Source organism: Cyanistes caeruleus, chromosome 4, assembly GCF_971803275.1.
Source record: "Cyanistes caeruleus chromosome 4, bCyaCae1.hap1.1, whole genome shotgun sequence".
NCBI lineage: Eukaryota > Metazoa > Chordata > Aves > Passeriformes > Paridae > Cyanistes > Cyanistes caeruleus.
In genome coordinates this window covers 42630755-43156329 of record NC_141704.1, presented here as the reverse complement: position 1 = coordinate 43156329, position 525575 = coordinate 42630755, and the positions used below count along the sequence as shown (strand labels likewise).

The window sequence follows — 525575 nt, the reverse complement described above, 5'->3', positions numbered from 1 at the left end:
AGGGGGAGAGAGAGGTGATGTCCACAGCTGTTCAAGTCTCTGGCAAAGCATTCGGTACAGCTCTAGTTTCATTTGGTTCCTATGAAACATGTGTTCTTCATTTATTATACATGTACTTTAAAGTATTCTGACAAATTGCTTATAGGGACTTACAGATGTTTTTTGTGATTTGTGGTTGCACTTGGTAGCAGTACAGGGAGCACTGTGATAAATTGACATTATAGAGTCATAATCTTGTATAGTCTTATATCCACAATGGTGGAGTATCTGGAGGAAAAAGATAAGCCTTATGCAACTTAGAGATGAACTCCAGAAGTTCTAAACATGCTTAAATGTTCTCTGGCTTTTATAAAATACTTAATGGTGAAGATTCCGTGCACTCTTTTAGAGGACCTGCCTACGGTTCCACTGCATTCAGCAACCTGCTTGCCTGACAACTTAGTAAGAGACTAGAAAATGTGACTCCCTTTTCTTTATGAAAGGTGATTCAAGTACAATTACTGTACAATTTGACATAAGCAATCTGATATATGCCACCTTGACACATTTTGTATTATCTATAGGGTAAAAGGCTATATTCAGCATAAACTGGCCACAATCCATAAGGTACCTGGTCAGGGAAAGAAGTATCTCCAAGCAATTCTCCCTAAGTACAGGTTTTTAGTACAAACACAGCAGTAGTTTGAACCCTCCTGAGTGTGTGCCAATACTTTACAGGGATAGGAGAGCATCCATATATCAAGAAACTCCTCCAGACCTCAGTTCAGTTACAAAGGAAGAACTTCCACACAGTATTTTGTCTTCCATCCCTCCTTCCCTTATGAAATGACACCTATGGCAGTGCTACTGACAACACTGCAGAGCTGAAGTCAAGCAGAATTTGTCCAGTTGCTATTTTAAGAATATATTTAGATATATGAAGAGGCTCATCCATTCATTTTTAATGTCACCACTCGATTTTCTACAAATTCTTGGCACTACTAATATAGCAAGAGTGTACTCTGCTAAAATTAGAAATGGAATGAATAAAAATTGGAGAAAAAGACAGAAATTCTAGAGGATTATTGAAATTAAGTCATACTGCATTAAATTATCTGGGAAATTTCTAGAGACTGATATGTCTCCATACAGAGAAAAAGCAGTATTTGTATTTATATATACATATATATATATATATTTATAGCTAGTTCTGCTGAACATCCTTACAAGAGACTACTGTCAGTAGTGTCCTTAAAGTACTGACTTGTTTTGTTAGCAAAGGTAACAGAAAGACAGGAGAACATTAAATTTGTGTTGAATTTAAAGCACTTCTTACACTGTTAAAAGAGTTGATAAAAATAATTGCGAGTTCAATTGTGATTTTACTGCGTATGTGGAACTACTCAGTAATTTAATTTCTTAATATTTGGAGAAATATTAATAATGTGAATTAATCTGTGTAATACCATCTATATATTGCTGCAGTACAGAGTATGATCATAAGCATTTACTAAGAAGTAGCAGCAATCATATTTCATGCTAAGGTAGCACAACAGGGAGCTTTCTCAGTTGCATACAGAAATTGAAAAGCAACCTAGATATGGATATGAATTTGGTGAGATTCAGGTTACAAAGCCCTGTGAAGTCTGTGAACAGAGGATATTTTTTCTGAAAATGTTTTGACAGCAGGTTAAAATAAAATTTGAGAAGTATACCTGTATCAGAGGGTTACATATGTGTTAAGCATAACACAAGATCATTGTCTGTCCATGGAAATATATAGTAAAAATAGATCAAAAATATTTTTGCTTTTAAGACATAAAAAGTATCTAATTAGCCCCTTGTTTAGAGGATATACACATGGTAATAATGAATTCAGAGTTGTTTTATAATTAAATTATGTGTCCATTCAGTGCTGCAAAATCTGCAATGCATTGCCTACAGTAGATTGTAGCTGGAAACCATTGAAACAGCACTGAACATGACTTTGTTGGTTTTGATTTTGAGGAGATGAGTCAGAGAAAATGTGCTGAAAGGTGATGCTCTGTTTCAACCATTTCTCCGTGACTCCGTGTATGGTGTCGAAAAAAACAGGCCTTCCCAACACTGTTCTCCATGTTTTCTTCTCTTTTCTAATGCTGTGAGTTTTATCTGTGTGTGACTATATTAGAATTGCAAACAGTAATATGGGTCATCTGAATTCCAGTGCTGCAGACATGATCTGCAGGTAGTGGTCATACAGTTGTGTAGTGGTCTCAGTGCAAACCTTCTCTCTGTCTCTTTCCTGTGAGTTGATTTCCAGATGACATCATGGACTATCAGCCCCATTTTTGCTCTGACTCCTGTTCAATACATTTCTGCCCTGCTCTCTCTGTGACTATGATTAACAGGCAAGTGCAAAGCTAATTCTGTGGTTCCAGAGCTGAGCTGTGTTACCAGAGGCACGTCTGTACAGCATCAGCTCTGAATACAGTTGTAAGGGTAAGCTGACTTCTCATCCAGAAATTCCCTTTACTGCTATAGTAAGTTCTGGTAAAATTTTAATAATGGGCATTGTTCAGTGTGAGCTGAAGAAAGCAGGATGGATTCAGTGTTTGATACTTTGCGTGGAAATTCTATTTTCCCAATAACTTTTCCCAAACAGTGTTGAACTAATTACTTATTTTAATTGTTTCTTCTCACAGCTCCCTTATCGTGTAGGCCTTTTCTCGGATTCTATGTAAACAAAACTGAAAATCAGTGGCTGTTCACCACTGGGTAACAGTATATGACAATTTCATAGACCCCACATCATCAGGCAGCTTGCAATGAAGCTGCGAGTCTGTATTTCAGTTGAAAGACGACATTTAGAAGGTTTCAGATATATTTGGATCATCTTACTCTGCTTGTTGATTGGTGTTACCAGGGTGATCTTTTTGTAGGATGACAGCTGCACCCAGCTATCCACTGTAATCATGAATAAACCGTTCCAGTACTCTTTACAGTCAATACTGTGAGAGCTGGGGGAAGTTTTACAAGGATGTTCCCAAAATATTTTGGAGGAGATGGAGTTCTGAATGATATAAAAAGAATACTTGGGTACTGGAAACCTAATATGCAGCTAAAGCTGTACCATTCACTGTTGCATTCCTTGAGGCCTGCTGAGCAGGGGGTGTGTCCTGGAACACAGAGAGCATATTTGGGACAATATAACAACCTTTGAGCTGAGTAATGCACGGTGCAGGAAGCTCTTGCCATCCATGCAGGAGTGAACTTAAATAAGCTTTACCATAAAATGCCCCTGGTTTACTTGGGAAACACAATTGCTGGTAAAACCTATTATGACAGCTGGTAACATCCTTTGTGATTCAACTTAGTGCCAGGAACCAAAGGACTCTATTTAGTCAATCTTTCAGTAATCTTAAATATAGGAAAATACCTTGACACCACAAGTGTAGAACATACCATATAGACAAGGAAGAATTTCTTCTATTCAAGGAGGCACAAGCAAAAAACTAATTAATGTCCCTCTCTTCCATCAGTCTGCTATCTGCATGTGCTCACCAGTTGGGAATAATATTCATTCATTCATTCATTCAGAAAATAACATTAATTCACTTTTAATTTGATTCTTGTATTGGTAATCCTTTTCTCAGAATCCAGCATAATGCAGTTACAGAACTGTGCCTTTTCATGTATCAGCCTTCTGTTTGGACTCACAATAGCTCCATCTAACTCTTTTTCTTACAGAATTCTACTAATTCTCCATCAGTATTGCAGAGACAATACACAGAGTGTGAATCTGGGCTTGCATATTGTGCACAGAATTATTTACAGAGCTGCATTAACACAGTACTGCACTCCAGGCCTGGGCAAGGAACTGACCTGAGGAGAGGCTGCCTAGCATGTAATCCTACTCCCTTTGAGAACAAATTATCTGACAATGCACTGTCCCATTCAGGGAGTCCAGAAAATGTTCTCAAAGCTGTCTGACATTTATATGTAGGAGTTTGATCTGAACCTTGCTCTGTTAAGGATAAATGAGAAAATTCAGGTCATTGTCATCATTGGCTGCTTAGGACACCAAGAAGCAAACCTCTTGTTTAACTGGTATTAAGAGTACTTTTAACTTATAAAGACTTACTGTCTTCTCCATGGCTTGAACTTAAAGTGCACTTAAATTTTGACACATTTCTGTCCTTTATATATATATATATAAAAATATATATAAATATATATATATATATATATATATATATATATATATATTTTTTTTTTTTTTTTTTCCTTCAAAGTGGGGATTTGGAGACAGGACTTTTAAATAGTTACAAGTTGTCTTAGGACATAGTGGGCTGTCCTGATAAAACAGCCACTAGGAGGATTCTTTGATTAAAAAAAAAATCTATAATAATGGCCAGAGTACTGTAATTCTTAAAAAAATACTCCTACAGCCCGTGATGTGGCCATTATTGTAAGAAAACATATCTACTAAATATCCTATACACCCAGAGTGTGACTGAATGCTCACGAAGGCAGATTCATTAATCACTTCTTGATTTTCCCATTCTTTTTGCCCTTCCAGTTCCTATTATCTTATCCTGGCACTCCTAAGCAGGTTTTGGGGATGAATCAGATTGCTGGTTAATGATGATTAATGCATCAGCTATATTAATTCTGTCAAAATTTAATGAGACAAACATTCCCCTCCCGCACACTGGTGTGCTTCTCTGAAACCAGAAAGGATCCCTGGCATCACTACCAGTGCCAGCTGGCAGTCAGAGGAAGGTGGTCCTCTGCTAATGTGGGAGAAAATCTATTCTTAGTTTTCATGGACTTTGCATGTCTGAAACTGATCACTTAGTTTCTGTATAAAAATACCTGTCAGACCTTTTCTCCTAACACTTATGTGTCCTATGTATTTGTATGTGAAAGCTCTGGGGGAAACTGGTTTCTCCCAAAATGTCTGTGCATCTTCTGTCACAACTAAAAATAGCATCAGAGTAATAAATTCCTTCTCCATCCCAAGCCAAACAAATGGCCAGAAGGTTGTCAAGAGTCACCATGGATGGCATCACTGCAACGTGGTGCTCTTGCTTCACTTAGCTTTCATCATCCCTTCAGTTCTCTTGTCTTCACAAGGAAGAACCTGTGGTAGGAAATGGCTCCCAAGATGAAGGGCATTAGCTAAGAGAGATTTTACATAGAACTAACTTAATCTTTCTGGAAAGATTCCAAATCAGCACTTCAGGGGTACAGCAGGTAGTTGTAAACCAAGGCATTTTCTTTCTTTTTCAGTGTTTGGGAAAAATCTCTCAGCTCTGTGTCTGGAAATCTAGAAAAATTACAAAAATTACAAGAATTAACTGAAGATCACTTTTTTTTTTTTTTTTAAGATCGCTTTTTCTAGCTTGTGATCATTGCTACAGTATATCACATCCATACATCCTTTATTATGTATGCATGCACAAGAAGCTACTCAAGCTCTTGAAACTAAAAGTACATCTAAGTCATGTCAGGTGTGACTAGCTTGTTTTGTGACTAATAAGTCTTGAATCTACAGAAGTAATTTATTCTGATTTTAAAAATAAATTTTGGGCTGGTATATTATCTGGTACTCCAAAACCAGGAAGAATGTTCAGTAGTGTCTTTAAGAAGGCTTTGTGAAACAAAATTTCTCCAACAGCTGAAAGAAGGAGAAAGCTTCCATTGAGATAAAACTAACAAAAAGTGTCAAAATGGACAGCTGTGTCAATTCCAGAAGGATTTAAAACTTAGACATGAGCTTGAAAAAAACATGTTAATAGAGCCAATATCCTTATGAAAAGAACCTTGTACTTAGCAAAAGTACATTGAATTATGTGCTTGAAATACATGTATTAAAATGCTTAGGAGAAAAGAATACTGTATTAATTAAATACAGAAATAGAATATCCCATTTATATCCATCATCATATGATGTGTTTTGCTTTTTCCTGAGAGAAAAATTCCAAATGAAAGTCAGAGTTCAGTATTTTGATGAACTTGGCTAAAAAGTTCATCTTTCAAGTATATAAATCTGTGAGCAAGACTGTATGGTGTCATTTCTAAGAGAATAAAAATCAAATTAAATGAGGTTTTCTATTACAAATTCTATTTTAAAACAAGTCTTTGTAATCTATATAGGATATTTTCAATCACATTTAGGAAATCAATACATTATATACAATGTAAAAGATCTCTGTACAGTTCTTTCTGGAGAAGGACTGCAAGAATAATTTTAGGCTCTGTATTTCAGCAGAGGCTTGCCTTGTGCTGCACACAGGTCACTAACAATTCAAATAAAGTTCCATGCCAAAGATGTAGCACATGACTGGCAGTAAGGGTCTGCTGGCATTGCTGGGTAATCCAAACCCTGCCTTTGGGAGGAAGTGAGTCAGGGGAAGCTCTTGAGGCCAACAGCATCAGAATAGCCCAGGCACTCAGCCCAGTCATGTTCCACAATGAAGCAGTGAGCTCACAGGACAACCAAAGCAATCTCCTGCATTCCAGCCTTTCCAAATGAGAGCTCTTCTCCTGCTTCTCTGTGTACCAGAAACACTGGTGGCTCTTGGGCACAGGAAGTTTTCAGTATAGAAACCTATATTGAAATATATTCTATACCATACTATATATATACTTCAGTATATATATATATATACACTATATATATACTTCAGTATATATACTTTTCAGACCAGGTAGATTACAATCTGCTTCATACTCCATGAACTTTTAATTTATTTATTTATTTTTGTCTGAAGGTCAAAAAGAAAGGTATTAAGAAAGGACCAATGACATAAATAGGAGTTGGGTTGTGTTAGAGAATTTCAAGGACATTTAAATGTTCCAGTGCTTAACTTTTGGGCAGAATCCTTATCTGACAGGTAAGTGCTCAAACTAAAAGCGCATAGAAAACTAACAACTTAAGAAAGGCATTCTTAGAAACTATAAATGAGACTTAGGAAAAAAATGAGGACTGACGATGTAGAAAAAAATTGTTGTCTAATTCAACAGGAATTGCTAATTCTGATTTCCCCTTCTAAAAATTCCAGAAGTAAACCACTAGACTTTTATTTTAAGCACTTAAATAATACACTGATTTACTTTCATCCTCTTCTTGATTCAGAACAGGGAACTGTTTATCCTTGTTTATCACATCTCAGGGAATCATCACACCAGGGGATTACACGTGCATTATCTGTCTTGTGCCAGGAGTGCCATTTTCAGGAATATTCAGATATTCCTTCAGAAAGGGCAGTACCCTGGTGGGTGGGGGGGGAGGGAGGGGGGCAGGGTCTTACATGAAATGTGGAAAACAGCTATTCAAAACCTGAAGTACAGTAATAGAAGAAATAAATTACAGAAGCCTGGCTGGATCTTCTCCCTCCCTGCAAGAGCATTGATGCCTTGACTGCTTTTCTTCTTCTACTTTTAATGCTCCTCAGTTATCTGTCCAAAAAAAGTAGAATTCTTCATAATAAGGAACAGTCATATCTCATGGCAAAATTGGGCAAAAAAGGGAATTTCATTGTCCCAAAGTCTCCATATTTTCCTTGAGGGCAACATCACTTCTAGCAGAAGCTGATTTGCTGCTTCTCTGCAGTCAAGCTATCTGAGTTTTTCTTTCTATCAGGACACTGGCATAAATCTGCTTTGTTATACCTAATTACATCTATTTGGTTCCATCCACATAAACACCAGCATCAGTTTACTCCATTCCTCTTTGCAGCAATGTTTACTCTTTGCTTGATCACTGCCAGCATTTTCCCTTTACTTTTCTGTTCTCTTTATCACCATATTCATTCAACATTTACACAGTTTCCAAGTGTCTCATCATTCTTGTTAGCATTTTGTCTTCCCATTTTGTGCTTTCTATAGTTGCACCAGCTGCATCAGTTTTGAGATGCAATGCAGTCCCTGAAAATGGACATGGAATTGTGGCTAAGTATTCCCAGCCTGGAACAGGAAGGAATGACTACCTCATGTGCCTCTGACATGTTTGTATGTCCTAGTGGGATGTGTGGGGTTCTTTTCTGAGCATATATTTATCTTATAACTCACTGTAACTATCAGTTTCCTTCTTCTGTAAAGTTACCACCTAGTACTCAGTTTGTATTTCTGCAGTGATTTGCCTCCCTGAAGTGCTCATTTGTGCCCTTGTCCTCGTCAAATTGAGGTCATGAACAGTTTGAAATCTGCACAAGTCCTCCAAGAGGTGATAATTCAAGATGTCTCTGTGATATCTGCAAACTTGATGAGCATATTTTCAATTCAAGCAGATGAGTTTTTAATTAAAACCAAAGTTCCTAGAGCAGAACTCTGGGAAGTCCCTCATTTAAAAGTTCTGCTTTGATGAGTTTGCAAAGAGTTGAATATGCATATGACTTTAATTTTATAGTCTTCATTTTCATAGTGTTCATATGAGGATGGCATGTGAAAATGTAGAAAAAAACTTCAGTTAAATCAAGTAAGTGTTTTCTGCTTATTCTCCTTATATTCTGCTATATTTCTGCTTATTCCATAACACCTATCATGGCAGGGAAAAATAAAAATTGATTTGGCACAGCTTAGTCTTGAGGATTTTTTAATGCAAACAAAACGACTCCATGTTGGCATTATTCACCCCTTTGTATTCTTATAGGTGTACACAAATACTGTATAATTTTCCAGTATTTTCAAAGAAATTTAGGCTGAACTCCTCATCTAAAAGTCCCATTCTTTCTGTTTCTGCTTTACACTTGCCCATCTATAGTCCTCTGCAAGCTCAGTCATCCACCAGGTGTTCTCAAACACATCAGAAAATGGCAAAGATAATTTCAGGCAATTCTCTAATTACACTGAGGCCAAACCAGTTTTAACATGTAAATGAATCTAATAATTTTACCTCTTGTTTTTTTTGCCCTGTCCTGACTCCTTCTACTTTTGTTATTAGCGCTAATAATTTTTTTAACCAGCTAATTGTACTTTATTTTTTACTTGCATTTTGAATTGACAGAGACGTTAAGCACAGCATCATCTGTTAATGGCTTTCTCTCTGTTTAGGTCTGCTTTGTTCTCTTGATACTGAAAACCTTAATAGAAGTTTCTTCTTAATTTTTATGAGTTTTGATATCTATTTCTTGATTTGTCCCTTGCCTTTGTGATTCTGTCCTAAAATGTCTATGCTATCCTTTCTTTCCCAACCTTTTTTAACTCTGTTGTTTACAACTGCTCTTCCTCAAGTAGAATGGAGTACTAGAGTAATTTAGGCTGGAAAGGACCTGTGGAGGTCATCTAACCCAGGTCCAGCTTCAAAGTTTGATCAGGTTACTCAGGGCCTTGGTATGTCAAGATGGCCATTTATCTTGTGGCTTCACTAAGAGGCAGTTACAGTCTCATCAAGAATGACAAGTCCTGAACTGCCACATAAAATGCCCTTGGCTAACTTGTGTTTGAGGTTCAATCTAGAAAGTATGTTCTGACTCCATCTGCTCTAGGTCCTGTCAATATGTCAGCACATGGAAAATAATACCCCTAGCTGCTCTGCCAAGCCAACAGTGAGTGATTTCTGCATACATCCAGAAGATCATGTTTAGATACCTCTGGAAATTTACTGATAAAAAATGCAGCACATATACCTTTCCAGATACCTCTAAGGTCTTGCAGCAGCAAGGCCTGAAAGTACACATGAATTTAGGCACTCAAATTGGGGCACAGGCACATAAATCCCATGTGGAATCAGGCCCTTGATGGCATTAGTGCTAATTGGCATGTGCTAACCTATGCACTCCCTGATGTCTCTTGGCAGCCCTGAGACCCTTCTCGTGGTTAGTCCAAGAAGGATTATCTATCTAGATTTCCCTTCGCTGGCTTGTCCTTTGGGACTTGATCCTGCAAGCCCTATCAGATGTAAATAATTGCAAAAAATACTTTGGGAGGTGAGACACTTTTGGGATGTTCAGAGGGGGATTAGATAAATTGATGGGCAACATGTCTGTAAACAGATCCTAACAGAAGTAGGCAGGGATGTGGACTGTTACGCAGAAAGTTGGAAGAGTCACATTTATCCATTAATTACTTCTGTAAGCTCACAGTGCCCAGGAGCAAGTATGTGGATGATGGACACAGACTATGTGTGACTGGTGTGATGTCTGTGCCATATTTGCTAAAGGAAGTCGTTTGGTTCAGGCTAATAGCTGCTATCATGTATTAATTCTTATGGCAAAAAGGATTTTAGGGATGGCTGAGATTAATCCCATCGGTTCTTCCTAGCACTGCGTTTCCTCAGGTACAAGATAGTTAAGATCATGAAGATCTGACCTAGGATTGCCACTGTGCTGAGCCAACAGTATTAAACTGGTCAAGAATTGATATGCAGGACAATGAGAAGCTGACTAGTCTTACCATGCAATCTCTTTCAGAAATATCTGTTATGCATTTCTTGTCTTCACCACCGTTCACGACTATTTGTTGGGATCAGCACTGTGCACTGACAGCTCAAGTGAAAAAGCTGTTGGTCTAACTTGTACTCTTCAAATGAAAATAAATCCTGTTATCAGCTACTATAAAGTTGCAAATAAATCACAAAGAATTCACATTTCTGCCCCAGGTATTTTTGATTAAAATAATCTCAAAGTACTTAAACCCAAAAGCTATCACAATCAGAAAGCTAATTCCTTCCAAGAACCTGATACAGTTGATAAGACCTTTCTAGATCATGGCTTACTTATAATTTTTGGGGCATTGGAAAAGTCACATCAAGAAATTTGAGTAACTTCATTCTCATTTACAACTCTCTGTATACATCAATTTGAGTCACAGGCATGAGTATTGTTCTGTGTATGCACACAGTTCTTGAATGTGCTATAACGAAGGTGACTCAGGGACTCTTTTCAGAAATAAAAATGCAGCTATAATTTCTTCTTCATTGGATAGCTCATGTTAGCCAGGAAAAAGAGAATTATTTGATCACATCATGCAGTTTCTCTACTGATTGTAAAATTTTTGCCTGACTTTCAGTTCAGGGACATTGTGAGCACATATTTATCTTCTGACGGAGAATACCATACATCTCAAGAAAGTGATGGGCTTTTTTCTGGTCTTGTATTTTCTCCTCTTCAGATACATGACTTCACAAGCAGCTTAGAAATTCCAAAAAATGTTAAGCAAGTTCGCTGTTAACTAAACCAGAACATAAATACAGTACTAAACAGCTGGAATTCTGGAAAATAGTTTATGTGAATAGTTTATGTGTCACAAAATTCCTAGGACCATGGAAATGTCAAATTTGAGATGCTTGACTGAGAAAGCTCCACACTGAGAGGTGATAATCCAAGCCTCTGCAGATTCTTTATTGTTTATAAACTGTTGTTTCTGCCTGTATAAGATGAACCTTAACAAAGACACATCCTCTGCCTGGAAAGACAGATGGATATCAGCACCCACAAGGCACTGATGTTGCTTGAGTGTGCTCACACAATACTTTTCAGCCAGCATAATGAATAATACAGTTTGTAAATATGGAATTGTATGATCATTTAATAACTCCTTATTCCATTAAATACTGAGGCCTAGCATCAGCTGGATCAAGACTATATGTGTATGCATATATATATCTATATATATTCATATGTATATAAGTATCTATTAACACTCTCTCTGTAAATTGACATAACCTTTGGATACAAATGGAGAAATCCTAGTGATCCAGAACCTTCAGAGGGCTCTCTTCTCCAAAAGAATTTTCAATTAAATAACTATTGATTCATTGGCAGTATTTCTTGGTAAGCCTTCATTAATGATATTAAAATCTTGGATGCTGATTTCTAATTCTCTTGTACTAATAAAAAGCGATTTCCTTGGAGAAAACTGTAGAAAAAGTGTCTCTGTGGCTCCTCATAATGTCAGCTTCTTTACCACAATGTCCTTGAGGGTTGTATATTGTACAGGATGGATTTCACAGCTTAAAAGATGATAAAAGAGGATCTCATCTCATTTATACAGTGGGCTTTTTAGAAGTCCAAAGCACTCGGCAGCTCCCATTGAAAAGAGCGTGACTAGGCCACTATGTATGGTGGTGATAATTCTATCAAAATAGAATTAATTTATTATTGGTCATGTAGAGTTTATTTAGGGACTTCTAGTAACTTAAGTATATTCTATTTCAAGTATTTTAATACATTAAAATATTATTTAAATTAAAATATTTAAGTATTTCTATTAAGTATATTCTATTTCTTAGTTATTATAGTAGTCAATAATATTTCAAAGTAATGACTGTAAAGCTTACACTTCCAGGCAAACACTTCTATTAGGCTGCTCTAATACATGAATATTGTTCACAAATAATGACACTGCAGGTTGACAGATTCTGTTATAAGTTAGGTGGTTTACACTTCACAAAATTTTTTTTTCTCACTATCTTCTCTGATCTAAGCACAGATATAAGTTGTCAGTTACCAGTTTCAAAACACAGATCTAAGATGACTTTTTCAGGGATTGTTTATCAAATTACAATTGATTATATTTCTTCTAAACTTTTCATCAGTGTTTAATTTTCAAATGATTTTCCCCCAAAAAAACCCAATCAATACACGTTCTCTAAAAATCCACATGCTTACATCAATTCAGGTGAAGCTCTATTTTGGATGATTTTTTGCAAGCCAAGAGGGCATCTGGCAATCTTTTTGTCTGTGAAGTTTGTCTGAAATGTTGTCCAGAGTAGTCCAGTGAAAAATTAAATACAAATGGGTTTTTGGCATGCTTTTTTGAAATCTGACTAGAATGAGAAGGGTAAGACCCATTTTGTCATATAGAATGTCTGAATATTATCTCTGAATATTATCCCACTTTCATGCCTGTCTTTGTATGTGCCAGATAAACTGCATGGGGAAGGAAGAGTATCAGCTCAGCCAAGGTTCTTCCCATACCTTGAGAAATGTCATGTTCTCTTTTAGGAGAGACCAGACTGCTTTGGATTTTGGAACATCACCAGGATGTTTAAACATGCCACAGAAGTAGTCATCAGGGCTCTTTACTTATTTCAAAAATCTCAAAAAATAAATTTGCAGATTTTCCTTTGTGCCACATATCCACGGCACATTCAAGAACCTATGTTAAAACATCTAGATTCCAGTGTACTTTAAATAAGAAATTTTTGATCTTTAGGATTACCAAAGCAAATGAAATCTTAGTTTATAAACATGCAGGAGTTATTAAGTGAAATTATGAGACATGAACAGAATACAGACGCAAAGGAGTACAGTACAGATCTCTGTATTTCTTGGAGTGGCAGATCACAGGTAACTAACCTTGTATGTAAGCATGTAACTTAAATGTCACACAGATGAATAACTGAGTGACCTTCACAGCTTAAAACAGTTTTGCAGCTGTGCAACAAGTTTCTGTAACAACAGGATACAATATTCAAGGTCATTACTGCTATTTAATACAGTGCAAATTTCTTTCCTCTCAATAGATTCTATTTTCCAAAAATAGCAGCTATTTTCTTTTTGAAAGTGAATCATTTGGCATAATCATTTCATGAGTTTGTGATCTGCTGTTTTAAACTATCCCTATGTTATTGCTAAGGAGAGAGTTTTCTGCATTCATTACCCTCAGTGCATCTCCACAGCTTCCAAGCCACTGTCATTCCAGTTTTCCGTGAAGGTCCGTGGCTCTGCAAGTATCTTTTATTGTACATAGCCAGCAGGGATGTGATCAGCCCATGCTGGATGCAGAAACTTGCTCTTCACATACCCTTTCCTTCCTTTCACTTTCAGAATTATGGTTTGACTATTGCCCTTTGGACTGAGATTAGGTTTAGATGTCACAGTCATCGTGTTCCGAAACAACATGGTGTGAAAATGCATTTTACGCTTCCAACAGTCTGCAGTGTAAACAGACAAATCAGCATATACTGTAAAAATAGCCTTTCACATAACTACAAAAAACATGATAACAACAAGCGATTGCACAACGTGATGTCTTTTACTTGTACCGCATACCGTGTTCCCCGCGTTTTACCTAATCACAAGTAGAAGACATCTGTCATTATTACTCCATTTCTTCCTGCAAGAAATCCCTGTCTGTGGATAGAACCACGGAAAATGTTCGCCCCAGCCAGCAACAGTGCAACAGGCACTGTTTCTGATAGGCACTCCCTGCTCCCCAGGAAAACGTCTTGTAGTAAAATAAATGTGTTTGTGCAGTGGTGACTATTTGTCACTGTAGACCCTGACACAGGCATTAAAGCATCTGCCATTTAGAACTGGGTCTCATAACTGGCCAACATGAGAGCTGCAATGAAACCCTATCTTGCCATATTGAACTGGAGAAGTCTGTTTAGTTAGCAAGGTTGCACCTCTCAGATACTAACAGGACTGTAACTGATATGAACACTAAAGTCCATATCCAATCAAAGGCAAACAGCAATAATTTGGAACAGCTATATAGTCAAGACCTCTGTGAATAAGAATTTTTAAATCTTCGCCTACAAAGACTGTAAATTTATACAAAGTTGTCTTTTCTGGGTCTCTGTCCTTCTGGCTGCCCAGCTCCAGAGCACATATTACACTGTTCTCTACCCTATTTGTAAAACTTACATTTGAGGGATGGATGTTACCATGTGCTTTTAAATTATTTAAAGTGTCACATACTTATATACAAGCACTGGCATGTACAGTACACACACTTCCTCTAGTCAGTTCCTAAATCTCCAGTGAGAGTGTATGTGACATTGTGGATATGCAAATAATATCAAATCCTTGGACAAACAGAATTAGAATAGGGTAAATGAACAAAAAATTCTAGGTGAACAAAAGTCAGATAAGTCTAATATCATATATAAATTAAAATCAAGAATTAAAGCTGGTCTGTGTTATTCCTTCAGACCCCTGAGAAATCCATTTTAAGAAGAGGTAATGAAATTCAGCTAGAAAGTGCTGCTACATACCACAAGCCATGAAGCTCCATATGTTTTGTTCCAGTAGCAGGAATTATTACTATTATTATTACTTCCATTAATGTCAGAAAGGTTCTTTTTGCTTAAATTTCCCATGGGTCATTGTCAGCATAAAAAATGCTGGTCCCTAGTAGAGTCTCCACTGCCCAGACTTTGAAGAAAACTAATGGAAAATCTCTAATCTCTGTTTACCAAACATTTCTGTCATGTTTTGTAGATTCAGGAGTAGACACATACTTTTTAACAGACTACCAATCTTTGGTGCGCCAACTCTCCCCTTACACATCTGTCAGCCATTTCAAACATCCTACAAAGTAGATGCTTAAAATATCCTTCTGAAGGGAAAGGAGGGATGAAGTTTCAAATCCTCTATTGGCAATCCTTGGCATAATATTCTATTTCAGCAGCAAATCCCAGTTCTCTAGCTGTTCCCTAAGAACTCTGACTACAGAAGTCAGCGGATCATATAGGTGAGCCGGGTACAGACCTGTCAAACCTGGCAGTGCTGAAGACCCAGCATCCCCTTATTATTTCAGGGTGCCTTCCAGCTTAGTTTCTCATGGACAGAACCCAGATGACAGACCCTTGAGAACACCCTGTAAGGAGGATGGAAAGTGCTGTAAGTCAGGGCTACTCAGAGATTTCTTTGACAAAGGCATTCCTGACAAAGTGAAATGAGAATGTAAACACATCCTGGGTGAGTATCTGAGTGTACCCACTGACACATCATGAGAAATGACAGAGAATTAACCCTGTAACAGCTTAGACCAGTGTCTTAAACTGTATTACTACACAGGCTACAAGTGACAACCAAATACAGGCAGTAACACGTATTTCTAGACACACCATCTACCCTTACCTGAACAACCTACCAGACTCCAGTGAGAAGGCCTGTGAACTGGAATTGACAGAGAACACAAGAGCAAGAGCCTAGAGATTTTCAGCAGCAGCAAAGAGCTTTTCAGTACTCTAAGTGGTTGCCTGGAGACGGTAATGAGGAGAGCATGTTTCTTTTTGCTATTGAGAAATCAGATGAAAAATGCTGCAATTTAAAAAGGTGTTATTTTTCCTGTGGGGAAAAGAAAAAGGATGTTAGAAATAGCAACCAGTAGAAGATCTAAAGTCAAATTCTGTATTTCAGAAACATGTTTAGAAGAATGTAAACTGTTTGAAAAGGCAAAGGCAGAAGAACAACATCTTGTATTAACAATAAAATAGTGAAATTTTCTGCTAAGAAAGGTGCTGTTGAACATGAGTGTAAAAGGAAGAGGGGAATGAGAGTGTGAATAGAAAGATTTCCATTTATAAAATGCAGAAAAATACTGAGAGCCCCAGTATGCCCACAGCTGGACCTACACTGGCAACCTGCCTTCATAAATCTGTAAGGAGCAATTGAAGAATCATTTCCCTCGTAGCCAAAGTATCTACCCATCTGTCAAAACAGGTATTGTATGAGTAGAATAGGGCTGTAACTAGGCCTGAAAATTTCACCTTCACCCAGGTGCCCTTTCAGAATGACACGTAGGAATGGATGCAATGGATGCTCACTTATTACAAATGCCACTGCAAAGAAGTATCAAAGACATCAAAGATTTAAAATGCACCGTGCCTGTGGCTGGAAGAATCTTGAGAACAGTGAAGGAGAAAAAGGAGATATTTGGAATGGCATAAAGTGCTGAGTCCCGGCTGACAAAATACTTAAAAATTCTGGACTAAATTTCTGCTTAAACCTTAAGGTGTCAAGAGTGACCCAGGCAGTTCCAGGGTTATTATTCAACCACAGTCATCCAGAAAAATTGTATGTGGCATACATATGAATTTGGAGGGATCTAACTCCTGGAGGACAGCTGTGCCTTAAAATGCAGCTCCCTTGTATTTGGTTATGCTGACCACTCATTGAATCTACAACTCAATGACTTTCTGAAACACTTCTTAGGTAAGGATAACAGACCTTCTACACCAAATACAACACATCAGAGTTTTACTTGTATAAGTATGCTGAATGTATATTTCCAGTAAAACTACCGTGCATGGAAGCATGAACAATTGAATAAAGAACTGGCTTTAGGGTAAGATTTTCTGTGAGGTTCTACCAAGCTGACTGAAATGACAAGTGTTCTTCAGTAGTGATCCTCCTTTCAGTTCTATGTCCAATTGTTCTTATTCACATGCTTTTATTTCCTCTTATGTCTTTGTGCATATACCTAAAATGATCAGGAATACAAAGCATGAAGAGAAAAATGGCCAGTACCAACTTTTCCATCCTTCATTTGATTCAATTTTGTAGCGGAGAACATCTCTGAGGATATTTTATTTATATGTTCTAGGCCTAGCTATTTGCTAGCTCTTTGCTAGCTGTGTAACATAAACCAAGGAGTTAGAGTGGAAGATGCACCAGAATTCAAGTTTTTTATATGATGGGGAAACTTATAATTTTCATTCAAATTAAAATTTATTTACAGTTGTTAGAAGCTTGCTCATATCAGTTAGTCCTACAAAGGACTAATTATGCTGTGCCCACATCACTGTGAGGAGCTGAATTTGTTTACTCTGTCACTAAGTGCTGGAAAGAAAGAACATATTCTGTTTCCTGTTAAAAAAAAAAATCTGTTGAAAGCAGCAGGAGCATCTGGCTCCTAAACTTACAGTTTCTCAGTTCACTGAGTCCACTTAAAGCTCTTGAAAGGACAACAATTTGGTAATTATCTCTCTCCCTTAAACTAAATTTTCATTTGTGCGCCTTACCAGTAGACTGATCTCATCTGTCTTGTTCCAAATATTCCCGTGGTGGTATTGAAGAAACAAAATATTAAAATAAAAAAAAAAAAAATTAGCCTAGTAAATGTGAAAAAAATTAAACAATCAGTGCACTTTTGGTTTGTGGAGTTTGTGATACTTTTTGTTTGTTTTGGGGGGCGGTGTTTGTGTTTGTTTGTTTTTTGTTGTTGCTGCTTTGGGTTTTTCTATTATTACCATTACTAATGTTATGGGACAAAGACCCCTGTTATACCCCAAAGCATGTAGAGGGGTAGTTTTTCCATGGATAGTCAGAAAATTAAATCAGAGACACAATGGATAAGTAAAGGTCAAAATTAAATCACAGGAAAAGTAAGTGACTGGTCAAAGGTCATACAGAAAGCAAGCTGCAAAACATGGAAACAGAGAAACTGTTTCTTATGTGCAGTGCCTTAACTGCCAGACTGCCCTTTCTTTAATCTGAAGAGGGAAAAAACCTCAGTGGTGGAATAGTATCAAAATTAGTTTCGCTGAGAACAGTCTGAATTTCTCTGTCTCATCCAAAACTGGCTATTGTTCTGCCTCATTAAAGCTGAAACAAGATCCATTCCAACAACACTAATGTGGTAAAAATAAAACCACAACTACTCTTAGTGTTAAAGATTTTTGTACTCCAAAAATTTTTGCAGTTTTGGAGAAACAGTCAAGTGAGTGATTAATTTCATTGTAGCTTTAGAGAAATGAACAATACCACCACACTTCAGAAAGCTGGAGTTTGGAGCTATATTTGAGAGCTATGAGACCATTGCAGGTGCTTCATGTATTATTGTTTCTATAAAAAGCTTACTCATGTGTATATACACAAATACACAGGAATATACTTACTTATCCACATAAATATATATACATATGCATATGTGTGTGGGCATATAGTTATGGACACATGCATCTATACATACATATACACACACATATATATTTATATATACATATATTTATAATACATAAAATATACATATTTTTGTATATAATATATACTTTATATATTATATATTTATATTATATATATTTATATACACATAAAGACATTATATTGAAAGAACACAAGGCAGTGCAGGAAAATAGGCAAAGAGGCCATTTTCCCAATCCTCTTTCTTTATGTGAGACAGTTCCAGACATGATGTGACACTACAGTATAAGCTAACAGGGAGTGCTCACAAGCTCCATTTCTGTCTCTGTGTCTAGGAAGCTCTCTATACCCTGCCAGGCCGGAGGGATTAAACTTCAGTTACACCATATGCCTGGGCTTTGCTTGCCCTAAACAGCGACAAGGACAAGGGCTGTCCAGAGAGCCCCATCACACTGTAACCCAGTCACCTGGAATCACTCCTGTCACCTCATGGGCAACGTGGGAAAGTTCACACTGAAAGGCTAAGCCGAGGTGCACTATCTGTGGGTGCCTCATCATCGCAGCACAGCTCTGCCTTGGCAACCTTCCCCACGTGTGCGGAGGAACAGCGAGCTTGGCTCCTAACCTTGGGCTGGCCCGGGTGGCTTGGGTCACAGGAATGGCATGCTGCAAGGGGAAGGTGGCGGGGGGTGGAAATAGCAGGGGCTTCTACTGAAAATATTAACCCGTCTATTTGGAAAGCGATGGCTGCCTTTGAAATCTCTCCTTAGCCCCGGGCAGGGAGCGTACTCCGGGGGTGTGAGGGGTGGGCTGGGGGAGGGCTCCCCGCGCCTTTGTCCTCCAGCCGTGTCCCCGAGGGCTCGGCAGCGGGGCCGGGCCGCCCAGCGCTCCCGATCCCACAGCTCGCGTCCCTTCGCTGCGCCCCGAACTCACGGCATTTACGGGGGAGGGGGGTTGTACTTTTTTTCCCGCTTATCTTTTTTTTTGTTTTGTTTTGTTTTTTTTTTTAATTTATTTTATTTAAATTTTTTTTCCCAATTTGTCTCCCACCTCTTGTGTCCCCCCCTCCCCCTTCTAAATGGGAGATGTTCTCAGGACAGCGCCCGGGAGACTGGCTGGAATCACTTTTGGAGGGTGATACACCGCGACAGCTAAAAGTTGGATAGGGTTTCAGCAGCTCCTATATAAAGCAGGGGGGGACTTATGTCACTGCACTAATTAAATTCCATCTGGGTTGTTCCTCGGGGTGTTTTTGAGATTGCCACCCAACTCAAGCAGGCAGAGAGGCCCAGGGACAGCATGATGGACCTTTTTGAAACTGGCTCCTATTTCTTCTACTTGGACGGGGAGAATGGAGCCCTACAGCAGCTGGAGATGGCTGAGGGATCCCCGCTATACCCAGGCAGCGATGGCACCTTGTCTCCGTGTCAGGACCAAATGCAGCCAGAGGCCGGCAGTGACAGCAGCGGAGAGGAGCATGTGCTGGCACCCCCGGGACTACAACCCCCTCACTTCCCCGGCCAGTGTTTGATCTGGGCTTGTAAAACTTGCAAGAGAAAGTCGGCCCCCACGGACAGGCGGAAAGCAGCCACCCTGCGGGAGAGGAGAAGGCTGAAGAAGATCAACGAAGCTTTCGAGGCTCTGAAAAGGCGGACTGTGGCGAACCCCAACCAGAGGCTGCCCAAGGTGGAGATACTGAGGAGCGCCATCAGCTACATCGAGAGGCTGCAGGACCTCTTGCACAGGCTGGATCAGCAGGAGAAAATGCAGGAGATCGGGGGGGACCCCTTCAGCTTCAGCCCCAAGCAGGGAAATGTAAGCACTGCCGCTTGGCCCCTCGGCCGCCACGGCAGCGCCTCCGCGCCCGTCCCCTCCCTCCTCCTCCTCCTCCTCCTCCTCTTCGGCAGGGCCGCTGCGGGGGCCGGGAGGGCTGGCGGGCACCGAGGGCGCTCCTCGGGGAACCTGCCAGTCCTCGGGCCTCCAGAGGTCCGTCGGCCCGGCCCGGCCCGGCCCGGCCCGGCCCGGCCGGGGGAGCCGCTGCCGCCCCACTAACACCCGTCCTCTCCCCGTGTCCCCCGCTACCGCCTGTGTGCCGCAGATCCCCAGTTCGGACTTCCTGAGCACCTGCAGCTCCGACTGGCAAAGCGTTTCTGACCATTCCCGAGCCCTAGGAGTCAGCCCCAAAGAAGGTAACTCGCCCTGCCGGCCCTGCTGGGCCGCCGCCCCCGGGCCCCGACGGGAAGGGGCCCCGCGTTCCCAGCGGCCCGGCTCTCACTCTCCCTCCTTTGCCCGGGCTCTCCGGCAGCCGGGAGCCGCAGCCGAGCCCCGGCGAGGAGGAGGGGTCTGTTCTGTAATGCCTTTTCTCTCGTTGAGCAGGAGTCTCCGTTGTCGAGTCGTCGGCCTCCAGCAGCCTTCGCTGCCTCTCTTCAATAGTGGACAGTATTTCCTCCGACGATCCCAAACTGCCCGGCGCCGAGGAAGCGGTGGAGAAATAAACCCGGGTTTGTGGTAGTGTATTTAAAGGAGATGGAGCCTCCACCCTGTCTCCTCTAAACTAAGTAACCAAGCAAATTCACACAGTGGAAAGCCCAAGCAGGGGCCTTTTTAAGATCCAATCAAAGGTACACCTACCCTAAAGAAAATGGCTCCCACCGACTCGAGCCAGACAGACTTCCTTCTTGCCTTCTCATTTCTTTTTCCCGAGGTTTGTTTTCTTTAAATTGTGTTGCATAAACCACCCTTTTTTTTTCCTTTTTTTTTTTTTAATTTAAGATACTTACCTATGTACCGGTGATCCGCTTTGTCTGAGACTCACCGGGAAGTTCATTCCTGTCTGAGTGAAGCTCTTGGTTGCATTGCGTGTGAGTCATATTTAAAGAGTTCCCGCCTCGTTTTGTTCCTGTAAATAATTTCAGTACTGTCTTTTTTTTTTTTTTTTTTTTTTTTTTGTAAACATAACATATATATTTAAATGGCGGAATGTGATACTGTATATAAGAACAGATGGATTTCTTGGATTGTAAAATAAAGCTCTTTGTGTTACAGTGTTTTCCTCCCGTCCTCTTAATTTCATAAAATAACCCGATCCCGGAGTTAAAACCCACCACTGACTGCAGCGAGACGAAGGCCAGAAGAGTCAGACCCATGTAGCAGAAGCACGACCCGTGTGACTGGAAGCAGGACACGGGACAGATTTTTCCTTCGCTGACTCCTCTAAGGACCGTCTGTCCCCCTTTAGGGCCGCAACCCCGGTGGGAGCCGGGGAAGCCGGGCGGGCACGGGTTATACGGACAGGAGCCGCCGCCTCCCCGGCCGCCCGCAGCGCTCCGCGGCTCGGTTCCTCGCCGTGCTTTCGGAACGCACGTCCCCCTGGAAAGCGATATTGCTCCCCTAAAATGTCCAACAGTGCCGCTCGAGAACCGTGCCAGGCCAAGATGCTTACCCGGCCTTGCCCTGCTCGTGGAAGGTGAGGTTAGAAATGGGCCATGAAAGGAGATACCCCAGCCCGTCGTCCCCCCCACGACCTCCTGCCCCGGTCCTTGAGCTGGGAGAGGCTCAGTGTGTCTCACCTTCTCCTCTCGACACCGAGGACTTGAACGCAGGGCTGGTCTGCGGCAAAAATGACGGGCCTGCTGCACTAATGGTACAGCAACTGGCCGTGACAGAAGCCCGCTCCCTCGGGGGCTGGAGGGAGCTGTAGTTTCTTCCCAGGAAAGGTAACTCCCCTTGACTTCCTTGAGCCTGCGGGAGAAGGGAATGGGGTCCTTCAGGGAGGAAAGAGTTAAGCGACCGAAAGGGTTTGGGGGGGTAACAGCATATGAAGCCTTTCACTCAGTGATGTAAAAAACCACAGCCTCTCTGAGGATGGTGGAACGGAGCTGCTCCCAGCCAGCGCGTTACGGTTTGTGACAGATTGTACCCCCGGGAAGGGGCGACCACCAGGGAACAGCGCGTTCTGCCCCTGGCGCACACACAGGGCTCGCCGGACAGCCTGCACAAGTAAACAGAGGACACACCAACTCTGCCCGCGTGCGGTCCCCTCGTCAGCTTTAGCCCTTGATTTATTCTTTGTTTCTGGTTTTTGAAAGGTCACAGTCGCGCTTTGGGAAAGCCTCCCCCTCCCTGGCCATCTGGGGCACGGGTACACCCGTCTGAAGTGGAAGCTCTGGGCAGAGCCTGCCCTGAGAGCTGACTCTCCAATCTGCAGTGCCTTCCTACCACCCTTTCTGTGTCGCCGTGGCCAGCGGGGTTTTTAAACCAGTGATGTGCTAGCTCTAATGAGACACTCCCTTGCAAGGAGTAATTGCGGCGGGCACGGTGATGCAAGTTTCCCCTTTTTTTTTCTCCTTTGAAATTAAACCCGTTGTCTCGGGAAACTCTCGAATTCTTCAGAAAGCGGCGCGGGGGAGCGTTGGGCCCTGCGTGCCATCTCTGCGACCTGGCACAAGAGAGGAGACGCTGCAGCTCGCTTCTATAGCGAAGGCACTTGTCCAGCAAGACAGTATTTCACATCGGGCTTGCAGCTCTTCTCCTTCCTTCCTAATTTGTTTCAAACTCCGCCGCGTCCGCGGGAAGGGCTACACAGAGTTCACACGGCGATCCCGCTGCCCTCATCAGGGCAGGAGCCGTGCTGGGCCACCCTCCAAAGCCACAGTGTCGCACCCACACCGGGGCAGCCGGCTGTCAGATTTACCCGCAGCCGGGCATTCATCTCAAGAAGCCACCCGTCCGCCCGGCAGGACCCCCACGGCAGCGTCTCCTCCAGCAGCAGGGTAACTTGAGCGATTGTTTGGAGAAGTTTGCCTAAAGGAGAGTTTTTTCATTAAATAAAGAAAATACCTCCCGAAGAGACTCTCCGTGACCCCCGGGGCTGCAGCTGACATGCAGGGTTTCCCAGTGAAGGTCGTCAGTGTGTTTGCAATTAAAATGTTTGTGTTAGATATTAATAACGATAATCTTTACTTAAGTCCCCAGCCAAAGCAAACAGGGCCCTGGAATCACAAAATCAAAGGGCAATAACTGGGTAAAGACAAGAGGTTTGTGATTTAATGAAGTCTTTTTCCGGAGGGACCACGCACAAAGTCATAGAAGTTTTTACGCAAATGCAAGTGCCCCTGCCGCTCCCTCCTCCCCTCTGCGGGCTGGAAATGCCATGCTCAACACAGTCTCCCTCTCCTCTACCTGCTCCGCTCTCCTGGGAACCAACCACCTGCTCGCTCTCTCGGGAGCGGGGGGATGCGGGGCTCCGCCGGCCCGCGGTGCGTGGTGCCCGTCCCGGCGTGCAGAGCCAGAGGTGCCTGTGGGGCCGGGAACGACATGGGGAAGGCAGTGGAAGGGGGGAATGGGGTGCCTTGTCGGCCGTGCTGCCGCGTTGACACCGCCTTCTTCTGAAGGGACGCGACCGAGCGTTTAAAGCCTTGTTTTTAGTTTGAGGTTTTGGGGGTTTGTTTTGGTTTATTTTTTGTTTGGTTGGTTTGGGTTTTCTCTTTTATTTTGTTGGGGTTTTTTGGTTGGTTTGTTTTGGGTTTTATATTGTGCATCTTTATTTTCCTCGGTGAAATCGTCCGCAGTCCAGGAAGGGAAGCAAACATCCAGCAGCAGGCTTAGCTCATTCTCTGAGCTCGAAGTCAAGGCGATCAAGAGGCGACACAACAATTGTCGCCACGGGAAAATTCCTGGGTGGACCATTGCAGCTTTGGGGACCCCGTACGATTTTTTTACAATTTCCTTCTTTCTGTGGAGAATGAGCTAGGGATGGGTGTAGGGGGCAGGGAGGGGAGGAGGTTGAATAATTGAGCCATGTGCTCGCTGGGACGTCCCTCCGATAGCAGGAACTAGCAACTTTTCCCAGTCTCAAGGCTGCTAAAAACCCCCTCGTGTCCCTTTGATCTCTCCTGGGAGTCCCGGGGAGCCAGCAGAGGCCAATGCCTTCTTCAGCTGTCCTCTATACAATTCCCTCTGGCAGGTACTAATGTGTTTACTTAGGTGCTCACTGTTCCCAGCGCTGGGGGGAACCAAACGTTTCTCACACGGCTGGAAGCGCCCGGCCCCACCAGCCCGAGTGGGAAACAATTTTGCTCTCGGGGCATCACAGAGGAGCACTCGCTGCCGCTGCCGGTACCCGCGGGCGGCGGGAGCCGAGCGGAGAGGAGCGGCAGCACCGAGCTCCACGCTCTGGCCGCCCTGCGCCGGGCCCGGTGTGCGCTCCGTGGAGGCCGGCAGGGCACAGCGCAAAGGCGCTCCGGAACTCCGGGGCTGGGGGTGCGCTCGGGGGCACCGCAAACACCTCTCACCCCCTCAGTCCGGTGACTTACTGTTTCGGTAGGATTTTCTTCTCTTAAATAGAAAGGCGTAGGACTTGGGAAGAGATGGCACTCTCTGCAAACGGTGCCCATACGGGATGGAATCCATCCAGGAAATAGGTGCAGCACGACGATTCCTGACGAGTGAGGAGGGCTGGGGCGAGGAACACCGTTTAAAGGGATCTTGACACATTCACCACTTTCTCCCTGCCACTCCACGGGAGCAGATAGTGTCTGATGCTAAGGCTGTTCCCGCTTTCCGGACTTGAGCCTCCTGAAATGCAGCACTATCCTCTCCCTCCCCCCACCTCGCCCTTCGCCAGCAGCCTCATTAGCCAGCCTTGTAGTTCGTGTTTTCTCCCCCCTTTCTTTAGTTCCACTCGCCTACTGCATTTTTTCAAATTTGTTTTGAGATCACTTTACCAGAGGAGCCGGGGGCTCCTTAAGGGATACTAATTACTGATTTTTTTTTTTTTTTTCTTCCTGAGTGGCAGGCCCTTTCGTGGTTTCCTCCATTTCCCCAAAAATATTCAAGGAAAAAGGAAAGATTTTTTCCAGCTCCTCCAAAACTTTTGGGGAAAAACACATTTCTTAACAGCCCGAGCTCCGCTGAGTTGATCTCAAATCTGCGAGCTAAAGCTCTGCATGCCAGGAGAGCGGGACTGAGGGGCTTGGCATTGTTCACCGGGAGATCCACAGTGCATGCTTGGAGAGAAACCAAGCATGCACCAACCCAGAAAGGTGATCGGAACTGCAACCGGCACTTTAAAGATCAAGTTTATTTGTGCACGGAGCATAAATATGTAAACAGGTCTATTTTAGCCAGCGCAAATGTGGTAAACGAAATTGTGTGTGTGTGTGTCTGTGTGTGTCTGTGTGTGTGCACGCCACAGCCCAGTGAAGAGTTCAAGTTACTGCAGAGCAGAACCCCTCCTGACTGATGCTGTCTTAGGAAAACAATAGGGAACTGTCCTATTTCAGATGTGGCCCAACAAAGCAGCAACCTGCACCTCAGAGCGGCAGAAACCTGAAATTCTGAGCTTTCCCATTCTGTAACTTTACTCCTTTATCAACTCCCTGCTTTTCATAGAGTATTCATTTCAAAGGGGGCTCCCCGTGTTTACAGCCCCAAATAAACCAGAGCAGTGCAGATGTAGCCTTCCCCAGCTGTTAGAGAATTTTGCATCCTTTCGTAGGAAGGTATGTGCAGGGTTGCTTTTTAGGAAAAAAATTTAGCCTAAGAGTGGAAATCCGCCTTTGGGGGCTCAAGGGTGGTGGTAGCAGAGAAACAAGGATGGGTTCCCTCCATCCCCAGCACAGGCCGAGCTGCTTGCCTTTCTCCGCCTTGCCCGTGTGGATCGCAGGGCTTCCCGGCGGCGTGCGCTGCCACAGAGCATCTCCCTCAGGAGCTACTTCCCTACCCGCCTTGCTCACTTGATCAGCTGCTCCTGGAGACAATCCAGCGAGCTCCTGGCTCTCCGTGCCACCACACTACCTCTTCCTTAAGGGAGGCTAACTGAAGGCGCCTTGTTCCTGGGCACACAAACCGGCTCCGTAGCGTTTGAACCGCTGCTGGGTCATTTGCTCTCCGTTTAAGTTAGCTTAGGTCACATAATTTTTTTCCCAGGTAGGGAAGGTTTCCTTTCCCTTCTCATAATATTTTCCTCAGCTACAAAAGCCACCTGGATGAAACCAAAGGATTCCTACGCGTTAGCAAATGCCTGTTAAATGGCTTCATTACCACTCTAATGACCCTTGCACCACTCCGCTCGGCTACTGCTGCGGCTGGGGCTCTGCAAGGCTTTTGTCCCCTTGTGTAAAGTTACTTAGGGATTGCGGGGTTAGAAATTTTACACTTCCAGGAGGGGTTTGTTGCACTGGCAGCTGGGACGCATCTGTAACGGTACAAGTTTGCCTGAAAGCAGAAAATTAGCAAGCCCAAGGCACTGCTTGACTGTTGTGTCCCTAGCAGCTTCAGGTCAGAAGAGTAGGAGAAAGAATGGGAAGGGGATTTGTCTCTGAGCAAACATATACACTTTTCTTTTGTGAGTACCTTTCCTTGTGATCCGATTCGACAGCACTAAAATCTGGTTTCCCTCCTCGTCTCTCCTGGCCACAAGTAGCAGTGCATTGTTGTCCCCCAATTTGTAAATTTCAGCTGTTGGTGGCACAACTTTAATTACTGGAACAAAGCGCTCCTTGAGATAAATAGGTCTGAGAAGAAGGTTATCATTTAAAAGGAGAAGAAGGTTATAATTAAGAAAGGTTATAATTAAAAAGGAGAAGAAGGTTCCTCTTAGGTCTGAGAAGAAGGTTATAATTTTTCAGGTTATACCTGGATCACGGGCTGTGGGAAATAAAGATATGGAAGTAGAGGCTATAGGTGTCCCTCCCGAAGAAACGTGTGATGGGAACAGCGGGACTAGGAAGGGTTCTTGTACGAGCCACTGACAAGTGGTTCGTGTGTGTCCATGCCCTCCCTTCTTTTTCTTTCCATACCAAACTGCAAATTCACAGGCTTGGTTGGAAATTTGGGGATGTCGCAACCAGTCCATTGGAGGTCGTTCATTAGAAAAGTGCCCATCTCTCGGCGCTCCAAAGGAGCGATGCGGAGCAAATTGTCTCCTGGCGACTGGAGGGGGCTTGCCCAGACAGCTCCCGGCAGGGGCTGTGGTGGGATATGCTAATAAAGACTGGCCGCTGCGGACCAGCCTCCCTTTCCATGTATATATAAGGGCCCCCCGCATCAGCCGAAGGACACTTGGTCTCGGGTCGCTAATTACGAAGGAAATTGCCCCAGCGCGCTGCGGAGCGCCTCGCCGAGAGCCGGTGGCCACCGTCCCGCACTGACGCCTCCGCAGCAGGGATGGAGGTGATGGACAGCTGCAAGTTCTCTCCGTCCGAGCTCTTCTATGACAGCTCCTGCCTCTCCTCCCCAGAAGGCGAGTTCCCTGAGGATTTTGAGCCCAGGGATCTGCCTCCTTTCAGCTCCCACGAGGCCCCCGAGCCCGCCTGCTCCGAGGAAGAGGAGCATGTCCGAGCTCCCTCTGGCCACCACCAAGCTGGTCACTGCCTCATGTGGGCTTGCAAAGCCTGCAAAAGAAAATCCACCACAATAGACCGGCGGAAGGCAGCCACCATGAGGGAGAGGAGGAGGCTGAAGAAAGTGAACCAGGCTTTTGAGACCCTGAAGAGATGCACCACTGCCAACCCCAACCAAAGACTCCCCAAAGTAGAGATCCTGAGAAACGCCATCAGATACATCGAGAGCCTCCAGGAGCTCTTGAGGGAACAGGTAGAAAACTACTATCACCTGCCCGGACAGAGTTGCTCCGAACCGACCAGCCCCACTTCCAGCTGCTCCGATGGGATGGTAAGACACAGGCAGGAGCCATGGGGCTGTGGGGAGCCCAGAGGGCCCGCGGGCAGGTCCATCTCTGCCCAACGCCGTGGGACCAGTCCCACGGGTGTGGGACGGGCCGAACGCCTCCGGACATCAGGAAAAGCGGGCGGTTTGCCTTAGAACAGGCCCCTTCCCAGATTTTCCGCTGAGCACGCACGTGGGCTTTCCGGGGATGCGCGGGGGGCTGTAGCGCTGCCCGAGGGCACCCTGCAGGCGCCCCAGCCCCCGGGGTCTCGCCGTCCCCCCGATACTCTCTTAGCGCGGCCTTGGAGGGGAAGCCTGGGGGCTGGGCGAGATGGGGAAGGCACTGCCCAGAGCCAGCAGCCGGGCTGGGGGGGGCGGCTGCTGCGCTCCCTCCCCGCCGGCCTTTATGGCGCTTTCCCTTCTCGGAGAGCTTCCCGCTGGCCTCTGGGCGGGGGCGGCAGGGCCGGCACTCGCCCCTCGCTGTCTTGCAGGCCGACTGTAGCAGCCCCGTTTGGTCGGCAAGAGGCAGCAGCTTCGACGCCGTCTACTGCGCCGAGATGGCCCACGGTAAGCCCGACCGGACCCGGCGCGGCCTGGGGGGCAGAGGCGGGGCCCGGGCGTCTGTGGGAGGCAGCGCGGCACCCCGCGGTAACGCGCTGCCCTGTTCCCGTCAGGGTACGCCGCCGATCAGAGCAGCGCCCTGTCCAGCCTGGACTGCCTCTCCAGCATCGTGGACCGTCTCTCCCCGGCGGAGGAGCCAGGGCTGTCCCTCCGCGACGCCGACTCCCTCTCGCCCAGCGCCAGCATCGACTCGGGGCCGGAGACGCCCGGCACGCCGCTGCCCCGACGGACCTACCAGGCGCTATGAGGGGCCGCAGGGCCTGCACCCCGCGCCTGCCGCCGGGGCCGCCTCCCGCGCCCGGCCGCCTCCTGCAAACGCTTCTCGGGCGAGGGGACAGCCCCACTGCCCCTCGGGCCGCCGCTTCCCTCTGGGGCTGCAGGCAAAGCGCCCCGCCGGCCCCTGCCCGTGGTCTCCAGCACCCCGGCAGGGCAGGCAGACCCCGGGGCTCGGGACACACGCGCTGCCCTGGAATCCCCGCTGCAAATAAAACGTGCTGTGAGAGAGCTGTCTGGCCGGCTGGTTCTTTAAGTGCATTCCCTGGCATGGGGGAGGGCAGCGAGACTCGGCTGCGGGGCCGGCAGCATCCCTGTGGAGCCCCCACCCAGCGCCGGGCGGCCCTGGGCTCCCGCCGGCGGGGGACTGGGACCTTGTTTCTCGTTCCACCAGTGCCTATTTATTCTGAGACCACTCATGCAGCAACAAAAATGGGGAAGTTTAAATTCTCACACCGTATGTCCTGTTATAGACTGAGTTTCCTTTACTTTCTGCAAAAGTAAAAGTAATTTTTTTGCAGTCATGTTTTTCTATCCACTCTTCTCTGCCTTCCCTTCCTGCCCACCCCTGCAAAAGCTCATGTTTCTTTCACTGGGTATGAAGATGGACTATGTATCCCAGAATTTGACCCTAAAATTGCGTTGTGACTCTGCTCTTAAAACAGCTGTATCATCTAGCTCTGATGCTGTGCTGGGGAATTTTGCTTGTTGCTCTGGCAGAGACAAATTTAGTAAAGTTAGTAAGACCAAACCACATGTATCTCTTTCACAAGCCACGAGGTATATTTCACAATATTTGGAAAACAATATAGATTTATCTGCTCCCAGTGACTTTGGTCTTACCATCCAGGATGCAAATTCATTACTCGACATAGGTCTAGAAATAACCAGGCCAAATTTTCATGTGTTTTCAGATTTAACAAGTATTTCCTTTCAAGCACTAAATTAGGTCTATCTACCATGAAAATTTTCTGGCTTTTTGCACTCCTCTAGCTATAATTCAAAACTTTCTTAGCCAATCCTCCCCAGCCCCCTAAAAAAAAGAAAAGAAAAAAAAAAAAAAGGGATGAGATGGAAAGATGGGCTTTTTCAATTCATCCAGAAATGTTTCATATGATAAATACTCTGGGAAGAGATATATACACCTCACTATTGTGGGATAAGGATGTATTTGCCATTTGTGTTTGTGTTGCTAGCACTTGGCAGCCAAGGGGCCTGGCAGTGGTATTTCACTTCTGATAAATCTTTCACTTGAATCCAGCCCAGCTGAGTCATGTCACCAAAAGTTATCACCTGACTGGCCTTTGGCAGAATCTCTGAGCCAAAGATAAAAGAAGCCTTTGCTTAGGGATGGCTCTGTCCCTGTAGCACACTGAGGGTCTCTATCCTCCCACAAGGGGCCACAGAGAAAGTGAGGTGGCACCTGCCATCCTGAGCCTGCAGCAGGGCAGTAGCAGGTGTGTGTCTGACACAGGGCAAGGCCAGCCCACCCTTTGGCACAGCTTCCCTCAAAATTACTTTCTGCCCTTGCCCGTAGCCTTGAGGTAAGTGTTCTTTTCTTGCAGAATATTTCAGGAGGAGCCTTGACCAGAAAGGGCTTTCTGTGTATACAGATATGTCTGAACTAATCATGGGGTAGAAGAAGTGGTTTTAAACCCCTGAGTTGCAGCCATGCAAAGGTTCAAACTCTTGTCACTGCAGATGGTTCAGGAGTATGTAAATGCCTTAAAAGAGATATAGTCTTGGTTCTGGGGGATCACATCCCAAGCCTCCTGTTCACAGGAATCATTATGCAAGACCTTGAACAACACTGGTTTTATTTCCTGGCTTCTCACACTGCTGCAGTGTGTCAGTGTTCGCTCCTCTCAATCAAAATGCCATCCCATGGATACTTCTTATGCCCAGGATTCAATAGAGTGCAGATGATTTTAAATGGCATTTTAGAGTGAGCTAAGCTAGAGAACCTTCAGCATTTCATTCTGCACTGTGCTGACCTTGGCAAGCGATCTAGGACAAAGTATGCAGAGTAACACTAGCAAATCACATGTTGGTAATGTACACCTCTCTTTGGCTGGCAGACATTTTAAGAATCACAAAAAGGTCAATACTTCTGAGAAGTAGCTTTTCAGAGTGTGAGGAGAAGCATTCCATCTGTGGGATGTTTTTCCGTAGCCTCCTGAGTCCTACGACAGTAGTTTACAACCTGTAGGTTTTGCTATACACATCTGGGAAACAATATTTAAATTACAGGACACCTACGAAAAAAGCTCCCATGAGATGAAAAGTACAATAATCCTTGAAAGGAATGGAAGTGAGTACCATCAAACTGCCTTTAGTCTGGATTGGGATTTGTGTGGATTGGGAAGAACAAAAAGGCTGTTGGGAGATACACTGTTCTGGTCAGATTTTACATATTTAATAATAATACTAATAAGTGTAACTGAAAAGAAAGAATTGTATTCTATATGAAACATGTTCATTTAAGGAAGGCTGTGCCCAGAAATAAATAAGAAGGTGATGGTTTAGAAAATCTGAGCTCCACCTATCCCAACTCCTACTATGTGTCTGATTGCTTAAGGCTTTGGGGCAGCGTGTAGTGGCCTCACAGGCAGGTGGGCAGGTGCAGTGGTGCCTCATGGTGTCAGAATAATGAATATAACACAGAGGCTGTGTTACAGCAAGTTTTCTGACCACCACTCACTGCAAGGAAGGGCATAATTCTGTACATTTTTTAGAGTACAAGTAATGTTATATTTCACCTCTGAAAACCATGCTTATTTGACTTAAGACTGAGGGAGGCAGCTGAGCTTTGCAGGTTTTTTTGCTTGTGAAGTCTCCTGTATCTTTTGTTAATAAACCAGAGATCTTGATCTTAGTGAAATACATATTTTAGATTCAGATCAAAAGGGACATTTGCACACTGCAAAACTAACATAGAAATCTGGAAAAGATCTCTTAAAATATACCATTGAGACAGAAATCCTGCTTTCTTAATGTTCAAATTTCTTGAGCTGCTTCTGTGGAAAACCACTAATTTTTGCCTGTAGCAAAAGATCAAGCTCTTTCTTTTCTTGTGGTAAGGCTTAAAAGTGATACATTTTTGGTAATTAGTTCTTGGAAGATGAAGGTATCTTTATTTGTAGTGGAACATCTCAAATCATAGCTACAGTTCAGTGGAAATTCAGCATCTCTTCTTCCCTGCTTTTCAGGAGCAGACAGACTCAACCACAGCAGGCAGCTCACCTTGCCCCCTCTAAATCTCCTCCCTCAGTCCTTTCTTCCCCCTTTTCCTCCACCTTCTCCTCTGCAGAACCCTTGACTCGCTCATCACTTCTCCTTGCTCCTCTCAGCTGGACCCTGGCATGCTGGAGCACTCACAGCTGGCCAGCTGACTTCTGACCTTTGGACAGTTCTGCATGGGGTATTAGCCTTACAGCTGGCCACAACTGCCTTCCTGGCAGCTAAAGGCCTAATGAGCTTGGCCAGCTGGAGAGTGGTCTGGAATCCTGCTGGCTGATTTGACCCTGCATGAGGGATTGAGGGGCTTACCCCCAAATGTGGAGGGAGTGAGCAGTGCATCTGTCTATGTGCTCTGTCCCTGGGCATTAGAGCCAGGCTTCTCCTACAGCCAATTGGATTAGTCAAATGCCTTAAAAAAAGAGACAGTAGGGTTGGTTTTACTCATGCTTTTTTTGAGTTTTCTGTTGAGTATTAGGCTTCATTAATGGCCACTGACCTCAGTGCATCCCACAGTGTTCACTCCACAGAGTCCAAGAATTACACCCATTGACCAGACCAGAGCGGGACTGAGGGAGATATTCCCCTTTTCAAACAGAGTATGATATATTCTCCCTTTATCCAGGTGCCCCACTTTCCTATCTCCAGGCAGTTATGCATCTTGGACACTCATAGATATCACGGAAAACCCTGTATTTTCTCAAAAGTCTCCTGCTTTCCACTTCTTTGACCAACTGAAAGGAAGCATTAATCCATGGAGTCTGTTTTCTTCTTGAGTATTGGTAACATTTATGAACTACCTGGCAATCTGCTGAAAAATATTGCTGTCTGATGCTAAAGGCATTGTTCATCTCTGCTTGAAACAGGTGATACCATGATATATGAGGGTCAGCAAGCCCAGAGGCATCAGAAAGGTGTTTTAGTATCAGCGTTAAAGCAGGTGAATTTCGGTCTGACACTCTCTGAGAGGCCTTCAGACCTGAAGTAGCAACTGAGAAAAAAATGTACATTTTTTTTTTCTCATTATTTCTCCTATCTTTGGTCAATATATGCTTTTGAGATGATACTATTTTCCATTTTAAAAATACATAATAATACATGACTAGAAAAAGTAGCTTTAAAAGCATTAAAACCCTTTCCAATTGGCTGGAGTAGAATCAGTAAGTCGTCTGGAAGTGGCTGCCTTTGCTCTGATTCTCACTGTCATGGTTCTGTCTCCTTTGGATAGTATCAAGCTGATACTGGGAGCAGACACCACACTGACTTCTCCTGTGGGTCTATGCCTACCAGGAGCTGTCTTTCTGATCCTAGGACTCCTACATTTTGTTAACATTGTGTCTTGAGCAGCTGGGAGTCCTTCTGGCCTTTTTTTCTCATGCTGTTTGTAATGCTGTGAACTTCCAAAAGGGAATAGTTTGGCTGTAAAACTTCTTCAAATGGATGAGCACCATCCTCTTGGCTGCCTGCAGCAGTGAAGACATAAACAGCACCTAAATAGTAAGATTTGAGCTCGTAATCCCTGCATGATTAAATGGGGATTTTTTCTGGGCCTCATCCTGAGTTTCAGCATTCACTCTCCTCTTCCTTGCTCACTCTGTGAGACTGTTTAGCTTGTCACAGCGTAGTGAGTGACCTCCAGTGAGGAGTTTGTTCCTGTTGTGCAACTGGCCAAGGAAGACACACCCCATAAAGGTGCTTCATGTGGTGGGAAAGCAGACACTCCACTGATCTGAAGCTGTTTGATTGTTGGAAATATGGGTGAACTAACACCTGGTCTGGGAGAAAGTGAGTGTCCCATATTGGGAATTCACAGCTGGTGACAGAAAAAAAGGGGTTTCTGCTGAAGCCAGGAAGATAAACACAGAAAGCAGGGAGGGCAGTGGTCACACGGCTGTGTATGCAGTTACTCAGTATGGAGTAAAAGGATGGTGACTGGGAAAAAGTTTAATAACTCTAAAATCCCTTATGCTGAGCATGAAGTAGAGGAGAAACCAAGTAAACAAGGACTGAGGCAGCTGTATCCTACCAGTGCCTGAAACACACATTTCTCACAGGGTTTCACAAATTTCTCACCTATATTCTGGGTAAATTTCCTGGTTTATTTCCTGGGTGAGACACAAAAATGAACTTTGAAACATGAAACTTGTTATTTCTAAACTTCCTAATAAATAGGACAGTGAAATTCTTTTTAGAAAAGTGGGTTTAGAAAAGTCATGAAATTGGACTTCTCAAGCAGATGTGGTAGCTCTGAGGGGTGTCTTGACCATGTCTGCTTCCCACAGCCCCCATCCCCATTGCTCTCTTTTCTGTGGAAGATAAGGACTATGAGAAAAAAAAAGAAGTATGTATTTTGGTGTATAGTCTTGCTTTAATACATTCTTTCAACAACAGCATGATTACTTACATTCTTTTTCATAAAATGATTAGTCCTTTTTATTTTTACTGCTTTTTATTGTCCATTTTTCCCATCTATAGAGAGTTTTATTGTTGATAAGCAATGCACTTGTTTACATGAATAAATTTGGTCCCATTTGGGTTGAATATGTACAGAAACAGCTCTCTATCTTCATGTAAACTCTCTTTTAATCAGATATAATGTATTATAAAATACAGCTAGACAGCTAGGTTTATTCTTGCTGCAACTCCACTGAAGCCCCTGGAGTTTCACCAGGAACAGATTTGGGCCAGAAGGCCTAGAATATAGTTACAATATATTCATTTTCTCATGCTTCAAAAATGGACTGTTTATGCGCCAAGCTGTAAAGTGATATTCACGATGACTGAAGCCTGAACAACATTAAAATATCCAGATCCTCTGCTCCAAATCCTCTGGTATCCAAAACTGTTCCTTTGCTTTCGAAAGGAGGGGTTTGCTGCTGCTGAGGGTAAACAAGGGCAGGGGCACAGCTTTGGTGCTCAAGCTGAAATAAGGACGAGCCTAGCTGATATTGAAGCTTAACTGTAGACAGCCTATGTCTCAGAAGCTGTCCCAGCCCCAAAGTCTGCCCAGTGCCCTCTGCACCAGCCCAGCCTTCCTGCTCCTGTGGCAGGAGGTTTCTGTTGATCCTTTTAGCTCAGAAACCCTTGAGAGACTTGCTGCACCATTCCCAGAGCCCCCTTTTCAGAGGAATTTTTCTTTAAATGTAAAGTACTGTGGAAAATCGCTTTTTATTGCGATTATAATGGATACAGTGGCTCACATAACTTGCAGTGTGCTTGAGAGCCAGAACCCACACTCTGTTCTCACACTGGCATATCAAGTACAATCATGTTTTCTGTTTAACTTGGCCATGATATCTAGGAGCTTGAAATTGTGCTCACAGTAACTGCAATGTTGTTTTGATGGCCTTGAATGCCGATCAGCTCTTACTGAATAGGTAAGATAAGGTAGGTACCTCCCTACCTAGCACAGTAGTTATTGATAGATAGTAAATGCAAGGAGCTCTTGAAGGACTCTTCCCCTGGAGCCTAATCATTTTCAAAAACACTTTGCCCATCTGTTTATTTAGAAATAAAGTCAGAGAGAAAATGTTGCTGAACATAAAACCCTCCACTTTTTAAAGACAAATTTCAGACCCGTTAAAAAGAAATCAGTACGTATAAAGTATTAGAGTAAGATGCAACAAAGTTTATATTCGCATCCTTTTGAACCAGCAGAAATACCTGTGCACAGGTATACTTTATATGCAGGTTTTAGCAAGTTCAAAGCCTAAAAAGGGAGTCTATTTGGAGGAAGGGAGAAAACCAATATAGCAGTATTACCAGATTCTTTATTTAAAATGACATAGGAGTGCTTCTGGGGGGATTGGTCTTGTGATGTTTGACTGAGTCTTCAGCCCTCATATAATTTTTATTATATGCAATCCTTTACATAAAGCCTTTTACCATCATACTGCTACAGGCAATTTTTTCAGACAGCTCAGTGCCTTTAGAGAGGTTAGAGGCTCCTGGCAAGCAGCAGTTCTGCAAGGGGGAGATTCTGCATTCAGATACCTGAATAGCTCTGTTTGATTCTAATATTGAAGGTCACTTGGTTAAAAGTTGTGAGCAACACCTACAACTGTTCTTCCTCTAATTACAGGCAGAAATGTGCCTGGAAAATATTTTGTGGTTTATGAATGCTTTTATGTTCCTGTTTCCTGTTACCTTTTGAAAAGGAGAAATGCAGTGTATAATCCAGTTGAAAATGTGGGTTATCTGAGAACTGCCTGTGCTGTAAGAATTAGAGCATTGCCTCACCATTAAACAGTCAAAATTTTCTGGTGACATGCACGCTCAAGCAGGATTTGGCAGGTCAGAGCTGACATCAGTGCTGTTCAGCATGGAAGACATGCAGACCTGGGCTCTAACTTAGAGCTGGAAGTAGGGAGAAGTGCTTCTGGATTAATTTTGGTGCTGTAATTCTCCCACTGCAATTAAATGGAATGAAGTACTTGGTAAGAGAACGGTAAAAACCTGAATCCATTCTGAAAGCATATGATGTGCATCTGAGCCAAATGTGACTTATATAGCCGTAGCCTGAACATTGGAATTTATAAGCATAACACCAATCCAGCAGAAAGTATAACACACAAATACTTATATAATTAAAAAATAATTCAGCAGCACCCAAAGATAAGAACACTATAATATATATTCTTTTAGTCTTAATATAAGTGCCTACCTTCAAGTGACACCCTGCACTTCTGTGAGCTTTTACTCCCTCTGGCTTCTCCAGAGAAGGCTGCTGCAGCTGAGGCCCTTTTGGGTGCAGGAATTCAAAGCTGAAGAATCCTTTTTCCAGTGGGATTATTCTTTTTATAAAGCTCTGTGTGTGTGCTGGAAAAGCAATTTATTTTGCCACTAATATGGGATAAAGCATCATTATACTACTCAGCTGTCACTGGAGAGTATTTGAAAGTGGTAAATCTATTTTGGGCCCAGTAGTAGTTCTAATCATTCCAGGCTGAATAAAAAAATAGGAAGTACAGGACAAGGCCTGAACTCTGCTTCTCCACCCCTACCCTCCCCACCCCCCACCAAAAAAAAAAAAGAATTAAATTCTGAAATGTAGGGGACAGATTTTCTACAGAATGTAGGATTTTTTTTTTTTAAATGCCATTTCTATAAAATGTTGAAGTACATAATTTTAAATATATGACAAAAAAAATCAACTGTTCTATTTAAAACATTGATATATACGGAGTTAGGGACTTTACAAAATCCTATGGCAGATGAAGGCTCAAATTCTCCAGGGGGATTAGGTGTTTAAATATAGCTGAGAATCAGAGACTCCAGGTCCGCAAGCTGGGTTAGGGATCCCCAGTGCCAAGGGTCTTGTCCTTGTAAAGTTATACAGAACACTGGGAATATCAGAAATTCTCAACATACAGGAGAGACACCTGGGCCCCAGTATAATCTCTGGGAATATATAGTGTGAAGCAGGACTCTGTCTAAACAGCAAGATTTTGATGAAGAACCTGTCTTACTTAAGTGTCTTAATCTGGATTGGAATATAGTGTCTTTCCCCAGTCAAGATCAATCTGTCCATCTTTCTTTCTGTCTGTCTGCCTTTTCACCCTGTGCCCAAGGCCTGTGTTTCATGGTCTAAGCAGGGATAAATATTTCATCTATAAAATAAAAGGGGATGTGCAATCGTTCCCCTTTTATTAACTTGGTTGTCACTTACAGCTCTCTCTCATGACGTGGGAAGATGAGTTTGAGCCCTTTTCTGCCTGTGTCGAAGGAGCTGTTTTGATTAGGAGAGAAGACGGTGTTTCAGGGCATGGTGTCTCCAGTGCATATTTGAGTTACATTACTTCATGGACTAAATTAGATGGTCCTACCTTCAACTTGTATGATGGCTTTGGCTTCTCAGACAATTTGCCCTTAAATCAGATTTCTCCTTCCTTTTCCTAAGGGTTTTGGGGTGGATGAGTTGTGTGCCATATGATCCTCTCTTTCTGAAGGGCTCTGCGGTCTTTTTGGTCATGTGTCTGGAAGTAGAGTTACTAAATGGCTAAACTGTTTGTGTTTTTCATCCTGCAAAGACAGCATCTCCAGTCCTGTGAAAAGACCTCTCATGTGTGTTCAGACATGATGGGAGCAGTCTGCTCATCCTCATTTTCATGTGTGTCCCTTGCAACATGTATTTTGGTCACAAAGGAGGCATACTTCTTGTTGAGAAAAAATAGGCAGGGTCGGGACCTACAGTCCATGCCTCTTCTTCACACTGAGTGAATATCCTGGAGCAAGAGCCTTTTAACCATTGGGCTGCTGCAGAAGGTGGATCTTTGTGGGCTGTGAATTGGAGACCCTGTGACAGGAAATTCCATCATCTCTGCTGTGGCCTGGGAGGAGTAGTAACAGTGAGTTCTTAATCTACCACAACTGTTTGCTGAGTGACTTGCGTACTTCTATAACTTTTTGCCTTCTAGAAGAGGTCTCCTTGACAAACCTGATCCTCTTAGGACAAGCTGGAGCTACAGGACAATTACAACAAGGTTTCTGATAAACATCAAGTATACATACTGAAATAGCAATGTGGAATTTATTCTTCACCTTTGTCAAATATTGGAGGAAGGTTCTTTCCAGTGGTCACTGTGTACTTTGAATAGTTATGTCCAAGAATGGTAAACAGGTTTACATGTTACTTGTAGCAATTGAGAGCATTGAATGAAAATCTCTGCTACCTGCAGGTATTTGTAACCTCTGTTGTTGAATTGAATTATGACTCTGTGGGGAAGAAGGACAATCAATTGAGGCTGAAATGGCAGTTACCTCAGGCACACATCTAGAGCATGTTGTTGTGTTATGTCTCTTATATTTCTGAGAAGACTCAGCTTCAAAGTGCAGTCTTGCACTATCTTAAGGACTGGTGAGTGTCATGGACAGTGACTCATGAATAATGCTGAAGGATAAAGCAATGTCCAGGCAGAAATGTTTTGTCCTTCTGCTGCACCTCAGGTGGTATAATTTGGCATGATTCCTTACATACTTGTACTGTTCTGTGACCAGCATTTGTCCCTTGGTTGTTTTTGCTTTGGTTTTTTTTTAAACTTCTATTGCCTAAAACCCTGTGACTTAGAGTGACTTAAAATGGTGACATCAATCCCACGTCAGATTCCTGGGATTTTGCACATTTACAGATGCTAAAGAAGCAAGGTCCATCTCACAGTACATAGGCTGCATCTAACTGCTTACCCTGCTTGAACCTGCTTATCTCTCCTCTGAAAGGAAAAACTGATCAAAAAGTGTACTCTGCCTTGAATAAACCCATCTGCTATTACTAATGCATAACAAAGAACCAGGCTGCTGTTTATATTTCTCAGAAGTTGTTGTGATGTGGAGTGGCATCAAAATGCACAAAACCATTTTCCATCTGGGTCTCCGGGGAAATGTGGATGCTGTCCGTATGAGTTTAAACTGAGCCTTTTTTCTGCTGCTTCCCAGGCTTCTCAGTTATAAATTATGCTGATCCTGTCCCTCTACTCAGCCCCAGTGAGGCCACATCTGGGGTGCTGTGCCCAGTTCTGGGCTCCTCAGCACAAGAGAGTCACGGAGCTCCTGGAGCGTGTCAAGCAGAGGGCAACGAAGATGATGAAGGGACTGGAGCACCTCTCTTATGATGATGGGCTGAGGGAGCTGGGCCTATTGAATTGAAGTTGTTGATTCAGCATCGTGTGTGTGCTGTGGACACACACAGACATTGTTCTTTGCCCCAGTTACTGCCTACCACTTCATACAGTCAGTTTGCTTGGCTTCTGTGTGCTCATCTTTGGCAGGTACTGTCCTGTGGTGAAACTTTTTGTACTTGTCAGCTAAAATATTGCAATCTGCAGCATCTAGAATTTAGGCTTCTTTTCCAATATATTCTTACAAGTTCTCTCTGTAGTGAATGAAGGAAAAGAGACATTTCCCATTATTAATATTAGATGGAAGAGATATAACTACCCAAAGTATTATCTTCAGTGACAAGTTGGGAATAGGATGCTCCTACAGACAAACCAATAAACCACAGTACTTTCAATGGGGAAGGTGAGACAGTGGTTTTATGCTGCTACACTGGCTGAAGGAGAAACCCGTGAAAGCTGAGGTGGGAATTAGTACCGGCAAGGGAGAGAGGTGGAGGATGATTAGAAAATTCTTCTTCTGTCTTCACTGGAAAAAAAAAAAAAATTATATTGTGTCAGTAACCATTACACAGATGTGGTGAATCACCTCTTGGAGATAATTGTTCCCTCCATTAGCTGCAGAGAGACTGTAGCTGCAATTAATTGCACCTTCACTGACACTGGTCTCTGAAAATAATATCAGGTGTTTTGTCTGACTTCCAAGTCACTTCAGCTGCTTCAACAGTGAGTTTTACAGTTAAAGAAGCATGTCAAATCTTCATCTGATTTAACACTTGGAACTATTATTTTTTTCCCTCCTATTTCTTTCCAGCTTTGAAGATTGTCGTTCTTTGACTCTCGGCTTATGGAGCAAATTTGATTTAAGATTGCATTCATCTCCTCAGTAAGCCAGATCACCTGTGTAGTTGAACTGAATAATTCAATAAAGGCAAGATGACTGCTTCTAAGACGTGCTTTGGAGGTGTACTAATTGTAATGCAGACAGCTGCTGAGGGTTCATTAGTTCAGCAAAGACTCCGGTTGGAAACTTTTTTGTATCACATGAAAATTACTTGCAGTTCATTGGAATCTGACATTTTTCACATCCTTTCTCCATGCAGATTTAAAATAATCATCCTAGAACTAGCCAGGGATACAGGGAAGGAACCAGACTCAGCCACACAAGCATTAGCAGAAGACTTATTTACAGATGTCAGGAGATTATTATTTGAAGCAACTGGCATGCATTTTGACAAGATATATTTTTGGCCTTACCTTGCCTCAAAGTCTAAATTTGGCAAACAGTTAGGTAGCACCGGACAATTCCAGGATAAACATGGGTTTCCTGTTACCCTTCCTTGTCTAGGATTGTAACCTTTGTCAGAGTCAGGGGGTTTCTAATGGAACTGGAGACTTTGGGCTGCTGTTAAGCACCACAGTCACAGCAGGAAAACTGAACAGGACATCTGGTCCTTAACAAACAGTGAAGGCTGTCAGGGCCTCAGCTTTACCTCTGGAGCTTGCTGAAGGTAGGACTATTTTATCATTTTGACTTCTTTCCTCTGTCCTTTCTTCTAAACTGGTGCCAGTTTTCTGAGGGCTTCTCAGAGCCCCGTGTCAAGCTGGTGCTTCTTGGAGGCATTGCCTTCTCCCAGGCCTTTCAGAGAGGAATCTGCCCGAGAATATAAGATGTGATATACAAAATGTAGCTCCTAGTTTGTTTTCCCTGCTGAAAAATAGGAGAACTTGTAGATGCCTGCACACTTCATCTAAATATCAAAGCCTTGATTAAAGTTGTGGTGGAGGAAGAGGAAGAAATTACAGGCGTGTCTAGAAGGGGAGAAATAAAAATGCCTCTAGAGCTAATCTGTAGATACACTTCGATCTAATGATCCAGGATTCTGTTTGGGTGTCCCTCTGAGGAGGGAAGAGGCAGGCAGTAGTACATACTGTTAGCATCATTGAGATAGTCACAGCTACAGTGGAACCCAATTTGATGGCTATCTTTGGCTAGTTCCCCGCTAAAAGCAGAGCAGCTGCTGCAGTGGGAGATTCTTGGCTTGTGTTGATTTGTTACTGCACCTGGTTTACGTGGCTGCCTTCAGCAAGGCATGGAGATGTGCTTCACCTATCATTTACTTCAATGTAAATGATACACTTGCCTAGCATTTGGGACATTTTTTTCACCAGCATGCGTATAATCTTCAGTAGCAGCAACAGTAGGTGAAGTGCGATCAGACCCTGTGTGCATGTTAGCCCATGTTAAACAATGTTTACATTAACCCCACAAGTGTTACCCAGGTAAGAATATTGTCTTTATATTGCCATAATCCTATTGCTAATTGTCATTCTTAGCACAGAAAGTATTTACTCTTGTGATGTTATTCTACATGTAAATCGAGCTCAGTTCTGAACTGTTCACCCACTGTAAAATGTGTGGCAATATCAAACGATCTCTGTGTGCAGCTTCTTAACGCTAGGAGCGAAGAAGCCCTCTGCAGAGACAGCGGAATGAGCAGCTCTCGGTGCCATGAGCATCGTTTTACACTAGGCGTCTCCCTTGGCATATTTATTCAGCTGCGAGCTCCACCTGCCGTGCCCACTGAACGAGTCAGTGGTAGGGATGCACAGATACATTCGTACACGGGGCTGTAAACCTGCTACCGTGCCATACACATAGTGGAGACAAACAGTGCTCAAAAGACAATCAGCACTTATACTGTAGTCCGAGTTAATTGATGCTTAAACCCCCTTCACATGACCAAGTTTATGTTTTCCTTTAGGGGTACTAAGACCCAACAGTGAATAGTTTAATTTCTTTCTGTCAACCTTATAGACAAGATTAGGACAACATGCACATAACTGGAGCTTGAGAGGTGGTGCTGGTGTTCGTTCTGCACTTGAAACATTGTGTTAGTAAAGAAATTAATATTTTGTTGTGTTTGATCCCTGGAAGTTTAAGAAAGGCTCTCTCTTTCTCATTGCTTGCTGCTGGAAACTTTGAAATGGAATTTCAAAACAAATGAAACATTGGTTCCTGGATGTCTTTTTAAATGACACTTTCAGACTGAATGGCTGAAGGCACTGAATCAATGTTAGGATGCTGCCAGGAGTTGTTCATTTTCACCTGTGAAATTCCAGACAGACATGGGTCTACATGCCAGATGTGACGGGTTTTCTTCACCTGTGAACTTCACTTGCTCAGTGTGTGCACAGTGACTCTGCCCCGCTGTATGTGTGTTAATTCAATGTAATGCCTCAAGCAGGTCAAGATGTCCATTGGTTCCAGACAAGAAGCTGTTTTTTAAGCCAGAGGAGGGTATGTGGTTGTTCCACAGTCACCATCACAACATAGAGTGCTTTGTCAGCAGGGAACTAAATGAAAGTGAAAATCATCACCTGTTGAAAAAGGGGTGACTCAGGAGAGCGGTGACATTTTCAACATATTTTTTTCTATATTTTTTTTCAAGGTTAATCTACCATTTTTCTACCCTCTCAACATATTTTTCCCCATGTATCCTTAGTGCAATTATTTTGTGTAAAGCAAGCAAGACAGCTGAGTGTGGTGGCCATGAGGGGGCCAACTAATGGATATGGAGGGCAAGTGAAGAGCAGAGCACCCCAGAAAGTAGACATGGCAAAGCCTAAATACCATACTTAGCTGAAGAGATCATATGTGATCAAAAAGTGTCACTGATCAGTCAACAGAAAACTCAAAGATGGGTAGGAGAATACTGCAGTGGGAAACTTGGAATAGCTTTGTGGTGACCTTTGAGGTCTTGCCAAAGGGAATTTGTGAAGCCAAAAGGTGGAGAGACAGGAGAGAGATCAGTGAATAAATATCCTGCTCTATTCTTAGTTGGGGGTCACTCTTTCCCACCAAACTGTTCATGGCTACCTTAACATACTCAGAATTCTTCCCATGCTGTTTTAGCTAAGCATTTTGTCTTGTTCTTCTCAAAAACTGTTGTAGGAGACATGGTTTATCCTCCCAATATAAATTAGTAACTCATTCAGATAAAAATAATATTCTGTATTTCTGGAGAAATTTTCATGGACAGGGGAAAAAATTTAAGTGTCTTCCCTCTTCTGCACTGGCTACTCTGTACTTCAGAGGTTGTACTTTCTTTTCTTCCTTCAGTTTCAACAGAAATGCTATGGAAGTGTCTCCTGAGATGCAGTTTTTAATCGGGCCCAGTTCACAAGCTAATTTCAGCCTTCCAACTGGTCATAAGTGCAACTGTCTTGGGACATTTTGGGTTCAAAATTAATTTTTGTCAAAATTAAAGGCTGGGCAAGATTTACGACTTCAGGCTTAATATAGTTTTCCTTGAAACGAACATGAATTTGTGTGTCTACGTGTCTAACATACTCACTTTGAGAAAACATGCTTAGAATTCTCTCAAATTGAGGGTTGATGGTGGAGAGAAACAGTAATAGGACTAATGAAGAAAGTCTCTGTAGGACTGGGATATGTTTGGGTATCACCTTTTTGCAGTACAAACCAGCTTCACATGTCTCAGAGAGAGGAAGAGGTATTCCTCCACCCTATCAGCTCTTTATGATTTTGACAAAAGGAGCTGCAATTGCTGAATCATATGTTTCTCTTGTGGTTGATGAATTGACAAGAATATGTGAAAATAACTGTAAGAAAGTAAATTGAAAGCTAATCAGAGATTAAACTCCTGTGTGACTTTTTTTCTTTTTGGATGTTGGCTGCTCCTTTTAGACATCTGCTTTTGTAATCTTCTTACGTAATCCTAGATAGCTGCAGATTTTAGATTTCAGAACTGGGCAAGTTTTGCTATAACTATTGTTACCCCAAATCCCTATGGGGGAAGTTTAATGGCTGTCATTTTGTGCATCTCTGTAACCAGAAATCCAAAGCAATCATCTTTTTGGCTGCAACTATGGTAAAATGCACACACAGTAGCCCAGTGTTGGGGGTGGCAGTAGACTTCTGCTATTAGCATTCACAGGCCGAAGCTTGTTGCAATCTGCTCCCGTATGCACCACAACTAAAGCATTTTGCTAACAATACCTGTGCTGAGCTCTTAAATTTCTTAGAATGGTTCAAAACAGACATCTGTAGTGACAGGAACCTCCTTACAAACCAGAATACGTGCAAGGCCTCTTGGTCATCTGAGCTATGCATGCAGAGGTTTAAGATTAGGGAATTCAAACACTGGGGACTTTTTATTTATTATTTCAAAGCTGTGTATGACTGTAGCAGCAACACCCCTCAAAAGCCACTATTTATTCCAAGCTAGTAGTTTAAGTTGTTTAGTGGTGGCTCTGCTTATGATCTTTTTAACAGAATGCCTTACTCTATTTTAAGATGTATGTCAGAGATAGGTGGAACGAATCACATTTAATGGACACCTCTAACTCTTCAATTTGGAAACAGTGTAACCTCCACAGCCTGATTTTGGATGCCTGAAGGCAATGAATTCATCAAAAATATATCTAAATCCTTCTGCTTGTTCAACCTGCATTCACCTCATGAACAAGCAGGGTTAACATGGGTCTGCTTGCAAGACTGTTTGAGCACATCCCTAATTCATCCTGACCTTCCCATGGCTAAGCACAATGAGTTCTCATCATATGTGTATTGCAGCAGGCAGCACATTCTTACAAACTGGCCCAGAACACTCTTAGGTTTAGAAATCTGTTTTGTTCTATTGAATGCTGGATATGGAAATGGTCTCAGTAATATTATGGGGGGACAGTACTGCTTCTAGCTAATAATCCACTGCTTACACATGGAATAATCCTTAGTACTTCCAGACACTTTTCTGCATAATTCTGAAGTTCAAGCTGGTGAGTCTTTTTGCTTCATCAGAGACTATGGAATTCTTCAATACCTTACAAAGTGCCAGTGTCACAAAAAGAAAAACTATGGCTAGCACAGTAGAGCCATCAACTTCACTAAGTAACTACCACCAACCCTGAATCTCTACTACTATTAGATCCTGAATCTGGATCTTTGGTGTAAGTGAACATGATGCAAGAGTGTGTAAACACTTCTTTGATTACTGCAATAAAGAAGCAAAAAAGGCATCATGGATCTCCTACCTCAGTTTGCTGCCAGTGCAGAGAAACATGAGGAAGTCCCAAAGGTAAATATAGGCAATAAAACTCGCTAAGTTGACTGAAAGAATATCAATTTACTGTAGTGTAACAGCAAAGGCCAGCAGACCAATGTGTTCAAATACAGTGCACAAAGACCTGCAGACCTGTATGTGGAAAGGGTTGTCTTTCCTGCACTTCTTCTGGATAATAATTCAGCTGTGCACATGTGGAAGTACCATGTTGAATCAGGACTAAATACATTTAAATCACAAATGAAAATACCAGCTACAATGAAAACTGTATCAGAGGCTTAGGGACAGTGGTTATTCTGTGATTATGTAGCTGTATGTTTTATTGATCAGTAAGGGGCATGAAAAGTAACAGAAAGTTATTCCTTCCAGTTTCCACTTCAAAATCATTGACAGTTCTACTGTTAAATGTTGGCAAAGACTAGAATGTTAATTTTAATGTGTATAAATAATTTATTGAATCATAATATATGAAAATGAATTTTATATGCTTCTCTATATGAATGACAGTCCATTATTGAAATTTATTAATCAGCACATTCCACTCAAATTTTTTGAGGAAGAGGAGGGAAGGAGGTGGAGAGGCGGTTTGGAAAAATGCAGTACAGTGGGCTGACTAAATGTGAATACTTGGTCTCTGAAAATGCAGCTATCAGTGTAATTCAAATCATACTGATGAGATACAGAACAGTTATATGCAGTCATAATAACAACTTATATACTGTCAATATTAATAGCAATGCCTGTTTGAGAACAATTTTAAAATAGGTATGTACAGTTTTATTAAGTATAAAAAGACACCGTGCAGAGTACAATACAATTCATTTCATCTCCAGTTCTGGTAGTTCTCAAACTCCACTGTCTTAATTCATATTGTCACCAGTGACCGCTGAATATAATTACCTCTCTGTATAAAATGAGGCTTCTCTAGATGAATTCATGCTGTTTGGTTTTAAAAATACAGTAATTTCCTTTCAATGGCTACTTACACTGATCAAACACTGTCAAGACTGTTGGCTAGCCTGCATTTGGTTTCTAACATATGCTATGATAGTGCCAATTCCCCCTGTTTTACTTTGTTTCTCTCTGTTTGAGAATAGACCCTCCAATATATTGTTTCTGACTTTGGTCCAAGTTCACAACCAGAACACTGTTTCTGACCATTTCTACATTCCATTCCTCACATTACTGAACTTTCACTGACATCAGCAGAAGTTTTCAACATGCAATGACTGTATGGTTTTCCCCTAATCTCCTTTACTCCCCCAAGTCTTTTCTAACGAAGCACAGAAGGCATGTAAAAATGATCACTTTTTTTAGGATTTGGGGGTCCATTTTCTTATTTTCTTGAAAGCAGATGACATTTATAGCCTTCCAGCTTTGACTATCTTCTTTGGAAAAGCAGACATGTAAACTTAAGAACTTACAGATTTTGCTTGCACATTCCAATCTGGCTTAATTAAAAAAAAAAAAGAAAAAAGTCAGAACTCTAATTTCAAATTGATTTAAATGATAATGTGTGAGTCTTAAAAGAAACAATTTACACTTCCTCCTCTCTAAAATATATTAACATTAGACTGGAAAATAAATTAAACAGTACAGAAATGCAGAGATTATGCTATCACAGTAATATCTGCCAAACAAAGCTTGGTCTTTTGCTAACATTAGCTTACTACATTTGCAATACATGCTAAGCAAAGACCCTACTTCTCTAACAGGTACATTCAGACAATATATATTTTATGGAATAAATATATAATATATCCAGTTATAGATTTCTGAATAGTAACTATAATAGATACAAGCAATACCTACATTTAAAAATACAGTTCTAGGCTTCCCTAACTTTACTACTAATAAAATTAAAGTTGACCTAAAACTCTCTCACTCTGTTGATGCATAATAAAATATATGGAAACACCAAGAGTAAAAAGCCAATTGCTTCTACAAATGGAATACTTTATAAATATAGTAAATTACTATTTCCAGAGGGTAATCTGAAAATTATAAATAGGAAGTTAAGTTAAAACAGCTCTACAATATATAGTACAAAGTGGTTATGAAGCGTGATGTACGAGTTTGATGTCTGTGGCAAAATTTTGAACTGATGTTTTTAATTTTTGGAGACAACTGTAGAGAAAGATCCTGCTCTCAAAAGCAGCTGATCTTAACCTCCTTAAACTAAACTTTTATTGACTAGAGAAAGCCAACTAGAAATTTGTCAGAGTAAGGAGTGCAAGATGAGATCAAACAGAATTATTTGGAGGCCCTGGACTTTTCTGTTTCATAGGGTTTACCAATCATGCTGTTCTCATTAGGAACAGAGTCACTGAAGTAAAAGGTATCTGTGACTGCTGTGTGCTGAAAAGCCTTATCATGATGGTACCCTTCCTACGGCTCACTTTAGTCTGGTACACTATATTCTCCAGATGAATTCTGTTTCATGTTCCTGTAGTTTGCTTTTGCTGGAATACTAGAGTACAGCTCTGGTTGCTTGATTACTGAACTCTTGATTGAGGCTTCTTCTTTCTTGAGAATAACCTAGAATTAAAGAAACATTCCTCAGAGCAAGCACAAAAAATTGAGGAATTAATCTGCTGGCTGTCTCTACCTGCCCTTCTCCCCTTTCACTTTAAAATCAGCAAAAAATTCTTTACTTGCTAATAAAATTATTTAAATAATTTATTATTTTAATTAATAATTAATAATTAAATTTATTAAAAAAGTTAAAAAACTTCATGTGTATGTCTGTCTCCTGCAATTGTTTTACACAGAAACCCCAAACGTACTTTATGAAATACTATGGTTTATACTTGCCTGAATTGAGGCCCTGAGATGAGATTCAAAACCTTCTCAGGGTCTCAGGGCCCTTGTTTGCATCAACAAATCTGGAATTCTGGTGGTCACAGAACAGGGTGATTACAAAGTGGGTTTTCCCCTGAATTCCAACAGAGGTCAGTGTCAACACTTAGGATGAAACCATCACTGGGAGCTTCAGATTTTGACCATCTGGGGACTTTCTGACCGACTTGTTGTCTCTTTAGTACATGCATACTGTTTTGGGAACAAACAGCTATGAGATGAGGGTTTGGATATAAATCATTGGGACATGCTTCCTACTTGATTTTATTTAGGCAAATGGAGCATATCTGTAAATGTATTCCTAGCACAAACTCTCACTGATTTCAGAAAAACTGCATATACAGAGAATCTCTGAACCTCCCATACCACTGGGAGACTTGCAAGCCTCTTGGAAGCTATTGCGATACTGAATGTCAGTCACGAGTGAGTGAAATACTTCCTACAAACTGTATCCAAAAGCAAGCACTTACAGGTGCCCTGCAGAGTAACCAGAATGAAGTTTGGGTTCCCTGTTGCAAGGAAGAGGCTTGGAAGGCTTTTCTTCACCTACCACCAGCAAATCTTGATGTTTTATTGCAGAGTGGTAACAGACTAACTGAAAATGCTTTAAACTATCTAATCTGGTGGCATATTCTTATTTGTCATAAATGCTCTGGTTGTTAATATAAAAAAATGTTCCTAGGACTTCTTTCACTTGCAGATAAGCCAGAAGTGCACAGTGGCTTTTGATCTCAGGATTATTAGTTGGAAACTCGTTCCAGAATTTGCTAAGTGCTATTAACCTCTTTTCAAAACACATTTTTACTGGGAAAAATCATGTGGAAATGTACCAAAGAATGAGCACTGCTCATCTGGACTGCAGTAAGTGCTGGCTGGGCCCTCAAGGGTACCTGAGGCCCCTGATTGTCCCCCTTGGGGCTTCCTCCATCCTGTCCACAGCCCAGGACCTCATGTCAGCTCCTAGGGTCATCATCTCTTCTCCCAGCAATGCTCCAGCAGGGCCAGTCTCCAACACCCCATAGCCCTGCCCTTCCCAGCCATGGGGTCCCACTCAACTGGTCCCCCTGTCTCTAACCCCACGCAGGTGCCCAGGTCTGGGGCTGCCCTGCTCCTGTCTGGGACTGAGATGGGCTCTGGCACCGCATGCTGCCCTGACAGACCCCTGGAAGTGGCTGGCCCCAGTTGGGTGCTGTCAGTGGACTTTAGGGAAGAACAATGAATCCTCTCACCTACGACATATGGTTTTGCTGTGTGCTTTGCTGCTGTTGCTGTTGCTGAATGAGCAATTGCTGCTGTTGCCGGCGCCGGGCTGTTCTCAGTTTTTCGAAGCGAGCCTCCATCTCCTCCAGCACCTTGGGAGTGTAGCGCACCACCAGCTTCACGCTGTCCTTGGCCGCCTTCAGCAGCTCCACCGCCTTCTCGTGGTGTTCTCCTTCCACACTCTGGGAGCAGGGAGAACAGATTTAATAGTGAAAATGGTGCTTTGATCTAAAGCTGTGTCTTTTTCATATAGAAAGCTTGTCAGAGTTTTATGTAGTTTCCATACCTTACATTTTTTAAAGGGACCACTAAAAAGAAAGTGTTAAGTGAGACTAATGCATGCTGGGCATGTATTGATTTTCAAGCCCTGATTTCTATGCTAATGTCGCTTGGAACAGTAAATTTCCAAAACAGGGAGGTGACGTGGCTGTTAAACAGAGTATTCAATTTTTATCATTAAGTGGACTCATATGCTTTTTAGGCATGTGGATTGTAACACACCTTGAGAAAAGGGGAAAAAAATTCTAATGGTGCATGATAGTCCATGTGTTGTAGGACGTATTCTAAAAAACAAGAGTATCTCTGCACAGAAAAAAACCCCAAGCCTGAACATCTGCAACCTTCACATGGATTTTAGATCATCTAAAAATAAGCCTTTTTCTTCCCTCTTAAAATAAATCAAAGTTTTACTACCTCCTGTGTTTTAAAACTCTTATGTATACCATGCTTTTGGAAATATAAGTCTCACCTTAAGAGAAAGTGTATAAAATTTGGCAGTGTTTTATATTCCTTTTTTGCTTGTAAATCATGTTCAGTATGGCAAGGCATGGACATTCAGAGGATATTCAGTGGTGTCATTTTGGTTTTCCTGCGCAACAGCATGAATTTAGAACAGGCTATGAATAAACATTGTAACCTCCTAAGCTACATGAAGTAGAAACATTTGTTTGCTTTCAAAGTGCTGGATGGTTCTTATTGACACCAATAAGAAATTGTGATTGTTTTGTAGGGGAATAATGAGATGGTGTGTTTTAATACTTCATTCAACAACCTAGCAAACTGTATTTAATTCATGCTTGTTTGTTTTCTCTCCTGTTTGTCCCCAGCCTTGTTCTTCCAGTTTAGACAGTATTTTCTAATTAGAAATGAAGGGTTTGACTTTGTTGCTATCCAGGTCAATGGAAACTCCAATTGATCTGAATAGTAATGATACAGAATTAAGCCTAATGCTCTGAGCCATAAGCAAAGAGGGGAAAAAAACAAAGGCAAACATATCACTGCTAAATACAAATCCTGCTCTCTGAATACATCTCACTCATATCTTGACAACCACAGTTTTCAGCTGTTATTAATGTGATTGTTATACTGCTCTTAATGTCTTTATTGCTGCACACATTCCAATTTTCAAGGTATTACAAAAACTTTATCTGCTTAACAATGGTTGCACAAGTGAAACAGCAGAGGCCCTTGGATTGGGGTAAAGGAAAAGGCAAAGGGAGTTGTTTTGCTGTTGGAATTCTTCTGCCTCTGCAGACCTCTAAGGCTGTGCTGGCAAAGACTCCAGCTGATATCGGTCATTTCTACACAAGGTACTTTGCTGACTGGATTACGCTGGTGGGGGATGTTGCAAAGATCTGACACACTCATGTTACTTTAGAACTGCCCACCAAATGGGTAAAATTGTTTTGGAAAGTACATATTTACTTAACATAAAATTTTTTATTACATATATACGCTTATTCCTTTTTTTCCGTTATTGCATTGGCAGATTGCATCAAAGAGAAGAATATAAAATACTACAGAGACAAGAACAGCTGAAAGAAATGCAGATAATGTGTGGGCAAATATAAACCATTACTCTATCCTGGTTCACAGGCTTGCCATAAATCTAAAAGAAAAAAATTCACTTTCCTGAAGACAAAAAGGAAAATCTGTTAGCACACAAATTGGGAGACTGAGAAGAATATTTCTATTAGGTATCCCTAAACAAATACTTAGCTGACAAATTAGTCATTATAAATCTATTTTGCATCCTTTCTGTATCTGACTCACACAAGGTATCTGACAAATGCAGAATCTTTGCCAGATATCAACAGGCACCAGCAAGTGTTTTTGTCAAGCCATCTGCAGGGCTTGCTGCTTTCAATTTCCTTTACTTTTAGGGGGTGTGGGACAAAAGTATGTAAAAAAATCCTCAGCATAATGAGAAAACACTGTTTTTTAACATGCAGTGAAACAGCTCAAAGAACACTCTTCCCAGTCATGCTGGGATAACAAATCTGGATTCTGAACACACAGCTCTAATTTTATGCTGCTAATTATGAAGTTGGATAACCATCAGTGATTGAGCACAAACAAGTTACAGATATTTCATTTCATGTCCCACCACTGAGCTGTCTGTTCTACTGTACATACTGTATATTATTTGCTTTTCTCCAGCTAAATTAAGAGAATCACAGAGTGAATCAGTCCCAGTGAACAAGGCTAAATTTAGATTTTTTTTGGTCCCATCTCAAGCTGTCTGCAAACAAACAATCACTTCTATAATTTTTGCCTTTTTGCATATTACATTGTGTGGGATTATTCAGCCCAAGACTGGTTTATGAACAGTTGTTCATTACTCTGAGGGTGGTGAGGCCCTGGAACAGGTTTCCAGAGAATTTGTGGATGTCCCATCCCTGGAGGCTCAAAGTCAAGTTGGATGGGCAATGTGCTTTAGTGGAAGGTGTTCCTACCCATGGTAGAGCAGTTGGAACAAGATCATCTTTAAGATCCCTTTCAACCCAAACTGTGCTATGATTCTGTGATTATTTCAAGTATGCAACTTGAATTCAAACTTTGAATTCTGTTGTTTAGACTCTGAATGCAAAAATATTTCTCTTGCATCTCTAAATCATCTTTCTCATGTGTCCACATGCAATTGGGAATTTTGTACTATGTTTTTTGCTGTATTACCTAAATATCTATTCTAGAGCACATGCATAAAATTTTTGACTGGAGAATCATAAAATAGAGGTGACAAGAGGGTTTAATTCAATGTCTTGACTTCTGAATATTCACCACTTTCCTCTCTGGTCTTTGCCTAGACACTGTTGACAGTAAAAGGATTTTTCAAGAACTATCCATTAATTAGTAAATTGAAATTATTTTCATCTGCCTTTTTAATCCCTTGTTGAAAGAAACAACAACAAAATTCTTTGATCAACTTCAAATCAGTGAAGCTGAGGCAACCAACTTTCTTAAATATTCCTTTTTTTTTTTTTTTTCTTTAAGACTAAATAATCTTTTCAGTGAATTTTTCTTTCCTTTCTCATTGCTATTTGGTACAAGCATGTTTTCAAGACTCTTATTTCTTTTGAGACCATGATAGTTGGTAGAAGGAGTGGTAAAAAGTCTGAAGTGTTAGACAAAATCTTCTAACATAAGTGTAGAAGAGAAAGAGAATAGCTAGTGTTGAGAGAAACAGATGAAAACCTAGAAACATTTTTATTGTTTATGGGCTTTCAACAAAGAAGAAATTTAAATTTTAAAGTCTTAGTTTTCTGACTGGACTCAGAAACTGCTACTCTGTGCCTTCGGTGCATTCAAATACAAGGTCAAATGGAGGTTTGCATGGAAAGACTACATGTTCATAAAGGGAAGGGCAAGGATATATGAATGAAATGTATCCTTATCTTTTCAGTATTTTACATTCCTTTGTAAAGAGAACAAAAAGAAAAATTAAAGGCCAAATTTGACCTGTATCATGGAGTCTGAGCCTTATGTGTGCTCTACACCAACAGCCCTTCTTTTTTTACCTCCATATTGACATTCACAGTGAAATTACTACAAAATGTTCCACCTTGATTTACAAGAAAAATGATGATGTAAAAAATGTACCTTTTTACCAAGCACACATACTCCCTGTATGGGAACAATTGTACAGCTGATTTCTCTGACAGGTATCACAGCTGGATGAATATCACTAAAAGAAATCTAGAATGTACCCTCTACTGCAAATCAGCACCAAATGTGCTTACCAAATTTCTTTCAATTTTATGTGTTCCAAGGCTCTGAAGGTCACAAGATCACAAGTGCCACTGTGTCATCACTGTGCTTGGAAAAGGCTGTGTGCCTCAAAGGCTATGAAATGAAAGTCTGTTATTAAGCTTTTACTGCAAGAAGAATTTACAGAATTATCAATTAAGGCATTGTAAATTAGGCAGGTAGTGTGGATTGGAAATGAAGCTCTTCAAGCACTCTTCGTTATAACAGAAATTGTAATGGCACAAAATTGTTGGTGGAGCTCTGCCTCACTACACCACAAACACACACTGAAGAGTCTCTCACAGAACTAATTATTTTTGTTTTGTGTAGCTGCATTTTAAATCATGATGTTAGAGCAGCTGTGAAAAATGAAAATTCAGATGAAAATGAAAGCAAATTTCCACATACCACTCCATTAACTGAAAGCAGCTGGTCCCCACGTTTGAGCCCACCATGCCTTTCTGCCACTCCTCCAGGAATGATGCGAGAAATATAAATAGGTGAATTCTGTTCCTTTCCTCCCATGACATTAAAGCCCAGGCCCTCCTCAGTCTTTGGCAGTTCCACCACCCGCGGGTGTGAATGGCCTTCACTTGCAGCAAATGCAGCAACTGTTGCCTGGAAGAAAAAAAAAGATTGATTTGGCTATTTAGGGGGAACAGTGATAGACATTTCATTGCTCATTCGCAGGAAGAACTCCTTCCTGTGAAAACATTTCAGTATTGTACTCTGACATTTTCTGATTATCTGAAAACAGTTTAAAATCATCAAGTTCTAAGCCAATGTTTTTGAAATAAAGGAATAAACAGAGGAACAAAGAGTTTAGGTGACTTATCAAAGATAATACAGAAAGTTACCAGCAGAGCAGTTACCAGAAGTAGGCACCAGGAAGCCTTACTCTGTGGTGGTGCACCCTTATGATCATTAGTGCATTTCTTCTTTGCCTTTTCACAGGGAGAAAATTTATTCCTGTGGGATAAGATAATGGGATCTCTAATGTGTTCCTAGTTGAAATAAAGTGGATGAACTGAATTGTTATCTCTCTGCTTTGCTTTCAGATTTATGGAATTATTTATTTTTAAATCGTCCGATTATATTCTTAAATTAAAAATTTAATTTATAATCTGTGAAATCTTGCAAACTAAGTAATTTCTGGAACAGGAATAGGAGGTTTTATTATTTAATTCTGTCAACACTTCTATTGAAAAATGAAGTCTAAACAACAGAAACATAAATAAATTAGAAAAATTTGGATTGTTTAACTTATTCCAGAGGAAGAAAAAACCAGAAGTACCATACTGTGAAGCTTGCATCCAGAAAAATATGACATTTATACTTGATTTTTCTCTAAAAGTATTTTCTTACTTATTGGTCTTAATAAATCATTAAATAAACATTAAGAAAATATTTTTATTTTTAAAATGTATTTGTAGTTCAAACTGCTTTAACAATTTTGCATTACACTAATAATTTTTAAGCATCCTATAATGCTTATGCTTAATAGAAGCTAGTGGATGATGTGACATAATGGATCATTCTCAATTACATGTTTTTGCACATGCAGAACTTGTCATCATGCATACATATTATGTCAGACATGAATGCACTAGGAGAATGAAATGCAGACAGCCCAGAAATAACCAGGAAATATTGCGATATTGAAACATTGCTCTGTATCCTGCTGTTCTATATGAGTAAGAAATGAGAATGGGAAACACTAATTGGTCTTCTCCCCATTTACTAAATAACAGCAATAATCTCTATGTTTATCTGCAGTGTAAACAAATCAGGATTTCATACACACATTTCTCTATATAACCAAAGAGCTTACAAGCTTACATTGACCATTAGCTTTCAATTAGAAGGTTAAAATCAGAAAAATGGCCTACAGAAAAGAAAGTCCTATTTAATATGGAAAATACACTGCAATTTACACTATATTAGGTTATTTGCTGCTATTATAGAGCTTGCTTCCCTAAAATATTCTTATATCATTTTGTAACACACTACCAACCTTCCTCTTCCAATACAGCTTTAAATTAAAATCTCCAAACATAAATACTTAATGGTAAGAGATCTTAGTTCCACTAGGACTTCAGGGAGTTTATGTTCACAGGAATAGGACAATAAAGAAGTAGCTCTAAAAAAGATTTATGGGTTTTGTAAGTTATTTTGCATAGAATCTGCTATACCACATAAAAGACAGTGTTTTGTGCAAAATGATAATGGGAAAAAGAAAGCCATGGTGGATCCTCTTGTTTGGAAGCATCTACTTTTGTGCATGTTATGAAAATACAGAGCATATTTCATACTGGCACATAGAATGGGTTCTTTCATGGTTGTGTGAATTCCTTTATCATTTTAGGAGCAGCAGTAACGTAGCTGTCATTGTCTAAGGATATAAGTAAGGCAGGTCCACATGGACAAAGAGACAATATATTTTATTAAAACAGACAATGTATCAGAAAAAACCAAAAAAACAGGCTTACATTTATCTGTGGCATCAATAAAATGTTGATCAGGCCATTTCTGTCACTGTTCATCCTTACCGCTTGCTCAGTACCTACAGTTCCCATTAGTTAAAAGGGGAATTTTGTTTAGTTTCTACCTCCCAAATAACTGTGTCCTCTCTGGATGAGATGTATGGGAAAACAGTCCATTAAAATATTGGTTGTTGCAGACAGACTGCTACAGAAGAACCAGTAGATTTGCTTTTGCAAAGCAACTTTTCAAAAAGCATCATATTCCATATAATCATTCTCTTTTCTTAAGCTACAGAAGCAGCATAAAGGTTGAAATTTTCCATTATGATTGTTACCTGGGAAGTAGCACTGGTTCTAGACTCTGGGCTGCCACTGATGTCTAAATTTTCTTACAGTGTACACACGAATACCTGAAACACACACGCGCACAGTCAATTACTAGATCACTTTGGGAACACATATTTCAACAGCTGCAGATATCCTACCTTTGCAGTGGCCCTGGCTCGGAATTCGGGGCAGCCATTAACAGTTATGGTTTCATGCATGTATTGATACACCTAAAATGTTCATGAAAATAAAATGAAATTAATTATAGGAGCAAAACAAGGACTTTATATTAACCCAGACAGGAGAGTCCCTTTCCCTCACAGAACTAACTTTCATTAATCTTTATTCACGCCATCACAAAGCCAAGTGTCTGCTATACTTGAGCATGCTTAGGTTAACAGAGAACATCAATCTGTGTTTCTCACAATACTTTCTAAACTTTACATCTTCCAACACAACTCTTTCCCACTCTCTAGCAAGCAGTTTCATAAAACCACAACAGTTAAGTTCTATGTTATCAAAAATTTGTGTTTCCAGGCAACTGCATTTGTTGAATGCAAACGGTATCAATTGACCTGAGTGGTGTCAGCCTCCAAGAATGGCTTCTTTGGTCTCTGAACTTTCTTATGAACTAAAAGACTTAGGAAACTGATGTTGAAAAATATCTAAGCTGCTCAGCATACAGAAGAAGAAGAACACTGCTCAGCTGAAGAATGGGAGTGAACATAGTTCTGGTGAAAGGTCACAGTACTACCTTCCATCAACCATTAACTAGGAATAGTGGAAAGGGGTTGACAGTCTGGTAGGTCAGGTCAGACCTGGTCACTGAGTAAGATTATCCTTTAAAAAGAAATTTTACATACACATAAATTACATAAAATCAACATATATATAACTTTCTGTCATTTTTTTTCTGGTACACATTTTTGGCCCACTTTCTCTGGTCCTTAACTCTCGCTTTTAAACACCTCCAGTAAAGAGAAAGGAAAGGGCTTTGTCTTACATTGCCTTTGTTCTCTAGATTTGTCACACTCTCAGAGGAAAAATAACAATCAAAGCCTTGATACTAGCCAGTTATTTTGAAAGCAAGCTTAAAAAATAAAAATATTTATATATAATATACACAAAGTTTTTTGGAAGACAAATATGAATGCAAACAAACCAAACCTTCTCTTTAACTTTCTTCTAAAATCACCAAACTTAAAAAAAAAAGTTCCTATATGCTACTGATTTACTGTATCAGAAATTTTGCTGTTTCATGTGCTTTATGTCTCAGGCTGCACTCCTCATCAGAGACAACCTTTGCTGGTAAAGTATGTTAGTTTTTACAGCAATCTCCTTAGGTTCCTCGAGGAGGGCAGATTCAAATGCACTTTCAAAAATATATTTACCTTTCACTCATTTGCTGATGCTTTAGCTGAAGTGCCAAAACTTTCCTTTTTGGTAATGTGAATGTTACTTTGGTGGAGAAGTATTTAAGTGACCTGCAAACAATGGCTTGTCCCATGCAAAAGCTGCCCATCCCCCTGTCCTGATGACTTGTTATGCAGTACCATAAGGATGCATCTCTCCCCACTGAGCCTGTTAATATGCAACTTAACACACTGACAAGCATATGCTGCAAACATCTAAACAACATTAAGATTTGTGTCTCATTTCTGACTTCAGTGGATAGACATACTGTTAATCAAGCACTCTTAAGTAGCAAAATGTTTGGGGATGACTGACAGCCAAACCTTTTTTCTTGGCGTATCATACATAAGGAAAAGGCAAAAAAGGAAAGGAGATAACAAATGTGATACATTTCAGAGATCTAAAATATGACAAACACTTCCACAATACAGCTAAAGATTTTTTGTCTTGACTACTGTCAGCACATACATCATTCTAGAACTGAATTTAAAAAAAACACGAGCCAATGAAGAAAACTGAGACAAGGGTAGCATCAAAAATCTGAAAATCTTCCTGCTTTCTCTGTTTGAAATGAAATCTTGCTTCCATTGGGAACATGGACACTGACCACAGAAGAAACCAGGATTTTGCCCTTATTTGTAAACATTTGGGAAAAGAAAGCACTTTTAGAGTCTCTAAAGGATTTCTGGCTTGTTATGTTTTAATACTGGATCATACCATCATAAAAGTGGGTTGAGCCTATATACTCAGCATTATACTGCACAGATCAGTTCAGTGTCTATTGTATTATGTTGTAGGATGTATTATTACATAAGAAGAATTACTGCATTATGTAAGAAGAATACTGTGTAATTGCAGTAATGAATCATTATGTACTTGTTTCTTCAAAACCCAGAGTGTACTGAACCATTAATAATGCTGTATTTTCTTCAGGTTCCCCTTCATCTTAAAATATGACAGCAGATCCTACATATTATTTTTGCTTGCACAGCTTTAAATGCTGTGGCTTGCTAAAATGTCTAAAGGAATATATTTGAATATTGAACTATGATGACATTAAATTGTTTCAAAAACAGGTCACAGTATTCCATATAGAGGAACAGTTATTAAAAAGTTCTTTAAAATATTCATGACTAAGGTCGACTATCATAAAGGTGAGCTGATAATGATACATTCATGTCACTGTTTGTTAGGTTTGAAGCCATAACTTCCTGTTGACTGCATCCTACCAGTATCTAGCTGGTAGACTTTTTAATATCTTGGTAACTAACTTGCATATTGATGAAAGAACAGACCCACAAGTGTGTGATTAAATTAGTAAGATAAAAAATAATCCAGTAGCTCAAAAACTTCTGGAAAAATATGATCAGCAGTGTCATATAATCCTTGGGTAATCTGTAAATTCTCAATGCTAACAGATCTAAAATGTTGTTCTGCAAAGAGTTATTAGTGATTATGGTACCTACAGCACAGTTCAGATAAAGAGTCCTGCATGTCAGATCTCACTGTCTATAAGCAAAAAATGTGACCAGTTCTCAATATTTGCTTGAGGCATTTGTAAATCTAATTATTCTGACTGTTAAATAATGCTCAATGCAATTTGAGTTTAAGAATGATAAAACATATACACCCACATAACTTTCTTATTTCTAAGTCAGTGTGATAACCAAACACAGATTAGTAGTATCTGCTCTACCAAGCACCTTAAACTCTTCGTAGGGTTCAGATCTAATCAGGGCTCATTTTTGCAATGCACTGAAGTCAAGAAACAAACATTGTTTGTTTTCCTAAAGCCACAATAAGCCCTTTATCTGTTATAAGCCATTTATGCTGTTCTCAGCACCACCTTAGCCATGATTTTAGCACAACAAATCCATTCTGCTCCCTCTTCTATGTACACAGAACACATAAACTGAAAATCTCTTTGTTCTCAAACTGAGTAAGGTGCCATTTAAATCCTCCTGGTATGGAATATAGCTTCCTGTTCAATCCACTGTACGTGACAAGTACTTGAAATGGATTTTAAAAATATTTTCTTTCAATTCCTACTATTATCCATACATCTGATTATATTTTTAACATATAACAATTCTCCTGAATCTAATTAAGATACCTGTAAAAGATCTACAGTAGATTTCTTTACTTAAACAAAGTATCAGTCAGTATAGAAAAAGACAAAGGTACAAATTTTAATTTAAAGCATTTGAAAATCTCCCCTCTTGGATATTTACTAAAGAAGTATTTGAAAACAGTGACTTTTGTAGATTCTGATAGATGAATCATTTTGAAAGACATCATTGTATAGTATGATTGAGCTGAAGAAAGAAAATTAACATATCACAGACTGGCTGAGAATGGAAGGGACTCTGGAGGTCATCTCATCCAACTGCCTTGCTCAAGCAGGGCCACCTAGAGCCAGTTGCCCAGTACAGTAACTAGATGGTTACTATATGTTACTAACTTGAAAAGAGCATATCTATTTTTGTATGTATAGCTATATATTTTTTGAGTGTCTGTAAGACTACATGGGTGTTTAGTAATATTATTTACTGATGGACTCCGTACACAGTCTGATGGTCTAGTGCCTAGGGAAAAGAGCTTCCACAATTCATTAGTAATAGAGATTAAATTACAGGTGAAATGTCAATGTTTGAAGACACAAACCTGCAGCTGGAAGATAAGTGGTAATGTTTCAGATCATTTCTCCCCCCCAGCGATTTCTACCAAAACTGTGAGTGTGCTGAATGCTCATTGGATAAAGGCATGCTGCTTGTTCGCACAGATCTCATTTGTGCTGTGGAGCAAGACGTACTCGGCTTTGTTTTCTCTTTCCTGTGGAGTGCAGAATACAACACTTCCACCAAGCAATACTCCTGAAAGCACCAGTACAGACCTCAGACTTTTTTCAGCTTCTGCAGGTAGTCTCCTCAGACATAACCTAAAGTTATTCTGCCACACTACTCAAAGACTACAAAAAGAGTGAGGGAGGTAAATTACAGCTAGAAAATTTGAACTTGGAAGTGAATCCTCCTTGTACTGTGTCAGCTCTCACAGGCACAGAGAAATGCACATTTTATTACCTCTCCCAGCAGGACCTGTAGTGAGTCAGATGCAGCAGGTATTATTGTTATGATGATGGGCCTCATCCCCACGCATTCAGCTGGGAGGCAAAGCAGCTGGTTTAAGATTACTGAAGCGCAGGAAGGGGAACAGCCTTACAGGTACTTTAGGATCTAGATTCTTATCAAAAATTACTCCATACAGACTCATAACAAAGCAGCAAGTTATTTAGGGCTCGGCTATTTAAGTCAGTAATAGCTGTAGAAGGTCCAGGAAAAACAGTGCACTTAGCAGCCTGTTTTGTAAAGGTGTCTAGAAGCAGTATTCTGTTTACAACCTGAATGATGTAACATCTTTTCTGATGAATTCTCTAAGACAGAATTTAATTAAACAATTTTATTCCATTAACTTCTGTAAGAGGCATTTAATGATTCATTCCCCTGATGAAATATGTAATTCTAAGTACAACTCTACCTACAATAATGATGCTCAGCTTTAGGACAAGCTGATCTGAACATCAGAAGGGCAGAGGTATGAGGCAGAAGTAATTTTACAGCAATGTATAGGTGCTCAGAAAACCCCACTAACACAATCCAAGTCAGAGTACACTGCAATTCAGACCTGTGAGGTAGCAAGCCTAGATACAGTTTTCTGAAATTTCTAAGTGGAGAAGTAACATTTTTCAAAAATGTTAGAGGTTTCTTAGCATGAGATGATACATGTAAGTAGTAATAATCAGCTGTGTTTCCACAGTGCCTGCATATGATAGTAACAAAAAGATATAAAATGCTTCCTTCAAGAAGTCACAACCTAAGTAAGTGACTTAGGTAAATCACAGGTAAGCAGGTAAAAGGGTGAAATGAAGAAAAAAAACTTCAAAAAGACCGATAAATGAAATGATGTTTAAAATATATATTGGCATCATCTGAGTTTAGCTCCTTTGCCATATTTTTTGTTGCTTCAAGTGTAGAAAAGAATTGTGTATCTATTTTTGGAAGAAGACTTTCAAGGAAGGGAAGGCAAGAGCCTGACAGACAGCACAGAGGAGAGAGTTAGCATGAGAATAACCAGAGCAAGGAGGACATCATTGGTTTCACTGCGCTTCTGTAGTCATGTCAACGGAACAGTGTACGTGTGTGCATCCTTGCAGAACTGATGCTAAGCTATAGAAGAAAGATTGTTATTTACTTACACCTCAGTGCTACACATCTGCCATCAAGCAGCTGAATCCCTGTCTTCCTAATTGCCTTTGTATGTTGGAGAGGATGATAAATATTTTTCCCTTCTAAGATGTCAAGCAAAAAGAAATATCTTAATCAGTCTTTTACCATTGTGAGAAGAGCAGAAGATGCTCAGCTATTCAGCATCGTTGCTGGCTTCTCCTCTCCAAATCTGGAGCTGACTCCCAGGACTTCTGTCTCCTTCTGTTCTGAGATCTAAATTTAATTTCACTTGGTGTGTATGAACCAGTCCTTGGGTCAGGCCAGGAGAATGCCCAGTCTTGTGAGTGTGAGAAGTGAGAGAGCAAAGGTGCCCTGGAGAGCTGCAGACCTCTCCACTGTGGTGCCTGTGAATCCCTTGTTTCTGTGAGCAAATGACACCTGCAGCACAAATTGGTTGTGTCTCTCCCACTCTACTTTGTTTCAGTAATTTTTGACTCTTTCACATTCTGTTTGGCACTTTTTGTTACCCATAACCTCTTGCCTATATTTTTCATTCTTAATCCAACATATTTATGTTTGTGGAAAGGAATGCATTGGTTTGTGTGCCTGGACAAACTGCCCTTGAGCTGTGCTTCAGCACTCAATTCAGATCATGCTTGACCACATAAGTAAGCAAGGACATCTTAAATGCTAAAAAGATCAGGAGGGACTCTGATAGCTTCTTGTACAACCTAAACCATGGAATCTTACCTGGCAATATTTTATACCAATTGCCATTTCTGTTTGAACTACAGACTTCTCAGAACTCAGCCAAAATCTCTGTCCTTTATGGTAGGTTTTCTGAAATTTCAAACAATATTTGCTTTTCTACAAAATTACTTACAAACAGATCTAATTATCCATCTAAGATGACACCTGAACAGCTGATGACATAAAAAAAACGAAAACATGTCAAACACAACCAAAAGTGTGCATATTAGCAGCATGGAGGTATGCAGCTGACCCAACCACATTTCTTCTTTCATAATTCCTCTTTCTTAATTCCTTTTTTGTAATGACTTCCTGCATCTGAAATTTTACTAAAGCTCAAAACCAAAGCAGTGGAGCATTTCCATTCAGCCTTAAGCCTGTGGTAGCTCAATGAAAGTGGAAAATATCTAGCGATGGTGTGTTAAGTTTTGTATCTCATGAATATCAGATCGAATTTCTGGCTTTGTGCCTGTGTTCTGCTTTATAAAAATGATCTCATGTGATAAGCTTCTTGGGAAAGCACATCTGCATCTTTGAGAGCATGTTTTCTCCAGAGAACTATATATATACAGATCTATAGCCTCTTGCTAAGGTACTGTACTAAACACTGTCATACACCATAGTCCAGAAGACAGCAGTTCCATAGGGTAGTTGAAAGCAGGCTGATTTTCTTTTCTATAAATCTAGTTGACTCAAAAAATACTAACATTGTGTTAATAGCTACTTTTATCTTTGGTAGTTAATTAAAAAAATGGGCAAGAGACTATTCTGAATGACTGAAAAGCAAGATAATTTGAGAACTGTCTAAATAACAGTGCTTGTGAGGGATGGACAGACTCCCAGAAAACCACTGGTTGTGGAAGAACACCATGGATGGGATGTATACATACCACAACTTCAAGTTTACAATAAACTTAGATTCTTCTGAAACAAGATTGTTTGAGCAAATGAATCGCAAAAGACCATTTTGTTATAGGACTATGACAGGTGTTTGAGTAATCCCAACAGAAGCAGAATTAGGTAACCTTACACCCAAGCTCACACTGTATATACTGTACATAATCTTCAGTCTGCCCCCGAATGCAAGCTGATGATCCTCTGTCAATGTCAACAGGACAAGTCTACAAGATACCTGTGAGTACAGGGAGGTCAAAATGGCTGAAAGTACCTTTGTGAGGAAGGCACGTGATACATTATTGCTCTTGCTGGAAGCACCAACATGTCTGTATTACGTTAAGTTGTTTCCTGCAGCTACTGAATTTCGACAACTGAATTTGAAAAAGCTGCTTTGTGACAACTAGTCTGTATTAATGAGCTATTTATATCAGACAGAATGTGGTCATTCAAGGTTGCTGGCATTCTGAATATTTTTACATGATAAGCTTTCATTAGCCCTTGAGCAGTTACATGTTTGCATTGGGAAATCCACCGGTGTCTATTTTCAAAACCAAACTTTGCATCATTTTCATAATTGTTGCAGCAATCCCCCTTCCATGAAGTAACACTGCATGGATGTTGCCACATGATGCCATAGCAATGCTAACCCATTAAAAAGCACAAACCTGCAAATGAAATTCAGTCTTGTTTAACAACTTGAAGAGATGAGACAGTTTTAATTTCAGACCATGTGGAAGAAATATTATGAATGTTGGCTTTAGCATTCTCATTGAGGATATTTTATTTAAATGTCTCCTTCTTTAGGGGATGGGGGTTATGCAGGAAACTAGGTCAGCTCTACCAAAGTGAAAAAACTGATCTGAATACTGATGCATTATTAAGCTGTCCTTAGGCAATAGGAAAAAACCGGCATGGGCCTGAGACATTGTTAAAATAAATTAAGTATAATCACTGCAGAGGTATAATATTTTAATTTATGGTGAAATACTTTATGAAGTCTGAAGTTAAAAGTGGATTTTTTTCTTTTTTCTTTTTTTTTTTTTTTTTTTTTGTGGAAAATGGTGGCATGCACTCTGCTCTGACAGTATCTGTGGTGGTGTCAGAAAGCTGAGCCAAGTTTTGGTCCCTGAGCTCTTGCCATATGATGATGCATCTGTCCAAGAAACAACCCAACAGGGGTTACAGGTTGAGGCCAGAATCTCTTTCCTCCCTTATGTGTGAGCAGAAGTAAGTAGCAGATGTACCCAAAAATGCACGCTGTCACATCCTCTGCACATATTGGGTGAGTCAACTGAAACATGCCTGGTGTTGCTGTTAAGACACACAAGACCTCTATGTGCCCTCTCTTCCTCCCAATGTCAATTCTGTCTGGACTCACTGACACTCTGAAATCAATAGGAACTTGCTTAACAGCCATTTAAGAATAAGGAAAAATAGACTTTTATTTGCAAATAAAAAGTACTTATATGAGGAACAGGAAAAATAAAGTTGGATCATTTAGTTTATCTCCTATCTCTTACATATTGTTTTATATTCTGCCCTAAATCAATAGGAACTATGATCTGGCATCTTTAAAACAGTGCTACAGGTGTTGCAGAAGCCGTTTCCTCTGAAATCATTAAACCTTAGCAAAATACAGTCCTAAAAGTCTCTTTTGCTGCTTCTACTGAAATATGCCAGGATAGAAAGAAATACCAACATGTGTGATTAGTTAATTCCCATAAACCCACTGGGAACTCACAGTTTTTAATTTAAAACTCTCTCTTAGACCTCACTGCCAGTTACTTTTGAGTTCAAAAATACAGCAGTAAAATTTAATTTCCTCCACTTTATCAGTAAGTCTGTATAAACTGTTAAGGCTGACATATACAACAGCCATATTCCAAACTTAAACAGATTTGTCAAAATCTTGCCAAAATGAGCACCTGGATGAAACATGACATCATCATGGAAGCTCATCTCAAATGTTCCTGTCAAGCTGAGAAAGCAGGGACGAGGAAGGAAACTACTGATGATTGTTTTAAATGCCAACAAAAATATAGCCAAAATAGAGTTTTAAGAGATTTACAGTTTCTTTTCTTTTCTGAAGGCACAATTTAAAAAATGGCGATTGAGCAGCATTTCTCAAGAGTCTTGTCAGTGACATCAGTTAAGTGGTAGCAGGGGGATACTGAGGCTCCATCAAGACAAAAAAAATGGTGCAGTGGCTTCCAACAACCTGTCACCTATTATTACTTGGTAGTTAACCTTGCTGCTGATTTCTCTCAAGAGGAAGAAGCAGGCTTGAGATGAACATGAGCAGAGGCTATTCTGTTTATTCTGAAGAGTTTTATGCAATCAAATAGGATACTGCAACAATAAAATTATTATATGAGCAAACAGAAAAGATGCTGAGATGCACCGAACACATTCCATTGGAGTCCCCTTCCATAGCACACACAGCTGCAGCTGTGGCAAAATGAGAACACCACCTGAGCACCACTCAGGCAGTTTTAGTAAATATGATACAGCCACCCACATAAACTGTAAGATGAACAAGATCATGTGATTGTTTTGATTCTGTACATTGCAGGACTCTTGAAGCACTTAAGTATTTATTTATCTATTGTGAAAGGCAGTTACACAAGCAGAGTGTAAGTATGATTAGATATATAGCCATCAGCCAACTCTAAAAATTGATCTTTAATCAAAACCAGTGGGAGGAAGCACCCATTAAAGACCAGTAGTACAATCTGGTCCCAGATTCTAGGCTACTCTATCTGTGAAATCTATGTACTTAGCTCTAGGCAGCTAAAAAAAAAAAATGACAACAGCAGCTGTTTTAAATCTCCTGCAGTGAAGTCATGAAAGTGGTAAGGACTTAGTAATTGCACAGAGACTAAATAATGCCTTCTCTCAGATAATGCTTGGGAAGCTTGGTAAATTCATATAATTGCCATTAATGAAGGCCATCTGCTGAGTTACAAGGTAATAATTTCCAAAAGTTCTCATTCATGCCATCCAGGGCTTATCAGCAACAGAGTAATGCTTCAATCAGCAATGGTAAAGTGGCAAATGAATCTTCATTGTTTTTCAAAATTGGAATAATTTCTGATTACATTCACCCTAAAAAATAGCATATATTTTAACACAGAAGGGTAATTAAAAAAAAAGAAAGAAGTTCCTTGTTTACTGCTAACTTAAGCTGCTCTGCTGACCTTCCTCAATGCCTCGTCCAGCATGGTGACAAGAGAAAGAACAGACAGCTCATCTTTAGAAATCTGATTTTTTTATTATCTAATTAACATACATTGCAAATCCTTCTCTCAACTCACCATTTTGAGTACAGTACCTGCCACCAGGAGGCAGAAGGCAAAATTCTGTAAAATGTGAATACATTACTACTGTGCCATACCATGATATTTGAGTCAAGCTAAGTAATGCCCTTTCCTATCAGTGATGGAAATACTAATTTAGTGGAAACTCATATCATTATTTTATATGGCTTTTCATCGCAGGGACAGTGGAAATGAAAAAGGGATGGAAAGGTACAGTAGAAGATTCCTACAAATCCTACAAAGCCCCAGAATGCAGATAAACTGAACTGGTTTGGCTGACATTATAATCCACTCCAATACCTAAAAATAAAGTAACAAAACTTTAAAATTAGCATCCAGGAATACAAAGTTTATTGATAAGTTATTGATAAAGCAATGCATAAACATGCAAAAATCTGAATGAAACTGATCAATTTGCACAATTCCGTATTTGCTATTGCATGAGTCCTATTACTAAACTAATGGTGCAGTGATTCTAAATAAGCTATCAGGAACACTACAACAAGTTATAACAAGGTATCAGATTAGCCTAAGGAAAACATTGCTTCCCAGCCAGTCTAATGAGGCATCATGCTAATACAACCATACTGGTTTATGTGACCTGAGGTACAAATCTGAGCTGATAAATCTCCATCACTTTACTCCTATGTGTTGTCCTACTGCCCTTTTGTTTTACTAATTGCCTTATTAGTAACTCGGACATATCACTTCTGCACAACCGGACCAACAGTCAGTTCAGTTTGCACAAGTAAATGTGACAGCAGGGCATCTTTAGACATCAGGCTTCCTTCTGAGCTTTAATCACAGTTCTGTCCTGTGAATTATAGCAGTAACTCTTCTCAATACATTTTTTTTCCAAGCTTCCATCCTCTAATTTAGAAACTTCAACAGCTGGGCTTGCCCTGTGGAGATGATAGACTGACCAGAATTGTATTTCTCCTCCTGTAAGAAGCATGCAGCTTCCAGCAAAAATAAAGCATTAACACAGGGCAGAATTTGGACTCTGAGGCTTCTTCCTCTCATGAGGCAGAAAACAATGACATTCTGCTTTCAGAGACTACATCTGGGATGTGGAGGAATAGCATTATATTGCAAACTGAACAAACAAATTTTAAGATTCTTGAAACACAAAGAAAACAGGTATTTAAATGACTCTGACATTAAAATCTTAAATTAATAATTGAATAAAAGAATTAATAAGGATTTTTGTCTGAGTCCAGCTAATACCCAGACTGTTATATTCAGTACAGCCCTGTAAAAATGGAGTACATCTGGGACACCTGAAGTGAACGAACATCTAAAGGTTCTAACTAGCCACCTGCTGTCACACATGGCATCGCAGTATAGTGATAAGCACAGTACCACCATATTCAGTTTTCACCACCCAGCAGCCTTCTCCTGGTCCCTTAATATTTGCAAAGACATATATCAGGGAAATACATTAATAATGGAAAGTGTGGGTAGGCAGCTTGAGGAAATGGCCAGATAAAAACGCATTGCACATCAGCAGCACTGGGATTCTGGGTGCTCAGATTGCTAAGGCATGAAAATGAAAATTAGTAATTAAAGGAAATAATTCCAAAATACTGACTAGGCTTATTAAACTATCCTACCTAATATATAATGAAACTATGATTTTAATACTATACAACATAAGCAAATATATCTCTAAAGTAACTAGGGAGCATCAGGACTTCCTAAAAAATATGGGTCAGTGTTCTGCCATTGCCATTTTTCTGCCTGTAAGTCAATAGGGGTCTTTCAATGTCCAGGATGCTCTGTTTATATTTTATAGCAAGTTTAAAAAAGCTATAAACAACTGAGGTAGGAACTGAACTATTTTCAAAGACAACATGCTTTCCCAATGACTAATTTCATATAAGATGGACAAGATTAGAGTACTTTGTGTTGATTTCTCCTTCTTTGTCAGTGACTGAGTCCTGTGGAATTGCTTTTCTGTGAGGATGATATTTTGGCAGGGAGTCATAATAATATCAAATGGTTACATTTGTATGTCTGGTTGCCACAATGCATTTTTATCTGATTCATTTTGGTATTGATTCACCATAGGTATTTCCTAGTTAGATTTTATTTCAAATAATATCCACACAGAAAAACTTTAGATTTAACCTTGAAATGGAAAATTGAGTAGCAAAGGCAAGCTGGGAGAAAACCAAAACACACCTGAATATTACATGTTTAACACAGAGAAGTGTGTTTTCAGAAATGGAAATCAGGGAATCAGCCTGAAAGAAAACTTTGCTCACCAGGAGATGCAAGTGTTTATCAAACTGTATTGTTATTCTCCTGGTGCTTGACCACCAATTATCAGATGTTAGCATTAAATGAAAGTCACATAAACTGCTAAGGCATGTCACATTTTCTTGTTGATGATCCACTGTGTTTTACTCAGCTTTTTATTCTATCATCTGTACCCACAGGTCTTTAGGGTTTCTTGCCAGACCAGAAATTTACTTTTTCTTACAGTTCTTACAACTTTCTTTTGCTGACTTATAACAATTAAAGTAACTTTATCAATTAGATTGTCTAGTTTTATGTTGCATATGAATATAACTTCTCAGTAGCTCAATTACACATTCACTTTCATTTATTCAAGTAATAAAGCCCTTCATTTATTCAAGTAATCCCTGGATTATGGATGACTATAACATAGCAACAACTTTAAATAAACAGCAAAAACATATAGAAGGATAAAGGACTTAATGGTATAATGGACTAGACTTGTGCAAGTTTTATCAGATGACAAAGCTATAGAAGGCTAATGTTCATGTAGCTAGGGAGCTTTTAAAATAAGTAATTTTAAAACACAAATTTTTTTCAAAACTGACTTTTAGTGTGATCAGACTTTGGTTAACTTGTTTGCTGGTCTAGGGCATTCAGGTGAAAAGGAAATACTGAGGCCATTATACACTTCAATTATTTCCATTATTTTCAGAGCTAATCCATATTCCTGCCTAGTGCCAGACAGAGTACTTCAGTTGGTGGCACTTATATTTAGCTAAGTGAGAACCATTAATCACCATTTCCTAACATAGCATCCTTGAAAAATGTTAAAGTACTTCTATTTAAATTTCATTCACTCAGTCATTTAAAAAAAAAAATTATTTCTATGGAATATTAGTGTAGAAATTTGGAATTTGATTTACTAAATAGATTCCCATAAATACAATTAATTACAGCCATTAGATAGATTCCTACACATTAGATTGGAATGTATGTCATCTAATAACATATCTCATACTTTTAAAGGCTAATGGGTCATAAAAGTAACCTCCTGCTTCTGTAGTTAAAGAATTCCTATTTGTAGAAGGGACAAGTCACATTTAGTTAGTACAGTGCATATTGTGCTTCATCCTTGATCCTTTCACCTACAATCAACCCAATGCTGAGTTTCTCTGGGACTTATTTTAACAACCAAACTCACTGGACAGCTAAGTTTCCAGAATTTTGTAGACTGGAAAATTAATTTTTTTATTTTCCAAAGTTCCTCCATTATGGTGTTTATAGGACTACAAAAGTCAGTCTTAATCTCTTTTACTAGATTTTCTGATGAAAGAAAATAAGGCTCAGATTTTGCATCACAGAATGAACACAGCACACTGCAGATCTGAATATCTGCATATATATAAAAAGCAGCCTCTTACAGAATTTGCATTCTAACACAAAGCCTACCTCCTCATCCCATTTTGATTACTCCTACCTACAGCTCACACCCGGTCTGCTTCACTCCCACTTTTCTCATTATTTCCAACTGACTGTCGTGCATTCTCTTGTAATGTAAACAACTTTTCTCCTCTAGTCTGTGTAGGTGCTAATAAAGAAAATTAAAATCTAGTCACCACAGTCTCACATCTTACACTAAGATAGGAAAAGATAAACAATTGGAGAGAGCATTTGTAGAGAAATTTCTGCCTAGCCTTAGCTATCTCAAACACACTCAGAAAAATCTGTGCCGTTCAATAAACTCCAGTGTACATGAAGGACACACAAGAAGGGCATCCCTGATTAATGACACGACATTGCTCAGATACCCTTCCAGCATCTGTTGCAGTGCCTGGAGATGGCTAACAATGTAATGTGACCAATCTACTCCACATTTTTATAATTCTTTTTTAATATAGAAGCAATTATTTTCTAAGTTTTTCAACAGCTCTTCAACTGCTTGAAAAAAAGAGAGTTACAGTCTAAATATTTGCCAAGGACTTAATGTAACTGAAAAGAGAAGTCACATGTTGAACAACCTTAAGTAATCGCAATGTACATATGTCAATCCTCCCACTCTCCCTAAATGAAAAGATTTATTATTGGGCCTTTTATATTTGAAGATTTTTTTTCTAAGAAAAGATTTACATGCCTAGCAGTGAATGGTACAAATTTTTTGTGTGGAGAGATTTTCTTCTCTGCTAGTGATATATTAGAAGGGTAGTTTACAAATATACTTAATAAGAAATACATTTTTTTGTTTATGATGTTGGTAGAACCATTTATTCATCATCACTCAACTCTTGTGGAACAACTAGTTCCAGTCATGTCTTTACACAATGCTCTGTAAAATCCTTTTGTACCACTGAGATGATTTTGTCAAGATCTACTTTCAGTTCATTGAACTGAGAATGCATTTTTCTAAGGCAACTTCCTAGTTCTTACATTTTGTGTTTGCTTCTGCTAAAACTGTTTTCCAGAGACTAATATAAATTTGGTAAGATATCACTGACAATGCTGCAAAGATTCTAAGCTGCCTTTAACAATTGGAGTACCAGGCTCTACTGTGTGAAGAAAACCCCAAACAATCCCACAACTTTTCTATACTCTGTGGTTACTTAAAGAAGCATTTATTTTGGTTAAATGAAAGGACTAGTCAGAACATCAGCTTTTAAGGGTACACAGTGCCACTATTTATTGTCAAGGAACACTGTTATTTATTATCAGGGAACACTATTCCCCTTAAAAAGCCTTAAAAATGGCAAATTAATTAGGTGGAAGTCTCTCTCTGATTCTCACATTGAGGAATACATTCCATAAAACAAAGAGTGTGTTCTATTTTGCTTATTGAACTGATGTCTATTCATCTCTTTTTTCCTTCCAGCCACTCAGCAGCCCACTCAATCAATTTGCTCCTGTTTTGCCTAGTTATCAGGAGTTCAATTTTGCTGCCATTGAGGGAACATTAGATTCCCCACTGATTTCAGGAAGGGAGGATTAGTTCCAGGCAGTAGACAGATAAACTGAAACAGAAGTTCTTAGTAAACTATTTTCTATTAAAAAGATGTTGCTCTCATTAGGGCATTTGGAGCTGCTTCTGTTCAGCAGGCTGAGTCCTTAGTTTAGTAGGTAAAATATCTGATGCAATGTTGTGTTGTTTTCTTTCTAAGAAATTTCTAACAGAAGAGTTTGTCATTTAAGTGCTTTAAAGATACTGCTTGTGTGCATGTAGAACTGTGGTGCATCTTCTCTAGCTTGACTTGAAGAAAACAATTACTACTTATCTACCGTTGGGCAGAGCTTAGGAAGGCCCTGACCACAGCTGGTAGTGGAATGATCTCAGTTCTTAGCAGTGTGACAAGGATTTCTGACATGAGGAGCAAAGCCCACTGGGACCCAACCACTGACTTCCAAAGTAAATATTCCAGTCAGCTCGGTTGACTTCAGCTTTGCCATTTGGTCATCACCGCATTCTGATTTTATCAGCACCTCCCTATCACACACCTGAGCTCAAAGGAGAGGCACTGAAGCTTGCACTGACCCAAGCTGGCATGACCCCATATCCCAGCACAGCGCTGTACAGGTTACCACAGACCCTCAAACAGCATGAACAGAACACTAAAGTCACCCTAATCACCCTTTCTCCTCAGCAAGGCTAATTGCCTCGGCCTTGATGTCTTGCTGATGCAACTGTTCTGTGTCTGCTTTTCAGTAACTTCAACAATCTGCACAGTAGCAGGCAGCTACAGACACATCTCACATCCATCATCCTTTGTACAATGTAGCACTGAAAGGCAAATATGCTTTTCTTTACAGGTGAGGAATGCTAGTCTGAGGAATAACTAAAAATCTTAAATTCATACCTCTCTGATAGCTGTACAAAACTCACTCTGCAGCACCTTCTTTAGAGACTGTAGCTTGTGTACTGGTACTTCTCCAGATTCCTGCAGTTTCTCCAGTAACTCAATTGCTCTTGCAACATCTGAGTGGAAGAAACAAAAGGGATACAGATCAGTATAAACAATGACTAATAAATTACTAAAAAGGGCACACTGACTGTCATTTTAAATTTAAAATCAGTTTTACCAACACATACTGTACTAGCTTTGTATCATACCAGACTTTGCTAGGCAACAACACTGCTGTTGAGAGATCCAAATCCCAAAGTATGATAAACCATGCATGTACATGTAAAACAGGCAGAGAGAGGTTCAGTCTTAATAGGAAACATTCTCTGGGACAAAGGCACAAGTTCAAAGTGGCTAATCTGTATTAAAACTAAAATATTTCTTCCTTTCTGCACAAGAGAAAAGGCACAGGAAAAACAGGGTTTACTTTCAGAAAATCTGAAAAAATGAAGCTGTATCTTTATGCAAGCATCCTCAGGATGACAATGTCCAAAATTGAAAAATATTTGATCTTTTCTTTTTATAAATCTAATTATCAATGAATAAAGTTTTCTAGAGGCAGGTAAGGTCTGCTCTGGAAGAATGGGAAGTCTACTAGAGAAGAGTAAATGTAAGATTCTTGTCTAGATCTCCAAAGACCTATCTACTACACAAAACCTGTATGATCCATAGAAATACATGGAATAGTATTTTTCACAGCCTGACTTCTCCTTAAGCACTGTATATTGTCAAGGGAAAAATCAATGTCTCTGAAGAGCAGTGCAGAGGGCTTAAGTCATATTGAATGGTGAGTGGGATTCTGGTCCAGCTGAACAGTTCTGGTACCTTCATTCAAATTTTTTCACTTTAACACAAGTTCCTAATTTACACAGCTATTACTAAAATATGTCATAAAAAGCCCAAACCAACTCATAAGATGCCCAACAGTCCTTTATGGCTGGGGAAACAGAGGCACAAGAAAAAGTGGCGGGTCTCATGGAGTGTAGCCTAGGCAAGCAAGGGACACAGTGCCTTACATTAGGAGTGAATTGAGAAAACCATATCCTGGTCAATCTTAAGGGTGACAGATTGTAAACAGAGGGGATTTTGTCCTCTGCCAGTTAATGGCTGCCTTCCAGCTTTTCCTTTAAGTTTGCTGGTAGAGCTGAACCTGGCAATGCTGCCATCTTGACTGTGTGGCCACTTTCATATTTTGTGTCTTTTGCACAGCCACCAGAGCCACTAATGGCCAGTTATACCACTCTGCTAAACTTAGGTCTGTATCCCAGTGAAGACATGAATGGAAAGTACTAAATGATAAAACAGTATTTAAGGCATTTTAATTCTGTGTTTTAAATGCAGAAGAAACTCCCCCCACCTCCCCCTTCAACCACACAAGTCCAGAATTACTACAATGTCTAGAAGCAACCTTATACAATTCTCCTTTCTGATGACAAAGATCATACTGTTCATGACTAGGAGATTATGCTAATTGAAACAGTTCTTACAATCCTTGGCTTGTAACTGAGCTATACTGACCAGATGTCTGATACAACAAAGACATGAGAAATCTTCTGGAAATAAAAAAACACATGACAGTGGATGAGCTGCAATAGGAAAAGAAATAATAATAATAACAAATTTGTGTTTATAAGAAAAACATTATTATCCACTGCATCGATGTTAGGAAAAAAGAAGATGACATCTCAAAAAATTTACAGTTTAATTAAAAGAGGCAGAGGCAGCCAACTACTAGGCATGCTAGTTTCTGCCTCAGTAGATTAACAAATACCCTACAATTCTCAAGCTTTTTTAGAGGCATCTGCCAAAAGACTGTTCAAATCATAAAAAGCACAGCAAAAGCACACAGTGCTGGTTTCAGGAGGATGGTTTCACTTAGTGGGCTGTAGCAGAACAGTCTTGGAGCTCATAAACTTTCAGTTTAAACTAACCTGATCCTGCATTCAACAATTGTACCTGAGCTTTTGCTCCAAGCAGCGCTTCAGCTGCTACTGGGCATCCAGTCCATGTTACCAGATCACAGCCGTATCAAGCAAAATCCCGCTAAAACACTGACTGAAGTGATAATAAGAAACCTAAAAGAGATCTGGGATAATAAGACCATGGAAATCAACAAAAGAATTAGATTCTAGAGAGAAGAATATGTCTGATAAGAGCTATTACATCAAAGAAGATAGTTTTGAGTAGCAGTAAATACACTTTCAGCAAGAACCATTTCAAAAGAGTGCAAAAGAATGACAAAACATTAAGTTACATGGAATCAAAGATTCATTAAGGTTGGAAACATGCAAACCTAACATAATTTTTGATGTTCTTAGCAATAATGTTGTTACAATGATTTTTTAACAAAGCTGTTGAATGATTTGCCCTGGAATTTTTCTTTATCTGCCACACAAGACTTGTAGCTAGTTAAGAACTGAATCCACACTCCCCAGTTATTACTAGTTGATGCAAACTGATATATCAGACAGCACAAAGCACTTGTATAATTTATTCCGAAGAAGCTTCAACAGCCAATCATAATGGATCATATAATAGATCTGCAATTCATGATATACACAATAGCCATTGACATAATTTAAATCAGACTGTGGTCTTATCCAGTTCAGTTCAGCTAAGTTTTGAACTGTCTTCACCTCTCACCAGCTATAGCTGTAAAAGATAATGCCACATATGGCAGATTGGTTGCTATTTTGCAGTTGTTTTGAAGCGTCATCACTACATCTCAAAGTTACGGAAAACAGCCCACATTTCTGTAGTCCTGAAATAAACTATATTAAATGAGAAATTTGTACTGATTGGAAGGAAACATAAAAAGCTTTAGGTATGTTAATCAATCTAAAAAAGTTAAGGCATAGGTCACACTCTAGATGATAATTAATCACTCAAAGTGATGAGTGTTACAATGCAAATGATAAATTAATCCTCTGGCTGAAGTGTCTAGCATGGGTGTTTACTTTGTAGCCTCATAGGCAAAACTGGGCACAAAGTTGTCATTTGCCAATACTAGATTACTGAGCTTTCTGACTCAGAAGTGATTTGAGATAAACAAAATCAGAATATCTCAAAAGCATTCTGATTTTTTTGCACCTCTTAAGTTCATCCAGCATGCTAATATACATGTATGCCGATGCCCAAGTCCTTGCTTTGATTTATTATTCACCTATCCATTAACAATAAGCAGTCTTCTTTCTCATGTCACCACGAGGCCCATAGCTCGCTCAATTTGGCAATGACTTGTGGGATACAGCTCACAGAATAGAGAACAGTATATAAATCAGAGAAAGAAAATGAGGCATATGTTCAGGGCCAAAGCTGTTGGTTATCAGCTGATGCTTTCTCAGGAACAAAATATAGCACTTTACACAAAACCGATGACTTTGAGCAGGCTAAAAATGTAAAAATGTGAATGCATAAAATATGACCTCATGAAATAGGCTGTATTTCCTCCCATTAATAACTTTGAAGGGGGAAACATTAGGATAGGTTAAAAAGTGAAATTAAGCAGTGCACAAGAGCTTATGTGATGCACAGACTTCTTCCTGATAATTCTCTCAAGGTAAGAGCTAAAACTGGAGTATGTGCTTGCTCAAAGAAGTGATATGAGTGACAATGAGTAACACTTTAAAGTTATGTTAAATAAAGCATATAGCAGGGAATCTGCCCCTGTTGACGTCATATGTTTGACAAATATTGCTAGGATAATTTTCTTGTCTCCAATCCACCTTTGATTATAAATCTAACTAGTTTTGCTTGTAAATCCTATCACCAAGGATTTGTTCTTAAATACCATTTTCTTATATATTTGTGAAAAGGGCAAATGGATGAAAAGAGTCTGTGGGTATTTACATAAATATATGTTTAAAAAATTACTGGAATTATGTTAAAATTAGTTAGGTTCTATTTAAATGAAACGTCCTTACTTTTTATCTGTGTATTTCCTTTGTCCTCTCTTGAAGCAAAGATACTTATTATTGAAAAGGATTGTTTTGCCTACTCTCAAACATTTTCCAAAATATGAACTCCATTATACTAACACGAAACTAGTGTGGATGTGGTTATCATCATTTCCCCTATTCATATCCCACAAATTGGTAGGAATTGACTGATGGTGTAGGTAGAATTATTCTTGTATTTCATGATACATACATCTTAAAAGGAATATGCACTTACTTCCCTCCCTTATTAAATCCAATTCTCAGCACACTTTTAATTTATTTTTTTTTCTCATACATATGCACAATTCCCCTCACATTCTGTTTAACATTCATTCCTCTTTTTTCCTATAATCATCATGCTTGCCTACAGCCTTTCAGGAAATAATACTCTCAGTGTGGTGGGTCACGTTATCAGTGGAACACAGAGAAGGCAGAGGGCTGTGGGTGGGTGGAATGCATTTTATCAAGTGCACTCATCAGAAGAAAAGCATGACTCTCAGAAAAAAAAATCTTCATTTCAAGTGTTCTTTCTGTATTTTCATTTGAATGATGCTCCACTTGCACTGCTAGCAGGACACAAGCAGAAGATTAGAAACCCTTGGAGAAACCACTAGAACATAGCAGTAGCAGGATACTGTACTGCAATACAAGTGGAACAGTGTATACATCATGTATACACATATGTACAGCTGAGTTGAAAAAAATGTTGGAAAAAAGGGTCATCTGGCTTATTATCAAGTTATCACTTTGTTCTGTTATATATGGTTTTCACTTTCTGGCTTTTGTTCATGCGAGCACTGTAGACTGATCTGTGTCATTTGCTAGATGTTTAAAACACAAATTCTTTTTCTAATACAGCTTTCACATCTTGAAAGCAAATTATTAATCCAGAGAATGAATCCTGTCTGGTCTGAACTTGATGCTCCTTCACATTACCACTAAAATTGAGTAGACCAGGCTCCAGCATTCTCTGAAAGCTGTTGAGGCTGAGGCTTTAATTTGGTAGATTTTGTGCAGAGTTTATGTTTGTTTCAGATTAGTCAGGTTGAAAATTATTGGGAAAAATGTAGCAAATTATTTTAGCATGCTAAATGTGTCCCATTTAATACCTGAGTGACTCTTGAAAAAGAAGGTAGTGAATGTTTTATACTGCAAAATTATCTACCAAGGTAAGTGTCTATTGAACCTTACTTTTTTGATCTAGTCTACAAGAGAATTGGTCTGCAATCTTTAAAATAAATATATTATCCTCTGACTTAAGAGAATATTAGGCAATTAAACAGTTGCTGCAATGCTATGTAATATCACTTTGGGTCAAAACAGTGATCACACAGAAACACAGTGTTTCTTTTTTCTGGTAAGTACCCTGGAATTGTTTGCTTGTTCCCAAAGCCAAAATATGGTGGCTTTTTGTATTATCAAAGTATTAGAAAACAGGTTTCTCATCTTCTTGAGGTCCTTCTATGCCTCATTCCTGTCAATTCTGGAGACTTTCATTGCATTAGCATCCTGGCTACTAGGAAAAGTAACTGTGCTGCATAAACACCAGCCTTTGATACCTCCATGAGGTAAAACATCATTACAAATTGACAGCAAGGATACTTGCTAAGTCTCTAAAATATTCACTAGCTTCACCATGGCATTAGAGAATAATAATCCTGGAAATTTGCAAGCTCTTTTCTGTTGTGCCTTTAGACCTTTAATCAAGCTGAAGGTGAAGAATTTGCATGACATAAAAGGTCCTTATTGCCAGTAGTTTTTCATTCCTCTAATACTTGGATTCAAGTTTAGTTATTCCTTTAAGCTCATGAGAATACATTCCGGAACTCTTAATGTTATTCTGTCAACTTTTTATCATAATTCCACAGGCCTATGCAGGATGCTTTATTATATTTAGCAATCTTCTCCAAACACTATCAAATGACAGCAGGTAATCAATGGCTGGGAAATCAAAACTCAGTGGTGATTAGCAAAGTTTATTCATAATTCATAGCTAACAACCCTAGTACATTGTATGAAAGTATTTATGTGACTTCATGGTTAAAGCATCAGCTTTGGAAAAAAAAAATCAGTGTCTAAATTCAGTTCTCTGGAAAATGTTTTGTATTACTAGAGTTCTGCTGTCAGCCACTGGTTTCTACAACATGTCAAGTCTTATTCTTACAATACCAGACTGTCCAATATGCTTCCATTCACCTCTTTGGTACCTCGCTATCAGCACAGTGCTCTCTTAAATTCAGAAGTCCTTCCATAAATTTGTTTATTTAGTCTAATCTGGAGAGTTTTGATATGTTGAGGGAAAGATAAAATTTTTTCTCATTTAAACTGATATGTTTGTCTTGCCCCAAATTTCATGCTAATCAGTAAGCTTAAAGATGTACTTCACCATGGTAAATCACACTCGATGTACAGGAAGCAATGAGCTAAACAGTTGGAAAACAGAAATATCATTTAACACTTCATAGTGTGCATATGTAAGGTCTATTCAAATTAATAAGAATAAGCAAGAATAAGAATAATCTTAATTAATAATAATACTGCCAGTGCTTTCACACTCTGGTTTAGATTATATGGGTAGCAGTTGCAGGTTTAATGCATTGTCACTTTAAAGTCCTGTGGTTAAATATTGCTATGAATACATAAATTAAAACAACAAAGAACAACTGTACAGAGCTCTCATGACTCATCTTGTGGTGAGGGTTTCAGCTGCCACACTTTTGACGTAGACGCGGACAGCTCAGGGACTCACCCTCAGCTGCTGTTACAGTCAATGAGGAAGAACAGACACTTTGAGGCTACAATTCATCTGACCTACTTCACACAAAATGAATCATACTCTGGAGTGCCTTGTCCCTTTGCTGACTATAAAGGAAGACTAGATGATTACCTCAGATGTAAATGCCTGCATCCTACATATCAGACATCTACATTGGTATGATGAAACCCACTCTCACTACCCAGGTACATAAAGACTCATGCAAATTTATCTCCATGTGGTCCAGGAGACATTGCACTACAGAAAAGTTATATTTGACAAGAGAAGTGTCATTACAAGGCAGGACAATGTGGTTTTGATTTAAAGCTTTTAAAAATGCCACAAGTAATTAGTTTATGGATTTTTTTTTTCTTCTTAATGTATGAGAAAAAATCAGGAAATCATGAGCTATAATTGAGTGTATGTCTGTCTCTCTCATTTTTGCCTGATGTGAGATGACTGCCCTCAACAACATTAAGGGTAAATCCCCATGAGTTTCTACATACATTCTCCCAAAACCTGGGGTGGTCTCATTATCTCTGGCTACTCATCTGACTTTGTTTTAGTCTATATGCTTGAGCTGTGCTCAGATTCAGTTTGGCTCTAGCTTCTCAAGCACACCACACGCATGCAAGTTCTCTGCTTCAGTCCTTTTCACAGACACAGAGCCTGTGACACAACTGTTGCACAACCCAGGGCAGTGTTATATACCACAGTTTTTCCAGCAGCTTTGGCAGCAACAAGGAACAAGACAGGCTGGTCTGAGAGGTCTGAGATGTTTTGCAAAATAACTTACAGAAAGGACACAGCTTATTTGCAGGGAAAGCAGTGTGCAGTGGTTTAGATTCACCAATTTGAGTTTCCTGGCCAATGCACCAAAAAATGTGGTGGGTTTTAGCACTGGTTAAAATCACCAGTGCACTTACTCATTTCTTGCTGTGAGACATGGATTAGGGGAAGGGCAAAAAAGGCTTAAAAGGTATAAAGAAACTTTATTAACAGAACTAAAAGAATAAGAAGGCTCAGAATAAAACCTTCAGAACATCTTACCTCCCCCTGCCCAACTTTTTCCTTTCCCAAATGACCACATAGAGACAAAATCTATGTTAACCTATGTTGGGATGTTAAAGCAGTACCAACTATACAATAGTCTTCCATCAGTTTTTGTAGGGAGAGGAGTTTGCTCTTGCCATGCCATGGAGACCTCTCCACAAGAAAGTTTTCTTGTGGCTTTTCATTTCCACAAATAGCAGCTGCCCGAGAAAGAGTTCTGTATCGTGAAATCCCTCCCATTTTCACAGCCCTCCTAGAGCTGTGTCCAAGGGCCATAAACTCACAGGGTATTATTTTAAGGACAAGTTGTTCAAAGGTTCCCTTCATCTGTTGATGTGATCATCTCTGGAAACAGAGGTTTTCTTCTCTCCCTGGGGGCAAAGGGTCTTCATCAGCTCTCATCTCCCTGTTCAAGCTTCTCATGGGATCACAGCTACTCAAACATCTGCTTGGCTTCATCAATGGATGACTTAGATCTAGTTTGAATACTTCATCCCCCCATACTCTCTCATGAATTAAAGGAGATATTTCATTGTATATCATTGTCCATCTCCATGGCCCTACCAAAAGAATATTTCAGCCCCATTCGGCATCCTCATTGTCCTTCCATCTGAGACTTGAGTCTTTCTTTACTGACCTTGGTGTTTTCATGTTGTCTTTCTACATGTCATCACTCTGTCCTTTTCTCTCCCTGAAGAGAGGAACAAGATCTGCTGGTCTCATCTGTGTAGTCAAAGAGTTGCCTGCAGATGGGGCCACCACAGACAAGATGATGGATTTCAGGCCACGCTGGGCCCCTCCCTCTGCCTGGCAGCTGCTGTGAGGGGTGGGCAGTCCTGGTTGGGCCTGGAGCCGTCAATGTGGGCTGGGGTGTTGGCAAGATGTCAGCAGGTGTGACCCAGCCCAGCCTGGAGTTGGTGACCTGCAGCCTCCATCCCCTGCCCAGGAGAGCCACTGGGGCCCAGCCCGGCCTCCCCCAGGCCCCACAGACCGCAGGGGAGCGGGGCTGGCCTCACCAGAGCTCCGATACCTTTAGAGGCCAGAAGCAGAGAGATTTCCCGGGCTCGATATTTTTAAAATGTGAATCTCACAGATGCAGATCTAATTTCTAAATGGTGAAAAATGTTGACAGTTCTCAGAACTAGCCAGCTGTTGGTCTTCACCAAGTACAGAGGAAGCTCCCAGCAGCTTCTGTCAAAAAATCACTTCTGTGGGTGTTTTCTTACTTTTTCCCCAAATGTCAGTCAATATGAAATCACCACACAATGCCATCTGTGATCACAGACAGCAAACTGTCTTGAGACCCTGCAATCCAGCATCAGTTCAGTGCCATTCAGTGCTCTCTTCAGATACTTCAGTCACTTTGGCTGTTTGGGCAAACATTGAAATGGTGACATTTCAGGCAAACTGCTCCTGAATATTCTGCTTAGCTCACTCAAATACAATATTCAAAAGTTCTCCCTAAATGAAAAAATATGCTCCTTAGGTTCTCTGAACCTTACAATGTCTTAAGTAATCTTGCCCTGTTTCTTATTCTACTAAGTTTTGACTAGTGATTTTTGTTCTTGTCTGGAGCTAGGGGTTTTCATAGCCTTAACCTACCATGAAGGCCAACTGTGAGAACTGTATTTGCTTTACTTTGGTCAATCTTCTTAGAATATTTATTACTGTACATAGACAGAACTAGTCCAAGTTTTTCCTTGAAGCCTGCACATGACTAACGTAAGTCACAGGAACATCTTTGTCAGCAATTTCAGATTTGATTTGCTCGTGCATGTGTGAAATTGATCTGTAGAGTACCTAGAGCTATTAAGAGTTCAACAATTAGAGAAAGTGTCATGGTACTGCCACATTTCCAGTGCTTATTTTTAAAGAAATAATAATGAATCATAGAATGGTAAAGCAAAAATTAATGGATAATTCAGGATCATTTCAATAAGATGAGTTTCACTGGCTTAATTCGAGGCCTGAAGAGCAATAACACAATTAGAATTTTCAAAGAGGAGCATTTAAAATTAACCTTAAAGCCTAATAATTTCCAAACACTGATATAATTTTTCTACTTCCAAATTATTAGTTTCATTGCAATTTCTAAAGCAATTAGGATGAGGAGGTGCATAAACACGAATTTGAGAATTATCACCAAAAGCTTTTGCCATCTGTGAGAAAGATGAAATTACAGCTACAACAACCCTTTACATTTGACAGCACCCACCGCTTTGTGTAGAAGATATTGGACATAGCATTGGTGTGAAAACAAGACACCAAGTTATCCCTTAAGATAAAAGTTCTAAACATAGAACAAAAGTGCATTGAAAAATATGGTATTTTCTAATGCAGTACTTAAAACAAAATCTTGTGATTTTTTCCCCTAAATTAGCTGTAAAAAAGAGGGAAAGGAAGATAAAAACCCTTTTTTTAAAAGGTAAAATTTCTTTCTTTTGTATGCAGTTTTGACTTTATAATGTTTCGTCATACCTGTGCTTTGTGATCATAACTATGATTTACAGTTAGCCACTTACTGATGAATAGAAATGTTGAGACATGATTTTGATACTTTCTTTTTGACTCGGTACAGTTGGGTACAAATATGTTACAAAAAGACAACAGTTTTATTAAGTTTATTTTGTATTCAAATAAGTATATATTATTTATATAAGGCATATACAAGCATTTATTATTTTACACTTGTTCCTTGCAGAAAGCAAGGTATTCCGTAGTTTCTGACTTTGTGTTATTTAAATTCTTAATCTTTATGAAAGCATTTATTTAAAAAATAGAGATGGAAGGTGTTTAAAGCAGTTATTTATCCACACAGGACATATGAAATGATGTTCTGTCTGACCTCTTGAAACTGTGAAATAACAGCAAAAAAAAAAATCCTTTGAAGGAAAGTTGTAACTTGCTGAGAAATTCAGTATGGTGAATACACCCAACCTTAGCAAGTTCCTACAAACTGAACTATGTGAAAGCAAGGAAACTTCCTGCTGTCTCCTGTAGCAATAAACATCAGGTAAAGTGATGCCTTGGTAACTTCATCAGCCTCTGTGTCTCTCGATCACATCACTTGATCTTGTAGGATCAGTTCTGCGTCGGCAGACACTGCTCACAATGCTGGCATGAAGCTCCTTTAAACACTAAACAAAAGCACTCTGGACACTTGGCTGGAATGGCAAATGTAAACAATATAGAGATTCTGATCCCAGATTAAAAGAAAAATAAAAGGTTGATACATTTACATAACCTGATGATTCAGACATAGTATTTACTTTTGTGTTTCAAACCTCAAGTATATAGTATTTTTTTCCTCAAGAGGAAAAGAATTCAAATCAGTGAAGGAATTGAAAATTTGCTTAAGCTAGAAACAGAAAAGAGAAATCATTACAAGGAATAAGCTAGCCTGAAGAAAGAAAAACAGAAGGAAAAACAACACACTTTTCTCTTAGCTAAAATCCATTCTCTTGCTCCCCTGCCTAAGCAAAATCAAGTATTTATACCCACTATGTGAGCAACACGAAACAAAACTATTGGCCATATGGGCAACCTCATGCCTTTCCCACACTGCGACTTCCAGCGTGTGTTCTTAGTCTGCATCACAGGGATTTTTGTTGGCAGGGAAGAATACAGGAAGAGGGGCGAAAAAAGGACCCAACAGGTGTCTCACAAAGGGAGGTAGGGTTAACTTAGGGATACTAATTCTCCTTCACAACAGGCACTGTGTTTGAGCCAAAGCAGTAACTCTCACTTTTTTTCTGCTTGTATGTCATTACTAGAGTCTCCCGCTGCCTCCCCTCAGTTCTTATCTCTCTAGCTAATCTTAGCCTTAAATCTCTTCATGTGATTACCAGAAAGATGAGAAAGATGGCTGTGGGCTACTGGCAAGTGTACATAGTGACAATACAAATTGTCACTTGAAGTCTAGAATCAGAATTTTATCTTTTTTTTCCTACATGGTATGAGAGTCCAATGAGACAACAGTGAAAATACGTAATTTGTGCAAAACAATGAATGCAACACAATAATTACATACACACATTTAACACTTTATTTGTAGCTTTAGGTAATGAGAAGAGAGTTAATATTCTGTCTTAAACTTTAGTGGATTTAACAATACTGCTGACAATTTTGCAGACTGAATCTCTCTGGTACTTGGTTATAGCCTAGTAATTTCTCAGGAAAGGAAAAAAAACCCTGTTCTTTCATAGTGTGTAGGTGAAAACCGACAACAGCAAGAGGAAAGCGATATAAATAAAATCCTTTGTTAATAAATCCCTGCAAAACAAGGCAGTACACATTCACTGCTAGCAGATTTCAACAACTGATCACTGTTAGCTTTCAACTTTGGAACAAATATGATTTTCGAAGAAATCTGTGACTGTTGAATTGCTGCAGCAAGTTACAAACAAAACCTTGAAACAGAAAACTCGTGTGAAACAGAGAGCTCACTGTCACCTTTGCAGTTCTGTTGCTTGGTGTCCTACGTGTTGAATGACCCCAATAATTGAAACAGGAGTACTAGAACTCCCCCCAGGTTGCAGCTTGATTTTCCAAGGTGTCTACCTAAGATAAGAGAGGCACACACTTTCACATAGTTGTACCAGTAGGATGCAAAGGTGATGTATAGGAACTTCATAGCTATTACTATCATGTTACAAGACTGTCAGGCTACAGAGAAAATCAGACATACAACCACCTATTTTTCCAATGACTGCTTCATAGATTTGAAAGCCACCACGCCCTCTCAACTTCCTCTGATCTGTCTCTGTAGAACAAAAAACAGCTATATCATCTTTTTGCTATAGTAATTACTGTTTCACAAAAACACAGCTGCCAAGTCTATTGAGAAGTGAAGAGATGATGATAAATCCATTTCTGAGGGCTAGGACTGCTCCTGATGTCCACAGTTATCCACCTAATCTGTTTCAAGTACATTCTTCCCCAATGCTTAACTGATTGTAGACGAATTGATTCCTTAAGGTCTAGGAGATTTACTTTTTCAGAAGACATGCTTGAAATAGAAAATTAAAGAGTTTGTAGATGTGAAGGATTAGTGATTAAACATGGGCTTTACTGAAAAGAACCAGTAAAATGTAACTTTGGTCCAGGAGAAATAAATTAAGAGGCCATTTTCAGCAAAACTCTTTCTTCTACAATTATCCCTGTTTGAACGGAAACAAAATCAATGCTTTGATGCTCTGTATATTCATGGATACTTCACTGTTCCATCTTTTAAAAAATAAAGAACGATCATTCTCTGATCTCTTCTTGATGTATGGTATTCTAATCTAGGTTTTTTTAATTTCTTTTTTCTAATCAAGATTATTTAATCTCTTTTTTTTTTTATTAGTAAAGAAGAAGTAGGGTAACAACACATTACGAGAATATGTGTGCATTTCCTGGTAGCTTAGCTAAGTTGCATTTGAGAAATTTGAGGTTTATTTAACCAGTCTCTTTTGGACCCTAGTAAAACAAGTTCTCAAATATGTACATACATCTCCCTCTTTATTTAACATCTCTAAGATCCAAGATTGTGGTTTATACACTCCAGAAAACATTGTTATTATATGTAAATGTGTGTATACGTAAAAATTATCAATCAAATCTTCTCATCTGAATGGAGAATTAACAGTTGAATGTTTCTCATTCAGAGGCTGATTCTTCAGTAAATGTCTCAAAAGAAGATTAAGCTGAGATTAACTTTAAAAATGCCTGGATTTATACATACATGTACAGTTCAAAGGACATTAGTAAATACTACTTCTAAAAACGTCAAAAATGCATCATGTAAAACAAATGTTTTGTGAGTCTGCCTTCCATATGATGGAAGGCATCATATGGCATTCACATTTCAAATTCTATTGCATTACCTTTAAGAACAGTATTTTGTATTCAAATAACACAGGTTAGACAAAAACTTGTACTTATATTTTTCTGCACTTGCATGAGGGTCATCTATGTTAAGGAGAAATTGGCACATACGTGTCCTGAAACAGTGAACTCAAAGGACAAATAATCTTCTACAAAAAGCTTATGACTTCACTTGCTACATTTTTCAAAAAACTTTATTTCTGGTAACATCATCAGAGAAGTCCAACTCAAGTAGTAAGATGGAATTAAGAAAACTATTTATTTACAATTACATCAAAAAATTAACATGTTTTTCTGAAGTTATAAAAATGTCTCTCAGACATTTCAGTGTGAAACTGAAATATGTATGACCTAGCACAGGGATGTTAGTTAGAAAACAAATTCTTCATTTTCAACATTATCTCTAGAGAGTATATATTTACAACATAGAAAATAGTATTCCTCATGCCTTCCAACCACTAGTGCTCTTGCAACCTGTTGCAAATGGTGAATCCTGCAACTGCTTGTCATAGGAGGTGCTCTTAGGGGAGTCAAAAGCAGGATACATGCGAGTTCACTGTACCATTTTCCTCTACGAAGGATACATTCAGGTAGACTAAAATGATTCATTCACTGCTACCATGTATAAAGAACATTTTCATCTGGGGATAGCAGGAAGATCCCTGCACTGCTATCAGTTTTGAAGGTGCCTCACAAACCTGTCCTGAAAGCACATCCATCTCCTGCAGATTCTGCCTTCTTATTAGTTGCATGTTTCTGAAGGCAACATGACTGAGAATTTAGGTTTTCCCCCTCTACACTTCAAGGTGACTTAATGTTAAAAGCTGCCATGAGTTTTGTAGAAGATGCTTCCATCTGTCTGCATACAGGTGCAGCTCCCAGTTTCCATGTCACCATGCACCACTCTGGGCTGAAGGACAAGGCCCTACTTGCAAGGGGAAGCCCAACCTAAAAGATGTGTTCTTATGGGTGCCCAGCCATCTCAGGCAAATCCCATCTTGTACAGAGCTCCCATGTGCCCCAGCACCTCTTCAGGTAGTCTCTACAGAGACCTTTAAGCTGGACAAGTGTATTAAATTTTAAGCCCATGTATTTTTACACCACTCAGGAACATTAGAGGTGTCATGTATTTGCTTCCACTTCAGCTCTAAAGTTCATGTGGCCCAGCTGAACTACACACCTAACTAACCAATGCTTCAGCTGCACAGATCCTCATAAAGCATCCCATTCAACACTCACAAACCACTGTCTCAACCCACTTACCTTAATCCATCCTGTTAGAAATACACATTTAAAAAAAAAATCAAATAAATGGTAACATATTGATGTAAAAAATCATTTTAGCCTGAAACTAGAATTGTCACTTTTTTTTCTGCCCCTACAAACAATAGACTTCTTTTTTTCTTGGAAGAATGAATTTGGTTATTTACATGCCCTCAGTTGGCACATCAAGAAGGGAAATATTAGACTTGAAGTGTGTGGCACTTGCAGAAGGATTTTTCAATTTTAGCATGCTAGGCTGAAGAGCAAGAGAAGACATCCCCATGACAGACAGGCAGCCAGGCGGGGAACAGCACATCACTTAGCACTGCTCCACAGGGCTTCACCCTGTGCAAAAGAGATCTGGCTTTATGCTGCTCCCCTGTCAAGGACTGTATTACACACTTTATGAATCTGATTTTCTCTTCCTGATGAGTATGTTTTATTTTTTTCCCAAGATAATGTACATTATAACAATATATGCACAGTCTGATGCAACTTACGTTTGATACAATTTCTGTTTTATACACATATATGGGCACAGATGCAGAAAAAATCCCCAGATATGTAGGCTATGAGGACGTAGTGAGAAGAAAAATGACAAGAAGAGATGAAGGAAGGAGGAGTACTCTAGCAAGTACCCATGTACATTAATGGCCAGGTGCCATCTAATACCACATCTAAAATTTGTCTAACAGCTGACGGCAATTCCAAGCCCACTGATATTCTTGATTGTGCTCTATACTTGTATTTTCAGGAAGCTTTGGGATACCCACTCCACTGGAAAAATATTTGCTTGAATTTGTGAAAAACAACAGAACTCAGTTACACATTACAGCCAAACAGCATAAAATCATTCCATTTCCAAGGATGTATTTGAAATCAAGAGAAATTAGTTCATCAACAGCCAATAGCTATGACCTTGTTATGAAACTTCATAGGGATTAAAGTATCAGCACTGTATATTTAGCTTATTCAAGTCTCTTTTACCCTCAGTCACATTAAGAAGTGAAACTATCAGTGACATGAATAGTAACTAGAGAAAAACAGTCGACATGGATTACTAACCAAAGGCAGTTGAAAGTCCCCCTTCATATGAAAAGATATTCCCTTGTTCTTGATTAGGAAATGGTCTTTGTATAGGCTAATTGTGTATCTTCAAAAACAAAAAGGCACCCTTTTAAAGCTGCCATTTTCATGATCCCATTCAGAGGAACTGAGACTGGGATTTTGCAGCAGTTTGAGAAAATATATGGTCAGTTCTCTTTTGAAGCAATTTTCATCTTGTAAGGAAGAATACAAGTGAAATTTGAATTAAGATAAGGTTTATGAAAAATACGTCGGACATTGAGTCAAATAAAAAAGTTCAGATAGAGAGGAACATCTATAATGCATAGCTAAAAAGATGCCTCCTTCAATTTGCAGGCTTCCATATGACCACTCCTTAAATGTGTACCAAGGGAAGCAAAGAAATCTATTCCCTTCTAAAATATTTCCAGGAGGATAATGGAACTTGCAGAAAATGCTTTCATCAGACTGTGCTAAAACAGTCTAAGTGATCCCACCCACAACAAGCTCATTTAATTTCTCATTGCTTAGAACGTGTACCTGCAGCACACAGGAACTCCCAAGAGGTCTCCACACAACCATGAGGAGGCTATACTGGCTGGGGGAGATGACACTGCACTTGGAGTAAAGCAGAACATTGCTGCTAGATCTGTATGCAGCATTTGAGACAATGTCAGGCTGGTGAGAGGCCGAGAATCACCGGACAGCAGAAGAATTGAGGATTAGAAGAGGAAATTGGGCTGCTGAACAGTGAAAATGGATAAAGATTAAGGACAACGCACAGAGCAATGGAGTTAACTGCACCAGGGCTTTGAGAAGAGCAAGGCAACAGAAGGCAGCATGCGAGGGAAACTTGGGGCTCTGGATAACAAAGGGAAAGGCAGCTACTGTTGGTCATGGAGTAGGGTGAAGCAACGGCGCTGTGGAAGACAAAGGACGTTGAGAGAGGAGGCAAAGGCAGTAAGATATGATGAGAGGCATGCCAGTACAAATAAACACTGTTGGAAAATGCCAGCTAACTGCAACCAGAGCTGTCTGTAACCAGTGTCAACAAAGTTCTTACTAAAGACAGACCTATGGAAGAAGTGAAAAGTAACTCTTTAGGTGTTTTTAAACATTTCTCTTTTGGACTGAAGTGACCATTTTGGGTTTTTTAATGAAGGCAACTTAAGCTGGGAATGTACTTCAAAATCCACGACTTTGAACATAAAATAAAAAGAACAAAAATCTCAAGTTTGCTGGTTTTTTGCTTGTAATTTCATTGAAGACATTACTGTAACTTTGTCTCAACCTGAAACAAGGTATTAGCTCCCTATACCTCGAAGGTTTAAGCTTTGAATCTGCCTGGAAAATTCCACCAGTTAGCCCTGATGGACACTGGATGGATTACTGATAGGGTGCTATCGATTCAGGGTGCAAGGCATTTGCAATAAAGGTAGGAAGGGAGCCCTTTCTCAGAGAGAAGATTCACTTGGCTGTTGGAAGACACCCAGCAAGCACTTTCCTCTCCCAAAGCTCCCAAATGCCACCTTCCACTAAGTGGTACCACTCCTCCCTATAGTGCCTTAGGTTCCCTTCCTGAAACAGTTGCTGATTTCTTCCCCTATTCCCAACAGAGTACCACGTAAAGGTCAGGCAAAAGCCTTAGAGATTAAATTGTAAGTGATTAAAATTTCCATTATTTTGTGAACTTGTTCTACATATTAAAAAGCCCTAATGGAACTTGCACACATTTGTGCAGGTAGAAAGGCACATGATGATAGGAATTAAGGAAATTAATTCCTGTGCTTTGGACTGAAGTAATCTTCCAGAATATAATTGGCTCTCAATCATTCATACACCCCAAGCCCTTCACCTTTAAATGGTAATTCATTTTACCACGCAGGTTATGAATGCCATTTACATCAGGCTTTAAGGAAGCTCCCATCTATGTACTAGAATACAGTCAATATATTTTGTCCACAAGGAGACCACATCAGACCATAATTCAGATTTCTAATGTATACAACCTTATGATGTTTTACCATGTCAGTGGCCCATAACAAGGAGGAATGCAGAAAACCTCCTGGACAGAGATCAAGCAGCAATTCCCCGAGAAACACAAGGTTAACAATACGACCTCCCCTGAAATACTCCCTATTTTCTTGCTGTGCTGAGCTCCCTGTGGTACATGGTGAAATTCATATGAGGGTACAAGACTGTTCAGGGCTATGCCTAGACCACAGCAGAGAGGCGCAAGGCATAGTGACAGTAAACATGGCTCATCTGCTTTAACCAAAGCAGCAGGAATCTAGAAAATCTCAGTATGTAGAACTTTCCCTCTCCCATGACTGTGAAAGAAAGGCTACAGAGAAAATATTTGGAAGCACTGGCTTAGTCTAGTTGCTTCTGGAGTTGCTTCAGCCCATCCTCTACAGCTGATGCAGCAGCGTGTTACAAGTGATGAAGTGTACTCCTCTGATGAAATGGCCTTCTGCAGGCAAGGTGTGCTATTTAAATCTATTTCCTCTTGCCTGTGTTTTTGTTTTGCACATCACACCCTATCACTCTGTGATGTTTTATCTCACACTAATACCAGCCATGGCTGACAACCAGGGAGACTGTAACATTGGCATGCCTGCCAAATGGTTAGGCATATCTTGGACACAGACAACAGATGCTTGTATTTAAATTAGGACTAATTTGCATTTTTGTGTATTGTGGAATTTTTAAAGAATAGTTTTACAAAAGGGATATATAATTCTAAAATAGTAATATTTCCTTTGAAAAGTCAGGTTTGCTAATGGATTGCCATCTGTTCAACCCTTTGCCAGAAAGTAGATTTGTCCTGCTTACTGAAAACAGTATTAGGGTGAAACTGTAGATTACACAGTGGATTTCTGAGCAGTTTAATTTAAAGTGCAGGCTAACACTTTGTTATTTCAGTAAAAATAACTTTAGCTTTTCCCTTTCTACTAATGCTGGAATCTAAGCCCAGCAAACTGTATTTGGAGTACTTTGTGGGCTGTTTTGCTCTCAAGTGGGTTCTAGAAAAGGTGCCTACCCTTCCTTTATAATTTTGAAACTGACTTTGTGTTTCATTTGCATAGGATTCACAGAAAAAAAAAAACAAAACTCCATCTTACTTCAACAAACCATCTTAATCCTTCAGAAAAAAAAAAAAAAAATCCAAACACTTAAAACCCCAAGGTGCTGGCTTCAATGATGCTTTCAAGAGTACAAGATTTACAGGGAATGGGAGCCTCTTGAAGCCTCTGGGTGTAAGTGAAGAACAAGGACACCTTGGCACTTCAGAATGCTGTACTGGGAGCTGATGGACTCAATGGAGTGGTAGGAGCAAAATTGCTCTCCCTTGTAAGACACAGAAATCTAAATCATAGGATTCTGGTAAACCATGTTACGGGAATAACTGCACTGCAAGGGAGAGAGGTTCAATTTTTACAGCCCGGAGGCAAAAGTTGAATTGTAACTTCAAGATTTCAGCACCCTCTTACGCTACCTGATTGGGGTTACTGACACAGCCTCAAGGCTGCCCAAACACCAACGCTCTCCCCAGCCGGACCGAGTAGCTGTGCATGGGAATACGCAGAACCGTTTTTTTGCATGCGGACGAACGAGTTGCAGTCACGGATCCCTTTCCCGCACACCCGGCGCAAGCCCCCAGAAAGCCGCATTTTGCCGGCAAACGACGCTCTCGTCGAGAGGTTCGGGCTCCCGGACTCTGCCGGAACGGCGCTGCCCCGCCGCCGAGCATCCCCCGCCGAGCCACCTGCGGGGGTGGCGGCGCGGGGCCTCGGCGCCGAGCCACGGCGGGGGGCGCCCACGGGGAGCCCCGCAGGGCGGGGACGGCGCCGAGGAGCGCCTCCGGACCGGAGCGCTGATCGCGGAGCCGCGTCCTGCGCCCGCGGCACCGCCGCGCTGCCGGCGGCGGGACACCTGCCCCATCCCGGCCCCTGCCCGCACAAAGTTTTATCTCCTCCGTTTCAGACCTTCTCCCGCCGCCCACCTGAGCCCCGCGGGGAGGCGCTTCCCCGCTGCCCCCGCCACCGCGGCCCCGGGCACTGCGGGGCCGGAGCGCTTCCGCGGCAGCGGCAGCCGCGTCGGAGCTGCGGGGGCAGACCCGGCGCTTGCTGCGGTGGCCCCCGGGCAGGGCGGGCGGGAAGGCGCGGCCGGGGAGCGGCGGCAGCCGCGCTTACCTCTGTCCAGCGTGAGCGGCTGGACCGCTGTCAGTGTCGCCATGTCTGCGGCGGGGCTGGAGCCCGAGTGACGCGCGGCTCCGGCACCGGCGTGGAGTGCGGGGAAGGGCGGGGAGGAGGCTGGCAGGGAGAGGGGGCGGAGGAGGAGGGTGGCTCCGTGGGAGGAGGAGGCGAGCGGGGCGGAGAAGGTGCCCAAGGGTGGGCGGCTCATCGCGCACGGGCCGCCGCGATGCTGAGGGCGCAGAGCGGCCCGGCGCGGCCCGGCGCGGGCTGCCGGCATCGCTGCTGTGCTGCGGGAGCTCGGCCTGGCGAGCGGCCCGCGCCTCACCGCGCTCGCCCCGGGGCAGAGACCGGGCTCCGCAGGGATGGCAGCAGCCCGGGCCGAGCGCGGAGGGTGGTTCGCTGCCGGTCCCGCCGCCCCGGGGATGCCGCAGCTGCCGGCGAAGGAAGAGAGAGGGGCGAGGGCGGGAGCTCCGCAGCGCCGCGGGGCGGGGAGGACCGGCGGGGCTGGATCCGGCGGCCCGGCCTCGCCTGGGCCGGGGGCGGTGGGCCGGGCCGGGCCTGGGCAGCGGCACGGGGAGCGGTGCGCCTGGATTGAGGCCCTGCTCCGAAGGCTGCCTGCGGGGATGGGAAATTTCCTGGCATTGTGCAGGGCGTTGGGTTAAGGGACATGTCACGTAGCTTTTCACCCTTTTGGATGAACGAAGGCGTCGGCCTCGTCAGCCCAGCCACCCATCACCTCTTTTCTGAGCGCTATGCGCGGCCGGCCGTCCTAAAGAAACCCAGCGCGCACAGCAGCTCTCCACCGCGAGGGGTAGGTCACAGACGCGTGGCGGCCACCTCTTGTCGGTCAGCTGCAGCTTGTGTGAACGTGGAGGCCTCTGTTAAACACCATCCACGAAGGTGGAATTTCACTGGAGTTCTGCGAGGTTTGTCGGCAGCCTTCTGGTTTTTCTGCCCTTGTCGTCCACAAGAAAAAGGAGTGTGGTCAGCTGCCATCCAAAAAAGGTGTGACCGTGTGGTAGAGTTACGCTGAGTTTCTGTTGCCTTCTCTTTGGTGGACCATGGTGTAGAGGAATAAGTGCTTGAATGTCCTTTTTAAAATATTTCCCTGTGTACCACCTGTGCACCTTAGGCTCGTTTGGAATGCTGGGATAAAGGGCAAAGTAGCATTCTCCTCACCCACTATTTTTTCACAGACCACAGAAGACTTGAAAGTACAGTTCAAGGTTGCACATGAATAAAAGCTTTCAGCTGCAAGTGTATATAAGCACTAGTGTAAAAAATTAGGGAAGCTATGGAAAAATTGCCATTAAAAGTTTTCAGAGCAGATTAAAAATAGAGTTTTCTGTTTTAAAATTAGCGGAGTTTAAATAATGTATATATGAGCCACCGACTTCTGATCAACTGAATTCAGCACAAATTTATCTAATTAACAGTAAACATTAGTGTATTTGGTTATCTTGGCAAGAAAATGTTTCAATTAGCTAAAATATAAAAAGTTGAGATATCGTTCCTGGCAAATAGTTTTTAAAATCAAAATTAACATCAGGATTGTTATTGTGTAAATTTTATGTACTTGCATAGCAGCTGGGTTGACATAAAGTGTAATAGCTCCTCAAGTAGTCACGTTACTGTATATTAGATTTATAGTCCCAAACGGAGAAGAAATAAACATTTGAAGCTATAGCAACCTAATGTGACAACATTCAAACGGTTATGACATTTTAAAAAATCTTTAATAAAGATATAGAAGTGAGTTCAAATAAAATTAAGAGCAAGATGCCAAGTAAATTAGCCTACCAAGTTGCTTTCCTTCATAACCCTCAGACTTCTTTTCTTAGAGTGCTATGTTGCAAACAGACATATTGAAGCAAAATTTTCATAGCAATAACTTCTCTACCAATAAATATGTAGCATTAATGCTAAGAATAGGGTGCCTGTGAAAAGCAATAAGGTCCTTCTGGTTTTGTCTTTTATCTGCTGCTGGTCAGATTTTGTGTGCTCCAAGCACTAATTGGCCCTTGGATAGGAGACTTGAATTAAAATATTACTGCACTCAAGGAAGATGAAAAGCAGCATTTGCTGAAATTAAACATTTTCTAATCAGCATAGCTGTACAGTTAGTTCCCAAGAATGTTAAAGACCTAGATGAGAAATACTTTAAGCAGCTGAACTTTTGCAGAAAATTGCAGTTGTACAGCTGAAATTAGCAACTGGAGAAAGAAGGTGGAATGAGGCAGCAGCTCTTGCTTTGCTAAGTCCCAGGAGCAATGAAGGACACTAATAGGAAAAACTGGCAGTCAAAAAAATGAGTACCAGCCAGCCCGCTGTCTTAGAAGGTATATCTTTTTGGACAGGAACAACTGGTCTGACTCTTCAGTCTCGTTGTTTCCTCGGGCTGTATTGGAGCTTTTAATTCAGTACCGCATGCTGTTTACTGAACCAATGAAATTAGACTGAATTAACAGATTTTATATCTGCTGCATGGACTATAAACTAACACTTCTATAACAGATAGTCAGTGGTCAGGTGACAGTGAACAAAGTTGTTTCTGATAAGGTGCCTGAAGACTTTTTGTGGCTACATTTTTAAACAAAATTTAGCTTTTTTTCCCAATACCTAAAATGTGGTCGTAAAGGCTTCCATGGCTATGCTTTTAGATAATACAGATTTTATTATATAAAATAAAGAAATTGCCTGAAAGTGGGTAAACCATGAAAGATGGCATGCAGAGAGTCTGAGAAAGGACCTGGGGAATCTATTTTCACTGGGACACTAGTTCGGCTTTAAGCAAGAGATTAGACTGGGTATTGTCTGGATCCTTTTCAATATAAATTATTCTATGGTTCTCTAGTAAACTGTCTAAATCAATAGTAAGATTTATCTGAATAGCTGGATTCAGTTGTTAGATTTTTTAAAAAATAATGTGTTTTAATCCTGCTGCAAGCAAGCAATGAAGTATGCAAAGGTTACTTCAGGACTGGAGATTGTTTTTGGTAGGGATGTTCTTATGTAGCACATTCAGAGTAAATTCTTTCTGGGATGTTGCCAAAAAGAGAACACAATTTTTGAATATATAAATGAAGAATGGCTAAGAAAAACAGGGAAATGATCTTTCTTCTGTATGTAGCATCCATAGAGCAACTGATTGGAATACTGTGTCCAGATGTGATGTTTGTTTTTCAAGATAAAACATCTTTGTTTAAAAAGTTTTGACATGAGGTTGAAGAACCTTAAGCAAAGTTTATCAAGGAAAAGGGATAAGAAGGAAATGAATCACTGTATGTAGGAAGAGGCATAATATTGGAGGGATTTAAAGTCCTTAAAATTATGGTCTAATGACATAAGGTGATCCCATGACTGGAAATTGAGTAAGCTGTGCTAACTGTTCTGGCTATTAGGGTAATATACAGATCAATTACTTGTGATTGCTTGAAATCTTAACAAAAGCAGAGGTCTTTATAAATGGCTTGCTTTGATGTAACTTCTAAAGAAAATACAATGGCAGTGGTATTCAGGAAGTCAGATGAGATGAGTATGATATGTTACTCTCACGACTTTTATGACCCTTTATCTTCCCTCAAGAACTGGTGCTGCATGGTCCAGAGAATTATTTCTATGCAGCAAAGTGTAATGCAATGTGGAAAAACCCAGCACCACTCTGAATGCCCTCAGTGGCTGCCAGAGTAGCACATCTAAGCTTTGCATGGGATAAGTCATAGAATTATGCAATAATTTTGTGCTGTAAAGGACCTTAAAAATTATCTAGGTCCACCCCCCGCCATGGTGAGGGTCATCTTCCAGTAAAACTGGTTTCTTAAGGCCCCATCCACCCTAGTTTTAAACGCTTCCAGGGATAGAGCATCCATGTTTCTGGGCAACTGTTCCAGTGTCTGACTGTCCTTATAGTGAATAATTTTTTTCTGCTATCTAATCTAAACCTTCCCCCTATCAGTTTGTGCCTTGTACTTCGACACAACTAAAAGCAAAGATTGTGGGAGTGTTGTGAATGCTCAGAGGACTGAGGATTTTTGTCATCACTCAGATTTGGTTTTTGAGTAGCATTTTGCATCTAAAGCGGAAAGCTTCCATTTAAAAAAAAAAAATCCATAGGTTATTTTCCATGCAGTTTCCAGGTAGAACTTGCTATTTGAAAAATTAGATGGTTTAACAGCAGCTTGTTTATTGGATAAAGAGCTGCATTGGTTACTCATAAGAAATGTGAATTAGTGTTTTCTGAGAACTATATGTGTTTCTCACAAGTACAGTTCATTTTGTCCCAAGAGAGCCATGTCATCTCAAATATTTCAGGTGAGCTGGATGCACAGCTACCATGGATGCACAGCTGTGTATAGTTCAGTATTTTTCCACTGTACTACCCTGTACCACAGAACTGCACTTCCCTGCAGGACTCATTTTACATTCTAATATTGTGTAATGGATTAGTTTTTGTAAATTGTGCAATTGCTGTCTTTTTCCCAAACACTGAAATCAATTTGGCATTTTTTTCCCCCAGTTTTTCTAAAGATTTCATTGAAGTTGACAACAGGGAGAACAGGGTCAAGCTTTGCCAAAATTTGCCTTGGAGTACATTGAAATTCAGGTGCTCTGTTCGGTGAGTTTCCACCCATCATCTATAGAATCCTGCAAGTGGATATAGCCTCTTAAAAGATAATCACTGCAAAAGCTAAGAAAAGCAAACCTGTTGCTGGTGGGCCTATGTTTGCTATTGGGGAAAATGGGTTGTGCCTTGGTGGGCACAGTCCCCCCCTTTCTTTTAGGCAGGGAAACAGTTTAAAAGCAGTTATAAATCAGACTATCAATCTATTATTACCTTTGGATACACATGAAATCTGAAACCTGAATCCCTTTTTTATTCTGACTTTATATATTTTGTCTGTATCAAGAATGAGATCATGACTTTGTCAGTACCAAGGACCTTTGAGGAAAGTGTAAATTATCCTTTGCGCAACCATAGATATGTTCAGTTAGTTAGTTAGTTTAATGCCAGTAAAAACTTCACCTGCAAACACTGAACCTGAAATGAAAATATACCCATAATGAATCAATTCACATAGGGTTTTTAGTTATTTGAGCAACTGAACAGAAGTATTGATTTGTTTTCCTCAGAGACCAGCATAATGAATTCTCCACATATGCTCTTTGTCCAGTCTATTAATATACATTTCGGATAGAATTTTTGGATCAATGTGATTTCTTAACAAGAAGCTTTTGAATGGGAAAATCCCCAACCCTAGAAATAAGTGGGTTTGTCCAAAGAAATATGTTAACTGATTGTGCTTTGCTGTGTTTCTCACTGTTTCCCTCAAAACCTCCCTATATATGGAATGACAGAGAAAGAATATGTGGTTGTGAAATAGATACTTACCTTTAAAAAATGTAAAACTGCAGAACATGTAATTTTAAAAAGATTTAGAATTAACAGTGATGAATAGTGATAATTAATAGTGATAGTTTCCAGAAGGTGTATAGTCGATGCTCTATATAACTATGGAGGCATAAGGGAAAAAAAGGAAACGCAAAGACAAATACACACTTGCATAAAATTGCCACAGCTAATTAATTTGGGAGCATGAACAGTGCAACAGATAACATTATGTATCACAGATATTATCCATCATGTATCATATCTGTCTTGTATTTCCTGATAGCCCTGTGTTAATTTTCTTGGGAGATCAGTGACATTATGATATGCATATGAAAATGGGTGGGACCTTGATTTCAAGGAGTTATTGTAATTAACACTGATTTTATTATACTCTGTAAGTACCTTTTTGAAATCATAAAAATTAAAATATGATTAAGAAGCCCTTTTGGGATCTAGAGTGCATTTTCACATTTTAATTGGAAAGTGTAGAAAAGAAAGCTGCTTCTAAAGATGATGTGTGTACAGCTATATGAGTCAGGAGAGCTTTAGGCTGGATATCAGGAAAAAGATATTCACCCAGAGGTTGGGCACTGGAACAGGTTCCCCAGGGCACTGGTCACAGCACCAAACCTGACAGAGTTCAAGAAGTGTTTGGACAACTCTCTGAGGTACATGTGTGACTCTTGGGGTGTCCTGTGCAGGGCCAGAGTTGAACTTGATGGTCCTGAGAGGTCCCTTCCAACTCAGCGTATTCTATGATTTTGCGATTCTACTTAAATACATCTGGGGACCAAAATGTCAGGGCAACTGACTATTCTTGTTGAGAATATAACTTTTTCTTCAGAAGGAAAAAGAAACAAGGGGAAATATGATTAAGTTGCCTTGGTCTGAGAAGTGGTTTGATGGACATCTCTGCACCTCCAATCAGCATCACTTCAGAGCTGATCTGTGTGACATTGTGATCTCCGTGCTCACTGCAATGCAGTTATGCTCACTTGCCAAATTGCTCGATTTCCTTCATCTGCATCCCAGAGGCAAAAGCAGCTTCAGGACTTGTGGGGTTTTAGATGCATACGGATGCTGATATGACTGTGTGTAGTCCTATTAAACTTGTTTGTCTAGAGGCAGTTTGAAGCCTTAGTTCCTGTGCTGGAGAATCTGTAAGGCTAGTCTGGAAAACATCTGGGCATACTCGATCTTTGCTGTCATTGCAGTTAATTAGTGTGAGAATATGTGCCTGAGTCAGTTCAGAATCTAATTAAATGACATATACAATATTTTCTTCCTGGAAGGCCTTCAGGAAAGTATGTACAGATTTAAGGTTATGATTTAAGGTGAGAACTTATTCAGAAGAACACTTCCTCTTGGCAGTATACTACAGCCTTGGAGAGGGATTTTTCACAAGAGCATGTTGTCATAGGACAAGGGAGAATGGCCTCAACCCAAAAGAGGGCAAGTTTAGAGTAGATATAAGGAAGAATTTCTTTACTGTGAAGATGGTGAGCCATTGGCACTGCTTGCCCAGAAAAACTGTGGCTGCCCCATCCCTGGGGGTGTTCAAGGCCAGGCTGGGTGGGGCTTTGAGCAACCTGATCAAATGGGAGGTGTCCCTGCCCGTGCCAGGGGGTGGGTGGGCTGGAACCAGATGAGATAAGGGTCCCTTCCAACTCATACCGTTCTATAATTCTATGATTCTATACTAACAATCAGTATTATCCAACCCACGCTGTTGTTCATCTGCTCAGAGCCCTCAGATGACACCATTCTGGTAAATTTTCTCTTCATTCACATTCAAAGCCATCAACTTTGCTTTAAGTTGACCCATGTTCTTTTCCAGGCCAGAGACCAAATTCTCAATTTTTTTCACTGTAATGACTGCAGCACTGTCAAACGTTTATATCTAACTTTTTAAAGAAAAACTACTTGAAGAAATAGACAATACTGTTGGAATTAACACCACGTCATAGGTGTCTTCTGCTCTGGTTGCTCCACAGCCATTGATGAAGGACAAGGCTCATCCTAGCAGCACTCTTGTCACATCAGCAGCTGTCATCAAATAATGAGCCTCTAGTTTTTTTCCTGCTTTCTGTTTAGTGCTTGTGCTGATGGTCTAGACTATCTCACCTAGGCAGGGTTGCAGTGAGCCTGTAAGTGCCTCATACTGAAGCTCTGTTTGATGGTCCCATCTCTCTGCACTGGCCCAAGAAACCAACTTTCCTTGCTTTGCCTAGCCCAGCAAATTCCCTTCAAGGATACATAGTTAATCGTGCTTGACAAGCAGCCCTTGGAGGTAGTGGCTCTGAGCATAGTTCCTGCTGGGTAGTTGGCAGCTTGCTTCTGATAATTGATGTGAAGGCGGGGACATAGTGACCAGCTCAGGTTTTTACCCTGTGATCTGTTCCCTGCAGAGGCATGGCCATATAAGAATATCCCTAACTAAGGCCTTCTGCTTTACCAGAGTGAGGTAGCAGGATGAGAGGAAGAAATCATCGGAAAAAAGCCATGTCCTTGCTTGATTCTACTCAGCTTAGTTTTTCTGAGTCCAGCTTTGTCCTTTGATTTCAGTAATACTATTTTTTTTTTTTTTGCAATGCCCACCTGTACCCTGGCCAGTATATGCACATCATGTTCTGAATTGCCTAGATGCACTGAGGATCAGCACTAAGGGGTTGATTGTGTATTATATTATGCTAAGACATTCTATTAATATTACAATATATTATATTTATATTATGCTAAGATGTTATGCAAAGAGTCTGCTTCTTCAGGTCTAGCCATGAAGGTAATAAAATTAGCTAAAAAAATCAGTGAAGATACAGCACTGATTTTATTGTAGGGGAATGGATCCTCACAATCCTCAAAAGGATTAATCTGAGGAAAGGCAGAAGAACTGTTGATCTTTATTGTCACCTTTCTTTACAGGGAAAATTTCATACACTGAGAGCAAGCCTTTTAAATCCTGCTTTTGTCCAGCACCTGTCTTGCATTTACACCTGCATTTCACCAATGTAATACATTTAGTTTTCTTTTCCAGGATCCTCTCCACTACATATACCCACTGAATTTTCTGGTAACTACCAGTGAGTACTGGGGGTCCTCTGTTAAAATCATGTCAGGTCCTATATACAGTGGCATGCAGCTACGAGAATCCTGGATTAGACTATAATTAATACTATTATTAATAGTATTAATGCTAAGGCCTATCACTACAGTTCATCCTGTTATATTCCTTTTTATCACTTGATGATATGTTCTAGGAGAGACAGAAGAATTCAGTAAGTCTGAGTGATCAGAATAAGTTTGGGTCTTTACCTCCTGTCTCCTGATCCAGTTTGGCCATGCCAGCTAGGGAATGTCCCCTGATTTTTCCCACTGCTCTGAGTTACTAACCAGAATGGAGCATGAGACCTGTACAATGTCTGTCATTACAAAGGCTGAACTAAATTAGCTTTGCTGAAGCCAAGAGGACTCCATAAGGTTAAACATTTCTGTGTCACATTCTCCGGTGCTGTGTGTGAAACCTGTGCAGGCAGTCAGGCTTTGACTTGATTAGACATCACTAAGATAATGTCAATGGATTTCAGATGGGAGAACTGGGTATTGGAACACCAAACAGCTCAGAAACTCAGCAAGGACAATAGCAAGAGACGGGCACTCATACCAGGAAGACTGTGGGATAGGAATTTGTTTGACTTGTCATTTTTTCTTTTGCTCTCTCCTGCAAAAGGTCTCAATTTTGCAGTTAAATAATTTTTTTTTTCCCTTTTGAAGTGGAACCAAACAGACTATTTTGAACTTGAGTTCTCTGGCAGCAAGAAGGGAAACTCTTTATCTCATAGACAGGCCAGTGAGGGTTTTTAGATCCATTTTGTTTTTCCCCTCCAGAGATACCTGTGGATTCTTAGTATCCATGCAAAAGAAAATCTGGGTTTGTTTTCCTAGGCTGTGAAGGATTTCAAGACTGTCTTTATGTCAAACTACTGAATTTGCCTGTAGTCTGGGATATTTCCAAGAGAACAGGACTGTTACGAACTCCTGTTATTATTTAAGAAGTGCAGGGGATTTTATGATATTGATTCACATTTTTCTTCTGGTGCAGGATTAGAAACATAAGGTGTGGAGCTGAAAAGATCTTCCCCTCTATATCCAGACCTTGCAACACCATTCCCCATCAATTATGTGTGCTTTACACTTTCATTCTATTTAGATGTTGGAGGAGAAGCTTTTCCCAAACACACCGCTTATCTTCCAGGCCAACAATGTGGAAGCATAGCTGGATTTAAGCTCAGCCAACTTAGGCAGCTAAGTAAAGAAAGGAGAACATAGCATATCTGTATGGCAGCCTGAACTCCATGGTCATGCTGAAGGTGAGTGTTCCTGCTTGCAGGGAACACTGCCAGGCAGTGAGAGACAGCAGTCCCGACAGGTCTCTGACAGCTTCTATCTTTGCTGTATGGAAAAATGATGTCTGCTGGCAGGGTAGATCTTTCAGTATTTGCTTTGCTGGAAAGCTGACTGAAACTTTGTTGGGTACAGAGTTTGGGTTTCCAATCCCTGTCTCACACTTGATTGATCTGAGACCTCATTGAACTTGTCCAGGCCTCAATAGGAAGATTAGTGCCATTTCTTCCATTTACATGTGAGCAACCAAGTCAGACAATTTTTCAGGAAGAGACAGGGTTTCCTTGTTTCCTGATGGAGCAATTTCATGTGCTGATTTGAGAGATGGAGCAAGTTAAGCCAAGGGAGAATGATAAAGCTAGTCAAGACTCCAGGATTCAGATGGCTCAGCCATCAAAGTCTCATAAACACTATCCAGATTTATGATTGGACTCAATAATCTTAAAGATCTTTTTCAACCTGAATGACTCTTGACTCTCTATGATGGTGTCTCTAGAGATCGATGTGAAAGTTTGATTCCCGCCCTCTAGTTTCTTTCATTATCACGCTATTATTCCTTGCTTCCTGCACTTCAGTTAAAATACTATGTTTGATACATCCAAAAAACCCAATGCTACCATTCTTAATGCCTGTGTTGGCACTTCTGACAAAAGCTAAAGGCTGTTTACATCTGTAAATCTACTACCAGATATTCAATCATATATTTAAGTGAATTTTGTGTTGTGAGACTGGCCTGCTAGGGGAATTCCTTAATATTAAGTGCAGAAAATGCTTTTTAACTGTGTTTCTACAGAATTCAACCCCTGAGAAATTCAGTCTGAAACTGCTTTCAGTGATACGTGCCAGAATTGAATCTTTGTGTATAACAAATGAATTGCAGTGAGCCATGAAGGATATTTTAGGATCCAGTGCTGCCAGATATTGAGCTGTGCTAATTCTCCGGATAGTGGAGTAGGGGAATGCCTCTGTAGAGAACTCCCAGGCTTTTGAACTTGCATTATTCAAAGCTACTTCTCCTGTTCCCACATGAAAATACAAATTGCATGGAGTGCAGCAAAAGAAAATACAACGGGCATTATTTTCTGGGCTTGCTAAACAAAACAGCATTGTGGGCAAGTGAAGAGGAACAGTTAGCCTTTATGCTGAGGATAGCAAGGACTATTTGAGACATAAATTATTAATTGCATTAATTAGTTTTCAGGGTTAATGTTATTATTCATGGATTAGATTATCATCCACGTGGACAGAAGAGTTGAAGAAATCCAAGAGACTAGGCAAAGCAGAGATGTGTTTTGCCTGTCAGTGGGTTGATAAATATTTCAATACAGAAATGGTCTATACTCTAGGGCAAAGCAAAACTGCAAGTGTTGAGAGTTTCCTAGATAAAGCTTCCATCACCAGCTGTTAGGCATTTTAAAGGCATTACTTCATTTTCTACTAACCACAAAACAAATTGTGGCTGGCACAGGAAGGCATTCTACTTTTGCATCTCTGAGAATTCAAAAAAGAGAAAAATGATTGTTTTCTTCAGACCAAAATGAATGTTGTGGAGTGTGTTTAAGACAAGCTTCAATTATCAAAAAACTGGAATTTAAATATTTCTACCAGTGCAATATCAGGAAACTCCAGGCATTAAATGATATTCATTAGGGACTTGGTTTCATTCTTATCAAACATCATAAACAAAGATGGGTACATTGCAGATTTTAGATGTAGCAATTTAAAGGAGAAAGTGTTCCCACCCCCATTTTCATGAAGACAACTTTCCTAATATAGTTTCGTAATTCCAGGGAGTGGGATAATAAATCAGCTAGAAAACTGGCCTTGTTGCTTAGAGTTTGGGCAGAATATAATTATTGTAAAGCTTTAGAGAACAGATGGCCAGAGATTTCAGAACTGATAAATACCAGCTTTCTGCTTTGGACTGGTTGGTATTAGGCCTAGAGGTTACACTGAGGCTGCTCTGCTTTTTCCTGCAATGTCTGAACCTAGCAGGACTCTTCGGCCTCTCAGGGCTTCCTATAAGGATCCATCCTTGGTCACTCAGCAATCCAGTGGGGTACCACGGCTATCTGGTGACTGGAGAGCACTACTGCACAGGGCTCCAGTACATCACTAGCAAAGAGACAGCTATACCAAGATGAATTTTGCTTACTTTGGGCCTTTGTTTCTATTAGTTATCTTGACAGTTGGCATCACTGTGTCGATGATAGATCATGCTTGATTACAACCTTCTGATTACCCTTTTTTTTTTTTTTTTTTTTCCTGAAAAATATTTAAGGATGAAGAAACACTGAATGAATCCAATTTTTTTAAAAAAAAGTTTGGGTGCAGACAGACTTAAAATAAGGCAGGAGACATCAATAGTAGAGGATGTTTCAATGGAAAAAAATTCTTAGGAAGTACTTCCTTTTCTTTTAGTCCTCTCCAGCTGCAATATTTCAGGCTGTCAGACTTTGGGATATATCAAAAAACATGAATTATACTGCTGTCTTCACCTAGCTTATGGGAAACAAGTAATGTCTGTGTGAACTGCTGTGTTTCATCCTGTCAGCACACTGACAAGGTTCCACAAATGTGGGATTGCTTGGGGAAAAGTTGAGCAAAGATTTCTCTAATTATTTTGGGAGTGCCTGTTAGCAATACATGTTCACTATCTTGGACAATAGCAGACTGACGTGTACCTTTAAAGAATATTTGGTGTTTGTAGCCTTTTAGCACTGGATGACATCTTCTAACATGCAGGTTGTGATAGTAGCTACCTGGATTGATGTGTTTTCTCTTATGCTAGAATGTTTTTTCCACAGGCTAGAGAGATTAATCAAAATCAGAAATTTAAGTCGCTGCTCCCTTTAACCACTTAGAGGATTAGAAAAGACAGCAACAAAGACATCAATTATTAGATCATAATTTACCTTATTGTGTCCAGAATAGCTAACCTGAAAGAAAATGCCATTTATTTTTCAGTAACACACAACATAATTTATACATTGCATTTGAAGTATGTGAACTTCAGTGATAAGTTAACATAAATATTCAGCATTTGAGTCAGTAATCATGAAAGGAACAAACTCTTTGTCCTTATCTTTCATTGCCTGTAATCATTTCTCCTTGCTAGGTGAGTGACTGTTGCTATTCTTGGTGATTGGCAGAGCAGTCTGTGAAGCTGACTGTCAGCAAAATGACACGAATTATGTTATCACTTCTCCCTTTCATATAGACTGCTTCATCATTTGTATCTTAGTTTCAAATGTTATTAGGCCTGATGTTGTTCTTCTCCAGATCTTGAAGAAAGAGACTTTTTTACTTTGTCACACTATATAACAATGTTTTCTCCCTTAATATAGGGAGATTATAAAAAAAATCTTTGAAATATATTTATCTAAGTAATAAAAGTGATTTCTTTTATTAGTAAAAGTCATAAATTATGAAAAATATGTGAGAATATTTTCTCACACATCTAATTTATTGAAATTATTATATTATTATTATATATTATTTATAATATATATTATACAATACTTATGTATATTATATATTATATAATTATATTATTATTATATTATTTAATGAAATAACACCATATTTCATTTTTACGGCTTGCTAACTTTTCCTTAGTTTTCAGAACCTCAATGACTTTTAGGGTCAAAGTTACTGCTTTCCATTGTTTTAGTCAGTTCTGGAAGTTTGGTAGCTTTACTTTCTCTTATTCATTGCGCTTTGGTTCTTCTAAATCCTGACTGGCAATTGAGTTCTTGTTATGAAGGAGCAAAACATTATCTCCTCATTGGTCCTATTTCCATTATTTCCTCATAACAAGTAGCTGTATTAATTATTCTGGTGGTTTTAATATTTTGTATTTCAAATGAATTCTTCATTGAACTATTCCATTACCAAAGTATTTAATTTTTAAAAGTAAAGGAAATAGTAATATAAAACCCTTGTATGCTGCCTCTATTTAATATTCAGATCCTGCCTGATCATTTCCTGTCAGAATTTATTAAAATATTTAAAATAAGTGACTTTTTAAAAGTTTTTTATTAATATAATCAAAGCAAAGTAACAAAGATCTGAATAGAAACATTCTGATAACAGGAAATTTTCTGATAAGAGGATGAGTGCTATGTATACTTGAAAACCCTGAATAAATTGCCAGTAATGTTATCTTCTCTTGAATACATCCAAATTTTGTATTCTATCAGACATTTGTCACTTATAAAACTAATGTAATGAAGAACATCAGTTCACCACTGAGAGATTGAAGCAGTATGTATTTAAAAAGAAAATATTAACAGCTGATTCTGAAATATATAAAAATACAGTTTTATCCATTGCTATATTTACTGACACATTGCCAATGAAATTTTATCATATTGATCTAAATATGATCAGAACCAGTAAAGCATTTTTGAGGGTTCCAAAGGTACCTCTCAGTTTAGATGTTTGCAGATAGCAGGAACACCTTGAAACCATGACCCATCATTTGAGGATGGTTGCATTTGAGTACATATGACCATTTTCCTGGGCATTTATTAAATAGCATAGATGCCTGACAGCAGTCCTCAAAGAAAAAAAAGCCCTAGTGTTGTTTTTTTTTTCAGATCACTTTCTTCCTGAGAATTGCATAAAGCTCACAGGTTTGGTAGTTGTTTGTGGGAAGTGTTAAGCTTTCCTTTTAGACAAGTTATATATTATTTTACTCATTTTTTTACAAGATAATCATGCTACCCTTTAAAAATTGTGTCCAAGAATTACTAAGAGTAACCCTAGTAAAAAAGAAAATATATTCAAACTCAAGTTAGTACGTGATTTTAAAGATCAGCAGAAAAAAAAAAATAAATTTGCAGGTCTCTTGAAGATCATTTCTTGAAGTTCAAGAAGCATGGTTAAATAGAAACAGGTGCTGGAGAATGGATGTATCTGCAGATGATTTAAGTAGTTACTGGCATGAGTCTTCTCTGAAATTAGGAAATCCAAGAGGTACATGTCAGGAAAAATGTCTTTAGAGAAGGAGAGAGGAGACAAGGGAAATTATATGCATGGTTGGCATGACCACTGGGTAAGAAAATAAAATTACTTCTCCAGATAGGAAGAGATTTACAAGGACCATAGCTGTCTGTCAGATGAGAACTTAATAGCGTAAGTGAAAGTTCAAACAGTGAAAAGTACAGCATTGAATTATTTAACAAAAACTATGGTAACAAAGAGCAAGCTGAGACTCTGCATGAAATACTAAAGGTAACGTAAATGGGGCCCTCTGAAAATCTCTTTCCAGTAGGAAACATAGATGTGTACATACACGCATTTGCATGGAACAGCTGAATATACCATACAGTCTGCTTTATTAAATTAATTGCTGTTACTATATTTAGTACAGTAATTGAAAAAGAAATTTGGAAATGCTGGTCCTGAGATGCAGAAATAGCAAAACACCTACAGAAAATTATGGTATATGTTTGATATGGGCACATTTCTCCTCTAGTCAGCAATGGTGAGGACACAGATTGGAGTGTTGTTTCCAGTTCTGGGCTTTCTAGTAGGAAAGAGATATGGATATACTGGAGAGAGTCCAGTGAAGGGTTGCTGTGATTAAAGGACTGGAGCATCTCTCCTACAAGAGAAAGGCTAAGGCTTTTCAGCTTGAAGAAAAGGCAGTTGAAGGGAAACTGTTCACAATGGTAGGATGTAATGAGGTGAAAAAACAGAGTTGTTTTTCATTGATTTATGGTGACGAGATCAGAGGCAACCTGAAGCACAGGAGGTTCCCTGTGAACATCAGGAAACGATACTTTACTTTGAGGATGACTGAGCTGCCCAGAGGGGTTGTGTAGTCTCCATCCTTGGAGATATTTGAAAACCATCTGGAGATGGTCCTGGGCAACCAGCTCTAGGTGGCCCTGATTGAAGTAGGGTGCTGGATCAGGTGCCCCCCACACATCCCTTCCAACTTCAACCAGCCTGTGATTCTACCAGTTTAGCATAGGTATAGGTGCATATCTGTTTTTCATATATTCCCCTGTAGACTATGTTATTAGAACTGCTAGTGCCAGTTTCTCTAGTTTTGCACTGCTGAGGACACAAAGGACACTCTAGGGAAGACATCACAACTAGTAGTCATGAATTATGAAGAGGATAAAGTGTAATTTAATGCATACACTAGGAGTGTTTTGAAGGACATTTACATGTGATTGCATGAGAGAGCAAGTAAGAGGAGAAATGTGTGCTATTTTTAACTTTCTAAACAAGGCAAATAAAAAAATCATATTAGACAATAATAAAATCATTGCATTATGAGACATCTGTTCGGAAAAAAATGTTCTTCATACAGCCAACTGTCTCACTGATTTGTCATCTAACCTTTAAATAACTAGAAATGTTATTTTCAGCAATAGGCTTCTAAAGTCCATGAGGCCCTCGGAAACCATGGTAATTTTCCTGAAGTGTGAAAGAGACACACCTAACTGTCTGTCTTTAACACGCATTTGCATGTCTAATTTGTCTTGCATTGTGCTTAGATTTCACTCTGCTGGAGTGGCAAAGGGTCAAAACTAAGTGTATTTTGGAAGAAAGATTTTAAAGTTGGTCTGGCAACTCAATTAAATTCTCTCAGCTTCTGAGAAATAGGCTCAGCCTGATCCCAAAAGCTCCATTTCAATCTTTTGATTAGCAGAGCTTGAAAGCACCTCTTGGCTAGCAAATTAAGCCACCATGGAGAAAACTTTGCATTCTGACTCATAAAGGCTCTTTGCAAGTATCACTAGCAAGCTTTGGAATAAATCCTTCCTTCAGTTTTTTTTGTAACATTTTTTTTATCCCAGTAAGTACTTAGCATAGCAAGACTTTTTTTTATACTGAATCAGTTGTTTGATGGGCATCATTTCCTATGGGAAACAACTATATTGCTATACCTGGTCAGCACTAGAAAGGTTAGTTTTCAACATCTGTTTTTTTTCCATTTGTGGTACAGAACAACTTCAAATCTGCTGACCTGATTAGTGCCAGGAGACCTAAATACTGCACAGCAGACTTGTGCCATGGGCAACACTATTTATGGCACAGAGTGTTTAGAAACTTAATATCATCAAGCACAATAAAATAATATAATGAACACAATTAAAGGTGAATGCTGTATGACTGAAAGATTGGCAGACATAATTAAACACAGGCAGATTCCTGCCTGCTTCATTATTTTCTATGCAACTTTTAAATCATATGGAAAAATACATTTCTGCTTAAAAATACTCCTCTTCATTGCAAATCCGAGGGCAACTGCAAGTTTTGGGTAACAGAGAAGGAAACAGTTCTGTAGATAAACAGCATTCTTAATATTTATTTAATGGAGGAAGAGTAAAGTAGTAAATGAAAAAAAAGCTACTCTTGAAAATAAAGCACTAGTTTTGTGCTGGGAGTTATGAATTTAATTAATTTCCTGTCAGGATTTTATTTTTGTAGTAGTCATTTTTACTCATGAGTGGGTGGCTCTTAAGATGAATAGCTGAAACAATTTAACTGAGAACCTTAGAGCTGTGGAAATTCAATTGTATACTGCAGAAGAATTTGATAGCTAGCAAGAGTTGACTAAAAGTGCTGTTTTGACACACAGTGCCTTTGGATTCAGGATAGTCAATTTTCTTATATAGTGAGTGACTTGTTCTAAAGCAAAAACTAGAAAAAGATCACATGGAGGTGGTAGTCCAGTACAGGTTAGCTGCTTTTGATGCTGTAATTTTCTATGCAAATTGTCTTTGCTGACCTGTGTGGTCAGGAAGATGGGGTTGTGGTCTATCATGAGTAGTGATGTGAACCATCATGTTATGCATTCATGTTGGGTGACTGCAATAGGAAAGGAAAATGGTGGTCTTGGTTGGTAGTCAAGGGATAAGAAAAAATGAAACACATAGGAAAAAATAATTACATATACTCACACTTAGAGCACCTTAATCTTCCTTTTTGAGAGGCTGGAATGACCTTTTAATAGGAGATGTGTCAGGTGGACAGGTGCTAATAATAAGACCCTAGACCCCACTCATACTGGACATACTTGTGTGCTGCCAAAGTAAACAAAAGGGAGCAAGAAAGCAGCCTTGTCTTCTAGTCTTCCAGGAGAGACAGAGGAGTTCCCTACAACTTGCTCAGAGGTTCTTCTGGTCTTCATTTCCCATATTGCTTGTATTCATCCTTTCTTTTTATGTGTTCCTAGTTCACAATCACAATATTTTTAAAATATAGCTCAAGATTTAAAAATCCTCATTATAGAAAAAAAAATCCAGATAAAATAATTTTGTTTACTTTTTTTTGTCAAATTCAACAGTCATAATATATTTCTTGTCTCTCTTCTTTTAGAGTATCCCTTATACTTTTGCTCTATATTTTCTCAAGCCTATTTATTATTGACTGCTTTCAAGATGTAACTGTGTTTGTATAGGCATTGAACAGACAAGAATGACAGAACTTTTTATATGATCTGTTCATGCTGTTTCCTTAAACTTTTCTCTCTGTCCATGCTGTAGACATGTGGCACCCAAGACTTTAGGTTTTGAGACTCAAAACAGAGCTCAGTTAAATGGAAAAGTACAAAAGTAAAAAGCAAAAGGAATTAGAGGTTAGTAAGAGATGACTAACAATGAGTTTGATTTGTGACAATTCAAACTGGGGAAATCTGTGAAACAAAAAATATTTTTGAAGTTCAGTCTAAGATCTAAAACCAGAGAAGAAATCCTTTATCTGAGAAATCTCTGTTTTCACTAAAGGAATGCAGAGTTTTGTGCTTACTGGACATCTCTGAAACAGAATTCATAAAATAATTTGGAAGTTTGGAAGACTGATAGGTTGACATGCAGATAACTTTGCACTGAAACAGAATTTTTAAATGAGCTCCATATTTGCAGTCACAGAAATAAAGTGATAACCATTAAATCTGGTTGTCAGAAGTCAAAAATAAGATGGAGGGTATTTTCTGATAGTAATTGGGCCTTCTGAACTCACAGCACGACTAGTAAAAACTGAATTAAAGTGGTAATTGCTGTCCTTGAAAATGATCCAAAACAGTCAGATATTTGAAGCACGAGAGAAAGATATATTGTCACTATCTGAGGCAAACTCTGGTATATGACACCCCTTTGTGCCCTTTAATCTGTATGATTAAAGATTCTTATAATTTGAAATAGTCATGAAAGTAATTGCTATGGAACAAGAAATTTCATGCAAAATTTTAAATTTCCTCCATTTATATATTTTTTATAGCTACATATGGAATTTATGATCTGTGATGTTCCTTTCTTAGGAACTGTTGGACCCAGAAGTAAGGAAATACTATCTCTGAACAAAACAACTTTTATTATTTCAGGAATCTGTGTGACATTAGCATTCTTTTGGAGCTTTTCACTCTGAAGCAATCTTCAGAAGTCCTTGATATTAAATAGCTTGATGGGTCCAGATCATTAAAAGGACTTCTGGTGGGATAGAAGCACCCAACCATTTTGTAGCTGAAAAAATGTACCTGTATCATTGTAGATTTGTCTAGAAAAATGGATGAATAAACATTTCTTGTGAGGTAGTGGGTTATCTAACATTTAGCAGCAGTGCAGCTTCTCCCTTTAGTACATTAACAAGGAATATTATATTTTTTTGCTCATGGTTGTACTTCCTATCTAGGCTGATGTCATAATGGTACCTTAGATTGACAATATTCCCTGAACAGCTGAAGAAAGGGAGGTTTGCTGCCCTGAATGGGCACTGCTTAAAATATTTCTTACCACATGCAGGCTGAGGACCAGGCACAACTGAGCTTAATGAGAGTCTTTCTAAGAGTATACACTGCAAGCTGAAAAGAAGTGTGTAAGAGAAATTTTAGGAACTAGTGGGTATTTTGCTGATGGTCTTCTTGAGCTTCTCATCTCTGCATCACCTACAGAGCTCCATTTTCCTTTCCTATTTCAATGAGAGAACAGAGCGATCTTGATTGAGTTATAAAACCTTGTAGCTCTACATCTGTGTGGCAGAGCTTGAGAGCTTTAAAAGATAATGTTAGCTTGAGATGCTTGAAGTGAAAATACCAATTGTTTAATTTTCTTTTAACTTCAAAATAAATGAATGTCATTTAGTCAGTTCCCTTTCAACACTCCTTATATCATTACTACATCATAGAATCTTCTGTGAAAAGACTGAGATTCTTTTTGATTTGTATTTTCATGTTTGAAATTATTTTTTTTTCAGCCAGGGAATGAAAATTCAATACTTTCTTGTTTGTTTGTTTTGCAGAAACTTGCTTTCCTGATCATCTTCTAGCATGATGCCAGAGATCACCTAAGGGTTATCTTAGCACTGCAAATATATTTAGTTGTTTGAGTTTTGGTAAAATCAGCAAACAGAATATAGAAACAGCAGATTGAAGTAGCTCAACTTACTGTGTTTTTGAGTGAAAGATACTATTCTGGCCTTGAATTTTATTATTAAAAATACCCCATATGTATGAGTCTGCCACTTTTGCATAAATCCCACAGAACAGAAATAACAATAAATATATTAGACTTGCATTCCACCCCACATTAGCTACCAAAATTCTTTTTTGAGTTTGTGCTACTGCTTCTGTCCAAACATTCCCTTTATTCACTCTGTACTTGATATCTTCATGCTGAAACAAACTGAAGCTGTTCATGGAAAGCCTCCACAATGAAACATGAATAGATATGGAAGGAGAAAAGCTGTTACAGTTCCATTTTCTCCTTTTCCAGCTGAGAAGATCTACAAGCAATATTTGTTGGTGCTATTACAGATATTTAGGTTCAAAACAGCCTATCTTGCTTTTCCTGTTTTTCTGCCTTATAATTTTGTTTTTACTAACTTGTATTCCTGCATGGGCAACAGTGATACTGAGGATGCAAAATGTTTTCTGCTTTAAAGCCTGATTTCATGTAATGATTTTGTGACTCATTAGCTATTGAGTTCTAATTTTCTATTTCTGGTTTCTAAGCAAAGAAGGATGTCAGTCTGGGTTGAAGCAACTCAATTATTTTTCGAGTGAACACCATGTATAATAAAATACTGTCCCAAAATATAAAAGTGCTTCTAGTTTTCAACAGATGCTGCTGGGGGAGACTAATGTCCTATCACAGTGTGAGTATGATATGTATAAGACTGCTTAAAATACAGACATAAGCTTTCTTTTGGGGTTCTTTAACAAAACTGGACATTCCTGCCTAAGGAGTGTTACAGTTGAGAGGTATATGAAGCAAGGTGAACAGTGCTGGTCCCCAGCTAACTATAATTTCATCATGCTGCTCTACAGAGCTGGAGGAAAGGGTTCCTTGTGTTGTTACCTACTGCATGTAACAGAAAGAGCTTTCAGATTACAAGCAGAAGGCAGCCCTTTTATTGCTAAATTTTTCATTAGTCATGGAGCTAATGGTGATGTGTAGGTGTGTGGATGGGCAGAACTGAAATGAAGTATCAAAAAACATGCTGTGAAAGAGCCATGTGAAATATCATAGGACTTTTTCTGTCCAGGAAAAAAATTGTTCTTTTGAAGGGGAGAGAATAAAATGGATCCTTATTAGGATATATATTTTAATATTCACACCTGTTATGTATCTTTATGCTCTGAGAGTGTACATGGAAGCATGTAAGTAACTGACTTACACTACCCATTCTCTTTTACAGTTCTAACAGCTTGCTTTCTTTCCTTTATCTTTGAATTATATAATCTACACCTTTTAGTAGTTCTTTATATGGCACTCTGCATTAATCTCTAATATCTTTTGATGCTGTTGATATTGCAGGTGAAGGTGTATGATTTAACTCAATGCTGTTTCATTCCTAGGGGTTTTTTTCATTATTTTCTATATGTTTTTGTACATGTGCATACAGTACACGCTGGCCTTGTTTCCTGATTCTACTAGTACTAAAGATATGCTGCAGGACCCTTACCACTAGACTCAGGCAACTAAACAAACAAACAAACAGCTATTCCATTCCTTATTTCACATTGCAATGGATTATAGAAATGCACATGCTATTTTTCCATTTTATCTTTGTTTTTTGGCACTTTCTTCAGCAGCAGAAGTTTGGTGGCTAATACAAATAATTTGCACACAATAAGTAGAAACTTTAAACCTGTTTCTGTTTATTCTCTCAGCAGAACTACAGAAATTGCTGTACAAATCCACATTTCCTTGGTTTGACATAAAGATTTGCCTTGTATTTTGCAAAATTACAGAGATGTCATTTCTTATGAATTTATTTATTGCGGTATCTAACAGTCTCTGAGTGGTAAACAGAGAACCTGTATTCTGAACCTGAAAAACAAGAATAACATTTGCAATTCTGTTACCAGGACTGATTGCTTTTATGTGCATCTGTACCCATTCTTAGACTCCTGAAAAGACAGAAAATTAATGAAGCTTGAGATGTTAAGAAAACACGTGAATTCTTTCTTAGTCCAGCTGAATACTTATTTTGATTTCATTTTTTGTCACTACAAAACAAAAAGAAAAAATGAACATTTCTGAATCCTTTACCCTATTGCAATAAAAACACTGGGCAAAAGTGATAAATAAAAAAGTGGGATTTCTTATTTTTCTCTACAGACAGGGAAGGCAATCCTATATATTTGTCTGTTGATATAAAGGCACTGTAGGTAAAGGTCTCTCTTTCCTAGGTGATGTTTACTTACCTAGGTTTATGCTTCATGAGAGCATTATGAGTAGAAGGCTGTGACAGGTTTTGAATAGTTGGCTTGGGTGCTCTCATGGAGCATTATTTTGATAAAACTAGAGAAAAAGTCTGAAATCAACAACACAAAACTCATTGTATTTGAGGAGTTAGATCTTAGCCAGGCCATGTTTGCTGTGTGGAGTCCTGTGTTTAAGCATGAGCAGCTGCTGTAAGGGAATTTGCTGGAGTGGCCCATATGGGTCTGTTCTGTATGCTGTGGATGTTATAGCAGAGATAACAGTCCAGCCTGTCAGGAGATGATGCATAGCTTTACTTGTTACACAGAATTTAAAGCATTACAGCAGAGAAGGGAGAAGGAGCATATCCACAGATGGGATCTGCAGAATGTGCTGGGGGACAATCCATCTGTAGTCTGTTTGATGCTGTATGAAACTGTGCTTCCCAGTACCTGAAGGCATGCAAGATTTACTTGCTATCTGTATAAATCTTTGTACTCTATGTTATTAAACCAGCTATGTTAGTATGAAATTTTTGTTGGGCCTTTTTTACTGAGATCCACCAAAAACCCCTTCACTCTCTTCCTTCACCACCCGTTGTGCAGAATGTTCACATTTGTAAAGTATGAATTCTCTAAAACAAAATTCTACTTTAAAATGGAGAATGGAAAATAATTGACCAAGGACCTTACAAAAGAATCAGACTATGAATTACTGTATGAAATTGATTCAGAGAAGGGAAAAAGAGACATTGATGATAAATATTTGGTGCTGTTTCATACAACAAAAATCAAGAGGGTCAGTTTTTGTTGATGAGTGTTTAGAAGTCATGGGTGATTCAGAAGAAATTAACTACTGCAGCTCTATCCCAGAGAAATTTTTAGAAGATATTGTTTGGACCTGAAAAATATTTCTGCTACATTGTTCTCATAAAATAAGGCAAAAAACATAAATTGCTAGAAAAGGAGAAACTCAAATAGGGCATCTTGCTATTTTTTTCTGATGACCTGAAATAAAACTTTTCACACTCATTTCTGCATGAAAGAACATGGACAGAATGCAGCATAGGAATTTATAATTGGGACAAATAAGTCAACATAAAAACAAGAATTAGAAAAAAAAGAGAAGAATTTATATGACTGAATAGAAATGAAATACAATGTTATGAAGTCAGTTTGCATTGCTTTTCCTTTTTTTAATTATTTGAGAAAATATTCTTATATAATTTCAATATTAGTTTTCTTCTAAGTCTTTCTGGATAATGGATTATATTTTAGAAATAAGCCAAGGCTATTTTTAAAATTTTGATTTGGTTACTTCTTTAATGGTGCATTATATTAAAAATATCCACTGAACTACATTAAAATGGCAATATTTTTTAAAAAATTATTATACTGTTAACTTAGAGAAAAATAACTTCATTTTTAAGGTTGGAGTTTTAATAAATCTGTGTATAAGTGGCAGCAATATCAAAACAGCAAACCACTCCATTGTTAGAAACACTTCAAGAATTCCAAATGAGAAAATCTATGTCTCAGAGTTTTTATTATTTTTAAATTCAAATAAATTAAACTATAATTAAAGATGTGTAATTTGTTGACACTTTTTTTTTCAAAATTAGTATGGTATCTAAATGAAAATCTTAAATAATGCCTGGTATTAGCAATAACATCATTTTTTAATAAGGAGAATGCTGATTATACTTGTACTGCTTTGGTATATATAACGCTAGTATAAAGTATGTGAAAGGTTGAAATTGGAATGGAACAGTGCATTGTTTATATAATCAAAATGCTATAAACTAATTTTCATAGAAGCTTTTTTATGACAATTAAAATATATATATCTATATCTGCACAACATTTACTTTTAAAAGGAGCTGCTTCAGATCCCTCCCTGTATCCTGATTACCCTGCATAGCAAGGATTTGAAGGGCTTCTGCCAGCAGGGATGTTTTAGTGTTTCTATTCCCCTTTGTCCACTGAGCATGCATCCTATTCTTGGGCTGAGCCAATTCTAACATATTTATTTCACAGATTTGAAAATAATCTCCATAGATCATTACTGGTGTAGGATAATCCTATATGTCTTTTGTAGGCAAGACTTTCCTTGACACCAAACAAGAAAGACCAAAATCACAGGTGACCCACCTGTGTGACCCACCTACATGCATCTACAAGTAGATCAAGTGCAGCTCCTATAATTGCCAGTGGCACTGTGGTAACTGGGAAAATGCTGAATATTTTGAACTCCCAGGTGAGCATCCAACAGCTGATATTGGTTGCCCTGAGACCCCATTGCTCAGTTCTGTCCCAGCCCTTGGTGGAGTGATGAGCTCTGTGGGACTCAGTCATGTGCAACTCATCTCTCCTCAGATCTCCAATATATGAAATATGCATTTAAAGATTAATTGACCACAATTTCTTTGGTTTGTGGCTCACAAAAGGTCAAACATTCATTAGAAGTACTCAGAATTATCATGGGAATTGGTAATTTTAAACTGAGACGATGCGGTATATTGTTCTGAAATTCTACAGGATTCTCAGGAAAAAACATGAGGAGAACTAATTTGGTGAAAAAAGCACAGTAATATCTCGCTTCCACACTGGCAGAACTCTATGAAGCAGTATCATTTATACTGATTGTTTAAATGATAGTAATGATACAAAAGATTATGACCTCTGGCTCCCCATGTTATGGAAGAAGATTTTTTTCATCTAAGGGCTGCACAGAAGTTCTGTGCTTATTACTAGGATTCAGCTTATATTTACATATCATGTATGAAGTAAAAAAATACATTACTTTTTGCAGATGGGTTTTTCATTTCTTCTACTTGGATTAAACGAAATCTTGCAGATACTAGCCAAAAGAAAGCTTGATTACAAAAATATTCTCCTAGCCATATTACTTCATCAGGGCTTTTTTTAGGAATAATAAATGAAGTTTCAAAGATAGCCTACAAAAATGTCACGTGGAAAAAAAACCCAGCAGCAGATGATTTAATGTTATTTAAATTATTGCCATGATTGGCTATAAAACTATCTTAATATAACATTCAGTTTTACAGTTAAGCATTTTCCTTACAGATAAAAATCAAATTGCACCAGTTTAGATACTAAAATCATAGATTGCAACAAAAAATTGTTTCTACAAAAGAGCTTTTTGAAGCTTTTCTTTCTATTTCAAAACATGTTTCAGTAAAAAGATACTTCTGATTGCAGTAATTTTCATTGTGGTTGGACAGATTTTTGTGATAGATGCTGAAGAATGACTAAATTTCTTCTGTGTTCTTTGCACATAGGAAGAAGGGTTAGATGCACTGCCTCTGCCTTTTGTTCATTTCTGCACAGGATTCACTGAGTTTCTTTTCTGTACCCATCCAACTCGACATATTCAGTTTTCTGTTCTTTTAATTATTGGCTTTAGCTCTACCTACCTGATTTTTCAGAAAAAAATATATTTTTCTCACGTTTTTGACACTTTGTTTTGTTCTTCCATCAGAACTAGAAGGTATCAACATACCTGGTTGCTACATCATTATCAACACTAGGGCAGCTATCAAATGTTCTGATACTGAAAAGATCACTGGTTGATATAAAAACAGGCTAGCATTAGTAAGCAAGAGGAATGTAGGTAATAAATTAAAATTACAGGAAGAAACTGCCTTTTGTTATAAAATTATTTAAAAGAACTGCACTGATTTATGACTTTTATTTACTAGTGTTGTGACTTGACAACAACAACAAAAACAACAAAAAACCCCACCAAAAAAAAAAAACTCCCAAAAAAACAAAACCAGGAGAAAATGTACACTTTAAAATTAACAGCTGGATTTTATTTTGTTTGTCAACCAGAAAGGCATTCCTTAAGCAATCAGAAAACCGCTTGGTAAAGTGTTTGCTTTACCAAGCTGGGCATTTGAGCAGTGACTGAGCACCAGTTGGCCAGGGATGCATTTAGCTGTGGTTCATGGCCTTAGGCAGCACTTCCGTTGTGTTAGAGAGAGAAGGTAGGCTGGTACCACAAAAACAGATTTTACAGACCTTATTTTATCATCTTATGCAGAGCTGCTGTCTGAAGTTCAAAACTTCTGTAATATGTTCACAAAGAAATTGAGTGTGGTGTGTTCTGTGACAATTTCTGGAATTTCATGTGACAGGCCAGATGTTGGTCAGATAGTCAGAATTCCCTTCAGATGATGATAAGGCAGAAGAAATGCTCCTAGGTGCACTCAATGCATTTAAGATGCTACCAAAGTAATGTTTGGGATCAGATTAAATGGAACCCCAAATGATTTCTTATTTTCTTAGAAAAGAAAGTATATTTTAGCCATTAAAGGTCTCAGCACCAACTTTTTCATTCTATATTCCCATTGTGCCCCATGATTTAATAATTTAAATATACTCTCTATTCCCCAAGACAGATTGTCCTAGAAACTATTACAATAATGCATTTCTCTTAGGAATATCTGTATGTACAGCCCTGAACATATTTTATGGCTGGTTTCCCCTATAATTAAAACACCTCTGATTGTAGATTATGTTTATAATTTATTATGTGACTTATAAATAATCATTCCTCATCTGTTAAAACTCCCTGATTCTCAGATGAGAAATAGGAAGGAATTTGGGAGTGAAGCTTTGAAGTGAAGGAGAAGGCTGTGTTCTTGTGACACCCACCATATTCTGACTGTTTTTTCCCTGCTGTTAATACAGCTGTTGCTGAGGAAAGCAATTTGCCATCTAGCTTGTGATTGAATCTTCTTACTCAGATTTTTTTTGTTGAATGCATTAAATGTATGTAGAAGTCAAAACCAGTTAAAATGACAACTGAGAAGTCTTTTGTCATTACAGTCTGGCTGCATTGTTGTGAATAGTGTGGAAAGAGAAAAATTGTGTATCATTGTATACCAGAAAGCACAAAGATATGAAGCAAAGCAGCCAGGGGTGTCTGTACTTTTAGCACAATTTTTTTCATCAACAGTCTTGACGTCTTGATGTTAATGGCCCATGGTGACTAATGGAAGTGGCAATGAAATTCAGGATGTTGAACTGTGCACATACAGGGCACATTGATCCCCATGCTGCTGTGTGGAATCAATTGCTAATAACTCAGATTTTACCAATTGATCTGAAAAAACTTCCAGTCAAATAATATAAAATGCAACTGTTGCATTTATAGAGGAAGACGCTAAAGCACAGAGTTTAAATTTCTTGCTAGAAGGTCAGCAGTAAACCTTGGCCTCTTGAGTCCTATCAATTGCCGGTTCATTATACTACTGATATTGCCATGTCTCTTCTGGAGTTCTCCAGAGGTTTAGCACAGTGTAGAAATCCATGATAAAGTCATTTGATAGAAGTCTGATAATGGAAAACCCTTTCCAGGTGATCATCTCACACAGTTCTTTTCATAACCACTTTCAACGATGATAAGAGACTCTGGGATCAAACTCTTTTTTGCCTGTGGAGGGGAAGTATCAGAAATTCAAAAGAAAGATAGATACATGGCATTCCTCTGTAGATGGTTATTGGCTTGAGAGCAACATCATGAGGCTATTTCATATTGTGGATTCTCTGGACTTGGACTAATTTTGTGTGGCCATAAAAAGCAATCCTGCAGTTGTATTACATGGAAGTAGCACCCCACACTGTCAGCTTCCTCCTAGAAAACTGGAATTTTCTTCTGAAAGCATCTCTTCACGAAGATACTAACCTTTTTCCAAGGACCATGAATGGATCACCACACAAATGCTTACATTCAGGCTGTAAATTGCACAAAACTCTGACAAGCACACGGAGTTGAGGGTAAAACCCTCAATGTTGTGCTCTTCTGTGACTAAACTTTGGCTTTGGCATCTCTGGGATATCTTTACTCATGGACCAACATGAGCCATTCCAGATCAACTTAAAATGGAAGGCGAAGGATTATACAAGACATATGTCATTACTTAAACTGATTACCTTTATATTCATTAATGTAATTTATTTTTGTTGGATCAGTATCATGATGATGTGGTGTAAAGGCCTTTCTCTGCAGCCTCTAGACATATAAATGCACAAACCTTTAAAGGTGAAAAGTAGCACACTATAGCTTGTATCAGACTCAAGCAATAGTCAAAACTCCCATTTTTATTTCCAGGCATTTCATGGCATTGTTTTTTGAGACGCACAATGCCAGCCTAACTGTGCAAGGGAGGAAGAAGTATTTGGTAACCCAGGGCAAAGGATAGGGTGGCCTCAATCTCAATGTGTTTTACCACAGCATTAGACAATTAAAAAGAGCACTTGGAAATATGAAGAGTCAAGCAATAGCATCTACAGATGGTGGATGAGAATACTGTATATATGATTTCATTCTGTTCATTTTTATTTGCAAAATTTTGAGTCAAAAGGCAGTACGGAAGTGAAGGGAATTTAAGAACAGGTAGAGAATGTACTGTGAAGCTTTTTGTTTAGCAGTCAGTGGAAACAAACTTCACATTTCAAAGACAGCAGTATGAGAAGCCTGATTAATAGAGCAGGAAGTGAAAAATTATTTTTGAGCCTTCAATAAGGCAAGATCAAAGGATTTTATGTGATAACATGTTTAATGTCCTTTAGAAACCAGCTGCAGGATACTGTGTGTGGATCTACTGAGAGCAGAGAAGACTTCAGGAATCCTACAGATGAGAAATAGAAAATAGAAAGAAGTGTCAAGAAATTTCAAAATCCTTGCAGGTGAGAGAAGGAATTAAACAGGAAATATAAAACACATGGGTAAATAAGTAGATTTCAGTTTTGCGACAAATTGGACATTCTGATTTCACTTTTTTTTTTGCAAAAAAAGTTACTGAGCTCTGTGGCAACACAATTAGATAAAATGTTGTGAAGATTAATTATAAACTTAGCACTTGTAGGAACAATAATGTATTTTATCAAAAACACAACTAAGTGAAATCTGTGTTTTCCTGAACAAAAGCAACTGAAACAGATGATAGGACTGTGCATCCAACTCAAACATTAACATGGCAAGATTGAATTTCATTGTGGCAATTGTCCATTGTCACCATGACAAAACAGCTGAATTTTCTGAAAACCAGAATGTGAAATAGAAGAGCCTGTTAATACATGGTGTTGTTACATATAAAAATTTCAGGTTAGAGTGTACTTTGTTGAAATGCTTAGCTACAGTGTTGGTTCATTTAGAAAGATATCAGGTAAGGAGATACTCTACAATTAGGAATAAATGTATCCTATTAAAAAATGAGGCACATCGTGGGAGGACTGTCATCACAGGTTTGGATAATGTGTTTTAGCTAGAGGCTTACATTAGTATGCAGGCACTTGTTTTATATTTTTCCTGTTTTTACAGTGCTATCCTCTTGAAGCTCATTAAATCTTTTTCTGCAGTAAGGGCACTCAGGCATGAATAATCTAAGGAGTAAACAGAATACTATTATAAATACACAAGTGTCCATTACAAGAAGTAGTAAATTTAAAGATGATTAATAAGCAACAGCAAAGCACAAACACTCTCTAAAGCACATACAGTTATAAAATAAGCAGTATGTGTTTTTCTTGTGAAGGATTCATTACAACATGAGTCCTAGAAATAAGTGAAATAAACAATTCAGTCTGATTAATGAACTACCATGAATCAGCTCTAGATCACAAGTTCAAAAACAAAAAGGAGGATTTATTATTTCTTTGTGCCTTATTTAATTATGAGACTCAAAATGCATGCAAAACAGGTGTAAAAATGCTGTACTCTGTATAAATGAGGACAAATTCTAGCAGTTATTGTTCACCTTTTTACAAGGGTTTTGAGAGTTCCAGTTCAACAGAATATCTAAACATAAACATACATCCATCTATTTAAAAGTCCTCCAGCTTAACTGACTGAAATGCTATAGGACACCCTAAGGGATATTGGGTTTAAAAAATATTTAAAAATATTTGAAATTGTCTTAATAATTTTTAGTCAGTTGAGGCACTAAACTTTTAGATCTGTTTTTTATAGGCAGTAGGTAAGGAATAGCTTTTCCTCTTTTCTGTGAATTTTCCATTAAGAAAAATCACAAACCTCATCTTTCAAGCTCCAAAGAGTTCCATCCCAAAGAATATCAAGGCACACAAAAACACCAGGAGTCTTGTGTGCATGAACAAGGTCAAACTCAAAAAACAAAAGGGAAGCATAGAGAAGGTATAAAGGACAGGTAACATGGGGGGAATACAAAAATGTTGTCCAAGCATCCAAGGGATGAAGTTTGGAAAGCTAAAGCCCACATGTAATTGAATCTGGCTGGGGATGTCAAAAACAACAAGGGTTTCAAGTGAGAAAAGGAAGAGTAGGGTAAGTATGGATCCATTTCTCAAAGAGACAGGGGACCTGGTTACACAAGACATGGAAAGGCAAACTTACTAAATGTCCTATTTGTCTCAGTCTTCTAGCAAAACTGTCCATCAGCAATCCCAGGTTTAAGATACCGAGGAAAACGTCTGGTGCAATGAAGCTATACCCTTAGTGCAAGAGGATCAGGTTAGAGAATCCTTAAGCAAACTGGATACACATAAATCCATGGGACCTGATGGGATTTATGATGATGGGATGCACCCACAAGTGCTGAGGGAGATTTCTAATGTCATCATAAGACCACTCTTGATAACCTTTGATCAGTCATGGCAATTGGGAGAAATACTCAAGGACTGCCAGAAAGCAAAAGTCACTTGTATCTTCAAAAAGTGTAAGGAAGAGTACCCAGGAAACTACAGGCTGGTCAGTCTCACCTCCACCTCAGGGAAGGATGGAGCCATGTTCTTTTCATTCGTGCCCAGGGGCTGTGGGCACAAACTGTAACACAGGTCGTTTCAAATATCACAAAATGTTTCTTTACTCTGAAGGTGGCTGAGCACTAGCACATAATTGGAGATATTCAAAATAATCTGGACACCAGGTGGCCTAGCTTGTGCAGGAGATTTGGACTAGTTCTCCTACAGAGGTCCCTTCCAAACTCAATAATTTTCCAATTCTCTGAAATAATCCTGAGAGTTAAGCCTGGAGTGAAAATGCAGCTTCTGTGTCCACATCACTGTCCTACCTCTGGACGACAAAATGAGGCTTCTTCTTCCTCCTGTCCTGACACCCCCTTGCACTGCACAGGTTAGCAATGACAGCTAGGTGAGAGGAAGTGTGGGCTGGAGCTGCTAGAGGCTGACAAAGGACAGTTTCTTTCTAAAGTTTGTGACAAAGGATGAAAATTTGAGTTAGGATACTATTAGGATAGCTTGAAGTTGTACTAGAGTTTGCTTTACATTTTATTTTTTTAAAGTTACTCTGCCTGATCCTTTTGATATAAAAGTACAGAAAGAAACCAAAATTAGATTGAAAGTATTTGTGAAGACATGTCATAATAAAGGAATTCTTCCTTTAGTAAGATGCAAACAAGTTAGTAAGAAAATTAGTACGTATGGTTTTGCCACTTGTTTTTACTCTCTATATTACAACACCTTTCTTTTCCTCAATAAAACATGCATTTGCAAAATGTTTATAGTTCTAGAGGTAACCCAGAAAAAATTCTAGAAGCCTTAAAAATGTATGCAGAAAATATTCAGCATATGAAGATGAAAATCATCATTGAAATTACAATGGAATTATCATTAGCCTTTTTACTGATGACTAAGGCTGAGGATAACGATTGCTTTTCAGCTATTTAATCTAGACAGCCCTGGTGCTTGAACTGGCACTTGAATACTGCAGGTATTGAGACAGAAATCAGAGAGGATTGGTCTTAATCTCAACACATCCTGATCAGACAGCTGGAAATAAATCTACCGGTTGATATTGAGACATTTTGTTAAATTTGGAGGTCCTAAGAAATTCAGAGTGTTACTGCCAAAAATTATCAGAAAAACTTTTTTGAGAAGTATTTATTTCCCTAATTAATTTATTTTACATTAATTTAGTTCTTTGAATTTATCCATATCTTTCACTATCATTTGTGTTTAGTCAGGCTGTTGCAGTACTAGAATGTAAAAAAATGTGTATGATTGGAATGTTTTCCTATACATGGGAATTCTTGGATGTGAAGATTGTTAAGATTAGTAATACCCCATAACAGACGGATATTGATGGAACAGAAAACCTTATGATAGTTGTCCTAAGAATGTTAACCTATTTAAGCCATGCTGTTAGCTTTGAAAGGAAACTTGTACCGATACTTCATTGTTTTTCCTAGTGTTCAGAATTCTTGATTACCAGAAATAGAAACTAGTGGCTGATGATCTAAGACTTGGAAAACATCCACAGTAGTTTCATACTCTTTATAGCAAGATCTTTCTTAAAATTTAAGAAGTAATTCAAGTTGGTCAGAGATTGTGTAGCTCACAGGGTCTACATTTATGTAATAATTAATAATGAATCCTGTGATATTTGGCTATGGTGCAGTTAGTAAGCAGAAATGGCACTTTTTTCTGTTTTATTCATGGTGTTTTATCTATTGTTTGGTCTGTTAGTGCCAGAATGAGAGAGTCTTAGCTTTTGATTTCTACATTTATCTAACTAAAAGGAAAGACGACAAAGAGCAAGCCATAAATATTGTAAAGAGTGAACAAATAATGCTACAGGAAAAAAAAAATCCCGTGAATTTATTTATTTCATTAAATATGTTATCTGTCAAAAAATAGGTCAGCTTTTTGGGAATTGAATTTTACAGAAGATTCCATCTGGCTTTTCCAATTGTTAGAAGGAAGGATGATTTTATTTTCATATGAAATACCATAGTGTTCCACAGAGGGAGAGGCATCCTTCAGGGTGGCTTTTTACAAGAAGCTTTTTTAAAATATCAAAGCATTAACTGCATATAAAAATAATTTTCAGCTGTTAATGAGGGAATGTAAAATATTTATGAGATGAAACCCAAGTCTATTTGAAAAGTAAAGACTCAGCTTTTACTTGAGAATTTGTTTATAGTCACTGTGAGATGAGAGCCTGGACATTGGTTTTGCTGGCATAATATTCCCAGAGGCCAAGAAATCAGACTTCAGAGTCTAGTTTTGAGAGACCATTATACATAAGCACATGAATTTAAATGGGGTTTGACACCCAATAAAACAATGTTTGGACATAGCCCATAAGACTTGGTTCTAAATGATAACAAATTCCCAGGCTCATATTGGATGATTAAGGTGTCCTCCATAGTGACTATCAAAACATTTCACACAAAAATTCATGAATTGAATTGTCTGGAAGGCTGTGGTAACAACTACATGGCTCTCTCACTAAAGAAATTTATCTTCAAAATATTTGAGAAATTTAGCCTCTGCTATTAAATTACAGAATTAAATATAATTTGTTAGATAATTACAAATAAACACACTGGCTAACTAAGGAAGAACCAAATGAAGGTCCTATAGGCTTACAGGTAGCCCAACCCAGCCCAGTGAGCAGAAATATTGAGTATAAGCCTCCTAAAGCTATTATGGAAAAATAAATCCTCAAGATCCAATTTTGTATACTACCTAAAACACATACACAGAAGTCATTCATTGCTTTCCCATAACAGAAGTGACCAAATATTTGAACATGCAGTGTGCATGTTCAAATTCCTTCCTTTGACCCTTAAAATCAGAACCACATATCTATTTTGAGCAAACTTCAGGGTGCTTGGAGAAGAAAAATAGGACAGCAACGATAAGGCAAATGACCAGTTTTCAATTTGGTATGTCTGCCTCACTGACATCCACTTCAATGACACTGCTTTAACAGAGAAATTGGTTTTCCTGTCTTTTTCCAGTTCCATACAGCTTCCAGAGGTTATCATGATGGCAGAAGGTTCTTTGCTGCCTTTGACATTGAATTTCTCCTTGATTTGTGAAAAGTTTGTTTAGTCTCCATGAATCCACTGTGCTCATTTTACACTGGTAAAAATAACTATTGAGACTCTAAATTAATAAAAAAATAGTATCTTGGAGGTGGGCATGTAGCCTCTGCTCTGTTATAATCAATGACTTTTGGTCTAAATTTAGTGGATTTAGACCAAAATTTGCAACCTGAAATTACTATGGGGAATTTAATCCTGGAATTTGATTTCCAAGGATGCAAATGTGAACATCTGGCACCCCATTTCAGCACCATAAAAGAATGAGGCCATGAGAAAATGCGGACTTAAATGTTTAACTAAATGTATTTGGGCACACAGTTTTTTGATGCTGGCTTACCACTAAGAGTTTTTCTGCTTTCTACAATATTCTTGAGCCTGAATTCATGCCTATTTTTCTTATTTAGATTCTTCAGGAATCCTGTGACATGCTAATTTGCAAGATGAGTTATAGAAAAAGCTATTTTCAGAGATTATTACTGATGTTATTTGGGGCAATCTGAGTGACAGCTACTATTTCTTCCCTAAGCTGCTGTGAAATTTCATCCGTTCTTTACCAGTCGGAGCCACTGAAAAGTGGGATCATTCAAAAAATCCACAGAATTATTTGTTGTATGGCTATGGATGATCCTGCATGCTTAAAAATATAGCACAGAGTAATGAAAGACAGTTGCAATGAAATGTATTATTAAAATTGCATGCAGTCAATTTAGGTGTCAATTTCTTGTTTTTTTGCAAGACAATTGTGCAGATGAACTAAACCAGCACATCGCCACGGTGTTTTAACATTAACTCTTCTTGTCATACAGTGAATAGTCATGTAGTGGAATAAGGATCGTGAGATAGATCACAAGAACAAAATCCAGCAACTGTTGAGAATGGGATTGCAAGAATGAAACTTCAGGACATGAGCAGAAATGAAGCCGATTAAGTTGATGTTGGTTGTACAAAAAGAGGCCTTTCAGTACACACTAATATGATAACTGACTATGGGCCAGGCTCCTAGCCAAGTCTGCTGCCCTGGCAATGCGACTGACAGCTTCCTCCAAAGAGATGTGGCAAAAAATGAGATAAATACTAAAGCTGTGCCAGCTTCACTCTGTGCTCCTGAGAGTGTCCGATGAGTCTTTATTCCAGCCAATAATGCAAGTTCTGCACTCTCCGTGCACCCAGAGCTCTCGTGTGAAATGTAGAGCTTTGAGTGTGAAAGCAGCTCAGTACTACAATTTAGGTATTGTTTTGATCTTAAGTATATGTGGTATTGTTTTTTTTTTAAATTTTCATCTTTACCTGCATGCAAGATACATCTTTCCTCACAGACTGAAAACAGAATCAGTGTACCTTTGGTCTAGTCAAGCCTGGATATTCTGGGAAAAATCAGCTTTCCTGTTTTATCTTAGTCATTGAAGGTTGAAAATAGGACTTACAGTCATTGTAATTTTTAATCATGGAGTTCTTCCAGTACTGCCTAACTTCTTCATACTCCTTGGGCTGTATTTTCTATTTCAGAAAATAATGTTGATAAGAAATATTTATATAAAAGATAATTTAAAAATCATTTTTTATGACAATACTGACATTAACACTAACACTTAGATTGAGGATTAATGGAACTTTTCATAGTTCTGTGAAAAAACCAACTTTCTGGGTAAAAAAAAATGAATTGTGAAATCCATGGTTATTTTTGTTATCAAGTTCAAAAGAAACATCAATAAGAATGTCAGTGCCTGAAGTCCTTTAGTCCCCTTCAAAGAAATATATGTAATTTGGAAAGTTTTGTAGTAACAGTCCTTTTGCTTGTGATGGTTCTACTGTGGTCATCTGGAAAACAGTGGTAGAGGCATAATAAAGAAATGGGAATAGCATTGGATAAAACAGCAGATTTTACTCTTGTAAAGATAAATAATCAATAATTGGCACTTTCAGGAATCTGGGCAGCTCAGGGACATGGATTATCTAAAAATCAAAGTTTAGTCATTATAAAAGTTATATCAGGTCTGCAATTTAAATACCCAACAGCAGAAATGCAAAGCAGAAACTAAAATTCTTCAAGGAATTTACCATGTACTATTTCCTCTATCATGCCTAAATACTGAAGAACTTATCATAAATTTTGCTTTTGTATGAAATATTTTGCTTTCATGGCCTTGATTTGTTAGGTGACATAATGTGGAGTGGGTTTTTTTTAGCTGGTTTGTTTGGTTTTGGTTTTAGTTTGTTTTTAGATGGTTTGTTTGGTTTTGGTTTGTTTTTATATTGAGAAATCTTTAAATTATCTATCTGGTTTTGTTTCTCACATTTTCAAAGCCCAAGATGCTTTCAGAAAAAGAACTTAGATCTGGAAAAAAAAAGTGAATGAAATACAGGCTGTCCTGAACTGTAAGACCTCCTCAGGGAGTAACCAAATGATAACATCAGTAAGAACTGAAACTACAATTACATTTTCACCCCAGAGGATCTCTAACTCATTTTCGCATGGATTGAGTCAGACTTTGATTTCGCCCTTTTCCAGAAATCTGTAAAAAGTGGCTTCTGCCTGCAGAGACAGATATTGTAGTGTGTTCCTAAGTCCTCATCATTTATCTCCCAGCACACCAAACATTCATTGCCAGAGAGAAATAAAGAGAAGGGCATGAATTCCCAGCACCTTGGTAGGCAGAAGGGTGATTAAACATGGACTTTTTTTTTTAAAGCGATAATTTAATTATTTCGAATTTTGTACAAAAGTTTTAATAGATTTCAAAAACGCTGTGATGTGTTTAATATTCTAAGACTGGTTATTAAACTGGAATAATAACTATATCTACTTATGTTCCTGAGAAAGTGGTGGTTACTGCTACTATTTCCATCACCTTTCATGAAATGTTTATTTTGGCTAGAACTTAACTCTGCACAGTACTGCATGTTTTAGAAAACTGACTGCCTTTACTTTTTGGATATAAGCAATATAGAGGACTCTGAAACTTATTCATACAAGAATAAGTAGCACAGTGTCTTGAGACAGATGCAATCTAAAAGCTGGACAAAAGGCGGTACAGAACCATAGTAAAGTAATTTAAAATACATACTAATTCTTTAACTACAGTTTAACTTTGTGCTTATAAAAGGTCTCTAGCTGAAATTTGAGTTACCAAAGTCTTGTGTACTAGGACAGTCAAAGCATTTAGCATACAGGAGACAATATTTTTAATAATTTTCTGCTAATCTGTTTTCAAGATACATGTATCTTGAAACATGCATAGCTTACACTAGAGGATACATCTGTGGGGAAAAAAATAAATATTTTTGAACAAAATAAAGGCTTCAGGTAAGATTTTTTTTTTGCAATTGCAGAAGTACCAGACCATGTTTCATAGTTTATTCTTTGCTAGATATATGCCTAGAGACATACATATGTCCTTCAAGAAAGTTTGCAGCTACAAGAGTAATTGCTACACACATCACTTGACATTACTTCAGAACTCTTTGTAGAGTGTCAATTTTAGGAACATCACGTTTTGCAAAAAAAAAAAAGAGGCCTTATTGGGAAAATTAATCAGTTCAGAAATCTGCTATAATGGTATTTATAAGTGAAACTTAAATTAATAGCATGCAGTTGGGAGAATCAGCAATCCCTTCTTTGCCTTCTTAGCTATCTGTGAGGTGTGATGAGTTTAATTAATGAAGCATGTCCACAGATACTCCTTAGAAACATTCCTTCAGGCGATATTCCATCAGTTGGATTCTAGCTAAAATAAGATTTTAATGCACCTCTTGCTCCTATTAAGTTCACTTGTGCCCCCTACACCTCTAGCACAGCATTTCTAGTAAGACATATATACAAAATTAATACCAGTTTTTACTGTTCCAGTAAATTCCTTTGCTTAATACTTTTACCTTCACATTAAACACACTATGGACAGAGTGAAATAATGGTTTGCATTGCTTTTCAACACCACAAGAAATATTAGGCATCACCAGACACCTTACATGTTTAAAGCTCAGGTTACTTTGTTCAGTGTTAGTGCGTACAACTAGCCTGTTAAGCATACTTAAATATTTTAGCTCTCCTGGTCTCCAGAGTTTTCACCCCTTTAGGGAAAAGGGAGATGTTCCAGCTCAGAAACAGATTGCTATCACCACCCAGAGGCCGGCTGCATGCAATTGCTATAGGGATTTTCCTAAGTAGATGGGCATCAATCGCAGTTGGTGATCTAAAGATAGCTTGTAAGGCAAATAGTATGAAGGGTTACTCCTTGGGAGTGGGTAATGTACCTCCAGGAATTTGAATCAGAGAAGTGAGATTCACCAGTTGGCCTGAGGCCACTGATATCTCTTGTTAAATCCACCAGTTGCACACCTCGGGTAGACACTCACTGCCCTGGACTCAGCCACATTGTGGGATTATGAACACCAGTCTAAGGCTGTGTGTGATTTCTGAGCAGGCACACCAAAAAATTTAATCGTGATTCTGTTATAATTTTAAATCAGAATTATTTTTTTAAGTCAAAATTGGCCTACCCATTATAAAAGTGGGAAATATAAAATATAATTCAGGGGTTATTTTTTAAATGCGAAGATCAACCATATGTGACCTGACTGGGAATTTGTGTTCTTCAGGCATATTTGTACAATGCATGCACTACCAAGCATCCAGCAGAGATATCTGATTTCAGGGCTGTCAGGGTGTCAACAGTGTTTACAGCATCTGCAAGCTTCTCTTTATTTTTTTTTATTTATTTTAAAACTTTGACTACTGAACTCTGTTGACAGCAAAAGTCCTGTCAAAGTGATGAAAGTGTGGGCAAAATAATAAAAGTATTACATTTGAGAACAAGTTTAGTTTTTTTAAAATTTATTTTCTTGCTTTGTTGGCATGCTGTAGCTATAGGGAACTTTTCATTAACCGTCCACTTAGTTCTCCAAGTGTCTGAGTTTTTTTGGGTTTGAACTTCTTTTTAAGAAATAAATCTGATTCTTAGCTTGAGCATTTTTGGAAATCCCATTATGCTACTTAGTACTTACTTTATGCTATTGTGACACAGGGAGGAGAGTGAGGTGAAATATTTCACACAATGCTGGACCAGGGAAAACTCTGAGACTTATTTCATGTATTAAGCCTACTGTAGTGGGTAAATAGTCCATTTCTTCTCATCCCTTATTCTTTTACCTGTAACGTGATAAATTGTTATGTTCTTATTGCACAAATTCAACAACAATCAGGAAATAGGTTCCTAAATTAATAATGAATATAAAACACATTATAGAGTTCCTCCTTGCTATATGACATTTTTATAAAGTGATTACAGGAAGAAAATCCTGAGAAACCTGTAATGGATAGGCCTATTAAAGCACTCAAATAATTTCATAAGTGATAAAATAGCATTTGAAGCTGGTGTTTGTCTTAGCTGACTTGTGCATTATAATACTCTGAATCATGGCCACTGAAACGCAAGAAGGATTTCTAAATATATGCCATAATGATCAAAACAGAAGATCTACTACAGATGATAAGAGTCTTTCTGGAAAGCAGAATTGTTATAAGTGCATATTATATTGTTAGCTTTTCACAAATATTAAAACAAATGTTATATATAATGCCTTTTAGGCTGTAGCATAAAATAAATGAAAATAAAGACTGTTTTTGTTCATATAACTCAAAAACTGAAAAAACAGTCAGAACCCCCCCTGCATTCTTAGATTATTTTATCCAGATGAAGACAGCAGTGACCAGAGCTCCAAGGGAAGAATTTATTGAACCTCTCTTATGGGGGAGTGTGAGACTCAACGGAGCCAAGAGTGATCTATTGGGGAGGGGGGGAGTTGAATCTAAACAAAGGGACATCTAAAACTTAAGATAAATGTTTGATTCATGTATAAGAATTTATGAATATGTAATAGATTTGTGTTTTTAAGGGACAATCCTTTGTTAGTAAGGCACACTCTTGGCTGAATGCTGAAGCACACAGCCGTATTTGTTCATTTTGCTTTATTTCTGACTCCTAATTGTCTATTAAACTTTTTACATTTTATATCAAAAATGTGAACCTCGTTTTTACAATTTTTTTTTTTTTTTTTCTGGCACAAATAGTATGCCTCATTTTATCACTGGGAAGTTTCTCAAAGCAAGAATGTCTTTCAGAATGAATACTTGAGGAGTACTCTGGCTGCGTGTCACGCAGACCTGTAAGTCACAAATACTTTGAGGTGGCGGTCTCCTTTTTCAGTGTCTCCGCAGCCTTCGGTCGCTGCCAAGCGCTGACGGGTCCGGACGCCCCTGCCCGGCTGAAGCGACCCTCCCGGCCCTGCTGCAGGCGCTTCCCGGGAGCTCTGAGGGGCGGTGGCAGCCGGGGCCGGGGCGCGGGCGGGGCAGTGCGGCCCGGCCCGCTGCGGGGGCAGGCCCGCCGTGTCCCGCCGCCCCCGGGAATCGCTGCCTTTCGGTCCTGTACAGTCCGAGAGCGTTTTGGAAACTTGGAGAGGCCGGTGCGTCCCCTGTCCCTTGAAAGCCGTGGAAGATGGGTTTCCTGGGCAAGCTGGCGGCGCTGCCAAAACTCAGCGGTGCGGTGGCGGGCCGGGGCGGCGGTGCCTGGCGGCGGCCGGGCCCGCCCTGTGCGGCCGTCCCGCTCCCGGCCCGGGCCGCCGCTGACCCCCGCCCGCCGCCCGGCGGCCGCGCCGCCTCCTCCTCCTCCTCCTCCTCCTCCTCCTCCTCCTCCTCCTCCCGGGCGCTGGGCAAGTACGAGGAAGTTTTTCAGTCCTGCCTGGCGGAGCCCGAGAAAGTCTGGGGAGAAGTCGCCGAGCAGATCCAGTGGTACAAGCCCTGGCTCCGGACCCTAGAGCGGGGCAGCCTGGGGAGCGCTTCCTGGTGAGTAGCCGAGTGCCCCCGGTGCGCTGCGGAGGTCGGGGCACGGCCGGGGCGGCTGTAGCGGGGAGGGAGCGATTGTTTAATCTCAAGTAATATCTAAGTAGCTCATAATTTACATGCTGTGGTTAGATGGTTTAGATGTTGTGGTTAAGGTAATGTTTGGCAAAGGCCGTGGCGTTGTAATATGTATCTTCATCAGTGAATGGCGAACTACACTAAGACAGACTATGATAACCTTCTTATAAATTACTGGATAGGATTTTCAATATTTTCTCTAAGGTAGTGTGTTGTTAAAATTTTGTGTTTACCATCCTTGCCTCTTTTTCAGCACATTTACATCATGCTCTGATCTTTTCTCAAGAAGAAGCTGATGCAGAATATGAAAGGCAGTGTACGATAAGGGTCATCTTTGTTTGGTACATCAATGTTCTTTGCCCCTTTTGTATTTTTCTGGTTTGTTTTTGATTAAAAATACTAAAAATATAATTAAAATATTAATAATTCTCGAATCTGTGCAAGTTAAAAGATACAGAACCAGTGGAGTGGAGCTGGGTTTCTTATTGGTGTCTGATATCATTCCTTGACACCTCTAGTAGTGAAAATTTATATGTCTTAAGCTAAATTGTATGTAACACCCAGCCATGATGGGCTGTGTAACAGTGGATAAATAGGGTCCTTGAGACTCTGATCATTGAGATTATGGCACAATTCAGAAAGTCCAGGTAGGATTGCCTGCATAATTAGGGTCTAGACAAGAGCGTAGAGAACAAAACCTGTGAGGAGCAGCTGAGGGAGCTGGGGTTGTTCAGCCTGGAGAAAAGGGAGCTCAGGGGAGACCTTACTGATCTCCATAACTACATAAAAGGAGGTTGTAGCCAGGTAGGGGTCAGCCTCTATTAAGTAACAAGTGATAATACCTTAAGAGGGAATGGCCTCAAGTTGCACCAGGGGAGGTTTACACGTTAGAAATATTGGATATTGGGAATACTGCATATAAGGAAAAATTTCACTGGAAAGGTTTTTAGCCATTAGAACAGGCTTCCCTGGGAAGTGAAGGAATTGCCAGACCTGGAGGTATTTAAAAGTTGTGTAGATGTGGGACTTACAGAAAAGGTGTAGTGGTGGACCTGGTAGTGCTGTGTTTAATGGTTGGACTTGATGATCTTAAGGACTTTTCCAACTGAATTGGTTCTGTGATCCTGTGATTAAAGACCAGTAAAGCTCATTGATTGTGGCATTCCCAAACAATATAATGAAATCAGTGCAATGGTTACTTTTGAAGAACTAAGAAATTCAAATATTACACATGCAAGTGAACACAGTTTTGCTATCAAATCCTGCCAAATAAATGTGATTTGATTTGCTGAGCAGGATAAGCTTGCTTGTTTGAAGTAACAGGGTTAGGCATTTGTAAAGCCTTACTTCTTCGGAGGAAATTATTTCACCTTATGAGAGGGAAAAGTGGACCTTTCATGGTCTGAAGTCAGACTTGTCTTCCAAATGCTTTTCTAGCCTCACTTTTTGAGTTGCATTTTTCCACCTCTGTGGATGCAGAAACTGAAATCATCTTCTTAATGTGGGCAAGTACCTCAAAGGAGGTTGTTCAGAAGACAGAGCCAGACTCTTCAATGATGTCCAGTGACAGGACCAGAAGCCATGGGCACAAACTAAAGCACGAGATGTTCCCTTTAAGCATCAAGAAACACTTTTTTAATGTGTGGGTAACTGAGCACTGGCCCAGAGCTGCTTGTGGGATCTCCATCCTTGGAGATATTAAAATACCCTCTGAACATGGTCCTGGTCTACTGATTCCAGGCTGACATTGTAGAAGCCTAGAAGATAAGGGTGGTAATGTGTATGTCTCAAACACCCATAGCCAGATAGCTGTGGAGCCAGCTATTATTACCAACCAAGGATTGTTGGTAATAATAAGACTGAGAAAAAACAGGCTGTGGCTCGAGAGGAGGGTCATAAAGATGTAGGGCAGCACTTTCCTGGGATAAATGTCCTTGTTCTAACCCCTGGAGATAAGCATTACATGGTACAGAGCAGGAAGGTTGAGAGGTGGGCAAGAACTGTAGGGGGATCGGGACTACTGAAGACTGCCAAAGCCTTCTGACCCATTTTCAGAAAGGTCTGGAAGAATGGAAAATGCATTAAAATTAGTTATCACTAAATTTGCATAGAAAGCAAGAAACTTATCTATAAAATGTTACCCCCACAAAGTTCAGGTGCCCATGTGCCTCAGATTGCGACAGCCCTGATATCAGCTGGATCTGCACTGGAACTAGGACTGGTGGTCTCTTTCTTTCTTTCTTGTTTTCTTTCTCTCTGCCCCTCTTTACCTTGCACCCTACCTTTATCTGAAACCACTGCCATGTGCTTATACTCTGGTATCAGGGACTAACTTACACTGATTTCCATACAAAGTGTGTCAAATTTACTAATAAAACTTTGTAAATTTTTGCAGACCCACTGACTTTTGTCATTATTTTTGACCATGAGCGTTTATAAATCTTAGGTTTTGCCTTCCCCTTAAGAGAGGGATGCCACAGACCTGCCTGAGCAGGTGCCCTCCAGGGGTCCCTTCCAACTTCCAGCCAGTCTGTGATTCTGTGGCATTATACGAAGATGCAAGTCTGAAGACTCAACATCAGGCTGTAATTGTGTTCATGCCTGTTGCTTTGTGGATAATATAATTTTAAGCAATTCAAATTTGTGTAAACAAATGTCTTAATGTGCATCATGCAGTTTTGTTTCTTTAAGTTCATTTTAAGTGATAACAAGCTGTATATTGAGTATTGTATGTTGAGTGTACCTCTGAAGTCCCAAATGGTTAGCAGCAGTCATTGTGCTCAGCAGCATGACAGGTGGGCAAGTTCTTTGAATATGATAGATAGAACATAGAAAAGGGTCTTTCAGGGGGCAGGCTGAAGAGAAGACAATGGAACTCAACTGAGAAAGAGGCCAGGCTTCCAAGCAAAAACATAGCTTGCTGGCTTAACAGGGTAAGGATGGAGTTCTGGTCAGAAGTTCTCCATAAACTTTGGAAGCTGTTTATGGAGGCCTGAAAAATGGTATTAAGATGTTCATGTATGTGTTTTTTGAGTTCGAATTTGTTTCCTCTTTTGAAGACATTTTATTAGATCAGTTGGAAATAACAATTTTTTTTCAATATCCTTGCTTTTGGTTGCAAAACCTGAGACTTAGAGAAACAGATGCTTTTCATACATTTTCCAGTGTAATCTACTTCAATTATGAAGTTGAAGGAGGCTATTGCTGTATTTAAAATGTAGGCATAAGGCAATTCTTCCTCTCTAAATAAGAGCGTGAAAAAAACTTGCAACATGCCATTGTGTTTTCTTCACTCTCTGCCATTGGAAATACCCATTTTGTCAGTGGAATGCAAAATGATTTCCAGAAAATAAGTGATCAGTGTCACCAACCTCTGACTTGTTTTTTTGAAGCAGTAATCCCAGGTACTGTTCCAAACTGCATCAGTGGCTGATACAGCACAAAATATCTGGTTTTACTTACATGAAAATGAATAAGACATGAAAAATAGTAAGAGCTACAAAGAATGGTTGCTCAAGAAAAGGATGAAAAAATTGAAATTGTTTGATGTAAAGTCCAAAATGGAGACCTAAGTTTTAAACCACGTAGAATTGGCAAAGAAGTTGAAGGAAAAACTTCCTTGAGTTGGCTTTGAACAGGTCAAAACTGTCTTCAGTTTCAACATGGGAAACGTGAGAGAAAAATGTTAGAGCGAAAAATCTTTAGAGATTTTTGGAGAGAAAAATCTTTTTAGTGCGGAAGTTAGTGAAACAGTTGAACAGATTATTTTGGAATTTTGTGGAATGCCAGTTTTTCTGATCCTATCAAAACCTCTTTCTTTCTCAATAGGGTAACAAAGCTCTCATCACACCTTCCAGATGGTTTTTGATTAAACCTACATCTTTCACACATTTGTTTGTGATTGCTAAAAATTCATGTTAATGTTGCCTTGTATCTTTAGAAGAACCAAAGCTCTCATGCCTGCTCATTTGCTTTTGACCATTTTTAAGTGAATATGCATAGTCCATGTACTGTGTTCCCTTGTTAATATCATCCCACAGTGATTTGATATAAAAATTTCATATTATTTGATATAAAAATCTGAATCTTACACAACTTTTAAGACCGTAATACAGAGTTTCTGTGTATTATGTGGAACAATTCCAGATCCTTTATTGTTCATCTGGTTTTCCTTATAGGGGAAGGGTTTTGTACAAAACGGTTTGTGACTTTGATGGTCCCTCACAATCTCTTTATTAATGACGTTGTAAAGGAGTTGTAGTAAGATAATTGCATCCTAAACATCCTAAACACTGGTTTTAGTTTCATAATTGGCGTTTTTGGATGATAAAGGCTATCCCATAGCATCTGTGTGTATGAATATAAGAGTAATATATGAAATAACCTAATTTAGAGCTGTCCTTTACTAAACAGGAAAAGTGAAGAAGGAAATACATTTTTTTTTTTAACTAGTAGTGCGTTACTTTAGGCCATCTGTTATTTCTAGTTGTATTATAATAATATGTTACCACTGTACAGTTGTCCCTATAGAACCTTCTGGAAACTGTCAGCTGTGTTTTTCTTCATATATTGCTATTTTTCCTGCACAGAGATACAAGCAGATAGAAAAACAAACAAAAAGGGCATCATGTAGTGTGAACTTTAACTTTTAGGTACTGTGTCATCTGCCAGTAAATAGAATTGTCTTTGTATCTGGTACCTTCTGTATTTTTGTACTTTGAGAATTATGCTGCACTTGAATTTTCTTTTTTTTCTGTGTAAAATGACTATAAAAGTGAAACCTAATTTTGTGAAATGTTTTTTCTTTAATTTGAAAATAAGAATTTTCTGTAAATGTCTAGCTTTTGAACAGCCTATGATTCATATCACTTTACAGAAAATTTTGAGTCACAGCAGTGTTGTCAAATGCATTATAATATGATTTTATAATTTGGGATGCCTTTCATTTAGCTACAGGTGCTTGTATGTTTAACTGTGATTGCCAAGAGATGAATAAGATTATTTTGAGTCCTGAACCTGTTCTCCTTGAAAAGGATATGTGTGTGTGCCAGTACAAAGTAGATTAATAGCATGTTTTCATAATATTAAATTATTTTATGTGAATTTGTGCTTTTTCTGTGATACCATACATATAAAAATCAGAGTGATTAATGCAAAATAAGTTAAACCAAGACCTGCTTTACAAGTTCAGCAGGTTTTTAGTTAAGTCTGTTAAGATACAGTGCTTTAACTTCTCTATTTTCACTTATAGTCATATTTGGCTTGTTGAGTCAATCATGAGATTACAGAATAAAAACTACTTTCTGGAGTGAGTATGTTTCAAGGGCTATGTTTTAATTTAATGCTCTCATTCATTAAAAGAAAATGCAAAAATGAAAAAAAAAAAAAAGAGAAAAAAGAAGAGTTGTCTTAGTTTGGAAAGCTAGCTATTACATACTTGAAACTTCTTTTTTAGGTTTGTAGGTGGTGAGCTGAATATCTGTTACAACGCTGTAGATCGTCATGTTGAGAGTGGACGAGGAGACCAAATTGCCATTATTTATGACAGTCCTGTAACAAATACCAAAGAGAAAATAACATATAAGGAACTTTTGGAACAGGTATGTTTCATAATGGCTTTGTTAATGAGAAGGGGAAATAAATATTGCACAGTGGGTAGACACCTGAGAGGTAGAAATGATCTACCTCACTAGTTTACTTCTTTTACTGTGCTAACTATTGGTTTATAAGCTTTACTACCTCTGCCAAATAATACTGCATCCATTAGGTTTTAAAATTCCTCTATTTCCTCTTTTTCTTCTACAGTTAAATATTTTTTTCCCTAGTTGGTTAATTTTTTAACTTGTTTATATTTGATTTCATTTTCTTTTCCCCTAACAGATCTTAATTAAAAGGTTAAGCATAGCAATAGTTAAGTCTCTTGACAGTTGCTGTGATGATCAAAAATACAGTTCTATAGAAATGAGGTGTGTAGGTTGGCTGTTGTTGCACATAATTGAGTGTAAGCCTAAATGAAATTTAACTGGGGGGACTCCAGAGAAATCTGCATCACCTGCCCCTGTGTAGGTTGTCATAAGAGTGCTGGTGGCCCTTCTGTCTGGAAAGTCTGTGGATTTTGACTTCCCTGCTGGCTGAAGTAGCCTACTCCTGATGAGACTGTGAATATCCAGTTTCATCAGCCCACTGAGATTTACTCTGTGCCTCACCATGGGTTGTTGCCACTATGGGTGTTTGCAGCCTGCCCCATTGAAGGTTTTCGGCTCTCAGGGCTCTCTGCTGGAGGTTTGCCCTCATGCTGCTACTCTTGTTTAACTGCCTTTTTTCTTCCAGTTACGTGCAGCAGTTGAGCTTAATGCTGAGTACAAAGAAATATTGGAGACTTGCATTCTTCCTTAATGTGTTTCAATGTGCAGGATGGATTACTTTGAAACACACTCACTGTACTTAAGATAAGTGTTTAGTGTCTGGAGTAATGTGAACCTGTGGTTTAAAATGTGAAATGAGGCTCAGAATACAGAGAAATTCAGTTTGTGAGGGGTTTATTCCACCTTTGCAAGAAAAGAGAAGTTGTACAGCTACAAAGAAATTATTAACCTGTTATGCATTCTACCTTTTAAGTAAAATATAGAAATCATGTACTCCTTACCAGTTTTCTATTTATTTAACAAGTCCAAAAAACAACATGCCATACAGTATACTGGAGCTGGATCAAATAACTTCTAGGTGTTTTAAGAAGTCAGAAGACTTTGAAAGGATCCAGCTCTGTATCTAATTTTATTTATACTAATATATAATAAATATAATTACAGTTTTTCAATTGTATTGAATTTTCAATTTCAATTCAATTTGAATTATTCAATAATTATGATATATACATAACATATATGCAAATATATATGAAATCAATCTATACGTATATTGCATATAATAATAATAATACTTGGTTTTTTTAATGCAGAAATAAAACATTTTAATGTATATTATTTTATGTGAACTTGATTGGTAGAAATTTCCTCTGAAAAGTAGCCTTCCTGCTTTTTAAGCTTGATATTTTATTAAATCTCCTAAGATTATATTTCTGTAAGTGTATTAATTGTCTTAAGACATGGTGAATTTGTGCAAAGTGAAAAAATTCTGCTATTTGACATACACATTCTTTCATCTACATTTCTTGTTACAGAGCATTGCAAAACCAAGTGGAAGAACTGGTTTTGGTTTTATGATGTATGTAGTACTCACTCAGAAGTTTATTATAATCTTGCTGGAGGCTGAGTGCTGTGTAAATACTGCTTCTGAATTCTCTACAGTTTGCTCTTAATCAAAAGCAAATAAATGTGAAAGGCAATATTTGATATTAATAGCTTGTCTGTTGAAGCTTCCTGGTCCCGTCTTGTAAAATAAGAATAATTTAGTTTATCTGCTAGCTACTGGACTCCTGAAAACAAAAGTATCAAAGAGATCTGCTGAAAATGGGAGGGACGTAGGCTGTTGTATTTTTTTCATGGATCTTGTAGGTCTAGGAGAGTTTATACTGTGTTGAAGGATTCTGTGCCTGTGTGTCCCGGTCACTGTTCAGCCCAGGAAGGTTTGGAATTCCTCTTTTGAGCATTTTGAATGGGATTCTGGTTTTGTATCTTTTAGGACAAATTCTTTTGGCATGGACCTACACTGCTTTTGGTAACTACTAGGAGTTTACTTCAGAACTGACTTAGAAACCTTAGCTGCTAATCCAGCTGTAGTATTTGGTGGCTGGATAAAAGTGAAAGCATGCTCACTGGGTCCATGCATTTGTTAGAAGTGTAATTTATGCTCTGGTCTTCCAAGCTGAAAGCCTACTTGAGTTTCTTATTATATCACTTGGTATCAAGTGATTTTATTATTGAAATGTCACGTATATTAAAGTGAGTGAGCAGTCTTAAACTTGAAGAAAAGTGTAGAAATAGCATGTTAGTTTTTGAGTGATAAAGTACTACACTGTATTAATGTAAATCGTAAATGACAACACATTGTAACAAAGTGGATGATTTAATGGCTTTTAACAGTTTAATGAAATATCAGTACTCACTTTCCAACCCTCTCCCTTTTTTTGAGAAAGAGTGATTTCTTGGATGTTTCAGGACTACCACATCAATCTGAAATGCAATGTAAACCTGCTTTACAGTGTTCCCTTGTCTTCCAAATAGTTGCAGATAGAGACAGTGTTTTATTGTATAATCCAAATGTTCCCTGTCTGTCAGAAGGATGAAGGAAGGGGCACAAGGAAAATCATAGATACCCATGTATTGTATTGGATTGTTGTCTTTAGTGACATTACGATCTTTAGGGGGGGAAGTTAGGTGCAGACAAGTGATTACTGGTTATGCACAGGTGACATGTAGTCCTTGTCTGCTGTATGCTGTACACATGATCTGCTTTAAATACAATTGAGCTATGATAGATTTCAATAAAAATCATGAAAGTACATTCAGATCTCTTTGCTGTCTCCCTCTGACATCCAGGAAACAGTTATATAGCTTGTTTACAGGCACTGGAAGTCTTCTATTACAAAAATTAAGTATTTTTCCTTTAGCAGGCAAGCATTGCCTTTTTTCACAATTACTAATAATTATGAAATAATGATAATGAATAATAATAATACATGTCCATTTTGTTTAGCTATTTATTGCCCCCTATCCACACTTGCAGTGACTATAAAATACTCATTAAATGTTATTTTCATTGTGTCTGGCCTTTTTGTCAACCCTCTGCTTGAGAGTCACAAGCAGGGAAGCTAATGATTAGCTTTCTTTTTGCTTTGAGAGAAGGTGATGTTACCTCTGTGTTTGCAGATTTTAATATTTTCACACTAGGAAGTACAGAAAAGTAATTTACCTTTGGAAATAGAGTTGTTATCTTTATTTACAATTACTTTCACTAATTATACATAGAAATGACTGTAAATGCTGGTGGTATGGCAATAAATGCTCGCTTTCTTCATGTCCAGTCTTTGGTTTTTGTTGAATTTTGATAGTGTATATCAGTTTTACATGATCTCGATGGGTACTAATAAGTCTAGCATTAAAGACATTTCTCCTGAAAAGTAATACTTAACATAGGAGTTCTGTCCCTTGCAAATCATATAGATACCTTCGTTGGTGTGAGTTTTCAGCTTGGTGTGGTGATGACTTTGCCTTACAAACATGTTCTTTTTTGTGGTTGAAAATAACAGCATAGATTCATGCAATGCTTCCCGAAAATGGAACTTTCGCAGTATCTTCTGATGCAAGAATGCCTGCTTGGGGCTTCTGAGTTTTAATTTTCTTAAACCCTCAGGTAGAATGTAGAAATGTGCTGTTTGATTGTGGATGAGCTATGCATTTAATGCAAAGACATAGCAGATGCTCCTGGAGCTTCTGGATGTTACTGTCTCAGGTTGCTGAAAGTCTGAACATGTATTTCCACTGAAGAGAAAAATAGTGAGGTGGGAAATGGATATATAAAATCAATATGGGAGCAGAGGTACAGGAAATAATGTCATTAGGCAGAGGGGTAAAACAGCAGAAAGGAGCAGTTAAAACCAGTAGTGGGCCTTTGATTTGCACAGGGTGATCCATGGTGCTTCTTCACTTCGGTAAGTACATCACCATAGCTGATTTAGTATTGGTTATTTGTACACATCCCTACTACATACAAAGCAGTTGATGTCCTTTTAAGTGTATTAATGAGGATTCTAGGACTGAATGGAGTTACTCTTTAAAAAGAGAAAGCTCAAATTTTTAAATAATATAAATGAAAGTGTTTCTTTCAGAAGATGCCACATTGCCATGCCGCAACAAGCAGGCTGGGACAACTTCACAGTGCTTGTCACAGGCTCCCATGCTTACTATAATCCAACTTAGAATATGTGGTAAATACTAACAAAATATTCAGTACTACTGTAAAATAATACTAATTTCAGTAGTATTTTGTAGTACAAAATATTGTACTACAGTACAATGAATATTGTGTACTGTCAAAGTAATAAATATTTTCTCATGGTGTTACAGAGGCATTGCTGCTGATCAGTCTATTGCATTTCTTGAGTTCAAGTCCTTTGCTGCTGTACAGAATCTCTCTTAGGTTTCTGCATAGCAAAAATTAAAGTCTGACAATGAGAGCAAAAATTAATTTTAAATCTAGGTATTTCTCTGAATTTGTGTTTGCGTTTGGTTCAGGGTATAAGGTCTCTTGTCTAAGATTCTGAGAAGTTCATGACACTGCAGTAAAGAAAATACTACTGCCTACTGATTTGTGTTTCAAAGTTAACTAGTTAGGACAGAACTTACATTATGAAATTACTTGTTTACATTCATTCTTAAGAGCTAAAATTGAGAAATATAAACTGTTACCTAAATAAAAGAATGACTGGTAGACTCATTTAAAAATAGCTAGACATCACTATAGATTTTTTTTTTTTTTTTTTGCTGTACTGTCTACAATAATTAGTCTCCTTCCATTTCCGTTTTTATATTACAAAAGAAAAATATATTAGTGAGTTTTTTGCAAGAAGGAAATTGCCTTAAATTTATTGAACCTTGATTACATTACGTAAACTTTGTCATACTGACTTGTCTCTTTGATGTCGTGCATCTGTTGATTGTATGAAACTTGTTTTTTTATGGGGCAACAGCAGATCTGGAGAAACTTTAAATATGGATGTTTTGTCAGTACAGGTCTCCAAGTTAGCTGATGTCATGATCAGACATGGTGTGAAGAAAGGAGATCGTGTGGTCATCTACATGCCCATGATTCCACAGACCGTGTACTGTATGCTGGCTTGTGCGAGAATAGGAGCCATTCACAGTCTGATTTTTGGTGGATTTGCATCTGCAGAGCTTTCAGTTCGCATTGATCATGCAAAGGTAATAACCTGTTTGGAGCAACAAATACTACTGCATTAGTTATTCCTATCAGTCAATGTCAAAAACCTGTTGTCTGGATTTTCTCCCAGACAGGATAACATTTGTCTTTGTGTGGCACACAATTTCAGTTTGTTTATAATACCTATTGTTGCAATATGAACAAAGTACTGTGTCTGTGCTGAGGTTGATACTTGCATAGCAGACACCAAGTGAGCAATTTTGACCCCTTCTACAAAAGCAGGAGCTTAATACACAGTTGTCTGTATAGAGTGTACTTTGTTTTTGTGTTTGTCAATCTTTTCCTACAAAGCCTCTCCTTAATATTGGCTTTTGGTTCAGCATTTTCATCAAGTGTATGAGGAAAATTCTGTCAGCCCTAAGTGATTTTATTGGCTTATCTGATGTTTAAACAGATTAGGTAGTACATTTTTTCAGCTATGTTGGGATTTAGGAATGGTATTCCCCAATTTATTGTTCTTGTTGAAACACTCCAAACCTTATGTTGCTTCCTCGCTCCCCCTTCTCCCTCCTCCTCCTTGAGGTGGGGTGGAGAGGAGAACTGGAGGCCTTAAAGGTAAAGATCAGGTTGAGGTAAGAACAATGTGCTGAAAACAGCAATGAAATAAATTAACAGTAGCAGCAGCAATATTCATAGCAGGGTGTATAAGAGAGGCAAATGATTGGAACCGTGCAGAGCCTGCACTACCCCACCACACCCTCCAGAAAGGACCCATCCCCCTTCCCACCTGGTGTGTGGCTTGAGGTGCTATGGAATGACCTCTGGGTCCTGGCCATGCCCCTCCTGGCTGTCACAGAAATGAACCCTGTCCTGGCTGGAACTAGAACAAGCTGTAATTCTGCTTTGTTTAGTTTTTACACAAAGCAGGACAGCTATATAAACAGTTGTCCTAAATTAGTGACTGTGCAGATTACATAATTAATAGAGGTGAATTGCTTTAAAGGCTTCTATGTTCAGCATAAGTTGAGCTTGTTTATAAAGCATTGTGATGTCTACATTAATGCAATGAAAATAGTACTTGACTATTCTTAGTATCTTATATAGGCATATTAGTAGCTTGTGTACTCATTAGTTTCAAACCCGCTGACAATGGAATGACCTATTGTTTTCTACTAGTGAGCAAGGTAAAGTCTGTGTCGCTTTGGTCAGTCACCTGAAGGATTCAGACTCTCTATGGTAGCTGTCTTATCATTGAATCATGTTGCTTAGACAGGACAGACAAAACAGGATTTTGTGTAGGGTTCAAGTCTCCAGGATTTGTGGAACTTTCACTTAGATTTCTGTGTGCAGAAATGCTTTTCGGATGACTGATGTTTGAGTTTTGTAAATACCTGTAAAGAGAGAGTTGAATGCATTTCTTCTTTCCTTGATGCTTTAACAAATATGTTAATAAAATGGCCAAAATGGTTTGTTAGAATGATGAAAAAAGACTAACAACAGCTCCCTAGTTTTCCCTGTCTTTCTTCCCACTACTCCAGTTTTTTTAGCAAGCTATAATTAGGTAAAAATAATGTAGAAGAAAAAATTATAATCTTTAAAAATGGATGTTGCTACAGTCCAAATGATCTAGCATGTTTACTTTTAGAGTATTTTGCAATTATTAACTAGTTAATCCCAATGGTTTTTCCCCAGGGAAAAAAAGGGACTGAGCACAATAATCATAATCCTTGCTTCATGCATTGAAATGAAAAGAGAGGAAGTCTTGAGTTTTCTACCCAAGGTCACATAGCAACACTTTTGAAGTGTTAGCTATATAATTATTAGTTACAAACCATGGACTAAGTCCTAATTTACATTGCCTTTTGGTTCTTTAAAAGGCAGTGTTATGGATGATTTTTGGCCCATCTGATGTATAATGAAAATGTGAGTATGGAGAAGCACATCTTCACTCTAAATTTCAAAACATGTCCCAATTTTCAGCATGGTAAAGCTTTCATGATAAGTGAATTACACACTTCTGAGGCTACCTGTAAATACCTGTGATAGACAGTAAAAATGCTGAATAAATAAAGCAGTTGCACAATAACCAAACCTTTTTATTAGGATTGTATGTGAATTGGTTTAGATGCTGCAGTACAAGGCCTGATGTTGGTAAAATTAATTAGAAAGTGTTAAAGATGTGCAGTGGAAAGCTGGCTGTAAGATGCTGTTATAGAAGAAAGATCAAACTTTATACAGGGTTGGAAAGTCTGAGTGAAAGAAGTAACAAGCATTTTCTAGTGACTATGAAAAGGTACCCTTGGCCAACTTACCTTAATTTATCTTGAATTTTAAGTAGGTCTGGGAATGCTGCAAAGTCCTGAGGCTGGTAATTTCTACTTGTGTCAGGTGTTAGCAGTTACAGGTATTCTGCAGTGAATTGTGATGAAGTGATAGAGCATGAGAACTAGATTTTTTTGTCATCTTTCTTTCACTTGATTCTGGGAATATATAATTTGTAATATCAAAGCAATAGGTAAACTCATACTGTCATGGAACAGTTGGAAGAGACCTTTAAAGGTCATCTAATCCAACTTCCCTGCAATGAGCAAGGCATCTTCAGTCAGATCAGGTTGCTCAAAGCCCTGTCAAACCTGACTTTGAATGCTCCCAGGGATGGAGCATGTATCATCTCTGTGTAACCTGTGCCAGTATTTCACCACTCTTATTGCAAAGAATTTCTTCCTTATATCTGGTTTAAACATACCCTCTTAGAGTTTAATACCATTACCTCTTAGTTCTATTGCAGTAGTCATTGCTGATGTCTAGCTTTTAATCCATCAGTATCCCCAAGTCCTTCTTGGCCAGGCTGCTCTCAATCCCTTCACGTTACCCAGAGTGCACTGATTTTGGGGGGGCCTAACCTGGCACAGGTGCACGACCTTGCACTTGGCCCTGTTGAAGCTCACTAAGTTGTCATGGGCCTACTCCTTGAGCTTGTCCATGTCCCTCTGAATGGCATCCCTTCCTTCAGCAGTGTTAGCTGTGTCACTTGAGGAGTATTAGAGAGTATAGAAGAATTTGTAGGAGTCTGCAAAATAGAATAAGTGTTGGTCTTGCACCTACAACTTGTACTATTGGGTCTTGCTTTACCTCATTTCTACTTTATAATGTTGTTGTTTTTTCCTATAGCTCACTAGCTCTGTCATTTCTTCTCCGGCAGACCCTTGAACTCTACCTGGTTTTTCTTCAAACTTGTTATACTCCTGTCTAATCCTAACATATAGAACTACATGGAGTCAGAGAAGAGGTGGGCAATGGATGTATGAAAGCAATCTGGAAGCAGGCGTGCAGGGGAGATAACGTCATTAGGCAGAGAGATGAAAAGAGCAGTTAAAACCGGTAGTGGGCCTTTGATTTGCCTAGAGTGATCCATGATGATTCTTTACTTCGGTAGTACATCACCTTAGATAATTTAGCATTGATTATTTTTAGATGTCCTTACTACCTGCAAAGCAGTTGATGAGCACAGGTGGCATCATTTACAAATTGCTATAAAGCTAGTGATAACAAGAGTCTTTCATCTTAACACTTGAATAGAACTGTGTACATTGTATTTGTTATAGTCTAACTTCAAGGTGGCCTACCAATGAATTTTCAGTTTAACTGCATTTTATTGTATCATCTTCTATTAAATCAGTGCATTCCAAAAAGGAAAATCAATGAATGCTGAAATTTCAAAGCTCATGCAAAATCTTTATTTTGAATACACACCAATTAGGGATCTTTCCTGAATGACAGATTTGGACAGGAAACATTTTATTATTGCATAAGAAAACAATTTAATCTGTGCTTCCTCTGCTGAATTTAATTTAACTGTGACATTGTGTTTTATGCCTACTTAATGAGATTTATGCTAATGCACACAATTAGTAAACTAGCTTGATCAAACTGAGCACCAGATGATAAATAAACTTCTAAAACTTCAAAACAACAGAGATTGAGGACTTGTTCTTTTCTAAGTAAAATATTTTCTAACACATAGTTTCTTTAGTGCTACTTTTTCTCCCCTGAAAAACAACAAATAAAAATTCTGATCTTCGGACCTAAGTATGCAGATTTCTTCATTAAGGAAGTCTTACATAAAAGCTGTGGTCAATTTATTGACAGAACTATCCAAATCTGATTTTCAGTAATTTTATACCCTCAATCCTTCAACCATCTCTTGAGAAACTCTAGCCTTACTTCCCTCATGTGCCTTATGACTTTACTTTATTCTCTTCCTGTATTTCTAGTTTCCTGCCATCTCTTCTTTGCCTTATTTTCCCTCTTTCTTCTGTTTTCTCTCCTGTTACATTTATTGCAGGCTGTGAAAAAGCCAAAGTTCTTCAGCTAGTATTGAAATATGAAATTGGAAGCATTAGGTAGAAGGCAAAACAGTACAGCTAACTGTTGACATCACTGCACCATTCTTCCTTAGTGGAGGAGCTAAGATGGACAGGGGTTTCTCTCTGTGTTCATTAATATTTGTACAACTAATAAGAAGTTAATACTGTTGATTTCTTACTTAAATGTGTTTGAAAATAGGGAAGTGTCAGAAGGCATTAATGTTCTTCCAACCAAAAAGCAGATGCATGAACAGCAAGATTACACAAACTTGATTTACTCTAGAAAACTGATCTAAACCCTGTGTCTGATTATTTAATACATTGAGTTTAATAGAAAATGTAGTAACATATCTAAAATACATTGCAAAATGTACACATTAACTATCTTCTTTTTTTAGCCCAAACTTATTGTAACAGCGAGTTTTGGAGTAGAACCGAAAAGGAAAGTGGAATACGTATCTCTCCTAGAAGCAGCACTGGCAAGGGTACAGAGCAAACCTGATAAAGTTCTCGTTTACCAACGACCTAATTTGGTGGGTGTACAGTTGTAGTGCCTTTATGTTACCTTTCACATGTTTCTGCATGTGCCTCTACTTTTTTGCAAGAAATATTTTACTGTGTCTGTTGTATTTTGTTTTTTGATTTTAAGGGCAAGCATTGTATCTGTAAGATTTAAATACGAAATAGAACTAATACAATAGAGAGATTACAGAAAATTGAATAGTACTATATAAAAAAATTGAATTGTACATGTTTTTTGAATTAATTCCATTTATTCCATGTGATCTTCTTTAGACAATTTTCTTATTTTTCAATGGGCAGGGCCATGTTCCTCTTACCAAAGGTCGGGATCTTGACTGGGAAGAAGAGCTTGCAAAAGCACAGTATTCAAAATGTGTCTCCGTTCCCTCAGACCATCCACTTTATATTCTGTATACATCTGGAACAACAGGTTTGCCCAAGGTAAAGGACTATCAGCAGTCTAAGTGTCTGTGACCAACTATTTGCAGTTCCTCTTGAAAAAATATTTAATTGAAAATATTGAAAATGTTTGCCAGAGCAGAGTGCTATAAATGATAAGCATTGCTGCAAATAGTTTAATCTCGTTTAATCATATTTCACTATTTTAAAGGCAAGGTCTAGGAATAAACCCTGTTTTTTAATTTAAATAGTAGTAGTATAGAGATAAGATGCATTTGCTTCAAATGTTTCTGCAAAATAAACTTTTGAGGATAGCACAATGTCTTTTATTCAGTACTATTTTCTGTGTTTTAACTTCCTTAGATAAGCCTAGTATAGTCACTTAATGACAAGACCAGTTAATATATCACTTGTGTGATAGCATTTATTGCTGACTAATCTTGTTCATTATTTACATTTTAGCTAATTTTCTTGTAGATAAGATATGGTGAATGACATGACAGATTAAATGAAATAAAGCTTGTTCTGAACACTTGTGTTACTGCACAGTTCTGAGTACATAATACCCTGAATAGAAGGGTAGAAAATAGAAGTTTATATTAAGTGAAAATTAACAAAGGGTATTCTTTGAAAATGTTTGCTTTTGAATGTAAGTTAGTTTTAATGATGTACTTTTAAAGGATTGTATTTTTAAAGTGGACTCTGCTGGGTACTTAAAATGCTCTTTTACAACTTGGAGGAAAAGCTGCATATAATTTTCTGGTGATAGTCTTACCACCACTGATTCAAACAGAGTCACACACCCTGGAAAGAACAATTCTACTGCTAAAAAATTATTTAATGGTGTTGCTTATAAAGTTCAGAATCTCTTAGGATGTAAAGGAAAACAAACATCAGTTTTGCTGAGAAAAATGTCTTCTGCTTTTACCTTCAATATGGGCCCTTGAACACAACATATACATCCTAAATAACACAGTTTTATTGTCAAAAAACCCAAGATAAGACCCTTTGTTTATCTCAGCGGTAATAGTTCTCAGAATTTCATTCACTGTGTTGTCTCTGCAGAGAAAAAATAACGATACCTTGAGTCAATCCCAATCCCCCTTAAAAGAGATTTTCAACCATCAGTAATCTACAATAAGTAACTCTCAGTGAATAAAATAACTTTTTTATTTATTTAAGTAATTTAATTTAAATGCTCATGCAGGTAAAACTACTTGGTTATGACCTTCCTGAAAAACTGTGTTGATCTTAGAGCAGAGGCTAAGTTAGAAGCAGAGTGGAACAAAGGCAGTCTGCTGTCTGAAATTGGTGAAATGTTTGTAAACCATTGCCTTCCTTAGCAATCTCCATTTTAATGAGATAATTTATCTCTGCTGTCCCTTATTTCTTGGATGAGGCCTGAAAGTGCCTATTTCATTCTATTAAGTACATCAAGAGAATGTACCATGCCTAGCACAGACAGGCAGCTGTGTTGTAATGTCTGCACAGTGCATATTTGTTAGGTCCAGTGGATTTCATCCGAATTTTAGTTCAGGATACCAGGACGTAGTTTACTTAATTCTTTCTTCTAAGAATAATGTGCTGGAAGGTGAGGAAATATGTATTGACCATACTAATACCAAAAAATATATCCAAAAGTTTCCCGTTAATGACGTTCCTAGAGCTGGTTTTTGGTTTACCCAGGTGCATGATGCTGTTGATAATCTCTCATTCTAATTTCCAAACCACTCTTTTAGCTGAAGACTGGGGTAGTATTAATTTAGCATTGAACTGTATACTTCAGGCAAGATAGTAAACTTCCAAGCATATATATTGGTTTAAGCCAATTTTCTGATATCTTTAAAAAGAGTCAGGTCAGGAAGGGATATTTCAGGTGGTAATTCACCCCAGTTTTTTCAGGGATCATGTAGTTTGCAGGCACAAAGATTGCTCAGATAGAGTAGGCAATGATTTTAAAATATGCCTAGTATTAGATGGCACAGTTTAAGTGAGGTAAATACTTAATCTCTTATTTTTTGTCAGCATATATTTGAGTATTTTTATATCCAACTTTTAGGAGAGAATTTTAGCTTTGTTAGTTATCTTCTGAATGTTTTATTGTATGTTTGTTTTTTGTTTTCTAAAATTACTTCTTTAATGCATGTGTTAGTCTTCTCTTGTTGGAATAGATCCTTTTCTTAAGTGAGAAGCATTGGAGTTGGACAACTTTAATTCCATTGCTGTTAAAACCGTAACATTTAATTGAAGACAGCAATATGATTGTATCCTTCAAATCTTAATCTTAAATACTTAAATGCTCAAATTTTTTCATTTAGGGTGTTGTGAGACCAACTGGTGGCTATGCAGTTATGCTAAACTGGACCATGTCAGCTGTATATGGCCTCAAACCTGGTGAGGTAATTCTATTTAAATGTCATGTAAACATTTTTGAATGCCTCTTATAACTCCTAACTGTAATTTTGTTCATATTCATTTTAGGTATGGTGGGCAGCTTCTGATTTAGGCTGGGTTGTTGGTCATTCCTACATTTGCTATGGACCTCTTCTTCATGGTAATACTACAGTTTTGTATGAGGTATGATCCAGTCTAAAACACCCCCCTTGGAAATGGCAGCATCTCCTCCAACTGATCATTCAGATGATCCTATTTATGCCTGTCTATTCTTCATGCCATAGATATTTAAATTGTGTGTGTACCTTCAGTGTTTATACCCTCCCACCTATTACAGTAATTTTTAAGGAAAACTTAATTAAGTGTCCTTCAAGCTTGTCTAGATTTGTGTGAAAGGTGATGGTTAGTGGTGTAAAGAATGAAAACAGAGCTGGAAATGGAAGATGGTGGAGTGTACCTGTGTTATTGATTAGACTACCTTTATTTTGGAATTAAGAGGGGGTGTTGCGTTTTGCATGTCTTGTGATGAAAATACTTACTGAATTTTAGCTGGATGTAATTGAGAGCTGTATGGTTGAAACCAGAACTTCTAAGGAGACATCTCTCTTCTTTCCTCTTTATCACTCAAAAAAACTGAGCCTAAGACTGAGATGACATTTGGGGCTTAGTCCTTTACTTCAGGGGATGAAACCTGGTCATGTGGAGAGGAGACTAGTCCAGTTAGAGTGGCCTGTGGCATCCTTTGCTGCTCAAAAAAAGCAATCATGCTGCCTTATATTGTTATTTTTTCAGAATTTATTGTTGATTTTTCTGAGTAAGAAAGAGCACCGAGTAGCAGAAATGCACATTTGTAGACTCAAATATTGTATTAGATTGAGTACCAAATTACTATAGTCTAATTAATGTTTAAGTGCCTAATAGATGTTAATTAGATTCTTCATTCTAAGGGGATTAACTCAGCACCACCACAACAGTTAAGCAGAAGAGGAAAGCAGTGTAAGAAAATTGGCAAGTGCTTGCAGATATTAAAAAGACTTTGATAGTTTTATAGTGACTGTTTTTGAACACTGATGATGTGCTAGACCACATTAAAATTGTGGCATGAATTGTCAGAAGAGAATCACTGCAATGAAGAGGTTTTCATTTTAGCAGGTGTAGCATAAGCCAAAAAGGAATGAATAGGAGCTGAAGTAAGGAGTCCTTCAGCATTTTCTATTGCATAGTTGTCTTACAGTGAAGTTTTACCTCTATGTGAATGCATGGGGATCAATGTGCTTATTGTCTTTGTAAAGGTACCTCTGAGTTTAAACTGTTGTAAAACAAAAGGAATAAAAATCCTACTTTTTTAACAGTGAACATAAAGAAAAATTAGAGTTAATAGGAGGTTAAGCTACATATCTGCTTTGTGATTTTTTGCTCTTGGTGAGATCATTATTAAACAGAAATTTCCCATTTTCCTTCTCCAAGATGCCACTAATCAAGGCTTCAGATGGTGTTCGTGACATAAGCATCATCTTTTTGAGGGTTAATAATGGGAGGAAAAGGAAGCTGTCTGTACACACAGGAATAAAAGTAATATTTACAAAGAGAATAGTGCATGATTTTTCCTCTGCTCAGAAGTCTGTGCTAATAGTAAATATCCGGTAATTTTTAGTCCAATTTCCTAAGTGGTTGGCTAATTATTTATTTTGGGTTAGGGAGTATCAGTGTGCTGTTTAGCCATGGGGGAAGAACATCACATTCCTTTTGCTTGTGGGCAATCACTACTGAATGTAAACTGTTCTGACTTCATACCCTCACTACTTCAAGTGTTTTGTTTATTTTTAAATTACTTAGGTGACAGTTTGTCATTTTAACAATTACTATGCAAACTGTGCTTTTAGTTTTTACTTGCTGTTATGCCATTGTCAGGAATGCAAAAATTATGATGAATTCTTTCGAATGCAAAATCAAGTGTATTTTTTGTTTTGTTTGGTTTGTTTTAAATAATCTGTCCTGGGTTGTTTTTCTCCACAACATGACAAAACTTCAGCAACAAATAAGGTAGAGCCCACTCTGGGTTGCTCTTGCCAATAGGGTTTCAAGCTCTAAGCAACAGGGCAGTATAAAGAGAAAGTCTAGTTAGTACTTGTGGTGCTGTGGTGTCAGGAAAAAAGCAGAGTTGTAGTTCCAGTGTTCGGGACTTTTAACTGGGGCAAGGGTAAGGAAGAGGATACCCACGCTTGTCAAGAACCAGGCACTGAGGACTTCATTTGAGTGGTCTAGGTCAGAGAAGGAACCCCACACAGAGCTGTAGTAAGACTGTGTGCCTGGAGTGTCTCACAAGGATCCCTGGAGTCCTGTAGTTGCAGCAGATTTGCAGGATACATAAGAGCAACAGCTTTGAAATTGCTGTTCTTTGGCACAGTTCTTGGAGACAGCCAAGAACTTTCTTGCTGTTTTTGTAAGCCAGTATCATCAGCTTACAAAGCAAGCACTGAAATCTGGCAGGCATCACTCTGCTGTCACCCATACTGATTGTTGAGCGAATTCAGTAGGACATGTCATCTCAAGTCTTTATGATATGTCACAATTTTGTGTGTGCTTTGACATCGGCAAGTTTTAGTGACAATGAGTTCCATGCACAACATTTTCTATACGGACAGAATTTCCTCATAATTTTGGATTTAGTGGTAATTGAAGAACCCGTTGTTGTTAGGGGTCAGACAGAAAGTGAATTGATGCCCTCTTACTCCTGCATTGTTGGACATTTTATTATAGCTCTTCTTCCGTGACTCATTCCTCAAATAATCTATCCTGGTGGCTTCTCACATTCTCTGTACAAGAACTTTCCTATCCCCTTGATGGTGTCTGTGAATCTTTTTTGATAATCATGTATGAAATCATACACCATCAGCACATTTTGCCTCAGGATGTTCGCTCAGCTGTTTGATATCTCATAAATTGCATGCTAAATCTGAGTGCTTCCAGAGAAATGTTCCTATCTGTTTGTCTGTCTCAGAGTCTCTCGGTAGGTCTTTTCTGTGGGACTCTTTCTAGCTGATACAAGAAGTGTCTGTTCTTACTTTTCTCTTTTAAATTAGGTGAGACAGATCACTCTCTTTCTAACTGTCCTGTTCCCATTTACTATGCTGTCATTTCCTATCAACCATAGATATTATTGCCAGTAACTTTTAAAAATCAATTTTCATCTCCAGTATCGATGCGAATACTGAATAGCAGCAGGTCTTGAACTGATCTCTGCAGAAATCCAGTGGAATTATATCATGGAAGTAGCTCAGTCCCCAGTTGACTCAGCAGTCTGTCAACATATTCTGAATTCAATTACCCTGTGGTTTACTGCTTATATTGCTAACTTTTAAAAATAAAAATTACAGATGGTAATAACCCTTCATGGGATATGGTAGTACTTATTAAATTTTTTGCATAATAAATGACTACTCTCTCTGGCAATTTTATTTGTAGGTTTTGGGTTCTGAAATTAATTTGCACTGTTTCAGATACGGTTTGCTTATGTGTTACAATCTGATTATTAGGGTGATTAATTAAGGTGCAAACAAGACCATATGCCAAAGTCAATAGTATGGATTTTATTTATCAGTAAATGTGAAGTAGAGAGAGAGATAGAGAGAAATATAAGAAAGAGGAGGGGGAAAGAGAGAGAGACATACTTAAGGAAAAGTTGGTCAGCCCTCCTGTGGATCCAGGAGGATCCTGTTGGTCCTCTTCTGTTCTTTTCTGTGGTGGGGGTTCCATGAAACATAGAATTCAATGGGTATTAATATACAATCAAGCATACATGCCCAAGCACCTCTGCTATGAGGGAGTTTTACACTCTCTTATGCATCAGCATCTGAATCGTTGCAAAACTTCGAATCACTTGCAGTTCTCTGGTCAAAGGCCTGAGGAATGAGTCTGGGGACCTTTGGGGGTCTTTAATGGTTTATGATTCCTTCTAAGACATGAGAGCCGATCTCACATGATTGTCCCATGGTGGTGGATGTTCACTCCCTCTGTCTTATGTGGACCAGTTTTGCCATCACACTCCCAAAAAATCACTTCCTCCCTCTTGGATGCATTCTTCTTTCCTAGCTGTGTTTACTTCTGCTTAGATTGGAGGTGATTGGGCAGTAGTGCCATCTTTATCTCAAGTTCCCTGTCAGGTGACTTAACTCACAGTCCAAATTCCCATCAGGAGGCATATTCAGAGGGATGGACTTTGGTGGCCTCAGATGAGTTCTCTGCACACTTTGCTACGGTGGGCAAAGTCCTTCAGTGATATTAAAAATGTTTGAGCCATTATCCATTTCAGTCTCACACATTATGTCCATTTTTGTTTCTACATTTGCTGAACTCTGAACAGCTTCCAAGACACTTGGGAAGTTTTTCTGCAGAATCAGTAAGAATATTTTTCACCTGTGCCAGATTTTTTCTTTTTTCCTAAATGAATATCTTATTCTCTGGGTCATATATCCTATCAATGCTTAGGAGATTTTCTCCTCTTTCTACTGTTTGTGTTTTATTTGGTTTTCTCCTATATCTGAGCCTGGTAACTGCAAACCTAAACTGCTTTAGCTTACCTGTGACATAAACATCCACCTGTCAGAGTCCTGTATTTTCACCCAAGCACTCCTGAGGGTTTAACAGTTTTTGTGGAAGATACTGTCAGGCTCAGGCTTGTTGGAAGTTGAGGCACAAGGGTGTCTGTGACATAGGTCAGGCAGAGATCAGGTGTGAAGTGGGATCTGGGAGGGAGTGGGTGTGCTCAGGGCCAGACCTAGCCCTTTTATGGGCTCTGAATATTTACATTTGGTTAAAAGTAACAGCCCACTTTATTACTGGCAGACTAACCAACTTCAGCTTGCTCCACAGCTAGGTGTTTCTGTGTCCAAGATGATTGATACTAGTTCAAGTACATAATTACGTAATGAGAAGCTTGTGGCAGTTTGGCATTTTTCAGAGACTGAGGCCATTTGTTTTAGTATTAATGATGTGGGCTTGAACACTTAACTAGGTGCATACAGATCTGCACATTACAGGGAGAGAACATCAACATGAACACAGGTTCATGAACAAATTCTGATGAACACATGAAAGTTGTGATGAAGTCTGCTAAGGTGATGCTTCAAGACAGTCTGGTGAAAGATTTTTCTTTGGGTACTGTTACCCAACAGGAAAAAGGATGTAACTCACTTTTTCAACAAGCATGATTTTGCATTTTTTTTTGGTTATTAAGGATAGGCTAATTGCAGAAAGAGGGGTTTTGGTGTTGATTATACTACACTCTGCTACTTGGGCTGGGAACTGTTATTTTTAATTTATTTTCTCTTTTTTTTTTTGTTTGTCACAGCTTGCTTAATACTTTTTTAAAAATAGCTTTTCAATTGTGCGCTCTATTTTGTCTAATTTTAAAATCTTTTATGGTGCACCTCTTTTTGAGAACACTTCTCACTTGAAGCAGCATCTCACCATAAGGCTGCAAAATCCCTGGTACATATCCAGCCTTGGCTGTCTTGTGTTCTTTGAATCTGCTTAATGGTTCACCAGTGCTGTTGCCAGTGTTCAGGCCCAGCTGGATGCAACAGGAAAAGTGTGTGTCTTTTGACGTGTGTGCTCTGTCAAAGTTCATCTTTTAAGTGTGGCCTTTCTAGTGAAAAGGTTATAGTGATACCTGTAGAGCTAAAACTCATTCTACATTAACATCACCTTTTAATTTCAGAATATGTATGGAGCAGTTCATGCACCGTGGTAATTACACATACAGTAAGACCGTAACTATATGATTCTGTGCTGACTGCTTTTCATGTTTTCACCACAGAAAAGTATTCTTGATTATTTTTTATTAGGATTACTTACCATTGAACAATTTGTCATAAATGATTATTTCTGTTTACAGTTCTCTTGACTATGCTCTTTAACTCAAGAAAAACCCAACCCCAAAGCAGGCCACAGTCTGGTAACACCCTAGAATAGAATAGGGGACCCTTTAGGATCTCTCCAGGCTTCATGTGGGGTAGCATGAAGGTTCCAAAAAAACAATTGTAAGCAGCTAAGTGGGATTATCATTATTATTATTCCAGATTTGAGAAAAATTTCTAGGTAAGAAAAAGCTATCTGTGCATGGGAATATAGTTGCAGTGCCGCTGTGTCCAGAGACTCCTTGTTCAGAAGGAGTGTGGGTGTTTTTCCATCTCAGGGTAGATATAGACATGACTCTCTCTGCTGCCAGTGCATTAACATGTCTTTGTGTCTGTCTTTTCATTTACATGTCCGTTTGTCCTAATTTTCGAAGTAGTAACTAATATGTGCTGTGTTCATGTAAGGGATGGCTCCCAAGCTCATGAATTTATTTCTACAAGTGAATACACTCAGAGTATTATTATTTTTAACAAAGCCTCCTTTGAAGTCTTACTTGAAATTACTTCTGTTGCTGTGCTACCTCTACTGTTATGTGTTCAAGCCTTGAACTGTCAAGGAATTATGAGGTATTTTTATCCTGTGACATTTTAAATTACTCTCTCCATAGGGGAAGCCTGTGGGAACGCCAGATGCTGGTGCCTATTTCCGTGTGCTAGCAGAGCATGAAGTAGCTGCCTTCTTTACTTCACCAACTGCAATTAGAGCAATCCGTCAGCAGGACCCTGAGGCAGCCTTGGGAAAGCAGTACTTGCTGAAAAGGTGAAGTAAGGATACACTGGAAGCAGTTTTTTCCAGAAACAGGCTGCATGAACTAAGAATAACAGAGTATCTGGGGTTTTGCCCACCTCTGTAGAGAGCCATTTTAATCTATTCTTGAAAATTTAGATGTACACATATTTGCTTGTAAATTTTTACTGATAGTTTTGAGGAGATGAAAACTGTCAAAAAGTCTATGACTCTTAATGTTAAGAGCTTTTATTGAGTTAGGATTCCTCTCCCATCTTTTACTTTACTCCCCTGTGCTTATACTCTGTTATACAGCCTTGGATTATGTCATCCCATACTGCTTTTCTTCATGACCTCTCATTTTGTCAAGATCTTTAGTATTTGTTTAATCAGAAGCTAGTCAGTGTTTTGGTTGCTCTCCCAAAACTTCGTTATTGTTTATGATTATGTGTCCAAAGAGCTATTTGCTGTCTTATACTGCTTTTAAGGTGTTTAGCACTATACTATCAGCATGCTTCAGAGTCTTGACTGAGTTCATTCTAATAAATCCCCTGTGAGGTGAGAAAGTAGTATTATCTGTATTTTGCAGATGGGAGGCTGAGGCACAGAGAGATTAAGGTCAAAGTCTTCTGTTAGTTTTGAATATCTAGTCTGAGCCACTGAAATGCCACTGTTTTGAAGATCATGGTATTATATGGTTAAAACGTGGTATTAGCTTTATATTTATGAAATGCTTCTCACAGGAACTTAGATCTGTGAGTGTTTGATACTTCTGCAGACCAAGTTTCTGTATCTTATGCTAAACATTCTAAAAAATGAAAAATACATGGGTTTGGACCACATCTAATCTTGAAGTTGAATGATTTGCCCAGCATCAAGCAGGGACTATGTCCAATTGTAGGCAGTATTCAGTCACAAGAACATCTATTATCACCCTTGTTCAAAGAGAAGGGGAAGATGCAAAGCCATGTAGCTTCATTAGACCTCCACATTCTTAATTGCTCTGGAAAGTTTATTATTAGTAAGCTGGATTTATTCCTGAGGTATTCATTACAAGCTTATCATTACTTTCTTCCATCTGTTTTGACTGCTATCATCAATCCTTACTCCTTCTTGAAGTAAGAAACAAGCTCATTTGGGAGGTTTATTGACAAGAAAGTGATTCAGATGCTAGAAAATTTAATTGCTGTTCCTTGGCATTTCTTAGGCAATTACTTTGTCTTCAGAGTATTCATTTAATGGGCAATCTGCTAACCTGCTTTATAAGTTGTCACATTCTCTGGCCAAATGAGAATTCTAGATAAGAGTCTACTTGCACTATCAGTTGCCACAAATATAAAGACGTATTTCATCATTCTTATTCAGTCATATCAAATGAGCTTCTCCAGTTGTCTGCAGCTTCAGTTGTGTCATAGTTCATTCAGCTTTGGATCATGTCATTCACTGGGATGTGATGTCTCCTTACTGAACCCTCTAATGCAGCATTTAATACCTAGTAGGTGCAGTTGTTAAGAAAGTCTATCAGGTGATTAAAATTTCCATTCTAGGAAAATACTTGGGTTTGGGTGTTACTTGGATAGACTTTTCTATTCAAGGTCAAGTGAATGCTGTCTGGTTCAGTTTGAAAGCAGTCTTAGTTCATTTGCTTGATCTATGATGCTTTCTTCTTTGTTACATGGTGAAGAATCTTTGAAATTTGTCTTTCTGCTATGTGCACTAAGATGGATCCTTACTTTAGAGACTGCATTCAGGGATGCAGTCCTGAAAGAGGCTTCCACCATAGTACATTTTGTTTCTGAAATGTTCTGTTAAATAAATGGTAAAGGTCAACTTTCAAAAAAAATCATGTTAAAAATGACAGTTACTGATAAAGAGGTGGTAGGCAATGCCAGCTTCCATACATAAGGGAGTATTTGATTTACATGAGTAAATTGAATTATAAACAAACTTGTGTTATTTTGAAATGACGTAAGGTAAATACATTTCTGTTAAGAATTGATGTTTTTGGCATCACTGGCCTCTGTACAAAATTATATATGAGGTTTCCAAAGGTTCTAGTATGTATGCTTTAAATTCCTTGCATTTATTGGAGCCAAATCTTGAAATTTTTTTGCTTTTGACGCAAAATTCCACCTATGTGTTAAACACACCTCATGCTTAACAGTAAAACAGATGTTTAGTTTTTAATACTGTAAGTCAAAAGCCCTGTTCAACCACATATTTATAGAGATCTAAAGACAGTTTTTGATAACATCCAGTGATGCTGAGCATTGCTGCCTTTTGTATTCGAAAAACAAGTAACATCCAAATTCCATGAGCTTTGTCTAACTAAGCATATTCTGTTCAGGTCTTTGAATCCATTCTCCTCTTCAGAAAGTAGCTCCATAATACCAAGACATTAACTCTTCCCATATTTGGAATCACACTTCATCCTATAATTGGCATAATGGTTGTGAGCTGGATTGTTCTAATTTCCAAACAATTGACAAGTGATGGTTTTGCATGGAATGAGGTAACAACTCAGCAGTTTAGATTAATGTACAAGTAATAATTTTCCATTTGTGTCCTGTAGTCTACTTTGCTTCCTTGACTTTTTGTCAGTTGAGAATGTTCTGCAATTTTATATCAAGAGCATTTAGAGATTCTAGGTTTTTCATCAGATACCAGATAATAATGTACTTTAGAAAGAAATATGACACTGCATAAAAACTGTACAGAAATAATGAATATAAAGTAGATAAGAAACTTCCATTATCTGTCTCATAATGCAGGAACAAGAGAATGTGAAATTAAAGTACCAAACTTAAAACTGTTAGAAGGAAATATTTTTTCACAGAATTGACATTTGACACATGCTGCTAAGAGGATATGTGATTAAGACCTAGAGCTTATTACAATCAAAGTATGTAATGCTTATAATGTAATAGTTCTGGCTGCTGCCCGCTGCTCTGTGCTGCTGTTGATCATACATGGCCCTTCCTGGTGGAGACCTGAGCTGTGCTCATGAAGAGCCTTTGTGGAGCTGAGCTGCAATTGTGTTTTGTGTCTCTCGGGACTCTTGTCACCAGAACCTCCAATACTTGGATTCTCATATTCAAGGTAAAATCTGTTCAGGGAGGGAGATGAAAAAACACATCAAGGAAGAAAAGCCAGAAGATGTGAAAATACCTATTTTTAGAATTTTGCCTGTTTAATAAATAGAAAAACAACTATGTATATGTATGTGTATATGTATGTGTGTATGCAGTCTCCAGGTGCATTAAAAATTAGTAAGAATTCTTTATTTCCAGTTAAGAGGTAAAAATGAACCTTCATTGCTGTATTTTTAGGAAAAAAAGTCTTATTTAATATCATGCAGATAGAATTTTTTTTTGCCAGAAACCATTTCCCCCTCCTTTCAAACTGGTGTGTGCATTCCAGAATTTAAAAAATAAAAAAATTCTTCCACAGTCTTTAAACTGGAAAAGTGAAGCTCAGATTATAACCCATATGAATATTTAAGCTATTGGGAAATAGATTGGAGGTGTGTTTACTTCTGTGCTTGGAATGGCACCAAAATGTATGTGCTGTGATGAATGATATTGCTTTGGGAACATTAGGAATGTTCATCTGTCCCCTGTATGTCAGGTGATATTTGAGGTCCGTTCTGCTGGTTTCCTGAATAGGGCATAAAAGCTTGATTGTGCTGAATTTCATTTTAGGAATGCGGATTTTCAGAACAGCTGAGGACATTTATTTAACAGAGAGGCTTTAAGACATTTCTTCTCAACTAACTGCATTGCAGGAATAGATGATTGCAATAATAGGTGACATGCTTTGAAGTTCTACGTGGTCTTTTAAAAAAAATTGTTCACTGGGACATTTCATAGCCATTGCCATCCCTTGATTTGCTGTACTGTTTGAGAGGAGAAAATAATTCCATAGTTTGTAGACTTGTGGCACTTTGTTCTGACACTCTTTTTTGTGGTTTTGTGCTGTAAGTTTGCCAAAGAGCTAATTTTTCTTCTTAAAACATAAAGTTGATCTTGAGCCTGCAGATTGTTAAATCTGATTATTAAAGCTGGCAATTCAAAAGAGAGGATTTTTGCTTTTGGCTCAGGGGATAACAAGATAACTTTTCCCTATGTCTTATATGTTCTTGGTGTTAGTCTATTTTGATTTTTGGATTTCATTCCTATGGAAAGATGAAATTCGTAGTCTTTCTAAATTACATCCCTCTGAAGTGCCTACCATATCTATGAATTCTCTCCTTTTGTGGCCACAAGCCTGCTGGATTTTACAAAATCAGTTCAGTTTGTGTCCACTTTTGAAGGACAAGTGTGAAGTCCTGTGTTCAGCAGTTGTTTTCATTTAAAATGCAGTTAAAGTGAAACAAAATGTCGATGACATGCATCTGGATGTGAGATACTGTACTGCAGTGCCAATGAAGATACCTACCTAATTAGTTACTGTGTACAGAGGATTTAATTATTTTTTACTTTGGCTGACAGTTATTTGCCTCTGGTCTCCCAAGGTGTTTGCATTCAGCAAATGAAATTTCTTTTACATGATGTAGTATTAAGTTGCTTAAATTAATATTGCAAATATTCTAGTTTTTACTTAGTAGGGAAGAGAGTACAAAAATTTTGTCTTTTCCCTTGACTGGGACAGTGGTCAGAGACATTTAATGTATTGATTGTCTTGTTTTCCTTTCCACATCCAGATCAGGATACAGACTTTATTTTTATTTAAAGGTTCAGAACGATGTTTGTAGCTGGTGAGCACTGTGATGTGGACACGCTAGAATGGTCAAAAAGAATCTTCAAGGTACCTGTCCTGGACCACTGGTGGCAAACTGGTGAGTTTAATAATATCCTGGTGGGTTAAAATATCCTTTGTAAAATACAGTGAGAAGACTATTTTCAGACTTGTTTCCTGAGTCTGAAGGTAAAATTGTTTTCTCTTTCCAGGAACATTTAAATAAATGTTAAAAAAAAAAAAATTCAAGCAGGAAGAATGTTTTTTGGAAGTGGTTGAAAAGTGACTTCAGGGTATTTATAGAATAACAAGACATTTGTAAAAGCTATATAAAAAAGAAGGTATTTTCTGGTATCTGTGTTTTTTAAAAAAGTTTGTATCAGTATTTTTTGAGGTGTGTTTTTATGTTGTTTACATGTGTGACTGTTGTGTAACAGAATGTTTGCTATTTAAGGCTTAAACCTAAGTTTTTTGCATATATAATTTGTGTAATTAAAAACAAACAATCTGTTGCATAGAGTAGACTCCTTGGTCTTTAATACTGTTCTGTATGGATGTCATCCAATTTGCAGTGATTATTTTAGAGTGTTTCCCATTTACTTCACTGCAGTGAAGGAATCAGAGTACCAATCTATCGGTAACTTCTCAAAAATCCTAGTTGAATCCTGAATCAAGGCTTGATAAAATATATCTCCTTATAACTGTGGATTCATATACCTTTAAATTTCACTATTAGAAGATTAAATTTGGATTTTGCTTTTTATACAAATTATTGCTAATTAAACGGAATGCTAATTAATTAAATGGAAATGTTTTACAGAAGCTCCCTCCTTTCTTCCTTTCTTTGCTCCCTTCCAAGAAATAACTCTTGTGTTTGCTGTGTTTAATTGATTTGAGATGTGTGGTCTCTTTCTCTATAAAGAAAAACCCTCTGAGGTTCTCCCATGATAGATCAAATAGAAGCTATAGAAGATTAGAATGAAAGTGAGAAACTGTTTAGTTCATCTATATATTATGCAATTAAATCAGTTGAGGAGGCTTAAAATGGATTGTTTTTATTAAAAAAAAAACCCAGAACACAATCTTAGATAAATACTGAAAAAGTTCTGGCAGATAGTAGTGTCATTTTTTATTTATTTTTATTTATTATTTTATTTATCTGTATTTACTTAATTACAAGGCAAAATACCTCTATTTTGTTCACTCTATGATCCTAATGTCTGTAGACTGGCCTGAACAATGCAGAATGAGAAATTAAATGAAGAAAGCTAAAAGATCAGATAATATCTTTGATGAATTGCTGAACTGTATAATCAGTTACTGTATGTAATCTTGCATGTGCTTTCTCTATCTGTGCAGATATATAGATATATATATATATTACATATAAAACTGCCATAGCTTTTGCATATGTTTAGTGTAAGTTTCATGTTACAGTGTTCTTTTGTATGTATCTCAAGTATATAAATATCAATGAGAGATCTTAAGCATATGGATATAATGGAAGTTGCACTGTGTAGAGCTAAGACTGTTTTAGACATTTTTCAAAGAAGACTGAGACTCAGCTCAGAGTACAGTTTGTTTCTTGATTTGTATATTCATGGCATGCTCTTAAATTAAATTGTACCGTGACTTAATGAACTAAAGCCATTTCAAAGACATTGTTTGAGAGCATTTAATAATTTGATCGGAGTGAAGACCCAAGTGATTTGTGTGGAAATGTGAGCTGTTGAATGAAAGCTAGGCCTTCAGACTGAAGGAAAGAATTTACTCAGTCAATTCTTACCAAAGAACTGAATTTCAAGGGGTAAGGAGGTAATCACAGAGCCAATAGGTTGATGAGGACCTCCTCAGCTCATTTAGTTCAGTCCCCTTTCTCAAGCAGGGTCAGAGAGAGTGTTGCCCAGGATCCTGTCCAGTTTTGAGTATCTGTGGATAGGAATTCTCTGGCCACGCTGGCCAGCCTGTGCCTTGACTGTCCTCACAGTAAACACATATTTTTTGGGCTCAGATGTAACATTCTGGTTTTAGTTTATGTCTGTTGCCTCTTGTTCTGTCAGTGGGCACCACTGAGAATTCTGGCTAACACTTCTTCAATGTGTGTAATTAGTGGATGCCTCCCAAGAAGGCCTACAGGGGTTCCTTCTGTGAGAAGCTACAAGAAGCTTCCTTCATGTCTGGCAGAGCCAATCCCTGGCAGCTCCAAAGATGGATGTGCTGCTGGTCAAGGCTGGGCCAATTAGAAGTGGTGGTAACATGGTAATATGTGATAACATATTCAAAAATTAAAAAAAATAAAAAGTTATTGCATAGTAGTAATTGCATCCAGAGAAGAGTGGTGTGAGAACATGCGAGAAAAACAACTCTGCAGACACCAAGGTCAGTGGAGAAGGAGGAGCAGGAGTTGAGATTCTTCTGCAGCCAGTGGTGAAGCCCATGGGGAAGCAGCTGCCTCCTGCAGCCCATGAAGGAGATCCACGCCAGAGCAAGTGAATGCCTGAGAGGAAGTTTTGACCCTGTGAGAGATGCTGGATCAGGCTGCTGGCAGGGATCTGTAGATCCATGGAGAGAGGAGCCAATGCTGGAGCAGGTTTCCTGGCAGAACTTGCTAGTAGGGCCCTTTCCAGCAGCTCTTTGTCTTTCTTGAACAGTGGAGAATTGAACACAAGATTCCAGACGTGGCCTCACTAGGGCTGAGCAGAGGGGAAAGATCACCTCACTCAACCTTCTGGTCACATTCTTCCCTATGCACCCTAGGTTGCCACTGGCCCTCCTGGCCATAAGGGCATTGTGAGCTTATGGTCACCTTGTCATTCACCAGGACTCCCAGGTCCTGGAGCACAGTAGCCATTGTCACAGGTGAAAGCAGTCTTCCTTTCTGTCCTTCACTTACCTCTTTAGCAGAATTCAAGATGTATCCCATTAACTGTGAAAAAACAAGCTGTTCTCTCACATTCATCCTTGTCTGTTACTTGTCAAAATATTGAAAGTGGATTTCTGGGCTGGAAAAGGCCATTTCAACCAAACAGTATTGGGTTTCAGTACATGAGGTTAAAGGTGTATGTACTGAATGTGAAATATTTTACAGAGTAGATAAGTGGCTGTTTACTTCATTAGAAATATGCAGGGTTAGCAACTGATGACAGAATAAGGACCCACAGATTCAGAAATAACAATTTTCTGAACTATCTCAAAATAAAAATGTGGCATACTAGAAACACAACAAAATAATCACTTCTGTCAGGAGGAAGTTGAGACTGTGTTATGTAGAAGTAGGAAGTATTTAAAATGCATCTTTATTATAACAAAATTATTTTTTTTTGCCGTTTAATTGAAGCTGAAGTTATAAATTGCTGTTTTGTTATACCTCAGATTGAAAGTTTCTGTCTTACTTCTACAAATGAAAATGCTTTTGACCTTTGCTAGTCTGACAAATTGGTAATTATTCCCTAAGCTGATATTTATCTGCATTCTTTCAAAACAAGAGCATTGCAAAACTCAGAAATTTTGGCATCTTAATTTTGCCTGAAAACTGTAGATCTTACTTAGGCAGTTATGTTGGTTCTTTCAGCTGAGGCTAAAGCAGAAGATGGACGAGGAGGAGAAGTATCTGGGTAGTAAATACTGTTCTTTGCATAATGGAGTAATTTCTGTTCCTTTGTTAATGACTGAGGAAGGTAAGGAAAAAATGAGTGTTGTAGAGATGAGAAGTGACCAAGTCATCATTTGGAGATGGAAATGAGTATGAGTTAAGGGAAACAAAAGGCTGATAAAAGTATTATAAAATAGGAGTGTTAACGACTTCCTTCTTCAGGTTTTAGTAAGATGTCTTCAAAGCTTGTGGCCCCTTTGCCATATATATAACTAGAAATAAATCAGTATAGACAAAGAAACGTGGATTTCTTTCATTTGTTCTTGAAATATTTATGGGCTGTATTTGAAATCACTGTGAATTGAAACAGTACTTTGAAACAGAGGAAAGCTTCCATTAAGGGACTTCAAAACAGCTGCACCTGGAAAAGCTGATTGCTTGAAACTGATTTGTGTCAGTACACTTTATCATTAACACTCATTTTAAATGTTAATGTTTGTGTTACAAATACTGTAAGCACATCTTACAAACTGTGAAATATAAGTCACAGGATCGATGAGCGGCAGGGAGGATTTCAGGCAGTAAGGACTGGGAAGAACTTGCTGTTTTCTTTGGATGTTTGTCTGTGGATGAAAGAATGTTATTTTCTGATCTTCTGATCCTGTACTCAGCCATACCTGGAGAGAGGAGAGTTTTGTTTGGGTTTGTGCAGGTGTTAAGTTTTTGCTTATTTATACAAATTGACACTTAGCACTTCAGTAGCAATTTTTATTTTCCAAGTTGTTCTCCAAACACAAGCAATTAATACTTTTGACACCCCTGTGAAGTAAATACAGTTATTCCAGTCTCTGTTAAATAGAGAAAGACAAATATCCTGCCCCAAGCTCTCCACTAAGCCTTAAATTCAGTGTTAGAATACAGATTTTTTTTATTTTTTTTTTCTGAGAGATAATTTTTCTAGTCTTATTTAAGTATGTTTTGTAATATTTTTTGTGAATGAGAACTGGAATGCATGTTTTGAACCTTGTTTTCTCTCTCTCTGTATACTTATGTTTTAAGGCAATGATACAGTTGCTCTGTTTTAGTATTCCACGTAATTAAATTACAAGGAACCTTGCCATATTTATTTGAAGTAGCCTAAAGTGTTTGGGTTCTATCTGCTGTGTGACTACACTCATTCTAAGGGAGGGGCCTGAGTAGACAAAGATATGTAAGTTTGGTTTACCTTGATTTTGGAGCTAGCTTTGAGTTCTAGAAAAAAAAGGGAAAGAGCCAGGAGGTTGTGATGAGCTGTGGAAGCAGAAGGCTCTGAAAGTTTGTGTTAAACATCTTCAGCTGCTTTCATGTAGCTAAAAAATGAAACTGCCACATCACTTTTGACATTTTGAGAAAATGGTAAGTCAGATTTCCATTTGTTCATAATAACTATAGGATTTGAAGAGTTTTTTTCTCTTGATATTTTGAGACATTTTGAGACTCTGAGGATGTATAGGAAAATTCAGATGAAACAGAACTGAAGCTGAAAATTCAGTGATAAAATATGACTTATATAAAATCTCAGTCAAGAGACATGTTTCCATAGAACTTTTTTAGTCGTGTACTGTGGAAATGAATGTTACAGAGTGTGCAAGTGTAATATGTTCAAATTGAAGTTATCTACTATTTCCTGAATACCAGCTCACTAGCAGGCAAAACTATGAAATGATTGTGTACTTTTTCTGTTCTCATTGGACGAGGCTGCCTTATCCACTAAGGAGTAGGTGTCTGCAGCAGGCATTAGGACAAAATTCAAATGTTGCTTTATTATGGCTGCTGACAAAGAAGGTTATAGTATGTGTACATTGTATTGGGTATTCTGAGACAGTGTGATAAAATTTTCTGGTTAATAATATACTTAATAATATACTCTATCACTTTTAAACCTGTAAAACATGCAAATGCTGTGCTGGAAATACTTTTATTAGGACATACTGTTATTCTATAATTAAACCTAGTAGTTTAAAAATGGTTATACAGATCTTTTATGAGGCCTATATAAACAAAACAAATGTATCATTGAATTCAGTGTAAAAATATTAATCATGGGTAAGTGTACTCAGATGAATATGTTTCAGTGGACTACTTCTGAGATAATCATGTATGGGAAAGTTTATTAATGTAATCTCCAAGCAGCATGACGTGGTCTCCAGACTTCAGTTTCTATTGTGTTGCCTTGGCAACATTGTGCAGAATCTCCTTCATATGAGTGTCTGGAAAGATGGATTTTGCAACTGAATTGTTAGCTAATCTTTTCAGGTTTGTACTAAAGGACTGTTCTTTAGATGAATTAGCTTTCAGTCTAGATCTCCATCTCCCTTTTGTCAGTTGGATTCCACATTTTGTTCTTCAGTCACCTTCCACTTTGCCCCATTCAAAACTGCAGATCAGTCCAGTGATTTCATTCAATGTCATGAAATTCTCAGACTCAAAGGCAGTGGGAAAGGTAAACTTAAGAAAGGATGTCTGTTTAATTTGTCAGAGTCAGTTCTTGACTTCTTGGTTTATTTGAGTGACAGAAATTCAGTTTTGGAATTACAGGGGCCGCGAATCTGGAGTTGGAATGAAAGAGATGAAACAAATTTCTTCTGAAGTCCAGGTGACTTGTTTAGGTTATCAGGTGCCTCAGTGTAGATCCAGTTCATGCTTTTTAAAGACGTGTGCATCCTGTCAAGACTTGAATCATATTATTTTAGTGAAAGCTGATAACCTGCAAACAGTTCTGTGGAAGTTGGAATTACTTGGCAGAAATTTCTCTGCTTTGCAGCCCTGATTTACTGTGTCCCCTGAGCATTATTTAATGGATAACTGAATTTATAACATGCATTCATGACATTTTTCATGTCTCCCCCTGGAGACATATGTCCTGTCCTTCAAGGGTATGAAAAATAAAGATTGTTTCAGCCATTGTTTGCTGCTTAGTAATCACATATGGACTGTGTATCATTAGTAATAGTAGCTTGTCATTCCCTCAACGTCATCTTGGGACACTCAATTCAGATAGGGTTTTGGTTGCCCTTATTGAAGGAGAGAGAGGAAAAGGGTTTTTTTAGTGGCCATGGGCATTGCCAAGGCAGAGACTGGCCTTTCAGTTCTGCGTGGTTTTCTCATTCTTGGACATCAAAGAAGGTATGTCTGGATTATATACATATTCTCTAGGGTGCTTTTGGTTTGAATGAATCATTACAGCTTCATAGGTTTATTGTGGCATTCAGTGCTGTTCACTGTCTTTCACATTTCTCAGAGTGTTTTTTCTCCAAAAACATTTTTCACTTGAGGGTTGTTTCAGATGTGCATTCCACATGGCTTTCAATTGACCAATGCATTTTGGGAAATGTACCCAGATGCTGGGCCAGCAGTGCTGTGGCTTGGGAAAAAAAAAAAAAAAAAAAAGAAAAATATATATTTCTATTTTTATTTATGGAATTTATTTTTATTACAATTTGAACATGGTTAAGTCAGTAAATGTACTATGTCCTTCTAGTAAAAAAAAAAAAAAAGAAAAAAAAAGAAAAAGCATCCGTCTCTGCACTTCACATTTCTGTGACGGTTCTCTTTTCCTCATGGCTATACTCTGTTTTTTCCCCACTGGTCAGCTCCTCCTCTGTGTTGATACAAATTCATTATTAGCTGTGCCACTGCTCGTCTACCCCATTTGTGCTGACATTTTCTAATTTAGAACTGATAAAATGTGTGTGTTAAGCTTTTCTGTTCCCATTTGACTTCAGTTTCTCAGTGCTTATTAATCATAATCTTTTCTGATTGTCTTTCCACATGCAGTCAGGGACATACATAAATATGGATAAAGTATAAATGTTTTACTCCTTAAAATTTCATTGATATGGTTTAGATGATTTAAAATAAAAGAACTGTAAAGCAGTCTTAAGTTATGAAGTTGAGCCATGGGCAATATTTAGTGTGCACTGAATATTTAGTTTTCATTTAGGCAAATTAAGATGAGGGGACATGTTTAGGAATGGATATGTTAAAACAGAGTAGTGCAGTCTCATCTCCGAAGGAGATGAGCTGTGACAGCACATCCAGCTTGCATGAGCATGAAGATGTTACAGGTTGTTGATCTCTTTCTTGCCACATGGCAACTGCTTTTTTACATTGCTCAGAGTGAGGGTAAAAGAGAGTGCATCTAAAATATTAGATTCTGATAAAGGTACTTGAATTGCAGTAATTTTACCTGTAATTGTAATTGTAGTAATTTTACCTGTCTTTTCCATCTTGTCAGTGTTACTATGCATGCAGTGAATTAAGATTCCTCAAAACAGTTTAACAGTAAACAGTTAGCACTGAGATGTGTAGTTAATTTTTAAATTCCCCATTTATCTCTTAGTATTTCATCATGTATAAGTTATGATGTCAGAGTAGGATGAAAATAATTTGAAATTTGTCTGAAAATATAATTTGATATGTTGCCTGATTTAATGTATCTTTAAACATGTCATCTAATATCTTCCAAATACAACCAAAAAGCTTTCTAATAAAAGTTCTCTAATATTGGCTGTGATTTTGCTATAAGCAACTTATAAGATGTACATTATAATAGCATATATAATATTTGGAAGCAAAGGATCCTGGTGTACTTACAAAATTAATGCATAAACTTCTGGTGCTTTATTACTGGCTGGCCAGTTAGTGATAACAAATTATTTTCTGCTTTGGTTTTAATATTTTTCATGGCCCACAAACCCTTAACTAAACTAGTTGGACCTTCCTTGCAGTTATATTTTGTATATTTATTTTTGAGATTTCATTTAAATGCACTTTGAAATCTTCAGAGACCTTGTGTAGAGTACCAATCCCCACTGCTTGTAAGTGCATTGTGTGGTTGGATAATTGTGAAAGTGGATGAATTTTAATCAATTTTGGGGAGGATTTTGTTTTCAAATAAGTGAATTGAATACAGGAATTGAACTGTTATATTAGAAGTATTTGGCCTTCACAAGTGTAATATGTTTTCATGGGAATAGATGCATTATGATGACAAGTGCTTTAAAGCATTTAGAATTTAGAATAAAATAATTGCTGGTTTCTCTTCTGACCTTCAGTTCTAAGAATAAGCATGGAAATACAGGCCCTTTCAGAAGATACATTATAAACAAAATGGTTTTCTGTTTTGAGAAATGGACTTCAGTTTTTCAAATACCATTGTTACCTTATTTTGTCACCTTTTTTTTTAGGTACATGCATGAATCTTAGTAACTTTTTAAAAAATGACTGCCTCATTTTCTATTTATATCTCTTTTCCATGTTTTTTGAGTGAAGTTTCTACTTTACTGTTTCTGAGTAGAGAAATTAGGCAGCTGAGAAGGGCTTTTTAAGGTTCTGTGTACAGTTTAACCAAGTACAGAGAAAGGTCGAATTTAATTTTACTTGGGTGTGAAGAATAGATGAAAAACACTTCAGCTTTTCCATGAAGATTACAGTTAACTTCCAGAGGTTTTATGTTCTATTTTATAGAGTACTAGTGGGATGAAAAAATGTGTTTTGAAGCCACCTCAAGGTAACAAATTCTTCTGAACTTCTGCCAAATGAATGTAACCTAAATTTTAAGCAGCCTGATGGGCAAGGTGATGCTTTAGATGTGAGAGTCTCTCTAAATAACATTTGAGCAAAGTCTTAACTTTGTAACTGGAATTCTTTACAGTTGTTTACTGCATATTCTTTACTCTAGCTTTATTTAAGTTTGTAAGGAGTTGAAAAGCTCCTTGTAAGGCAAGTGTGACAATCTTGATTACAAATCACCAAACTTGCACAGTTCACCTAAAAGTTGATGCTTTTTGAGGTTTATGCTATGGTAGACTCCTGCTACTCACCTAATTTTGTTATTCTTTATGCACCTGATATTTATTTTGTTGATGCTGCGTGTGCTGAATTCATGAGAGGAATAATTAAAAATGCAGTCAGATGGAGGAAAAATAAATTATAATTACAGTCAGCGTTTAAGAATTTTTCTGCTGCATGTCATAGTCCTTAGAAACAAGGAGTGAAATGAAATACCAAACAATGCATGAAAGAGGTTTTGAAGTTTCCTTACTAGCCAGCAAAACCTTTTATTGTTTAGGATGTCTTCAATTTTTATTTTATTTTTATTGTTTAGACTGTCTTCAATCTAATCTAATTGTGTTTTGTGTGTGAACTGGAATTAATTTCATACTTTTTTCTGACACTTGATAAAACTGAACCAGGGTATCCTTAAGAATTTACAGTTCTTCAGATTCTTCAGTCCTTTCTCTCTTCTTGTGGCTCCTCTCAATTTTTTGTTATAATTTGCTAGTAGTTATAATTTTGTTATAATTTGCATGTAGTACCATGCTAAATATATTACTAGATGTGAATTTCAGTAAATATAAGTTCTTTCATTAAATTTACTTCATTTGCTGACAAGCTAAATAAAATGAAGAGGAGATGAGTAAAATGGATGGGGAAGGTCAGAATATAATTACTATAGCTCTGAAAGTAATTTTCACTAACCTTTAATCTTAGAATGTGGTAAGAATCATGGCATAGCAATATAATATGGGTGCAGCAGTGCTGTGGATTTTTGTGGCAGTATCGCACATCACATGGTATTGGGATTATCCAAACTGTTCTAATCTGTGCCCTTTAGTGCTCTGGGGTAATAGTGGCCAGGTGTAATCTCCTTGTTTTGGTGTTGATGGATAATTAGCATCAGATTGTTTGTACTTAAATACCCAACATCAGCCATGTGTACTTGGTCTTCTTACACATTAATAATGATATGTGTCATGCACCATCCTGGTGTAGATCTCTTCCAGAGAAGCAGTGAAGAAAGCAGCTTCACACATTTAGAAAATGGATACTTCAGAGGCCTTTCTGAAGGCAGGGCTGAGCTGTACTGTACAGAGGCTAAAGCAGTTATCTGAAATTTTCTTCCAACATCAGTAAGCAAAAGGCTGAAATGGTGCTTGGGCTACCAACCTGCAGCATGACTATCTAGACACAATTTTTCAGGGTTAACAGTGCTGAATCCAAGCTGTGAGTGAGGCTACTTACTGCTACAGCAGTTAGAGACTTAGAAGCCTGCTTGTCTTTTAGTGATAAAGGACTGACTGGAAAATTGTGCAGCTGTATGCTGAAGGATGAAGGAAATGAGGTCTGTTTGAATACTTGATGATCTGGCCCTTCAATCTTCAGGACACTGCCAGTGCATACTATATCTGTTAGATTTGGTTTTATTTTAAGGAAGCAGTATGGTGTACTGTGATGCAGATTTTGAGTCCTGTAATTAGTCTTGTACTGTGGTTGTCTGTTCCAGAAAGCCCAGTAGTTGTTGCCATACTAGGAACCATTTTGCTGTAACTTTATTGAATTCATCATTCACCCTTTCTGGCATAATTAAAATGACCACTGTGTGGAGGGAGCATATGGAAGCAGTCTATTCAGAGACTACATTCTTGTGATGTGAATGTGTTTGTAATGAGTTGAAGCTTTCCTGCTTCATAGACCTTCCTTTCCATTTAATCAGTGTATTCTGCTGTAGTAATTCCTTTAGTTCCCCACAACAAAAATGTCAGCCTTACCAGAAGAATGTCTCAAAACAGCACAGCCACAGTGAGAATTTTTTGTATTATATTTATTGCATTCATTAATATGTTAATTATTCTTAATAATTCATTAATATGTTAATTATTTCTTCTTTCTTCTGCTACATGACAACTTCCTACCTCTTTAGTATGCTTTTTGTGTCTTCTCCATTGCATCGTAAGAAATTCAAAGCAGGCAGCTTTACATTACTCATGTAGTGTAGCCCAAGCTCAAATATTAATGTAAAAATTCAGTGTGGTTTGCCTAAGTATTTCCTACCAATAAAGCAAATATTTCAGCAGCATGACAGTCTATTATGTTGAGGAATATGAGACATGGTCTAGAAATTATAATGTATCAGGAATGGAAATGGCACAGAGTAAGTGGTAGATTTTCATCTTGAAAGTTCTGAGTTTTTTCAAAACTGTTTATTTTGATTGAACTTGACTGTTGACTGTGAATGAGCAAGAGGATTTTGAGCACAGAAGCTACTAGCTGTTGCTTTGCATAATTTGGCAGAGCACAGCTTCTGCAAGTCAGGCACATGGGTAGGTGGAAGCTTTCTGATCAATAAAGTCACTGACAGACTCCTCTAGCTACTCACAGGAGACTACACTTTTTCCTTCTGGATCAGCAGCACCTTCTCTGGCATAAGAATTGTTTTCCAAGGTGCATAAAAGTGCATTTATCAGACTACTCATTAGCTATCAGATTTATACTGTATATTTCAATAATATTAAAATAGTTTTATAACTACTTTTCACTTACTGGTAGAGTGAGACAAAACAAAGAATGTCACATCTGTGATTATTAAGGACTTTTTCTTTACATTAGCCCTTATCCTGAAAAGAGGAAGCATAAAGAGGGACTTGGGATAGTTGAACACCCTTGATTTCAAGACCATCTCTCAGTAACTGTCTTCTCTGCCCCAATGAAGTGCTTGTCATTATTCTCAGAGGTAGACCATACTGTTTTCATTATAACTCAGAGCAGATGTTGAGTACATTTACCAGACTAGTTGTGAAACATTGTTCTTCCAGTATAAAACATTGCTCTTCTAAATAGCTGTTTCATTGTCACATTGTAAGATGTCATGCAGAAAGGAAATTGGTTTTATGATCTGGTGGTCCCTGAAAAGCATTCCACAGCTGGAGGGCAAACTAACTTGGTAGCTTATTGAGTGGACAGTTAATGTGCAAATGTTTGCAAAAGAGACTATAAGTCAGACCTATTGTTCTGTTCCTTGCATTAAAAATGTGGAAGTTCCTAAAGTCTTCCACATTGGAAATGTGTCTAGGTGCTATGCATTAATTTTAGAGAATCTTCAGTGGTAAACAAATGAGTGTCAGGTAGGGGGTGTCTGTTGGTGTATGCAGAAACCTGATTTAAGGGATAGGTGGAATTCAATGTACACTTGACAAGTGTTATCCTTCTTCAGACTGTTACTGTCAACTTTTCAGACCTGAATCTTGTAACCTGCATGCAAATCCTGACTTGAATTGTAAAGAAACTAACCTTAATTGAAACCAAAGATTCATAAGCAACTTTATTTATTGGAACCTTTAATAAAGGGCCACACAGTAATTGTTTTACGCATACTTGTTAAATGCAATATCTTTTTCGTACTTAAAATCTTATGTTCTTCTGAAAAGTGATGATTTCTTTTCAGGAGGATTTTGAATTGAATTCCCCTTTCAACTCAGACTGTTTTCTTGGTGATAAAAAAATGTCCTAGAAAGAGGCGGTTGTTTCCTAATAGGTTTGGGAAATTGATATTTCAATCCAGCATCCTCTTTGAAAGATGTATGTTGATTTCCCAAGAAATGTACAGCACAAAGCTTCATGCTGTCCTTTGACAATACTCCATTGTGATTCTACATTGATAGAGAATCTTTAGCATTCAGGAACAGTTAATCTAACACAAATAGCAGATGCTTTTGGGATTCCCTCTCTGAATTATTATCTGATCCAAGTACCAAAAACCCTGTGGTTTTTTTTCATGCATATAAAAATTTGTACTGGCTTGTGGGAACTGAATTTATGGCTTAGAAATTAGAGCGCTGGGTAAATATGAAAATTTTATATGTGTTGACAATTGAAAAGACAATAGAAGAAAGAACAACAATTGTAAAGATCTTTTCACAGAGTTGTAGAACGCGTGAATCTCCAGGATAAATGAACTTTCATTCAGGCTTAGTCACTGTTGTCCAAAAAGCAGGTAGAAAAACAGAGAAGTTGGTACTATGGAGTTTCCTTTCAAGTTTCTGTTGATTTCATTAGCAGTGTACTAGAGATTCAGGCAAACCCAAACTGATTTTCAGGAATTCTTCTTCTCCCCTTAGGGTCTTTGGGTTGAGACTCTTGATGAGAAATGCTTGTCACTTCCCAGTCCACACCAATGTTCCTGGTACATCAGGCTAACAGGGGTGCTGTGTTCCCTGTCTCTCTGCAGCAAACCTAATTCCTGTGTTTTGGTGATGAGAAGGAAAGGATTTCTAGCTGCCTGACTGTGGGGATAATTAGGAATGTGTCAGCATTACTGGAAAGCATTGATGACAACTTTCTTACACAGGTAGTGGAGGATCCCATGAGGAATGGTGTATAATAACAAGCAAGCCTTTACAAACAAGCCTATACAAACAATAAACCTTATAATAACAAACTTCGTTGAAGATGTGAAGGTTGAGGGCAGCCTTGGCTGTAGTGACCATTGTGGGATTCAGTAGTGGGCAAGGAGGAAACAGGGCAGTAAGACTGTAATCGTGGACTTCAGGAGAGCTAACTTTAACCTCTAAAGGTCTTCCTGAAAGAATCTTGTGGGAAAAGATCCTGCAGTGAAGAGGATTTCAAGGGAGCCAATTGATATTTAAGGAACACTTCCTCCAGGCTCAAGAAGAATGCATCCTGATGAGCAAGACATCAGACAAAGGGGGAAGAGATCTATGTGGATGAATTAAGAACTCGTGTCATTACTCAAGTGTGACCAGGAAATACACAAGAGATGGAAGCAGGATCAGGCCACTTAAAATGAATATAGAGAAGTTGTCAGAGTAAGCAGAAATGAGACAAGAAAGTTAAACAAAGAAAAGTGCTGAATTCTGTATGTGGGATGGAGCAGTCCTGGGTGTACAGGCTGTAAGAGGCTGGAGAGAAAGGGACCTGGGGGTCTTGGTCAATGGCAAGCTGAACATGAGCCAGCAGTGCCCTGGCAAGCCAGGAGGGCCAACCCTGTCCTGGGGGGCATCAGGCACAGCATGTCCAGCTGGGCAAGGGAGGGGATTGTCCTGCTCTGCTCTGAGCTGGGGCAGCCTCACCTCCAGTGCTGGGGGCAGCTTTGGGTGCCACAATATAAAAAAGATAAAGCTATTTAAAAAGGGTTGTGAAGATGGTGAAGGGCCTTGAGGGGAAGCTGTATAAGGAGCAAATGATCACTTGGTCTGTTCAGCCTGGAGAAGACTGAGGTTAAATGTCACTGTGGCCTTCAACTTCCTCACAATGGGAAGTGGAGGGGCAGGTACCAATCTCTTCCCTCTCGTGACCTCTGACAGGATTCAAGGGAATGGCATGAAGTTGAGCCAAGGGAGGTTTAGATTGTATATTAGGAGAAGGTTCTTCACCCACAGGGTGGTTGGACACTGGCACAGGCTCCCCAAGGTAGTCACCAAGCCTGACAGAGTTCAAGAAGTGTTTGGACAATGCTCTCAGGCATGTGGTGTGACTTCTTGGGAGTCCTCTGCAGGCAGGGTCAGAAGTTGGACTTCAGTGATATCTGGGAGTCCCTTCCAACTCAGCATATTCTATGATTTTGTGAATTCTAAATCTTCATTGTGTGCCTAGGATTTTTATATTTTTTTTTTTAATTTTGATGTGCTGAGCATCAGAAATCTTAAAACTAGTAATTACTGAATGGAACTAAATCTAGCCTTACTGATGATATGTGTGCTCTCTTAATAGAATCTGGTTCTGCAATTACGGCTTCCTGCATTGGTTTGGGAAACTCTACAACACCTCCACCCGGACAGGCAGGAAAACCAGTGCCAGGATATAATGGTAAGACTCCGCTAAAAATGTTACTGGGAAAGGACATTGCTTGGATTCCTGAGTAGGTGCTCCTTAACTGTTATATCTTGTAGAAAAATAAAATCACAGTCTTATTAAGATATTTTCCTCCTTCCTTTTTTTCTTGTGTATTGTGGAATGTGATTGTGAATAAAAAATTTGGAGTTATCTTCAAGAAAATTAATCAACTACTTCTGCCTTTATTATATGAAAAGGCTAGCATACACTTTGACACATTACTCGTCTATACTTCTACATGCACTTTGGCCCTTCTTACACAATTTGAGAGAGTTGTTAAGCAAACAATCTTTCAGAACCTGTGGAGCATTTTTATTTCCAGCCAGGAGAAATGATAGGCAATAGACCAGCACGGAAAGGATGTGCACTCATTGTCTGGAATGTATTTGCATGTAGGGATGCAGCTACAGGATTGAGAATGCAAAATATTTAAATATCTGGGAACCCTGATTTTAACACAATTTTCAAGAATTACTTGAAATCTGAAAAAGAATTACATTAAAGATCAAGTGGTCTTCAGGAGAAATTCTCACATCATTGGTGAGAAACATCTAAGCTGTTATTTTCTTTTAATACATGTAAGTGGTGGTGAGCATTCAAAAAAACCCCAAGTATTTTTAGCAGCTCTTGGTTTTGGCATTTACAGTTATGGCATGAAGATGAGCAATAGCTTAAAAACAGCATAAAAACAAAGCTGTGAAGTTTCTCCAGAGTTCTAATAAGTAGGAAAGAGTGAAAGAATGTAATTGCATCACACATGTTACCAGTCAGGACTAGGAAGAAATATGAGTAGCAAGAATATAAAAATTTCTGATGAATATTTTGGAACATTTGACTAGTGTAAGTAAAGAACTTCTAAGAAAATGAAGGATGTGTCTTTAGCATACCTTATAAAGGAAACAAAAAATGAGCACTGATTTTCACTGAAGATTTATGGAATAATTTTACCTCTTTCAGTCTTTGACCAAATACGTCCTGTAATGCAGCTATTCACAAACTAGTGATTTTTTTAAAATTACTCTATATTGGCTGCTGTCTTGCTGTCACCCACTTCTGTTTGATGGTGTTTTCCTGCTGTTACTATATTTATTAGAGGAGATCCTTATGCCAGTTAGAAGATACTGTGGTTTCAGTTTATACATGCAACTCTTAATGGCTGGTAGACATCCTGCAATATCAAGTTACAAGATCTACTTTTTTTCTTTAATCACATACAAGTTCTTTCCTATTACCCTATTACATATTCCTGAAAAGAAACTGATTTGTTGCTGATTTTTAAGAAAAAAGGGAATAAAAGTTAAAATATCAAAATGCAGTGACAAATTGCTTTAAAAAGTGAGTCAAGATACTATATTAATTTCTATGCCTGTTGCCTGTTGCCTTAAACCAGACATTATACTGTGTTTTTGCCTTGATCTACTTGAAACTTTGCAGATAATTTCAGTGCATTTGCATTTTCAGACTGAAGCAGGTCCCATATTTTGAAAAAAAAAGTCAGCTCTTCAGTAATTCAGGAGTGAGCAGCATAGTATTTCACTTTGCCAAATTTTTCTACATTGAAATATGCAATAAATACTGGGATTGGTACCTTGATGAAACAGTTACTGATTAGATTTTACTTAGTATCATAAACAGAGGAGAGAAAACACAGACAGCTGCACAAGTGGGTCTTTGTAAAACTGGCCTTGTGTACATACTGGGTGCTGAGATATTGGTTCCAGCAGGCTCTTCAGTTACTTTAAAATTGCCGTCATCTTTGAAGGAGTAGCTTCAGCCAGAAGTAGTAAATTACAGATATTGGTGTTCTTTAAAGAGATAGGATATGATATTGCTCATTCAAGTTGTAGCAGAGTTTTAGTCAGAAGTCTGTCATCCACTTTTCCCTATTTCCTCTGGAACTTTGTAATACAGAGTGTAAGATTACTTGTGGAGATGTAGATCCAGCTGAACATTGCTTTCATTGCTTGAGCAGGCTTCAAAAAGCATGTAATCCTTATCAGTCTGTCAAAATCTTCCCTTCCTGTTCTATTATGATTTAGTTGCTTCACCTTATGTAATTCCATTATCATAGTCCAAGCTGGTATCTGTCATTCCTTTCTTATGTCCACACCTTCAGATGGAATGAATGGTTGTAGTAGCATCATTTCCCAGATAACTGCACAAAAGAGGATATGTCAGATGATTTCCTCAGAACTCTCAGTATTGGGATATGTTGCTTTCACTGGAGGTGGTGGACAAGTGTCATTCAGGGAAAAGGCTTCATTTGGGAAGTCTGGATTCTGTCCTGTGCTTTGATTGTTGTCCTGCTGGTGAGCTTTGGGTAGTTCAAGAGTTACTTGATCTCTTTATGCTAGACTACAATGAACCTTGTTAGCTGAGGAATATTTTTCTCAATCTGCTGAGAGCTTTTGAAAACCAGATATACTTATTTACAGTCATCTTGGTTGTTATTTTTTGCTCATGTTACCCACATATTTTTTATTTGTATTTGTCATGTATCTTAATGGCCCTTTGCTATGTGGAAGTTTAGATTTTCCAGTTTGAAAGCTTCTTATACTTCTTAGTTCTGTGTTTTTCCATTTTGGGACTTTGTGCTATTTCTGTTTCCAAAGCACAAACTTTATTTAAGACTTTTTGTACTTAAGGCTAAATGTTAATAAAGTCATGAGATTATCCAGTTTGGCACTCCCAAATTCCTTTTATTGCTTGGTGTATTGCCATTCTGAAGTGTGACATAAATTGATACCCATAAAGGCACTTTCCTCCACCTAAAAATACACTACTAAACTTGAGTTTCCTTCCTATATTATTTTTTTACAGTCATGATTCTGGATGAAAATAAGAAACCAGTGAAGGCAAAGACTTTGGGAAATATTGTGGTAAAGTAAGAACAAAAAATATCTTACATTTTAAAGAAACTTCCTACGTGGGTTCCTTGTCCTTTGACTAAAGTTTATATAAGCTAAAGTTTATATAAATAAGAATAATTGAAGTAATGAGGGTTGAAAAGCATGTCTGTCTCTGATACTGATACCAAACTCCCAGAATATTTTATGTTCATTAATACTAAAAAATTGCAGATGAAATTGTGTCAGTGAATGAGTGTGGATTGCTGGGGTTTCTTCCTAGGCTACAGCAGAGTTTATAATTTTCTTAATTATCAGAGTGTTGGCACAGAATGATGATTTCCTCTTGTGATGTATGAGCAAGATACTGAATCATTCCCTTCACTATTTTATCTTTCAGTTTAGTGAAATAGTACAGCAGTATGGATTGGCATGCTTTGGCTTACAGGTGTGATGCTGCCTCTTCTTTCACTATCTCCTAATCACAACTGATGCATCTTCTTAGAGGGTGAACATGTGTTTTCTGTTCTCTGTAAAAAAAACCAAGATGTCTCTGTGTGTGCTTTGCATGAAAGAATATTCATTTGTTATCAACACTTGGATAAAATACATACAGGAAAGGACTCCGGAAAAAAAAGAAAAATATCAAAAAACCTTGCTGTGCATCATGTAGGTGATTTTTAGTACCATTTACCAGACTCCTGACAGATGAATTCCATAAACTCCAATATTCTTTTTGAAAGTACGCCTTTCTTGGCACATTTCCTTAGATAAAGAGGCCTCTGCTTAGATCACCCTGTCAACATCAGTTACATTTACCTTCCCTGCTGCCTTCTCACTTTTGCCAGGACCTTTCCTTACTCCTGTAATGTTCTGTAGGCTACTGCTCCTTACAGCCCATGCTGCTCTGTATTCTGGTTGTTTTACAGGCTTTGAGGCACATGGCATTTTCCTCAAACAATTTTTTTTTCCTCAGAGATTGACACTTGCTTTGCGATGAATGTGGTAGCTGTAACCACCTTTTTTTTCAGTCACAGAAAATAACTTCAGCTCTGAATGCTTTCTAATGGCAAACAAATACAAGTCCCAAAGGAAATATATTCATCCATTTCTTCTGTGGTAGTTTTTTGGAGAGTTGTGGTAGCTCAGAGTCTTCACTGCTTGCTTAGATTAATGAAAGGAAATACAAAGATGAGTATTAACCTTCAGTGAACTGAAAATCTGTCAGGAGCTGAAGCATTGGGACGGATGTACCAATTTTGATGAACTGTTAGTGCAGTTAGCTGAGGGTTGCAGTTGGCTGAGGCACAGGAGCTGCGGGTGAGAGACAGGAGCTGCAGAAGTGCGCGCTAACAGTGTGGGTGGGCTGGCGCAGGGCTTGCGGGGGAGGTGGAGTTGCTGAGCTGAGGAGGCTTTTTTCTCAGCTGTGCTTCTGATCTAATGTAACTAGACCCCTGTGGAGACTAAAGTAGCATCACATGATTTATTGTACAGTGTGAGGCAGATGTGTGTTTTCAGGATGAAGTCTATACCCTGCCTCATTCTCAGCATCTTCAGCTAAGCCACCAGGACACAGACACATAGGTTTAACTCCCCTGAGTCAGCAGATTCATGTTGAGGAGTAGTTTTTTCATGACATGAATAAGATTGTGCATTCACTCCATTGTTGAGTATGTGCATTCGTTACATTACCAAGCACAAATACTTAAAATTGCCCCAACTTTTTATAGACTTTGGTTCACAGTATCAGTAACCCAGCTCAGGGGGGAAAGCTGTCTTTCAAAGCTCCCACCTCTGTAGTGCCTGAAGCCATGATAAAACATAGTAATTTGTTTTCAAATTACTTGTAATCAATGGAGAGATAAAAGGTATTTTGTAAGAAAATTGATCCTAGGTGCTTAGATATTCAAATCACTTATTATTATTTACTATATTAGTCACGCCTAGTTATTTAACTAGGATGGAATAAATCACCTTCCAGATGTGTTCATGTCTCTCCAGTGCCTGCAGGAGTGACACAGTTGGCTTAGGGTAGGTGCTTAGTCTTATCTATCAAAAGAGGAGTGGAATGAACTCCATCTTTAGCAATTCTGCCAAACAAGTTGAACAATAAACTAATAGGTAATGTTAGAATATGTTTGCATACATTTTTAAGTGCCTTTCAGGAATGATATTGCCATATTAGAAGATTCTGTTTGGGGTTAATGTCTACCTCTTCTAGCCAGAATTTAGCTTCCCTAATGTTGCCCCACATTTAGATGTTTTCTCAAGAGATTACAAATGTGTTAATATATTGATTTGTTGTTTCATTTGTTTTGTTTTATCTTGTTCAGCATGACTTTTACTGCAGTCAAATAAATTGATAATGAAAAGGGGGAGATTTTTTTTGTATTTTTTTTTTGCCATGTATCACTCAAGAAAATGTAATTGCACATATTGTTTTATCATTTCTATGTTTATTGCATCTTTTGATTAAAGCAAGGTTTCATTAAGTCCTCCTTCAAAGAAGCCATTTCTCTCTTCACCAGTTTTCTGCATGTACAGACCCTTTAAAATAGTGGGGATGGTCCTTATTACTATCAGTGTTTGTTTGTCAGCCCAGAGCATGTCCCCCTGCAGCTGGAAGAAAATGGGGGACTCGGGATAGTTCTGACTATTATTCTGTCATACACTCAGCAGTGAAAATATGAAAAAATGCAGGGGTTTGCTTCACCTATAGCATAGGTGAGTTAAGAAATATTCTTCAGTGTTTCTTGGAGAGGAGGGTGACCATGCACTGTTTACAATGCCAGCTGTGCAGAAGTGGGAAACTGCTGCTCTTGGTTGTTTTTATCCCAGACTAACTCCTGGTAAAGACTGTTTGGAGCTGCTAGAGGCCTGCAGTTTTCCTAAGTACAGTATTTAAAATACCTATTCTTACAGCAGAACTTTAAATTTTAATTTCATCCTGCAGGAGTCAGATACTCTAGAAAGGTCGTTCTTACATCTAATTACTCCAACTTGCTGTCACAAGTATGTTCTTTTCTTTACTTTTCTGCCAGCTGATAGCTGTTATTTTTTTTCATATAACCATCATCTCTGCCCTTTGGACAGATTATTCTTGGATAAAAACCTCTCATACATACTAGTTTATCTCGACAATTCAATAATATTTCTGATTTCACAAGTCTTTCAGGATAAAGTAATTGAAAGCAGTGTCACAACATTTGTGATACAAAGGAAAATAAAGGTGACTGCAGATGAGGTGAAGGTGGGCTTGTATGAATTGTTTTTAAACTTATATGCATTTCTTTCTGAGCTAGATTTTTTAGACATGAAAGATTCTGAGAATTTATTCTGAAGTGAAAATGACAGCAGCAGTGACCTCCACTTCCATTTAACAAGACCAGTCTGGTTTAGTAACACACTTCTGCTTGCATTGTTCTGGCCTGCCTGTAATTCATGCACACTTGAAAATACGTATGTATATATGTAATTTTGATTAGCCATAAGAATTTTCTAGGTTGTCTGTTGTTACAAGGAACATTAACAAAGAGAAATCCCATGTAAATTCCAGTTTTCATCTTGTACGTTGAAAATATCACAAACCCATTATGTTTATTTTTTTGAAGCAATCATCAGCACTAGCTAGCATTATTCTATGTATTCACCCACAACAGGACTGTGTTTGCATTGTGCTCATTTTTTCCAGAGAGTAGTGACTGCCAGTAAATTTGCTGCTAGACCCTAGTTAGACTTCCTCTAGTGTTTGTATAGTTAATTTTGTACCATAATAATGGAGTTTTGCAGGGTGAGTATTTACAAGTTTGCTTTAGAGATCTCCACTGCATGGGATCACGTTAGTATGTTTCATATTGTCCTGGGTTGCAGTATATTCTATCACCATCCTCATGTACTGTTGAAACCAGGTGAGGCAGTGCTCCCTGCCTCCCCCCCCCCCCCGGGCTACCTTCTGTTAATGGGCCCATCAATGCCCTGCCCCATGACTCATAGATAACTTCCCCCTGTATTGTCCCCTGTTAATGGGCCCACCACTGCCTTGCTGCATGACTCAGAGATAACTTCCTCCTGGACTGTTTTCTGTTAATGGCTCATCAAGGCCTTATCTCATGACTCACCATCCCATTGTGAGATGCTCCTCCCCGAGGGAGGAGCCAAGCATTCCATACTGGATATAAGCTGAGAATTCGAACACCACAGCAGCCCTTACCTACGGGACTTCCAGAGGACAGGAGCTACTGCTGGACTTTCAGCTGAAGACCAGACCCCCTTTCTTCCAGAGGATCACGCTTCAACAAGACCACCTCATCTGGACGACTACCATCACCCTAACAGGGTTCCAGGCTGTATTCTGACTCTGTCAGTGTTTTTGATATTATTGCATTTATTCTTTTTATCATTTTCCTATTAAATTATAATTCTGACTTGCGATCTCTCACTGGTTTGATTTCAAACTAGTACATATTTTGGCGCCCAACGTGGGGCATTAACCTGAGAGAAAGTCAGAATTGCAATTTCATATTAACAGAAACCTATCCACCATGGTGGTTGGCTTGTCTATATGGGTACTGTATCTTGCTCTCTATATTTTCCCTCACATGGGGAACTACTTGCCTGTTGTATTGCTCCTGTTGAGACCAGGGAATGGTATGAGAATTGCTTTATTGGTTTATTATGCTTATGGCATGATAACCTGTGAGGCAATGAATACCATTCGGAATATATACTCAATTTTGTTTGCTTGTCCTAGTCTGGGCTGCTACATCTGGGACCTTCTCAACAATCGCACCCTGCCCTTGGTGGGAAGAGTGGAGAGTGGTTTCTTCCAGCCTTTCAGGTCAGGCACAGCAGTTTTTAAAAATATTGAGTTCTCTCTGGATGCCAAGGACAGCCTAGTCTTGCTGTTTTGTTTTTTCTGCATGGCCTGCACCATGTACACCATGCTTAGAAACAAAGCACTGTTTGGTGTGGTACAGTGTCTTCTTGAGAAGGGACAGAAGATCATCCAGATTCTCCTGAAGGCTGGTTTTGCCATCAAGAGGAGCAAAGTCAAAGGACCTGCCCGGGAGATCCAGTTCCTGGGGGTAAAGTGGCAAGATGGACGGCGTCAGATTCCCACTGAAGTCATCAATAAGATCACTGCGATGTCTCCACCGACCAACAAGAAGGAAACACAAGCTTTCCTAGGTGCCATAGGCTTTTGGAGAATGCACATTCCTGAATATAGCCAGATTGTGAGCCCTCTCTACCTGGTTACCCGCAAGAAGAACAATTTCCATTGGGGCCCTGAACAGCAACAAGCTTTCGCCCAGATCAAGCAGGAAATCGCTCATGCGGTAGCCCTTGGTCCAGTCAGAACGGGGCCAGAAGTGAAAAACGTGCTCTACTCTGCAGCCGGGAACAATGGTCTGTCCTGGAGCCTTTGGCAGAAGGTGCCTGGTGAGACTCGGGGTCGACCACTGGGATTCTGGAGCCGAAGCTACAGAGGATCCGAGGCCAACTACACCCCAACAGAGAAGGAAATTTTGGCCGCCTATGAAGGAGTCCAAGCTGCCTCAGAGGTCATTGGTACTGAAGCGCAGCTGCTTCTGGCACCCCGACTGCCGGTGCTGGGGTGGATGTTCAAGGGAAAGATTCCTTCCACGCATCATGCCACCGATGCTACTTGGAGCAAATGGATTGCCCTCATTACACAGCGTGCCCGTATTGGAAACCTGAACCGCCCTGGGATTCTGGAAATTATAACAAACTGGCCTGAAGGTGAGACTTTTGGATTATCTTCTGAAGAAGAGGAGCAAGTGACACGTGCTGAGGAAGCCCCACCATATAATGAGCTACCGGAGAGTGAAAGACGATATGCCCTCTTCACCGATGGTTCCTGCCGAATTGTAAGCACTAACCGGAAATGGAAAGCTGCTGTATGGAGCCCCACACGACGAGTTGCACAAGCTACAGAGGGAGAGGGTGGATCGAGTCAGGTCGCAGAACTTAAAGCTGTCCAGCTGGCTTTAGATATTGCTGAAAGAGAGAAGTGGCCGAGGCTCTATCTCTACACTGACTCCTGGATGGTAGCTAATGCTCTGTGGGGATGGCTAGATCGCTGGAGAAAAGCCAACTGGCAGCGCAGAGGGAAACCCATCTGGGCCGCTGAGATTTGGCAGGACATCGCCGCTCGGGTGGAGAAGCTGATCGTGAAGGTTCGACACGTGGATGCTCATGTACCCAAAAGTCGGGCTAATGAAGAGCACCGTAACAATGAGCAGGTGGATCGAGCTGCCAAGGTGAAAATATCACAGGTGGATCTGGACTGGCAGCACAAGGGAGAATTATTTTTAGCTCGTTGGGCCCATGATGCCTCTGGTCATCAGGGACGAGATGCAACGTACCGATGGGCTCGTGAGCGAGGAGTGGACCTTACTATGGACAGCATCTCACAGGTTATCCACAACTGCGAGACCTGCGCTGCAATCAAACAGGCCAAGCGGGTGAAGCCTCTGTGGTACGGTGGAAGATGGTCCAAGTACAGGTATGGGGAAGCCTGGCAAATTGACTACATCACCCTTCCCCAAACCCGCCAAGGCAAGCGCTACGTGTTGACCATGGTGGAAGCAACCACTGGATGGCTGGAGACATACCCTGTGCCTCATGCTACTGCCCGGAACACCATCTTGAGCCTGGAAAAGCAAGTCCTTTAGAGACATGGCACCCCTGAGAGAATCGAGTCAGACAACGGGACGCATTTCAAGAACAGCCTCGTAAGTACTTGGGCCAGAGAACATGGAATTGAATGGATCTATCATATCCCTTATCATGCACCAGCTGCTGGGAAAGTTGAACGGTGCAATGGACTACTCAAGACTACCCTAAAAGCACTTGGTGGAGGAACCTTCAAAAATTGGGAAGTGAACTTAGCAAAGGCCACCTGGATGGTTAACACCAGAGGATCCATCAATCGAGCTGGTCCTGCCCAGTCTGAACCCTTGCACACGGTGGATGGAGATAAAGTCCCTGTGGTACACATGAGAGGTATGTTAGGAAAGACTGTTTGGATTAATCCCACCTCAGGCAAGAGCAAACCTATCCGTGGGATTGTCTTCGCTCAAGGACCTGGTTGCACTTGGTGGGTAATGCGGAAAGATGGGGAAACCCGATGTGTGCCACAAGGAGACCTCATTTTAAGTGAGAACTGTGTGTAAGGTTCCATTGTATATATATATATATGTGTGTGTGTGTGTGTGTGGAGTTTAAGGAAGGTACTGATTTGGAATTATGTAGATTGTAATAGAATAAGGGGTGGATTATGTCCTGAGTTGCAGTATATTCTATCACCATCCTCATGTACTGTTGAAACCAGGTGAGGCAGTGCTCCCTGCCTCCCCCCCCCCCCCCCCCGGGCTACCTTCTGTTAATGGGCCCATCAATGCCCTGCCCCATGACTCATAGATAACTTCCCCCTGTATTGTCCCCTGTTAATGGGCCCACCACTGCCTTGCTGCATGACTCAGAGATAACTTCCTCCTGGACTGTTTTCTGTTAATGGCTCATCAAGGCCTTATCTCATGACTCACCATCCCATTGTGAGATGCTCCTCCCCGAGGGAGGAGCCAAGCATTCCATACTGGATATAAGCTGAGAATTCGAACACCACAGCAGCCCTTACCTACGGGACTTCCAGAGGACAGGAGCTACTGCTGGACTTTCAGCTGAAGACCAGACCCCCTTTCTTCCAGAGGATCACGCTTCAACAAGACCACCTCATCTGGACGACTACCATCACCCTAACAGGGTTCCAGGCTGTATTCTGACTCTGTCAGTGTTTTTGATATTATTGCATTTATTCTTTTTATCATTTTCCTATTAAATTATAATTCTGACTTGCGATCTCTCACTGGTTTGATTTCAAACTAGTACACATATTCAGCAGGAGGTGAGACAATGTAGTTACATAATACAGTGATTCTGAAATGGTTTAGCTGCATTTAAGAAAAGTGGCTGAAAGGCTCTATAAACTACTGAAGTTGTGGAATTTTTTTTTTTGTGGATTTGGAATTAGTGAAAGAAGAGGAAGAAAAATCAGAATGTTCTAAAAGAATGTTTCAAATGATGACCCACTCCATTGTATCTAGTACAATCATGGAAAACTTCATGTACGGTGCTGTAAAAACTAAAATACATTTAAAAATATTTATTAATGATAAATTTTAAATAGTAAATATTTATAAAGAAATAGTAATTATAAATTCACAGCTTTTTATGATTATACATTATGAGTAAGTCAAAGAGAAACATGACCATACTTCCAAAGCAGATACTTTAGAGTGAATATCCTTTAGTTGAAAAGGTGTTACTCAAAGTAAGCAACCCATTGACAGTTTTCCTGTTCATGTCAATGTGTTCAATATTTTTACAGTATTTAATGAGCAAATAAATGTTCAATAAAAAACTGACTCACTCAACATTTCTTACGATGCGTTAAAAAGAAAGTCGGTGTCTGGAAGGATGAAGAAACCTGGAGCCAGGAATATAAACATAATGCTCAATAGAATGCTAACCAAGAGAGCTTAAAGAAAAGAAAAGAGAAAGAAAAGGATGCAATCTTTTGCAGTGCATTGTAGTACCTTGATATTTCATTAAAAAAACTGAAGATCTAGTAAGACTTGATGAGTCAACGTTTGGGCATTCCAACTGGGATACACCCATGGGAAAAGTTACAGCTCTGTGCTCTCCCTCTGCCCAGGAGGAATAAAAAGGAGGCAATGACAATATGTTCTTGTAAGCAAGGGCTATACAGCTAGGTAAACTGAAAATTCCCTAGCTCTGTAAGATGAAGGACCCTAGAATGCAGTGACTTCCAAAGGAGCTTTTTATGTTCCAGTACATAAGCCTCTAGATACACAGGATCTTTGAATGAAAGGCAGCTGGTAGTGTAGCTAAGCAGGCAATATGATTGTTATTAGATAGGGAAACTGAAGAGGAGCCAGTGTTGCTGTCTGTGGATGTGATGTTAGTACATCCATTGATGCATTAGGCTTGGTTCTTATGTCTGTATTTCAAAAGACTAATGAGAAAGTGACTGGATATTGGGGAAAATATGAATGACAGTGATCCAAGTGCTGAAATCTGCATGGTACGAAAACCTGTGGTATGTAATTTACCCAAGATCAGTAAAATAATGACTTTTTCAAGGCCAGGAAATACTCAGAGGACAAAATAATGTCTGAGAGATGGCTGTTTAGCATAAAGAAATTGGAAGCTGAAGCTAGATACATTCAGATGAGAAATAAAACGCTGTTTTAGCAGTGAAGGTATTAAGACATTGGAATAAAATCTTGGGAGTATGGTGGTTTACTTTGATATTTTTAGGTCTAACCTGGATATCTATTTTAACCAAAAGTTGTGGGGTTGAGGCAGGATTTAGTAGATGGCATCTTTCAGCCTGTGTTATATGGAAGGTCAGTTTAAATAAAGAACCAGTGCAAAAGATTTATCTTCCTAATAGACTTTTACATGTTTATCAGCTTTGTCTTTTCCCTTTACAGATAAAACAATGAGTAGGTCTTCCAATGTGAGAGCAATTTGTCCAAAGATGTTTTTACTAGCAGATCTCTGGCTGACTGCATGTAAATACCATTTGAACTTCCTTTACTTTGAATTTTTTCCAAGCAGTTTCACTAGTTTTTTATGGCTTTTTCTCTTTTCCCACTACAGCAAAATTCACACTGAGATCAACTACTTTTGTGACCCCTTTCAGCTAACTAAAGTAATCTTTCATGCAGACTGATGAGTATTCAAGATCCTCTATTCTTCTCCACCATTTTTCCTGTGGTGTTGTTCCTAGGGTCTGAAAAAGCTTCCAGATGCTTTTCAAAATGGCAATAAAAATTTTTATAAGAATGACGTTTATGCACAACACTACATAAATGCTGACTAATAATTATAGCTGCCAGTCAAGATTATTTTGTTCCATTCGGAAACCCAAACTCATTTAACAGTGGCTTATATTTGCTTTGACTGGCTGTAATGAATAGCCTCAGAGTATCATTGCCTACCATAAAATAAAAGGATGTCTTTTGTCCAGCAAGGTAACATCTCCAGTAAATTTTTATTTAATTTCAGAAATCTGCTTTTCTGTGCAAATTATCTTTTGAGTTCTCTGTCTATAATTGCTTGGTTCCATTAACGAGGAATCTTACACCATTTTGATGAGTGGCATTCTGAAAAGATGTGCTATGTGGGAGTCATTTATTGGGCTAAGCTAAAGGTAGACTGTTCTGTGGAAGGTCTACCACCATTGTATGAAAAATAAATGAACTGTAAAACAATGCTTAAAAAAATCAAATAATGATTTTCATTTGAAATTCTGTACCAGAAAACAGTTAAAGTACTTCAGAGGCTTTTTTTTGTGGTACTGTCAAGCTCATTCATCTTGTCTCCCCAATTTATAATGAAATTACCTGCTTATCATTGTAAAATGTAACCAGAATGAATCTTTCTTAAATGAACCCATATGATTTAAATCATTAATTTACAAAGTTTGCCTGGTTTCCCTGATGCTGTTTTAAATGTATTCAATCTTTAAATGAGAAATAGGCCTAGATCTGTGTTCTTGTACTTGAAAAATTTAAATATTACTTTGACTGGAGTAAATGGAGAATAGAATAATTTGTACTCCTGTTACTGTGCTGGTAACAGATAGCTACAGAAATACAGTAAATATGTCCAAAAGAGACACCAAGCAAAGCAACTTCTTCGTATGTTGTGAAAATGGTAATAAAGGAACCTACTCCTGTCTTAGCCTTCTGTGATCCTGTCCCTTGTCAAAGGGAAGCAGGACTATCTGAGGGGCAGTCATGCTTACTTACACATACCTGGCATTTTTGGTCAATAATCTCTTAGTAGTAAAAATATCGCTGAAAGATCTTGAGTATCAATTCAGTTTTCAGACAAAGAGCCAACAGTTTTTAAATGCTGAGTTATTGTGGGTGTGTATGTTACATTTTCTAGGGCAAAAAGACACAAATCAAACAACTCAAAATGTTCCTTTATTTTTTATGGAGGGGTTGATAAAAACAAGAGATGTCTATTTTCAGGTTGCTGTTATTTTTGGACAGTCTCATTTTCTCTCTTCTGGCTCCTTGCATGTAATTATGATCCAGTTCTGCTCCCTTTGGAATTCATGGCAACATTCCCACTGACAGCAGTGGTTTGGAGGTATGTTTGGCTCTGGACATTTTAATTCTGATGTCCTGACAAAATTTCAATACACATAATTATGTTCTGGCAAGCTGAATTCTACCTTTATTAATTTGTATTTGCACAGAACCTAGAAATTCTACTCAGTCATGGTGCCAAGAAAGATGCTTTCATTAAAGAATTGTATGTGCCCATTGCTCTGGAATTACTGTACCTGAATGATTGACACATGGAAGAAGGAATTCACTTTTTGCTTAGATGATGAGTGGGGTTCTAACTGCAAGTGATCTTTCACAGAAAGCCACAGAAGCACATTTTCAGATGTTGTGTGTATTGTGCTGTGATATATACTGTAGAGGTGCCTGTGGTAACCACTTATTTAGCAGTCTGGTTTCCACAGACTCACAGATTATGGTCCATGTATGTGTTTATCAATACAATTTTCCTAAAAAAACCCAAGAAACAAGGAAAAAACGCCCATCAGACTAGAACATGAGACACCCCTGGTCTCCCCATTGGAATAAAAAAAATTCCAACAGGGAAAAGAATACCAAATAGTAGAAGTGAGAGTTGTATTTTTGGTGATATGTTCCACACTTCTGTTTAGATTTTTAAACAATGACAGAAAGGTAAATGCTTTTCTAATTTCAGCAGTAAAACTGCTTTTTTTCCTATTCAATGACTAACTGCAAAGTACTGAATAGAGCTGTGGGGAAATTAGGGACTTTGTCAATATGAATTGTTCTTTCTCTACCATCATGAAAGTGTTTCAGACTGCTAAATAAATTTAAAATGCAAAATTTGCAATGACTGAGGCTGTTATGAATTGCTGTACTATTAGCAACCAGGCAACAACCATAGTAACTGCCATTCTCTGGTGGCTTTACTTGAATCTAAACAAAACCAATAAACATAGGCATACATTTGTTTTTTTTTAAACACAGGCATACACAAACACCAGGATCAATATATTGTTCTTCTTATATTTTTTTCCAAGGCAAACACTCCACAGGTCGTGTTTTTGTATCTCAGAGGCACTTACTAAGCTTGAGAGGCTTAAAATAGGGTAGTGAATTTCTTCCAGATGGGCAGAAGTCAACCTGCCCTCCTGAACCCTGGGTAACTACTGGGAAGTGTCTTGGCATTTCTGGCCATACCTTAACTGTACTTTCAAGGAATGTGATATATGGGATGTGTTGAGCCAGAATCCTCAGACAAAAAACAGTAATATTTATAGTAGTATATTCTATTATGCTAGCTGGCCTGAATTAAGCTGAAAAAACAAAGATTGTAGGAAATCAGGCATTCAAATCACTACCGGATGATGTGACCTTTTAAATGTAGTTTTACTCTTTTTACCATAGCTAGGATTTTTTTATTGTGTTTGTCTCTCTCTCTCTCTCTCTCTCTCTCTCTCTCTCTCTCTCTCTCTCTCTCTCTCTCTCTCTCTATATATATATATATATATATATATATAGGTATATATAAAACTATAACTATTCTTTTTGTAAATATAGTGCTAGAAATGTACATGTCACAGAGCTGGTGGCACCTGTTCTTGTGACTGACCATCATAGGAGACTTGTAATGACATCAGAATTGCAATGCTACAGGGAAGTGTTTCACTGCTAGAGATGTTGCCTTTTAGTGTCACAGGGATACTATCAGCAGAAAATAAAATACTTCTGGCTAAATATTTGCTAGTTAGCAATGCAGACATGTGCTTCTAAAATCTGTATGGTGCATTTATGATTTTATCTAAATAAATATGTTTGTTTACATGACCATTTTCTCTTTGTTGTTAGGGGTAAACTTCATAAAACTTTTGTTGATATGCCTGGATATGTATCTCTCAGGCAGTTAAAGAAATCTGTGTGTGCCCTGTCAGAGCTATGAAGAAACAAGCACTTTTTTAGCTGAAGCTTCTGCAGCTTCTCTCCTGACAGATACGTATGTGAAGTGTCCCATATTTTCTCATGCCCATGTCATTGACAGAAGAAGGGGTGTTTAATATGTATTCAAAACTCAAGTAATAAAGCAATCCAGAATATTGCAGCTTTAAGTACAGTTATTTTAGAAAGCTCTACTAGTGGCTTGTATCAATATACTTTCACAGAACTTCTCCAGTATTACCAATAGTATTATGCACAGTTTAAAGAGAAAAGCATTTTTATTCAGATTCTCATGACTGAAGTCCTTTGAGTTTTATCTTTTTACAGAAACTAAAGATCTGTGTGTCTGATAATTCATCTGTGCATGTGTGGGTGTGTATGGCTGTTAGAGAAAGAGACACCTGTAATAATGCAGTTGCCTGTATCATAGTGTGTATGCACAAATTTTGTAGAGATACTTAATCCTTAGAAATGTTAAAAGCTAAATGCTGTTAATGTATTTATAGTACAGAGTACAGTGTTTAATAGACCGAATATTATTTTACTGAGGTGCTTGTATTATGTAAAAGGTAAGGTCTGGATACCATGCAGAGCTATATACATTTGATTACAATAATATATAGCTTTTTTTTATTAGTTACCAGCATATTATTAAGCTGAACTCTTTTCTGATTGTGTAGACAATGATTATTTACCTGAAAACAGGGTATTAATGGAAAGCATGAGTTGTATTTGTTATATCTGCTTTTCTTACTTCTCTCTGCTCTTTTCAATTTAAGGTTGCCTTTGCCTCCTGGAGCATTCTCAGGCCTTTGGGAAAATCAAGAAGCATTTCAGAAGTTATATTTCCAAAAATTTCCAGTAAGAATTATGAAATCAATTTAAGCTTCTGGTAATACTTCAAAACTGAAATGATAATAGATTTAATCTGGGAAACAGTTTACGATAAGTTTTCATAATTTCAGTGGAGATATTTGATATGTATATAAAAATCCTTTTTAACCTATAATTTCAGCTCTTGGGTATGATGTTGTTTTTTTTAAGATCTGAAACAGAAGAAGTACACCATAAGCTTTTGAGCCAAAAAGTCATTTAATGTCATTTAATCTAAGCTGTAAACCTGCAACCTTGCACTAGCACAGCTTCAAATGCACTCCTCCTGTTGGCCTGCAGCCATGCTAACTTGGTACCACTCCAAAATACACACTGGTCCACTGTGCATCTGAATACACTGGGGGCTCTTTGCTGCATTAGTTATGTTTCCTTGTCAGATGAACTATCCAAGGACTGGCTTACTGTGTTCCTTGCAAATAGGTAGATTTTTCCTATACAAATGTTGAAAATGGAAGATTTGGCTCAATGAAAGTAAATGATTGAGTTGTCACACAGATTATTTTTAGTGTGCAATTGCATCATGATGACAGCGTATGTTTGGGTACAGCAAACAGGAATATCTTTAGGAGCAATTTGACAGCTGTCATTATATTGCAGCAATTCCATTCTCCTTGTGTAGATCCAGGCAACATCCTTCTCCAAGCTGTCAGGGATCAAAGTAAGCAGAGTTGGAAAGATGTCAGGATTTATCTATTTTTTTCTGTTCTGTATCAATAAAGACAACAAAACCTTTCCCTTTCTGGAAAGGGAGCTGCACAGGATAATATGATATAAAAACAGTGACAGATATTACAGAAATAAATCTTTCAAACACCAAAAGCTTACATAATTTGAAACAGATGTATTTTTTGATATTTTTGCATCTCATGGTAAATTTATGAATATTCCTAGTACTCTTTCTGACTTTATTTTTCATTGTGTTATATTTAGGGATATTATGATACTATGGATGCTGGTTATATGGATGAGGATGGATATCTATATGTCCTGTCTCGAGCTGATGATGTGATCAATGTTGCTGGGCACAGAATTTCAGCAGGTGCGATTGAAGAGGTTAGCATTGCCTGACAACAAAATAGAAGAGTGAATGATGAATAAAGCAAGCTGAGACTGAAAATCTCATATTTCATCACATGTCAAAATCTCACACAGAAAGATCTCTCATTTTCTTTCTGCTTGTTTTGTTTGCATTTCCATTTGTACTTTTAACCAAAACATTTCTGTTTCAGGTTCTACCTATTAAGATGCTTTCCAGAAGCATAACAAATTTAGTCAATAATAAGCAGTTTGTACCATGGGATTGGTAAGGCAGGCATAATTTGGTATTTGAAGGTGGAGTTAAGGGGCAGTGTGGTAGAGTGGGAAGCATACCTTTTTACTCAAATAATGTATTTATTTGGGAATAGGTTAGGATAGTGTAGTGTCAGTGTGACAAGTAGTTTCACCAGCTACTGTAGTTACTTAGGGGTAGAAACCTTTTTCCTAAAATGCAATGCTCAGTGTTGGCTGATTTTTTTTATTTTTTTTTTCATACATTCACATTTAGTGGTTTTTCTTGATTGGAAGACTTCATCATTTTTTGACAGCTGTTTTGTCTCTTATTGTATGAGCAGTGCTAAATGAACAATGAAAACTTCTGTAAAAAACCCTGCTGTTAAATTGAAAGTCATTAATGTAATACCCATGCAACTCCAAAAAGTTGAAAACAGTCAAGTTCATAATAGTGTCTGAATTTCATATCATTGTTCACTCACCTTTCTGGAGTCACTGTGATTGATTGCCAGTTACAAATTTCCCTGATGACATATCAATTGCTTATTCAGGGAGTATAGGAAAAGGGGTGCTGGGCATGTACATGAGAAAAATAGGCTTTTAAGAACTCTTCATTTAACTGTTCACTGAATCAGAAACTAATCTGTGAGTCATTTTTTGTTTTATAATGTCTCTTAGTCTAGTGACTATTTTACTTTGATGGCTAGAAAACTTAGAAGAGAATAGAAGAAATTCTGATTACACAGAAGTGAATGAGTTCACATAAACATTAATCCATCAAGGATTGGTCAGCGAGGGAGCTGAAATAGCTGCTGTCCTGACTTGGGTCTATGAGATATAAAGGTACTTTCAGTCTGCTTAAACCTTTTTTCCTTAGAAGTAGTTTTTTGTGTTCCCTTACTAAAGCACAGCAGGAATCTCATCCCCATCCCTTACTGCTCTACTACTCATGGGCTGAGCTGGGCATTTTCTTTGCTTCAGAGTCTGAAGCTGCTGTAACAAATGATGAATTGAATCACCTTCTCTGCTGTACTACATTTGGATCCATCATACTGAGCTTCTCAGTATCTGTTTTCTCTCCCTGCTCATTAGGTCTTTCCCCTAGAAACATGTTTCATTGCTGTGACATTCTAGAAGCTTTTCTATTCACCTTTTGAATAAAGCTAGAAACCAAGAGTGATGTTAATGCATGCACAGCAAATTGCTGGTTAAATAGGAAAGTGTTAAGAAGACCACAATTAGCTCCATAGTAAGATCAGTAAATACAGAATTAGAGGTCCACACAATCATTAAGTAATTGACAGTCACCTTGTTGAGCAAGTGTGTTATCTACATTTACATTATAGCTGCATTACAAGTTTAGAAGTTTTTCCTTAGTGCTTTGACTAAGTGTTTTAGCTCTGTTATATTCCACACAGTAAGTTCCTTTGTCTAATGTATCTGTTAATACTATTGGAGCTCTATGTTTACTGCAATGCAGCTGATGTTACAGTTTACTTGGCCAATCAGTGAGTGGTGGCCATTATGGGAACCTCGTCTTGCGTGTTGATCCACCCCTGTCTTTGGTCTGTAAATCTGTAGTGTTCCTTCTTGACCCTTCCTGAAAGAAAAAACAAACCCGCAGCTTAATCAAATCTTGACTGTCTGAGGCAACAGACTCGAAACTGAGAACTGAGGAATTTATCATGAGAAATCCCTTTTCCCTGATCCACTGATGTTTCTGTCTGCCGCCGCATTTGCCATCCATCCTGGTGCCCAGTAATCGTACTAGGAAAAACCATTTCACTTCCTCAAGTTTTTTTATTACTTTAAACAATTTTTAAATGTCTAGTGCTGTTTCTGTTCTTCTTTTCAGTTGTTTAACAAAGTTTGATCATTTTAAAATTAGTATTCACTAATTACTAATTTAAGTAATTTGAAGTTAGCATTTGAAAAGTCAATGACATATTAATAGAACTTTGGATAGTCTGAAGAAAAATACTACAATAACTACACTATTCCAGCTACCCATGAGACTTATGAATAAGTGACAGACTGGAATGACAAAACCAAAGTACAACAAAACAATCTGGCAACATTTAAGTCTCCATCTTAGGAGTCTTGTTGATGCCTGGTAGGTAATTATATTTGATGGTAATGCCAGTTTACTGTAAATCTTTTTTCTGTATTCCTGTGGAAATCCTGTATTTACTGTAGTTGTTGACTTAATAGTCAATTTTCCATAATTAATTTTCTTTTTCTTTCCTGTTTTTGCCTTTTTGGTGTTTTTGGTTATATATGCCTGTCAGGTTTTTGTAGTCAAGAAGATAGAGCAGGAAAAAATGGAAATTTATAGCAGGAAATGTAATGCATTACTGAGGTTCTGGCCTGTAAGTGACCAAAGTGCATTAAATGTATGTGATGCATTGAAAGCCTGTAGGGATTTGGACTTGCATAAGATTAATTCCTATATGATTTGTCAGTGTAGATACAATGACTTTTGGACAAAGTAGGCTGCACCTGAATTTTAATGCATTTGTGTATATTCAGCTTCTTGAAGCAGGCTTTTCTGCCCTTCTGATTCTGGGATAAGCCCAGTGCACTCTTCTGTATTTAGCTTGTCCACATTCTATCTAATTAAAATTATTATACAAATTATATGTATATATGTATATATAATTATAAAAATTAATAAAAATATAATTAAAAATAATCCAGTTTCAAAAGCTGTACATAAATGGTCACGCTTCTGTACTTTGTTAGAGCATGCATCTGCTGTTAGGTTAGTGTTTTCCACTTGCCTTTTTTCTGGCATAGGACATTTCTAGGATCATAGTTTGTGAAATGAGTATAGCTTCTGACAAAGTGGGTTAGAAACACATTGAGTGGACTTATTTTGCTAAAAACTACTTGGTGTCTGTTGTACTGACCGTGACACATGGAGTCAGTTTCTCCTTCCTGTTTTCACTATAAAGCCTAAGGATGGTGAAATCTGTTTTGAAGATGTGTTATTGTAGACCCTTTGAATTATTCCTTCCCTCATCAGTTTCATAAACAGGTCATACAAGAGTCTCCCTTTGTTAATTGGAACAACAGTGATTCAGCTTTCCAGTCTTTCAGGTCTTTTTCCTTTCTCATTCTCACACCACTGTATGAGTAGCTAATGCCAGTGTGGTATTCCTACTTAATAAAAACAACCAAAAGGTGTCTTTATTCCTAAAACTTAGTCATCCCACTGCCTTGATTTTGGCAACACAGTATGTGAAGTTCAGTTATTAGCAAGCACGTAGCCCTTGTATGCACAGATAAATTACAAGCATAATCGCATTATGTGGTTTCTGTGTAGGGTCAAGTTAGGTCCTCCTTGTGGTCGAATCCAGAGGACAGAAAAGTGCTGAAGGCACTGTTGACAGCAAAATGTTCCAAGGCACATTGAAAAGAGCCAGTTGCTTTGGAAGAGGATTCACAACTACTGGCATCTTAATGCCAGCTTTGTCTGTCTTGGTATGTACTGAGACATCTTGGTGACTGTTTTTCAGCTGGCTAATTGGAAGCTTACTGGTTTTTTTAACCTAAAAAAGAGTTTGATACGTGTTATCGATGTGATGAGGCTCTGATTTAATTCCCTTTTTTATCCCAGGAAGCTGTGACCTAATGTTTCCAAGAGAGTGAGCTGACCTAGGCTGGCTGCAAGCTGTGCCTGCACATGTGTTTTGGCCTTGGTTGAAACTGTGCTTTTACAGCAACAAAGAATGAAAAAATAAGAGTCAGAGAAAATGAACCAGTAGGATGCTATAAGTCTGTAGTAAGAGTGTTTCTGTGGTTTTGGTCCTTACTCCCTGCATTTAAGTCCCATGTTACCCATGTTAGACAAATGTTATTTGTTCCAGCAGAGATCTCACTAACAAAACCAAAGACTTTATAGTCTCACAAAGCTGTAAGGAAATTACCTGTGGTTTGTTCAATATTTCTATTTTGTGCTGCTAAAGCTTTTATTTCTTCCATTTATTTGAAAAGTATACATGAGTATATATGAAAATATACATACATGTACGTCTTCAACACATGTAATTGGAAACCTGAGGTGTATGCACTGACCTTTTGCTGTTAAAATATAAGAAGTCTAAAAAGTTTTTTGTCCGTACCGTACCGTACCGTACCATACCATACCATACCATTTTTTTCACTAAAATTTTATCTATTATTATTTCAGTTGTTTTCTTTTCCATCCCTCAGTGTATCCTCTTCCATCCCGCTGTGGCAGACTGTGCTGTTGTGGCCCAGGAGGATCCTTTGAAAGGACATGTTCCATTTGCACTGTGTGTACTGAGACAAGGTGAGAACTCGCTGATAACTGATGTCACTAACACTTGAAAAAGTCTCAGAAAAGATAAAGGATTTTACCTTCTTCACTAGGTGTAAAGACACAAGAGAGTAAGATTTTGAAAGAGATTGTTGAGCGGGTTCGGACCAACATTGGTCCAGTAGCAGCTTTCCAGAAGGGGATGTTTGTGACACAGCTACCAAAAACACGCTCTGGCAAGATTCCACGTTCTGCTCTCTCTGCACTCATCAGTGGAAAGCCATACAAGGTAAGTTAGAGATGTTTGCTTCAATAAATTAGGTACACATGCACATCCAAAGGTACAACATGGTGGTTTTGATTCTCTTGACTGTTCTGCAACTGGTTCATGACTTCAGGTAGTACTTTTATTTCTGTTGCAAATTATTCAAAAGATTTCAAGATTTCATGTTTCAAAGCTTTACAGATACCTTTTTCTTGATTGCTTTTGAAGTTTAAATTTAGAAGAACCTCTGAATGAAATTCTTACCTACTATCACATGCTACTGTGTTCTTCCTTTTCAGATAACACCAACCATTGAAGATGCTAGTGTGTTTAAACACATTGAAGAATTGCTAAAGAAAAATTAAATGTGATAATAATACTACATAATAACAAGCATTTCAGTTATTCAAGTATACAAAGAAGCTTTTCTTATTGTTAAGAATACCACATTTTAAAAACAAATAGTGATTTGGGACTAAATGTTTTTACTGCAAAAACATTACTTTGTTCTTTAACCATCTTGCCAAAGCCACTGAGATATAGTAAAGTCTCTGCATGATATCAATATATGCTGGTTATTAAGATAGCTAAGAATTGCAAATAGAATTCATACATTGCTGTAGTCTTAAAGGAAAGGAGTAATTGGATTATCCATTTTACATGGTGTGATGTAACCTTACATTTCAATATGTTATTTTATAATGTGACCAGTAACTTGTTTGGCTGAAGCAGCTTACAAAAGGTAAACATTGAACAGAAGAGAACAAAAAAGGAATTAAATTGTGAAAATTGTTGCAGGCATAAATTGTTCTTACTTGTAAATTATAAGCTCTTGTGTTTTAGATTTTTCTAAAATTAAAAATTTTATGATTAGTTCTCTTGACTCCATTTTCTTTTTTTTTTCCCAAGTCTTTCTGCTATAAATTAGATTTTTATGGTTTTTTTTTTACTCAATCACTTTCTGAAGAGTCTTTTTTGTAAAATGATAAATAATTTCTGTGAAATCCGTGAAAATATTGATTTGTCCACAGTAGTATTCAGGAAACCCGTTGTATATTAAATAAAGGCAGGCATTTACCCTTTGAATTTTCTGCTAATTTTTTTTTGGTGATTTTTATCCTTTATGATAAGGACAATCAGAACGTGCTTTTGCTGCCATAATTAAACATTTTAGGCTGAGATACATATAACCAAGAAATTAAGCAAATATGGATACTAAGCAGCCCATTTTGGCCTTTATGGGCCATTTTAGATTCATTACAGGGTTCTCAATAAGCCAGGGGATGGAGGATACACTTTTTACATACATTACTTCTGAAACTGAAGGTATTTAATTGAACAGTAAGTGTAAAAGCCCTTTTAAAAATAGATGCTCAGAAAAGTATAAAAGCAGAGAAGTTGCTGAAACTCAGCAGTACTTACCAGAGAAAGAAACAGTAAGAAACAGACAAAATCAGATGATGTTGTTGTATATGAGAGGTCCTCAAAAGGGTCCAGAATTACTTTCCTGTAGTGGTGGATAGAGGTAAGAATGACATCCCTGGAAAGCGATGGAATAAAGCACCAGATTGATGTAGGAGCTAAAAGGTGATAGGTTCCACTCAACATGAGCCTGGTGGTGCCTTGTGCCTGTGACACTTCTCTGGAGTTAGTGAGCTCTACCAGTTACATAAGAACTAAATAGAATGTCCATGTGTTTTTTCACTAGGGACTGCAGACAGCTGGGCCAGTCGTGTTGAACCAGGTCATAGAGTCATGCTAAAACTGCTCAGTTCGAGCCTGCGCTGTCCTTGTTTTTGCTGAATCATTGCATAAGGTGCCCCACTCCCTCTCAGCTATTCAAAAATCACAATCTGAACAGGGAATAAAACATGCAAAGATTGAGTAAATGCTAATGATGCTTTATGGTAGATTTGCTAAATATACAGGTTGGAGATTTGAAAGTGGGAATAATTTTGCTCTTCAGCGGTGTCCTTATAACTTTCTTTCAGTACTTCTTATAGAAGTGATAGATTCAAGTACAAAGGCTTTAACAGGGGGCCCATGCCAAGTAATGAACTGACCTGCAGAGACTTTTTCCTTTTCACAATGCTACAATGCTACAATTTAGCAACAGCCCAGCATTTACAGAGCAAGAGGGAATTCTTGGGAGTTGCCAGAGGTGTGTTTTTTTTCTTGAATCAGTGAGACACTACAAAGGTCTTATTATCACAGGATATGTGGCTGTTACTGTTGCAATTGAAGGTGAGACAATGTTGTGTATGTTTGCTATCCTTACCTTGGCTGTAGCCATCGTGTAATTGCAAGAGTGAGGGGGGGGTCTTCTGTCAGAAGACCCAGACAAAGGCACCTTATTGCAGCAATACCATGTGTGAAAATTATTGTTTCATGGCCATTCTTTTGATTTCCAGAGGAGCCTTTTGCTGAGGAACTGCAATTGCAGAATGCTTTGTCTTAGCCAGGCTCAAGAGAGGGAGAAGGAGTAGTTGCCCTTGGCTGTGCTGCCTAGCAATCTGGGTATACTGTCGAGAAAAACAAACCTATTTAACAAGGAGTAGGACAGCAGTAATTTTCTTGATTTGGTTTCTAGAGAGAAGCAACAAATGGGTAGATTTGAATGGTCAGTGAGTTACTGAACTTTGGCTGTAAAAGGCAGATGTAGTAGTTATTCTCAGTGTACTGAAAGGGTTGGGGCCAAGTAGGCAACATTTAGCATAACCACAGTTTCTAGCTGCAGAGAGTAGAGCTTCAGCTTATGTGAGGGAGACAGGATGAATTAGGAGACTTGGTATGTTATTGGTATGTTATCTAAATCAAAACTGAAGTCACAATAATACTGTTTTAAATTCTTCTGGTCTGTTTTCTTCCACTGTGAAATATATAATTTGTGGGTGCTGTACTCCTGGGGCAGGATAACTTCTGCACTGGTCATAATAACTGGCTCATTCTTTTCCCCAGCACACTTAACTCCCCTTTGCCCTCTACATTTTAGCATGGGCTGCAAAAGCAGTTCTGTAAAACAAGAGCTGGTGTTTATGAGGGAACATGTATTTACACAGTATTGCTGGCACTGACAGTAGCAGTGGCAGTGACAGTGTTAGCATTGCTTTACTTTGTGACATTCTGCACTAAAATAATCCAAAAGCAGGCTGAGGGAAGAGAATAATTTTGGTCAAGTTCAAGAGCTGTGCATACAAGAGCCCTGATTTTCTACAGTTGTGTGCTATGACCATGCCAGCACTTTATGCCCATCAGGAAGATCTGTGCTCCCTCTCGTGGCAGATTCTCACCAGTAACTCCATCGTAACTCATCGCTGTTAGTGCCAAAATGTGCTTATGCTTCGCTGTGAGAAGCATCTGGTTTCCAAACAATGCTACTACATAACAAACTTAATAGACTTAGGAACACAAATAGCACTGAATTCTCTTTTTTATTGACATTGGGGGAGAAAAATCTTTCACCATCTGATTGACCGAAGTTTGCCAAATAAAAATAGACAAAACAAATGTTTATGTACGTGCAAACATTGCAGATCAAACTGCTAAAAGAAATAACTAAAAGACAGGTCTTGAGCTAAGATCAAGCAGCAGAAAAATAGCAAATAGGTAATGACTATTAAGTAGGTCTTACTTTGAAACTTCCCATTTAAACAAAGAATAAACAACAATAACACCACCAAATAAAGCCACAGCAGGTAATAGTTGCTCTTCTAAACTTTTATACACTATATATTAATCACTCTGTCTTTCAGTTATTTCCTCTGATAAAACTGACTTCTGTGAAGTCTCAGCAAGGCCATCTTGGCTAAAAGCATAACGTTAGACAGGAGCCTGTCTAATGCCCTGTTAGAATGAAGAAATGGTGGGGGTTGGCTTTTCTTTTCTTTCTTTTTCTTTGCTGAATATATCTGGAAATAAGAATCTGATTCTACGCAAATATTAGATTTACTTTTCCAATGCTGGCTGGTGTTTGAAGATCCTGGAACAAAAAGGTGGCTCTTGGTACAGCAAGATTCCTCTTGGTCCGCAGGTAACATAGAAGAAAGTTTTTGGTTTTTTTTGTACAAATCATGTTTTATTAAATTGATTTTTATTTTTTTATAAACAGTTCTTCTGGGTTTATTTGTTTGTTTTTAAGAGATGAGCCATCATGGTGCATCTCTGTAGGTATCTAACATTTCCATTTTGTCTTTAGAGGTCCTTTTTGGCTTCAGTTCCAGGTTATGTCATTCTATTATACATCATCAGAGGCAGGTGTTCAGCTTTAAATATTGACAGATTTTTCTCAGTAGGAACATGTTGAAGCTTCTAACTCTGCTAAACATATTCATTTGACTGTTACAATCCAAAAACTGTAAAAATGGTGGAATGGAAAGATACAAACAGTATTATTGACACTGTATTGTCAAATGTTTGCACTGAGACCCCATGTACCATAGATTTTATTTTTAAAAAATCATATTTATATCCATTTACATAAGACTTACACATTTTAAAAGAAATACATACACAGTAAATACGTAAATGTCTAGTATTTTACAATAAAACAGATGTAACAATGTAAAGATGAGTGGCTTCATTTGATAAAAGCTTTGGATGTGCACTACTGTCAAATTTTTGATGACAGAGATGCTGAAAAAAGGGGGAAATTGTTTTGTTTTCTTTTTCTTTTTTTAGTAATTTAGTTATTCTTCATTCTTGTTTTAAACTAACCAATACATGAAAGGAACATCATATCTGTATGTATGATAAACCTTATGTGTTCTCTTCCCTATTAACCTGTTCTTGCAGAGAGTTTTAATGCTCTTTTCCTAAGTAGCGGTAGTGCACTTCAGGTAAAGTAGAAGAAAGAGATGACATCTAAGAGAAAAAGACAAATATTAATTAGCAAGATTCTATGATTCTAATTCAGTCTAAAGTGCAATGACAAGAGAAAATAGAGCACTAAGTAGGTAGTTTAGTAACTAAGTTACTAAAACATGGGTTCGGAGTATTCATGGCAGGCATGCATTTGTTCAGTTTTAGATCTGCAACATAAACTTACTAATAATTAATTTTAATCTTTTACTAATTGTCCTCAGTCAACACAGATTGCTGCTTATGTTCATTTTATAGTTGTTTTCCTGCTATTTTGGTTCAGCACTGGAATTAGTTTCTTTCATCTGGAGATCTTTGCCTGTTTGGCACAAGGCTAAACACACATTTTTCCATGTACAGACCTTGCTGATGTACTTTGTAGTTCTTCTTCCTAGTTCACTGCAGCTTGACAGCATTTACCTTTTTCACCCTGATAGTTTCTTTGCTATGGACCAGCTTCTTCCTGATTATCATTCTCATCTTTTTGGAATGCTGCTTCTCCATTTGTCTTTACAAATTCTCTTTGGAACCCTTGGTAAAGTACATAACTGATTTTGCCAAATCTCCTTTAGTATTTCATTAGAATAAAAGTTAAAGTAATATGTTCTATTGCTCCAGCCTGTGGCAAGAAATCTGTCCTGAATGACCCTTCTGACTTAGCAATGACAAATGTTTTAGAAGTTAAAGGTGTTGGGAAAGCTTGGATGTTATGAATGCCAAATCCACTGGCTGTGTAAAGGCATTGCAGCTGCTCAGCTGGGCCACCACATCTAGCCACCATGGCAGAAAGCTTGATGTGTCCTGTGTCTCTAGTAAATTTCTTAACAATATTAAATGGCCAGCACCAGCAGCCTTAATTGTTCTTAAATTTCTGATACTGAGTGCAGTAAAACAGGCCTGTGCAGAGTTCTGTTCTGAGAATGTCTGCTCATGGTTTCTGGCAGCTCCTTGTGGTTTCAAAAAATGTTCAAAAAAAAAACCCCACCTGAAATGCAATTTGAAAGCATATGAATGGGACACAGCTGCTCTGAAGAAACACTATAAATACACAGGAAGGTTGTACCAAACTGATGTTGTTGGCATAAACTATTTTGAAATGCAAGCCTTTGACAATCTGTGTAAAAGAATGCCTCTTACTCCTAAGAGTAGCAGAATGCAAGAATCTGCAGCCTGCTGTGATCTCTGGCCATCTGCATTTGTTCCACATGTAATCTCTTTTCCACTTTCTTTTTGGAAAGAAAGTGCTGCTGCTCTGTAGGCATGTTCTCCTTTACCATATGAAAATCTCCCTTATCTCGCTATTGTGTGGCAGCTTGTCCAGCTAACCCTCCCCTCTGCTGCTTAGTTCCTGGTTCTGTGTATGCAGATGCTATATCAGAGTATCACAGCTGCTGATGGAGTCTAGGAAAGGTGTCACAAAAGCCTGGGTCTCAGTCTAAGCTGGATCTGGAAAATTTCAGGAGGCATGTTGTAATGAATAATCTTCCCTCTTGTCCAAGTATCAATCAGCTCCTTCCATGGAGAAACTGCTAGGAAGTGTGCTGACAAAATCCTGAAAACTCCTCTGTTGCCCTTCAATCTGATATTCCCCTCTATAGGCAGTTTCTTTTTATGAATTCATTCTTCAGTTGCATGCAATCTGTTTTAAATTTTCAAGTTTCATATAGTAGTGAAGGAAATATTTTCCCTGAATGTTGTTTGTTTGGTTGGTTGGTTTTTGTTTCGGGATTTTTTTGTTGTTTTGGGTTTTTTTGTTGTTGTTTTTGGGGAGGGGGAGGGCTGGGGTGTTGTTTTGATTTTCTATATAATGTACTGGAATCCAAAATTACTTTAACTTGCTTTTTGGTTTATAACCTGCATGACATTTTGAAATTGCCCTTACAGAAAGTGCATATACTAAAGATCTAGCTCACATCATCTTGTTCCTTCTCTACAAGGGATATATGGTAAATGAGAAGAGAAATAGCAGTACATTAGTGTCAGTTAACCCCATATCTACATAATTAGCCTTTACAATGTAGATGCAAATTTGATATCTTTATAGATTTCTCAAGCATTTAACATTAGGATGTAATTGGCAGGACAGTGGACAAGCAGCAAGTATTTATGTACTTGAAACACTACTAATACTCCAATAGAAATTGAAGTTAACTTGCATAGCTTGTATAACTTTATATGCACATCTTTTTGCCTTCCATATATATATATCTAGTGCCAGAAAAGTCTGCTATTTTACTTTTGTTTGTGCTTTGCTACTTTTTTAGATACTTTAATATAGTGGGAATAAATAATTAGGATAATTTAAAATTAATTTTTGTTAGCATATCGGTTTTCCTTTTCTGCCTTTTTGCTCTCTCTTCAAGCCTCACCTCAAGTGCCTGGCCCATTACTGTTGGCCTAAGGCATAGCTTGGTCATGCTTTATTGCTTCCAACATTCCCATTCTGAAGCACATAGAAAAGCTTTGTATCTCTGCCTTCAGTTTCTGTCACCACTGAACCCTGTGAGAGTCCTGTCACTGACTTACTGATACAATACTGTGCTCAAATCCATACATGCATACACATAAAAAAATTTCAACAGTTCATGCACTTCATCATCATATTTGTAGAATCAGCTGCTAAACTTTGCTTTTTCAGAAAAAACAAACCAAAACAAGTCCAACAAATAACCACACCTCCCCAAGCTTATTTTTTTCTTTTAGCCACCTCTGGGTGGCTAAAAGAGTTCCCTTTTTTACTGAGGGTAAGGTTTTATACTCTTGCAGTCTTTTGAAGGTCTGAAGATCTATGAAGTAAGGCTCATGTCATCAGGAGGATCCTGAACAATCTACTTTTCCCACTGTTAACATGTGCTATTCCTAAGCATTTTTTCAATCTACACAGAGTTAGTAAAACCTTGATGGCCCCAAGTCTGTCCCAGTCTTAGGAATCAAAACAAAAAACCAACCTGCTTGTCTTGCCTACAATATGCAGCAGCTATTGAAGCATGTTTGATGCCTGATGAGGTTTTGGTAATATTAAAATTTTTTTCCAGCTGCCTTGTAATTCCTCAGGTAACTAAATGAAAACTGTTTTACTGAGAAAATACTAGGATAAAATGGTGCCATATTGATGTAAGTACTCATGATGTGTGTATTTTTTCCAAAAGCTGGGATAAAATAGAAAACTGTATTTCCACAGAACTCTGGAACAGTGACTCTGTGATATTCATAGTCACACTCATATGGTGAAAAATTTAACATGAATTCCAATACTAAATCTGATCCAAAGTTTCATCCAGCTCAGATTATCCTTTCTTTGTCAATTCTGAATTATTTGAGAAGTGCAGGAACCTCTGTAATAGATAAATTTTCAAGATTTTCTGTATGGGTAAGTCTTGTTCTAACTTTATGCAGCTACCTGATGTTCCAAATTGAGACATAGCTTTAATTAGATTTAAAAAAAAAAAAAAGTAAATCTCTTCTTCTTTGCTAGCATTGCTCCCCAGTCCAGCTCATAGTAGATCTCTTTAAGGTTCTCATGAAGTAAGTTCATTCCCTGTGCCTTCTCCCCAAAATATGGTTGGTAGCATCCTTCGGACTTAAGACTGTTGTCATGACCCAATGACCAGCCTAGCAAACCCTTAGTTATGTGCTCTGCTCCCTGCTGGTTTGTGCTTGGATAATGTGGGGTAATGTGCAGTTACAAAGAGTTTTCATGATGGCCTCTACAGAATACTCACAACAATTCAGTGCTGGCTTCTTTGCTAGGCCTTGTCAGCATGAGTATGTGCGAACTGTTGAGCTGTCTAACCTCTGCAGTCGTGATGAAGCAACTGCAAATTAGGAAGGAAAAAAAAAGGAAACAAACCAGAACCTTTTTAGAATCATCAATAAAATACATCAGTCTGTTTACCACTGGAATGGTGGCTGTCAAATTGCTCTGTGGCTTTCTCTAATGTGATCTGGACATGGCTTAGTTCAAAACTCAGCACTTCTTCACGGCTGATGTACTGTTGGAGTCTGTCTAAAGTGAATATAGTTTAAAACTCAATTTTATCTTTATTTTGTTGTAAGTCCTAATGCTCTTAGCATACTCTTTAAATACTATTGTGTTCTTAGTGCTGGGAGATAGGAAGCCAAATCCTGGATGAAGATATAGGTCTTCAAAATTACTTTCCTTTAAATCTACTGAGTTCAGTATACCCGGCTCAAGAATTAACTGTCTGGAAGACCTCAAGTAAATCACTAAATCTGCCTTGTGCCTTAGTTCCACATCTGTAAAATGAGAATATTATCTCATACATCATATTGTGACTGGAAGATGAAATCCTTTAATGTTTATAATCTTCTAAAGTTTATGAGGTTTTATATATATATATATATATATATATATATATATATATATATACACACTGCCGTAATGTGAGCTATGGAAATGCCATGGAAGGTAGGAGTCAGTGGAATTCAGTGATGCAATCAGTAAATTATTCCATCTGTAACTGCAGCTATAAAGTACTGTTTTTAAGGGTGAGAAACTTTAATGGAATTTAGATGGTTTTAAGGGAATTTAGGTGGCAATACTGTCATAACAAGTTCATTATCAAGTTACAGGATGTAATCTTTATAAGTCAGTGTACTAAATTGTTTGTAGACCTAAATCCTGTCTGATGATGAAATAAATGGCAGTATTTTAAATGGGGCAGTATGTGTACTAATATTTCTCAGAACTTCAGGCAGGTTTACCATATAACTGAAAGAACAGCCGTGATGGGATTTCTTTCCTCTGTCTGCTCTCTTACAATGGTTTTTAAATTTTACTTATTTTTTAATTATGATCTGCTTGTTAATTTTCCTCTCATTTCTGAGTCAGTGTATCTTTTAGAAATCAAAAGATTTCCAGTGAAAATGAATACTGGTATATAGTAATCAATTAGTGCCCGAATTTCAGTATTTGCTAACTACTCATCTCCTGGTGACTGTTAGCAACTTCAGTTATTTGATGGTCAAGGCTAAGCTATTTAATTTAAAGACAGGAAAATAAAGGTGATAGTCCTTTCTAATTGCATTCTCTAAAACACACTCCACCTGCTGGAGAGGTTAAAAGGATGAAAAATTTGCTTAGATATTATATTCAGTCTAATTGAAAGTTAGTAAATTAATTCTTCTCTTTCTGATTGTTTCTTTTACAGATGTAGAATAGTGAGATGGCCATTTTTTTGTATTTTAAATAAACACTGTCAACTGAAGCAAACCTGAAAAAATCAGTAATATGCCAAGTCAGTGCTTTTCCATTCCCAAATTCAACTCTCCCGGCCTCGGTTCATCCTAGTTAATGAACACAGTTGTGGTGCAAGACAGACGTGCATTAAGTCAACTTGGCATGCCAGGACGAGCCTCGTGCTTTCCAAGAGAAGTGCAGAAACGAGCTCGTACCGTCACTGGGCATTTTCCGCGACTGGCCTGACGTGGTGGTGAGGCGGAACCCGGCTGGCAGCGTTTCGGAGGCGCCTGGCATCATGCTGATCCCGTGAACCTCGCGTGGAGGGAACTGCCGTCGCCAGGAGGGGCCGCGCCTGAAGTTCTTGTCATCGCTCTGCCAACACAGAGTTGTGTTTGATAAAGCAAAAGGAAACTTTCTGATTAACTATCCTGCTGTGTGCTATCTCTACCACTGCCCAATGTATTCCATAGCAACTACCCTGCTCTGTTGCACTGCAGCAAGTCACTGTAACGTTTGAGACATGCTTGTAAAAGTAAAAGCTTTAGAAATATTAAATGCTGGGGTGGAAATCTCTTCTTAAATCTTTGGCTCGATATAGGCAAGGGGTTTAGTATCAGCTAAAGTAGAACTTTCTTACATAGTGACAGAAAGTGGTTTGTTATTGCATTAGGAAGCTTACATAAAGTACTAAAAAAGGATTAAACACTCATGTGCATGCACAGAATTCATAGGCATCTGACATTTTCAGCAAGTCCTTAAAAATTTTATTTCTCCTCATGTGCAGAAGTCCAAGACTTAAACATTTTTGCACTGGACTCTTATGTTAAGATAAATAATTTCCGTAGTTGGATTTGAGATTCCTCTTCCCAGAAAACTGCCCCAAATCACACTCTATTAGTACTGATTAACTTTGAAGAACTTTGAAAAAAAACAACAATAAAGAACAAACCGCAAATCTACTTTTCTTCTTTATTTTTAAAAAAGATGTGTCATAAAGAATAGACTGCACAGGCATCCCACCCACACACATTCTCCACCACCTGCTCTGACCAGCAAAACTTCCACTCCATTCTGCATGCTTCCTCTCTGGAAAATGTTCATCTTAAGGTAAGAGTGCAGTGTCAGATTTAGCATCTGAGATGACACAAATATGTAGCCAAACTGAGGTTACTTTAAAAACCTTGATGGGTATTCCTAAGTTTGTTTTTTTTTTTAAGCTGTAACTGACTCTTTTTAACAATGTGGAAATTAACATCTCTTCATGCATTCAGTTTAATGTTTTACTGTGATATTTTATAAATACTGAAAATAAAATTAATTACTTCCTCAAGTCGTCTTTCAGTTCCTAGTGCTAAAAGGTTGTTGTATTCTCTCTCAAGGATCTGCCGTGCCTAGAGATACCAAAGTAAACAATTAAAATGGTTGAAGACGAATAAAAGGTAATAATGGGTACAGAGTAACCAGAAGTAGCATAAGCAAACTTGCCTGTGTGTTTTGTGTTGGAATCTGTAATAATAAAGCTAAACTGCTGTAGTCAAAGTTTTCATCCAGTGCTATAAGTGAACCATGTACACCACTTTCTAGAATATTATTTGCATATTCTCGGAGGCCAATGGCTTGTATCCAGCGTATGACTCGATCATTGCTCCATACCAGCACATCTGTAAGGACATAACACCAGGTCAGTCTCCTGATACCTGATAACTTCCAGATTGTATGTGTGTAGCTGTGCATGCACTGGGGATGCCTTACTGCTTTATTTCATACATACATTCACTATTCATATAGCTTTAGTACCTCCTATTCCAAAACTCTGTGTGATTAACTGTCTTCAAGTAATAATGTTTCCAAAGGAGAAATGTGCTTCCAGAGGGGATCTCCATAATGCAATTCCTTCCACTTCCTATATATACCTTTTCAACTTGTAGGCAAGATTTTACAGTGCAAAGGCACAGGAGAAATATCCATTCCTCAATGTTTCACTTGGGAGTTTTGTATTAAACATTTTGGGAGTTGTGTCAGCACCTATCATATACTAACATGCCATAAAGTAAAAGATTAGTTCAAACTTTTAGAGACAAACTATTTTTAGTAAAGAAAGCTGGTAGAGTTAAGATCCATACCAATTATAAAGCTGAGGCAATAAAATGAGCTAGGAAACCATTTTTGAGGATTTGGCTGTTCTGAAAAAGTATTCTGCCCTGCCTGTAAATTAAAAAAAAAAATCCTTATGCTGATCTTTGTAGTTGTAAGTGGGAAACATAGCACTGAGTTTTCTTTACTAAGTGATGAGGCTTCTTCCTGAACCTTTACAAGTCCAGCTGCTGTGGCTGTTCTGGGAGGAGGATTTCTCCATTGCCTGGCTGAGAGCATCTTGCTTTTTGGGGTCAGGATCAGCTGGAACACGGTGGCAGGCAGAGACCAAATCCCACCTGCGACCATGAGTAACTGACCCATCCATGACAAGGAGGCTATGAATTCTTACCCTTCTCCTGTCAGGAGCCAGCAGTGAAGCCACAGTAGAATTTGAGACCAATACCCAATTCCCCTATGTCAGTCTCCAGCTAGACCCCCTTGTCTGACTGGCACTGATGTCTGTACATCCAAGGCAGTCTGCATTAGTGCATGCCATCATCTGCCTTGGGCAAATGTGCACTGTCACTGTAGCCCTTCAACTCTCTTTTTTAGCTCTCCTAATCAGCATTATGCTTGAGAAGTGCTAACTGCTGTAGTCACTAGAGCTGGGAAAGCTCAAAGGAATCTAAAAATTCATTTCTCATAGTTGAAAAAAATGCAGCCACCCTAATTGTTATATATAAAAAGAACCATGCAGTGAGCCTGCAACTGCTCTAGAGAGCTTTACACAGAAAAAAATCTTCAGAATCAGCTGTGAAATCTAATAAGGCAAATTGTGTAAGGAACTATTCTTATGTACCAATCATCTGCCTCAGTGGTCACCCCTCCAAGCAGCTTTTTTTATGATACATTCTGATGTAAGAAATCCAAGGCAAAGGCTTTCAAAAGCTGGAGCATAGTGTTAGGGTCCTGAGTGCTCCCATTTTTTAGTGTTTCCCCCAGCACATCCCACTGAGCTGCACACTGTTTGGCCTTCTGTTTCTGAACCTGAAAGAGTTTCAGATAAGATCCATACCCAAAATTCAATTTAGCAAAATGTATGTGTCAAACCACCATTCAGAATTGCAGCCCCAATTTAGCAAAGTACTTAATTGTGCCTAATTTAAAGAGCTAGGATATGTCCTGAGAAAGTTGGACTTACGTTAGTTTTGCTTAAAGCACATGCTTAAATGCTTTGCTAAAATGGTATGACAATGGGTTAACAGTGTGAAGCTTCAAAAGAAGAAACATTCCCAGTATTCATTCCCAGGAACTATCACCTTTTATTTCATGCTGACTCATTTCTCTTCGCTTTTCCAGTTCTTTTCTATCATAATTCAACCTCTTTAAACACATGATTCCATATTGCAAGCTTGTTCTGTTATTTAAAGAGAAACATTTACAGAGTTAATAAAGATAATTTTGAAGATGGGAACATTATGTAGGATGTTATTTCCTGCACTTCACATGAGGTTTTCATAGTGCCCATGTCGGAAATCTTGAGAAGAGAGGGGAGAGCAAAACCAGTAAAAAAACTCCACAGACTTCAGGAATGAAATGGAAAAAACCAAAATGAGTATGTTTGAATAACTGTTTTAGCATAAGAACCCAAAGCATTAAAAGCAGTGTTCAGAAAAGGTCAGCCCTTGTGAGCTGTGAAATGTTTTGTCAAATCAGGCTTTAAAAAAAATGACAAATCAGACAGCATATTAAAAAGAAATCCACTTCTTGTCACATAAACCTCATTCTCCCTAAAGTTTAAATGCCCTTATTTCCATAATTCCCATTTAGCTTCCTAGCTATATCCCTAGGTAACCCAACAACTGTCACATTGCTTGTACTGTTAACAGCTTTTATGTGCTACACACAATAGCTTTTCATTATTATGAGATCTCAGAGCTTTGAAGCTTAGTCTAACACTTTCTGATACTTCACACCACTTAAATTATTACTGTTTCTGTATTGTCAAGGGTCTATTGATATATTAATGGTTCCCTGCTCATTACGAAATTTATCTGTACGAGTATCTTGGTTTTGAGAGACATAATTGCAATGTGGTTGCTGTTACTAAAGGAATCTCTCTCAATTCAGAATTCTGACAGTCTGCCCTCTCTTTTCTGTGTGTTTTTCCATACCAAAACAACAGAAAATGTTTATTCTGTGCAGCACTGAGCACTAAAGCAGACACATAAGTATTTTTATAGGTGTAGTCTTTATGCCAACATACCGATGAAAACTATCCACCATTTTTAGATGCACACGCAGATCTTTCTTGGTCAGGTGGTCCAACATCCTCGCATCTACCAGGCATTCCATGAAATAACTTCGGTACTGAGGTAAGCCCAGACTGGGGAGCCATTCGTTACCTATCCATTCATGGTTCATATCACCGTAAGCCAGGGTCTACAGAGAGAAGGAAACAGAGAGGGAGAATAAATTCTTGAGTTTGTTCAAGGCTGCACCACAGACTGAAAACAAAACATGTCTAAAAGAAAAAAAAGAAAATAATTATGTTTAAAAAAATAATTATGTCTAAAAAAAAGGAGTAGTTCTGGTTTTGCTTTGTTTTAACATTGGAAGAGGGAGCCAATATAGCTAATATCTCATAGAATGAGATATTTGTTATGGATACCAGTTTTGCCTGTTGTATCTTGTTTTCTTATGTAAGTTTTAAGGATTTTTTTTCAATTTTGAGATTTAAATGCAAGCAAACTTGTTACACAATCAAAATGTGTGTGTTTCATAATCTGACTTGCTTTCAATTGACCTTCTAGAATATTTATGCCAGGCAAAACCAGAACTGTGAACTGGTAATGCAACCATGGCTCCAGGGAATCCACTGAGGCTTGTTACTGTTTGTGGGGAGAAGAATTTCATAAATAGGGTCTAATGACACTTCATGGCTACACACCTGAAGTCCTTTAGAGACTAAAACTTAATTTCAGTTAATTGGCACTCAAGCTTACATTTAAATGAGATATTTTCAGCTGTGAACAGTTTAAACCTTAATCATCATATATGCAGAGCTCAAGAAATTAATTGAGATAGGGGCAAACCAGGTTCCTCCTAGAAACTAGTGCTCAGGCTTCATTGTTCAGCTAAAATTTCACTAGGGTGAGGAGGGAACTATATGAAAAATCCATGCATATTGAGCTATTTTTATAGGAGTTACCCTATTAAGATGCAAAATGAGTTTTTACAGCTCACTCTTGTTAATTATTTTGTATTATAAAACGGAACAGAGAACTAATAAATTGCAAGATTTACACTTCCTCAACAGGATTGTGCTCAGGATCATTTTCAAGCCTGACTATCTTTTTGGTTTTGTTCTTAATGTCATAAAAGACTAACGTAATTAAAGCTGGATGGATATATTATCTATGAGGGAAAATATAGCCCCCTTATGTCTCATTCTTGTGAGATTTTGAAGAGAAAAGGAATGTCATCAGTAAAGACAGCAAGGTCCTGTAAGTGTGCACAGATTAGAAAAAATTTCAAAATGTAGCTAATTGACAGTTCTAACTAAATTATCCAATACTATTTGTAGACTGATACTTGCGTGTGACTTATACAAGTGTTCTAAAAAACCATTTGATGTAATTTTAGAAAATTTAGCTCTCAAATTCATAGCATATTTAATTGTCCTATTCTGAAAAATTAGGAAAATACTCTCTAAAACTCTAAACACAGTTTAGATTTGAGATAGAATATGTCTCTGGAATGTAGTAATTTCTTTTGTGAAAAATATTCACAACATATGTACCTCTTTCTGCTTTACTTAGCAAAACTGTCTGGAGAATATATTCTTTGAGAAGAACTCTAAAATACATAAATCATAATTCAATCACTGAGATACTGTCACAATATTATATTCCACAACGCATATTGATGCACCCAATTACATTATTATTAACTTTCAGTTTAAAAAAATCATGTGAAAGACCATACCTGAGCCCAACTGCCTTCTTCAGACTCTTTCTGTATTATCAGCAGGAAGTAATTAGTAAAGCAGGTAAAAAGACAATAAAAATTAGTTTTAAAAATATGTAATTTTCATATGCATGTTAATGAAAAGGAAAATACACACATAAAGTGCACAAATAATAAAACTCTGGCCAGTGGCAATGTTCTGGGCTTAACTACCTGAAAAATTATAAGACCATAAAATGTAGCTGAGTTTTCAAGACAGAAAATCAAGATGTCTCGTTGAAATTTTAAAGCATTATTTAAACATTCTTCAGAGTTTCACAATTAAACACAAACACTTACTTAAAACTTTGGGCATTAGTGATGTATTTGTTTCTAGTTTGATTTTGAAACATTCACACTAAAAAGCTGTCTTCTTGAGAATGTATTGTAAAGAAGCTTTTTACATAACTTTTTTTATGGAAAAGTCCTAATTGTACAGCTGGCCAGTTAAACAGGATCAACTCTACTTCTTGTCAGTTCAGTGCTGTTATATTTGTTTTTATCTTTACCAACAATCATGAAATTGGAAATGAGCTTAGTTTAAAAAAAAATGCTGATGAGAATTGGCTTCCTTACTGCTGATGAGAAAATTTTAAATATTTTAACAAGCATAAAATTTAAAGAAATAATTCCTTATTGCACCAACAGTTAGCTCCAGTAGCTCTCCCACCATTTAAAGATTGGGATGACTACAAAGTTTTCCAAACTGAAGATCATTTTTTTTCAGAGATATCACTGGAGCACTGAATCATGTTTTATAAGCACCTTTATGGAGTTGTTATATATAATGTTAACAACCAAAACCTAAAATAACATACATTCTGAACTGAATAGAAAATTAGTCTTACTTTACTGTTAAGGGAGAGGTTTGACAAAAACCAATAAATAAATGACACTCTCCATGCACCTGAAATCAAAGATCATAAATACCCAAGTATGGACAAGAAAGACTCTGCATTATTGAAAACATGAAGTTGTGTAATGCACCATTCTCAAGCCTTTTCTTATTTCTTTCTGTGTCAGCAAATACAAAACACCACTTAGAAAAAGGGAGTAGATTACATGGGAAATGTTGCACCATGACAATTTCATTCAATTAAATGAGGTTTCACAGTGGCACTGGAACTATTATATACTCAAAAAGTCCAATACTTGTTTTAGGGTCACACAATTTTTGTGATGGCAATACCGTTTGTAAATCCTTTTGCGGAAAGATAACGTAACTGTTCTTTAAATTCAGTTTCATTACTCCCTGGAAATTTTTAATGGCATGCTTTGGGAAACATCCTACAGAAGATATGGCATAATAAAATAAAAAAAAAATCAGGAACAAGCCTATCCTCTTTTGAACACTGAAATTTTAAGTGGAAGTGGAATGACTAACCGTTTTAGCTGGAGCAGCAAGATTTTCCATTTCTTCATGGGTCACCCAAACATTGCCTGAGGGCTACAGACAAGGCCCACAGGAAGGCAGGTGGGATCCACATTAGGTAAGCAGTGGTAAAGAAGAAAGGCAGCACCACTGTAAGTTAACAGCGCATCACCATCAGCACAACCACGTTCTTGCCTCTACCGAGCTGCAACTAGAGACAACTTTAGACAACTTGGTTTGTATCTTTCATTAGCGGCTTCTGAACAGATGTGATGGAGTATTACAACTAGAACTGATGGATGAAATCTGGCAGAGCACTGCCACAAAGGAAAGGATAATAATTAAACCTGCATTTCATAAACAACTGGCAAATGCAACCTTTAGCTCACCGCTCTGTGCAGAGCTAAGCTTCAGCTCCCAAAGATCTTCCAGACTAATTATTATCTGCACAAATCACAGTCCCATATTGGAATCTAAATAATGAAAACTTCTACCATGTTTTTGTAAATCAAAAATTTCAAGATAATTCACTTCTAAAACTATTCGTTCTCATCCTATTGTTTTTCATCAAATGAATACTAGGACAATGAGGAGAGTCTGGGAAGGCACTTGGATGTGTGTTATGTTTTCTGGAGACCTGAGATCAATTGACTCCTTTCCTGAGAAAGAGGGAAAACAGAAAGACTGGGGATTCAGAAATGCACATTCCAGAGCAGGGCAGCTTTGTGTGCAGTTACTCAGGCAGAATTAAAAAAACAAGGCAAAAGTATTCCAAATATTTTTAGCTTGAACATAATATTCTCTCCCTTCATAAATGTAAATGCTTTTATGCTTTGAAATATCCTCTTATGCTCTTAAAATTATAATTAATTTTGTGTAGTAATTAAAACATCATATCGAGTCTTCATTGCTTTACTTTGGTAAAATCCACTACAGTTCATAATATTACCATGGTAATGACACACAAAACTGTTTTCAGGGAAGAAAGTATCAGACAGTGAACAACAATATTTAAAGAACATGAGCAACATGAAGACAAAAGGGCACTCAATAACAGTATTAGTGCTGTTGCCGAGTTGCTTATGGAGCCCAGTGGATCCAGTGCCTCACAAAGGTATCTGAATTCTAATTTCCACCAAAAGATTCCCCATAAATTTAATGAAAACAACATATTACAAAATATAAATATTATTAACATTATCATTATCATTATTATTATTATTATTATTATTATTATTATTGCCTTGCTAGTAGAAATCTGAGCTACACTACTTGAGTAGAAGTCTTTGTCCTTCGCTTCTATGCCATGTTTGCCATCTGATCAAGACTGTTTTGTTAGCCTCCATCACGTCTTTCATTGCCATTACCATCAGCATATCTCAGCATTAAAAACTTCCCTTCTGTTGTCTTGTCTCTTTTTAGATCAGTTTGGCCTATTTTTCCTGGTTTTTATATATAGCGCTTTCATTCTATTCTTACTCTCCCCTGATTTATTTCCTTGCTCTTTTTGATATATTCCCCTTTCCTTTCAGACTTGTATCTCTGTGTATCTTTACTTGCTTCCCTCCTTTCTGCCACCACTTTCTCTTCCTCACTAGATGCACAGGCTCCACTTCTGCTTTCCAGATGCTCCCCTCTCACCTCCAATCATTGCTTCTCTTAAAAGCATGAAGAACCTAAATCCAGCTGACTTATGTTAGATAACATTTGAAAGGGTGCAAAAAGGGGAAATGGTAAAAAGACTAAAAAGATCCCTGTTCCTACATAACCTCTCCCAACACATGCCTCCCAATCCACCCCAAAAAAAGAAATAAAGAGAACAAACAAACAAAAAAGAGAAACGCAATCTGATTAGGCTGGTACTGATGATTTGAAGAAACAGAAAGGCAAAAATAAAGGCAAAATTACAAATAAGTTGCTCCATACTGATTTGGATAACATCAAGGATAATCAAAACAATGACTTAAAAAAAAATAAGAATATCTGATAAAAAAAAAATCAGCAATCAACAATCAAGCAGGTGATGAACAGGTAGTTCTGAGCCTTTATTAGACAGTTCTCACTGATTGTGAAGTGTGTGTTACCATAGAGTCACTCTGATGCTACAAAAGTTTTTCTGCAGACTCCTGTAGAGTGAAGTAGGGAGAGGAAAGGTTAGCTGAACAGGACTCACTGTTCTGGACGTTGGAGGTGCTGATGGACTTGTCAGAGATACCATCTCCTGGATTGCCAGCCGGAGTTTTAGGCGATGAAGGGGATTGCTGATTCCAATTTCTCTTTGAATCTCAGTATCGGACAAGGCAGACATGATAGCTCCACTCTTCACATTGGCACGGCAGGCAGCGACATACCAGGCTGGCATCCCTAGCCAGAGCTGTCAAGAGAAAGGACATTCCATCCAAAGCACTGCTTCATTTCCCAAACGAAATTACAAACATAGAGTACCCTGAGTTGGAAGGGAACCATCGGCACAATCAAGCACAGCTCTTGGCTCTGCACAGAACAGCCTCAAGGATCACATCATGTGCCAAGATGCTGTCCAAAAGCTTCTTAAACTCTGTTAGACTTGGTGTCATGACCACTAATAACCAATTAATTAATGACCAATATTAAATAATTAATTGTCAGGGCACCTATCATTCTGAATAAGCATGGTAACACACTAATGAGTATGAACATCATGGTCTTTAATACAACAAAATTGTTTCAGAACCTTTGAAATTGTCACGATTTCATGTGAATTGTTTTTGCTTTTACTGAAATCAGAACTTTAAAGCAAGGCATGCTTTGAACTATTTTTAGAGCTGCCTCCATCCCCTGGGCTACTCCTTTCCCAGGTTTGTTAATGACCAAGTACAGGCACAAGTCAGTGTTACTGCCTATCCGATAGTCTTATGTACAGAAAAACATCTAGGAGGAATCAAGTAATTTTTTCACTTTTGTACTAAAATGGCTTTTTTTTTTTTAATGTAGTATACTCAAGGGGCACAATCTTACATTTCTCAGCTTTTATTTTCTGAGTAGAAATTAACCAAGTCCAGTTCAAACAATCAACCTATCAGGGACAGACTTTACAGTAAATTTAGGAACAGTCTGGTATGGTGTCACATCCCAGCTAGGAATACTGGTTAGAAGGAGCAGAAAAATGTGAGCACAGCTCCATCACCTGTGGATCCATCACTGTGGATTTAGAAGATATGTATTTATTTGCTATTCCTCTCCTTATGTTAGTCTTACTAGCCCAGACTAGCAACAGCCTTCACCACTTGCTCTGTCCTTGTACCAGAGGACCTACTGAGTGTGAATTATTCTTGTTTTTCTCAGCTTTCTCATTTTATGCTGCCTCATTAATATGTCTACAGCTCTTTTTTTCCCAAAGGAGGCAATTTCATATCAGGGATACATATATCTGAGGTTTTTAATCATGGTATGAAGTTCATTATGTTTAGCAAAGCCTGTGGGAAGAACAAAAGCAGTGAATGCCATAATCACTGCGATTTTAGGAATAACATAATGGAAAACAAAGACCTAGCTAGGTTTATCTCAAGTAGGCCATCAGAATTAGCTGATTCCATTGGTTGCCTTTTTTTTTTTTCTCTTAATAAAGGCTTACTAAAAGAGGATACAAGGTCAAGGAAATAAGGAAATTTACAAAAAAATCTGGAAAGCAGTGACAAATTGAAAGGATTTTAATATCATTTGACACAGTAGGGGCAAGAAGTGTGTGGTTATTAAGAAGTTTATATTTTGTTTGGGAAATATTTCCATAGAAGGCAGCTGTTAGGTCAGTTATATGTCACAGGGAAAACAGACTTGACTGTCAGGTTGTAAAAGTCTGAGCAAAGCTTTGAGTCCTGAAGTATCACAGAGGTTGAGAAATGACTGTGTTTAACTAAGTGTTAAGTGTTTAACTAAATCCTTCCCACTGATGGGATTAGAAACTGCCCTCCATCCAATGCTAGTCTGAACCTTAAAAATATGGTCTGATTCCAACAAACTGTTACAAAATACAAAGTTTCATGAAAGAAAAAAAACAAACCGAAAAATAAAACCTAAAAACTACATAGATAACACCCAGCTGCACTTAAAAGGCCATGAGAAAACCATGTATAGCTTTAAAATGTATTCCATCACCTTATTTATTTTGACATTAATGTTTTTCACACATGCACTTGAAAAGCAGAAAAGCATAAACACTGGGAGTTATTCACCCTGCAGAAATAGATTAAACTCTTCGCTGCTCATTAGGTAAAATACTTCTTTAACGAAATATGTAAATTCTTCAATAAAACAGCTGTCTAGCAGAAAATTATGTTAGATGAACAGTCTCTAAAAAGAGAACACAGAAATCATTCTAGACAGAGAACTCAGATATTAAGATCAATAAACTTTTCCAGAATTAATTAAGAAAACACAAAATTCTTAAAATATTTCTCAACTATGTCTGTGGTACATACAAACAACAAAAATAAATTCTAAAGCTGAAAAGCTCTGTAAAGTTTAAAAATGTCACAGTATACTTTTAGATTTTTGTCTTTTTCTCCTTTATTATTTACTTTATTGTTTAGTTGAAGTGACACGTTTTTCTTTAGGAGACACACAGTGTCCATCTGCTGACTGTATGCACTGATGCTCACTGAATAAACATACTACTCCTATCCTCGTATCTTTTTATCATCAGTATTCAATCTGCATTGACTACTGCCACATAAACTTCCTTTTGAGCTCTCCTGTGCTACTGTCATCATATTCCCCAAGAACTTCACAGGTCCTGATTTCTCTTCATAGCCCCTCTCTTAGACACTGGGAAACATATCCTATTTTTCAGAAAAGAATCAAGGAAAAAAACCATTAGGGCTTAACGTCAAAAGCTGCTTGAAACTGCAGATCACCTTGAAAGATGAGGGTATTGGTATTCAGAAGTGATAGACTTTTGTATGTTCATGTCTCCAGCAAATCAGCCTTTACTGTAATACTATATATTTCTGACTGATGTAAATCTGGTTACAGAACTCTTAAAGTCATATGAAAAAGTAAAGTAGTGGCCAAGGATTGTTCCATATTAACAGAGATTTTTTGGGAATGAGGATATAATCCTATTTTCCATGGTCAAATACAAATTCTTTTACTGGCTTTCTGCAGTTTTCATTTTCCATTAGGTACCTTCAGCAATTCCAATGTGAAGCAGAAATTTTGTGGACATTAGCTGCTTTAATTTCTCATCTTTCATTTATTCAGTAGCATATTTCTGTCAAATGTTTGGAGAGAGATCTCTTTTTTCTCTTGAAGGGAAAAACTTTACAAGGTCTAACTGATGATCAATGGATGATAGCTCCAGCAGGCAGGAGAAAAGTTGTGAATAGGTAGAGGTGCATGGTATAGTAAGGAACAGACACTTGTTCTTTGAGCCAACAAAGAGTTTGTATCTGCACTAAAGTGTTACAGCCTTGCCATGTAAAAGTGACTGTGGATTTGTATAAGAACATTCTTACTTTCTGCCTTGTTCTCCCCTCAGCATCTGTAGAAGTTTTTTTTGATTAGTTCCTTCACCTAAAACATTCATTGATTATTTTGTCAAAACTGATGATATCTCTGCTGATTTCTTCTTGATTTCCAAAACCCATTCATTTAGGTCCTCCAAATAAAGGACAGCTCTCTGCACACTGGATTTCAAATATGAAGGCAATGCCTGTCAAATCAGAGAGATTTCAATCTGGATCTCCCACACTGCAGGTGAAAATGGTGAGAGGAACAGTTTTTTCCTCCATTATATTTTTAAAATGCAGAAAGCTACAAATTCTTTACATTTATTAAAATTAGCACATCATTCTACATAAAATGTCTGTGTAATTCCTAGACATTTAGAGACTGAGTAATTCAAAGATTTAAAAACTTTGGGATTCAAGCGCATTTCTGGTCCTCATCCCACTGTGTAATTCTGTCTTACTTTTTTCAGCTCTAGTCTCTAATTTACACCATCCAGTGTCAAAACCTACGTAGTGCTGACAGCACAGGGAGAGAAAGAGGCTGTAACAATTTCTTTTAAGATTTGTAAGGAGAAGCACACAGAAGCAGTCTACAAATGTGACTCACATTTTCAAGTTACAGCCAACACTTACCTCCAGCCAGGCAACCACTGTTGGTCCATCCCACTGTGCAAAAGGCAAACCTTTTCTCCGAGCTTCTTCCAGAAGTTCATGTCTAAAAATGGACCAAGAGATGATAAATATGTGGGGCCATGTGTTTGGGACAGAAAGACGCGACTCTGCCTTTTTGTGAAGGGTAATAACAGTGAAGCACAATGACAGGCATAGAAAAAGCACAGAACACACCAGTTAACAATACAGCTGTTCCTCCTGTTGAATGTGCTCTCAATCTATTCCCAATTCTTCATTTTGCCTGACATCCTTTTAAACATCTAACAGACAAAAGGTGAGGTTTCTCTCTCTTCTTTAGCCAAAGCAATAAAAAAATCGGTATACCCTATAATAAAGGTGTATCAAAACAGACATTGGTGAAGAGAAAACCAAGGGACTCCTTGCTGGGGGTTTCCAAAACCAAGACACTCCTCCTGAGACTAACTTAGCTCTGGTCTGGTACTGACTCAGTAAGGCCCAGACCTGGAAACTTCTAGACATGAACTAAGCATGGAAGTAATGCAGCTGGATCTGAGAGCTGTCTGTGTTTGAAACACCAAGGCAGCTGTACCAGCTATGCACAACACTAGGGTCAATGGACTACAGCTATTTTGTACCATAAATGTGCCATCTGTGGCTATTAAAGAGTTGATTGTATCTTTAGTAGTTCCATATTTGGATCTTTTAAATTATTGATTACATACAAAAGAATTCTACAAGGTTTTCTGATGTATATTTTTTTTATAATTACAGAATTGGTGTGATTTCTCACTTTTATACACACACATAGACCTATCTCTATTGTGTTGAACAAATACCAAACCAGCTGCTGTATCTGCAGTTTTTCTGGGCTACAACTGGTTTATATGTAAAACACCATTCTCAAGGCTTAATTGATACTTTTAATATGTCTGTATTAAATATTTGTTGTAGTATAAACCAGTCAGCAAGACTACCAGGAAAATGCTCTATATTAAAAACGTTCTTCAGTTATTTCAACAGACATTTCCACTGTGGTGATGGCATAGAAAAAGCAGTCCGTAAATGTCTTCTTTTTTTTTTTTCCTGGCATTTACCAACATGTTTTCAGCTGCCCCCTACTGAGTGAAACACAAAATAATGCTCTCTGCAACAAGCTGTAGCAAAAAACAAATTAGACAAGGACTATGCTAATGAAGTATTAAAATTTGCTTACATTCCCAAATAACATGAAAATCTTGGAATTATGGCTTCAATTTTGTTCTGTCCTTCTTTATTACTACAGCCTTTGTGGTTCAGCTATCCCTTGACAATTCTTCCCCGCCTTAGCAGCCTTTCAAATATATGTACTACAAAATCACAGCAGATAAAAGCAATGGAGTGATCTTACTTGTAAGGAGCAGTCCTTTGGGGATTTTTGCATTGCCAAGGGGACACACTGAGAGAATTTGGCTTTAGCAGAAAATGGAACTCAAATAAGAGATTTTGCATTCAGTTTTAAATCCCTGGCTCTGAATATTAGAAGAAAGGAAGCTGCTTTATTTTCTGAGTGTATGCTGTAGTAATACATAGCAGTACAAATACTTGGCAGTGTTACTGAAGTTGATCTAGCTTCTCCTCCCAGACAGCCTTTGCAGCAACCTTTCCTTTGTCACTCAGATATCCCAAGCCACTGTAGAGCTATCCTTGATTTCTATGAAAGCATAACCCTCAGTAAAATGAGAAGTTGTTCTCTGGGTACATGAACACAATGTCACCTTCAGCAGCCGAAGGGGATGCAGGAATGCCTTGTTCCCAGGGAGACATGTAGTGAATGCCTATGAAAGGCATTCACCTGCCTGCTCAGGAGAGCAGAATAAAGGCATGGCCAGACTCAGCTACATGTGGATGAGGTATTTGGGTTGCAGCCTTCCCTTAGGGTCGGTTCTGCAGGTGCTGCAGTGGTGCTGTACCTCCCTCAGATGCTACAATATGGGCTGCAGGACTCCTGCTGTTACCGGGTCTGAGAGCTGGCACGGCCATCCCTAGGGACAGACAAGCTTTCAGGAATGCCCCTGCCTCACCTGGCCACTTTTGGTGTCCCATGGCAGAGCATGGACTACACAAAACCCTGGACAATGTGCTCCTTCCCTACAAGCAGCCCAAGCCCGGGGGGCAGCCCCTTCTGCAGCTGGGAGTCCCTGGAGGAATCTGATCGCAGTGTCTTCTTTATCTAGGCTACTCTCTTCAGTTATCCCAGATGAAGGAGCAGTGCAGGCTAACATGCTAAGTAGAAAGAGAGATAATGGCTTTGAGGGTCACTAGCCTTCCTTGCCTGTGCTGGTTTCCTGCTCCAAGCAGGAGAGCAGCAGCACCTGGACTACGAGGAGGTGGGGAAGAAGTCTTGGCCTCTTGGATTTGGTGTTCAACCTCTTCATGCCTTCAGGAAATAAGTTGCCTGGAGAAGCGGTATTAGCACTTTATGTCTCACTTCCATGAAAAACTCAGTTCCTTTATACTGGAATTACAAAGTACATATTTCTAGGGAGTCTGCTGTGACTCCACAACGTTTGTACCAGCTGGAGGCTTGGTGTGCAGGCTTAGAATTATTCCAGTGTCTCTCAAACCAATACATTCTCCCAGAGTGGGAAAGTACTTCCGTTACTTCAGAGGCAGTCTGGCTCACAGAGCTAAAGGAAAACAGAGCTGTGGTTATTGATTTAGGCTGAAGAAAATGGGGCCAGGCCAGAAATGTGTGTGTGTATATATATATATATATATGCACTACAGCCAAAGCCTTCAGTTTGATAAACGTAATCCAAATGGTCTTTGCATGTAGAAGGAAATTTCTCTGAGTTGAAAATATTTTTAGCATAAAGTTAAAAATCCTGCACTTGGACATGCACATGAAATATAGCCATCCTAAGGGCTGTGCCTCTCTCACTGATGCAGAAAAACAGTAAAAGGGCTTTTAGAATATTTTGTTTACTTAAGAAGAATTTAATGCTTCAAAACTTATAATTCCTTCCTCAGATGATTCTTATAAAAGAATATTAAACAGCACCGCAATATTAAAGTTTATTGACATTATAATTTACTTTTGGAATATTAGTCTTTGACTACTTCTTAATACAAACTAGGAGATCTGAACCTTCAGTTTATAAACCAAAATTTAACCCAGAATTTCCATTTTTGACTACAGGATATATTCTTTAGCTGGCAGTCAGTGAAAACTCTAAAGAATGGTGTGTTTGGGGTTTTTTTGGTAATACGGACTAGCACTACAGAAAAAAAAAAAAATCCACCCTTTCATTAAGTTAAAACAATCATGTAGGAAAAAATATGCAGTGTTTTGACCAATTGTGCAAATCACTTGAAAAAGGAATCCAGTGACCTGTTTTGGAATAGAAAATATTTTAGAATGGACAGGATGTTGTCTACAGTTGTCCTTATGGGATATAGTCACTGGCTTCCTGAAAGCAAAACCCTAAAGCAAAACACTGGTAACTGCAGCTCAATTTTCCTTGCAAAAACATACAATTGATCACAGGAGAAAGAAGAGACAAACACCCTAGAGCTTATCACTCCCTCTTCCCGTCATTATGAACACAGGGGAACATGAAAAGCATTATACAGCCAGTCTAATTTAGAAGGTTCTTTGGGAGGGAATTGGGGATTTCACCCTCCTCAGACTTTGTCAGAAGAGTATGTTACAATGCATCCATGTTGCATTGGCGAAGAGGAAGGGAATTAAAATGCAATTATTTCCATGCTTGCTTAGGTTTTTGGCAGCATATGAAAACAAGCTGATAAGGAAAAATTGACATTAATTAGGCATTACTAGAAATGCCATTACTTTGCAGATAGGGCTTTAAACCACTTACTACCACTGGAATGAATTCCAAATTAAAGCCATATTTTTAAAGATAACATTATTAGTGTTAAAGAACAAAATCCTCTTCCTGGAGATATTATGGAAGTAACTGGAATATGCTATTTAAAATATATCATTACTCTGAGCCTGGTTTTGTAAAGCCTGGAAATTTCATGAACATCAACTGTTTAACATCCATCCAAAATTTGAGAAACACTTTTTTTGTGTTTTAGGGAGTGCCTCATAAAGTCGGCTGCTTTCACATTTGTATCAAAGACTGTAAAGAAAAATGACACCATGTCAAGTTGTGTTGTGGAGCTGTGTGTTGGAGAGGCAGAGTTGCTTCCCTAGCACTGACTTCTGATGTTTAATCCTCCCTGAAATGACTTGCTAAAGACACTGGGCCAATTTGTCTCAGCACCATTCATCCATGAGCCAGGTACAACTGACTGCCCAGATCAACCTAAAAACCTGAGAGCACAGCTGTCTCATAGCATGGGGACTTTGGAGTGCTTCAGTAATCCCTTGGACAGGAGAGGTTCATGGAAGCAACAGGAAGGCAGAAATAACGAGCAAAATTATGTTACTATCCTGCAAATCTACTTCATGTGTGTTCTCTGGTACCAGGGAAATTCTGGCTCTGTAGCAGCAGCTGCCATCAATCCATTGCATAAAGCCCAATGAACTTTATTAAAAACATTAATAATCTTTAATTAGAATTTGTGTAGGAAGTTAATGCTATCTTGACTAGGCATGGCATTCAGCAGCATTGAGTTTTCCTCATGAAGACAAGGCTGCCCCCCACAAAGCAAACAGGCAATGACAGCTGAGGATTTCCAAGACACGTAATGCAAACACTCTGTGCAATACACGACATTGTCCAGACATTGTCTTGGTGAAACGTAAACAATATTTCAACACAGATCTTCGTATTTCTGCAAGTAATAGGATTTACTCTGATATCTAATAGGGTTCACATGAAATGACCTCAGGGATCTTATGCTGAACAAAAATATATAATGTCTTTTAATTAAAACATAGTCACAAATATGAGATAAATTGAAAAGGAGGCGCAGTGAAGTCAAGAGCCGGATCATGTTCATAAAACACAAACAGAATTGATTTAAAAATTTGGCTAATGGGTAATTTAGACTGTGAAATGGCCTTTAGTCACAGACATTTTCTCAAACAGAAAACAGATTGAAATTTTTACCTAGCACGTCCTCTGATTATTGAGACATTATTACGATTATTATTATAATCAAAAATATTAAAATGTTTCATTTAAAACAGAGTACTGTACACGATAGGCTTCTGGAAGAGAACCAGACAGAAAAGACAGACCAAATATGCTGTATTATCTGAGTAATCCTATGATTTCAAGGTAAGATTAAGCACATCTGCTACTCGAAATCTAACATACCTTCAAAGTCTGAAAAAACCTGGAGACAAGATTTCTAATGAATTAAACTGGAATTGGATTTTATCCTTTCTATTGTCATTTGCTAATTACTTAAGACATGCCAGAATCTTGAAAGTCAGGACATTGCATGAAAAAATAAGAGCTGAAGTTGTGTAAGTTAATAATATCTAATAAAAATAACAAGTTACATTTTATATGTTTATTTTCTGCAAGAATATAAATGGATTTAATGTAGGAAGAGGAGTGGGAGGTTGGGGAGAGATTCAAGACTTCATATTGCCACACAGTACAGATTTCATTTAATCTGAAAGGATCCAACTGACTTAAAGACTGCACTAATTAAAAACTGTGCCAGATTCTGTTTGAACTTTGATACTTAAGTGATCTGGATTTTAAATTATTTGAAACCCTCATTCTCCTTTCTGATACCAATTATCAGGTTAGACTGGAAACAACAGACAAAATTAAATTTCCAATGTTTAACAAAATGTTTTGTATTCAACTTTAAGGAGTTTTCAGAAAAAAAATGACTGAAATAGAGAAATCAAGATGCAACTAATAATCAGAATGTTTTTAAATCTATAGAAGAAGGAAGTATAAATTCCACAGTATCCCAGATAACAGAGTAACAGTGCTGTGGATATTCCATGTTAGGTGTACATTTAAGCTGCATGCAAACTGAAGGGCAGCATCCTTTTTTTCTAAAGATATTTATTAAGCTAATTGAAGCACTTTCAGGAATGATTAAGACAGACTCTGACAAACAGAGCTTCAGAGGGCTTCTATTGAAAACCAAATAAAACAGCTGGGGAAATAAGCAGACTTGCATCATACATAGTCTTGCAATCTTGTGTGTATTGTACTACATTAGAAACCCTCAGTGTTCCCAGGCTGATCAAATGCTATCAAATCTATTTTTATAAAGCAGTTTCATAATCACATATTCTAAATTAATGTGGCAACTCTTCTTCTCTAAGTTTTGTACCCTTTCACGTCCTGAAATTTCCTCCTTAAGTCTGCAAGTTCCTATTCAGGAAAAAATAGCATTTCTACAATAGATTAAAGAAGAGATGAAGATTTTAAACCTGATATCAGGTTAACAACTACAAAAACTAAAACAAATACAAAAATGAACTGGTGAAAAAGAAAACAGTAAAATTATATGCACAAATAAAATATTTTTGCATATATGTTTGCTTTGAAACAACAGCATGAGGGTTCAAACAGAAAAAAAAATTTAGCCTGTGAGTCTTCCGTGGTTTAATTAAACAGAATTTATGCCTTAACAGCATTTGTTAAACTCATAATTTTTCCAGTGACATTAACTCTTGAATGTCTTTGTGATTATGTACTTTAGACCTCTCAAAATGTGTTTATTTTCTAAAAAAAATGTCAGAAGTTTTCTCCAAGTAGTTAACTCATTCTGTTAAGCACTTTAGGAGCAAGTCCTGACCTAAATTTGTGTACGCTTTCAAGGTTTACTGTTATTCTGAATACTTTGAAAGCTTTCATTTTTTTGCATGGATTCAGTTTTCTGCATGGATTTGTTACATAAGATTCACGGAAAAACAAAAAAAGTAGTAATAAAACATAGAAAATAAACATGGTGCTGAAGATTAGTATGTTCAGCAGCCATGGCATTTTAACTTACCCAGATATGCTTTTCATGAGATGAAGAGAGATGAATGGAAAAAAAAAGCACATAAATGTTAATGAACATATAGTAGTCCATAAAAAAAAATAAATAGTATGATAAATAAAATTATATCACCATTATAATTACAGAAATCTTTGTAACTGATCTTTCTGTGCTTTAGAAAACTTAAGTGCTCTTGTGAGGAGCAAAATGAAATAGTCAAAATGAGATTTTCATTGAACTCACGTTGGCTATTAATTAGGTACCACTCAGTACAGCACATGTTCCATCTACAATACATATTCATGCCAAAGATCTGTAAACACAGCGAATGTGGAGTAGGTTTTCAAATCAAAGCTTTTTGCTTAGATTGGAATAACTTCATAAGGGATTTTGCGTAATCCCAAAAATGTTGATAATCTCAAACCTGTGGATTTAACCAAATTACCACAGATAGGCAGTAAAATTGAGTGGACTACATATCAAGGTTTTCTTTCCTATATGCACTTTAATAATATTTTAGCAAAACATCTCATAGTAATCATAAATGTCCTAGAATTGGTGTCAAATTTGGTTTGGTTCTTGTTTATTTTTAACATGCAGATTTCACGTACACAGGTGACTAACATTTTCAATGGCTATTTATTCCGGGAAGCATTTTAATTTCAGCAGTCAGACTAACACTAGATCATCAGGAACAACACTGGTATGAATGATTTGCCCTCTAGGTAACATATTATTGCCAATAGGTACAGTATATGGAGAAGAAATTAGGATGTCATTGCTGATAATAAACCTTCTACATCATCCATTAACTTCCATCTTAAAAAACAAAACAGAAACCTCAAAATAGTACATTTCTATGAAAAAATTATTTACACAGATCTAGAAATGCTTGGTAGATACTGTTGTGATAAATGTGAGATGAAGAACCTTTGCTGTGATTAGCTAGGAGGAGGTTGCAGACATTTCAGTCAGTTCAGAAGGGCACTGTTTTTGAGGACTTAGATTTCGTTTTCATGCATGCAAGATCAGCAGAACAGCTGAGAGAGAGGAGAGAAAGTGTGGCACAAAAAGTAGATGGAAACAAATGGCAAATTTATACACAGAAAATTTAAGACAGGAAGATTAAGGAAGGGAAGGACAACAAAGGTATGTAATATAAGTACTAGAGAACTATTAAAAACTTACTAAATCTGATGGAAGTAGCACTAGAATTGAACATGCATTCACAATTCATGCTCATTTGTTACTGAGCTAATTGTAAAGACTGATGTTGTTCACCTTTGTTGAAAAAACTTTTAATTTTGAACCTTTTGGAGTATATTGAAACAGAACTGCTATTTGTTGTATTTTCCACTGAGTACTCCTTTGGGTATGTGTAGAGAGAAGCAGGGGGATTGACTGGATTGCAAGTAATTTTCTTATAGTTTTAATAAGCTGGCAGTTTTCAGTCACTGGGGGATGATTTATGGGACCTGAAGGCCATGAAAGGAGTAAAAGATGAAGGGACATTCTGTCACTTCCTGAGCACCTTGTTAGAGAATAGTAAAATACAGCAGGGAAAAAAATGGACCTTTAATTCTAGGTTTTATCTTCAGGGTGTTTTGATGGTTTGGGATTTTTTTTGTCATACGACAACAAATTTATCACAATTTTCTTACATTTTGTTTAGACTTATATTAATATATAAGTTGTGTAGGATTTTTTACTCTGCTGTGTTTTACTCATTCTTCCTTTAAATCCTAATTCTACAGTTAATCTGATAGGATACTTATATCTGCTGGAGAGAGTTGTTTAGAAAGCCAGCTGCATGCATCAGGGTATAAGCTTATATTTATCCTGAAGTTCCAAATTGCAGAGGATAGACTTACATATGTAGATAAGACAGGGACTAGAGCCTTGGGGGTTTATGTTTGATTAAAAAGTTGCAATCTTCTGATATAAATAGTCTCATCTTTTATGAGGAAGAGAATTTTAAAAACTTGGCAAAGGATAAAAACATTATTTCTTTCAAAAGTATTATTGTAAAAAGTAAAATATCTTTAAAGTATGCATTAGATATGGAATATAATATGTTGTATCATTTTTTTCATCCTCAGAATAATCTAAGAAAGGTTTAATATTCCTCTGCAAAATAAATACCCATTTATCTTTACATTTGCAAAGCTAAAAAGGCTCCGACTATCAATGTAAGAGCAAGACACATTTTTAATATTGCAAAAGCTTTGACTGGCTAATGATTTGAAAGTGTTCCAGTTAAAATATTTGCTGAAGGAATTATGTTTAAAAATAAAGTTCATCTTTATGTGGCTCGAAGACTAGACACTGATCCAGGCAAGAGAAAACCACACTGCACACAGCAGACAATCCTAAACTGCGTATCAGAATACTGAACACCTCTTTCCTTCACCAGAATGAGAAAACAGGAACACATTTTGCTAGAAGGGAGGAAAAAACCCCTAAAGATCAGGCTAAAAGCTTCTAACATCAGGGAGTTTTTCATAGATGAGGTAGGAAGGAATGAAATTAAATGCAAAACTTGAATTTTCCTTTGAAGATTCAGAAAATAAAGGATTGGAGGTGAAAAAGACATTGTATTGTGAAGAGCTACATCAAAAAATAAATTGCATATGTTTAAGATACAATAGTGTTTAATAAGCATTAAGCATATAGGTGGATGGCAAAGAAAAATACCCTAATTAATCCGACTGGATTCATTTTTCTAAAACATGTACAATTAAAAAAAATCATTAGAAACAGCTATTTGCATACTGCAGAGGACAGAAATTATTTGTAGTCACAAATACGCTACATCAAATTCTAATTGCACTTACACAAATGAAACCTAATTAATTAACCTAATTAAAGGGGCATCATGTGGATTCAAAAGAAATTACATGACAACTGCAGTGTTTCAAACAAAATAATCCACAAAATTCCACAAAATAGTCTATCTAGATATTTTTTCAAGTTGCCTGGTGACAGAGATCTAAAACTTGGATTTGCCCATTAAAAAAATGAAAGTCTGTTTATGTAATGAGGTTATCAACATTTATCCTTCCTTTTTTTTCCCCCTAAGTAGAAAGAAGAGTCAATCCAACATGCTCTTCTGTTCATACAGTGTTCCTGCTCTTTAACATGTAGTCAGCTGAGACTTAACAGCATAGCAATTCTCTCTGCAAAGTTAATTATAAAGCTATGAATCGTAAGAATCTCCTTTTACACCATAATTTTACATATGAGAATTGCTTAGGTCTTGATTTTACAAGTGTCTATTCATGTATGTAAGAACATGTACATGTCCTGGCAATCCTCAATCAAGGCTCTCCTGCAATGCACTTGAAGCCAGGAAGCTGTATCTGGCAAACGAAAACTTGTAGCTGTGGAGTAAATCCCCCCAAAACCAGGTTCTTGGGAAAGAATGGTTTACTTTGATTTTCCTTGGAAAATATAAACCTCACATCTTAAGCTTGTTTTGGAAATACGGAGTTAATATATTCTTGTCCAAAGTCAAATCAAACAAAACTGAAGAAAAAAAGTGAGGCTAAAGTGCTGCTCTGGACTCCTATTAATAAACTGGGATATTTATCAGCTTCTGGACTTGGGCCCTGCCATCATGATCCAGAATAGCTGGCTTGCAAGTGAATTCTTTTTCAGGGATTTTTGTAATAATTTGTACAAAATATAGAATTATAACATAATTTGTCCTTGGGATTGCTGCAGAAGGGATGGCACAAGCCCATCTCCCACTGCACTGGCAGCATGCACAAGGTCAAATCCATCTCTGAGAGGCAATCTAGGACTACAGAGCACCCAAATGTCTTTCAAACCTTGCCTTATGCTGGTGCCTTACTGGGGATACAATCAGCACATCCTGTGAAATGTCAGTGACTGTGACCAATCATTACACACTTTCACGGAACATATGACACACATATATCTTGTATTTCTTCAGAGAGACACCTATTTGCTGCTACATTGCATATTGCTGCAGATCACATCAAACATTACATTTGAGAAGGGTTCCTGGCCCTTGGAGCCGTACTGCACTGTACAAAGCAAGACTCTAGAGCTGTATTTGTCACCAGTGAAGCTTTTAGCTAAGGGTGATTTGACATCATTCCTGAGTAAAACTGTGGATAAGGAGAAAAGAATTGGTGTTCACTCAGATAGTTATAGCAAAAAGAGAAGCAAACACAGCTCTATTTATTGATAATCTTTCAAGCTTGGCTGAGTTCATTGTTAAAGAATATTTTCATAAAGGGCTCAGTGTATGGTATTTTAGTGAAAAAGACAGTAAAACATTTATACAGCTTCTCTTAAGTGCCTTAATTTGTCACCTGAGATGAGGTCAGTGGAGATATGCATTTTTAAGGGGAATACAGTTTTATTTTAGCCACAGAGTTATCTACTCATTTTCTGATGTATGAATTGTCTTGTGGGACACACACTGATCAACTTCTGCTGTTCCAGATGACACAATGACTCTACCTGAACCTTTCAGGAACCTTTACAAGTTTCAGTAGAAACTGGACTGATCTGAACTTCCCATGCTGGGCTGTGGCTTGGGCGATCATGACAACCCTGTGTGAATGCCAAGGCCAAGTCATTGTGCACAGTTTGCACAGCACCCACCAAGGATGATGTCATGACCATATGAGATAGTGCACACACAGTCACAGAGAATGGTAGCTGGAGTCAGCTACAAAATTCAGAAGTGGAAATTTTCCATTTTTCTGTTTTCCAGAGGGAGACTGGTTAATCACTAGGAAAAAAAATACGACGAGAAAAGCTCCATTCTTCATTTTCTAATGGTCTGATGGGTGCCTTCTGGAGAGTTTATCTTAATTAAAAGGTATGGTTCAGAGGAGTGTAAACTATTTAAATCATTGGGGGGTTCAAATGAATGTAACTGTGACAGACAGTATCTGTGTCATAATTCTAATCCTAAACCCTGAGTTTTCTTGAACAAGTTACTCTTTAGGCAAACAGACTCTGAAATTCCTGGCAAAAAGCAGAAGATTCTATACACAAAACCTCTCCACATTTTATATAGAACAAGTGAAGTGAAATACAAAGTCCATTAAATAATAAAATAATAAAAATTAAATACATATACATCCCAACATCACCTAATTTCACAAAACAATAACACCCTAAACACTTTAAATACCACTTACCCCCATATTTTGTTTCTGTGTGCTCATTTTACAAATAGTAAGACCTAAAAAGCTTCAGTATTAACCAAAATTGTCATTTATTTAATGTCTGAGAGTAAGCATCTATGGATGAGTCGGGCAACTTAAATTTATCTTTTCAGCTTCTAAGAGATGTTTGGTATAATTTAAAAATTCTATGCAGCTTCCTTAATTTCTCTTTGATGCCTTAAGAGTAAGACTTGTTCCTAATAAATCTACTGCAATAACCAAATTTTGGATGAATAGACACTCTTGTTGGAGGTTTATAAAGGTCTAGCATATCATTGGGACAAACTGTTAATTACATTTTAATGACGTCTAAGCAATCAATTGAAACTGAAAGAAATTTTACATCTAAATAGCATCTTCTAAACAAGAAGCAGGGAAACCTTGAAATTTAGGTTAATGACACTGTAATCACCAGAGAGAGAACTGGTCTCCAGAATTACCATACTCTCTCATTACACTTTTCAGAGTGAAATGTATTATTTAGTACCTGATTGCACACAAACAAATTGGGCTAAAGCACTATAACACTGCAGTGTGTTCCATGCCACGCTTGCTTGAGGCAGCAGGTGCCCAGGACACCTGATGGACCATTAGAACCTGCTGCTGCAGCACCTGGCAATTTGAAATGTCATGCATCTTCATCCCTGGGGAAGGGGCATCTTTGTGGAATTACTGATGAAATTAAATACATTCAAAAATGCAAAAGGAGAAATTTAGCATTTTAAGTATTTCTCAGTTAAGAGATACCATGGATATAATTTTAACAGGAATCTGTTATTTTATAATGACTTCTACCCAAACTAAATCAAAGCTAATAGCAGAGTCTGGTGAAGATGATGACTGTGAGGTGCCCCTGCCCAGGGGGACAAAGATTTAGTTTCACATAAGTATTGTTGAAGTGAGAGGCATGGGCAAGAGGGAATTCCATCCTCTGCCTTAGAGGATATGCCCTGTGAGCCCTGGAAGAGTTGCTCCACCCCAGATCCCTCGTGGGGTGTCAGCCCAGGGAGTTCTGATGGGTTTGAGCCCCTGGGGTTTCTCCCTTGCTGTGTTCCTAGTGGTCCCTGACCCTGAACTCCACCCTGGTTCTGTCCCTCAAAACCCATCTCCCTGCCTCTGTTTGGGGCTCTCTGTCTCTGGATCTGAGTTTGTTCCCATGCTGAATAAATGGTTTCATGAACAGAAGCTCATCTTGTTGGTGTCCCATGCTGGCTCCTGGTAACTGCAGCTTCTCTGGACGTGATCCTGCAGCTGCAGAACACAACAGATGACTACTATCACAGTACTCATATGTTGATCACATATGTGATGAATCTGACCTCTGTTTCACAGAAAGGGAAGAATCCTTGCTTTCCTGCACCAGAACCACGACTCAACTCAGATGTTTGCTGAGCACTTAGTAGGGCTCATTTCACCTAACTTGCATGTGTCAAAAGAAGCACAGTTTCAGTATGTGGTATTATACCTGTTTTGTAGAAAAGAGAATTGGCTCTGGCATCACTGTTTCAAGGTTTTTTTGTATTGTTGGCTTTTATTGGTGAGTTGTTTGTTTGTTTTTTAGGTTGCTTTTGGTTTTGCCTGCTTCGGCTTTGGTTTTTATTTTTTTTAAAGGTAGTGAAAAAGCCAGCATAAGTAAAGCTCTCTCAGACCTGAAATGTAATACAAAGTAGTACCTCACAGCTTTAGCATACCTTTTAACTATCCTACTGGTGGGTTTGGTTCTCTTGGGCTTTTATGTCCTAATCCAAGTCACTTAGAAATGCTTACAAGGTGAATTTCTCTGCTCTGTATTCCAGTTACTGTGCTCACTCTCTGCAGGGTTTGTAGAGCAGATTTGTTTAGCAGTAAAAGAGGAATCAACCACTTGAACTTAAATTATACTGCCATAGTTGCTACTGCTGCATCACAAGCCAGAAAATGACTCTCAGACTTCTCTTATTATGTCTTACAAAGACCTCCCACACATCCCCACCACCATTAATGTTACATAGCATGGTATCCTCACTTGCACTACACAATTCAGTAATCCTGCACCTACTGTGTGTATGGCAAAGCTGCTTCCCGAGGGAATTAGGTGTTGTTAAGAATTAGTACAAAGAAATGTGACATACTGCAACAAACTTTTTATTTAAATTACTTTCTGGACTGTCTCAATTTAATATTTTCCAAGGTAAGACATGCAAATGAGTGACTGATATTGAAGAACTATCTGGACACAACCCTGTGCCATGTGCTCTGGGATGACCCTGCTGAGCAGGGAGGTTGGACCAGATGACCCACTGTGATCCCTTCTAACCTGACCCATTCTGTGATTCTCTGACTGCATTTCTTACAAGGAGGTGTTAGTTCTCCTACACTCTTGACAGCTTGGCACCCTAATGACTACCATAATCCATAATTCAGTAGAACCTCCTGTATATCTATAACCCAATAGGTTACTTTTTTTTTCCTTTATTATGGTTCCTCTACAATAATATCACATATGCATACATATGTATGTAAACTAGCAATGTATGTTAACCTTTCTGCAGTTCTGAGGATTCTAAAGTGAGACTATGAACACAGGTAACCCTAAAAAGAACAGGGGAAAATTAAATTTCTTCATTAAGTAGTTGTAGAACATATACTTCATATAATATACAGTTCAGACTAATAGAATAGTCATAGTCACAAAGAAAAGATCCCTTTCCTTCCAGCAGAGGATATTTTGATTATATCTAATCCATAAAGAACCAAGGACAGACAGACACAGGAGAAAAAAAGGAAAGACTTGAAAAGCAGAAAGCATGGGATTGTGTGAGATTGGACAGAAATTTAGTCACAGATTATCTGCACACCCATTATTTACAGACCCAAAATTTGGTAGGCAATCTATAGATGAAGTAGTCATGTCATGTTTGCAGCTGTGTGTGCTGGTTTAATGAGCTAACACATAAGAAAGTGAACAAAATGAATGCATTTATCCCTTCAAAGTGATTTCAATACTGTGATACATTCAGCCCTCAGAACTGGAAGGTACATTGGGACTTAAAAAAAAAGGCTGCTGAAAATTAAATTATATTCTTTATGAATGGTCGTGATGGTCTCAATGATGCCTTTAGTAAAGGTAAAAAGATTTAGTAAAGAAAAGCATGGTAACATAATCTACATCCATATATTTCCAAAATTACTGATTAGTGATAAAAATGTATAGATAAGAAATACAGGGACAAGACTCATCAACTGTAACATCCTTGTGAATGCTATTGTGAGTTTCCTAATTGAATTTAAAACGTTTCTTCTCTTTCAGCTAGCACAGTGACTATTTCTCTATCCTTAATTGCAAAATTGAGGCTGATTGAAACAGAATGCTTGCCATTGTACATTACATGGATGTGTACATTTAAAGTTATATTTCATCAAGTGCTTGACAGTAATGCAGTGATTAAAAATATTCAACACAAAAATTTAAAGAGAAGCTCAAACATTCAAGTTAGAATTGCAAATTCTCCTGAAACTCCTGAAACAAAGGAATCTTAAAAGAGTGAAACAAACCTGAAAACCCAGAAAATTAAAAAAATTAGGCTTTCAGAATCCAAGTAATAGCATTACAGTTAATGATTATGGATGAAAAATAAACCTATTTGTTTACAGAATTAATTTGAAAAGTCATTTTTAAGTACTACCTTTTTTCTCTGACACCCTCTAATTACACTGGGAATGCAATGCTACCAAGAGGTCTCTTTTGTGTTTGCAGCCTTATTTTATTAGTTCTTCATAGCTCCTGGCAGCTGCTAGGAGTCAGTGTACTGTTTTTACAAGGAGGCACATGAAAGACAGCATTAAATTATTATATAATTGATGCAAACAAAAAGCTGGGTTTCTTATTGTCTGCATTTGCTGTCAGGCATAAAGAAAGTGAAGCTGGTAGGGTTTATGGGGAGCCTTTGACATCTAGAAACAGAAATAACAGTCTGTTCACTAGATAATACAAAAAAGGTTTTTCACCCTTTTGAAAAAGGAAATCTACATAGGGAGTCATTAAATGCATGTCTATTGTTTAAGAATTGCACAGAAGGCAAAAAGCACAGGACTAATGACAATGTGAAATGGAAAGATGTCTCTCATGAATTTATGTTCTTTCACAAATAAAATACTATTGTACAACTGACAGACAATATTTTCCCTTACATTTTATATGCTGCTTTAAAAACTTTTACACTGGAAAGCAACATCACTGCTAAAATGCCATAGTACATGGTCTTTGCTTCTCATTCCAGAGTTGAGTAAAACAATAAAAATCCTGATATTTGAATCAAGTTTCAGCCAAAAAGTCACATAAAAACAGTACTCACTTTTTCTTTAGTCTTCTGTCCTTTTCAGCTTGTGTTCCGAGTTTGCCTAATCCCAGAGATTCCTGAGCTGCTGCCTCTGTTTCCATGTAACCTCCTGGAAAACAAAACAAACAAAACCCCCACCATATTTTCCCTTTTCTCTCTTCCTGTTGTTCCCCTCCTCAACCCTTCAATTCCTCTCCCACCCACCATCATCATCTATGTTTGCTTCCTTAAGCTGTGACATCTGGTGTTTGTGGAGAACATCTATCACCTGCAGAAGTGAATTCTGACAAGCATTTACTACATGGGAAAAAGTAGTAGAAGAAAAAAAATGTTTTCTCCTCGTGTTTAGCAGAAATGTATGACAAGAGCACCCTTATCTCCTTTGCCTATTTTAATTTGCCTCCTAAAGCTCAGTCTCGTGGTGCTAAGAAATGCTCTCACCATTTTTTAATCTTAGTTGAGAAATGTACAAATGAAATTGCATTCTCTAGAACTGTCTCTCTACTGTTGCTGTAATACAGCATCACCTAATGCAGTAGCGCTGAAGTCTTCATTTTGCTTTCATAGAGAGTCTTAGATGTCCTTATCCCTGCAAACTCCCAGAGATGACAGAAAGAATCTGTCAGAGAAGTAAAAAGCCTCCTACATCTCCCTGGAGATGTCTTGTAGGCACCTAAATCCTGTCAAAGTCAAGGGAACTTGAATAACTTACACAGACTGACAAAGGTAGCTTGCAGGAAGCAAGGACATGTGGACCAAAATAAGATAATTTTATAAACTAAGGGCATGACTGGTATGATCCACATGGCCACTGACACGACTTTCCTGGTGCAGAAGTGGAAAATGGTCTGACTGTTTTATCACTGCCCTGATTCAAGAAGAGGGGACCTGCTCATGGAGCTCAGTACAGGCTCCTGACTCCTCACTGTCCTCTCACTCCCACTTTAATGTGTGCAGACAGAGGCATTGCAGCACTCCTCCAGTGCTCCAGGCTGGAAGGTGTGTAACTGGCACAAGAAGACAACAGTATGGTAAAATGTTGATGATTGACTTGAAAATGGCAGCTTCTTATTTCACAGATAATGGATAGTGAACAATTGTAGAATGGGCACAGGCATAATAAAAAAGCACAAAATAAATTAAAATATTTCTGTCCCGATACGTTGATTTTAATAATAAAATAATGCATAAATGTTATGTAGTGAAATAGCACCACAGCCTTTTACAAGTTTGATTTACTTGCACCTCAACCAAGGGAGAACAAAACCTACTACTGCATCATGTCAATGACGTAAACGTTTCTAAGTTTGGGTTCAAGCTGTTCTTTTAAAGCAGGTGCTGTTTTAACACTCTTGTTTGTCTAGACAGATTTTTATTTTATTAAAAAAGAACATCAATTCCACTAGTCTCACAATGAAAATGACACAAATGCATCACAGAAATGCAGAAAACACAAATACATACTTCTGTTTACTTCATCTGTCTGTCCAAGTCTTATAGAATCTCATTAAATGCTTGCTGACTCTGGATAACATTTTTCATTCAGCAAACAATCAACATACCACATCTTTGAGAGAGCAGCCCTCAGTATGTTGGATAGAGATGGAATGAGTGCAGTGAAATGAGGGCTTATTACAGGTTGGACAGTAGTTTAGGCATGATGAATGTCTCCAATATCCCAATACATCTAGACTTCAAATAACTGGGTGTACCTTGTATTGGATGTGGCCACAATAAAAGCTTCCTAACAAGCTGACCTTTCCATTTGCCACGCAGATCAGCTTGCTTGGGCAACTCTAAAAAATGCCTGGAATGTATTGTTTGTTTTAGGGCCTAGAATACTTAAAATGTAAGATGAGAGGAATACCTAAGTGTCTAATGTGGTGTTTGTCAAGTGAGAGAAGACTGGAAAAGAAGGAAAGAAGAAAAGAAGGAAAGAAGGAAAGTGCACTTGTGCTTCCTGTATCATTCCTTTTGCCTTCTCCAAGAACTTAGAGAAAACTTGAAGAATCTAGAAATCTTGCACCTTGATTCTGAGAAAGGTCTCCTAAGGCATGAATTTGGCTTGGAACAACAATGCTAATGGTTTATCAGAGAAGGTAAAATTATCAAATAATAAAATAACAAAATTCTAGCAAGTTTAGGAGTTGAAAAGGAATAATTTCAGGGTTTTGCAAGGAGCAGAGAGCAAGGAAATATTTTGGTTAATAGCATGGCTCTGTTGAACTTAGTAATACAAATGTAGAAGTTTCAATTCTGTTTCTTAAAAAAGAGTATATAAATATATTTTTTAGAAGAAAAGGTATTTTCCATATTAAAGAACATAAGGAGCATATGTCTAAATTAAATTAGAGTGTTGAATTTAAACAAGCAAATAAAATACATTATTTTATTGATTTTGCAAATAAATTTAGGTTATGAAAACCATACAAATATTTTGCAGTGCCACAGTGATAAGACTTGCTATATAAATTTCTGTGATGTAGTATCTTACCACAAATAGAACTCCTAATTTTATAGCTGCACAGCTAGCACATCTGTTGTGAAATTGAGTCAAGTACTACCACAACTGTTCTTTTTAAATATTCCTTGTCTCTTGCAGCTCAGGATATTCTATGATTCTATGATACTGCCATTGAATGGAAACAGCCACTCAAATGCTTTTCTTTTGATATGTTAAAAATTAAGATGAGCAAAACTACATGTAAATAAAACTACCTGCACAATGTCTTTATAATTTCTGAAAAATATTTCTGAAGAATATTTCTGTTCGTTTTATACATGCTAGTAAACCTACTTGCTTAATTAAAATGTGCATTATACTGAAATCTTTACTGTTGAATTAAAGGATCGAAGTTCCAAAAAATCATATAATTGCAAATCACTATAATCTTTTAGAAATTTCATGACCTAGTATGGGGAATTACAAATGGACTTTATCAAATTCCACGTATGTATTATTAATCATGGTGGGTATTACGAATTAACCTATTGCCCAATCATTGCTACTCAGATAATCTTTGAAGCTGTTATTTCACTTTTGTTCCACATTTCAAATAGCTGGAGGGAAGGCCAACACATTTATTGCATCTTTGTCCTCTGTGCTCCTGACTTACTGATAAATTGTAGATTATTATGTATAAACCATTAGTATATAAAAAAAGGGCTATCTGGAATGTAAATTTGAATGAATAAAGTCTAACTTTAGATGTAGTCTAAAGTTATAAAATTATCCATCAATGCAGATGGTGGCATACAGTGTATTTGAAAGACTTGTTTATAGATTCTCATCTAAAAGATTGAATAAAACACTTTTATTTATTCCATAGTGAGGAAAAAAAGGGAATTCAGATTACAAATTGAAATTAGTTTTTTTGGTTGTTTTTTTTCAAGAATACATGTTTTTCAGAGGCAGAGAGGAGAAACTTAGTACTACCTTTTTATAAATTCTGTACTACTTTAGCAATGATTTTGTTAGTTGTGATAAGGACACATTGCAATACAATACATGTAGGGTTTTAATTTCAGGCTTATGCTTGCTGCTTAAGTGTTTACAATTACTGCAAGGCCTTAAAATTCTTTTGCAAGTGTTACATGGTCACCAAGCAGTAAAATTTAGTGCCTCACAAATCTGTATTATGTGACATCTGCATGACTAGGAAAGAGACAGTATTTCAATTTTATTGACACATTTATTCCAATTTGATACTTGTGTTGGCATGTGTCTGTATAGACATATCCTACAGAAATAGGCAGTTGAAATTTTTTGCCATGAATGGAATAGAATTAAACAGTCTTGGCAAGTGAAAAGGGCAGGAGTAGGAAGAAAGATAAGCACTGCTGTGAGCAGCATAACTAAAGAGTTATCCTGAGGACATTCAGCTATAGGCACTAGAGTGCATCTATTGACACACTGAAATTTGAAAAGCAGCTACACTTAGTCGCAAGGACCTCCTGTATCACATAGGTACACCACTTAAAGCCATTTGTTGCTTATTAACTTCTCACCTCCTCTTTATGTGGTTATTCAAGAATACAGTGTTACCATTTCTACCCTAATTCAATAGACTATTGAAGCACCAGGTTCAGTGAAGATGACTCCAGTAATTTGTGCCAGAACTTTCCTTTCATTTACATTACAGTCACTGCAAGCTCTTGACGAATATAACTGCTGATAACAATTAAATTTAACGGGAAAGTTGTGCAAGACAAAACAGAAAAATGAGAGTATTGGAAACTGAAAAAAAAAGAGAAAAATTAAACATGGAAAAATGGCAGTGAAATGGCGACTTTATCTTGTTACCACTAATTCCTTACTGAGCTGTCCAAGTCGAGCCTTCTCTTTTTTACCGAACAATCGTCCTATTGAAGACTTGATTCCTTTCTTTTTGGGAGCTTTGTGCAGGGAGTCCTGACTGCTGCTGACACTGCCAAGACCAATGCTTTCTGGCTCCAGTGAAGCAGGCAAACTACTGCAAAGATATAGAATAGATAACATGTCAACATTTTTATTTTCTTCTGAGCAGCTCTGCAAATAAATTAATTGGTTATAATTTAGTAATGATCTCCCAACAAGTGGAACAATCACATCTTAAAATTATTTGGCAACATACAGAGCAACAGAAGAACACACTTCCTCTGTCAGGCAAGGCTGAAAATAAATACTTTAACTTTGCTAAGAACAATTTGTGAAAAATACAGTAGTCAGCATTCTGATTTTATTTCTAGGATTTGTAGCACTGTTGCTTGCAATAGCCATCAATACTGTACCTCAAAATAGAAATACCCAGCATGTACTTTAGCACTGATGAACATTTTCAGGGTCACACAACAGACAAGGGGTAAGGTTTTTTTTCTCTCATGACATGAGAAACAGAGAAGAAATCAGGTCATTTTGGAATATTTAAACAACGTGATTTGAAAATAATAGTACGTGGTATACTGTGACGTACTGATCCACGGTGCAACCATCTTACCTTCTGGCATCATTGTGGTATGAAGAAGGAAGCGTATGAGTCATCCTGATAGCTCTGGGTGTTGGAGGAGGAGAAGTTTCACATTTGATTGTGGCTTTATCTTCACGCCCATCTTCCTCAACTACTGCAATCTGGGGGAGAGAGACTCCAATGAGAGCCTATTAGCTTTTCAAGAACGTTTTAACACATGCTGCATGAAATTATCAAGTGGACTGAAGCATGTAAAGTATCAAGAGCAATTTTTTGAGCAAATTGTAAGGGTTCTTTTTTTTAAAAAATGCTGTTGGGAAAAACAATTGCCTAAATAAGGCAGCTCAAAGCACATATTTGAAAGTAATGACATTATGCTTGTAGAAGAAACTAATTCCCTTTATGCTGAACAGGTTGACACAATGAAGGTCTAAACATGAAGGTAGTCTCAGGTGTAAGTGCACTAAACAGGATTATTCAGGTTAACTAAATTTCTCAGGGATGTAAGGGAATACAGACATAAACATGACCACTTTCTTCATATTGTGTTACCTGAATAGTCAGTATGCTTGACAATAGGCATGGACAAAATGGAATTTTGTCAGTGCACATAATGATTTATCTTAAATACCATTCTGACATGGAATCTCATCATCAGTACCAGTTCTGTAAACAACTTAATACTTCTCCAGAAGATTTCAAGGAATCTGTTTGTAGTTCCTCCAGAAAGAAAGTGGCCAAAATACATTTGAAGGTAATTATTTTGTGTCCATACCTCCTTAAAAATAAGTATTCCTTTAAGTTTGAGCTGTGAGACTGTTACTCCAAGTTGTCACTGGTGGGCCTTGATTCTGTGGCTTAACTGTGGCCCCTGGAAGCTTTTCCAGGTAGGATTAAAATTATTATGTTCAGGCATTGAATGAAAAGGAGAGGAGGGGATGTAGTTGCTGGCAAGGGACCCAGTTATCTAAATAGCAGAGGAATAAAATAAATGTGCTTTCCCAAACTTCAAAACACCCCCAGTATCATACCTTTCTCCGATGCTTCCTTAGGTCGCTTGGCTTAGATTGATAACGAAAGAGGCAACAACAAAAAAATAATGATTAATAAATATTATTGAAACATAAAAAAAGTCTCACATTTGTTGTTCTCACATTCATGAAGTGTGAAGCAAAGATTAATTTAATACTTTCTATATTATATACTAATTATATACTTGATGCAATAATATATGATAACCCCTGAAAAATACATCATTCTGGGAAAGCAGGTTTGGGGGTGTTTTTCCTAAAGAAATATTCTCTTTCAATTTCATAAACTTAGCAAAGAATTGGACATTTCAAGCCTGTAGTAGCACTTACTATTTTTGAGTTTTTATATAGGTACTTGGGTTTTTCCCAACAGAGATTTTTTTTTTTTTTAAAGTCTTATCAAATATTACAAATATATTGGTGTCCCACCAAGTAAAACCGAAAAATATCACCAAATACCATGCCTGGTATTTTCAGGAAATGAAAACGTATTCTTCTGCAGTGTTACTTGGCAGTAGAAGACTGCTAGAATGGGAGTTGTTCAACTCCCTTTGTATTTTAATTTTTGGTAGAAGTCTCATTCATTTAAGGAAAGCTGAAGAAACTCTGTAGAATTGATTTACTCCAGCACCCAGGCTGTGGAAACTCACACAGTCCTTCTCCTCCAGCCAACCAATACAAGGTCACTTGGCAATTTGAGCTCTAGAAACCAGGCTTCTACAAAACCCTTCCCAACTCAAAGTTTCACTTAGAGGATGTCTGACAGACTTGTATCTGTTCTCAGACCGCAAGGAAGTGATATTCAACACTGAGCTCCTGCTGAAACAGTGCAGGGCAGAAATGTCCTGAAATGGTTGATGAAGATGAGCAAAGCTGTGCACACCATGGGGGGATGCTTCTACTGCTTATGGTAAGTCAAGAGTTCAACTGCAAGTCAGACAGACAAATCCACCTGAGTTTTGGCACAGTTACAGCTGGATGCCAGTGAGACTACAGCAACCTGAATTGCAGAGGCTATGCTGTCATTTTGTATTTGAATCTGATGAACCCCATGACCCAAAGCTACAGTTTTCAAATCCAGGCCACCAGGCAGTGCAGGTGTCTGGTGGCAGGGCAGTTCAACCACTGCCATTTACCCACAGCCAGACTGCGTACGGCTGGGGAACAGGAACCAGACTGTGCTTTTGGGAAGGTGCTGATTCGGTGAAGTGGGTGACAGCACAGCAGCCTGCACACTCACCTCCTCCACAATGACCTATGCAACCAATATTTTCATTTCTGCTGTTCAGGTGTGGGAACTGGGGCAGCAAAGAATAAGTTATGACTGCCTGCTTGGACCTGCTCCCTGTTGACCTTGGAACCTAAGGCAGCAGCAAACACCATACTAAACTGGGAGGAGCAGAGGGGGGCCATGAGTAGCTGTCAGTTCCCAGGAAAAGGGAATACTTGACAATGATCACCAACAAAACCCCTTATTCCCAGATGAGAAGAATGAACAGCCAGGCTTCATTTCCAGCTGCTCTTAGCAAACTTTTCTGTTAGGAAGGGCTCTGCAGGGAATCTGTGCTGCTGCTACTTCCCAGGAATGGGCCACAAGGGGATATTGGTGATATTATGATTATCAGAAAAAAAGCAAACAAAAAATGGGCTTATGCATACCCTATTCTATTCCCTGCATGAGATCAGCAGAGTGGGCTGATTTGATTCTCTCCTAGTACTTAAAGGGATTAATCCACCCCAGCCCCAAACTGGCTAGCTCACACTGAACCCTGCATCTGTACTCAGATTAGTATCAGAGCTGTACATCTTAAATATAGTATATGGTAACTATCTTCTGATATTTGACAGATGTACTGTTTCTTTTTGTCTAGAATCAAAATTAAATTCCTTGTAAATCCCTTTCCAAATCGAACCAGACATGCTTGAATGTGTTCTCAAACTTAGAAATTATTTGCACAGTAATTTCATGGTGGCTTGATCTCTATGTGTGAGCCACCTGTAATATTGAAATATATCAGTTAAATGAATTAATGGAAACCAAGAGCTTATTTCATTGTGCATGACATATGAAATGAAGAAAACTGCTGCAAATGTAAAAGAGTGTACCAAATATAAAAGTATATCCAAATGATCACATATAAGAAGTGGTGAAATGTCTTCATGTTTTCTAGACATTTCCTGGAAGTTTAAACTCATCAATAGTTCCACAGACTATTGTGTAATACCTGTACCACTTAAGAACTTTCCATTAGTAAACATTTTTTACATACAAGTAATTAAAAGAAGTAATTTACATACAAGTAATTTTAATTACTGTTTCTTATTAGTTCCATACTCTATGGGCTCAAGACCCTCAGTAATCCCATCACTATGCCTCTAGTGAATCATGCAGTGCTCAAAACCACTATAACAAAGCCCAAAGGTAACAAATGTCCAAATTCTAGAGAATTTCCTGTCTGTATGGATGATGAATATGTGACTAAAGAATTAGAGAGATGAGCCAGTCATACAGTGAAAAGATTAATTACTTAATACAAGAAATATCACATCAAATACTGTCATTGTAGGGTTTCTTACCAGCGTCATAACCCCCATTCTGTCCATCTCCCTGGCTGGACTGCGAGGGGTGAGCTTGGGAGTCGAGTGTCCACTGGGAGGAGATGAGCTTGCAAGTGATGATGCTGTCACTGAGCCAGTAATGGAGGTGCCTTGGTGGACTCTGGCTAGATTTAAGCCTTCCAGACTCACACTGGCCACTCTGTTCTCTATCTCTTCAGCACGCAATTCTGTCGACTCTTTCTCTTCTTGGATTAGCCTAATTGAGTAAAAGAAGAATACTTTTGTTGTATTTTTCTCTTCATAATCCCAGAGCAAAACTAGAAACCAGTCCATTTCAAATGAGATTTGAAAGTAAGAGCAAACAAAGATGAATATCACAGATAACTAAAAAGTACCCTTTTCCAATATTATTTTCCTAATCACCAGTTATCAAATTATTTCTCTCAACTCCTCCATCCTCAAAACCTGTTTGAAGAATGTGATCAACAGCAAGACTTGATGTATGACATTTCAGGAATATTGGGTCTTTTGCAAAGGAGCTAGAATTGAGCGGGGGGTTAACAATCCGATTTACCATAGACAACTAATTCCAAGCTTACGTTGGCTTCATCTGATTATTTTTTGCTAAATCACAAAGTTAAGAGTCAAATGAAATTGGGCCTTTAAGAAGGGAATTGCTAAAATAATCCATATTAATAAAACAAGAGAATGTGCAAGACAAATTGTCTGTTTTACCCCTATAATTTGATCAAAAAATGATAGCTGTTTCTAAAGCCCTGGGTTTTTAAGTGAATTTCATTAAAATTGCTTTCTTGTTAGCAAGCATTATAAGCTTCTTAAGCATCTATCACCTCAACAGATGCTTCCATTGGGTTCTTTGGTTGTTTTTCAATTGTGATTGCACCTAGAATGGAAAAATGTCTTTAAAGTAAAATATTTCTTTATAAGTCCTTTGCCCATAAACCCTTGCTAGGAGAAGTCTTTTTTTTTGCAAAAAAGAGGAAAAATTATAAGGGATCAATGTGAAACGAGAGAATATGAAGTCTGGGGAGGCTGAAACTGTGAACCAGACTTTTCTGTGTGAAACTAAGCAAGTACAATACATAAAACCATAATATATTGAAAATAGAAACCTAAAAACTCCTGTGCAGTGGTAAATCTTCTTCCCTAACATCCATTTCAGAATTTGTATAAAACATCTACCATTTTTTTAAAATAATGCAGGGAAGAAACTTAAAGGCCATTAATATTTTGAAAGAGAATTATAACAATGTTTTTCATTTTACTAATCTAAATCCTGAATCATGTGTATAATAAAACAAATCTAAGGCAAAACACAATTTAATCTCTTTTGATATCTCAAAAAAAATTATAAACCCTTATAGTGTTTGTAAATTAAAACCAAAAACAAACAAACCAACAAAACATGAAATGCAGAATGGTTCATAAGACTTTCCTTGTAGAATGATTTTCCTGAGCTGTATAAAAAACCATACAAAATTACATGCCTGATCCTTTATTAATATTGCTATGATAATAAAAGCCTATACTTCAGTACAAGATTAGCAGTTGAGGAAATAAACTACTCCCAGTAAAATAATTTTTTTTATATAAAAGTGCACCCTTGCTTCCCTTTAGAGGTAAAACTGTACCTGACTCAAGGCCCTGGGTTGAGTATAACAGTGATCTGATTCAGGGTGGCACAAATGATATCCCAATATGTCACCTGCAATTACTTCTCCTTGTTAAATCCCTTTACTGTATCACTTGTTAAGTGGACAAAAGACTAGTATTGTTTAAAAACAAATATAAATGTTGCATCTACAGCTTCCTGAACTGGCCACAGTGCTGATTTTGACATAACAGAAAATATAGATAAGGTTCTTTCTTTAATATACACTGTTTTAAGGAGATTTACCTTCCCAACACCAAAATATCTCTTTGACCCTGTATCTAGACAGGTGTAAGAAAAGGTTTGAAAAAAGCATCATCTTATCTGAACAAACACATTCTGGGACAGCAAATAATGTAAAGTTCTAGATGTATCCTAAAAGGTTTCTCCCTGAACAGAAAAATTACTCAAATTCAATATATTCCAAAAGAGTTCTCCCTTTATAGTTACTGTGATCAGAGAATGATTCTGTCTTGTTTTGATTATATTTCTAACCACAGTATTTCTGTTTCTAGTATTACCAGAAAGTCCCTAGCACATTTACTAACATTTCCTTCATCTCCTTCTAGGAAAACAGTCACTAATGAGAGGATGTTTTTCATACAGCAACTTTTTTTAAAGTTGCCCTTCCTGAAAAATACATAAGAATGCTTTAAGCATAATATATGGCTTTGTTTATAAAAATCCCTTAATTGAAACACATCATTTGATTCTGTACCTCTCCATTAAATTAGCACAGATATTATAAAACCTTATATTCATTACCTATTTCCAAGCACTATAATCCAACTTGGAGCATGAAAAATCATAGTCTGTGTCTACAGAGAAAATCAAAACCATGTCTTAGAAAATGCGGCTTACGTTAGATTTAACATGGGGATAATTGCCAGAAGAAAGCATGAAGAGCACTGAAATAAAATATTTCTGATAGGAGATTGTTACTGAGAAAGTGGAGTCATGCATAACAGTGAAAAAGACCTTGAAAATAGGACTGTGAACAGTAATCTGTGAAATCTTCCATGTGTTAGCCTCCTCTAACTTCTCTTCAACTGGCCAACAGTTCTTCACTTGGAAGGTTTTTTGAAAGAAATTTCTATGGTTAAGAAAGAAAGACTCAGTTGATATCTTCACACAGCCAATACTCTCTTCAGGAAAGCAGACACATTATCAATCCTCTAAATGAAGAAGTGGTTTCCTAAGCGCCACAAATGGTACCTGAACTCAAGGACTAAAGGAAGCTTGAAGCTGTAACCATAAGTGCATTGCAGCTGGTTCAGGCTACATACCTGATTTCTTTATTGATTGCATCTAGCTGCTCCTGAAGCATCATGGCCAGGGTCTGGGCATCGGAATGGCCACTTGGTGACAGCAGGTCCATGGAGCTGAACAGGGTTTCTCTATCATCATCATCGATGTCCGACATCTCCGTGTCGCTCTCAAATGGATGACTGCTCAGAACACCCATCTGCTGCGTCCTATTCCACTCATGATCACCAAGTGATTTTACCTGAGCAGGAATTAGGACATAAATGGTTTATGTCAGAGAAAACTGCAAAGTCAAGCTTTAAAAAAATTTTGAAAGGAAAGCAACTAACACTTCAACATACGTATTCAATTATTAGCGCTCCATTAATGCTCCCAACATTACAGCAAACAGCAAAAAGTATTTTCACATAATTGCAATTTAGGTATACAATTACTACAAGGAAAATTTACACAAAGAGACACTCTGGAAAGACAAATAATCAAGTATGTTTGAACTTTGATGCCTAAACTTCAACATTCTCTGCTGTCATTTTGTACAAAAGTTCTCTGAGCAGATATAGAAAAATCTCTGCTCTCTGAGTTGGGTTTTCTTGTTTGGTGGGTTGTTTTTTTCTCTTGTTGTTTTCTTTCTGGAAGAAAACTCCACAAACTGTAACCTTAAAAGCCTCAAATACATTATCTTATCAGGGAATATGTGAAAAGAAATTGGGGATTAACCTTTGGTTCATCTCTGCGTACTCCCATCCGGCCTCTTCTAGGTCGTCTTATCACTTTAGTTGACCGATAGTCAGACTGGCTATCAACTAGTGAGCCCACTGAGTACCTCAGCTCTGTTGATGTGTCCAGATGAGGTCTATAAACAAAATCACATAAGTGGACTAAGAGAGTAATAGGAATAACAACAAAAAATCCAATGACTTTCAGTCTAGCAACAGAGATTTCTTTTTCCAAATGAACATTCATGTATCACATGATAAATGAGAAAACCGCATCACAAAACGTAATTTAAAATTGAAATAATTGCATGAGAAAATTAAGGAGAAACAAATAATAAAATCTCTGATTTTTTTAAATGAAAGCTATGCACAGAAAAGCTTATCATCCAAAACTTTAACAAGAAAAAGCACATTTCAGGATAATCAGAGCTGGCAGCTGAATGTATTATCCTGTATATTCATAAATATGCCTGAGGTTACTCTATGTAACTCGTAACTCATGTTACGTGTTCATGAGTGAGCATATAGATTAAAGCTTTCCTGCTGTATGTCTGTGGTCTACATTATGAAAACATTAGTGAACTGACCTGTGATATTCAACATAATTTAGGAATTACTAATCTTTCTTTGATGAAACTTTCAGTGATGAAACTTTCAGTGCTTTAACTCCCAATTTTTCCTATAGCCCTGGTAAGTCTTGGAATTTTGTAGTGAACCTTATAAAGGATGACTTCAGCACCTCTTTTCTTGTTTACAAACAGTGGTCCCTGACCTCTTTGTCCTTAGCCAAAAAGCAGCACCAAAAGTTCACTGCATGCTGCAATAAAAAGCATCCTAACCATGGGCTGTGGAAACAAGGTGGAAGAGCAAAGGGTCAGTGCACCACTTGAGAACTCAACCACAGAAGCAGAGACCTGAATAATTTCTGTTTCTTAATACACCAGCAATCTCCACATGAAAAGATAAGAATAGCATGATCACAGTAGAAAAATGAAATGTAACAAAATCCCCCATAGGACAGTGACTTTTTTTTAATCTTCTGTGTACAGTAATTGTCTCAATAGAACTTTGGTCTCATAATCAATAATATTTGATTGTTGTGAAGCAAGATGGCAGGAAAAAAGAAACAGTCCAGGTTCCAGTGTCTAGCTGTAGATATTCATCTGCTGACCAGCTTCATTATTTTCCTGAAAGCACAAACTCCAGCCAATGTAGAATTGAATACAGGCTGAGAATAGGAAGTATTCAATGTTCAGAGCTTTCTATGCCTGAGAGAGCTGGGAGCTTCATGAGGTAAGGTTACATTAGGGAAAGTATACTTCTTAGTGCAACCTGATGAATTCCCAAGATATTTAGACAGCTTCAAACATCCCTCTGACAAGGGCTAATCAGCTCCTCTTTAGGGAGCACAAGCTAATGATACTCATCTACCCAGCAAGAAAAGCTGCTGTTCAGCAAGGATGGCTGTTCCAGAACCAAAGCTGCTGTTGAAGCAGCTCAATAGCCTCCATCCCTGAGAATACGTTCAAGAAAAAAAGTGTTGTGTGCCTGTAGTTACATTCCCAAGGGAACAAAATTTCAAAAAGCTAGAAGCATCACATTCTGAATTTCATCGACTTACACTTCTCTACCTATACAAAAACATTATTCCAAGAAATAATAAAAGGTTGAGGGAAAAACCATGTCCAGGTACTGAGCAGTATGTCTGAGGACATCAATGGGCAGACAATAGCTGATGGAAAAAACAACAACCTCTTGAACAAGAGTAACTTTAGATGAATACAGTGCTCCCAATGTAGTGCTCCATGGATTAGTTTTGATCCATGAGCTTTGTCTGGCAGGTGTGCCAGCAAATTTTAAAAACTAACATGTTGCTTGTTACGAAAACAGCACATGGCACACAATTATCAAAAAAGCAACAATTTAATCTCAAGGGACACTTTTAAGCATGAAGGACTTTCTAGAATGACAAATCATTTTCAGCTTTTAGTGTTTATTTTTTATGACATTTGTCTCACTGTTCTTCCCATATGGATTTTCCATCAAAAAGAGGCACAATATTTAATATCCGATTATGATGTTTTCAGAGCTCTCTGGATAATGTCTTCACATTCAGCTGAAGTTCTGTTGTCCTTTGCTACACATTAAGTACAGCTGAGTTATGCCTTGCTAATAAAGAAAAATAAAAGATATTATTTATAGAATAAATATGATTGTAAATATGCTGATCAGTTTCAGCATTAAAGAGAATTGTTTCTCATTTATTTTTAAGGTCTGGGGAAAAAGTTGTGCATTTGCATATACTTTTCAAAACATTTAATAATTTAAAAGGCTTTTAATAATCTCAGTAATATTTCACTGTATACTCACTGATAAACTGATATACTCACTTTTTTACCTAGAAAAAAAGTGAAAAGCAACAGTAATAACAACTGCATAGATTTAACATTTGAAAAGAAACAAATGACCACAATTATGTGTGGTTTGAACACATCCCTGCTGTAAATGCTTGCCATTAACATTTACATCTATTTCAGCTTAAAGTGAAAAACTTTTGTTGCAAAATATTACCTTGACAAGGTGGGTTCGATTAAAGAACCAGCCCTCAGTTTCATTTGATCCAGTTCAGACCGCAGCTTCTCAATTTCTTCAGCAAGTCTTTCCTGGGAATAAGAAGAGTAAGATCACTTATTTGTGACACAAAATACATTTATTTTATGGGATGTTGTTCTCATAAAGTTAAAGGCAAAGATATACTGGATATAACACTATAATAAAAGGAAGCTCATTTAAGTCTCACTGCTGCTATTGAGATGTACAAGTCAAGAGGAGGAGGTACAGCACTCTGCTGTTTTACCACTGCCTGGAAGCGCTGGAAGGACAACTTTGTCCTTGAAACTTATTTCTTATTTTTTTCCTACTATAAAGTGGTATGACTCACCACTTGCCCTATAGAGACCAAGATTAAGAGTTGGACTCAATGAGCTCCAAGATCATCTTTTCCACCCTCCATGATTTTATGATACTATGGGATTGCATACTGGCCTTTATATATTTTCTGACAGAGACACAGACTTAGAAAGAGCTGCTTAGATGACTTGAACTGCAGCTATATGTCTCGCTCATGTTGCGTTGATGTGACTCTAGTATGAGGTGCTGCTGGCAAAAAATGACAATTTGCCACAAAATTGGATTTTTGGAAGTAAAAAACACCCACAGTTTACAGCTACCACTAGGGAAAACAGCACTTTTCCCAAATTCTACAAATAATTGTTATCTACTAATAAAGTGAAATCAAAGAATTTTAAAACAAATTCAGAACAAAAATGGGATGAAGCTGTAACACTGCTCTTCCTAGAGTTAAAATGTTTAGTATTGCAAAAGGCTAGGAAGAATATGGATGTTCTACATCTATAAATAATATCAATAAATCATGTATCTATAAATAATATCAATAAATAATTTATCTATAAATAATATTATCTATCAATAATAACAGTTTCAGTGAGTATTAATACTGAATTATTAATATATAATTACTGAAATATTATTAGAGTATTTTAAAAATATTTCTTGATTGAACAAAATTACTGAGATGACTGAAACTCTGTTCGTAACACTTGCCAATTACTTAGAGATTATTAGTATCTGATGCTATGTCCATCTATCTGAAATTGCTTCATCAGTTTCTTCATCAAAGTGAAACAAATAATCCCTTCAAAGGGAGACACTTAGAAACTCTGGGGTCAGAACATGTAGAGACAGGACAAGGGATAATGGCTTTAAAATAAAAGAGCGTAGGTTTCAGATATCAGGACAAAATTCTTTATGGTGAGGGTGGTGAGGCACTGAAACAGGTTGTCCTTTTCATTATTTGTTGCCTTTCTCTTCAGGTTACCTAAATGTAGATTAAATTTTTTTTTTTTTAACAGATACCCCTTTTGTTGTTTTTCTCAAAGGTCTTGACTTTTGATGCCATATATTTATATTGGTATAGAATGAAGCTATATTTTTAAAATTCTATACAATTGCTTTTACAGGGATTTAACACACTCTGTATTAAATCTGTATCTGCAAAAACACTTCTGTGAATCTGAATGCAAATACATTTGTGTATCCTACTGCACTCAAGGCAGGAATAACTTTAAAAAAATCCTGGTATGTGGGATTGGAAGAAATATTTATAATCAATTTGACTGATTCACTAAACAGCATTAGGGGTTAATTTGCAAGGAATGAAGAAAAGTCACTTTCAGCTATATTTAGCATAATACCACTGCATTTGTTAAGAAGAATCACATCCAATCAAAATCTTACATCCTTTACTATGAAAGTGCAACCAGTTACAAATACATCTCTGTTAAATAAGACTTTTTCAGAATTAAAACTGATAGAAGAAAAACACTAGAGCCAGTGAAATCAATATGAATTTTGGTATTGACTTCCTGAGGCTAAGATATCAACCATGAACTTAGAACAACTGTCAGAGACCTTCTAAGGCTATTTATTGAATCTAGGTGATTAAAGGAATTCTCATTTGTGTCAGGAAGATTTGTCACAATAGCTGGATAGTTAATATTTCATAAACATATTTTCAAATAATAATTCTACATATTTTGATAAAACAAGATAAAATCACAGTATTTCACAGTACCTTATCATGTAAGGACTCTTCTAGATTTTTCCTGAAACTTTCAGATTCCTGAATCAAAACATTCTAAAAATAAACAGAAGAGAAACAAATAAGCAAGAAAGAAATTAGAATTACATTAATATATCAGATATCACTATATACATGTGCAAGTTAAAAAAATTCATATATGTTGTACTTTAATGCTTCAGTTGGATTATATACTAAATTTTAAATGTTGCAAGAATTCTAACATGTAGGAGCATGTGTCTTCTAGATCAGGAAAAACTTTGCGTCTTGGTTCAACTGAGCAACTGCCTCATCCTTACACAATTTCTTCTTTTGGTAAGTCTATTTCTCTATCCATACCACATTTTGTTCCAATGATATAAACCAGACCTACATCATCTGAGTTCTGAAATACCCTTCTGAAAAACACTGAAAGATTCCCCTCAGATCATACAGAAGGTGAATAAGTAGAAGAGAGAGGGATTAAAGAGGGCAAATACAAAGATAATTTGCTTTGAATTTTGCAGGACCACATTGTCTCACGTCATAGAAAATCTGTAAATAACATTCCCTCTCCAAGGTTAGATGATCCTTCTCTTGTGGTGCCAGAATTTTACTCTTCCCAGAGGAAGCAAGGTGAAATCAGCAAGTTAAAACACTGCAATGATGACGCATGTAAAACGTCATTCCTCAGTTCTTGTCCACTTTGTCTCACTGCCTCATGCAGCCCATCATGCCCTGGTCCTTTCCAAGCTCTTCATTGGGCTCTTGGCTGATAAACACATGACTCAAAATATTCAGCCGTATTCACAGCACTTCTGAGAAGACCCTTGAGCTCTTGAATTAAGAGTTGAATGTGTAAGCTGGATGACATTTGTGATAATATTTGGTAATACAAAATCAGCATGATGCCTCCGTCCTGATAAAAGCAGAACATATGGGAAATCTTTATTAAGCTAAACTTCATACTGCTGTTTGTACTGTACCTTTTCTTCGAGTGCTGCCATTCTCTCTTTTAAGTGTAGTTGCAGACGCTCATTGGATTCTGTCAAAAGTCTGTCTACAGTATCCGATAATCTTTTGTTGTGCTCCTCATTCATTTTTTCTCTTTGCCTTGCCTTTAATGTGGGATAGACGAGACAGATTGGTAGGGTCCAAAATTAACCGGTACAGATTTACATCATTAAAAAATTTAAAAAAAAAAAGGTAACTGTAACCATCTAAAAGAATTCCACAGGAAATGTAATTACTGTTACTGATTAATGCATATCCATTTCCGTAACTGCAGAATGCTTTCAACTCTGTAACTGGATGTAAATTATTGTATTAAGATGGTCAAGTAAAGTAGGAAGATGCTGCCATCACTGCTAAAAACAAAACATTTACAATTAGATAGTTTTGGGTGCTGGAGTACATAATGTAGCAATATACTGGCAAATGAAAAGTGTACAGAAGCTGTTTGCAATACACATACTCTTTGAAGTTCCTGATTCTTCTCTTCAAGTTGAGCTTCTAAGTGTCTCATACGTTCCTCAATGTTTCCATGCCTTTCTTCTGCCTGTAAAAAAAAAAATAGAAAGACTCTTTCTGTAATTTAGGTGTCTTTGGAAGTTTTTATCTCAGTAAAGTTTAAACAAAACATAAAGCAAGCTACTACTAACTGCAAACTTAGTTTTCCAAAAATAAACTTCATTTAAACAGGCAGCTGAACAGCATTGCTTGAAATGTGTCAGCTACAAAGGCCTGTTACATCCAAGCATCAGCAAAACATTGGATTTATTTATGAGCAATGAAATCAGCCAAATGTAACATGCAGACTGTGCATGGTTTGAACACAAACCTGCCATCGTAAAATTGTAAGCTCCTGAAGCACTGAACTGCACGATGGTTGATTATCAATTAAAAAAAAAAGTTAAAAAAAATGAAAACAAATCAGATGGATTCTATTCAGCAATAGAAAGTAAAGTCCAGTAGGACTACCTTCCTACGTATGGAGATCATTTCTTGTAGTTTAGCTTCCATAACATATTGATAATCATCAGATGAGGTAGAAGAGGTTGGATCAGACTAACAAGTCAAGGAAAAGGAGAGGGACAAAATTGAAAAATCAGAACTAAAGACACTGACACTGAACAGAACACAGCACAGAATGCTTAAAAGAAAAGTGTGATTGAAAATTTAATACTTTTAACTGACAGATTTTTACATGGAATAAGCTACACTGATACTTGGTGAATAAGATGCAGTTGATGTGGAGAAACTGAAAATAATGGAATGCTAAAGAAGCTATCAACCTACACATGGAAGTTCAAGGTTAGTGATGGCTGGCTGATGACAAATTACTACAGAGTGAATACAAAGCGATACTGTCTAATCTAATGTTGTTTCTCTCTCTTTTTTTCTTTTTTTTTATTTTTTATTTTTTATTTTTTTTTTAAATTTTGGTAAACTGAAACCAGAACATCAGAAATTCCTGTATAATTCTTCTACCATTTTCTAGGAATGATTACAATGCATAAATACTGCGTAATGGATCAGTTAGTTACACCACTATGCAATGTCATGGTACATCCCCTACTTTCTAGAAAACAGAATGAATGTCAAAAGAGAGAAGGCTCAAGCTTTCATATGCCATCTTAGAACACACTATATAAGGCCTTTCATCCAAATAAACAGTATAGTTTTGATCCCTTTGAAAACCCTGAAAAGATCCACCCTGGTGGATCTCTTTGGAAGATCAAGGTCATCAGATAAAAGAAGAACCTATAAATAAAAATTCATTAATAATAATGAAAAGTTATAACTGAGTATAGAAATGGTAATCCAACCAAAAATTCATTATTATTTCTGACAGAAGTTGACCTTAATTAGGTCATCTGTGTCAAAAAAAACATGAATATTCATGTTATTGTCATATCAAACAAGTCTATGTTATTACTCAGAAACTAAAAAAGCCCTTTAAAAAAAGGGAAATGCTATATTGGTTTTGTTGCTATGGAAACAGAGATGTGCATAAGGTATACAGAGAGTGTTACTGATGACTGAGTTGTGAGCTCGCGCTTGTCAAATGCTGTTTCACTCTTTCAGATTTACCCTTTCTCAAAAAGAGATCTGAACTCCATCTTTAGATGAGTGAACTTTAATACACACAAGAAATATTAATTTTACAGCTGTATCTTTGTGAGGCTATTTTAAATATGCTTATCTGGTAATGATTTATCAGATTAATTAGGAATAGGTATCAAAGTAATGCCAGATGTTCATAATAACTTAAAATTACCCATAACTTCAACTCAGTAGTATTGTCAGGACCAAAAGTTCATACAGAAAGCAATCCTGTGATCTAGTAATTTATAAAAAGACTGCAGCTTTTTATATGAAAACATTCACATAAGAAAATTTTTCTTTAAATAAATACACGAATATTGCTTAACTAGTATTCTTTTCATAGTATATTCATAAAAGTCATATCCTTGAAAAATTTAAAGGGAAGTCTTTGTAATTAAACTCATTTAGAAGTGCAACTCTTATTTCTGATCATGAAGCAGGCATATTGTGACGTACTCGAACTTATTAGGTGAAACTATTTTGTTTGTTTATTACAGCTTGGACCAGCAACAATACTTCTATCTTCTTGAACTTCTCTCTCCATTTTACTTATTACCCTGTTTCATCACACCAGTGCTAATGCACTACTGCCTCTCCCAACTGGGTAATTAGAAAGATAGGGTTGAAAAAGTTAAGACCCTGTGACTGCAGAGCAGACAACTTTCCGCAGAGTGATCAAGTTTTATCCTGCTCTGTAGAGAATAGAATTTTACCCTTTTTAAGTCCTGGCTGCAGCATTGGTTCAAGGCCATCTCTTAATACATTTCCAAGGGTCATGAGATGACTTGAAACCACCAAAGCTCTGAGAATACTTAAGTATTTCTACCTCTTTTGAAACAATTTTCATAGAGGGAGATAAAGAACCTACTGGGTGCACTTTCCTACAAAATTAAATTCATTATAAGCTTCATTAGCTGACTGCAAAACTTAAAAGCAAATTACTTAAACTTCACTGTTTCTGATGCCTTGGGAGGCTACCTGGAATCGAGGCTAGACAGTCTTAAAGTAAATATTTATTGAAAAGGCCTTCAAAGGAGACACCTTGGGCAGTACAGGAGCCTGGCCAAGGCTCCACACAAGATGGATGACGGGTCATGAGTTTTCACACTTTTATAAATTCTGGTCCATTTACATGTTTGGGTTAATTGTCCAATTACAGCTTCAGGTTATGAAGCCACATCCTCCCAAACTGCTCTCCTCAATTCACTGTTGTTTATACTTTTTGGGCTTAAAGCTGCCTAAAGTGGCCTTGGTTCTCAGGCTGAAAAGGATTGTCTTGTCTAACTACACAGTGCAGAGAACTTGCTAACATTTTGTATAGAGTTCAGAGTTATACACCAGTGCAGTACAGAATGTGGAAAATATGAAAGCTAAAACTTAAGGCATCACTTTCATACACTTAATTGCAACATAGTGGAAAAAATGAAGATAACCAAAGTAAAACCTCTAGGTTCAAAGGGATCTCATTCACATCCTCTGAAATGGGGTGCTGCCAGACATAACCTGTCCTTGAAAATACAGTCTATCTAGTTAGCTGTAAAATATACCACTTTTTTCAAACTAAAATATAAGTTTTTCAGTCTAAACCATGCCATAATCTGTCTAGTACATCTTTTCAGTGAAGCAAATAATTGTGATATTAAGTCTAGCAATTTTTGGGAAGAAGAGAAGGAATGAAATTATTTTCAGAATTATGAATGTTATCTGAATTCTTATCTAGACAACATTCTTGAAAGAACATGATGTTCTCTTAAGATTCTTACAGTTACCTGTTATTTCATAACTTCCTGCTGCTTTACTAATTCAACAAGGTATATGCTACCCTTACATCTCTTTGGTAGAGCAGAGAAACTTGAAAATTTATTAAAATTCAATACGACTTAGAATAAAAACAAATGTCATTATTCTAAATGCTGCAAATGCATTAGAATATTTTATGTTTACTTTATGCACCATTTGTTCTGAAAGTGTTATTCTGTATTACTCTAAAAGGACCAAATTATTTTATAGCCAAGATATTCAATAATTAGGCACAAGTGCTTGTGTGGCAGAGAGCAAGCACAGGTGCACAGACTTAGTATCAGGTTTGGGGTCTAAAGCTGCTAAGGGATTTTAATATTGGTTATTATGTGCCAACTGCAGCCACAGCCCCTGCAGCAGGGATGAGAATCAGGAGGGCAGACAGAAACACATGTACATACTCCCATCCTCTCTGACTTGCAGAAACCCACCTGCAGACAAGGTCCAGTAACCAGTGTCCCCAGCTGCAACATACTCCCAAAACGGGGTTTTCAACACCTCCCCATCACCCTTTACATTGAGGGAGGCCTCCAACCAGGTCTCAAAGAGACCTCTCCAAACAAAAATTCTCCTGTAGCAAGTCAGCTGCTAGCTAAGGGATTTGCAAATCCTTCCCTAAGGACTTCCCCAGGCCATGCACTTAGGATTGGTATACCCATGGCAGTTACGTTTTTTTGTTGTTCATGTGTCTTAGTCAGACCCAGAGATTATAAGGAATAAGCTCTTTGAGAGACATAAAAATACTGAATGTGTCCATCTTTGCCTACATAAGGCAGAAATTGAGATACCAGTGCTTGTCAAGCTTCCGTAGCAGAATATTAGGGACACGAGACAGCACAGACAACTGTGGACTGTGAGATTCCCAAAGAAAATCTGTATTTCTTCCAACTTGTTTTACTAAGAATTAATTGAGTTAAAAACTGTAGAGCCCATATGACTACTTGCTTGGCAGGCCTTACCCTACATTCTTTCTTTAATGTAAGACTTGTATTCCTGTTTGCTCCTACTCTGTACAGGAGGATTAATAAGACACATTGTGTGGCATTCAGTAACAAGCATTTAGCCAGAACATTCAGTTATAAATAGATTTGGGAAATCATGCATCTTAAACTGGATTAAAAATATATGGACAAAAACTAAAGATATCTGACCCCTACGAGAAAACCAGCATGAGTGTTAATGTTCACTTTGCACTCTCTATGCCATGGAATAGCCAGCACAAGGTAGTAACAGCCAGGAAAGTTCTGCATTGAGGGAATACCAAAGCAGCTTGTGTGATCTCTAACCCTGTTAAAACTCTGCTGATGCTTCTGCTGCTAATGCGCCCACAAAAAAGATGTTGCTTTCACATCATCTGTTACTGATGGCACTGCACATTTTCTAGGTTTTTGCATCTTAGTTGAAAAGAAAGAAACCCAAATTCAGATGCAGAAATCAATTGTATAATATAGGTGCAAGAATTTTATTTTTTTTTGCACTGAGTTGCAGGAACAAATCTAAACTTTTCTAATGACACAAGCAATTTCCCCAGTTTTGAGACCTTGACTTCTGAACATTTGTGCTCTCCAGATTTTCTACTGGCATCTTATGCTTTAGTCTATTCTTGGAATAAGGGCATTATTCACAAATAAAGAATGCATTATTGAACTGAGCTATGAAGTTGAAGGTGAAAATAGGTGATCATGGTGATAGTTGCAACAGCTCACAAAGTTATCAGCTACTTGTTCACATCTAACCTGTTACCAAGGTGACAAAATGAATTGGTTCAGGTGTCCCCTTTTTCTAAACTCCAGCCTTTCAGTCACTAGATAGTCACACCTTCTTTCACCTCCTGTGTTTTCCCACTACCTTCTGTATCTCCTAAATTTAATAAGAAACTCCTTCAACTTAGCTTCGTCAAATTTGCTTCTTTCATTTCTTCCTCCTATCAGGGCAAAATCTCCCAAGAAAAGGGAAGCAAAATAAGAGGGGTATTTTGCAAAGACAGGTTGTGTTGTAAATATGAAATTTTCTTTGACTTCCCGCCCCTTCAAAGATTTTTTTTTTTTTTTTTTATAGCCTGAAAGAGGATTTATCAACTTCCTTCTGTTAACACATCATATTTTCTCTCTCTTCTTCTCAGAGAGGTTTCTGTATTAACTCCATTCACCCCTTGAAGGGAAACTTCTTTCCTCTTTGCATACTTTTCATGGCAGACATCCTCCTTCCACTTCTTTTGCAACTTCTTCCCTGCTTAAAGCAAACCACATCCCCACACTGACACAAAACAAGCATTATGTCCCACTTGCCTCCAACTCTCAAGTCATTTTTTATCACCTTTAAAATTAACTGAAGGTGTTACTATGCTAAATGTGGTTTATTATGATATGGTTTCCTCTTCTCCATCTCAGTGCTTCTCTAATGCAGCTGAAAAGCATGGCTGGTATTTCTGGTGGCCTGCATACAGAAATGATGGTGTAAAATGCTGACTGCTGTCTTGTGATCAGAGAAGTGACTTGGTACCTCTGCTGCACAAGCACCCAGGGGGTGAAGGACTACTAGTGGGAGTGAGTGACTGGAAGTAGGTGGATGCTGGCTGGCCCTACTGGACCCCTCCTTGAACACATGCAAGGAGAAACTGTGTTTGACAGACTAACCATCTGAAGATTCTGGATGCTCCAATGTCTGTCCCTTCTGAGGAAAATAAACATTTTGTGGGATAAAGAAAAGTTAATACAGGAGGGAGGTTCTTTCTGCGAGGAACTGCCTCTTCTCCAGGGCAGGCAAACAGACCAATACTGTGAGAGTGAGTAGAAGGTGGCTCAATGAGTCATGGGAATCTAAATCTTGGAACACATGCTGAGAGCTGTGCTACTTGTCATGACCAGACAGGTACCAGTATGATGGCCAGGCAGGACAGCACAGTATATGGGATCATGCTGTTCCAGGTTAGTCTGCCAGAGGCTGACTAACCCTCCAGTTGCTCACCCAATGGGCAGAACACAGTGAAAACAAAGCCAAAGAAAAGTTCAAATGGTTTGTGTGAAGTTATGGGTACTTATCCAAGTTCACTGTATAGTCCAAATTTTTGGAAGTTCACTCCTTATGAGCTAGTTTGGGCATGGAAAAGTAGCAGAAAGACATATCACTAGTTTATATACATAAAAAAAGGAAAACCAACTAATTTTAAAGACTGACATAGTAGAAGGATCACAGTTTATATCCTTCATTTGCAGAATCCCAACCTGGATTTATTATGAGCAAGAATATAAAAAAATTGAATGCAGAACTTGCAACATGCACCTTTAAAATCTATGGGGGGTGGGGGTGGGGAATAATCACAGCCAAATCCAGAACATATTTGTTCTGGTTTATCTCCACATGTATGTAATTGGTCTTACATTCTACCCACAGAGAAGCAGATAACCCACGTTACTTTACTTAAAAATACATGTAAAGCAAGTTAGTCTTAACTCACCTCTTCTATATGGTTGTTACCCCATTAATCTCAGAGAAGCCACTTTCACTGAGAGAATACTAAGGGAAGGAGAATCAGTTTTGACTTTTTTTTTTTTTTTAGTGCAGAAACAGTAGCTGATTTAGTGGCTCCTCTTTCACTTGGCATACAGAGACACTGCAGTGATCACACAGCTCAGGCAGACAGCCTTCGGGGGCTCTGCAGCCAGATAATTTGAGTCCTACAGACAGCGTGTATGTGGGCATAAAGTCCAACCATAGCAAAATTAATTAAGCATCATTCAGCCCCTCAGGCAAGACTTGCAGTTGTCAGTGAATAGCTGACCACATGTAAGAGCACACCAGCTAGCTAACTTAAAACTTCTCTAGTAAGCTGAAATGATTACAGTGTCCTTGGTTCACAGCCTCATTTATGTGATCCATGAAAAGTAATGAACTTTAAACTTCAGACCTGTCACAGCAGCACTTTAATAAGCTCTACAGTTTGCAAAGAAATTGCATACAAGACACATAGGCCACAGGCCTGTTTAACCTATTAGCCAAATGATGCCATTCTTCATGTCATATATTCCAAAGCAGCACAATTTTAACTGAAATACACGTCCTCAGTTTTTCATGTAATCACTGAGAAATTAACAGAATCAGCATTATAACCTATTTCTCAGAGTTTCCTGCTTGGCAAAAACTTTGATCAAGTGCATCAAAGTGAAATGGGGTGGAGCATCAGGTCTGTTCACAGCTCTCTAACTGCATCCCATGAAATAATGTAAGAAGACAAACGGAGATGTATATTGCAGCTTTATGGTCACAATAACAACAGTATCTCATGGAAGTCCCTGAGTGTTCTGCATGGTTGAAATGGGATTTCTTCTTACAATTTTTGTCATTAATATATGTTCAAGGAAAAATGCAGTTGCAAGAAAAGACATGCTTGAGACTGCCAAATACTTACTGGTGGCTAATTGCTGGAGAACTTATTCAGGAAAAATCCTCTTAAAATAGAAAACAGTATTTTTAAGCTACTGAGGCCATTAGAATATATTATTATTTGCTGAATCAGAAACAATTGGGAAAAAAAAGTTAAAAAGCCAAGGGATTGCTCTTCTGTGCACCTGAGTTTTCATTAAAATCCAATGAAAATTATTTGGTATTTCATGTATCTCTTTTTTTGCCGATTCTGCTTGCCTTCCTCCCCCCACCACCTCCCCCAATTTTCAGTCTTTCTTTCACATTCACGCCCATTCATACATACCTAAAGTGACAGTACAAATCCTTGATTACTAAATAATGATCTCGCCTCAATAAAAAATAACCCACACAAATTCCCCCAAAAGCCTTCCTTTCTTTGTTTCTTCTGCTTAAATAAATTACTTAAAAATCACTTTATTAATGAGCTGCTCAGCATTTAAGGCTTCACTAAAAATGGAAAACATAGGAACTGCAAAAAGTCCATCAAATTTAAAAACAGATCAGCATATAAATAGAAGCATTCCTTAGCAATAGAGAAAAGAAAAATCAATCAGAATTATATATAATAGAGTCTCTTAAATGAATTTTTCTTTGTCTGATTTTAAGAGACAAAGAGTAAACCTCATATGCCTTTATGAAGCTGATAACACTTGAGCTATAGTATTAACTACATGCACACCTGAAAGCATTAGGGGCCAAATATAAAAATATAAATTCATCTTCTTATTTCTCTGTAAGATAGCAGCCATATAATAAAGTTATCAGAAAAAAAAAAAAAGTTTGAATTCCACTCAGAGTTTCACTTTGCAGTTATATGATACAAAGAATCATTCAAAGCAAACCTTGTAAGTGTGTACTGCAAGTTGTCTTCATTTGTGTTGCACAAATGATCCCACTTGCCACCAGGGTTTGATTTTATAGCACTTATTGCAATAAAATTAGGTATTGTTTATATACATGGTATATGAAAACATCCAGAAAAACTAAGTACCTGTAGGAAAGGGACTTCCCTCACTGCCTACCCTTAAATTAGAAACTCTTACACAGTAGAATGAGTCCTGCTAGAGTAAGTAATGTTCAATTGTATCAGAAATACACGACTCCCCTGTAAGTATAGCCGAGGCTAACTTACAGGTAACTACTTTTCCTGTCATCAAAATGCTAAGAATTACAAACATGGCATTGAAACCATTCCCGTGCACATGCTTATCAAAAAACATTTTCTTCTTTCAAATCGGCTCGATGGTACCTTTGTTTTGTCCTTGAGGTGAGGAATCAGGCTGCAAATCATTGTTAAAAATGGGGCTTCTGAAGTGAGCCTATTTCTCAGTACCTTAGTCAAAGCTGCAATTCTCTGAGCCAGTTCAGCCTCCACTTCAGGTAGGGTTTCAGCTTTCCTCATCGTCTGCTGCAGCTTCTGCTCAGCCAGCTCAAGGCGCTCTTGCAGCTGTCTGTTTTTGTCTTCCAACTGAAAGCCAATGACAGATAAACAAGTATAAAAAATAAAAATCAATATTAAGGATTTTCCTTCCCTTTCTAAAGTATCAGTGAAATGATAGCAAAACTCACTAAAAGGCAAGACACTCCTCAGTGTGGGAGAGGTTACTGGAGAGGCATTAACCCAAGCATGGACCAATGTACACTGCCAGTCTTACTACTGATTTGAGGCTCAAGGATCTCATGAAGGTGAATAAAAGGACTTGCAAAATGGCAGTAATTAAGATGAAAAATCTCCACTGATGGATGTGGTATTTATCCCCGACAAATAATAGTACTGGTGCCAGTAAAATGAGAATTTCCCAAATGGAAGTACAGTCATTCTTACAGAAAAATTTACATGTGACCTAAAATGGGAAAGAAGAACAATTCTGAAAGGATAGAGTTCCCTGAATAAATTGCCAAGTATAATTTTCTGAATGAATTGCAATCATATATTATGAAAAGTTAAAACTGACATTTCATTCATTACAATTAAATTAAATTTTACAGAGGTGAAACTGAGTAAGCTGTGGTAACCATTAAAGAGAAATAGGAGGACTTTTTGTAACTGCAGCATTTTCTGACCTACTGAGATGCACCACACAATTAAGATTTTTTAGTGGTTGTTGCTTTCTTGCTCCATCCAGGTAATACGAGACAAAATGAAAAATGAGTGATTCTAGATTCTTTTTTAATTCTTAGAAAGGCATGAAAGTCTAGGTTTTTCTCAGCTCAGTGCTGCAAATCAACTCTAAGTCTGACCATATACTCTAAGCCTAGTTATTTTGATTAGGCAGAGCTCTGCAGCACAGCATGACTTACATTGGCAACAAAAAGAACTTAGATACAAGTACCTTACTTCTTCCATTGTTGGGTGGTTTTATCCCTGATAATTGAAGACACCTCTTAAAATAGTCTAAGGAAGCTGGCAAAAGCTGGACAGTTTGAGTTCTGATGGTTTAATTTCCCTGAAGAAGTAGTCAAATACACACCAATACAGGGGGATATGTGCATGTGTGTGCAAATATATCTGCATACAATTATAGAAGCAGAGATTATCACATCACACAGGCTAATTCCCCATATAGCACTTTAAATTGTTTAAAGACATGCTAAGAAAAAAGAAGTCTGGTACTGAGGCTGGGTTTGAATGATACAGTATAATTTATATTCACTTCATGTTTGCTTTGAGTTTATATCATATTCAAATTACAAACCAGTGTTTTATATTCAGTTTACATTCCAGATTTGGAATCACCATGGAAACAAAGTGATTGAAAGTGATGAAACAAAATCATGAGAGAAAGCTGCACAGTCATGTTATAAACTTTCTTTAAACATATTCACAGTTAATTTAGTTTTTAAAAATTTTATTTGCACTCTACTCATCTGTAAAATAATTAGAATATATTGTATGCAAATTTCACTTTTTCTGCAGAAAGGAATGTTTTTAGCTCAAGCTGTTTTTTAGAAAATTAAATTACAAAATTGTTACACAAAAAACAAAGATATTCCACTACTTAAGGAATATCACATACTGCGTGCAGTTATGCAAGACACTATCAGAAAACACTGTTATTTTCCAACATTGTATGTACACAATGAAATTATTGTTCACAGCTGCAGTAGCTGATACGAAATTTAGAGATGCTGAACAATTTAGAATTTTTTAGATTAACTGATCTGTTGATTAAAACTTCACAGATTAACCTAATGGAAACCTCTTCTAGTAAACTGACGTTAATTTTCATTGTGTATGAAGGAAACAGCTGAGTAATGCAGGTAGAGCACCTGACGCAGGATGGCTTCCTTGTTTGCCAGTTCATTTTCTAGCTTATCGTTCATGTCGTGTATGGAGGTGGATTCTCTCTGAGCACTGAGGTAGCGCTTCTCCAGCGTAGTTATTCTTTCTTCCATATCTTCCTTTTGTGCCATTGCCTAATGTGACAGAAAAAACCCCATCAGGAACCGTGCAAATAAAATGCTACATAATTTTATACCAGTTTCATTTTCATGCTTATAGTAGATGTATGATCAGCAGTAAATCTTCAGTTTTATAGAGAATTCTTTGGGATTTCTTGTGGCTATGATACAGGATCAGCCAGGCTGGAGAAGACCTTTGAGTTAGTTGCAACCTATGATGCAACTCCACCTTGTTAATTAAACCATGACACTGATACTACACCCAGTCTTTTCTTAAAAGCTGGTGTAACAGAAAGATAACTAATGCATACCAAAATAGATTCTAGAAGCCAACCATCCACATATATTGAGAACATCTGCCTAAGACATGATACACAGAGAAACACTACAAATTTAAGAGGAGTAAAGAGATGGAAAATTATATTTTACTTTCATTTATTGAGAGAAAGGAATACATTTCTTGTACTATTTTTGAATTTAAATCTTCTGTCTCCTATGTTTAAGTGATTTTATCAGTGCTCAACTTTTGCTGCTCACATCCATCGGCCTCTATCAGTTTGTAGCAGATACCACAGGAACAACAATCAAGAGATACGAGGTGAGTGTGGTGAATTCCTTACCTCTCTAATGTCTCTCTGATATTTACTGTTCATTTCCTCTGTTTTAATGAGCTCCTTTCTCGTAGTCTCTGCTTCCTGCTCTACCTCTCCCACCCGAGAAGACAGTGCAGCCAAACGCTCCTTCATCTGTGCCATTTCATAGTTTTGCTTTTCCAATAGCTCCTGAAGTTCAACAACTTGACTGGCTTCATCATTTGAGTCTATTGAGCCATTTGATAGGCGCTGTTAATGGAGAAGTGACACTGATTAATTATCTTTTAATGTGGGCTCTAGCTAAAGAATATCTAAAGCAAAGATTATTTTTTAAATTACCAAAGTAAACAGGAAGGAATATACCATTTTCATGGTTGATAAGATAGGTACAGCTATGAAAAAATAGCAGAAGTTTAATTGATAACAATGGAATGTAGTATCACAGAGATGTAAGCACTTGCATTAAGAGCAGAATATTACACATAAAATGATTTAGTTTGGCGTTATGACTATTTGAGTACAGATTACACCAATACTTCTAAAAATCACCAAATTGCTTCCATTGGTCTTAACTAAACTTACACAGCTTTTTCACTTTAATAAAGTTAATGCCATTTGCAAAATATACCATGCTGCAGAGAGGAAACAACATTAATAAATCACAAACTCAGTGTACCAGAAAGGGCTTTTAGTCAGGACAACATACTGGTTAAATTTACATTAGAAACAAGTTCTGCTGAAGTAAGTGATGTGCTGCTGAAAGCCTTGGTATAGTTATAAAGAAAAAAAAAAAAAAATCAAGATTTTGTAACACATGCTGCATTTGGAATATGACCTCAGCAATACAATTTATATTGCAAATAAATTATTTCAGGATAGAAGTGCATTCACCAGTAGGACTTGCTGGTATCGACTCATTACAGCAGATATTCACATTAACCTTTTCCAGCATAGGCTAAGCCTATGATTTCATACAAATTTAATTCTCTCATGTTAAAAAAAAAGGCATCAAGAACAAACAAAATCATAAACATTTTATTTGACCTGCAACATTAAAAAATATAACCAAAGTTACTGTCATTAATTTTCTTGATTAAGTACAATTTTATTGGCAAAATCTATATTATGAAGCACAGGAGCAAAGTATTTTGCTGTAACTATAATTTAAACATCTTACAGAAATATTGGTCCTAGGAGGTGCTTATTGTCCTTCAGGTGGTAATGTGTATAGCAATGTATATATGAAAAGTTCCTAGCAGGGTCTGAGGGGAAACCAGCTTTCATTAGCACTTTGTATTACTATTGTCAAAATGTATTTATACAAAAATCTTTGAGCACATTCTAAGAACATTATTTAATGGCTTTAACAGAATTCTTTTCCCAGTCTCAAGCCATAAAATGAACTTAGATCAAGATCACCTTCCCCCTGTTCATAACTGAATAAAATTACTTTAAAAATTCACTACATCAAGTAACTCAGTTCCAAAGTTGTATTCTTTATACTACCTAATAATATTTTAGATATTTTATGTTGCCTGCTGAACCATCATTGATCTACTTTCAGGACACCATGGTAAGATGACCATAGCAAATTATAAACTTATTTACATTTAGTTTGATATTTTGAAAGTGTTCAATTAGTCTGCTTGAATCAAAATGCTATTAATATGCAGAAGTCACAAACTAAATAGTACTCAAATTCTCAAACAGGATAAGACAGCCAAACTGTCATACTTTGAAAATCTTAAAAATTTAAGATAAACTTTTTATATATGACAATCATAATCTGTTTTACAGTTATAATCTCATACAGCAAATTTAGAAGTTTTCACAGGTTATCAAATTTTATCTTGCATGGACTTTGCCCTGCAGCTCTACGAAGAGCAGCCGAGGAATGCTGCAAGATTATAATAAGCCAAATACCAAATCTCAAATGCAATAAATGGCATGTGTACTTATGTAACATAAATCCTGGTAATTATGAAATGGCAACCCCTGGTATCTGGGAGTACATTCACTGCAAGAGAAGTATTCTCTTTTCATTAATGAAGCTTTTTTTCCTTATGAAATGAATAACTAAACCACATATAAATTAAATCTGAAAACCAATTTTTTTCTACTAATTTGCTTAGTATCCAAGATTTCTGGAAAGACAAGTGATACCATAGTTAGAATTTGTCTCTCACCATTAAACAAATGCTGTAATTGACAATTATGTATGCATGTATTTTGATCTATGCACATTAACTTCCTTCATAATTCTTTGATGAACTATTTCACAAAGTGCTTTGATTCTAATCATTGCTCAGCCTTGTTTTACATTTTTTCTGTACTCATATATAGAGCTAGTTGGTATTTAAAATTTCCAACTTACTGAAAACATCAACATTGTCATTTTCCTTAGCAAGATCAGGATAAAAAGAAAGCTTTCTGTAAAGACACAAATAAACTTTTAAAAACTCAGTTTAAAATCTGTTATATTTAGAATTTTGAAGCATACTTTAAAAGTTTACCAAGGGATTTTAACTGGTATTTTGTCACTTTCATGCCTTGCTATTATTTTACGATATATCCATTATATGGGTACATCACATACAGCGAGCACTTCAAAAGACCACAGGTAGAAAGTTATTAAGTATTAATTCAAGAAATAACTGATATGAACAAGAATGTGAAAATATGCTATACTAGTAGAAGCAAAAGGCATTCTGTAGATGGTGATTCAAATTAATTTTCTGAATTAGTGAAAGGAGAAGGAACCTCCCCTTCTCCACAGAAATTTCCTATGGAACAAACTGGAAGGACAGAACTGCAAAATCTTCTCTATTATCAGTTTTATAAATAATGTCCATGTTTGGCACTTTTTCTTGTTCTTTCTCTGTCTGTTTTTTTTTTTTATCTGATTGATTTTTTTGTTTCCTGGTATTCAAGCATCTTTTTGTTGATGCTGAGCATCAATCATAACACAGTACAATTAATAAATCAATTACAATATTGGTGCTGCATATTAATTACAATCCTTTGTAAATAAACTATTAGTTGATATTTGAAACAATGAAATCAAATCTGCTAATTATTACCTGAAGCACTAGAGGAAACCTTTTCAGAAAAGCATACTCAAAAAAAAGTTTCAAAATAGGCATTCTTAATTATCATATCCCTATACTACACCCAAATTCCCCCAAAATGGAAGAAATGGTATCAAATTACTTGGGGTGGTGGAAAATAAAGTACTGGAAGCAATCTGAAACAATTAGGAAATCTCTAAAGCAGGAAGGTTAAAGAAAGCTGTCTAACTGGTCAAAACATTCTAGCAGAGAAAATATAAAATGTACATGGTCCCTAGGTTTGTCTTAGAAGTTCAATGAAGAAGATCAATGGCTATTTTTGCTCGAAGAAAGAAATGTGCCAAATAGCTCACATGCTTCAATGCTTTGAGGGTTTTTTGCCAACTGGTTTACCCAATACAACTGGTCCATCTGTTTCTAGCACATTTATTATTTAGACCTCAATGCTGCAGAAGAGGCATCATCATCTACTTTCCCCCTCCTCTTTGTTGCCTTCTCGAGCCAGGGCAGGTACACACAGCTGCAGTGTGTGCTCACCTGCTACACACACTGGGAGGGCCTCTGGTCTCTGCTCCTGCCCCTTTCCACAGGTTTCTCAGCCACATGAGAAATCTGGCTGGCACTGGACTGAAAGACTCTAGAGAAGCTTAAGACATCTTTTCTTGGGCTAGGTAAGAGCAAACAAAGGTATATGAGGAATGATATCTCTACCCAGCAATACAGCACTTGCGTTCCTCCTCTCCTGGGAACAAAGAGGGAAAGAGCAACAGCAAGAGGATGCCTGGTGTGGGTTTGTGTAAGCTGGGATTTTTTTGCTTTTTTTCCTGTTATATCACCGTATCACCACACTAGATAAATAACTGATATAACAAAAATAACACGGTTGTTCCTATGGGTTTTAAATATACTTTTCCTTCATAAAGAAAGCCTTTATGGTCACTCAAATATAGTTAAAGAAGATAGGAGGAGAAACAGAAAGGATGGAATAATCATCAAGTAAATCTGATGACAGTGATGGTACTAACTATGACAGGTGACACAGTGCAGAGACAGGAATGAGGGGATAACAGGGATTAAACAAGAAATATTTGAGGGGAGAAGTAAAATCTTAATTTCTTAAGGTTTGTGGAAATGGAGAAGGAAAGTAAATATTCCCTACCACTGAACAGCATGAAAAGGAAAACAACATCCCTGGAGCATGGTTTCCTCTCTTTCAAGATCCGAAAAGCTCAGCAGTAAAACAATGTGCGGCTCACATAGGAATGTCAGATGGGAGGACAGCAAATTTGAGCAGTACAAATAACCATAAATCACCCCTATATTGTTGCTTCTCTCTACATGAAGAATAAAAGAAAAAGCTGCAGACTAGGCTACTGGAAAAATCCAAGGACAATGGTAAAAGGAACACCATGAGAAATTGTAAAGTGAGGCTAATTTGGAATATTGTAGTCTCTGTTAATCTAATTCATACTGCCTTTCAATTAAACCTAGGAAAATAACACTGGAGGAAAACTCATTGGAGTTACACCTAAGTTAAAATAATAAAAAAACACAGTAATAAAAAAACCAGTCTACAGAAGTTCACCAAAAAAAAAGGTAAAATTGTCCCAGGTTGTATAGTAAAGCTCTTTTCCATTTTATTTTGTAGGAAGAACTTATATGTTCAACTACATATGTGGTAAAATGTACATGAAAACCCAATTTTTTTTTAATCAAGTCCAAGAATAGTAAAAAGCACCTCCGTGTGATATTTTCTCTCTAAAACATCTGACACAAAGTATTTGTCCTAAATACTATCCACCAGTAATCAATTATGTATTTTGTGCTAGACTTTAACCTCAGAGAGTGGTGAGAAGGAAACTAATATCATCTCATGAGGTTATTTCTGAACAACCTGCAGCAGAGACAGGGCTCATTAATGTGACAGAACTCCTCATTTCTGCCTCTTAGTTTTGGTAGTACAATCACAGGTGATTCACAGAATGCCCATATGCAGAAGCATTTCCATGTCAGAGAACTAAATTAAATTCTGTTTAACCATAAGGTTAGACAGAAAATTGAAAAGTTGAAAGTAATCTAAAAATTCAGAAGCCTGGTCTTTTAGAATTCCTAGAAGAAACAAGTATTTTTATGCTGTAAGCACTGGGTTGCGTGGTTGGGGTTTTTGTGTGTATGTGTATTCTCCCTTTATATTTGTGGGTTTGTTTACTTAAACCCTAAAATTTTGTGCCTTATATCTACTCTTTACTAGCACACTCTGTAAATGATGAATAATACTAATTGACACTTCTTTTTTAAAGGAGTATTGGCAAGTTCATAATAAATGAAAAAGAATAAATCCCCATTGCATCATGGTCCTCACTTGGAAAAAATTGTCCAAGATCCCAGAGATAAAAAAAAGAAAAAAGAAAATAGATTATTTTTAGCTCTATAATGATGGAGATGCTCCTTTCAACTGAGAAAATCTGGCCATGAAGGCCACATCATCAGGGAAGGGACAGAAATGTAATTTGCTACACAGGTCAAATAAACTTATCTGAATTCTATAGTATAGGAATATAAAAAAGTAAGTAAAAATAACCACCAAGCTAAATTGTACAGATCATCTACTCTTAAAAAAGCAAGAGTAAAAATCAAAGCTGCAAACAGTAATGCTGATGCTGTTTGAGATGTAAGAATAAATAAGTTACCAGGGGATGATTTTTACTAGAGTGTAGAGTTTTTCCACCCCATTCCATTCAAATGCCTCATGTAAAACATTCAAAAGAAACTGATACTAAGAGACACATTGCTATGCAATGGACCAAACCCAAAGGACAGCTAAATAAGCAAAAGCAGCATGATGATCATCATCCATGCAACCAGCACACAAACCAGAGTGTGTAAACCTATGCCAAACCAGTATCATTAAATCTAAGTGTCACAGTCATTTCTAAGTGGTGGATTGCCCCTGTGTTTAAAAATTATTCTACTTCTCTAGGTTGTTTCACACATTTTGGTCTGTGTCAGGCAGAAATCTGATCATTAGAGATCTCCTCTTCAATTGCTCTGAATTGTCTCCAGCCTCTAATCAGCTGTCAAACATTCTCAATTGAAATTCTCCATTGTGAGAGAGAAACAAACAAAATATAATTGCAGTTGAAAGGGATACTGCAATGGTGGACATTTAAGGTGTACAACATCAGAAGATCTCCTCTTTTTCAAAGCAACTTAAATGCTTCCTAATTTGCATGTGATCATTTCTGAAAATACTGTTTTACTGAATTATTCAACTTTTATGGTTCTTACAGAAGCTGAAATAAATACCAGTAGGAGATAATGAGTTTATTTGAAAACAAACTTCTTATTCACAGTATCTTATTTTTGACTGTTCAGTCCCACTGTTGCAGCATCCCTAGCTGCTTCCATAGATTTCCCAATGTGCACCTTATTCACTGGGAGTTCAGTCTTTCATGGCCTTCACTTTAGGGGAAATTAGGCAATTGTCCTTAGAGATTAAGTGAAGGATATCTGTGTGGCGGTAAGTGGAAGCAAGCAGGAGAATATCTGATAACAGAAATGGTTGCATCTTAATTCCCACAGCAGGCAATCTCTGTCAGGTGCTCTTTGAAACAATTTTTCAAAGTCCTTTAAAACTCTTCTCTTTGTACAAGTTGGCCTCTTTGCAAGCTTCTGTATTCGCTACCTTTTAAATTTCTCTCTCCTAAATAATAAGGAATTGATGATGGCCACCAAGGTAAATGTAGAAATGTAGAGAGCAGCCAGTGCAGAGGATGTGAATTAGAGTGCACTGGTTGATCTGGTGTCAATATTCTTAATTTCCTATCCAGTATGATTTCATTGCCATAAGCAGAAAAATCTAGTAAGCAGAAATTTTATTTCACCTTAACTCAAACAACATAAATTGCTTTTATTAGGTAGCATAGAAGTTTTCAGGACATAATATTCTAGAAATGTTCAATTAAAAAAATGATGATAATAATATATTATATTGGATTTCATCCCTCTCATTAGTGTTTAAATATGCAGACTTAAAGGATGGATAGTCTTATTTCCACTTAGTTCTGCTGGTAAGCAATGAACCCAATGGCTCAAAACAGAAGACCCAGCTTGCAAAGAAAGTGGGAAATCAGAGATTTTCAGCTAAACAGTGTAGTTGTATTTAAAAGCACAACTGAGTGGGGTGAATTTTATCAAAATTTCACAGATGTGTCTGTGAGTATGATTTTGCAGAAAGGGGAGTGTAGCTGAACAGTATTTGTTTACTGTGTGTTTCTCAGCCACATAGATTACTAAAAGGAAAATACACATAAATTGCAAAATGTGAAAAATTAATGCCTGCACTGTGAGTGCACCATTGTAAATTGGATTGACTATAAAATAAATAATGATGACAGCTATTTTTTCTAAGTGTGATTTATGCCACTGTTCATCATATGGCATTACACAAAAATGCACAATTAGAGATCCAAGCAGCAGCTCTACTCATTTCAGCTGTCTGCCAAATGTTATGTTATGTTATGTTATCATTTTAATTTAATAATTCTGAAGCAAGAGAAGAAGATGCTCAACTTGTTTTTTATCAATGTGGAAATCTAAGGCTAAGGAGAAAACCTGTTTTCTAAATCAGTCTCTACATTTTGTTTATTTGTTTAATGTGTACATTTCAGCATCAAGCAGCAAATACTTGGTCTGAATTGTATAGACGTATTTCTTCTGAAGGAGTGCGAAGTAGCTTCTCTCTATATGAGCATGGACAAGAATTTGAAGAATATTTTATAGGCAGCACTGAGAAAAATTACTTTTTCTAGTTTTTAGGTCTCTGTTATGCCCTTAGGGTTTCTTTTTGTAGGAATGTTTGCATATGCAGCCTTCCACAAATACACCTATGCCACTACACCTTGCTCTTCCATATGCAGCATACAAAGAATTACACAGCAGCATTTAGTACACATAATTGCAGCACTATGCAAAAAATTCCAAGAAAAGTTTATTATAAGTTATGGATCTAACTCAATACCCTATCAAAGAGCAAGGACCAGCCATTGTGTTTGTTTGCCATTTAAAAAAGCTCATTTTCTCATGCTGTTTTCAGTAGGTAGACAAAACTCTAAATGGACATCCCATAAAATAGTCACATTACTAAAATCTAAAGCCTGATTATTTATCATACAGATTGTTAGATTTAATGACCACTAACATTTTATACCTTTTCATGAACCTTTTGCCCTGGCTCCATTCCTTCAATATGCTCTGATTCAGCAGACCCTTCCCCAGCTGCCATTTTCCTTTGAATGTGTGCATTTTGTTCACGCAAAGCTACAATCTGCAAAAGAAAGAAAATAAGTGGTAAATATATATAAGAAACCAGAAAAATACTGAGCATGCAATTTTTAAAATCTATTAACAATTCAATCTTATGTTGGCCATTTGTAATATTTGCAGAATTAGGTCATTATATACAGAGAGGTTTAAAACCCATACATACTAATGATATCTTAAGGCCATTAAGGATACAGAGGAACAAATGACATGACAGTCAACACTGTCTTGTCTTCTATCCTGATTTTGTGATAGGACACTTTTTTTAATCTTGAAAGATGAAACAGCAGTTAGCCATTGATTTTTTTTGACACTGTGAGAACAAGACTTACTCTTCTATAGAATTCAATGAATGCCAAACTTGTGCTAGAGGAAAACATTACCAAGAGGCTATGAATCAAACCCAAGTGATGTAAAACAAAGTGCTACTTTTCTGTCAGCCTCCCATCTGTTAGTAACAGCAACATACTTTTTACATGGTTTTTGTTAAGAAAAGCATGTACCTTAACACCATCTACTATCCATTGACTGTTTTAGCACATATACAAGTAGGTTTCATTGTATTTAACATATAGGTTATTTATTGGTAATGCTACTAAAATTCTCATGCAGCTATTGGAACATAAGCTGCTTTCTCTCTGACTTTGTGTCTTACGCTCAGGCAATACACAGCATAGAAAGATTTTGGTCCTAATTATTTTTTTACATTGTGTAATATGATAAAACGGAAGATCTGGCTAATTTGAACAATTTATTTTGTTAAATTGCACAGTTAGACAGTTTTGTATTGTTCTGCTTTTACGGGCACATACAGTAAATTATTTACCTGATGAATAACATTATGCATTAAACACAGTAGAACACTGGTAGGATGCAGAGATGTCATTTTTGGAAAGCTGGTGTAAGTTTAAAAGCTTCTGTCACCAAATTTTGGCTGCATAGATCCTGAGTCAGAAAGACCCTAAAGGACCTGTCCTAGAATACAAAAGCATGGGGTAGGAGCAAGAATTTTAGGTGGAACTACCTGGTTAGTGTGTGCAGCAGCCAAGATTTTGTGGAACATTTATTAAATTAAATTAAATTTAACTTAGTTGTAATTGACTTCAAGATTAATTTACTTTGATATGAATAATTTAGCTTTAATTTGAAACCTTTTTTTTAAAATGTGTTTAAGTTATATTTAAGTGCTTATTGTAAAGACCATTTGAATCTGACCAACATTCGAGATGTATGAACAGTTAAACAGTTCTTCCTTAATATAAATGTTGAAAATTGCCATAATAGGAGATTCTGATGAGCAGGCTGATTCACTGCTCACTATAAATTCCAAATTACAGCCCCTGTAGAAGTCATATACTCCCACTGATTCCACTGCCAAGACCAAGACTTGTTGAAGGCAACATATCATCCAAGCAATTACAGGAAACTACCAGAGTGGGAATTAAAACTGAGACAATCTGTGTCTTCGGGGGTTGTACAAATACACTGAACTTTAAAACATTTTGCTTAAATAAGAGAATTACGTCTGTCTCAAGTAACAGAAAAAAGAACGGCATAATTTCATTAGCACTGTCTAGCTTTTTGCACAATCAGTAATTTAATATTTGTCGTTTGTTTTCTGAATAGCTTCACTCACTTATTCTTTATGGTTCAAACAGTTCTCAAATCAAATAAAAACTACTGAAATGATGGCTTCCACCCAACAAAATTAGCCATCAATTTCTACTAAAAGATACTTTCAGGTAGATGAAGTGAGATACTTCAACACATACATTATAAAATTATCATTGATGTAGAGAAACTACATATAACATTTAAAAAAAAGTAAAATCACAGGATATATTAGCAGGCAACAATATATCACTATTTTTCATATGATAATCTTTTGTTGATCCATTAAAAAACAGATATCACTATGCATTCATTTGAAATATCACCTCTATCTACACACATCCTTAACACACCTTTAGCTGAATAAGAATACTCTAAACACCTGTGAAAAAGTTGTCATTTTATCACATATTTTTCTTAGCCTCTACAGGTCTTTAGGTATCACCACTCTCCAGGTAAGTAAATAAGAAAAAAATCAATTTCCCCTTTTAGACAACAGTAAAATAAAATAATGCAATATTGTGTATCATTATTTGGAGGGATTTTCTTGATTTTTTTTAATGTTTTGGAACAATCACTTTGCCAAAAATCCACCATTGTTACACATTATGGTTTCAATGATTTTATTACTGTAATGAATGCAGAGCAAATATTTACAGGAACAACAAAGACTTTGAAGTCTGGCACATTGCAGAAGTTTCAGCTCTTGGGTAGTCATAAGATAACAGATCTAAACTGTGAAAAACCACACAGATAATTGTTTTCATACTTGTTCTATTCTTGATTTAATGAATACATTAAGGCAGAATTAGTGCTCCTAAGGAGGCATGGAAATTCTTCAGTGTCTTAGAAATAAAGATAAATGTTTGCTTTTTGCTTTGTTGAAGCAAAAGTTTTTAATTGCTATAAAGCTCCTTCTAATTACTTACTTTTTTTTTTTTATTTAACTTTCAATAATGTGCAAATGTTTTGCAAATGTGCTCATTTAATCACTGCACCATTTCTGTAACTTTTTAAACAGGTTGCCAAAACATGGAAGAAGGGTTGGTGATTTGTGTGAAGACACAGATGACTAAATTTTTCCTAGGTAGATGCCAAAACCTCTTAAATTCTAATGATCATTACAATAGCAGACAGCAATAATAACAGAGATGTAGGTAAGAAAATGATTGCTTGCTGCAGATAAAAATTTTTAATACTATTTTTGAGAAATGTCTGTTCTACTGATGCTTTTCACAGACAGCTTTCCAAGTACCTACATACTATCTAACCTCTAATGTTAAATTCCTAATGGTTTCTATGCTATATTCTTTCTTTTGGAAAGTAAAAGGTAATATTCTTGAGGATCGCATCATAACTGCTGAAAACAAATCAAACTACCTCTTCCTCCCCTGCCCCAAGTCAGATTCATAGAAAATAAATGTGGATAAATATCATTATTCTATTTAGGATTGTTGTACCTCAAACTGGACAATCATCCTAAGTACTGAAGTCCAAATTGCACTTTCTAATTTATGATCAAATACATCACATTTTTGTCCTTATCAGCTTCTTCTTCTGGATCTCAAATGATTATATTCCAGTTCTACAGTCACAGACATTATAGACTATTTAGCACACTTGATCTTGACCATGGTAACACCTTTCAATGAGACTCTAAACAAAAGTAAAATTTCAAGTCTCTCCATATTAGAGAAAGTCTAAATTTGGCTCTCTGCTTTCTGTGCCATTCAGCAGAACTGAAAAGTTCTTTCTGATTTTTGTTTGAGAAAAATAAAGTAAGTTTAAGAACAAAATGTAGGGTATTACTTTTCTAGTTGGACCTTTCTAACTTTTGTAGCTTAAATCCATGAAAATACTTCCTAATCTGAAAAATATTCCTTCAACTTGTTCTTTTCTCCCAGGCATATTGACCTTCAACATTCTTCCCACTTTTGCATGTTAGTTTTATGACTCACAAGGCACATGAAAACCTTAAAGAATTTCCATTGATTCTATCTTCCAGATATCAAAGGTACTTCAAAACAAATAACACAGTTTCAAAAGCCCTACTCTGTCATAATAATTCTGAACATAATCTTATGCAACCTCTGCCTTTTTGTCTTAACTAATAAATAATTTCAACATTCCTAAAACCCACCTTTCTTAATTTAAAATTTTGACAAATACCTCCACTATACTACACACATAAATTCCTTCTAAATTAGCAGAATTTGTGTTCATTATCTATGCATGGATCATGTGTTTTTAAATGAAGTTCGGATTCAGCAGTTCAGACTCAAAATTTGACCTGGTATCCATTTCTGTAAATGGCCAAATCTGCATATCATGCCTATACACTTAATAGACTGAATCCAGGTGTTAAGGGAATATTGATTTCAAATATTAAAATACAGAAGATGAATACATAAGCCAGTACTGATCTGAAGAAGTACCTGATAGAGCCGTACCCATCAGCCATGGTGGTGAAAAGGACAATGTAATAAGAGAATTTCTTAAGGAATAAAGGTAACATGAGATTACAAATCAGTGAGCCATAGCATAAATTCCTTCTATTTAACAGGGGAAACAGTCTGATTGATAACTATAGTAGGACACTAAGATATAAAAACAAAAGAAATAAAAGATTCACGCCGTAGATGAAAAAACACAAAACTATGAAGGATAACTAAAAAGGAAAGGAGAAACCAGCACGCAAATAATGGCAAAATATGAACTGGGTTTATTAGAAAAAATGAAAATACACTGGAACACAGAAGCCATATATGAAGATGGAGTGGATTTATTCACAGCATAAAGTCTCTCATCAGGCATAAAATGAGGCAGGGAAAGCACTACTCTACATGTTTACTTTGGATATATTAGAAATTAATTACTTCAAAATTATTTGAGAGGTGGGAAATCAGAGTCCATTTCTAAATACATAAAATCCTAAATTCCCAGGTACCTCTGCTGCTGAAACTTGAGTGGCCATTTTTTATCTCATTACAGTTTCAGTCTTCCGGCAATTAACTGTACTAGGAATACTTAACATACTTCTCTATGTAGTGATAGGACAAAGCAGGATGCCCTCAAACTGAAGGAGGGCAGGTTTAGCTTAGATCTGAGAAGGAAATTCTTTACTTCTTATAAGGTTCCAGTGCTTCATCAGTTTATGAACAGGTTTTCCCGAAAGACTGTGGACTCTCTATCCCTGGAAGTGTCCAAGGCCAGGATGGATGAGGCTCTCAGCAACCTGGTGCAGTAGAAGGCATTCCTGCCTGTGGCAGGGGAGTTGGAACTACATGATCTTTAAGGTCCCTTCCGACTCAAACCTTTCTATGATCCTTTTCTGAGATCCTTTAAAAGCAATGAAATTATTTTAAGCTCTTGAAAAGCAGTTTTTCATAATTTTTTCCTAACTTAAACCACTGAATTCGTTTATGTCATCTTCCAACATTGAAACAAGTCTCAGTATGCGTTCAGTGTCATGGTCAAATGACCTGCACAGGACTGATGATTGGCTGATACACAGCATTTGAGAGAGAGAGAGAACACAAGATGCTCCTCAGGGTATCATAAATAGCACATTCTGATTTCATGAACAAAACTCATAGATACATACATACAAAGTCTTTTGAAACAGTAGATAAAAAGGAACCTCCATGAAGGTGACTTTAGTTTTTAAACACTTTTTCCATTCAGCAATGCAGGTTCTGAGCTTTACAACCAGGTATGTTTAAAAAGGCAGATATAGAATTTGTGGTCTATTTTCACAATGGCTAGGAGTTAATATATCTATGGAACATACAGCATTGCATTCAACATTAGCCATATTTCAAGGGAACAAAATAAAAGAAAAAAGTCTTTTCAGACTGAAAAAAAAGTTTGGGAGGCAGAGAATGAAATAATCAGCCTTAACAATGAACTTTGAGCTCACTTTGGGGAAAGAAAAATCATTTATTTTTTTTTTTTTAAACTTAGTACCTTGTCTTCTCCCCCTGGCAATGATGTAAACCAAAAATTTTCAGCTAAATTTTCAAGTAGGATTTTTTTAGCACAAATTCCACTTTTAAACTAAAGACTGACAACCTCTCAGCTAGGTTTATTTTCAGGTTTATGGGTTTATGCCTGGAATTTCAGTGTATTTTATTGCTATTTAGAGAGGAGCTTTCTAGGAACTTTACACAATTGAGTACTTAAAACCTGTTCTGACATATCAAGAAAAATACTACTTTATTAAAATAAAAAATTGTGAGGGTTATGAGTAATACATATTTTCAACATATTTACATAATGAATTCTCCCTTCATTGCTATGGAGAAATACTAATTACAGTGAGATCATCCTCATGAGGCAGCCTTGGAGATCAGACAGTAGTAGAAAGTCAGACAGAATGAAAAAAAATGAAAACAAATCTTGTGTTTGTGGATAGGTAGCACACCAAGCCAGAGACCTCAGTTACACATCTTTTACAGTTTAAGTCCTTATCTCCTATGCTTCAAATTCTGTCAAAGAAAGCTAAAACCTCCTGCTTCTACAGCTTCTGGTTATTTTATTCTTACAGTCTTGACATTGGTAGTGCTGTCTGCAATCCAGCTTGCATGGTGGATAGCACTGTCAGACTCTGCCTTCATGTCGCTGAAGCGATGTAATGAGTGACAACATGCAAAACATGCAAAAATGACTGGAAATGCTCTGAATCTGCGGCAAATTGCTAATTTTAAATGGAAAACACGAAAATACGAACCCCATGGTCCTTTACCGTTGATGGAGAGTGCTTGTGATAACCCCTGGCAAGGCCCTAGCGATCAGTGTTTTATCGACACGCCTGCGGAGGCCAGCTGTGCCGGGGCCAAGGGCGCTGTGGTCCAGGGCCAGCGTCCAGCTGTGGCACTCAGGCGGCTGCAGCGGGGACTGACCCACCGCAGGACCTCCCACCGCCCGCCTGCACCATCGCTGAGCCCTGACTCCAACACGTCTGGGCCAGCAGGCAATTCTGTACTTTAAATACACTAACATTTCAGGCTGGTAATAAGGAAATAGGGTTTATTAGTCTTGGTTTGTTATGAATGGTTACTGGGTAAATACCTGTTTTGTGCTATTACACGTACTCTAGAGCAGGCATGGTTTGTTTCTGTGGTAGCACTTCGAAAACAGAACAGGAGAAATTTAAAACAATGACGCAGGTGCTATTGTGAAGAGTGTCAAGACTTTTCACAGATTACCAGGTGCATTTCAGTACGTTTTCTCAGAAACCCTTATCAAAGTAAACAAAAATGTACTTCTTTTAATTTGTCACAAAATTTGTATGAAATAGAACACAATGGAAAGAGCTGTCTTTCTAGCACAATAGGAAAATAGTCACAAGTATCAATTACATGGTTGAATTATATCGTGAATTTGACACCTGCTGACTAATTTCTCTTTTCTTTCTTTTCCTTACCAAGATCAACAAAATAGTAGCAAAACTACTGTTCTTTCATTATTACTCTAACAAACACTAGTTTGTTAGAGAACTAGTGTTCAAGATTTCTGGAGTTCATTGATAGGGTCTGATTTCCAGATTGCCAGTGCTGAGGATGAATTTGGCAGAGACATTATAATGTACATAGTTTTCAACAATATACAAATTATTGAAACATGTATACATAGTGTGCATGTATATATTTAATATTTGTGATAATATATACACAGATATTTGTGCCTCTAGGGCTTTATGTAGTTGTTCTTAGTACAAAAAGCATTTAATTGAAAAGTAACCCTGTATAACATATATAATTTAATTTGAAAAATACTGCTCAGTTTGAAAAAGAGTGTTTAGCTATTTGCACTGCAGATCTGTTTTCCTCTTTTAGTTACACCAGTATATGTCCTTATGAGTAAAAACAGTCTTCCCCAAATGAAATTTTGTATTCTTTGTGTGTATAATGTCACCTAGAGATTTGAGATTGTTTAGATTTATTTTGACTGGACATGTCTGTTATGAAAACCACTATTCTGCATGTATATTTAGTTTTATCACATTTTCCTACACAGTGTATCTGTATTAAAATCACTATCTCTGCTACTGATTGTAGAAAACATGAAAATATACAACAGATAGATAGGATATTAAAAATATCCAGAAAGGAAATGAACCTTATCCTAGAACTACAATTAAACAATATCAAAGCCATGATCTGCATGTACAAACTGAAGTAATCCCAGTTTAAGCTTCATTCCCACTCTGTTGAAATTGAATCTCAGTAGAGTAACAGTCTGTATTTCAAGAATTAAATGAAATGAAATAAATAAATTAAATAAAATGAACCCATTTAATTTTAGTCAAGACCTCAATACTTTTCTTACTGGTAGTAATTTTTTTTCCCCAGGTTTCTCCAGTGAAGATCAAGTATAAGGGCTTCACTGATACAAATTTTATCTATTTTTTTAATAACAAAGCACGTGGAACTTCTAAAATAATGTTTTTATCCTAGGTTTATTGCAGAATGGAATCTAATATGACAGCCTTTTCTAATGTAGTGGAATGATACATACGGTTTCTTTTTCCCCCTTCTTTTCATAGATCATTTAATCTACATGATTAAAGGTGTCCAAATCACACTCTCCAGGTGCCAAGTTAAGCAAGCAGATCCATTTTCTACAGATTGAACCAAGCCAAATCCTCTACAGCTCCTCTTACAATAATTTCACCCATACACTGATGGTCCCCATTAGTATAAATGAAGATTCTTTATTATTTACTAATGTTGATGTTTCCTAATCAAACCCAAAATATTTTTTTACACTTTTGAATTCCAAGTAAAAATATTTCTATATTTATTTCTATTACAGGCATTTGATGGCTTGTTATTTGCAACTCTTGCTAGTTAATAGAATTAAGAATTTGCTGAATACTGTTAGAGCTGCAGGTGCTCTGTAGGCTTGAGATAATCCAATAGGAAAACACAAATGACCCATTTTCTGGTTCATATGTTAAAAGAAATATTGATTAATAAATATGAACCTAATGAAGCTTAAAGTTGATTTTATTAATTGACCCATGTCATTAATTTAAATATTTTTATACAAATTCAGCATGTAAGGCCTATCAATACAATTAAAATTATTATGGAGATTAATAAGCATAAAAGATACTATGATCTTGTTATACTATTTAAAATCTGGTTTGAGAGTTAGTATATGATCTTAAAAAATATTTAATATTTAAAAACGTTACAGAAAAATGAATAATCATTCCAAAGAAACACATTGAGGAAATGTTAAAACAGTAGATTATTCCAACAGATTAAAAACAAAGGATAATAGGTATGTGTTTTGTGTTTTCATCAAGATGGATCTGAAAAAATAGTTAATGGTAAAGAATAATTTTGTCCTGAAGTCCTATACTGCAAGTCTAGTTCTTGCAATGAAACTGGCTTCATCTGCTTGAAGGTCTCATTTGACAAATGTCAAATAACTCCAAAATTGACACAGACAGAAAGTTAAGCAGCTATTTTCTGAAACCTGAATTCATACCTCCAGTGCCAGATAAATGCCATCCATTTCAAAGTTTATGATTCCCAAAATAATAGACTAAAGATAAATGATGTATTCTTTCTGATGCCTCATGAAAGGCACCCTGTGAATACTGTGAGCAAATTAAACATTAGACATTAAAATTTTCACAGATGTACTTTATACACATGATAGTGACCTCTACAATGCATGTCAGCTAAGCACACCCATGTGCTGTGCTCTTCCCTCTAGGAATTCCATGTGTTTAAAATAAGGCATTTGTTAAAGAGACTTTATGAAATCAGGTCTCGTGAGGGTTGCATTCCATTGATTTGCAACCATTGAAACAGATTGCATTAAATCCATTAAATTCAAACCAAAGTTATCCTGGTGTCTAAATTCATGCTGACTATGAGCAAACCTAAACTAACCATATTCAAGTAACTTTCCAATTTCATTAATCTCCTGGAGTTTTCAGGTGTGTTGGCAAGCAATTGTGAAATATGCTCAACCACACATCTGGCTCATATGATCACTGTGTTCTCTCAGCTTGTATTTCTTTGGCTGCTGTGCCATTTCCTCTTTCTCCCTTTTTTTCTGCTTCAGGTGAGGAACGTATGGTAAATCAGAAATCCACAAAATTGTTGCTGGAAACTCAGAGCTTTCCTATTTTGTAATTCCCTGGAATAAAGCAGAGGAGATCTCTATTTATCAATCTCTGAGCATCTTCTTCAGCTTCACAGAGCTCTGTCATATACTGATATATTTGTTTGCTTTTGTGCAGAAATGTCAGGCAAACTCAGTGACCCCTCTTTACTGATTAATATAAAACACTTTACAGACTCCCAAAATAACTCAAACTAGCGAGATGCAGAAAACTGTCCATACATGCTGATTTATTGCAGAGTGGCTGTGTTATTTGATGATGAACACTGTGTCCTACAGTCATTTAGGTGCAGGACCTCATGGAGAGCACTGTCCTTCCTTCCTGTCTGCAGTCCCAGCCTCCTTTTCATTAGGAAGCCAGACATGGAGCTGGGATGGGGGGACATGTACCCAGAATTTAACTCCCAAGCATGGAGCTAGCTACAACCCAGTGAGTGTGATAGGGCTCATACAGCTTACCAGGATTTGTGCAGGGTCCCAGAACAGCCGTTGTGTGACAGAATGTGCACCTGAATAGATGCCACTACAGCCATCAGCTGTCAAAAATCAAGTTATGCAATTTAGCCAAGTCTATCCATTGATACTTATAAACCCATTAACTACTGGATCACATCCTGCCTTTTCTGCTGTAGAAACAACTAACCAGTGATCCCAGCTGAACTAATCCCATGCTTTTAGGAGCAAGAATACTCAAAGAGTATCAAATAAGCCTGAGCCCTCTCAGGTACTTAACAGAGCTCTGGTGGTAGTAAAAAGAATAACTTGTTCACCACATCTACTGCACAGGTCACTGTGCTACCTGGGCTTTACAGGAATGCTGTCCACTCAACAATCAGGGGAACACCATGACACAAATTTGTACTGTTAAGTGCTACAGAGCAGGAATCATGCTTTAGTATTTATATTTTCCCCACAAAATGGCATCCTGCTCCTTTACTGGAGCTCTGCTGGGAGGACTGTAATGCAGTAATAATTGTAGTAAAAATGTGCAATAAAAGAACTTCAGTATGGAAGTCAAGACTGAATATACTGCTACTAAATAAATTACTAGATATTTATATTTCTGCAGCAATCTAAATTGCAGTTAAGATTTGGCCACAGCTTTTAGTGTATAGAAAAATACAATCTCCCCAAAAGCTAAAGTCTGAAGACTTAGGCTACAAGTATTAAAAAAATGAGAATATAACATTTAAACAGAAGAACAGTGTGAGTATTCTTAATAGAATTTGTAGATAGACTTCTTATTTTTATATTACAGTAGTGGCACCTGATTTGTTTTCACAATGAGCAATCTATAAAACAAATGCTTTTAAAACAGAGACACATACAAAAAAATATACTGGAATAGGTTTATGTTCATTTTGATGAAGATGCTAATCTTATGGAAAGTTTGTGCTTCAAGGTCTAAAGGAAACTGCAACTTTTTAATCTCCAGTCATCATTTATTCAGTAAAATAAGCCATTAAATCACCCAAGTTTTTAATCTTGGGGGACCAAGGTTTCATTAAATCAAATATTTCTGTCAGACATAAAAATGAAGTAGATTTGAAGAGATTTGCAAAAAATATTTCAAGCATCAATCTCACTGCTCTTTTAATGTATATTTAAACAATTGCTTCATAGCTGCACAGCAGGTTTTGGAAGAAGTGTAAAGAATGAGGAAGTAGCAAGTCACAGTTTGATATTGCTTTACTATCCTTTGCCATGCTCCCCTAAGCATTATTTTACTAAACTTAAATTTTTATTTTCCTTTAATGCAAATAACAGCTTACCATAGTTTAAGAGTAAAAAGGCTCTTATTGTCACACAGGGATGTGTCATAGCAAAAAACTGAGAGGCTGCAATCAATCTCAGGGTATTTTTAAAAGAAATTGAAGTGAACAAAACTCTACTCTTCAATGATAAATCTGTGACACTGGGATTTACCCTATTCAGAAATATTGATATAAAAAAATCCCATAAAGAATTTTGCAACTAAATAAAATGAAGAACAACTAATTAGCCATGACACAAAGTTCTGAAAAAAAAAAAATAACCCCAAACTGCAGTGGTGATCCTTTGTAGCCAGAATTTTTCATCTCAGTGCGAGGGTCTGAATCCTTCCTTAACAGCAGTAAAACTCTGAAGCATTAATAACTTGGAGTTTTAGAATATTTAGAAAATATAATCAGAAATATAAATTGTCTTTATGACATAATATTCAAAAGAATATAAAAATATATAGAAATAAATATACACAAGCTAGCAAAACATTCAATATAAAACATTTTATTTTATTAATTATTTAATTATTAAAATAATTATTTTAATTTAAATATCAATAATGTTATTAAAATTATTCATCACAATGTGTGATTAATCACACTGTCTTTGTGTGATTTCAGCTACATGTTTCCTTAAGTGCTCCATGGACACGTGAGCACAGACCACAGATCTTTTCTTACAAATTGGTGTCTTCTAAAGAACACATAGGAGGCATTCGAATTAGACAAAAAACACAATGCAAAATGAGAACATGACATTGGTACTTTAGAATTTTTTACAAATGGCCACACACTAAATGGAGGGGAAAGAGAACACAGCATTTCAGAATATCTTTTGAAAACACCCTAAGACATTTGGGCAACAACACATTTCCGCTCTGCAAATTTCAGCGAAGAAGACCAAAACTGCTGAATGTATTTAACATCCAATTTCTGCATTGCATACACTTCACTGTGGTAAACACATAAACAGGGTTAAGTCACTAAGATTTTTGTATAAAAATACTAATATCTGCAAAATTATTATCTGCTGTCATGGTAGAAAAGATATGTTCTTTTAGTAGCCATGAGCTGAAGATTTTTCTCTGTGGTAGAAGTTTATGGAAGTTGTACTAAGAAACCACACTTGCAAACGCAGTAGTGACGTTCACTTCAAATATGTCAATAGAAATTATTGTTCTTCAATTGCTCTCTGGAAATGTATTGAATTCCAGAGCTATTCTGCTCTGTATTTTAGTGAAACACAAAATTAGTGAAAAAAAAGTGATGGCAAAGCAAAATCAATCCTGCTCCACTCAATATTCACAAAGGATTTTAGTGTTTTTTTTTTTTCCCTCTGAGAACTAAGATTAGAATTAATTGAGGACATAAAATGAAATAGTTGTGGCAACTTAAATGACTATTTCTTGTGCTTAGTTCTTTTCCACTTTGTAAAAAGATTGGGCAATGAAGGCTGTAGTGCTGCTGTATTAATTTTCAACCTCTTCAACTGCCATGCTGCACATACTAATTCAAATGTGTAGAGAAATAAATTAATGCTGTAAAGCATGTAATACAAGAAATAATCACCAAAAAAAAAATCCTAATTTTTTATCATTGCCACATTTAAAACTTAAGGGCAACAATAACTATCTGCAGAGGTAATGTTTAATTAGATGGTTAAGGTTAAAGTTAGATTAAAAAGCAATTATATATAGCATTTAAAATTACATTTCAAATCAAGATATTTTTAATTATGTGCAACTTAGCAGAAAATATATATTTTGCTACATTTATATAGGCATTTAAATTAAAGTTCAAACCACAAAGAGTATCTCTTCAGAGTCAGACCTCTGCAAACCTATAGCTTCTAAAGAAATTTAAAAAAAAATTAATATGTAGGAGAGAGTTCAGAAAGCAGTTATTTGAAGTCACACCATTCTGAGAAAATATGGTGAAATGAGATACTATAGAGGAACTGTGTTTCAGATTCTTTGCAAAAATATGTATGCCTCAAGTCACCAGAAACAGATATAAATCATCTGCCTGGCCTTCAGAAAAGTCCCTCAATTCCACCCAATTTCATTCAAAGTTTTGATATCCATAATTTCTGAAATTTGGACTCATGAAATTTTGTACAAACTATAAGTTCAAGAAATGCACATCTATTTTTCCCAGGAAACTGTTGCTTTTACAACAGTTTTACTCCAGAAATCACTTTGAATTGTATTTACACAGGAAGTCTAAGGCCACCAGGAAATCCCTGTAAAAAAATGCCTTAGCCTAACTGGAAATGAAAAAGCTAGGCATAGAAATATGTTTTCATATGCAACCATGGTTAAAAAGGACATGCCACATTTAGCTAAGAATTCACTTTGAAATACATATATAAATACATTAACTACTACAGAATATTTCATTAGCAGCAATGACACCATAGTCATGTCTGCAGCATCTCTCATGGTCAGAGCCAAAACTGTAGCAATTTTACTGCAATTTTTACTGTGTTCTTGATTTGCTCTGAACAGCAGAATTTTGGCAGGTATTTTGAAGTTCTTTGCCGAATAAGTGGTTACATTTTCTGCTGTCTCTGTATGGAACATAAAGAATTAGAAATTTCAAACCATCCTGTCTTTCCAGTGATGTAAATAATTAATGAATGCTTTCATAAATGCTATAAAATTAGCATTAGGGTACCCTAATAAATGAAATAACCCATTATCACGAAGAAACCCACTGCCTAAACAGGAGAATGTATGCAGTTATATGAAGCAGTGGGCTATGATCCAAAACTTCTGAAAGATCTCTGAGTGCCCCAGGAGCTAGATTTAGCCTCAAAGTCAAGAAAACTTTTGCAGAAGCAATTGTAACAATGAAGCTTTAAAATGAAGCCTGAGTGTTTCAAAATATAATTTATGTGTCAGTTGACAGAGGCAATAGAATGTTATTTAGCATTTGGAAATAGCACTGGCAACTGGAACAAATGCTGAGGAAAAGCATATGGTAGTACAGTGATATATACAGTCAAATCAGTAGTTTCTGTAATTTAATATTATGCAGTCCCAATGTTTTCTGGGTTCATAAAGAGTATCTTTGAGGCAATAAATGTAAGTAAAGCTATATTTTTCATGCCACAGTTTCTACTAATGAGGAAAGATGGAAAAGCCAGCATATTAAGTGGAAACAAAATAGGGTTTTGGAATGCCACTTAGCATATGATTCTTATTAACACAGAAAGATGTTGCAAGAGATGGATAATTGTTTAAAGTGATCAGGAAAAATAATTATGTGCACATTAAGCACAGCCATTAAGAAAATAATAATTCCTGTATTGTATTAACTATGTATAAAGCTTGATTTTACAAAACAAGCCTTGGAAAAAAGCTTTAACAGTTGTTTGGTTTGTGTTTTTTAAAACTATTTGTTGAAGGCTCTGGGAAAGAGGGAGATCTGTTACTTGAAATTGCAACAGTTTTCACTTAACACTGCACATTGCTGCAGAAATGGATGTAAAAGTGTCACTATGGGTCACGGTCTATAATCTATATACTCCTCAGCTGTGGAAGATGCTAGCACTTGGGGTCCTGGGAATATATGGCACTAATAACTAACCTTGGTGGGCTGTTTGCATGTGTATAGTTTAGCACACTTTTAACAAAGATTCACATTTGTAATGGTAATAAGAGTATTTCTAAAGCTGCAGAACAAAAGTAGTTATTTTGTCGGTGTTTTCAACATGAAAGTTAATTCCCATTAAGATCATGAATGACAAAACTATGAAGATAAATTCACTTCTCTTGCCAATGAGACTCATTTTTCTCAAATTAGTGTGTAAAAAGGAAGCTAGTTAGCAGATCACTGTTCAACTTTGCAAGTATTCATACACTCACCGAAAAACATCACATTTCCCTTGAAAAATATTCACAGAACACTATTATACCACTGAGCTTTTTTACTGATGTTCCACTTGCAGTTTGTCTAATTGCTAACTGCAAATTATAACCCTCAGCAATAAAAGTATTTGGAGAGACCATAGGTTACACGGAAGAAGATGAGAACCAGCATAATTTTAAAAGCACCTAAGGGGTAAGCAAATGTTTTACAGTAATTTTAATTAAAAACAGGAGGTAAATTTCTCAAAAAAATTGCTAACAGTATCTTCTATTCATCTTGTCTACAACAGACATCTCCTAGTCATGAACTAGTAATGGCTTTGAGTGTAAACAGAAATGAAAAAAAAAAATGAGGATGAACATGGAATTTTATTACTGCAGTCATCTTGCCCAAAACTGTCTGCACAAAAACTCACTAAAAGCAATTTAGTTTGCTGCTACGTACAATGGCCCCTTCCACAGCCACTCATCAGCTGCAACAAAATAAAATATATAGTCAAATAACCTTTCCCCCTAGGAAAACATATATTTAAAGAATTTTTAATCCTCTCTTTAATAAAATACAAGCTTTAATAAAATATAAGCTCATAAGTTGAAAACCCTCCTCTATCACCCTTGTGTAACTACATGTAAATATTAGTTACACAAGCTGAGCTTCACCAGCTGGTCCAAATGTCCACCCTATTGCTCTGGAGTTTAGAGTTCAAGGTTTATTACTGTTTCCTATCCAGTATTAAGTGCTTTGCAAGACTGTTAGCAGCTAGAGCTGAAATCAGCTTTGCCAGTCACAGATTATTTCACTCCCTTTGTTGTGTAGGTAATTGTTGCAATGCAGTTAGGAAAAATGGTATGACCCAAAGAATGCACCTCCGAAAATGCAGAATTGCAGATTTCTTTCCCTTATCTTGTTATCCCCAGTTCTCCTTACTGGTTGTGTGAATTCCCTCCACCCCTTTCCCCCTGTCTTCAAAAAGGAGTGCTTATTGATACCTCTTCCTCTTTCCCTCCTGCTACCTCACTCCATAGGATCCCAAGAAATAAAGCTGCAGCTGCCATCTCAGCAAAGGGAAAGAGCTCGTTTTTAGGTTCTTTGACAATCTAAACTATCTCCCCCTATCTCCCTGGCTGCTGCTGGGTGGATAGTGGTGACAGAGAGGCAGGGAACATAAGAAATTATAGCAGGTAATATGCCAAAAAGACTGTTAAATGAGAGCTTAGGTACCACCTAATGATGGAAAATGATGGAGAACAGTTGTTCTCTCCCTGTTTTGTTTTGTTTTGTTTTTTTTAAATATAAGAATAATTCCAGTAAATACAAGTGTCTGAAATTTCTCACTTCTGCTGTGTTAGAGCCACAGCCACAAGCTTTCAGGCATATACACTTCTGCTACTTTTTATCTGATACTTGTCATATACCTAAACATAATTTGTTAAATCAGGGAACCAGCTTACTGTCATCATTTTATGTTTAGACATAGCCTGAATATAGTGCACTCTTAGAACAAGTATGAGAAAATGGATATGAATGAAAATACTAATTCTCCCAGGAGAACAGACATCAAGACAGGACTACAGAAATTACTGAAAACCATATATTCAATTCCCCTAGAAACTTAGCCCATTTGTTTTTATATATAGTACAATAAATTTTTAGTGTTTAGTGTTTTATTGCCTGGGTATTCACAGTGGAATTTATCATACAACTAGACTTAAATACTACAGCGTTCTAATTAATTTTGTCTTAAGTAACTAATTGTGTGAAAATTATCTGAACTCTTGTTCAAATGCATAACTGTTTAAAAATAATTCACTTGTTCTCTTCCACTTCTCTTCCCATTTCACTCTTTTTTCATTATTATTTAATTGACTTTCAACATTGTTCAACATTTCTAAGGATTTGGGGCAAGAAAAATCTACGGAAGTCCTATTTCAATTTAATTTCATTGTGCATGCTTTTATTCTTTCCTGTCAAAAAAGTTTAACTAAATTTTTAAAATTCTAAATAGCAAGGCAATTCTCTAAAGACCTGGTCCTATTTCCAGTGAAGTGAACTTGGATTTAATTGGATGATGAGCAGGAGGGATTGGAGGAGTGCAATGCATCTCAGTTGGCTTGAATGACCAAAAGGACTGCTTGCTATTTAAGAAATGCTAGTGCAAATAACAGAATACACAACATAGTGTAACTGTATTATTTGAACACAACTTTTCTGAAACCTTCTGAAAGAAGAGTCTTATTTTTTAACAGATAAAGTGCAGTTACTTCAGAGAGCAAAGGCATGAATCAAAATAGCCTTTAATAGATTTGTAATTTATCATACTTAAAAAAAAAGTACTAATATCTTAATTGAAGGTCCTGCTTTTAAGAAGTAACTTTAAGAAAGTACGTTTTCCAGTTTAAATTAGTTAAAAAAACATTAGGAATCTCTACTTTACATTATCACACATTATTCTGAATTATGGGTATTCCACTTTTCAAAAATTGTTTGGTAGCATTTGAGGTTCTCTGTGTTTTCTTTCAGTTTCTGTCTTAACCCTGAATAAAATGACACCAGAAAATGGTCATAATCCAAAATACTTTTAATCCAACTAAAAGCACATCAGGTGGGTTCAGAACATGAGGGGAATGGTAGTCACCAGCAGACTCCATTTTTTATATTATCTGGTCTCAAAATCACCTAAGATGCAAACTTTCTTTTCCTATGTGTGTAGTGTAAAGCTGTTCAATACAAATATGTTTTGCTGTTCACCCTTTCAAACAAGAGAACAGTCTGTAAACAGGAAAAAATACCTCTTGTCCAAGTTCACAATAGTTACATGGCACCACAGTACACCATGATACAGTTAAAAGGGAAGACACAAACCTACATTTCACCATAATCCTTCCTTCATTAATGAACATTTATATAATGAGTATATATACATGTGTGCACGTTTTACTTAATTTTATAGTAAAATGGAAATTCAGGTTATTGAACTGTTACAGTGTCTGACATCTGACATTTGTTGGTTCACTCATTTTTCAAGTTTAATAAGAAATCTGGGAATCTGTCACTAGCTCTTGGATTTTGGCTTGCTCACAAGGGAAGAGAAGGAGGGAATAAATTGGTAAACAGAAGGTTGTGTTAATCTTAGCACCACCTTAAACAAGCCTTACTGAGAAGCTTACTCAGAATGTAATTTTTCCTTTAGTTTTGTTTGTTTTCTTCATTGAGGTTTTTTCTAACAGCTTTGAAGAAAGTGACAGGGAACACATGGGACAGAGTATTAGAGAAATTTAATCTCAAAAGGGGAGAAAGTGTTTTATGTTACCTCCTGGTTAGCAGCAGCTAGTTCTTCTTCCAGTGCAGAGACTCTTTCTAAAGAAACCCTCAGTCGTTCCCTTACCTAGAAGAAAAATCAAAATATGTGCAGTAACGTAATTTCTATTAGTCTTTAAAGATTATATAATCTGCCATATGCTCTACTGTATGCCCTGCCACTCCACTTGCAGGCATGTGTGCTGCACCCTTGCAAGAGACATACTGTGTAGTAAACATTTAAACCTAACTATAGGAAAACTTAACCCATTAAAATAGGTGTCAAACTTTAAATGCCACATGGCTGTTCCACAGTCTGCCTGAAATTTTATGGAACAGCCACATGGCTGTTCCACAGTCTGCCTGAAATTTTATGGAATACACAGCAAATGAAAATATTTTAAGACCACATTAGGTATAAAACTTTCACAAACATCTTTTACAAAGGATAAAGAACAAAACATTTGCAGATGTTTTAAATTCACTCCATGAAAGATAACTAATCTGTTTATAGTAACTGAGTGCAATAAATTCATAGAAAAATAACTTGTAGCATTGCCTTCAGGCCCATATACTAGAAATCTTTTATATCATCATGCCTTTGTTTCAGTTTTGCAAAAAGTCATAAACAATGTATATACTCTCATAAGCAGAAAAATCTTCTGTGTTTGCACCAGTTTCATAAATAACCGAATCTGTTCAGAAGATTATGATCTCAATTATAATTATTAATATTTTAATTATTGATAAATATTGATTATTAATATTTAATACTAAATGTATCTGAAGACACATTGAGAACTGGTTTGAGTGCCCTGGCTCATTGTTAGCTCGTGTAGCTCATGTAACCTAAGCCAGCAATGTAGCTGCAGTAAAACCAAAGGCAAATCAGTCCTGAAGTGACCTCCAGTGCTGTGTGTGACTCTCTCCTGACTGCTAAGGGACCCCTGTGACTTCCCTAATTTACAGAACTTCATTAGGCACCTCACAATAAATGAGTTTATAGCCTGGCTAATCAGTCCAGTATATTTCTTTCATATATTCTTCATATATATTTTATATATATTTCTCCAAGTATATTTCTTTCCATGTTCCAGCTATGCTGCAGCAATGCTGTTCCAGCTGCTGACCCATGGATGTTTAAGGCTATTAGCAATGTTTGTAGGGTAAGGTAGCATACTCAATTAGACCAAGAGATGCAGCTGGAAAATTATGCAAAACAAAACCAGTCTTTCAAACTTTCAAAACAAAGAAGCATGACACGTTTTCATTGTTTTCAGATCCGTGACAAATACAGGAGATCCCTAAAACAGTTGTATATATACTAACGCTTTCATATTTTTTCCAGTGATAGCTCTTAGTCTAATAAATATTACTTTTTTTACACAGTTCATTTTTATTTGGTACTGACTGAAATGAGGTTTTGCTTACAGATTCACTATATCCCAAGAATGGATTAGACTTCAGTAGATGAAAATTAGTTAGCAAAACTATAACACAGCATGTTCAGTTGACTTTAAAACTGACTAAATCTAAAGATGAAATACATATTCAGGAAGCAAACACTTAAAACTATTCACCCTTTTTAACAAATGCAAATAGAGTTTTTATGCAGTACTTTGAGGCTTTTGTTCCTCTTTACATAGTTTATTTAAAAGTAGTGAGGGGTGTAGACCTGTCTCCAAGAAGCCTGATTTCAACTTCTCTAACCACCATGGGAGCTGGTGTACAACAACTTTTTAACAAAAATCTCAGATTAGATGTGAAAAATTACAATCTTGTTTCTGGCTTCAATGCCTTTGGCTGTTAGTGCTGCCTTGGGACAGGATGATTAAGAGAAAATTTACAAGCAGGCAGTTGTTAAAAGCCAAAATGAAATACAATGAGTTGGCAACTTTACTTGAATTTTTTTCTGAAACCTTCATGTATTTAAGTCTTAAGAGTGTTGTATAAAGGAGAATGTATTTTAAAAAATGCATTCTAGTATTTCTTATACTGACATTCACTTTGAATGGTACTAGAATTTGCAAACCAGCCAGGCCACATTACTGAGGATGTCACAGCTCTACAAGGAGCTGGAATCAGAATTACCCTTAAACTTTACACACTGTAGCACTGTAGAACTGAATCCTAGTGGGTTTTATACAGCCATTTTAGAGCTTGTTAACAATACTCCCTCTAAACAACAGAGAGCTCTGGAGACACAATTTTTTACATGGCACTTCAGCAAAACTAGGTAGAGAATTAATGCTTCTGTTCTGAGTATTGAGCTATTATATTCAAATACATTTCTTTTCATTCTTGTCAGTGACAACATTGAACATTTCCAGTGTAAGACAGAGTAACAGTTGAAAGCTGTTTCCTCTGTCCTGCCTTACCTCACCTTCCTCCCACATACATAGCTAATACACTGCCTTTTTTTATAATGACCTAACCAAAATTGCAGTCTGATGGCTCTTATTTGTTCTCTGAATCTAACAGTTGCTAAAGGAATTGAAATAAATTCTGCCTTGGCACAGAAAGTATCTTTTTTCCTTTCATCTGACCAGTGAACAACGAATTGAGATTCCCATTTGCCATAGAGACATTGGAAAGGCTGCAACTAATTCTTCATTTTCAAACATAAATAAAGCTGTTGAAGTTGAGGAAAATCTTTGATTCTATTAGTAAAAAAATAAGTTAAATCAGCACTCTAATCTGAAGGAGAAATCTCCTCTGGTTAAAGCTGTAACTTTAGTTCTCATCTTACATTTCTTTCTCAGTCATACACAAGTGTATTACAAAGGATTTTTTATAGGAATCTCTCTTCAAATTTCTGTTCACAGCAAAAAAATCTCAAACAGAACCATCCTGATTTCTGAGAGATGCAGGAAAGGTTGTTTCTCCAGGTCACTATCTTGTTATAGAAAAAGGAACTGGAACAAATGCAAACTATTTTTATCTGACAATTTTTGTTTGAGGTTTTTTTTTTTTTATGTGATGAATGCCAATTAGTGATTGGCATATTACACTGTTTTCTATTTTCTGGAAGTGACAGTAAGTGAGTAACTGTAGTTAATAAGAATTATCTTACTGAGATCATGTGTATCATTTCAGAAGTTACTTTGCTTAAATTTCATATAATTCTTCAACATATTTTTATTTTCTTGGGCACATGATAGAGTTTTACTAAAAGACGTTTCACAAAGACTAATCAGATGTCAACTGATCTAACAGAAGTGCTATCATACACATTTTTAAAGGACAAATATCTGGAGAATAGAAGGCTCTAGGGTGAACTTATAGTACCTTCAAGTTTCTAAGGGGGGCTTACAAGAGAGCTGGAGATTTTTTACAGTTTTAAATTAGACATTAGGAAGACATTTTCTTACTGTGGAAGTGGTGAGCCACTGGAACAGGTTGCCCAGAGAAGCTGTGGATGCCCCACCCCTGGAAGTGTTCAAGGCCAGTTTGGATGGGGTCTAGAGTGACCTGGGCCATGAATGGTGTCCCTAACACAGCAGGGGGTTCAAACTAGTGATTTTTAATTATTTCCATGTTGTGACTTTATGACTGTAGTGTCACAGACACAGCAGAAAAGAGTTGCTCTCTCCATGTTAGAGGGTGTATCCAACATATGCCCAGATGACTGAGTATTCTTCTGGCTTTTAAATGCAACCACATTATCTTTAAATGTAACACAGTCAATGTCATGTTAGCACTGCTGTCAGTGCAAAATATCACCCATCTTTCTCTGTCTCCTAGCAACTGCTTCCCACTTTTTTGCTTGCTGTCAAATTCTTTCTTCATTCTCTTCAGATCTGCAGCCCATAAAAAGCTTTTAAGAAAACACTTGCACACTAGAATTGAATCACTTTTTTTTGATAAACAGTGTATTGTATAAAAGTTCTCCTAGTTACCTGCTAATGAATAAAAAGACAGTGACAATGCTGATATGAATAGGCTAATTTTGTTTGTAAGAATATCAGCTATGCTTTTCTACCATTAATTAATCTCAAGAGAACCACTGGGTTTTTGATTCTTAGCTAAGACAGTAACATCTGGTAGCTGCTTTCCACTGTGAAGATCAACTGGGTGCTTTTCTTACAACACTGACCAAAAAACTGGGTTTGGAGAAGTTGCTTCTTTCTTCTTTCCAAATGTACATTTTAAAAGTTGAACCCAAAGTTTAAAGCAAAAGAGGAAAAATGTCTGCAGGACAAGAGTCATGTTCAGATCTATATTAGAAGGCTAGTAGAACAATAGAATGGCACAAGTAACATAATAATTTTTCTACCTTTTGTTTTTTCTGAATTGTATATAAGGACTATATATTTTCCTGACCTACTCAATGTCTATTCTAACCATGAAGTTAACATGAGCTTCTATTTTTTATTCAGCTTCAATGATTTCTAGGAAATATTGTCTTTACTCACTCTTTTAGAAACAATTCCATGTATATTCATATATAATATCACGAAATATTTTGCAGTGTTGCCTTACATTAGTTCCACAGCTTCTCATTGCATGAAAAAAAACACACAACAAAAGTATGAACTACTTAGCAGCAATAAGAGAAGTGCTTGAGACCTGAAGCATTAAGAAGAACAGGATAAATAACTGAAGGGAGGTTTCCACCCTATGAACACTGCTATGAATTTCAACTGACTTATACAATGGCAAATTCTATAAGAAATGTTAAGTTGGAATTTCACACTCGTCCTAGCCCAAATCACTCCTAATTCTGGTGTTTCAAACTTCACATTCTTTAAACAATGCTTGTTGTTTGTGACATATAACCTAAATTTACACTTACGTAAAACAGTCACTGTATTTAACTTCTCACATGATGAAAATTTAAAATTGCTAGCAGAACTGCCCATTTGCTTTGGTTTTGTATTTCTAAAAATGTTAGCATAGTTAGATACACAAAATTTTTTGCAAATGGATAACTTTTCTCAAATTAAATTTCTTAATAATAGTAATCATCATAAATGCAGTTAATGTGCCATCAATTTCATTTGCTGTGGCACCACTTACCCAAGGAGGCACAATGAGATTTTTCTGAGGGACACATATAATGGTAAACATTTCTAAACTAAATGAACTCTGTCATTATCCCCGGGCCCTAAAGCAAAAATTCTAGTAAAATACATTAAAACAGTTTGTGAAGACTTTTGTTTGGCTCTACTAAGGTCTCGTACAGATAATGGGGTAAGACTAAAAGCATACTCTTAGCATTTCCTACTTACTAGAATGTACCTACTGGGCTCAGCCAAACAGGCTCTCTCACATGGGAAGCTCATGACGAGCTTTCATTCTCCAGGATTGTGTCATGTGGATAACGAGAGGGATGCTGAAGGAGCTGTCAGACTGAAAAAACTACAATGACAGCCATATTTTCTCAGAATAATACGATCACAGCTGTGATCTCTCTGTGGTGATCTATCTTTTGGACAAAAGGCAAAGGCAAAGCCCAGACTACATGCAATAGAAAGTCAACAGACTGAAATAAGGTATCATTCACTCCTGATTCTTTTTATACTTAAGCAGACCCGCCTAGAAATTGATACATTTTATTTTTCACTTTCCAATCTGTTAAGAGGTTTCATTGCATTTTCTTATAGCAATGAGGATGGTTTTGTCGTTCTTGTACTGTGCATGTAGCAATCCTTTCATGATCAGTCAGGTTTTGTGGCAGAGCTTGTTACAACACATCAAGTTGTTTTAGTGTAGGAAGTGAAAACATGAAAGAAAATTTGCATTCAGGAAGAATTTTAAGATTTTCTTCATATTTTTGTAAGTTTAAAGGGCAAAACTTCTCATGAAAATATTATGTTATGCTTTTCCAAGAATGTAACATCCACATTAATAGTTTCAGTCAACATTTTTTTTTGAAGAAAAAATTAAATAAAAATTTGCATTACTCATTTGCAAAGGATCATGATACATTTCCAGTGCACTTCTGACAGTCTTTATCCATTAACGTACTTTAGCTTTGTGTGCATTTTCTGCTGGGGCACTGTTTATTTTGCTGTGACATCAGTGTATCATAAATCGTGTTTTTTTGACTCAGTTTTACTGTGAGATTCTGCCTGCAGGCCTCCCCTGAGCACAGCAACAGTCTGTGTGGCAGGAAGACAAGACATACATAGGTCAAACTCCATTGACTCCATCCATGGATGCCAAGAGACTTGATTAATTTGTCATAAGATGACCTTCTTCTACTTTGAAAGTACCAGAAGTCAGGGAGATTCCTGATGAGTGGAAAACTCACAAAAGTTTTGTCCTCCTTCATGAAATACAGGAGTTATTCTAGGAAGATCCAGGAAAGTACAAGCTGGACAGTGTAGGGAAGGTTATAGAGCAAATCTTCCAGGAAGCATTTTCAGGCACATAAAGGCTAAGATGGTGATTCGGGAGAGCCAGTATGGTCTTGTCAAAATCAAATGATACCTGGCCAATCTTACTGCCTTGCATGATGAGAGGACTGGTCCCATGGGTGAGGTGAGAACAATGACTGCTCTTTGTCTTTACTGAGATTTTCTGCAAGATCTTCCATTTATACCTAGAGAAACTGGTGAGATGTAAATTGGTGAAAGATTCCGTGGTGCATCAAAAATGGACTGGACTGCAAGGTTCAGAGGTTTGTGATCAGCGACACAATGTCTGTGTGGCATCCCATTGCCACAAAATGCACAACCCTAGGGGATGAGACAAGAAGAGAAAGCAGTTTTGCAAAAAAGACCTAGAGGTGAAAAAGGCCAGCACACAGTTTGGCACGTGGGTTGGAGGAAATTATTATTTATCTCCAGACTTTTGAGGCTGCATTTGGTTTTGAGCTTCCTGGCAGAAGAAAGACATTGGCAGATTTCTACGAAGGCCCACCAAGTTGGCCGCGGGCTGGAGCGCACAGTAGATGAGACAGGCTGAGAGAGCTGGGTCTGGTCAAAGTGAAGGAGGAAATGTTCCTGGGAGATCTAATTGCTGTCTACAACCAGCTAACCAGAAGATGTGGAGGAAACACAGCTAGATTCTTGCAGATGCAGGAATGGGAGACCTTGCAGGACAAGAGGGAACCAGTGCAACTCAACAACAGAAACTCCAGATAGGTATTACGAGAAAAAACTACAGTGAGGGTGGTGAAACACCAGAAGAGGTTTTCTGCCTAGAAATTATTCAGAAGTTATTGGACAGGACCTTAAGCAACCTGAAACAGTTGGCTCTGCTTTGAGCAGGAGGTTGAGCCAGATGTCTCTGAGGAGCTCCAACCCACATTGTTCTACTCGTCCCTGAAAAGCTTCAATGCATTTTTATAGGCGGATTGATATCTTATTTCTGAAGAGTCTGAAACAAATCTAACTTACATAACTTTTCTGTCACCATGCAGAACGTATGACTCACATGCCATAAAAAAAATTTTAGCACAGTTGGGTGCATGCAGTCTTTTTTACTTTCATTATTTTTAAATAAAAATCACCATAATGCTGACAATTTGTGAAAGTATTATATTATCAAGTATCTGGGTGATATCTGCAACATCTTTGATCCAATCTTTCCAGAGACACTGTAACAAAACCAGATATTTTTATATAGGATTTTTACTTTAAAATAATGTGGTCTGGGCTTATAACAAATTATTTTAAACTGTTTACTGGACTTATCTCAGAATGCTTCATAGCAAAAATATGATTTATTGCATCAAAATAAAAAAGGTTCAACGCAAACATAAACAGCGTGTTGGAAAAGTAATTTTGACTGATTTCAAAACATGTTTTATAATGGAACGAATCTTCTGTTAATATGATTGCAGATGGTTGACTTTTCTAACCTGATAATTGTCATTACCACTGGGACAGGAATCAGTTAGATACATAAGATGTCTATCTGTGTCATTCCAAAAAATTTTAATGTGCTGAATACTTATTTTAACCTATTTCATTTAAAATAATATAAGAATAGAATTTTCTTTTGACAATGTAAGCCAAATTTTTCAATAATTCAAGTCAAAATATTACATGTAGCTTCAATCTAATTCCATGCAATAGTTTTCAAAATGGGATGTAAAATAAGCTGCATAATACCAAAACAGTAATGCATTCACAAAAGAAAATGTGTCAGAGGTACACAACTGTTGAATAATCAGATTCGATTTTAAGTTTAGTTCTTACTATTTCTCATACTTATCCAACACAATGTCAAAAAGTATAAAAGCTGCAGAGCTATCTACCCTAGTTTTATTGATATTTAAAGTGCTGGCTAAAAGATCAAAGCTCAGAGTATAAATCCCATCAATCTTCAAAAGATCTTTGTAATAATACAGAATTTTTAAAGTCTTAATGACATCTAAACTCTTATTACAGTGGCTAGAAGTCATTATATTTCCTTTTCTGGATTTTCTTTGAAGATGTTTTCATGATATCTGAGTAGAACACATAACCCAAAATACACCTAACACATAATAAGTTTTTATTTAGTCTAAGTTCCCTTAATTTATTTAAATTTGAACATGATAGCTAACCTAGAATGACTCATAACCCACAGTGTCTCATCCCTTCATTACCAATGATATATATATTGCTATATATCTACAGCTACCTCAGTTCATTAAGTAAAGTCAACTTTCTATTTGTGAAAGTTAAATTTGCTCCTCTGAGACCATTAAATTGGTTCTGTACAATCCAGCTCATCTGTGGAGTCAAGGGTTTCAGAGGCTGTGCTGCACAATGTCATCCCTGCTTACCCAACCATCTCAAACAGAGAAGCAGCAATGAGCAAATCAGCCAAAACAGACCCCATAAGGAATGAGGTTCTTTGCTCACGAGCCTTGTTTCTCACGTGCTCCCTGCAATGTGTAGTTTTGAGACACTTACTAATTCCAATAAGTCACCTTCCAAGCATGTTGTTCCTAGACTTGAACTGGATTTCTGAATTCATGTGCACAATACTCAAGGTGATAATTCATAGTTGAACGAAGTTTCATTCACTTTGAATATAGTCTTTCCAGCACAGGATAGACGAGGAATGCAATGTAAAGACCCTCTTCATTAGCATGACTGGATGCAGTTATCAGTATTTTTTACCTTGATTCTGCAGACCCTTCCTCACCACTGATAATCAAGAATGTACTACTTACTTTAGGTTATGTTCCTTGTAAAGGGAATGCTGTCCTTGTGTAGCAAAGGCTAAAAGATCTCTGAAATTAAGGAGGTTTTTCTCCTAAAAATATCTAAGAGCCAAGTTCCCTTATGTACTTAGGAAGAACTCATTCTGCCTGTGTGTTTTTAAAATTTGAGGTATACTTGTGTTTTCATGACCATAACTTAAAGTCACATTCTACATCCAATAAATTCTACAGGATCATCTTTATTTTGTGCTAAATAGGAAAAGCATGTCTGGTAGGGATGAGATTTGCTTATTTTGAGAAGTAATTTCTATTGTCTATAAAAGATAGCTGAAATGACTTCGAGTGCATTACAGCTATTGGCCATACATGCTTACCATCCAGATTTCTCTGGACACCTGTAAATGCTCTAAGTACAGCATTTATTCCAAGGAGTAAATAAACAATACTGTTGCTCTGCTGCATCATAAAGCACAATTAGGCAAGTTAAAGAGTGTTTTTAGCAAGCTTTTTTTCCATACTGTACCTTTTCATCCAAAGCCTTGTGGTGCTCAAACAGAGATTTCAGAGCTTTGAGGACCTCAACTTCACTGGAAACTCCTGAGGGAGACTGTGCTTGCCGTTTCACCACTGTCATCCTCAGGGACCTTTCGTGTCTCGAGACAAGGCACTCCAAATGCTCCAGTAACAGCTATTGGATTTGAAATAAAGAGTTGTTAATTTCTGCGCCCCTAAATGCCACATAAATCCTAACTACAAAGTGCATGATAACAAACAGCAGTTTTCTTGGAAACCTCATGGTAGGAGAGATTGCTGGAACTATTAGAAATATTTCATGTTTCTAAACCAGATGGAATAAATGGAAAAATAGAAAATCTACTCATGATTTGACTTAACACTCTGCTATGAAAAGCAAAACCAACAAATCATTAAGCATAGGGTCACTGTTTAAATTAATTACATATTTGCATATCATTTGTGATAGTAACTGACAAGTATTGGCAGCCAAATAAACAAAGACAGTCTAAAGAATCATGCAAAAATATTAAATAAGTTTACAATTAATTCAGCCTAACTGTAATATATTTTCAATTTCTCTTGAAAGCAACTTAACACAATATGTAGGAGTGAACAGTATATTTTATTAGATTTTTAAGACTATTCATTAGAACTGCCCCAGCTAATGGTGCTCGTCACTAGCACATGCTTTAAAATATTAATTTACTCTGTTGTATTAAAAACACCACAAATACCAGAGAGGTCCATAAACATCTGTAAAACAGACCACAAATAACATATTAAAAAACGTATTATATTTATTTTTCATCATTACTCTGACATTAAAGGAAAAATTAAAATGGTATGTTGATGGTGTATAGAAAATTCCTCATTTGCCCATACTTTCACAGGGCTACCATTGCTGTTTTTAGTGCCTGAGCATTAAAGAGACTTGGTTAGCTGTAAGGTTAAATCAAGGTAGCTAAATTCATGAATCAGAATGCATGTTAAATGTATTGTAATTGAAACAAACAATTATATCTAAGTCATTGAACTGGAAATCTGAACACTACTTGGACAATTGTTTAATATTTCTCCTTTGATGTGGCTCTTAATATAGCTACTATTAGTAAATATATGTATTTATCAGTAATCCACAGTTATTCTTAGTTACATAAGAGTTTTTATTCTTACACTAGTTACTAGACATAGAAGAGCAAATTTGAAGAGACCTCTTTATGATAGAGCCATCAAGAATTCAATATAGGGCTGTGGGATGTTGGAAAATTAAATGAGATTAGAACTTTTCCAAATATTTACAGAGTATTTGTGTTCATAGTAGTAATTAAATAAACAATTAATTGCTATTATAAATAGAACTGAATTGTTGAATTTTGGTCTAAATTCTTGTATTGACATGGTTTTTCTAGGCCATCTACATTATCTGGGAGAGAGCTGGAGGAAAGTAAGTCAATAGCTGATTTTTAATTCTTCAACCTACTGTCTGCCATGTCTCTTGAAAGAGTCTGTGAGGGTGCAACATTTCCTTCTCTCTGCAGCCTAACTCTGCCCAGCTCCATAGCCCTAGGGTAGCCAGAATCTGACTCTAATCCACACTGTGCAATGAGATTTCCCCATGGTCATTCCCAACTCCTGGCTGATTCCATTAGAGCCTGGCTCATCCCGATTGGTTCTCTTTATGCAGAAATTTTTCAGTGCATCACAGCTATGTCTTGATCATTCTAAATCCAGCCAAAAGGCTACAGATATCTAAAGAAATTGGGAAAAAAGGGAAGACACTGGCCCACAGTTGAGTTTTTAATATGGCCATTCCTTCCACAGGTCTGTAGTTGTCTAATGCTCAAACTGACACCCACTAAACCAGTCCAGAGTAACAAAACCTTGGCAACCTTTTTTCAGCCCAACTCTGAGCAAATTTATGATATTTGGAGTCCTACTACCCTAAATGACTTATCTCCCAGACAAATGCTGTGATAATCAGAGACTTCTGAGAGCCTGTCTGCAAGACTTAGTTGGATAGGAAAATAGGAAAATCTGGTTTAAGAGAGGAAAAAAGTGATGGTGACATGGAAATTTTGACATGGAAAAATATTAATGACAGAAGAAATGACACATAACCTATAGCAAAGAGACAAATAAGGAATACACAAAAATCTCTTAGCATACATCCAGAACCTCATTTTGAGCTGGGGCAGACAGATAATCCCAAAAGGGCATGTGAAGTCAGCATGGACAGAAGACAAGAAATTTGCTAAGCAAAGGCAGAACAGAGATCAAAGAGAATGATGAAGAGACAAAACAAGTTAAACAAAGTTTTCAAGTATAAGACGCGAGCAGACTAGTGGGAACTCAGAAGCTATAATGGGGTGATTGTGGAGGAGTTTTCTAGTTGAGATGAACAGTACAGCACTCTAGCCTTTTGAAGATTAGCTACAGATACATATTTAGGTTATGTTACTGCCATGTTAGAAACATGCCTAATACATAATATTAAACCACTGACAATCACCCATTTAACATACACAAAAGCTAAGCTTCTTTTTAGCTTAGAGTGACCATTTCAAAGGAGAAAAAGACATATTCCAATGTCTGCATGCATTTCATAGTTGCTACATAAATCAAGTGTAAAATTCTGATTTGCCTATTTTACTGTAAACAGATTCTCACAGCTGTGTCAAAAGACCCATGGAGAACTAAAATAGTGCTTGTGAACATTTCATACTTTTTTCTTTCTGTCCATATTTACTCAAGCGTTTGCGCCACTTATTCTTCTGGAAACTACCTCTGATCACGGAATTTTCCTTGCCATCAGCTCTAGGAACGTTCAAGAAGGCATGCCAACATAGGTTTTTCTTTTGTAAAAATGTCTTATTTTTGCTTTTCAACAAAAATAACATCTATTTCTTCACAACTTCTGTTAGAGCTGCTAACAGCAAAACCAGCTGAGCAGGGAATACCATTAACCAGGTTTCTTAGTGAAACATCACTCCCGGTTCTGCTGAAAGGGAAAAAACCTAAGGGATAACACATCTGATTGTGACTGAGAACAAAGAGCAAATCCTTGCCCCCTGCTCTGATGAAATGCTGGATTCACAGAATTATAGAATTGTTTAGGCTGGAAAAAACCTCTAAGATCATCAAGTCCAAGCATAAACCCAGCACTACTACATCCTCTACTAAACATAGTGCCCAATCGCCACATCTACACATCTTTTAAATACCTCCAGGGATAGCAACCCTACTGTTTCCCTGGGCAGCCTGTTTCAATGCTGTATCCAATCATGAATAATCTTCTTGGTGAATAAATTGTCCATGATGCCCAGCCTAAACTTCCCCTGGTGTAACTTAAGCCCCTTCTCCCTTGTTACCTGGGAGAAGGGGCTGACCCCACACTTGACTTACATTTGTAGAGAGTGATAGGATCTCCTCTGAGCCACCTTTTCTCCAGGCTAAACATCCCCAGGCCCCTCAGCTGCTCCTTTTAAGACTTGTGCTTCAGACCCTTCACAGCTTTGTTGTCCTACTTTGGACTTGTAACAATAGCTGCTGTTTTATTCAACTTTTCCCCAGTTACAATTATATTAAAAAAAAAAAGGGGTAATAGATCTTCCCTGCTTCTCATGGAAGTGAAAATGTCAACAACACTGACAGAATTATGAAGTGTCTCAGGGCTACAATGATGAGGGAAGGGAATATAAACATAGAAGATTGGCATTGAAGATGATGGCATGTCCAACCAATGTTTAGCATCTGAGGGAAATCACAATAACTTCTGGGCATGCTGAGGACTTTCCTCAACATATGTAGTTCAAGAATTAATATTCCAAATAGCTGTGAGAACATCACAAGTTTTCACGTTGAAATAATGTTGCAACAATAATGGTAATTCATTTAAACTACAAAAGAATGGTTAGAAACAGCTTTAGGGATTTCAGTAAGTTGCAATTAAACTCTGGCATTAATAGTGATCATGGGCTGCTGAGCATTTTCTGCTCCCTCACACTGTCAAGCTGTAACAGTTGTCAAGCACTCAGAGGGACAGGCAGCTTGCAAAGAAAAGAAGATGAAGATCAACAGCAGCAGGTAGGACAGAATCACCCACGCATCATTGCTGTGCTTTCCCTACTGGAAAGCATAAGCTTGACAATGAATTATGAAATAATCTGACAAGTGAGTTCTATGCTGGACAAATTTTATGATGCTCATGATACCGTGCTGGTAATTGTATTTTATGTAAATAGGATTGTTTCTGGAACTCTGGACTTTTTATAAGCATAAAAAAATGTATAAAAATAATAATTTAAAGACTGAAAAGTGCTCTAGCGCGTATTTTTTGAATGAATGTAGCATCTTTAAAGTGTTAATTAGAATGAAATGGAAATGAAAGGTGAAAAATTTTAGAATATACCCAGCTTCCTGTATTTCTCAAATCACTTACAAAGCAATTATGAAAGTGATTGATTTCTGTGAAACAGAAATGCATGGTTAGATTTAATGGTATAAACTACCTCAGTGTAGATTATCACCTATTCTGTTCTACTACACTCTACCACCATGACTCTATGGACACTGATCTACATATATAAAATGAAAGAAGTTAAAATAATCATTTTATGGAATGATGGCTCAGTAAATCAAAATTAGTGTGACTCAGTAGAGTTTGCAATTATAGGACTTGGATTTTAATCAATATAAAATATTTTATCTTAACTTTCATTATTTTTTAAAAGCTTATTTGTAGAAAAAGTTCACAGCAGAATAATAAATGGAGAAATTAAAGACTCAGCAGATGGTAATGGAGAGAAAAGGAGAGTCATAAATAATAAAATACAGGGGAAAAAAATTAAAGAAAAGACTTTTAGTGAAACGAGACAGACTTAGCTTAAGTTATTCCTTAGAGGAATGAGGTAACCCACTAAGAAGACAATTATCTTTTGAGGTTTCAGCTTAGAATTTCTCACTAGCAGAGGAAAAACTGAATTTTCTTTCAGTCTATATTTAGAATTCACATTGTTCAGTGAATCTCCATCTCTGGTATGAGCAGAGAAGACAAGTAAAATAAGAAGACATGAGGTTGAAGACTAACTCTAGAATTAGTAACAAAATCAGTGATTTTCTTCAGCATTGTTCCACAGTGATGGAAACCACTTTTCACCTGTGGTCAGGTGGTGTGACCTCCAACAGCTACAGTGGTAAGCTAAAAGTGAAAATCTCTGAAAAAGGAAGTTACAGCCCAACTACTGCAGTGTGTCCTATGTCTGTCCTTCTGTACAGAAACCAAAATGCAAGCAACCTAAAACCTTAAAGAAATCCCACGTATGTGAAACAAAGGTGTGAAAGAAAATGTAACAATTGGATAATGGTACAAAGTAACAGGAAGAATGGGGGTTTTGTAAGGATAATGAATAGAAATATAGTAACTGTTACACTACACAGATTACCTAAAAATACATAGTTATATAAAAACATAGTGATTGAATAACTATATGTTACATTTACTATCTGTTGTTACACTTACTATCTGTTGTTACACTACTTTCTGACAGAAGTGCTCTTTTCTGAAAGAAGAGAACAAGTGAATCTACAAGATAGTTAATAATATTGAGGCAATGATATATACTGTTACTTATATTATTGAATTAATGTTTTGTAATTTGCAGAACTCTAGAAGACAGATATACTTATTTTCCTGTGTACAGTGTTTTTAGACTGTAAGAACTCCTCATGTTTAAAAAAGAAATACAATACCTGATTAATATTCTGCACCTATGAAATTGATTTAATTAAAAAGACCTATGAAAAAATGAGCTAAAATAGGTAAAACCATAATTTGAAATATATACATAGAGTTTCCCAACACAGTAGAAGGGAATTTGAATCATAAAACACAGGGTTAAGTTCTGATCTATAGGTATGATGGGACTGCAGTGCATAATTGAGGATGTTTCATAAGCCATTCAATAAGGAATGGAGACAATAAAATATGAATAAAATTAGATATAACTCAGCCTTGTTCACTTTAATAGGAGCTTCATCTCCTAAGGCATTAAGCAAAAGAGAATTAATGACATTGTCTTCGTTATTGCTGTTTCATTTATGAACACAGGTACAATTTTTTTGTTTCTAAACTGTTAGAACTAAAATGGTTCAGACCAATTTGAGCAAGAAATTTATACTTTATTCAAAAAGCACATGCATGTGTCTGGTCCTTTTTTGTTGTAGGGGAAAATCCACAATCAGATTAATCCATAGAAGTACAGTAACATATTTTTTTCAGCTACCAAACCAACCCCCAAGTTTCCTCATAATAATATTCTGATCTAATAAGTTAATCATACCTATTCTTTTAAATAATACAGACTGAGAAAAAAAATTGTTTTCATTTAAACAGCCAAAGTAGTGTTATTTTATAATTTCCATTAAATAACCTGCTAGATCACACTGACTTATCTTCCAGGTGCAGAAAAGATGCTATCTTTCTACATGCTACAGGTGATCCTTCTATCTAGAGAATATCCAGAGAAGTAACTGTAAGAGTTTCTATTAAGATATTTTTGTATCTGTTTTCAAAGTCCCATACAATGGTCTTCCAGAGAGAACTTGTCTTCCTGTCAGCAATGCCACACAATCAGCGTTCCCACATTTTCTGTTTTGCCTTGATAGATTTAGTTGCCAGCTATGTTCTTAAAATGAAAATATTTCTGCTAATATGTTAGAAAAAGTTTATCATAGGCAGGAAAAATACACATTCAATAGCAAATGCCTAAGAATGCTTATAGAAGGATTGAGTAGAAACTTGATTAAATATTGGGGTAAGGTTTAATTTTTTATTTTGGCTGAGATCTGAAGTGTATGTGTCCCAAAAAATGTAATTCCATCATGATGTCTCTCTCTAATATATGTTACCATCAGTCTACCACTACAGCTTGGCAAAGAAAGGGAAATAAGGATGTGAAATCAGTTTTGTGTTTATGTGATGAGGAAAAACTGTGAGGCTGTTCCCAGAAAAGAAAGATGGACATAGGTGTGGGTCTAGAGTAAATAAAATACTGCCAGTCAGGCTAACTGAAAGTGTAAAAGGGACCTGGTAAGGCTGGTGTGTACTCAGGACCTGACAGAATTGCCCTTTTCATTCCTTTCTGCTGATATTCAGTAGCAGGACAAATCAAACAATATCTTTTTTGCTGTTACCCTAAGGAGATAAAAGGTTGGATTAAAAAATTCAGGAGCTGCAATTCGGAGCTGAGCATCTTCATTTAAAATCAGCAGGGAGTGCTACTTGGGACAAAGTGGTTGTCATGAGTAGTTCCACTATGTGTGATTATGCTTCAGTGTGTCCTGGGGAGTCAGGTGAGCTAAGCTAGGGCTGGCTTAAGTGTGAACACTAGAGGGAGGACAAAAGATGCACTAGATAGACTATATATATGAGAAAATAAATTTAATTTTCTCACTGTGAAAGTGTATCAGTGGTCCTCCAAATATTAATTATTTTATTAGAATCCTTGCTAAATTAACAGAATTAATTAATTCTAAATTAACAGAAAAAAATTGGAGCAAATGTTTTTTCTTACAAAATATTAATGTTGTTTTGCATTAATAACACCATGAATCTCAGTCTGTAAAAGTGCCACTTTATAGGCAATGCCTTCCCAATGAACACTGCTGGAAATCACATCATTGAGACTGCGTGTAGAAAACAACAGCTTTGCATATAAAATGTTCATCTTTCCCTATCTGTCACTCCAGAAAACAGCATGACTATTACAGCCAACTCTGGAATATATTCTAGTAATATGGCAGCTTAAAGCCAGGCAAGAATACAAATATGACATGGATGGGTAATAACTTATTAATGAAAGGTCAGGGGTCAGGCATGCTAGAGGTCAGGGTAAGGCATGTCTCTGAATTTTTTCCTCTCTCTTTCTCCATTAATATTTGGACTCTGTCTTTCCCTTGCTTACTGTAATATCTCCTGCTTTCCTTACATTTTTTCATAGCCTAAACATTTTGATCTCTATCTTCATCCTCATTTTGAAAATACACTGTTAGCATTTACTACTTTTAACTGCAAGGACTTTCAAGGATTATAACACTGTAACTCTTATTTGTTGATACTACTTCTCCTGGAAAACCTCTTACTGATTTTTCTTTTACGTAGCACAAGAAACACAAGAATGGATGATCTTTAAGCTTCTTGCTCTGCAGAGAAATTGTCTATGACAGAGATCAGTCTGACTTAGGAGATGACTTGCAGTTGAGTCATCTGCCTTTTCTCTCATGGTTCCTTGGCAAGTGACTATCTTTGGCTACTAGGCTGTCTTGGAATTTTTGCTAGTCTGCACTGCTTATATCAGACCCACATTAGATATTGGTGCACTGCAGCTTTAACACACTAAAGCTGGTGTTCAGTGGACTTTGGAGTGAAATGGATAAAGCATTTTTTTATTAAATACTAAAATAATACACATGTAGGAGTTACTGATAATTTAAGCAGCTACAGAAAGTCTTAAGACTTTTCTTCAGCTGACATATTTTTTCTAAACCTGGAAAACGCAGTGCAATTCCTACATGTTTCTCAAAATGAAATAATTAATTAATGGGAGAAAAAGTAGGTCTCACCTATACCTCCCATAAGATTTTCCAAACCCATCACCTCTAAGAACTTTGTGCTAAATGTGATCATCTCATGAACATCCAGGAAAGTACATGGGTCAACTTTGCCTCTTTGTAGGCATCTGTTTCATCTGTCTTCCCTTGAATTCCTGAACTCCATGGCACTCAGTGGTGCTATAGATGGGAAGAAGAAAGTAGGGAGAAGGGCCCTCTCTCAGGTCTTCTGGCATATATATTGTCAGATTCTCTTAAAAATGCAAATTAGCTGACAAAGATGAGATGTTAGCTGAGTATCCAAACTGCTATTAATTTATTAAGAATAGGATAATGGGAAAAGTTACACAGATCACAGAGAATGTAATATGGATATGAGAAATCATCCTTGGTGTTCAGCCTGAGATCTCTTTTGTATGTTCACTACCAGCCTGACTCCCATCTGACCTGGGACTACTCTAGCTCTTTCCTCACACCTTTCCACAAACACCATAAAGTCTCCTCTGCTACTCTCTTGTGTTTCTAGATCAAATCTGTCTTTTCCCAGACAGTTTTACATCCAAATTATTCTGAAAACAATTCTGTCCATTATTTGAGAATCTTCAGAAGGTGCTGTATCATATATTCTTGTCCCCAGAGAGAACAGTACCTTCTGATTGAAGCACAACAGGATACATTTCAGGATTTAATCTTGTCCCTACTCAGGAGTATGGCAAATGACATTCACTTCAAGGGTCACAAGGCTGCATGTAGGCAAAACAACAGACTGCATGTGGTATGTGCAGCAGCCTTCATCTCATCCTTATTCAGATCAAATCCAAGGCACAAGGCAAAACTGGTTATCTGTTGTAACCCTGCCTTTTGCCTTGGTAAGAGATGAGGATATGTTCAGGCTACTCGGGCTTGGAAGGCTGCATTAGTCCCTTGCTTTAAAAGACATTTACATTGAATGACCTTACCATGCTACAAACTACATCTCCTGTAATTGTAATTGTTCATAATATATCTGGCTAATACACTCATTTCCTTCAGGACTGTAGCAGGGTAGATATGTCCTGCTACTTAGAATCTCTTTTACTAGTGAAAATGCTGGAATTTTGTCCTCTGATTCACACAAATGAAGATCTAGATTTATATATAAGTTTGCACACACATGTTATCCAGAAAAGGTCTGCTGTATACTTACTCTTGTGTTGTTTCTTTCAGCTTTTAGTTCTGAAATCTCTTCCTCTTTTTCCAGCAGCTGTTCCCTGCATGCATTTAATTCTTTTGTCAGTGCAGCAAATTCCTGTAGAATAAAATTATATATGAAGTTACTCAAGATGTAAGCACTAGGATAATCAAATCCATGTGCCTTCTTGAGAAATTTAATAATATCTAGAAATCATCAACACAAACTAAAATAGCATATGTAAGCTTCAGCATCTACCAAAATCATTTCAAGTCTAGACACAGCTAATAAAAGGTAACTACTGATTTAAGTTTAGAAACAAAAGAAGGTTTGAAATGATGGCAACATCCCCCATACATAAGCTATCAGAACCACACCAGAAGAAGAACAGAACCGGCCAATTTCATAGCAACAGAGACACCACATTTCACACGTAAGGAGGTTCAACTCAACATACCCACTTAGGAGCATTCTTGCCACTCCATAAGGCAGCGTTTACAATATGGCATTTGAGAAAAATGTTAAGGTATTCAAAATCTACCTAATATCAAATTAACAGAAGTAATATATGAGTTGTGAAAAAAATACTCTACTTGATATTGACGTTAGCCATTAAAATGTGTTCAGTCATTATAGTGAAATAGTCATCTGTGATGACTCAGAACAAGATTTTTTAGTTGGAATGAATTTCCTATGAATTAACAACATAAAATGAAAGTGAATTTTAAGCTGCTCCTGAGATTAAGTTTTATGCATGTGTATTAGTTAAGAGGTGTTCTGAAAAACATCTTTTAGTTTTCAAAACTTCTATTAAAATGTTTTGAGTTTACCACTGCTCTTCAACAATACACATAAATTTTTGTCTATACAAAGGGCTGTTGTAGAGTTGTTATTAATTTCAATAAGGAAAAAGTTTCACTCCATATGTGTTTATTTTGACAGACATAAGATATACTAAGCTGTGGTGGTTAATTTTATCCTTTATAGTAAAAAAGATGCTATGTATCTCACAAACACAGTAAGGTAGATGAAAAGCCTTTGAGATTTTTGATCATGTTTTGAGAAAAAAATTGTCTTGAACAGCTGTTTAACAAAAATATATACACATATTTTTAAATACTGGGTTAATTTTAATTTGACCGGAACAGTCATAAGAGCCCACCAGCTCACAAGCAAGAAGTTAAGCTGCACTCCAAGAGAAAGCAGATCAAGAAAAATACATGTCCAGGTGGTTTATCTTCTCAGCCAGTAGGATGAAGCTGAGACTCAATCTCCTTATTTAAGTCAAAAGCTGTGATGATCTCAGAAGGTCTTGGTTTGCTGCTTCTTCTCAAGCTGTGGAAAGCAGCTTTTAGCTGAACTAAATAGGTGTTCAACAGAACTTTGGCGGGTATTCCTAGTTCCATTCTATTTTAGTCAAGTTTTTAAATAGTTAACAGTATATGGTATTATATATTAGAAATTATTCAAATAAATTTCAAGTGATATTCTGGAAACATGTAGCTAAGGGTGCTTTATTTTTCATTATTCAGCAGCTGGAAGTGCAGCAGACCTTCATGCAAATTGCATGGTAAGAAAGAGGGTGTTGTTCTGATACCTGCAGTGGATTTTGTTTTAGACACTGGCTATTGATCACATGAACCATATATTGATGTTTTGTGTCCTACCTTCTAATCAGTATTTGCTTTTTACATCCTAGTGGTCAGGTACATATAAGGCTACACAGTATGTTAAAACCCTGAGCCTAGGTTTGAAAATAAAATTTTTATTGTAATACTGTTCCCTTGTTTTTCAAAAGTTTCATTAACACTTCTGCCTGTAGGTCTTAAATGAGGATTCAGAAATGACTAGTCCAGCAATGTTATTCTGTTCAGATTTTAAAAAAAAAACAACTCCTGTCCTTAAGGTTTTAAGTAATGTTACATACTGAACGAAATATCAGACTAAACAGAAAGCTAGTGATCTCAACTCACACTGAATCAGAATTTTGAAGCACAAAACCACACATAAACGCATTTTTACACATTTTTGTCTACAGCCCTACAGGGTGGAGCCCTTGTTATATACACATGGATTAGTGTCTGTAATACTTTTAGAGTCTCACAGAATAAACTTTCAGTGTAACCTATGGAGTATGTTGTTGCTGTTTATGTTTTCTCATTTCTTGGTATTGTTTCAGCTGGAATTAAAATAGACATTTTGGCATATGCTTGGGCATCCGTATGGGTGACAGGTGGTGGAAAGGATAACAAATGTCATCTGGTGCCTTACAGTTTCAGTTCTGAACTACAGTAAGGCAAATCAGTCTGGTAACCTGCATTTCCTGCTTTCCTTGCAAATAAAAAAAAATGAATGTTTATCACATTGCACATCTTTGCTGTGCCAAGGCAAGCCTGCAGCCAGTACAATCCCTACTGCTTTGGTCAATGCTCCTACTAGTTTGCTAAGCAGCATGGAGTTTATTCTTAGGGTAACTTCTAGTCATCAGAGCAAGTTTTCCCTTGCATTTAAGCAAATAATTTCTCAAAATTCTGCTCCCAGTGAATCCTATACCTAACATAATGTTGTTTCAGCTTCCCAATATCTTCAGTTTATACTCAAAACATCTATTAGCATCTACCTTAGCTGGGCTACCTGTGTCCGGTGTTTTAGTCTTTGTTACTTGAATAGCCAGCATTATCCTTTGAAGCCTATTAATTATTTATTCAGTTGCTGCTGCTGCTGAGATTTCTCTGTGCTTTTGACATACCTGCACACACTTACAACAAGCAGTCACCTCTTCATATGTCTAGAGCTCAAGTGGCCAACTTCACCTGAAGTACTAGAGACTGCTCTTTCATCAAGAGCTTGGAATTCTCCAAGTTGAAAGATGACAGAAAGAGGGCATTATTCCTTGTGTTTACATCATAAGCCTTTTACAGGGAAAGTCTCAAAGTAAATGGAGTTTTCCCCAGAGTTTTACAAATTATTATTTCTGTCACATCTGTTTTCATAAATTAATAACTAGGGTAACACCTCACAACTTCCAAATAATACTTCCAAAACTATATGAAAAACTTATTTTAAAACTAAGCTTTTTATCCAAGATATCCCTGTGATCACTGCTCCAGGAAACATTTTTTTTCCCAAAGGTTCTATGCTAAGCAGAGCGTATTTTTGTTTTAACATAACACTCAGTTATGTAATAAATGACATGTGATGATAATGACCTCTGCTCATGCAATTCCCTCATATATATATACAGGGATCAAGGGAATACTGTCATCTGGAATTACTGTTTGCAGCAGAAATCTTGCATGGTCAGTGACCACGACAGTCAGTCATACTTTGGGAGCCCTGAAGGTAATATCTGTTGCATAACTAACAGGAGCTGACAGGCACAACTGCACTCTTAAAGCTCATATAGAAGTTGCATGGCTGTAAAGCTAATTAAGAAATTAAGTGAATCAAAACTCTATGAAAATTATTCCGTTGGATGCACTGGTTGTATACTATACTGTGACATCAAGATGTTGCAATTTTTTCCAAGATAAATAATCTGAGAAAGAGCATTGTTTTCTCCATCTGAATAAACATAATCTCAGAGCCTGTCTTAACTACTGCTTATCTTTTCCTCTTAACACTTGGCCTATGAAATTAAGTCTTGAAAACCAGTTCAACAGAAATTTGTAGCTACTAATGGGACCACTAGAAGTTACCAATAAATAAAATTCAAGGAATCCCCTGGTGAAGAAACTGAAATACAGTTGGAGCAGAGGCTGGAGGGTGCCTGAGAGAGTGGGATGCCATCGGGACAGGAAGGCTGGAAGCACTGCCAGATGTGCTGGCAGCAGGACTGGGCAGGGGACATTTACATCTACTACAGCTCTCTTACCATTAAATTTCTGCTTCTGGGGGCTGGCTCAAGAAATTCTTCTTTCATTGTTTGTTGTTTCCAGGAAAGGCCTGCAAGATTTATTTTTTATGACCCAATGTGCATAAAACATACATAACTAGTCTCCAAATTGAGGGTATGCCACTGAGATTATAGCATCCCATATCTCTGATGTTCAGCTGCTCAGAATATGATCTAATCCAAACTGAGCTGAAATAAAAACACAGCCTCTCATCATCCCCACAAAAATACTGAAATAAAGTAGAATTTTTGTGACAGTAATAACAAAAAACTAAATTAAAAACATACAAAAGTCAGTTTTGGAGACAATGAGAAGATTCAGCTTTAAAATCTCCACCTCTGGATTTTCCATCATTGAACCACAGCTCATTTCAGGAATGAGTGAGTGAACTAATCTCTGCATGGAAAAAGAATGGTAAGGGTTTATAATTTCTATTTTACATTCAACACAAGCTATGTCAACCTGAGAGTTCCATTAATTGACAAAGGAAGATGAAGATTTGCACAAGGGGAGGTATAGACTGGATGTTAGGAAACAAGCTAAGCTTCCACTTGGTGGAAGCAACATTGCTGGAAGCATTCAAAAAAAGTGTGAATGTGGCACTTGATTTAGTAGTGGACCTGGCAGTGTTGGGTTAACAATTGGACTCAATGACTTTATAGTCTTTTCCAACCACTATTTGATGACACTAAGATGGCAACAAGATTTCTGTTATAAAAGAGAGAGAACTGAGTGCCCTGGTTAATCCTGGCAGAGTTAATTGTTTCCCAGGAGCTGTCACAGTGCTGTGTTTGGCATTTGGAATGAGAATGCTGTTGGTAACACGTTGATGTTTTCATTTTTGGCTAAATTGTGTTAATCCTAAATGAAGGACCCATTTTCTTTCCTTTTCTCATGCTCTGCCAGTGAGGAAGTATACCAAAGAAACTGGGGAGGAGCACAGCTGGGACAGGTGACCTGAAGTGACCAAAGAGACACTCCAGAATGTTATGCCCAGTGTGTAAACTGGGGGGAGTTGCTGAAAGGGAGGCTGATCTGGGTTCAGGAAGGGGAGTTTGGCATTGGTCAGTGTGTGCTGAGTACCTGCATTGTGCATCACTTGTTTGTTTTTTTTCCAATTCTTATTCTTATTCACCATTATTATTATATTTTACTTAATTTTCACCTATTATACTGTTAAGAACTGTTCTGTTTTTATTAAACTAAACTTGTTCAACAAACAAATTTTACTTCAATTCTCCTCTCCATACCAGCAGGGTGGGGGGATGACAGAGGGGAGGTTGAGTGAGTGGCTCTATGGTGTTTCATCTCCCACTGGGCTGAAAACCATGACATTCAGTAACACAGTGGACTTAAGACCCTATTTTTTTTTTTCTTTTTCAGAAATGTGGGCAGCGACTAAAGTTTTGAAATGTGTAGCCATTTACCCACACAGAAGCACACAGGCAATGTTCTTGGAAGAAAGAAAGGACGTTTCAGAGGCTCAGAGCCCGTGTAAACATCTATAAGAATCAATAATTCCAATACATTCACTGAACACAAAATCTGACAAATGCAGAACTGTTACATAGCTTTCCATCAAGAAGAATTCCTTCCTTAAATAGTTGAATCTACATCAGATTTTGAACTAAGTCTTGCAAATATTTACTTATTCAGCCATCCCCTTCTGGGTAGAAGAAATCATCCCAAGCATGGCCTGCTACTGTGAATAAGTAAATTACTATGATGACTGTGTTCCCAGATTAAGAGCTTTTTTTGAGCAAACAGAAAAATACTCAAATACCCCTTCAGTACCTGAAAAATAAAGGAAAGGCCTAAAAACTTGTTTCTGGAAAAGAACCCAAAATAACAATAGAGAACTGAGGATTATGCTAGATAAAATTTATGTATCTGATTAAGATAATTCAAACTTATTGAATGGATATGGATATAAATATTTTGGTGTAGCTTTGTGACCTAATAACCTGAATTTTATAGAGAAGTCATCTAAATTCACCAGCTGTATCATATTACTTTCATGATTTTTTAAAACAAGAGTACCACAGTATTCAAAATTATATTTCAAAATTCAGTCAGAAAGAAGCTTTAAATGCATCTGTTTACATGTTAGTTGATGTGACAGCCATTCTAGATAATGGGAAATTCAAAGATAATGGGAAGAACAAACCACTGTCAGGATTTATGATGTAATCTGCCTAGTTTTGCTGGTTCACACTTGCCATACAAAGATTAATTCCACCAGATTTTTGAAGTCAAAGAGAATCTCCAGAACAACATGAGTATTATGGCAATGGGTCAGTTTCTGGCAGTGATTTCCCCACACAGGATTACTTCATTAAGAAATCTGACACTACACGGAAGATATGGGCACAAATATGCCATGGTAGTTTTCACTTGAACCTAAGGCAATAATAATATGAATATAATTCATATGGTTTTAATGTAACCACAAAGAGTGATCCATGTATAACACTCTAATCAGTACCACATAGCCAAACACAAATGTCTTTCCCGTCATTTCCAAAATTAGCTTGAAAAATTGTCATGTAAAAGTGTAAATTTTACATGACACCAGCTAAAAAGTGCCCAGTTGGCATTCCTGGCTTCTTCACAGTTAAATTTTTTTTAATGGAAAACTGCTAAATAAAGTATGCAATCTGTTGGCTTATTCATATTTGCCCACTTCCTCTATTTAAATAATTTAGATTTGGTGCTCTGTATTATCTATTGTGGACTGATCTCTAACATTTATGCTTTCTGAAGAACAATGTCCACCCAGCAGGGATTGGTCTGTTAACACATTTACAGTAACAATAAAACAGAAGAAAAAGGGGGAGAAAAGGCATAATAGAATTAACAACAGATTTTTCTTCCTTTTTAATCCAGAATCTCCTGTGTTCTGTGAGACTCTTCAGATTATGATAAGAGATGTGAGTTGACAAAAGCTTAAAAAACTGTCTCAAGCACAAGATAATAGATGACAAAAATTCAATGTTATTTACTTGCAATCCTTAGTATCAGGCTATAAAGCTTGAGACTTCAAAGGACTTGACAGCCTCCACCCCTTAAAAAAAGCAGATATTTTAATAATTATAAAAATATAGTTTTTAAATGCTTTTAAATATATTTCTTACAATGCAGCAAATTCAATTATACAAAATGAGTAATTTTCCCGTATTTATGAACAACAATGAACTTAAAGCCTTTTTTCTTTCCCCGTAAAAAAGGCAGATTGAAAATTTAAAGGTCTCTTGTCTTGCAGATCATGTAAACTAGATTATTTCGGTTTGGAACAGATATCACAGTGAATGACAGTAACACACCCTGTTACTCTGAAATAACACTAACTGTGTTTTTAGTGCTTTGCTCCTGACTGATGGGAACACTGAGGAACAGAGGGTCTGTAAGAAAATTAAACATCTGCCAGACTAGTACTGAAAAGGGATGGGATAAAACATCACTCATAAAAACATCTGTAAACATAATAAAGCTGAATTTGTAATTCAGGTATGTGACTTAAAAAGCTCATAATCTTATATACATTAGGCTGAAACGGCAGACTGGCTTACAATGTGAATTCAGAATGTTTTACAACACACACTGGACTGTTTTTGTAGAAGTATTACTCATGTGCAACATTATGGCAGCACACTTTCCAGAACTGGGGTGAAAGTGTCATTAGTTGAGACTGTAGGGATTTTTTCCTTAAATCACACTACTGTAATATGGAAGTGAATCAGCTATATAATAAAGGGAATTATACCATCAACTTTTTTCTATTTAATAATGAATGCTTTTGTTTTGCAGATATTCATATTCACTTTTTCTAAAAGTACATAAATAATTTGCAGATATAGCTATGTTGCAGACTACAGCATATCATCATTTTCAAGTGACGTCTTCTAGCATCAGAGATATTTATACCAATATGCCTTGATAGATTAAATATTGCACTGCATAAAAACTAATGACAATTTACACCTCCACAGTTGAAAAATTTTTCATCTATCAAGAAATTAAAAGAGCAAAATATGGTCTAAAATGACAGACTATGACTAATTTAAAAAAAAAAATTATGGAAAATGGGATTGATTTTATTCTGATTAATCAGTTATTTATTTTTACAGACATTTAACTATTAAAGATGTGAAATGGTCACAGAGCAGTAGCACAAGCACAAAAAATTGCTGCATTGAAATACAAGACTACAACCTCCCACTGCCAGCACAGAGTCCGATTTTATGCTTGCCATCCTACTTCTTTTTTTTTTTTTTTTCCCTCACAAATTTAAAATAAACACAAAGTTATAAAAAGAACAAGCCTGGACAATATGCAAATTATTGAAGTGCTTTACAGACTGTACAATGGCTTCAGCACATCAATGCACACATACAACCCTCATTGTAAGGCAGATTGAGGTCAGTACATGGCCCTAAGAAATAACCTAAAATAAATCCTGACAGAGAGGATATATGAAGGGTGACTATAAGAAGTAACACATACTTACCAGTAAACAGAATAGGTCTTCTATTAAAAGACCTGGGTAAAATTCCTGGGTAAGGAATGTGCAGGTTTTTTTGGTGCCAATTCCAGATTCCTAGTCTATTTGTTTTTTAGCATCCCTGACTCACTTTCCAAACTCTTTATTTTCCTGGATTCAATTTGCTTCTCCCCAGAGCAACTTGTTGTTTTCTTCCAGGCAAACTTGACAAAATACAGCATGACCTTTTCTTCTCTCTCATTTTGTGTAACTGTCCTGACACTTGTCTCCTTCTCTGCTTTCTCAGCATTGTCTCTGGGTAAATTTTATCCATGATCACACATTTGGTTATTATTAATAGGTCAACAAGTCCCCTGTTCTGATTCAGAACCCAACCTTCCTTCCACAGTAAAATCATACTTTTTTACTCTTCCAGAATTTATACCAAATAATTAACATAAAATAATTCAACACTTTAAATTTATTTAATTTTTTTTCCAGAATTTTGCTTTTTTCCAGTTTCCAATTTTTTCATGAATTTACTCAGTATAAAACTACAGAAACAGATGAGGCTAAAGAAAGAGAAATCATGCTTAATTCTATTATTTTGAAAAACTACCAACCTCCAGAATATTAATCATACTAGATCCTAACAAAAAAAAAAATAGCAACAATCATTCATTTTGTTTATAATTTTGCAATAAAATTTAAAAACTTCAGTGGTGAAAACAAGATAATTAGTCACAGATGTTCCTCATCAGGAAATATGATGAAATGGTAATTACTGACATAGACTTTGTCCTGAGGAAAAATATACAACGTAGTTACAGATGCCAAGAAAACCAAATTAAGGAATAGTGTCTTCTGTACTAGAAATTGCATAGGCTACAAAGATCTTATTAACCTCTGTATCTTTATTGGAAATTAAGCAATAATAAAACATCTTAAAATTTTGTTAACATTCCAACTGGCATCTATTTTTTTTAAGACTACAGGGTAGTTAATATAAAACACTTTGAGGTTTTTCAGTTTTTTCTCTCTTGGCTCTCCCCTTCTCCCCCTCCTATTTCTGTCTCTCTCACTCACATTTATTGTTTAATAAAATCTGAATCATTGACTTTGGCACATGATCTTGTTTGCACTTTAATTTGAGCAGAGGTATCTCTTAATAACCAGATCATAACAAAGCAGTAGCTCAACACATAAGAAAAAATACTGCTAATCAAGAGCTCTGCAGGACTCCTGTGATAATGTTCAATAAATATGACATTTACATCAAAATACAACCTCGTTAGCAACACATTCTTTAGCTGCCCACTGGACAGGCAGGTGCTCCAGAGGCAGATTCTGCTCAGAGCCCAGGCAATCAATGCACCTTTGTCCATGTTTTGTTATTTAGTCCTTCAGGCATTGACAGTTCTGTGCAATGCAGGAGAATAGCATGACTTCTAGAAAAGCAGTATCCCAAATTTGGGATGTAGTCCATGACTTCTAAGTAGTGGTGAGTTATCTGTTCTGATGACAAATGCATGCACACCCATGAGTTTTGTTGCATGATTTGCCAGATGACCCATGTAGGTGTATGATCACCTCACATAAACATTACACAATGTATGAACTACAAGTAAGTTTTGTTGATTTTTCACATAATTTACATGACTCCACCTAACACTATCCATGTTTCTCCATAAAAAGGAAAAATTAGAAATCGACGAACACAGAGATTTATTTATTTTTTAAAGTTCTATTTAAAATATTTACTACAAGACTGTGTCAGAGGATGGTTTTCTACCTAATCTTCACACACCTACTTCAGAAACAGTTGGGCTTGTTTGAAGTGTGACCGTCACTTTGAAAACTAAATCACATTTGCTGATCCAGGTCTAGTGCTCTTACTTTTGTTATGCTTTGAACAACTCCAGTTGCCTTTGAGGTGCTGCAGAGCTCCTGTTTCTGTTTGAAGTTCACTATCCTACCACATTACTACCAATTCAATGTTACATCTGCCCCCTTTTACTACATTGTGTCTACTAATAGCTAAATAAACACACTGATAACTAAATAAACATGATAATGTTCATGACAGAGTATTTGTGACAACTTTGAGCTCTTAGGAAAGCTCTGTTTAGGATTACAGGTACAACCACAAGATATGATGGAGTCATATGAAGAGTACAGAAAATAAAAATTGTCATTCTAAGGTAGTATTTTAGTGAAATTCATGCACAATCACAAATTCACACATACAGACTATTAAATATGCTGACCAATATATTTAAATCTCATAAAAAGCTAGATTTAGACAATAATAGTCACATAAATCCTGCAGAAAATGGTACCTCACTAGTTCTCCATTCTCTAGGGAATGGATGAACTTTTCTACTAGTGAAAAAAAAAAATAAAAACAGTGGGACTTAGTTAAGTATAGTGAAGAAAACTGCTAATTACAATAGCAATCATGCTATACTTCACAAACTTTGATTTAGAGACATAATCCTCTCAGTCTGAACCCCTAAAATCCATGTCATCACAAAAAGATAGTAGTTTAGAATGCATTTAGTATACAGCCAAAATATGTGGGTTATATCTGTTACAGGCAATCACCTAGCTTAATACTAGTAAATTTATATTATTTGACAAGGGCTGTGACAAGGAGAAATAAAAGAATCCCAGGAAAAAGAAACAAAGTGGTCTCTGGAGAAGGCTCCAGAGAGTCATGTTACACCCAGCGTCTACGTCCTAGCTGCCCATAAAACTGTCTCAGTTGCAGCCATGCACCTACAACCCAGCCCAGCTTCAGCTGTCTCACAGGAACCACAGCTATCTCACAGTTTGTCTGCAAACCATCTGTGGGTAATCTGGCAGGAAAAATCCCTCCCCGGGTGCTAAACCAGTTTGGAAAGGTAATGAATGCTTCAATAAACTTGGGCAGAGCACCCTGTAGTGTCTCGACCTGCTTGATGAACTGGAAATCTGACTTGGTGCGCCAAAAGGCTTGCTGCCTGCGCTAAACTTAGCATGTAACCATCATATTACTAAAAGTCCTGAAGATACTGATGTGGGTAGTCAACTATTTTAGCACTACTGGCATGCAAGAAAATCAGTTCACATTACAGAGCTGAAGATGACACCTTGCATCTCCTCATTTTGAATCAATTGGTTTTCAATTTTCTGTAAAGCTGTGTCTTGTCTAAAATTTCCATTTCCAGCCTTTATTATTTAAAATTTTACTAGCAATGTTATGAGAAAGTAATTTTGATTTAAAGAGAAATATATATATGTCTTATGCCCTAAGTAAGCAATGTATTCTATGTACTTAAATTCTTTAAATTTTTTAGTTATTTTTCAGCTGCATTCAGTGGTAAAAAAAAAAAAAAGACTATAATAATTAAAATTCAGTGACAGCTTCACAGTGTTCATTACCCCCTTAGACATTAATGAAAATACCCCAACCCACTCCTCTCCCCAAACTCCAAACAAACCAAACCCCAAAGCATTGCAATAAACACTTTCTCAGCTCAAAAAACCCCACTTTCCCAGGCATGAGAACTGAATGAAGAAATTTTGCAAAAACATAAAAAAAGCTATTCATCTTTGCACTTTATATATACAGACAAGCAAGCCCAAAACTGTAGAAATAAAAATACTTGAAAACATCCTTGCCCTCTGATTATGTTGAGCTTTGCATAAAGTTTATTTTTTCTTTTGCCTCAGGGTGCTATTCAACTTGATTTTCATTTTTTTCTACAAATTATGTGGAGATTTTAAAAAATTTGCCTGTTACTGCATAGCTTATGTAAAACTGTATGAACATATGTACATGCATTGTTCACCAGATCTTCAGATAACATTATGCCTAGGACCTTACATGTATCCAAATTTTTAAATAAAAATTAAAAGTTATTTAAATTTCTTTAAATTATTCTCTGAAGACCTCCTCTGTAATAACTGAATAGTATTTCATGGATATCTTTTGTGAGGGATTGGCATTTAAGAAAAAAGTAGAAAACACCCATGGAAGTTAAGGCTGCTGGAGGCTGATGGGAATTTTTTTCTCCTGGCAGCTAGCCATTTCTGAGAACTGACAGTAGTTTTGACCATTGAAAAGTGAGATCAGCCTGTGAACACCACCCTTTAACACCTAAACCCGTGAATTTCTGTTCTTTTTTCGTTTCTGGCTTTGAAAGGTAACAGAACTCCGGCTGGAGAACCCCGCTCCCCCTGCCCAGGCCCGTGAGACATGGCGGGGGCTGGGCTGGGCCTGCTGGGGTTCCCGGGCAGGGGATGGAGCCTGAGGGGATTTCCTCGGCCCCGGCCCCGGCCTGGGCTCTGCTGCGGCCCCTCCTGGGAAAGCTCTGGGTCCTGTTCCAGCAGGGTGGCTGAAGCCTTTCCCAGGGGCGCTGGGCAGCCGAGCTGAAATCCAACACCATGAATACCTGCTGCAGTTTGGGCCAGATTTTAACCCTTTTACTACCCAGATGAGACCTGCAGATTTAATCCTTTTTCCAGAGAGAGGGAACATGTAGAGACAAGATAAATCATGAAAGTCAGTAAAAGAAGGAATCAAGCCTCAGATGGAAGGAGAATGAGAAGATGCTTTAATAAGCTGAAATATTCTTTTGTTAAAGCCATGGAGATGAACAATAATGTTCTGGAAAAAACCTCCTTTAATTAATAAAAGAGTATTTTGGGAGGAATGAAGTATTTCAAAGTGTAGATATGTGTAAAAGTAATCTATTGATTAAGCTGAGCAGATAATGTAGTTGTAATCCTATGAAATGCTGGAACAGAAAAAGAGAAGTAAGAGTTGATGGAGACACTTAGCCTCCAGAAAAAAGGATAAAACCTCTGTTCCCAGAGATGATCACAGAAATAGATGAAGTGAACTTTTGCCTTTGAATACCTCATCCTTAAAATTACACCCCTTGAGTTCATGGCCCATGAACACACCTCAGGATGATGTGAAAATGGGAGGAGGGCCTGACGGCAGAGTTTTCTGGGCGGCTGCCATCATGGGAATGAAATCCATGAGAAAACTGTTTTCTTGTAGAAAACTCTCCATGGGATTACAAAAAGAAACTTCTTTTCTCTACAAAGACTGATTAAAGGACTATTATATAGTTAGTACTGTTTTAACCACCAACTTTTGTCTCTATGTTGTCAGACAAGGGAATAGTTAAGTGGTGGAGAGGAAGGGTTTCTGGAGGTTTTATACTGGTTGCTTATTCTTGTAGTTTTGTTAATAAACTTTCTTTATTCTTTTTGAGTTTAAAACCTGGTTTTCCTTTCTCCTAATCCATATCTCACAGCAAGAAATAAGTAAGTTTTCTAGTGATTTTTTTTAGCTAGTGCTTCAAAACCATGACATATTTATAAAACACTTAAAAACAAATCTTTGTTTTGGTTATCAGAGGTAATGGACAGAATCATTCATATAACTGATGCCTTCTTCTCCGTTACTGTGTCCGGTATCATAATTTTGTTTTATCTGTTGATAAAATTTCTGTATTCAGACTTCTGTATACTGGAAGAATTGACCAAAACCATGAATTTTAGAAACTTCATCTTTATTATCTGAATGTGGTTAACTGGATGTCTTAAGCAAAAAGGGAGAAATGCACATACAAATTGCTTAACATGCTTTTGTTCTTCTAAGAATATTTGCTGTAATTTGCAATATTGCCAATTCTGTGTGATCAGTCAATGAACCTCTACCATGAAATGAAGCTCATTGAAGACAGACAAGGATGATAAACCCATGAAGCTTATAAAGAATTCTGGAAATAGCCACAGCTGTCATATAGGAATTTCCCTCAACACCAAGGGGACCAGTGGGTGGCCTTTAGTGCAGATAAATGGCTGTGTCAGTTGAGGGCCAACTTGTTGTGTAGATGGACTTTTCTAAAGTAACAGAAAGCCTTACTTTCCTGAGCCAGACAGATCAGCATGGGGGTGCTGTATATATGGCTCCCATATATACAACCCAACAATTATAATTACTGAGCAAATAGAAAAAGTTACATAGAGGAGAGCAACATGTTTAAGCTGACTTCAACCTATTCACTCCCTTCCAGCAGGCAGAAATGCCCAGTGTAATGACTTCAGATGACTGACTTTCAAATGTCAGCCATGCTTAGAAGTCCACTAGTAAACTTCTTTTGAAGGGAAAAGAACTAAACTATCAAAACTTGACACAGAAAGTTGGTACTTTCACATAATTTTAAAATATTAATAAACCCAAATATATCATCCCATGTCTACAGAGCTCTGGAAAGTTTTGCCACCATCAGTATGATACTTGGAAACATTTTCTCATTGAGGTCAAATATACTAAGCATTGCCTTTGGCTGATCCAAGTGAAAATAACGAAACTTTCCCGTCAGTTCTTATGCTATAACACTTCATGTAAAGAAAAAAAAAAATTGTGTTAAGTACACAAAATAAGTAAGTTAAGGGACAAGGCAGAGACAACATGACAACATGACAGATAATTGGCTTCAGCTACACAATGCATAATCCATTTTCCAGGTAAATCAACTGGAATGGGAAAAGCCAGACATCACAGCCACCTGGGCTGACAAATAGGGATCCCAGTGGATACACTTTCACAGAGTAGCATCTAGAGTTTCCTGGGGCTGTCCTCTGTGTTGTGTGTGTGCTTTCCTTCAGTGCTTTGATTGCTGCCCCCTCCTTTACAGAGTTTTGGAGCACCAATATGGACCATGCTCATCTTTGTGTCAAAGTAACATTGTGACTATAAACACAGCAAATGCATTCCTCCTTTCTGAGTAACACTAAGGTCTTCTTTTCAGCAAAATGAAGGAGCTCTGAAAAGTCCATTGAACTGAAAGCAGGAAAGCAAGCAAACAAAATAATGGCAGAGATATGAACAGTAACTGAAACCAATGGGAATAAAACTAAAGTACGAAAACAGTAAGTCTGTAATTCCCAAGTTGCAGCAGGAGCTGTCCATACAAGTGGAGAATAAAAAAATTACTCTGCAGATGGCTGTTGTATCATCTGGTTGATATTTAAGACTCAAGATGTCCTGCAGGAGCTTCCATTCCCTGGCTCCCTCACTGCGTTAGGAGCTCCCCAGTTTTTTGCCATAACATTGTCCCTTCCCTTGCCTTCCTTGTCCTGATCTTGGGAAAATGCTTCTGCTCAGGCCAAATAAGTTAATTTATACAATCAGAACACTTCATCTGCTCTGTTTACAGCTGGAGAGTTCATGGTAACATGAGCTGCGACAGAGATAGTATAAAGAAGACCTCATTGTTAGTTTCCTCTCTAGAGTGGAGAATGAACTCACAGTTTGCTAGAGGCCAGTTCTTCAGAAAAATGTAGTTTTCCATAGAACTCTGTATAAACCTTTCCTGCTCCTCAGATGTACTAATACATGAATAACCACAAAAACATCACAATTTTTGTCATGTGAGAATTCAAGGCAAGGCCATGAAGAGGAGAGAATCACATGCCTCCAGGGATACTTTGGAGTGTTTTGGACTAGCTAAAAAATACAAATATAATTCACATGTCCACAGTTGCTAAAAGGGAATTATGCCACAAGATAGTTCCTGAAAACCTGTCTCCTTACCCCTTAAGGCATATTTTCTTTGCAGAGGCAACTAAATCTATTAAATGAAGAAACCACCCCTAAGTGCATGTCACCTGAACAGCTGGTCCTGGAGTTAGAGTTAAATGAGATCTTCAAACTCTTCCATTTGAAAAAGTTTGGTCTTGTCCTCAAAGGCATGTCAGAACAGGAAAATTCACATGAATGCTGCACTACTTTTGGGCAGGAGGTCATGAGACCAGACTGACAGACTATGTCACCGAGATCAAATCTCAGTTCAGAAATACTAAACAGATTCTGACCTCTTCATCCTAATTTTACCTTTCACCTACTTTTACCAGTTTCATTTGGATTTGGGTTCTGAGTTAAAAGAGATGTAAATGTGTGAGAAAAGAAAAATGAGGAAAGATTACCAGGTGACTGCACAGACTTGTGACAGACTTTCCAGCTACAGTCCAAGTAATTTATGATAAACTCTTGTTGTTTTAAACAGCCAGGCAGGTAATTCACATATTGATTAACTGGATCTAATAGCAAAAAATACAAATTGAAAAACTGCATCTTCTCAATTATAGTTATCAATCAAAATCGATTCCTTTCCAAGATAAATACTGATGTTTACTTAATATTTTAAAATAAATTCAGTTGAAGGGGTTAGTTCTCTATCTATCTTGATCTGCTCCAAGAGAAATATCAGACATTGTTTATGGAACAAATCAAAATACATTATGAAATTGGAGGATGATATTTAAAGAAGAAAACTATTTCAAATGTTACAGTTCCTTATAAGACTTCAGTAATGATATTTTCTAGAAAAAAGGTCAAAAATCCTTCTGAAACTAAATAGAAATATAAAAATCCTTCTGCATGACTGCAAGAAGAATTAGACCATCGTAAGCTTAAGCTAATAACATTCAATTAATTGTCTAATTATTTTACTCCATCAAAATAATGGGTCAAAAAGAGTCAGGGTCAAATTTTCATCTGATGAAAATGAGCAAAATATATTCAAATCAATACTAAATTACTTACATAATTCACCAGAAAAATTAGACCATTTTAGAGCTACTTCTCTCAGTTTTGAAAGGCAGTAAGACTTTTTTGGCAATGCGCACATGCTATTTTTATTTCTTTGATTATTTTGCAAAGTGGAAACAGTTCTGCTTCTATGCTTATAATCTTGTCCCACTTTTGCTTCCCTTCTCTCTCTCCCTAGCAGGGATCATGCCCTTTAAGGGGAGACATGGAATGGTCTCATGACAAGAAGTTATCAAGGACTTATGGGAGGAAACCAGCCTCCCAGCACACGCTCTGCATCTAAATCTAAGCTGGCATCCATACTTTGAAGTATCTTAATTGATTCAGTTCTTCAAAACTGATCTGTCTATTGCTCAAGTGCAGTATTAGCTGAATCCATAAACCATGGCAAAATTAAAATAGCAGTTTTGATCCTCACCTGGAGAATGTGTTCATGGAGAGAACAGAAGAAATGAAATAAGGCTATGTCTTCAAAGATATTTTTCAAATTAGTATTTAAAAAAAACCAGAGACACTAATTACTTTTCTGCAAAATTTCTTATGATTTTTTATTGTCCAGTTTTCAGAATCATATTAGTAGTATTCTGAAACCAGAAGTTTAGACAGAGGTAGACTGATCCTGAGAAGTTTTTAAAACTAAGATCTGAGAAGGATTTATTTTTCAATTTGAATAAAGTCTGCAATATGTCCAATTGCAAACATAATAAAGCCAAGAAGTAGCTGAATTTGCATCAAAATTAAGAAGTCATGGTAGTAACATTTATGCATTATTTCTCTGACGAATAATCTATTCATATAATAAAATATATATTTAAGAGAAAGTTTTGCAGATCACAGGATGCCTTGCTAGAAGTACCTTCACTAGCCTTCTTTCTGCTCAATTCTCCCAAAACATTTATTTTTTTCTTTCTGTTTCACTATTAAATATTTATCTTATTTCAAATCATCTGTCTCTTCACATTTGTCTCATATAATTATGCCTTTCCCTACATAAAATACAAGACAGGGAGTAGTGAAATAAGAAGACAGTTGATGCTAATAATTTGATATTGTTTGGTATATAAAATGTGTATCTGAAGGATAGAGCTATACAGATCAAAAAATATATTTTATGTAATAAATACAATAATTTTATATAAGAAAGATCAGACAAAAATAACTGATGGATGATGAACTTTCCTGAAGTTTTTTTCAGGTGTTTTTGTTTGTTTGGTTTGGGGTTTTTTTTCTTTGTTTCTCATTTTGGGCTTGTTTTATTTACTTTGATTAAAAGGCACCTATAATTTAATCAGAAAAGAAGAAAGTTGCAAAATTCATTGCATCACTACCTAGATAACTTTTACTAGGCTTACTACATATGAATGAAATAACAATGGTGCAATTCAAAGGTCAGGAGAAATTCAAAATCTACAGAAAGATCATATTCCCAATTCTGTTTTTTTGCAAACAGAAACTACTTCATATTATAGCAGCATGAATATAAATGTACCATTGGAAGGAGAGTTTCTCTTAATTTCTTTTAATGGGTTGCCATTAATGCTCAAAGAAAATAACTATGTTGTGTTTTAGATACACTGTCTAGAGTTCTCATGGTATAGATTTTTTCACAGGCATTTCCTTTGGGAAATTGAAATCAAGTCTAATCCTTGCATTAATATTATATTCCACCATTATTGTATAAAGCATTTGTGTACTTTCAAGCCAGTCACTTCCTTGAGGCACCAAGGAAACTCAGGACACAATCTTTGGTGCAGACTTTTTCCTCTGGTCTGTCACTTGCAATATCAGTATGTTTTCCAATTACTTCTAAGTCCAGTCTGCTGTAAGCATGAAACAAGTGCTTAAGTAATACTGACCTTTGAAATAATTCCTTTTCTTTCTCAGGGCATGTTTGTTTCTCATTCTAGAAGACAACTATTAGCAATTTAATAAACCAGAACTATTGGCTGGGGAAACAATTACAAGAAAATTTCCATCTCACCACTCAAAATGTAATATATTGCTATATGTAATTACAGTAAAAGGGCTATATTAGAAGAGTGTAGAAGTGTTATTTAAATGCCAGTACCAGGATTACTGTTGTCTAGAAGCTGAGCTCTTACCAAGTTGATTGGTTGAATCAGCAGTTAGGACCTTTCTCTTAAAATATTTAATTAAGTGCAATATATAGCTTGGTGCGACATTGATTATTTCACTGACTTGGAACTTAACCAAAAGTCTAAGGAGTTCACAAGTATATCTGGTAATATAACCTCTATAAATTCCCAAAGTGGAATGAATCATTTTCTCATCAACAGTTTAGATATGCCTGACATACAGCATCAAATCTGGGCTAATCTGAAATGTCCAGACCACGTGACAGGTGCCACCTGTTACACCATCATTCATAGTTTCAACTGCTGGAACTCAAGATACCTTAGGAAGGGGCACATCTCTCCCACTTTAAGCTTCTCTGAGACATCTTTCCAATAAAACTTCACATTTCCGTGAAAAGATCAGTTTTCAATTTGGAGAACTGTGCCACTGAAAATTCCTTCTCCACTCCCACTTCTCCATCTCAGATCATGTTCCTCCCCAACAGCCGCCAGCCCCTATTCCCACTGGGGTCTTCCACACTCCATGCTTAATGAATCATGATTATTTTACCCCTTCCAGTCCATGGCTGCCCTTTTCAATTTAATTTTTATTCTAGTCCAGGAACTTTTCCCCTGGGAGAGCTTCCTCTGCTTCCCTTGGTTCCAGGAACAGCATCACAGCAGCAAGAAAGGTTACCAGCTTCACTAAACAAAAGCTGTACTCCATAAACATTGCATATTTCTAAACACAGAAATAATCTGATTCTGGGCTGATTTATTTTTCACACATCCTGGGATGGATGTCATTCTCTTATTTTTTCAAAGGAATCTAACAACCCCCTTTTGCCAAATGAGTTATTTCCCTGCCATTAATAGCTGATAGCTCCTCTGGATACCTCTTCTTCAAGACAAATGCAAATTACAGGAGATAGTAAAGGAAAGTATCTAGAAGGATCATTGTTATCTAAAAAACTATTTCCTGTATATTAGATTTCTGCCATGAGAAGATTTTGTCCACCTGTTTTCTGGGGATAGGGCTAAGCTTTTTCTCAGAAATAATCGAAAGGAAAAATGCTGCCAAACCAATGAAAACCTGCTTTTCTCCCCAAAGCATAGTTCTTTCCATTTCCAGATCTTCCTTCTGTGGCTGTGGGGAGCTACAGCCTTTGGCTGTAAGCTCCCTGCACAAACTGTGCCTCAGAAGTAGGGAAGGAAACAAAACAAACAAACAAAAAAAGAGAAAAATAGTGGCAAGTTCTAGAAGAAAACATAAGATTAAAAAAATGAATTAAAAGGTGTGAAATAACTTAGATTATCATCTGAGAATTGTTTCTTGCAAATCCTTGAAAATGCTGCCACAATTTCGAATTCCTGATTTCCATTTTGCAATTTTCAGTCTCTCATATCAATGCATTGGGTCTGTCCCAGGCCAAATGCCATGGGAAAGTGTTGGAATGCTTGCAAAGCAGTGCTGGGACAGCGATGCTGTGCATGTAGGAGCATTACCAGCAGTGTGCTGCCACATGCTTCAGGTCCAGGACACCCCACTGCTGCCAAGGCGTATGCTTGCCAGTGATCCATGTCCCCAGTTGCAAGGCATTGCTGCTATCTCTTTCTGCCTCCTGAGTTAACACACTTGGCACAGCTGGCCCAGCAGCAGATCTGCCAGCTTGTTGCCTGTCCCAAGATCTGAAGCAGAGGCAAAAGTGCTGGGCTGCACAGATTTGAGATTTGCTGGCCCTGTGGCAGGGAAGTGAGAGGTGAGGGCCAAAGACCAGTGTCATGCTGAAAATACACAGCTGCACAGTCACTGAGAAGAAATCAAACCTGCTTTTCTTTTTACAAGTTTATTTGTGAATGAAGTAACTCCTGAAGACTTTAAACTACATAGTTTGTGAAAATCTTGAGAAAAGAAACCTCCCTGCATTTTTTTTTTTCCTTCCATGGACATAAGTAAGACGTCTATGTGTCCAGAGGGTCTGAGGCTTGAAAGTGTCAGGTGATCACATCAAATGGGTTTCTAGCCTCAAGGGGTAGGTCACTGTTTGGTAAATGCCTGATTTCTGTAAAAAAATGTGCTGAAGTAGCTGATCTGAAAGCTCAAAGTGTTTCACAACAATCTGAGAAAGGCTGGACACCTGTAATTATGTTTTGGCTTCTGACTTTTTACTTCCTCTCTGTAGCAGTTCTGGAGTACTCTTTCCTCTTGATCTCAGAAATGTTTCCAACAGAGAAAAAAAAAATTATCTCTGCTTCAGAACAAAGCCATTTGGTATCAATTTAAAGAAAATACATGCTCAGCTTATTCAAATGAACAATCTTATGTAAAAAGCAGGATTTAATATTTGATTAAAAAAACCCTTGAAAGTACAGTTTTGATTTCATATAGGAGGAAAATATATATGCTGATGATTTAAGGCATTACCAAAGCTTTTACCCTTTGCCCCCTCCTTACTGTTACCCTCCCAAAATGCCTTTTGAAAAAGTGTGAAGGACTAAGATTGCTGATGATGAAAACCAGCAATTTTATAAGATGCTGCATAACTGCTGAATTTGACAAAATATAAAGAAATTGCTGTCTTCCTACAGACTTCCTGTATAAGATATCTATAGATATGTTCTACATCTTGGCTAAAGCCATAAAATAATAATAAGAAAAAATGATGTTAAAAATTTAAGCACATTAAGCTTTGTGATTAATAAAAGCGTCTACCCAAAAAAGCAGTCTGAATCAGATGTGCTGGAATTCAAAAGACCTAGCATTTCAGAGTACTTAAGCTCTGAAACTCCTGACTCGCTCAAAGAATTTCTGAAGGTACGTGTCTGTTTTGAGAAAACAAACGTGGCTTTTCCATGAAAGAGGAGTGTTACGGCTGATGGGTCAAGAACAAAATGCATTGTGTTTGCACTTGACTAAAATGAAACAGTTTTCTTTTCAATTACATGCAGTGAAGTATGTTTTCATTTATGATATAGCTCAATTTTGTTTTACAAAAACACAGATTGGAGTTCTGTTTTGAATGAATAAACACAGCACGTTTAATATCTGTCACCACTTTCTTTTGTATTTTGCTGTTTACATTTTCACTGTGGACCTTAAAGAGCTGTGAAGAAAAGAAGTACTAGTGCTGCAATTTTGCAGAAGCTCAGGGCCAGTCAGCCACAGCAACTGGATCTGCATACAAAGTGTCCTGTCTATGCAATGCTTCCTGACATCATGTAATGGCATTGAGATACCTCAGTATGATAGACTGCCCTAAGTGACTCTACAGCCATCAGTAATGTTCATCCAGCCACTTTATAATGTGAGTGTACTGTAAGCTTACACCTGATAGTCCTATCAAGCAATGAATGGTGTTTATGAAGTATACAGCAACTGGAGTAGTTGTTTAAAGACCATCCTATTCAAAAACACAGATAGATAGATAGATAGATAGATAGATAGATAGATAGATAGATAGATAGATAGATAGATAGATAGATAGAATCATGATTTGGGATATCTTGCATGAATGACAGCAAACCTAGCAGTTAATATCCTACTAAACAATACAGAGGAGAATAATCTGAAAAGCATTTAATTATTGTATATAATATTCCATTTCTTCCCTCAGCTTTTGCCGCATGAAGACTTGGTAATAGTAAAAGATAGAAAAAAGTTTATGTGGAAATAAAGGTAAATTGAAGTCTATAATTATGAAGGTGTACGCTTCACAGAACAACAGCATACAGATTAGAACTTTTAATAAGTGGGAACCTGTACACAAAGTTGCACCTTGAAAACCACCATGATATCTGAATTCTCAATTTTGAATATATAGCAGTTTCTTCCTGAACTTCATCTTTATTGCAAGCCTTGCAGTGTATTTCCATTAAGCAGAATGACTACTACTACTACTGCTCCTACTACTACTACTACTATATACCCTTTATATCTAAAAACCCGCTTAAATTTTTTTATAATAAGATTAAGAAATGTTACTCAGGCTTAAGAAAGCCTTTTTAATATTTTAGCATATATTGTCTCATGAACAATCTATTCTATGTTTTCTTTATGGTTTTAGCATTTCAAACACTACTTCTAGGTGAGTAGCTCTAGAAATAAATTTTGGGTCTGAGATTAAGAGCCAGAAAAGCCAAATGAAATGCATTGTACCTTTCTGACTAAGTAACTGAGGTTTATACTTAATTGCAACTTAATTATTAATGCCATGTAATTAAAATGGTGAACCAGTGCAATATACACCGATTGAAAATTTTATGGTTTTGAGGCTATCCTCTGTAGTTATCCCTTTTTCAATAGGCAGAAATACAAGGTTGTGCAATTCACAGTAATCAGAAGAAACATTTCAGAATAATGTAGCACAATAATTGAAAATTTACCATGCATTTGAACAATTTCAGCTGCAGATTTGACAGTCTTAATGCCCACTGTTAAAACTATGGTTCAATTTGGTAACTGGGGGGTTGGCATTGAATGGAATAAAATAAATTATTTACTTGATTTTGTACTTGTAAAGTAGAACTGACTTGCCTTCCTGTCCTCCCTGCAAGATGCTGGGTGAAAGGCTGAGCGCAGATTTCCACTTTTTGCTCTTGCTCAAGTGCATTTGGATGTCATATAGATGTTGACAAGGATTATATTCTATCTCCGAAGAGGAATCTTTTATAACTAACAGAAATTTTCAACATTATTAATTATAAATTCAAAAATCCTAGAATAATAAAATGTTTGGGGTTGGAAAGGACCTTAAAGATCATCTAGTTCCAACTCCCTGCCACAGGCAGGGGTACCTTCCACTAGAACAGATTGCTCAAAGACTTAAAGATCTCAAATGATTTTGAAGTAACAGCATGGACTTCTATAACTATATTGGAAATACTGCATTTTTCCATGCTCATCATTTCTGCCATGTTATTGTCTTTCTATATTCCTAGCTATTGTCTGTCTACATTAGTAGCTTCCATTAAAAATGGTACAATTTGCAAACTGGAATACTAAAACTGCACTGGAGAAGTTAAAGTCATGTTGAAAATCCAAAAGAGATTGGAGATTAATCATACACTATGTATTGAGGAAGTGTTTTTCCTTTGTACAGAAACAAGTTTGAAAATTGAATCAAACAGCACAAATCATAGCCAAGAATTTATAATAATGATCTATTCCAGGAATGTATGCAGGAATCCACAATGATTCAGATGGTCAGATGCAGTATCTTCTAAGAATGCAGTGTAAAAATTTCCTGTGTTCCCTTAAGAGCACAAACTTTCCAGAAAAAAGACTGGTTTGAGGTTATTTTCCCAGATGGGGAAGACAAATTCACTTCTTACCAAAATTAAATCTCAGCATTTTCTCTTTTAGATAGTAGTTACTTTAACTGGATTGTGCTTGCTCTTTGATTATTTGTTGTATCTTCAAAGAACTTAAGGGGATGGAAATGTTTATTCAGAATTCTGTCTGCCAGTTCCCCTATAAATATGATAATCTTTAGATGAAAAATAAATTAGTAAACACATGACATGATAAAAGATAGCTTCTATAAAATTCAGAGCCACATTCTTTTCTCAAGAGTAAATCCCAATTTTCATTAATGTTTTCCCATTAATGTATAAAAGTTCAGTTTTGGCCAAATGACTTGCCATTATCTAAATAGTTTTGGTCTGAAAAGACAAATGACTTATTATACTACAAGTGATAATTTGCTTATTTTCTTAACCAGATATATCACTAATTCTATCTTTCATAAGCAAAATAACTCCTCCCTCCTATTTTAAGTCATGGTATACATTTGTCTAAGCAAAATGAAATTACCTTCCTTCCACATTTATTATTACACATCTTCATATCAAAATGCAATTTAGGACAAGGTTAAATAAAATAAATATAGCCTCTCATTCCTTTCCTCATTTTGTCTATTGCTGTTCTGATTTCAACTGACAAGAGCATTGAGCTGGCTGGGAAGCAAGGTAAATGCAGAAAGAACTATGAATATATTATCATCTTTATTTAGAATTTTGATAGGCTGAGACCTCACTTGTAGTACAATATTCATTGACCCTGAAATACACAATGTGAAGTAACCTCGAGATGCACAAGCTTCTGTGGGCAACAAAATATCAAATTCACATAAGGAGGCTTCACATTTAAATTACGCAAAAAACCAAGATATTTTGAACATACATTAGGGCAGGATATGGTCCTTTGAATGTTATTCTCAATGCTCGTACCAGCAGCAACCGTCATCTGCAAAAGGGGGCAACAGAGATTCTGCTGAATGGAACAAAATTCTGTACAGCACTACAGTATATTTAAATTACACCATACTAACAGATGAATATGATCATTCAAACAAGCTTATCAAAGAGAACACTGATGTGGCTCAACTGAAATTCACATAAAGAAATTGAAAGTATTGTTACATCTCCTGGCTTGGGAAGTACTGAGAACAACCTAATAGTAGATCACTTTGGTGTTCTGCACTGTGTTCACACAAGTGGTCTCTGAAGCACTGTCAAACAGTCTGATAGCTGTGGAGAAATAATCACAGCTCCATGGCTGACTTATACCTGAGGTCTCTACATAAAGCAAGAATTTTACCTGTTTGTGAGGTTAGAAGAAAGTAGTGTCTTCTCCCCCATATTCAAACATCTTATGGAAAAACATCAAAATAAATAAACCTATTACATTATTAGGTCCAATTTACCTATTAAATTGGTAATTAGTTCATTCTCAGACTTCCTTCTTGCATTTAATCATAAGAGTATAAAAATAGTAGGAAAGAAGCTGTGTGCATTTAAAAAGTCTGGAAGTCCCTTCAGCTTCTGAAGACTGTGTTTTAGCATTGAATGCTATTTTCCTTCCTTTTTATCACTTTCTAACTTATTTCTGAAGAGCCCAATAAATAACATTTTTCTTTAGACAGACCTTGACTAGTAGGCAATCTCACCAGGCAGTATTTCCTCAGATTTCAAAATTTACTTCAGAAGAAATTAACAGCAGACATTTTCAAAGGTTACAGATGTAAAAAACCCAGCAGTACTAGACTAAAGCTTTAAACAAATTCATTCCACTGCTGAGAGCATATGTAACAATACATACAATGTTCATGCTAATTATAGTTGAGCTTAATCATTTCTCAAAGTAAATATTGACCTAAGCTTTATTTCTGTGACTATTTATAACTCAATTGAGTAAAACCTGGTATTTGAGCAAAAAATACGCTGTTTTTGGATTCAAGTATTTTTAACATATGGAAAACACACCTTATTGCAAGATGTTTTACAGTGAATTTACTAATATAATTTGAGGAAGTTAAGCCTGTATATTACAGCTTACTTTTGCAGTAAACAGAAATGTACACATTACCAATATACTTAACTGCCACAGGCATGTATCCATGTCCATCTATCTTCAAATCACATACTTGCAATAATCCTCTCATTTTGATTTATAACAATTTTTAAATACTTGAAATACTTTTAAACTTTCAGTTTTTCAAAGAATTATGCAATCATATTTTAAAAAAATTAAATTTTGTATTTTAAGCAAAACTCCCTGTATGCTGACAAGTTCTTAACTTGTTTCTGTCAGATTCCCCTTCTTTAGATTTACAGCTTTAAATATTTGAAAACATTTTTATAATGCTATTCTCTTTACTTAAAAGACATTTCACTTCATACAGAGCAGCTACTTTTGAAAAGATAATTTCCATGCAAAACAACTTCATGTTAATTCATGTATCATGTTCAGATGTATTTATAACACCACTGTTGCTCCAGAATTAAGGAAAACACAGTACATATTATATCAGCATGGCACTGTTTTAAATAAACAATACTTCAGCACAAGTAAACACACACATTATAAATTTTACTCATTCAGTCTCGTGCATCTCAATTTAATCATGGTTCAATGGTTCATAAATTACATCTGTGTATATATATATATATATATACATATATATATATATATATACAACTAATAAAAAAACATTGAAACAAATGCATCTGGATTAATGTGTAAATAATTCACAAAATTTTGCATATTTTAATTTCCATATGTCTGACATATGATTTTTTGTGATAATTTTGCACTGATGTTTAAAAAGGTAGATCTACTGTATACTTTTGACTGCTGCATCTGAGCTCTATTAACTAATTTATTCTTGCTGTTCATCACTGTTAACCGCAATATTCTCTCAGTAGCTTTATCATAATTTTTCAAATTATCTTGTAAACAATTTTCCCCCTCTTTCCCCTTGTAAAACTGCGATGAAAGACCTAGTGACAAAAGGTATAAAATTAATTCTGTTAAATTTTAGCAGCTGATGGGGTTAAAGTCCAGTATTTTGACCCTTGACTATGAGAAACTTAACATAGATGGAAATGAGTGATCCCTGGTACTACAATGTTGTAAGGCTATTTCCTTATAGCCATACTAATTTCCTATTCAACTGGACTTCCATATCCAAAGTGTCAAGTGGAAGAAAAGTGAAAGAAAAATATTCCATTAAAAGTATAAAATCTGTGCATTGCTTCTAAAATTGTTTTTCTTCAAACAATGTATGTTGAGGCAAATGCACCATATTGTCGTGAAGATTTTACTGGCAATCATTTGAGGTACAAAAATCTATGAAACAGTTATGCATTGTAAGTAGTGCAGCAACTCCCATTCATGCACGTTGATAACATATTTCTTCCATTCAGGAATGCATTTAATGGTATGGCATTGACTTAGTGTTTCATACCTTAGTAATTACAACATATTAGAATTAATATTAATGACACTTTCTATTGCACTTTGGGCTTTCTCCTTTAGAAAATATTTAACAGAGGAGAAAATTAAAGTTTATCAGAGGAGAAAATAGGGTTAACAGGGAGACAAAATTCTGGAAATTAATCTCTAGAACATATATATATATATATATATATATATATATATATATATATATATCTCATATACTTTTACTTGGGATGAGCACTTTGGATACTATTTGCTGTAAACCATGTGCAGGGGGACAGATCCTCAAGCCGTATCCTACTAGTGGACTCAGAAATGTTTCCAGTCTCCTTTTCACCTTTCTTTTGGATTTCCACATAGAAGAGCCCTGTGGGAGGTTGTGACACATCTGAAAACATTTTCAGAAAATGCATCACCTACGAAATGCCCTCTAGGTGCACACACAGCCATGCTATACCTCCTGGAGATCCCAAGACCACGTGAGACAATAATCACAAAATACTGCACACATATGCAGAAAACTGGCCTGACTTTCACAACCAGATGGAAATAATGACAAAGGATATATGAGACTATAATTTCAAGTTTCTGTGGGAGTAATAAAATTAAATGAAGTTTTACATAATTCTCTAAATTAGCCTATGAGGAGTAGGAAAACTCATTAATTCCAACACTATTATTCCTAACCCTATAACATGAAGCAACTGCATTTTTAGCTAGTTAATCATACTGGGCTTACATGTGATCTTGCTATCCACGTCACATGAAAAATAATTTATTTTCCTAAGCATTAACATCATTACAATCCAAACCTTCTTTGTAAGTCTCCAGCCAATGCTCTGGTAAAGCAGGAAATTCTGCACTCAGTTATGGTGCAAGCAGTACAGCTCTAATTTCAAGACCACATCCAAAATAAGGACAGGGAATACATAAGAAAGTCAGATTTTATAATCTCAAAAGCTGCTGAAAAATTCAAAGATGCTCACTGGATGAACTTAATTTGTTGCTGTATTGAATAAACAAGGGCAGAATCTTTCCCAGTTCTTTTTTATTCTGTAATGTAGATTTCTGACAAGTAGAACCTATGTACTAGAAAATAATGATAATCCTGCTCTCAGAAATAAAAAAGTCTTCCTTGGAGCCAATTGTACATACACACTATGCATAAATAAATATGTTTGATGATGATAGTCTCCAGAAAAAAAAAAAAGAAGCAAAAATAAGTAACAAAAACCACCTATAAGCCATCTATATCAACATAGCTCTCTGGAATTTATGTTGACCTGTACACACTTTGTCCATGGGAGCGCTCCCATTGAACTGCAGAGTACTGCCTATCACTTCACAGTGATAGGCAGTACTACATGCAAAATTTGGCAAGATCTATTCCTTAAAAGCTAGTATGTAGGAAGACAGACCTTGCAGTCTGTATAGTAGCATTGACACAGTATTGTTACATGTCAGAACAAGGTAAACTAATGCCTCATTAAGTGAACATTTTAAAGAGAAAATAAGATTCAAATGTATTTATTTACCTGTATCAAACTAACTGAACTTTATAATCATTCTTTGATTAATCTCTTTAAAAATATTTCAATAAAATCACCACAGTTAAAATAAAAACTTACACTATAAAATATCTATTCTTGCAGGAGATACTTATTACAATGAAGATTCAGAGCAATGAAGATCACAGAAGCAGAGTTTGAGTTAATATATCTATTAAAACATCTCGAGATCATGGCTTTGTGCTGTACCAAGGTACAGAAATAACTCAGGCATGTATTCCACCATTAAAAATTTACTTAATAAATGACTCTAAAAAGAAACTGTCTGGATTTTCTTACTTGAAAAAGAAATACATTGCCTTGCCTTTCCTTCCTAGTGGTCAGAATTTCCTTCACATAAAGTCTTTTCAGTCTACAAGTTTGTTGTTTGTTTTTTTTATTACAAGTGCTGAAAACAAAGGGCATGCTCATTTCACAGAAGTACAGAGTCATCAAGGTTAAAAGACACCTTCAAGATCATCTGGTCTGGCCATCAACAGCCCATCACCACCATAATCATCCCAAAGGCCACATCCAGACACCTCTTCTTGAGTGCTCCAGAGACATTGATTCCACCCCCCTTCCTGGGCAACTCATTCCAATGCTCAACCTCTATTTCAGTGAAAAAAATTCTTCTAATATCTAATCTCCACCTCCTTAGGAATGGCACCTTAACGGTGAGGAAGGAAGAGGCAGCAGTGCACACGCATGTACATCCTGCCCTGCTAAAAGACAAGTAGGGTTTAGGAAGGTGTGTTAAGACTGATTTTAAACTGTGCACATGGTCCTTGGGGAACAGAGCTACTGAGCTCCAGGTTAGAGGGAACTCGAGATCCAGGTTAGAGGGAACTCGAGCACACCTGAGAGCCTTTACATGTCTCAGAAATCCCACAGATCTTGTGAGAGAGAGAAATCTCTAAAGCAGGACAAGGATCACAGGGACTATCAGAGTTTTGTTAAAGACAAAACAAAGTCAAAATTCTGGAAACACATTCAAAACACAGTGAATCATACTTGCTCTAATTTGAAAACTTTGTGTCCTCCTGTCTCATTCTTACTGTATGACCACAGCAGACAGCAAAGCTAAAACCATGCCTAAAAAATTCTCTACAGCCTCATACAACTTTCATTGCCCCATAAAGGCCAGGTGAAGCCTATTCAAAATCTGTTCCTGTTTCACTCCTCAGATTTCTACATAAGGAAAAAAACCAAGACAGTGAATAATTTATTTTGCAGTAATGCATATTTCCCTCATTTTGCTGAAGCCATGTGCCAGCACATCCAGTTTCCTTCAGAGGGACAGTTTGCCCTCTGATCACCTGGAAGCAGAGTGAGGAGAAGGAAATGTGCCCTTGGGTGAGTACAGAATGCAGCCCCTGAGAGCCATTCTGCTCTGCCTGGGCTCTGGAGGATTGTGGAACACAGATATTCTGTATGACTAGAAGCAAACAAAGCGAAGCAACTGATACCTCATTTATAACTATAACCTCATTCTACAAGCCCAGCAAATATGGCTAACACTGTTAACACACAGTTTTTTCATAGTCTGTCCCCTCAGAGAAAAATATGTACAGATTCATAGAGATCTGCAGTCTGCAAAGCATTTTTGTTGAACTGTTCATAGTTTTGTTTTTTTTTTTTTCTTATGAGTGTTTATTCTTCCAGATAAGATATTGCTGCAAAAATTCAGCTTGCTCTTGAAGACACAAGTGGGACAGGCATAGATAGTGGTAATTCCTAGGGGATTTAATGCTTCTCTGTTGGATCAGCTTCCAAGCAATCCGTTTCACTGTTCAGAACTTTGCAGGTCCTGAATAGGTCAGGGCTATCACATAAAATCCTGCTGACTTAAAGAAATTATTATTTAAAATAATCTATAGTATAACTTGCCATTAGCTTTGCTAGGCACTGTGCAAGTATAGCTCTGAGAATATTTCTTTTATGAACACGCTGGGATACATGTGGAGTGTTTCCAAGCTTTTGCTTCATTTGCTTTTCCATGTGAGTATAGAAGCCTAAATCACAAATTTCAGGTACAGTATTTTTCTTTGCATTTAAATATCTCCTTCCCAGTTTTTTGAGATACCAAAAGACACCCAAATACCAAATACCAAACAGGGTTACAGTGATCCATTCATGATTTACACACAGTTTCAGGAACTGAGAGTGATTAAGATGCTGGCAAGCAGCAAAAACTACAAATTAACAGGATTTTGGTCTTTTTCTTGTCTGTTCATAATGCTTTGGGCAAAAGCCAGATGTCAGAAATCAGTTCAGCTTCACATTAATGTCATTTGGAAAATGAACAGTTTCACAAGATGCAGGCAGCAAAACTACACCTTGGAAAGACAGACCAAAGGTGGAGAATATCAGTGGAGAGGAGTAGAAGCACTTACATACAAAATAAGAAGCTGTAGGTGAGGAAGAGCCTGAACCAGAAGCCTCTTTTTTTACTGTCTCCTGGAAGAATCTGAAAATAAGTGTATCTATGGGATTGAAAACTATTATTTGCATTAGACCTTAGCTATAGTTTCACCTTTTTGCAGCGCAACAGGGCAGGGAAACCATGTCTGAATCCTGTAAATAATTTAATGTTGCTGCAATAACTAAACAACAGAATAACTTTTTGACCTGGTGCCTCTGAGGAGGGACCCCAAGCAAAGGATCTTGTTCTGTGCTGTGACTTTATACCCTCACAGTCCAAGCAGGGCGAAGTCTGGGAGTTGTGGGCTCCTGCTTTTTCTCTGAGTTTCCGTCCCCAGGCACTGAACCTGCACACCGAGATACCTGCTCTGAATGTATTCCTCAACACTATCTTAGGATGAAATGCACATAACACTGGTTATTCCTCTCCAGTAAACAGCTCAAATGTAAATTTTTACATTTGATAAGTTGCCTAAGTTGGAGAGGTAGACAAGCCAGTCTTTCCACAAAAACTTTAATGAGAAACAGTATTAAAGAGTACATTCAAAAATGAAATGAAATTCTAATTTTAAAGGGAAGAACTGAAACAATTTTGATTTAAATTAAACATAAAACTTTGCAAGTGAAAAAAACAGACAGGACTATTTGTCTTTATGGATTAAATCAGCATGTTTATCCTCAAAAACTTTTTAAAACTGTTTTAAATTGTCACTTTTGACACTGGTTTAAAACGCAATACTGCACTGACTGAAAACCTGAATTTAAAATGCTCCAAGAAGAAAATAAGCTTTGGGAACTTTTGTTTTGTTTTGTTTATTTTCTCCATATGCAACATTCCCTGCAGCTACTCGAAGCATAAATCAGACCAAATTTCCTCACAGAGTATGTTGGAAGAGCTGCATCTTTTTAACGGAAATAAGCAGAAATTGATGTTGAAAATCTGTTGAAGATAAAGATGCTTGAAGCTGAGTATACCAGACAACTTGAGGAAAATGAGTGAGACAGCTGGGTACATCCATGGCCCCTGTTTTCTTCGCTATGATGCTACTAGTCCCTGATGCTGCAGCAGGGACCAAGGAGTGGTCCAGGAAAGAAAGGCTTTCCTGACACCTACAATCTTGCTACTCTGCATACAGATAATTTATCTAGATTTTTTGCAATTTTCAAGTGTAACAATGTTGATTATGTTCATATAAAACTGAGACAACAGCACAGCCTAAAACACTAAATTCAAGACCACAGACTTCACTGACTAGGAAAAGAATGCAATAAAAAGAATAAGGTACTACTCTGGCGACAGTCATTTAAACAGCCAAAGAATTAACATCAAAGCATCACTGGATAAGTATTGGCCATGTTTTTTTCTGTCTCATCTCTACAGCAACATGAAAGACTCCAGATCCAGACAAAAGCAATCTTTTTTGAGTACATCAAACTGCAAATACAGACAAATGCATATATAAAAACCACAGGACCTAGTTTGCAAAATAGAATTATTTTGTTGATTAGTGTAAAAATCCAAATTTAAACCATGAGGGTCTGGCAACACTACTAATAAAATTTTGTAATTTTAATAAAAAATAGAATTTTTTGACATTACCTGGGGCCTCAAAAATACAGCTTTCAAATGTTTATTTTTTAAAAATCAAAATTTTATATCTTACCATCACTCAAAAGTCAGAAAGTGTAAAAAGCTGTCATATGATTTGTACGTTATGTGTCCTTCAAGTATTACTTTTATAATCTATAAAGTATTCATAAAACATAGTGAGAAAGGGAGAAGGATATGAGCTAGTAGGGTGTGGTGGTTTTAGCACTAGCCAAAAATCACCAGAGTACTTACTCATTTCTTGCTGTGAGATATGGATTAGGAGAAGGGCAAAACAGGCTTAAAACTTAAAAGGAATAAAGAAATTTTATTAATAGAACTACAAGAATAAGAAACCAGAATAAAAACTCCTAGAAGGGCCCAAAATAATCCCTATAAAACACACAGCCAGCTATCATGATTTAATGAAGATCTTAGCTTTGTTACTAGGGAAAATTTCCTAACAGTTGAGAAAGGGCTCATCAAAGAATCCTGATCAGTTAAAAGACCAGACCTCTAGAGAAGATAGTAACTCCCCATTATGATAGAGAATCTGTACCAAGAAAGTTGAAATTGAATGATTTGCACACCTTATCTAATTTAAATGTAATTCAAAGTACTTGAAGATCTCAAGATTCCTGAGCCTTGAGGGAGAAAAACAGGTTGCTTTAAAGGCGATTCAATATCTGAGTGGATTACCTAAAATTAGATGGCTTGAATGTAGCATGGACCTCTCTCTTAGCCAAAAAACCACCAGCCTTGCTTCCTAAGGAATGACAAGTATTTTGGTATTTAATTGCATTTTTTTGGCAAAACTCAATACTTTGCTTCAAAAAGCTGTTTCCTCACTGTTGTAGCATCGTCACTACTCACTGGTAAGCACGGGGAAGGAAAACTTTAGCAGGTGCTAATTACAGTGGAATTTCTGGTTAGTGCTGAAGATCATAGAACCATGTAATGGCTTGGGTTGGAAAGGACTTTAAAGATCATCTAGTTTCAACATCCCTCAATGGGCAAGGACACCTTCCAATGTACCATGTTGCTCAGGACTCCATCCAATCCGTCCTTCAACACTTCCAGGAAGGAGGCATCTACAAATTCTCTGTGCAATCTGTTCCAGTGCCTCACCACCCTCACAGGAAATAATTTCTTCTTAATATCCAATCTAAACCTACTCTCTTTCAGTTTGAAGCCATTTCTCCTTGTCCCTTCTTGTACATCTTGTAAGTCACACTCTACCTTTCCTGTAGGATCCCTTCAGGTACTGGAAGGCTGCAATTAGGTTACCCCAAGGCCTTCTCCAGCCTAAAGAATCCCAATTATTTTAGCCTTTCAGCGTAGGAGAGGTGCTGCACTCCCCTAACCATCTTGGTGGCCTCCTCTGAACTCACTCCAACAAGTTAATGTCCTTCCTGTACTGGAGACCCACCACATCTCTGACAGAAGGAGGCTTAGCGAGTTTCCATTTCAAAATAAAAATGAGTTGCTAACTATTCATAAAGAATACATTCAGACACCAAGAGAATGTCTCGACCTTCTCCAAAGCACCAGTGACAGCAATATTTTTCTTAAAGTGTGTAAGGAATATGTTATAGGTTTTTTAACTATAGCAAATTTATTCCAGCTTGGAAACATACAACCACCCCCTCACCACCCCAATTCCTCTCAATAATAAATCCTTCCACCAAGATTTTCAGCATTTCAGATGCAAATGAAATAAAAAAAACAATTTTATTGTAACCTGCAATATCACAATTCCACAGAAAGCACAAAAGAAAATATGTCTCATAGGTATTAAGAAACTGCCAGAAGCAGCTACAATTGCAAATATGCAGATGACAGTAAATTCACCAAAAGAGATATTGCAGATTGGCTGCCAGCTACTAGCCTCTGGAAAGCAGAACATAATTCAACTTCATACAACTTGAAATGATTTAATAAAGTTTTTATTTCCTGTGATCTAAACTAGGTTGCATCAGCTTGCACATACCAGCAGTTACCAGTGTGCCTAAATAGTCACCCTGGTTAAGCAAACTCACGGGAATGTCTTAAAAGGAGTATCTTATAAGCAGTGAAAACAGCTCTTGTACTTGGTAGGGGGGAGGAGGAAGGGAAACAGAGACAATTCTCTTCCAGTTTCTGTTTGCAATGGATGCACAGCTGCCAAGCCCACATCTTGGGGAAACCCATAGCATGGTGTTCCCAAAAGTGGAAAGCCAGAAGTGCCAAGGGGACAGTCACATTTCTAAATGTGAATATGCAAATGCAAATGTTTCCCTGGCAAGTTGCCTCCAAATGTAAGAAAATATATCCAAGGGTGACAGTTCTCTATAGGCCTGAAGACCTGACTTTTGAAATTAATCTTACTGGTATCAACAGGAAGGGTGCAGTGCAATGAAATGTCTCTTGCAACTAAAAACTATCTTGAGTTAGCAGTTACTTCACTGATTCCAAGGTGTACTTCTCTAATCATTATCATTTTTATGGATATGGATGAAGTGTTCTGCTAGGATGCACTGTGAATCCTTCCTTCCCTTCCCTTCCTTCCCTTCCCTTCCTTCCCTTCCTTCCCTTCCTTCCCTTCCTGCCCTTCCTTCCTTCCCTTCCTTCCTTCCCTCCTTCCTTCCCTCCTTCCTTCCCTCCTTCCTTCCTTCCTTCCATTATGATTAACTGCTGACATTATTCCATTTATTTGTTTGTTTCATTTTGGTTCCTGAGTGTTCATGACATTAATTAAAATTGGACACTGCGGTTTTTTGAGTTGAAACATTACTTAAAATTGCAGCAGTATTCACAGGAAATAAGCTCAGGAAGAGTTGGTTACCAAAATGATGACATTTAGTCAATATTTTATATTTCAAATTAATGTTGAAATTGAACAAATCATGTTTTAAATACACTACATTATTTTTTGACAATAGGGAAAAGCAAAGCTATGAAGAATTTCACCATATGTGTATTAACTAACACACCCTCCAGACAATGCCTTGGCTTATGTACTCGTGTGCATCAAAGGAACACTGGCAGAAGACATGGTTAATAATAAAAAGCTAAAAAATAAAAGCTTAAAGGTAAAGCTACCCCATGACATTGAGTCAGAAGGGTAGTGGTTTTAATCATTAACACGACATTAGTTGTGGAACAAAGATACATTAGATCAATACATACATTCCTTTGATAGTCTTAGCTATGACTGTCATGTAACTATACTTAACAGAAGAATTGTCTTTTTAAAAGAAAAATTGGCTATTTTGTCAACGGTTCTCCCTCTTCTGATGCAATTTTAACAGCTTTATTGTTTTACTCATTCATCTGTCTCAAATAAAATGATAGGTTTAATGATAAGCATCTATTGGAAAAAATAAATCCAATACATTTTGCAACCCTATGTGAGTAGTTCAAGAGTTTATAGTGAGATTTGCCTCAGTGTGTCTACAATAATTCAGGAATTTTAAGGAATCATGATTTCATGTCAATTTGTTTTGTAAACATACCCTGTTTTAACCATCATCTCAGTAAAACTGAAAATAAAACATTTTATATGCAAATTTGTTTAAGCGAGTTTATGTGGTTATCCAGCTTCTTCAGTTCCATAGAATCATAGAACTATGTCCATAGTTTGGGTCTGCTGTTCAGGAGTTTCAATGCACTTGAAATCCTGCTAGAAACTACTGAATTGCTGTTAAAATAAAATAAAAAATAAAATAAAATAAAAAAATAAAATGTGCTTGACATTCCAGTGCAAGTTCAGTTATCATTCAAGCATTAAAGCTGCCTATCTCCTGTCCTCCACTGTGACCCTGAAAGACCATCTCTCTTTTACTTCTGTCTGAATTACTAAAAGCATTTCTACTACAAGACTACAAGTCAAGATTTAAAGGATAAAGCCTCCATGTCATGTCCTCAGAGCCCACAGTTGTGATCCCACAAGGCAGATAACCCTTTAGGCTGTGACAAGCTCAGAGTGGAATGGTTTTCCTCTCCCACTTTTGTATAATGCTGCCAAACAAACAGATCTATTATTCACTGTCACGATAAAAGGGACTCCAAGGTGATCAGATATTGTAATGATGGGCTGGTAAGAGCCTTAGAAAAAATGAAACCTGCTTTTCACTTTGGTGAGGGATTAAAAATAACCCTCTTTTCCAGTTTATCTTCATATTTGAACTTCCCAACAGAATTTTGCCAAAATGGTAAAATAAAGAGTGCAACTGGTGCCTTTACCAGTTCTCACTCATATGAGACCCATATCTCATATCACTCATATCTCAGACCCAACCCAAAAGCCTGGTTGGGTCTGTTACTCCAGTGATTTTATGGTTGTAAGTTCCAAAGACTGAATGTCAATTAATAGATGTGGGCTCCTCTGTAGCCATCTATTTTTAATTCCATCAGAGAGGCTTAGTGTTAAACATGTGATGGAAGAAATGTTAGTCAGAGGAAAGCAGATGGGATAACTAATTTTTCTTTCACAGTGTTTACACAATGATGAAATTTTTTTAACTCTCACAGCAGAAAAACAAGAATATGGCACTCATATATAGCAGGCTTTAGACAGGAAAATGCTAAGTTCTGATCTGGTTTTATCATTAGGTAGCCTGGCAATAGAATGTACCAGTTAAGGTATGAATCCACAGTCAGTGCCAGTAGTCCCCAAGCTTCAGATGCTGCTCAGGTGTCCAGGCTGAACACATCTCTGTGTGTTCATCTGGAGCCTCCTGCTCCCTCAGTGCATGTGTGAGCTGCACACAGAATAGAAAGTTCTTTTTATAACTTATTCCTTAAATACATAAAAGCAGGCAAAGAGTTAAAAAGAAGCCCAGCCCAGACTGTACTGATGAAACACAGAAACTGAACAAAATATGCCAGCTATGAGAATAGCTGTGTTGTGCTACAGAAGATCCCTGAATTTATCCTGAATTACCTTGCTCCAGAAGGGAAAGCAGCATAGCTGTACCAGCAGTGGATGATGCCTATGAAGAAGAAGCACACACTAACCCAGGAAAAACCACAGAAGAACCTGATTTTGGACACAAATCAGGAATTTCTGCATTGCTCTGCACTGTGCTATGCTGAAATGTTAGCTTCCTTGGGACTGCAGTCAGCTGTATAAATTCATGGGGCTCCAATACAGAAGATGAAATGATTCACACCTCTTAATAGTTGTTTCTAAGATCTTGGATGACTCAATTGACTCTTATTATAGCCTTCAAAATTAAAAAAAAAAAAAAAATTAGAAACTTGTGTTTAAAAATACGTAGACAGAGATCCTTAAGTAAAGCTTGTTGAAAAAAGATGCCATTTCAATAAAATTATCAATTATTTGCAATAAACATGTTGCAAATTCATGTTCTGTTTGCATATAATGATGAAGATAAATAATCCCTACAGCTGGTAGAAGAGTAAAAGAATGCACTGCTCTTAGGCAGTTCTGCTGAATTTTAAGTCATATGGAACACAAACACTAAACACTTGCATGCTGTGTAGAATAAACCCATGCCACCCACATGAGAAAGCTTCTCTGAAAGTGCTAAATTCAAAACGCAGGTAAGACAATCAAATAAATTCATTCAAAGTATGTGATCTGAGTACTTGATCTTCAGTAAAGAAGATGCAGACTGCTACTTCTCGAAACCATGTTGCTTATGGCTGAAGTATTCCCTTCAGATTTGTCTGCTGTGTCAACAGAAGTGCAAAATAATGGAAAAACATGAATGAAGCTCACTCAGTTTTCACTTTCAAGATCAGGAGAAGCAAGTTCATATGTTCTGGAGAAGTAAAACAACAAACTCTTAACTGACTTCAGGAATATTATGAATGAATTTGTGAATTATCAGAGCTCCTGCCTCACATATTTGCAATCATAGAGATAGCATAAGAGAGAAACAAACTGCAACTTTTACTTTTTAATGAGTACCATTTCAGGTTACTTAAAAATGCATTCTGAAACCTGATTTCCAGCTTTAGGGCAACATAAACCACAAGAGATGTCCTTAAAATTTTTCAATGGTTGGGCTTCTCCAAAATTTCCAAAATAGATCTTTGTGAACTATCCAAGGTATCTTGGTCATTAAAAGAATCACTTTTGCTCAACACATTATTGCCATTAAATGGATATAGAATAGATATATTCTGTAATGCTACTTTCAGGAAAAGCTGTTAACAAACACCTTCCAAATGGTTGATTTCATAGTCTTCTAGTGCTCAAGATTATTTAACCGATAAATATCTTGTTGTCAGAACAATCAGCATTGCTGCAAACTCCCCTCACTTTTTTTAAGAGAGAAAAAATAGAGTTCTGTTACCCCAAGAGCTATAACCAATATATATATTCTGTAGAGTTAACACACAATCATTTATAGACCACCAAAAGCACCAAAGCATGAAGTGATGATAAAAAAAAAAATCTTATAATTCTCCAAAGATACAAGGATACTTTGCTGTACTTGGTGCACCAGCATTCTGAAACCACACTTAGGAGAATGGGCTGGTTTAAAACAACTAAATCCCTTCCTTCAAAGTGAAATAGTCATACTAATACTGCTACTACTACTACTACTAAAAAAAAAAAATTTAAAAAAAATCAATTAGCCCTTTGTGATATTCAGGAACTTGTATGTGTACTTTTTCTATGTCATTTCCTGACACTATATGAAAAAACTTGCATGAAAAATCTACTTACAACTTGAAAGGGGAATGAAGTGTCATATCTTCACCTGCTCATGTTTTGTTATGGTTTTGAATACTCAAATCTTTAATTGTTCTTTATCTTCCGAATGACATATTGCTGTCTCTGCTGCCTATTAGGATCTTTTATTTCCTAAATTAATTTTAAATATTGAGATTTCAGAGTATAAATTACAGTTCTAGAAACAAGAGACATCCACTGATGATAAACTCAATTGTGAAACATGTAAAATGCCTTAAAAGCCTGGAAGTTCCAACCATTTCTTCCAACTACAATAAGCATTCCATGTCTTGCACAATAATGTACTCTCTTGTGTTTCCACCTCTGTTCCATCCTTCCCTTAATTTGATGTGCCAGATTTTTACACCGTGCACTCTTTGTAGTCAGGATTACATTTCTGCCTTGCCTGGAACAGTGGGACCTCATGCTTAATGAGACTTTTTCAGTAGTATCACCAAAATTGAAGAGTGTATACACTATATAGAGCCCCAAGCAGTCCCAATGTTAACAAGAGGTGCAGTATTTCTGAAGAGAACAAATGTTGTAGGTCACAGTGATGAAAGTGTAAAAATATTCTTTGTAAATATTATAGTTAGTTCAAGGTCCTCACATGAGATATAACCTTATAATAAAACCTTAAAAATTAAAGCCATCAGGGATGGATTAAGAGGGATCCTGCAGATTAGGGATCTGTAAAATCATGAGGCAGAAGCAGAACAGCAGGCAGCATTTTTTGACAGGGCTGATTACTGCTGGCCAGCCACCCATCACAGACAGCTTCACTTCTCTGTGTCTGCAGGAGTTAAACAACTGCAAGGTTGAATATTGAGTTTGGACACAGGGAAAAGGAGGAAGAGTCCTTTGTATAGGTGCTCAGATGGGAGACAGCTGTTTCTGATACTGAAAATTAAAATGTATTGAACTGCAGCCTTTGCACAGTTAGGGTAAGCCTGAAAATACAGACTTGATGGTTTCATTTTACTTCACAGCACAAACCACAATGATTTTTACAAAATTAAAAGCCTAACCAAACAAACAAAACCAAACATTGAAAGAGGCAATGGTTCTAGGAGTGTTTCTCAATTTCTCAAGTACATGAATAAAAATATCTACTTCATTATATGTCTTATGCCTCTGCTATATCTATCATATCCTGTACCTTCTCTGGGCTCACATAATGCTCAGAAGAACTCAATCTAAAATAAAAAGTCATAAGCAATCTAATCTAAATCTTGCATTCTACTTTATTTTCTAAATCAATCCCAAAATATGATACCCAGAATTTCTCTGCACCAGATTTATATACAGAAACAGAGAGCAATAATGACAATGGTAATTTTTTTTTTTTTTGCTCACATGGAAAAGGGATAGTTGCTGTTTTGTCACTTTTCCTTAAATACTGTAAATCATTTTGCCCAGGGATAATTTAAACTCCTGAGAAGTCTCCCACTTAGATTCACAGCCCTTATGAATTGCTACTACTTCCACTTTGTGTTCTCTTGCAGCCTTGAAGGTCATTTACCAGTGGTCTGACAGGCAGCATTCCCTGCCCACCTCCTGTTATGCTGCTCTTACTGCCTCCTGCCTTTCCTAAGGACTTGGTGTGAGCTAACCCACAATAAACCACCTAACCTGGCTTGCTTACACTCCTGGCTGCACACTCTGTGTCCAACATGGAGCACAGCACAACCAAATACTCTGCTGGGGCCCTTAGGAACGTTTAAGGTTCATGTCCAGGAGAGGCAACACACAAATGTCACACGTTCTCTGACCACCTTTGTGTCCCCTTCTCACAAGCTTCAGGAATGCTTGTTTGACAACTTTATGCTACCAGATGTTTAGGCATCTCAGCCACTTTTAAAAACCACACCACCCCTTATTTAGATTTTTTTGTTAGTGTAGTACTAGGAAAAATACTTCAGACTAAAGGCTTTTTGACATCTGGCAGTGTGCTCAATTAGTCAGAAAGCACACTTAGTTCTACTTGTTCACAGCCTGTGTTTGATTTAGGTTTTTATACACACACACACACACACACACACACACAAAAAAAAAACAAAAACCCCACATATATATAAATATATATATGTACAAACTTTAAAGCAAAGGCTACTTTTGACATAATCTTCATCCTGCTGATTTCAGTTTTTATTTGAATATACCCTCAAAAAAACTTGCATATGCAGCATGATAGTGGCCTCTAATACCTCACTGAATAGACTCTCATGCAAATCCCAGCTGTAAATATAGGTTAAGTCTTTATATTGTTAAAAGGGTATCTCCTTAAGTACATATCAGGATTCTGTGTGCATCTGCTTGACTAACATAAAAACCTGCCCATATGTTGTTACAAGAATTTTTTAACAGAACAATTTTATTGTGGAATTAAGTCAAACAGACAGAATATAATAATAGAACTATGGGATATAAGCCATTTTTAATTGAACATTGCTACTGGCAGAATACTTAACCCTCTTATGTTTAGAACAAAATGACATAGATTTAGATTTTGCATTTAATAACAATTTATTTCCCAGACACCCTCTTTTTGTAACCTTTTAAGTCTTTCAATTCCATCAGATTTTGAAGGGATAAGCTACTAATAAATGCAGTTTTATATCTATTTAATTTAAACACAGAAATAAGTAAGTAGGAATATAGTTACAGGAATTCCCCAGGAAAATATTTCTGTGGTTTAACTTCTAATCCGTTTTTATTTTAGGATTAATGCAGATAGCGGCAAAGCATCAAAATGAGAAACAATCTCCATATTCAGTTCAGGTATTCTAGTAAAGCACCATGCAGCCTGAAAAGTAAAAAGGAAATATTTTCTCTTTGGTGTCTCCTTTTGAATTGTGTTTGAATATGAAACTTCTTAAGTTTTACTCTTTCTAAATATTACTTTAGAATACTTGATGGCTAACAACGTGGAACTGTATCAATGCTACAAAAAATATTTCAAACCTTGTGTCAAAGTCCATAAATACTGAAAATTACTCATATCAATTAAACTATAAGGAATATGTACATATGTATAGCTAAAAACCTTTAGAGCTTGATATATATCACACATTTCTTATGAAAACTGCTTAAAGAACAAATTACCAAAAATTATTTTGACAAATAATGGAAAAATATGATGAAAGATATTCAAAATGCCAGTCTCTTAAATGCTGGATTAGGACTTTTTCTCTGCACTGGTTTCTGAAAAAATAACCCACAAAGAAAAGTAACAAAAAACTGTTCCTACAGGTAGTACAGTAAATATTATGTTTACCATGAAAAATTACTGAAAAAGTAATTCTGATATATGAAAAATATACTTCAGCTTAAAGACATAGAGAAATCCACTACATGATGGTTGAAATCAGAATCTGAATTGAGAGAGTTTATATTTATCTTGGTCTCTGTGAATAATTAACATTTTAGAATCAAAACGAAGTCAGTGTTAATGGGGATGATACACTGGGTGGCATATATTGCACCTGTGCTGTTGATATTAGAGTTCTACAGGGGAGAAAAAAAACAGAGAAAAAGTAGTTGTCCCTGAAGTGCATGTGTGTGACTCAAAATGTGTGCAAAAGACAGACCAGTGAAGTGTGAATGTGCTGTTTAGACCCAGCTTTTTTACAGAGAACAGATGCTTCAAGATTATTTTCAAATATATATTACTATATATATAATATAAAAATAAGATGACTGTAATACTGTGAGAACAAGAAGCCAAATTTAGCTAATGATTTTGGTTTTAATTGTCCCTTTCATTTCCTCAAGTTACAGATGAATAATTTGCATTTACCTTTCTGTTTAAGTAGGTATGTATTCATTTGAGCTTCCTCCATCAGAAATATGCAGTAATACTCTCCAGTTATAAATGTGCTAGTATTCAGTGCAATTCTCAGTGTGGTTTTAACATACAAAGTTTTTGGTGTAATCTTGTGGTCTCTCTGTATCAGGTGCCTGACAACAAAGTTGGAAATCATGACAGTAACAGGAAATTATAAGGCTGAGCCTATTTCTGAAAGTCCATCATTCTCCCTACATTAGTTGGCCCACAGTATTTTCCCTTGAGGAGATGTATTGCACTTTTCTTGCTCCAATCTCCACACAGAAGACCCTTGAAACCTTCAGTTTGGAGAACCTGAGGAAATAATGCTGCAAAAATAGTTAATTGAATTTTTGCATATTTGTAGAATTTCTTCCAGGCTTAATGTTTCATCTTCTTTTAACAACAGTGTAAGTTATTCTTTAAATCAATAATTTGTTTTAGGTGCATTCTATTCTAGCAACTAGAAGATATGGGTAGTTGGAAGTACTAACAGAGGAAAACAAAAAGAAAATAATCACCATAAAATAGTGCTCAAAAGGCTGTTAAATTAGCAATTTTTATTTAAAAGCAGATTATAATAATTTATTTTTGTTTTAAAGAAAATTTCATTTTTTTCAGGAGTATTCATTAGGACATACTGTTGATGCATATGGAACTCTGCTATGTATAAACTGTGAAGCTGGATGGGCTTTATTTGCTACTGCAAATCTGAAGTTATATAATTTTTCTCATAGATATTATCTGCCTTTATGGCTTTCCAAATTTTTATCATCTGACCTGTGCCAAACACAAGAATCTGATCACTAAAGGACATTTGACTTGATATATTCAACATCAGATCAAATTTCAGAGAGTGTAATTCTCCCTCTGGAGTGCTTACCCATGACTCGGCATTGACACAGGACCCATCAGCAGCTCTTGAAAAAGAACAAATGTAATTTGTACTAGTTTTTCCATTAGTTGTACTCCACAGTAATATCCAGCTTTAAACTTTATATTCTACCTGCAGAATTTTAGTACCATGGAGAGTCAACTACTGTAGTAATAGAGATATTGGAGTGGAGGAAGCCAGGCTGTTGTGCTTTGTGTAAAAGGGTCATAGCTGGCACACACAGAAAGTCTGCAATATTTATGTAGAAGGTTCTTCAAAATACATGCACAAACACATTAGGGAGGAGCAAAACTGAAAACTTGTTCCTTCCTATTCAGACAGATGAAGGTAATCTTACAATCAGAGGAAGGTTGCACATCCATTATCTTCTTGTTCTGCAATCCCAGGTCAGCATACAACAGCAAAAACTCTCATAGATTACAGAGTGGGAAGAACACCATTCTTTGATGTATCCATGATGCTCTGAGTTAATTTAAATATGCAGTAAGTGTATGCAGTATAGAATTTATTTGGTTTTCCAATCATTGTATGCAAAGTTAGCCAGAACTTGCCAGCTCAAGTGAGACTGAAGAACTGGTCCGTTTTCTGCAGTCTCAGAGGAATCCTAAGGTTACTAGGAATGTTGGAGGAACTCTTAGGTTACTAGGGTGTTAACTAAGTAGATAACAATATATGATGGAGGTATAATTAGGTATTATATGCTATAGATCAGCACTTGGTTATTTTATTATTTTTTCACATGTGCTGTTTGCTTCCTTATCACTGTTGATCTTTTATTGTTGCAAGTGAACTCAGGCTGTTTTCCAACTGCTTCTAGCTATTGGATTTTGTCTGGCAAGAAGGAAACCAACTTTACTCAAGAGCAAGTGCCTCATCATAGAAAGGTTGTAATAACTAAAGCAGCAACCCCAGCACATGATATTTAAACTGGTTTTCAGAAATACATGAAGAAAGCTTCCCAAAAATATCACAACGCTTTTTAATCTGTTCTTGACTTTCACTGCAACACAAGACCATTTAAAGTCCATTTCAAAATGAAGATGACTCACGCTCCAGTTCCCTTATCAAAGAAATACTTTGGCTGAAACTGCAATTTGCTGCTGACAGTGATGAGGATGGGAATACCATTGGCAAAGGTCTTCCCATGAAATTTAGGACACAGCTGGATTAATGGAACCATTACTGCCCTCTTAGTTATCGCTTCTTGCTTTCTGCCAACATTCTTACACTTTAAAGCACTCTTTGTAATTATTAAAACTAAAACAGGTTTTTCCCTACAAAAGAGGTTGGCACCTGTACTTGTCAGGGGACTTTGACAGCCCAAGTTCTAAACACATTCCTGCATTGTCTTTAGCAGAGGCAACTTTCAGCAGATGACACTCAAATTCACAGTAGAAAAGCTGATAGTTATACTGAGCACCAAATTCCTAAATTTAGCCTTAAGTACACACTATGCAGGAAATGGGATGTGTTTGGGCAGGAAATTTTGGGCTGCCTCATTTAAGAAATGTGTTAAGAAAGAAATTTTACCCCTATTACAGTACTTTGTAAGTCCAAGGACACAGCTAGTACTCAGTTTTTCTTGCAATAAAACAAATACTGCAAGTAAAATAGAATGGATCACTAACTTAATGTATGCACTGTGAATTCATATACATACCCCTTCCCTAAGTACAGTATACTTACTTCCTGAGGAAGCTGTGGAATATATGTAACATATTACAATAGTGGATTTAGCAGAACATTTTGAAGGCTGCCTGATCAAGCAGATGGATGTGTAACTTGGAGAGACAGTATTTAGTTTAAAGCATCCTCACACTCTAAGAATTGCAAGGGGACATTTTGGTAGATTCAGACTATTTGGTGCTACTTCCACTTTCCTATCTGAAAGCAAAAAAAATGTCACTGCCATAGGGCAATGTATTATTCAAGCAACCATGTTGATGCTGAACAGACACAATGTAAAGACATTAACAACAGTATCAAAATAGAATTATAAGAAGTAGGACTTCATGCATTGTATGAGTGGCATTTACTAATTGTTATGTTAAGCTGTGAGATCATCCTGTGTCCTGCTGTAGCCTTGTGCACATGAATTACTGAATTCTGTATGGAACTTCTAGCCTTATTCAATATCTTATTTTTAGTATCTAGTAAATCCTATTGCTCTGAATGTGAACAATTGCCTTTTACAAGAAATGCTTAACAATTGAAGTGTAAAACTGATTTTTAGGAAAACAACTATATTGCACAGAGAGAAAATGTAAATACGGTGTTAACAAAGGCAGCTTCTAGGAGGAGGCAAAATGTGCAAATAACAGTGGAGCCAAGTTGAGGCTGCTCAATCTGTCTCCCTACAGCTGATACAGAGTGCCCACTCTCCCATCTGTCTCAAAACAGATATATCCATTTGGGAGGTATAATCTATAAACATAGACAACACCACTGTAACAGGAAAAGTGTCATAACAGACATATTAATTTTCTCATAGGTACACTGGCCTAGTTTAGTCTCAATAGCCAAGTCCTATTCCATTCTTACATGCTGTCAGACTGTAATAAAAATAAATTTCCATTCTTGTAGACCTGAACAAGGTGGGGATAATGATGAAAAGAACAGGATGGTAAAACTATGTTGACTACAGTCTACCTTAGATCTTTTATGAAAAAGTAGTGCACAACATTAGTTTCTTCTCACTCTATCCACAGATAAAATAATGCTGAGGCAATTATTAATTTTTAAAATACATTTATTTGCTTTTATATGCTGTTTTATAAACAAGTTTCATACGCACTTGCTCCTACTTATTACTTTCTTGTTAGAACCTATGTAATTCATAGAAAGGATAATGTATTAATGATACAGGCAGTGAAACAGTGAAAATGTCAGAATTATTAGCCTAACTTTAATTACAGAATAGAATCAAGAGATTCTATTATAAAAATTTTTGCCTGTCCTCCCATTGTCTTGACAGTTAATCTACAGCAACACCTACTTTCTATCAGTTAATTTTACCAACACATCAAAAAAATGCAACTTCAGAATATGAAGAGGCTTAGAGGCTTAGTGAGGGATATTATTGGGAAAGAAGGCTGTATCTAATGATTAGGAGCTAAAAATACAGCAAATATCATGAGAAAATGGAATCAGAGTAATGAAAACTGAACACTAGTTGCTTAGTATGGAAGTGGTGTAGTATGCACTCTTTATTAGTATGCACTGTTGCAGAGCGGGATATACAAGAGTGCCGCTTCATCACGTAAATCAAGTTAGAATAAAAAGTAAGCTTTCATTTTTGAACACAGTTACACAGGTCAGTTTCGTCAGAGGTAAATAAACTTTTATCTTTTTAGGCTTTGAAATGCAAGGAAGCTTGCTGGAGATCAGCAGGTGTTGTAACTGCACAGTAGCTCCCGTAGTCTCTGAGTAGCGGTAGCTCAGTGCAGCTGTGCCAATGCGGGTACAGTGAGCACGCTCTGTCCCCGAGAGAAACCCTCTTGGCATCCAGAAAATAACCCACAAAGTTATCACTTGTGTGAAGTGATGGGCAGAGAAAGACCTGCCCCTCAGCTTTCTCCTGAAATATAATTTGACCTAAAATTTAATAGTAAAATTCTCAGAGCTGTGTCCTTACCTCAGAATATATATCTATTTAAAAGGAGTGGATCACTATGTAACTGTATAAATACTTTTATATTAATATATTAATATTAATTATTAATATATATTAATAGTTTAGGGCAGAATTTATTCTGCAAAAGAAAATTAATTCTGACTTTGTGCTCACCAATTAGAAGTTTCCCTTAAAACCACTGCAGTGAACTCAATTATTCAAATTATTCTATTTATTTATTTATTTATTTAATTAATTAATTTTTCAAAACAAAATTAAGAGAACTGCCTGATTTTCTACATATTCATTAAAAAAAAATACATTAAAAAAAATAGCTACTTTGACACTTAAAAAAGTTGCTAGAATTAATTTAACATTTCCCTGTGTCCCTAAAGTATCACCATAACCAATATTTACAATACATTAGGCATAAAATTAATTCATAATTATGAATATTTTAGATTAGATTCTATACATAGGTGTAGCTGACTCCTAGCATGCTAAGTAAGTATAAGAACAAAATTCTGCTGTTTAGATACTGAAAATGAGAAAACAGGGTCTCCAGGCTTTTTAATGTACAATAACCTCTTGAAGATTTGAGGGTGTTTTGATTTGGGAAGGGAAGTTACTGATTTTTTTTGGTCTTGGTACATATAGAATGTCAACAGAAAAATGTATTATTTAGTTGTAGGAAGCTTTTCTTAGACATCATCTTACCTACAACTGCCAATTTCCAATTATATTTGTAATATAGGTGGCAGCATTTATAATTTGGCTTGAAGCTAAAATGCATCTATTCAAGTAAAGCTGCAAACGAGAAAAGTCTTAACAGCTTATCTTGTACTGGAAAATACTGATAAACAGATAGGAGCAAAGAAATTAACTCCTATATGGGAAAGGCCAACAGAATAGTTTTATGATTGTATTAATTGCAAACCTGAGTGTCTGCATTTGGCAAGGAGATCATCTCATTATTTTACAGAGAGATGCCCGAGAGAGTCTTCTTTTTTAATCTTTATTTTCTAGGGGGACTTGGCATTTGAAAAAAAACTCAACAAATTCCAAACCCCTCAACACCCACTGTTCTAAGAATTAAGAGTATAAAACATGTTAGAAACTGTCCATATCAGTGCACCATTACTGAAGAAGCTTAAGGTCAAGTAAATGTATTATTCATTCACTATTATGAGCTATGTGCTCTTTCTTAATGTAAATTACACTCTGTAATTATTTTGTACTTTTAAAGAGTATAATTCATAAAGCAAATTAAAATGATATGATTAAAATAATCAAAATTCCTGTACAACATCCCAGAGGGCAGCTGCAATGACATGATAAATTACAAAAGTTTAGCAGTTCAAGACTTTATATAGATTAGAAAGAGGTCATCAACTCCAGAGAGTGACGGAGTGCAATTCTGTCAAAGAGAAAATCAAAGCAACTTGTTTGCTGATTTTTATGGGGGAAGGGGTGGGAATACTAATGCTGTACTAATGCTGTAATCACAGCCTGAGGGTAGGGAAACCGTAAGTATGATCTTGTGGAAGAGTCTCTCTCCCTGATCTGGAAAGCTACTTTAAACACCCAGCATAAGCAGTGCAAACACCTTCCACTACTGCACTGAAACACTATCAGCATGAAACATTGAGTGAATCAAACAAGAACTCCACCACCAAAAGTGGAGATACTCAAAGTTGCTTAGTATCTACAGAAATCGAACTGACATCAACTTGGCACCTAATTTTATCATATTTCACAAATAAAATTTCCCTTCTCAGCTCTAATGCCCTTGACAGAACCATGGCCAGACTATGCCTTCAGGAACTCGGAATGAACCCATATTCTGACTATATTTTTGTAAAACTGTTTATCCAGTGATAAATACATTCCAGCTTATGATCTTGCAAGGTTCTCACTGTTACTCTTCTGTTTCAGTAAATTCTTTTTTGTTTTTATGTTGACATCAGAAATTCTTTTAGACATAATTGAAAGTTTCTTCTGAACTTCCATTATCCTGTGTGTCCACCTGGTGGGACACAAATTAGACATTTACATAGCTTTACTTTTTAGGAAATATTAATTTGAAAGAGGGTTGTACAGCAAAACATCCCATGAAATAATTTTGCCCTTTTAAATGGACTGGAGAGAAATATAGGAAAACAGAGGGATCCAAGGTAGTTGCTATCATCTCAACATACATCAACACTATTTTCTTCTCTATATGTCTATCTAATTTTTCTCTATCCTCTTGGCTGTTTTCAACACTTAGGTCATATGATCACGCTGGTAAAGTTCTGACAATTACTCACAAATCATGATTTTGAGTTTAGGGAGTTGGCAGGTTTCATTCTCTTAATAATTACAAGTTTTATAATCTTCCAGATGCTGCACAGAAAAAGCATGAAAACACCACACAGGATTAAGTGCTTATAGGAAAGGTTCTCTTAAGCCTACAAAATTATAGGGTTCCTCCTGAGAGGATCTGCATTTCTCAGCTATATCCTTTGTGTCATCTTACTGCTTCTGCAGTAGGCGTAGGTGTAAACACAGCCTTGCTACTCCATTACTGTGCAACCCTTGTTCTCCTGGAAGAATTAAAAGGTGAATTACCAAAATTCTAGTGCAGCTTTTCATTTGAAATACTGCCTGTTCTCTGAGGAAGCACGTGACATTTTACAGATGCTCCTGAGTTGCAGCTTCAGCTCAACCTGACATGTCACCTCCAGGCCAGCAGACAGATTTGCTGAGAGTAATACACTTGAAACTTTTGTTAGGTAACACTGGAAGGTCTACAAAGTAAAAAAGCCTGTGTTATTTCTCAGCATCAGTGTGATTCTTTAAGAAGTCATATTTGATCAAATGAATGTACTCTGAAAAGACACAGCTATTTAAAAGCATAGGAACATAGGAACAGCAACTACTTTACAGAGTCAAACAACAGAACATAAAAAAAAAAAAAAGTGTGTATAAAATACATTATTTAAGTGCTCAAAAGCAATGAGAATGCTCTTTATAATCCCTTTGCTCCCCCTTTTCATTTTGAGTAATAATGACAAAAAAGTGCCTGTTTTTCTCATTTTGAGGCAGAACACAGCCCTCTTATTTCATATCACAGGTACATTTCCCATCAAAAGGCATTTTGTTTCTCACATGGCTCAAAATAGAACTCCAAAAACCAACTGAAAATAAAATAAAAAAACCCCACAATGGCACTGCATTAGGTTCTCATTTGCTTTCTAGATCCTTTTTAAAGCTCACACCGGCACACAGGTGCACCAGTTGGACCAGTTGGAGTCCTGGTACAATATGCTTTTTCCTTCATTTGGGATGATATCCAGCTGATAGAAGTGAAGCTCTAACATACATCAAGATGCATAAAAAAGGACAGTCATAATAATTTTCCTAATAATCTCTAGTTGTGGTGCGTTGACAAAATGAAATTCATTTCAGCAAAGAGCAGAGCCTACTGCTTCAGAAATTAGGCACCATCATCTTTTTCTTTTATTTTTTTTTTCCTGCAGAAGTGCTCTGTGAAGCCTGAAAACCATTCCCTCCCTGTGTGAACTCTGTAACACTGAATGTGTTACATGTCCTGGACATTTGCAGCCTCTCATTTGAGGAAAAGCACATATATATTTCTGCAGAAATAAAGAAGATGTGTAATTACCGCAACTGGTTGGTGTAACCTACAGCAGGGTAATGACCAGGAGTCCTGGTCAGTTCTGGTCTGCTGGGCAGTTTTGGAGGGCAGTGTCACCATGGATTACAGGGAGAAGGAGGGCATTGGAGGGCAGCCCTGGGTTTCCCCTGGGTGGAAGGCTATATGACAAGTGGCCCAGTAGTTCTAGGATTTCTGATGGTATGTAGCAAAACCCACTTCAGCTTCTTAAAATACAAGAAAAAAATTACAGAATGTATTTTGCATTCAAAATGTAAAAAGTATGTGCAGTATGGTTTGAGCAAATTTGTAGTGTATAAGCAGGAGTAGATAATAATTTTAATAATTTTTTAAAGGCTTTTAAGTAACTTTAATGATGTAAAAGTAATTTTATTCATTATTGAGAATTTCCATTGCTCATTTCACCTTAAAGTCTGAGTAAATTATCACTGGCAGCTAAGTATTGCAATAATACAGAAGTAATCACAGTAACTTCCATGTAAATATATTACAAAAATAGGTGAATTGGGATTCCATAATAACAATCTTTCTCAGATCAGTCTGAGACTAGTTTTACTGTATGAACACATAACATTACCTTATCTTGTTTTTACCATAGATAATTTAGGGTGTTTTTTTTTCTTTAATTACAGCTTAATCCAATTATCTAATAGGTAACATCTTTGTATTATTTATAATTAAGCAGCGACATTCCATAGAATAAGGAAAAATGTTATTTATCATACATAACAGCTACATTATATTTAGAACAATAAATTCCATGTAAATTCTATGCAAAAGCCCCTAATGATTTTTGCTGTAATTTTCTTCATCATATTACATAACTCTCTGACACTGCACTACTTTCCAATTACTCTGCTGAGTACATTTGTCTGCAACATATGTCCAACCTTTTCAGCTGTGTGAGGGTTGTTCAGTACAGTAATCTCCAGCAGTTTAGTCAACTTAACAATCCCCACTGATCTCTTCTCATAAAAGGTTTAAAGACTTGGAGCTTAGGATCCTCCTCACTGTTAGCAGCAGAAGCTCATTCAAAGCATTCTTTTACTCTAGGTGAAACTAATCCCTTGTCAGAAAGTAAACAAAGAGTTTTGCATTCATACAACTAAACAAACATGCACAGAACAATGACAGAATACCAATTCAAACCCATAAATAACAGTCCCAGAGGGCTTCACTCAGATTTCAGCTGAATACATAAGGACTCTCAGAACGCCAAACTGGCCTAGACCCACAAAAACAAGGCCACAGGGCATAAATGACCAGCCACAGCTCTCTGGATGGAATACACTCATGAAATAATAACCAGGCAGAAGGTGTGTTTACCCAGATCCTGGTAACAAAAGCACCAGTTTGTATTGCACTAACCATGCAAACAAAATAACATTTATTTCCTTAGGGATCACACTGGCTGTAAGGTATCTCATTTGCTGGGCCTCCTTAACCTTGTTTCCTAAGCTCATGGTCCATGAGCCAACTTTTACCTTTGTCTCTTGACATTTTTTCATGTGACTGCACAAGAGCTTGGCAGCTTTCGATCCATCAGATAGCCTGCCCTGGAGGCTACAACATGGTTGGAGCACTACAATGCACTTTAGTTTTGTAACACCAATAACAATTACCAAGAAAAATATATATATATATAAAAAAAAAAAAAGAAAGGGAAAACCAAGCCAAACCAAAGGATTTCTAGACATCTAGTCAGGTATTCTTTGGGTTTTTTTAGCTTCTATGATCAAGGGAGTACTGTGAGTTGGAAGAGTGTATTATACAGATTTCAGAGAGATATAAGACTTCTGGTAGTAGCAATCACTATAACTGACTTTTAAATATCTGAAAAACTCACTGTGTTACATTTGAAAATAAATCCGAATAGACATCTTGACCTGAAGTACAAACACTATCACAAATAAACAAAAAAACAAACAAACAAACAAACAAGGCAGAACAAGTGGCACTAATTCAGGGAAGTGACCTTACTCACTGGATGCCTGGGATGGTGCCCCTTGGACTCCTGCAAGCCTGCAAGCTTTCAGACACAGCTGATAGCTGTTTTACCAACAGGATAAAACTAAAAAATCAAATCCTAAGGTTCTAGCATGGGTACACAAAAGGCATGAACCACATGCAGAAAGGAAAGATGGGTCCAGTGGATTGCAAGGTGAAAGTTTCTGGTACTTGCTTTCATGAAAAGGCACCAATATGGGCCAAAAGCTGAAATATACTACTTGTGAACAGCTGAAGACAGGGACTTTAGCCAAGAAAGACAACTTGATTAATCTTTTATCAGATATGGCAAGCACTAATGTACGGGCTACAGTGTTTTTTTTCTGAACTAGATTCAAGCCAAAGAGGAGATATGCAGATGGGAAAAATAGAGATGGGCAAAAATGAAAATGCTTAGCTGACATAATGCATAGTAATTAAAAACTACCCTGTATGATACAAAATATACAAACATTTTTCTAATGTAATCTATACTTTGTTGGTCAATATTACACTATATTTCTCACTCTTTCACATAGTATCATGCTAATATTTCAATTAAGTAGCTTTTAAAGATAGAGATTCATAACAACTTCCAATAAAAATAATTTTACCACCATGTCATGGGAAAAATAGTGGATGGAACCAGATTATTTTTTCATTTGAGCAGTAACACAAAAAAAGCCAGAAATTCAGGTCAAAAAAGCAATTTACAAGTTTACTTTCATTAGGTGATACAGTTAACTAATATATTTACTAAACTTTTATGCCTTCAAAAGTAACTGATTTTTTATATCAAAATACTAATTTACGTACTCAAAAAAAATATGTATATTTAATATATATAGAACCATATTTCACATTGGGAAGTGAAATAAAGTACGTGTTTATTGAAATATTTAGTTCAACTTAAAACATACTTTATGCTTCCTTTTCAACTGGTTTTTATTCACCCAGTCCTTGTTTTGTATGAGAAGTAGTTTCATAACACACTCGATCCTAATCTAAGATTCCTTGAGAGTAATAAAAAGATTTCCCTCAGCTGCAGCTATCATCAAAAACATATCTATGAAATCAACTGTACTAAAGTGTGGGTCTGTGTTGGTCTAAGCATTAGAAGGAGGGTAAATATGTATGTTCCTGCTAGTCCTATATCTTCCCACTTCCTCAAAAGATGACAATGTTAGTTGATCCATTCCTATTTAACTCACAGTCCTGTTATTCACCATGCAAGGATTCACAACTGAATCAATGCTCAACAAATTGAGAATCAGGATTACAATGCGCAAATTTTAATTCCTAATCACGTTGCTTCTTGTTATCCATGATAATTATGTTCCTGTTAGCCACTTAGTATTAGACATGCTTTGCATTTAATTCCCTTTGGCCTACAGTGGACTTTGAACTTAGTTCTTGTGATAGAAACACAATTTGATTTATTCATCTAGTTCCATCATTCAAAAGAATCACACACCTTAATTATAACAAACTTACAAGGTCTGATCACTGTGAAAGCCTGAAACCCCTTGATCTACTCAGCTTTTGGATTATATGCACGTACATGACCGTGATGCTCTGAGAACTTTGGTTTATATGCTGAAAACAAAGTTCATCATATTTCAAATATGATCAATAAAACTTTTCATATAGAATTTTTTTTTTTTTAATGAGCTGTTGATCATAAGCTACAGTGACCATGACAGGACCTGAGGGAATGGCATGAAGCTGTGTCAGGGGAGGTTTGGGTGAGATATTAGGCAAAGGCTTTTCACTCAGAGTATGGCTGGGCAATGCTCTCAGACACACAGTGTGACCCTGTGCAGGGTCAGGAGCTGGACTTCCATGATCCTAGTGGGTCCCTTCCAACTAGGGATATTCTATGATTCTGTGATTTTTTAAATCAGAGGATGTAGATCTCTGAAAAAATCATCTCAACATAATCATAAGGAAAAAGTCTTTGAGTTTATCTTTTTCAGATTTTTTTAAAAAACTAATTATAATCTAAAACATGGCAAAGAAATTTTGGAGACAAAGAGTAGTTGTATCAGCAATCTGCTCCAACAGCTTTGGAAACAGGCACATTATTTATATGCACAGGATTCAGTCCAGATTTACCTATTTACAGTCACATTTCCTCATATTTTGTTAATATGTTTTTCAATAACTACTGGGTATCACATACAAGGTATCACTCTGTGATGCCAGATTATCCCACATCATTGTGCCTCACTGTTTCTCTGTATTTTGATGCATTTAACATCTCTCAAATGTGCCTTAGAATTGACTGCTCCCTAGATATTTGTCTTTTTTATTGCATTTCTAAAGCACAGTCTCTAGAGGCTAGTGTGTTTTTCCCAGCATCTATTGATAATGAGAGCATTATCTTCAAGTCCATCCAGAGAATGAGAACATTTATTTGATAAATCTTTGTGTACTTCAATCTAAAAACCATCTACAAAAATGTCTCCTCTTTCCAGAAAGTTGGAAAGTCACTTTAAAAATAAGACTGCTGCAGTTCTTTTTCTGTACTGGGTTTTGCCAATCTGTCTCATGTCCTCAGAAAAGGCTTTATGGAGGAGAATTTTTTATCAGACCTTTTCCTTTGAGTTTTTTCTAGGAATGAAAGGAAAATGCTTTGCCTCTTACTAACTAAGAAGTCACAAATGAAATTAACATTCCTTGGTGATGTTCCCTAAGGAATTTGCTGCAGCACAATGTGGATAAAGGCAGTCTCTTTAAGTGGGATTAATTTTGCATAAAACTTGAAAGGAAAACAAGGTTATCAGTTTTAAATGTGACACAGAATGAGGACCACATTTTATGGAATGGTTCCATAGACTTAAAGAATTGATGGACTTCTTTAGACAGCCCTAATTACACTGGATTATTTATAGCCCTGATTTTACAAGCAGTCCATTAATAATATGTTGTAACTGACCAAGAGGTACATGAGTTTCAGTGGGAACACTGCTCTTACAGGGCTTTCTGAAGCAGCACAACCCTGTCATCACTAACTCCCTCTCCCCTTCTCTCATGCTGATGGACATCTAGTTGCAGCAGCTCTGCTTACTGCACCTCTGGTACACAGGGGGAAAAGGTATTAGGAAGGCTAATCACAAGTCATTTCTAAATTAAAATTGTGACATTTAAAGCAGTAGAGAAAGTAATGTAGTCAATGGCCCTACTCCCTTCACATCCTCAATCTAAACACATCAGATTAAAGGGTGGGGAAAAGGGCATTTTAATCTAATTTTACCTCCAAGGAATGATGGAAGGTCAAGTAAATTGCCTGAGTCTGTATGAGAAGTTTGTAAGAGTTTTTCAGGATCACAGTTCAGTGGCTCAATTTAACTGACTCAATAAACCAGTTTGTTTAAGTAAAGCATGAAGTTCAACCCTTTACCTTAGATACATTTGACACTATCTCAAAAATACAGAGCAATGTACTGTCTGATATCCCTCAATTTAGTTTGTGTGCGTATTATAAATGAGACCAGCAGCAGCAGCCAGAATCTTTGTGTTCTTTTCTGTGTTAGAGTGGAGACACACAACACCAGAACTCAACAGTAAGTTTAGAGTAAGTAATCACCCTAAATAATAATAAGTGTCTGATTCCTTGTCCCAGAAAAATGGTGCCCTACTTTGAGGCATTTCAAAATATGGCAACAATGGCAGTTTCTGTGGGTGAACAGTGAGATGGAAGAAGTGAATGAGAAACATTCAGGTTTTGGACAGACAGCAAGACCTGCTCTTGCATGAGAAACTCGTATTTTCCAATCAGGCTGCTGAAGTGGAATAAAAAATCCAGAGTGGCTAAAAGCTCCAAAAAATGGCAAAAGTGCTGGGCAGATTATCCATGGGCAGCTGGATGTTTCCAAGGTAACAGCTATCTTGTCTTGTAGAACATTCTTCAGGTTTCACAATACAGAACAGTGTGAAAGGAAATCACCCCAGCCAGAGTTCAATGGGATGTCATGCACAGCTCTGTAATTTGTCCAGCATACAGAGGCTCTCTACTTCCTACACCATGGAGCTTTCTTCCTGAAAGTCTTGCATATCAATAACAGCGCATTCAACAGGGGAGCGCACTGCACTGCACATTTTCCTGAAATGTCTCCCCCGTTCTCTGCATGACCCTTATTCAAACAATTGAACAATGCAGAAGAAGGGCAGAGAAGCTGCTGGCAACACAGACAGATCAGCCCATGCAGATGAGAGAAGCACAAAAGTATTGTAGTTTGTCTGTAGCAGGTATCTGCCTCTAGAAGGGGACGAGTCTGGAGCAGGGAGGAAAAGATGGGGAAGAGCAGAACTGTGCATCTGATGTATATCGCTTTCCCCTGGAAAAGGCTGAGTAGTTAAATTTAGAAAAGAAATACAGTCAAAATTGCATTGTGATCTAAATTAAGAAAATGGAAAAGTGATTGAAAAGAGGGATTTTTTTTTTTTTTAAGAACTGGTTCTTTTTTTCTTATCAAATACAAGAAAATACTTTCTACCTAGAGCAAGGCTTCCAATATGCAATAACTTCAGTTTCTTCAAACCATTAGCTTTGTCTCATCAGTCTCACAGCCGCTTCACTCTAATTTAGCTGTAACATCAGTGCCTGGCAATAAAACATCCTGTTAAGCATATGGTGCTGCAATATTCCAAATCTAAAAACTTCTAACATTTCCATGCCCTTTCATGTTGGGATGGAAAAAGGTTCATTAGATAAGTCTAAAGATAATACCCTTTCCAAAATGTCTGTTCTCAGGACAACATGTAAGGGGTATAATGGGAAAAAGTGGTAAGATGGATAGAGGAAGTTGGAGGCAATTTGTATAACTTTGTACTATTCCATCAACACAAACTTTATTGATAATAAAGTATTGATATTAATAATAAAGATTATTATTGATAATAACATAGCAAATAGGTTTAGACCAAGAGGGACTGGTGGATTGTTTTTCTTCCAAAAGCATTCAAAGTGCTCTCACAGATCAAAGTGTTTATTTTTCTAATAGGCTAGCATATTAGGCCATGACTAAGACATATACTCTGTGTGCAATTCCAACTGTGTATTAAATACTAAGAAAAAAATCTTCTTAATTCTAAAGTTTAAGAAATATACTTTGAAAGCACTCTAAAATAAGGAAAATACGGTATGCAAACACAATTTGCACAAGCTATTTGCAGACAGAGAGAGAAAAATATTTGGTCTTTCTAGGTCATTCATCTAAAATACTTTCCATAAGTGCTGAAGGAAAGTGGACATAAGTTCTGAGAAGGAAAAAATAGCAATAGAGATATATTCAGTAACCTGAAAAATTTCATGGATTTGGTCTGTAGTCCTATATTGTTATTAATATAATTTAAAAAGAAATTGAGACTTTAGACTATTTTTTTGGATTCAGGAGAGATAAAAAACCCCATAGCCTATAGTTTAATATTTTTGGTCTGTGTTCATGGCATATGAAACAACAAAACCCCCTCATTGCGTCTGGATCACAAAGGCCCTCAAAAGAGAAGTGACCTAACATAACAAGTCTATTCTTAAGAAAAGTTTCAAAAAAGAAAAATAACTGACAGTTAAATTCACTGGAAGATGTTTCTAATTCCTAAGAAAGGATGATAGAGGTTTGTAAATTCTTCATCTTGCTGTGTATACTATTCTTTATACATTATTACTAGTGGCAGTTTTATTTTTACTTCCTTTTCTAGACACAGATACCTTTGACAGAGTGAAACTGAAAGTCAGGAGAGGTAGCTAAGAAAGTCAATGAATCACAGATCCATGCTGACTACTTTTTCTGCCTTTTTTTCCGATGCTATCCTGCATTTATTCTCCCTCTCCTGGAGAAAGAAAACTAGTTATTTTACTTAGCAGTCATTCTGACACTTTTTAATTACCAGTAAGTTCCCCAAAACACTGAAAACAAAGTACAGGTCATAGTAGTAGCCTGTTTATTGTTATGGCTTTGCTCCTTGGAAATAAACAGAAAGTTTATTATCCTTCCTAAGTTTTGGAGCTCTTCAAGAACCACTTAAAGTCAGTTGCAATTTTTCCATCTAGAAAGATGGATATCAGATATTTAACCCAATACTCAAAAAACAATGCACTATAGCAAGTGCAAATAATAAGGGGGAAATAAATTCTAATACTTCCAACTATATGTGTAGTATTGGAAGAATATTGGAAATAGAAGTTCTGAATAATTGTGGGGAAGTTTAAAAAAAAAACACTGTTTTTAAAAGCACACCTTTAGTATTGCTAATTTCCAACAACTACAAATAGCAGGACAACAGAGATTTATTTTTTTTTTGGTAAATGTATCATAGAAATTAATTACAGAATAATGTATTTGTGGACCTATGTAGCTATGGTCAATGCTGGCCAAGGCACCTCATACATTTTATAATTTAGATACAATACTGCCATCAAATTCCAGCATTTCTAAGACTGACAGAGTTAAACCTTACAGCCTTATAATTTATATCAGAAAGATAGTGACACTAAAATACAACTTCTTTTCTCATAAAAAAGGATAGTGATGCTTCATCATTTAATGTGTATTTGATTAAACTCCAACAACAAACAATTCATAGGATGCTAAATCTTGGAATATATAATGACATGATTTCATACAAAATTTTATATTTAAAATATTCAGAAGCAGTTGTAAGGAATTTATCTTATATATTTCCACCAGTTTTCCTATAGAGCAGTATTTTTTGTGTAGTGTATCATTTACACAGTGGCAAAGCTTTGGGAGCTCATAGCCTTTGGAAACACTGACAATATGAAGAAGACATGTCAGGCTTTATCATTAATCCTTCTTTTAAGACATGGAAAATGTTATCTCACCAGTTGTTTATTCTGAGTACTTTCAGTAGTGCTACCCTTACATAACTGGTAAAAAACTCATTATTATTATTACCACAGCAGGACTTAAAATGGAAATGTCCTCTGTACCCCACAAAGCCCAATAATGTCAATTTTCAGGCTGAAAGGAAGCTGTGAAGGAAGCTTAAATTTCTTGATGTATTTTACCCCTCTATCTCTTAAAAACCCAAGATTGTACACAAAATTTTAGCTTTTCTTAAAGCAGGCAGAAGCAAGAAAGGACAGGGATATAAAGAGAATTATATGCCTTCTTGTAACTGCTCTGAACAAAGGAAGTCAAGCAATAACTTATATGAAACAAGCTTTAATTTTTGTTTAATTAGCAACCTGAGAAGCATGGAGTTCCATCTGTTTTGCTAGGGGCTGCAATAAATACTAATTCTTGGAATTGTGGGACTACAAACAAATTCTCTCATTCTACTGCAATACCCACCTAATGCCAAAGATTGTATTTTGGCCTAGAAAAAAACCCTGCACATCCTACAGTCTTATATAGGCCCCAGATAGTTTTTGCTTTAAGCAAGGGAGGTTTGGGGCCAGCTGATATTTGGAAAGATAAATTCCACACAAGCTCTTTGACAATGAGTTGCATTTTCTGCCCTCTCTGTCATCCTTGGCTAACAGACTGTGGCGCCTTCTGCATCAAATAGTAAAGCAGGAGAGCCTAAGGAATTTTAGTCCAAGCAGCTCACATCAAAACCAGGACTTTTAAAATGTCTGAGATATTGAGAGAAGGTTCAAAATTAGATTTGCAGCAGGTTGGTTTTTTTCTTATTAAAGCCTTAGCAAGCCAGTATAAACCCAGACTTTGAAAATCTGGGGTCAGTGTAGTTTTCTACACTATAACATACACTGACTAGTTCTTCTTCCCTTTCTGGACAGTAACTCCCTAACACTTCTTTACTAGAAGTTCTTGGGTCTTGCAGTTAGGCACACTTGGTTTCTTCTGAAAAAAAAAAAAAAAAATGAAAAAAAAGAAGTAATTTCTTTAAGCAGAAGACTTTGAATTTAGTATCTCTCAAGATTAGACAAGATGTACAAAAATTGAAGTTTTTCTGAAAAATGTCTTCAAATTGACCCCTATAACACTTCTTTTTTTTAAAAAAAAAAGGACAATAAAGCAGTTATAAAGCTGACAATTTTAATACATCAAGTTTTTCAAACATACTATACCATTATTTATTAAGTCAAGACTGATCTCTTGATATGCAAACTTTGACATAATAATTTTGTTTTGCTCTCTCAATTCTTGACAGATAGGATGACATTAAAACTATTTTGAAAATTAAGCAGACAGAATTCTCCTTCAGCAATGTAAGTAAACATATCATAGAGATATTATTCAAACTTGAAAGCAATTCTACTACAGATATAAATGGACATTATTTTTATGTATGTTATTAATGGTAGGTGGATATAAAAGCCAAAACTACATCTGTTCTTCATTGGAAACACCAGTCTTACTATGATTATATGCACAAAATTTCATATAAAAATCAGTAAATGGTGTTTATTTCAGCACAGAAGAGTAATTTTACCATGTCTGTATCATACTCTCTAAAACAACATTAGGCAAGAAGGGATCATACAACCACACATCAAACCTTGCTACACAAAATTTTCTCGAAGAAAAACCTATTCATCTTTAAATTTTCAATATATAAAAATATGAACTATGTTTAAAAACAAGCCACATAATTACTGTAAGCAAATCTGATTTGAACAAAAATCAGCATATAAAAAAATTGAAGATAAGCATCGTCAGCTGCTCATAAAATCTTTGAAACAGGCACTTTGACAGTAGTTTATATCCTTTAACAGTACACAAAAAAGGCTGGTGTATTTGTAAGCAGGTTTAGAAGTTTTGTCTGAGCTTCACAGTACAGACATAGAACATCAAGTGAGATGAACTTTGTTCTGAAAGTGAAGGTAAAACATTTCTATTGGAATGATGAATTCTCAGAGGATCCTAAAACACTGAAAAAATGAAGGGAATCTGTATTTCTTTTGATCTTTAATCCAAATTTCTTTTTAAAAGAGAAAAAAAAGAGCTGTACTTTCACTTAGCAAAAAAAGTGTCTTAGCTGTGCTCACCATTTATAAAATTTATATAATTGAAATGATTTTAACTCTCACACATCACACAGAAAGACAGGTATGCACAGCAAATAAAATAATAATGTCAACAAGCCTGCTAGGTTTCTCATGGCCAGATAAATTCATTGCTGAATTTTCTGAAGAATCTCAAACCTTAGTTTATGTAAAATCTTTAGAGCTGTAATTAAACCCTGTCAGGAAGTAATATAACACTGTTATTTGGAAGAAATTAGGTGGAAGAAAATAATGGGTTTGACTCTCCATTCTTACACTGGTTTTGTGCAAATGTGAGGTGAAAATCATAGCTAACATGTTTGGTTTCCCTAAATATGCAGAGCATATGGAATGCAAATGTTCTTATTATTTCTTCAGTAGATTATACGATCCAGTCATACCATACTGTATATTCAGCTGCTATCTGAGTATATATTTTTGTCATGTTCTATGAGATGACAAAAGTACTGTAACTATATCAGAACTGTAAGTGGAATAACAGCAGACTAAATGGTGATAAAGCAGCTGGTACACAAAATGAGTGGGACTTGAATTTGAAAATATCCATATCCTTTTTTGTGTGTGAGAGAAATATAATCCAATTTGTGATTTGGATCTCTGATGCTGCAGCTGCCATAGGAAAGCTTCCAGCATATTCTTCAACCACACTACTCTGCACTTAGCTTCTCAAGACTGAAATGAATGCTAATTGTTTACTTGGTAAAATCCTCTCTTTAATAAAAAACAATTCCTTTCCTTAAGTTCTGTCTTTTCAAGAACACTGATCCTCAAAAGAGCTAACTTCAGCCCTTTTCCTGGTTTCAGAGATCTTGATTTGTTACATTTTTGTTTGGTGGAGAGGGAATTACCAGAAATTCTTTCAAGGTGCTGACTTGCCAAACGCAAACACATTTGGTCCTGAGTTATTGGTCAATGCACCTCATTCCCTTGTTCTGGCCAACTTTGGGGAAAAAATAACCACCAGACTAAATGTGATTTTCAAGTGTTACAGCTGCTTAATTGCACACTAATTTAAATTTCCTCTCAGTTGCTTAATTGCAGATTTAGACTTACATACTGTGGCATTCCTGCTTTTCTAGTGAAAGCTGTGACCCAAAATAAAAATCATTACAGTATCTCCTTGTGCATCTGGGCCTTGAATTTTCACCTTTCAGCTCTGAAGTCCTTCTTCATTGGTGGGTGGTCAGATAATAGATTTTTTTCTTGAAACTGAAATCAAGTGTTCAGAAGCAGTTTTCTGAAATCTGGCATTCTCAGAAGCAATCACAGAGAGGAATCATGTTAGCAAACATAGCTCCTACCATATGCTGACTTTCCCCAGCTTGTTTAAGGTCAGAGGTCTCCAAGGGGTAAATGTCTTTAAGTGAAGTTTGCTTCACTTAGATAATAAATGAATACAATGGAAAAGAATTGCCTGGACAGTCCATTGTTTTCTGGAGAAAAGGAAGGTAAGCTCCTTCTCTGATCAGACTTCTACACAGTCTTACCCAGTGAGATTCCAAAAGCAGTAAAAAAGCTGAGGAATAAAAAAGTTCTATTTATAGAGCTCCCAACTAGTCAGATAGCATGGAAAACAGACCCTGAAATATGCAAGCATTTCACTTAAATCATGTTCCTACCTACAGGAGTAGAGGTGTGATGAAAGACCAGCACACAAGGCTGGACTCCTTCCTGGACTCTATTTCAATGCCATATCAAGCACTTCAGCTGGAGTTCCACCCTGACATTAGAATTTCATTTGTTTATTATTTTTCTCAGATGCCACAAAATAACCAGCCTTTGGCTGACTGTATGTATGCAAAGCGAGACTAGATTGCCATACCCTCAAATTTGTCTGGAAAACACAAAATATTTTACGAATAGTGTCAGTAATTAAATAGTACTCAACGCCATATTTAAGCAGTCTGTGACAGCTAATGACAGCTGCATAGCTGTAAGAGCTCATGCTTCCTCAGAAATATTTTTAAACTCTGGCCGCTGAAATCCCTCAAAATTACAAAAAATACCCCTCCTACTATTAAAAATTATTTCAGTGCTCCAAAGATTTCTGATACCTGGCCATTTATAACAGATTCCAAAGTGCTGTTTTTTCATAGTCAAATATATGTATATGCACACAAGCACATATTCAAATTCAAGTATATATACTTGATTTATATATATATTTACAGGGAAAAATAATCCAGTGAAGAAGTGACTGCATAGGTACTGATGATTAAAAGATTTCTCAAGTGTATTTCTCAAATTTTGCAGGATAAAGCTTTATCAAGACACTTCAGAATAAATGTAAGGAAAAATCAATCTTCTACAGTATCATTTCACAAACATGCTGAAGTACTGGCATACTTCATGTGGTTTACTATAAAATACAAAACATGTATTATTTTTAAGAAGTCATAGCTCTTGAAGGCTAAATGGATTAATTTACCATTGACCTAGAAACTGCTCCAAAACACTTCAATAGAAGTGTCACAACATCATTATGGCACTTCATGAATAAAAGCCCCAAACCAAACAAACAATTAAAATACTCAAGTCTTGTGGTGAAGACAGAAAACATTTGAAAGCAGCAATGTTTCTCCATGCTACTAAGCCTACTGACCACACAAACTGAGTTACAAGTGCACCTGCAAGTGCCACTTCTCTAAAAAGGTATCTGACAGTTGATGGAATAACAACTTTACTGATTTCCCTTAACTTGACAGAAAATTTTTATCATAAACTGGATAGATAGAAAATTTACATTTTTTAGTTAAAAAAAGTAAATTCTTTTTAGACTTCAGTTTTGTGAAGATATATGGATGCTTATAGTAAAGGATTAGGAATAAATATCTGGAAATCGATTGTCTGTCATATACACGGGGGACTTTTTTTAAAATTTTTTTTTAGTGTTAGGATCTTTAACAAGTTAGTAAAATAAATTACTTTACTACAGAAATGGACAGATAACTAATCCGTTTAATTTTTATTTTAAAAGTGATAAATAAGAACATGGATTTTTCCATGAGCATTTTCTTTGAACTTCTGAATTGCCTTTTCTCCTTAAATGCTTGAAGTATACTAAGTATAATATTTCTCTAATAAATCCCTTCACAATTACTCTAGAGACAGAGTCACAGACCATGCTGGAGTCAAGATGATTTAATTTAGTAATTCTGATTGACTGAAAGAGTGCAAACTGCTCTTTCCCCAGAAGGTTGTTTGAAGAGATAAATTCTCGGTACAGCCCACTGAACATAAATGCAAACAGGATCAGCAGCTGGTGTTAGAGGCTAAAATGTTCATCAGATTTCCTTCTTTACAAAGGAAAGCTAAGAGCTGATGCAAATTGCAGCGAACTACAGACATATATTTTCCCTTTATTCTCTATTTTTAGCAATAACATGTAAAATTTCTTACAGATAAACATTGCATTTAACAAGTAGATGCCTATATGAAGAGGGAAAGGAATTTAAAACTAGATAATTCAAAGAACTCTTCCACTTGCTGAATAAAAAGATTGTTATTTTACAAAGATTAGAGATTAAATTTGACATACACATTACTGATAGTTTTGTGCTTCCAGAGGTTTAAGCTTCCCTCTAAAAATTGCCTTTGAATGATAAATAATCGTGAGTAATGGAAGGAGAGTTGGCTTCAGACACCTGTTAAGAATATTCTCACAAGCCATAAGTGAGAGAGGGGATGAAACTTTGCCCAAATCTCAAACTTGCAGTGCAGTTGGGCTAATCAAAAGAGGAATTCTATCATGTTCCCAGTCTCAGGAGATGAACATACATACTACAGTCATCAGATGTGCTGATGTGATTTGTTTGAGACACAAATGTTGATGTTGACAGCTTTACTTCAAGCAACAGATGTCTGTATATGTTTATTTAGTGTAAGTTAGTAATTTTTTTGCTGAGCACAGTTTAGCAGATATTTAGCTTTATGCTTCACTGTTCATCACAGTGCTAGCCAATCTATCCTAGGTTTCCGGCCAACAGAGGCCATACTATGTTTTCAAACCTTACGAGATACAGAATCACAGAATCAACTAGGTTGGAAAAGACCTCTGAAATCATCAAGTCCTACCTATCATCTTTCAACCAGACTGGCACTAAGTGCAACATCCAGCCTTTAAACACTTCCAGGGACAGTGACTCCACCACCTCTGTGGGCAGCCCATTCCAATGCCCAGTGACCCTTTCTGTGAGGAGTTTCTTCCTAACAGCCAACCTAAACCTTCACTGGTGCAGCTGAAGTCTGTGTGCTCTTGTCCTATGGCTGGTTGTCTGGGAGAAGAGACCGACCCCCACCTGGCCACGGCCCCCTTTGAGGGAGATGTAGAGAGTGATAGGGTCTGCCCTGAGCCTTTTCTCCAGACTAAACATCCCCAGCTCCTTCAGCCGCTCCTCACTGAACTGGTGTTCCACACCCTTCACCAGCCTTGTTGCCCTTCTCTGGACATGCTCCAGCATCTCAACATCTTTCCTAAAGTGAGGAGCTCAGCACTGGACACAGCACTCAAGGTGCAGCCTCTCCAGTGCTGAGTACCAGGGAACAGTCGCTGCCCTGCTCCTGCTGGCCACGCTATTTCAGATGCAGGCCAGGATGTTGTTGGCCACCTGGGCACAGCTGCTGGCTCATGTTCAGCTGCTGTTAACCAATACCCCCAGGTCCCTTTCTGCCTGGCTGGTGTCCAGCCACTCTGTCCTCATCCTGTGGTGCTGCATGGGGTTGTTGTGGCCAAAGTGGGGGACCCGGCACCTTGTCTTGTTGAGCCTCATGTCATTAAATTCAGCCCATGGATCCAGCCTGTCCTTCTGCAGAGCCTTCCTACCCTCCAGCAGATCAACACATGCATCACACCACAGCTTGGTGTCATCTGCGAATTTCCTAATGGCAGACTCAATCCCTTCATCAGTATTAAATTTAAAGATCTTAAACAGGACTGGGCCCAAAGCTGATCTGTGGGGGACGCCACCAGGGACCATCCACCAACTGGATGCAGCACCGTTTACCACCCCTCACTGGGCCCAGCCACCCAGGCAGTTCTTAACCTGGTAAAGGGTGCACTTGTCCAAGCCATGGGCTGCCAGCTTTTCCAGGAGTATGGTGTGAGATGGTGTCAAAGGCTTTGCTGAAGTCCAGGTAGACAACATCCACAGCCTTCCCCTCATCCACCAGGTGGGCCACCTTATTGTAAAAGGAGATTAAGTTGGTCAGACAAGACCTGACCCTCCTAAATCTATTCTGGTTGGATCTGATCCCCTGGATGTTCCCTTGAGTGTGATCACACTCAAGATGATACATCAAAGCCTCAGTCAATCTGGAACTCATGTTCCCAACCACATGAAACAGAGGTTCAATTACTAACCTGAAATTTTCTGTGTCTACTACTAACATAAAAGCATGGCAAAGAAAAGCAGTTTCCATAACAACGCAAAATAAATCTTTTTCTTTGCTTATCAAAACCATACATTAATAGTTTTTTACTTGCTCAGAAATGTGAGGTGATAATAATAATTTTCTCCACATAATATTTATTTTTATAATAGAGTCCTAAGAAAACGATAAAAGACACTGCAAATAGCATGCATGGATGAGACTCGCCTGAAGTATGACATTAGAAAGTCAACATAGTCTTTATCAATATAGCTGTATTGACAAAGGTTAGCTCAACATTGGGCAGCTTATGTTCCTGGACTCCTTTAAAAAAATACACTCTCCCAGAACGTGATTTAGAACTGACAAATCTTGGCCCTTAGTCTGAAATGCTGTTTATCAGGTCCTGCTGTTACAGAAATTAAGTGTTTTGTTTTCTGTGAGGAAATCTGAAGCAAAATTCCCTGTTGTCTCAACTCACTTTGGTTTGTATCGTGGTTTCAGAGTGCCTGGGTACCTCCTGGAAAAAATGAAATGGAAAGATAACCTGTGAGAGTGAATCTGATGCTTTCTATCCCCTTGTGGATGTACAGCCTGAGGTTGTGATGACCTATTCCAAAAACACTTCGCTGTGGATGACACAGACAGATGATCCTCCTCTTTTGCTCTACAGGTTGAATTTACCCTGCCACTCTACCTACAAATGGAGACATAAACACAAGAATCCAGATCATGTACCTTCCCTTTCTCCTTGGTTAGGCTCAGACCCTACACCCCTACAGATAACCGCACCCTCAGCGCATTTTCAGAGCTACTGACATCTCCTCACTGCCCTTTGTAAATCTTTGCTCAGTGCCAACACTGCTGAGGCTGATGGTGTAGACAAAGTCATTCCTCCCACTGTGCCACCATGATGCATGCAGAATACTTAATTAAAAATATAAATAAAAAATTAATGTATACTTTGTTAGGCCCATCAGTAGGAGTAACACATTTCATAGGAATAAGCACTCTTAGTCATGCAGAGCTGTAAAATTCCTCCTAGTGTAAAAATAACACAGAACACTTTAGTTTCCATGAATCATTAATTTTAATTCTTACAGTGAAAATACTGAATCCATATTCTTCTCATTAGTTTATATCTTTGAGTGAATCACAATTCAACTGAATTATGCCAGCTGTCACTTTAAAACAATCCTAACCTCAGTCCTCCATAAATGTTCTGCTGAGCATAACTGCCAATTGAATATTGAGCTAGACAGGAATAGATGAGGCAAAATAAAATTTATTTACTAAAATCACTACTAAGAAATTTAGGATTAAAAATATTGTAATGTATACTAACACTATTGCATTCAAAATGAAAATACAACCTATAAATAAAGGAAAAATTATTTACTTTAATGCTTATTAATTTTCCCCCAAAAAGACATATCTATAGGCATAGTTCCTCATAAATTGCTCAGCAAAAACTTTATTCACATCTCAAAGTATTTAAAACCATTAAAATAACTTAAGCACTTTTTTGCTTGACTTTGATCATAGGATAGTTCAACATGCCAAATATTTTGCATTTACTGCCTTCACCTGCTTTCTTTCCTTGCTTTAAGACAGATGTAAGTAAAAGAAGAAATTTTGGGTTAGATCACCCATCTTTCAACATCATCAGCTGATGCTGTTGACAGTGAATAGATTATGAGTATCAGGCCCCTCACCTTACAAATCTCCAATGTAAAAAAGAAACCTCAAAGACAAAGTGCTTTATATAAAATAAAATTAATACTGTTCTAGGATGGTAGAGTCCCCTATTTGGTCCAATGTGTAGCAAACCAAGAAGGTGGTAGCAGTATGATCTAGATATGAGACAGCTACTAGGAATATATTTGAAATGTACAATGAAATCAGCCAATTACTTACACTCTCCTCTCAGACAGGGATGGGAAAGTTTCATCAGTGCTGCACAGCAAGATTGTAATATTCATCAAGGGAAAAACCTTGCCATTTCCAAAAGATTATCATCACAATTTATATAGGATGTTGAGAACATTCCTCCACAGAGAAATAGTCTGTGCTCTCTGAGAACAGGCTATGCCTCCATTGTTCTGCTTTTCCCTAAAAAGAAAGCATATTATCTGAAACTCTAATCAGTTTGTATTCATTTTGACCAACCAATATCAAACCAATACCCATTAATGTGTAATAACTCTTAGTATCCTTACTAGTCTGGAAAGCACCAGTACATTTCTTTATTTTCCATACAAATTATGGTAAAATAATCCAACATTGAAAGCTCTTCTGAAATTGAGGCAGAAACATGGTTTCTAGCTATGATTCAGAAACTGTACCATGATCCTATTTCTGGAAAAGGGAGGAAAGCACTTCTATTGCTATTCCTCCTACTGGCCCCCTGCTTTTATTGGTCACATCCACTCAGCTGCAAAAGAAACAGCAGCTCTGGTTTAGCTTCACTGCTTCTGCAATAAAAATAAAAGGTACTTTCTGACTTTTTCTCATTACATTGCAAAGTGGCCACACTCTATATGACAGGAATTCCACATAGGAAAGTTGCATTGACTGCTCTGCTTGGTTACTGTTCAGCTTCAACAAATAAAATACTGGTATTGTGTAGAAAAAAATAAGTTTTTATGACAAACAAAAGCAAAATATACATGAATATTTACTTAAGACAAAGACTTTAAGCTCTATCTTTCTATTTTGTTGTATCTATGTATTTAAAGATCCTGCATTCTTCACTTGCTCTAATTATTGTATTTTTTGAGTAAGCAACTTTATTTACAAAATCTCTACAACTGAAAAATACTGTAGACAGTTCTGTGCTCAATTACATTCTTAACTGATTTGTGGGTGTTTTTGAAAGCATGTGTGTGTGTATGTGCATACAGTTAGTTTCGACTTGCAGCTTTTGGGAAGAAGGTTTAGTTTTCCTGATTTCTACACTGAATTCATTGTAATTAGGTTTATCTTAGAACTATAATGGTTCTAAGTTACTTCTTTAGCAACCTGTGTTTCTTCCCAGAGAAGGATGCAAATGTTACCTGTAGATCTAAACAGTCAGTTAATACTCAGTAAAGTTAGCATTCCCAGTTCACTGCATGCAGAGCAGATTCATAAAACAATCCGACCATTTTATTGACTGGCTGGAAAAACAAGCTACAGAAAACATGGGGCCATGCAGCACTACTGATTTTTAAGCAGGAGGAGGGTAAATGGTGGGGCAGCCCCACAGCTGGGGCAGCTCTCAGCCCAAATCCAGCTAAAACCCAGAAGCCATCCAGAAACCAAGTACCTCTTCAGAGATGGTCTGTGTGCTTAGTTGTGGATTGTGGTTCACTGTCTTTATGAGCTCTGACAGACACAAATTAGAGTTCTCTGGAACAACAGAATTATGCCAAAGGAAACACCTAACTCTTGTGCAAACAAAATTATTTCTCTAGATACCCAAGGCACATTAAATACTTCACAGTAACACAGTTTTAACACATTAACACTTCGACAATGTTCTTATTTTCCTGTCAGACGGAATAATTCTGTTCCACTTTTGAAGTCCAAGTGCCACATTCTCATCAACTAAGTAAAATGATTAAACTTATTAATTGTCAGTATAGCTGAACTGATTAACAAATGCTCATATTTACCATTATAGAAACAATTCTACAAGATTAAAATTATTATAAGTTTATTTGGCATAGTGTGTTTTAATGTATAAAATTTTCTGATATTTCTCCTTCAAAATTTTGTAGCTGTGTACAGAAAATAATATTTTTGATTATTGTCAGAATAACACTGCATAACCAGGTCTGTATTTGAGCAGAAAAGCTCTAAGTTTGTTCTCACCAAACAACCAATAAATATACACATCACAGAATAATAAAAGAAAATAATAGTAAATAATAACCTTGAACATGAGGCCATTTGTCATTGTCATTTACTTCTGAATAAAAGAGCCTGTAAGTATATCTCTCACACTACTCCTCTGAAATCCCTGAATTCCAAAATTATATAAAACCCACTTATACAGCTATAAATATTTCCAAGGTATTTGCAATGCAAATCACTTTAATATTGTCTCCTGCCTTTGACACTGCCCATATTTTTTAAAGATTTCTTTTTTGGCTACACAGTAAAGCACTGGTCCAGCATTAGTATTTTCTTCCACTGTTAACATGTCAGAAGTCTTTAAAACCTAATTCACTGTCAGTCTTTCTTTCTGCCGCTGTTATTTTTATTCACTAACACAACTTTCAAAGCTTCTGAAGGCCACAGCAACCTACATGATGTGCACCACAACTTCTGCCACACCAACCCAGTTACTCAGTGGGCTCAGTGATGTTCACCATCATTACTGGTACCAGTTACCAACTGGCTTTCACAAAGATCATGCTCCTAGAACTTCTACCTGATGTTTCTGAAAAAAATGTACTGTGCCAGTGCCATAAATAAGAACAGAAAAATCTTTATTTAGGCAAAACTAAGGGAGAAATCTCATGCCTGGCAGAGGGCTGCTGGAAGGAGCTGCTCACATGCTCAGCCAGCTGAAGCTCAAGGTAAGATCAGATTCCACAGTCCTCCATGGATGAGGTGACACAAGTCTGAAAGTATACACTATTTTTTGGCTCTCTTCTGCATGTTATATGTAGCATATTTTCTACATGTGCAATTAAGTCTGCATAGAGTAGGAACAGTCACCCAATTTTACAAGAATTTTGTTGTGGTAAGAGTGGTGAGATACAAGGTGACTCATAACCCATCTCCATCACCTGGAATAAAGTTTTTCTCGTAGCACTGGGTTATTTCTGCAAAGAAACTTAAAAGCTTTTTTCTTTGATACTAAATCATATGGCACTAAAATATGTGAAGCAACAAAATAGTTGAAAAGTTATGGCCTACTAAACAAGCAGAGCATGGCATACCTACTAACTCTATGCTAACACAATTACAGATTCTAACAAGATACTTTCTCTTATAGAAGTGGCTTTTTGTTTCATTTACTATTTTCATATAGTAAATTAATATGAAAGAAAATAGAATGACTAAGTATAAAACAGAAGTTTGGGTAGGCATACAGATAATTTAAATTACTAATACAGAGATCAACAGGACAACTAATGAGAATATCTAGAATTTCTTATAGAATCTGGGGAGGTTTTCCATAGAGCTCAAAGCACATTGTGTACCAGAAAGTAACATTTTTACTTGCATTCTATTAATTCACTGTCTCTTAGTAACTTTTAGTTGCTAAGAAGGAAGAGCCAGCAGAAATCAGTATCATGGTGATAGAAATGTTTTATGTATAGAAATGTTTCCCAATTTCCCAGTAACCCAGTTTCACACCTTTGATCAGCAATGCACTTTTACAGTACTTCATAGTATATTTACAGTTTTTTGTCACATGAATATTTTAGTATTTCTATGCTGGTTTTGTAAGAAGGTAATTTTATTTCTTTATGGACTTTCTGATTGTCAGATAACTTCAAAAAATTCCTTTAATCACCCCAGTTTTCATAAAATACCAGCCCTCACTTCACTACTTCTTAGCAAAAAGGAGTGCACTCTGGTTGTCCTAGGAATGCATTTATAAAACACAAATCTCATCTGCCTATAAAATTGACTAGTATTGCTTCCAAGTCTTTTAAATTTGTGGTTAACATTTATGGAAACTGTTACTACACAGTGCTGATTTCAAAGCTAAAGATTCAGCCAGAACCATGACACCGTGTACTGCAGCAATTTGAGGATGTTTTCTCTGTCTCTACTGCACATGCCTAGTTCCTAAGTTGGAACCTATTACCAACTCCTTTTACTTTCCGTTTAGGTCTGTGCTTAGCTCTGGGCTTTAGATGTGTGGTCAGCTGAATAGCTGAAATTTGTAAGAGCTAGAAATTCTGTTCATAGATACTGAAAGAGAAAAATATTATTTTTGAGCTTGAATTCTGTTGAAATAAACATTATGTACAATATGAAGATACTCTGAATGTTCAGAAGTTGTGCATGCTAGTATTCACATGTGTTACTGTAGACAACCAAAACAAAAAAAATTATTGTATATGACAAAGACCAGCATAAAGTTAAGTTGCTTTTAAATGACCAAAATAGTATTAAACAGCTTTCAGAAGCAAAATCTGGAATTTTGAAATAAAGTTCCTTTGTGCTAAGCTTTCATAAAAAGAGGAACAACCCTCAAGGCCCCAATAAAAACAGATGGAATAAAAATATTTTTTTCAGTGAATTAATGCTTCCAATTTCACAAACAATAATCAAGTTAAAACTATCTCCTTTCAAATCCAAACTTTTCCACCTGTATCATTATTATATGCAAATAACCATTAAATACAGCAAAATACATGACCAAGCAGAGAGCAAGGAAATGTTTCTACTTGAATTTTGCTGTTTACAATGTTCATGAAAGATGCTCACTGTGGAACTCCTGGCAAACTAATTTATCCACTTCAAGTAGCAGAAATACTATCTTTTTATCAAGCTTGAATGCAAAAATAAAGAAAATCACTGCTTTCTGTTATATAGCTGCAGAAGTCTGTCAAGGTTGGCACACATAAATTGAGATGAAATATAGAGATACTGAAATACAAAGCACTAAATTTTGGTATTGCCCTGGTTATTATAAAGTTAAACCTTGTTCATACAGCATTACAACTCCTTCCTTTCAGAAAATACATAACTTCTTTATCTAAGCTCCTCTCATATATAGCTTTTTCTTTTAATTGCTTTAATAAAGTATATTCTAAGGATCAAAGCTTAAGCTTCTCTGAATTATAGCAGGTGAAAATACACTGAACCAAATCATGTTTTTAACATTTGCAGAATTTCAGGACTAATTTCCTGAGCAGAACCGTGGTACGAGGAATATCATAACTTCTAGTCACAGAGGTTGATGTAATGGTCACAGACATTGATGCAATTAGGGACAGACATTGGAGCACCAAGAATCTTCAGATAGTCTGTCAAACACTAACTCTGATTATCCCTAGCCCAAGTGCTCGGCTAGATGCAACCCTGTACAGCCAATCTGATTCCTTGGCCACTAGAATCAAACTTGCTCTTATTTCCTGAGAACATCAGTGAAATGCTGATAATAAAGTTACAACTTGCACATCTGATTTTTGCTTCTTCTGTATCATTTCGATTGCCGAAAGAATTAATATGTTGTGTTAATGAATCAATGCACAATTAACTCAACTGTTGAATCACTACATCAATGTACAAAGAAATCAGTTGCTTAATCACTCATTGCCCTCCATCAATCTGTGCTCAGGCCCTCATCTCACAATTTTTGTATTTGTTCAGTTTTGAACATGCCAGACATTGCTGTTGCTGAGATTATTTTCACATGTTTAGGTTAAATACCAGTGTACATATTTCAAATTAAGTACCATTAGCCTGTTCCAAAACTTTGAAAGCTATTTAAACAAGAGTTTTTTCTGTCTCAAAGAGATTCAATATAACACATAGCAACAACAAAACAGGTAGGAAAGCAAAAGGTGAAAGTACTCTAAAACAGATCAAAATAAGTAACAAGAATCATATGAACTCCTTCTCAGCAGTTATTTCATTTGTAAGCAAAGACTGAAGTAACTCAACAGGGAAAGAGAAGGTGGTCAAAAGGCAAACATGGTGGTCAAACAGTGGAACCATGGAGCCAAGGCAAGAACTGGAAAGTTGCTTCACATTATTTTATACTGCACATATATAAATAAATAAATGGGGAAAGAGTGCAAAAGGTGATCACAGGACAATGCAGGCTCTCTTTGGTTGATTATTTTATTTTATTTTAATTTTCAGGGATTTTTTTAACACACCATGCTGTTCTAGAACACAAACACATACTGTGCAGAATTAACAGCTTTAAATTCCAAGGTCATTTAACTACATTGTTCATTAAGTATCCAGGATGCAACAGGAAATTTAGTTCTTCTTTCCTTTTATTTAGTGATGCCTTAGCTCAAAAATCTGCAGAAGAAATAATTTTGAAAAGAGAATTTTTTGTATGTGGGATGTCTACAGCAGTCACAGGGATTGCTAGTAGCAATAATACATATTGTCAAAAATACATATACTTTAGCACTTATTTTCATAAAGTATCACAAAATAAGATATTCAGTTTGGTATCACAACCAAGCATCCTAATTTTTGTGACTTTTTCAACTCGGCATACTCAGAAAGAATACCTGATGTCAGGAACTGTGTGTAAGAGCATAGCTACAGGAGGCTGTACAGAATATTTAGATGTCAGTGTGTGAAAAAAGTAGTCACGCTGTAGAGGAACAGGCCTGGGGCACTCATGTCTCTGAATCACTGCCAGGATCAGCAGATCGTCACTGTTAGGAGGATGCCATTCTTTCTGCACAGCCCTCAACTACCATTTGACACCACTGTAAGAAGGGCAAGACAGCACAATTAAAAGCAATGGATTTAAGAGGAGAAAATGAAATGTAATTATTGGACTAAAGAAGGCTGTACCTGGATTTTGTAATAGAAGTTTGCCATTCATTTTATAATCAACTTTTACAACCATCTTTGCTTCAGACTGCTTGTTCTTGTTGTATACACAGGGTTTATTACATATTAAAGAATTCCTCTACAATAGCATAAGTAATTAAAAAGACAAACCTGGTAGGCAATCAGGAGCAGGAAGGATATTTAAATCCTAACTGTATCAGAAGCTGGGCTGAAAAAGCTGTTGCCACTTTAAGTTAGTGGAGTGTTTGATTTGCCTTGCAGGGCCAAATGCTCTAAGGACCATCTGGGGCAGGGGTGTGTGTGAGGGCTCTTTTATTTTTGTTTAATCTTAATGTAGGATTACATAGTTTTTTGGAGCTAAGGTACTAAACATTACTTATCATGAAATGCTACTGGAAGATGGCTGTAATTAGATTGGTTTGCAATTAAGACACAGAGCATATAATACATTCTTAATTTAGCTAAGGACACAAGCTTATTTACCTGGATGAGGCAAAACTTGGCTTAAAATTGAGAACCTTAGTAATCCTACCAATAGATTCTGCTGTTCTATCAATTGCACATGTATTAGTATTCACAGGAATCAAATCAAGCATCAGCTAGCATGAAATTACATTCAGGATTAATATTTAAAAATCCAGACATGTACAACATACAAAGTTTTTTAAATATATTTTGTATATCAGTTTGGAATTTCTGGTAATTTCAACAGAGTGTTTATCTGACCTAAGCAGAGAGACAGTGTGGGTCCATGTAAGGAACTATAAATTTAATTAATTGCAAGATGATACTATTATTAGAAAACACAAAAAATAGCAAAATAATAATGAATGTAATTTTGCATTAGTATAGGAGCAATGATGTTCTGTTTTTTTTTTAAAGCAGCACACTTACTGTGATGATACTGACTTCTTACATTTTTTCTCCTACCTATACAAAACTAATGAATACATAAGCTTCTTAACATATTAGCTACTCTTACTCAAAGTTTAGCTATCGTTTAAAATCCTTTCAGTTTCATTAAAGTTCACTTACCTGAAAAGTATAAAACCGGGTCCCATTAGGAGGATGCACTTTAGGAGAGGCAGAGACAGTGTTCATATCCGAGAATATCATTTCTGGTCACACACAATACAATCCACAGAGAGCTACAGATGCAGAGCAGAGTGCTAAGCTCGGAGACAAATCCTTTTATACATTTAGGGAGGCAATTGGACAAAATTCCGTCTGCCCCATCCGTTCGGATGTACGGTGGCAGCTCTTTGAATTCCTCACTCCTGCATCTGTGAGCTAAACTGTAAGGTCATTGCTCCCTGACCTCTAGCTCAGCTAGCCCGTTGTAATATGCACGATGAATAAAAATTAGAAATGCCAAAGAAAAGAGAGCCAGAACCTACAGTACATGGAGCTTGTGCAGAATCTGGCAATGCTTTGGACCTGCCCATCTGTTCTCAGTGATAATCACCTCCCTCCACCACAGCCTTGCAAAGTGATTATGCTAAGCATCCCAGTTAACCAATAAAACACAGTTTCATTTCAAGCAAGCATGCACAGTGAAAAACAGAGGACCTCTTCTGACTAACCTGAAGCATGCCTCGTGTTCAGTTTATAGCTGCATTTGATAACAACGATAATTTTATCATTTCAGTTGCTGACAGCTATGTTAACACATACAACTTGCTTTAAATAACACAAAGGTGGCTTTTTTGTCGTTTTGACTCTCTTGTCTAGAAAAAAGAAACTGTGCACTGCTTTCCAAATCAGTGGTTTTTACATTTCTTAATTTTTGGTGCTATTACTGGGGAGAAATAAATATTTGTGAGACTGTTTACAGAGCTATAGTCAGTTTAATACAATACACATTATAAGCGTCTCTTTTCTCATTTTTTTCCTAATTTTTTTTTCTCCTCTTCAGTCTGAATCTCTCTTGAAGAAAGGTTTACCTGATATTGCTAAGTGTAAGGTTGGAATTTTTTTCTTAAAGCCTTACTGTGCTTAGCAAAGCTATAGACCTACTGCTTAATTGATTAGGTATACACAATATATTTTAAAGAAGTTATTTTTTAAAGTTGGTAATACTTGTGAACACCTGCACTGAACATTCAAAAATCATTCATCACATTTTTTCTTCGAACACAGATCATTTGAACTACATGAAGATAATAAAGAAAGTAGTATTTGAAGAACTTGACACCGTTCAGCAACAAAAAATAAGTGTTCAATATATAAAAATTGAAAAGTAGGATTACAGAATAGGGTAAAATTGCAAAGTGGTTGCAAAACTAACTTTGCATTTTCTGTCAAGCACTTTGTATTTTATTCAAAAGGTTTAAAAGAGACAGAAAACCCACTTAAGAAATGGTACTTTCAAAAGGAACTTGTCAAAATTCTGAAAGCCTGGTGAGTTGCCAGGCTGCCTATGTTTTTTATTCTGTTTTATCTTAATGCTTTTAGCAATAGGAGATAATGCAGCTTTAAAGTAAAATGTCTATAAAAGGAGCTGGAAAAGATGCAGAGATGTCTGTTTAAATGTGTATGTCAGAGTGGTACATACTGTAATAATATTTTGTAAGCCAAAGAGGAAAAAAATCTTCTCAGATCCTATTTGTATCTCCCAATTTCTTATAATTACCATGATATAGCTTCTATAACATTTACCAAATCAAAGCAAAACTACTGTCTGGAACATTTTCTTAAGACCTAGATTTCAGATTACAGTGCATTCTCCCCTCTTTGATTTCTCTTCCAGAAGATCTAGATGCTTGTATTAGCTAAGAGGCCCCTCAGCTGGTCAAATGAAAGATATCAGTTTGTTTATAATCTGAGGAGAGAATCTTTTATTATGAGCTGATACTTTCTTCTTTATAATATGCCTACCAAAAATGTGCTATTTCCCCACAGTGCAATGAATAAAGTTTCTTTTATGCACATTTAAAATGGTTTTCCCTAGAAGATGGAAGGTTACATCAGAGTTTCGTCACCAAATACATAATTTGAAGAAATCATGTCCCATGTACATTCCTCCAATAGAAAAGTACTTGCTGTACTCAGTAACTGTACCTATAGCTCAAACTTCTCTTGTTTCAAATCTCCTGACTTTTAATCCTTGTTTCTACCAGGGATATAGAAAAGTCAGTTCATTTTCTGATGTATGTTCTAAATCTAAAGGTAGTTAATTCACAGTTAAAACCAACTTCTTTAGTCACATTTGCAATAATGCCTTTCACAATCATAACACTACTGCTGTATTTAGACTTGCTAGTTCCTCATTTGTTCCTCTAGGTCTGCACATATTCTAGCTGCAGCCTTCCACTGGGAGCTCTTACTGGGATCACTGTTCACCATGTCTTGGCTGCCTGTTACTTGAAAAATGCTTTTCAAATTACTTTTCTTGGTCCTTTATCTGCTGTTTTGGCTTTCCTACCTAGGTGAAGAAATTTGCAGTTAAAAAACCTGCCACCAATTCCACCACAAAGAAAAAGCAACAGCCCAAACCCCACCTGCTTTTCAGTTCCAATAAACATACCTCCCTATATAAATCAGTATAAATCTGGAGAGAAGGTATAGCATTGTAACTGTTGTTCTAACTCTCCACTAACTTCCACCTTGTGAAGAAAGTTAATGACTACGAATTTTCTTCTAGCTCACTGCAATACAGGCAGCATCATATTCTCGTAGGATCCTCAAGGAATCAGAATGTCATTTTGGTGTAACACTCAAAATAGATTGAAGACATTTGTTTACAGCAGCTTCTTCTGAGGAATATGAAACTAGCCTCCTGTCAGGAAGTGGTTACAGCACAGGTAAATTCAGTAAAGCATGAACTGATGGATGGCAGAATGAGTGCTCACAGTTACAGAAAGAGTCACATTTCAGAAAAGCCGGCATGCCCAAAGCTGGGATTCAGCAATCTCCTTGGAACAGGAGCTGGAACCAGGTCTCCCATGTCTAATTGAATGCAACAACTAAGGAGGGTATCAAGCAACATGAACTGAAAGAGAGCAGAAAATGGAACTGAAGGAAACTGAAGAGACCAAACAGGACAAACAGAGAAACACACCTAAAGACTATGGCTACAGCTCAGTGGTAGAAGTACTTGCAATGGATGCAATCCCCATCCAAATATTTGTTCTCATGAATCTTCCAACTAATGATTTAATTATTCCATAAACTGAGACTTGTGGTGGGGGAATAAAAAATCTACATGAAAAGAAAAAGTTCTACATGTTTAAAAGTATGAGACATGGGAATGCTTCTGAGATGGTTTTAGTTCCAGTTACTTTTGAACTATGTATGAGTTATCAAGCACTGAATCTGTATCGTATGAATTATGTTGAACTTTACATTTTAATTAGATACTACTCTCCAAAATTTTCAGTGTGATTTTTTATTTCATGCTTTTAAGTGAGGTTTTTTTATGCATAGCCTATGATTTTTGACAGTAGGTACAAAACCCAAAATATTATATATATATATATATATATATAGGTATATATATTTATATACATATATATATTTAAAAACCCAGTAAGTCACACAGCAAAAAGGCATATGTATGTATATATCATATTATTATGTAAAGTACTTTGAAAATTCAGGGACACTAATACAAACCCTTCTATTTCTGACTGCAGAGACAGGATGCACTTTTTTAAATTGATGAAGACACTTAGCTTTTTACTGTGCTAGTGTTTGTCATATATAGTTTTTCTTCAGAATATGTAGTGCAATATAAAGCAGATGTTTTGAGTTAAGATTTCAATCACCAGCTCTTATTGAATTAGGTGGATAATTATCCAGAAACAAAGACTTTATATCACATATTATTCTCATTTCTGTCTCTATCAGGGAAAACCATGTCAAAGAAACATGCCTTACTCCAGGAGCAGTGTGAGTGTGATTTTCAGAACACTTGAAAGCATCCACATTAAACCACTATCACTACCACTTATCACTTCTACTTCACTGACTCAGAGAAACCCTACTAATCTTCCAGTATTGACAACACTGTACTTGAACTGTTGTTTCTTTATTATTTTCTATTGTAGACATCAAAATAGAGTATCATATGATATGTTACTCATCTGGCTTAAAATACCCTGATTTTGCTTTAAACTGAAAAATGTTAAAGAGTTCTATTTTCCAACTATTAATGGCTGGAAATTATGTTAAACCTTTACCACAGTTCAGAAAAAAAGATATTCACTTGCATATTAAGTTTTAATTATTATATTCATGAAGTCACACATGAAATCTATTTTTTTTTATATACAAATTTATTTTTAGTTCCTTTCGGCTTATTTAATGAAGGTCTATGCCACAAATACTTTTTTTCCCCATCAACAAAGCAACACAAAACCAAAATCTGATTCATATACTTTAAAGAGTGTATAAAACTTGTGTAAAATGTTTCAGAAACTAACCCTTTGCAGCTGGTATAGCTCCCAGAAGGCAAAGTGGGAGAAGTAAAGACAATGAAACATAGAACAAGGGAGTTCTTGTTCCCTTGCAGGCTTCTCATACTAACAGAAAATCCTGATAAAATTTAAAACTGGTAGAAATAGAAATAGACCAGCCTATCTTATTAACAAATAAAGCCTGTTTTACATCTGTAATTAAGAGCAAATTATCAACATTTCCATCATTGCTATTTGTTGCTTTTGAGCGTACAAATACCAGCTTCTACCAGCAAGTGTCTCACAAGAACAAGTGCTGGTACCAAGGCAGTATGAACTTATGAGCCCTATTTAAAGTCTGAACATAAGGATTTGTATAACCCTTGATGACAAGTACACTGCAGGACAAAATATCTTCTGTTAGAAGTAAAAACTATATGTCTGAAATACTAAAGGATAAAACGTCCCAACGGGTTTATTCTGTATGATGAATTCCTTCTCAAGAATGAGAGCATTGGGAACAATGGCAAAACTTTCACAGGAAGTGCAAATATGAATACAATTCATTTTTAAAGTAATCTTGCTTTGTTGCATATACTAAAATATTTTACCAAGCATTGCATTTACTTTGAAAAAAAACAGAGTCAACATCAACTATTCAACTTCAATCTCTTATAACCATTCTTCCTTTAAATGGCAAACTTGAGAATTCATTTAAGTAACAGCAAATCTATGCTATGAAAAGTCAAAAAAAATTAAAATTTCTCATTCAATATCTAAGCAAGTTTATGAATACAGTTTCTCATTCAGAATGTATTTTGTATAACCTATCAAGTATGCAGTCCATAATCAACAAATATGGAAGGCAACCATAATGACACTAAGTTCAAAAGATATTGTTTGATTGCTTGTGCAGGAGCAAAATTTCCCTTTCTTTTTTATCATCTATCTATCTATCTATCTATCTATCTATCTATCTATCTATCTATCTATCTTTATCTATCTATCTTTATTCTGGACAAGCAATTTTTGACCACAGCTAGGACTCCTGCACAGCACTGCCCTACAATATTCTGGTCATCACAGGCATAAGAATAAATTCTCCCATTCTGAAGACTTAACAATTAAATGGTTCTATATCTGACTCCCTTTCCACATGGTTCAACAAAGCCAGGATGGAATATCCAAAGCACCATTCCATTTTTCTTGAAACAATTCAAGTTCCCAGCACTGGATCTATGCTTTCTCTCTATAACTTGACCATCACTAAATCAAGATTGTACACAGAGGCTTATTAGGCAATTTAAATGAACCTGATAGAAACACTGGTTTTATCTATTTTTAAGTTATGTGTTGATGAGAGTTACTAAGTGAATCTAAAAAGGAAATGGAATGAAAGCTTAATGTTTGTATATAGAGAAGTACACTGGACTTCAAGCACAATGTGAGAGTTGGAGGAGAGGTTGGCAGAATTGTGAGAAAGTCTAGTGAACCAAACCACAAAAAATTGAGAGATTTATCTCTGGAAGTTAATTCATACATGATATGAAAAGATAATTACTTTTCTCCATGACTCTTGGGTTTTACCTCCCAAAAGCCCAGATACTAAGCTATATTGCTGTACATAATGGTCCTCTACAATTCACTTTTGATGCCAGGACTACCTTTCTGGTTTCTGACATGACTACAGATTTTATGAAAAGTCTAGATGATCCTTGGAATCAAAGACAATTTTTTATATAGAATCAAAGAAGTGACTGCCTTTATGAACATTTTTAACATTTTGGTCAAATTTAACATTAACTCTTGACAAATCAAGACCAAAACCGTCAAAGAAATGTGATCCTAGACAGTAGAAAAGAAATAATATAAACATTCAGTGTGTTATTTCACCATGTGTCGTATCACTTAAGTGTCACTTGTGTTATTTATGCTTTAATTAGATTATATTGCAACATTATACATAGTGGTATCATGGCACTGGCCAAAATATGAGTAGTTTCTTATCAGCAAATGTAGAATCTAAATAATGTACATTACTGCAAAGGATCACAGTACATTAAGGATGAGTGAAATTATGAAAGAACACAAGATGATAATCATTGACTATGTATCATCAGCAGCAGAGTGGCTTTTTCTTTTTAATTGAACATCTTACATTATGTGCCTCATCCTGAGGATAAAAACAGGATGAAAGCCTATGAGGGAAAAACAGAAGATAAAAGTTTGAGATAATGTGTTCAGGCACTACAACTTACTGTGAAAGGATATCCTCTCTAATCTTCCTATGCTTCCTTCAAAAAATACTTTTTCTTCTTAACAGTATTATTTTATTCATTTTCATTCTGATAATGTATTTTATACTGCAATTGTTCTGCAATCTTTACATGGAGATGTATCATTTTCTGGAAGTACAAAAAGTGTTCAGAGAGTAAGTACTAATGAAAATGAGTAACAGAATTTTATCTAGGAGGTGAAGGCTGTTAGGAAAGCTTGTGCCAAGGCCATTGTCTTTGTTACTTATTTCTATTTCTGCTCCATCTGGAAAGTATCTTTTGTCATAATGAGTGATGCAAGTTGCTAAACTGATCCTTTGAGTAAGAACTTACAGAAATGAATCAAAAGCTAAAATTCATGACTAATGAGTCCCATACTTTGCATGGGAACTGGAAATACTCTCTTGAGTAAGGATTGTGGACAGGTCTCACTGTTGTACACTTAGGAGGCAAAGCACTTGGAGTGACAAAGTTTGAAAATGTCAGACCTGTTGCTCCAACTTTATTCCCAAAATGTAGTCTCCTAAATACAATGTCAAATTCCCTTTTATAGCTAGATACAAGCCATAAAACATTTTCTTGCCTTTTTTTTCCCCTTTAAGTACATGCCACAAATCACCAATAACATATTGGCTTGAAAAGACCTCCAGACTTCGCTATGGTACACATCTCTTCATTGTCACATACAGGCTTACATCATGGTAGAAAACAGAAAGAGTCTCTTCTAAAAATGTAACCTATCTGTGCTTGTCCTTAACCTCTTGATGCCTTGTTCCCTTCTAAAAGTGCAGTGGCAGTGTTTGTGTACTGATAGTGTCTAAGATCATCCTTCCAGCAGAGAAAAGATAGGGGACTATAAAACAGCCAATACCATCCTGAGGGCAAATGACTGTTCCAGATCTTGACTCAGCACACTGCCATTTCCCCTTACAGACTATTATAAAAATATAGAATGATCCAGGAACTGCACAGCTATATTAAGTAGAAGCAAATGTTGCATTTTTCTGTGAAAAAAAAATCATTATATACAAATATAGCTGAAAGATACTTTCCCAGTGATATAAAATGTGAGTTCCACTGAACTAATTTTTTTTTATTATTATTATTTTTTTATTTTTTATTTAATTCACAATTCAGACTTTTGGCAATCATAGAATATGCTATGCTGATTAGTGTTGGCTTAATGCTGATTTTCAGTTACCCTCCTTATATTCCTGGAAATTCTAAAAGAAAAGTCAAGAGACAACAGTATAAAACCACCATTTTTCCAATCTTCAGGCTGAATGGTTTCAAAACTTACCATAACCCCAAAAAAGGACTTTCAAAGTCTAAATCTTCACAATAGTCACCTTTTTGCTTTATTAAACATGCTTTGAAGGAAAAAAAAAAAAAAAAAAAAAAAAAAAAAGTAGGATAGGATATTAAGTAAGATAGTATTTCTAGGATACAGGAAAAGTAAAATTGTTATTTATTTCCTTTCTGCATTCAGTCAGGATGATTTCAATATTTATCATGCAAGTGACTAAGCAGTATTATTCACGATTCATCTTGCCATACATTTAAAAAGTGCCATAAACTTATATGCAGTGGCCTGTATAGGTTCTTTACATGCTTAATCTGTATCTCAAGGTAGAAAACTGAAATGAAGATGGATTGATAATCAACAAATGTGTGTGCCAATATTAAATGAAGATAGAACTGTTATTATTAAGGATCACAGTCTAAAAACCTACACTTGCACAGGAAAAATAGCTACTTGACAAAAGCATAAAAATGTAATGAAACTTAAATTAAACAGGGTACTGCTCTCATCTGACAAAACCTTGTCCCTTCTATATGGGAGCAGATGACTATTGCCTGGTGTTCTGCACTCACAGCTCATTTTGAAAATGTTGAAAGCTTAGTGGTAAGACTATAAAGCCTCTAGATCAAAAGAAGAAAATTATTCATGGGCAGAGAATCTCAGGTGGAATGAGAGCAGAGGGAAAGCTGGGAATTATGTGGCTGCTATTGAGCAAGGACACATTGAAATTTCCTTACCAAAGGAAGGTAGCTTTTGCATTTCTTTCTTCCATGGAAGCAATGGCAGAAATGAACCTTGGCATCTTCTGGTGGGCTTTATTTGCAGTGGAAGTGTCTGTGTCTCTTGTGTGTTACCACAGGCTCCCTTTACAGTCAATAAAGACAGGCGCTTTCAAGGGGCACTGTTTCTGACCTATTTTAGATGTCTATTTTAGTTTGGGATGAATCACTCTACAGAGGTGGGAGGCAGTAAAGACAGAAATGCCTGCGCTCTAGATATGTGAAGTTAGGTGCAGTGAATCCTACCCTGGGAGCTTGAACTGAATGTTAAACAAGTTATCAAAACATGACAAGAAGATATTATAATCAATGACAAAACCCCCACTACTGTTTAAGTACACCTAAGGGAAAATTACTATCAGAAATAATTATTTCTATAGCTATGTGAAACAAAACCAAAACCACACAAACCCCAAAAATGGCTTTTCCTACTTTCCTGAAACAAATTATGTGAAAAGCAACATCTGCAGTGACAAATTCATAGTCACATCTAGATTAAGTCTGCTGCTATAATCACAGTGAAGATTAACATCCCAGACTAAAATACAAAAAATTATGGAGCATGGCAAAATTAACTGCAAAATTATTTATGTTTTATTAAAGGATATAATGTGACATAAACAAGTTAAATCACATCTATAAGGTTAAATAATGAAGCAACCTCAGGCCAGGAAGTTTCTAATTCTTAGTACTATATCTTATGCTTATTTCACCTTCACTGCAGCATGAACATGTTTCTCATGAACATTAATCAGAAATTATAGACACTTCTTACATCTCAAAGTCAGAATTCTTTTTTAGAACTTCACAGAATTTCACATATTATATTTCATGCAATTTCATGCAGCAGCTTTAAATCTTGATTAGCATCAAGCAGTGATAATGCTAATTAGTATGTTCTTAAAGTGGCACAGAAAATCTTAAAAAAACTGCAGATCACTATACATTAAACTTAAAATGTATACAAAATGTAGGCACCTGTGGTAAATGGAACAGTAAAACCATAATATTTGTTGTGTGTAGAAAATTAACTACTTACTGAAGTAACTAACATTAGTGCATTAAGAATTTTCTTTTAAAGAAAAAAACAAATTATATCAAAAAAGAGCCAACTACAAGTTTTACCCACATTGTCCACATAAAGATTTAGTCCTTTCCTGAGACTGATGTAGGACATATTCTCAGCAATACCTTATGGGAAAGATGGCCATAGGAAAAATTATACATCATTTTTCCTCTTCACCCATTGGCCTCTCTTCTCTAAAGAAAATAAATAGATAAATTTTTAGTGTAACTCCTCTACAGAAGTTACATTTTATATAAATATATCCTGATTTCTTTCATCTTTAAATAAACAGTGCTAATCCTGACAGCCTATCTTCACTTAAAAATTCCTTCTTAGGAATTTTTTCACTTAGGATCACTTTCACTATCTGTGTCTACATCTCCAGATAGTAGTTTGCCATGATGGAATAGATCTTGTTCCTTCTCAGCACAGTCAGATGGAAATCAGAAGGAAACATTTTATCTTACTCCTACTCCTGTCCATTTACCAAGATTCCAAACCTTCTAGCTGGTGCGAGGAAAGCAGCACTGAAATTGCAGTTAAGAGTGGTGTCCTAAGATTGAACAACAGTGCACCTCAGAATAAACAGGTGGCATATAAACCAAATTAGACCAGCACAAATACAATTCTCTCAAAGTTTTCAGACACTGACCAAGAAAGATACTTTATTAAATGGCAGGACTGTTTTCTATACTTGCACAATCTGTTTAAGTGAAAAGTTTAAGATGACCATGGACGTGGTTTGACAGGCAAGCGAGAAAGAACAGTTGGGAAAATAAATCGCAGATGAGTCAACAATTAAAATAAAACTTGTGAATTTATTTTTAAAACATTTCTGATGACTCATTCACAATTATCTCCCCATAAGCTTCCATTGTATACACTCTGTAATATCTGAACAGATGAACTTGGTTTATGTGCAGATTAACCAAGATATTTCATTGCTTCACGTGTCTTTGAGCTGTTCACATATTAAAATAACCAGTGAACTCTTACATTGTTTTACAAGAAGCTTCAGAAATTCTTCCTAATTTCTGAAATTTTATTTTTGCAATCATTGCATCTGAAAGGAAATATACCAAAAGGTTATTAGAATACAAAATGTTCACTTTGCAACACTGAGTGCTATACTTAAACTGACATGTTTGATCAAGTTCCATGGTTAAAAACATCCCTTTTCATAAGGGCTAAAAATTAGCTTTTATATTACCAGCAACTGAAAACACACACAAATCTCTTTCCTGGATACCCTTTAAAATAACTCCTTTTTCAGTTCAGTTGTTTATTGCTTCAGTTTAGACAAAGATCATCCTCCCAAGCAATTCCATCCCAAACATTACTGTGTTTCACTGTTACTGCCCATTTCTAGAGTTGCAATTAATGGAGCAAGAGGCAGGCATAATGTGTCAAAGCTAAAACAGAAGAGGTAACAGAGTTGGCATGGAGGCTGTGACATCATTAGAGGGAAATGGAAAGCTATATTTATAGGAGTAAACTAAATGTGCTTGGGAAAGTTCCCAGTTGTTGTGGCCAACTGGCACAGTAGAGTACACAAATATGTTAGTCAACACTGAAGTGTCCAAAGAGCCTGCATGCAAACTGCTTATTGGGAATGGTCCCTGCAACAGTCCTATTCCCACACCATAATTAGTAACTGCCTGGAAAATGTATAAATTTGTGTGAATGAAAAGTGTGCCAGAATCTGGGCCAACAGATTACTACTACAGATGATTGTGTTTGACCATCCAGGAACATTTGCCAGTACTGTTTGATTTATTTGCATATAAACACGCTAAGCCATTCCAGAAGGTTCAAAGTTATAGAATATAGTAAAAGATTTTATGCATTTCCAGTCTTGCTGTTGAAAATTAGAGATAAAATATGAATTATCAATATCAACCATTTCTAAAAGTTCAGTAAAGATATATCAGACTAGATGCAGCATCACAGCTGCATTTTCGGCTGAAGAGCACATTTTATTTGCAAAGAGAATGCAGATTGGTACCATGGATAATGGTTACTTTTCATTTCACTCAGTTATCCCGAGCTGTTGAAGGCCACTGCCTTTTGTCCTTTCGCTCGTTGCCTGGGAGAAGAGGCTGATCCCCACCTGGCTACAGCCTCCTTTCAGGTGGTGGCAGAGAGGGATAACGTCACTCCTGAGCGAGGCTAAACCACCCCACCTCCCTCAGCTACTTCTCATAAGTCTTGTGCACCAGACCCTTCACCAGCTCTGTTGTCATTTCCTCAACACACTCAGCACCTCAATGTCATTCTTTTAGTGAAGAGCCCAACACTGAACACAGAATTCATGGTGCAGCCTCTCCAGTGCTGGGTACAGGGGGATGCACTTCCCTGGTCCTGCTGGCCCCACTATTGCTGATCCAGGCCAGGATGCCATTGGGCACCTGGGCAACCCTGGCTCACGTTCATCTGCTGTCACTCAGCACCCCCAGCTCCTTTTCCCCTGGTGTGGTTGCGCTTCTTATCTTATGGAAATAGAAAGATGTAGTTGCACTTTGGGGTCGGCTTGTTTTCTTGATTTGTTAGGTCAGCTCATCATGAAAATTCTCTAGATTAATGTATTACCAGACTTATTTCACATTTCCTAAAATATACCATAATGAACTACTCTGGATGATGACACTCTTTGTGACCTGAAACCTTTTCTCCTGAAAGGGTTTTTAAATTATTGACATTCTGATATTGCTCTTTAAATAAGAAAGTACTGGATTTCTTAGGACTTGGCCTTATAAATAACTTAACCTTGCTAACACTCATACAGAAAAATCTGTATTTCTCTATAGTGCAATTGCATCTCAGTGATTCAGTCTCTTTTCTTCTGTGCAACTTGAGGTTGTTTTTTACTTTTTATTTTATGTATATCAGTAATTCAGACTGGCATTGGCAATTTGTGACCAAAACTACTAATTTTTCATCCAGCATGATATTAGATGACTAAAGGAATTTTTTTCATTCTTACTGGGAACTCTTGACAAGTGCAAACCTTAGATGGTCTCAAGCATTAAGAATGGAGACCTTGTGTCAAGACCAGCTGTTGATTAACTGTTAAGAGTTTCAATTATGACTTTTTCAAAGCATACTAGTCTAAAGCAGAGGCAGCATGGCATACTCCAGAGAAACATCCAACTGCTATAGACAGAATGCAGGATTTTTCTCATTCTGCTTCTTGCCACATTGCAATATCTTAACAATTGTAATCAGTGGTATAGCAGAATTCAAAAGACAACCACCTTCAGGAAGTATTCCTGATGTAATCACCAAAATACAGATAATAATCCTGAAGACAGAAGTACTGCATAAAACTGTAGGTGCCTTTACTTGAAAAAACTGAGGTTTTATAAACTTGATTTATTTTTTTTTTTCAATTAGCCTGTTTCACAAATTATTTCACCCTTCAGCAACTACAAGCAGCTGACTCTGGAGAAGCAATTTTTAATTAAAACCTGTTTCTCCCCTTTTTGTTTTAGTTAATGATTGCTAGGAGGTGTTGCTAACCAGAGGCCCATTTCAATACATTCTGAGCATACTCATATCCTATCACCTTCCACAGAAAAGATGGGTGCTCAGCATCTGCGGTAAGTGGGAGGACATGGATATTTCTCTGGCAGCTGAGCTGTGCTAAGTGAAAAGTCTCCACTGATAAGTCTTTATTTTTTAATTAGTTCTTCATTAAAAGAAATTACTTCCAGTAGTGAATAAAATTGTCCTAAAAATCTAGAAGTACAGAATAGAAATTACTCTGTCTGTTGTAAGAGTAAATAACTTTTGACAGAATGTTCATAATTTAACCATTTTCAGTGTTTCCTAGATCAAGTCTTAAAGCTGTAATATTTATGCTTTCCTGATAATTTACTTCATGATTGGTTGGGGATTTATTACCTAAGCTTAGGCTCGGATCATGTGGCTAAATTCAGAGCACTGAATGTTTTTATTCATTCCCTTAAAAAAAGAGTGATTAATTATGATGCTTATTAAATGCTGCTGTAAAAACTACACCAGACCTTTTCTGTCAGAACAGTTAACATAAATGTTTCTGTTCTATGGATTTGGTAGGCTATACAATGAATGTGTTTCGGTTTATGCATTGATAAACATGGGGTTTATCTTGTTTACTGGCTTGTTTCTCTTAATTGGCTTCTTCAAGAATCTGGTAAGCTAGTTTTATGGAAATTATTAAGAAAATGTTGCTTTCAGTAAAGTCTAGTTGGCTCTGATCTTTAGATGTTTAGTTGTGAAGATGAAAGAACTTAGGAGTTGTGTCTAAGACTATTCAGACATGTTCCTATCCATGGAAAAATCAAAAATGGTACAGCTCTGTGCAGCCCTTTGTTGTAGAGCATCTAGAAATCTTGGTACCTCCCAAGGGTAAAACTCGCCTCTGGTTTGTGTAATGTTAGTTCCTACCTGAAAACCTTCTTTCCCTCCCCCCCCTTCCCATTGGCTGTGACCTCCCTGCATCCCCTAATCACCCCTGCCCCCTGGTATAAGAGATAAGACCCAGAGCATTTCGCTCTCTCTTGCCCCGGATGGACGACAGACAATAAACCCGGGATTATTCCAGCAAGTTTGAGCCTCCTGTGTCTAGATACTTTGAGTCCGTGTTGTATCCACTCCAGGACCCCCCTCCGCCTGTGCCCAGAGCCGAGCAGGCTCCACGGGGGGTGGGACAGAGGGGTCCCATCGGGGAGCTGGATAGCAACAGAGTGGCGCCCGACCGTTGGGGCTGAACAAGCCCACGTTAAAGGCTTATCGGAGCCAGGGTGAGCCATTCTTTGGAGACTTTCGATGCAGTTAAAAAAATACAGCAAAAAAAGTTTCCGAAAAGGAGTCGAAAATCCTCCAGCACCAGAGGACCGATTCCAGGGCAACAAGTATCCTTCCACTGCCAGAAAACGACAGAAAAAGGTAAGATTGAACTCGGACACCGGGCTGGGAGGGCTGGAGAGTGAAACAGACCCCGGGGGACTGTGTTCCGTGTAACTCCTTCCCAGCGGCAGCAGACCCGAGCGTGTGGGGTTCCCCCAGCCGTGGGCAGAGACGGAGAGGGGGTGGGAGAGGGAATTCTCCCTGCTGCCGGTACAGTGTGAGTTTAATTGTAATCCTTTTGGTGCAACCTTGTTTTCTGTGGTAGGGAAAATAGACAGATTGTGTGCAGAGCTGCTGTGACCTCCAAAAATGGGATCCCGGCTATGCACACAAGAAAGGAGTCATACACAACAAATACAGAATTTTTTAAAAACCACAAATGTAAAAATTTCAAAACATAAGATAAAACAGTTTGTATCATATTTGACTCAGCAAAGTAAACAGATCGAATTGTTGAAATTAGATTCAGTAACTGCCTGGGATGAAATTGGAAATTTATTAACCTTAAAAATAGAAGGAGGAGACAAATCGGCCCTGAAATTCCTCCCAGTTTTTCTTTTAATTCGAAAAGAATTAGTTAACAGAGAAATAAAAACGGAAGACAAACAAGCACCTAATTTTCCTAACTTTTCACCCAAAACCTCTGTTTCCCCAATGGAAAAGATACCCGAGACAAACAATACAAGTTCTAGTCCGGTGTGTCTCTCTCAGTCACCTAGTCCTGCCTCACAAGCCATCAAGGCTCCCTCCCTATACCCTGTCAGTGTTACAGAAAATGTATCTTTCTATCCCCACATGGCTGAGAGCCAAGATGGCGCTGGCCACGTGTTACCCGGCCACATGGTGAATCCTGCTGTGTATCCCCTTTCTCCTACCCATAATCCCCCCCAGCCCTGCCTGGCCCCACCCTATGACCCTGTCCCCCGAAGCTGTAACCCTATTCCCTATCCCTCCGGCCCCTGTCCCGTGGGGAGGAGGAGCGAGGAGGGAGAGAGTTGCACCCCTTGCTCCTGCAGAGGGGCAGGGAGAAGGGTGTCCCGGCTCTGCCCCCCGATGGGGGGGTGCCAGCCTCCCGGGCCTGGCATGGAGTGGGGGGAGACCCCGAGACCCGGCATGGCAGGGGGGGAGACCCCGAGACCCGGCATGGGGGGGGGTGGAACCCCGAGGCCCGGCGTGGGGGGGAGCGCCCCCCCGCCCGGCTCCTGTGGGGGCGGGGCTGGGGGCGGAGATGGGGTGGAAGCGAGGAGCGGGGCTGGGGGCTGGGCCGAGTGGGGGGTGAGGGGCGGAGCCCCGCCCAGTTCCCACGGTCTGGGGGGCGGGGCCGAGACCGAGCAGGGAGGTGAGGTTGCCTCACCACATTCCAAAGGCGGGTGTGGTTGCACTGCTGCAAATTGCCCTGATGGCCCTGGGGGACGCCCCGGGGGATGGAGGGGTGGAACCTCACAGCCTGCTCCCAGTGTGGAGCCACATGGTGCCCCTGGGGGATGGGGGAATACGGGCTTCCCCGATGTCCCAGCAGGACAAGCCTCTCCCCCCTCCCAGGTCAATACAACTGGGGATAGAAAACAAAATGGTTTTAACTCAGCCTTTTTCCCTACTGCTGCTCCGGTGACCTTTATTGGAGCAAGACCTCAAAACCGTACTTACAAACCGTTTTCATACCAAGACAAAAAAGAAATTTGCAAGGTACAAAGAGAATTTGGCCGTAATAGTGAAATATTTAAAAGCATTGTTAAAACAACATTAACTTCAAATGATTTGGTTCCTACAGATATTAAAGATCTTTTTAGGTGTTTGCTTACACCATCTGAATTTGAATTATGGGAAAACACATGGAAGCGGTTTCTAAAAAACCTACTGGTGGAATTATTAAAAACTAATCCCCAATATGTGGATTTATTAAATAATCCTATTACTTTAGAGCATTTATGTGGTGAAGGAGTATGGGAAAAACCTGAAGACCAAACTAGGGCATTGCCAAAAGTTGTGATAGATAAAATCACTACAGCTGCAGAAAAGGCTTTCACACAGCTACCTACAGCTGACACTAAGGGCAGTTATATTAATGTAAAACAAATGCCCTCAGAAGGATTCCTGCAATTCTTAGACCGATTAAGAGAACAAGTCTCCCGTCAGGTAGAAGACCCTGTGGTACAGACAGAGTTAGTCAAGGAACTTGCTCAGAGAAATGCTAATGAATCTTGCCGTAGAGTCATTTTAGGTTTGCCTGTGGATCCCCCTCCGACCCTAGCACAGATGTCAGCGGCCTGTGCAAGGAAAGCAGAGATGTTTTCGCAGGAAAAGAGACCTCCCTGGACCACCCCAAGACCTGTTGCTGCAGTTTCATCTGAGACAAGGAATGAACAGATGATGCCTGACCAGCAACAGCGAATCTGTTTTTATTGCAGAAAACCAGGACACTTTGCTAAAAACTGTCCTTTAAAACAACAGAAACACACGGATACCAGCTTGCCAAAAAACTTACATCACAGCGCTTATCCACTCAGCGTGCAGACATAAATGAAGTGGAAACGAATCTCTGTCCTTTAATAAAAAGGGGGAAGGGGGGTGAAAAACTGCAAAACTATAATTGTGAAAAACGTTTGCCTAATAAGGTCTGGCAACCGCAAAAGCGATTCAGACTTGTAACTTCTAAAGCTTTTTGTTTCAGATCTGACCGCTGGACTGTTGTTGGAGTAGATTTGCAGGATAATTCACAAGACCTGGCTGGACTGGATAGTAGGTATTTTGTTATTGGAGACACAGCACACACACCAATAGAGATTGAGGTGGCTCCCATGACAATCACGGGAGACCTAACACACCTCACTCTCTTAGCCAGGTGCCCCCAACCACCTTTCTATATAGACAAAGGGCAGGTAATAGCCCAGGTAATCCCTGTTCCAACAGAAGTCCCAGTAGATGACAAAGCACCGGGAGTTTACTGGGCAGAAGTAGTGGGTGAAAACAAGCCTATTATAGGATGCAATTTAACACATAAATCAGAACATCTCCATGTAGAAGGGTTAATTGACACTGGGGCAGATGTGACCATCATACCGGAAAAGGTGTGGCCATCACACTGGGAACTACAACCAGTGGCAGGAAAAATACAAGGTGTTGGAGGGATGAAACTGGCAAAAATTGCTAGAAATATCGTCCAGATCGAAGGTCCGGATGGTAGGATTGCTAGTGTCCGACCTTTTGTAATTGACTACAAGTGCCCCCTGTGGGGGAGAGATACCATGTTGCAGTGGGGGGTAAAACTCACTATTCCTGAGACACCTCAGGATTTTTGATAGGGGCCACTGTAGAGCGTCCTGTCCAAAAATTATCTTGGCTAGATAATGATCCAATTTGGGTGAACCAGTGGCCTCTCAGCAAACAAAAACTTGGGGCGCTAGAAAAATTAGTGGAAGAAGAATTGGCTAAGGGACACATAGTAGAAACAACCAGCCCTTGGAATTCCCCGGTGTTTGTAATAAAAAAGCCAGGGAAAGACAAATGGCGTCTCCTTCAAGATTTAAGAGAAATAAACAAAAAAATACAAGACATGGGATCTCTCCAACCAGGAATGCCCTCCCCAACCATGCTACCACAAGATTGGCTACTAGCAGTACTGGATATTAAAGATTGCTTTTTTCAAATTCCCCTGCATCCAGAGGATGCACCAAGGTTTGCCTTTTCCATTCCTACCATGAACAGGGAAGCCCCAATGAAACGGTACCACTGGACAGTATTACCTCAGGGGATGAAAGCCAGCCCCTTCATCTGCCAGTGGTATGTAGGGTCATTGCTGTCCTCAGTGCGTGCTGAAAAGAGAGAGGCTATCATTTTGCATTATATGGACGATATTTTAATATGCTGTCCCAATAACAACATACTGAAAGACACCCTTGACCTAGTGGTTAAAGTTTTAACCTCTGCTGGATTCCAATTGCAGGAAGACAAAGTTCAGAGGATGCCACCTTGGAAATATCTGGGCCTGCAAATTACAGCACGGACTGTTGTTCCACAAAAATTGGAAATTATTGGTAATCCTAAAACTCTAGCAGATCTTCATTCTCTATGCGGGTCACTAAACTGGGTCAGACCCTGGCTAGGCCTCACCAATGAAGACCTGGGCCCCCTACTCAATTTATTAAAAGGGGAGAGAGAATTACTGTCTCCCAGAGTGCTAACTCCAGCAGTGAAAACTGTAATTGAAAAGGCACAAAAGGCCTTGACAGAAAGACAGGCACACCGCTTCAAACCTGAGCTGCCTTTCAAATTTATTGTCCTGGGAAAATTGCCACACCTACATGGGTTAATATTCCAATGGGCTGAAGGGCAGAGAGACCCACTCTTAATAATAGAATGGGTCTTCCTCTCCCATCAAAGACCCAAGACTATCACCAAGCCACAAGAGCTGATGGCTCAGCTGATTCAAAAGGCCAGGGTAAGGCTGCGGGAACTGGCAAGTTGTGACTTTATGTGTATTCACCTCCCAGTCAGGCTCTCTGGAGAAGGGAAAAACTCCCCTGAGAGACTGACCAAAGAGATGTTTGAGCATCTGCTGCAGAGCAATGCTAACCTCCAGTTAGCTCTGGACAGCTATAGTGAGCAAATTTCAGTTCATGCACCATCACACAAATTGTTTCATGAGGAATTCCATCTCATTCCTCGTGAGAAAAGGAGCCGGAGGCCACTCAAAGCTCTCACAGTGTTCACTGATGCATCTGGGACATCCAACAAGTCGGTGATGACTTGGAGAAATCCACAGACTCAGCTTTGGGAAGCTGATGTTGAGTTTGTAGAGGGGTCACCCCAGATAGCTGAACTAGCTGCGGTCGTGAGAGCCTTTGAAAAATTTTCAGAACCAATTAATTTAGTTACTGACTCAGCCTACGTAGCAGGAGTGGTGTCCAGAGCGGAACAGGCAGTTCTCAAGGACATTGAGAATGAACATCTCTTTAGATTGCTTTCAAGACTGATTTACTTGGTCTCGAATAGAGAACAACCTTTCTATGTGATGCACATAAGATCGCACACCCCATTGCCAGGTGAAATCGCTGAGGGGAACCGGAAGGCTGATTCCCTTGCTGCCCCAGCCGAAAAGGTATGTCTCCCTGATGTGTTTCAGCAGGCAAAAATAAGTCACCAACAATATCATCAAAATGTGCCAGGACTGATTCGTCAGTTCCAGCTGACACGGAATCAGGCTAAAGCCATCGTGGCTACTTGTCCCAATTGTCAGCTCCAGGCAGTGCCATCATTAGGCATCGGGGTTAATCCCAGAGGCCTTAAGAGCTGTGAGGTGTGGCAAACAGATATCACTCACATTCCCAGTTTTGGTCGCCTTAAGTATGTACATGTGAGTATCGATACATACTCAGGAGCGGTGTATGCCTCTGCTCATGCAGGAGAAAAGTCTGTGCATGCTAAACAACACTTAGTACAAGCCTTTTCTGTATTGGGAATCCCTAAAGAAATTAAAACAGATAATGGCCCAGCGTATAAATCTAAGGAGTTCCTGGAATTTGTCCAGCAGTGGGGAGTGGAACATAAAACTGGCATCCCCCACTCCCCCACAGGTCAGGCTGTAATCGAGCGTACACACCAGACGCTCAAACAAGTCCTAGCCAGGCAAGGTAGCGAAGCAGTGTGGATGTCTCCCCAACAGAAACTCTGTAAAGCTCTGTTTACTATTAATTTCCTAAACTGTTCATTTGAAAACATGAATCCTCCTGTAACTCGGCATTTTAACAGTGGTGATCAGTTTAAATTGTCACAACATCCACCGGTGTTAATCAGGGACCCTGAAACTTGGCAAACCAAGGGTCCCTATGAACTTGTCACCTGGGGGCGAGGTTACGCGTGTGTATCCACCCCTTCAGGCCCCCGATGGATCCCTCAGAAATGGGTAAAACCTTTTATTCCAAAGAATCCAGCACCAGCAAGAAGAGAAGAGAAGCAAGTGGCTGTTGCTTCCAAAAGAAGACGCCGCTGAAGAGAGCAAGAAGAAACCTCTCTAGTCTCTGACCTGCATACTTTGGCTGCAAATATGTTTTAAAAAATTTGTTTCCTTTTTTCTTGAAATAACCTACCTCTTATTCAAATCCATGTTTCTCATTTTTGTATAACAGAAAAGGGTGAGGTGTTGTAGAGCATCTAGAAATCTTGGTACCTCCCAAGGGTAAAACTCGCCTCTGGTTTGTGTAATGTTAGTTCCTACCTGAAAACCTTCTTTCCCTCCCCCCCCTTCCCATTGGCTGTGACCTCCCTGCATCCCCTAATCACCCCTGCCCCCTGGTATAAGAGATAAGACCCAGAGCATTTCGCTCTCTCTTGCCCCGGATGGACGACAGACAATAAACCCGGGATTATTCCAGCAAGTTTGAGCCTCCTGTGTCTAGATACTTTGAGTCCGTGTTGTATCCACTCCAGGACCCCCCTCCGCCTGTGCCCAGAGCCGAGCAGGCTCCACGGGGGGTGGGACAGAGGGGTCCCATCGGGGAGCTGGATAGCAACAGCCCTTTTTGCTTTATTGACTGTGATGGATCAGCTCTGGAAACATACAGAGAGAGAAGAAAATACTTTTACTCCTTTCCTCCAGCTGATACAGAAAACACCACTGACCTACACCCTGAAACAAACACACACCCCATGAACACGTCAACTTTGAAATGCATCCCCTAATAACTTACAGTAAGCAACTAGGCTATTTCAAACAAATGTTACACTATATATGAGTAGGTTTCAAAACAGTTAGAAAGCAAAGGCTGGAACCTGGTGGAACAGTGTTTCTGTTGACACAGAATATTTACTGCAGAGATATTGCAAAGATGATGTCAGGGAAAAAATGGCTTAGATTGAAAGATAAGGAACTTTCTCCCTGAAACTAGGCTACATAAATGAAAGGATGAGGTAACAGCAGTGGACTGTTTACATGACTGCCATCAAAAAAAGACTTAATCTACCATCCAAGTGAGGACTTAACCCTCTTGAACTGGGTTTTCCTTGTAATTCAGCATACAAGCATCTTAATGTACATGTAGGTACAAATTCAAAAGAATTTCTAGCACAATGAATACTAAGAAGCTTTATATTTTTCTATTTCAGCTAATAAAAAGCCAGAGCTAGTCTTTTTCTATGCTACTTAATCAGAAGAGGGAGGGTTCTGTGAGCAGCACATGAAGACATCAGCACCACGTGAAGTGAAAAAGGTTCACAGCAAAAACCAGAATACTTTTTGATTTCCTACTGTTGAAAGATTAGGTAACTGGAAAATACTTACAAATATTTAAATATTACATTGTGCACTGTGTCTTGCACAGTGTGTCTTCCTGTCAATTAAGACATTTTAAAAATCAGCGTTCTATCATGATTATAAAGTACTAAGAAAACAAAGTTTCATCTTTGGAAAGATGAGGACACTTTCTTCAGGAAGAAAGGCAGGAAAATAAAGCAAAAAACAAGTAAATAGGCAGATACTTCAAAGGAATTCACCTTATGTGAAATATGTAGCATTTTCATTGAATTGTGGCTGCTTCTAAAACAAAACCAATTATCCCCATATGACTTGCAATTGCAAATACAAAGAGGAAAAATGTGGGTATAAAACTATTCATGCCAAAATAATTTGTGAATCATCCTACCAAAGGTCACAACAGAGTTGCATGCTGGCCTTTAAACAGAGGCTTTAGAAAAACGCTTAGAAAAGCCGCTGATATACTTACAAAGAAGAAAAAAACACCTAACTTCTATGGTTCAAGAAATTCTTTTAAAATATTTATCAGCTTACAGGTAACTTATCTCAGAAAGCACAGGTTCAATTCCACACTAATCTCAGCCCAGTATCATGGCTCTCCACATACAGTAAACAGGCATAGCATGCTGTGTATCTGAGCTTAGAAAGTGGCCTCTCAGGCACTAAGTAGGCTTTCCTTTAAGCATATACATATCCTATTTAAAACGTAAGAGCCCACTTTCTAATCTCTGCCAAGCAGTGAGTGCACACCTACAACCACTCAGCACCGCATGGGAAGCTGGTGTTTTCCCAGAGGTACAGTGCTATATGTCACAAATTCAGCAAGCACTCAGGCACTCAATCTTTAGAGAATAACCAAGTTGACGCAGATGCTTTAGAGGCCTATTTTCATTTTAATGCACACGGAAGGGAAGATTTACTTGCACAGCTCATTTTATCCCTGGCAAGAGTCACTTGTGAGATGACATGAGTAAAATGCTCCCAGTGGAAGGTGGCACCTGCCACAGGCCGTGTGCGGCCAGCCCAGGCACGGGCAGCACTGGTGCTGGAGGCGAGCGCTCACCTGCCATCCCTCCTGCCCGCCGAGGATGCCCTCCATCTGCAGGGGAAAAGGGGCTTGGCACAGCCAGAGACAGACAGGAATTCTGAGGAGATGCAGTGTCTTTCTCTGGAACAAATGATGTCTGCCAGGGCTTCTCCCCTGGCTGCCGTTCTGGCACACAGGAGGTGCTTCTGGGAGAACAAATCCCACCCGTGAGAGATGGGTGCTGGCTGTACAATGTGGATTGCCCCATTCATAACTGGTGGTGCAGATCAAAGAAAACCAGGAAGGAGCCTGGAATATATCGCCCTGACTTGCATCAGTGTGTTAGCTTTATATTTAAAAAAAACCCAAATCAACAAGCTTTTAAAACTATTCAATATTAAATTTTTAATTCAGACTATTGAATTATTGAAGTTTTATTTTGGTCCGTGGCCCATTACTGTTTCATTGCTCTTAGAGGCAATAAATATAAACTATATAGAAAATAAAATTTTTCTGTAAGCCATATCTTCATTTTTTCCTGTCAGAAAAGACATGACAAAGTTTAGCTAATTCACATGTATAGTCCTTCTACAGCTAATGTAAACAGATATAATTTTAGAAATCCTTTGTGCTACGCATTGCTTAAAATTAGTGATAAACAGCTCTAATGGAAGACAAGGCAATTACAGAGGAAATAAATCAGGGGTCCTTTGAAGTGTTATTATGGCTGTTAACAAAATTAAATAAATTTATTGCATCATTGAAGAGAAAAGGCAGTAAGGTAAACTGTTAGCTATTTTTAATACATGTATAAAATGTTTCATCTGGAAAAATATGGGACATAATTTTGGATTATAATTTTCTTAGCTCAGCAAAAAGGCCAGGCATTAAGTCAATTAAGAGCCTCTAGAGTTCCAGTCTTGCAAAAATATTTGGACCTAAACAGCTTTAGGTAAAAGTTTAAGATGAGCCTTCAAAATCACTGATAGATGGGAATGCCAAGTAATTCCCATGAAATTTTTTTCAGTTTGTTTTTAGACTACTGAACTCATTAAAGTAGCAAATATACAGTCTTAATGAACTGAACTTTAAAGCTCACAAGTGGGACAAGTATTCATATCCCTTGTGAAAAATTTGTACAGAACTGTGTGTCCTTCTGTTTCATGCAAGAGCTGTACAAAAGACATAGTAACGTCTGTTCTCTAGAGGTATTACTGTGTACATGACATTTGCAACAACACTGCTGTAAAGTGCAATGAGGCTGAAATTTTATCTGAATTGTTGCTGTATTAGGAGTACCAGAGTATGTTTTAAAATTTCCTCACTCTCTGCAGGAAAAGTCAGTACTAATGTTTTCTGTTGAATTTATTAGCGTGAAATTCTTCAATCATATAGTACCAAAATATGCAAATTCTGCCATTTGTTACCAGCATTCTTGATTCACGACATACAAAATCATGCACTGGTGATCTGGGAGAACACGTTTTCTCCTTCTCTGCAAGTGGGTGGCAAAACAGAAAGAGAAGCAAGCGCATGACAAGGAAAGCAAACTCTGGTGGGAGTCACCCCTGCTCCTGAGTCATGGGACCGCACAGAGCACCAGCAGCTCAGCACAGGTGGGGGATCTGTCACGCCCTGTCACCACCCTGCCCGGCCAAACTGAGAAAACCTCCAGCAACCAAACAGAAACCCCAAAGTCCCCAGTCAAGAATGATAAAAAAATTGAAGGAATAAGATCTCTGACACTGGGAAATTTGTGGCAGGTGCAGAGTTTCTCTAGACTTCTGTGTCAGAAATAATCAGCTTGCACATAACACCTGTATAGATGTGCTGTATTCTACACAAATGCTGCAACCTGTCAAATGCCCACCTGCAAACACAGCCTGCTTGCAGGACTGGAATCAAGGAAAAGGACTTGTGGGCACGACTGAAAGCCAGTGGATCTCAGAAATAACTGTGATTTTTAAAAATTGGGGCAAAAATTTCTCTATATTGAAGCAACTCAGGTAAACTGAAGATTATTGACTCAGAGGTTTTAAGATGTAGAAGCAGTAGGCAGCAACAGCACTGACTGTGCTTCCCATGGCTGTGACAAATCTACAGAAATTGATCAAAGGTAACACACAGTACAGCAGGGAAATTCTGCTTTCTTGGCCACACAAAGACTATGACCTAAATTTAAGTAGTTGATGGCTGCTTTCTTTTGGTTCACCAGATAAAAGACAACACCTTAACATTCATCTCAGCAAACCATGATGATTTACCCAGCTTTAGGCAAGGAAAAGTTTCCCTATGAACATTTGTAATTAGGTGCTTGGTATAGAATGTTTAAACACAGCTTTCCTGTCAGCTTACATGTTTTAATGGCCTCTTTGGACGAGTATCAGTCCTGACATTACATAATACTGGGCCAAATCCTTGAAATGATTTTGATACACATAATAAAAGACAACAACTATTCCTGGTAGGAATACACATCCCACAGCCTTTCACAGTTTTGAGTAACTCTGCAAAAGCAGGATCATTAAAGAAACTAGATTTTTTTATATTTGGAGAAGGAGAGGAACATAAAGATTTGGGTTTTTTTATGATTTTGTTTTGATGTATTTGCTGTGCACATTAAAATCTGAATATTATGCTGTAACAGCAGTGCATATAATAAGAGAAAACACAACTTCAAGCAGTGTTCTAAATAAGAAATAATTAAGCACAGGAGAAAAAGCCCCTCAGATAAAACAAACATAAAATTACACCACCTTCCTTACAACTCCAGTAAAGCTGTGGCTCTTAGATTCCAGGCAGATGTATTACTATGTGTGATTTCAGAAGGAGGACACATCACACATACCAAAAGAGGAAAAGCTGTTTCTAACACTAAGAAACTTTTCACACATCTTAAACATGAACAGACGTTGACTACAGGCAATGACTTTCTCAAACTAGACAAAGTGGCATGTATACTCATTTATAGTATTTTGCCTTTTTCACAAACAGAAATTCACTGTTGCACATTACAATTTGTAGGCTTCAATACTAGCTCAAACTACTAATCAAAATTATTTGCTCTGCTGCACTGGATTCTGATTTCCAGTGGCTGAGATGAAAATACATCTTTGTTTCTGCTGCAAGAAATTATTTCAGGATGTCATCTGATAGCTTTTTGAGCAACATAAGAGAGAAAACATGCTTCCCATAACTGCAAAGCAGCAGTAGATAAAAAGGAAAAACCAACAAATGCCAATCCCACTAGAATAGTCATTCAAAGCCACAGAATTCAGAATATGCACAGCCTATTTCTGTGAGTTTTCACTTCCAGCACTTAGTAAGTTCCAAGTTAAAGGATGGTCATTTACCTGCATGCAAAGAATACTTACCATTCCAAGAAAAAGTAAATTTAAAAAAAACAAATCAGAGCTTACCCAAGTGCTAATTTCTATCTTTACTTTCAAGTTTTAAAACAGAACAATACCCCTGCAAATAATGCACCACTGACAAAAAGGTAATTTTCAGTGTAAATAGATAGTCTAACTATCCTTCAACATTTCTGGTGTTTTCTGTGGAAGTAGGTATGTCTAAGCAAGGTTAAAGGGCATACTAGACTCTCAGATGTCCAGTCTTCTCTTCTTGGCAGCACTTGCATTTTTCTTTTACATTTGCCCAAAAGATCTCCCTTACTGATCCTTCAGATGAGAGTGTGATATACAGTGTGCATTTATTTTGATCTGTGTTCACTGGAGCTAAAACATTAGGACTATTCTATGCTTTTAGCCTAAATACACAGACATTAGCAGAGCACAGACAAAATACACTTACCAGGGTAGGGACAAAGGTACCACAGTGATCTGTCATGTTAGCCTACCCTCAGCAATAGTAAGAACAAGCTACTTTCTACAAAGAAAACTACAATTAGAAGTGTTTCGGGAAGCCATCAGATACAATCTGACTCCTTCAAAAGCCTAAAGGGAATCTTTCAAGAAATTTTCTTTTTAAAGAGTGATTCACATATCAAAGCATGTGTTTCAGTCTGATTCAGTGCTTACTTTAAATACACACCATTTGACATGAAATAATAGTGACAATCTATGGCTGTATAGGATGGCTGGGACATTTAATGGGAATATAAAATTTGTTTTCATGGTTACCAAGTTCACTCTGGTAATACAAAATATTTCTAAGTACTTTGGTAAATCATTAAGCTATTCATTTTTAACTCATTTATACCAAGAAAAACAGTTATTGCAAAACACTATATGTTAGAAAGAGACATAAAAATATAAATCTGTTCACTTACTCATTTAATCAACTCCTGGATATTATTCTCTGCACATATATCTATATAACTGAAAATATGCATCTGTATTATACATATTTGTGTATGCACATCTCTCCTGCTGTTAACTGGTAAGATAAAATAAATCCTGTATTTATTTCCTAAGCAAGATAATTTTTTGTTTCTATACAAAGGTTTTATTTCTGGCATACTAAATTCTCACAGTCAGTGTGATGCAGCTGCCTGACAGATGCTGGTATTCTTGCTGGGCCTGTTTTGCACTCTTGATCATGGACATGCCTGATTTCAACAGCTATGTTGTTCAGAGCCATAGCAACTACATTGAAGGGTCTGAGCGTGCCACATACACATGAAAATGAAATACAGTGAAAAAGGTGAATTTTGATTGATTGATTTTGATTTTATGTAAACAAGTGATACCTTGAGTAAATTGTTAAGTTCAGATAAATTTATCACCTCGTTTCCTTTTAATGAAGCAGTTCTAGATGACATTTTTATGACTTAAATTTGACATTTATGGCTTAATGACTCTGGAAAATAAAACATGAAACAGAGCCTGTACAGAAAGATACACACAAATATCAAACATAACAGAAGAACATAACAGAAAAACTGCAATTCTCCTACATCATAGTAACATCTAATATAACAGTGACTGCTGTACAACAAATGCACTATGGGCTTAAATCCAGGCTGTAACAGCTCTCTCTACCACTAAGGACACTTCTGTGTCTTCCCTATAAAAGCCATGGCTTTGGTCTAGTGAACAATTATATAAGATTGTATAGCTAAACAGACAGTCTAAAATAGTTTCTGCAGGAAGCATAAACCTCAGGAATTAGCCTCAAATCTAGTTTTGTCACTTTTTCATTCTGTAGTATGTATAGAAGATTCACCTTACTTAATCTTATTGCTTATCTACTTCAATAAGTCCTGAAATTATTTTTATGCCTCCAAATAATGTCCTCCTGAATCCTTATGATACTACAAAAGAAATGTATTACCTCATCTTTTTTTCCTTTTTTTTTTTTTCTTTTTCTTTTCCTTTTTTTTTGTGATTACTTTAATTCTCAGTGGTAAAACTATAAGACTACAACTGCTGAAATATGCAGTGCCCAAGCTGAACTGTGTGGTTTTCGACAGGATTTTGGCTGTTCTGCAGAGTGGAACACATACCTCCACAAGATGGTGCTCTTTCTTAAAAAATCCACCTTGATTGTGCCTAATGAGAAAATGCCAAGAAACTAAAGGCTCAACTCCACCTGTGCAAATATTTTCAATTATGTGATGCCAAAGCCTGCATAATAAAACGTTTTGACTAATAAACTATGAAGAAAAACACCCGAAAAGAACCAATTTGCTTGGTAATGTGTGATTTAAATACTGTAGTCTCTGGCCAGTCCAGCCAAGGTCACAAAAAAGCAGTTTTTTTCCCAAGATGATGTTCACCATGGCAAAGTTCTGGAAGCCAAAGGAGTTGGCCAAAGGGAAGCCACAGCAGCTCTGCAGCAGGGGCAGTGGGTGTCAGGGTGCTGGGTGTGTGGAGCTGCTGCTGCCGGATCCATGAGGAGTCACAGCTCCAGAGCTCTGCTGTGTTCTGGGGAGCTTCACCCCACTCCTTTTATGAGTTACAAGGGTCGCCTACAGAAGTGTGTGATGGCAACAAAACTCCTGGTTTCAGAGTGCCAGACAGGATGTGTGAAGCCTGAAGTTAATTCCCTATGCTCTCTTTGAACCCATCACTGAGGAGCTGGCTCTGATGGGCTCCCGACAGATTTAGACATACTCAAGTCTGTAACAGCTATGATCTGCTCCATGTAAAACCTTCACTGCAGCAATAGGGTCATTTCCAGAGTTCAGGAACTCTACAGGGCAGGCAGAATTGTCAAACCCATGTTTTTGATCTCCATTTTGTTTCTTCACTAGGGAAATATAAGACGATTATATGTCAGAGTCCTGTGGGAATGAGGCTAGTGCAAATCCAATAAAGTTGTGTGTTACTCATAGGGACAGATAGATAACAAAAACACACATAGTAAAGTAAAATATTAATAGACTGGTAATGTTCTGCTTTTGATGAAAAGTAGAAGCTTTGGTGGGAATTGTGCTAAAATCTCTGAAACCTGAACCTCTGATGCAATGAGGGATGTGTCATATTTCTTGATCTTAGACCATTTTCATTAACTTAACAACATTTGCAGATGTTGGCATTTGTTTTCCCTGAAAAGAATTTCCACTTGTGACCTGAACTGCCCTTAGTCATATGAAAAAATATTTTATCAACAAATAAACTTGAACTATAATTTGTAACAGATACTGTAGCAATCATATCTTCACAGCAGAAAGTCTTCATTTTGCTGAAGTGATATGAAAATGCAGGCTAAACAGAAAATAACATTGCATGACATTGGAAGTAGGTACTGGACAGAATCAAAAGGTCAAAGACATGGATAAAATACTTAGGAGTGAGAAGTACTCTAGATAAGTAGTGGGGAAGCTAGAGATAAGGGTGATAAGGGAACTTGCAGGAGCAATTTCCATTTAAAAAACACTCTTCTCCCTCATCCACCCTCCCTATTTAATCATCTTTCCTTACTGACACCTAACTTCTCCCCTTGAGCTGGCAGGAAGGGTTCAACACCGGACCATCTCCAGGGCTTACAAGCAGTTGCAAGGACAGAGATCAAGCATCAGAAGTCCAGAGACCAACACCTACCCCTTCTAATGCTGTCAAGAATCACCTAAAATTTTCCTCATGGTGTCACCAGTGCCAAGAGCAGTAGGAATGTGCGCAGCCTGCTGAAAAAAAAGCAGAATTGCAGCTTCTCTCCCTGGGCACAGGCTGAAGAAACAGTTCCCTGGAACCAGATTTGTACCATTCTCTTTGGTCCCCTCACAAAAAGTAAATTGAAAGAGATTCATTCGCATACCTGAGCTAAGTGATCAAGATCAAAAATACTACAGAGGAAAGCCTCCTTCTATGTCTTTTGTATTGTGATGGCTGTAATTTGCATCAGCTCACAGAAAACACACAGTCTGATCTTTTTATCAGTGGACCCAGCCTAAGAAGAAACACATGTTAATTTTGCAGGAAACTGCTCCAGGATGTTCTATCCATTGTGGACACTCTTTTTTCACCTGTCCCCTCTCCCTGCAAAGATAGTATCCAAAAGATGCCAGCATGTGCAAGGATTATCACCTGTCCACAGCCTTACAAGTGCACACTTGAACACAAAGCCTAACTTGAACCAGTACCTCCATGCCCTTAGGAAAGCAGTTTTGTTCCAAGCATGTGCCAGCTCCTAAGAGCTGTGAACTGCCTCTGATGCCACAGGATGCTGCTATTGGCAATTTCTTTCACTCTCTCTCCTGGGAGCAAGGGAATTGGCCTTAGGTGGCTCAGCCTTTCTGAAATCAGATGTCAGGTATGCTTACTACAACATCCTTTTGTGATCAATAATGTTCAGGATGACTAATGAGTTGCAGTGACTCAAATTTCAGATAACTTCGTCTTTGTGTGCTCTAAGGGGGCTTGGTACTGACAGAATGACCCAATAATTATTTGAAGTTACAGCACTAATGTAGGCCAGGAAGGCCAAGGCAGTTTTCTGAGTTGCTGTAAATGTCTCAGTAATTAATGCTGCAGGTAGCTGGGTTCCTTTAGCTCTCAATTCTAGTATTGAGAGAGCTCAATTGGCAGGAGATTTTCCAACACTGTAGCTACAGCATGCAAACATACCAGGAGAGAGAAATGGGGCTTCATGTTCCCCCAGCCCCATCAACCTGATGATGTGCAAATCCTGCAGGTCTCTCTAGCTGCTTCACCCTGAGTTCCAGATTTACCAAGTTAGAAACAAACCTTTTGTAAACTCGAGTGCTGCAAGCTCAGCGAGATCACGTCATAGGGATTAGGAATTCAAGTTGAAGCCTCATACCGAAGGGCCACCCTTACCACAAGATCTAAGCTTTTACTCCATTCACAACAGAGCTGTGTCCAAGACCATCTATAGACATTCAGCATCTAAATGCAGACCGAGATTGTAATTCCAATTAATTCTGATTCAGTAGTAGATGTAATCAATAAACAACTCCAACCTTTGAATGAGTAACACCATGCTCACTAACTCATACAATGAAGTGCCGCATCTATTCATTTTTTGAACACTTCAGGGATGATGACTCCACCACTTCTCTGGTCAGCCTGTTCTAATGCTTGATGACTCAGTGAAGAAGCTTTCTTAAGATCCAGACTGAAATTCTCTTGGTGCAGCTTGATGCTGATTCCTGTTGTCTTGTTGCTGGTTGCTTGGGAGAAGAGCTAAAAGCTAGAGAGATAAAGTCTCCTCTGAGCCTTTTCTCCAGACTGAACCGCTCTCTCAGCTGCTCCTCACTGGACTTGCACTCCAGACCCTTCACCAGCTCTGCCGTCATTCTCCGGACCCACTCCAGCACCTCAGTGTCCTTGGTTTTAGTTGAGAGACCCAAAACTGAACACAGGTTTCATGATGCAGCCTCACTTGCTCCTGCTGGCCACACCATTGCTGACCCAGGCCAGGATGGCATTGGCCTTCTGGGCCACCTGGGCACTGCTGGCTCATGTTCAGGCACTGTCACCAGCACTCCCAGCTCCTTTATCCCTTGGGCAGTTTCCAGGCACTGTGTCCCCAGCCTGTAGCACTGCACGGGGTTGTTGTGACCCAAGTGCAGGACCCAGCACTTGGCCTTGTTGAACCTCATCCAGCTGGCCTCAGTCCATTGATCCAGCCTGTCCAGATCCCTCTGCAGGGCCTTCCTGACTCCAGCAGAACACCCTGCCAAAGTTACTGTTGTCTGCAAATTTTTAATTTTAAATTAAATATGTTAGCAATAAGGAAGCTTTACACAAGCACACAGGACTTTTTTTGCATCTCACTAAATTCAGGCAAACATATTCTAAGAAATTAAGTTAAATGCATTATCTCTTGAAAGATGCTATCAATAAAAATACCAATAGTGGAAATTGCTTTGTCTCGACTAGATGCTAAATTTTACATGTAATTTCTTTTAGCATGGATCACAGAATCATCCAATATGATTATAATTTTAATTTTCTTCTATTAACATGCTTTGGCTCAACCATAAAAATGATCTGGCAATGTGTTAAGACAATCCTTCTGCAACTTCGTTGCAGATATGCAGTAGAAGTTGTTTTTATGAAGCAAATGGGGATTTATGGCAAACTTTTAAAGGAAATCAATGAAAAGGTTTTGAGAGAAACTCCTGTCTCATTTATTTAGTTTCAGTACAATGCTACTGTCTGTACCCTGATTATGCTATGCTTTAGGCACACATAAGCACAATATGTATCATCATTTAGACAGGGTAGAGAGGGAAACAGAATAAACATCAACCATATATGCTCCCCCATGCTTGTTTTCTTGCTTTTCCACATGTAGGCACAGCAAGAGGAAAGACAAAAATCCCAGCTCCTAATGTTCAGAGATTTGTCAATGGCAGTTTTCTGCGGCTCACACGCAGAGTGAAGCAGCAGAGGAGACAACTGCAGAGAGCAAGTCAGGAGTGTGAAGCCTCAGAGAGCAAAGCCACAGGGACAGAACAATCCCTTAAGCAGCTGGGGAGAAGAGGCAACCAATTAAACAGGAAGCAAAGAGGAGCAGGAAGCTCCATGCTAGCAATATCCATTATATTTTCTCTTGTATTTTTGATGAACAGTGGAAACCAAACATGTGGGGTTTTTTCCAGTGCAGAAATATGGAATAGTCTGAAGCCATACCACAAAATACAAACCTTTTTTTATCAGCAAACTACATTCTTGAAATCAAATGTAGGCCCATGTTTAAAATTAAGGTTCTAATTTTTATATTGTTTTCTGCAGCCTTGAAAAACAAGCAAGCAAGCAAAAAAAGGAAGTTATTTTTCTACTGCTGAAAGTAGAACTTCTATGAACCATTCTCCTTCATTCATACATCTCACTTTCATTCCTCTCAGTATGGAATTGTGTATTACAAGGATAAAGTAATCAAGTAGTTGGAAAGATCTACTCCGGAGCTGGCACAGTGTGCATGGTTTGCTGTGCGTCATGATGCACAGGAAAATTTCAACCCTTAAACATCACTTGGGATGCTGGTTTGAATCTGATGCAATGAGAAGTTATACTACTCCTCATCATGAAGGTTGGTTAGAAGATCAGTGTAATGCAGAGCTGGATCTTTTTAAGTCTAAGACTAGCAGTCTCACAATTTTGTCCTGTGAGGTCTCATGAACAGCTCTTAGAGACAAAGGCCAGAGAAGACAAGGGAAATCCTACAATTACCATACAGGGGAAATGACAAAACATCTCCTGTGACTTTGGGGTGGCCCTTGCTCTGGAAGAGATAGTGAAAGATACAGCTCATGTCTCCACAAAGTCCAAGCTGTGTTTAGTCAACAGTTCCTAATAATTCTTTCCAAGTCTCTGTGTAATTGAGGACTTTTATTTGATGATTGGATGGAAAAGTTTATCCAAATTTGGGTTCCAAACAGCTATTATTAATAATAAAAATTACTGCAGCAGGGTGACTAATATGCAGTGAACAATTATTCACTCACTATATCTCTACTGCTGTTTTTTACATCTGTGAAAAGTGTTTTTTTTCAGTATTTATTTAATGTTGTGGGTGTTCTTACTATTTTATTAACAACTCTTGGTTGTTCTTTTTCTGCAAATGTGTGAATATTCTCATCTGACATCCCTGGTCCCTTAACCAGACTCGTTTACTTCTTCACCTAACATCAAGCAATTTCTAATGTCATCATTTACAATTTTAATTACAAAATTCACCTTTTGTAACTAATAAAATTCCTCTTATCACTGAACATCCCTGTTAGTAAATTCATCTACTAAAAGCAAGAATGGCCCGGAAAATGTATATATATTCTCCAGAAAAAAAATCAGGGAGAAGTAATTTCAGCACTGCTTTCAGATTTAAAAGCCACATATTCAATGTGGACATATTATGCAAAGATTTGAGTGTGCTTGTTATGAGCTGCTAGCAGCATGTAGCATCTTCTTTTACAGGGCTTTTGGATATCTGCCAATGCTAGTCACAATAGATGCCTTTAGAAAGTTATGTGTTTTCATTTTGCTCCTATTGTACTATAGAATTGCAACAATATTATATAAAACTGTGACATTTATACGGCAGATTCTTCACTTAATAAAGGAAACATTACAGGAGTAGTATCTAAAATGAGATACTGGGAAAGCAGTATATTATGTATTTCTCAAAATGGGATGACTAGAAATGAGGGTGTTCTCACAAAGTGGCTAATGTATGACCAAAAGGGAAAAGATTAGGGGATTCCCAAAAGACCTCCATTAGAGTCAGGTATAGACTTCAAAGCATAGCTCTTTAAACTTAGCCAGAGAGGCAGGCAAAGACATCTCAGATTCCCTTTAGTATCACAGGCAAGGTTCTCACAGCTGAAGTGCCTCAGAGCTCTGCCCTGCTTCTGTCTTCTCTATCATCATCTATTGTTCATCTCTTCTCTAGCACTGTGTTTTGTTTGGTTTTATTTTTTAATGCAGAAGCATTGAAGAAGTGCCAAAAGTTTGGGAAATAATGTCTTTGTGAACTCAAGCCTATAAAACTTTGAAAATGTACATGAAATTTAAATAAGCGTTTGGTTAATTTTGGTTGAGAGAAAATAAGGCAAAATTCCAAGATTTTGGATATGAGATACACATTTGCTTCGCTCATGGTCTGGCACAGTAGTGTATACATGTGAGACTAGAATTACGATGCATGAACATCTCTCTGTTTAGAAATTAAAATCCAGACTAATTTACCATAAAATTTGACATACTCAATCCAAGTCTCTAAAATGAAGCAGTTTCAGCCACTTCAGACACAAGACAGTACCTAAGAGGAGATCTGTGGGCAGATCTGTAGCTGATCTTCCCAGTCCCTTTCTAGCCTTGCTAACAATGTCCTGATTTTGCTATTTTGGACCATAGGGCATCTCCCCTTCCTCCCTTATTCTAAATGATTGCTGAACATGAATCTGAAAATAAGTTGGAGAATGGATGATTGGTCTAGTTTTGCCTTTTCACATGACATAAGGAAGTGAGTTTTAATATAGGCAGAGAAAGCCTTGGCAAGACAGAGAGCAGTACTCTTACTTTACAGTCCCTCCTAACTGGTGCAAAATCACGTCACTTGTCTATTCAGGCAGTCAGCTTATTCAACAGAACACCAGCCTGCAGAGAGCTTTCCAAATTTAGCTGAGAGATAAACAGCAAGGAAAAAATATGCTGAAAACGAGATGCACATAATAAAATAGCAATCAAAAATGCATCACAGGGGGATTCACCTTATAATGTTTACTACCTCCAGCACAGAAGGCAAAAGGCAACAGAAGTAGCAGGGATGGTAGAAGGAAGACCACAGACCACTCCCTCCAAATTTTTATTAGACCTACATTTTTTAAGATGCTTTTGTCTGTGTTGCTGCTTATTGATAACCACAGCATGATTCCCCTGACACCCCACTTTATAGAGCTACAGAATACCAAGAAAAAGAGTTGTTTCACTTGGTAGGAGAGTTTTCAGAACAGCTCATACTTGACCTTTACTGCAAAGAGCTCCTTTTGCCACAGATCAAATATTTTCGATTTTCAGTACCAGCAACCTGGCCTAAAAGAATTTCATGAGCCTAAATCACATTTTACCAGATCCATCACATACCCACTGAATCCAGGAATGATTAAGCCTGACAGACATAAATGTTCCTGGAGCCTGAGTGATTTTCCTGTGATACAAACAATATTTCTTTTACTACTTAAAATTGTGATATTAATAGTGATTAATTTCAGATGTTTTAACAAAACCTGCACCAGGTATCCTCAGATTTTTATACGAAGTTTTGACATTCTGTGAACTATTTTTAATTCAAAGCGAGTTGCTCTTGAATTCAAGTTTCCACTATGTTAATCCTATTAAATCTCTTTAATAATACATTTAAATGAAGGCTGACATATGTATAGTTGTGTGGGTTTGACCTATACCGCTCTGATTTTTATGATTTTGAAAATAAGTCCTCTTGTAGATTGTTTGCTTCCTCTTGTAAAAATTTGTCTGATCAGCGACTTCTTCACCATATTGTTTCCTGGAATCCAGCTACCTCATGTGACAAGACATAAGACCTTTGGAGTTCAACCGTGACTAACTCTCTGATTTAATGGCTAGACATGAAAAAAGTGTCAGGAGCTTTTGTAAGAAACTTGAAGGCACCTGGTCACTGGGGTGGGATCCAAAACCCTGTACTAAGGCACCAAAGGCTTCACAGAGTGCACAGGAAATTAGGTATCTTAGAATAGCAACCCTAAATATGGACCTGCTGACTGGGAAGTTGTAAGATCTGTAAAATGACTCTCTCCTTCCTAGTATTAATAACACAAGTGCAAGGCAAACCATAAGTGACCCTTATTATAATGCTACCACTGAAAGGATTAAATCTAGGAAGCAAATAATAGGGGATTATTCATAATCCCTAACCATAACATTTATCCAGATAGTTTTCCTAGAGCTTCCTCTACAGTTCTTCCTCTACAGACTGACCTCCAAACTATGTAATTTAAATTATATGCTTAAAGGGGGGTGGTCTAAAGTTGTAGGAGAGCTAAGCCTACAGAAAGTTCTGATGGAACTGGGAACTCTATTGCACACCATCATTTATTAGGTCAGCGGAGGGAGACAACAACTCTCCCTTAGTGCTTCAGAGGAGGATGCTTCATTTCCTGTGATCCATCATAAGAATCCTCTGGGTGGAAAAGACCATCACTGCTAATGTACCCTGAGACATCAGCAGTGCACATTCATGAGTTTTATTAAGAAAGATTTGGTCTAATGTTTTGAGCACAACTGTTCAAGCTTCTCTGGAGACTCCCTGTTATTTCTGGGATATGGAAGAGAAAGCAGACAAAAGCATATTTTGTAAAGTCCTAAACTGCTGGAAGAATATTCAAACCCCTACATGTACCTTCAAGCTTAACAAGTGGTTTTGAAGCAGCTCTAAAAAAACATTAGGGAAATTATTTATATAACTCTCAATTGGTTTTGATTCTCTGACAGTTTGCTGTTTCATGGAGGTATATTGTGATGCATTCCAAGGACTCAGCACTTCCCAGTCCTTTTTTTCCATTATTAGAAGGCAGGTCCCTGAAGAATGTTTAGATGTAACTGAAGTATATGGAACAATGCACTATAATAATGACAATACTCAAAGATTGTCTCATCCAGGCTCAAGAGCAATACATCCCTACAAGATGGATCATAGGGAAGAACACCAGGAGACCTGGAGCTCCTGGAAAAGCTTAAACAGGAACAGGTACAGAGGGGGAAAGTATCCTGGGAGGAATACAGAAAAATTCTCTAAACAGCCAGAGAGCTGCTTAGGAAAGCTAAAGCACTGGCAGCAGCAAATCTTGCCAAGGACATTGAGGGTAATAAAAAAGATTCTTCAGGCACATCACAGGTAAAAAGCTACATCCTGTTGAACAATTCCAGAAGTTAACTAAGTTAACCACAGAGCTGGGATACCTCTCTTATGAACACAGGCTGAGAGATCAGGCTGTTCAGCCTTGGGAAGAGAAGGTCCTACAACAGCCTTCCAGTACCTAATGGGACCTAGAAAAGAGCTGGAATGGGACTTTCAAAAGAGTATGTAGTGACAGGACAGAGGGGGATGGCCTTAAGTTGAAGGGGGTTAGGTTTTAGTTAAGATTAGTTATTAGGAAGAAATTCTTTATTGTGAGGATGGTGAGACACTGCAACAGGTTTCCCAGAGCAGATGCGGACACCTGATTCCTGGAACTGCTTAAGGCTGGATGGGGCTCTGAGTAATCTCAAGTGCAGTGGAAGGTTCCCTGCCCATGTCAAGTGGGATGGACTAGATGGTCTTTCAGGTCCCTTCCAACCCAATTATGAAGTCATGTCTTGCGGTAAAAACACACAGAAGGCTGTGAATCAGAGCTCCTAGTTCAAGAAGACAGCCTTAAATTCCAGGAAAATACCTAGTCTGCATGAAAGCTCCTGCCATGGCTCTTCCTGATTCTAGGACTAGCAAAACAGTACAAGGGTACAGAAACAAGGCAAAATGAACCTTGCTACACAAGCCCTGTGAGAACTTGGGGTACTTGGTTCAAGGAAGGTTTGTTCAGTGTTTTTCTATGTGATTCCAGTGTCCCAAGCACCCGGTGCTGGAACTGTCAAGCTGTCTCTTCCCAGCTGGCTGGTCTCACCACACTTTTTCTGGATTCCAGCTCACCCTTGTTCTGCTGGAGAGGCTCTTGCACTTGTAGCTGCAGAGTAACACAGCTTCCATGTGGGCAGGATACTGAGGGGCCCCAGCAACAGCTGCTACACACCTAGCAGTGGTGGCTAGGTCATTCATTTAGGGAGACACAGTTACAGATCCAAGCTGAGAAGAACTAGCACCCCAGATCTCCTATTCTAACTTTTAGACTACTAAACAAGAGCCCATCGTCTCAGAAGATAACTATGTCCTGAATAATTCTCAGAAGCACTGAGTCACAAGTGTGCACAGAAATATCTGAGTGGGTAACATTTCCTACCAGCTGCCTTCAGACTTCCAGGCTAGCATGCAGATGTACTGAATCACTTTACAGAGCAAGATGACTTGTGAAACTAATCTTGAGGACTCTGGCTCTTGATTTAAGCACTCCAGACTGTCCACCTGAAGATACATAGAGATATGTATGTATACATACATGGTTCATATTTAGAACTGGGACAATTTAAATAAAAGAGTGCATTTGATTATATCCAGAGCAAAACCACTGACCAGTCATAAGGTGAAGAATCTTAAGCAGGAATCTTGGTGACATGGGCCCTTTTTCTGTTGATTCTAGACCACAGAGGCAACTTCAGCTCAACCTTCAGGCAAGGACCATGTGTGGAGAGGAAGAAACACAACAAATTGGCAGAGGCTACCAGGACTGACACTGTTCAAAAAAAGACCAGTAGTATTCCATAATAGAAACCAAAGTTTATTTAGGACAGCATATGCCTAAAACTACTCTTGAGCTATTTACTCTTTTGTTTGATTTGTCCTGGTGGTGGGCCTGAATTTGCTTTCATCATCAATAAATCAGACTAATGTGCTAGTGAAAAAATCAGCTATGAATTATCAGCAGAATTTTAAAGGTTCAGATTTACCCATGCCCTTACTAGTTCAAAACCAGAGTGGATGATTACATATATGTATAATATATACGTATTATACATATATATACATATATATATGTACATATATACATCTATATATGAAATATACTCTATAAATAGGCATTGCTAAGATTTTTACACTAGAGGGCACCTTGCTTATTCTCTTATATTTCATGGAATTAGTGCACTGTAACCTCTATGGAGTTTCCTGCAGTATTTGAATTCCAGAAGCTTTTAATGTGTCATTTGGTTTTGTTTTGTTTCTTTCAACAAGTACATGAATTTAAGTATCAATTTCAGGCAATACATATCCGAGACAACCTTGAAGATCTTAAATTGTAGGGGGAAAAAACTGGATGATGCCCAGTTTAAATCCTTCTAATGACTTTCAGGGTATTGAAGCCATTGAAACCGAACCACAGCTTTAAGTATTTTTTTGCTTAAATTGCTATGCTAGTATATACTGGCTAAAAATAAAATACACATGATAGCTTCTAAAGTATTTTGTAATGGAAAATTTAAATCATTATTTATTAGAACCTAAAAAAGCTTAGCTTATAATTTGCAGAGTACAGTGCCCATCAGGCTCAGATCATCTGACTCCTGTTGCTCTGTGGAGAGAAGACCAATGTTGACACGTCTATTAGATATTTTACTATCTCCTGAAAAGAGATATGTATGTTGCTTATAAATAAGTGTTCAAACAATGAGCAAGTCATAGCAGTTCCATTACTACATTGTATATGCACCTTTTTTATGCACCAAATATAAACAAGGCAACTATTTAGGTCAGAGAAATTAAAACTATGTATATATACTCACACATTCCTTGAATGAGAATTATTTTAAGATCTGCTCCCCATGGGACAGTTTGTACAGTAAGTGGCCTTGAGAAACCTAAGGTTTGTGCACTCACCAATGTTGCCTGTTTTTCAGCCTCAGGGGACTGAATATACGGAGTATAAATCAACAGAGAAGCCTAATACAACAGAGACCACACCACATTCTCCCCTTGGACTGGTGGGTTCCACCCTTTAAAATACTAAAATTTACTAGTTTTCTCAGAGTTCATAGGAGATAAAATTAAAGATTCTTTACTGCCTCATTTCCATCCTATTAATCCATTCCCTCCTTTTCCCCACTATCATTCAGGTATCTGAGGATAAGTATATACACGTGAGGAGCTAATGATGGAATCCTACCAAAGGAAGGACTAACTTCACTAAAAGTGAAGACTTTCAGGGTTATGCAGTCTTCCACTGAAAGCCATTGTTGCCTGGCATACATGCCCTACGGCAAGGTTTTGACCTACTTGAGAACAGGCATTATGCCATCCAAACAGATGGGCAAAAGCGCAGACAGTCAGGAGACCATGTTTGTACATCAAGCATGGATGATGAGGGCATGATTCTCAGCTGAGAACATTTAAATAATTGTTCATTCAGAGCTTATGCTCCTGTCACAGAAAGTAACGTGTCACCATTAATCAAGCTTGGAGTTTAGTGCCCTTTAGGAAAGGCATTGAAATGTAAGGTGGATATTATCACCTAGATAGGATTTTGGGATTGATAGGTCTGGAGCACAATTATGGAAACGTTTGACTTCTAGTCCCACCTCTGCTACTGACTTCATAAATGACCTTGAGCAAAATCAGCTACGCTCTTTGTAGCTGCTTCTTTTGTTTAACCAACATCAACTTACACAGTGTTAAGAGCAACATTATGTGAGCAAGTCAGCGAGTGCAAAACAGCTACAACAGAAATGAATACACATCCCTATAGCTGCTTTAGCACGTGACCTCCTTGTGTGAAATCTTACTACAACAGGTACAATTCTCCATTTGCTGACATGAAAAATTTCTCATGGCTAGACTCATATTGTTGGCCTCAATATCATGCAGACTTTATTTTTTTAAGATTAAAAAGGTTAATTTGTAGGCAGAAGTGGACAGAATTGCAAATGCTTCTACTTAGTCGTTTGCAATTTCACACGCTTCACTGATTTTGAACATGATCAGTATGTGAAATAAAGATGAGTGGGTATAACAAATTATTCCAGACTAATGCCAACATTAATAATAGTCACTATTTATATATTAATTTGAGCTAAAATTGTTTCAGATGAGAAAATAGAAAAAAACATATGTATATATTTTTGCAAACTAGACACATATGAAGCAGGATATAAAATATTAGGTATTATACAGAAACAAATAGATGCAACAAAATTGCTCATGGCAAATGTCAACTTTTAGAATTAATGTCTGGGTTTTTATTAAGATATAAAGTCCAAACTTATTTAACAGTGCTTGTAGACAAGCAATTCATTAGTCAAAGCTATCTACAGAGTAAGACCTAAGCCTGAATTTCTGAAAAATATCTAATGATGCAGGACTGAGAACCTTTTCCTATGTGAATTTCATAAGGTAGTTTGTTAGCAATGTCTGAAAGTTAAATCTACTCAAATCATGAGTCTTAGTACCTTGAATGGGATTATTTACATTGTGTAGTCTTGCAGAGTTATTCAGGTATTTTAGCACACTTACAAGCAATCAATTTCTTGAAGAACTAATCATATACTATAATCTTTTTTCCCTGCCAATTAGATGCTGATTGAATGGATATTATCCAAATCTACTGCAAGTTGCTCTGAAACACATTTAAACTGTACTGGGATAAAGCAAATTCTCAAAAGCATTTATCAGAAAAACTAGAATATCTTACATTAGTTATCATAGTAATTAATTACCCATTCAAATAAGCTGTCCATTAGCAGTTAGGCTTCTAGAAAATATACAGTCCTAATTTTACTAGAAGGGCTATAGGATATTTTGAAAGAAATGTCCCATGCACTCTAAGATCAATTCTAAGAAACCAACTTATTTGCCAACTGATAGCATTGCAGCATTTTCAAAATTTAGTCAAGCTTAACTCATTTCAGGGAAAGGAGTCATCCTTCAAATATATGACATGTATTTATTATCCAATTCACAAAGGTTCCAGTGCAACAAAGCAGCAATGAGCCTTTATGATGATTAAAATGTCAAAAGAAAATCTAATCAGTCATACTGTGAATTTCCCCCACACAACAACCATCACTGTGGTGCTATTATATTTCACTGTTGATGACAGAACAGGTCCAATATGGAGGGCATGCCATGATCTTTGCTGTGTAATATATAGCCAGGAGTCGTTCTCAGGGCATCATTAAAAGCCAGGTACACAGGGAGAAGCAGGGCTGCAATAATTGGAGCTCTCGGATCACGCAGTTGTAGCACAAATAGGAATGTAGCCTTACAAACAATGCAAGCCATTAAGGCAGCAAATTATTCCTATCTCACATCACCTTCAGCAGTGGATGACATCTTTCTCAGAGTACTGCTGTAAGCATATTTCCTGTTGAATGAGTTGTTCTTTTTGTCTCTCCCTCCCTGAGGCACAAAATGCCCCTCTGCATCTCCTTGAGGTCTATGCTTCTCACTGTTTGGGTCTGTGTCTTACAGGCACAGCCTTGATTTATCTTTATACCTATGTGCAATTAAGCAGTATTAATGCAAATATAACTGAATTCTCTGGAGAGAATCAGTTATAAAATTACAATTTTTTATCTAAAAAGAAATACAATAACAATGTGAGTCCTCTGCAAGAAGAAAAGCAAGAGCCACAAGCATGTAAAGGATGTACTCAAAATTTCCTTGAATTGCGCATATTTTATCTTTTGATTATTGTTTCTAACATTGAAACATTGCCTTATTATGTACTTAAGTATTGCAATTAATTTAATAATGACAGGCAGCTTCCAGCTGTTCCTAAACTTCATAAATAATATTAAATTGTTTTTAATAAATTATGTGCCTCTGTGAGTACCGTATAAATTTTCCTTATAAGTACGTATTTATAAACATACTCAGATTCAGGAAGATCCTACATAAGTAGGACTATTTTTCATTTCTGTTCAAAAAGAAATACATATCCAGCTCCCATTGGGAAGTGGGATAACTGGAAAAGTAAAGAGTACTGAGACTGTTTTTCGTGCATAACATATATAGTATTTACATTCCATTCTAAATTTCCATTAAAATGAATTTATTTTATTTTTAAGAGAAATGTCAGTCAAATCACTAGCTTAAAGTAAGCACATCACTTTTATCAGGCAGCATTAACACCTTCATAGGGAGCAAGGCTTTGGCTCATCTTTTTTGAGAAAAAAATATCTCTAAGAAATGAAATAACACCGTAATAATAAAGCCATAGTTATATCTTAACAATTCAGAATCATAGCTGAAGAACGTGAGTCAACCTTCCATGTTAACTGAAGAAGCATGAAGTCCCAGCACACCCCAAAAAACTGCAAAGGGCTCCTCCCCTACCATCTTCTCTGGGGCCAATATGTTACCCTGCCTTAGAGATTTTCTAAAACTGCCAACCCATGGCTGTTGCTGACAGGAGCTGACATCCCAGACTCACTGCAGGAATTATTATAGACTATGCCCTTAAAGGATCTCCCACAATGAATATCTCACACTGCCCTTTTGCATTCACTTTGGAACTGTTTCACTGTGTTTCACCGAGAAGGCACAGTGTTCCTAATATACGGAATATTTTATTCCGGGCAGTTCAATAACTTCAATATTTCCACTCCCAATACTAGCATGACTTGGCTGAGATGCCATGGCACATGTAGTTGGCCAGGGATGATTACAGAAAAGTATTATCAATTATAGAAGAATTCCAAAATATGGAGAGCCAATGCAAACATCAAGATTCTCATAACTGTTAAAGTTTCCTATGTGAGACATTAAACTTGGCTGTTAATTCTCACACAAATACATTCACTGTCTTAATCTCATCCCCTGTATGTAAACAATCCTATCACTTTTTGGTGTGGTTGTTTATTCTTCTTAATTATTTTCAGATTAAAGCTTTGTGCAACATAGTTGCAAAAACTACTTTTCTTTTTGTGAGATGATAACTTCTGGTGTTTAATTTTTAAAGAAAACCAACTCTGACTTTTTCCTAATATACAAAACTGTATCTTCACCAAAGATTCTGTAAAATGAACAGCTCTTTCTCCTCTAATGTATCTAAATTACATTTCCTAAGAAAGACTAAGATATGTCGTTTAAAAAAATTCTTTTTTGAATTAAACTATTTCACTACTAAAGAAAAAGATTCAAAATTCAAAAGATGGGCTGCAGGCCCACTTTCTGCCTGGAGTTTATGGGACTAACACTTGGTGATCCTTAAATGTCTTCTCTGCTATCTACATTTGAATTCCTCCAAGACATGAAAAAGTTTGTTATGTATAGTGAAGATTTTACACAACAAAGTTTTAAAAATACAGGATAGGAGACAGAGCCTACTTACACATCTGGCATTTTCCTGCTTGGACACTATCAACGTGAAAGAAAAATGTGCAATAAGTTCCTTTGTATAGCTAACGCCTCATCTTTCATTTGATTTCTGCTGTGCTCAAAGTCCTGAAACATAGGTTGCAGCACCTATCCTGGAAATTTGGAAACATTCAAGGTCAGATTTGCTGGGGCTCCAAGAGACCTGTTCAAGCTGAAGGTATCTCTGCTCACTAGGAGTTGGACTAGGTGATCTTTAAAGGTCCCTTCCAACCCAAACTGTTTTATGATTCTGTGATTATTATGAATACTATACACACCAGAATAATTTAGCTGTATTGTTATGGCCAAATATGGTACTATACAGCAATGAAATCTTCAAAGAATCACACAATAACAGAATCAGAAAGGCAGGGCTCAACAATTTCCCCTGAAAATTGACCTTAAACAGCTACAGTGATGAGGCACTTACTCTCTGGACAACCTGTTCCAGTGTCTTACCACCCTCACCATACAATAATTATTTAATCTATTCAATCTTAATCTACCCTCTTTCTGTTCAAAACCACTGTCCCTTGTCCTGTCACTACAGGACAGGGATGAGTAAAAGGATGAGTAAAAAGTCTCCACCTTTCTTATAATCCCTACTTATATATTGAAAGGCTGCAATAGGACCTCCCTGGAGCCTTCTTCAGGCCTCAACAACCCTGGTTCTCTCAGTAATCTATCTGGTTATTCAGTTTTCTGACCCTCTTCAGCTCTTATACATATCATATGTCGGTCTCTTTGGGCTTTTTGGATACTACTGGAGAGAGAACATAAAAATCCATGCTTCAGCTTCTTCTTTGTGCCCTGTTCTCCTCAATGATTAGTACCAGTGAATTGCTGTGGGTTTTTAAGTTGTATATTGCCTACGGGTTCTTTAATTTTGTAATTCATATTGCTCACCTTTGACTGATATGAGGAAATGAGAAATCATACATAAAATTGAAAAAAGTTAAACATTTTTGTATACTTCTTTCACAAGGACAGGTCCCTCACCTGTTATTTGCAGGTGACTTAATTCTTTCACAGAGTCCCCTGGGAGTGATACAACCAGAGCAACTTTCCACATTCCTATCCTCTTGCCATTTTATCTAGAAAATAATTTCTCCATTACATTCTCTCTCCTACTCACCTCCTTTCATTTGTGTCCATCCTATTTACCTTCTGCTGATACAAAGGCATTCCACTATAAATGGACCTCTGAAAACTGTAATATGCATTTCTATATTGAAGCCATACCCTGTCTCCATAAAAATAACAATATAAAAAAAAAACAATGAAGGGGGGGAATTAATCTGCAACAGAATGTCAGATGATTGAGTCAGTGGTGCAAGAATAATCAGGAAAAACAGGAGAATTTGACAAGGCAGAAATAAATTACTATTATCCCTTCGGACATGGGTTCACATAAGGGAATAGACTATGAGCGTAGAGCAGCTCATCGGCATCTTGTTAGTATCACAGTGAAAAATCCATTGGTCCTCTTTGGCTGCAGACTGCTTTCTTTGCATACCCTCCTCCTCTAGCTAGCTAGTCAGAGATACATCCTAATCCTTCTCCAGACTCCTTTTAGAGTGAATTTATACTTTGTAGATCTCTGAGGGAAATTCTGTACATCTCTGTAGTGGTAACCACCAGTAAAATTTAAAATAACCTTAGTTGTTCCTTTAACTTGCAGAAGACTTTGCTGGAAACTCAAGATCTTTTGAGATATTTTGAGATAAAGTCATCCTTGTTTTCATTCACGCCTGTCACATGGTTTCCAGCTTCCACAGAAACTTTCTCAGATTGTCTTTATGAAAAGGGCAAAAATATTAAATATAAGTATAGTTGAAATTAACAATACATGCCAAAGTTTGCGGGCACTCCCCCTGTGCAGCCTCATGCCAGTGGGATGACAATCTCTTGGAGCTGCCATGGGTTAGGAAGTTTCAAATTCATTAGCTCTGTTTTCAGGTTTCATCAACAGACTTGAGCTATTGGCCAAACATAAATCCCACCTTCACCAATCCTGTAAATCTATCTTTAACTGGACTTCGTAGGAGTGAATTTGAATTATCTTAACTTCTCTTGAATCAGTGCTATGATAGCAAGACCTGAGTTTTGTGACCACCTACAAATAGCATCTCCATCAAGTTACCAGATAGGGAGTATCTGGCTTTCCTAGTAGGTATTTATGAATTTGGTGTCTATATTATGTGTACATACACACATAATATTTGTATTTGTATTTATAATTGATTTTTAATGCTTTACTTTTACTTTTCAAGTGTTTTGAATAAAATACTGTCACTTATTGGATCCTAATTAAGTTGTATTTTGGAAACAGATGGCTTTCAGGCAGAGGATCATAAATTCAGTTTCTGTAGAAGCTGCTTTTCACCAAAATTACTTCTGAAAGCCCTATAAATGTGTATGATTATCTCTAACTATGTCATAAACTATGTGATATCTTTCTCTGCCCAGAAAAAAACCCAGATGTTTTGATTTACCTGAATGATACATTTCAGAGGGTCAAATAAATAAAAGATGTGAAGAAACCATGTAATACTTAGATATCGTCAAAGAAATACCACCTCTTTTTTTGTAAAATAAATTATGTCAGAAAGTATTAACATGGACACAAGTTTCTACTTAAAAACTATGCTTAAAAGACTTTCAGTGCACAGAAGAGTTTTTATGGGGTTTAACTTACGTATGAATTGGACTGATTGTAAAATTCTATCATTTTACAGTAGCAATTTCCCCTATGGCTAGTCACTAACTGCAGTTAAGTCTAGACTAACACATCTTTTTTCAAATCCAGGAAAGTTCATTGGATGGAAGCCCAGAACCTTGAATAAGGTTGGTAGAACTTCTGAGATGCTGTGCTAAACCTTCTTTACAGGGACTAGTCAGTGCCACTGCTTCTGAACAACAAAGATGTCCAAAAAATCAGAGGTCCAATTTCTTCCTAAATAATTGTCTGCAAAATTATGTTTCCCTCCCTGAGGATAAATAATATTCTGTTATCATAACTTCATCATTTTTAAGATTCCACTTTGCTAGCTTTTATGCAGAAGCTTATTTGTTTACAACAAAGTAAACTCTTTGCCCTTTGACAAATTCAGTAAAATGAATTCTTCAAATGAATGCCAGATAGTTCAGATGGAAGAATAAGGGTATTTGGATATGCAAAAAGTATGTTTTTGTGACAATCTCCAAGACATCACTCTTTTAAGAAATTAAGCACTACATTTGGAAAATAGAGTAGAAGTCTCTATTTTCAGAATTTCAACTGTAGCATATTACTTGTTTCTTCATAATTTTTATAGTACCCACTGGGAAAAGAGAGAGAGAAATACTGCTCCCCATTCTCATCTTCTAAACTGGATGAAATCTGGATTAACAAACTGAGAAAATATTGCCTGCAAGTTTAAGCAGAAAAATATTAAATCTTAAGTAATTTACTCTGTATTCACAGTAACTGTGATTTTAAAAGAAAAAGGACATTAACACATTAGGAGAAATTTTGACAGAGCTTACAGAATTCATGCTCAGGTGCAAAGATAAGTGAGCATGATTAAGGAGAATCTGAGGCACAGCAAAAGAGCTCTATCAACAGTATAAAAGAAGAAACAAAATGCAGCCTTCAGCTGCACTAGGTTTGCTGGATATGTCTCAAAGACGATGGCAAAGTTAGAAATCTTCTTTCTGGTTTCCCTTAGAAACCAGAAAAAGGCTGAAAAATCAACTTATTATAAAATAGGTGAAATTATTACTCTTTACACCAGCTCCAAGGCTATTTAATACACTAATTTATAGTATTTAGTTGCTTTCTGAATCTTAAAATAGTTAGTGCGTTTATTATCTAAAAATGGGGCCTGCATAGATCAAAGAACAGTTTCAGAAGTTTGTCCTATTTCCTATATAACAATGTGTTCAAGAGGAACAAGTTTTCCATGTGATTGTGATGCTAACAAGAATGATTTCTGACGTGGTAATAATTGTAATTCTTCTATAAAAGAGAAAAATACATGCAAATAAGTAACAAAATCAGTCACCTTTGTCTCACAGTAAGCGAGTAAACATCACCTGCTGCACAAGTATTTTCTTTTAAGTTTGTCTTGTGTGTATAATGCATGTAACTTTTACACCTGATTCAATTATTTCAAACCAGTGGTGACTTTGTAAAAAACATTGTATTTACATGGGAGGGCACATTTCAAAGCATAGTACATATTTAGAGAGATGCACAGAGATTATGGATGGCAATGAAAATAGGAATGCTGCTGATGGAAATATAAATCAATGACATACATATGTCAAATAAATTATTACAATTTATTTTTTTCATTTGGCTAGACAAACAAACAAAAATCTACCAAACTCATTACAAGCTTTGAGGCAAAATGCTTTGTTCTTTGCAAGAATGTGTCTCTGGTGGAACACACAGTTTCACACACCCTTCTCCCATGAAAAGTTATACCAGTTAAAAGTAGTAAGCTTTCTCAATTTCCCACACATCAAAATAAAATTTATAAAATTTCAAATTAAAAGGCCTAAATATATTAACAGTACCTTTGTGGAATAAGCTCTAAACAATGGCTATACTACCATAATGCAGGTTTCTCTATGAAAGCCTAATGTAGCCACTTTTGGGCTGTAATCACAACCACTGGACTTCACCAAGCACCATCTTCTTTTTGCACACCTTTGATAAAGCCAAAAGGTTGGAATAAAATGACAGTAGCAATTTCAATAAAGGCACAGCACAACCAGAATTATGACTGCCTTTCTTTTTTTGTATAATCACAGTTACTTTACTTCTTCCTTAGGTGAAGTACTTTGATTCTCCTTTGCCTCCTCTGCTTCTTTGATATTTGGGATTCAGATTTTCAACAGAACAAAAGGTATTTAAACAATGAGACAAAAGATTTTATTTTGTGTTTTGATTTCCTTCCAACAGTGTTTCAAGAATGGAACATGCTCTCTGCAACATCCACAGAGTTGACTATTCTGTTTTATATCTAAATTATCGCTTTAATTTTCTGGAATGTTGCTTCAATCCCACCTCCTAGTATCAGTAAAGACAAACATTAACCAAGCTCTGTGCAGCTGTCCCTCCCCACCCCCCACTACACTTTTAATCCTCTCAGAATCACTAGAAGGTGCAAGAGACCTTATTTCATTAATTACACTTTTTAACTGCCATGAACAGCTGTTAATTTATTTCATGTTTCGCAATATCAGGCTTTCCACATTCAGGGTGGGATGGGGAGGGGAGTGAGACAAGCTTTAAAAAAAAAATTCATTCCTACTCCATTGTCCAACAAACCGTCATACTGCTCCAACCCATTTACATCTTATGCGATGGTACTATGGTCTGTCAAAAACTTGTCTTTCCCGTTTCTCATTCAAACTGAAGCATGCCTATGTTTTCTCACATTAGCAAGAAACAATGTGTTGAGAGACTTAGTACTTAGTGCCTTATTTAATCTCTTTAAGTACCTCCAAATCTTGCCCAAAGTAAACAACAGAGATTTGGAAGGCAACGATTTTGGTAATTTACTACCACAGTAAAACTAGAAAATACAGACATAGAAAATGAAGAGGAAAAATAGGTAAAACATCAAATTTGACATTGTCTTAATTTTGTCCTTTTAAATGTCCTGTTATTTGCTACAACTTAGTTGCATTTGTGACTAAAAAATTTAGCAAGCAATTCCCTTGAATATGCAGTGGCAAACTGCTAAGCTGTGTCTCACTCCTGTGCCCTCTGTTGACACCATGGATCACATAAAGCATTGCAGTATTTTACAGTCTTTATGTCAACATAATACTCTATCTTCTTTAAAAGAAACAGAGGAGCCTAAACCATGCTGTGAAAGAAATTGAATTCTCAATAACATAAACAGCACTTGGAGGGTTTGAGAGCACAACAGGATGAGGAAATGCCTTATAGCCATCTTGTTTTGAAAGCCTGAAAGCCTGTAATGGAAAATTATCCTCTGTTTAGAATGAACTTGCTGGTTTGCATGCCCCTTAGTACTCTTCCCCATGGCTTATGGCTACTCTAGTTCCTTCCCCTGTTCCTTGACTTACTTTTAAACAATAAGCCAACAATCCATTTGAATATGGCTGTGGAAGGGTCATTTTGATGGGAGAGATGACATTCACCACTGAGAGGAGATCTGGGGCTGGACGCTGTTCATCTCACCGGCTCTAAGTGTACTGTAACAGAAACATTACCTGCTTCAAAGCTGTTCCCTCCCCTAGCTGCTCATACAAGCAAGATTCAAGGAGGGATTAAGGATTGCTCCACCTCAAGCAATGTGTCTGTTCCAAGGTTCACCAAACCAGATGCTGGATTTCCAAACCATCCTCTGGGGGAAGTTGTGTCTTCTGTCCCCAGTACAGGTCTCTCACTGTGCTCACTGCTGCAGTTTGGTATCCTGATGCAAGCACTAGAATAATCCTTTCTCCAAAGGACAATGACATCCAGGCCAGCAGCTCACGCTTCAGTTCATTTGCCTGGAATCACAGTGCATGAACTCTCTACCAGCTGGGATTGTTCAGCTCGTATAGGATGAGCAAGCTCAAATCTGCTCTCAGAAGGTCTCAGCTCCTGAAGCTTTAACTCCTCTTCCTTCACCTTCACACAGAAATACAGACTACAATGAAAACTCATGATCTTAAAGTATTTAGTTAGGAAAATTTAAAAGAGGAGGCTGCCATATGAACAGCAGCGCAACTTTTTCCAGTCCTCAACTTCAGCATAATGTTTGGGGTTTTTGTGTGAGATGTGTCATGTTTTTTTACTCTACGCTAGATAAGACCACTACATCTTGCCATCTCAAGCATTTGTAAGATGACAGGAAATATCTGTATATATTTTTGTAACCATGTTTGCTTTCACAATGAAAAGAGTCTTACTTTCACAATTATTTTTTGAATTTAAAATTTAACTTAACTGCTATACAGCTGTTACTGGCTTTCCTTCCAATTTAATTTATGTAAATTGTTCCTTGGGTTCCATTGTCTCATTCCAGAAGTCAAGCTATAATCAATGATAACTCAGCCATTCCCCTATTCTTTATGTGTATTAACAGGATAATAACAAAAATATCAATGAAAATAAATAATGATCCTTTAAATGCAACAGATCTCCTGTCCCTGATACAATGCAAACTATTGCAGCCTAGACCTCAGACCTTGTAGAACCACAGGAAACCTTACCCAAATATTCAGGGATGGACTTCCTTTTACTTGTTCTAAACTAACTAAAATGTTTTTTTTTTAGTGGAAAACACCAGTGTGCACCAACTTCAGTTCTGCCTCTCAAAGGTGTGTACAGTGTGCAGATGTCACCTTTGTAACAAAACAGTGAAAAATGCAGCGCAGCAGGAGTTACTACTACCAAGAAATACAGTTGTCCTTCAGTGTAAATAAAGGTTTATGTACTCTGTACAGGTCAAGATTCCACAGATATTCAGGTACAAGCTGCATTCAAAGCCTTATACATGGTTCATCCACTGGAATTCCTGAAAAGAGCTGCTACAGAGAGGAATGAACTACTTAGAGCAGGCTGTAAAACTTCTGATTAAAACAAATTGCTCCTAATTAAGGTCAATTAGCAGCTTAGGCCTCATCTTGTGCTTTCCTTCCTGCTAAAACAATCCACACTTGCCCTGCACTGAAACAGCTTTATCTCACAATGGTGTGAGGGGAGCTCCAGGTGTACTTGTCTGGAGTAATGAGCACCAATCAGAGAGGACAAGGCAGTCCAGTTGGTTTCATTAAGACCACACGAGAAACTTTAAAATTGACTCCTCTAAAATACCAACTACAGTTAGCTTCTCAGAAACATTAATTAGGATTATCACACATTTGCATTCTAATGAGGTATGGTGAGAACATGTTTTTTCAAAATGGCAACATAACAAAATTGAAGTGAAGTCAGAATCGCAGATCACATTTTTTCTTGTAAGTATGCTCATTAAATACAGGACAGAAATAGTAATTCTTAAAAAAATCTGTCAATTTCTAATCAACATTAGCCCCAAATACTCTTAAATTGGATTTTTTTATTTTTTTCTGAAACATGCTCTTTTTTTTTTTGATCAAGGATCAAAATTTGAATTTTTGGATGAAAATCCTTCCAGATTAGTTTCAGAACAATCTGAATCAAATATCCTCTCATCCACGATTTCACTTTGTAGAAACAAAAAAGAAATTCAACATTTAATGAGCTCTAGTGGATGATGCCTTATAGTTTATATATCGATGTATTAGGCACATGAAGTTCAGGAACATCACATACCTTCTAGCTTTCACATAAAAACAATTTTCACAATGACTACCCTGATTGATTACACCTTTTCTTTTTTTCTCCTAACAATACTAGACAGCATTGTCGAATGAATTAGAATATTCAGACTCACAAATGCTGAAATTTAATGCAAATGAAAGACTGGCATATGAGAATTATAATCTTTAATTACTATTTTTATATAATTTCTTACAAAAATAACAAAGCCTTACTGAAAAATATTTATCAGTACCACCCAACAACTTCTCTCACATTGTATCAATCACAAAAAAAAGCAGGCACTTCATAAAAATGGTCTTACATTAGTTTTTTATGTTATTAGTATGAACTCTGTTTTTCAGTTTAGCCATTTACACATTAATTTTTAATAATAAACATGCATATTGGGACAACTAGTGTCTTATTACAATGTTCTTACTTGAAAATTGATCTCTCAAAATTACAAGATAAGATTTCATTTACCGCAGGAATGGATAACTAAGAAGAGTTGTAGAGATGCTAAAATTTTTTGGAGGGCGAAAAAGGAAAAAAACAATTTTCTAAGTAGAAGGCAAAAAAGAGTTTCTCTGAACAGCAAAACTCCCAAACCTATTTCAATGTTTTTACACCAAACAAGGAATGCTGTTAATAAAAAAACCACAAGGAAAGGCCATTTGTAATACTCATTTGATATGGCACATTCACAGGAAATCACAGAAGAAACAACAGAAAACACCACAGAGTTCATAACTATTTTAATAATCCTTGAAGTCCAGCCATTATAGTACCATGCTATAGAATCTTCTTCAAAGGATGAAAGAAACATGGCTACAGATACAGCTCATGTAAATATGCATGATTTAGTAAAGTCTTAAATATTAATGGTTTTCAGGATAGCCTAAATATTACATGTTAATAAAGACACACCATTGGAAGCAGAACTTTAAATAGAAATTCATCTCAGTCTGGAAACAAAACCAAAGCATTACCTGCAATGAAATCCTACCCTTGAGCATACTGTCTTGGCAAGCCCTTGATTAAGAGAAAGCAATGCTGTTTTGGCACAGCCACATATTTCATCTAGCCTGCTAGGAAGAAAAATTGGTCTTTAGAAGGGACTTCACCTACACTACAAGACTCATGTCCTTCCACTCCATGGTGGTAGATCTGAAGGAAAGCTGCAGTTCACTGCCAGCAGTTTCTGCCTAATCATTTGTGATGGAAACTCAGCAATCCTGCTGTGGATATCCCTAGGCAGGGACTCACAGCATTGCAGGAACAGCTGCTGACAACAAAATGTTGAAGAGATTTATGTAAATCACAGCACATGGGTACCCTACAGCTGAATTGTGCCACAATGGCACTCATTCTGGGTATTTCACACAATCCACAGAAATTCTTGACTAGTACATCAGCTGGACTTAACATACTCATAGCAAGTTCTATAAGCCTGGCTTCAGGAGCTCTCAATACTGACCTGAACTACTGAAGATGATATTCTTCTTTCAGTGTAGGAACTTCCCAAATATGACCAAGACAGGTTGGAGAAGAAAAACAGAAGTTCCTGGTAACTGCCACAGAAGGACCCTATATCTTTCCCAAAGGATCACCTTAGCACTTAACCAGCAGAGAAACTAGACAGGTCATCCTGCCTGCAGCTCCTGGCACAGCCTAACTAGGCATGACCAAGAGCTGTTTGCTGGAAATCTGCCTGGGAAAGGATGAAACCAGGCTTTTCCAGTAAAGGACTGTCCATTTAACCAGGAGAACTTTCCATCAAGCGCCAAAAGTTACTTTTCTCAAAAGAAAGAATAAATAAATCATCCAACACCTCTGCACAGGAGTGGACTGGTAAGGTCACGGTCACAAGGCAACTTGAAAAGACAGATGAAGAATGGACTGTAACACAGAAGTCTTGGTAAAGTCTTCACTTATGGAAACAGTCATTTAAAGTGACTTGGTGGATATGCATCCATCCCATTCTAGCCTACTTACTTTTTATCCATATTAAATGAAGATAGTTCTGAATAACCTAATATCTGTTTACATTGTACAACATTTGAAACCAGCGGCATTAACACAGTGCTTACCTTAGGCAGAAATTTCCAAGTAAAAGTTGCATTTGATAAAACTGCTTTTCATTATGAAGAACTCTTTTTAAAGCAACAATGAGCGCATGGATATAGATTTTCAGTTATCCTCTGTGTCTTTTGAAAAATCAACCTCTTCATTTCTTCTGCTTTAACCAGAATAACTAAATGTTTGCCACCGCCAAATCAGTCTTTATTAGTCTTCACTCACAACACGGTATGGAGATATAGAGCATTTTGAGTTTTATGCATTTGAAGTAAGCCCTGGAAGCACCTGTTATGCAGGAATCTAAAGCTTTTTCCTTTTTTTTTTTCCAAATTATTCAATAATAATTTGTTGAATCATGTATTTGAAAACCAATATTCAACCATCTCTAAGTATTAATAAGCTATATTTCTTCTAGTCATGAGCACATTTTATATTGAGGAGGCATAATGAATTAAAAATAGGCATTTCAAAGTTGTCTGTATATTTATTAGAAAAAAAAAAAAGAGAAAAAAAAAAAAAAAGACTAGCTACACACCAGTATTTCAGTCATGTGATTTTAAATACTGAAGGAAAGTATGCACAACACAACAGACTGTGTACAGCAACAGCAGGACTTCTTCAGCCAAGCAGGACTTGGGGGAAATTTTGTTATGTCAAACTGACCCTTGCTGACCACCAGTTCAGTAAGGGTGTAACTTTTTGTAAACCCTCCAGTATTGATGCATGATCAATACTTTATCCATACAGGCATGCTTTTCAGTCTTGGCAGAACATGACAGAAGTTACATCAAGTAAGCTCCTCATTTTTGTAACATCTTTAATAATATTTTATGTATCTACTAAAAGACAATGAGGGACAGGAAGTGAGAGGATCTATCCTATTAATTGTTCAGTGTTTATTGATATTACACTATATTGTGTATATACACAATATTACATCCTTCAGATACTGCACAGAATATCTGTTCTTAATGATGGTTCAGTTCAATGACCAATTGATTCTCTATTCAAGACCATTTACAAAAATAATTCACAGATATTTATAAATAAAACAAAATCACAGCCAGTATTATTTTGGTGTTTTGCTTCAAGGAAGGACTATAACTAAAGTGGAATAGGTTAAGGAAACTATGATTAGTGTTGTATCACTAAGCTGTGAGAAAAATTATTTCTGCCTTACGCCATTTGTTTCAGATGGGTACAGAATTATGTTTATTCCAGATTTTCCTTTTTACAAAATATCAACAAGAACAAAATCAGAACAAAATACCTACAAGATTTGGTATGTCATTGTCACTATGTGGCTTTTAGTAAGTGTTCATTGTTATTAACAGATATAACTGTACAAAAGAACTGTAAAGAATTTACTGTCAAGCTACATGAACTGTTTTTATTACAAAGGACAGTATCAATTTAAATATTCCAATAAGAGAAGAAAGCTGTATATCTCATGAGACACATAAAGAATAAACATGTGTTTCTGCCAGCTGTTCTTTTGCTAATGATTCTTTTTTTTTTCTTCTTCCTACTATGCTTAAGTCTCAGTACACATGGAGAGTTTTGTTTGATTATTCATGGTTGTTTGCCGTTCTAATATAAAGCCCTTTCTTTTTCAGTGGGTATGAACATCTATGCTGAGATATTTGAGCACACTATGCCTATCCAATTTTTATTACTCACATGTTTGGACAAGTAAAACTGGAGGCAATCTATTCTGTTTTGATGTAAAAAACCCAAAGAAATCTGAAAAAAATTACAAAATACAGATGAGTGATAATTCACATAATTATTTACACTCTAATTAAACTTGAAGTTAGAGATTTTTTTTTTCCTTGTTCCTTTGATATTTTTTATTTGTTTGCAAGCAAAACACACAAACCTGATTATTGCCTTTTTTAAACCATTTCATAACTGCTCCTTAGAATGTATCTGAACTTTCTTTACACTGGACAGTGGAACACCGATGAAAAGGTTCCCAGAATATTCACACAGTCACAGAATAAGATGGGTTGGAAGGACACAAAAGGATCATCAAGTCCAGCTCCTGGCCCTGCACAGCACCATTCCCAAGTCATACCTTGTACCTGAAACCATTGTCCAAACACTTGATCTCTGTCAGGCTGGTGCTGTGACCACTTTCCCAGGGAGCCTGTTCCAGTGCCCAACCTCGTCTGGCTGAAGAACTTTTCCTGTATCCAACCTAAACCTCCCCTGACACAACTCCAGGCCATTCCCTCGGGTCCTGTCACTGGGCACCACAGAGATCAGTGTCTGCCCCTCCTCTTCCCCTCATGAGGGAGTTGCAGCCTGCAGTGAGGTCTCCCCTCAGTCCCCTCCAGGCTGAACAGACCAAGTGACCTCAGCTGCTCCTCATAAAGCGTGCCCTCTTCAAGGATCCTTGGATGAATCCTGAATCAGACCTGATACATTTGTGGAGATCCAGCTTAATCAGCAGATCCCACACAATTTCAGGGTCAGCTGGGAGTTTATCATTATCACAGCCATGGTTCTCCAGTTCAGGGCACTGAAACCCCCTTGGCTGATCAACTGACTTGAAGAGAGAGGCAAAGACTGCATTAAACACCTCTGCTTTGTCCCTGTCCCTGTTTGTGAGGTAACCATCTGTCCTGTAACAGGACAGTGTTACTCTCACACTGCCTATTGCTATCAATATCATTGAAAAAAACTCCCCCACAGTTCTGGCTAGTTTCAACTCCGATTGAGCTTTGACCACAAGAATTTTCTTCCTACAGTGGCAAGCAGCATCTCTGTATTCTTATTCTTTGTGTTTGGCCTCTTTTCCTTTATTCAAATGAACAGCAGCAGAACTAAGAAGTTTGGTGAATATATAAATTTTTGTATTTGACAGGATTTGGACAGATTAAGGTATTATGCAATGAGAATGGAAAGAAAGCAAGTCTAGAGCATTTACTCCCCAGCCTCAGATCTGCATTGTGAGGAACACTAGTCCTCACTGGGGACAGCTGGTACCTGTATGGGCTCCAGAAACACAAGGCAATCTCACTGTATGGTACTGTTACTGTTTCTGAGAGGCCTGGGAGAGGTGAAAGGCAAGGTCGTTGCATGTTCCTAAATTCGTGCTGCTCCAGTGCTTATAATGGCTTTTGACACACCTAAGGTACAGCAGGAAATACCAGGCTCCCCTAGGTAGCAGGGCTGTCCAGAGCTGATGTGAAAGAGTTTGAAATTCTGTTTCTCCTGCTCCTGATGCACTTCCCTACATTAGTATCAAAGCTGCTAAGGCAAAAGAATATTCCACTAAGCCCTCTCTGTGGTTAAAAGCTTTTAACAAATCTGAAGGACAGAGTAAAGATAAGTGTGGAACTAAAAATAACAGAAAGATAATGAGGTCTTAATTCAGATCTTTGGTCAAATGGTAGAAATGCTAATTACAAAGTTCTCCAATAGACTGTAATCTGTGTTCATTCAATCTGGCTGTTCTTGCCAGGACATCTCAGAAGTGTGACAGGTTGCTCAAAAGAGATCTTGGATCAGACCCTAAAGCAGATCATTAAACATGCAACACAATGGAACTTTGAATCAAATATGACACTTAAATCTCAGTAAATTTCATCACTACCTGGACCAGAAGTTGGAACAGTTTGGCTTTGAAAAGGTGCCTTCTATTTAACTCAGAATACAGAAGTGTTTACACAAGCAGAGAAATAAACATTAAAGGCTGTTGGGTGTTCTTTCTTGCTCTGCTTAATCATGTATTTCTCACAACCATACAATAGCACTATAAATTGGTTTATGAATAGAAATTCTCCTTCCTTCTGTAGAAATGAACATTGATACCTGTAGCTTAAAAAAAAACAAAAAACAGACACCCCACCTTATGGATTGTACTCACATTGATTTTTCCTTCACTTTAAACTCTAATTTAAGAATACATCAATCATACATTTCCATCAGGGTGGAGAATAGGAACTTACTTTCAGTTTTGCTTTGAGCTCTCTGTCAAGAAAGAAACTGTTATGCTCAAATTTCCCTTCCTGTTCTGCATGCTCACAAGAAGGTATCAAGAAACAAAGATGGAAGGGAGCCTTCACCATTTGGTTGAAAATGATTCTACTATCAAAGCAAAAAAAAATATAGTCGTGTCCCAGAATCAGAAGTAACACTTCTTCCTGAAACTCTCTAAGCATTTCTTGTACACACAGCAACATTTTTCAGTTGAGTCTTCCCACCCACACTTACTCCTGAAATTATTGGTGAGAAGTGTCTTAAACACATAGTGAAATTACCCACCAGCAAATCAAGTCGCAACCTGATAATACCAGATATTGAGATGCAGACTGAATGCAAAGGAAAACAAACCCTCAAACTGAGATACAGCAACATAACAGAGACTATGTAATCAAAAGGAAAAAACCAAAACAACAAACCTCATCCATGATTTCTCTTGTGAATCTGTTAAAGTAGTTGCTTGATTCGTAATGCATTTATCTTCCATAAGAAATGATGTTTCTTGACCTTTTTCCCTCTCTCAAACTACAGTATTAGAGAGACAGCTATCTGAATTACCAAATAGGATTCTATGGGGGAGTCAGTGGGAGCTGACATTTAAGCATCCCATGATACAAAATGCCCTGTGTGACATTCTATATCTTTGAGTTTCATCTGAAATTATTTCTCAATTTTGAAAGGAATTCTCCACAAATTTCTGTGATTTTACTTCTTCCCTTCAAATCCACTAATTAAATTATGTTTTGTTGCTGTAAGAATAAAAATTTATGCAAGGGTTGATGGAGGAACATATAGACAACTGTTGTCATCAATATTGCCTTCTGCTAATCAACACTGCCAAGATAAATTCCTGTTACTACTACTATCCACTACCCTACCTCAATAGCAAATCTTTGTTGAAGTAATCATCTCCGTGTTCACTGCAAAGCATTTTAAGATATCAGTAGTATCCCTAAATTTGACAGCAAACACGAATTTTTTTAAAAACTCCACAGAGCACAATGAATTAACATTACTAAGAATGAGATTTAAAATACCTTTAAAATATTTTCTATTATATTTTGGATTAAAAAAAATTAATTTTGGTGTATGTTATACTAAGAGCTGGATTCCCTACAGCAATTCTCTTTGTGAGCAAACTCCAACAGCTGTGCAAACAGCCACAAGGTACAGGGGTGATGCCAAATAGAAAGCTACCAAATAGGTGAAAACATCATGTCTTCACTGATATTGTTACTTACCAGAAAACCGTAAGTACACACATGAACAGTACCATCTCAATTGTTTAGAGTTCAAAGTGACTGTTTAGACTTGAGGAGAGAAGGCTCCAGGGGGCTCTTACCAATGTGTATCTACTGAAGGAGAATATGAAAAGGAGATGAAACCAGACTGCTCTCTGCAATGCAGTCAGTGGACAAGGGGCACAAGGTGGAATACAAAAAATTCTGATTAAACAAAGAGTAAATAAAAATCTTTTTTATTGAAATCATGATCAAACACTGGAAGAATTTTTTGAGAGCAGTTAAGGAGTGTCTGACCCTGATACTCAAAACTCAACTGGACATGGCCCTGAGTAACCCAGAATGACTGGAGTACATTGTCATCAGAGGACCCTTTATCCTCAACCATTCAACACCTTGTGATATCAAGTAAAAAGTGAATCTTTTTTTAACCTAATCAGTCCTTAATTTTATTAAAAAGAAAATTAATTTCTAGGAATCAAACACAGGTAATCACAAAATTTTGAATTGGAGTTCAAAAACCTCAGCCTTCAAAAATCAACTACCAAGTCTTTCAGAAAAGCAAAAATCATCACTTTCATAGATGCTGTGGCTTTCTATAGCCCTTTTTGTACTGAAACAGATGCATGATAAGGAGATAAAGACAATTTTATACTGAAGTGAATAAAACTCACCTTCACGTGTTATGATCTATTCTAAGTAGGAAAGAATTACTGCAGCATACACATTTCATTTATCAGTGGGAGGAATACACCAATACACACAGAATATAGTGGAGCCAACAACTGACAAAATTGCCATTCTATTCTCCCATAAAGTGAAAAAATTTACAGTGCTGAATGGCTCATCATAGGAAAGGATGAATATATAAAGCCACTTTTAGGTCTGCTTCTGGTGGACAAAATCAGCACAGGCTTAGTAAAATTCTAGAGTCATGTCTCAGTGTTGCAGCTGTGACTATCTTAAAAACTGAAATGTTCCCGAACAGTCTCTCAGTAACAGGCTGCTTGCTGCTTTTTTTTTTTTTTCCTTTCTTTTTAAATTAGATGGGCACATGTAGGACAGCAGAATGGTGCAGCCATTCCAAATGCTTCCCCCTTACAAGCTGCTTACATGAACTGAGACTGACTTCAACAATCCTTTAGTATTTTAGATAGTCTTAAAAGAAATTCTCAGGATTTTGCCTGCCTACTCCGTAGTCTATTCCACATCAAAACTTTTATTTCTAACACATTAAAAAGAATTACATCAGTCTGTTCAAGTCCAAACATATGTTCAGGAAAAACTGACAATAACATCAATACATTCTTAGAATGTGATAAATATGCATTTTCCTAAGTGTAAAAGACTGATTTATCTGCAAAACTGATGTACCAGGATATGTCAATTAAACCCCAAGAAATAAAAAATTCATTCATCTCATATAGACATGTTTTTAAAAAGTGGCATTGTGAAACATTTTCCAAGGAAGAAACTTGGTTAGATTTCCACACAATATTAATGAGCAAGGCCAGATATAGTCTGAACCTCCCTCTTCTTCTTCTTCCCCTGCCCAAACTCAAATTTTCTATATTTCAGCATTTATCAGTAATGAACACTGTCACATGAACTCCTCATACCACAAAAATGAACTGACAGGACTAGCACTATCTACTGATACACTTCCATTTTGTGTGGCATTTGACATGACTTGCCTTTGCTTTAATGCCTTCCTTTTCCTAGTGGGATGAGAGGGGCCTAAGGGAATTTTTTTTAAATCACGTCATAAATGAAATGGGGAAGAAAGATTTAAGTGGCTTTTGGAGCAGTAGAGTGCTACTCAAATTCCCTGTCTCAAATGAAGCAGTTCCCAAATTCACATTTACTTCCTATCACAGAATAAATAGCTAACATAATTATATAGAAATTATTAACTCTATACAACAAAAAATTATGTTTTAATGCTGTTTCCAGAAAACTACAACTTAAGAAAAATTCTGCAAATTAGGAAAGTTAATTTCAAATAAAGAGCTTGAAACTTCTTAAGCTAATTTCAAATGAAGAGTAGATTCCTAATGAGAATACTTAAATGGGGCACAGGAGAACCAAAGGACATACACTCTTCCCAATTCCCAAATTACATCTTATTTCCCAACCACCATGATTAGAGGATAAATGTTAGAACAGATCTACTGGAAAGAAATCAACTTGGAGAATAAAAAAGAGTTACTCAAAGCCAACACATTGCCATTCACTCACTGGAAAATATGAGAAAGAAGGGTAATACCTGAAACACCTGAAATGAAATAAACCTGAAATACCTGAAGCATTTAAAGCTGAGTTAGTTGACCCAGAAAATTTTAATTGACAAGTATGATTGAGAATTACGAAAGGAAGGCATAAGGTAAGTTTAATTTCTATGAAAAAAACAAATGAAAACCAAACCCAAAACATGAAACTTTTCATAACCAGGAAAAAGTCTTAAGTGTCTCCCATTGTTTAGTTAACCTCCACTGTATAAGCAAAGGTTCAGGCTTATTTACCATTGCTTTATGAAATCCTGTTTTATACTATAAACAGTATCTCTTTCTAAGATACAGAACAACTCAAATAGGGCAGAGGGGAAAAAAAAGGAGACAAAGTCACATCTGATAAAATCATGGATCTAGTGAGCGTTGATAGAATAAAAGGGAGCAATGCAGTTTCCATTTCTTAATTAAACACACTCCTTGAAAAATTAGATAGAGATTAGGAATTCTTGCACAACTGTAGCATGTGACTGCAGAGGGGGCAGTTATTTCTTTTAAAATCCACATTGGCAGCATCGGAATCGGCACAAGGCAGAGGAGCAGCACATACTGCTCTCATACGTGTGTGATCATCCCTCACATCCCGTTTAGACGGCAGAACACTGGATCCAACTGAATCCCTCCCTGTAAGCCAGGAAGCACATAGGTGGCTCTGATGTCTGCTTCTGAGTCTGTCAGTGCAATTTACAGTCAGGGAGGGGTAAGGGGAGAACAATGCAAAGACAGTGTATGACACAGCTGTATGAATTACTTCATCTGCAGTGCAGTTTGTGCTGTTCGTATCTTACAGTGGCCAGGAAGCTCTGCTGCTCATTCTGCACTTTCACTGTTAATCTACACTGTTAAGACTGAAAGGATCCATTATTTCAGAGTTAGTGTGACTAGACTGGAATTGGCCATTGGGTCAGAGATTCTCTCAATGGCATTAGAAACACAGACAAAGCTTTTCACAGTCCAAATCTGTTTCTAATTCAGGAGGGAAGTATAATAATGAAGCATGAAAAAGTTCTTGATTAAATGAAATCAAATCTGAGGGAGGCATTGTACTAGAGAGGCTTTTCTGATCACCACCAGGACCTCCTGCCTCCTTAAGACTGAATTTCTAAGCTCTGTTTGGTTCTATTAGCACCGTACTAATACTGTTCCTATGGTTAAAACACAGTTTTCTTTCAGATTGAAGAGATACACTCACAATAATTTATCTTTATTATTTGTTTGGTTGTTCTGACTTAAATAGATCTACATCATGGTTCCCAATTGTATTTAACTTTGTTTTGACTTCCACATGCATAACCTTCTCAACTAAGTCACCAAACTGGGCATAGTAGGAAAGTAAATATGGGAGGGGGGAGGTATGATATGGTATGGAATACATGGGCAGTTACAAGCTGTATCCTTCTTACAGGGCTTGGTAAGTAAGATAACAAGTGTCCTTAGTCTCTGAGGTCTTCGCAATCTGCTTTTCTGCATGTCGGCATACATCACTCTAAAATTTTTACACAGAAAAATGGATTTCAACAGACATCTTCAAGACAAAAACTTCTAGAGATAGGAAGAAATACTGAACAGAGCAACAGCGTGAATGATAATTTGTGATACAGTTGGAATGCGTTAAAGAATGTGGTAGGAAGTGAGAAAACTCATGCACCTGTGAGAAACTGCTCAGCACTGAGTACCACAAACTTGCATATTGCAGAGCATCTCCCATGTAGCTTTCTGCTTCCAGACAGCATAGAATAACATGAATATGATTAAATATTTAGTATTTTTGCTACATAAGACTTCAGAATCTATGCAAATATTATGTCAAAATGTATTTATTTCACAAAGTGACACAAGAACCATGTCGTAATTTGTGTCATTTCAGTGTTGCAAGGAAGCTGGAATTATTCTCTTGTGTTATAACCCCAGTTGCTTCAACAAACAAAAGTGAATTTCTGTGTCATCTGTTTAGACAGGTTCTGGCCATGATAATCTATTTTTCACTGCTGACAGACAGATTTAGTGCTTCTAAACTACAGTGAAAAACCAAGCTATATTTAAATGTGCAGGAAGAAGAGAAATAGAAAGCTCTATATCTCATGCCAAATAGAATGATAATCACAACTATTTCAGTATTAGAGAAATAAAATCGAGCTGCACTCCAGTGTCTAAAAATTTATCAAAACTAGCATTTCTTAGGGAGTCAAAACTATCAGGCAATCTCAACAACATATACTGCCACCCACTCCATCTTTAATAAGGTAAACTGGTGGGACTGCACCTCAAATTCTGTGTCCAGTTCTGGGCCCCTCACAACAAAAGAGACATTGAGGAGCTGGAATGTGTCCAGAGAAGGGCAAAGTAGCTGGTGAAGGGTGCAGAACTCAAATTCTATGAGAAGCAGCTGAGGGAGCTGGGGTTGTGGAGAAGAGGAGGCTCAGGAGAGACCTTTTCACTCGGTACATCTGCCTGAAAGGAGGCTTTAGCCAGGTGGGGGTCGGTCTCTCCTCCCAAGTACTCACCAACAGAAGAATAGCAAAAGGCCTCAAATTATGCCATTGGGAGGTTTAGGTTGAATATTAAAAAAAATATTCACCAAAAGGGTTGTCAAGCACTTGAAGAGGTTGTCCAGGGAAGTGGTCAAGTCACCATCCCTGGAGGTATTTAAAAGTCACATAGATGTGGCGCTTAGGGACATGGCTATTGGTGGAGTTGGCAGTGCTGGGTTAGCAGTTGGACTTGATGTGCTAAACAGTCTTTTCCAATCTAAATGATTCTATAACTTTATGATTCAATATTCTATCTTTATCCAGTGGGTTTAGTAATTTAAAAGACATTTTCTTTAGTTGTTGAGAATTCATTATCAATCTCTCAAAATAAAAATAGTTAGGTCTTTTAAGTTCAGACCAAAAGTGTCAGACTAACAATGGCCAATCTCATTTGCTTCTATTAAACTGAAGTTTTAATTTAATGTTGACAGCCATGGCATACACAGCACAGTCTGCTGACCATTTTTCTTTCCTGCAGCCAAAGATTCTCCTATGGAAATAAGTCTGTTGTGTTAGTGGGAATGAGCAGATGACTAAAATACTACTGTATTTGAGGAAGAACAAAGTGTACATTTCCTGATCCAAGTGGAAAAAACCCAATAAAACAGACAAAACCAGACTGTAATTAAATATGTTTGCAGCTAAATAGCTGTGACCACAGTAATTCTCATCAGGGACATACTGTAAGATTGGTGTGCAGACAGGTAACATACATAAATATCCAAGATCCTTGAAAAATTCCTCCCACAGTTAAAGAACAAACAACAAAAAACAAGAGGATCCAGACTAGTAAAGAGCCTCAGGTAAAATGCTACTTGTTTTGATTTTGAACACTATTGAGTGTTGTCAGATCACTGATTTATAAAAAACTAGCTATGCTAGAAAAGCTACCTCATGAGATCTGAGGAAAAAATTACCATACCTGTAAGTCCAATACGGGGTTTTTGTAATTTCTTTTTGTATTATCTTGTTAAAGTCAGAAAGGCAGAGAGTTGGAGGTAAAACAGCTTACCTTCTTCCTCTTAGTAATTTTGTGGATAGTACATCACTAAAACAAGAATAGTTCTGACAAACTAGATATCCCATTGCTTTAATGTAATACACAACAGGGAAAGAATGAAGGAGTTTGTCATTGAAATAGACAATTTGCATTCTCCTGATCATGGAAATCTGACATTTTCTGCAATTGTGCAAATGCACTTAATCTGTACATTAAGATGAAGGGGAAAAAATCAAATGAATTCAATAAAATTCATTCTTTCAGAGAAAGAGGGGAGGAGAGGGGAGCAGAGGGGAGAAAAACAGAGTAACTATGGTTAGATCAGCACGGAGCACTGCTAAATTAATCTGAGCTAATGAAAACATCAGCACTGCCACAAGAAAACAAAGAGACAAAACAGAGAGCATTAACGCAGGGAAGTACCACGGAAAAAGTCTGTGTTATTCACTGTTGAGGCTAAAGTGTGACAATGCTGCAACAGGACACCATCTCACCACTTCACCATCCAGTACATCACAAGAAACTCACAGCAACACCACTCCTGATGTATCGTGCAGACTTCAGCAACCACTGCCATAGGAGTCAGCAGGGAATTTTAACCTACTACTGAGATTAGAGTAGCTACAACCATTTCTCTACCACTCTGTTACTCTTCCAGATAATTTGATGTGACTTCAAGAAAAATTAACTTCAGGTGCTACAGAATTCTACTTCGAATCTCCTTTACCTAATTAAGTAAGTAGACTGCAAAACCATCCTGCTGACATGAAAACTATCTGATAAGAGGCTCTCTCCCAAGCTGTAACTCGGTGGTGTGAAATTCTTCCCTGACACAAGGCCACAGTCTCTGAGAATCAGCCCACCAAGCCTCTGCCTGCACACAGCTGCGTGCCTCGCTTTCCCCTTGCCAACTGTTTGCTGCCTCTGGCAACCACTTTGCCATTGTCCTCTGGTGTCCCAGAGACATCAAACTCACTCAGGTGTAGCTAGCCAGCCCTGTACTTTTTCACCTTTCCAGAACATACAAAAAACTGTTTGTCAGATGCAAGAAGTCTGCTTTCTCAAACTTAAAAAAAAAATAAAATAAAATTAGGAAAGCACTTCTGATTTTATTCCAACTCAGTTTTAACACTGGTTCTTCACTCCATCACCAGCCATGCTCTAATTTCCACTGGTAATTAGTCCTTCACGACATTTTCAGACACTGCTTTTCTTATGCAAAAGGACTTCTGAAGCAAAACATATCAAAATTTTCATCTGCACTGAAGCATATATCATGTGCCAGAAGCAGTTTTACTAAGAAAAAAGAACATTTTTCCCTTGCACTTAGGAAAGTGTAATGCAAGGGAACCTGCAGAAAAGTGTGTCACACAGCAGTTGATATGGGCTCAAAGCACTAAATCAACAATCTGAGGAAGAAAAGTGCCCAATGAGGTTGAGATACAAACCAGTAATGTCACAAATACCTCTGCTCACTTCTTCCTTGTCAGCGACTTCTATACTGTTTCAAAATGAGTAAAATTTATCAAATCAGAAACATTTTTACTTCTCAAAAGATCCAAGATAATAATATAAAATCAGTAAAATAACCAAACTGTCAAAGATTACTTAATTTCCAGAATGCTTCCTTTTAAACTAGGCAATTTTGTGTCTCTGGAATAGGTCATATTCTCATTCCACAAACAACACAGAGGCTGAACACTTTGTGAAGCTGCTGTTTCTATTTATACACAGGCCCACAGGATTTGCTTTAAGCATACATGAACTACAATGGGATGGCAGGAGCAGGGTTTGTGTGTGAGGCACAATCTACTGCTTCCCTGTCCCCACACCGTGTTAAAAACATGCTCTTGAGAGAAGAGTGCTATTTTATTAATACTGATACATAATTTATAACAGAGAAACAAAAGGAACAGAATAGGGAAACGTGCATACAGATTACCGTTAGAACACATTAATAAATTCAGGGCCCTGAAACCAAACTGGCTACAAAGCAACAGCAGAAAGAACCACTGATCCACAAAGGAACCATTTTTGTTCATTAGGGTTTTTTTATTGTTTTTGTTTTGTAATGCTCTAAGTTGTGCCTCTAAGTATCAGAGTGACTTCCTTTCAGTTTGCTCGATACTTTTACTGTCCTTCCCCTGTGGGCCTTTGTCACAGCTCTTCCGCTTCACAGCGTGCCAAGTGAACAGCTGATTTTGTGCCAGGAATTATTAGTGATGGGCCACACTTCTGTAAAATCTCTCTTTTTACAGAAGCTTACCGAGACCTTTAGAACAAGCCACACCATCTTTACTCAGAACTTCGGAGTCTGCATTTTTATGATTTTAAGCAGATGAGGAAATGTAACACAACCTTTGGGAACGAAGTTCAGGTTCATTTTCCTACCCACAATGTATCATCATAAACAAAGAAACAGTTGCAGGCCTATCCTGATTTTCACTCACATAGTTGCTAAGATACTAACTGCATTTTATTATTACGCGTGATTTTCTATGAAATTCTTTTCACCAGAATATTGGTATTATAGCAGTTTTTTCTATTACTTTCAAGACTGAATAAATTGCTTTTATTCACTTACAGACTAATTACACACAAAAAATAATTTTCTTTTTCATGACCACACAGTGTTCACAGGCATTCTAAATTTTATGGTTAACCATTTTATGGTTACAACTTCTTGTTTACTTTTCCCAGTGCTATCAGCAGTATCATAACACAGGATCCCTCCTAGATTTAGAGTTTCTTAAGGAAAAATAATCAAGTTTAATCATGTCATTTCACCATCAGCTGCAAACTTCATTTGTTACTTCAAAGGGTCCTTTTTCAGTAATAGTCCTTTACATTTCTATTTTCAGTACTTGAGAATGCATGATTTTATTTTCCATCCTTTCACTGTTAAGTAAACTTTATTCATTAAGACATTCTTACCTATATGTCTAGTTTACACCTTCATTTGACTCAACTTTGAATTACCGTATTTTCTTCCTACCTCCCTGATATTTTGAAGCAATATGGTTTTAGCTGCATTGTATGCAATGTAAACTCTTACTGAGAAAACACTGAAAAAGGCTGAAGTCTTCAGTTTTAACATGGAGAAGCTTAATTTAAAAAAAGAAAAAAAGAAAAGGAAACTAAAAAATTCCTTGAAAAGTCTCCTTAGTATCTTACATCACCTTACAAGTCTTGCTAGCAAATTAATGAGTCTATTAGAAAGTAGAAATGTTATCCCTGTATCTGTCTTTTTTTCAGACTACTGTTAATCTCAATTTATCCAGTAAATTATTTTTTTACTTTTCAAATATCCTTTTAGCACCTAAAATACAGATAATTTCAACAGGTTTGAAATGGAGAGCTTATTAATAGACTAGAAATTTTGGAATAAAAAAATTCCAAAAAATCTCAAAATATTTTTTGACACATTTTGCATTAGCGTGGTACTACATCTGACTTAGTGACTTCAGTTCTTCATCCTAGCCTAGATAAAAGAGATTTACTAGAGATGAAATTTTGAGATTTTGTTGTCCTGTTTTCTTGTTGACTCTGGTGATCATATGCAGCCTTTAAGATGCTGGTCATGTGTTTCATAAATTACATTATCTGTTCTGTACTACAACACTCAACTCACAGTTACTGTAAGCCTAAGTCTATACTTCAAAAGATTTTTAGAGAAACTTCACCAGAGCTTCTTCACCAGGGCTCTGTAATGGCTACATCCAGTTAGAGAGTTTCTGTGACAACTATGCACATATATATCTGATAAATTTACTCAGACATTCCTGATACAGACTCCTCTCTAGGAAGAAGGAAGACTTTCTGAAGACTTTTTCATTAGCAATGAGGTAGGATTAAGTATTTTGGCTGCTTTGTTTATTCTTTTTAGTTGGTTCTGTATCATGTGACTATTATTACAAGGAAAACAAAAAAAACAGGAAAACAAATTCAGATGGAATCAATTCCCATAATTAGATTTACATTACAGGAAACTGCATTCCTTTAGTGAGTGCAGTCATAGGATAAGTGACCTGAACTACAAGCAATTATTAAAGAGCAGAAAAGACCAACTTTCTTTTGAAATAAATCCACTCAGAAAAAAGATGACAGAGTGCAAAGTTACATATATTTGCATGGCTCTGCCTAGAGGAGACGAACAGCATAATATAGTGTGCTCTTTCTATGACCTCTCATACACAATTCAGAATTCAGTTTTGAGCAGCCTGAGAAGCCAAAAAATAAATACATTCTCAGCCAATTATACTCGCTTGGCCAGCCTGTAGGCAATAAAAAAATAACATCTGGTACTCTAGAAACCTACATTTTTTACCAGGTTTTTATTTTTCAGCATTAAAGCAATGAAGCAAAATTATAGGTTTTTATTTTTTAAAAAACAGATGATGATTAGATGAAAATCAAGGTTCTTTTGCCAAGAACTTGCAGCAGTGCAGGCTGCTGGCTGCAGAGATTGCAGCTGCTGGACATTCTGAGCTAATTACTAGCACAGTGAGGAGCATTTACCTAAAGCCAGTGAGGGGAAATTTGAGGCACAGGGCTCACAGAGGAAGACTGGAGGTTTGGGTAACAACTTGGGTTATGCTTATTTGGGTAACTATGAAGCTTAATATCTTTGAGGAATCAAAGGCATTTAGGCAAAAGATGCCTGTAAGGAACTGATCCATTTTTCCTTAAGTCAGGGGAAGTAATGGGAATGTTGCAGATGTCCCAAGGAAAAAGGGCAATCTGTCCCACTAGGACACAAAGTTGCACTACTGATGTGTGTCCATCTGACTCTGCTACAGCAATGACTGTGTGAGCCTGCTAACTGGGTTAATCACCCAGCCCCTCAAGTGATTTAACCTATACCTGTTTACCCAGTTATATCTGGAAGCTGACAATGAATGGGCTATGAACAATCTAGTGTATTAAAAGTACCTTTAATAGTATCACAGAATCTGTTTTAACAACCTCCTATAAATGATTCAGAATTACACAACTATTAAAATGCACGAGACTGCTACTTAATAGCATGCTGTACCTTTGCAGCTTTAAATTAACTAGACAGTCTTCACAAATATAATCACTGAACTCAAAATGGAATTTTGTATTCATTTACAAAAGCTACACTTTTCTAATTATGTCTGTCACATTAGGAGAGTATCCCACCAATCTAAATTCCTTTGAAAGGAAGGGCAGTCATTCTAAAAGACTGAAGTACACATCAAACATCATTTGTAGGGCTAATAAGACTCTATTTTGCCTCATTAGGATTTTGGTTTTTGTTATGAAATGAAATGCCCTTTTTTTCTGCACATTGGATAACCACTAAAACCTTGACATAACAACTGTAAAAATCATAGATGGTTTATAATTGACTGTATCTCTTCAGTCAATTAAATGAAGTATCTCAGTTATAATGAAAGAACATTACACTCTAAACCACTAGGTAAGGTCATCTGTGATAAAGTTCAATAGGATATTAATGACTAATTTATTTCCCATATAAGGTAATTTCAAGAAATTTTACTTGAGAAATAATTTTGTTGTAGAATCTCAATAATAACTCTCATCCCTAACCTCAGTTGTAACCTAATTAGGTATGGATAACAAATCCACTAATTTATACTGGTTTTTCATTCTGACATATATAATTAGGCTCACCACATTTGTGCTAGCAGAGTTTAAAAAGATAGCCAAATGACTATTATATCTCTGTGGGACAGAATTCAAGTTTTCATAAACTTCAATGAATGTTACTTGTCTGAGATCTTCAAGGCCCCCTGCTTCTTCAAAAGAACTCTGCCCTAGCAGGTGTTTGAATCCTGCTGAAGTCAAATGGGCAGAACACCACAACCTCCAAGATCATAGTTTTTGAATGTAAGTGTCAGTGTGAAAACTGGATTGGGAAATTCCTTCTGAACTACCCATTTCAAATAATAAATTCACAAAACATATCAAAAAGCATGAACAAGTAACATATGCAGGAAAAACCTTTTCACAGTTCACAGTTTATGTGTACTCTCGCCTGTCTGGTGCCAGGCACTGCCTCAGCAGATCCCTGAATCCCCAGGAGCCCCCAGCTCTTATTGCACTTTGGCACTATATACCCATAGGGTAAAGAAGCATCTACTGCATTTTTATTTATATTTTTTAAAAAAATCATAGAGAAGCAAATATCTACAGTACACAGCCACACTAAATATTAACTGCTAATATTTAAAATATTAAATATGAGGTATAAATGCCACAAGTATATAACTCAAAGCTCACTTTTATTTTTTTTGCATTATTCTTGCATACTAAGTGAAACACCAGAAAAATCTGGCAAGACTGTGCATCAGTGCAATTAATTTCTATATTAAATACACCCATTTAATAACAGTGCAAATCACTTTCCCATGCAGATTGGTATTAACCAGTGTTGCTAGAGCACTAAAGTTATTCTACTGTTTCAGTATACCATATATGTCACTCTTTTTATTGCTTTAAAACAGCTAGAAATTTTACACACCTTAACCTTAAAGTAAGTAATGTTCAAAAAAGACACCATGCAGCTCCCTTTTTTTAAGGCTATGGTCCAATATTAAGCAAAAAATTTAAAAACACCTAAATAGAACAGATGCAAGATGTGAAAAGAAAATACTTTTGCAAAAAGACTACAATACAAATGTTTTTTCTTAGAAAGCTTGGTGAGAGGAGGAAAACTTGCTAAGTATTCTTTAGCTATCTCATGAATAGTTTCCACACCATAAAACTTTCAGTGCTTATTTGCCTGTAGCATAAATCAGAAGTTTCAGCATCACTTAATGTCACATAGACTTAGCATTAAAACTGCCTGGCTGGTGCACAGGTTTTCCTTCTCCAATTGTTAACACAAATTTGCTCCCATCTCCCCTTTCCAAAATTGCTTAAAAGCTTTATTAAAACAGGCTTCTTGATGAATCTGTGTTCCTATCTTTGAACAAGAAAAGATATTGAAATCTCATATGAGATGTCCACATAATCTACTCCAAAGGCCATCTCAAAGCTTCAATTAAAATACTTCTTCAGTCTAGTATCAAACAGTAATGTGGATATTACTCTGCTGTTCTCTTTCAAAGACCAATGTATACCTAAACAGAGTTCAGTATCAAGAAATTAGAATAATGTGCACCATGGTGTATGGAAGTTTGTGGTTTTTTTAGTGACAGTGGAAATGAATGAATGACCAGATAGATTAAAGCGTGGGGTACATCTGAGAAACTTTAAAATTTAAAGAAACCAAAAAGAAATAATTTTTTAGGTTTGATAAACAGTAAATTTGGGTGACTGACCTATGGCTTCATAGGGCATCAGAGGCAGACCTAAGTACTCCTGAACTTTTCTAAATCTCAGAAAACCGTATTTTTTTACAAGACTCATTTCCTCACTGTGCACTTACATCCCATTTACAAATTTCCAAGCATATAGTCTCAAATTTTTCATTTCATATTCAAACTACTTTTGCAGATTGAATTAGTAAAAATAAATGAGAATGTTATTCCTTACTGCTCTATTTAAATTCTTAACTAGGTAGTTTGAAGCATAAGATTACATTATCTGTAACTTACTAAAACTGTACATGCACTTTTATCCCATAAGCACAAGTTATACTTCTGAAAAAAGGCTGTTATTTCAAAACATGGCCACTCTTACTTCTAATAAAAAAAAAAAGAAATTTTCTAATTAGATTTCTGACTTGTTACAATCACTTTCAAAATAAGTGTAATTTAAAAACGAAATAAAAACAACAATTGTTGATGTTAAGGGGAGTTTTTACGCATATAATGCATGTGAGATGTAGGCTTCAGGCTATTTAAGACCTTTTTCCTTTAACAAACAATGAACAGCCTCACTGTCTTCAGCTCTTTGCAGGAGACAGGTTAGAACAAGAAAAGCATATGTGCAATCTACAAAGGCAATTTGTTCATCATTGACTGAATGCAGTTGTAAGATTACTCTCAATTTTCCTGCAATGTTTCCACCAGCTGAGTGACCCTGAACAAAGAAAGTAAAAAATTATCTACAGCAGGTTGTCTCCTCACTCTTTGATGCAATTGCTCCTCAGTCCTAAGAAATGAAGATTAACTTTTGCAAATAATTTTTAAGTTTTTTATTGAAAGTAAGCTATCTATCTGTACAAGATATGGAAAAAATACTCAGTTTTTCAGAGGAGACAGCAAATTATGAATGGAAAAAGACATCTATAGGGGACAGATAGACAAATGAATTTCACCTTTCAGGAGCATTCCTACCAACAAAAAAATAGAGTAAACTGTATTAAGAAAAAAAAAAGAAAAAGAGTAAACTGCTCTGTAGAAATATCACAATTATTTCCATACCTTGTTAACCTGGTGTATAACACTGCAGAAGTATGGAAAATTTTCTGTAGAAGCATTTGAATTTTAATAGAAATTCTTGCTTATCAGAACATCTGTTATTACAGTAAGAACTCATTCAGTAATGGAAGTTCATCCAAGACTGGGCATGCTCATCCATCAGTGCTTTATCTATGAAGCATGAAAGAGGTATGAAACTTTGTTAAATTAAACTTCATGTTCTATTTTGAGATGTAAATTGACAGCTTGCTTTGATTACTTGAAATCAAACTCTACCAAAATGCCATAATACTAGAATTTAGAGACCATCCTATGTGTTATTCTCAATGTACTCCAACCACTTTGCTCAGGTTGCAAACCCTTCAACTACAGTGCACTTTTCTGTTCATTTTTTTTGCCTCCATGGGCTCAGTAATACTGAACACCTCATAGCTATGAAATGACAAATAAGGTTGTCAGTTCCTATGATGCCCAAAATGTGGAGGGAACTCTAAGGTGCTGCTTTAGATTGCTGAACTCCAGATGAACTAAATGTCATAGAATAAGCTTCGAAAGATCTCCATACAAAGCTTAGTAAGAAATGGCCTTATTCAGTTCCTAGAGGTCCTAAAGGCCAATTAGCTCTGAAATCACAAACAGAATATTAATTTGATTTCCCATCCAAAAAATATATATATGTCATGGTAGTAGTAGAACAGACATTAGACTTTGACTCAAAAATAAATGCAGTGTATTAATTACTTTTGGAGACAAGGGGTTAGGAAATCAGATGGCTTCGAAAGCTCCTTAAATAATTTGCTGAAAGTTTCTTAAATAAATCAGGTGCAAAATATCTAAATATTTATAAATCTAGTATCTAAATTTATAAGGGTATATAGGCTGAGTTATTTTTTTTTCCTTTAGAAAGAAGAAACATGTGATTTTAAGCTACAGAACAAGAACTAATTAAATAAAAGCATATTTTTTCTAAATACTTTGCCCTTAGAAAAAGAACTAACAAGATCATTCCATACCATAATATTTTCTCATCGTTTTTCTCACAAGCTACTAACAGAGACAAACATAAATAAAGTTGGAACTGCAACACTTGTGGAAGGAAAAATTATTGTCATGTGTCCTTTTACTAAAACAGAAGAGAAACGGGCAGAGAGAAATTTTTACACCTACATGAAATTCTGATCAATTTTACATCTCATAAAAAAGACAAAAGACCCACATATATGGGCATTGTCCTAAAGTAATTATTACCAAAACTGGAGTGTGAATGGTTAGCCAGTCCTAGCTGCTCCTCTTTCTAAATCATCATATTTATATATGGAAGAAGAATTCAGTGAAACAGACAATGGTAACAGACCATATTCATGCTAATTTTGCTGTTTTGAGTGTTTAACTGTTTTAATTTCTAATAGATTGTTTTTACCTTCTACACTACAGAGCAGATTTTTTTCTGATTTCTTTGACAACAAAAAAAGAAAAAAAACCCAAAATTTTCTTTTCATTTCAGCTGCAATATTTTATTCTAGCTGAAGGTGATTTTTCCTTTCTTTTTAAATAGGCAGATTCAAGGCAGAAGAATATTCAAAAATGAAAATTATAACCATTTCATTAAAAGATTAAAAAATGTTTCAATGTCTGTAAAGAAATGTCTTTAACTTTTCTAATTTCTTTTTCTTAAAAAAAACAATAACCTAGTCATGACAAGCTCTGAAAAATAGGTCTGGCTGTCAAAACAGTAATTTTCAGATAATAATTTTTTTCTTCACAAAATGAAGCCTCTGCTGCCAATACTGAATTCTATGTTTTAAAAAACATTCTTTTTCAAAGGTAAATTTGGATTAAATGTTTTCAAAATATACCTCTAAAACTGTGGCATTAAAGACTGAAAATACTTTAAAAAGTTTCTCTTTCATGGAAAACACAATGTATGATTTAAAAAATAATGTTTTAGATAACTAATAACATTTTACAGTTTGATTATGGCATGACATTATTTTTGTAATTTTTTTAAAAATTAAAATCAATGGAAATTTTTCTGCATAAGCACTTGAATTTTAATAGAAACTCTTGCTTATCAGAACATCTGTTGTTACTGTAAGAACTCATTCAGTAATGGCAGTTCATCCAAGACTGGGCATACTCATCCATCAGTGCTTTATCTATACTACTTGTAAACCCATTCTTAAGAGTGATTAAAACTGTTCACAACAAGTATGTATGTTATAAAAAAAAATTCCTTTCAAAAGGCACAAGCTGCACAAGTTTTTTGGGAAAAATATCAGACATGGGAAAAGAACCTCAAGTCTCCAGTAGAGACAAATATGGATTTTACTAATAGAAATTAAAAGAAGAATCCTAAGAGATACTGTGGCTAAAACAAATTATATAGCTTGTATCACTATATTACAAAATTACCACCCTGTCAGAAAAAGAAATATGTTACTAAACTTCAGCATGTAGAGCATCATCCTTTTCAAAACAGAAGATGTCACAAACCATTTAAAATTCTGCTGATGTATAACCTTCCATGTAAATATTCTAACAATATCTACTGTGACTTTGACTTATGTCACAGTTCTTCATACATAGCACACTTTATACTTACAAAATATCTCACTTCTGGAGGACAATGTACAACAATCCTGAGTCACAACTGACTCATGGAAAAAGACAAAGTAGGCAGGTTACTTTCTTACTCAAGGATATGTTCTGCGCAAAAAGCGACAACAGAAAAATTTTGCAAGGACAATCTACAGTGTGCTCTTACTCCTTTCAGAAGCAGGGCTGTTCAGAGAACCCCAAAAGTATTTTTCATTCATTTGTATCAATATTTTTAATGCTTCCTCCTTACTTGGGGAAAACACTTGCATTTATGAGTTCACTAAATGTAACTTAATAAAAAATGTGGTCACATCTGTTTTCAGGTTTTTAAGTGCATCTGAATCAGTAGCTTGTAATTAATTAGTATAAGGTATGTTTTCTTATATTTGTTTCATTTCTTGCATTCAGACAAGACATTTATGTACAAGACTGGCATGTTTACAAGTACCTAAATCCCTTTTTTGTTGTGGCTGATTTTTCATCTGTGTTAGGTCTTCCTGGAGTTGAGGATATCAGCTGGTGATATCCTAAATGATAAATATTTAAAAAAAACAAAAAACAAAGTAAGTGGAAGAGACTCAAAAGTGACTAAATCAGTTTTGGAACACAAACACTTCTATTTTAGGATTAGCATATAAACTGAAGTTTAAAACTTGCCCTCAGCTGCAAATGACAGAAGTTTGAGAAAGCATTCTGGAGATCAGTATTGGGCTTGTCCTTTTCTACTTCCTTTCATTAAGCCCTCGCTTTAATAATTCTTTGTGAGCAGCTGGTATGTGTACACTCTAGAAACAAATTTATGGGGTTATTATGGTCTTGGAAACACTTACCTGTATGTTATACTTGAGGTCATTCTCCCATCTCTGGAAATTCAAATGAAGAATTGTAAAGCTGTACTAGTTCTTAATGTATAGGCCTAGAAAATTTCTGCTTTACGCTCATTCAGTGCCTTATGAATACTAGAAGTAGTAGTAAATCACCATGAAAATCATTAGGCTCCAGAAAAATTAACACAGATTTCTTTCTTAATACAGTAGACTTTTAAATTTATATTTCAGCTAAGAGCCTAAGTATAGTTACATGGAAAGGAAAAGGAGCTACTGAAGGTAGTTGAATATTCAATAAAAAGGACAAAGAAATGGGAAAAGTCAGTTAATTTACTTTCCACATATACAGGGTTCAAATTTTAAATGTGTTTTGGCTGACAAAGTTTATGCTAGTTTATAGCAGACACAAAGAGAAAATCAAATTACAGCAGAGTATCTTGCATGGATGTGTATCCATTATTGAACAAGAAGAAATTCTCTATCTTAAAATACCTCACTTTTTCTTGGAATATTTCTAATATCAAGATTCTACTGTGAATGAAAAATTAATCTAATGGGTACAATTATTCATGAACCTAGTGTTCACCAGTTCAGAAATATTGTCTATATATATTTTGACCAAAGATATATAACAACAGCCCTAAACACCAATTATATGAGATAGTATTCATCCTTGACCTTTGAGAAATGAAAACATTGTAAATGTGTTCACCATATCTTAATGTCTTGGATATTCATTGTTTCCAATGTCAGCCTGATATTATTAAGAAGAGGAAGTAGAAAAACACAAACTCAGTGTATAATCTCCAAGTTCCATCTCCAAAACACATTTCCCCAAATAGCACTTGTATTCATAGCACTAAAGAAAGCGATTTTGGTTTTTTCCAGTAGATGAAAAACCTTATTTTTTGAATGCAGTAACTGTCTCAGTGTTCAATACCTATAAGGTATTTGTCATTATGACAGGAAAAAAATACAAAAATCAGAATTTTGCACTTCAGATACACTCATGAGTTTTATTTTGATAGTGAGAATCACAGGAACACTTTTGATCACAGATCACAGAATCAATTAGGTTGGAAAAGACCCATGAGATCATCAAATCCAACTTACGACCAAACACCACCTTGTCAACTAGACCATGGCACAAAGTGTCAGGTCCAGCCTTTTCTCAAACATCTCCAGGGATGGTGACTCCACCATCTTCCTGGGCAGACCACCCCAATATCTATTCACCCTTTCAGTGAGGAAATCCCTCCTGATGTCCAACCTGCACCTCCCCTAGCTCAGCTTGAGGCCATTTCTTCTTGTCCTGTCACTGGCTGCCTGGGAGAAGAGACCAACCCTCACCTGGCTACAGTCTCCTTTCAGGGAGCTGTACAGAGCAATAAGGTCCCGCACAAGATTCCTCTCCTCCAGGCTAAACAACCCCAGCTCCCTCAGACACTCTTCATAGGACTTGTACTCCTGACCCTTCCCCAGCTTGCTGCCCTTCTCTGGGCATTCCCAGCACCTCCAACTCCTTCTTGCAATGAAGAGCCCAGAACTGGACACAGGACTCTGTGACCTCGAGGTGTGGCCTCACCAGTGCCAAATACAAGGGGACAATCCCTGCCCTGCTCCTGCTGGCCACACCATTGCTGACCCAGGCCACGATGGCATTGGCCTTCTGGGCCACCTGGGCACTGCTGGCTCATGTTCAGCTGCTGTTGACCAGCACCTCCAGGTCTCTTTCTGTCCCCTTACTCAACTTATCCCTTAACTACTTGCTCTTTACGGACTAGCTCTGTCACTGATTGAAGTAAGTGTGAAAACCTCCATACTGATTTTCATGAACTCTGGCCTAGAGCTTTACTTCTGGTGCAGACTGATTAGCTCTACCCCTTCTTAGAGAATTCTGTCCCTTTGATACAGGAGCATGGTTTATCTACTTGTGCATTACCCTTTCCTTATTGATCCTTTATTTATCTCTAGGTTCCCTTCTGCTTAGACGATCATCAAAAAAAAAAAAAAAAAAAAAACCCAAAAGAACCAAATCTGTAATTTTGGTTACTTCATAAATTCAAATAAACCAACCCACAACAAAGAACCTTACTGTAAGTCTCCAAGATTTATTTAGTATCTTCTGTTTTGACAGATGACTGACTGTCATAAGAAATCAACTGTCACAGTATAATTGGGGTTTTTTTAGAACTCATACATGGTAAAGAATGCAGTTCACTGACAATAATTAAAAGAAAAAAAGACTATAATCTGATCCTAAATAGGAAAAAAGACTTAAAGGATAAGCTATCCTCAGCAAATGGTTACTTGGAGCAGATTCTTGAGCAGACTATAGAAAAGTTACATTACACAAAATCAAGTCACAACTCTACCTGGCCCTTAACTTCTGTACATAGAAGTTCAGATTCTTGGGGATCATATGAAATATATATATCCAGCAATATAAACAAACCTATTTCTTCAGAGTCAACAGGAAAACTCTACACACTTCAGTAATAACTAAATTATCCCTACTTTTGAAATAAAAAAAAATGCCCCAACATAATTTTATCTTTTTGAGTGAATACTCATTAGTATGGGAAATTATTCATTAAGATAGAAGACAGCCTGAATAAGACACTTCTAAAAGCTAATTCTTAAATATTCTGCTTTTCCTTTGCTTTTAACAGAGAGCTTAAAAAGAAGGGATTATGTTTTGAAGGTGTTCTTGGATGACATTTCAGCCTCTACCATCCACTTTCAAGGCCATGAGCAAAAAGTAAACTATCAAATTTAAGCTTTATAAAATTGCACTATTTTTTTCTGGCTTTTCCTCACTGCATAACAAGATAGAATAGTTCAGTTAGTAGAGACCTACAATAATCATCTTGTTCTAATGTTCGACCACTTCAGGGCTGACTAAGTCAAATCATATTGTTGAAGCCATTGTCCAAATGCCTCTTAAACACTGAGAGACATGACTACAGCTGTCATGAAAACTAGGGAAAAAAAACATGACTATGGCTATTATTAAAACTACAGTGTCTATAATTTTGATGGCAACAGCTTATTTGTAAGCACTTGGATAACCATCTGTGTTCTATTCTGTTGACCAACACCATTATATTTTTTTCACATTTTCATTTGTATGTCTTTTTAAACATTCAGATAATGAGCCATCAATAGTTAATGTAGAAGTTGATGTACCTGGTTCAAGCTAAAATAATTGATATCAATGTTTATGAAGCAGATACAGAGTGAAATGGGAGTACATAGTCTTGATGATTGCTTCAGGCATTCAACACATGTTCCTCCTCCTCTAAATATTTAAGTTTCTGTCTTTTTTCCCATTGTTATTATATTCCAATATCCCATTTTATTCCTGTGCTGGATTGCTACATTGGTCTTCTTCAGTCAAGTATTTATTAAGAAGTGCAAACCTTTTGAGAAAATCTCCTGCTTAAAATTATTTGCAAAATGCTCCTGAATATACAGAACTTCACAACAGCAAGGAAATAAACTCATACTTGAAAAGAATTCAGGCTGTTACTCGTAAGTATAATTATACCTTTAACGGTGTGCTGTTGGGAATATGATGGCAGTTTAAAAAAAAAAAAGATAGTCCAGAGAAGACCCAGCTAAAAACCTAAACCACAGATACTGTCATTCTTTTATCAGATAATATTAGTTATGAGTCATCCACCAGAATAAAATTGCTATTTAACACTATGAAAACAACTTTCATTCAATTTTATGTGGAAAAAAGAACTGCCATGTGCTGTTATGCTAATAGTTCTGTTACTGAGGAAGGAAAACCTTAAACTTTTCCTAAACATCTGTTAGGTTGGACACATACTTCAGCATTGCATTGCACTTAAACCATTGCAACTTTATAATCCCAGGTTGTCTTTGATTTCCAGATGTTCTGTCTCCCCTCTATACAATTAAATCCTATAAAAATAAGTATTTCTATATTTAATCTATTAGAACTAATAGTTATGGTTAGTATCTGATTTTTTTTGCCTACATCTTAATATGTTCCCCTCAATATTTGTATCTTGAGACAAATAGCTTAGATAATTAGCAAAAAAAAAGCATTGTTCCAGTTTGTTTCTGAAAATATTTCTGTTTTTCAGTAATCTAAATTGATTTTTGCAGTCACAGAAACTTGATACTTGCATTGATTTTAGTGGGAACTGCATGGATTCAGAACACCTGAAAATTAACATGTTTATATTTAATAGCCTGCAAAATTTTAAAACAGAGGAAATTCAGAGATAGAAACAAATATTGGGTCAAGCTTTAGTTTTTTACACGAGTACAGAGTGTATCATTGGATTTTGAGACAGAAAACTTGGAATTTTCACCTCAGACACATTTTGCTCAGATCTCCATTTCACTGCTTGGGAATTCTTTTCAAATTATTCCCTGGAAATTTGAGAAAAATGAAAATTCTTGCAAGATTAAAAAAAAAATAGATGAAGAACTTGCAGAAGTCCTTCACAAGAGGATGTTTTTAGAACCTCAGAAAAAGTACTGATTATTCATTCAAATATACAGGATGCCATTGGCACTCTATGTTCTTCAGCACAGCCAGAAATAGTGAAAAAAAGACATAATTCCATTTTCATCATAGGAACAAGAGCTGTTTTGAGAAAAATAGTGTGGGCCAAGCTATTATTTTACCCAAATAGCAAATGTCCGCTCTTAAATAAACAAAAATTATTTTAATTATTACTTTTAAAATCTGTTTAAATCTTTTTAATATTTATTTCTGTCAGGCTATCTTTTGTATCTATATATGTATCTGTATGAGGCCAGTATTTTGTATCCATGCACTACATGCACACACATCTCAGAATAAGGCCCTACTGACTTAATGTTTTCTCCCTGTACCTTTCTTGTCTCTGGCAGCAAAAAATTAATTGCTCGCTGTATTGGAAGAAACTGCAAGTCTACCAACAAAATTCTCTAATCACAATCCTATTAAAGGTTAACATTGATCAAATTACATAAACTGGTTCAATAAAACAAGGTCATTACATTTCCCTCTTTGGATTTTCCCTTCTATCATGCCTCCAGTAAGCATTTCTAAATGAGTGGTATCTTATTAGATCAAATAAAACCTTAATGGTTGTCACTATATTTCTATTACTGATTTTATTACTGAATTATTGTAGCTAACAATTACAATTTAGCTGAAATCTATGGGGTACCAGAAGATATCAAAGGATTAATTTTAGTATTGCAGTTTCACACTCCAAACAATTCTACTATCTATATTATATATAGTATAAATAGAAATACTTGCAAACAGTGCTGAAAATAATATCTATTGCAGAGGGGAAAAAAAAAATTGCATCATTCGGAAGAATTTATACTCAACTAGAACTAGGTGTTTAGATTTCCACCAGAGAGATTCAACATAATCTTTTGATTCACAAATCACAACGTACTCAAACTTTCTGGAAATAAACAAAGTAAGTTTTAAAAAATAAAGAAAATAGAGTTCCAACCATCTCTCTCAGTATAAATTATTCAATGATCTCTACCAAAGATTACCATATCTGGACTACTTTAGTTTTAAAAGGTATATTTTAAAGACAGGAGGGTTTATGCCCATGCACGGAAGAATTCAACTCCTGTAAGTTAAGCTGTTTAAAACCATGCAAATTACACATTGTGCTCCACCACACCATCCCAAGTTACAGAAGGCAAAAGCATGGACTGGGAGAATACAGAAGCACTCACTGAAGAGCAGGTTTGGGATTATGTGCATCTAAGGAACCTGAAGGTGCACAAATCCACAGCAACTGATAAGATGCATCCACATGTCCTGAGGGAACTGGCAGATGAAGTGTCTAAGCCATTATCCATCATATTTGAGAAGCTGTGTCAGCCTTGTGAAGTTCCCACTGACTGGAAAGTCAGACAATTACCCTCCTAATTTTTAAGAAGGGTAAAAAGGAAGATCTAGGGAACTGAATGCCAGTCAGTTTCATCTCAGTAACCAGCAAGATCATGGAGCAGATCCTCCTGGAAACTATTCTAAGGCATATGGAAAATAATGAGTTGACTGGTGACAGACAATAGTATTAAAAAAGATTTATCATCGATGCAGATTCCGATGATCAATATGTGAAAAGATTTATAGCCATTAAAAAAATAAAATCTGCTACCACAGTTGATCAGTAAAAGCAGGACTTTCTGGTAATATTATATTGAAGATACAATGAACAGAAAAATGGAAATACAGAAGGCTCCTCCTGAACATCAGGAAATGTTTTTTACTTTTTACAGTAAGGATGACTGAGCACTGGCACAGGTTGCCCAGAGAGGCTGTGGAGTCCACCCTCACAGATATTCGAAAGCCATCTGGACACAGTCCTGGGCAGCCTGTTCTTAGTAACCCTGCTGCAGCAGAAGCTAGACAAGGTGACCTCCTGAGGTCCCTTCCAACCTCAACTATTCTGTGAATAATAATTTCTAAGTAAATCACTGAGCAAGAACATTATTAATGAACAAAATAAACTTAACTAGAGAGTGATAACTTATTAACATCTTCATATAAATAATACCTTTCATACCTTGAAACTTATTCCTGAAAGGCTAAAAGGAACAATAAAAAAACCAAAAACAAGTCGTTCAGTATTGTTTATCAGAGTACATTTATACTCTTATGATTCTGTGTCATTCGAAGTCTTACAATGACATACACTGTATCTTTCCAGTTTGTTTACATGGTAACTAATCAAGGTGATATTTTCTAGACAATTTAGCTTAGAGAAGATTTTGGTTCAATTTGCTTGAGAAAGTTGTGCCTGAACATTTTCCTCTTTCTAGCACTCAAAAACAGAGTTAGAGTTCCTAACCTTTTTAGTTGAACACTTTCTTATGCTACAGTAAAAGACCTAATTTTTACTCCAAAAAAATAAAAACACACTATTAAGTAGTTAGTGCTTATGCTTTCTCATTACAGTGTACTTCATTGTATTTAGGAATTTATTTTTTTTTTTCTGGACTCAAGAGTCATGACCTAAATGCAATAAATTCCTATCATTGGGGAAGATGTAGTGCAGACCCAAATACACTTTCCTTAGAGGCTTCCGCTGTCAACAGGCAGCTTTGGGAAGAATAAACAACATTACTTGTAAGCTAGATTCTGAGTATCTCCACAATAAAGTCTGAAATAAAGAACCTGAAGGGGTACTCTGGGTCAAGCTCACAGATTAGCCAAAGGTATTATGATATATAATGTCTTTTATGCCAGCTTCGTCTTGAAAAGTTTTGGGTTTTCACCGTGTCTTTGTCTAAGAAAGATGCCATTCCTTCATAATTCAAGACCTTCTTTTGATGAATGATCCATCTTTATTCATGGTACCCTATAATCATTTATTCCTTCATCAACATTATTTTTGGCTTAAAATATTTCTTTCATCTTCACCTGTTCATTCCATCTTCCTGTCTGTCCAAGAAAATCTATGAAATCACTCACAGTGCTTCTCAAGACAGTTTCCCCCAGAAATAAGAAAACTTCAATCAGTCTTTTTAGGCAGAAGATGTTACTTCCTCTTTCCTCTAGCACGGTTTTTCTCAATCTCTGACAACTTGAGGTTGACTCTCAATCACTACTGAGCCAAAACTCAGATAAATGAGGTCCAAACCACCCCTTGGTTCAACTGCCTTAATATTTACCTACTTCCAACAGAAGAATTCTATGTAACATATTTCAGAACTGTACTTTCCATTTTCTACATCCACCTCCCACTGGCTGCCTACCACCATTTATAAACCATATATTATCCCTCTTTACTACTGCTACCTAAAATCAATTTTTTTATTACCTGCTAGATATGAGGCTCTCACCCTTGTACCATGCACTAGCATCCCACCTCTGTTACTCTTGTTCTTGTGCATTATAATACTCCCTTAGTTGACTATTCAATTTTGTGTCACCTGAAATTTCCACTAGCATGCTTCTTCTTATGCTCAAATTAATAAAAATTAATCTCAAAATCCATTAGCTACTACTACGCTCCTTCCATCCTGTCAGTCTATAGTAAGTGAAAATTTTTCCTCTCTCTCTTTTATTACTTACCTTACTAATTACTATATTGCTTTTCCTTACACACCTCCCATCTATTAGTAATTTAAATGAGGTGACTTCAAACTATATCATTTTAGGGATACTGTAGTTCCCCAATTTAAAAAGTATAGTACTAAAGAGTCATGTTGAGTTACTTTGTATAAAGAAAATTTTGATAAACCTATGTCATATTTCTAAGTTAGCTTTTTGACATATTATTAGATTTTCCTCCAAAACAAGTTTTAAAGCCTTCCCTGTTATTTTATTTAGACTAGCTGTAATTTTCTGCTCACTTTTCCCCTTCTTCCTTAAACATAGCTGTTCAGTTACACATAGATGTTCATAAAGAGTGCCAATCTAATGGAAATAAAATTTATTTCAATGATAGTACTTAGCATGACAACTATATTTGTGTAACTCAGATTTGAAAGACATTGTTAATTATACATTGTTCTGTTTCAGTACAGACCAGTATAAATACTTAAAGACACTTACAGTCACTGGCTACAGCATTAACAGCTGTAACAGCATTAACTAATAACACAAGCTTCCTATTTAATGTTATTTATGATTTCCTATTTACCATCAGACAAGATTTTTCAACAGCTTTCATTCAAGTTTTTTCATTCGAGTTTTCATTCAAGCCCTTTTTGTTCAAGTTCTATTTATTCCAAGTGTAATGATTTCTCCAGAATGTATTTTTCACTGTGAACAGTTAAACAGACAATAAGCAAAAAGAGTGTCCTAAAAAAAGGCTTTGGAATAGAACTGTGTAAATACACAGTTTCTACGCACAAAGCACTACGTAAATACTAAGAAATAATTGAATTTTGAAAACCATTCAAGTGATCAAGAACTAAAAGAATATATTCTGATAAAGAAAGACTCATTAGATGCCATACTGCAACTAAATTATAATTATCATATCTTATAAAATATCTTATATTTTTTATAAAATATATTTATATATTCTCCTCCTAAACTGAGTGTAGTTTTCTCTCCATCAGGTAATAAGTCCTAGGTAATATTTTGTCAGAAAGCTATAACAGGCAGTTAGCAAGGCAAGCTTGCCATTCATAAAACCATACACCAAAAAACTGTAAAAGTACTACATCTCAATAGTATCCTATTAATCTTGAATATCTCAAGTTCAGAATTGAAACTAAATAGTATGGTAGTGATGAAAATAATATCCTTGAAAGACTCGATTATTAGAATGTTATATTACTAAGCCAGTGTTCTGTACTTATAAGAACAGATTTCTACAGAATTGAATTTCTTATATGAAGATCTAGATAACATATTTGATGGACAAAAAAACTGATTCTGCTTTAAAGTATAAGCAGTGTGTCACACAGTTTCTCATATGGGAAGCCCACATCTCTCTTAGATATAAGGATGAATGCTACCTGAAACACACATTCTTAATGGTTCATGGTAGACCAAAGCATTCACCTGACAAGTCAATTGCTTTTAGGAGGTGTATAGCTATCATTCAAAACTATGTAACACAATATAATTTTATGTTTTATTTCTTACCAGAAGAAATAAAGAATAAAATACTATTGTGATCCATTTCCTTAGAATGCTCTGCATGACATTTAGGCTGAGTATTATTTTCCTTAGCTAGTCTCCAGTATTTTAGCAGGAGTTCTGCATATGCAAGACACAGAAACATGAGGGCTTAGACACCTGTTAGTGCTCAATAAAAATACCTCACTATTGCTTAGTGGAGAGTGCCTCTGCACACTGAGCAGCACACTGCAAGGGACTTCACAGATGCAGTGTCCCCTCTTCTTTGGATTTCCAGCAATAAATCTTTGAATAAAGGATTTATGCTGTCTTTCACCTACTTTTTTCCACTCTTCTATGGAGAGACACCTCTACAAAAGAAGCTCAATTGCCCACAAATAAAGAGAAAAAAGAAAAAAAAAAAAAAAACAAACCTTGATTTTACAGTATATCAAGATCATAGCTACTCCTTTTTGTCTGTCCCAAGACAGCTGCAGTCATTCTTACTGTCTGGAGCTAATGCTCAAGTTAGTCTCTCTCTCTCTTTTATTTAGTCCTATCCCCAGATATCTCAATGACCTGCTGAGGTTAGCCCTTGAAAAACTGCAGTTCCCTATTCCAGAGTGCCATTTTCCTCTTCTACCCTTCAAAATTTCCTTACTCATTTCATTCATCCTTATTACCTCTTTATTCCATCCACACGCTGTCCTAATTCCTCCCTAGACCCTCATAGTCACATTTCCTAATAAGTGACAGCTGAGAGACACAAAAAACAAAAAAGAAAAAAACATGGAGAAAACCTGAATTTTGAATCATGGTATCTTTCCAACTTCTGGCCCGATAAGCAAACGGAAGTTCTTTCTTTGCTTTAATTCTAGTATATTAAAAAACAATTATATTAACATATAATGTTGAAATACAATATAACATTAGTATTTTAACTGAATTAGTTAATTTTGAAATTCCTAAAAAAGGCTAGGGTAACTTCAGATAATGACATTTATATAAATATTTAAATTTAATTTAATTAAAATATGAAGGTATCAGATGTTTTTGTGGGTTTGTGTAGTACCTTATTAAACCTACATAAGTTAGTTTTATTTGTTGTTTATTAGAAATCCTTATACAGGAAAGTCTCTAGAAAACATCCTCATTTTTTTGTTTTATTTCTACCATTAGATCTTTTGTTTAAATGATCCCTCACCTGTTGTAAATGCTAGAGCAACAGCCAAAAGAACCAGTAGCTACAGGCCTTCATCTTGCTCTCCTTCAAGTCAACAGCATTACTCCCACTCTTAAATATGAAAAGAGGTCCCATAGAGGTCAAACCAGATACTATTAATTCAATAGGAGTTCTGCAGCTGACATCAATGGGAGCAAAATTTGGACTTCAAGGAATACATACTGATTAGGGTTAAAGTAAGTGGTATTAAGTAAAAAATTAGTGAACCTAAACAACAACAACAAAAAAAGAATCTTTATTAAGGACATACCTGAGGCAGTGCTGAGTTCAGCTGTCGCTGGAGGGAATCTCTGTCGTAGATGACATCCTGTAGGCGTTGCTGTGCAAGTGACAAGCTTTCCTGTGTCTCCCGAAGGGTATCAAGGAGACGATCCCTTTCATCCAGCATGTTCACCATCAGCTGCTCAAAATGAGAATCCGAGTCCGAGCCACTGCTTTGGGACCCCCGTTGACTCATCGGGGTGTCCTCATTTATCGTTGGCATCACTTCACACATCATTTCTTTAAAAAGAACACAAATCAAGGAACAGCTCTTCAGTAGAGAAAACATTTGAGGATATTTAATAAGAGGAATAAACTCTGTCACATGGACACAGTAGATTATTGCATTGTTCCCACTTTCAAACTTGTGCGCAATGTTAATCAGATAGTCAATAGAGAGAGATTAAACACAGTGACTAATTCCACAGAGCAAAGGCTTTGAATGTGCTTCCCAAAACTAAAGACTGACTGGAAAGAGACAGAGGGTTACAGAATATTTTAAATTAATAGTTTTGGAAATAATGCTTAAAATAACGGAAAATATTTCCTCTGCAATTGTACTCTCCCTTATTGTTCCTCTTCTCCCTTCTCTTACTTAATTTCATTGTTGAATTGTTGGTATTGATGTCAATATCTGCCACTAATTGCCAGATTTTGTCCTCCTCTAGGCAATTCAACAGTACAGCTCAGGCTAGCCATTGATCCAGTATCATACTGCCTTAACAATACCAGGTTAATCTATTTTTCTATCTAGTTATTTCCATCCTCAGGGGAAATTAATCTCCAGCGAGCTTGTTCAGTAAGAGGTCAAGAACTAGAAACTCAGCTAATTACATCCCTTTGATATCTTGTGCAAATTGAGTTACCAGGAACAGAATCACTTTTGTTTGTTTCTTAAATCTGTCCTGAGCAGAGCAAATAACATCACCTAGTCCCATGCTTCAGCTTATCTAAATCTCAAACCCCTGGTTCATGTACAGGGAGAAGCTTTGGGAATCCTTGGGGGAGCTTGCTGATGTTAACTGCTTTGTCCACTGTCAACACGGACCTGGAGATATGGAATGCCAGCCAGGAGAGCCCGTCTTGCCTCCAGGAACCTCTCACACCACCAGTGTAAATACACTGCACTCAGCAAGGGGCCACCGCCAGCCTCCGCTCAGCTCCCACCTGCGGCTAACTAGTTTGGGATGGTTAATTTCACAGTGAGCAAAGGGACAATTAAAAATTTCAAAGCCATCTCCCACTTGCACAGCTCAATCATAACTTTTCAGTATGCACCAGGTGGCCAGAGACCATGGTCTCTGCATGCCCATTCTTCAACACCAAAGTTAACAATTTGGATTGTCACCAATCCCTTCCTGCCTCACAATCATCAACATCTCATGGGTCACACCACTTGTCCCAGGGAATTCTCATCAGCGAAGCTTCATCATTCAAGAATATACTTCCAGTGTCCTACACATGTAGATCAGGTTTCTGGTGTGAAGGGCATTTGCTACCCCTGCACACTGGCTGTGGCAGAGTGAGAGTGGTACAATTTTGCAGGAACATTCGCAAGAACAGGTAGGGAAATCTGTCTGTGGACAGCTGTTGCTACCTCAGCACCTTGCATTCAAACTAGATAGGAAATCTTGTCTTAAAGTCATTATGGGGATGTGGGAAGCCATATGTGCAAGTGGTTATGGGGTACAAGGGAATCCATAAGTTGAATGCTCATGGCACTATTACATCTTGTCCCTCTCAGCTGTTGCTTTCAGGGAAGGCAGGGGCCATGCATTGTTCTTATTTTGAATCCCTGGACTGCATTGTTCTGACAGCACAAGTAACAAACTTAGCTATGACTAAGACAGGAGAGAAGGCAGGGAATGGGTGGGCAGTTCCTGGTGTAGGCAGCTGCTATTTGGAAGTTTTCTCCCACAGCTCGCAGCCCCAGGAGAATCTTTAAAAGGTACAGCAGTTCTTGCAGTCAGCCTGGTGATGTACATCGCTTTCTGGAAGTTCGGAGATCAAAGCTATTATTCCATTGGAACCACATGCATCCTCTCCCTCCCCCACCCTGAGAGTGGAGAGAAATACAGCAAAGCAGTCTGTTAACCTGAGCCAGATAGAAATGCTGGGAGGGTGTGACAGAGAGGGGCAACAGCAAGGTGCAGGAGATACAGCAGTCCTGGACCATGCCCTCACACAGATGGTTTGTGGGGGCCCATGAGGACCCCAAACAACTCTGAAAGAAACCTGGCTTCTCAGAGTGCTCCTGGGTCACCAAGTCACAAAAAAAGGAACAAAATCTCAATCAACTGCAGGTTTGCTGTGGGGCTTACAAAGAATAATTTCTTACAACCTTTCATGAAAGACCTAGTATGCTGTGCTGTTTGATTTACTATGATTTGTGTCTTCTTGCCTTTAGAAAAGCATTTTTTGTTTCCTTTTTTAAACTTCTTTGGCATTTATCACTCTTATATGTGCCAACACATGGGATGCTTTCAATGTCCCGAGGCAACCACCATTTAACACTGTTCCCAAGCACACGCAGAAGAATAGAGCTACTTCCCCAGGACATTATTACACCTTTCATGAATTTCCTGCTTGATAGCAGAAAGGAATCAAAATGCTGAGAATATTTGAAGAATTTTTAAATGAAGGGAAAAAAAAAGGAAAGAAGACATATTGAGAGGGACTGCAGTAAAAGCTAGGGCAGGTAAAGCAGAGGAAGAGCCTCACAGAAACACTGGAGGAGCGTCAGCAAACAGACTGATCACAGTCTAGTAGCATAAGATTGGAAGCTGAGGACAAATAAAAGGGCACATATGCATGTGGATCTTTATATAGGAAGTGAATTATGTCACAGGGTTACAAGAGCTCTTGACGTTTCCTGAGCCTTCTGATGGTGTGTGTATGTATTAGTCAACCTCTGGCTAATCACAGGATGATGTGGGTCACACATGGGGTAAGGAGATTTAAATTTAAGAGTCAGCTCCCAGTTTAGTTATCACTGAAAGGAATTTAGTTTGCATACATCAGAAGCAGGTGTATGCAAACCAGGACAACACATGCAGACAGAAACACCTGAGGGATTCCTGCTAAAATATAAAATAAAAATAGTATTGCTATGATCAGTTTGGTTTGACCACTAATGTGGTGATAGCCTGAGTAACTTGAATTATATTTTAAAATTTCCAGTAGAGGAAGAGGGCCATTCCTGATTTTCCTTGTATGTAATTTGAATTTTAAACCTACATTTGGGTATTAAAAACCTCCATCACCCCAACAATTTTTAGTCTTGTTTCATAATATAATCAGCTGAAATATTTCATACAATGAAATTAGAAGGAATCACTCTACCTACCTACTCTTCCCCACTTATCATAGACCATAAATCTGTGTTAAGCTGAAGTGTATTTTATACAGGAAGGATTTCAATCATTAAACACTGAGTGATGTCTCTAATAAATTAACCAGAATAAGTCATTCTTTCTGTGAAAAATATATGCCTTTTCCAATCATATTTATAGGGGAGACACAGTCACAAAGTCAAAGCTGCAGTTCTAAAAGGCTCTTAACAAGGTTATTGGCAGGCCCACTTGTATTACACTTCAGAACCTACCATGCCACACATACTTTTATGGCTGATCTGTGAATTTACATAACTTTTGAAAAAACTCGGATACCTTTCCCTACATATGCATGAATCAAATTTCATATACACAGGACAGCTGCATCCTGGACTTAATGATACATGTACAGCTGAACAGATTCATACATATATAGCAGGTATTCGTCTCAGGTACTCAGTTCTTACTAAATATGTATATATCAATTCTACTCAGAATGGAACTGAACAAGATTAAAAAAGGACTATCATTAGCTTCCTTTCTGTTCTTCATTCTTACTGCTCCAAAAACTGGATAGGCTCAGAGAACTTGATTTTTTAAACCATAACTACTGGATAGACCAAGCACATTCATAAACTAACATCTGGATATTCCACACTTTTTACTTTTTTTATCAGCCTGTCATATAATTGACAGAATATAACCATATGCCCAGGAATGGCCCCAAAAAAATCAAAGAGTGGCATGCAGACTTCCAGCCTCTTTTGAATTGGTTTTATACAGTGTAATAGGCTGTTTCTCATTCTACTCTGAATGCACACTGAAAATCAGATGCATAAACATCTTCAAGTCTGTGCATGTATTTTAATCTCTCCACTTGGTCTGCACATGCCAGCTCCAATGTTCAGATATTTGTTATCCCAACATAGATATCATCCCTTTCCCTAACCTATACATTCCTATCAACCCATACATTCCTATCAACTCCTACAAGGCAATTACAGTTACATTTCTTTGATGAGTCCTATTAGTGAAAAATAATTCAGAGCTGACAGTGACAAAATAGGTAGAATAAGCAAAGACAATCAACAATGTACATGAAACATTAGAATCCCATCTCTGAAGTTTAAAACAGAAACCTTGAATTGTTTTGCCACAATTTCAAACTTACTCCCCTTATAAATTTCAGGTAATGTGACAAAATCTAAATGCAACAAAATTGGAGTGCATAAATATCTTCCTTAAGTTTCTGAAAATTACAATACACTGAATCTTCTTTTTAGTTTCCAAACCTGCAGTGAGCAGACTCATCTTATTTTGCACTTGGCCCAACTCTGGGCAAGGGGTTGTCACAAATGACTTCCAAAGGTCCTTTCCACACAACATAATTCCACAGGATAGGAATCAAACAAATCAACCACCAAACAAATCCAAGAACCCAGAAACACAGACTTTGCTTCTTTTCAAAGGAATGATGAACGGTGTTGAATTGAGTAAACTCAGGTACCTGTACCCAGCACCTCTGCAGAGACTGAGTAATTTCCCAATGAAGGATTTTACTTAGGATTTCTTCACTAAAACTTGATACCTCAAATACTATTTGGTTATACCTGTGGTGCCTAACCATGCATCTGGCAAGCTACTGCAGATTGTTGTGCCACCAGAGAACCGCAGGCTTTTGCCCCACAGAACTGCAGGAAAGAAGTTGGGGAAGGAATGGAAGTAGAGGGGGAACAGGTAATTAAGACCTGAACTGACCGTCTCAGTCATCAGGAGAAAGTGAGGTACAGGCCAGGTAACTACAGCAATCCACCAGTGTGTGGACAGCTGCCTTGCTTTGTCTGGATGGGACAGAATCACTGAATACCTAGGGTTGCAAGGAACTTCTGGAGATCATCTACTCCAACCTGAAGGCATGTTGAGTGGAACACAGGTGGTGAAGAATGAACACTGAGGAAGCTGCAATTCCTTTCCAGTGGGTGTTGAGAACTGCAAGTAATGGATTAAACACCTCTGTCCCGTGTTTTCCATATTTTCAAGACCACTTAAGTCCATGATAACTGAATAAGCTCTACTGTATATCATCCTGTGCAACACCTCCCATGCAGCCATGCAAAGAAGAGGAGAGAAAAGGATAAACAAGGTGGTATATTCTTCAACTTAAAGAGGTGGCATTAGTAGCTGAATGTGCCCTGTATACCTCTTCATTCAAAGGAAGAGAAGGAAAGCTTGTGTTCTTTGCCAGAAAAAGGCTGACTTGCCCTGTAGTAATATAACTTAAATAAAGTTATGCTTGACTGATCTAAGCCAACAAAAGTAAGACTTTTCAAATGTGTTTCTCTTCCTTTAAATAGAAAAATAAAAGCTCCATTGATACGGAACTTAGTACTACTACACTACAAAGTTTATTGCTTTACCCAGTATCCTGAATGTAAGTAAAGCAATCCCTCAATGAAAGATGTGTAAAGTCACCAGCATTTTACTTTTAATACAGAATCACTGTTCCTTTGATCCATCCTGAGCCACAGAGCAGACATTACAACTCCCGTGGTCAGGGTGCCTCCACAGCATCCAAAACTTGCAAGGACTGTAACATATAGTCAACTTCTGTAGCACCTGCAACTGTCCCAAACTCCCAGAGAGGTTCTAAAGGGGGAGCAGGATACTAACAAATTCCTGCTTCCCTTTTAATCCATAAACACCCCCTAGAAATAGACTTTTAGGTAATGTAATAACTTTATAACTCTTCTAATTCAAAATAAAACCTAGACTCTTATTTTAGTAGTAGCTCTCGACCTGAGTGTCAGGCATCACAGCCATATACAATGGCAGCTTAAGAAGCAGTACACTGAAGTTCTCTGAACACATTATCTTTCTTGTCCATCGTGTATCTACTGCACCACCTATTACAAAGCTTTTTCCAGGTTGATTGGTTCCTAATTCAATGTTTTCTCCATTCCATTTGCATGGAATCTAATCCAGCAAATGCTTGTATTCATGGAAATTCTGTCATGGACTTCAGTGGGTTTGGATCAGTACAGTGGTTGGAAAAGTCACTAACGTAGACAAGCCATCAATCTCCTTTTAACTCCCTCCAAACAAAGGCATAAAGATCACAAATGCCTGTATGTGATACCAGGGAGCATGCTGGATGTTATGTGACCATTACCTACTATATTGCCAGAAACCATGGACAGGTTTCCCCTCTACACATACAACACTCAACTGGCAAAAAAACGACTGCTGAAAGTAGTCTGTCCTGCTAGAGGGGGAGAGATGTGGTTCACTGTCATTACATTAAGATTTTTCAGGCTGTATGCAAAAATGTCACAGCAAATCTATAGCATTAGCTGCATTATGTCTCCATCAAGAGTGAACTCCGTATTAGCTCAATTAGGCATTCTGCAGCTCAGTTTAAACATCCAGATAAAGGGAATGGACTAAAATTCCAACACAGAGCAGAGGATATGGCCATCCTTGGTTAAGAGTTATATAAAGCTTCTTTTCAGGAGGGACTCCACTAATAAATTAATTGATAGCAACTCTCTTATATTAACCTCTCTCTGATTATGATCATATATGGACCAGGTACCAAAGTATGTCCTCAACACTGACTCTAAAACTACATGAAATTTCTGTATCCTATAGAGGTTGAAAATGACAAAGTTGTCTTCCTTCTTCTCACTGAACCCCACCCTATTTGGCATCTTCTGTTACCTCAGTTGTCCAAGAGTCTTGGAATTATTTATTTAAGTGAATATTGTAACAAACACCTCTGCAATCTCATTTAGCCTGGAAATAATTTACCAGATGGAGTTCTTTCACTTAAGAAGCTCTGGGAATAAGAAGACACAAAGCTACTTGGCTTCTGCCTGACAAAGGCTTTTAGACAAGCATTCATTTTGCTCACCTTGAAGGCCACCACCTTAGATGTAAATCTAATTTTAATCCCTCGCCTTTCTATCCATAACTGGCTTTAAAAGCTTGTTTTCTGTTTACTCTGATGCTTGATTTGCACACCACAGTTGAGGAGTCATTTCAACTTACTTGTAATTTTGCTGCAGGAAAAAGAAGTAGAAATCTACCTATCATACATTCTAGCCTGTCCACAGTGACATCAGCTTGAAAACTCATTTCATTGGATCCTTCAGAGTATTTTGCATTTACAAGCTATTTTTTCCAAATCATTAAATAGATAAAGTGACTGATAAAACCAGCTCTTACTGCAATTATGTCTCTTCAGACATCCTCAGCAAGATCACTCTTAGGCAGCACAGTGTAATTCCAATAAGGAAAATCCTTCCTATTGTCTGAGTTGCATTACATGCATATTCCTCCTCCTAGTTAACTCCTTACCTGCCAGTCTCCACTAAACTATGATATCACCTTTAACAGAAGCATCCTGCACTCCTTCCACACAGGAGGGGTGGTCAACACAGTACCTTAGAAAAAAGGACTCGTTCCAACCATCTGTTCTTTATGCCGTGTCTCTGACCTCCTACCTCCCTTAACCACAACCAAAAAAAATGAGGTTGGTTTCACATTTTTTAGTCTGAAATCCCCCAACTCCCATTATAGAAATGCATTTAAATACCACACAAGTACTACAGCAAGAGGCAGACAGCTAGATTTTGCATTTGCACCTCATCCCCCGAGGATATCGAGTCTAAGGAAGAAATGTCTAACTCAGAAATAGAAGGTTCAGTACCTAGTATCTTTTATTTCGGCGTCTGCTATTTCACTTGATCAATAACAACCGCAGTCTCCACCGGCTTCGAGCAGGGACTCACACAGCCGAGCACTCCTGGACCATCTTCCTAGCAATGGTGACACAGGCGTTGCTCCGAGGAACCCCGAGCCCCCGCACCCGTCCTCCGGCAAGTCTCGCTGCTTGGCACCTCAACATTTTCTTCGGTCACTTCGTCAGCAGCCAAGAGGAGAAGCATCCATGGGAAAAATGGCATATTACAAATTTTGCTTTGGGAAGCAGAGCTCGGTTCAGACCATTGTCGGGAGCAGGAGGGGGGGGAGCGGCTCTTAAAGCTCCAGCAGCCCCTTTCGAGCAACAGCATCTTTGCAGCTGGAGGCAAACGATCACAGGGGGAGGGGGCAGGGCGAGAGCATCTTTCTTTGATTTCTTATCTTTTGCTAAACTTAACTAAGCCGTATCTGGCTGCCCTGGTTCTTCGATACCTCCCAGGCCAATTATGCCTCTGTGCGTGACTGAAGTCCACACGCTCGCACGACTGCCTGCACGATCAAAAAGCAGACGCGGTTTTCTGCTTTACAGCGAGAAATCCTCTGCCCACGGCTCGTCGCTGCCTGCCTGGCACACCGCTGCCTGGCTGGCGCCGTGCAGAGCCCGACCGGAGCCGGGGCCGGGAGCGGGGCCGGGATAGCCCCGGCCGGAGCTCACCCACGGCACGTGGTGGCCGCGCCCCGGGCACCGCTGCCAGCCCCGCATCGCCCGGGGACACCGGCAGCGAGAGCAGCATCACAGCGCTACGCTAACGCATCCTGTCCTCTAAGGAGCGCAGGCAAACGCCACGGCATCTCTTCTAACCGTAGAGCGTAATAAAACGTATCATCTGCGGTAATCCGGCCGTGAGAAAGCAGGGATAAAACCTGCCATAATCTCAATAGTCCGGGCGTGTAATTAATAGGACACACTGGGGAAGGGCGGGCGCGGCGGGAGCCCCGTGCCCGGCTCGGAGCCCGGCCGGGGCGGGGGTGGAGGCGGGGGCGGAGGGAGCGGCGCGGCGCTGCCGGGCTGGGCGCGCTCCCCGGCGCGGGGACTTCCCCTGGAGCCGCTGCAGTGGTTTTCACCAGTCCTTAAATAAATTCTGAAGTAATCGCGTCTGCCTCCTCTGCCTCACGCACGCGGCTCCCCAGATGCTGCTGCCGCTGCTTCGCGGCTCGCTCGGCGTTAAGTCCCTCACGCCCACTCCTTAGGAAAAAAAAAAAAAAAAAAAAAAAAAAAAAGAAAGAAAAAGGGGACACCAGGGCGTGACCTGGATGTTGAGCAGCATTGCCTCCAGCCCTTAAAATTCTTTTGCCCACAGCCGTGCGGCCCCCGGGAGGCTCGGGAGGGCTGGAGGGGCTGCGGCATCCGAGCCCCCCCGGCGCCGCCTCCGCCCGGGGCTGTCGGGGCTGCTGCCGCCTCCGGGGGTGCGCCCGGCACAGCCCGGCACAACCCGGCACAACCCGGCACAGCCCGGCACAGGGCGGCACAGCCCGGCACAGGGCGGCACAGCCCGGCACAGGGCGGCACAGCCCGGCACAGGGCGGCACAGCCCGGCACAACCCGGCACAGGGCGGCACAGCCCGGCACAACCCGGCACAGGGCGGCACAGCCCGGCACAGGGCGGCACAGGGCGGCACAGCCCGGCACAGGGCGGCACAGCCCGGCACAACCCGGCACAACCCGGCACAGGGCGGCACAGCCCGGCACAACCCGGCACAGCGCGGCACAGCCCGGCACAACCCGGCACAGCCCGGCACAGCCCGGCACAACCCGGCACAACCCGGCACAGAGCGGCACAGCCCGGCACAGCCCGGCACAGAGCGGCACAGCCCGGCACAGCCCGGCACAGCCCGGCACAGCCCGGCACAGCCCGGCACAGCCCGGCACTGGCGGCCCGAGGCAGGCAGGACAAGAGGGGTGGTGAGGTGGGACAGTGTTGAGTGCCCGTGGAACAGGGCATTGTGAATGAGCGAGTACCAGCCGGCGTTTTCAGTGCTCGTTTGAAATTAGGTTCAGCCCAGTTTGAGGATGATGATGCGCATGTGCCAATTACTCAAACTTCGTTGCAAAAAATATTTCAGTATTTGTTTACATGTCCTCTGCATAGAAGAAGAATTTCATCCGTGAAGGGTTGTCTGTGTTGCTTCAGGAGCCTGAAGTCTCTCCATGTGCTGTGGAAATGTGCTGGATAGAGGAGGGAGCTCAGCCAGCAGCGTGCTGAGACTCAGTGATGCTTGCTGCTGAGCTGGCTTCACAGGAGGTGTGGCACCGTATTGTGGGAAATATAAATGCACGGAGGATACACATCTGCACTGTAGGGCAAATAGCTGAGAAGAGTTGTCAGCATGGAGATTTCAAAAACAAGTGCAAAGAAAATGCTGGTGCCATGCCACAGTGTGTTTTTGGCCTATCAGTGCAATACGTAGGTGAAAAGAGAAAAAATAAGATAACTCTTTCTCTCCACCTGTGCCGCTATTCCAAGTGGCTTTTTGTCATTTCACTTGGTCATTTCAGATCATAGTCTTGACTTAATTATCAGCATACAAACCAGTAGAGCAGTTGCCTGATAATCCCACTGTAGCTAAGGGCAAGAGCTGTCATCTATGAGATTCTTCTACCGCATGACTATCACAAATCTGAGCTTTGAGATAGGCGAGTAAGGAAAAAGTAAGAGACTCAAAAAGCACTCGTTCAAAGCAGTCATGCTCAGGAGGCACCACACAGGCTGGCTGGTACGAACTTCTTCAAAAAGGAGGACATATCTTGTTACTGCTGAAGATGAGTAGATCACAAGGACACAGGTCAAGGTGTGGTGAAAAGAAGAGAAAATTTATTTTTCCTCCCAGGATTTATAGGTTTCTGACCACGGCCAGGGATTGGATGGTCAGGATAACACTTTCTCACTGCACTGGCCATGAGAGATGCCCATCACAAGATGTGTAACAGGAAGAATGTACACATATCTATGTTTACAGTTACTGTCCTGGGAAAGTCTTTAGAAAAACATGTCAGCAAGCTCAGAAGCTGAGTTTTCAGGGTGACACATATCTGATGGGGATTTTTACATCATTTGTTTAAGGGTTTTTTCCCTTTGAAATTAAAGACCAGGGTTTGCAACTTGGAACTCTCTAGAACTCACCACTGTTACTTTTTACAACATATCTGTATGCATGGAAGTATCATTCTTTTCTAAATTTTGATGAAAATGGTGTGACACTGATGACATCCTGCCTTTTTCCCCTTTCAAACAGCATTTTCCTGCATAAAGTGTTTGCCAGACATGTGAGAGATCTGTCCATATTTACTCAAGGTGACTGTTTTCAGCAGTCACCTTGGAAAATACTCCAGTCTCTGTTCCATGTACTGGAGAAGGCAATTATTTGCAAGCTGTATAGCAGACAGACTTCCTTCACAGCCATATGATTTACAAACATTTGTAGAATAGTTTTGGAAATCTTTTAGCCCCTGAGCTCCTCATGCCCACCCTCCCCACTGACTTTCAATCATTAAAGCAAAAGCTCAGCACAGAAAGATTATTATTGCTACTCAAGGTATTGGCATTGCTACCTGTACTAGTTGACCTGCTGCCCTCATCTTCTCCATTGCAGATTTACAGGTGAGTAGGTGGCTAAAGGACTGTGTGTCACAGCACTGAGGTTTCTGCAGAGCGCAGAAGCTGCCAATTAGTACCTGTGCTTTGTGGCACAAATTTAAAGAGGAGCTTCTTCTTTTCAAGCATGTAGGGGTCTGAGGTCAATAAGATGGAAGAAGAGAAAACTCTAAAGAATGGGAAATGAAGAACTATGAAAAAGCCACAAAAACTGGGATGGAAAAATATATTTGGGCTTCATAATAATAAAAGAATTCTCCCTACAGTAAGGGACACCTTTTGGTAAAACCTAAGTGGAGAATTTTGGTCAAGAGCCTATGAGTATAATAATATATTCCATGGCAACTTTAGTAGTGAAAGGTACTTAGTGTATTATCTATATATGCATATATATATATATATATAAATGTGTGTGTGTGTGTGTGTGTATGTATATGTATATGCATATGTATATGTATATATATACTTAGTCTATTATCTATATATATTCTATTATATTAATTCTAATCATTCCATTAATTACCCCAGAAGTGTGAAATGCCCTGTTGCTCTGGGAGGTTCTGTGTTTGTGTATATATGTAGTGGCATCAGGTGTTTGAGTAACTGGAATTTATAGCTGAAAAAGTGAGTGGGTGAACACAGGTAGGAAGAGTACTGTGAGACTGCATTCTTTGTTACCTTAGGAAGTCCTCCTTACCATTTGTCTGGTTCCTTTTAAAAAAATGTATAATCTTATGTCAGAAAGACACATCTGAAAGCTGTCCTCCTTCCCTCTGTCAGTGTTGCCGTGGGGCTTTCTCATATCCAGCAAAGGTGGAGAATAATGAAACCCTTTGCTATGAACAGGGTAAAAGAGGACACCACCATGCTCTTGAGGAACAACTGATCATATAGGGAGGTGAAGACCAACTTGCAAAAGATTTGCTGTTACTTTGAAGACATACAGTGCAAACTGAGGAGCAAGTAATGGTGGCAAACATGTGATTCAGTCAACACAGTATGAGTGGAAAGTGATTCCTGAATCATGCCTGAATCATACTGATGATGTACCATTTCAATTTCTAAAGCCTTTTAATGGGTACTACAGCATATTGAAGGCCTGAATAAGGTTTCTATATTAAAATGGAGGAAGGAAGATATGTCTTAGAAATGTTACATAGGAAGAAAATAACAAAACAAAACAAAAACACAGCAATATTTAGAGCTAGTCATTCCTTGATAAAGAAACCATTAGAGACTATGAAAGAAGCACAAAAGTGAAGTTCAGGAGATCTTGGGTAAGACTGGGGAAAAATGTAATATTGTGTGAATAAATTACATTCCAATGTAATTTGAGTTAGAATTTCAGTTGTACTTTACAATTGCATTCATGCTTATTTCCCAAAGGTTCTCTGCATATTATCATAGCTTTAAGGGTTCCTCTGTAGTTCCTCACTTTAAATTGCGTACCTATTTCAGCTGTGAACTTGACTGCTGCATTTTACTAGAAGACTGTCAAAAACCCTTTATCTCTCTCTCATACACACACAATCCATATGTGGCCTCAAAAATCAACATGGCAGCCTTAAAAGTCTCTCATTGCAGACGTTTGATAGGGAGGAAGTTCAAAGGAGGAATATATCTTTAGCTTAGATGTGATTTGTTCAAAGCAAATTAGAGATCAATAAAGTGCAGGCCTGAGAGTTTTATAGCACCTTTTGGTACAGATGAAAGTCCTTCGCTGGGAAAGGACAGTTTTTATTTCTGTCTCAGTCTGATCTGCAGGGCAGGCTCTAGTTTGCAGCTACAGCATGGCTGATTGGGCCACTGGAAGTTTTTTGTCTTACTGCTCTCCTTTAGTGTGATTTCTCTGGTGACATGATTTAAGGGCTGGTAAGGACCTGCTTAAGTATCCCAGTTGCTCCCATTCTGTTGTGCCTGAGAACCTGAAAATGAAGGGGAAATTTTTTTTTTTTTGGTGATCTAAAAGGGGGTTCAAGAACAACCCCCTTTTGTTTTCTTTCCGCTCTGTCTCATATTGGTCAGCAGAAATGTCACTTGCAATGAAAGTGGCATAAGATATGAGTAAACATTTTAGTTCAGTCTGTTATTGAAATACTTACGCCATAATAGAAAATTTTACTTAATTACCACAAAAAATTGAAACTTGACATTCAGCTGCATAGAGAGTAGCTACCTGTGCTATCAGATTCTCAGAATCCAATTTATTTATTAATTATCTTCAACATGTAAGTGCAAGCAAAACAGTGCATGGAGTCATAAAACCTCTTGTATTTCTGGCATAATTTTTGTCTGGTTTCATGTTTTTACAAAGTGCCCTAGATTAGGCTTTGGCAATGGTATGGAACAGATCTGAGTGGGTAACTGATGTCTTCAAAAGCTGCTGAAATGAAGACGTGGAACAGAAATTTGTGTTATGTGCACACTGTTCAGCTATGGAGCTTCCTTTTAATCCATGAAAGTGTAAAACATGCAGACTATCAAAACAGCAAGTGTAACCAAGAAACAGTGCATCATGGTGTTAAAAATACTTTAAGCATTTTAAGTTGGTGATCATAATGAATTTGTTAAAAGTAATTTAATTCATAATCCACTTCATAACATAGTGTGACTTAAGGGAGGAGCTAATTCCAAAGCAAAGCTCAAGGACCACAGAGCAGATGTTGACCAGAGGAGTCAGCAAAGAATAACATGACACATAATTGCTGCTGCTGAAAGATCTTGTCATTAAGAAACAAACCAATCTATAATACCATTGGTAGTAAAACAGACATCACAGCCAGCATCACAACAAACTGACCGCACTAGTTTAGAAGGTAAAGACCAATAACCTCCCCATCTGAAAAAGTCAAGATGTTGAGGCATCGCAGAAGTGTTTCAGGTCATGCCTGGCTCCTTCACATATAAATACAGAAAACTTCTTGGCACTAAACCCACATAAAGCCTTATTCAAATCAGAATTCCCACACTGGATTGACAGGTGACTCCATCTCAGTGAGACAGCTTTTAGAGCTAGTTAGATTTCATCATCTTTCAGCTTTGCTGCAAAAGCACTATCCATCTGGATGAAAATCTTTCAATGACCAGGAAACTGCATTACTGCATTGTGGTGCATATTGCTCCTCAGCTAGACAGGTTAGCCAGAGAAAGGCAAAATGCACACTCCACTTCTCATTCCAGATTTTATGCACAGAGAGAGAGAATTTTAAAACAAGTCCTGATTCTCAATGTTTTCAAATACTCCATGTCTCTATTTGGAATTAATTAAAGCTTAGGGGTTGGCAGTTATGTTCTTTTATTATAAAAGAATGCTTCATTATTGAAAAAAATCTCATCTATTCAGCAAAAATAATAAAATGAAGGACTCTCAAAGGATTTTCGTAGCTTCTGGGCTGAATGCAGCAGCGTATAAAGATGCCAAAACAAAGACACACAAGAAAACACAGTGAAGTAGACAAATCATTGTACACCACCTGGCTGTGACAAGATAAAGTAAAAAATGCACAAGAGATACTAGTTAAAGCAGATGTTAGTGGAAATGCTTTGTGAATTACTTGAAAGTAATATCAATGCTGTCAGATAGACTAGGATATAAGGAATTGTAGATTAAATACATTGTCTTGAAAGTTAAACGAATTTTCATTAGAAAAATATCAGTTTGTCTTTACTTTAAAAATGTCTACAGAACTTCTAACCATTCACATGTAGCCAAAGTGTGTCCCCTTCCACTTTGGTGCAGTTAAGAGAATGATAACACCTGGTGCTTACTTACAAAATAATTCCATAAAATAATTGGTTGCCAACAGAATAAAGTCTTGCTTTGTCAACAGGCAAAGTCAATTATTTAGGAGATTCCAGCTCTACAATCCGATATCTAATGTTGTTAATTCCTACTGGGTGTAAAAAAGCTGTAAAGAATAGTGAGTTGTTTGTGGGGTTGTGTTACATCTGGGAGATCTTCCTCAGAGATATGCAAAATAACATTCTTTTTTTTTTAAAAAATAAAATACTCATATGCTTACAGAACAAAACCAGTAACAATACAATTGTATGCCTTTCTCCACCAAGGTATGTTTTTAGATTTACCTTATACATGTACTGGCTTTTTCATACTTTTTAAAGGTTTGTATTGTGGGATTTTTTGCTTTGGTTTGGGTTGATTATTTTTTGGTTTCTTTTTTGTTTATTTGGTTTTATATTTATATTTTTGGGGTTTTTTTGCAAATTGTTAATGAAAGTACACTGAATCAAAAGAAAGTAGTTTTCTTGATTTCTGGACAATGTAATTGATTCTGTTATGTACACAGGGCTAATTACAAAATCAGGCCTTTAAAGAAAATGAGGGAAGAAGAGAAAGAAATGGAATTATTTGTTTGCTGTGGAGTCTAACAGTCCTGTTAGACCTGATAATACCAAGTACTTTGAAGAGATTTTCAGTTTCTTTTCTAGAGAAAGGAGACTAACTTTGGGATTTATCTCTGTACAAAACACTTTCTTAATTGCTGTAAAACTGATGAAGAGAAGTCAGTATATGGACCATATCTCTTTGTGGCACAGCCTTAGATTTGCTGTCATCAGTAATAGAAAACCAGTGGAAGGTGTAGGAGTACAGAAAGTCACTACTAGTTCCTTGTTTTGGTAGGTCGTGTGCTCACATGTGTTTTCATACTCAAACCATTTTATTACATATGTGCTGAGTTTGCTGCCCTCAAGACCTGACAGACAATCTCAAGTAGTAATAAAAAATGACTGACAAGAACAAAACAAAACAAGAAAAGAGGAGAAGAGAGAGAGAGAGAAATTGAAGTGGCTGGCATACAACTGTTCTTGCATCCAGAAGTTTATTTAGCAGCATGGTCCAAACAGCACTAACTGCATTGCGAGAGGGTTGATGGTTTTCAGCCTCTCCCCTTGTCAAACTGCACACCAACACCGTGCTCTTGGCTTTTCCCTCTTCTGCACATGGATACAGTAACAGGAATACTCAGCCACCCGTGAACAGAGAACTATGACTGCTTGAGGTGCCGTTAAATATGCAGCATTACAAATTTAAATTTACGCAAAACTCAGTTAATGTTGAGCCTGCTCGTTATTTTGCTGTCTGTATGTTAGATTGTTGTGGATTACATTAGACAAAAGGAAGCTATTCTACAACATATGTTGCATTATACATTATTGTCAAATATGTTGCTGTTGCTTATAAGTTCTAGTGCTTGTTAATGCTTGTTATATATAATGAGAAATATAAAAATGCTAATTCTATATTTTTCAAGTATCTGCAAAAAATAACAGAAAAAATAGTAGCAATCTAGAAATTCAGTAGTAGGGAGAAATGTGTGTATTTGTAATATTTTTAAGTTTTACCCTTCAAGTGAGTCATATTTTCTGCCAGTTATATGCACTGCTGCTAGCAATTTGTCTTGTTAATTTCAAACCATTTTCTGTCATGGCAAAGATTTCTTAACATCTGTATGTATATGGCAAACTTCACACTTCTCCTACTATTAGGTAACAGAAGGGGAGGAAAGACAAGCAGAAGAGCAGAGATGAACAAAAATACATTGTTTGCAGTATTCCAGATCCCAGCTGAAGACCTGGGACACATTTCATGCACATGCACATACTTCTGTACACACCCAGCAATAGATTCCCAAGAGTTAAAAAAAAAAATAAAAATAAAAACTGCCTACAAATCTCAGTGCAATAAGAAATCTCTAGAAAATTACCAGATAAATTTGTCCAAATCACAAATATTATGAAAGTAATGAAAATGAGCAAATCTTACTGTAAAATGTGACCAGCAGATGTTCCATTTTGGAATTAAATTTTCACACACACCTAGGAAATGATCCTTTGTTGTTCACATTCTTCTTCTTCACATCTACTTTGTATCCTGTAGATTTTTTTTCTTCCTACTTTTTCAGCATTTGATTGATTTTTGGCAAGAATATTTTTCCAGTTTATTACAGGAAAGCTGAAGATGACTATTAACACCTATTATTGATTATTAATCATTTTCTTAAAGAGCTACTCTACCTTTCAGTTCTAGATAGTCGGTTTCTGTTTGTCTTCATTTGTTGAGATAAAAGCAAATAAAATCTAATACACATAGATAACTACTATGAAAAATAAAAATTTGTCATGCAATTTTAAACTAAAAAATAATCTCTGTACAAGAAATTATTTGAAACACCAGACAGGATGGTAGGAGAGAGATGTAGCTAAACGATGAGTACATTTACATACTATTCTCAGGAAGAAAAAAACAACCTTTATCATCACAGGGTGATTAATACAATTAGTCAGTTATTTTCAAATTAAAATGAAGCTATGTTCAGATGAGTATCATACTACTCATTCTGCTAAGGAGGGAGAAGAATAAAGCCCATGACTACCACTAGCAACAGAGTTCAGAGGTCAAAGCACCCACAAATATAGGGTGCTCTTTTCCCATCCACTGCTTTAATAAATATTTAATGACAGTGTTCATCCCACGATGCAGTATGGCCCTTTTAGAATACTAGACTAAACCCTGTTTTCCTTCACAGCTTCCTTTTCATGCATAGCTCATTTTCTTGTGTGACTCCTCTCAGAAGCAGTGGGATACCTCTTTATCTAACACTTAACTCAGACCTAAAGAGTAGGTTGGGTATAATTAGATCTTAAAAAGCTGAGAAATTCCCTACTATGGAACTTCAGTGGTACAGAGGCAAAAGGAGGAAAGAATATTCAAGTGTACTCTTGTCAACAAAATTATTGAAAAAAATATTGAGCTTGGCATAGAAAATATTTTACCGATAAAGGAAAACCTATACATGTGGAACACACACAAAGCATGGGGTCTGAATGTCAGCCAAAAGTAAATTATATACTTAAACATGGAGAAAGGTTCTGCAGATTTTGAACTTAAAAATACGTTAATAAACATCTGAACAAAAAAATACATTTACTTTCATTAAAAATTAAGCCTATTGAGTTTAACTAAATAAAAATGTTTTTTAGACCTGCTTTTTGCCTTTAGATTGGTTTTAATACAGAAAACACCACAAAGTGACTATGTTGTATGCTAGATACTGGTGTAAAGAACTGGGATGAAATTCTGGCATACATAGTCATGGATTTTAGCCTCAGCAGAGCTGGGATTTCACAGTGGTTAGGTGTTCAAAAGTATCATTCATTATGTCTGCTTAATTTTTAATTGCAATTACAAAGCCAATTGATATTCTCTTTTTGTTCATGTTTTTTAAAACCTGCTATGTTTGCTCCCATATTACTATCTCAGCATAGAAAATGATTGCTGTTTTCTGGGTCTTTAGGGAATTTGAACAAGTGGGTAATCTAAGTAGAAATTTGTTAATAGGTACCAGGGCCCTCAGGCTCCAAATATATTACAAGGTATTTTCAAACTATTGTAACCCAGTGCAAGTGAAATCCTGTTATTTCATAAATTCACCATAGCACAGTACAATCAGCTCCACCCTGGACAAATACAACAAAGTTCTCTTTCTGTGGATTATACAATATCAGTTATGGGTTTCATTTTCTTAAGGTTAAAATGGGACTGTTGTAGATATTTCTCCATCCCTTGAAAGTTCAATGAACCCCAAGGCACCATCTCTCCTGATGGTTCCTCTCCCCTCCCTGACCTCCCCCCCTGCCCTGGCTATCAGCCCCTGGCCATCAGTCCCTGGCCATCAGCCCCTGGCCCAGTGGCACATCAGCAGCTTTCCAGCTCCACACAGCCCTGCCCTGCCTGGCCATGGGCCCAATGCCCAGGGCTGGGGCTGCACTGGTGTCCCCCAGCTGCCCATTTCTGGCTGGAGGTGGGACAGGTCCTGGCACCAGACTCTCCCTCAGCCCCCCCGTCTGCCCTGACAGTCACCTTATGTGTTCTTGCCTACAAGACATTTTCAATGGATCCTTACTGTTTATCATTTTTCTTGAAGTACTATGTTGCATAAAATGCTAAACATATGATAAGAAATGAAATTTTATGGCAGCTCGCCTAAATCACTCAACAGATTGCCTATATTTTAAACTGTGCTTGTCTGCCAATTTACCACACATTATTTTTACAAATAACTTCATACTGACTGTACACAAAGACTGAATGCTTTAAATAGTGAGCCACATAAATGGGGAACAAGTTAAAGAATAGGAGGCTGAAGTACATGCAGCTTTCTTGCTTTTTTGGTTTGTTGTGTCAAGTGAGGGTTCATTTGAGGTGACAGAGCTTTGTTGGGGAGAAGCGTAGGTTGGTGTGCTGCGGCGAGCGAGGTGTCAGAGCGAGCTGTGCCCGTCAGCCTGCTAGGCCAGCTCTACACTGCAGCTGCCCTCCGCTGCCTTGGCACAAGTCATGGCTCCTGAAGGACCCCTCTAAGGACAAGACAGACATTTGCTTGAGGAGGTTTCTCTCCTTTCCAGCTCTGGAGATGCATCTTGTCTTCTGCTGTCACTGCTGCCACAGTGTGGCTAGGTCCCTGGAGCAGCTAGTGCTGGCAATGTGCTGAGCTGCAGGGATGCCCATCTGTGGGACGAGCACTGTCAGAAGCACAGTGTGGCAGAGAACACAGGACTGTGAGGTCTGCTCTCTCCTCTCATTGTGACAGATTTCAGAACTTGAGTTTCAGGTTTTCTGCACATACAGCTGTATTTGTTACATTTAGCCACATTTTCAAGGCTTCTTTTGCAGCATAATGGAACCCGAGAGTTTCATATTTTGTTTAAAAATAAACTTGTTCTCATGAAATCTTATGACTCTGGAATTTGAAGCGATAGGCATGTCAAACCTGTAGTTTAACTAGGACTTCAGAGTAGAGAGGATGAAAGAGACAGAATAAGGACAACTAGAGTGATGCTTGTGAAAAAAAAATCATTGAGGTCGTAAGTGTCTTCTTTCATATTGTTTCATTTTCCTCGTAGGAGTGGATTAGTTCTTGTGAACCTGGAGGAAACAGCTCCAATGAGACTGATATTGTGAGCTCAGTCTGGGAGAATTAGGGAAGAAGGTAAAAAAAGCATGAGAAGTCTTTAATCCTTTGTCCTGACTTCTCCACATAAACAGTAAACTCCAGAGCGGTAGACTGGCCTGAAGATACATCATATGTATGAAGGTATGTAAACATTACCTTCAAAATGCAAGTGTTAAAAAATCAAGAGAGATACTTCTGTCTATCCATCTGTCTTTCAGCTGATCTGGGCTTGTATAAAGTGTTTGTCCCATAGCTCAGATCTGTTTTCCAGATGATAAACAGAAACTCCTGTGGCAGAATTTCCAAATACTTGCATTACTTTGGTAGAGTCTGCCATAACTTTTATTGGTATGTATGTAAAGAGAGAAAATTTTCTTGCTCAGTTACTACCCTGACATTTTTTCAGAGAATCAACTCATTAATCATTAAATTTATACATAATTTATGACAGGGATTTTAAAAATACCGATTCATAAAATATTATATATATATACACTTCATATATACTTACATATGTATACATATAAATATTTTATATATATAATGTACATGGGTGCTCCATTGCTTATTGGTCTTTATGTCTGAAATTTCTTGCTTGCCATGTGCTTGAATTTTCGTCATTCTTACTATATTAGGTTTGAACATCTTGTAGCCAATACTTCTAGGAAATAGAGATGTATTTATGTCTGTTTATTTTTCTTCTGATAAGTTCCTCTACTGATTTTTACCTTTAATTCTGTATTGAATTAATCCTTGCCATTATATCTGAAGTAGATATTTTTTATGGGGATTAAAGATGGAGTGTTCCAAGTTTCAGACAAAATTTCAAGAGGAAAAGAAGTATCTTTCAAACCTATCAATATGACTTGCTATAAAATGTCTGTTTAGGAATAAATGTAGTTAAAATTCCCTAAACTAATCCAAAACTGCTTGTTAAAGAAAATATTAGATGGGCATATATCATACTAATTAACATTCTAGAAAATATCTGTGTATATTGTTCTATTTTATCTTTTTACTGCATTAACCAACCTTTGTAATTTCAGAGTATTCTACAAAGTATCAAGAAATCAGTAGACATATAATGTTTTCAAACATTTGACTTTTTTTAGTAATTCAGGAATGTTCTAGAAATAAGAAGAGATGTGGTATATCTCCCATACGTCTTGTGTCTTCCTTATGTGAGACATTCTGTCATGTTGGATTCAAATCTGTCTTAGTATCAGAAGGATCTGGTGTTTTCCTCTTTGCCTTTAAAATTAGGTACTAACAATAGAAGTACTCACTGAAGAAACCATGGTTACAGTTGGAATAAGTTATATCTGCACCACTATGAAGTCCTTTTCATTTTTGCTGTGTCCTTCATTGTAGACATATGCAGCATCTCTATTAGTAGCAGCTGCTCTGGTATTTAGAAAAATAGAGAGAGGACAGCGGGAGCAGAGAGAGATCCTAGCTATGGTCTTCCTTTGAGAAAAGGAATTTAAGAAAGTATTCTCAGTCTTTAAAATCCTAAATGCACCCTTATGATTCTTTAGCAAGTGGAAGAAGAGCAGGAATAAACATGCTGACTTGACATCACTCCTTTTCAAATCACATATCAGTTGTCCTTCTTCATCACTGATGTAAAGCAAAACCAAATCCAAACACACACTAGGCACTTTTCTCCCCAAATTAAGGCCAGACCAAAAATCAATGAAGCTGTTCGCAAAGTAAAATACTGGTCAGCAGAAGCTTAAATGTGTCAGAATGGGATTCTGGATGGTCAGCACATAAAGCAATGGATATATCGCTTTTCAAAACAAATTAATCATCTCTTCCTCTTATTTCTATCTTCTACACCAAAACAGCAAATAGAGCAGAAAACAAAATCTTTCATATTAAAATTTTTCACAACACAGGATGACATTTACAGCTACAGGGCTTGAATTTCATTTGCATATACTGTTATATCACATCTTCCTTTTCTTTGCACCATGCTTGGACATTCTTTTTCAATGACTACTTTGGCACCCACCTTGAAGAGAGTGAGTCTAATTGTGGATTAATGGCATGTTTAGAATTCTTTAATTTAGAAGCAATTTGGTTTAGTTGTGTGAAGCTTAGTTTGGTTGGCCTGCTTAGGAGTTTTTATTTAGAGGAAAACAGAACATTCATTATCACTTCTAATTTTTACGTGATACTTACAGTATTTTTCTCTGTGGAGTAGTTTATGCAGTTGTGATAGATTGGCATTTAAGAAAACAAAGAGAAACACCTAAGGAAGTTAAAACAGCTGGCGGCTGATGGGAATTTGTCTCCTAGCCAACAGCTCCAGCTGGGTTCCCGTCCCCTGCCCAGGCCCTGTGGCCCAGGCAGGGGCTGGGCTGGGCCTGCCGTGGCTCCCGGCCGGGAGATGGGGCCTGCGGGGTTTGCCCTGGGCTCTGGCTGGGCCAGGCCGGTCCCTGGCTCAGCTGCAGGTTTTGCTGTGACTGAATTCACCAGAGAATGATGAGTAAAGAAAGAAAAAGCTCTTGACCTGCAGCAGGCTGAGACAGCGACCACACTCTCCAGAGCAGCCATGAAGAATCTTCCATCGCAGACAGCTCCAGCTCCTGCTCCAGCAGAGATCACAGAACCATCTACAAAGCCTGGGCAAGATTTTAACCTTTTCATTACCCAGATGAGACTTGCAGATTAATCCTTTTTCCCCGAGAAAGAAAAAGAGAGTAATCAACATGTAAAGAGACTTTATAAACTATTAGAGACAGTAAAGAAAAGAATTAAACTTCAGAAGAGGTAGAGAATAAGGAGATGAAGCTGAAATATTTTTCTGTTAAAGCTATGGAGATGGACAATAGCGTTCTGAAAAAACTCCTTTAATTCATGACAGAGTATATTGGGAGGAATGAAGTGTTCAAAGCGTAGATTGTGAGCAAAAGGTGGAGTAATTGTGATACAGTGAGGTGCTGGAACAGAGAGGGGAGAAGTAATAGTTGAAGATTTGGGGCTGTTGTAGAGGCAAAGAGAAAACTTGTGTTTTCCAGAGAAGCTCACAGAGACAGATGAAGAAAACTTTTGCCTTTGAATAACTCATCCTTAAAAATGACATCCCTAGACTCATTGACCCATACACACTTCAGAGTGATGTGAAATGGGAGGAGAAAATCTGATGACAGGATTTCCGGCCAACTGACATCAGAAAAATAGAAAGCTATAACAGAAATAGCTTTCTTGTGAGAAACTCCATAGATTAGCAGAAGACTTCTGTTTCTCTACAAAGGCTTATGAAAATACTCTAGCAGGAATTGAGACTGTTTTAAACACCAAAGATCCAAAGTTTTTTGTCTCTATGTTGTCATGTGAACAGGAAAATGGTTGGGTAGTGAGGGATAAAGGAGTTTTCTGGAAGTTTATTCTGGTGTTCTTATTCTTGTAGTTTTGTTAATAAACTTTCTTTATTCCTTTTAAGTTTTAAGCCTGTTTTGCTCTTGTTCTAATCCATGTCTCTCAGCAAGAAATAAGTAAGTTTTCAAGTAATTTTTTAGTTATTGCTTTAAAACCACAACAGCAGTATTGTAGGAAAATAAACAAACACCACTCTGCCTCCCAAAACAAAATTGAGCCACCAAACAGTTCCCAACACAGCTGTACAGGAAGAATTTTCCTCAGTTCAAAAACTTGAATGAATAAGCTGCTCAAAAGATTGAATTCAGACTTGTTTTGGAAAATTGAGGAGACCTGCTGGATCTGTGAGAAATGTGTTTGTGTCCATTCCTTTTCATTTTTCTAAACTGCCATTGCAATTTTAATTACAAATCTTTATTCATTATTCCTTAATGAGTGGTAGTATGCACTGTGCTTGAGCACAGAATTGAAGGTATCTTGATCACCACCAAAACCACCAAATCAGTAATGCAAGCTTGTATACTTACAAGGAAATTCAGCAATTTTCAGAATTATGTAGTCTCTTTTGGAAGAAAAGGTTACATAATGAATAGAAAAATTTTAGAATGGATCAGGAAAGCTAATTTTAAATAATCATGAGCAACCCAATCCCAAATGGATTTATCATATTTGCAAAAATGCAAACAGGCTTTCTGTCCATTGTGAATATTCCTACTTTTCTTCTCTCTCCCGTTGTGTGCTGCTGTATGTGGTGGAATTGTATGAGTACTCACTTGAGCTGAGGAGACAGCAGTGTCACCTTTCCTGTTGCTATATCTGCAGAACTCAGCTTGGATGACACCAACTTGGCGTGGTCAACATCTGTGGGGATGACTAAAGGATGGACTGGCAACAGAAATCAAGGTTAAAGCAGGATGCAAAAAAAGGTTAATTGTTTGAATATGAAAAATAAAGAACTGAATTGCCCAGTTGAAAAAGACATGAAATAAAAATGGACAAAAGAAAGAAAAATAGGAGAAACTCTGGCAAAGGAAAGAAGAAGCAAGATAGTGTGACAACGTGAGAAGGTTTGTTTCCTAATCCAGCAACAAAAGTGTTGTGAGCATTGAGCTAAGATATTTTACTTCATAAAAGTAACACTGCATTCTTTTTAAAATCATTTATCTTTAGACAAGATAATTTGGTTTTATATAGCAAAAGTCAAAGCAGCTTGATACATTTTGCTTTTTGTCTGAGGTGTTTTAGTATTGCTTATTTTCTGTAGTCTAATATGAATGAAGCATTTACATCTCAAAATGCATTTTTTTTCCCTACTCACCTAAGAAAAGCTTGTTAACTATACTGTGGTCGTAGAATAATGCAGCCTTTGTTGATCTGTGATGCTTTATACCCTTAGGAAGACAGAATCTTAGGCTGGAGGTGTGAAAAATGCTCTTCATCTTTAAACCCAACATCAGCCAAATATCTACAGAGTTTTTTATTTCTTTTTATACCCTGGGCACTCATGGAAGCATTTGATCTCAGGTTCTGAAGAAAATTTGGAAAGAGCACTAAGGAAAAGGTTTTGTCTTTGGAATAGCTATGTAAATATTTCCTGTATGTAGTTTCCTTGAGGAAAAATTAATTTAAATTGGGAAAGCTGAAAAAAAATTTCTTTCAGAACAGAAAACACAAATTACAATAAAACTAATATATCTTCATTAAAAGAAAATTATCAAAAATCATATTCTTCCAGCAAGAACCATAAAAGTAAATGTAAAAACAAGTGACATTTTTAGAAATAATTAAGTGAACTAATAACTTGTTATTCAGGCAAATTTAGTGACCTGTTAAGAAATGACCAATGATCTTGGAAATACTTCTGTAGGAATAACATTGTGGATATTGCATTTCTTGTCACTGCTTAACATCCCTTATCAAATGAGCAATGCTTGAAAAACCGACAGTTTTAGATATGGCTGGAAGGAGAATGAGAAAGCATGAATGTTCTCACTTGGAATTGTAAGCAAGCAGTATCTCCTTGAGTCATGCTATTACCAATAATAAATATTTAACAGTTGGAATTCAACAAGTTTGCCTTGTCTAGATGCAACTTTTGCACTGTTTTAATTGAAACTTTATCTTATATCTTTAACTGAACGATAAAGAAAATGAGATTATATGAAAGGCTCCTAATACTTGTGGCTGTAACAAAACTGGATCTAAGAATAAATCCTAAAAGCAGTCTGAAACAAAGAAGGAACTATACCTGGACCAAAGGAGGAAAATAGTTCCATGTTAAAACTCTACAGTGCAGAATTTTTTCATTATTTAAAAATCTATATATTAAATTTGTGGACTATGAGATAAATTTTAAGTTCTGCTACTAAATCCGTTGAAGTAAAATATTCTTTCATGTTGATATACTTTAGAATTATACCTAGCAAAAGATATCATATTCAGTAGGTAGATCACATTAGCAAGAATTGAAATAAAAAGGAATTTGGCTCCATGTGGTTTATGCTCATATGCAGCTGGAAGAAATATAAATCTTAGTATAATCTGCAGTTCAAAAAATACAAGCAGCTCCTTGCAGGATGTAAGAGTGACTTGGAACAGAAATAAGAATGGCTTAGTAGATGTTTTAATCAGAGAAGAACTGTTTATTTCAATATCAAGTTCCTTTCTACAGTGTTTCATGAATTGTACAAATGGGTTGATTTGGATGTATTTGGTTGTCATTTTTGATGCTTGGAATGTGAGCGGTGGATGATAGTAAGGCTGAAAAAACCTCCTTTTGTAATTTGCAGAGGGTTCAGGAAATTTCCCATTGTTGCACTACTGCTGCTACTATTATTATTATTATTATTATTATTATTATTATTATTATTATTATTATTATTATTATTACATTATGTTGGGAGACTGTGGTAAATTACAGAATCATAGGATCATTAAGGTTGGAAAAGACCTCTAAGATCAATGAGTCCAACCACTGACATAGCAGTTCCAGATCCACCCCTAAACCATATTCTGAAGTACCACAAAGTCAACTTTATCAACAGAAATGAAAAACCCACTTCTGGTTAAATTATTTTTGTAACTTTCCCGTAAAAAAATGCATATAACTTAAAAAAAATTAATTTTCCTAAATTTATATTGCATTATTTAAATAAAATTATGCATGCTAGACCTGCCTTTGGATCATTTAAGGATCTATAAAAGAAAGTGTCCATTAAGCATAAGGCTTATATATGTCCTTTGTATATTAACTAATATGTCCTTTATATATTATATTATATATATATATAATATATACACAGTATATTATATATATTATATATATTATATATATTATATATATTATATATTATATATATTATACATATAAAATGTCCTTTATATGTTATAAAGGACTAATATGTCCTTTATATATTAACTTAATAGAACCTATTGTGTTCTAGATTATGTTCTAATATTTTCTGGTGGAGCAACACTATTCATATTCATTAAAATTAGATTTCATATAGTTTTTGTTAAAATTTAAAGGGAGATGAAGAGATGACTAAAAGTGCTCTGAAATCCCTGTCCTCTGCAAGCCCAGAAATAATTTCAATCTATGGACAAGATTTGCAAAATACTTAAGCTCTAATTTACATTTCAGAGTCCCTAGCTCCGCCTTGGATTTATGCACCAGTGGCTGTATGTCAGTGAGCAGGTGAAATGTGAGATGCTGTCCCACAGCCAGTTAAACAAAACTGATGGCCCAGCTCATGAACTTCTGAGCCCAGTCCAACCAGGACATTATGTCAGGTGGCTTATTCACCAAATGTAATATATAGGAGAGAAAGCTCCTGGACAAAAGCCTGCCTCAATTATGAACCCATTTGAGATGAGAGGTTTTGGATCACATTCCTAGTCTGCCTGAACCCGTGTTTTGGGAAAATGTCCTAAGTTGATCAATGGGAAAGTATAAAATCTGTCTTATATGTTCAAATTCTTCATTTTTCTGCAACCAACCAAGTGTTCTTTAGGCCAGAACTGTAACATAGAGGCTGGAGTCCTCACCTGTGGTGCACTGAGACCAAAGTACCTCATTGCCCCTTTTGGATCTAAGTTTAAAACACTGAAGGAGTACAGGTAGAATGACCTCTGAAAAAGGGTTGTCCTGTTCAGACTTCCAATGATTTTCACACTGACTTTGGCAATGAAACCTCTGTTTCAAATAGGACTTTGAACTTTAAAATGCCTGAGGAACTTTAACTGCTAAGTTATTGGCTATTCTGTCATACGTGATGGTATTTTCTTCATAACAGAGTACTAATTTCTGGACAATTAATAGGTGAAGATTTCTATTAAAATAGTCAGAAAGAATCACCTGTCTGGCTAGACTTAGACATTGATCTTAAATAAAGAGTAGATGCTTAAGTTTTCTCAGTTTTCTCATTCCACTTCATTATTGGCTTGAAAGGATAACTAATTATTTTCAAATTTTCCCTTTAGGCAAGTCATTGCATAATTTGACAGGCTACACACTCAAATCAGAGATGGCTGATGTGTGAGATGGCAGGAGGTTTGAGATCATGGTACTCAGAATTGCAATAATTGCATTTGTTTGAATGCTTAAGTATAAGCCATAAGTTTCTTTAGTAGCAAACATTTTCCAGTCAAACCTACCTGAAACTTTATGACAAAACCTGAATTTTGGTTGGCTTTTGCTGATTTCCAGAGATTTCAAATCATAGTCTTATAGCCAGGCTGAATGTTAGAGGAAACTAACAGGTCTGAGAATGTGTATGAGATAGAAGTTCAAAGCAAGTTTGCAAGATAAGTAACAATGATGCTGTATTATTCAAATTAGTATTTTTACTGCAGTGCTGAATAATTTAGACGACTCATTAAGACATTGTGAAAAATAATGAACTGCTAATGGAAGAAATGTAAATCACGGTAAAAAAAACCCTCTCATAGTAACATCATAGATTTATGTAATACAATTTTACATTCTTATTTGAATAATTAACATATAAAGTTAGCATGGGTATAAGTACATCTAATCAAATATAATGCTTCTGAAATTCACAATGAAAAAAGGAGTACAGATAGAAGTAACTCTGTAATGGGAACATTTCAATGAAGTGTAATTGGGAGGAAAATTCTTCAGAATGCTTTTTACCACCTTGTCACCTCTCTCATGACTCTCCATAAAGATTATCTAAGTAGTGTGCATTTGGATTTAGTCGTGTGATAAATTCTGCCTAATTAGGAATTTGGTTCATTTCAAAATTCTCTGGTTTGTGTAGAATGCAGTTCATCTACTTCTCAGGACTCTCCTGAGGACTCTATTTTTTTTAATTGTTCCCTTGGTATTTAACACTAGTTGTTGATGTTTAAAGGAAGTTACTTTGGACAGAGTGATCACCTGCCTCACAAGTAGGGCACTGTAGATATTAATATTTAATTTGAAAACAATATGGTCTGCATCTACATTGTAGAAATTTTTAAAAAGAATGCAGCTGTGTTAGATGGATTGGTGAGTTGGATTTGCATGGAAACAGGGGTGGCTTCTGTAAGAAGCTGACAGAAGTTTCCCCTGTGTCAAAGAGAGCAAATTCCAGCCAGCTCCAGGATGGCCCCACCTCTGGCCAAGGCCCATCAGCATTGATGGTAGTACCTCTGGGATAACAGATTTAAAGAGAGGAAAAAACTGCTGGGCAACAACAGCCAGAAAGAGGGGTGAGAATATTCAAGAGCAATAACACTGTGGATGCCAAGGTCTGTGAAAATGGCAATGAGGAAGGAGGTGCTCCAGACAAGGAGCAGAGATTTCTCTGCAGCCTGTGCTGCCAACCATGGTGAAGCAGGTTTGCTGGCAGGACCGGTGACTGAGGGGTGTCAGTACTGGAGCAGTGTGATCCTGGAGAACTGCATCCTGTGTGAGGGACCCATGCTGGAGATGTTCAAGGAGAACTGTGTCCCATGGGAGGGACCCCTCACAGGAGTACAAGAAGAGTGAGAGGAGTCTTTCTCCTGAGGAAAGAGAAGCATCAGAGAAGTGTGATGAACCAACCACAACCCCCCTTCTCCATCCCCCTACTCCTCTTGCAAGGAAGAGGTGAAGAAAATTTGGATTAAAGTTAAGGCTGGGAAGAAGGGAGGGCTAGAAGTTGTTTCAAAGATTTAGTTTCATTTCTCATTGTACTCATGTTTTGATCGTAATAAATTAATTTCACCAATTCAAGTGTGTTTTGCCCATGATAGTATTGGGTGAGTGATCTTTGTTTGCCCTTATGTAAACCCAGAAGCCTTTCACTATATTTTTTCTCCTCTTCCCAGCTGAGGAGGGCAGGAATAGAGCAGCTTGGGTGGGTTCTAGGTGTCCAGCCAGGTTCAACTCGCAACTATTGGATATGCCTCAGTAGGTGATTGGAGGCACTTTCTCCATTGACAAGTCTGACAAGCTGGATCAATACCTTCCTGGAGCAGTCTTCTGTATTTCTGGTGAGACAGTGTCTCTCTTAGGTCCCAGCTGAGATGAGAAGATTGTTGTGAATCTACAAGTACTGTTAATTTATATCGATTCTTATCTTCTGTTAAATGTTACTGTGCTTTTGTGTTGTCATGATTTTGTACCAAAATTCATTCTATTTCCTAAGCTTTTGTGTGACTCAGGTCCTCAATAATCTTCCTGCTATAATGCTGAATTAGCAAATAAAGAACCGTAGTAAATGCTAAGAAGTTGCTTAATTAGAACAGTCAGGGAAAACTAGTCTATTTTCCACGATGCTGTAATAGACAGAAATGATTGTGGTAAGGTGAAGACAAGAAAAATTTCTGGAGCTTGTATTTACTATAATTCACTGAATAAAACACAGATATAACACTAGCAAACCAAACTTATCACATTTCATACCATTCACCTTCCCACTCTGAAACAGTATTTTCCTCTACTTGCTCCAACAAATAGGGCGTCAAAGGCTTTTGCATGTCTTAGGCTTTTATAGCACCAGAGTATTTGCCAGTTTTGTCAGGTGTGAGTAGTGAATGTCAAGTGGATTTATCTGGGCATTCAAAATAATTCTTTCATGTGCCCTACTTTCAATTATAGCTTCAGTTGACTCATTTGCCTTGCTGTGCCATTTTTCCATCAAAAATGAATCAGTCATGCTTAGAGGTAATGAGCCAAACTGTGTGGGCATGTCCTCACCAGCACATGGGGCAGAAACCAAAATAAGTTTCTCATAGCATCAAGAATACCATTTCACATGTTTTCTGTCGTGCCAGCCACAAGTTAAAATAAGCAGCATATAGATACACTATTGGAAAAGAGAATTTTGTTTATAAATATATATATATATTTAATCACTTTGAAAGATGACTCATTGCCTACTATAGTTTTTTCATATACTTAACAATTATTGTCTTGTTCCAGTTGAGGTTAGAATGCTCAGTGGCAGGAAAGGAAATATTTTGTTTGGAATCTACATCACAAGTCTATCCACATACTTCTATAGCTTCCAGAAGTGAAGAATAGTTTCTGTAATAATGTGATAGCTATATTAAAACAAAAATTAAGATGCAAAGGTTTCTACTGCCTTAAGCAGTGAATGGAAGCTATGCCTTTAACTAACAATAGTGCTCCAGTAAACATTGTAATAAATAATTCTGCCTGAAGTGGGTGAAAGCAATGCCAACACTGTATGCATCAAGTATTGCCACAGTAGCAGAATCTCAACTTACTCAAAAATAAGTCATTTTTTAAAAATAACTTGCCTACAGAGCTGGTTAGGTCTTCTGAAAGAACATCTTTGTCTGTCCTTATAAGAGCACACTCAGTGCTCATATGCACACTCAATAGACATAAATATTGATCATCTATTTTTAATGTATGAGTCATAACTAGAAAAGATTAAATGACAACCTAAAAGAAGACAGGGCAGTTTGGTCATTGTATTCAGGAGCAAAATAAAAATAAAGTGCAAATACTATACTTTGTAATTGATAGATTTAGTCTATTCTTAGTTTAACCCCAGATTTAGAAACATTGTTTAAAAATTATAAGATCATTGTGAATAGAAGGGAAAATACATATTACTTTGAACTGTTGAGATGTGGAAGGCTGTGAGCAGGAAAAATGAAAGAAGGGCTTGATAAGCAGCAGAACCCTGGTGTTGCATTCTCATTTATTCAAAATGAGAACCTGCAGACCAAGAGAGTCAATGGGAAAAGGATTCAAACTATAAAAAAAGGAAGAGGGCCTAGAGATGCCCCAGTATTATTTTCAGACTGTAGCAACTCATGACAACTGGAAATTCTAAAATTAAATTCTGTCTATCTAAGGGATTGAGGGAAAGCCAACAGAAAGAGTACATACACATAGAGTATCTGTTACTTTTAATTCCTTTGAGCACTGTAAATCAGAGACTGTTAGGAGGACAAGCTGTAGCATTCAGCCATATTAGTGTTCACAGATCATAAAAGCAAATTTTTGAAAGACTAAATGCTGTAGTTTGATGAGTGACTAAATAGAACACGGACATTCAGTCAGAGAGACTCTGAATAAATGAGAAGGTATGACCTGGAAGAAAGGATACATCTGAAGAATTGGAACTTTACAATTCCATGCAGTATCAAGATTTTTTTCTGCAGCGTATTATTAAAGATAGGGGACTTATTACAAAAACAAGGATTATTTTGAAGTTTGCATTCTTCTATAATTCTCCTCTTTGCTATTTTCTTCCTCTGTCACCTTTAGAAGTCACTGAAGCCCAAGTCATCAAATACATTTTGGGACCCATACATTTTGGTAAGCAACTGATGCTTACATTTCTTTAGAATTTCAGCATTATTAGGACGCACAATTAGTACAAAGAATTGATGGTAGTTTTTTATGTAATTCTTGGAATTAGCTCCAGGATCACAGATACAAATGGAAGATACATGAGTTTCTAAATGGAAAGGCAAATATGGAAAGAAGCCTTTGGTTCATTGCGAGGACACTTCGTAAGTGGGTGGACAACCACTGAGTAGCTCTCAAATACACTGAATAAGCTTAAGTACTCTTGAAGAAAAGCAGTAGGGCACTATGTGCATTAAATTGAATGAGGGAAGTGTGAGCATAGAGGAGTTTGAAAGTTTTAGGAAGGAAGAACTTGGGGGTAATCTCTGGAGCAGGAGCTCTGAAGTTCTGAGAGGGATAGAGGCCTCTGAGACGGGAAGAACTAGAAGATACTACAGGCCCTGCATGGGATCTGTGGTGAAGATATTGGTACAATCCTCCTGTCAACCCTGCAAATTCTTTCCACACTTCATCCTCCCTTTTGTTTCTTAGGATGAGCTTATTGACTCAGGCATCAGTCTGTGCTCTTGGATCTCTATGCCTTCCAGCCTTGCTGGTGCAGGCCAGCTGGCTAAGAGCACGTGTGCAATGAACCCATCATGTTCTATATTACCTGCAGAGAAACATCCCTTTAAGCTGAAACCAGCACAGAATATCTGTACTGCTCATTTCCTCTAAGCTCTTCCTTTTAATTATTAATTTCAAAGAGGACCAAGTCATGTCATATGTAGAAATTTGGTCTCTTCACAAAACATCCAGGTGATCCTCAAGAAGCCACCAATGATACTTTGGTATCAATGTTAAAATTTTTATAACTCCCCCTCATATCCGTTTTCCAGGGGTGTTGTATTTCTTGCTTAGAAAGATTACTTAGATTAAGCACCAATTTTAATTGAAACTGACATTTCTAAAATAATTGACAGTGAAGAATGATATTTTACCACTGCAAAGTAGTGATAGCAACACACACAAAAAGTATCTTTGAAAGCCCATGAAACTACAGAAAAGTGCTCATAGTTTTGAATATCTGTAAAGAGCTAATTTCTTTCAAAGACCAGAGTGCCCCTCACTAATTCGTTTTGGTTTTTTTCCTGTGTGAGGAACTTTTATGAGTTTAACTACTAGGCAATGGAACCTAATATGATATTAAAAAGTCCATAAAGCTCTGTGAGTCTCATTCAGTCTCCATAAAGCCAGAAAATTTCTACTGACTTCAGAAGATAATGGATCAAACTCCTGCTAAACATGACAACAACATCTGTCACTATGTGCATGTGCATGCAATATTGTTGTCTTGTTTAGGCTGTTCATTATTTTTATCAGTTTATCACCCTGTATAAATTAGTGTGTGTTAAAACATAGCTCCTTTTTAGTGGTTCTAAATGTGTAATAACTCTCCATATCTGCATTTGGGGAGAAGTTTGTCACACAGAGGGTATTTTAGATTTTAAGCTGGGTGAATGAATGCTTTAGACTACCTTTAGCCTGAAGTCCTGTCTCACAATAGAGGTTAAAAGACTTTTATGCTCTATGCTTTTGAATTAAAATAAAGAAACATATTCTAGCTTAATATGTCAGAGGTAACATGTATTTTACTAATATACATCTGTCTTGAAGTTGTACAAATATTATGTAGTAATTAGAAGCAAGCAGACTGTTAATCAGCTTTGTTTAATTAATGTGACTATAACCTAATTGTAGTGTCAGATATATTTATGCATTTTGTGGCATGAAAAATCATTACATCAAGTCATTCATATTTATTGAGGACAAAAATCAAGGAAAGAAAAAAATACTTTTTCCAGGCTTTCTTTTAAAGATATGTTTTCAAGATGAAGTCTAAAATTCCACAGATGATTTGATCTGTGGCTGCCTGGAAGTGTTGTTTTAGATCAGTTTCTTGTTTTAGAACCTCTTTCTCTAATTTAAAATAACTTTTTTCCTTGCTTTCCCTTTTGCAGAGAGAACTGGTGTAGCACAACCAAAGATCTTGTATCATGTTGAACCAACAATCCTACTGTGCAAATTTAGTAATTGTAAATTACCTGAACTATACCTGAGAAATCAAATGTATTTGACTCTCAGCATTTGATTTATCTCTCCACAGGAGATTTTATGTTATGTCTACATTGCAACTAGAGGCATGATTGCATCAACTATAACTATACTTAAACTTGAAGTATCCAGCTAGCTGAAGCAATCAGTGCACAGAAGTCATACCTGTAGTTAAGTTTCTGAAAGTATGTTCTCATAGGCCCATAAGAAAAACCCAGCTGATAGTTTTTGATTGCTTTACCCTGCTAAATTTAATCTATATTAGATCTATCTTTTTAGGTTGTGCTCATGAATCTCATTTGAAGGTTTAGCATGATTCTAGATAGTTAGAAAGATCCCAAGAATACTGGCCTGAGGGTGATTATAAAAGTGCTTGTTTTATAGCCACAGTATTTTACATTTATTGCTATCAGAATGGAAGTAAAATGAGTAAGAGAGACTTCTATTCAATTTTTGAAAAAACAAGGCTCACACTTTAAAAAACTGTGATCTGTATCACTGCTATTACAATAATCATACTGTAGGAAGACAAGCTTAATTGTCCCTGTCAGGACCTAACCTGGATTCTTTTATTGTTTTTACCATAAATAATGTGATTTCTTTTTTCTTTTTCAAAATTTAATAGGATTTAAATATTTAAATTTAATAGTAAACAGGGAGATTGGAATTGAAAGGTATTATTTTTTTAAAATCAGGATGTTGTTCAAAATGAGCACCGGAGTTCCCATCACCTTTAGCACCCCTTTCTAAGAATAGTATATTTGAAATCACTGGATTTTTTTCATCTCAGTGATTAATCTAATAGGGTAAAATCTTCAAAATACTACTCAACTTTTTAATATGTCAGTAAGGCTTTTCCCTTAATTATTTTTTAAATATATTTATGAATTCTTTTACATTCAAATAATTATTTTATAATAGCCATTTGAGACTCTTCCTACTCCTGGTAACTTCACTTTCCTTCTCTAAAGGAATCTTCTGCAGTCTTACTTCAGTTATTTAAACTATAACTAGTTACCACAGTAGCACGTCAATCTATAATTCTATCAGAATAATCTAGAGAAAAGTATCAATGGATGTATAGAGAAATATTGGTTATTCAATTTTTAGTTCTCCTGCTGTTAATAATTTTAATTTTGTGTAAAACGAAATCTCTACAGGTGGGTGAATTTTTGCATTTCCAGTTGTTTAAATATTGTAAGAAGTGGCATCATAATTTCACTACATATTCAGTTTTAGAAGTATCAATTTATTTAAAATTTTCTTATATATACAAGTTGGAGCATTAATTTTACATATGAGAATTAATATGGTTATAAAATATTAGTTTAAAATGTTATTGTTTAGTATTATTTGTTATTATAAAATATTGGATAAAATTATTTGAGAAATAGTTATTAGTCTCAGATAAGCACAATGCTTTTAAGAGAAGCAGTAGTAACTTAGGTAAGAAAACTGAATTTTCTGTTGATAGGAAGTTCTGTGGAAAAATTCTCAACCGCTTCCTGATGTGAGCCTTTCCATACAGTGCTAAGGCACCAGTTATGTCCCTGCCTCCTGGTGAGGTGCCACGGAGCACCCAAGCACCTGCCCACCACACTCCCTGGCTCCCAGGGAACCTGCCTGTCTGACCATCTTCTTCCCAAATGGCTTTCCAGCTGCCTCATGACTTCCCTTCCCTCCCAAGCTATTGCTGTCACTAGAGAAGGGCCCAGAACATGGAATCACCACTAGCAGATTTATGCCCTCTGCAAATCTGTTCCTGTGCAGCCATCCCAGCACGCAGCAGGCTGGGGTGCAGGGCGTTGCAGCACCGCGCAGTCACTGCTGTCAGCACGTTTTGAGAGCGTGTCTCAAGCCACAGAGACTTCATGCAGATTAGGAAACAGATTTTACTAGGCTGCTTGATCAACTTGGTAGACAAAATAAAAATGTGTCAGACAAAAAGACATATTTTGCTACAGCCAAGCAGGATCCAAACTCTTCTCTGCGTTCAAATTGCTTCACATTTCTTCATAAGTATGAAATTCAGAGATACTCACAAAACTTTTAGTGGAAAGACAAAGACATGCTAATTTGAAAATAGGCATATGTTTTTTCTTCCCATTCATGTCAAGAATTAGGACTTTAATGTTTCTATGCAGAGGAATCAGAGGAACTTTGAAAAATTAGAATTTTTAAAAGATGAAAGTTTTTAAAAGCTAGAAAAATTTTTAAAGATCTTCATCAACAGCGTTAGTAAGACAATACCCAGCCATATGAATGAATGTAGCTAACACACTCTGAAATGGCAGTAGTTGTTAAAACTGATTTTTAAATTGTATAAATTGCTTCTGAGGAGGCTCCTTAGGAAAATTAATGCTCAGGCCTATACTAGAATAAAAAATGTTGCCTTCCTGCTTCCCCCTCTTGATATTACTAAAGGAGAGGCTGTGAAATTAAGCCCATTTTACTCCTTCCTGAAAAAAAAGCTTATTAAATGACCCAAATTCTTTTGTATATTTTTTTTGGTGTAAAAATTGTTGCATTTATTCAAAATCAGTGTCCTGTACAATAAACCTTTACTCTGATAGTCAATTTATTATTTGCTGTTGAAATCTAGCAAATAATTGCACTAGCTCTTGAGATTACTGTCATGCTCCGTGTATTCCAGATCATAAAACCACTCAGCATTTTGTTGTCCATGCCATTTGACAGAGAGTCACAGAGAATAAATGATCCTGGTGCAAATTAATTCAACTGAAAATTGTCAGCAATGCATTTAGTTATCAATGAAAAAGTGATTCACTATTTGGGAATGGAAGACATTTGTTGGAAGTAAAAAAAAAATATTAAAAATATATATCATACAATAGGTAACATTTCTAGGCATTTGATTTTATTTAAACTCGTGTTTCTTCTGCTTGATTTAAAGAAAATATCCATTCATCTTGCAGATGATGTGCTGGAAACAACCTGATTTCCTTTTCTGTTTACCCATAGAATCAATGTTCCCATATTGTAATCGTTCAGCAAAAGACTCATTCTGAGGTTTTATGAATTAGCTGAAATATTTTCATTTAATACACTCATCATAAGACATCAATAAGCAATAATAACACATAGCTCTTTTAATTTTTAAGGTAGTTTAAACATTGATTAATTAATTGGACAACTTCATTGCTGCTAGTAGCAGATGTTCACATATTCTCTAGCATGGAACACTGCCTTCAATGCAGTTCCAAATGGGTGTGCAACATTTCCTCCCAAACATTATTGCAAAAGAGCACAAAAAGTGCTACAAGCTGCTCCAAGGGCAAAACTGGACCATATCAAAGTCAACTGCAAGATGTCTTGAGGCAGAGCATCTCTTCTTTGTGTAGTCTTGTAAAATCTTATGTATTGAAATGCAGAGGGTACGTTAAGGCATTGATGGATGCCTGAGATCTCTGTGTACTGTGTGTTCTATGTGCTACAAAAATAACAGAAGGCTTGGAAGGGCACTATGATGGCAGCATGAATCATTTCATAAATATGTTGTGAGCCATTATCTAACAGTTAGAAATTTCTGAAAAAACTGTTTAAATGACATCACTGGCATACAGACAATCTATGTTAAACCTAGGTGGTTTTTTCAGCAAGAATAAGAAAATTGTAAGAGTTGTTATAGCCAGAGATGTATGAGAAACATTACGATAATTTTTTTCCCCTCCTGATAATCTGCATCCCTTCAAGCTGAACCAATGAAGGTCAGTTTTGAAATGGGTGTGAAGTGACTCTGAAACTCAGGCTCTTATATATAGCAAAAACCTTCAGCCTCACTACAACTGCACATTTTTACAGAAGTGTGTGTACCTTGTTGCAATATGCTTGGACAAATTGGGATTAAATTAATTTCTTTTTAAAAGGTGCAGTTTCCTGACTGCTAAATTAACTTTGGAAGCTGTTTCC

At 37.4% G+C, this 525575-nt stretch overlaps 6 protein-coding genes and 1 long non-coding RNA gene across 19 annotated transcripts; 5 read left to right on the top strand and 2 right to left on the bottom strand.

The window, feature by feature from the left end:
- Nucleotides 1–19127: 19127 nt before the first annotated feature.
- MYF6 (myogenic factor 6) lies at nucleotides 19128–21605 on the top strand. Its single transcript, XM_023932686.2, has 3 exons — nucleotides 19128–20378; nucleotides 20662–20752; nucleotides 20940–21605. The coding sequence occupies exons 1-3, from the start codon at nucleotides 19863–19865 to the stop codon at nucleotides 21056–21058; spliced, it is 726 nt and encodes a 241-aa protein (XP_023788454.1). The 5' UTR covers nucleotides 19128–19862; the 3' UTR covers nucleotides 21059–21605.
- Nucleotides 21606–23593: 1988 nt separating this feature from the next.
- On the top strand, nucleotides 23594–29355 carry MYF5 (myogenic factor 5). Its single transcript, XM_023932691.2, has 3 exons — nucleotides 23594–28238; nucleotides 28724–28799; nucleotides 28907–29355. Exons 1-3 carry the CDS (start codon nucleotides 27732–27734, stop codon nucleotides 29098–29100), a joined length of 777 nt encoding a protein of 258 aa, XP_023788459.1. The 5' UTR covers nucleotides 23594–27731; the 3' UTR covers nucleotides 29101–29355.
- A 17130-nt stretch (nucleotides 29356–46485) lies between these two features.
- On the bottom strand, nucleotides 46486–94421 carry LIN7A (lin-7 cell polarity scaffold A). Of its 3 annotated transcripts, none has more exons than XM_086887842.1 (6): nucleotides 93884–94421; nucleotides 73701–73819; nucleotides 57173–57244; nucleotides 54613–54822; nucleotides 50148–50360; nucleotides 46486–48597 (listed from the first exon to the last, which is right to left on the bottom strand). In XM_086887842.1, exons 1-5 carry the CDS (start codon nucleotides 94161–94163, stop codon nucleotides 50148–50150), a joined length of 894 nt encoding a protein of 297 aa, XP_086743968.1. In that variant the 5' UTR covers nucleotides 94164–94421; the 3' UTR covers nucleotides 46486–48597. The 3 variants fall into 3 exon arrangements, with proteins under 3 accessions (XP_086743968.1, XP_086743967.1, XP_086743969.1); XM_086887841.1 differs by having other exon boundaries at nucleotides 50152–50360; XM_086887843.1 differs by lacking the exon at nucleotides 57173–57244 and having other exon boundaries at nucleotides 48439–48597; nucleotides 50152–50360.
- LOC147653602 (uncharacterized) lies at nucleotides 94413–116876 on the top strand. The gene is made up of 3 exons (XM_086887844.1): nucleotides 94413–94891; nucleotides 98403–98501; nucleotides 113937–116876. The coding sequence occupies exons 1-3, from the start codon at nucleotides 94554–94556 to the stop codon at nucleotides 113950–113952; spliced, it is 453 nt and encodes a 150-aa protein (XP_086743970.1). The 5' UTR covers nucleotides 94413–94553; the 3' UTR covers nucleotides 113953–116876.
- Nucleotides 116877–134598: 17722 nt separating this feature from the next.
- ACSS3 (acyl-CoA synthetase short chain family member 3) lies at nucleotides 134599–214316 on the top strand. 5 transcript variants are annotated; one of them, XR_015286509.1, is made up of 18 exons: nucleotides 134599–135039; nucleotides 140570–140714; nucleotides 145806–145994; nucleotides 150719–150853; nucleotides 151143–151283; nucleotides 153560–153640; nucleotides 153723–153818; nucleotides 160162–160313; nucleotides 165014–165117; nucleotides 180160–180255; nucleotides 183103–183166; nucleotides 196993–197074; nucleotides 198038–198146; nucleotides 201705–201862; nucleotides 201999–202163; nucleotides 202595–202694; nucleotides 202775–202950; nucleotides 212955–214316. XR_015286509.1 is itself a non-coding variant. In XM_086887839.1 (16 exons), the coding sequence occupies exons 1-16, from the start codon at nucleotides 134693–134695 to the stop codon at nucleotides 212958–212960; spliced, it is 2037 nt and encodes a 678-aa protein (XP_086743965.1). In that variant the 5' UTR covers nucleotides 134600–134692; the 3' UTR covers nucleotides 212961–214316. The 5 variants fall into 5 exon arrangements, 2 of the variants coding, with proteins under 2 accessions (XP_086743965.1, XP_086743964.1); XR_015286508.1 differs by lacking the exons at nucleotides 201705–201862; nucleotides 201999–202163; XR_015286507.1 differs by lacking the exons at nucleotides 201705–201862; nucleotides 201999–202163; nucleotides 212955–214316 and adding an exon at nucleotides 203226–203799.
- On the bottom strand, nucleotides 206339–495797 carry PPFIA2 (PPFI scaffold protein A2). Of its 7 annotated transcripts, XM_023932720.2 has the most exons (33): nucleotides 494768–495052; nucleotides 486717–486967; nucleotides 344882–344944; nucleotides 319651–319752; nucleotides 309865–310029; nucleotides 300249–300323; nucleotides 281434–281550; nucleotides 273184–273405; nucleotides 272432–272578; nucleotides 270495–270629; nucleotides 261809–261895; nucleotides 261303–261386; nucleotides 260815–260946; nucleotides 259844–259906; nucleotides 257761–257852; nucleotides 255191–255326; nucleotides 254494–254714; nucleotides 251554–251791; nucleotides 248977–249006; nucleotides 247976–248106; nucleotides 247317–247471; nucleotides 243015–243108; nucleotides 226562–226643; nucleotides 222616–222816; nucleotides 220455–220517; nucleotides 219050–219079; nucleotides 217329–217504; nucleotides 216382–216479; nucleotides 214472–214647; nucleotides 214309–214377; nucleotides 213199–213358; nucleotides 211506–211598; nucleotides 206339–207786 (listed from the first exon to the last, which is right to left on the bottom strand). In XM_023932720.2, exons 2-32 carry the CDS (start codon nucleotides 486963–486965, stop codon nucleotides 211540–211542), a joined length of 3852 nt encoding a protein of 1283 aa, XP_023788488.1. In that variant the 5' UTR covers nucleotides 486966–486967; nucleotides 494768–495052; the 3' UTR covers nucleotides 206339–207786; nucleotides 211506–211539. The 7 variants fall into 7 exon arrangements, with proteins under 7 accessions (XP_023788488.1, XP_023788505.1, XP_086743961.1 ...); XM_023932737.2 differs by lacking the exon at nucleotides 261809–261895; XM_086887835.1 differs by lacking the exon at nucleotides 344882–344944 and having other exon boundaries at nucleotides 494768–494858.
- LOC147653601 (uncharacterized) lies at nucleotides 447261–449877 on the top strand. The gene is made up of 2 exons (XR_015286510.1): nucleotides 447261–447337; nucleotides 449728–449877. It is a non-coding gene; the product is annotated as an uncharacterized LOC147653601 (long non-coding RNA).
- Nucleotides 495798–525575: the final 29778 nt, after the last annotated feature.

Bases quoted from the DNA above. Each gene is read 5' to 3' on its own strand.
- MYF6 (XM_023932686.2), top strand. From the start codon at position 19,863: ATGATGGACCTTTTTGAAACTGGCTCCTATTTCTTCTACTTGGACGGG. The intron at 20,379-20,661 runs GTAAGCACTGCC...TGTGTGCCGCAG, and splicing joins TCAGCCCCAAGCAGGGAAAT to ATCCCCAGTTCGGACTTCCT. The intron at 20,753-20,939 runs GTAACTCGCCCT...CTCGTTGAGCAG, and splicing joins AGGAGTCAGCCCCAAAGAAG to GAGTCTCCGTTGTCGAGTCG.
- MYF5 (XM_023932691.2), top strand. From the start codon at position 27,732: ATGGAGGTGATGGACAGCTGCAAGTTCTCTCCGTCCGAGCTCTTCTAT. The intron at 28,239-28,723 runs GTAAGACACAGG...GCTGTCTTGCAG, and splicing joins CCAGCTGCTCCGATGGGATG to GCCGACTGTAGCAGCCCCGT. The intron at 28,800-28,906 runs GTAAGCCCGACC...TGTTCCCGTCAG, and splicing joins CTGCGCCGAGATGGCCCACG to GGTACGCCGCCGATCAGAGC.
- LIN7A (XM_086887841.1), bottom strand. From the start codon at position 94,163: ATGCCGGCAGCCCGCGCCGGGCCGCGCCGGGCCGCTCTGCGCCCTCAG. The intron at 73,820-93,883 runs GTAAGCGCGGCT...TCTTCCACTCAG, and splicing joins GCCGCTCACGCTGGACAGAG to ATGTTGCAAGAGCAATTGAG. The intron at 50,361-54,612 runs GTATGTGGAAAT...CCCTGCTCCCAG, and splicing joins TGCTTTCAGTTAATGGAGTG to AGTGTGGAAGGAGAACACCA.
- LOC147653602 (XM_086887844.1), top strand. From the start codon at position 94,554: ATGTCACGTAGCTTTTCACCCTTTTGGATGAACGAAGGCGTCGGCCTC. The intron at 94,892-98,402 runs GTGTGACCGTGT...TTTTTCCCCCAG, and splicing joins TCAGCTGCCATCCAAAAAAG to TTTTTCTAAAGATTTCATTG.
- ACSS3 (XM_086887838.1), top strand. From the start codon at position 134,693: ATGGGTTTCCTGGGCAAGCTGGCGGCGCTGCCAAAACTCAGCGGTGCG. The intron at 165,118-180,159 runs GTGAGTTTAATA...CTCTCTTAATAG, and splicing joins GGACCACTGGTGGCAAACTG to AATCTGGTTCTGCAATTACG. The intron at 198,161-202,594 runs GTTAGCATTGCC...TCCATCCCTCAG, and splicing joins CAGCAGGTGCGATTGAAGAG to TGTATCCTCTTCCATCCCGC.
- PPFIA2 (XM_023932720.2), bottom strand. From the start codon at position 486,965: ATGATGTGTGAAGTGATGCCAACGATAAATGAGGACACCCCGATGAGT. The intron at 254,715-255,190 runs GTTAATCCCCAA...ATTCCTGCTCAG, and splicing joins TACGCAGAGATGAACCAAAG to GTAAAATCACTTGGTGATCA. The intron at 226,644-243,014 runs GTGAGTACTGTT...GTCCATTTTTAG, and splicing joins GACAGAAGACTAAAGAAAAA to ACATGAACTTCTGGAAGAAG.